Source organism: Chroicocephalus ridibundus, chromosome 2, assembly GCF_963924245.1.
Source record: "Chroicocephalus ridibundus chromosome 2, bChrRid1.1, whole genome shotgun sequence".
Taxonomy (NCBI): domain Eukaryota; kingdom Metazoa; phylum Chordata; class Aves; order Charadriiformes; family Laridae; genus Chroicocephalus; species Chroicocephalus ridibundus.
In genome coordinates this window covers 96,597,251-97,067,501 of record NC_086285.1, presented here as the reverse complement: position 1 = coordinate 97,067,501, position 470,251 = coordinate 96,597,251, and the positions used below count along the sequence as shown (strand labels likewise).

General features: G+C 40.6%; 1 protein-coding gene across 8 annotated transcripts; it reads right to left on the bottom strand.

The window, feature by feature from the left end:
- Nucleotides 1–50,431: 50,431 nt before the first annotated feature.
- Nucleotides 50,432–450,652, bottom strand: FHOD3 (formin homology 2 domain containing 3). 8 transcript variants are annotated; one of them, XR_010069969.1, is made up of 31 exons: nucleotides 450,107–450,652; nucleotides 414,673–414,779; nucleotides 396,800–396,864; nucleotides 265,794–265,861; nucleotides 250,727–250,832; nucleotides 213,844–213,938; nucleotides 185,433–185,544; nucleotides 179,056–179,150; nucleotides 171,657–171,800; nucleotides 169,029–169,267; nucleotides 167,140–167,226; nucleotides 153,425–153,526; nucleotides 150,731–151,108; nucleotides 147,104–147,229; nucleotides 136,051–136,185; nucleotides 132,618–132,668; nucleotides 127,661–127,875; nucleotides 120,538–120,837; nucleotides 115,954–116,843; nucleotides 109,029–109,187; nucleotides 100,959–101,141; nucleotides 96,312–96,431; nucleotides 95,685–95,846; nucleotides 83,823–84,013; nucleotides 81,932–82,124; nucleotides 76,486–76,509; nucleotides 73,722–73,893; nucleotides 71,273–71,434; nucleotides 70,444–70,481; nucleotides 68,550–69,978; nucleotides 50,432–56,423 (listed from the first exon to the last, which is right to left on the bottom strand). XR_010069969.1 is itself a non-coding variant. In XM_063326254.1 (30 exons), the coding sequence occupies exons 1-29, from the start codon at nucleotides 450,284–450,286 to the stop codon at nucleotides 70,465–70,467; spliced, it is 4,878 nt and encodes a 1,625-aa protein (XP_063182324.1). In that variant the 5' UTR covers nucleotides 450,287–450,652; the 3' UTR covers nucleotides 50,432–56,423; nucleotides 70,444–70,464. The 8 variants fall into 8 exon arrangements, 7 of the variants coding, with proteins under 7 accessions (XP_063182324.1, XP_063182323.1, XP_063182325.1 ...); XM_063326254.1 differs by lacking the exon at nucleotides 68,550–69,978; XM_063326253.1 differs by lacking the exons at nucleotides 68,550–69,978; nucleotides 70,444–70,481.
- Nucleotides 450,653–470,251: the final 19,599 nt, after the last annotated feature.

The window sequence follows — 470,251 nt, the reverse complement described above, 5'->3', positions numbered from 1 at the left end:
TTACATCAGTGAGCTATCTTAGCTAATTTGCATAAACCAAAATAAATTGTGATAGTTTAATTTTGGGATGAAGTCTTTTGTACTAAGACAAGGCAAAAATTGGCACCTACTGAAAGGTAAGATATCCAGCAATGACGGCCATCCGTTTCATGGTTGTTTGGGAGAGAAATGGGGCTAGGAGGGTGATCCTCACTTGCTCCTCGAGTCACCTGTTACTCTACTTTGATTGCCACAATGGGGACTTGAGAACATAGGGGATCTGTTTCAATATTTAGTGGTTGTACTGGGAATCAGAAAAAGTAGCATCACTTTTGGCTACAAATTGACCTCTCTATATCTTGGATTCACCCACCATAAGACAAGTTCAATAGCACTTGCCTGTGGTTACACCTGTTATTGTGCTAAAACAAATCTTGAAAGTTCAAAATGACATTCTTAGTATTTTGCCAGCAGAAGTATGTGTCATTAATAATAACAAATTTCAAAGCATTATTGTTCAAATAGTTTATGCATTCTTATCGGATTGCATTAGAAGGATTTAGGCAATGCAATAATTACATTAGTCATTCCTCACACCTCTCTGTCTAACCCCTTCCCAGGTGTACCTTGCTGTAACTTTTTCCAGATCCACCTGGATCAGTGAGGAAGTTCAGCTTCTCACTCCTGCTTCAGAACATCGTCTTGTAGATGAGTCGTTTATCATTTAGGCAAGGGTAGAGATGAATGATTTATGACATTCACTCAGCAGCTGCGAAGTTAGTAGAGAGTAATATGTGGGTTGTCGTACCAGCTGAGTAAACCTATTAACTGCCTAGGATAACTGCGTAATACTCCAGTCACTGAATTGCTTAATGATACATTTATAATAGCTGTCCCAGATGTCTGTGTCTTAAAGATCATGCTTAAGTATCAGATTTAAGAGGTTTTGCATTTTTATGCAAACATAAAAGAAAGTAACGGGTGAATGTACTGGCTTGAAGTCTTAATTTAGCTAGCTACTCAGGCATGTGCCCAGCCTAAGTATAAATAGCTCTGTCAAAATCAACGGGGTCTGAGGATTATTGTGGATATTGCTTTTACTGTGGAACAGCATGAATGTGTCTTGCACCCATGTCATCAGAATTCAGAGAGGAGGAGGGATGGAACAAATAACATCAAAGTATAATCCTGCTGTAACAGCCCATTACTTGGGATGAAGTATATCAATGAACAATAAGTCATCCATATTGCTTAGTAAACTGCAAGTAAGCTGTTTGCAAGCACATACAAATCCAAATAAGACAACTGATTGTCTCAGATGCCCTGCAGAATATAATGTGAGATGTTCGTTTGTTTCTGTTGCACACTAATGATAGTCTTGTCCTACAAACATGAATGCTGTCTGATAGAATATTGATGTGTCTTGCTTAGGCTGTTTCAGAGCCCATAAGGGAAAGAACAGAATTGGAGATTACTAAATTCTTCTACGCCCATCCTTCATAATTAGGCTCCTCTGAAGTTTCTTTCCCCAGATTTTGAAGGTAGACTATTACAGGGATCATCCTGCTTCCCAAAAATTAGCAGTAAAATTCTCTCTTAATTATAGTCTGAACAAGAACAGATCCTAAAATGGCTGTTCCTGAAGTGTTTAGGCAGAGAGTTCAGTTATACGTATATTTTTTCAGAGATGGTCTTGAGTCACGGCATTCAGATTCTTTTCAGCTGACCCCAGAAGCTGGCACTGTATGTGAAATTGCTGTTGCAAATGCATGATACCAGCCAAAAAGGGCATTAGAAGGGCTTTCAAACAAACAAGGAAAGGAGCAAAAGGTAAAATCAGATAGCACTCGTGGAGAAATAAAACTCACAATAATATCTGGATTCTGCATCTGCCCAGCATATGTAATTTCTGGCAATGACTAACTACTGTTGGAGAAGTAAATAAAGAAGGATGACAAAAGAATCAAGCTCAACACCACGGCTGTAAAAATCAGGCAGGGCCAAGTTCATAATGAAATAACACTGATGGGCAAAGACTGTTACTGGTTTTTTGACTCTTCCTGTTTTTTAGAAAAAGATTCAGTCCTGCACATGCTGCAGGCAGGGAAACACTGATATGCCACAGTTCAAAAGCAAAATCGTATTTTGGTCTACCAGAGCTAATTTAGCATAGAAACAAATGTGGCAAAATGACACAGGTAACAGTCTCTTTTGCTCTGCTTCGCAAGTTGACATTTTAGGTTGTTCTTTTCATTCCGCAAAAGGCATAAATGCTCTCTGGACTAAAAGGCATATGGAAGCCAGACAGTGCCAGAGAAGTGTTCGTATTTAACATGGAGATGCAGTTCTTTGTCATGGGTGGATCATAAACATTCAGTTCAAAAAGAAATAGAGAAATGCCGTCCTTGTGATTTATCTTTTTTATAAAGTTCTTCTAAGGTTCATCTCAAAGATATTTTTTGGAGTATGTCTTCTATTTTTCAAGGCCCATAAAGAGCATTATGGGATACTGCAGAAGAGTCACGTTATATTCTTCTAATGACAGAGGGTCATTTTGGCCATTTAATATAAAGTCTCGTATTGGAAGAAGGAAGAATTGCTTCACCCTAGTGGAACAGTATCTGCTATCGGGCTCAGTCCTAACTCTGAGACTGCAAGAAAAGTGTTCGGTCTTCCCAAGTGTCCCAAGTGACGTTCTTTCTGAGAGAAAATCCAATGTGAAGAGTGAGGTTGTTATGGTTCAGATTATAATGACCTCTTTTTCTTCTTTATGTGAATAAACTGCACAAAGTAGCTTCAGCACTTACTTTCTGGTGTATGTCACAAGCCAAATGGCTTTTTAATTTCAGGGGAACACAACTACCTTGGAAACTGATAGTCTTACAGAGAGATAGTACCTGAAGCATCTATCCTGATAAAGGTTTAAGTGTTTAGGACAGACATCTACCTGATAAAAAGGTTTAAGTGTTTAGGACAGACATCTTAAATGTGAGTCTGTTACACGGGGGGGGTCATATAGGAGAAAGCAGTAATATGGTATTTTCCAAGCAAGCTGTTCTGCCAGCAAGTTGGCTGCCATATCTCATGTAGCACGTTGGTCTTCCTGAATTTCTATGGCTTCATAGTAACCGTGATCATTATGGCTAGTTCTGACCACAATAGCAAATGATGCAATGTCTGGCTCTTTTGTAAATTATCACCATTATTTTTGCTTCTCCACAAAACATGTTCCTGTATGATAGTTAAGGGAGTCCAGCAGGTCAAAAGTCTGTACAATGACCTGATCTAAGGACCAGGGCTTGATACAGACAAGATTTTATATGAAACAAGTCCCTCTTTTGACCAGCATCATCCATTAGATGTTGTATTTCACTAGCCATAGAGGAAGCCAGAAGGCAATGCTGCTCATGTTTGAAGTAAAAAAGATGTTGAGTAGCTCTTGCCCACACTGGACAACACTGCCAACACTGTACCTGTGTGGGTACAGTCACTGCCTCTGCCTGCCTTGGTATCACTCTTGGCTCCCAGCTCAACTTCTCTTACGTCACAGAGCAGGCCTGCAATGACAGCCAGCTTCAGCTAGCAGTCCAGATCACCAGGCAAGTCCATAGGGAGGGGCCAGGTTCAAGATCAAGTCAGAAAGTCAAGCCAGTGGGTAAAGATCAGGGCCAGAAACAGGGCAGTACAAAAGCGGGCACAGGTGAACCAGCGATGTAGCTCAGGCAGAGAGGAAGAGCCCAAGTTCTTGAGCAAGTACCAGTTGAAGGAGGAGCAGGCCCCCACTGCAGCTTCTTACAGCACTAGTTTAAGGCTGGACATCTCTGTTATCAAAATTGACCCTCAGCCCAGGGTGCCACATCCCCAGGAGGGAGAAGATGTGCTCAGGTCCATGATAGTACAACTACTGAAAGTGTGAAAGTATCAATTGTTGGAAAGAAAGATAAGAAAAGGGATGCTAACGTTCTTAGGAGAACCCATTTTTACTTCATTTCAGATCATTTTAGGCTGTCTTTCTAAACACAGGGAATGTCACATAGACATCTTTTGTAAATTTGGAGAGGCTGTGCTGGATTCTTCCCATTCAGTTTTACCTTAAGTGTTAATGCAATAAAGCATTCTCACAGTAAAGGTTTATAAGACTACATCAATGCTCTGGGTGTCTGAGCAGTTCACTGCCAAGCGTCTGGTTGCTTTTCAGCTCTGTGCACAAGCTGCTACCAGCTTGCCTTGATACTTATCAAGGAGGCTAAGTTCTCAAATACACTAAGTAATGAAGTGGTTATTAAAAGTCACTAAGATCTAGGGATGAAGTCCACTTACACTTGCAGCTGTTCTTCTACTCCGAGGTCTTCACTGAGGCTCTCTCTGTGTATGCCCTGTACCAGATTGCTGAAGATCGGTCAATGAATTTGGGTGAAGCATCTAATAGTTTCATCTTCTGAAATGAGACATACAGTGCACACAAGGGTGCCAGACGATCATCTATGTTCTTCTGTGGTCATCTTTCAGGAGCTTCACATCTTTCTGGGATGACTTAGAGAACATTCTTAGGTGCCTGAATGACATAAGAAGAGATGAGTGTAGCTAGCCAGGCACTTCGTACTGTTGTCAGCCCTCATGCGTCTCACCAAGCACGCTCAGAGAACCCTGAAAAGAATCAAGCTTCAGATAGGTTTGTGATCAAACTCCCTCAGCAGCCCTGTGGTTTTGAAATTTGTTTTTGCCTTTATGCACCATCTTTTCCAAAACCAGCAGATACTGATCATAAAAAGTCTGATGTTGTCTTAAACATATAACAGTTTCCAGAAGCCCAGATCTGTCTTAACTTTTGTCTTATGGAGAACATGGAGAACCTTTTTCTAGCCAACATGTCATCCGCAGCATCCTAGGAACCCTTTTTCTTTACCCCACTGTAGTCTTACCCACCAGCTTGTCCTTGCTGTGTCTGTGTATCCTAACACCCCAGGGAGTATAGCCAGCATAGAATGTATTTGGGATTTTGTCACCTATCCAACTGAGAAAGGCTCATGAAGTGCTTGGAAATGAAGGCAGCAGATGAAAAGGTAACGTGATGTTACTTTTTTAAGTATTTTGATTTGAAACCAATCTGATAGGGTTTTTAAGTGATCCAGGAGAGAAAGAGGTCTAAACTATGAATTTGGGGCTGACAAAGCAGGATACAGTACTTCCTATTCTAAACAAAACCAATACTAAAGCAAAGCAACGACTGTTAAATCGTGTAGGCAGGAAATGCAGAGTGGAGTTTGAAAACTCTACTTTAATTCCAACGCTTGTATTTATGCCCTAAAGTAAAGCTATGCTTTATGTATTTTAAAATGATTTATCAAATAATAAGACTCGCAATTCACTGCAATGTGGAATTGTTTATAGACTCTCACAAACAGCAGTTCTGAGTCCTATGGGCAACAGCTGCACTCAGCTGTGAGCAAAAGTTCTTCAGTCTGAAAAAGTGACATTTTGAGAAATCTCTGCATTTCCCATCCCAGGGCCTGCAAAAGAAGGTGTTAAGTCAGGACAGTCTGTTGGAAGAGAAACATTTATATGTTTTCCTTAAAAAAAAAAAAAAAAAAAAAAAAAGCAGCTTTCCAGAATACCCTTGAGAAATTGAGGGGTGGGGAGGGAAGAAGGTGTTAAGTGTGTGGAAATGTTTATGAAACTGCATATTGATTTTACTCTCTCAGTTGGAATTTCTTTCAACCTTCATTGCGCAGAGCAGCAGTAGAAGAGAAGTTGGTCAAAGCTCAGTAGAAGTCAATCGACTCATCGTCTGTGACTCTTTCTGTAGTCAACAGAGAAAGGTGAAAGGTCTTCCAGAGCACGGCAATGGAGGAGCTCATTTTATGCACTCTGGAAACCTCTCTTTCCTCATCGACTGTAGACACCTAGGAAGTCCCTAGACTACTACTTTTGGCATCTAAAGTGATTACCTAAACCAGGGAGTTGTGATTATCACCACGGAAAGATTTCTCTCCTGGAGGCTGGGGAAGATTGAGGGGCCTGGGTCTTTTTGTGGTGCACCACGTGGCCTCTTCCTTGCCATGTTTCCAAGAACTGCTGTGTATCCTCTGGAAGACAGTGTTACTTTTTCTCTTTTTTGAATTGATTGTTTGACACAGTCTGGACGGGTGCCAGAGGATGAACCCTGCTGTCTGGAACCAGTAACTGGCTCCAAGGGGAAGGATCTCCCCGTTTCCCTCATACACTGGAGAACGTGAAGGAGCTTTACCCCACTGAACTCAGCTCTTATCCTAATTCTTATCTGCAAACTCTCAAACATCAAGAAAGCAGGAGCTTGAGGTGGTTTATAGTTTCTGATTGCAGCTGACATTTGGGAATCGCTTTTCAGCTCTTTCTCATTTCATTCTACCAAGGGCTTCTGATGACTTTGGACTTTTCCAGTGTCCATGCAGCCTTCTTACAACTTTGTAGGGGAGAAAAGAACACTCTTAATTTTGGAAAGTTGCCCTTGTATAATCTTGTGTCTTTCCGATTTATTGTGGAAAAGGAAGAATGCTGGGAAAGGCTCAGCAGAACATTTTCAGCCTTTACTGTTTCCTTAAAAAGCCTTTCAGCAAATTTACAGGGAGATTGAGGAATACAGTGCTCTCTTTCGACCAGTATCTCCTGACCCAATACCTAAACTCACTGTGCAGGAGTTTTCTGTGCTGCAGTCCCTCTCCAGGAAACTTTCTCAGACTCTTAAAGGCCCTTTTAGCAGACTGAACTCTAGCGTGTGTTCTGCGTTGTGTTGATTGCCTTCCAAATACAGAGGCACCATAATGAAGCCAATCAGCTGTCAGGCTTTAGGGCTTACAATGGTGACGGCCAACAGCACTCTGCATTTTTTATGGCCTTCAACCATAGAAAACTGCAAAGGAATAGACACAGGTACTAAAAAAATCTTGTGTATTCAATATTTTCATGGCATTTTAGTTGTTGTTGGGGAGGGCTTGCACTGATATACTGCAGGCTTTGGAATCCTGGCAAACAAGCCAATATGGAGATGAGGCGGAAGGTAAATCATTCCTGATTTTTATGCCTGCTCCCTTCTTAGTTTGAAATCTTGTTTCATGGGAGTATTTTTCCTCCAGATAAAAGCCTCATCTGAGATTCAGACATATTTGGGTTTGAATTCCAGACACTGACTTGGAAAATCTTGCATTGCACATGGAAAAAGTGATACCTGATTCTACTGGTTCACTGTAGCTTTAGCATGCTCTCATCTAGTGGCAATGCTTTCTTAGCATACTGTGCTAGACAAAGTTCTCTTTAATGAGGGCCTGCAAATGATTTGCAAGCCTTATGGGGAGAAGAAGTCAGAAGTTTGCTTTACTCGGTTGCTATCAGAGTTGAATTCTAACATGTTGCAGTATGAAAAACTACTTTTGTACATATGTAGAGGTGTGCGTACGTGTGAGTATAAAGACATCGCTTCCTTTACTCTCTGGATATTTCCAAGCAAGACTGTCTTTAAGCCAGACTGCACTTTGTATAAATGTAAGCTAGCTATCTACCTTACCACGTCTGTGCTTTTTATCACTCATCTACCCATCTCCTGCCTGCTTGCCTGTTGATTTTCCAGCCTGGTTTCAATCAGGCTTCCAGCCAGTCAACCATCTTCAGCATGGACAAAAGACCTTGGAAACAGATGCATTTGCAGAAAATCACTTAGCAAACTTAATGGCCCCATGGTATCATTGCCCTCTGTGGCTTTCTGTTTTTCCATATCCCAACTAGTTAAATGAAAATCTTAGAAATTACTTAAAAATACAAGGAATGGATGGTCATTTAAAATGGCATCTGGAGGACAGGAGAAATCATTAAATGAATACAAGCCTAACTTTTCAGATACTGAGGCCTTTCCTTCTGTAGTGCGATTTTTGGCAAATCAAATTTCTACTCAAAAATGTAAACAAGAATTGTCAGGACTTCACTCTTTGGATGCTATTTTTCAGGAGCAAAACAGGTTCTGCCAATATACGTATCGCATTGTTATGGAGATTTGAAGCAACATGTTCAGTTTGGAATAAGTTGTTTTTTCTTTCCAATGACTATTCCAATAGATCAAAGGAAAAATCTCCCCACAGCTCTTTGTTTGGTCCCATTTCAAAGGAAAAATCTGTAAACTTTATTTGCAATTTGTCATTTCGATCAGCCTCTTCCTGACAGAAAAGAATAGCTGTTGGCTCAGGTGTCTAATGCTGAGGCCAAATGAGATTAGGGAAGGTAATATTAGCTTGCATATCCCAGAGCATTTCATGGTTTATGATAACCGTTGAATAACCAGGGTCAAATCAGTGTTATGCTGCTAGTAATTTACTAAAGAGCTTCCACAAAAAAACTGTTGGGCCAAGCCTGTGATAAGCCATGTGTCTCAGGGGACAGCATTGCTGATGAGAGAAACCTGTCTGTGCCTGAGTTTACACATCAGTCGAATGGAAAAAATAATGCTTATTTATTTCTTTTACAAGTCTTCAGCAAGTTTAAGTAGTGAATATCTCTAAATGATTAAATAACAGGAACCGTAGAGTCTTTCCATTATTATGACTCACATCTGATAGTTTTCTTGGCTTTACTGGTGACTTTTCTTCCTGTAGCCAGTCATTTTTCTTATAGGTATTCTGAACTGTTATATGTGGTAAATCCAGCTGCATGTACCTTTAGCATCTCTTTGAGTTCCATCTTGTTTGATTATGGAACCAAGTGCCAAACTGAACAAAAACATACATTTATTTTCACTTTGGAGAGAACACTTGCTATTTTGCTGTCCTGTCTAGAGAATGTCAGATGATAGCCGAGGCTCAACTGTTTACAACAAAGTTCTGCCAAGGCTGTATTACCTATTTCTGGCTCTGTCTGATCTCTTCAATATGGTCTGGAGATTTCTTTGAACTTCAGTGCTTCATTACATTTCATTTCTAAGCTGATGGTACTGAGTCATTGATTGCTTTTCATGGATTTGAACTATGTTCAAGACATGATTGGAATTGCTTTCTCACACCTCCTCTCTTACAGATCAACTTAACTTCTTCTAGCCTTGAGTTATTAATCTAGGCATGCAAATCCTTTAAGTGTGGCTATTATTATTCTTTTCACCATCCTTATGTAGGCTCTTATCTGATAATTGCAGGCAGCCAAGAATGTCTGCAGCACATTTAGAAAACCTTTCCAAAACTACACTGTGATCCTTACTCCCATTGCTGTTCACGTGTGTGCCCCATTCACTTTGCTCTTTAAATTGGCTTCATAGGTTAGTCTTTCTTAATTTTTCCCTACTACTGTTTGATGAAATGCCTGCTAACATACAGGGAAGTGAACTTGGGCTCTTTATTCAATAGAAGTATATTCCCTCTTAATTTTTCAGATTAATCCAGCAAGGTGCTGAACTCCTAAAACTCCTTGTGTTCTGTACCAAGACCCTGCAGACGGCACACCAGAGGATCAGCCATTACATCTCACAGTTTTGATGTCCTTTCACTCAGCAATTTTTGGATCCTTTGTTTAAGTCAAGACCCAAAAAGTCAAGATTTAAGTCTGGAAGGGAAAATAACAGCTCAATTAATTAATGGCACTTGAGGGATTTCACCACGGGCACCTAATCTTACAGATTCTTTTGCTTTTGTTGTTATTGTGCTAAAGCATCCAAGAGGCAAGATGGGAATTATAGAGCGACTACTACACTGGTGCATTTATACAACAAGTCATAATTGGGGAATAATTTATCACAAATATATCTGATCAGCGTAATCTATTTTTTTTCCTTATTAGGTGCTTATGTACACCTTGGGGTAACAAAAGACTTTTGCAGTGCTGGGTATGGTTAGCATGAACAAACAAATACTGACTTGGAGTAGGGATGTGAAGCAAAGGCCCTTCTGATTTGAGTAGTTACATATGCAGTCTACTTTTCATATGTTAGTATATATGACCTCAAAAATTTGTTCCCACAAACGTAAGTGCTGCTAAAACACCATCACTTTTATGTTTCCAAAGAAATGAATGTAAAAGGAGTGTGAGATTGACCCATGCACCATTTAAAACTTTATACGGTTATTTACATTAAAAATGTGCAGTATTTGTCCAACTGTAACTGTAAGTGTAGCTTTTAAAGTATCTGAGACTCTGGACTAGTTATTTATTGTTCTAGGAAATGACTTTTATGAGAGCAGCATAGAAACTAGAGACTTTTGATTCTAAGTCTAGACTAAAGCTCAGCAAATAGTCCAGAGACAGTGACTTTCTGACTTACTGCCCAATGTGGAGGAACAGCTTTGGTGACAAAAGGGGTTACCTCAGATGAGAAAGTTGGCCGGCACCACTGTGAGATCTGTTCTCAGAGGTCTTGCATGTACTGTAATGTCAAGCAAATTTCTCTGAGGGGACTGCTGCAAGATTTCCTGATTTGGTGGCCACTCTGTGCAGTAGGATTTGAAAACTCCTTACCAGAAATGCTTTCATCCCACTTTTCAGGCTTTTAGCACTCTGAAATTAGCAGGATCAAAAAGTTGTTACTGAGCCCCAAACAGACAATGTTGACTATTTCTCCAGTCCTTGAAAAAAATGGGACACAATGTTATAACAAACTGCAAAGCAAAATAGAACCGAACACAGAAGCCAGAGCATGCAACTGGTGATACGGCGTCCTTGTGCAAGAAGACTCTACCCCCACAGTACCCATCTGTGAAGGCAGGTAACCTAAGAGCAGCTCTATCTGGGCAGACCAGAAATCTCTCTTTTCCAGTACCCCATCCCTGACAGTGGCCTCCAGTGGATGCCTAGAGAAAGGAGCATAAGAGTAAGACAACCATGCGATGCTGCTCCCCAGCACAGGTTCTCTGCCTCTGATGATTTACAGCTGACTGCCTCTTTCTTTGTACTTCATGGCCTTCAGTGGATCTTCTAACATGAATTTCTTCAGTTACGTTTTTGAACTCTTACAGCCTATGGCAGCCAGGATTTGGGTTTTGAAAGTCAAAAACAACAAAAGAACAAGTCATGGCTCGCTCAAGTTCTGTGCCTGTTGTGGAGCAGGAACATGCTATCTGTTTAGCAGGTCCTTACACATTTTCCAGTGGAGCTGCATATTCTGTATAGCAAATATAATCCTACCGATAATAGGCTTATTGTTCTTAGTTACAGCTTGTGGCTTAATTACCGATAGTCTGTGGATTCCCAGAAGTCTGGTTTTACCGCTTTTACTTTCTAATATCCCTAGGACCTCTCTTAGAAAAAAGCCTATTACTCTACCCTACAATTTTCTTATCATTACATCACTGGATCTTTATGTTGGAGCTATTCCCCTTTCTAAAAGACGATCCAGTTATGTAATAATGTATTAATTACCATTAGATTCATGTAAGAATATTAATTATTGTTGAAAAAAATATTCTATCTTAAATTGAGTTTGTTAAAAATAACGTGACTTTTCAGAGCAAAGTTAATTAGTAATACACATGAATTTTCCAAGTCAATCTGCAAGCAGGAAGAATTGAAAAAGTCATTCGATTAATTTAAGAAACCAAAAGAATTGAGTTGTTCCTTTAAGTTTTAGTTTCTATATCCGTACATTTTATTTGGAAAATATTTTTATATGTGAATAAAAAGTCTTATATAAAGACTGAATACTGTTCTGCTACTTAGTTGGCAAAGGCATATTGTATAAGCCTATCAAAATATAGAAATATAAGACTTTCTATGGTAGGCTAAATGATAACATGAAATTAATTTCTTGAGAAGGCCCCTACCAAATACTTTAGACAGAAATAAATGTCAAATGCAGCAGGCAGAAAAGCCTGCTCAATGCTCCGTTGCTGTTTTCTGAAGTACAGAGTCTTTTGCCTCTAGTACGTGTCTGGCTATAATACTGAAACCTATTTCTGGAAGCCTCAGTATTATCTTATGACAGTGACTTCCACAGGTTAATTGGGCATTCTGAAGGAGATGTGTTTTTTTTGTCGAGGGCAAATGTGTTGCCTTCCCATTCATTGCCTTTCTTTACGTTCTCACGATGACAGAGCGGAAAGCTGGAGGCATCCCATGTACAAAGAGCGTTCATTATTTTCTAAACGGTTTGTAACAACTACCTTCTGGACCTCTTTTATCGTCATACTTGTTTGCAAAGAGGAAACAAAAAAAAAAAATAATCCTGAATAGCGGTAATGTGTTTGGTTCTTTTCTATACCTGAAACCTTGGTGTCCGGTTAAGATCTAAGCTCTGTGTAAATTGCCCAGACAGTGGCAGTGGCAAAGGGACTCCACATTGTTCACAGGAAAGCACTAAAACCCGCACCAGAAAGCATTACTTTTTGATACTAAATAATCTATATACTGTCCTGGTATTAGCAGTTGTTTAATGCTTGGTTATCCAAGACCTGGAAAGGGGAAAGTTATGATCTTTGAGTGGGCCAGAGAGGCAGTGATTGTGCCTTGGTAAGCAAAGGACAGACAGTAAAAATAATGGAAGAAAAGAAAAAATGTACTAAACAAATGACTCAAAATCACATCACTTATTGGAAAGCCCTCTTCATTTCAACAGGCACATACACAGGCCAGCTAAAACCTTCAGCAGAGGTACATCAGCACATCCTTCCATTAGCATGAATGACCTAATGATGATTTAATCTATCTGAGGATCTGGCCCTCAGCATTCAGCTGCAAGTTAGATCTGGTTTTGTCAGTTTTGCGGCCTAATTTTCCTGCCTGGACAGTTGGAATCGCTCTCCTTTAAGCACATAGTGTTGTCTGTGTCATAATTTTGAACCAGCCAGCAAGTTCTGTATGGCACCAAAACTAGTGCTGGAATGAGGTGCAAGCCAGAGATCCCAACTCAGACAAGCAAATGCTTCTGAACTCACGAGCTCATTGTCCAGAGCTTGTGATGAAGAACAAGCCCAGAACACCTGCCAAAAATCACAAGACACTTGTACAGCTAGCAAGGAAAAGAAAAAAAAAGAAAAGAAGAAAAAAAAAACCTAGACCAAAATGAAACCCCAAATTTTAAAACTATGCTGAAAACATTAGATAAAATCACACCAGCTCCATGCAAAGAATAAGGATTTTTTTGCCTCTAAAGCAGCTATTTAGAACACACCAACCCTCTACAATACTGTCTTCCATTATGATCTCTCTCCTTTTGGGGGCCAAGGAGCTTGAAGAAAAGCATCAAATCAGACGAGTGAAGATGACTCAGGACAGAGTGGTTTGCTTCCAAATTGAAAACTCAAGGTATTTCCTGACTGTAAATTCTTTTCCTCTTGCACACAGGCGTGGTGAGAACTTACGTGAGAGCAAAACCGTTCTCATCTTGGACTATTTTTTCTCACCTCAAATATTGTCATTTCAAGCTTATTTAGTGTAAAACAGCTAGAAGACTGCTGTAACAGTGCTTGCTTGGGCAAGCAGCAGATACTGCGACATCAGGCTGAAGGTGCTGGTAGGGGAAGGCTGGGAGCAGTGCCCTGGGTTGGGTTCTCCTTCTGCATGTGGAGCGGGTGAGTTGCACAAGAACAACCTGGGTAAAACGGGCTCATGCATTAGAGGTTTTGATCTTTACAGGTGTGGTGACTGTGCAAGCCTCAATGCTTTGTGGTCCTGCAAAAAGAGGAGGGTTTGGGGTGGGATATGACAGGCAACAGGTGCTTGGCCATTGGTCATGCAACACTAACTTTAAAGTCCCATTGGGCATTATGTAGAGAGTTATAATCTATCATCCTTCCATTAGGCTTTACTTTACTATGATACTAAATAGGAAAGCAAGCCTTTTTCTACAGAGGATCCTAAGCACTGTGACACTACGAATTGCACTGCCTAATCTGGGTTCCTCAGAGATTTACATGTGTCATTCCATTTTGACTAATCTCTTTTAGTGCAGTGCCTCCCAGCAGTGTCATTGCTGCATGGTAGGGAGAGGGGAGAAGCTGTGATTATTACCTGTAGGTGTGGGCACTCTTCCAGGTGGGAAAACTGAGCAGTGAATAATTAAGGACAATTTGTAGCTCCCCACGTAGTGTAAAAATTTGCAGCCAGTCTTCACTTGCTTCTACACTGCCAAATACAGCATATTCTAATCCTAAAAGCCCTGTTAAGCAACCCACAAGTTGAGAAACCACAACTTTGTGTGCCCTGCTCCCACAAGAAATCCCACAAGGCACTACATCCCTCTACAATACAATGGGAAGACACACCACCTTGGAAAAGAAAGTGAGATAAGTCCAACCCAAGGAAAGTGAAGATTAGAGCCCTGAAAGAGGCAAGATAAGCACTTGCAAAACTCATAATTAACGGCATTGAGCGGTCTTCTAATGGCAAGCACATAAGTCCTTCAGTAACCAGGAGTGAATCATTCCTTCAGTTCAAATAACTGTTGGGCTGATACTCTCCTTTTATACAGGAACACCCAGGACTAACTTTTATCCTTGATGGGACTCAGGACAGTCCACTGAGGGCTGTGTGTTGTTCAGTCCACTCCACTTGTTCGCTCGTAGGCTATGTAGTAGTATGATGGCTCTTTCTCTTACTAAAGGTGTTACAACATGAATGGAATAATTATAAACGGATCTATCACAGACAAAGGTTTAGTGAAGGAATGATTTTCTAGGCTGTTGGGTAGGGTGTATACCTCACTGGGGTCAGTGTGGGACCCAAAGCTTGCTCAGTTTCTAGACTTTATTCTTGGGATGACTTACTTGCATTTTTTCTGAAGATTAATTAAATATTTAAAACTACTACTTAAAACAAGGATTTGGGAATAAGTAGTGCAGTGCATAACGGAGGAAATAAAACCTGAATATTCCACTGCTTTGGCTTTTGTTACCCTTCTATGTTATAAAAATGAGTAAGGCAGAAGTGAACCAACTCAGCAGGTTGATGGAGTCAGAATTTAGGAATGCTGCAGAAATGAAGGAATAGAAGAAAGTTGCAAAAGAACATTTGTGAAATAAATGAGATAAAGGTTGTCATGGTAATGTCTCAGCCCCCACAACCAAATCTCATGAAGGACTGTGGTTTATAAATTGGATGTTTTTTAGATCCTGATGGAAGAATTCTGTATTTCTGATGCAGGCTTAGAAAAGAAGCAAAATGAAAATATGAACAGTGACAGGATTATGTACAATGGACAAGAGATGTTGGAGAAGACGTAGATAAGCCATGTGAAATCCTTGAGGTAATATATGATGTTCCTAAGAAACGTCTTCTGTAAGAAATGAAAAATGTCTTTAGCCAGTAAAGCTCAAAAATCTGGAAAAGCAAGAGAACAGCCACCCTAAGGTAAATAGTTGAGGTCTGTCTTCTGAATGTAGCAAACAGTGAAAGAGAAATTAATTTAAGAAGATAAAGACAAAAGATGCCAAAACTGAAAGAGCTATTGAAAACCTATCACTGGATGTGGAGATCGGTCAATGAGCAAAACACATCTAAAGGCTAACCGTGAACAAAGTAGATACTGCTGGAATTCTTCACGTAGCACAGATGAATTTATAAGAAAAAGCACACTGGAACAAAATCAACAATTAGGAGCAAAAGGGAGAAAACCAAGACCTATATGTTTTTTAGAGAAAGAGTGATACTGATAAATGCCTTGTTTTTAAGTCATGTAACTGTGTCAACAGAAACTGTGTCAAAGCTCTCCAAAAGAGAAAAATGCAGGATGCTGAGGGGGGAAGGCGGGGGGACATTTTACTTGCAACTGACAGGAGTGCAGTGCAAAGCAGCAAAAACAAGTGGTTTTTGAAACGAATCAGGGCCAGAGGCAAAAGAAGACAACACAAAAATGAGGACGCTATACCTGGAAGAAATCAGTGCTAAGGTATAAATTTTTCTCCAGAGTGCAGCAGGCATGTCCAGGATAGAAAAACACTATTTTGCAAGATAGTGTTTACGCAAGAAAAATGTGATTGGTACCCTTCAAGCAGGAGAAACAATATTAAGCAGAAGAGATGGTAAACTGTTAAGAGAGCATAGTTCAGAAGTTGCTGTTAATTGCCCCTTTACTACAGTCTACTGATACGGCAATGCCATAATTGAGGAGAAGGGAAGGGCTGCAAAATTTGTAAATGAACTTTTATCCAATTAGCTTTTTGTCATGAAAATGTGGTGACAAGAAAGGAAAATGAGACTTGCAATATGATAAAATCAGCATATAATACAACGTGCATAACAAATATCAATATAGGCCAGTTTCTGTGCAGTGTCTAGCAGGAATGTTAGAGCAAACTACACAAAGTAGGTTTGCAAGTGCTTGTGTCCATCATATTGCCAGAACAGACAGACAGTAGAACAGAAGCCCTACTTACTGCCTGAGGATACTGGACTCTTAAAAGAAAGAAAGTGTCCAACAGCTGGTATAGAGTTAATTTTCTTTCTAGTGGTTGCTGTGTTTCAGATTTGGTATGAAAGGAATGGCGGTAATGCATATTGTTTTAGTTGTTTCTAGATGATGTTTAGGACTTTTTTTCAGCTTCCCATAGAAGCTGAGAGGGAGCATAGACAAAACAATGGAATGGCCAATGGAATATTCCATACCATAGACATCATGCTCAGTATATAAATGGGGGTTGGCTGGGGAAGTGATTACTGCTCAGGTCGGGCTGGGCAACCAATTCACTGGGTGGTGAGCATGACTTGTGTTGTATTACTTCATCTTTTATATTCTTTTACCATTATTATTATTATTGTTATTTTCCTTTTTACTTTCTTTTCCCTTCCTTTTATCCCTCTTCTCCCTACCCTTCTGGGGAAAAAGGAGGAGAACTGCACAAGTGGCTGCGCGGTCCTAGCTGCTGGTTGGAGTTAGACCATGACAGCAAAGATCCCCAGATCACTGGGAAGAGGAATTAATCACAAAAATACTTGTAAGCCAGCTCAGAAAAAGGAGTTTGTCACAAAAGCCAGATGAACTACCTACTCTCCAAATGTGATCAAAGCTGACCAGTGTTGGTATGTGGGGCAACGCAGGCCAAACAGGAAGCAGAGAAGATCCAGACCAACACACCAGAACACCCTGCCTCCCTCTCCCCAGCAAACACAGCGTTCGTAGCTAGCTTTGAAGGAATAGTGGGAATTTCTCACTATAAAGCTTGTATTCAAGCTTTGGGGAATCAGACAAGCTGTCAGACACTCCTGCAGCTACCACTGAAGAAAACAGTAAAGCTTTTCAGCTGCTAAAATAGCCCAAAAAGTAGGACCCAGAGGAATTTAATTCCAGTGAATTCATACAGTTTACCTGTGAATGGGAATTCAATCACATCACATCATCAACATACACAGCCGGGCAAAAGGCCAAGGTGAACAGACAGTTACGATTGCTCGGATTCTGTTAATGAGTGCTGAAGAAAAAGGTATCAGCAGCCTCTCCAGAGTGAAGTGCTCCCACTCAAGGCATTAGCAGCAGTCTGATGCAGCACACCATGGCAAGACATACGCCTGGCTTGATGTTCATAGACCAGCACAAGTACACAGCTACAACGAGAAGCCATGCAATTAAAAAAAAAATAAAAATCAGAACCTACTGCAACCAGCAAATGAAAGACTCCAGAAACTATGCATGGGGCAGGACAGTCCAAGCCACTCTATTCTCCTAGGGCAAGCCATGCAATTGCATGGCAAATGGCTATAGAATTAGCTAATGATCATTAATATAATATGAATGATATCATATGTATTTCCCTGGAAAGTCTACCCTGAAAATACAAGATAAAAAGCACAGACAGGGAGAATGGTGAACTACGCCTGGTTGGTGAGGTCTGGAAGGAACAAGGTGTCTTGAGACAAAGGTAGATTCTCAAAACAGCACAGCAGAAAAAATAGAAAAAAAAAACAACAACAAACCCACATAATGCAAGGCAGTCTTTGGTGAGTACAAGAAGGATGCAAACCCACACCAAAATCCTCTTTGGAAGGTATGAGTGGTATTTTGTATGATATTGTGGTATGGACCTGCCAAAACTCTCCATCAAATGAAGAACCACTCAATAAAGTTTACTTTCTACTTCAATACATCCAATTCATAGCTATGTAAGACGTAGATTTTGAAATCTACACCTACGGGAGGGAGTGTTAAGTACAATATCCGTGACCACCATAACCTGCTCTCTCAGCTACATACAGCAAAGGAAAGATGTCACGGACAGGTTTCCAGCAGGGAGACTTGCCCATGCATGGGGGACGTTGGAAAACTGTACTGTTAGGAAATGATGGATGAGAGGGATGTGTATATGGAAGAACAGGGCCTGGGGGTCAGCGATAGTGTTTTGGGCTCAGGGTTGGTGCCAGCTGAGTTGTGTTCACCTGGCTTTGGGCTCGTCCCCTCCAGAGGGGCTGTGTACAAGGGGAGGGCTTAGAAGCGGGGAAATGCTGTGAAAGGGAGCAGATAAGGAGCGAATGAAAGAAGGATGGAGAAAGCAGAAGCAGCATATGTGGAAAGAGCGGGACAGTTTGTAGCAAGGGAGAGAATAACAGTTTTGTCAGGGATGGGAGATCAACATGCTGCAGAGCACAGCAAATGGAGTTTACTGATCATGATGTGGGCAGATGGCGGATAATCATATCCTATTGCTGGCACGAAACACAAAACAGAGGTGCTTACACACTTTTTATCTATCTCAACAACCTCAGAGTGCTGGCTGTGGCACTGTGTGGCAAGCCTGCCTTTCCAATGCCACATGCCCCCAGGTTACCATAAGCCTGCTACCTGTTTGTCCTAACTGAGCACCCCTGACTACTCGTGTAATTACCGTTAAGTGAATCCAGGCTCGCAGACAGGCCATGCTGAATTGAGTGGAAAAGACTTGAGCTGTGTAATGAGAACTACAGAGCATCAGGCATTTTGCAAAGTTATGAGAAACTCAAAGTAGCATCTACTCCCATTTATTTTCGGCTAGTTAATATCTAACTGTGGAAAAGTTCAGAGAATCTACTCCTGACCCGGGAAAGGGTAAATATACGAAATAGCTGTTTTGGACCGAGAATAGAGCTTCCTGTGGAATTAGACTTTTACAGTCTGTTTTTGCTTCGTAGGAAAAAAATAATTTTATTCTTTCAGTAACCTTTATTTCCAGTTATTTAAAAATTAGATACCTTCATAATAAATGTGCGCGTTTGTATATGGGACACTGCCATTCTGCTTTTGAAGGAGGTCCCAGATAGATTAGTTCGTTTGCTGAGCTGTCTAAAAGATGACCCATGGAGGGACCAGCCAGTGTGTTCAATAAGAGCAGTTATGTGTTGGTTTTTTTGTTGCTCTATCTTCTTTCCTTGGTTTCTGATGAAGTGTTATCCTGTCTCCCACTCCTGCTTTTTCTGGAGATGCTGTTCATTCCCTAAGCTCTTGAGCCTGGCAAGCTTTATCTGCTAAAATATCTTGCTTGCTCACCACACAGATTTTCCCAGGCTCTCTTTGCTCTCGGCAAAATATTTGCAGGAAAGCTGACTAGACGTCACTTCTGGCTCCCTTTTACCTTACATGACCTAAATTAGTACCTAGTTACACTCTTCTTAGTGGTCTAGGCAATTTATGTGCCATTTTCTTGCATGTTTGGTTTCCATTAGAGAAACTAAGAGATGCTAAAAGACCTCCAATTGGAGACGTATAATTTACCAGAGGAAAGACCAAGAATCCTTTAAATCACATATGTACATGTAAGCTGTTGCATATGGATGCATTTAAGTTTTTAGAGGGCTAGCCATTTCTTTACAATTCATGTGGTACTATGGCAACGGCAGTACTTATTCTGGTTCCTTTTGACATTCTTGCTTTGATAGCCAAAAGCGTATTGGGTAGGTTGTTGAGTTTTTGTTGGGTTTTTGTGGTTTTGTTTTTTTTTCTATACATCTGTTTGCCTTGCTAATAGCAATGAAAATTAAGTATTGTGTCAGATTCTGTTCAGGTTTAGCGAAGTGCAAACTTGTTCTCAGCTGAAAAATTGCATAGCATGGTAGGTAGCAAAATTTGGCCTGTCTAAACTGTATTGCGAAAATTCTCTGATGAAGATGAGCCCTTGCCTTGCAAGTTACTGAAGTGAGCAGCATCTGAGAGCTAAAAATAAAAGATTATTTGGCTTTTCCAGAAAACAGGTTTATTTCAGTAAAAGTAAAGCTCAGTCCCAGACCCTGTTCCCTGCAGAATGGAAAATAGTTTATGAAGACTTGGTTGAAAATACTGTTTGCTATCATGATTAGATATCATCATGTTCACTTTGTGGATTACAACTTATGGATGTTCAGAGGTCTAACGAAACAATTTGGGAAACAGCCAGATAATACTTGGCAGAACTTGATGATTAACCCAGAGAATAACTATTTGCCCCTGAAATGATGTTGATGAAAACAGTTTGGCTATGATGACTATAATAAGCTGCCCTTCCATACTGAGAAGGCTTAGTATTCACCTAGAACAAAGAACAGGCTATAGAGAAGTACCGTAACTTTTACTTGTGTATATTTTCACTGTTTATGACAAACAGGTGTATGCAGTTATATACCCTTATAGTTTACCAAAAAAATCTCTAATAATAGTGTAGAAAAAGGCATCTATAAACATATCAAACCAAAAGCTGTGTATGCTATGTAATGGCCTTTTATTGATAACACAGTAACTCTGTTGACGTTTCTGGCAGAGTTTTAGAGTACATAACACAGTATAAGAAATAAGCGGGACAGTAATTTAATATTCCTAGCGGCATACTTTAATATCAGAAGAGGCCACTGAGAGTCTTCAAGGAAGTGTCTAAACAAGAACCGTCTATTGAGATCATGTGTAGTATCTACTGTATTTTGAATCAAAGGATATTTTTAAAGACCACTCTAAACAATGAAAAACTCATCACTTCTATTTGGAAATCTATCTGTACAAAGGAAGCAGTTCACCATCATTGCATTATGTAGGCAGCAGCGTTACTAGATCTGGGATAGCTCTACAGAATGCTAGGTAGAACATTTAGCCACATAGTTTACATTAATACTGATGTCTGTCAAGTGGTGCAACCACCTACCAACTTATTGGAAAATGATATTAAACATCTTAAGACAAAAAATGGTAAATTATTAAACTGATGGATGAGAAGCTGGATGCCAAATTCCTGTTTAAAAACAGCAGGAGCTGTATATGTGATTCCCTGCTGTAGTAGTAGTGCCGTTGTAACAACGATGACTGAAGAATCTAAGTGATTCGTAGGGCAAGATAATATATTTGTAATTTATAAGGCATGACTGAAAAAAACATAATGGCTTTCAGCCTTTCACATGTGGCTGTGTGGGACAACAACTACTGGTTAAGTCACGTGAACGGGATCTTGTTGGCAACCTGACAGCCTTGTTTGCCTTCAAAAGACAACGCTAATGCTGCCTTTCAAGGCAATATGCCTCCTTTCCTGCCAGACTGTTTCCTTCACCTTCAGTTTATATCCCCATATCTGTTCCTACACTAAAGGAGGACGGGGTGAGGCCTCATTAAGGATCAGGGCTTTTATGAAAGAAATACACTGGATTTTTCAGTTAGAGTCTCCTTCACTTACGGTTCTACTGTGAGCAGCTACCCAGCTGAAAGATGTGGTGGGATTCCTTTTTTATTGCCCTTCATTTCCTTCTGATTGAAATATTTTCCATTTGCTTACTCAAAGCTCTAACCAACCTTCTAACCATCAACCATGAAATATAGCTTCCCAGTCAGCGCCACCCATTTAAAGAGAAAATAGGTCTGTCGAAAACCCAGTAATGGGAGAACTATTTCTGTAGTCTGTGCCAGTTACTGTCCTTTTTCCTTGATAAACAGACATTTCTCTTGGTTTTGTCACAGGGCCTTGTGTCAAGCTGAGAGCTAAAGCAGCCTCACAGTCACCATCAAGATGGTACATACAGAGCTGTGCAAGCCCAGTGACAAATGTGACATTCAAGCATCGCTGTTTGTCATCAACCATAAACACTCTGTGACTGGTAATTAACCATCAATTGCAAATATTTCTGATGCTGACAGGCAAAATTGGGTGTATTCTAGCTCAGAGTCCCAAATCTGCGTTACTTTTGCCAGATTAACAAGAATGAAGCCCCATCTGCCATTACTTAACCATTTGAAGAAATGTAGGTGCTTCTGTGAATACCTAAAATACTAAATTATGAGAGAGAGTAATATTATTTTGCTGGTTGCTCTTCATGTTTGAGCACAGCTTTAAAAGACAACTGGCAGCTGAACATTATGTCTGTTATAGGCTCAATATACAAAAAGTTAGGGCACAGCTCATAAATTTTATTCAAGGTTTATGGCTCCATGGACCAACGAGTTATAATGGATCTGCAATATGTAACATTGGAGTATCATAGAAATCTCTCCTATTGTTAGCCTTCTAGTATTAAAAATCATTTTATTATTAAACAATAAGTACTTGCCTATGTTCCACAAGACCTTAAAGTGTTTAAAGGACTAAGGAGGGAGATGCAGGAGGGAGATGCAATGTGCATTATATAGCTGTCAGGGATAATGTCTCTCTCAAAAATTCAGAGATCTGCTTAGTAAAGATGCCCCCAGATTAGGAAGGTATCTTGGCTAGTTAGTTCTTGACCGTGCAAATCACAATATTTTGATGCTTCTAATTTCTACTTATGCCAAAAGAAGATTGAGAAAAATTTGTTCAGTGATGTTGGAGGAGCTTGTTTCCAGTCTGATCAAAAATTATTAAGGAGAAGGAAAGAAGAGGAAGTGACTTTATGTCTAACAAAAATTTGAAATACATTTAAGTGTATGTGAATTTTTATCCATTTCAGTATCTTTGGTGGAGAAATCGAATAAGGTACTTTGCCTTACATCGTTTGTAGTCTTACCTGAGAATTAGAGCCCTGCAGTTCTGGCACCTTTGGAAACAGGAAACTTTAATTGTTTCAGATCCAGTAGAAGATACTGCAGATTCACTTAGTTAACCAGAGAAAATAAAAATGAGCTACATGCAGTATATATTGCACCTAATCAGAATAGATGTGAGATGAGATGTGTTTACATGCTGTTCTTACTGACAAGGGCAAAATGAAATTTGAGTAAAAGGATGGCCTGAAATGAGAAAGAAGTTTTTAATTCCTAATCCATTTCAGCAAATACTAAAGAAAAAAAAGGCAGAAGGGCTGAATGCAAGAATTCAGTACAGAAAATGGGAAACGGAAGCAGTAAGCTCCCAAGAGCTCAAATGAACTTCTTGCATCATCAGAGATTGTATCAGTCAATGTCAAAATAAGTAGAACCTGATGAAGTAGACTGAAAGTTTATGGCTAAAGTAAAATCAGAAGATGATGTGTGTCCTGTATGCATCATTGATTGACTTATGGATAAAGTGTATAACATGGAGCTGTCTGAGGGCTTCTAGGCCAGAAAGGGAGAAACTTAGTTTTGTGGTGGCAGAAGCCTGGGATCTCATTCAGGAGAGAGAGGGGTGGGTGAGTAGCATCAGCGGGATGAATAGATGAGGTATGTGGAAAGGAGTGGTGAAATCTGAAGGGCGAAAGCATGAGACAGGAGAGGACAGTGACAATAAGGGGGTGACAGTCAGGAGTCTTATGCTTTCTTTGTTCTTCTCTCAGCTCAACACTTCCCAGTTACTCCCTGTAAAAGGACCCTGACCGATTTTTAGGATTCAGCCCCCCACACCTACAAATCTATAAAGTCTGCACAGGCAACTCTCCTGTTACTGCAAATGGAGCTACCTTCTTTTATGGGGACACAGTAGCAGGTCGTTAGGGCTAGAAGGATAGGTAAGGTGCGGTGATCCACGGGCCTCTGTGCTAGGCAGTAATCTACCCTACCCATTTCTTGAGTCAACACTGATTGCAAGGGAGGGTAACACAGACTTTTCGTTTCCATGTCTGCTAAGAAGCTTTTACTGGGGCAATTTGGACTCTGCCTGCTTCATTAATATGAGACTTCATCAGTCTGAATTTTAGTATCACATGCATTGGCTCCATTACCAGACAGTGGCAGAGATGCATATCTGGAAGCTTTTTTTTTTTTGTAGAAAGTGGTCTGATTCTCAAGAAAACCATAAAAATATATGCATTGTCCACATCTGAAATATTGTGAGCTAGCCAAAACATGATCATCTGGGATGTGGTCTGTACACAGACCAATGTACCAAGGGAACTGCATAAATATTAAGATGTCTGTCAAACACCATTTGTGAGTATGTTGTTCAGCCATCTCAGTGACTACCCTCAGTTTATTCAACTGTGAAAGACTGGTTTTATCCAAGTAATATTTGAGACATCCTTCACAAGTGCACTAATTATAATATGAGATAACCACCAAAGCCAATAAAAATCTTTGGAAAAGCTCCAATGTGGGCTTGAACCTCCCATTCCTCCCCCTTCCTGTTTTGAAACCTGCTTTGTAAAAAAGATTGTAATGTAACCTTAAAATAGTAATTGTCTTTAAAAAGAATTCACATTGGGGATTCCAGATTTGAATAACAAGTCATAGGGTGTTTTCCATATTCAGGGTGCAGTTCCCAGCAAGTTAATGCCAAAACACTGGAGCTGATTTGCAAATGGAGCATAGCGCTAGGTTCATTAATGCCATTTTGGAGTGTTTCCATAAGACTTATCTTCTGCCAAAATATTGGCATTAACTCACCCAGCAAACTGTTCATTGCAGGTAAAGATTGTTAATAAACATACAGTGTAGACAATATAGACCATCTATTATCTATTCTAAATTACATTGAATAATCAGAAAAAAACCCCAAACAAACAATTAAAACTTTGCAGCATAGAATTCCATTATTTTTGCCAGCGTGGGGCAAATCAGTTAAAAAGTCAACAGACCAGTAGCTTCTTGCTGGCTGAGAGGCGTTTATGTAATATAATATTTCTATAATATAATATTTATATAATATGAGAGGCATTCTATATAATATGATCTGCTTTGAGAAGGAGTAGCAGATCTATAGACATTGTAATGAAGTTGTTACCTACTATACGGTGGGAAACTCCAAGGATGGAGGTGAGCCAGGCCCATATCTCTGCATCACTCACAGCAGTATCACTTTTAGGGTCAACATGAGCTTTCCCAGAGCTGGCTCATCATCACGGACTGGTGGGTGCAGAGCAAGGCCACATGGCCGAGCCACAGCATGTCTGGAGTAATGTCGACTTTTCCTACCTTATGTTTGTAGCTACAATTCATATTCATCCTTCTGTAGCAGAAAGGGGCTTCCTGCTCTATTAAATTGGTAGAATTCCCTTCTGATTTTCAGCAACCTCCCTTAGAAAGGAACATTTGCCAGTGCTGCCTTATGCCAACAGCTTATGGTACTTTGGAAATGCTTAAACATTCCCTACTGGATGTATAAGGGCTCTTGCCACAGCTCAGCTACGTCTGCGTGGTACCTGCCGGTGACAAGCAGATCCACAGCCAGGACACATCAAGGCTGTGCTGTTTATACCAGCTCAGAACCTGCCCTATTTGTCATTTTTATGGCATTCACAATACGCTAATCATTTGCTGCACGTTTCTTCATCACCAGTTTGTCCATTGGCCTGGGCAGGGCAGGGCTGTGGGGAGCTGGAGCATCAGTGGGGCAGGGACTGGCACCGCAGGAGGCTGAAATGGGGTCCTGGTCCATGGGCAGGCTGGGGGAGCCCTGGGGACAGGGACGGTAGGGCCTGCAGTGCCCTCTGGGCACAGACCATCTGGTCCATATGAAGCAGCAGAGATCTTTGAATGCAGCCTGATAGCACACAGTTCAGCAGCGTATTTGGGGAGTTTCAGTTTTAGACTGAAAAGAAAGAGAAAATAATAAAAAAAACAGAATCTGTTTAAATCGGAGGCAAAGGTTCATTTTCAAAATGACAGCCTCTCTTGCCAGACAGGATATTCTAATGATGTTCTTGTGCTGAACAATATGAAACATCAAACAAGTCGCTTTACAATAACATGGGTGGGTCTAACTCTCTCCATATGCACATTTTTAAAGCATCATTGTTCAATTAATACTTCATATGGTAAAAAAAAAAAAAGTAACAAAAATATTTCGTCTGGAAGTATGATCAAAGATCAGTTCCTTGCTGCGGAATATTGTGAGAGTATATAATACAGGACATAAGTCAACTTCTTTTTCCAAATGTCTTTTGGTTTAATACTTTGAAAGTCTTATGGCTTTTATTGCAAAGACTATATAAAATGCCAGGGGAAAGGAAATATATATATGTATATCTCAAATCATCCTGAAATGCCACAAAGAGGGAGGGGAAAAAATAGAAAGTCATATTGCAGGATTGTTCTCAGCTTTAGGAATGAAATGAGCATGATGTCATATTGAATAGTTTATAGGGTTTCTGTAGTAAAAAAGTTATTTTAAAGGACAAGCTCCTGGATTTCTTGACTTTCAGCTGTTAAAATTATACCTTCTAGTAACAAGTACGAATATTGTATCGTCACAACGACAACAAGCCTGTATATTGGAAACATGAAAATGCATTGTTAACATGAATTTTCAGCTATTTGTATTTCAATGAAGCAATATCGATCAGAATTATGGCAGAAAAACAACTTCTCTCCATGTAGCATTTCTTATTCTATGTCACATTTCACATGTACTCAGAGCAACATCCAGCTATGCTAGTGAATGATAAAGGTTATGGCTATCTATAATTCCCAGTGATCGCGCGGCAGAGACAGTGTTTGCTCTGTGGTCTCCTTCCAAGCGCAACAAAGACCTTGTGGGTTAAAGGCTGCCCTGGGATTCCAGATTTCTGCATTCAATGCTTGGCTCTGTCACCGATGTGTTGTGTTACATGGAGCCAATATACTCCGTACTTTCTAACCATGAGTTGAAAAATAGGATAAATATTTCTCTGTGTCATTGCAGTGAGATATATATATATAAAAAAATAATAAATCACCCATTGGGAAAATAAAGTGCAGAGGAACAGACTGACAAAACGTAACTGAACTTTAACTGAACCCAAGCTTATGTTCATCTTTAGATGTCTGCAAACACAGATAACCTGCAGCCTTTCGTACAGCTGCAGCCTCGGAAGCAGATTCCTTGGCACACATCGCTACCTAGGGAAACACATTTGTTTACCTTGCCCCACTGTTCATCCATCCAGCTAGTGGCTGTGCAACCGAGAGGCAGCAACAGCGTGTGCCTCTTACACCTGCCTTTGCTGTTGGGGAAGACCTGAGGGTCCTCTCCTATGCCAATGTAGGACAAAAGTTGTGGGGGTGGCACCTCAGAGTAGTACATTGGACCTGGACCTACCATCACGCCAACAATTCACCTTTTTCAAGTAGGGAGAATTGCTGGAGAGGTGTCTACTCAGTGGATTCACAGAATCACAGAATGGCTTGGGTTGGAAGGCACCTTAAAGACCATCTAGTTCCAATCCCCTGCCATGGGCAGGGACACCTCCCACTGGACCAGGCTGCTCAAAGCCCCATCCAGCCTGGCCTTGAACACTTCCAGGGATGGGGCATCCACAGCTTCCCTGGGCAACCTGTTCCAGTGCCTCACCACCCTCACAGTAAAGAATTTCTTCCTGATGTCCAATCTAAGTCTGCCTCCTTTAACTTGAATCAGTTTCTTCCAGAGAGGGACAAAACCATGTTTGAAATAAAGAAAAGACCATAGCTTTCCAGTTCCATTTTTTTTTCCCCTGTAAGTCTGCACAGAGGGGAAAAATATGGTGAGCTCAACAATGCTGAAATCAACAGAGCAAAATAAAGAAGATTTATCCAAAAGTCTTACTATAGTGAAAATGAGTGAGGCAGTTTAATGCTAAAGTAAAAAAGAAACCAACCCAACAAATATAAATCTAACTTGCTTCCTTGTGTTAAGGGATAAACATCTTTTAATATACATATGCACACAGTTTATCACTACCTCCTGTCCCACTTGGTGTCTGTCCCTAGGGAAGATTTATGTTTCTCAGAATTTCTGTTTTGTTCTCTGTGGTTTTATAATTTTTAGTTTTGCTCTTTTGGGGGTTTCATTTAATTCCCATTTATTTTGCTTAAGTCGCAACTCTGAATTCCTTGTAACAAGAAGAAGTGTTTTTTTGATATGTTATCAAAAATGTAATGGGAAAAGTTTTATGTTCTAACCACAAGCAAGATGCCAGACTTTTGTCTGCTGTGGACGAAAAGTATGGGTCTAAACAGACCTGAAGAAACATTTATTTTCTCCTCCTAGCAAGAGTATGAATTCAGCTGCAAAGCATCTAAGGCAGTAGAGTCTGAGATGCCTTGGAAAATATCCATTTCATGACAGATGCCATGTTCAGTAGAGACTATGATGAGCAATTACAAAGTCCTTTTACTGTGTTCTTTTGAATCCCAGTTCTAGACGTATCTAACACTGAAACAAGGTCAGGATGTCTAGAAACCGTGTATATTCAGGATTTTTTTAATGTTTCACCTGAAAAAGGCTCCAGCATCACAAGGAGAACAATGCATTTTCATTTCTCGCTTTAGCCTAAGGTCAGCTCAAAGCTGGGGCAGAGAAAAAAATTTGTTTGAATACTTTTTTAAACTGAATAATAAGAATACATTTGGTATGTCAGACATTTTTCTAATTCATCGCTTCTTTTGCATATTTCAGTCTAAATTGAAAATGTATCCTCCCCACCCCAGAACCTACATGGTACGGAAAACTTACAATATGTAGAATATGCACTCCTTGACACATTTCAAAACTAAGACTATCTATCTCTATTCTTGGGCCAAGGTTTTTTGGCATACAAATCTGTATTGCACCTGAGTAGACACTTTCCTCCTAGAGATATCTGTCTGTGTCTCTATTGCAGCAAAGCTGGTAGCGTAAATCATGTAAATTAATGTCATGCATTTGATCTGCTTTTCAGCTGTGCATCCTCCACCATATAACGACCAGAAAGGCCATAGGGAAGGAGGTGGCTGGCAAACTAGGGAATAAGGAGACGTGAAGAGCAATACAACAGGCGATACACTGGTGGTGGCATCGTGTTAAAGCAGCCCTTCTAAATGTAGCCAGGGAAGGGAGGCAGGTGGGTGAAAATGAAGGACCTACCGTCAGCATCACGCCAGCCTTTCTTCCCCTTGAGTAGAATCACGGCTTACATACTGAGCTTCAAAAATTTGAAAACTTTAACTATTAAATAAAACATCCCTGAACTCTGCTAACTCTGGAAAGTTTTTCTTTATGTCATGCTAGTCTTCGTTTCAAAGAAGGAGCAGACAATACAAGCATAATTTAAGTTTTGTTATTTCAAGGACTGAATACTGGTTTTTGTATCATCACTGAAAAAAATCGAGTTTCTGGTAGAAGTTGGTGGGACTGGCACCTGGTGTGACTCATGGTGAATAACAACTTTGGATATCTCTCTCTAATGGCAGAGAATGCTTGAGCTTCTCATACACATTGAATGAATTTAAATAGACAAGGATTATCTGGCAGGTTTTTGTGCTGGCTACTGCTGGTTTTCACCCCTTTTTCACACGTACGGCTTCAGATGAAGAAGACTAGAAGTCTTTCGCAATTCACTGTGTAATAATCAGAGAAAAACATACAGTTTTCAAATGAAATATGTTCTTAAAGAAAATATGTTGTTTTGTTAAAAAAGAAGTCACCCCTGTAAGAATGATAGTTTCAACAAAATAGAAGTACAGTTCTTCCCATCATGGCAAGTTCTTAAAGATAACTGCATGCAATGGAGTGGTGGGGAGCATCTGGCCCACCACTTCTGTACGGTCATCGAAGTGACCAGACCACCTGAGGGACGTGAGCCTTCCTGGACATTAATTTAAGTGCTTATTAGAATCAACCAGTATCCTTTACAATTACAATCAGGATTTGTAGATGGATTTTTTGTTAGCATTTTTAAAATGAGACTCTTTACCTGCTGACAGAGTAGAATGGCCTGTGGTGGCCTTCACTGAACGTAGCAAAGGAAGTGGAGCAGCCCTATGGCCCGAAAGTTGATCAAAGCAGCTCTGAAATGAGTTGTCTTCTGGATGAACACTTCTTGCAAATACTTCCTTCGTTGTGTCGCTGTGCAACCGACTTTCCAGAGGGGGCTTGTCATAGCAATAAAAATATGTGGCTGTGAACTCCAAATGTTGTCATTCTAGCTCTGCTGCTGGTGAGATGGCAGAGGAGAGGGCACATAAAAATGATTGAGACCTGAAGCAAGCGACCGTGTTTGAAAAATATTCTCTTTAGCAGAATGAAAATATTGCTTTGCTGTGCATTCTTAATTAATACTAATTGAAATATGATTCTCCAAGGCCAAGCTGGAAGTCAGTAGGACCTTTCTTCTTCTTGGTCTAGTAGTTTACTAAGGTCGTTTCCAGTGCTGACCTATTTACTTTAGAAAAAGTACAATGATTATTAAAAAATAAAAATAAATACATAATCTGTCTCTGAAAATATTTTTGATGTTACATCCACTTTGAGTTACAGTAAAGGAGTAACATTTTTAAAAAGTTAAATTTCCCGCATAGTATCTCACGTTATTTATTTTCAAATCTCTTCAGCTATAGCTGGTACTTCAGAAGTGAAGGCTTATTTACTTATCACTCACGTGCACTGGCATGTCTTCATTCTCAAGAATCCCTCACCAGAGAGGTAAAAAAGGAATTTAAAATACTGGGAAAAAACCAAAACATTTGTTGTGTTACTATGGAGTCTGATTCCTAACAGGAGCAAAGACAATTGGAGGTGAGACTTCAAATCAGTGCTTTAGCCCTAAGTATATCAAAAGAAACAGGGACAAATTTAAATTTTAATTTGGCACTAATAGCCTTCTGTGAAAGTGCATTCTTCCACATGCAGTTTTTACTTTAGGATGAATGTGCTTACAATATCCACTTGATTGAAGCACTGTCTAGAAGTTAACAAAATTTGACTGTGATTTTTGTGTGTGCATTTTGTAGTCTTTCAATTATTTGATTGTTTCTTCTGTCGTCTAATTGCCTTAATTTCTTAAGGTAGCATTCAAAAGAGAAAAGTTGAATCTGAGCTTCTTTTGGACTTATCCTCACATTTCTATGCACATCTGGCACAAAGTGAGTGAAGCATTTACAGCACTTCCCTGTCTGTGGAGATTTGAGACACATACGGAGCCATATGTACTTTTTTTTTTACTGTATAAGACAAAGTCTGCTCATTTTCTTAACACATCCCAATAGAAACTACTGTAGGCCTACAGGTCATCTGTATACTAGGACATGAGCCTATTTAAAGAGATGTTTACATGCAGAACCAATACATACCAGATCGTATGTGAGAATGACTTCAAATGAGTCTTCATCTCATCAAGTGCAGCATATGGCTGATTTACAGCACAAAATAGCAGGTCCCATTTTGTGAAGTATAGCTTTCCAGAGCTTCCACTGACCCTGTTACTTATCCCTAATGACATGGCCCATGAGAAAAAAATTTGGGTTTCTTAGTCCGAGGAGAGTAGTCTTCAGATGCTATGGGGAATGCACTATCTTCATCTCTACAGTAAATAAAAATATAATAATGTGTTTAATTTGCAAGAATCAAGGTAAGTTAGTCATTGGCACAACTCTACAGGTGAGGCTAACAAAGCTCTGGAAAGACTTGTTTGGGAGGCTGTGACATCTGTGGAGCGTGAGAACAGGCTAGACACAGTTATGCCAGGAATTGTTAGGGAAAGATTGGTCCTGCTGTGGGGCAGAGGATTAGAGAGGATGGCCCTGGAGGCTTTTTCCTATTTTCTAAGACTTCTATAAACTTAATCGTTTTTCTGTATGGCAACATAGAACTATAAAAGTTACTTCTGCTGCATCCTGATTTACTTCATACCACCTGCCTGGAACAGGGTACACACCAAAAAAAAAATGTTGAGATGAAACTTCACAAATTTGTTTTGCTAATCAGCTGCTCATCTGGTGTCTCACTTCTACGGAACAGTGCTTCAGGTGCACTTTAAATTACACCTCCATCTTTTTTCTCCCCACTGCAACTATCAGTTACACGCAACTACGGCTGCTCTCAGATCTGTGATGAAAGTAGCAACAAGATGAGAGCTTGCCAAGTGCTTACATCCCTTATCCCAAAGTTTTCTAGGAAAGAGAACTCTTCTTTGTCTTCAAATTCAGGATAAAGCACTGTATTGGGTCAACCCACCACAAGCACACAGGAGGTTTAAAGGGGAGAGAGATATTTCGAAAATGGTCTTCAGATTTTAACAAAACGGTGCAAATGATAGAGAAAACAAGTGTGCCGAGGTATGCCTGAGCGTCCCCCACCCCAATATTTTTCCTCAGAGCTTTGACGGTATGATGTGCAAATGCTAAGCAAGGTTCCAGAAACTGCTGGCAACATGCTGCGGTGTATTTATTTCCTTTGCATGGGCTTATTACCAATTTTGCACATAACTTGTGACCTGCTGTTTCCCTTCATGGCAAGCAACCAAAGGGAATGCAGGTCCTTAATGAGAAACAATCCATTTTGCAAATGGATTTCAGAGCAGCTTTTACGGGCAGCAGGATTGCAAGTGTTAATGCTGTGAAGATGCCCAGGAAACATGCCCTGCTACATAGTTTTGGGTGTTAAGTACTTTAAAAAAAAAAAAAAAAGACATTTTGGCTATCATTAGGTATGAGCCATAATAAGGTCGTTTCTGCCATTTGTTGCTAGACAGCACTTTAAACTATTCAGTGAGATTATCTGAATAACTGTCTTTAGAAAGCAGCTGTTCACCAGATGTTCTGCAACCCATACAGCAAACTTACAGGTAGTTATATCCCTTTCTTCTTCAGCCACAAAAAAGACAGAGTACTGATAGGTTGAAATCTGGCTTCAACTGTCCTCTTAATATTGCCTTCTGCAGAAAAATAGAAAAATAACATCTACAGCATAGTATCCATAAATGGTCACACACAAGCATGTATGTATGCTAATTACTTTTAAGTATGTTATGATGATGCTTTTCATGACGTACTAGCTACTGTGAATATGGAACTGATTAGTCTCTGAAAACCCTCCTGTGAGTCCAGAAATATCTGCCTACAACATTAGGATTCATTCTCTTAATTCTGTAAAAAACAACTTTGATGCCTGCTTTTTCTATTATGCACTGCAACGTATTTTGTTACCAAATACTAACAGTAAATATATTGAAAACATGCAAGTTACCTGAACGCTGCTATGTGAGGTTGTTTCAAGTAAACTAGTGATTTATTAGCAAAATTGCACAAAAATTGCCAAAGCAATGATGCAGCATCTAAAATTGAGAAGGCTTTTGTAGAAGAAAATAGCCTGACAGAGGTGGTCAGAGAGACGATTTTTCAGAAACAGCAGCTATTCATCATGACTAAGCCAAGAATACCTTACCAGGACAAGTTATAAGGCGTGTGTATCACGGTGTGTTAGGAAAACAGATTTCTTTGCTGTGATTCAATTTTTCCACTTATTTTAATTTCTCTTTATTACGATTATTGTTGTAAGTCTGAAATTTCAAAGTACATCTGCAATAAAAAGAAAGATCTAGAAAGCATCTAAAAAGAGGCGTAAGAAGTCGAGCAGTTCTTAGAGAAGGAAACTGAGAAATCCAGAGGATAAGTAAGTCAACTGGGGATAGATATCTTCAACGATACCAATGAATGAAGCTAGCACTGGGCTGAAGTAGACACATGTAAGATAATGGCCCAAAGGATGATGATGAACTTGGATTATTCATGGACACATTAGGGACATTTCTGCAAGAATGTCTAGAAACTGTTCAGAGAAAATATTATCCATGTGGTGGGATGATGGCTGGGATGATGGATGACAAGGTGTCCAACTTTAGCAAGTCTTATGACAAGTTGCTACGGTCTCAGTCTCCTCTTTCTCTCTGTGTGTTTTAGAACTGAGGACAGAGGGTCTGATACCAGCAGGCAAATTCAGGCTGGCTGGTTTCTAGTTCAGAAGTCTGCAAGGCAACCATGAAAACTATATACCTGACGAAATGCATCTTTGCTGTGAAGAATCCTGCAGGTGAAGCTAGGGAGAAAGATACATTGCAGTAGGGAACCTTGGTGTGGGAACTCAAGAAGAGCTCTGAAAATCTTTGGCCTATGCAAACTTTTAAAGTGCTGAGCATGGAAAAAGCTTTTGCTCTGAGGAATTCTTGGCTACCCACCTGGCACAGCTTGACATAGCGTGAATGGATTGACTACAGGGCCCGTTTCGCCACACTGTATGTGTGTAGCTGGGAATCCTTGAGCACCACAGCCAGACTCTATGTGTTGGTGTGTGTATTAATTTTTCCTAGAGCTCTCCCAGGCCTTTGGTAAAAGAGAAAGTGACATATTGCGGAGAGATATTTGACAAACACGTTTGGTCATATGAGCCCCTCATTTCTACCTTATCATGGACAGAATGATTATAGCAAGGACCCTCCGCATGCAAGAAGGCTTTAGAACAAAACAAAAGTATGGAAAGACCAAAACTTGGCTCCAGGTGTGGTCCTTGTAGAGGACAGCTCATGATATCAGGTATGCAGATACATGGGTTTATGGGTTTCCTCAGGATATCTTAAAAACAGAGTAGACCAACCTTCATCTTAATTACAGGCAGCACAATATAAAAATATAAGGCAGATGAATGGCTGTATGACCAGTTTTGGTCATGGTAGAAATAGGGAAGAATTCTGGCAGTAAAAAAACCTTTAATATTCATCCCACTGGAATGACTGCATCAACAACAGCGATGTGTGTGTGTACATTTGTGTCTACACATATGTCCTTAAGCACCTGCTCTAAACAGAAGTCTGTTCTCTACTCACAATGCTAAAGCTGCCTGATTAAAGTGGAACTGGAGGAAAATATCAGGCATATGGACTTGTCATAGAAATTATAAGCATTGGAAAATAACATATTGTCACCATCTACTTACTGCCAAAAAAGAAAATATCATAATTTAAAGTGAACGAACTGTAAGATGTAAGGGGAAATCGTGGACCTGATTCATGCAGAGCCCAGCACAAGAAAACAGGCACATGTGCATATTTGCATCCTAGGTTTCATGCGGGTCTGTTTTGCCGGTAGTCATGGAGTAAGAATTTGCCCTTCTGTGGCTGAAGTTACATTCCAACCTGAAAACAGCAACTAACTTTATATGAAGTATTAATCTCCTCCCACAAATGACAGGTAGCATTAAGTTGGATCATCTATGGATCCGTTTGCCATACCTCAGCTACCCTGTCTTCTTTGATGGTTTGGCTCAAGTGCACTGTCTTCCAGAGCTTCTGCCTGCGGTCAGTGTCAGCACTGCCAAGACAAAGAGGCATTTGTCTGTGAGCTCCCAACATCGCAAAAATCAACTCGTATGTTCGTCAACAGTCTCTGCCATCCAAAGAGTTAAATTAACAGTAGACATTGGCATTGTGGACAATCCTAGCTAAAAGAGCAAGTCTATTCTAGGCAGTTCAGTTTCACAAAACCCAGATTACAGCAGAATAACTAAGAGGACATGTATCTGTTTACTTGCCGAGGAGGCTGCACTGAGATCATCCATCTGTTCTTTGAGGAAACTGCAAGGCCATTTTTCGGGGCGGTTATACAAATGTCGGAAAGCTAAATCAACTTTTGCATTCATTTTCTGCTGTTGCTATCAAAATAGCAGAAAAAGAACATTGCAATATGGCTGTACATTTGGAAGGGTATATACACACTCTGAATTTTAGCATTTTTTTTCCTTGGTATTTCTGTTTCTTTGAGTGAGAGTTTTAAGAACAGCATTAGAAGGATGGGATAGAGTTTGCTGAAGATTAAAAATCCCCAGTCAGAGACTATCACAACACAACTGTAATTAAATGGGATTCCTGAAGGGCGCCCAGACTTGTACTAGTCCCCAGACTTCAGGCACTCGGGGTTCTCTATATCCCTAGCATAACAGCAGAGAACAGTGGAAGGCTTGCACTTGTTTTCTGCTCTGAACAGCAGCTAATAAAATGACATTTTGTGAAGCCCCTGCTTCCTTTCAGTGTGATTCCTGTTGCAGAGATGGTTTGCTATTTTTCTCTCCAGCTGGGTTCTGAAGTGCAGACTGAATTTTTTCTCTCTTCTGTATTGCTGTTACAGGAACGGGTGCATTGCACTGCAGGAGAGGTTGCAGATGTGCAAACTGAGAGGAGTCTAGGTGTATGGGTACGTGGTGTAGATCAGGGACCAGTGGCTGGCCTTCCTCCTATCAAGAAGCAACTCTGGATTTTGAGCCAGATCAAAACTTGTCAAAGAAGCCAATGGAGGCTGTAGTTCTTCCTTCAGGACCCTTTTAGACATCCTCGTGAGCACGATAATGTCTTCCCCACAGTTTGTAATGAGGTTAAACAACACCCATGTGCACGCACCTGTAGAAGGCGAGGCTATCAGGTCTCAAGCTTGAATGCAAGGAGCGTGTATGCCCGAAATGTCATTACACCATGTATAACTAACCGTGAAAGAGCAATTAAATACTTGTGTTACCTGGATAACTTTTTGTGGTAACTAAAGCAACCTGACAGAGGAATTACCATACAAAAAGGTTTTATGACAGGTGAAATATTTCAACTTCCAAATTTGTATCTTATATATAGAAATGGCTTGTCTTTTATGTGGAGTTTAGCAGGAGGTTGAGGTGACAGGTTCCAGGGTGCACAGCCAAAAAATGAACCGTACCAACAGAGCTTTTTCAAAACTCAAACTTGTTACGCCACTAAATGCTGATGCAAAGGTACACAAGGGACAACCGCTGTTCAGAAACACAGGATCCTTGGGGGTTGAGTTCCCCAATACTTGGGAAACGTGAGTTTAAAAGTCGTGTATGTGGACAATTTCCAGTTTGCATATATAAGCAATCATGAAAGAGAGGAGATAAACTTCCTGGAAAAAGACCTTCTTTGGTGGCAGGGGAGGAAGTAGATCATGCAACTAATGTGGCCACGAATCACCACATGGGAGGCACATCACTGCGCCGCTGTTCTAGAAACTCCCTCCACTGGCTGGTGCACTGCAGATTATAACCCCAGAGGTTTCGTTACAAACAAGATTTACTAAAGGACGGGATAGAAAATTATATGAAAATAAAGAATGTGCTTGTAGGTCACAGCAAATTAGAGACCTGCATGAAGCTCCCTTCTTAGCCATGACAGAATAAAAAGAAACCGCCCAAATTGTTCTAAAACCAGCAAAAAGTGCATGTGCATCTGCTCATAACAGTCCTCCTTTCTACATATGGGGCCTTGTGGGTCTTGAGATCAGTATGATTTCCCTCTCCAACAACCAGCTCCTCCCTGGACAGAGGGAGTCCTTTTGTTTTTGTCAGTTCTTGGGCTGTTGCCCTTCTAGACAAAACCAGTCCAATAGTCTCAGCAGGAAATCACGCCAGTGCTCTCGGAGCCAGTTGGTCTCCTATTATCCTATTCCTGTGGAATGGCTTATCTTGAGTCATTGTTTCCTTACAGCCTCTTTATAGGCTTAATCAATGTACTTATACAGTGACTACCCGATAACAAGGTCAGCAGTGTATTTATACGTTATTGTGGCCCACTCAACATCCATCACAATAGTTAACTTGTCTGATTTCTGTCACTGTAGAGATGACAGAAGTTCATTTAATAGTTCTTGCCTGAGGCCCATAACTTCTTGGCTGAACTAAAAAATATCTTTTAGAAAGATACCCAAAGCTTAAATAATTTTTGGAAAATATGATCAAATACTTCATAAAAACAAATGTGTAACGAGACAAAGAAATAGAACCAGAAGAAGATGAAAGACTGGGCAGCGTTTTTTCTTCAAGAGATGGGAACGTGATATTTGGGACAATAAATAATATTAGAAAACAATTTCAACAACAAAGTAATAAAAAGGATCAGGAAGAATACCCTGGAGATCATCTTATTTGTGTCTGGTTTCAACATCAGTTCCCGAGTGCGCTGATATTACTCACTCCTCTCCTAAAGCTGCCCCCTCCAAATACGACGCAGTTCTGCGTAACCCCGTAATCCACCACATCCCCTCTCTGCTGATTAAATAGCTTAAAGACGCTTATTTAGACTCTCTAGCTTTCAAGATGAAAGGATTTTTCCTCAAATACTAAAGGCCTGTAGATACAGAAGGTTCAAGCTTCATTCCATATAGTAGCCTGCAATATCCTTGTAAGATTTTAACCATGCCTTCTTCTGTCAGAAAGTAAGGACCATTAAAATCAGTTATATCATTCTGCAAGGACACACTGATGCTCCATGCATCTTTTAAGCTTTTACTTTTCTCTGTCTAATTCACCTTCTTCTCAAGTCAATAGGGCCACAAAATGTATGAATCTAACTGGCAGGTTTGCAAATTGACTGGACTGAAAAATGGCTAGTTTCAGCGTTTATGATAGACAGTACGTGTGTAGAGTCATATTCAGAAAAAGTGCATTGTGATTACTGACATTTTTACAATTTTACACTCTGTCCAGTAATACTCATAGTAGATAAGTACAGGAATTTGTTCAGGAACCTTGCTGCGTTCGTTATTTACAACCATGACTTTTTTTTGATGTTCAATGTAACTGAATCCCTCCTTGCCCCTTTAACTCCCTAACACTTTCTAATTTTTGTTTCTAACTTTTGAACCTTTAAATGACAGATAAAAATATAGTAAATCACTGTGAACATAAGCAGCTTATATATGCAGGGAGAATAGCTCCATGTAATATTATTTTTGGTATTTAATTCTGAAAAAAATTGAAAGAGGAAAAGAAGTGACACGGAAAATTTAGAGAGAAAACTGTGAATGAAAACTTTGAGTTCTGTGAGAGCTGTTGATTGGATAATTGGGTTTCCTGATTTTCCAAAGAGGAAAGAAGATAACTTTGGCTAAAAGCCCATCATTTCTTTAGTGGTAAAGTGAAATCTGTAAGGTGAAAATGTCAAAAGAAAAAAAAAAGATGATGGCAGAAACAGAAATAATGACTGGCAGAGCTACAAATGTTAAGAAGAAATTTGCATATATTAGACATTAATCCTTGCAACAGGATAGCTCATTAGCAGTAAAACTGTTAATGTGGGAATGTTGATGGAGAAAAGACAGAAGGATGGCATTAATATTTCTGTTCCGCATTTGGAAAGAAGCAGAATGAGATACTCATTTCATAAGAGAAAAGCAAGTTTTTAACCACTTTGCTAAGCAGTATTCAGTAAGGGAGAAGCTATGAAAAAATCATCAGGCCTGAATATCTTGAATGCAAAAATCCTGAAAGTTTTTGCTGAGGGATTTTTAGTCCAGGAGAACGAACTTTTAATAATATTTTGAATACTAGCAGGAATCCAGAATGCAAACACTGTGCAGGAGTGAGGGAGGGCAAGGGGGATAACCCAGTGGACCACAGCAGGTCATTTTAATCCCCCCCAAAAATAAATGGAAAAAGTAATATTGTATTGCCCCAACTGGAGGTATTCAAGGACAGTAATATAATTAACGTGTGCTTTTTTCTCGGAAATCAGTTCGTTTAAACAAACTACAAATCATTACTTGATGAGAAAACAAGATTGGATTATAAAAGCAATGAAGCAGATATAATCTATATTAGGCATTCTGGAAGGCATTTAACTCTTTAAAATGCATTGCATTTCATTTTAATACAAATGGATGCTGTAAAGCATCAACAGAGCACTTCAAGTGCTTTAAGAACTGGCTTTCTGATGTGCCATATCGCAACAGACTAGGGTATCAATGCAGCAGTGGTTGCCACGTTAGTGGCAAAGCAAACACATGGACCTACACGTGACAGCAAAGTGTTAAAAGAGCAGAGCTGTATCTGTGACCAGTGGTATCTAGAGCCACCGAACCACTCCCTTCGCATGTGGACCCTGCGATATTCCCTGCCGCATCAGGTAAAGGTGCTGTTGTAACCGGCGAGGGGACTGAACCATCCCATCTCTGCTCCACATCCCATAACGGTTTTCCTAGGCTCTTCTAGGACAACGAGGGCAGCTGCTGTTACTTGATTTTTGGCTATTGTGCAAAGCAAAGCAAATGCATTATCACATTTTTTTAACTCCGCAAGGCAAGAACTATCTCTGCCTTACATACCTATACAGTGCCAAGCCCCACGTGCCGTTGATGCCTGTTTACAAGGGTGTTTTTAGGCATGCAGATCTTTTGCTGGCACATCTTGAGGTCTGAGTAGGTGCAAAGAACAGTATTAATTTATGCTAAGTCCCGTTCACCTGTTCTCAGCTGGACTGGTCACGCTCTAAAGCCCGTAGTTAAGCCCTTTCTTCAGACACACATTTTCTGCTTTCCTCAAGTTTTTGGGAGCTATTCACATACATCCACAGCAAAATTGGTCACCTGCTCATCCCTGGCCAGAATTTGATCTGCAGCATAAACAGAGAGAGTGCCACTCACCTAACGCCAGCTGCCTTTCAACTTCATAAAACCTTGCCTGAGTGCTCTAGCTTGTCTCCTCTGGGTGCTCCTCCAGGTGATGTCTGGAGAATTGGAGATGTCCTGCCACCTGCGGGAGGTGTGACATGAGCTCTGCTTTTCAGAAGCCTCCTTGATGAGAAGTTAATCAAGTGTGCAGTGTACTACGGTGTGAAATCACCCACAGGGCCTGGGAGAGTTTTCAGTACCTAGAATTATTGGGTTTGGTCGGGCTGGGTTTGGTTTGTCTGTTTTGTCATTTCAGCTGCGCCATAGAAACATCTGGGCAAACAGTTATGTGCTCAAATAGTCATTGGCGTGTTGTATTGAGATGCAGCTGGTCTACAATTAAATATTAAACCCCTTGTTTACACACACAGTGATATTGTAGCAGTTGCGACTACTCCCACTGACGGATCAGCGGTAATCAGTCCATTATAATCTAAAAGACATACATTTTAGATGGCAGGGATATTTTGTAGCCTCATACGCTAACGTTAAAACTTCAGAGGTGACAGATAAAGAATACTATCATCATTTAAAAAAAAAAAAAAGTTTCCAAAGTCTCGTGGTTTACTTCAACTCCAGTTACCCTCTGGGCATAACTATATTCATGGGGTTTATCACAGCCAGAAACTTCAGCCAAAAGTTCTTTCCAGAGCTGTGGATAATGTCATTTCTGCCAAGTATAAGTAAAGACTTTGAAAACACATGCCACAAGGCAGTTAATCCTGCAACCACCGTCCTCTCAATTAAGAGACCTGAATTGGTTGGTTGCAACATTTGAAATGTTGATGGGGCTGCTCTTAAGGATCATGTATTTCTTAAGAAGTCATTTGCTATGATGTGCTACAAAGTCAAAACATCTCAGAAAGGGATCTATAGTGGAAAATCCACTTAAGAATAATGTAGGCTTTAATGACAACCAGAAATCTTCTGACATCGGTGCACTCAAGATTGCATTCACATTTTATAATGGGAGCAAGCAAAGATTGCCTCTTTTCCTCATTGCTGTAGCAAAATGCCATTTATACCGTAGTCATACTGAGTGCAAGCATCCTTCAGTCTGATTCAGTGCTGGGGTCTCGGTAAGTAACCATGACTAAGCGTTATATAAACAATTCCGTATCTAATGGTACTACAGTCTACTCTGAAATGCATTTCCAGCTCCAATAGGCAGATTGCAAAGGGGTCTAATGTGGTTCAAAGCAGAAGGAAGGAATTCTCTTCTCCATCAGTTTGTGCCGTGAGGTGAAATTTCAAATTAAACCTGTAGCTCATAAAAGTGTAAGAGAATCTTACGATATCAGAATAAAGGACTAGTAATTAAAACTCAGGTTCTGTTTTCTGCTTATCTGCAAAGTCAGCAGAGCTGAACAGATATAGTTGCCTACAAAATTTAATCCAGCACCTATTCTAAAATTATACATCCATTTAACATAGTCCAAACACGTTATGCCAGAGCAATCTGTTTTAAACTCCCTTTTTCCAAGAGAGTTCTTGAACTCTTACCGTGAGTATGGGTATTAGCAGTAGAATCTTACACTCTCTTTGAAGCACTAGTGTTACCTATAGTTTTCCATATTGTATTAATCTAAATGAAGAGTTGGCTTATGTAAATCTGGCTCACTTAAATTTGCTGCTGCATTTCAACAGTTGCAGTCTAGTGAACATAGACTTCTACATTTGACCTTTTTTCTTCCAACTTCAGTTTTTCTAGGTCTCAAATTCCCAGTGAAGATCTGTCAATAAGCAGACTGTAGATAAGTAATTAATCCATTACATGAGCAATTAATGTTCCATTATGTCCTCATATATAGATTGGCTTGGCTTTCCAATCTATCACTCCATAACTTAACAGAAAGTGAATTTTATGTCCCATTAATACTTTTGAGGTATTAGAACAATCCCAGGGTCTTAATCAGTACAAAGAAAGTAAAAAGCTTCAAGACTTTTGAAAATGAAAATCTGAATTATTTTTTTCCCAGATTCTTAACACTTTCTTGTCTATTTATCAAAGTTTCAGAACTAATGTATGTTTTGCACTTTAAAAAATCAAATTTTTTTGAAAACACAGAAACAGCTTTTTAAAAATCTGAATTTATTTTCTTTTGCAAGAGGGTCATCAAGATTGACTACCTTTCCAAACAGTGCTGGTTTTTGTTTCCTCATCAAGTTACTTCGAATTCCCAGACCGGATTCCATAATAACACCCCCCTCTCCCCAATTTTTTACCTTCTGCCCTTTAACATTCTGAATTTCCTGATGACTTTTACATTCAAGTTCTCCTTTTCAACGTACCTACATTTGTCTGTGAAATAAACATAGAACCCAGTAAAAAATTTTTCTGCATGAAGTAGCAAAAAGCATCAACTTATTTATCTTCCTCACTTGCTAGCAGTAGTTTCTGTATTAGATATTAAGCTAACGTTAGAAAATGAGCATTTCAACCCAATGACCTGTAATGGGATTCCTTATTTCTAGATCTCAGGAAGGAAGCACAGAAAGGGAGCAGTGGTGTTAGTTGGGAAATACCAGGGGTCTGTTCCGAGGGGGCTGTTCTTGCTCCTGGGTCAGCACTCTGGCATCAGAGACCTCACAAGGAAATTTATAGATCATGTGCAATGAATTCCTGGAACCTTTTGCAAGAAAAATTAACAGAAACAAAACCATAGGACAATGAATACCTGGAACTTTTACGGTGATCGAAGAGAAAGCCAACCGCTACCTATCTGGAGTAAGAAACATTTCTCAAGGGCTTCTTTTCTCTTCGTACTCTGACCTTGCAAGAAAACTACCTCTGAATACTGTAAAGATGGCAATGTTGTCAGCAACAACATACCTTCTGCAAAGCTTTTTCAGAGTTTCCTGCAAACTGTGGTCCTTATATGCAGAAAACATCCACATTTTCTGCATTGCAGTAAGCCAGCTTTCTCTCCAAAATTACACCCTTTTCACTGCCAAGGAGAAAGTTAAGCTGCTAACAGTCTGAGTGGGGAGACCACAGAGCTATTTGACTCTCATCTTCCTATTTCCTCTGATCACTTTTGGCAGCTGGGGGCGAATTGCATTAAACTTTGCCTGTATCTACTAACCTAGACAGCTTATTAAGAGAGAATAACTTCATCTTGGGTGGACAAGGAGTGACTGACAAAGGAGAAAACAATCACAAGTTTAACCAAAGGTTCTGTCAGCGATATTTGTGAGATCTCTAACAACACAGGGAGTGACCAACTGCTGTTTCATTGAGCGTTCAGAACCACTGACAGAATCCTACCCGTAATTTCTGCTTGCTTAGGGGAGATACGCTGCACCTCAGTGACATGGATTTTCTAAATCCTCCCACCTGATGACTGAAATACTTCTTACCAAGGTCTTGTGCAACACAAAGCACAGGGCAGCCATCTCCACAATATTCAACCCCCCTTGAGATGAGAGGGCTCTCTGTGCCTTCTTGCTGGGTTTAAAAGACTCTGGCATCTTGTCTGCAGCCTCCAACTTATAGAATCATAGAATCTTCATGGTTGGAAAGGACCTTTGAGATCATCGAGGCCAACCATACACACACACAAAAACCCCTACAATCTCTGCCACTAGAGCATGCCCTGAAGTGCCACATCTAGACCTTTCTTAAACACCTCTAGGGATGGTGACTCAACCACCTCCCTGGGCAGGCTGTTCCAGTGCCTGACCCTCTTTCAGTAAAGTAATTCTTCCTAATATCTAATCTAAGCCTCCCCTGCCGCAACTTCAGACCATTTCCTCTGGTCCTGTCATCATTCACCTGGGAGAAGAGGCCAACACCCACCTCTCTACAGCCTCTGGACCCATTCCAGCACTTCAATGTCCCTCTTGTACAGAGGGGCCCAGAACTGAACACAGTACTCGAGGTGAGGCCTCACCAGTGCCAAGTACAGAGGCACGGTCACTTCCCTGCTCCTGCTGGCCACGCTATTCCTGATACAAGCCAGAATGCTGTTGGCCTTCTTGGCCACCTGGGCACACTGCTGGCTCTTGTTAAGCTGGCCGTCCACCAGCACCCCCAGGTCCTTTTCTGCTGGGCAGCTTTCCAGCCACTCTTCCCCAAGCCTGTAGCGTTGCTTGGGGTTGTTGTGGCCGAAATGCAGGACCCAGCACTTGGCCTTATTAAACCTCATCCCATTGGCCTTGGCCCATCGATCCAGCCTGTCCAGGTCCCTCTGTAGAGCCTTCCTACCCTCAAGCAGATCAACACTCCCACCTAGCTTGGTGTCATCTGCAAACTTACTGAGGGTGCACTCAATTCCCTCATCCAGATTATTGATAAAGATATTGAACAAAACTGGCCCCAAAACTGAGCCCTGAGGGACACCACTGGTGACCAGCCGCCAAGAGGATTTCACCCCATTAATCACAACTCTCTGGGCACGGCCATCCAGCCAGTTTTTAACCCAGCGAAGAGTACACTTGTCTATGCCATGATTCGCCAGCTTCTCCAGGAGAATGCTGTGGGGGACGGTGTCAAAGGCCTTACCAAAGTCCAGACAGACAACGTTGACAGCCTTCCCCGCGTCCAGAAGGTGGGTCACATGGTCATAGAAAGAGATCAGGTGGGTTAAGCAGTTGGTTAACTTGTTCTGGTCGTTGCCCTCATCAATTCTAGTAGCACTGTATCAATTTTTTTAGGCATCCGAAGGGTTCAGAATGTTAACTGAAGGAGCCCTAAGGCTACTTTATATGAGGAAAATAGAAGAGTATCCTTTACCAAGGAGAATTGCTGGCCATTTCTGTGCCCACCACTGCTTTAATACAGATGTTGAGAACAGGAGAATCACAAGCCACAAAGCTGATGATGCTCACCCCAGCAAGAGTCCTGTACAACGATCCCAGAGGATGAGGAATCCAAGCTCCAACCAATGACAGAGGTGCAACACCAGCTGAACCACAGCTTACTCCCTGTACCCCAGTCAGGATTTTACTATAGCCCAACAAGAGGTGATGTCCTCGTTGCCATGCACTGAAGTAATTTGTGATTGTCTGAAGGCAGCAAGGCCCAGAATGGCTCCTTTCTGTGACCCTTGCCTCATTTATTTGCATTTATATTTTTGGTGCTCACTACAAAAAAGAAATCTGGGCAATTATCAAACTTTCTTAAAACAGATTTTAGATAGCCTGCTTAAGGCAAATCCACTTAACATTCAGGAAATGTATGATGTCCCCTTTCTTATCTTCTCTCTTTGTACGCGCTGCCCTTCTCTCCTTATAGTCACACAGGTCATAACTCATCCCCTTCCTGTTTTCATGTAGTTTAATTAATACACAACTTCTCTAAAAGTCAGCCTTTCTACCTCACATATTCAGCTAAACATCCCCTTCCTGGCCTTCAAACTTACTACTGCATCTGCACTTCACTTTTAGTCCAAAATTTGAAGTGCTGCTGCTAAAATGATCTTTGGTTTTCTTCGCTGGGTTCAGCTGTATAGCAAAATAAGAATCTTGTCTTTGTCATTACGGCTTTCCCTCACTTATTCTTACCCTATACTGCTGGTTTGGGTGTTGATGTTGCTTTCCTTTTTGTTTCCCAAATTAGTTCAATCCTTCTCCCCCAGTGTCCTTTCTGCAGGGAGGAGCCCTCTTTGATGGAGTCTGAGATTTTCACATGAGCCTCCGTGTTCCCCTTTACTGGGACCTTGTGAGCTTACGATGTCTAAACACGAAATGAGTTGTGATTGTAGAAGTGAACACAAAGAACATGTTAGAAACAGGTAACGAACTTCTGATTGTTCTTCAGGAGATCCATATCCCTGTGTACTTGATCGTCTGCCTCATCGTTGGTTGGAGAGCTCACGCTCTGAAAGATACAGAGAGCAGTAAACCCTGACACTTCCCGACACTCTCAATCTCCCTTACCAATAAATACTTTGCACAAGTTAAACCATTTATATAATCATCTCATTGTCTCTCCACCTTGCAAAACTATGTTCAGAAGTCAAAAGAAGACGTTACCAGATTACAAAATCCACTTGTGACGTGCCATAAGCATAAACATACACATAGATGCGCTCCCTGCAAACAATTTAAATAATGGTGCTGAGAAGTATTTGAAAATACAAATATTTATCTTTTACATACCTTAATGTAAAGCCCACTTTCCTATTAACTAATATCAGGCAATCACAACTTTATGAATACCCTGATTACCTTTAGAAAGATTTATAGAATATTATGGAATAATAAGCAATTAACACCTCATTCTATATGCCAACCAACTCATTCCCATCAGAGGAATGAAAAAATCCCTGAAGATGGCGTAATTAACAATGCATGGAGGATGCAGGTTTAGGAACTAGTACATTAAGCAAAACGGCATGGCAAGAAACTTCTTATACCAGTAGTTCTGTAGTTCTTAAGACCAGCCTTAAACTTAAAGTTACAAATTTCTATAACCCATCTACCATTGTCTATAAAGATGTGGTAAAGAATTTGGTAACAATGATAGAGTTTCTACTAAAATTTTATTTTCCTATGAGGAAATTTAATGGTTGTCATGTTCCATAGTAAAAAAAATAATAAAATATTGCAATCGACTGCTTAGGTTGTTTTGTTTTCAGACTTTGCAGTGTTTTGGCTTCTAAAAAGACGTAGAATTTCCAGACTATATAATTTTGGATGCTAGCTGTGTTTTGTCCCACATGCTTGTAATCTAACACATTTTGAGATAATTTCTCTGGAAACAAGGATTCACTCTTGGTTTTCAGGCTATAGCATGCTCTCCGTTTTTGAAAGAAAATTCCCAAGTGAAACTGGTGAGTTTAAAAAGATTTAGGGCCTTTTTGTCGGCGAAACAATTCCATTTTCCATCAAGTTTAACATTCTAATAGTTATCTTTGGGGGCTCGATTCAACGTCGCTGAAGTCCACCAGGCTCTTTCCACTGGTCACAGAGCCAATAGCATCAAATTTTCATTTGGCTTTGGTCAGTACTGCCTGATATTCGATACACTTTCATTATCATTATATTCACAGCTAGCTCTATACAGATCATCGCTGTTGACACTGTGATTATTTAGATTTTAATTTAATAACCTGCATAGCTATCATTCCCTGTAATTAACACAGCATACTTGGGAGGTGTTCCAGACAAACCTACGTGAAGGCAGGCTACTTTGTGTTCAAATAGGTATCTTGGCATTTTGCAGGAAGAGGTTTCTTTCTTTCTTGACTTTGCCATGAGGTCAATATTTTTCCATAAGTTTATGCGGGGAAAAAGTTTGTTGAAACGATATCCAGGGCCTCTTTTTTAACAATAATTTTCCTTTGCTATATCTTGCCAAGATTATTTAAGCCTCCCAGTACATATTTATAGGAAGTTTGGACAAGGATGGAAGGAGGATTCATTTTTTTGGAGCTCTCGTTCAAGAGTCTGAATATTTCATTGCTTTATTAAAAAGGAGAATTTTCACCCTGCTGTAGCTTTTGGATACCTGCACAAAATGTGTTTTCACAGGCTACTCTAAGGTTTTAGCACAAACACTTATATCCAACATGCAGTCGCGGCAGATGCCAAATAAATTCCCTCACCTTTGCGGTGACGGATACCCTCCAGAGCCTTTGCCACCTGTCGGCCCCTCACCTGAGCCCTGCCCGGCTCTGGAAGGGCTTTGTGCTCCCCGTACCAGGCAGAACATTTTGAACCACTGCTGTTCGGCAAAAGCGGAGCTCTTCCAAGACAGGCTTGGCTAACGTCACCTTGAGACAGATCCAGTACAATGTTTACTGGAGGCTATGACATGGCTTTGACCTCACCTTTGCCTTCACGTTTGTCCAGTTTCAAGTGCCGTTGGATTTCACTGTTATTTTCTTTTTCTTTGTTGCTTGTTAGCTGCTGCTCTCCTTGTATTACCTTAAGTATGGATCAAACAGAGGAAAATATACAAAAGTTAAGACTAATGATTTTGTCTGTTGTCTAGGCTGAGAGATCTGAACACTCACCAACAGAGGGCTATAAAGTTATTTGCAAGATTTTAACATACACTTAAAGCATTTCTGGTCATCATTACAGAAGTAATGGCATGGGATGTGCCTGGTGATCCTGAAGTCCCATTTGGGACACCAAAAGGGTCTCACCCTCCACGGTGCTGGTGCATGTCTTCTGTACGTTGACATGCTCCACGGTGTTTTGCAGAGAGATCCAGATAAATAATAAATGGAAGGCTCTTGACTCGGCTCAAGCAAGAGAGCAAGCTTGGTGGAGCGGTGGGAGAGTGGTGGGCGCTGGGGAGGAGAACAGCCTCCTCTCACTCCCAGGAGCTGAAAACCAATATTATTCAGCAGAGTACCTCTGCAGACAGATGAGTCCTACTCAAAAATCATTCAGGAAAAGCTGGGAAGAGGGGCCCTCATTGGCGTGACACCTCACGTAGATTGTGTTCCTTTCAGGATTTCCCAGCAGAGGTCCGTCTCATCAGACAGTTGACTAATGGAGTACAGCCATCGTTCTTCATTTCCTGCAAAGGAACTCGCAAGAGGTAAAGCTTCAAGAACAGCCCTCTCCCTTTTCCAAACTGCATTCCCATTAGAAAACTTGGAGAAGTTATAATAGGAAAAAAATGTATTTTTTTTCTTTAGTCGTGTGTTCTCAAACTGTTCTGAAGGGTCTATAAACCAAGGCATGCAGCTGTGCAGTGGATAATCTGCATACTTACTCGTTCCCTGACTACAGGCCAGAGGCTTCTCTGTGACAACATATGAGTTCTGACTGGGCACCAGGTCTGAAAAATATATGTACGCATTGTCATTGCACATCTGGAATTTAGAATTGCTAATGGATATGCTGTGATAGAAAAGAAAAGTGTCTGGCCAATAAACTTGGTTTATATATTTATTTTAAAAAGCATTACCACATTTCTGGCTAGTAGCCTTTCATCCTCTAGACTTTACACCAGTGCATCTGGAATGCTAAGCAGCTCTTTCAGGGATGCAGCCATATCCCAAAAGGCATCTTTTTTTTTTATTTGAAATAACTTTAAAAAGTAATTAAAAAGGAGGAAGGTGTTTTTCCCTATGGAGGCTTACATACCTAGCATTTTATATCGGCTCCTACAATCTCAGAAACCATAGGTGAAAATTCTCTCTTGGACTCTCAGTTAACCTACTTTACCTTCCAGGATGCCGCTATAGGCATGCGTAGCTGTGCTGAATAATGTATTTTGACCTTGTTACAAGCGCAATTCTACAGAACAATTACTCGTGAGTGGAAAGCAATTACGAGCAGTGTAAATCTGAGCACTTTGAGTTTCTACGTGTCACTTTGACCCCCCTCCTCATCGTAGTCACTGAAGCTGTGAGAGTCCCCGTCCTACGGCTCACCCTCCGTAGGTGCTGAGATGTCCCCTTTGTCAACTCAGTCTCTCTCAAGTTCTGGGAAATCGAAAGAAAAGAATCAGACACCAGCAAATAGAGAAAGTTGCAAGACCACCATCTGTCCAGGCACACTCATAGGTGGCCATCAGAAAATGACGCACCATGGTGATGCAGGGAATGCATCTCAGCCAAGTTAAAGGCAGGTCTCGTTTCCTGGCCACCTTTACAGTTATGGAGCACCGGCAGACACGGTGAGTGTGTCACATCTTCATGCAGAGGCAATCTGAAATGCTCCCCCGCACACAGGTAGTCTTTCATTTTATTTATATTTGCGTCTCTAAATGTCATACCTTTACGCAATGTGCTCTGCGGACACAGTATTTTTAAGATGGGAACCGACTCGGAGCCAATGGCAGCAAGCAGGAACCCCGTATGTTCAGTCAGGATTTGTAGGGCTGGACTACTGACAGCCTCGAGAACCAGAGACACATTTTCATTTTCTTCACTCAAGATTAGGAATTAGGCTCAAACTGCGAAACAAGGCTTAGAAGATCAGCTTTTTATGACCAGACCACCCAGATGGTTTAATGGCAGCCGTTTTGTCATCCACATGGTGGCTTTGCAGGTACTTAGAGGATATAGGAAAACCAATCCACGACCCTCTTCTCCCACCCATTTCCCACCAAAGCTCCCATGATTGGCTTCATCAACAAAATCAGAACCAGCCCAGTCAGTGCTTTATAAAGCTTTATTGCAAGATGTGTTTACATAATGCTGTAGAGGTGAGCTTTTTAACTACTTATATCAAGAAATTTTGGACACAGGTCTGCGGTCGGTTTTCCGTATTGACCCTGCGTGGCACAGAAAAAAATAAAAATAAAAAAGTGTGACTGCATCTTTCCAGACAGTAAAGTGGGGAAAGGAGAAGAGGCAGATGAGGGGTGTGTTAAAAAGAACCCCCACCCCGGGTTTACACTAAATGTGAGAAAGCTTCTGAAGGATCAATACAAACGGTAGGTGAGCTTCATGTGTAATAAAATCTTAAAGAGTAATTCAAGTTCTTTATGAAATAAAACTCAGGAAACAAAAAATGCAGTTTCATGGACAATTAAATTTAACATAAAACAAATTTACCTAAAATGAGAAAACAACAAACAAAACCAAAAACTCAACCAAACGGAAGGACCTGTAGATAATATCTCTGACCATGCATGGCTTGGTTTTTAAATTACAATTCACAGAATAACACTGCTGGAAAGCCTATTTTACACTATGCTACACAGAACACGAAAAAACATGAGTAGTGACATTTACACAATTTTACAGTATTTCTCCTTCGTCTAAGAAACACGTCCTTTTCTACTTTACATTTTTTTACAATTCCCAGCTCACAAAAAAAGGACACTATAGGTGCAAAGACAGTCTTTAAAAAGGAGAAATGCACCCAATGCTACAAATAAACCTTTTCTTTCACAGAAGCCTCTGTATTAGATAGTGATTAAACAAAATATATCTCTATCTGCCACTCAATGTGAAATGGACTAATTAGAAATAATTTTAACTTTTTTTTGAGTAAACATAAAACTATACCACATCTCTGAAACTCCTTGCATTACTTGCTATGTAACTATTAAACCGCTTGCCAAAAACTGCTTGGGATCGCATCTGAAATGCCAATTCAGCCAGCTGCTGCCCCAGTCAAAAAAAAAAAAAAAGGAAGGTAGGCTTTAAATGTTGTTCAGGTGTTTGCACATCATTTTCAACAGTTGCGCATAACCAAACATTTTCTCTTTCCAAAATGCTTATTTTTGTTTCAGAGCCTGCAAGTACCTGGCTCTTGCAGAGAAACATCAACAGTCGTAGTCCCTCCAGCTTAGACAAGTTCCTTGCGCCCCAATGCTGGAAAAGCAGAGCCATCATCCCAACGCGGCAGAGGGTCAGGCTCTGCCTGCGGACGCACGCAGGACCTGCCGGGCAGGTGACGAGAGGAGCGGTACACGTGTAGCGAGTGCACAGGAGTGAAAAAGAGAGAGGAATACGCTCGTGCTTCTGTCTGACACTGCGTCCCTGCCACATCCTTTAGATAATGGCAGGCAGCGGCATGCCTGCCTGCCAGCTGTGGAGGGAGCATAAAGGATGTGACACTGGTAGGCTGCCACCTTGTCCCCGTTTCGCCTCAGTGAAATCAGAGCATTGTAAAAACAATAACCACACAGCGCGCGCACACCTGAATCCACACCACTACCATCAGTCAAATGGTTTCTGAAGCATTTTGGATGGACACTGGCTGCTGTTACACTGCCGGGGACACAAAAGGAACTGCACCGACAGTGGCATCCTGCCCCTTAGGCTTGCACTAGATGCGGTAGTCCTTGCTTGTGACTTCTCAATGGCTTTTAGCATTCGCCAGGGTGTGCTTAGAGCCTGGCACACCGGGGATTTAAGGTGCTGTCCTGCCACGTTGTCTAATACCTTGAGGGGGAATGGAGTACCTTGCAGGAGGCCCTTGCTGTTCAGTCACATCAAGACTCTGACTCCAAATTTCTGTTAAATCCGGGCATGAACTCTTATCTGGATATTCACATGTGACTTTCTATTAAGCTAAAGCCAAAGTCTTGTCTATCTACAAATCTGATGCCTTATTTTGCTGACAGAGTAAGTCACTACAGAGATTTACAATAAAAGGGGGTCAAAAGAGAAAAAGAAACGTATTTTGAAAACTGCTTTTGATGCTGTTTCCAGTATTTATCGAAGCAAGAAAGACCCTCATTAAAACACCGTTTTTTTGTTGATTTTGGATTATGGACAGGGATCTATCAAACGGAAAGGTCACACGTAGCAGCCAAGGGGCTATAAAACATCTGGAATTCATGAGCCTGATGCTTGGCCTTACTGAAAGGTGAAGAGTGATGAATTTAATTTTTGTGAGGGATCCTTCACTCTCAATTGTGGCACACAGCTTTCCCTGGGGGTGTTCCTTCACCGCAGCCACATAACTGCTACTGAAAGTTATCCCTCAGTTGGGAGTGAGGGAATACAAAGTATTTGTATCCAGTCTGCTTTTAAACACCAAGGGAGATGAAAGGAAATTAGGATAGCTTCCCTTTGGCGGCCTTTTCATATGCTAAAGTTTACCTCGGCTTTCAAATCAGGAAGGCATTATGGTGGTAGACGGACAGACAAGTTATTGGCAGCAGATGGGTGCTGAAATGAACACCAGCAGCGACTCTGAGAGCTTGGTGGAGATACAAAACCCTGGGCACTACGTTTGCAGCTGACTGGTACTACGAGAAAGAGAAGAGAGGTAGTTACTACGGCTGCAAGTGTTTAAAATCAGCCTTCGTGGATCTCTAAGTGAGAAACAGGAACATGTGTTACTACATCGTGTTTCCAAGACCTTTATATTTGTCACAAAACCAATCCGTATCTCACACACGTTTTAAAACAACTGTTACATCCTTACGGTGAGCTCTTTTGATGATGGAGGAGCAGGCAGCAACTCAAACCCTGAAGGTTACAGCCTGATTAGGCAGACAGACACAGGCATGCAAATATAACCAATTCCTCCGTTTCATCTGGAATCCACTAGTTAGATGAAGGGGAACAAATGTTATGCCCACCGTCAGGACATGCTAGCAGACTCCGGAGGAACGGCTGTCACCTTACAGATTGGCCGCTGGCCATTTCTGTCGTGAACCAAAATGGAAATCTTTTCTGTAGTTCTTGCATTGTTACTGTGCTCAATCATCTTGTTGCAGTAAACACTGAGGACAGAGGAATTAATCCGACTGTACACCACTGCATAAACAAGACCAACTTATCCTTCAGAAATTTATGGATATCGGTTTTACAGATAGAGAGTGGGAACTTAGGCAAAAATACAGAAAAACATAATGGAAAAACAGACAAGGATGAATATGCTTCACATGTAAGACACTTGCATCCAGAGAATCTGAAGGAAACCAGCTTTTTTTCCTGAACCCCACTCCCCAAATTTAATTTTCTCCTCGATAAGGAACATACAAAGTTCTGCACAATTTTTGCACAATTCTTGGAGAACACATATGCCCCACTATTAGTAATTCATCAGCTACGTTAAGTTTCAGACACAGATGCTGTACTATGTCTAAATGAAGCACAAATTTGTTTCCTGTTAGCAAGTGGCCACCAAAAGCCACCTACTTTGCACACTCAGCATATTTTAATTAAAATATTCAGTTTTAAAAACTTGTTTGATTTTCTCCCTCCAACCACATATAGGACCTCTGGCAGCATAAATGCATTCTGTTGCATTTTTGCTTCTTTTATCACTTAGCAAATATTGCAGTTCAACATGACCATGACGTTCAGGGTGTCTTCCTCTTGTTTCAGACCTCAAAGACCTCCACAAACCCCCATTACCTTCATTTCTTTGTTCTAAGCATTCTTAGGAGAGATTTTAAAAGTCCCTAATGATAAGCAGCACATAAAGATCCACTTCAAAATCCAGATGCTCGTAGGTCTTGCTTATTTTACAGTGAAATTAATTATATGCCACTTCTTTCTGTTTCCTAACCAGCTTCCTCCTTTACATAGCTTCCAAATACACACCGCACTTTATTAATTACACAACTGTCGCCTTCTGTCTACTTGTACGATTGACTTTTTAACAAGCTGAGGGGAAAACCAGATCAAACTCAATGCTATCCTTAAGAACCATTGCTCATTAGTGGCTTCTTACCCATGGATTTTGACACGTGAAGATCCAAGGCAACGGCAAACAAAGAATGAAATGTTTCGATCAAGAGAGGGACAGCATAGCTAGGATGTTCCACCACAGATCTCACTGCAGTGTTATCAGCTGCCTGCTTCTCTCATCACTTGGATGCTCTGCTGAATGCAATGTGATGGATGACCGAGGCTGCAAAGGTTTATTGTGTTTTGTTCAACTATCTTGAACAATCTTCAGCGATTAGCCTGTCCCTAATGAGAGCAGAGTAGAATAACTTGCTGACGTACCTGACCTAGCTTGGGTACCAGAAGCAACATCGCTATGGCATTAGGAGCCCAGCAGAGATTATTAATTAATTCTACTTTTCAAGTGTGTTTTGTAGCCAAAATTGAACTCTGTTACCATGACTACATTGCTGCACTTCCCCAGTTAACTAGCATCAAGGAAGCCTCAGCTGTTACTGCTGTGCAGACACACCCTTAATCTTAGAGGCTAAGGCAATGGAAAGAGAGAATCTTGTGCATCCTTGAGGATCAACTGGTCATATACAGACTTTGGCTTAAAAAGTTCCCTTTTACATTACGGTTGTTTGCAGTTCTCTTCAAAATGTTTCAGCACTGGCTAGGGTGACTGTGTTCAATTCACCTTCTCTGCTGTATATGTCCTCCACTTAAAGGCAGATGAGTTGACTAAAAGTTCTTCAAACACACATGCTGAGGGCAGTTACAAAAGTCAGTTATAAAACAGCGAGATAAGGGCAAACATATTGGAGTGTTCGCTGTGGTACCCTCTCCACTTGCATCAAGGATAATCATAAAAAAGAGTAAAGAACAGCAAAAACACAGCAGGCTTTTAGCAGGGCCATTTCATATTCAGATCCATGAATTTGAAATAAAATCACCACCACGTTATCTTGCAGCAGAGAAAAGCAGCATGAAGGGCACAGGCAAGTGAACAAAACTTCTTGATCTTAGCATCTGAATGCATTTATCGAGTATGTAAAATTGTTGGCGGAGATCTCTTTGAAACTGTACAAATGCACGGTACAGCCACAGCTCAACAAGAGGGAGGTGTTCTGTGCCCTCTCCTCTGTGTGCATGCTGCTATGTACAGTATGAGTGTGTATTAATACACAGGAATTCAGGACCCTAAACTTTCCACTTGCATGGCAGGCCGTCTCCTGCCCCACAGGGTGAATCCCATTGAGTGGCACTGAGTTCCTACAAAAAGATACTCTTTTCCTCCTGTCCAGGTGGAACAGTAAGGCCCCAGAGTGAAAATCACAGCCCAGCTAGCTTCAGCAGGAGCATGATTTCACACCATGACTGTATGTGTATAGACACATGCACACACGTCCACACATTCATTCTGTACATATACAGAGGTACACATACATTTTTACATTCTTTGGTGGCAAAATACTAATGATAAAAAACCCCAAACCACAGGGCTGCGCAGACTGTGCATCTCTGCTTAATGAATCTGCTTCAGGAAAATTGGGGTCGCTGTAACAGGAGCTATTTTGCCTCTTTAAGGACTGTTCCTTGCATTGACAAGATGCTGTACATTTACAATGACTAAAACAGGGCACAAGGAAAAGCCAACGTAAACACAGCTCACATGACAGGTAACTCAGAGAGAGCCCCCTCCTACCCACATCAACACACCATGAAAGAAGAAACAGCCATATGCCTTCACCTACAAGCACTCAAACGCTTCCTCAGTTACTGTCCGGGTGTCGGGCTGAGCTGCGGCACACCCTTCTTCTGCCCTGGCTGTGGGGTTCCACTTTTGTTGCTTATTAGAATGAAAATAAGAGAGGACGGGACGTTGGGAGCAGCAGAGGAGGCTGGCAGGTCAATGCCACACCGAAGGGTTGTCAGCCTGTGTGCTTCAGATGAACGGCTCTTCTTGTCGCCACCTCTGGGACGTCAAACCTGCATCTCAGAGGTGCTGATGAGGCCCAGTGCTTTGGCTTCTTCTGGTGTCAGTCCGCTCTTTAGTGTCCTTCTCACTGGATGGTCATAAATTCCAAAAGCAGGCAAAAAAACCAACAACAAAGACAAGGCAAACAATTAGAAGCGATAATTCCACAAGACTTTCAGCTGAAAAAAACCCTGTTAACATGCAAGCTGAGACAAATCAAAAGTTGCTATATATTCAGGGCCTCAAGTTCAGAAATACTGAGTAATGCCCTATGCTAAACCCATGGGAGCATCAAGGACCCAGCAACTCCAGTCAGGCAAAAAGAGATTTGTCATTTGACATTTAGTCAACAAAAACTTTTAAGGAAAAATACCACAGCATTTTAAGATTTGTTTTTCTCTGAAATTGTATCAGTTTATTTTCAGTCCACAGAAAGTACCATCTGCCCTATTATTTCATAGTTTCATAAAGATTTTTTAAAAGAGCTTTTAGATCTTTATAGGGCTCGATTGAATTTATCACTATTAAATCCTATGTGACCCTTTAAAGGCATAAGAAAAAAAAAAACAACGTCAAAAGATTAAAAATGGAGCTATTTTACAGTCTATTCAAATCTTTGAAACTACTGTCTTCATACACACTCCCCCTTCTTCTGTAATGTTCCTCCATCCCAGCCCCATTTGTGTCATCTTTGCCATTAGTAGTCTGCAGCATTTTAGTTGAATTTAAATGATAATCTAGGCCAAAATCTTGTTTCTTAATTTTCTGTGAAGTGTTCTGAACACTAGCACCAACATAAAACTTTAAAAACCTGTGATTGCCTTTTTTACTCAGGAAAAAGCGACCATGTGACTGCACACACTGAGCATTAGCGTCCTCCTAGTTCTACCGGCGCTGTGATTTTCAGGTGGACGGCTTTAGGTCAAGACACAAATGGGGTGTTCGCTCCACACTTTGTTATTCAAGTACAAAACGCACATTCAGAAGTTTCAGCTGCATGCAAAGCATAAACAATGACTTTATGTTGAACAAAATATATTCAGAGACCCAAAACAATGAAGCCTAGAGGAAACTCCTAGAGAAACCAATTGCAGACAGTGGTCAAGGACTTCTTGCATCGCTATCATCTAGCACAATTAAGACAATCTAACTTATTGAGTTCAATCTAACTTATTGAGAGATTCAATTCATGTAACTGAAACTGGGTGGTCACATCCAAGGGTCTAGCCAGAGTGAGAGGAGGGAATGGACCGGTATAGAAAACAAGGAGATAAGAAAAAGGGAAAATACGGCGTAGTTGAACATTTGATACCATGCAGGTAGGACAAAAATGATCTATGTTTGATAGTCAAACTGATTTCATCAGTTACTGTGGTTAATCAAATGAGCTGGGAGTGCCACATGTGTAATTGTTCCTCCATAATCAAACCCTTACTTGAAAGTTTTTCTTCAAGGCTCACTCTTTTCTCCTACAGTATTTGCATACTTATTAAACACCACTTGGAGCCTGCACGGCAGGCTTTTATGATAGCCACTTTTTCCTACAATACTGATCAGCAACATCTTCCAAGTTTAACAATGCTTAGCTTAAAGCAGTACGAGGGTAAATGCAGCCGACAAAGCTGAGATTATGAAAGACTACTGGAAGAGCAATACACATCCAAAAATGTTCTGGTCTGCACGGTGCAGAATACCCAATACGGACTTTTGAGTCAGGCCTCATCACTGGCACCCTTTTATACTTCTCAAATTTGACACAGAAATGTCTATGGTGACAAATGTTAATTTCTAGACATGAGCTATGAAATATCTTAGGGTCTTAAGGTCTCAGTGAATCACCCAGTGCTTATTTCTGTATCAAAATGCACTGTATCAGGAGTGAAAGGACAAATCCACAAAAGCTGCAGAAGAAACTTTTCTGTCCCATTAAAATCAGACTTGCCTGTGCAGTTCACCTGCTTAGCTAGCAGCACTGCCTCTCCCCCAAACATGTTTTTTTCTGTACCCTCTATAACACGCAGCCAAACACGGACCATAGCTAGCTTGGCCACAAGATAGTAGAGCCATGGTAAAAAACATGGGTACAGGAGACCAAACTTTCACAGGATGACTGTCTACATAACATTACATCTTCCCACTGAATGCAAAAGTGAACTGGAAAACCGCACGCGAAACAAATTTCCACATTTTAGACACTTCTGCAGAAGTACCAAACCAAACATACTCACGACTGCTCTCACACATAGCCCCGGCTCTCTCAGACCACAAGCACTCACTCACATTCACAAACTGAGCACAATAACCACTGTAAAATAAAGCTATTTTTCTTGTCAGATGGTAAGACAGGAAGAGCGAGAGAACAAGCAATTGATATTCCTCTCTGTAAACATTTAATAGGAACTGAGGGGCTCTGCTAATGCTGGTCATTAGCAAAATTCTGGTCTTATTTACAACAAGGTAGATCTGGAATAACCTTCTTTAGGTCAGTATAATTACTACTGCATAAATAACTGCGCTGAGACTCTAACAACTGAAAGGGAAGTGCGTGCCTCTGACTTCCATCAAGGAGAATACAGTAGTTTAAATTCCTCCATCAGCCTGAGTGATAGGATTACTTTTTTACTAGGAAAAGCCAAATGGCTTTACAATAACATATAGGTCTCTTTGAAGAAAATTATAGGAGTTTATATTCAGAAGTCATAATCAGGAGTAAAATACCATGGTAGAAAACATCTCCATGGAAAAACAAGGAAGAAAACCAAGGAGTCTTCCTTTACGTAAGCAAGATTTCTCTCTGAATCTCCAGAGGCCTACCTATCAAACATACTAAAGTTTTAGTCTGAGGACATTGGGTATTAAACCTTGTATGACTGAAAAAAAGAAATACTGTATGCAGCATGTGACAAGGACAAGTACGCTGTTCTCGGTTTGTATTAAGACTCACACAAGCAAGGCCTGCCCTGGGTTTGCACTTTTTGTGCACTGCAGAACAAGTAGGAATGACAATACTCAACTAATTGCTGAGACATATGCAGCTGTAATTAAACAACACAATCTATTTGCATCCCTCAGCTAATTGTTTTAACTCATCTCAGCTCTCCTATAATACAGAGAAAGATGACCTGGATTTAAGATATTCTCATGACCTAAGCTTTTAAGGCCAGCAGCTAGGAGAAAAGAGCGCCAAACAATGTAGGACTTCAGTGGTCATAATGAGATTGTCAGGAAAATAGTTAATAAAAAGCAAAGATGTGAAGAATCTTTTCAGTGACAGAATGGTTCCCACAAACACGGATGGCTGCTGACTTTATAAACTAAGCGTGGGGGGCCAGATACTGCAAAGTACGGTGACTACTGGCAAGATTAAAGCTGTCCACCATTAACAGGCAACAGGAAGGATAACAGCTGACGGAATCACGGTCCCAAATCAAATGAATGAATTTTTGCCCCTACAATGCAACAGGCCAGTCTGACACAATCCACTTGCAGTTTGAAGTATTTTGTACTTAGGGAAATGAAAAGGGCCTGATAAAGGGTCCCTTTATATGAAAATTATATCTAATACATGCAAAGTACTCACAGTACATTTCCTCATCTGAAGATACAGTGGATGGATGCAGTATCAGTAGTAACACAAGAGCAAGCTCCTGCCCCACTGGAGAGTCTTGCGGACTATGGAGGCTTGTGGGTGATGAAGTCAGGAAAAAGTTATCTACAGGAGCAGGGACTACTCTGGGAGGTGGTTGAACCTTGTCTTGGCATGCTGTTAAACACATGTCCTCAGACATTTGCCTGTTTCCTCATAAAGCGCTTGGTAGGGTTCCTCTACCTTAGGAAAGGTCATGAGCACATTCAGTCATCAAAATTGAATGCAGAGAGATATTTTCCTTCCATGTTTTATAGGCATTGCAAAATTACATTTCTCAAACTAGATCTTCACTCTCCCCTCTTCACTGAACTCTGTCATGTCTCTAACTGGACTAGACATAATATCTTGGCTTGTAAAACTCTTGGCCTGCTGCAGATCACATTAAACTGAGTTATGGAATGTATTTTGGAGGCAGTGACAATAAAAATAAGACTTTCAAATGACCTTTTAGGTTCTTTAAGCAATTTTTAAAACATTTGCTAAAGAAACATAACATAGAGAGAAAATAACTTTTACTCTTGTCGCAAGCAAGGCCTGCTGAGATCCCATAACCAAGAAACTAAATGTTGTTTTTCTGGGGTCAGAGGGCATGATATTCTTTTTTAATCAGGAAATCTAGAATTTTATTTGATATCCTGGCAGAATGCAGTGTGCTTATGATGAACTCGATGAATTTGACTCTGCCCGTTGGGTCAAAATCTACACAGATACATAGCCCTCACAGTACACTGGGAATGTTTTAAAAAAGAGTAATTCCCTAAGCGCAGCTTTGTCAGAGAGTTGGTTGTTTTTTAAAAAGCAAACAGCAACTCCTAATTTCCCACCAGATATGACCATTCTCTGCTCCAGAAGTCACAGAATTAGTGTCGTTCCTACTACAAAAAAGATGTGGCAGCCCCAGAACTTTCTTTTGTTCCCAGCTGCAAAGGTAATGCAGTCGCTGATTTGGAACGAAGAAATTTTAGGTGGCTGTAAATTACACAGTGAGGGCAGCAGGAAGGGCAGATTATAAAAGGCAATGCAGGCCAGCTCCTTCATCCCATTTCATATCATGTATCTCAGTTTTCTTTTCTGTTTGCTATTCACACCCAGCTTGCACACTCAATCTATTTTCTCATATATTTGCATTTAACATATTCTCTTGGACTTTACTCCAATGAGTCCAGCAATGGCCATCTGCAACTCAAAATTTCAATCCGGACAGTCCTGCTCATATTCGCTTATGTTAATCCCTTTCTGCATTTCTGTATTTTTATGGCACTATCTATACAACTTATGTTTAATTATGCATGTATCATTGCTTAATACAAGTAGGCCTAAATGCTTAATAAAAATACTAACACGTTTTGTGTAGAGATTTTCTTACAGAGATTTGTAGGTAAATTTTTGGATTTTATCACGCACTTCTCTGAAGACGTACAGCCAACTGAAATGCGGTCTTTGTCTGGGCCAGCCACATAGAAAGCTCCAGGAAACAACGTATTATTATGTATTATTATTGCCCTGCAGCTTTGCTTTGAGTCCTGTCAGCACTTCATAGATGGCACAAGTCTCTCCTAACAAGACATTCTGTGGTTCATAACCATCACCAGGTGTAACTTATAGTGCCTGTGACATAAAGAGGAGTCTAGCAGTAGAAGAGGACAAGGTGGAATTTTGAAAGGAAAACTTAACTTGTGTTTCATCTCCAGGTGGCTTACGTTACAGGGAACAAAAAGTATCACTGCTTTCGAGAACCTAGGCTGCATGAAGAACATACGGGTTTTAAAGTCATATTTAACATGTAGTTGAAACTGTTCAAGTTTCGAACTTTCTGTATTTCACAGACGATTTACATAGTCCCAACAGTAAAGCAGAAAAGATTTAACTCTTTCCTTGAAAGCCATCTATGACAATAAACCTCCTAATTTTCAGGAGGTTTTGTGAATTCCGCTGTAAAAAGTTACTACTAAAAGCAATCCTGCTGCCATCTCTTTCACCATTTCTCCCACTTAGCTTCACCAGTCAGAAGCGTTTCCACTATTAATAGGTAAAGCATCAAAAGCATAGAGCTCACCTCACAGGTAATTAGCGATAGAACAAGAAAGAATGGGTTCAAGCTGCAGCAGGGTAGGTTTAGGCTGGACACCAGGAAAAAATTCTTCACAGAAAGAGTGGTCAGACACTGGAATAGGCTGCCCAGGGAGGTGGTGGAGTCACCATCCCTGAATGTGTTTAAGAGTCGTTTAGATGTGGTGTTAGGGGATATGGTGTAGGGGAGAACTTTGTTGAGTGGGTTTGATGGTTGGACTCGATGATCCCAAGGGTCTTTTCCAGCCTAAATAATTCTACGATTCTGTGTAAGCACTGTATACTATTTTTAAGAGCAGACTATACATTAACAATGCACAGGACAAAAAAAAAAGCAGGAGATGGGGTACAGAAAGTAAGCCACCTAACACAAGTGTTTCAGGCATGCAGCTTTTACACTCCATTTGAAATATTAAAATGACTAAAAGTCTACTTTACAGTGATTATTAGATAATAGACTTTTGCTAAGGAGGTAGCTCAGGCTTATGAACACAGAGCTGTCTGTGGGAGAGCAACTTGGCGGAGAAGCAACATGGGAAAACCCGTGTTTTACCACTCGGGTTCTGTGGAATGCAAATTAATTATCCCCACTAGGAATCCATGCTGGGAAAAATAACAGTAAAAGGCATCATCTCTACAAGCCCATTAGGTTAAAGATAACTATGATAGAAACTATCTTTTAATTATGCTAATCAGGTGCTGTTATTCTGCCTAAAGAAAGCCATATATATGTGTTTTTTGACATATTGCCGGGGCAAAATAAATTCGAAGTAGCTTCGTGTGAACCATTTCTGTTTATTTTCTGAGAGAGACTTCCCTCCAAACACATCTGCCACTCGCATTCAAGCACGGTCAAACTCCTGCCTCGGGAGATCCTCGTGTTAAACTCCTTCATGGCAGCAGAGGGCTCTCTTTGGCAGCTGTGGTATCGCCATGCTCTTCTGGAAAGCCACACAGGAGATCGCTTTTGTTGCTGCAGTTCTTTTGCAAGGCGACTTGAAAAGCAGCCCTCCGCTTCCCTGTCTTTCCTCATGCTCAAATGAAGCGCTTTCCATAACAGCCCTGTCACCTCATCAGCCAGCAACTCGCTGCTGCTGATTGCTTACCCGGATGCTGAAAATAATCATCATCTTTCAGGAAGGAAGGATGATGTAAATAAGGAGCAAATTGCTGACCAGGGGTAAACTTGAAAGCCATTTCAATACAGAAAGAAACCAAGCAAAATAAATATCCTATCAACTTAGGGCTGACAGTGCGCAACTCAACCATACATTATTTTTCTAATACTCAAAATGTAGCTATCCCAATTCTTGGGAATGAATTCTGTGACAAGAATTCAAAAGCCTTGAAATATATCTTTACAATACGCCAACTAAAAAAGAAAACAGGGATCACTGAAACAACAAATGACAAACTGGCAAAAGTGAAAACATCTATTTGTATCTCTTGCAAGATGCAAACAGATGAGGTAAAATTAGCTCTTTCTACAGAAATACAGTTGAAAAAGTGCCAAAAGTGTATACCATAACAAAATTATTTATAGAAAATGTCAGTACTAATCTTCAGTGACCTGGGAACAAGAACGGCTTTATTTCCTACAGATACTGACATCGCTTGCTTTTTACCAACTGCTTACCTCCCGACAGCTTCTCCCACATTACCTTCAGCTTGTTCATTCCTTCAATAAAGAAACTGCCATTTGGCCAAGAAGAGATGCCCAGAGAAACTCCAGCACTTGTAAATCCTTGTCTAGAAGCTCCCGCGAAGCTGCAGAGAACTCCCTCTTTTTAGTTCTCCCAGTACTGGAGAGAGAGCACAAGGAGGTGCCAATGGTCTCCCTACGCTGTAGGGTCCTGCTGGGACACAGGCATCATCTGCTACCAGGCTGCGCTCTTTGCTAAGACCAAAACCTGAGCTCTTCCTCCACAGAGCAGCACATCTGGGTGGGCATTTAATCCCATGAGGTGACAGCCACTCTAAATTCATCAGGAACAACCCATTATAGCATTTTTCTCCTTATACCTACATCATATCCTCTGTGTTTGGGCAATGTAACGTACACGTGTATGTGAATGTCTGTGTAGTGTCAACAACATCTCTGTCTTCTCCCTGTGAACTGTAATAAGCAGGGATAAAAGATATGGATTTTTTGTTGTAAACATGGCATATTTAATTCTGACTACCCAGATCGATGCAATGACTTCTCACCTTCTTTTTTCAGTTGCTGTAGTAAAGCAATACAGCTCAATTTTGAGCAAATACTAGGTTCCACAGTATCTCTAAATACTGGAACTGGAATCCAATGCAAAGTTAAGGAGTGTGCTTAATGGTGCAGGCTGGGTTAATTTTATATCTGACTTTCCTTATACAAAAAAGATGGAGCTGCTTCAAGCAGAAAGTTTTGAGGAGAGGAGTCCCAAGTAAATAATCTGTATCAGAATAAAATTCATTATAGAAATGACTCACAGATTCCTTTAAAACAGTGACTGGAAAATGAATTTAAGCCTCTTTTACATGCAATTTTTTTTACTAGACTTTTAAACCAGGCTTTCAAAAAACCCCTTTTGTTTTGAAGGCTACATGATGTAGAACTGTACAGAATGACGGCAATTTCACTTTCACAGTGCTAGGACCAGGCAAACGCTCTTGAACAAAACCTGAGATATGAAAGATATAGTTTGAAACTTGTGGAGACTGCCAAAAAAATACACAGTTACTATACGTCTGAACAGTTAAAAAGCAGAATCTGCCCCTGTCTGTCAAGATCTGTTACTTTGAAGGAAAGCTACACAAGTAAATGTAATAGACATTGTAAAGCACAAACTGAACACTCATAAATAAATACATACCTACTTAGAAAAGGTATTAATGTCATCAATCACAATTATATACATCATCAATTACAACTGACAGAACTGTAAATATGGAACAAGCTATTCAGCCTTGTGCTTCAAATAAATACACTGATTTACAACTAGTAAAACTCATGACGAGACCTATAAGTTGGTCAGCTTCCTCTCCTGTTTGTTCTCCTGCAGCTGTTGATGCTGGCCTCTGGCAGAGATACGGGACTACAGAGGCCTCGCCCTGACCAGGTACATCACTTTCTCCAGCTTACTGTGGTCAACTGTATTTATTATTCATTCAGTAAGTATTATTAATGAAAAATTTTAATTATTGTTTGTATTTTTATTTCTTGTAGATCATGGAGTTTAGTCCTGTCATTTTTGCAAAGATCTTGCCATCCTAAGGATGAAAGAATGTATTACTTAAAAGGCATCCAAAAGACACTAGCTATCTTGGCATCTAATGGAGATAACCTTCCAGCTGCCAGAGTTTTAAGTGCTTTATCTCACTTTCTGTTTTCACTCAGTAATTAGATTTTTATTAACTGGGTACTGACCCTCTGAAGGCTCAGTACTTTGTGTGAGGACAAACAGACTCTGACACTGAATAACATTGGTGATACATTTACTTTTTCTAAATGCAAAGAATTGTTGCTAAATGTGCATCGCTAGATTACTCTGCCCCCTCCTCTAACCACTGATAGGATCCAGTTAGTCAAATCCTAAATAATTAGTTGCAAATTCTAAGTGAAGTTGCTTGCCTTTAAAGCATTTTATACAGACTTTCTTCTTGTAAGATTTTTATTTTTTTAAAAGCGTAATTTCCATTAACTCCTGCTTTTAGTCAGGCTATAAATACCAGAAGAACAGTCTCCCTCCTGGTATTTTGGCACTTTTGTATCTTTTCATAGCCAGAAAAAGTAAGTGGAGAGACATGAAAATGAAAAATAATGAAAAAACAAAGAAAAGAAGAAGAAAAAGTTAACTGAAGCACCCTATGAATGCCAAATAAAAACGACACACCTTTGGATTCAAATAGTCTCCCATCTAGTATTTTGTTTGCTTACAAACACGTTTATTCCAAAGCAGCGCTGCACGTGTTACCAAAACTTGTCTAAAGCTTGTCTCCAAGGCCGGTGCTTTGGCAGAGCTCTTTCCCACGTTTTGGCACCTGATGACAGTGTGCTAACTCCTATTTCACTTGTACTGAAGGTGGAATTTAGTATGAAATACCTGACCTGGGATGTTGTGTAGTTAAGTTTAATCCACCGGCCCTGAGCTTATTTGTCTAGGATTCAGATAATCTTGATTCAATTTCCATCTCCTCCACAGTCCACTCGTATGAGTCTGACAGATTACTTGAGTGGTGCCTCAGATCCACTTCTGCATAATGACTGGAAGAATTTTTTACTCCCTGCAAGTCATTATGCAAATAAATCAATAAATCCTTACGAGATGTTTCCATATCTCAAGGGTCAGTCACAGGGTATATTATTAGGCTAAAGCCTAATAAAAGAACAAGGCATTATCATGTCTCTCCTCTCTCTTTTTTAAACATCACGAACAATTTTGATCAAGTTGTCTCATTTGAATATTGGATTAGATTGTGATTCAATTATTACCTGCTCCAAACCTGTTTTTCTAATGCAAATCTAAAGCAGATTTTCAATTTTAATACAGTCTAAGAGAAATAAGAGTGCACATGCAGGGAGACACTCTGAGATAAAACAATGTGGGGGAGAACAAGCCTCTCACTCTGCAACGTCCCCATGCAGCGTCTTCAGCAGAATCCAATACAAGCACCACTGTGCTACTCACCATCAAATATTAGTCACTCCTGGGCCCTAAGTCATGGTTTACGATTCAGGGTCAGCTGAAGATCCGGATGGAGTCAAGCCATCTTTAAAGAGCTATTTCCTTGGCACAGTTAACTGAAATTATTTGTTGGCGAGACCGCGTTGGGACCCCTTACTCTTTGACCACTGCCTTGACTTTAGGGAGCCGGGAGACACGCTCTCAAGCATGAAGGTTGCAAATACTAACAATTCATAAAGGAGGAGGAAGATACTTGCAGGTTCATGTTTTAGCCTTAAGGTAACTGCTAGTCAGCTGGTCTGGTTTTGCTACCCTGTGGCTTAATCCGCACTTGAACAAGGTAACGAATCCTTAGGACTTTCTCTTGGTCCTTTTTCAGAGCCCTGCCACGCCATTCACAGAGGTCAGGAATCAATCCTGTTTGGCTCAACGTTTCCAAGTATTGCTCTGCGTATGCCAGAATTAGTGTGAATACCTTCCAGATGCTTATTCACGATTATTAAACCGGAGTATGCCTTCTCGTGATGCTGACTCATGGGAATCACATCATTACCGTGAGACAGATCCATTCAGTTCAATGAGACCGAGAGAGAGATGGCACCTCTGTTAAGAGTCTAATCCCAGTAGAATTGATTTTATGTTAGGGGATGGATGCCTCAAATAAACAGCCGGGACAAGATGAAAAATAGCATTATCTTCCTATTCGTCTATTATGGACTTTAATTAAATGTACTTAAGTAAAATTTTTATCTTATAGATGATACTGCTAGTCTTTACGTGTCTTCTGTTGCCTCAAAGCTGCCGTGGCTATAAGACCTATTTTTCTCCTCCAATTTGAAGCAATTGGCATAGGCTGCTTCATCATGGTGTGAAAGTCTCTTTTAGTAACAGGATTTTCTAAGCAGCCCTATTCTTCTTCAAATAATTTCTTCTCTTACCTCACTTCTTGTAATCTTCACAGCATACTCTGCTTATCTACCTTATATGATTTTTTTTAATTCATCTCTCTGTATTAAATAACTTCCTTTCTTGACTCTTTTTTGAAATCTCAGTGGTATCTCATACAGAGAGTTTAATTTTTATTTCCCCAAATCTACTGGTGCCATGCCTGTAATACTGTTCTGTAAGCTGATGAAATTAACTTCAGCAATTGTATTCATTGGAATTTGGACTATCAAATAGAGTGATTCTTACAACTTCCTTATCCCAGTTTTCCTTTGCACTCATTGTTTGTTATGGCATCATTTGTGAAGGTCATCCTAACCTTATGGGACAACCAGATAATCCTAAGTATATTATATTTTATTTCTTTACTAAGTTGAACAGCTCCGCATAATGTTACAAAAACCTTTCTCACAGAAAGCTGCCCTCAGCCTTCAAGATCAGAAACAGTATATTTTCAACCTAATTTGTATTTTATGCTTTTAAAATATGCTGAACTGACATCTCTAGAGGCTGAGGTCTGTTATTGACACACAGAAGAAGGACATCTGAGAGAAAAAGACCGCAGAAGCTTCCCATGGCAACTTCCCTTGAAGCTGAAGCGGTGACAGAGCATTTCAGTTTTTGTGTCTAATTCAATACTGTGGCTTTCTGGTGAGGTTTCTAATGAACAAATACAACTGCAATGTTATTTTCTCATATATAACACCACTCCAGTATGTCCTGTAGGCAGATCTCTGAACAGCCATCACGAGGCAATGACTTACAGTTCATTACTGTACTTTTAAATGTCTAATTTTATCATTAAAAACCTCCACTGTGTAAAGGTCTAGCACAGAATTAAGTTGTCTCTCTGCAGATCATCACAGGAACTGAGTTGTTATACACTTACCAGGTGCCTTAGCTTTCTGTAGTCCACTTCATCTCCCACGGAACAAATTCCTCCCTACTAGGTCTCAGTTGACTTCAGTCATATCTGGATTTATCAGTGACCCCTCGTATCTTCAACCAACAGATACAGACGCTTCCATCTGTCTTTTGTTGGATGACTCACTGCCTTATTTCTCCTCCCAATTTATGGTTCTGCTGATTGCTCTGAGTTCAAACTCTTCTACGTCATTAAGATCTAAGCTCTCTGCATACCAGACACAGCTCCGCTGCTCAACAATTGCAAGAGCTAAAACGGTTCAAATGAACATGTCAAATATCTCATTTTCCTGTATAACTATTTCTTGAATTTAATTTAACCTTTTCTATATCCCTGTTTCTGTTTTCCCCTAGTTATAAACGACTCGAGTATCACTTGTTTTCACTTCACATTTTTCCGTCTTTTTTTAATGGAAAAAAAATCTGTTGCCCATGAGAATCTTCTACCTGAACCACAGGAAATTTTACAGTGCAACTGCATATACCTCTTTTGGGTTTCTGATTTTGCTAAAAACATGTATCTCAGCTCAGGTTCAGTAAAATCGTTGCTGATTGCTAAGTAAGCCTGACAAGATTTTCAGTTCTGCACTGAAAGCAGTGAGACATACGCAACATAATGCACAGTGAAAATCATTCCTTTCAACCGCGTTTTGCTTTGATGTCCACGAGCAGATTGAATACCAAGCTGATGGTAAAAGCTAAAGAATGTGTATGGGAGCCTGAAGATTGAAGGTGGTGAATCAAACCCACCAGATAATAGGGTCTCTTTATTATCTCTGCAGATAATAAATATCATAGCGTCTGTTAATCTAGATCCTTGAATTATGCCTAGAAATCTACTTTTTAATATGTTTATGGAGAACCCGAGTTATATTTCTGCCTGGAAGATCTTCTGCTCGTTGAACTCACATCATGCATTGAAAAGAGCCGGCCACTGTTCATTTCCTGGAGGTGGCACATTATCAGTCCAGCTGAGTGTATTTTACAGCTAAACTACTTCGTTTACTCATCATCCAGGTATACTGAATATCTATCAGAGTGAAACAGCTCAGTTAAGATATTCTCCTTTCACACTTTCTTTCATCGTGTCAGCTGAAAGTCACGCTAAACTGCTGAACTTTATGTTTGTTTTGAAACTGCCTTTTAATCCACTTACGAGCCTCATCCAGATCTTGAAGAGCAAACAAACAAAGGAACTGGGTTCTATCATGATTAATTACAATGGAAATCAGTCCTAGCCTAAACATTTACTGAATGCTTAATCCCTGTTAATGTTTTTACTGAATAGAAAAGCCAGCTCCATGGAAAAATAGATAGTATTTTTATTATCATTATCCTGTTTTGTTTTGGCTTTTTTTTTTCCTGCCGCAAGTGCTTCCTTGGGAAAAAGGTACCTGGTAAAAAGCAGAAATAAGACTTTTTGGTGTGTGTGCATGAACATAGTGTTGCTAAGAGAGGAAATATTTTAGCATGGGATAAACCATGGAAATAGGCAAACATACAGGAGGTTTATTTGATATGCACAAGCCAACGAGGGCAGTCAGCACCTGCAGAACACCAGAACCGTGGGGGGAAGTGGGTAGCAGCAGAAGGTGATGCCACAAAGAGGTACGGCAGAGTGTATGACGGAAAGTAAGACAGACAATCCAGTGTCAGCTCATTTTCTTTGCTTAGAGCCTGGCTCATCTAACCAGAGCGTCCACATGCAGAAGTCCCTTTCATAGCATGTTGGGGAAAGTGAATATGCTTTCAGCACATGCTAGTTTATAGCAATCACTGCTTATACGGAATGTTTTTGATCACCCACTATGTTAGAACAATTCCACAAAAACCAAAAATCTGTGTGTTTTTTCACTCACTGTTGTTGTCTCCTCTTTGTCCTAACTTCCCAGAAAAGCTAAAAAGATGGATGGAAAGGTAGTCAAAAAGCCACATATGGTGAATGACATTAAACACTAAAATCTTATGTTCTTTGGGTACTTATCCTTCTCACAGTAATCACAGTAGTCTCTGCACATAAGGAAAAAAAGAACTACAAAGGTCATCACCTCTTAAACACTGTATTTAATAAAGCGTAAAATCAAATTGCTCAAACTCGGGTGCTGCAGCTCAGCCCTGCGGCCACACTACACCATTGAAAGACCACCTTATAAATGTGCTACCTTTTCTTCCCAGTGGAAGTTAAGCTCCTCTAACCACTTCGCAGCCAAGCAGCAATAGACATTTTGTTTTCAGGACTGTGGAAGGATGGTCCACAGCACACGAGAGAAAGATTTTAAGAGGTGAAATCTCTCAAACTACTTTTTGCTTTATGAACATATTCAGCTACAGATACAGCTATTAATCTTCATGCCAGTTCACAGTATCTTCACAGTCTCCATTTGAGGTCTTGATCTGACTTCTCTAGTTATGAATAAGTACTGTCATCAGAGAAGCCATAAAGCACCATAAAACATTCTTCTTCTCTTACTGACAAGGACGTTTCAACTTCCGTAGAAGACAGTGTCATCCACTGCATACATCGTTTAAATCACAGTAAGAGCAAGGTACACCAATCAGTCAGTATACACTCAAGCTACTATGAACTACCAATGCATGTCTGCATACTAAAGGCCTGGCTCCTACACTGATATACATAAATATTTGCACACTTGCTTATTTTGAGAAATTTAATAGCCATATACTCACATGACTTCCTATTTGCTCGTGACCGCTTCCTCTCTCTAGGCACCGCTCGCTGGCTTGGCACTTGGGTGGCGGACTTTACAATGCGATCCATGATCTCATCTGCTGCATCATCTGTTGCATTAGGTGAATCGTCGTTGCCAGCGTTCCACGAACCGATACGGCCTGAAAAAGCCCAACAAACGAACTGAGGGAAAAGAGGACCGAAGTCTCTTGCATCACTTTGGTTTTGCAGTTGCGTTTTTTTTGGAAATTACAACAGACAGTTCATTCATTGCTATTTCAAATTGGCCAAAGTAGAAGACTCTGCCTAATGGAGAATATTTCAAAATAATACCCTAGACTCTCTGCTGTATCAGCAGAGACCCGAGAGCGCAAATGCAATTATAACTTTCTATTCCCTTCAGCCTCAGAGTCTTATCCTTAACCATGCAACTGGCAAATGTCTGCTAGGGACTGTCTATAAGCCAAGGATTGCTGGAGTGTTGTGTGACCATGTTTCCCTCTGTTCCTATTACACAGAGACTAGAAGACATGGCAATTGATGCAAATCAGCAAGACAGGTCCTTTGTACCAAAAGAGAGAACGAATCCGTTTCCAAGCATCTGTATCACAGCTTAGTGCAAAGAAGACTTGGAAAGGGCAAAAAATGTGGTTTGACATGTCTTCTTGTCCTTTTCACAATGAAGAATTCACCTTCTCATCACAAAGCTGTATATGTCCTGGCACAGCTCCGTGTGCTCTATTATGAGCAGAAAAGCAAGAGTCGCTGGCAAGCTGAAAAGCTAAATAGGCAATTTTGGTTAAAACCACAAACAAACAAGTAAGCCATGTCTCCGAACCCAAGGCTCTGGCAATTCTTACTCCACAGAGCTGTGTCAGGCACACCTCTCTGTTCCTCCACTACAGACTACTGTTCTGTGTGCTTTTTGGTTTTGAATAATTTGAACGCTACTGTGCAGCGAGAACACCGACAGCGAGCTTTGCAAAAGAGCGGGTGTAGTAGAATTGCAAGCGGCTAAGAATTCACAGGTGAGGCCACTCTGTATCACGTCCCCGACGTCAATAAACAACAGCTTTGATTAGCACTTTGCTCTGCGGCTTCTCTCCTGGCTCTTGTCAAAAGCAGTTGCATGATGATAGTGCTCCTGACAAGCTTCTGTCTGGCTCACCCATCCTCTGCCTCTGCTGTTCTTCAGGGGAACACAAGCTGACTCCCATTATCAGGACATACTGCTCGTTAGCATTCAATGGATTACTTCGGCTACTCAGGTTGCTGCAGTGCAGCTTGAATTATTTCATCTTTGTACTTTAGCTAGTTGACTTGCTTCTTAAATTGGGTCTGTGAAAGCTCCAAATTAGACAGGGTCATGGTTTCAAGCCTTAATAAACCTCACACACGCAGACCTAGTGGTGGATGCTCTGGATGTTCTGTCAGTGGTATCAAAAAAGAACCAAGAAAGTGTAAGGTATTCAGATGTGAGGGAAAAGAACAGAAAACTGAAGATTTCAATTTTGGTGCATCCTCTTTACTCCAAAACCATCTTCCAGGTATCACGTGTATGGGAGGGGGTGAGGGGAAGACGAAAGAAAAAAAAATGGTGAACCCAGCATCTGTAAAATGATTTAGCTTAAAGGGAAGTGGTTTAGTGGCCGCATAAATGAAGAGGTGTACCAGTGAATCATGTCTTGGACAAAAAACAAGGCAATCTCATTGCCAAGAACGGCTGTACCAGTGAGCTCTTCTGTCAGAGTATCAGGTGCTGGAATCGGCAGATTAGGTCAGGTTTTCATTTCCTCCCTGTTAGCTTTCAGAAATCACCCGCACTGACATTTGGAAACAGCAGAGCACCGTGGACCTCGGAGAAAGAGCTATCTGTCAGGACAGCAAGGAGATGCGGGGCTGCCCACTGCAGCTTTTTATGCTCTTAGGCTCCACTTAATCCACTACCTTTGCAGTTTATTAGGGAGGTGGTTAGGAGATTCACCATCTTTCTCCTGCCCCTTTTCCTCTCCCCAGCCATTCTTAAAACACTGCAAGGCCCTTTCACTTCTATTTGAATTGCTGCTTTCTACTTACTTCTGTTGAAAATAAAAATAAAAACATGGATCCCTCACTTTGCCTTCACAACAGGAATAAAAATTGAGGTGTTAGTGTGCAGCCACGTTGACGGGGGTGGGAGGAGGAGGTCCGAATTTCTGCAGGCTTGTACTCCTAATGCCCCCAGCACTACTTCGTCTGCGATCCATGTGTTAAAACTTCAGGCAAATTCTCCTACATCCCTGTGCTCCAAAACACCACTTCCAGCGTGGAAAAACCACTGGGTTTTTCCTTCCCCTTCAACCCTTTCTACTGCAAGCACTATGCAAGGGGGCCACAACACGCATTTGGGCCACTATGTGGCTACCAGACCACAAGAACCATGGCCAAAAGGAAGCCGCTGGCACTTACCTCGGCTGGCCCGGCTTCGAGTGCGGACCCCGAGCGCCGTGGTGCTTTCCCCGCCGACGGAGGAGGTCTTCAGCACGGCCTTCATGTTCTCGTGCTCCGCAGCGTCCTCGGCATACTGCAGCCCCTGGGGCTGGCTCTGGCAGGGGGGCGAGCTGCTGGAGAACTTGCCAGACTGCGGGAGGAAAACGGATCTGTTGTTTGAACAGCAAATGGGAATTTGCTAGACTGGGAATTGCAAGGAGGGAAGTGTCCTCTCGGGCTGGTTGGGAGGGCAGATATTCCCAAAAGAGCCAGGCAACAGCTGCTCCTCTCCCACAGCATGCACCCTGAGCAGAAATAAACTGGAAACAGGGCCACAGCAGGGAGCAGCAGACAAAATCAGAGGAAAAAGCATTATAAGGTTTCTAATTTTGACCTTCTGTTGGAGAGTAGAAGGTACAAAGCTTGCTTTGAAACCTTCCACCCAGGCTGGGCCCGATCCAGGGTCAGGTGTGACACTGAGCGAGACAGCACAAGACCCGATACAAAGAAGAAATTGTTTTTTCCTGTACCGTCACCTTTCAGTAATAAGGCAAAACTGGGAGAGTAGTCTAGGAAGAAGAGACCTTTCCCTCTCGCCCCTCTGCATTGCTGCACAGAAAACTCTCAAACCGGTCTAAAACACAAATACCTACAAGTAACCTTAAAATACATAACCAGTAATGCTAAAAAAATCCCCGGTCCCAAAACACCCAGCCAAATTATTTCATGGCCAAGACACAAAAACTGCAGTCAGCAGCTAGAAGAACAAACAAAACCTTACAAGAGATTTAGGAATCTGCCCTCTGCTTCCCCGCCTCCCCCCGTGTGATTCCCTGTCACCACGACTACGTTAACAACAGCGGCTACATTAGCTGGGCTCGCAGCGCGCCGGGATGCAGCAGCTCCTACGGTTACTGAAAACAGCCGTCTAGAAACGGACAAAACCATCAGAAACGGATAATTTCTAAGGAGAAGAGCTTGCATTGCTGGGCTGCTCTCCTTTCCCAGCCTCTGCCTATGCTGGTATTCGTTCCGCTGCTCTTATCTACAGAAAGGCTAAAATACATTTAAAATACAGTCCTGGCTGCAGGAAAGACAGGTTCTGTCAACAGCAAACAGGCATCAACAGATAATAACATCCCTCGGTATTTTGAGTCATATCAGTCCACATCAAAAACTGAAATATGTTTTCCTTTTAATCTTTCTTACTCCTACCAGTTCAGCACAGATGAAAGAAGGTGTGCTGCATTCTCTTCTTCCTTTCCACAATAAACAGCATTAATTATTCACTTGATGGTATTGAGCCAGTCAGTTAAATGGATGCAAACCTGCAGAGCCGTTCTGTCAGAAAATGGTAAATTGGAAGAAAAGACTGGGGCCCTACTTTCAGAGCTTTGATCAAGTCCCTGGGACTGTCAAGAATGCAAAATGAAAATATTTAATCTGTACATCAATGACAGGATGATTCTATTTTAACATAATGACTTTTCGGGGTAGGACAGCAAGTTAAACTAAGTAGCAAACCAATAATCCCTACAAGGCACTGAGCTAAATATACCAGTGTGAGATTCATTTTTGATAGTGGGAAATTTGTTTTCTTGTTAAAATATGAGCTTGCAACATTTTGATGTGGAAAGTGTGCAAGTGCTAGAGTTTCAGATGTGAAATTAAAAGACACAAAAACATTAGAAAGAACCTTCTATGAAAGTGCATGCCATTTTGGATTAATAATACTCTCTTACACACGGAAGGTTGCAGAGCTAATCAATACCACCTCAGAAAAACACAAAGGATAAAGTCTTCACATAACTGTTAGTTACCAGTCACACAGGTTAGTTAAATGTTGGCATAAACACACTAATTCATGTAATTTTCTTTCTGCGCCCCAAGCGATACAGGGAGAAGCTGTATTGCCAGAAGTTTTATTTCACTTCCTTAATTGTCAGATGTTGCTGTAGATAAATGGCCAAACCCCAGCTTCTTGAGCAAATGACGGCCATTATGAAACAGTGAGCATTAAGCCACATTGTTTATGTTCAGCAAATTGAAGAAAGCCCCAATGCTGACCAAAAAATGCATTGCATAATAGATGCTCCTCAAACCAATAAATTGTTTTATTATGAATATAACTAGTGCATTATAGTTTTTAAATTACTTATTCACTCCTTATTTATTTTCAACATCACATTCAGGAGCACTTTATGATAAATATGTGAAGTACGCCATGTCTCACCTCTGTGGTGACTGAAATATCTTACTCACAATTCATACAGCAAGGAGAACCATTACAATTTGCTTTGCATCCCTAGATCCCAATGCTTTTGAACGCTTTATAAAATAATACCATTTGGACTTGCACAGCTTAATAATGACTGTGAAATCATCATGGTAATCCGTAGCCCAAGGTAACTGATGATCCCCATAACATTCAGAGCACTGATGTTCTGGGTAGTGGGGATACTTTGCAGTTTAGTAAACAGACATTAAGGAAAAGAAATGAAGAAACTTAAAATTATTAAGGCCTCAGATCAGGATATGCTTATTTGAGAGAGCAGGTACGCATATGGTTAAAGCTGACTGTACAAATGCATTCTTATGATTGCACGAAAAAGCTATGAGAAAAATGTCATGGTTCATAGTTCCAGTTGAGGAGATGGAGGTGAGCAGTCCATACTGAGTTAGAAATTAGATGCCACAGCACACAGGGGACATGGGAATGACATGCTCTTTCAGAGAACCATACCTCAACATCCTCTTCTTCATCGGTCTGCCACCAGAAACAGAGGACAGGGTGGAGAAGGACAAACAGCAAGATTTAGGAAAGACAGTATGGTCAAACCACAACGGAGTAAGAGGTAACCATGGTACTGTTTATGCAATTACAGGAGGACATAAAAATACAAAGCGTATAAGGAATTAATTCCTTAGACTATCAACTTGCTTTCTTTTTTTTCCTCCAGTTAATTGTACACAGAACAGACTGTCACCTGCAGTAGGGTATATCAAAATTTCCAGATTTTTCTTAGAGAAATTATGAACTGAAAGTACCCCATACCCATCCTGTCTCTCTCCCTTGAGTCACGCGGTTGCTTGCCCACTTTTTGCCCTGTGGAAACTGAGAGCACTAGGAAGGACTCTCTCTCCTTTTTCCAGATCTGTTCAGCACAGGGAGGTCCTGGCTGCTCTTTCTCCCAGCGCAGAGGTCAGCTTCTTGGCAATTCCTTTCCTCTACGCTCAAGTGCTTGCTTTAATTCCTTTTTTAAGCTGGGGCTTTTCAACTTCAAGTTCCAATTTAACAGACCACTAAAATCAAATGCCGAGTAGCCTTTGCATAAATGCTTAAAGTTCTTCAGTAGCTGCCCGATATCAGACCCTGGAAATTAGAGAGACGCAATTATCCTTGGTCATTCAGGGCTTTCACCCTCTGCGACAGCAGGCATGTAAAACTATCTTGACAGTTACACAACATTAAAAGCAGAGGCTGTATCAAAATATTATGGTGTATAGAGTGCTCTTAAATGTGGGGATTTACAGGGAATTAGCAAAATATTTAGAGCTGTGTTCCCAAATGCCTGGGGAATTCTTTATTGGGTTGTAGAGATGCCCCACATGGAAGGTTCCCAAAGTAAACCACAGTTTCTCAAGTATCTGGGCTCTTTGTTTCCATAATTTTCAGTTTGATTGCTTATAAAGGGCAGACACAGCCTAGAAATTCAATGCATCTTTTTTATTTGTGGGTTTTGTTTTGTTTTTCAGAAGAAGAACTCCACCAATTCTGATTCCCTCCCTAGTTTTACTAATACATATTTTTGACCTTATCTCCATCTCAGCTATGATTTCTGTCTGGGATTGATACATTCTGTTCCAGAAACATTCATCATTAAAAAAGAAAGCCTGATTTACTTTGGCCCTCAGCTTAGTTTCAGCACAGTCTCCATAAGAAGATTAGCTGTGAGAGTGCTGAGCAGCACATTAACATTACTTTTTAAGGGTATGTTTTATTCAAAGAGTGAGATGCTTATTTTTCTTTGGACACAGAGGCACTGACAGAAATGCAGGCAGATGTTTTGCAGAGGAACCTCGGCAGGTATGTTCCCTTTACATTATGAAAAGATCCATTTGCTTTATTCCATCCCCTGGGGGGCAGGGAGTCACACCGTAAGCAATTCTTCTGAAGGCCACTGTTCACTTTTTGGCATGAATAAGAAACAGAATGGAGAAGAAGGGGAAGCAAGAACATACTTGTATTCTAATCCATATTTACATCTATCTAATAAATAAAAGGCGGGAGGAAAGCAAAGTAAGCTACAGAATAGGCAAAAGGCACTGAAGGAAAGGTGAAAAAGCAGAGTATATACATCACAAAGAGTATGCTCCAACCAAAAGAGTATCATATTATTACTTTATATCATGACAGATTTTTGCAGGGAAAGTCCCAGCTGCTGGCCCTCCTGCCCATTTAATCTAGCTAAAAGTGATTTGCTGTAGACGTAGGTTAAGGGCAACATGCTCCCCTCTGACTTTGCTCATCGCCAATGCACTGGGCATTACCATTTCCCTTCCTCCTGCTCTGCGTGGAGAGGGCTCGCACCTAGAACCACTGTCCTTCTACACCCAAAGCTACTCCAGGGCACAGGAGGAGCAGTTCACCACCCCCATCGTGTTTCCATGCCTAGAGCGCCATTTGCCCCCAGCAAATACTGCCAACAGGAGTCAACGTGGCAAAGTAAATAAATCAAACTTTTGTGTCATGAGGGGAATTTGGTCTCACCCAGGTGTGTGCATTCTGCCTTTTCTTTCCTTCTTCTTTTCATCATTATAAATGCATTGGGAAACGTTACTAAATTAGGAAATTTTTAACATGCAATATTACCAAAATGCACTTGAAAAATATTGCTATACTGAATACGTCCTAACAAGATGTTAATTAAAAAAAAAAAAAAAAAAAGGCTGCTTGATTCTTCTGTCATCAAGTATTTGATGCTGCAGGACGATCTGAGATCTCCCTCCTTCCCTCCCTCTATACCTCTCTCCCTCCCTCCCTCCCATTTTTCCTTTAGGCTAGCATTTCTATGTGGTGGATTTGCTGTTTCAAAATATTATTTCTATTACATAGCAATTTTGGAATTGAATCTCCTAAGTATCATAAAAACCAGAACTTCATAAATCTGGGAGACAGATGCTTACATTACCTACTATTATTAAAAATCATTAAAAAGCTCAGACTTCTATCCATAATTGCATTTATTCCCTATTTTGCTTGCTTGTTATTTTTACTGTGACTGAAATGAGTGACTGCTATCATTGGCGAAAACCAGATATAAGGTTACACAGACTAGGCAATTTTCCCTGTGAAACTGTGGCAACTCCCTGTTTCCCCCCCACCCCACCCCATCTTTCTCTCTCTTCCAGAGAACATTCACCAAGATTTAAACGGACAGTGCCCAGTCCACTTCAGCTATTAAAGAACATATAAACTTAAAGATCTCTGTGGTAAAAGGTTGAAAGAAAGACTGGAAATACTCCCCATCGTGTTTCTCAGCCCTGCTCCAGGGGAGCAGTTGCTGAAGCTGATGCAAGTTCTCCACGCAAAGAGCCAGCAGACTCTCTCCATGCGAAGAGCCAGCACCCCTCTGCCTTCCAAGTCTGCAGGGGGGACCAAGGTTTAAGAGATACGTGCCTTCTCGTTAAGAACTGGGATGGTTCTGGCTTATTCCTTTCCCATTTTTTTGCTAAAATCCTCCTTCTTCTGCCTAAAAGCACTGTACTGTAAGGTGATAAAAATGAGATCTGAGGAAACTTTCAAAAGGACCGGGAGGGAAATAATATCAAAAAAACATACAATCCTTCTAGGTCATCAAAAGCAGAAATTAAAATTCCACATGACTACTTCTTATTAGAATTGCTTTCTACAAAGAGTTTCTTTCCAATGTCAAGATCTGAATTTTCATCTATCAGCGTTTTGTAACTAGTTGAGCATACTGTCAATGCATTACTGATATATCTTCCCTTTCCAATGTCTTCAAATATAAAACACTAAGAAAATCAAGACCAGATACAAACCACGGCCAACACAAGGCTACAATAAAACTCCCCTTTTTCATCATTCTTCACACATGAATATCTTCCATCCTGCTGACTTGGAAACTTGTTTTGAGGTAGATCTGACTTTGAAGTTGTCGAAGCAAGCTGTGACAAATAGTCTGATGCAACTTTAGTTCTGTTTTACCATGTACTGCAATCAAATTTACTGCAATCGTAAACGAGGCCATATTACTGGGCCATGGTTAAAGAGATTTAGTAAGTCCTGAAATAACCATAGGGCCACATGAATAACTCCCTTAAAGAACATCTCTATAAGGGGAATTTTAAAGAATGTGTTTTTTTACTCCAGCAGGCTTTTTGTTTTTAAGCTAATAGGACCATTATATCATCGTAAATTAGTGATAGGCGAAAAATGCTCCCTTTCTGGGGACCTGCAAGATATTTTTAGGTGGAACACTAGCTATCAGATGGCATTTAATTAATGTTAAAGCTCAACACCATCTTGAGCTGAACAAGACAACTTCTTCCAATAATACGTTTTCCAGGGAAATGCCTAGCTGCCTCCTTTCTTACATTTTCAGAAAATGGACATTGTCCCTGTCTCTGCTCCTCACTCACTAGCTGTCAACCCTGAGCCGCCTTCTGGTCTGAAAGGGTTCCTTCTCTCCGCTTCCGGAACCCAGCTGCCAGTGATCAGATTTCCTTTTTCCCCTTGCATTTCCTGCAGGAACAGGACGTAGAGAAGCTTTGTGTCCTGCCACAGCCAGTTCTTCTGGACAGATAATGCAGCAACACTACATCACACAGCAGTAAAACAGTAACTCTTTCACATCTCAGTATTGTTTAAACTAGGAAAAAGTATTGAAGCTACCTGAGGAAACGAACATTTAAACTTACTAATCTCTTTGGTTAATGCTATCTTTTAGCTCCTCTAGAATATGGCAGGAAAGCCAAGAAGCAATTGAAGAAAGAGATCTCAGTTCCCCAGTGGTAGTTTTGAAAATTTGTATGACTTTGCATAAAATCAGAGCCTCTTCCTTAACCTGAGGCTAAGTCAAAAGGAAAACCTTTTGAGATAATAATACAGGTTTAACATTTTCTCTAGATGGGGCAGATTTCCAAATTTAAAGAGAATATTGCCAGGAAAGATCGACAAATGATTGTGCTTCAATGACTTAAATACAATCTCAATTTATATCAGTCTCAATACATATATATATTTTGACCTATGTTGCCTGAGTCATAAAACTGTAATCAGCTTAGGGATTTCCATGCCAAAGGCAGGGGTAGCTTCATATGCAATGACCTACTCACATCTAATCGAGACTCCAGATTTGGATTCTGAGACAGCTGGAAACTTTTATTAAGTACTGGCACTTCTTAAAACTTTATTTGGATTGAGTCAACCTACATCGACTCATAAAAAAAAAAAAAAAAGATAAAAAAAATCAAGGAGACAAAAACTTTCTATGCTGAGAAAACTAATCTTATTTTCATTTACTTTATCAGTATGCAAGTGTACAGTCAAAATGTTTGCAGGGGAACATCTACTGTGCACATAAATTTCTCAATTTTTTCAGAACCCCAAAGTAGTCTGTTCCTATAAAATCGGCTGTTCTATGCTTTAAAGTTGCTGTGTGTGTGCATGCATATATCTATCTACATGAAAATAAATAAAATACTAAGATTAAAGACTATATATTAGACTATTCAAAGATGGAGGAAAAAATCAATTTAAAATGCGGTTGTAACCACTTAAATGGTTACAATGGTTCATCATTTAAATCATGTCCTTAACTGGGAGCCTAATTTTCTAATTTTCTTTCTTTTTTTTAATATTCTTGGCTGATTAGGTACACACAGCTCCTGGTGTCTTCTACAGATTTTGGGCACAGTCTGCACAACACAAAGAGATGCTCTTTTTGGATGCTTCATTTCAGTTTGTTCTCATTCCATAAATTGGTATAAAGCAAAAAATATATACAATCAAGGACTTGCAAGTTTTGTCTTCTAAGAGAAGAGTCTCTCTTATTAAGAGAATCCCTTAAGAATCAAAATAAGAGAGTAAAAACACTTCATATACGACATTCAATGAAAGAAAGTTTTAAAAATCCATGCTGTGGGAGATACATTTTGCCACTTACATCTGTTATCATTTTCCCCCTGGTCTTGTTTCTTTCCCTGTGGTTAGCTCGTTTCTGTTTTTGCTGCAAAACTCGTTCCCTGGTGGTGCGGTATTCCAGAGCAAATTCGCTAATAATTTTGCAGAACTTATTGATGTTGACTTCACGTATTGCATAGGGAGGATGGCCCATAAATAACAAAAAGGAGTGAAACCTGGAAAACAATGAGTTCATAAATGCAAAGGGAATAAAATCTTTCTTGATGGTTTCTAGGAAAAAAAAAAACCCACATTTCAGTGAATCCATTTATTACTTTATTAGCTCCCATAACTTCTTCTGTGCTACACAATTTTCATGGATGCTTCGCATAACATTGGCATGTTTTATAATTAAAACCATGAAAGTCTAGTCTATGATAACTTCATCCCAGTCCACTTTCCCAGGCTGATGCAGGAGATAAGATGTTTATGGAACTCCATCTACTTTATATGACTAATTTGGCATGTGAATGACCAATTTCATTTCAGTTATAGAAAAAATATTTATTAAGTTTCAATCTTATTTATTTGTATTAAGCAACTTCAAAGAGGCTTTTAGGATGTTGGGGAAAGTCTAGACAAGAAGAATGCAGATTTACAGGCTAGCAAACACAAGAAGGAAAGAATTTCTGGTTACAAAACTGACCATAAAATTATATTATCTACCAAGTACTTCAGTTTGGGATACTCTCAATTCACAGTTTTACTGCTTCTGTGGTATTCAGAGTTTTCGCACTATTTTCAACTTTTACTATTGCTTCTATAGTGCATGATTTACAATAGCACACTGAATGTTCAAAAATGTACAGAATTCCTTTTAATGGCATCTGCATCCCTGATGATAAAATTTCTTCCCAATCCTAGAAAGATGCAAATTCATGGATACGTTTTTGAGAAGTCTATAGTAATAGTTGAAGGGCATAGCAGGAAAAGTTAATATTTTTCTTATTTGTCCAATGCATATGGGAAACACAAAAGGAAACTGGTGAATTCACTTCCCTGCTACCGCAGTGGGATTTCTGCTCACTTACAGGACGAAAAACAAGTCATCATGAAAACAAAAGAAGAGCTGAATCAACTTCTCAAGTGTATATCCAGAAATTTGGGATCATATGGAATCCAGATCCTAATTTTGACCACAGCAATTTGGAAATTCTTCAGAAGTCAGAAAATCTCTCTCAAAATTTCACTAATAAACAGCATGATCACAGATAAATTACTCAAATGACTTAAACTCATACAGCTACAGTTGTGAATCTGGAGAAAAAAAAATGTACATTATGAATATGTACATTTCAGTCCACTGGATGAAACTAAATCCAACAGCAAGTCCTAAGGACAGGATTCTTTATTCTGTCTTCTGCCATGCAGACATAAAACACACAGTCATAGAGCTTGCAAATAGGAGTGGTGCTGCTTATAAGAACTCCTCATTGCACCAGTCTTGTTTCAACTCCGGCATATGATAAATTTGTCATTAGAATGTCATTTTTTTGCTACAGCCTGTTCGTGTTTATCAGACAGTAAGCCAACCTCCCCTCAAAAGTATTCAGGGGAGGACAGAAAATGTAGCAACTTACCCACAAAGCTGTTAGCTTTTGGGACTAGGAGTTAAGAGACCCAGATATTGCACCTTGGGAATAAGTGATTGCCTGGATCATTGCTTCTTTTCATCAGAAATACAGAAACTTTCTGGAGCGGGGACCTTTCTGAAGTGGTGTTTATAAAAAAGTATGAACCACATAAATCCTGGTAATGTTACTTGATGGAATGTGGATTAAACACTTACAAAAATATATTTATGATGTTATAATTTATAATTTTAGCAAGTCATTTATTATTAAGATACTGGTGTCGCCAATCTAATTCTGTACCTGTTAATTATTCTTCTATGAACAATCTTCAGGATTATGATTCTTTCTGCACAGTCTTTAAGGAATTCGGACATTTTTTGCTTTAGACTTGGCTTCATTTCATGCTTTGCTATGGCCTTAAGGTGATCCCATGATGCCTTACACCGTCTTTCCATCTGACATAAGTTTTCCTGGAGTTGTTCAAAGTCAACCTGAAAGAAAAAAGAAGAGAAAAGAAGAGAAAAGAAGAGAAGAGAAAAGAAAAGAAGAGAAGAGAAGAGAAGAGAAGAGAAGAGAAGAGAAGAGAAGAGAAGAGAAGAGAAGAGAAGAGAAGAGAAGAGAAGAGAAAAGAAAAGGAGAAAAAAGAAAAAGTAACACTTTAAGCGAAAAGACTATGGCAGTATCCATGGATATCTGAACAATACAATGTAGGTATAAGGGCCAATGTAGTGGCAGCACAACATTATTAGTTACTACTAAATAATTAAGAAATGGATTTCTCCATTGCACTTTGTCAAGACATGAAACGTTAGTAAAAAAAAATGACAATAAACATATGCATTTGGTTTTAGTCTTGGAGGCCCAACACCTAAAGAAGGGACAATAAAATATTGTGATGTGTTTGTTCCCTTGCTAATAACTTCATGGCTACACCAAGCAACTGCATGACTCAGTTATTTCTGAGGTAATACAAAACTTCTCTTTTTCTTAATCCTTTTCTCTGCCACTTGAGGCTTTTTATACCCTCCTTGCTGCTTACCACTGTATCCATCCAACACTTCTCCAATTTAGGAAGCACTTGGATCTATTCCCTAGCCATGCACTGGCTTGTTAACAGAAGATCTACTTCTAATCACAAAATTCATGGGCTAGAATTTTTTAAAGCTCTATTGAAAGTAAGTGTTATTTAGTGATCTCAGCACTGACTTTCAGCCTTTGATATACAGTACGAATTTGCTGGCTTGTAACAAGATCATACAGCAACTTTGAAAGTCTCTTGACAGAGTTAAAATAAATGACTGCATCCTGCAGTAACATTCATCAGGAGAGAGGCCAACACATTCCACAGAAGGTGAGAGAGAGCTTCTCCTTTACTCATCAACCAAAAAAGGTGTTCCAACTGCAATGGTCTACAGAAGACATTCATGATGCGTTGCTAGCAACTGGACAAAGTGCGTTAACGACGCAGCCACAGCAGACAACAGATGAATAAAGTAAAGCTACCCAACACGTTCTTGAATTCTGAAGAAAGGAAAAAATTATTTTATGATACCACTTCACAGTTCAGATGAACTTAAGCTATAAAATACAGATTTAGCTCTCAGATTCTAAACATGTCAGAGCCTGGGATGTCACAGTCTGGTACTCCAGTTAATTCCTTAATGCTAAATGAAAACCAGTGTCAGAGGGAGGTTTTAGTTCACTCTTTTTAGCTGTGGGCTGCACCCGCTGCTGAGACCTATACTGAGGATAGCCATAAGAAATACATTATTATTAAAAAGCTCCTGGTATTGATTTGATTTGTTTTTGCTGCGATTTATAAAGTGATGAATTTTTCCTCTTCACAAGGAAATAAAAACATCCTTTGATCCATTCTGCTATTCAGAAAAGCCCTGCAGGCGGAGCAGCTGTGGGGTTTTTGTTTTCCTTATATCCATATCAATGCATATGTGTGGTTTTTTTTTAAAAACAAAGTCCTTTCCAGGTCAGTATTTTTACTGTTGATGATAAACACATTGCTGCTCTCCATAAATGGTATATCTAAAACACACGTGGGGAAAAATACTAGCATTCCTATTAAGAAAAAAAAGCCAAGAGGAGGTATTTCTAGGTCTAACTAGTAAGAATTATCCAACCTGGTTGGGGATGTCTCTCAGTCCCTGCACCAGAGAAATTAATTTTATGGCATTATGTGACAGCTTTCCCTGAAAACAGAATGAGTTTTAATCTAACAAAAAGCTGTGAGGTTCAGGCCCATAGAGGTTCAAGAGACATCTTTGGAGAACAGCGTATCTGCAGGGAAAAGATGTGACCAATTCCCTGCCACGTGAAATCTGCCAACAGCCAGCGCGTTCGCAAGAGAGGACAGTTTCAGCGGGGACTGGAGACGGCAGGTCGGGCTAAGGGATGCACAGCAACCTTTGAGCACAATCAAAATCAAGCTCTCTGGGGAAGTCCTAAGGAGACCGCAGCAAGAAGAATGCCACCTGAGCTCCCCTGAAGTAAACCGGGAAATCCAATGTAGGATAATGTGCTTGTGCATCCCCCACATGCAAACTGTCCTGTACCCGCAAGAATGTGATAAACCTTCATGAAACCTAAAATGTTCCGGCTGCCAGCTCTCCGAAATTTGGTCACTCATTTGTGGACAGAAAGGAATACACTTGCAGAAAAATATCCATGTGTGAAATATTAAAAGTCAAAATTTTTCAGACACGACCATGTACCCCACCTGATATTTCATGAAGTGCTATTACACTAGTGCAAATTTTGCAGGTCAGCACAGAATCCATTGCATTTCAATCTGCAAGGAGTTAAGTGAAACTTTTTTTCATGCTTGATATACCATACAATACAATATCCCGTTCCTCTATCTAAGGCGTAGAAAGCGTCTCCCAACAGAGAACCAGGTAACAAAGCTAAGTCTTCAGATATTTCTAAAATACACAAGCAACCAAACAGCCTGCCAACAAGATTTTTCCTACTAGATCCTGCAGAAGTGAGATTTAAATGTTCAGGCTGGATCAGCTCAAAGGGAAAATTCTGAAGCTAAAAATATTTGGACTCTTCTACTAAATGTATCAAAACATTTGCATCTTTAGAGTACCACCTGCAGGGCATGGCAAATCACAGAAAACAACCTTCCCCCCGCCGGCCCCCTTTTTGTCCAAACAGCAATAGCACCAATGTGATGCTCTCCAATGGGAAACTGTAACGTGACAAGCGTGGCCACCCTTGCTATATCTCCTGTCTCTTTCATTTACGTACCTTGCCCTCACGTTTCCTCTGCTTACCCCTTTTCTCTCTTCAGTGCTCATTTCAGATAAGAAATTAGCCATAAACCTCGTAGCACAGTAAAGCCAAAGATCCACTGACCGCTGATCTTCTAACTGGACTCTCCTGCAATTGCAGACGCTTGTACACGGGATCCAGGTGATGTTTTGTTCTAGGCCAGTGGAATAAAATACCCGGCCTGCATGCCAGCAATTAGTGTACCTTAAGCGTATGTATCAACCCTCACACACGCTGGTTTTCCATGGCTACCTGAAATAGCAGTGCGTATTTTTAACTGATAAAATACACTAAAATCCTGTTGAAGTAATATGCTCTTATTCTGCAAACTCTTACATTTTCTAAGCCTTGTAATATGTTGGAATATTAACCAACGGCTACTAATTCCCTTAATTACGAGCACCAGATTCCACTGAAAAGCAGGATCCTAAGGAATTTGACATCCTCAGATCCTCTTCTCTCTTCACCGTGAAGCCAAACGCATCATGGACGTGAAGAAGCCTTTACAGTATTCTAAGCAGCAGCACAGTGCAATGACAGTGCGGCCAACAGGCCTCTTCACTTTATGCACATCTGTAGCATAAACCAGCAGGTACTTGCATCAGTGGGGAATGTAAGCAAAATACAACTCCATCTGAAAACCAACAATTTAGCCTCACTTTAACCACGGGAGATGAGCACAGTGGTCCAAACCTAGATCTAATATTTGTGCACAAATGTTTAAAAGCAGGCACACTGCTCAGCAATATCCTTGGCATTTCCTTTTTTTTTTTTTTTTTGTAATTTTTGCTATTATCGTTGTGCTGTTTAAGATGTCTTCTAACACTGGAAGTGCTATATACAAATATAACAGTAACAACGATGATGAATGATTCCCCCAACTATGTGTCTCTATGATAAGGAGAACAGGAACTTGGAGTGGAGTAATAATGACAACTATTCAATCCAATATGCGTAAAGGAAACATGAAAAGACATATATAATACGATACTGCCCTCCTGCCAGCCCACACACAGCATTCTAAGGGAGCATGGACTGCACCTTTTTATTTATGTGTTTATTTCCAACACTTTACCGAAAGAATTAATGCTGCTTCATGGTAGAAAGACCAGTCCTTTCAGGAAAGCAATTCCTTTCTTTTTTTCATTCTTTCTTTCTTGAAAGGAAAGATGCAACAATTCTTGCCCGCAGCTGGAAGGCCAGGTTGGGACGAAGGGGGAATTCATCAGGTGAGTTTTGCATCACGTTGTGCCTCCAGGAGACCTCAGCATAGGAGGTGCTCGGACAAGAACTGCTGTGGCGTTACTTTCTAACTATGCTGCCCTGAAGAAAAGGAAGCAGTAGTCTGAAATGGTGATTACACCTTTCTCCCTGGATAGCTGTTGTGCTCAGCCCCAGGTTTTGGAGGAAGGTGGAAACATACATAAGAAGAATGTATGTTTCTTCTTCTTCTTCCTCCTCAACTCAGTAAACGTATGTGCAAAAGACACACAACTTGCTGGTCCTGCTTACTGTTACCTTCTGCTTCAATTTTAAAAATAAATCTCTTTTTTTTCCTGCAGGCAAAAGAATGAGCGGTCTTAGGCTGTTATGCAAAATAAAAATGACTTTTCTTTCAGACACTGTGTAATATTTATTTGCATTTGAAAACCAGTTTAGAAAAAGCAGCTTCCTAAATGCTCCTGGGATATATGTGATATGTTCCTCCTTTCTGCTGCTAGGTTCCTCTCCATTCACAACCACACTAGCTGAAGAATAGTCACAACTAATCGTTATTTATCTGTGAAATCTCTTGCTAGGCCCACTGTTCAGTCTTGGAGGAGTGTCTTTGTAGACACTGTTGCATCAGAGTGGAGCAGTCGGAGACAGTCTATCCAAATAGGATTTAAAGATTACGTGACGCAAGCCCTTCAGGGTCAGCCTCATTCAGGAGACCATTGCCATAAGTCAATGGGCAACTTTAAAAAAAATAAAATATATATTTTTCAATTTAATGCACCACCACATTTTGCACAAACGACACTCAGACCAAGACTAAAACCTTCCAACCACATGCCAGCAATGGCAGCACTCATTTTAATCACTTTATATTATTATTTATTGCTTGGTGCCATAGTAACAGATCTCTGCTGTAAACACCACCACAAAAGAGAATTCTACCAGGTTTCTCACTTCATTGGGCTGAGAATTCAGTATCGCGGGATACATCTACTGCCCAAATGACTTCTGTTCTCACTGGTTTTCACCTGACTCAAAACCCACCACCACCGTCAAATGGCTCAGTGTTTCCTTCCCTGCCCATTCAGGTTCTGTGAACACTGGTCCTTTAAAAGGCCTATTTTTGCCAAGTTCAACTCCATGCCACACATCCAACATCACCTGCTGTATATACAAGTTTAAAACTTTCTAATTCGTGAAATACTAGACCATTGCCCCAGTCATTCAGGCAGGACACGTATCAGGGAGCCTTCCTAGTCTTTGAGTTGGGATGTTATTTCTCTGTGTAACCACGAGTATTTCATGGCAGCACAGGAATTGGACTCCTATTGTTTGTTGGGAGAGAGAGGAAGGGCTGTTTTGAGGTGACACTGGGAATTAAACGCATTGGCTCAAACCTTAAGTGCCTTCTGCTCTATATTCCCCAGGGCAGTGTATACAATTCCAGGTATGCGTCGCCATGCACAGCAAACAACAGGCCATTTTTCTTCAGCATTCCCTCAGCTGGAATGTGCTTTACACACACGTTTCCTCTTCCAGCTAAATCTCCTCTACGCCTCTGGGCTAAGCTCCACCGCTACTGAGAGTACAAAACTGTCCTAAAATCAAAGATGCTGCACCTGATTACACTCACGTTTCCTGCCTTCTGTATTTACACTCAGCCCTTCAACAGGGTCAGAAATGTCACAACTGGATTGAAGTAAAAAAAAACCAAACCAAATAAATGAAGGGAAACTGGTGAAACTGAGGTTTCTGCTTAAAAAGCACTTATTTTCAAAATCGCTGTAAGTTATCCAAAGCTTTGTTCTGAAGGCCAGTGAATAACTTCTTATGTAGCCTCAGTATCCTCATATACGTTTTCTACTGCTTGCTACTTTATTTATTGTTTATTGCTACAGCTTGATTTTTTTAGTGGTGAACATATCAAACCCAGACATTTTCTAAGGAAGACCTGGATGCCTGCATTGCTATCCGACCCAGAAGGTGCATTAAACAGAAGATTGATGCTTTTAAAATGACAAATATTGCCTTAAATTCACAATAAAACGACAAGTATTTTATCTCACATCATAGAAAGATGTACGCAAATCAAATACAAAACCTTTCTCTCTTCAAAGTTCAAGATAGGTTCTGCAGCAGACCACAACCTAGTCTGAGCTGTTTGTCAGACCGTTCATTCTCACATTATTACAGGGATGCGTTCTGGCAGGGAACATGAAATCTTCCTCTTTTCCTGAGCTGGTTCAGCGCCAAAGGAAATTCTGAGAATTGCTCCTTGCAAACACACTGTCATCCGAGTGCAGCGACCTTCTGTGGCGTACGTTCAAAACTCTGTCTCCTCCAGTATTTCCACACTGGCCTGCTTCACCAAATGTCACAAGAATTATCCCAAAACTAACGTCAGTCCCACTTGCACAATGTTGGTCACACATTTTAAGTGAAGTAGATGCCAGCTCACAAAAGCAAGCAAAATATGAAGGAGGTTCTCTCCAGACATTTCTACTTCTAGAGTAGGAGATGGCATCCTGACAAAATGAACTGGGGAATCAGAATGCCTGAATCAATCCACTAATTAAAAATCAAAGGAGAGAGATTCTTACCGAGGTATGACCAAATGACTCTACGCAATCCTATACGCATCTCCACTGCATTTTAGTTCCTTAAACAATCTACAATAAACACACTAATGTGAGACCTTTTTGCAGATGTGGCGTGACAGTTCCCACAACCTGGGATGAAGAGGAGCAACACCAGTAAATGGGGATGGTGTTACGGCACCTGCAACACTACTTGCAGTCGTTTCACCTGGGAGGCTATTGAAACACCACAGTGCTAAAAGAAAGCGTTTGCTTTCTTTTAGACAAAACCTTGCGGTCTCATTTGCCGCCGAAGCTCCTTCCCCCTTGCCCCCGTCTGCCCTGGAACCAGCAGCCTCTGCTTTTCCCTGCTCTGTCCTCTCCTCTGCTCCCGCCAGCCCCTGCCAGGAGCTGGGGCAGCCGCAGCAGCCCTTGCAGCTTGCACCGCGAGGAATGACCCGACTGCAAGAAACCTTGCATCCCCCCCAGCCCCTTTTTTTCCATGGAAAATAATTTGACTTTTGGCATTTATTTTTGTTTGAAGTAACGTAGGGAAAGCATACTTGGATGATAGCTGCACGCAAATACTTCCTGTCAAGCAAGACAAGAGAAACCCCACTGAAGCAGCGCAGGAGGCAGCATGATCTCCCTACTTTTTTTCTTCTTTTCTCCTTTCTCTGCTTTCCAGCGTATCAAACAGAAGCCACAGCACACCAGAACAGCACTTCTGTTTTAGCCACCTCCTTTCGACCCCGCAACATCCCTGCCAAGTCCCTCGGAGGGCAGCTGCAGGCTTCCTTCTCCCCTGCACAGGTCTCAGTCTTGTACTAAATTTTTTCCTACCAGCGATCCTTGCCCCCTCCCCTGTGTTGTTAACATTTCCTATTGCTTACTTTTAAAAGCTACCTGCTTTTAAACCTTCCAGGTTCCATTGCCTAGTATCTGCAACTAATCCAAGTGTCTTGCTGCAGGGGTTAAAAACCATCCGAAGTTTGGCATTTTGTGAGTAAATTAAAATTAGGGGGAGAAAAGGGACAGTTAGTAGTGCACTCCGTGGAACCGGCCAGCTTTCAGATGCATGGGGAAATCTATTTATGGAGATAAGAAAGAAGATGAACATTTTTAATAAGATTACATTTTTTATTCACTAACAGAGAAGGTAATAGTGCTGGTGCAACCCCTCCTTGCCATACTGGTAAGGAAACGTCTAGGAACAATACTGAGTGTAACTGCAGAAATGTGGGGGTCTGCTTCAATATTAGGTACATCAGTTCTGGTACAACTCCAGCAAAAAACCCCAACTTAAAATATGGTGGGTTTTTTTTTTTAAAGCAAGTGCTTTTAATCATGGGATACTAAACAGTCAGTGGCCCTGCATAATCTTACATATTTTTATACAACTATGAATACTTTTATTTATCTAGAATTCTATTTTTTTGGTCATTATTTCACTTGTGTCTGCTTTCTTTTGCCATTTATGACTTCAGTCCTTCAACAAAAAGCCACAAGTTTTGCAATAACTATACCATTTTGTTTCTGGTCTTTCTAACTCCTTTCTGGTGAAGCAGCCTGTTTTCTTTATGGGTTTTTTTCATGAACTAAGGCTGAGGAAATTCTCATATGATGTGCATCTCAGGGGAAGGGGCATCTCTGTTTATCTACAGGATGGAAATTGTTTAGCCTTTGTGGTTTCTGAAAGATGTTTGTAGACAAAATGGAGCTCAAAATACAGCCTAATCCACAGTGAAATATTAGTTCTCCTTTCCTGTCAGCTTTCCTAAACCAAGATTTCGCCTCGTCTGTGAACGTTCCCTTGAAGAGGGCAGCTTGGATGGCTTCCACGTCCTAACTCTTTGATTTGTGGCAGCTAAGATCAAGTGGGAATAGAGCTTGTTACAGTAATCCATCAGTGGTATAACACATGCAGGAACATCCCAAGGAGGGAGACCTTGGGCGTCACGGGGAAGGTTAAGGCTATAATTTCTCATAATGTGATTTTGTCTGGCCTTTTCAGAATTTCGTCCGCTTTGGGCAGGGCCACTAGATCAGCAAACCACAGACTGAAAGACTGTGCTCAATTTTGTATGCTCTTAGACCTAAAAATTTTTTAAAAGTGACAGCATTGGGTTACGCTATCTTCCACTTTCTAAAACTGAAAAAGGGAAGATTCACTTGAGAGCACGGTGTACATGCTGTTGTGGATTTTGGAAAACAAAGACTCTTCTCTCTTACGAACATTTTCATTTTAGTGGTTAACTTGGTCCCAATCAAAAAAAAAAAAAAGTGAAATAACTTCTTAACAAAAAGAGGGCAATGAGAAACAAATATACCTAAATGTTAAGAGATGAAGAAACACTCAAAGAAAAAAAAAAAAAAAAGAAAACCCCAACCTTCCAAACATGAGAAACTAACCTCCGTGAAGGCAATAAAACAGAACCTAAACATAGGCTGTACAAGAGGAAAATTAGGAGAACAGAGATGGAATCCAAAGAGCAAATATGTAAGGATATAAAACAAAAGTCACAAATTCCTTTATGGTATCCAAAAAAAAAAAAAAAAAAAAAAAGAAAATATGTAGGAGGTCCTGGATCACTGTGGATGAAAGAAACTGAGGAAGATGAAAATTACGGAAGGGAAGCAAGATGACTTCTTCTCATCCAACTTCACCACAGAGGATGTTCAGGAGAAACCTATTCTGGTACTTGCTTTTATTTTTCGGTATTTTATTTTTTAAAAGACGTGAACTAATAGCAAGGTTCGAATACTTGCTAGCAGAAACAAATGTGTTGAAGGAAGATGACAGCTTACAAAGAGGTAAATAAGCAGAAGGCAAGAATTCTGACAGCAATTAAAACAAAGAAATTAAGCCACTGGCGAAAATGAGCATGCTTTCACTAAACTTAGTAACTTAAAGAATCAGAGAATAGCAAAAGTTTCACCTAACTTTACAAAAGCAGCAAAGTTGATTCAGGAGACTACAGAGCTCCAAGCTTTACTACTGTACCTTGTAACCTGGCCGAAAGGATGTAGAACAGGAAAATAAATACATCAAAATAATCATTAGATTCTGAATATGTTCACAAAATAGTGAACAGGTAAGAGCAAGTAAAGAAAATCAGACTTCCAAAATCTTTACAAGAGCCTCATGAGGACCACCTATGAAGTGTGAAGTTAAGAGAGCAAAAGAAAAGAAGGAATATATATTGATTCTCATTTGATGACAGGGTTAGCAGCAGGTGTCTCATGGTTTGTCCTTTGAATTTGAAAATTATCTAGAAACAAGGAAACATACTGAGAGGGTAAAATCTACAGATGGCAAGAAATTATTCAGATTAGTCCTCATTTAAGATTATTAGGGATTTGAGAGATAAGCAGAAAATCTGCTTCAGCAGATGATGGTCATTACTGTAGATCACAATGAAGTGCACATTGCAGGCAGTATTGGACTCCTTTGGGCTTTGGGCCGAGTTCCAAATTGCCCGATTAGCTCAGGGGACTGCCTGGATGTCCTTGTGAACTGCCTAAAGACAACAGCTGTCAAAAGCATAGCAACAATCAAAAGCCATGAAAAAAACCTCAGGACATCTAACACAAGACAGCACAAGCAGAATGGATAAACATAGTAAGCACGTAACATTTATAAAGAGAGGCTGGAATACTGTGTTTGCTATTGTTTAACCCGTTCTAAAAGGTAAGATGGAGAAAAAGTGTGGAAATGGTCCCAAAAAAAGGATGTAGAAGGATTATTTGACACTTAGACAAGGATCTGAGCAGGCTGGTTTAAGTTAGTCTTGCTCTGAAAAGGATGATGGACCAGATGACCTTCAGAGGTCCTCTGCAATCTAAGTTATTCTATGAAATAGAGAGATAAAAAAAAGTTTCAACTGTTCGATATATTCAGACAGTAAATCTTAAAGTTGGCAAATTCAACAGCGGATAAAATTAGATTATGAATTCATTGTCACAAGAACTGTACTAGGAGCCAAAGTAAGATTTAATTTTTGCATTTTTTTCTTAAAATTGTATTTTACAGGGTTTCCCCCTCTCCCCCCAAAATATGCAAACAAGGTGGCTTTTGGAAAAGACATCCTTCCTCCATTTCATGCATATAATGAGTATTGTGACTCATGAAATAAAATTTTTCTAGGAGAGATCTTCCTTCTCCTTCGAAGCTTCTTGTGCTCTCCTCTCAAGCAGCTGGTATTGGCCACTGTCTGAATCAAGACACTGGATTAGACGGATACTAATATTATCTGCTGTAATTATTTCCATTTTCACAAGAGACATGACTCCAAACCAGAATTTTAATGTTTGTTATCTCCTGATGATATTCCGTCATGTTTACTCCATTAATCAAGTAATACACTGTTTTTAAGGGTCACCCATGAAATCTCACCCTCTGAGAGCTCCAAGAGTGAGGTTACAGTTTCTATCATGCCTGCTAGCAGCAGTAATAAATAACCTTCACACCAAATTGAGCCACTGACCAGACCTATGCGTCAGCCAAGGGAGAACCACTTTTTAAAAAGAGGTGCTGCCACAAGTTTCCTTTATTTCTATTTAACTTTCCCAACTCCTAGTCATCAAAGCTATTGTCAGGAGGACAGAAAAGGAGTTATACAAAATATTTCAAGGACATTTTCATTCTGGAAACAATTTTATTACAAAAAAAAAGTTAATTTCTTCCATTGCCCTTAAAATACAATTAGAGAAGCCTTAAAAAGAGACTCCCCCAAACCACAGAATGTATTTGAAGACAGTGGTGCAATGAAGTTTTAACCTGAAAATATTTCCTAATAGTTATATACATTAATAATGTATGTAATGTTAAATGGCTGTCATGATGTGGCTGCCTATTAGTGCACTGATGAGGAAACCACCTGACAGATAAGAGATACAGCTCAGAAGAGAGAGTACTGGCATCTTTGAAATTCAATGGGAATGACACAACGGATCCACATTCATAAAAAGAGTTGTGACCAGGGAGGAACAAAATCAAAGAATAAAATAAAACCTTAAATATTTAACTTCAAAGAGGATTTTAAAAAACATATATCTATTTCCCCACTTGACGTACCTTGGCTGACCTAGTGATGGCCCCGATCTCTGAATAAAGATCAGTGCTGTCTGGGAACTTTTCCACCACCATAGTGCAGACGTGGTGCAGGAGGGACTGCTTATGCACCGTGTCCTTGACTTCTGGAACCTTCTCGAGGTAGCTCAACTCAAAAGCTTTGGCCTGTAAGGGGGGAAAAAAGGCAAGAAATTAAAAATTAAAATATTTACTCCTTCCCATGCAGATTAGTAGAGAAAAATGACTAGCAAGTAGGGGCAGAGGGGAAAGAAGAATAATAATCCCACAGCAGAAGAAACTTATTGCTTTTATTTATATTTAACTTGCTGAAGAGTAGGCTTAAAATCACTCCATGTGCAGTGAAATGACTCATGACACAGTTCTCACAATTTGAATGGGGAGCATCAACACTAAACTCAAGGGAGCTGCACAGGAAGGGCATCTAGCTCTACATCTCCTTCAGGTTACGCTGAAAGACGCAAAGAGCATCCCCTGACACACAATAAAAAGTATATTCTGTTTTCTAAAATGTATTTCTGCTACAAAATAAAGACTGGGTTGGAACTGTCATAATGGTTTCGATTTTTGAAGGAAAAAGCTGCAGAGGAAATGCTGGGACATCAGGCTTACGTTGGTTCCATTCAGAAAGTTCCCAATGGCTAGTAGAGTAGAAAGGATAAATCCCAAAGTTTTATTGTGCTCCAGTTGATCCATTCCTTCCTTCAGGTCTAAAAGTGGTTCTGCAACTTCCTGCCATGAGAACAGAAACAAGAAAGTGAAGGCTGCGGTTGGCTATGGCCGCTTCTAGTTTTTAAGTCTATGGTTTAGATCAATTACTGCAAAAAGTTCCTGAACTGGCGTCTTGCAGAGTGTAAACTGGCCCTGTGTGCTGGCCTTCCTCCACGTTCCAGCTAATAAATCACGTGCAAGGACAGCAAAGAAATACATAAAATACTTGCCTAATGTTGCTTCTTTATGTATGCATTTGCCTTACTCTTCCTGGGGGTTATTCTGTGATTCCAAATAGGAGAGAGTATCAGAGAAGGGGCTGCTGCGTTTGACGTAGATGCATGAACATCCCCCTGCCCCTACTGACAAAAAAGCTCCTTATAGCTATTTTTTCTAATCTTTGAAAGCCAAACAAAAAAAGTTAGAAACGCTGGCTGACTTGACATTTATAGCCTGACTCTAAAGCTTTCTTCAAATGATGACCACCTCTGAGTTTTAGATATGGCTTTGTGCTTGTGTGACTTTAAAATTGAAAAAAAAAACAACCAGCCCACCCCACTGTAAACATCAAGCTTTACAAGTGTTCTCATTTTAATCTTGTAACTTAATGCATCTTCCATCCACACGCGTTATCTGAGTATAGGTATGTAAACTGATAAGCCCCGAACACATAAATTCTGTTCCATTACCTCGGGAAGTGAACTATGCCAGAGAGTTCAAAGGAAGAGAGCAAGGGTAATTGAGTTGACGGACCTTATTTCTGTGTCTTTGTGTGAGGCCCAGGGTTATTTATTTTGTATGTGCAATAACAGTTCACATTGTTTCTATCTCCAAATGTCACCCTCGGCTTCCACGAGCAGATTCTTTTCCCAAATTATTACAGTCTTTATGAGCCAAGAAGGAAAAATTAAGTTATTTTAGACCAAGAGGCAAAATAACTGAGAACTTCACTTTCTCGGGGAAATACAACGGGTCATTCAATAACTGTACTGATATTTCATTATAAATAAGAGCACAAAGATGAAGGAAACATACACTTCTAGTCACTGCAGAAAATTTCATTTCTTGAAAAGAAAAAAATATGGCAAATTCGAGACAAATTAAGAGATGATGAGAGTTGTGAGCAAAGTAATTTATACATCAGAGGAGAGGTCCTAAATAATCCAAGACTTTATCAAGTTAAACTAAAATCAACAAACTGCTGCACAGAATTCTTTGAATTCCTTTACAAGTCAGGGTTGATTTAGTTTGGTTGGTTGCATTATGGGGATGAATCTGCTGTAAACACAGGCTTTTGAACTATTTCATTTGCATCAATTTGCACCTGTCTAGAAGTCATTCCTAAAAGGTTAATTTAAAATATTCTGAAGGTGGATAAAGAGGCAGCACATAAGGCTTACCAGCAGACCATACCATAGCCCTTCATTTAGCCATTTACATGCAAGTTGTCCAAGCTTAGACTATCTTGCATATAGCGCGCATTTATAATGACTCCTTATTTTTTATTTTATTGTAGCATTAAACATTTATTTCTCTAGTACACTGTCTCCAGGGAGACCAGAGTTCTTTCTGCTCAGAAGAGAAACTGATGCAAGCCCCTTTCTTTACCAGTTCTACTTTTGTCATTTCTACACCTGCTTATCTTCATTTATGATCTTTAAAGTTGTCAGCAATAAGGATATATTTGCCCACAGTGACCTCAAGAAAAAAAAATAGCCGACTTAGGAAAACTAAAGATTCTACTTCTCTTTCTAAGACCTTTAAACTCCCTTTGAGATAATGAGATTTGACAGCATCTGCATCATAAATAGTTCAGTACAAAGAATTAGCAGCAACACTGCAGTTTTTCAGAGCAGTCAAAAGTCTGAAAATGAAGATTTAAAGTTGAAACTCTACCTCTTTTGCCTATGCCTTTAAAATATGATACCAAAAGGAAGGTGAGAAAAATTATCGTTCCACTGATCACCTTCAGTAGGCTTACAGTACCGTAGATATATGTTAACATTTCAAAACAGTACACACATTATCAAACAGATTATTTGGAAAGGGTTTTCCTTTGTCATTTTTGCATGCATATATTTGCATATCTAAAACAAGACATTGATGCATGCTTCACAGTTTACAGCGAAAGCTGTAATTGTACCGTAAGTGCCTGTAAAGAGCAAAGAATAAGTATTCATCCACCCGGTTCAGCCCCTCACAGCGTGAGGCTGCTCCCTATCAATGTACCCCGACTTGCTTTACTTAATTAAATTCAGCCCAAGAAAGATGACTCATTTCATTATGCCTGAAAAGCTTTTCTACAAACATGAATAATATCTCATGTAACCTTTTTCTTGAACAATTGCATGCCGTTTTTCTTTCAGGTTGTCAGAGGTGGAGCTAAGACTTGCTTAGGCAAATCTCTGTTCTGGGCTGATTACCAAACGAGCCTCATGAATGAGAACCCCAGCCTTATGTCAACAACTCGCGTATTTCACACTGTTTATGTTGTGGACCATCTAAAACTTCCACCATCATGGAAAGTTTTGAAATAGTAAGGTTCATTCATTTCTTACATAAAGTATAGGTGACTTGATAAATAACATGAGTGAATTCTGAACTGCTATTAATTTTCCTAATTTAAAGAAAAAATATTAATAAAATCAAGCAAATGCTGGACAAAAAAATGGACAAGAACTGTGGAGGTGAGTGATTTGGCACTGAATTTCCAGGAAGGGTTCGTCCATTTGCAGATGGATCTTCTACAAAAACAGTTTCAAGAACAGAACATTAGCAGGTTATGGGACTCTTACTATCATAATCAGTAATGCAAACCACTCTATTTTTTAATTGGATATGCTCACGGTATCTTATCTCAGTTTAAATAAGGCCTGTGTTTATTGTTTACCTGGAATTTAAACTCTGACTTCAACCTTGTTATTGGAGAGACCCAACTGCTCGCTAATTCTCATACCCCTGATGTCTGATCCCGTATCTTCCTCTTCACCCAGGTAAGACCCAAGCTGCCTGTCAAATCTGTGCTTGTCTGCTAGGCTGCTTATCACATGCTGCTCTTTATCATAGTTATCACCTTCCAACTGGGAAAAAAAACCTTGGTCCTATCCTCACTCCAGCTATGGCTTCTTTCAATAATCTACGTATTTCAGCCATTTTATACTAGCATCAATTCTACATGGATTTTATCTAGCAGTTCATTAACTCTGTGGCATAAACATTATAGGATGGAGCAACAGGAAAACTATCAAAATTTCTTTAGCATTTAGCAGTGCTTCAAGTGTTACTTTTGGTTGAGAGGAAGCTAGAAATGCTAGGTATAGACGTAGATCAACAGCTACAGAAAACTCAGCTCAGATGAAAGGAACAATTTAGCCTCGTGGTAACTTCAAAGCAGAAGAAATAGCTGTACCAGAGTTAAAAAAAAGAACTGGCAAAAAAGTATTCAGGTCAGATACAAGTATTTTATGTTGTACAAGTCAGAAATGTAAATGTCTAAGAGTAAAATATCACAATTAAAAAATCCTGAATATTAGTGTGATCACATTTCCTAAAAGCTGAGAAAATTGAGCGGAGGTTGAGTAATGTTGACAGTATCATCTGCAAATCAATCCACTGTTGCATAACTTGTTAAATAACCATGGCTAGGTAAACGTAAGGCATTTTTCAGAAGCGTGTCCCACTTCTCAGAATCTTTATCACACAAAAGCTATACTGATTTTTTAAATATATACATATGCGCACAGACATGCATATAAAATTAATGTATATATAGGAGAGAGCTGCTTCAAGAGCAATGCATGGGGGTATGCACCAGAAGTGCACAGCCAGAAGGCAGCTCCTGCGCCGAGATTCCTTAAAAAGCTTGTAAAAGTCAGCAAGTAGATGAAATTGCCTGCACAGTTTCATTCTGTTTCACCTATGTGTGGAAATTATACACTGTCATTTTGAAATTTTTGCCTGTGATTCATCATTCATGACAGACAACCCAATTATAGTATTCTCTGACTAAACGCCATCCGTGAAGAAGGTGGCAACAGCTGTCTGTGACTGAACTGAGAAGTGCACCCCTGAAGGATGCCTTATCTTCTGTTTGCAACTTTGAAAGAGAGATATAAACAGAAATAACTTTAATGGATGGTGTTTTTCTTAGTTCAAACGGATTTGAGATCAATGCTCTCATTTTATGATGTAAAGCTGAACACTGTTGTCCTCATTCAATCTTTATGCAAAGAAAAATTCTTACTGCTCTGAAGTAAGAATTTCCTGAATAACAACATCTGGAAAAGATGTGGTAAGGATTTAGCCCTCTTCTTTGTTCCAATATCATTACTGCCTAATTAAAGGAAGGAAGACATAATCTCTAATTTTCTTTTATAAAAGGAACAGATTATGAAGGATCATTTTAGCTGTTTCCTAGTTGGCCACTGAAACAAAAGTGACCCATTTACCATTTCCTCAAAATATAAGCTCATATAATAACAAGGTCAGGGAAAGACTAAGCAAAGCCTCGGAAGAGTCTCCACCCCTGCCTCCCTGCTTTCCCCTCACCTTTTCCACTATCTCGTAGTCCATCTTGAAAGCCCAGAGCTGGAGCCTGGCGGAGAGTTCGCTGATGGAGGAGAGGGTGAGAAGGAACTGCTCGGCGCTGCCCAGGGGGACGTCGGGGTTCGCCAGCTGCGCCTCCTGGATCTTTTGCTTCTCCTCTTCTGTCGGGATCATGGTCAGGATTTTCTGTGAAGGGAGACAAAAGGCAGGTGTCAGCGGCGGGGCCGAGAGATGTGCGAGAGCTGGTCGTTGGGTGACTTCACAGCAGCAACAGCAGAAGTCCTCAAGTCCTGGACTAGTAAATTAGGACAACACTGTAGGAACCAAGGAATAACGCACTGCATAAGAAAACAAAACAAGGCCTGCTACCTCAAACATCTGCAGTTTGTTGAAAAGCACATCTGTATTAAAATCCTTTTTTTTAAAAAAATTTTGCACTCAGTAGATGTGGTTAATCATGGGATGAAACACTGAAGGAGACACAGGGAGACTGGTTAGGACTGCTCTCCTCAGCTTTCACATGTTTAAGTCAAAACTTGCCACCTTTCTGCAAATTACATATGGAAGTGAGGGCAGAAGGAGTGTAATTTTGTGGCCTGTGATTTACAGCAGGTCAGACTAGGTATTAACGTCCCTTTTAGCCTCAATGAATCTTCCAGCACACTTGTAGGCATACAGAAATAACTTGAGGGCTCCTGTCCCTTGCTGTTCTCATTATTTATTATTTTTTGTTCAGTCTGTTTTGTTTTTTATGAAATACAACGAGTGTAGCTTATTAGGTCACTCCCAAAAATTTCACCTGAAGCAAGGACAACTTCCCGAGGAACGTGCATTGAATTTAAAGTTGAATTATGCATTGCATAACATTATGGCCTTTTTCTCTTTTCATCTGAAAAATCTAAAATATTGATGAAAAAGGATCTCATTATTTTCAGTTTCTGCTGCCAGTATGGCTCAAAAAATTTAAATTTTCCCTTTAATTCTTGGATTTTACATGTTTGTTTACATGTGGCAGCTTTCCTTCTCAAAGTGTTGCACTCTAAGGTACTGCTTCTTAATTAGTTTTTAACACAATAAATGCATTTTAAAATGAAAAAGAAAATCAAAACAACATAAAGATAAGTTGAGGTCTTTACCCTGCTGATCAATGCTTCATTAAAACAAAGCAGTAGATTTTCAGCACAATTTATGTTTATTCACCTGAGGAATGACATGTTTTTGCTCTGGTCTTCTATGACAATAGAGGCTGTTTTGGAGGGGAGGAGAGAATAATAAAAATTCATCCCAAAAGCTATCAGACCTGCCAATCCAAACTACAGCCTTGCTCCAGCACTGGACATAACCAATTCATCAAAGTAGCACAACTGTTCCCTTCTAGTACCAATAGTTCACCTGGCTCCTTGTACAGCGCTGGAGCTAAGCGTGGAGAGCAAGGGACTTCTCCTGGTCAATCAAGTGAAGAACAAGAGTTAGGCAAGCAAAGAATGTTCAATTTGTCAAACTGGAACTTATTTCATTTCAGCCGCAGCATCTGTAGTGCTGTCCATCTTCTTACGACGGCTTCCATAAACATAAATAAAGAAACAATTCTTTCTGTTAATGTTGGCTCTGCCTTTCAGTTAAAAAAAAAAAAAAAAAAAGAAAAAAGCCTCCTTGCTTGGACATTGCAAGCTTCTACCTTAATAACCTTAATAAATTAATATCCTAAGGAAAAAAAGAAAAGGAGGAAAATCCCTCAATACAGTCTGGTGCTTTTCCTTCCCCTGTCAATGACTGACTGGAAAATATTCTGATGTACACCTGTTCTGATTGATAGCATTTGTACATTAATTGATTTTGAGATGTGCTATCCATCCATCCATCCATCCATCCATCCACAAATGCTGAAATCTGTAACTTAGGTCATACCTAACATCAAACCAGATTTATAAATAGCTGCTTCAGGGCATTTCTCAGTGCTTCACCAATATATGTCTAAAAAGTTCATAAAAAAGAGACTGAGTCTGCAACTCATAAGAAGAGGTGTTTCACAGAGTGTCCTTTGAAGAAACCAGGCCTCCTAGTGCCTACTTCTCTCTTCAACAACAACAAGAAGCCAACACCCCCTCAGCTGAGCCAGGGCAGCTTGTAAATAGGATCATATGAACACCCATACATGGAGAGTTTAGCAGTAGCCATGTGATGGATGTAAAAACGCTTCTGGTGCATTTTTGAAGGCTAACACTTCAGCAGTATTCTCAATTGCCTCCTACAAATAACTAGGACTTTTGGCAGCTACCCAGGGATCCCACAAGTATTTTGTGGTGGTGCAAGGCCTTCACTCCAGAGATTTTGCACTGCTTTCGGGCATTTTAAAGAGAGCTATGAAACAGTAAGCTTTATTTCCAAAGGGACTCTCCTCCTCCTCGAGCTTTATGTAAACACCACAAGCCAGATGGAGCTGACAAAAAGCATTCCTGTCCAAGTACTGCACGGCTGCTGTGCTGCGTTCCGTAGCATGTGAAATAGAGAATGCCAAGTGAAAGAGCCTTTACTTGTGGTGCCAGCTGCTGAGGATCACCCCTGCTGCTGAAAGCCCTGCCTCGATGGGACCAGAGCTGCTGGCAGGTCTCACACCATCCAGGGTACAACTGCCCCCCATAACAATGACCTACCCACTGGCACTTCTAATCTGCTTGGGCAACTAATTCTGCTCCTGCTGGTCATCATCCTTGGTGTGCCCCCAGACAAGTGGTGAAATGCTCCTATTCTTGATTTCCACTCTATGACTAATTTAAGCCATTTGGTCAGCACTGGAAACTGATGAGTACACCATCTGCCAGTTTGTTATTATTTGAACTTTTATTATTTTTTTAAACATCACTGACAGTAAAAGTAGCATAAAAACACAGCAGGGCAGAAGGTTAATGGCACTTGATATGACCATTAAATCACAAATAGCTTTGAATCTAATCATTAGTTCATACTGCTCTCCCCAATACAGCATTCTTCAGGTCAATTGAAGAAGAACTGGTTACCAACAAATCCTATGCTCATACCTTCTAATATATGTGATACATGTCTTTCACCTCCAAGCATTCTCCTGCAACTGTTTGGGCCAGCGACTAACCTTCTGAGGAAAACCAGTGCACAAATCTTTTCACAGAGAAAAAGAAGTAATTTTTTGGAGATCCTGTTCACGTGAGAGAATGGATCTCAATTATTCTGCTCCTGGACTGCTGGACCCAGCCATTTGCTTGAACTTTCAGCAAAGAGATCAAAATGCTTATTTCCTGAACTCGACCATCCTGACATATGATGTCAAAAAATTTCTAAAAGGAAAGCCTTACAAGGCTCACAGGGCAAAATGTATAAACCCCATACGCCCGAGGGTTACAAGCCTCAGTGTGGGATGCAAGGAAGCACCTAACCAGAGATAGCCCGAAGCCTCTGCAGAAATTAGGTGCTCTAAGTTATCTCTTTCAAGAGATAATGAGGCTTCTCAGTGATGATGAGGTTGCAGGGATGCCTTGGCTTTCATATTTGGTTTCAGCTGATTTTACCAGGCTAACAGGAGTCTGAAAAAAATTAGTAAACTAAATATACTGTTGTTGTTGGGTCCAAACCTTTCTGTGGCTCCAGGCGCACAAATTCGTAAGCTGCATAACCAAATACACGTTAGTGGGTATTTCACTGGGTATTTGACAGACCTCGACAGACAATTCAGCTCCAAAAAGGCTCTCACACTTCAGTTTCCAGACAGGTATTAATGAGACACATCAATGGTTTGTATTACCTGCAGAAACTCTTAGCGAACTATATAAGCATATGAAGGTCAGGACTCCCCTGTAAGTGAGGCCTCCTGCGCTCATTTTACTTCATCTCTTCCAAAAATGATCCAATTCTGAGAAGGGACTACATCTAAAATGCCTGACAGCCATCCCTGTAAATAGGGAGGTCACAGCCGTTGCCTCGGTCAGACCATTCCACTTCCTCAGCTCTCTACTGAAATACATGAACGTGCCATTGCTGGTCACAGACACTGTAGAATAACATTTTGGTTTGCTGCAAGGAGTGAAAGTGTAGCTTTTTTCTTTAAATAAAGTCTGAAACTCGTTAGGGCAGCGATACACTGACTGTGCGTGTAGGGCCAGCGAGGCACCACCGAGTCCATTCTCTCTTCTGTCTAGACTTGTGAAAAGAGAGTGTTCTTTCAGGTCATGAAAGCTAGCATAATTTGAAACATCTCATCACACTTTTACAAAGCTAAACAAACCAGAAACTGCAAATGCCAACGTACTGCAGCAACTATCAGAACAAAAACTTAAATACCTTGATCGTTTCCAAAAATTCAAATTCTGTTTTTTGTTTATACATGTCTCCATCTGCCTTTTTAACATCAGGCTCTCATTTCTTACCCTTTTTTACATCTCAAAGCTACCTAGCCACATATGGACTTCAAAGTACTTAACAAACATGGGTATGAGGGGCCTAGCACACCTGGAGAGCTTTTTCATTTCAAATAGTTTTACTAAAAGCTATACCTACCAATGCAATCAATATTGTGTAGCCTCACGAAGCTGTACTGTAAAGCACAAAGCAACCCGCCTTAATTTTCTCACAGCATTACACTAATTTTTCTCTGCTAAATTAATCATACTCTTTGGTATAATTTGATTTCGATTCACGTTTCCTTACTGAGTAGCACTTTACAGAGGGACCCACTCATTTCCTTTACTGAAGACAAGCAGCAAGGACTCTATTCTTGCAGTTGCCCACGATACACTTCAATAAAATTAGGTGTCAGGATTTTAAGCTCGCCTCTTTTGCTTAGCTCACAGAAAGCCCTCATCCATGCTAAGCAGGCAGTTCTTTATCCTGCAGCAAGCTCCAAGTTGTTTGAACACAATGAATGCCAAGCTTTCAAAGAAAGGAAAACACAACCACTTTTGGCAAATGTAAGGTGGCAAAAATTTTTTAGTTGGATTGAGGCATGCTTGCAGACACACATTGTGCCTGCTCTGCATACCAAATGGACTACATCTGCCTTTCTAGCACCATGCCCCATTTTCTGCCCTTTTTCACTGCTCAGGAGTACCTAATCACTTCAAACATGACCTCAAAATACGCAACATACTTAGGTATGGATTACTAACAAGAGTTAAATGATACAAGCAAAGCAGTATTCAGCAGAACGTAGGACAGTAGCCGGGGGGGTTACTGGGCCACGATGAACTTGATGTTGATGATGAGTTGGGCTACCACAAACTTCTAGCCTGCCATTGCATCACTGCCTTGTTGCTAGCACTACTTTAGTCCACCATCCTCAAAGGTATCGCTAAGGTGAGTTTTGAGATAGCATTTAATCTGAACTTATCCACCAAGGTGCAGAACTAAAGCCACACACACACTAACATGGCAGTGACGATGCTCCTCAGCAAAGGGCATAGCACAGAGCTCACAGCCAAGGCAAGGATGACTCAGGTGACTTTCTACCCTGTTGTAGCCCTGCTCTGTGTTGGATCCACTAAAAACTGAAAATGATCCCAAATTACAGCTTCTCTGAAATTTTAGCAGTGAATGTTACGTCCTCGCTGTACACATTACATCTTTTCTCCTGCTCTTCTTACATCTCTCTCTTCTACTTATTAGCCATGACTAGTCAACTAGTCAGATGGCAAACTAGCCATCTCATCTAGACAATTAACTATGCAGAAAAGCTTTTGAGTACCCACTGTGATGCAGTTTTTTAATTAGACCAACTGCATAATTTTTTTTCCATACCAGTCATGCCTCATTCGACCCCCAAAGTAGCTATAAAGTACATTACATAGCAAATAATTTGCTTTAGTCTCTGCCTTTTTATATAAATAAAGCTGATGCTTACACTATTCCTGATTCATTCATCATCGCTACCAGTTATCTTCTAATATTTAGGAACTGTACATATGAACCAGAAAACTTTCTAAAAAACTAGACTGAAAAGACAACCCCTGTTCCCTCTGAGCTAACTCTGAGGCTAAAGCCAATGAACAGATGGATACAGTGGAGAACAGAAACACGTAAAAAAGCTTGTCTACACTGTAGGTCAAAGGGGCAGCATGGAAAACTGAGGCAGGGCTCTGCTGAAAACAGTGGAACTCACAATGATGCCTTTCTGTATCTCTGTGCACCCCTTGGCCAATTCTGCACGGCTTAATCCACCCCTCTATCTCACTATCAATGTCTGTGTCACTCTATAGTAACATGCTATAAGAAAAATCTGTAAATTGGGGACTGGCAAAGGGAATCTGAATTCAGTGCAGGGTTTTGCCTGATAAGAAGTAAGTAAATACAGAACATTGAGAAAAAAAAGCTCTTTTCTCCATGAACATCATCCTTCCCAACCAATGAAGGCTTCATCCCTCAAAGTGCAAAGTACCTGGGCTCTGCTCCCCTTACCCTTTCTCTTGATTTTAAATATCTGAATGATCACATCAGGATTACGCACATCCTTAACTTCAAGCTGTGGACACAGAACTCAGAAATCCTACTTTCTTTAGCACTGGGCAAGTATGACAACAGCGTATCATTTCCTGGTTTCTGAATTCTTCAACTTGAAAGTTACCTGCATATATATTTTCAGTGAAATTATGGGTTTCTGGCAGCTAATGGAAAGGCCACCCAAGGGAGGGTGTGGTGGTACAAGGCACTCAGAACTGTGGACACCACCACAGGTGGCTGGCAGATAGGCAGCCCAGCTACAGATGTTGGCACTGGAAAGGGTGAGTTGTGCAGAGCAGCTGAACTTCCCTTAAGCGTGCCAGAGAAGGACACAATTCAAAGGAGATGATACGTGGAAGATAATGAAGATGCGTCCTTCTTTATCAGCCATTTTATGTTGCACTTTGTATGGAAACACTGCCTACAGTGCTGAGATCTAACTGGCGGTCTGTGAGCTGGGCTTGGCTGGAGGAGTATTTCTCTCCAACATTTTAAAGCTTAGTACTGCAAACTGCAGTGGTGAGTACATGGGCTGGGTTATGAAAAATTACTGGTTTAGCCTTATTTGTCACCTTCATAATATAAGTAAGGTATGTATATAGCAAATAAGTAATACAGCCTTGGGAAGAAACTGTATTCTAATAGGGATAAATCAGGCCTTGCCTCTAGTTAGAACGATATTTTGCCTCAAGTATTTCTTTCGCGTGTAACTGTTGGCAACTCTATTTCCCTTCCAGCCAGCTTTTCTCATTTTCTTCTGTAGTCAGCACAGAGAAGGTGGAAAGGGGGAAATCATGAAACACAGCGCCAAACCACTGAAAGGTGACTGTGAATCACTACATGACCTCTGCAGCTCAGCCACTGGTTGAGACTTGCAGTTGTGCAGGTTACTCTTACTAGATGATACAGGCTTATTCAAAAAAAAGAAAACATCTGAAATGAATACAACCACAACGAAAAAAAACAGGGGGAGCAGCAGGCTTCTTTTACACTTCACAGAAGAAAAGTGTTTTGATAAAAAAATATAACAAACAGAGCTCATCTTGGATCTCGGTAGGAATATCTGCAAAGTCCAACATGTAATGGTAAAAATTACATCATCTGTAATCTTTATACCAACTGCTTTTCTTCAAACAACAGTAACACAGAAATGCTATTTTGAGCAGAGCTAGTCACTGTATTTGTTTTCCATTAGATATACAATCTAGAGTGACTCCAACAGCTAGCTGGGCATGAACTTTATTAAACCCTGTACCAGTTACATCAGCCCTAGTAACGCAGTGCCTATTCTTGCTACTCACAATATGCCAGTCAAGCTTTGGAGGAACAGACAATACTCTGAAAATCTTGACAGGAATTAACACCATTGTTACTCAAACTTAGTAACAAAGCAAGCAGAGAATCCACATTTCCTGAGCATGCCCAACCTCAGGGGAACACGACGTGCTTCTGAGCACACTACATTGAGTCGATGAGTTTCAACACTCAGTCGTGATATAACACATTCCCTTTTCCTTCTTTCATTAAAAGTCTGGTCTGTACCATGTGCAACATCGAAAAAAAGGAAACATTGAAAATGCAGACTTGAAGACATTGACTATTCTTTCTTACCTCTATTCCTTCCTTGTTTAAGGCATATTCGTCAAAGTTCAAAATAGCAGTCTTGATAGTCCGGGGAGGGGGCAACACAGTCAAGCCAATATTAATAGCGTTGCTTCGTTTTGAGTCTAACACAATGATCTCCTGTCGCTTCCCATCTGCAGCAGTTTTCTTGGTAAAGAAGACAACAAGAACATTATTTCTCCAGCCTGTTTTATGAAGAAAAAGTCACTCCTTTCACTAATGACTTCCCCTACTGAAGGGTGCTGACACTGAATGTAAATCTAATTCATTTATAGTCATCCAAGAAAGCTGAACTCTTGTACCATATTCTTGCTGGTATCAGCATGAGCTGCCAGGATTTAACCAGAGAGCTGAACGTGTTCTCAGATCCCGTGCAAAGCTGAGCTTGCCTGAGACACAGGAGTCCCTGCGAGGGCTGGGAACGCTGCAGTTCGGGCCAGGAGTTGGTCTGAAAAAAAAGCCTGTAGCTGTCTTTCCCAGGGGAGAGCTCTGCTGTGCGGCAGGACCAGCCGGCACAGGGCTGGCGAGGCAGCAGCTGGGCGCTGACGGGCTCCAGGGCTCCATTCCCCTTGGATGCCTCAACCCGGAGAGGCCACTGACCCTCTCCTGTGTGGCTGTCTGGGAAATGGACAGGGTGGTTCCCACCTGCCCGCCAGCACTCTCCTGTGTTATAAATCCACCTTGGGCACTGGCAAAGGAAGTGTGAAGGCCTGTCTGGAGACACTGGCACAGTTTTCTGACCTCTGGTTGCCAGAGGAAGGGTATTCTACCCTGCTGCTCATGATATGTCCATCAAGCCCTTCACAAGTGCAGAACAATTTCAACCCTTATGCATTTTCTGAAGTTTTACTTGAGACTAGACGTAACATTTGGATCTTACCTCCAGTATAAACTACAGTATAAATAATTATAAAAGCACAAAGAACTAACAACATAGGCTTTAAATTTCATTCTAGAGAAGATCCAAGAAATTTCTTCCTCTCTCTCCCCATCATCATAGTGGCAAAATGTGAACCAACTAGGCAAGGTGACTCACAAACCATTTATACGGCATAATGCAGTGCTAAACATGGGCTTTGCTTTTATCTCCCAGCATGCCTCTCTCTCTCTCATTATCCCATGCTAGAAGGTGTCTCTTTGGCAACTACATTATGTCATATACCAAGCAGCTGCAAGAGGAGAGGACTCCGCTCCTCATACGCAGGGTTATTTTCCTCCCTGTCCATACACATGAACTTTGGAAATACGTTTCCTCTGTTTGCCCTTCTCCTTTGCCCTATCAGAGATGGGATGAGGGATGCTGTCAAGCACAGGAGTGCAGGGAGAAGACCGGCACATTGATGGAAGCAGGCACAGACATGCTCCAAGGTGTACAAACCCACGTTTCAGCAAGGCCCAGGCTGCAGAGATGTGACTGTGACCTCCCTGGAGAGCCTGTTATCTGGGCTGTGTTTAGCGGCTCTGGCAGCAGCAGCCTTAGCACTGATGCACCTCAAAGCAGCAAAGAGAGAGACTAAGCAATCCCTCTTTCCCAGGCTGCAGTGTGGCAGCCCACACAACTGTTCAGAACAGGGAATCATCCCTGTTGCCTAAAGCAGTAGTGCCTCTTGCATCTTTTGTGGATTTGGGGGAAAGCCAAGAGATTTGGAGGAGGCTCTTAACTGCCCCAGTCTCGATCTATGCTCGGGATTGCTTTTTAGACCACAAAGCTTTCTTCTCCGCATCCTTTGGGTCTGCACCACAGCCACCACTGAGTCAAAAAAATGCCCTCCTGCCAGGTCTGCACGCTGCTTCTGCATTGAAAGAACTAAGTTAGTAAATTCGATTTTATCAAAGTACCTCCAGCTGTGGGTCAGCCCATAATGGGAATGCAGTTGTATCATTACAAAGATGCCTCCTTTCTGGCACAGCTCAGCTCCTTGCCTGCGCAGGAGGAGGTATGCCCGCCCACCCGCCCCAGCACGCGCGCGGCACCGCAGCCCTTTCATCATACCAACACGATTAATGTGGCAGGATGCAACTTCTGTGTGCAGATGAGAGCGAAGGCAAGTGCAGTTTACAGGAGTTGGGGACCACCATATGTGTATGATCTGTGAAAGCTGTAAGAGGTTTTTTGGTTTTTTTTTAACTTAAAAAGAAACACCTATTTTGCAGTAAACAGGATAAATTTTAGGAAAGCAAAGATAACATTTGTTTTCAATTTTTATACATCAGTTCTGTCAGAACTGCTCTCTTCTAACACCTTAAAAGCATCCCTGAAGCCTTCTTGAACTTTCCCTTCTTTGAGTAACAGAGTCCTCTTTTTCTTATGGAGCTACCTGAAGGATCTGATATGCAGCTTCTCCTTTAAAGCAGTCATTTTTATTTCCAGGGCCATTAATCACATTTTCAGGACCACAGTTAGTGGCCAAGCCCACATAAAAACAAGTGGAGCTCACCAGAGTCTGCGCTTCCTCTTGAGTCTGTATCGCACTGAGCCTTTTTTAAACCACCACTTTTTACCTTGTCCTCGGCAGCATGGAATTACACAGCTCCAAAGAATTTAAGCAGAAGGGAAAAGGCTGGGGGAAAGGAGTTAAATTTAGGCTTCCCACATGCGGTGAGGGTAAGTGAGCTCCGTTTTTAGGCTCCTAAGTTTGACAAGAGAGACGTATTCATTTGGGGGACGCATGATGCTAACCGCTGGGATGACTGCGATTGCACCAGTGCGCTTGCTCCTTAGCAATGAGTTACGAGAGACAGATGAGCCGTATAGGGGATGTGAGCATGTGGGTATTTTCCAGAGCTATAACTGCACATGGGGTACAAAAATCTGGGGTAAGTAACTCTTTTCAAAAACAGGGGCAGAAGAGATTTATGTCCATTTTGGGGATGATGGCTGAGTTACAAAGAAATCCTTTCCAAATGAATAAAAGGATGAAGAAAAGACAGATTTTACTACCATGAACTTTATTACCCTACTGCTAGGAAAAGAATTCCTTTTCGTCTGCAATGAAATTGCACGTGTGTAAGTGTCTGACTGTTAAAATACGCTACAACTATTAATTTCTATTGCAATATTAGGTGACTTCAGACTGTGCTTTATAAGGTCATTAACAGAGAATGACTTCAAATGCTTGAGGGAACCGTGCACTAATGCACTTGATTTTATATTTTAATGTGTCACTGTGTAACGTAAGCCCTGAACTTCTGACTATTACATTATTAAATGTAAATAACAAAAATTATAAAATATAAATATATCAGGTGGTATAATTTGTGGGAAGCAAACGTTCCTGCAATACATTAACAACTACAGTGAATTTGATCCTTTACAAGACCTAACTGGCCAGATTCTGTTGCCTCTATTGAAGGCTGTGTAGTCCAGACAGGTTATTCAAAACCTGTTACCATCCCACAGAAGGTGATTTGTGGTCTGATGAGCACATAGTCTAAAAAATGCCTCTTTTCTTTAATTAATTCCAGTGGTCATATAAGTAATTATATACGAGCATCAAGTCAGAAGTATCTCCTGCATTTAAATTTGTAGAACAATCTGCATCAGTAGTACAGAAAAAAAAAAAGGGCCAATCCCTTAATAGCGAGATGGACATTTTTTAATGTCTATCTCAATTAGCAAGGATTTAGCACTGGGGATTTAAAATGGAATCACTCGGCTACCGCTGAGTTTGTCCAGGATGCATATATATATATATATATATTTTTTTTTTTTTTTTTCAGAAATTCTGGTCCACATTTATGGCTTGCCTTGGCATTTATTCAAATTGCAACAAATGTTTTAAAAAGGCATGTATATACACGTGTACGTGAAAACACATTCCCTAATTTTTCAGTCCTACTAGTTTTTATGTCTGTGGGCACATGATGCATCACTGTATCCCACACGGTACAGATGAGTCAGCAGAATAATACTTTCAAATGACACGCAGAACCAAGTGGATGGCAGAAGGGCTGAAGCATTTGGTTCAGTAGTGTCTGTGTGTTTTCATTTCTCTTCACAGAAGAATAAACACTTTGAAGTGCTTTGCCAAAATACCTGCTTTGTTTGGCGGAGTGAGAAGGAAAGAAATTCTACACTGGCCTGGAGGGGATACCTGATCACTCTCGTTCTATTCCCAAACAGAATGTTGTGGTCCTCTATGCCAGAAAATAAACGCTCTGCAACTGAAGGTGCTCCACTAACTATAACCAATGTGCAAGTTGTCCAGAGTGGCAGAAGTTCTCCTAAAATCAAGAATCTCCCCTCCCAGCCTTTCCCCCCAAACTCCCATATTATACCCTACAATTTAAAATCCACTTTATTTTATTGCAGTCTATTGTGTTTAATGAAAAACTTCTCATGAGCCAGGAAGTAGCTGTTTATAGCTGTGTGTTGTGGAAATCACAGTGAAGGATTAGAAACTGGAGTAAAATTGGTTACAGCTGTATGAAAGAGCATACGCACAAGATAGAGCCAAGCTCCCCCCTACACACCCTGACTTCGCTTTTCCTCTCATCCTTCTGGACTGTTCCTTTTCCATGCACCTGCTTCCATCTATTGCTATGAAATCTGGAGGTTTGACTTTTGATTTGTTGCTCCGTGCTTTTTTTTTTCAGCTGAACCAACTGAGCTGTGAGTCAGACTTTACAATATTATAGAATAAACCTGTTTTGGATTGCAGCCATTGGACAGGAGAAACGAGACACAACGGGGAATGTACTCCCTGGAAATAAACCAAGCAGTCTGGAAAAAGCGAGAGCTATCCTAATTTGAGTGCAATCTTCGTACCAAACCTCAAGTCTTTTACGGATTCAGCGGTCTGCTTAATTACTCCCACTCTCATTTGATCTAAGGACCATTCCTACTCCAGAAAATTTGCTGGTATTCACCAAAACCAGGCAGGAGTCTCAGAAGTCTGAGTAGACCTCCACTACGGTACTCCTTGGTCACCACTGTCTTCTCTACAGAGACAATGAGACTTCTATGCCTGTGTTATGGGATGGGGTGGAAAGAGAGCCAAAAGTATAACGTCTCATGCAGAGAGCAGTTATTAGTCTCCAAGAGGAAAGCAGCCACCTAAATCATTCCTCAGACTTGCACTAATTTCAAAGAAACCTGCTCACTCATCTTCCAGCCAGAAGCCAAAAGCTGTGCCAAAGCACCAGGCAGCCCAGGCAGGTTTGGGAAGCAAGCGTGAGGGGAGGGGGGGGGAAAATGGCCAAAGGTAGTTTGGGAACGTGCATGGTAAATGACTGGATAAATAAACAAGTCAAAATTCCAATAGTTCAACATTTTATCAAAAATTTTTTGGTGAGAATAGAAGATTAAGAATCAGCCAGACTGATCCATTAGAATACTGGCATTTAACACAAAGCTAAAGTTTGGAAATGGCAAATATGTCATAATTCCACAATCAATTCGAGGAATTCAATGTTTTATGAATCTAAGAAAACGCTCTCATTCCTTCCACCTATGAATCATCTGTGGCAGATTTGTATTTACAGGGAGAGAGATGAGGAGTAACACACCACGACGTCACCAGCATTCCTCCCTCAGCAGAAAAGGAATTAAGAGAGAGAAATTAATCTCAGCATTGCCCAAATGAACGATCAGCTGAATGTGTTTTTAGAGCTGCTACGCCATACGTTTCAGATCTACATGCATCTGTGTCACAAAAAATTCAGTTAAGAACAGCGATGGCAGGATCTACACCAGCCATGTATTTACGTACCTGTTGTTTGCTAGGTACTTAATCAGGGCTTGATTGTTCAAATTACAATGTTTATATTTGGCCAAGAAAAGCAAGAATGACTATTAGAAAATTTTGAGTTAATAACCCAAACAAGTGATGCAGAGAACTTTCAACGTGAGACATCCAGTCTCCCCAGATTAAGAGCAAACAATAATATATATGATATATAGTATATGTAACAACTTTTGCCAGCCAAAGAGAAGTAAAATATTCAAGGTACTGACTGGTTTTTATGTCACTATAAAACATATAGGCATACATAGAAAACACACACATGATTTATTTAAGAGAGATGGACATCTTTTACTAGCATTTTAACTGGAAAAAAACATTGTTTCCCTGGTACCAATTATTCTGCTTAGAAGAAAAAGAGTTTATGTAGCCACGAAAAACAAATGTTCGAGCTAATAACTTTTTTAATGCTACTTCAAATTCCTACTAAATGTAACTATAAAAGACTTCCTTTTGTTGTCGAGTCTAATGTTAAACAGCCATGTCACCAGCCTTTGTGAATTTATTTTATGACAATGCTCCTAAGGAAAAGGGAATCCTAGTTACAGAGGTATTTCCTGTGCCAGCTTCTATACTAAAATTTGGATAGCCACATTGTACAAATTAAGGATTTAAAATAGGCCTGTTCACCAGTGTAAAACAAAAACCCAACACCCCTGCAGAGTTTAGCTGTAAACTCGGTCCAGCTGATAAATCGATCCTTCAGAACAAAGCATGTGTGTAGGCTCTTTGCAGCAGACCCAGTCTGATACTCTAACCTTTCCACATAATGATTAGGAAAATATGACCAAGTGAAAAACTGTCAAATACACAAATATGAATCATCACCTCGTGACCTTTATATGAATGTAACAGAAAATATTTCACATTTCAGTACCTAGTTTGGCAGTCAGCTACCAACAACCTAATGTAAAATTTGTTGGTGTTCCCCACCTGAAGTGATATCCCAAAACCAGTAGACCTGAGATAAGAGGGCAGCTTGGCACGTACACCACCCTAGCCTCATCTCCCAGTTTCAGGCCATGGAATATCTTCCGTCATAGGCCAAGCTAGAAACACATCCAGTAATTTCCACTGTTTTCATATAAACAACATAAATCACCCAGATCTAAGTCAGAATGAATACCAATACAATAGCAAAATAATAGCAAGCTGAATACGAGCTGTACCTTCGTGACAGGCAGTTCCTTGGATTTAGACTCAAAGAGATGCTCCAGTTTGGAAGTGTCCACCTTAATGGGTTCCAGTTTCGACCACAGGAATTCTCTGCAGCGTTTGTTGTTTTTACACTGCCACTCAAATGGCCGTACCTCGTTCCAGAACAGACGGATGGTTTTCTTCTTCTTTATAAATGCTGGCTGACCCCTAGAAACCTGGGGTGACCCTAAACCCTGAGGAGAGCTGAACAGTGGAGGAGGAGCCAATAAATTAGCAGAGGGTGGAGGTGGAGGTGGGCATCCAAACAGCGGGGGAGGTGGTGGAGGAGGCAAACCCAGAAAAGAAGGTGGAGGTGGAGGAGGGGGAACAAGGGAGTCCCCAGGACCCATATCCATGTCCAACACATCTACATCATCCTCCTCCCCCAAGTCCGTAAAATCCATGTCTTTGATTTTAAGTTCTCTAGGATTAGCCATGAGCTGATCCCAGATGTAGTCAGATTCCTTCTTTGGCTGTGCTGGTGTTTTCTCAGGGACCTGTTCACTGATTTCATCTTCAGGCATGGCTGTCCCCTTGGCCAGCTCACCACTGTTGAATTTTTCTGCAAAGGCTTTCACGCTGCCTTGGTTGTCCAGATTTCCGATCTCCATCTTTTTGACACTTTCGTCTTTGGCCTGCTTTGTGGCCTGAAGGATAGAGATCCTACTGGCTAGGCTAGTGAGTGACTCCTCGCTTTCCTCCGTCTCCTTCTTTTCCTCCTTCGCCTCCAGCTCCTTCTCCTCTTCATCCTTGGGCTTTTTGTTATGCGCATACAACATGTCCAGCATAAACCGCTTGTTGTTGAGGATGTTGCTGCACTGCTCATTCACACCAGCATCCTGAATGGTCTGCGACCATGGACCTGCAATCACACACACACACAGATGGGAAGAGTCAAGGGGAGGGAACCAGAGCACCAAGAACAATCTTCAACCCACCAGAAAAAAATTTGGGGGACACACATGCACAATTAGTCTGAAACTGGGCAAGCAGTAGAAAATTTTGAAATAGGTGACAGTGCTGGTATATGGCCCAATCTTGGTGGGCTGGGAGTAATTCTCGTGAGGGACTAGCTTGTGAGGGACTATATAACTGTCAGGATTTTCAGGTTTCTCCTGAAATCTGTCGGGTTTCACTTTGTAGTTACTACCCCAGCTCATTTATACAGTGCATAAATGCTCGGAACCTTTAGTATTCCAGAACGGGGCTTAAATATCATGACAATGGCACAAAATAGGTTATCATCCTACTTTTCACCTGGCCATAAACTGGAACCACCCCAGCAAAACTTCGTTATAAAAGGAATCTTCCCTGGCTGATGACAGGGTGAACATGCAACTGCTTCCTTCTCCTCCTCCTCCTCCTCCCTCCCAGCTGGCTAGGGGAGGACAGGTTTCACAGTTGGCTGTTCTTCAGACCTCCAGGCTGGATACCTGGGTCATCTTTACAACATGGACTATTTGAATCCCAGAGCAGGTTGCATACCCAGGGTGCAGCTCTCAGGGCAACTCAGTAGTATAAGCATAAGCAAGACTTCTAAAGCTATTTCTAGGAATATGAGCACCTTTATAAAAGATATTTCAAAACGCTGCTCATCAACCACTGTTACGCTCCCCGTAATATATGATGCCCCTGAAAGCCTAATGGCCTTCTTTCCACATCACAACCATTTAACATGTCACTGTAATGAAGCTTCATCTTTCTGACTACTGCTTTTCTCAACAATAATCTACAAAATAACATGTTTGAGACAGCACCATAAATAACAAACTATAACAGTGAAATTGTAAAAATAAATGATGTAAGCAACTCTTTGACTACATTTCTCTGAATATGAGACTGCTAACCATTGTGGATAACGTGTCTAAAAATTATGGTGTTTCTTTTTCCAGCCGGCATCGGATAATTCTTCACACTTACTGTATTTCCTGTACAGGATTCCTTCTGTTCCCCATAGTCTTTACACATTTTATTAATATATTTTTTATAGACTCTATTTCTTAAACACATTTTATTTTGATTGCTAGGCAATCAAATCCTTTTGTCCCCTTGTGTTTAAAGATTTTCTTTTATACCTGTCAGTTGCCCTTTCTTTTAAACTTCCATTTTATCTCTGTTTCTCCCCTTACGCTCCCACCTTTTTCAATACTTAAGAGTTTTAAACATCTTTCATGACTTCTTTCGTCAATGGAGTTTTTTTCTTACCATGACAGCTAACCCTGTGCTCTGAGAAGGTGTCCCCTCAGTGAGATCCCCATCCAGGGCCCCATAACTTCCCCCCCCCCCCTCCTCTTAAAAGTAAGACCACGTTAAAATGTAGGACATGTCTCAGAGCACAAAGCATCTGGGCAGTAATGACTCCCACCCCTATTCAGATCAACCTCTAAACCACATTTCAAAATGAGCCCAGAGGTTTAATTCCAGACAAAGGAAAGACATTTTTTTCAGCAATGGATACGACCTCCAAAACTGTTTCCTTCTACTTTTCTGCAGGAGGCTTGACTACTTCCATTACCTGTTTATTTTTCCTGAGACTTTATCCATGCTATTGCTTTCTCACCAAGATTTGTCACCTGAGGTAGTCTCTCAGACTTGTCTCTGAGGTAGTGTCACTAGACAACATGACTAGACAACTCCTTCCCTACACCATAGATTTTAACCAGCTGAGTCCCCACAGAGGATTTACCCCTACTCTCAGCCTTTCCTTCAAAGATGTTCACGACTGCTCCCAGGATCTCTCCTACAAATCCCACATGACCCACCCGCTCTCAGTTTCACCAGCTGGGATCCTCCAGGATTTAATCCCTTTGCAAAACTGCTCATTAGAATTCCCCCAGACACAATCTCCAATTTTGGCTCCCCAAGTCTGCCTCCATCTTCCCTCGCTGATCAAAAATTATTGCTGGGAAGACTCTGGCTACTTTGGTGGCCTCTTCTGCCCTCCTCTCCACAGGTGAAGCTTTGAAATACCATTGGAGGAACAAGACTTGCTGGAAGACAAATTCACCAAGATGGCCACCTCATAAATGGCAAACTGTTTGTTGGGAATGTGGGAACTGCTGGAGAAAGTGCTCTTGTTTGCTTTCCAAATCTCCTCACCTACTAGAGAGCAAACAACTCACTACATGAACCTCCTACCTCACACAACATAATAAATCTTTGGGCTACTGGTAACACAGGTCAATTTTAAGATGTTGATTTTTCAATAACAGGGTACGTTTCTTAGCTTCTAACAAAAAAACAGAAAGTACATAAGCACTTCATTAAAGTGGTAACAGGCTGGTAACAGACAAGATGAGGGGGAAAAAAATCTGTAACCTTTCTCCTTTACTTGCACTTAGACTGTCTTGGACTATGCCATAGTGTAATGACATCCTTCCTCTGTCATACCTCCCCCCTCCCTTTCCTACACACATATCCATCTACATTCTTTAAGAGTACAATAGCATTCTAAGTAACTCAATCTCTGTGCTGGTTGAAAAGAAGATAGCTCTTAGATTTAGCAGAAAATTACCTGAATGCTTCCCATAAAAAAAGTGATAAGGTTTAAGCACAAACAGTACAATCTGAAAGTTGAGCTCTGTGAGGTAACCCTTGTGATTCAGAGTTATCCCTCTTCTGTCAGGAAAGAGCAAGACTATTTCATACTCTGACACTATTCTTGTTTTCTTATCTAGAATTTAGAAAACTTAGGACAACGCACTCCACTGTTCAGCCCTATGAAAACTTGGGAACCAAATGCCCTAATTACATTACATTCATTTATGTCACTATAGAAAGGGGAAAAGAGTAATTAATGAACAAAGGTCAAAATTTGCTTTTTACTCCCTCCCTGCCTGGGCTGCATGACAAGCTCTGGTTGTCATTATCTCTCCAAGCAGAAAACCGTTTCTTAACGTGTTTTCCACGCTGGGCCTTTACAGGTGTCTGGTGACATATCTGACCAGAACTACTGGTCACTCCAGAGCTGGTCTTTTCCAGACAACGTCTATTTCATGTGCCTCCTCCACATGAGCTAAAGATGGCCACAGTCCAGACCTACCTACAGCAGGTCCTGTGTATCTCTCTCTGTTTTCTGAAGCCTAACCAAGACAGGAGAACCAGAGGGAAGGAAAAAACATCACAGCCCTCATTGTTCATCTTCCACTAAAAGGATGAGAAAAGGTATCTCGTATCTCATGACAAATCATGTCAGCATGACCCCTCAATCTCATTGTTTTACGTGTAGAAAACCCAAATAAATTTTCAGGGAGCTAGAAATACAAGTTGCTGCAACATGATGATTCAATAGTTAGTATATTAATCTTAGGGGAAGAAAATGGTCTTGAGTCAAAGGAAACCTCATTTCATCAATGCCCTACTGTCCCTCAAACATAGAAACCCCATCAAAGTCTATGGATTTCCAAGCAGAGAGTAGATCAGACTTGGCCATGGTGAAGAAAGTCTTAGATAGACGCAAAGGGTTTGTTAGCCAATTAACACAATAACAGAGCTGTTAATGTAACATTTTTTTTTTCCACCAGAAACCCTTCATTATTGAAAAAGCTTCACTTTACCAGTTTCATTGTCACTGGTTAACTTGTCCTCTCTCTCTTCCCTCTCTAAAGTGCTGCTTGCTGAGGATATGCTGGATGCAGAGCAGTTGTCTTTTTCATTCACTTCCTCATTCTGCCTCTCTTTTTCACTGAGTATTGCACTTTCTTCTGGCTCTCTCTCTGGTCCTTGCTCCACCTCACTCTCTGGTCCCACCTCTGTAGCCTCTATTTCCTTGGGTGTCTCCGTTCCCTGCTCGGCCTCAGCCTCCTGCTCTGGTTCTGGTTCTGTCTCTGTCTCTGGTTCGGGTTCACTGGCACTCACTGGCGGAGAGAACAACGGGAGAAAGAGATTCACTTAACAACGGAGTTGTCTCAGGCTCAGCCCTCTAAACGAGAGCAATGCAAAAGTTGTACAAGTGCCTTATGGAAAGAAAATAAAAAGCAAGTCCATGGCATGCTGAACATTAGGAGCAACAGACTGATGAATGTTGTGCGACAACAGCCTTGCACGGGAGAGCGGCCTGGCAAACCCCCTCGCTTGCTCTCTGGAGTCAGCCCACTGTTTTTATACGTACTTCCACAGCTGGAGTGTTGGACTCGCATAAGGATTTGAACCAGCAGAAAATGGGCATCCCACCTGAGCATGACAATGACAACTCAGTGCCTAGACAGAGCCAGGAAGGAAGAGATCTTTTAAAAAACAAAAAAGGAGGAAGATTGTGGGCTTTGGCTGAATTTTCTTTGGGTTCTGGAAGGATTCTTTTTTCACCTGATGAGGAACACTTCAACAAAAAAATACAAATATTAGTTTTATTAACACAGTTGAATGGCACAGTCTGGAAACGGCACTGTCACACATTTGGCTGACGAAAAGCATATGTTTTTTCATGCACATTTACTTCAGAATAGCCACATCAAAACTGAACAAAGTTTCCAACTGCTTGGCATATGGCACAAATTTAGTTTCCAATTGCTTGGCATATGGTGTATGACGAGCTTTTTGATCGGTTGGCACACAGCAAACACTGTTGATAGTATACTTGGTTTCTTCTTCCCTGCTTTATCATTGACAGTGAAATTCATTCATTTTAGCTATAACAGCAGATTTTCACATGCAAATATTCTCTGCGTGCTGCAAAGAAACTGAAGAGCATCCACACATATTCACATCAAGCAGCTCACAGTTTTCTGAAAACTGAAATGGCCATGCAAGAGTGATGAAAATGGGCATGCATGTTAGTTCTGCGTACTCCCCAGATTCCTTCTGTACTAAATCTTGTAGCGTGGCTGAACTACAATGACCAAATCATTCTTGTTTTTTTCTGCCTCCGTTAACTACTTTTCATTACAATATTGCAAAAGAGTCTTCTGGACTCATCATGGTCTTTGGGTTGCATAATATACGATGAGACTGGCTTAAAAAACTCCATGAATCTTTGAAGGAAAAAAAAGTATCACACTGGAATGTAATCCAAATGTTTTAGTCCTCTAGGAAGCAGGTAAACAGATTTATCCTGAGAAAGCATAAGCCAAAATAATGAAGGTCACAATGTTTTCTTAAGACTGTTTCATGTTGTGCGCCTATCCTAGTTTCTGAGACACCCATACAAAGAATAATGATTTTTAGCAATGCCTGTGCCTATCTTTACAGTAACACACATGCTTTTAAATTAGCTTTCACTAATGCATCTTCAGTACCACAGTATTCCACTTCATTTCATATAATTTAAGCGTACAAAACGGCACATTATTTTTTTTGCCACTGGTTTCATTGGAGCTAAGCTCATACACTTTCACAATTGATTTTAAATGTGTAGTTAGTTAAATAACTAGACATGTGTATAGAATGCATATATATAAAAGAAATGTACCTGTAATATGTTTAATATAGTCGATGCACACTCAAACCCCTCTATGATGTTTTAAAACACTCCCAATTAGAAGCTTACATTTCTCCCTCTTCAACATAAAGGACATTTAAAAGTCTAACAATAGAGCAGCTCTGCACGTGCCTACGAGAAAATCAAAATTGCAGACAGCTGGCAAGAAGAAGTTGGCAGACACTCTGAATCCCAGTGGTGTGTTTCTGACCACAGCTGTCAGTGTGTAGGTATAGCACAAAAGCATTTTAAAGTCAAGCCAACTTCTGAATATAACTGAGATGCAAGCTTAGGAATCCTTCAGGAGATCCTGGAACTAACATGGTACTGTAGCATGAAAGACTAAGCTTGCCATGCTGCAATGGACCATATATACAAATTACAACAACTCATCCTTGAATGACCATAGTTTTGTATGAATTTTAGATGTTTCTCTCTAAAAAAACCCAAAAGCCGTTGTGCAATAACCAAAAATCTCAACTCAACAGCTCAGGTGGAGAAAGAAGCTGACTAAAACGTGGTCAAGACTGCTAATGCTTATGGCATCTTTGTTGTCATAAAGCTACACTGAACATTCAATAGGATAAAGTCAGGGGATACATAAGAAATGGCTGAGAAAATAGGAATGCTCAGAAAAATTCTGGGTACTCTTCATACCAGAAATATCCCACAAACACCAGACAGATGCAGTATCTTAGCAGAATCTAATATACAACAAAGAATAAAGAGCAATATGCTGACACAGGCTGCTCTTTTGAGTTCAAGGAGTATCAAAATCTAAGCACTTCTAGAACAAAACAGGCATACGGTGACATTCATTTTGACTGTCTCTCTCTCTTTTGAGATTAGGTCAAACAATCCACACATAACCCAAATAACATATAAATAGTGAGCTAAGTTCAGTAGCGCTTTCCTTAAAAAGCAGTTCAAAAATCAGATCTGTCAGCGAACACTAGAACAAAGCCAGCAAGGTAGACGTGTGTCTATCACTTTCAGTTCCATCGTGTAATCCATTGGGTTGATATTGATGAGAGCTTCTAAAAAATGTTAAAAAATACAATTCTCAGAGAATGCTTGGTGGTGGCCTATTTGAAATGAGCTGGAACTTTCAGTCCCATATCTACTGGATCGATTTTCACACCAGTCAAAACACTACTCTTAAGTGGCAACCTTGCAGGTGTCAACAGATTTAAATAACAGACCAGGCTCTGTTCCCGGTCTTCAGACTTGTGCTGGTGGAAAGCGCAAAGACTCAGGGAAGCAAAGCATGGTCACATCAAACAGCATCAACAGTAAAGATGGCATTCCCGAGACATTAAGAAGTGTGATGCCATTATAAGCAACATGTTTTATTTAAAAAAAAACCCCTCAATTCTTAGACATATACAGTTCTTAAGACCTAAACTGGGATTGCCAGATTCAGTAGTAATCTCTTTTCACTTGCATATGCTGTTTTTCACACTTCTCTCAAGGCTTAGCTTTCCCCCTCCACCATTAAAACAAATGAGTGAACTGGGGTCTTTAAATTAGCAGAACTTTTACTTGCAATTGGATTAATCAGGAGGAGAAAAATTGAATGTGGCTTTAAGGACTAATTTTTCAGTCCTATGCCCAATTCTTTTTCTGCCAGAACTTAATCTCTAAAAATGTATTACTGGAAAAAAATGTGAAGACTTCTTGGAAGAACGAAATCTCCCAAAGATGCTGTGTAACCTCATCACTAAAAGAAACTGTACCAGGGTCCCTCAGTAAATGTGTACAGATTTTGTCATTTTGAGAGATGCCGTAACCTACATCTTCTGACATTTTCAAGACTTGACCACATAAAGCCCTAGCAACCTGATCTGATCAGATGTTGGCAATAACCCTCTTTTGAGAGAGAGGTTAGAGAGGACAGCAAGCTGCTCCCTTCTGAAAAACGTGGCTACGAACTTGTAATGCTCTACAGGAACACAGAGAGAAACTATAAATCAACTATGAAGCAGACATAAGATGTCGTATCCTTAGTACCTGCTGATAGGACCTCAACGGCCTCCTGTCCTATAAGCCCTCAGAGAGAACAAACATCCCTCTGGGCCCACATCTAATCCCCTGCCAGGGTAATAGATTAGCCAACCGCATCTTCTTCTATTTGCTCTGCTTTTTACTTGGAGCTGGGAGATACAAATGCTGTGTCTCTTGAGGATGCATACAGTAAGTCTGAAGAAGGCTATGCCTACCCAAGCCCTTTTCGTTCAATTGTTCAAGCACTGCTAAAAGTCTTGGTTGTTATCTCCCTTCAGTTCCCCCAGCACAGGATTCCTCTTGCTGTGAATTCAGCAAGGACTCTCTCCACCCTGACCCCAATCTTTTTTTCCCATTCCTTGTGATGGTAAAAACTAGCAGAGTGATCACCAGTAGGGAACTTGTTCTTAATAAAGTCAGAAATAATCTTTCTTTGTCCCCCACTGCAGTTTCTCCTCTGACTTTCTGTACTGCGGTTCCTTGGGATCTACAACTGGGGCTGCAGTGGCATCACTGGGCCCTCATGCTTTGCTCTTCTCCATCTACCGAGATGCTTTCACCAGTCATACTTTAGGCAGTATTTGAACATTGCTCAGCTACTAGTATGTTCAGAAGGTTTCCTGCTGTCTACAATGTGCACTTGGGCTGGCCTGCTTACTTCCTCAAGTGCTAAAAAAGCTGCTCCTCTCGGAGAAGGGTTCATCTCCAATTCCTTTGTGGATTGACTTCAGAGATGTCTTGGTTATTGTTGCTCTCCTTTACTGCACATGTGCACTTCATAAAAAATTCTCCAATGAAATTACAAAGGAGGAAGTAGCTCCTCTGAAAAAAAAATATTGAGTTCCATTTTGCAGTTATGGGACTGCCTTCATTTCCTCTGAATGCCATACCCCAAGTTTTATAAGAGTAAGTCTTACAAGACTTCATTACTTTAGTGGAACCAATTGTTTTATATGAGAAAACACTTCAGCTCTGTAAGTCCAGATTTTTATATTGGGTAAAAATACTGCGACGTTTCACAGCGTGGGACAAAGTTCCACAGACAAAATCCATTTCCTTCTTAAGCCCAGTAGATACTGGATGGCCAAAGGACACTTTAGCAGAAATGGCATAAAATAAATCTGACTCCAAAAATCACTTATTGTTTTGCTAGTAGAGGAACACACTTCCCATTTGACTTCAGGTTCTAAATTCTGCAGACGAATATCACACATCTGTTAACACCATTCTTGCAGAGTCTTTGGAAGGTCCTACACACAGAACTGCAGAAGTGTTTCCCTTCTGCAGTTTTTCTTGGGAAGATGGTGACCTCCATGTTCAAAGCAACAGCTTGGGATGCAAGTAATCTGCATTCTGTCCATGGCTCTATTTCAGCTTTCCTACAACTGGCTTAAGCAAGTTAATGCCTCAGTTTCCTACCTATTAAGTAGGATTCTTAACATTTCCTAAGGATAGTAAAAGCTGAGGTTTTAATTCATTACGGAGCATAAGGAACTCAGATAATCGTCTAGAGGCCATGGCACAAAATCTATAAATAAGCCTGCCAGCTGTTGGCTGATATCTAATAATCTGTCCACCTCCAGATGAGCGAGCCTGCCCTGCCCACGTGCCCATTGCTTCACATGGCCTTTTCCAATGCTTTTGGTAGGCCTGAAACAGCAGTCCTTCCCTCACGTGCGGCTCTCACTGAAGTATGTAGATTCCAGGCCCCTGTTCTGGTGCCATTCTGGCCACCTGCCCGCAGCTACCCTTGGCTGGAGGCTTTCCCTGACCCATTCATATGTCCTCTCCTTGCAGTCCACTTGCCAAGCTTCCAGGTGCTGCCCTCTGATGCCTACTGATATTGCCAGGAGTTTTAGTAGAGGTGTCCTGCCTACCCACATGTTGATAGCTTTGCCATATTCTGGCTGCCTGAAGTTGCCCCGTACACCTGCTCTAAATGTATTCTCCAAATGGATTGGGCTGCTCCATTTCATGCCGCAATTTATTTTGAATGCTTCCAGGAGAAATATGTTAAAATAATCACCATAAAAGGGATACTTGCTCCCTACCCAGCTCTGAAGTCCTAACGGTGGAAAAATCCAGCTTATTTGCACTAAAAGCAATATTGCACTCAAAAAAAAATGGGCATCTGGACGTTTCTGACTATCAGTGTTACAGGAAAATATCCATGTTTTTTAAGTTCAAATGATTCCACTGAGACTTTTAAGGTGCCAGACAAGAAAACTGGGAATATAATTGGGAAAATATACAACCCTAAATTAAATAAACTTCACCTACATAGTACGGTAAGGATAAACATATGCAACATTCAGTACCTCTAACTTTTTTCTCAAATTGCCTTCCTTTATAGCATGCTACCAGCCATAACACTCAATAAAACCAAGCAGTGCAAGTTACAAATGCATTAATCACCAATAGCACGTAGCAGGAAATCAAATAAAATAAAAATGAATGATGGCGATAATTCACCCCCAACATGCATTCTAGCTCCTAATGTTAATGCAATGTCATGTGGCGCAAATATAAATCTGTATGGTGGATGTTTTTTTGAAGGCTGAAGGACGGGTACATGATGCAAGTGGCAGAATGACGTGCAAACACAAAAAATATTGCTCTGTGCACCAATAAATTATATGACAGCAAACCAACCGTGCAAACACTAATTATACTTTCCTTTTTACTAATTGTCTGTGGTCTCTTTTAAGTCCTTTACTACTTGTGCTACAATTTTAAGAGTTTTTGTTGGTGTTAAAAATAACCAACACACCCTCCCTGCTTTCAACTTAAGACCTTTTCTGTTTGTCTCATTCAGCCTGTGCTCTGCTGGAAGGTTATTATAATCTTGGCATTCATCTGTTGCATTTCTTTCAGAGTATCCACATAAGCAAAATCTGTTGGCAGGAATATTGTTGGTTTAGTATTCAGTAACTTCTAATATGCAAGGAACATGATGCTAAAATTAAGACTCTCTGTATGCTGCATTTTCCAATTATTCCATTCTAATAGCATCAGACAATGATAACATAGATCGTAGCAACAATTAGCAGTGTATTCTTTGCTTGAATAGACTAGAAGATATCCAAAACTATGGAAAAAAAGAGGAAATTTAGGAAGACAGCATGAAACAATGTAGTAAGAACCTTTACTTTGGCACCTCAGAGGTTATATTCTTGCACTCATGCAACAAAAATCATTGCTAGCCCGAGAGAAACTGTGACAAAACCACCACTCCTTCCCCTGCTCTCCTTTTCACTTACCTTCTGAGGGCTGAGGGGTCCCACAAGGGGTGGGAGGGGTCTTCAGCTCTTCCTGGGACTCTATGGATGCTGGGCTGATGCACTTGGGTACAGGCGAGGATGGGGCTGAAGGAGATCTCAGGTTCAAGGACAGCTCACTTCTGCCTCGGCTTACGCTCCGACTCTTCAGCTCCTTCTCATACTCCTCTGCTGCCAACCTCTCCAAGTATTTGTATCTGAAAGTTAAATTCCAGAGGGTTTCCGTAAAGAAAAAGAAGTCTGTGGCTGATGCTTGTTTATGGATGAAACACCTGCAGAGAATGAGCTGACTTCCTGACACAAGGGGTGCAGCACTAAACTGCCTGCCTGCTCAATCTGCCAAAAAACGCACGCTAAAGCAAAGACTATTGCCCCGAAAAATGTTAAATTGCTCATGACAAAACAAAAGCAAAATCCAGCAGAGTCAGAGAGTCCTTAGATATAGTACTGTGTCTGCATAGTCTTTCTCCTTTTGGAAGCGTTTGTCTGTCCTCCTTTTCACCCTCCTCCACCTCCTCCTCCTCCTCCCAGCCCTCCCTCTACCAAAACTAAAACGGGAGGGGAAGAAAAACCAAAAGAAAAAAAAAACAACCTCCAAAACCAGAGCCCCTTAATACTGATGCAAATAGCCAAAGTCTGAGACTTGCTGCAAGGAGAGGAAAATGGTTCAGTGCAGCAGACAAAAACAGATCTCCCTGAAAATAATACCAATAATAAATGTTTGGATTGACTATCTAAAGTCTCTGAACCTGCTTCTATTTGCTCTGAGAGCAATGCACTGGAATTCACTTTGTTCTCTCCAGACTCTACAATGGAAAGTTTTCTTTTTTTTATTCTAAAAAATTTCTCTGCCGGACTCAGACATCCAATAGCTTGGACCTGACGTCACATGTAGTTTATTCATCAAAGTCACTTTAAAAGAACAAAGATACATCTGTTTTGCATTTTAGGCAGGCAGAACTCACTAACTGTTTATTAAGACCAGCTACCAATCATATTCTTCATAGTGTGCTTTATACGTTTCGACCAAAATAACTTTGAAATATGTGCCTCTTCCAGATGTCTGCTAATTTTATCCACCATTATTTGCTAAGGAATAAATTCATGAATACAGCTGGATCGGGCTTTAGACTGTTTGTCTTACCCACAAGTGAACTGTTAAACAGGTTAATCAAGACTACTGCTTATGTCCCCGAAACGCTGTGGTCATCCTCCTATAACTCACTGTTGTAAACACTTCGTAACAGGGAACACCTCTCCTCCCCCCTTCTGCCTCACTGACAGCCCCAATTAGCGTACGAGGGCGCATTAAAAGCAGGCAGGGTAAAGAAGTCAGCCACATGTGGTAACAAACATGCTTAGTACATATGGTAGCCACACACGCATGCACATTTGCAAACATCCAGATAGAGCATAGAAACGTGGCTTTGAAGAGCAGTCCCTGTGTTTTCAGAGGTAATTTGCTTTATTGCAAACAGCAATAATGAAGAACAAACTCTTTTTTTTTTTTATTCCTCCAGAGGTATGCATGGGCTTTGAACAAATTCTGCAAGAAAAAGAACCCCTACAGACTCTGGATGAAAATATAACAAGCCACATACTTGTATGGTTATAAAATAGGAACTGTTTACAGTTCTAACATGAAGCCAATTCTCGAGAATGATTTTTTGCCTTTTCAATAGAGGAGAAAGCCTTTTGCTGGCATTAGCATAATGTTTTGTTACAGTTTGTGAAGCCGGCCTTTCTTTTAACTTCGGTCACTTAATGTGTCGCGCCTTCCACCTCCTCGCAAGAGGAGCAGATGGGACTTCAGACTCATAAAGAGCCATTCAGATGGACCACTTAGCCCAAACAGGTACAGCCCAGCTGGGTGCCACCGAGGAGGGTTTTGCAGTTTGGCAACAGACTACGACAAAGATCTGGATGCATCCTTCTATAACGGGGGGAGCTACAACGTTTTATTGCCCTCAGCTCTTTTTTCAGCGGCTTTTAACATTTCAGCTTCTGTAACTGTGTGCTGCAGGGCCAACCAGCAAAGCAGGGGACTATCATCAAGATCTGCCTTCTCAAAGTGTATCTGTTCACTATACTGAAAGAAAAAAGGGAAACAGAACAGCAACTCTCATGGCAGGACATCAGCATAACTAGTTATCAAATGGGAAGCCTAATAAGCAGACAAAGCAATTTAACTGAGAAATACAAATCATTCAAGAATCAGTTATTAACACTTCACACTTGATAAATGAATTTTATTTAGGTTATTTTTTGTTTCTGCCCAATGCCTTAACAGTGAATGAATGCCAGCCTCAAATACAAAAGGTCTCATGCAGACCGAAATCTGAAGGAGTTGAAGGGATGAGCCACCATCCCTCTGCTGCAATTAGTTCCTCCACTACAGGACTGACACATGGCCTTGGTATGTATTACCATATTCCTTTAAATCACGGCAACCTGCAGCCATCATCATGTCTATGCCGACTCTTCTCTACAGACAAAGAGGCAAAACATTGCAGGCTGTCCATTTGGCATGCCTCATGAACATTATATTCCACATATCATCTTCAACCAGATAAAAAAAAAATAAAAATACTGGGAATTCTCTAGGTCTCCAAGCAATGCCCTGAGGGTGACTTCAAATGTTTATGTACCAGCAACGCCAGCAGGTGGAGAGCATTTGAGCTGTAAATCACACTAGAGAGGGCTTGGGAGCTCACCTTTGTTGGCTTATTTTTGAACTAGCACTTGGTTGAAAATATTCAACCAAGCAAAGGGAAAAAAGGCCTCAAATAACAAAACAGCAAGAACATGTAAAATGAATGGTGCTGCATTACACTCAGACCCCTTGAAACTGCAGGAATGGTGGAGTCTCCATCTCTGGAGACATTCAAAACCCACCTGGACGCGTTCCTGGTCTAGGTGACCCTGCTTTGGCAGGGAGGTTGAACTAGATGATCTCCAGAGGTTCCTTCCAACCCCTGTTGTTCTGTGATTCTGTGAATATTTCTCCTTTATACTGAGGCCACCCCAGAGCCATTGGAAAAGTGGGTGCCTGTTTTCTGGAGCTCAAGGGTGATAGTACACAGAACGCTTCGAAGATTTGACACAATTTAGACAAACCAGTGTTTTTAACACAGCCTTTCGTACGTGCCCAGCATTATCACCTCCTAGCTTTCCAAACTGATATGGAGGAATGTGGAATCCAGATTTTAACTAGGATTTTAGCACCTTGGATATAGTATTTTCTTATACTTCTTGCATTCTGTTAAAACAAGCCAACATTCAACTTGCTATAAGAAATGAAACTTCATTTGTACAAAGGTGGGTTTTTTTAAATAAAAAAAGTTACAGAAGGCCAACGTAACAGACTACTGATGTGAGACTTCGCTTGCAGAAACGTTCCCCAATATTTACATACTGTCAAAGCAAACATGTGTCTTTCCTCTTTATGAGGGAGAACTGATAGTTTAACATTTCAATTCAAAAGAGCCCTAAGGATAAAGACACATTCCTAACGACCAGTGAAATGGTCTCAGATTGCACAGCAGTGATGCCCTGCTGGTGAACACTTCCCCAGAAATACTCCAGATTACTTGGCGTGTTCCCTTACAACTTGAAAGTGCTGGAGAGCTCGCTTCTCATTTGTTTCAAATCTTGCTGACGACCATGCTTGCTGTAGAAGGTTTCACTCCGCTAATATCAGTGTATGATGCTTATGTGTTTAGATGCATTCCATTTCAGAAAATGCTTTATACTATTTGTAATTGTTTTGGCTGGAAGGACAAAGGAAAGCCCATCCACTTTTTCTTACTCTTAGAGATGTCAAAATCATTTTTTAATATTAGCTATTTCAGCCACAACAGATCAGACTTCAGTCTGCAGGAGCAAACTGTCTTCTGTGTGATGATTTGGGGGGGGGGGGGGGAAGAAAAAAAAAAAGAAAAAAAGAAAAAAAAAAGAACAAAACAAACCCAAAACCAAAATGTAGCAACACAATGATTTCTGAGATGGCTGCTGTCATACTTTGATAATATAATTCCAATTCTTGACAATCCAAAAGTGTCTCCAGAGAATAACCTCTGGGGGATCATAAAAGCAGAACCGAAGCAATCTGGATGATTTTTCATCTACTATTTGCTCAGTAACATGCATACTTTCCAGGTAAAAACAAGATCTCCCTCCAGGGTGTAGTTACTAGTGGAGGTAGAGATGAAGCTACTGAAAGGCAAAGGTCTTTAATCAAGTATTCCTTGAAAAATGTGCTTTCATAAGCACATAGCTCTCAGCCTAGCCCAGAGTTTCTAAACTACTTAATTGAATTTAAGAAAGGAAAAAAAAAACCCCAAACCTCAGTCCCTTTCAATATGCTATTTAAATAAAACTAAAACAATGCTGCAATGACAAATACTGCTAAGCTTTGTAATTTACTTGCTGATGTTTAGAGAGATCAGCAAAGAAAACTTGGCCCTGAAAGATAAAAGTATGCTGGGAGTGGGTCAGAACCATTCCCATCAGCCTGCAACTGCAGTTTTGCAATACTTGTGACCCCAATTTCCTTTATCCTCAGTTGCCTTTTCTGACCCTCCAGAAAGCTTGGGACCCACTGGGTGAGAAAGACAGGCTTATTCAATTTGTAACTATACTAAATTTGGGCAAACTTCTGAGGCAAAAGGCGTAAGCTTATTTCCCACACAAATAGATAAAAGATAGATCATCAATCATTCTTATGCATTCCAGTCCCACTGCTCTTCATTTATTGCTGTGCTTACAGCTGGACTTCATTCTCCTCTTTAATAAAACAATCGCTTTCTTATAGAAGTCTTTTGGAATAAAAGTATTCTGTGCATGCAGAGTTAAAAATGTAAATACATGACAGCTCCACAGTAAAGACTATAGGAAGTGCAAACAACCAAAGGGAAGGATGGATGCATTATATACAAACCTCTCTTCTCTTGCTTGTCTTAGTTCTTCTCTTTTGTCTAAATAATCACGGCTAAAAAGAAAATTGTAGTAAATTGCAGAGGAAACCAGAAGAATAAGGTAAGTAACAGAAGTATAAGCACAGTAGGAGAAACCAAGAACAGCACAAACAAGCGGATCAAAGACAATGAAGGCTGTTGTCATCAAAAATTATCATTTTGTTTTTGTAAAGAAGGCTGAAAAGTATGTGTGTACACATATTCATGCATACACCACATGTATGTGTACACCAAATATGTAGTTTGGAAGGTCACTGCAAGTGATTATAAAAAAACCCCCAAAGTTAAGAACTTGAAGCACGTTTTGAAACCTGGTATCTGAAATTAGATACAATGAACTGGACTCATCCATAAGGGACAGGCACATTAGTGGCTATTAAACCATTCCTCATTTGCTCCATCTAGAAAGCCCCGAAACAGTGACTGTGGCACCTGTCAGGCTAGACCAAGGCAGGGAGCATACCACATTGTCCCTCTTTCTGATATACTTTTCCTCAGGATGTTTTAGTTGCCATGTTGGAAATGGGACAGTGGACTGGCATTACCGAGTAGGACAATTCTTTGTTCTTACAAGGTGCTTGCAGGATCATCGGCCAGGTAACAACCTTTCACTTCTTTATTTTTCACCCTGAGTTTCAGATACAAACCTCCCTCTATCTCAGCTGTCCCTCCCTCAGCTCCTCAAGTGACTCATGTACTTAGCTTTTGCCAAGTCAACTTTGCTGGATGCCTGGGCACTGTGATTTCAGGCGGGCCTGTCACTTCCACAAATGTGGATGTAAAAATTTAACTCGGAACACAGCAGAACACAGTGAATGTCCAGCCTGCTTCAATATCTCAGCAAGATAGCTCCTTATAATATATTTTTAATATTTTGTTGAATCTGGCGGAAAAAATTGATGAGACTTTCATCTTATCTGTTAGATTCTTCTACAGTGTAACCTGTGAATACCAGAAAGATTTTCAGAACTACTCCATTTATGAATAAAACACTTTTCTTGTTTATATTGTGTCATCAAATGAATTAATTATTATCTACTATACTAACAGCTATCAAACATCTGCTATCAAGTACTCTTCAAAAGTCCATTACCATGGAACACACTTTACTGTTTGAGGCTACCTCCATATCCTTTGAATCCCTGAACCGGTTATACTTTTGTCATATTTTCAGAGTATTTTTTGGAATTACAACAGCTATGGGAATAACACCAGGGGAAAAAAAATAAAATCTAGGAATTTTTCAATGGGTAAATTTTAACATTACTCTTTCCCCTCTGACAACTTTCACCCTTCCCTACAGCTGAAGAATAACCCTTGTATATTGTTCTATATTGCAATGAGCACGATAGCCCTTCTACTGAGAAAAATATTCATTATGTAAAGCATTCCTTCTGCTAGCAATAGCTTATGAAGCTTTTTAACACCTCTCCTAAAACCAAGCTGTTCACAACTGGTGATGCTCTCCTTTAAATTATCCTCAATTTGTCAATAATGGTGCCAGAACCTAGTGCAATGTTCTCGAGGCAGAGTTGGAAAGAATGAGATAACAAATGAGTCATGATGGTAAATCCAGTACTGCTCACGAGTTTAAAGGCTGTGAATTGCAAGTGCTATTTTTAATCAAAAATACATCTTCAGAGACTGGGTTTCTAGCCAGACTGATGATACGATAATGTAATCCCAAGAACTCTTACGAAACTGTCCATGACTGTTTGCTGTGGCTTTGTCCTCCTCCTGCCAGACTGTTTAATCAACTGTGGGATGCTGTCTGTCTGCAAAGTTTGGTGGCTTTGGAGACCCTCTACTCAAACATAAGTTATAACGTTTGCGTGACCAGGGAACTCAAATCTAGAAGATGAAAACACTGGGCATTGAAAAATGGTCGTCTTAAGCATGCAACACAATCATGACGCTTAGTTCACCAGTTTCTGACTCTGGAGTAATGGGATGAAGAAGTATATTTAAAAAAACCTTGTTTTCTGACTTTAAGGAAGCTCTTTTAGTGACAGAACGACTACTATAGCCAACCTCTAGTGAAATGTGCAGATCTGTTATTGAAACAGGTCAAGCTGCCAAAAGTCCTGGTGGCTTTTTTGGTCTGGGAGTTTCCATTCTGAAAGATCATGTTGGCTGTCCACGGCAGCCTGCTGCAGCCTGATGATACCACTTAGAGGGAGAGTTTTTGGAATAGGCTTGAAGACTGAGACCTGATTGTTTCTGTTTCAGGAGAACTTGGGCAGCTGTTGGCTGCCAAAGATCCTATTATGGTGCTCTTCCACCTTCCCTCCGCCTCTCATTTTCTTCTAAACTAGCTATCTTCTGGAGCCAGGAGAATATCTCCTTCAACCAACCAGCCAACCAACCACTAAGTGACTCCTCTTTCCAAACTCACTAGGACACAGACCATTTCCACTTCTTACTAAAGAGATGATTACAGTGAAAACAATCCTGCATACTAATAAACAAGCTCACATGAATCCCAGTGCCATCTTTTCCATAAATATCAACTCTAAGACCATGAAACCTTTATCCTACCATTCTTTAGGTTACAACATTATGTCTTCTGTCTACTAAAAATACGTTTACTTTTCACTCCTGTTTATGAGGACACAAATTGGTTTCTAGCATACACTCTTCAGACAGTAGGCAAACCACTTCAGGTACAGGCATCTTACCTATTCTAAGCCCACTGCAGTCTCCACTAATGCCTGTGCTGGGATTTCCAGGCATAGTTTTAAAAGGGGGAGAGGACTCGCCTCTTACTGTTCTCAGCCAGCACACCCTGGGATCCCACAGCACACCACATGATCTCAGATGTGAAAATGGAGAGTCCTATATCCAGCTGGGGTCTTTGTCTGGCCATGGTTTTGAGCAATAGTTTTGATAATTATTTTCTGTCAGTTGCTGCTTCCAGGAGGAAGAAACACATGTTCAGCAAAGCAGGAAAAGGTGGAGTTTAAAAACACTACCATACATCCTGAGATCTCAAAACACTTTTACTTTGCAGAACATAAAAGCAAAAAGATGTCTCAGTGCTGTCCCTTCCTCCCTTCTTAATATCTTCCTCCCACTGTTTCATCTTCAAACCCTATTCCTCACTAGAGATTATACTTTGAGAAGAAGTATATTAGCTAATAAAACCTGGCCTCTGCAGCTATACAGTCAGTATAACTGGCAAATACACAGCTGTCTTTAAAAAACCTGTTGATCTATTAAATGCCAAAATTCATCATGATGTGTTTCATAGATCAGTTCTTAAGATACTTACATCAAAAAAGGTATCTAAAGAGACAAACTATTCATCAATTCAGTTATTTTGCAACTGAATGTCTCAATGATTTACAGACCCATCACACATTAAAGCAACAGACTGAGAGCAAATTTGGTTCCTACTTGAATTTGTTTCTTTCTTCGCGTTCTATCCTTTGCAACCTTTCTTCTCTTTCCTGACGTCGTCTTTCTCTTTCTGCTGCCAAGGACTCCTGGTGCTGCCGAAAAGATGATGTAAGGAGACCACCCAAAGCTGGCCTGCAGAGAAGGAAGATCAGATTTCTCAGTGTCACTTTTATTGATTATACTGGCAAAAAATGAGTAGCAATAATTCAGTAAGTAACATAATCCCAACCAACAGAATGACATGGCAATATTTACGTACGGATGCTTCAAAGCACTGGCCGAGTATCTTCTTGCTAAATTGATTTTAGATACTGTGATGAGCTTAAGAACAACAGATAGAGTAGGTTTCTTAAATTGCCAAATTTCTGAAGCACAAATACAGTATGTGTAAGAATTCTTCAGTCTACTTCAACTGCAATACTGTCTAAATATTTTTTTTACTGCGTAATCCTATTAACTGAAAAGCTGAATCCTATAATGGATTTTTTGAAATTTTAAAGAAAAAAAAAAGATGGAATATTTTTTCAGCATTTTCCAAACATGTTACACAATGAAGTTAAAAACAGATGTGTCACAAACACCTGAGAATCCTATATACAGAAAAACAGAAGTAAAAGAACACGTCAGACCTGCCCTTCAGAACTGGAATGCTCTCCTAAGTAGGGGCATATTTTTCCTTTCTACATTAACAAATTCATGATTTCTTCACTATGTGCTGCAAGAGCAAAATGAATCACGTATAGGAACACATGAGTGTGCTCAGGGACAGCACAGCTAGTTACAATAATCATTAAGTGACATGAAAGTTGTTATAAAAAATCAGAGGAAATGGGGCTGGAGGAGAACAGACTATCCATTTTCCCCTCCTAGCTCAGGGCAGCATTTAGTTTTCTCAAACCATTCTTGAAAACTGTTTGTTTGACCTGCCTTAAAAATCCTTAGTGATGCACCTACCATATCCATCTAGCTTAAGTTTTTTTTTTTTTTTACCATTTAGACCCATTTGTTTTTGTTCTGTCCACAGTGAACAAAAAAGAACAGTTTACTACCATGTGCTTTATGGCTAAACAAGAATTAGTCTCAAAGGGGACTTTCTCTGCAGTCCTCTGGCCATAACTGTGAATGTAAACGATTTTTTTTTTTTGACATGAAACAGCTTCAAGTAGTAAATACACTTTAAAAAAAAGCTAGATTTATATTAACTTATAGTTTGGTTTTGACAGAGGGTTTTTTGTGTTTTTTTTTTTTTTTGTGTGCAAGTACTACTTTGGCTAGGAGAGTGGCTCCACTCACGCATCTTTCCCTCAACGTGGTGGTATTGGTACCACCAACCTCTCACATGGCAGAGTGACCTCAGAGTAAACATGTCTTTCTTTCTGTCTCTTAGACAGGAAAAATCTGTATTGTACAGGGTAGCTTTATACAGACGTAAATGTATCCACACTGATTGAATTAGACTGATAAAATCAAAAGGACATAACTCATGTAGAGTGGTTTCTGTGCATTGTTGTAACATGAGTTTTGCAGTGAAAGGATTAATGAGAGAAATAGATACTGCCTTTTCTGAAAAGAAACTAAACCCTGTCTAAAGGAAGGTTCCCACTCCAGCAATGCAAACCTGAATAAATTTCCGTTATTTTTAGGAACTCAGACCCTTTCCCTTATGTATTTGCATGCCTATGGCTTTAGTCTACCAGCACCAGTTCACCAGTGAAAATTGGTGCAGGAGAAGACAGAAACATGAATGCAAACCTGTCGTCCCCAAGTGTCTATGTCTGTGTGAGCAGGAATGCCACAAAACATAGCCATTTCAGCCCCACTGGCAGCAGGGCAGTATGAATATAATTTCAATAATTCCAATAAATTGAATTTCAATATGTCAGATCCCACCCGCATAAACATTACATAAGATGGTATAAAACTTGATATTCTGTAAGCCTCCCTGCTGGCTCTCCTCCAGAGCTACAGTATCAATGCTGGATCACACTCAAAACCATAAAAATCTCTAATATGCCTCAGCACTAAGAAAAGGGGGAAAAAAAAATCCCCAAACCCTGACAGTCAAGTACATGTGGTGAATTTTCCCTTGAACATATTTTAAATTTATTTTAACCTATGACCTTTCAGTGCATGTTGCAAGAAAAAGCTCTCAGCAGAAACAGTGGCACCACTGTGCTACGATTCAAGAGCTAGAGCTCCATCCCTGGGGTAGCATGAAAAACCATAGCAATAAGGTTGGATATATCATCAGAAATTGTTCTAGGAAGGGGCAAACCAGACAGTGCCTCCATGCGAAAACATCGGGAAACAAACTGGAAGAGATGCAAAAAGAGTCTGTGCTCGTATTTGTTCCATGTATTTCGCTTGCTATCCCACCCCGTCTCATCCCACCCAGCTGCCCTGAAGTATGCAAACTCCATTTGGAGTCAAAGGAAGTTATGACTTAATAAAACCCGAAGGAAAATTAAGTCGAAGGATGGGGTGATGCTCTGAGACCAAAAGAGGGATTGTAGGTCTGCACAATATCTAGCAGGTTGGAAACCTTCAGCTCTAAGCTCGTTGGGGCTCCACAGTGAATACACGTTCTTATCCAAGGGATTAATGGGGAATCATACGCTGATGTGCAGCTCAGTCCTGCAGACGGGATTCTAACCTGACCCTGGTAGTAAAATGTCTCCACGCGCCAAAACACCTTGTTTGGAGGTTTGATCTAGCACAGTTTAGCTAGCATCGCTCACTGGCTAAAATTTGCTGAGGTATGAACAGCAACTTCACAGCCTAAACAAAAGATCCACAACCATATAGCCAGAAAAAAAGCCAACGTTTAAGAAACTGAAAATTAATATCCATGTTTGCCACCTCTTGGAAACTAATCTAATCAATAATAACTAGCCCAAACTTGTTATTTCCCACTGGCTATTTTATGAGTCCATACTTCAGCTGAGTTGCAAGCTACAGTATGACATGCACACACACACCTGATTCAATGCATTTGTCCCAGCCACAGTCAGTTCTGGACTGCCATATTGCATACTGCAGTTTATTGCAGGAAATGGTCAAAACCAACAGTCAAAGTTGCAATAAGATTCTTCCGAAACAGGTTATAATTAAACAGACGGGAATGTGTCCAGCTGACTCCTTGTGCGGCACTGACTTCTTAAAAGACAAATAGTCAGGTTTTGGGTTTTCAGTCACATTTAGAAAAGAAAAGGCAAAGAAACAGCACCGATATTGCTGAGGTAGTGCTTGCTTAGTGGTTAGATCCTGCATTGTCCAGCCACCTGACTGGAGACATCTCCCCTCCATGAAGACCACACCTCACACCAAATGCTGAGACCATTTATTTGCCTTATGGAACCTCCTAAACTCACAGCTTCGCTGACACTGTCAAACACTGTAACTCAACTGGCGTTCGGGTGCATCAATCCTCTTTTTTAATGTGAACCGCAACTGTAAATGAGCAGATTTCAGTGTCTAGTAAACTCTACCCTTCATTTTCCACATGTGCATAAACTACACCTGTAGGAAACAGGTGTTACTTTCAGGGTGTACAAAACCCGTACAAGAGCCAGAAGGAAAGGCAAGCGGCAAGAGGCATTCCTCAAATATTCTAAACCATTTGAAAAGTCATACGTCTACGCTTGGTTTGTAAAATCTGGGGTTTTGTCTCTGTATCCCCCTGGCAATAAGGCTTCCCCTTGCGCCGAACTCAGACTTGAATTGCAAATGGCAGCGGGACCTGCCAAACCAGCCGGTGGGATGGCTTGGGCTGAGCCTTCGGGTAATTTTCGTGTATTGATGCCATTTAAGGGGTGGCAATACCTTCAGGCCTCAGGAATATTTCAGTCTTACTGCCATAGGCTGCATTTTAAAAATGGGTAAGCAAGGAAAAGGCTAAAAACATATCTGGCATTGAATCAAAGGTGGTAAGAGATTTTTACGGAAAAGAGTATGTGAATACTCAATGAAAGCATAATAGAGTGATCACTCACAAAACGGGGTTATAGCTAATATATGCCAGCAATTTAATGTTGGTGTCATATGTTACCAACTGGTAATATCAACCATTTGTTCAATTCTACAAATACAATCCAGAAAGATGCTTACTCTGACTACTATTTTTAGTCTTGTAGAGAACACAAGGCTATTAAGAACTGGTTAATACAAAAATATTAAGAAAAGCTTTATTCCGCCTGCTGCTAAAACCTGCAAAAGCTAAACAAGCTATGTTATTACACTCATTCCAGAAAGAAAACACGCAGCAAGAATATGTCTAAGTCTGGGAATTTGTGAATATAACTCCACACCACATTAGGACCTGGGGACAAAGAGGTCGTCAGTTACTTATCTTGTTGGAAAAAGATAGGAAAGAGCAAAGAAAAGGAAAGAGCAAAAAAAAAAGAAGGAAAAAGAAAGCAAGAAAAATATACACAGGGCAGAGGATACACAGCCAAAACATTGATTGTAGGCCAAAACTCTTCTGAATACAAATTCAGCTAACCTGACCTACTGCATTTAAACTAGCAGTGAATTAGTAAACATTATTAAAACCACAAGCTCAGGGAGACACAAGATATCTCACACTTTTTTGCAAGTATTGGCAGTTTTCTGACAATACTCCATCACAGACTATATACTGTAAAAGGCAAATATGTGATGTGAATTACTCTAATCTTGTTGAAAATTGAAGAAAATATTTCTGTCTTACTCTAAGCCACTTTGTTACAGCAAAATTGCAATCATTAATTTCAAATGTTCTTCATTCACGTTAACTCTGAAATACACTTCTTTTGTGGCTGCATTTTCTTCTGTTAGTTGAATTTAAAAATTTGCTAAATGGAAATGGATACCTATAACAAGAATACAAAATACAAATGTATATTTTTAGGAGCTAAAAAAAAATAATTAACAGATGACTTATGAGAGGAAATCCCTTTAGGTCATAAGGTTAATATTCAGGATTTTCTTTAATATAACGTGGGTCAGAATAATTAATAACCTTAATAAGGAAGCAATAATTACCCATTTTTCCAAAGTGCTCCTGCCCCAGCAGTCATGGGGATTCTACAGAGAGGGAACAACAGTCAGCAGCTCCTACTCAGGCCTTAAGTAACTCTAAATGTCTCTTGGCTTTAACAAAATAAATCTGCTTTCCAGCTTAGAAAGAAACAAAAGAGGAGGAAAAGCTGCCAAGAGCCATATTGCTTTTCACAGTTAAAGAAACTCTCCGAGTGTTATGTCTCCCTACATGACAAGGCAAATTCAAAAGCGTGTTGATATAAGATTTTGCAAACAGACTAAACATTACTTGAGGAATCTTTACAAAACTCCTCTCAAAAATAAACACAAAATTGAGAGATAAAAACTACTGACTAATGCTTCCTCTGAGAAGGAAATTTGAGAATGACCAAGAGAAGAACTGATTAACGTTAGACTTCTAACTGGCCTGAGGGGCTACGTAAAATAAAGCTACAGCGGGGCAGAGCTGCGCAGAGCCAGGGCAATGCATAGGGACCTTCTACATTACATGGTCCTCTCGCAGCCTAAGGTTTATGGGTTTTACATTGTGTTTCTGTCTCTCTCCAACCTGCAGCTTCTTGGCCTCACATGAGTCACAAATTGCCTGGAAGGGGCTTGCAAAGCCCAGCCCCGTCCCCACAGACCCTGGCTGAGGTACGTGTCTCCCCTGAGCATCAGCATGGCGCGCTGCGTGTTCAGCCTGAAACTGGAACCCGGCCCACGCTTTCTGCTTAAACATATGCCCCACGATGAAGCCTACAAAGCTGCAATCAAGAATACTGCTTACACAGTAGTTCGACAAGCAGCTAAGCCAGTGTAAGCCACCGCTGCTTCCCAAATTGTAAATCATCAAGTAATTCCTAAGGTCATTTTTCCTAGTAAAATCTCAGAAATATAGTTGAGGCTTTTGCCCTGGGCCGCTATTATCAACGACCAAGTTATCCCTTCCTCATTATGTTATTCAGAGTCAAAGATGTACTTGGCATTTACCGCAAGAAAAAATAGCCATGGTCTCTGGTCTGAGAGCCCAGAAGTACATATTAAGGCACGCAGAAGATGGTAGAAGCAGAAAGAACAGAAAGCCAAGGAAAGAGGAGTTGTTCTTGGGAGAGCAGCAGCTTTGTAGGCTGTCTGGTGGGTTTTGTTGCATAGGTTTCTTTTTTTTCTTTAGTGCTAAACAGCTGGAGTAAGGTAACTCCAGAGTGCAGATTAGTGATAGATGGCTAATAAAAAAAAAAGAAAAAATAAATGTGAACCTGCCAAGAAACTTCATCCAGCAGCACCTAGCTGGTGTTGTCAATTATAGGGACCTTTAATTTTAGTAGAAAGTCTACCTGAAAAGCTGTTAAGCATTCTCAAGCAGTTTATTTTGTTTTGTTTTGCTTTTAAGAGACACAAATTTGAAAAAAGCACCAGATTGCCAGAAAAATCATTTTCGGGCACCTGGAGAGGCAGTGAAACTCAAAAGAAGAGTATTTGCAGACTTTTTCTGCATTTCATGTTTATGCTTCAGGTATGGTGTTTAAAGCGTCTTTATAAAATCAGCGGAGAAAAAATCACCTATAATGTAGTCATGCTGATCTCAGTGTCTATGTGCATCTGTTGTAGAAATAAATGCTTGAGCTACATTACCTTTAAAAGACATATAAGAACATGGAGATGAACACTCAACATTTAAGGCCCTGTGTATTGGGTTTGCGTGGCAAGGTTTTGGTAGTGGGGTGGCTTCTGTGAGAAGCTGCTAGAAGCCTCCCCCATGTCTGACAGAGCCAATTCCAGCTGTCTCCAAGACAGACCCACCACTGGCCAAGGCCAAGCCCATCAGGGACAGTGGTAGTGCCTCTGGGATAACATATTTAAGATGGGGAAAAAACCTGTGCAACTGCAGCAGGAGAGAGTGGGAATATGTGAGAGAAACAACTCTGCAGACACCAAGGTCAGTGAAGAAGGAGGGGAAGAGGTGCTCCAGGCGCCAGAGCAGAGATTCCTCTGCAGCCCAGGGTGAAGCCCATGGTGAGGCACGCTGTCTCCTGCAGCCCATGGAGGTTAATGGTGGAGGAGATATCCACCTGCAGCCCATGGAGGACCCCACACCGGAGCCTGCCAGGGTTAACCCCCACACCCTGCATCACGGGAGCCCAAGGTAATGTACTGCTGTAGATCATAAAGCAAGTAAGACGGAAAACATTAAGGGATGTGAAACACATTTCATCTTTCCTAAGTTCATTTTCTAAGAGTCTGGAAAAGTTGGAGAGTGCATCAAACAGGAATAATTTGCAAACACCATAGCAGGCCCTTACCAAGCTTGGAGATTTGGAACAACTTCAGAGGGACCAGCCAGAGGTGCAGACTAAGTTCACACTGACTGGCCAAGATGATCCAGAAGTGAAGGTTTGCAAGCTGAATCTACAGATTCCAGGCCACAGCTTTCAATTTGAGTGACCATCTTAGATTCAGAGTCTGAGAAAGCAATCTTTGTCTAAACAGTGGAAATATAGAATAGTCTTACGACACCTTCTTCCCCAGGCAAGGTGGCAACTTGGTTGGAGGTACAGAAAAATGCTTTTCTCCCTGGTGTGCTCCAGCCACGTCTTGCTCTTCCCCTTTGTTATCAAAATTTATGAGGTTAAGAAATTGAGATTCCTTTTTTTTTTTTCCTTTAGAAACTGGGGAGAGAGTTAATTGGTGATTTAAGTTAGGGAGAGTGGGACCAGTATATTTATGGAGCAAAGCAGTCTTTGGCACTTGAAAAGAGGAGGACTGGGTTATACTTCTTATACATTAGAAGCAACTTTCACAACCAGAGAGCTATGAGAGAACCAATATACCCTTTCTTCTCTCCCAATGAAGGGCTGAACAGAAAGTGCCCTGCAATTTGCCCTCCTTCAGCAGGATTCCCATGGCTGTGATACGCACTGCAGAAACATGGCTCTCCACAGGGGACCCAGAGAAATGAAAGAGAACAACAGTTTTGCAAGAAGTTGGCAAAAGGCTGCAGCTGAATTTAGAAACCAAGAAAGAGTCAAGTAAGCCTTTTCTTCTGCTGTACAATCAGAAATATATACATTATGTGGATTTCAAAGAACAAAATCTTGCTACTATTGCACTGAATTATACTGCTGTTTTGGATTCCCTACTGGTCTTAGCCAAAGAGGATTTTAAAAGTATGAACATCAAAATGTCAACCACACTGCTTCTTTCCACCTAAGTTGTAGCTCTTGTTTACATAAGCAAAATGCAGCCAAGGGTCTGAGAGGCCTGTCAGGGTAACTGAACGGCACATGAATCATTTCGCTGGGCACTGCTCTAAATGCTGCCTCTTCCTTCCTCCTCGTTCTTGAAGGGCAGATAAACAGTACCAGGAACTGCATCTGAAGCTCTTCCCTGCATGATAAAAGACAGGAATCTTTCTGTGGATGCTTTGGATAACTGTAGTCATAAGCTGAAAGCAGAAAACTCACCTTGGAGCTAACCATAGATGCGCATCTGCTTCTTATCAAGTGTCTTCCTCTCCCCCCCTCATCTTTTAACTTTTTTGTGTGTTTGAATCCGTGTAAATTTTTACCATCAGGAGGTAGGAAATAATGTTTACATAATCTAAGGCAAACACCATTGAGAGAAGACTGTGAAAACTTCCGCAATACTTTCCACTTCCTAATTAGTGCCAAGCGTTGTGTCATGCACTACACAGCCTGCTCTCCAGTGCGCAAAATTCTATCCATCTATCTCCGCATGGGCATTTCTGCAACCCATGTCTTTCAGGCAAATGAAATAAAAGTGGGCTTCTGCCGTTCTTCAAAGCAGTTACACCATTAGAGCCTGCGCTAAACTATACATCTGCAATGGCAGCACACTCAAAAAGAACAAGACTTGATGAAAAATGGCAGCTTAACCTGTAAATTTAATTATCTTTCAAGAAATAACTGCATCTATTCTGCAGGCAACACGCTTCGCAGAGATTAATATACAAAAGGCATCAGGCCGTAACACCCCTCAAATATAAGAATGCAGAAATCCTGGTGAGTTCAACTACCGTGAATAGAAAGCTGCAGATTTACACAAGAAGAAAGAGCAGTGAATGCAACGTGAAGGAAAGACAGAGATGCAGCTCCAAGCATTGTGTTCAGACACTTAAAACATGTAAGAGAAATCTCATAGCTGAAGGCAGAGCACTTTCCAGTTTCCCAGAGAAAAGCAGAATGAGGTGTAATGGCTGGAAGATGCTGCTGGACAAACTGGCCTCAAAATATGAAATATTTTCCTAGCAGTGACGATAAATACTGGAATGTTTTCCAGCAGAACACATGTGCAGCCACTTGAAAACACGTGAAGGTACAGGGGGCTTTCATTTAGCTTCTGTGAGACCCATTACAGGTCACAACAGATGATCAGAAGAGCTCCCCTCTGGCCTGACTCTCCATGAATCTGTGAATTTTACAGCCTCGTCCTGTGGGGCCAAGGCATTTTGGCTCCGAACCAGCAACGCACTTGCACGCTGCAGTGGAAGCTCACTTCCTCCACTGGAGCAGGGCCAGCGTGATCAACCCCTTGCAGGACAGGCCCAGCCATCTTCAGCCATCTCAGCGTTTGACCACTTTGGGGTTTCTTCGCTGCAGTAGCAATCAGAAGCTTACAACAGCAGGGGCTTAGAAAGCTGAAACTTCAAAAGCAGTGGGATACCTTTAATTCTTGCTTATCTTGCATCTATTTTGCTGAGGTAAAAGGGGGTGAAAATGCCAGTTGAGAGCTTTTTTATTATGGTTTCACTCAGCAATAATTTAATTCAGATCAGGAAAGACAAATCGAGGCAAGTTACTCTAGGAAGATGAGCAAATGAAAAACGATGCCTTTCTCCAAAGATAAACTTAATGTAATTACTCACTTGAAAAAAAGGATTAAATCAATACCTGATGGCTAGAAATGCATGCATGCTGGAAGAACCTAACTTGAACCATTCTGAGTAATAGACTGGAAAGGATGTGAGGCACTAGGTAGGTTCAAACATATGTACATACACACACAAAACCCCATATATGTATTTCTATATGCATATAGAAATAATTAAAAAAATCATTAATAAAAATTAATTGGAATATAGCCAAAGGATCCTGAAAAATCATTCAGTTCGAAAAAGGTGGGAGAGGGAATTTTACGAATTAGAGATCAATCTGGCAACAAACAATCCAAAGCCTATCTGGCCTAATTGAAAATTATTTAATTAAATTATTATATTGAATTATTTAATTAAATTAATTTAAAACTTTTACCTTTGCACCTTAAACTCAGCATGACATCCTTTGAAGCTGACATTTACTTTATGGTTGTAACAGTCAGTTAATTTCTGGTGGTCCAAATCGTTTGCCAAGAACTTCTTTCATGTATCCATAACATTTTCCTATCATTTTTCTTGCTCTAGTTACATAATAATTCATAATTCAAAAGAGTATTTTGATTGGTCAAAATACTGCTTTTTTGTTGGTGGTGTGGTTTTTTTGTTGTTGTTTTTTTTTTTTTTTTTTAAGTGAGATGATAACTGGTACGTCAGTATGAGTTTGCTTTATCTACAGCAAGAAAGATTTTGCCCTTGATGAAATACAATGAGATATATCAAGTATTTTCAAGGAAGGACAAAAAATTATTGCCTAGGAAATTCTGAGCTAAGCACATTTCCAAGATTTTATAGTTGATTTAAGATGATAGAAGTGAAAAGAGAGGTCTGAATTTATTTTAAAAAACGGCAAGAAATAAAATGTTCTTTAATTTACCCTTTAATACTTAGAACAGTATACATGTGACGCAACTCTATTTTATCCGTTTAAGTGGAAGAAGTAGGACGGAAATACATCCAGCCTTTAAAACCAAGTCAGAAAAAGGCTTACAAATGAGTGGGAAATGAACACGTCTAGACTTTTGTATGTTCTCTTTCCAACGTTAGAAAAGATCTGGCTACAAGATATTTCCAATATCCATTCAGAACAGCTCACACTGTCTATAAAGGAACTGTTGTCAAAACACTGATTAATTTACAAACCTGTCAGATTTGGCCTCTTGAGGTGGCGAGAGTGCTGTCCCATAACGAGAAGTGGGTGTTGCAGGGGCACTCACACCAGCGTAAGGTCGTGGAGAAGAGTAGGAGCTGCTGCCATAGCTATTGTATCTGAAGCAATGGGAGGGGAAGGAGAAGAAAGGGAGAGACAGAAAGAAACCATCAGTAAGCAGGCATGCAACAGAAAATCCTCTTGTTTAGGGGGTGGCAGTGATCCTATACTCCAGAACTTCTCAAACATCTACCTTCTAAAAATATTGCTCTAATCCCAGCTTCAAAATACGTTACCTACCATCTCATTTTAATATCAATCATGTCATGGGCATACTTGATTCAAATAGTGAGCTATTGGTATGGAAAATAATGACAGCTTAGAATAGTGCTCCCAAGTGACATCTCGGAGTGGGAATAATTAAATTACCACTCAGTTACTCAAATTTACTAGCTGGTTTGGGAGCTGATGACTAGTCATTAGAAAAGAGACCAAACCAGTCCAAGTCAGCAGTATTCATATCTAGTGAAATTAAGGAAAACAGCAGCACTCCCAAGACATCATCTGAACATGGACATCCATGATTTGCAAATGTTTGCATTATAAATGAAAAGCATCCACATTCTTTTGAATTAAAGCAGGCAGTATTTTCTTTCCTCTCCCCCAACGTAAGTCATAACTTATGTGCCATTTATTACAATGTCTGTAAAAAATCATCACCATGGTTAAAAAGACATGTCTCCGGAAGCATGGCTTTAGGAATTTCTACCAGCCATTCCCTCCATTAAAAAAACCCCAAACCTGCTTGACTTCAATGTGAGCTTGCTGATCAAAGAGAAATTGTTTCCAGGACTCCTGGAACAGCCACCTCCCCAGAGTCCCTTGTATCAATGTTTTCATCCTGGCTCCTGTACTGAACAGAAGAGGCAGTTGTGTTGCTCTGTTGTACCTTTCAACCATTGTATTTAAACAGCATGCCAAGGAGAAATTCCCAATTTGGAAAAATGTTAACATTTCTGTTCACAGATGATACCATTTTCCCACGTGGAAAGCGTATGATGCTCTCTGTAGGTGAAGTATTCCACAAGGCCAACTCATCCAAAGGACAAAATTCAGTTCAGGAAAAAGGGCAATGTCATTTTTCTCCTTATAATTCATCAGATATAATATATCCTCCTTCACCGCATCTTTTCTTTGCTGCTTCTTCTCCCACACACATCAGCGCTCAGTAATTTCACTCAGCAATTTTGTTTGAAAAGGCGGGTTGGTTTCCTTCAGCTCCATTTAGCACACTCATCTAGTCATGCAAAATTTCATTCAGAGTTTCAAGCTTCATTCCTTAGGGTACAACGGCATTGCTGCCTGCCAAAGCCCATGTTAAAATCAGAATAGATTTCAGTTAGGGGTTTTTATAATGGAAGAGATCATGCTTTAGAGAACATGCCCCCTTTGGCAACAATTCCAGGTTTATGTTTTAGAAAACAGCCCACCACCACCATCTGTTTTTGAGACACCATGCTGAGTGCCCAGGAACAGGGGAATAATTTTGGGAAAAAAAATGCTAACATGCATGTTTCTGAGCTACAAAAGGAATTTTGCTGAATGGGAAATAATTGCCTTCCTGGCATTCCTGCCCTAGAAGAAAACTAACTAGAAACTGGAGATGGTGGCCCGGTGGAGGGCTGCGTAGCTGGGCAGTGGAGGGCTTCCCTGGCAGCACAGACCTGGCACGGGTCTTCTCTGCGGCACGCTCAGCTCAGAAAATGTTCTGCCTGTGCTGGTACTGAGTGAGCCATGAGAAAACTCTGTTGTTCTGAGAACAACTCAGAGTTTATTTGGTATGTTCCTGACACTAACAGAAGCCTCCATTTCCATTTCACTCAATTGAAAGGAGACCTTATCAACCGTTACGTTTGTTTTTTTCTCCTCTGCCCCATGAAAAAGCTGACACAGCACATATCCTTTTTCAGACCAAGGAATTTCAATCAATCAGTAACTCTCATAAAAATGGAGAGAACACACCTTCTATGGACTCAGACCTACAAGTATTAACAAAATCAAAGTCAGAGGTACTGGGCTGGACACGGCATCCCTGTATATGAAATTTAGAGGGAGACAGAGATGCTGGAAGAGTAGCAAGGCAAAACCAGCACACCAGGGTAAGTCTGCATTCCTGTACACAATCCATTTTCCCTTCTAGTCTCATACACCACCGCAGATGCAATGGCCTTGTCCCAGAAGTCTTCACTCTGAAGAAATCCCAGACATTTACCTCTTTTATGAACACATTATTGCTCAAATTGTGCAAGCTTTGCCCTCCTTTTTCTCCAAATAAACCCAGCACAATCCTTCCCCACACCATACCTTGATCCTGTGTGGTTACTAGAAGCAGAAGGATGGTCAGAAGAAAAAAAAAAAATCACTGCAGAAATACTAAATATTGTAGAAACAGGAGGTACTTAGGAATCTAATCTCTAAAAGGTATAACTCTAACAGCAGCAGTAATGAGAAAGCAATAAATAAGTGTGAGAGGCCTAAGGGAAAATTGCACCTATGCAGGAAAATGTAAATTCAGAGGAATCCCAGCGTTCAAGCTGCAGGTAAGGAAAGACACGTGATCTAAGTCTCTTCTCAACAGCTACTTGGATTTACAGGCTTTTCAGCAAAACTAAAAACCAACAAAAACCACCCACCTATTAGAAGAGGAAGACTGAAAATTAAAAGGATCAAAGGAATCAAAATATTTGTTCACATGCAGCAATTCAGAAGGACTGCTGGAGAAAGGAAGAAATAAATAGGCTCACAATATATGTGCACATTTTCAGCACCTAGTTCAAACAACACTGATCATTGGGAGAGACGGCTAAAAATCATCAACTTCTTTTAAAGGTGATTCTCTAGCACTGTTTTCAGTGCTACCTACTGTCAACCTGTTTTACTTGAAAATCGATTGAGACAAAGCAATTTCTTTTGGGTTTTTTAAAATGGGTGGGAAGGGGAAATTAAAAATTAAAATTAAAAACTAAGAGAAATGCATGAGGAGGAACTTAACTGACCAGATGTTGTGGAGGGAAAACTGTCTGACTGCTATATTCTCTTTATAGGGTTTAATCTACTTCTCTTATTACAAGCACGAGTTGAAATTGCACATGACAGGGATATGCACTGTAATCTAATAGCAAATTCAGGATTTGTCCATTCAGTCTTTGAAGCCAGGATTTCGCCCCTGAATTCCAAGTGCTGATCTGATCTCCCTTGGTTTTATAGCCGAAGAGCTCCATTAATTTTCATGAAATCATGTCTGCAAATTACATTGTTGTTAATGAGAGCAAAATGGTGCTCTTATCTGTGATCTCCCAAATCACAGGTTATTCATCTACTGCTGTATAGAGGAAGCCAGGACACTTATTAACTATAGACCTTGAAGAGGAGTAAGATGAAATGAAGGCAACAAAGGCAAAGGGAGAATATTAATCAATTCAAAATACAGGCTTACAGGACTAAAACTAATCCAGTATGTTCTGGAAATAATACAACACAGAAAGTGCATCATTACCACTATAAAACTCTTGAAAGGTGTTATTCATTTATCTAAACATTGTCAGCTGTATAAAATCTACCTGTTTTCCCTCATCACCTCTGCTTCCTTTTCTTTCACAGATGCTGGAGACTCTTCAAAGTCGTAGGAGAAGAGGTGAAAAGGAGTATGTGGTACATAAGGTAATTTCTCCACCGTTGGAGATGCCTTTGGAGTAATGGATGATGATGAATTTTGGGAAGAGCTCAGCAATGCTGCCGCAGGTGAAGATGGTGACGAAAGGACAGAGTTATGATGAGAGACAGATGAATCAGGCACAGAAGAGGAGCTGCTAGAAGAGCTTTTTGCTCTAGAGCAGGAGAGAGGCCTCTCAGCTGGAGAAATGGCACTGGAGACGGCTGAAGAATCAGAACACTGTGAAAGGTTTTCATTCACAGCCTCCCGAGCACATGGGACCCCACTGTAGGAGGAAAACATCATGAGAAAGGGAAGGGAAGGAGAGAAAAACAGGGAAAAGAGAGATCAATAGATCATACCACTTGGAGGAAAGAGAATACAGTCTAGGAGAGTCGGACAAACGAAAACTTCGCAAATGCAGACAATCATTATCTTTTTTTTTTTTTTTTTTTTTAAAGTAAGGAAACCCACATCTTTGTATCCCGGTGGGATTCTTCTGGGGGTTGCGAATACTGAGGAATGAAAGTGACTCCGCTTAAAGGAAAGCCCACAGGCTTCAGAACTAATTTTAATGAACCTTTTCACAACCATTTTCTGAACCATTTTCAAGTGTTTCAAGTTAGGTTGTAAGCACAAAGCGGTATCAAATTGTCGGATGACATGGTCCACAGATATAGATGCTTCAAGATACAATCTGCATGACTGCCTCTTGAAGGCCAGATATCTGATGATCATCCTCCCCGGTGTTCTGATATTTTTACTAAACACACTCATCCACCAGAGATGAAAATAAAAAATACTCAATCAGCACTGTTCTGCCAAAATTAAGCTTGAGAATGATTTCAAAATTAATGCCTTACCAGACCATTTGTCTAGGTGTGAAGGCACTAATTTCTCTGAGTGTCAGCATCCCATGTTGGTTTCAGATACAGACTTTCAGAGTTGCACTGAGTGCAAGAGAAAACCCATCTGCTTTACTCTAGTGAAGGCAGGTGTTGGTGAGTGACAGAAGCAGCAAGGCAGGTGAAAAGCCATGGGATCTGCACTCTGGGGTATCTGTTTTCACTGGTATCTCCAGCATAAACACTGTGCGTGGGCTTTGGGCTGGATCATTCAGCCCGTGGCTGATTTCCTTCTCCTGAGACGACCTCTGCAATCCACCTACAGGCATGCAAGGCATGGCCCTCATCTGAGGAGTGTGGGTTTGGCACAGAGTATGCAACAAAAATGTAATATGTGTTATATATGTTAGGATACCATGAAGTTAATCATCGGGTATATACCAGGTAATCGTTCTCACAGCAGAAGCACAATGGGCAATCTGGAAACTTTCATCTATTGCACCAGCTGGGCATGATGGCAGTCCCTGAAGCTAGGCTAGTCCTAGCCGTCCTGACAGCATCTAGCACAAACAGCCAGGGTACAGATCACTGTTGTAATGCTATTGTGACAGTGAAAGGGGGTATTGAGAAATGCCATGGGAATATCAATCAGTTATCTCAAAGTGACTATTATTTTAAAAGACCGATGACCTAAAAGCACATCATGCCCTGCACATGGCTCTTTCTTGTTTGGTTGTTGTTTTTTTTAACAGTATTTTAGTATATTCATGCAATTTACTAATAACTTGTGCCTTAGTTTTGACTTTCAAGAATTGGATTTGAGGAAATTATCACTTAATTTTGAAATTTCAGGCAGCCATTGGCAAGATTTGCAGACTGGAAGATATTAATAACAACAGTACAGTATTTTCTTTGGAATTTGCACATTAAACAGTTTCCTTTCTTCCTTCCGTGCTGTATAGCGTCTGCATGAATGTGGTTTATTTAAAAAAAAAAATCCAATCTCATTTGCCGTGTTGCAAAGCCAAACAATTTAACCTAAATCAAATGGCTGTCTGGAAGAAAGAACGTATTTTCTTTCTTCCCATTTATTAGGATAAAGTTGCCAGATGCCAAATCCATATATCCCCCAGAAATAAGTGGAAAATTTTACATGAGAATATTGTTTTGATAGGTGGTTTGTTTATATCCATATATACACAGAGGGGCAGGTATGTGTAAGATGGTATATGTCTATCAATTTTGCCTCTAAGTAGTTCTTTCCTATTAAAACATGAACAAAATTGATAGAAACCATAGGCAGCATTCAAAAAATGTTGACCTTTTTCATAGTGACAGATATTGCTAATAAGGTTGTATCATGAAAATATGGATGAAGACCTAAGAAACCAAGGAACATCCTAACTCAGGGAAGCACTGCAACATTTCACCATTGCCTTGACTAAAAAGATAAACTTAAGCCATGCCTAGAAGTTATGCTTTATGCTAAATCTTTCAAGATTTGTGAGCGTCACTCATTTTCTACAAAGGCAGTGAGCGCAGACAGTTCTTAGTGCATTGAGCCTATATAATTAAATTGTTTCTGTTAACACACACATCCTGACAAAGCTAAGCTTTTAAATGCAAAAAGATTTCCTTGGGGGGTGGCTTTAACAGGTGATCTAGGAACGCGAGTGAAAAGGCAGATGCTGCTGCACACTGTGCTGGTGAGTTCATGCCAGAGGCTGAGGTTGAGGGACAATGCCAAATCCTGGTACCTGGCTTTGACCTGCCTACTGGTCTCTTCCTCCCCCTCATCCTCAGTATTGGGCTCTGTGACTGGCTGTTCTTCTTCTTCCTCTTCATACTCTTCATCCTCTCTGAGGTCAGACCAAGGAAAGAGGCATGCAGTGGAATGGAAAGAGAGAAGGTGGAAGAGAAAACAATGTGAGTCGCCAGAAAAAGAAATGCAATGAAGTTAGAAATGGAAGGAAAACACTTGAGGGGAGGGGGAAGTTATGGCACTAGACAATCAGCCACCTAAACCTTCCCACTAAGTATGTGAGAGTGCAAGGGTAGCTACCAATACAAAAATTTTATACTCTCCCCTGTTTAGATTTTTTACTATTGATTTTTAAGACCCTGAAGACGCATTTTTTGTTTCCTCAAGCTTGGCTTTCCACTTGCTGCTGCCCTACCTGCAGAGGCATTAATGGAAAGCATTCATGACAATACCGATGTTCAACTCGTTAGTCATTGAGCTGTGCCGGTTTGGCTTAAAGGACAGTACACGCTGTGCTGGCATGGGACAGCTGGCACTGGACATCATGCTTTCTAAATTAACACAAATAAAACATTCCTGTTAAGCAGGCGATAGCTCAACTGGAAAACAGAACAGGGTGAACCATTAAGTTAGAAATAACAGAGAGACCAAATCAGTTCAGGACTATTTGCAAATAGCAATATTTAAGTTATTGGATGCCAGTACATGAATTTTTTCAGTAAAGAGTCATTAGTATGGTCAAAGCAGGCTTCGGTTCAGCAGTAATTCTGGCAGAGGAGGACTGTAAGTCACGCATAAAGCCTCCATAACCTACAAACCACATAAGTAAAAAAGAAAACTATACTAAACAAAACAAAAAAGGCTACATCGTCGGTCTCCTCTTGCTCTCATTTATGCCCTTCCTCCCCAAACACACAGACTTGTGGAAGATTTAGAAAATACTCTCTCTTTGGACTTCTTTTGCATTTGCAGTTGATCCAGTTCTCCACTTGATTTAATGATGAATACCATCAGGTTATGTTCCATGCAAAAAGTAAAACATACAAACAGTAATAAAGCTTGTAAGACGCTCATATTCCTTGTATTTTCCTAAAAGCTGGTTTTCTTTTCTCTAATTCTGAAGGGATGCTCTGTGCATTTTTTTCCATTTAGAATTAGTTTCCATGTCATAAGAACAATGAATATTTACAATGTGAGATCATGAACTCATCGAGTGCAACGCAAAGGGTCAATCCAAATTTTTTTTGCATTTGTATGGAGTTAGTTATAGAATAATCAGGAAATGGGCAGCACCTGGAACTTTTCCAATACTCTGGCAAACATCTATAAGGTAGACACTTTCAACCATTCCTAAAGGTATCATAGTGACATAACCATCTCAGTTGTCATCTCTCCATCTCCTTGTATTCTCCACAAACATATATATCCCCTATGGAGATACCTCTCAACTTCCACCCACATGTATACATTGGTATACAACATTCCTCCTCCCCCTCCCCCCCCCCCCCCAAAAAAAAAAGAATCAGTTGGCCAGGAAGCACTCGTATCATCCCTTCTTACCAGCAAGCAGCTCAATACTAGCTTTGCCGTTATCTCCTGTGAAGGGCAAATGTCTACATCTGCCAGTCATACAGCAACCACATTTGGGAAATACCTCATGAAGCTCTGTGAAATCACAGTTCTTCTCTGATAGGAGTACAACGCATCCTATAATGCTGATAGCACAGCTATTGCTAACACGAACAAGTACAGCCTTGTTATTACTATGTTTTAAGCTCCAGATTGATGACATCAAATTCCTTGCTCTCCTCGACTGTCTTGAAATGTGCAAAATCGTAACTGAAATACGCATTGGATACGGCAGATCTCATAAATTTGAAAGGGTTCTTTGAGAGTTTATTTGTTCACATGAGTGCATGGTAGCAAGGACAAGAGTTTACACAATACTGGTTGAACTGGGAACAACCGGAGTTATATTTGCACTGAATGGAAAGAGAAGGCGAGAAGAAAAAAGCATCCAGAACCGAGAGCGTTAGCTCATGGTTAAGGATCACTTCTTAGCACAGCATCATCAGGCCCCTAAACTATCATGTGCCAGGTGAGCAACACATCCTGCCTTTTCCTTGAGATCTCGTCACCTTGTGTTTTTACACCTTTGTCCTTACACCTTGTGTTAATAACCCTGAACCTACTGCTTAAAGCCATGATACCAAGTCTTTACCAGGAGTGAAAGCTGTTCCCTTCCCCACTATTCAGAGTTTTTGCAATCAGTATTTATCAGAAGAGGATATTTAATTAGTACTCAGAGGCCTGAAACTACTTTTGCCCTACAGCCTATTTCCCTAGGGCCACGCAAAGTTTAGAATTAAAGAAGGACTTGTGATTCTAATTTTAGGCACACATTTCTGAAAATGCTGAGCTTCCATGTAGAAAGTGTACATTTTTCAAGTGAACCATATGTTAAATACTACAGGTGAGCAGTAATCAATTAAAATACAGTCGTCTGAACTTCTTCCTGCTCTGCAAAGCAGCATTCTAACCCATTATTGGGAAAACTGAATTCCCGTACAACTAGCTTAATTATAAATATGAAAACACCCTAAATTAAGCCCACATATAACAGCCTTCATAAAATTAAGATATATTACCATTTCCTCACAGAAAAATTACTGCACCTTACCTTGGAAGGACTAGTTGTCTGCAAAAAAAATCCTGAGAACCAAGCAGTTCTTAGAATTAACATAAAAATGTCCATATAAGCTCACATTGATTTGAAAGGAAATGGAGCTGTGATATATCAATTTCCAGAGCCATCAATGACATATTTTCCATAAGCACTAGCATTTACTTAAAAACATGATTAAAAGAGAAATAGCTCTTTAGAATATATGTAAGATAGCTATGCTTAAAGGACCTTATTTTTTTACGTACATGCTTCTCTCAGGTAAGCTGTGCAATACATCCATGTGCTGAAGGCTAAGTTATAGAAAAGGGAATTAATTTCATCTGTAAGTCGGTTATTAGACCGAAACCCATTATCACATAAAGACCAGTTTGGGACCTGTAAGGTTTTGGGTTCAGTCTGTAGGTAAACACATTCCTGTCTACAACGAGAAAGAGAACTTAGACCAGGAGGTGATATGGCTTACATGGAGCTGAAGGGAATGTTTAGCCCCTGTCCCCCTTCATGACGGGTTGCGAACTATTAATGTCACATGAAGGAAATACTTCTGTCTGCTGTGATGTTTATCTGCAATTTCATTTTAGGAAGCAAAAAGTCAAAAGCCCGCTTCTCAGATATTATGACTTGCTGTACTCTAAAAGAGCAGATCAAGAGTAACGACCCCTTAATTTGTATATTATTTGAGAATATTGTATTTCAAAAGACCTATGTATATACAGCAACCCTGTGTGGCACACTTGTTTTTACAGTTTATAATCAGACATTAACACATCCCTAACGGGTACTGTTTCCAAGCTGAATATTTTGTTGGAAATCAATCTCTGAATGATTATTGCACATATATCTGAACTGTGGATAATGAAAAAGAAAACTGAATTAACAGGGTGGGCTCTAAGAAGTGAGCATATGCAAATCGTACACACACTCCATCCGCTCAGAGCTCAGAGAGTACACCAAGGTGTTACACACCCATTAGAGCAACTGGCTTGGTGGACTGGCATTCCCAAGGCTGCTGGTAGCCCACAGCACTGCCTGCTCCACAAGAGTGGATACCAGCCAGACGATTCTCCTACCAGGCCAAGGACTCTTTCCTCTAATCTCCTTGACTTACAGATCAAAAGCTTAGAAGAAGCTTTGATTGGAAAGGTCTCTTCCTCCGCTAAATTTAACTCTAGGAGGACAGCAGGTACATGGCAACTGGCTGGAAAGGCCAGAAGAAGGAGCTGACTCTGCCTGTGTCGGCTGTAGAGATGACCAGTGTTGTGTGCGGAGGTGGGCACGCTCCCCAACCTGGGGGAGCCATCCGGTCAAGGGAAATTTACACAATGCAACTAAGGGCACGCTTAGGAGAGACGCTCAATGCTTGCAAAGTCCTCTTTCAGAAACTAAACTCACAGTTTCAGACCCCTGGACCATCCCCAGGAAGTCGATCAGATTCAGATCAGAGGAGAGGGGTAAGCTCACAAGCAGGAATCAAGTGCGCCTGCTTTCCACCCAAGCAATAGTGGCAGTTGTTTCTCAGTATTGTTTTAAAGAACAAATATTCTGTCCATGAAAACAGGTAGTACCTGCTACCTAAATCTTTCCCAAAAGGTAGAAAAGGAAAAATTCCACTTGACTATTTATTGAAACAGGAAAACACCAACTACAGACAGACGACATTCTTGTAAAGCTAAGAACGTCAGACGGATGCTCCAACAGAACAGCGTATTTGTGCATTCATCTGGACCCTTCAGGGTTATGTGTTCATTTCTGCGTGCAATGGAGAAGGGATGATGTGGAAAAGTTCACTTCCCCTCCCACGTACACATGCAAATTTGGTGCCAATGCAATAGTAGAATTAAATTAAGAAAAATGATACATAGGGAGGTTTTCAATTAAACTAGGTTGCAGAACCTAGCATGCTTTTCAGTAGCACAGAGGAACTTATCCTGTTCGACATAAGGCAAATATTTATTCTGAGGCAGGGAGGAAGGGCTTCAGCTAATGCTGAAGGATCAGATACATTCAGCTAACCTTAAGGCTATTGCTGTGTTACTTCAGTTCCGTGATAACAGCACATTAGAAGTATTTAAACAAAAGCTTTATAGCAGTAAAAACAAATTTCAAAACAATCACTGTGTTTATTTTCATCTTTAAAATGGATTATTTCTACAGGTTAACACTCCCACCAAACAAACAAACAAAACCCCAAAACCCCCACAATTCTCTATGAAGTGTATCATCAGTCACGGCAACTAACATGCATCTACTAGGGCACAGTTTCTGCTCAGTTGTTTCAACTAAAGTTTGATGTGAAAGTATTTATAGCCCCCTAAAATACGTGCATGCTTAAAAAGACTACAAAAGTGCACTTTATGGACAGAGAACCACAAGGGCATCAAAACAAAATCTAGGCAAAGGGTTTAGAACTAATGGAATAACCTTTCTCCTTTTAAAAGTAAATTAAAAAAAAAAAAACAACCACAAAACCCACAAAAAGAGTGCCAATCATACTAGTCCTGCTGATATTAAATAGCTACTCTAAGTTGCAGAGACACAAACACTAAGAAATACAGACCGAGGAAAGGAAATTATAATCAAGGGACTCATCTACAAGTTTAGCAGAAGGCAGGGGCAAAGTCTGTAGGACGCTAAGCATCATAACTGACACATACCTAACCTAGCCACAGCTACGTGACTTTGAAACGAAGGCACCACTCTGAAGACACTGACTCTCCACAAGAACTCAAAGCACCAAAAAAATGCTCTCCATCCTACTGGTCCCTAGAGCTGAACAGTTTGTGCAAGGTTATCTAGCTGCTGCCCTTTCCGGGCTCCCCCCTAAACTCTTCCCTTCATAGACTTTTGATGAATTCAGCCTGAAGAAACTCAGGCTTTCTTTGTTCTTGCTTGTAGCCCAGAAACACAAGTTTCTCGCTCCCCTCGTGCCACCCCTGCCCCAAAGATACAGCTAATACAAAAATCAAAGGCTACACTAAAGGAAAAAAAAAAACCAAACAAAACACACCACCAAAGTCAGAAAATAAGCATGAGCACAGAAACACATTCTGCTCTGCCGGGTATCGACGCAAATTTTTAAAGTGTAATATACGCTTTAAACCCTTTTAATTCAGGAAGAATTTGACCACTACTGTTCGAATACAGAACAATAGGAAAAAGGATGGTCTTGCCATCATTAGGCTACCAACGTTTCGGTGTAGAAGCTAATTAATGAGGTAACAGGAGGTAACAGCACATTAAAATATCTCCCTTTTGGTATATGATTCCAATTTCTGTACAGCTCATTTAACCTTTACTAACGTCTTACTAAATATTTACTTTTTAATTTTGCAGGTTATTAGACAAGGCCCTAAGTGTACTTCTGAGTCTTTTGCGAACACCCACAGAATTATACAGAAATTCCCAAGAAATGCGAACACTGGACTCCAGTGAAAAAAGGGGTCTTGGAGTTACGAAGCGACCCAGAGAAGGACTAGGCAATTGTAAAGCTGTTAGCCATTATTTCCACACTCTCTGAAAATCACCCTATGTGCAGTTAATTACCGACGAGGAATGTTCTCTCTCTCTTTCTCTTTATAATTAAGTCAAGTGCTTTTCAGTTTCCCTGCTTTAAATTACTTTCATTTAAACTTTCAGTGCCTTTCAGAAAAGCAGCTCCTGACTAGGACTACAGGCAACATTCAGTGAAGTAAGATCACCGTCAGCCATTCCACAGTATTATTCTAAATGAAATACTACAGTTGATCTCAAATTTTTCTTTCAAGGTTGTTCCCCACCCCCCTTCAAACCTCTGACCTGTTTTACCTCTTGCACAGCACTTGGAAAGCTGCGTCTCTGAACCCCTCACAGGTGAACAAATAGAAAATGAAAAATGTTCCATCAAGGAGCGATCTTTATAAGTCACAGTGGATGTATTTTCTTTCGCAATCGCTTGCCATTGTCCTCAATTTATGAGTGAAATTCCACTTTCATAGGTTAGACAGCACAATTCATTGCCAAATTCCTAAGTCCTTGTGGAACAAATAAATGCCTTGGTACACTTCTGCTTATTTTTCCTTTCTTCTATCTTTGCTGCCAGAACAGATTCAACTAGTCTATTACGTGAAAGCCGAAAGTGGAATTAATTTAAATTCATCATTTATTACTCTGTGTAAAGATATGGTGATATACTTTCCTCCTCCATTAAAAACAACACTAAGAAACCCACCTATTAACCCCCCTGCTCATTTCCATTCCACTGCTACATGTGATAGACCGCTGCAGCTGGTGCAATTAGGTGAAGATGAAAATACACAAAAAGATACAGGTAACAACTTACTTGTGAAGCCTCAAAAGTTCACCTTCTGCACAGAAGGGAAATAATTACAAAGGTCAAAAAGCAAATTATCCTCGTATTTCTGTCCTAAATAAAGCAAACTGTTCAGAAAAAAAGTTGAGGAAATGACAAATAATGTAAAGTAAGTGTGTTCTCTGTAACTTCATATTATGCTGTCCTTTATCTCCAGGTTACTGTTATTTTCTTCTATCTTCTAAAATATTATCAGTAACAACTTTTCACACCTAAATAATACCTAGGTAATGCCTCCACGCTTTTTTTCATTGCTGCAGTTGGTTTATATAGGACACATCAAAGCAGAGCAAGTCTTAAGATACTGGCAAGGCTGTGCAAAGACTTCAAGAATCCCGACTCTGATCACTGAACAGCACTGCTGTTTCTACATCTGTATGTGCAGAAGAGGCAAAAAAACAGAATCATGATGTAGAGAGACTTTAGGAGCAATGAATACTGAAACACATAAAGAAAGAGAGAAGAAACAGTGTTTTCAGAGCTTGGAACTGCATACTGGTTGACACCTGGAGGTCACAGTTACTGTCCCTTACTTCAAAGGGAGGGATCTGGAAATGGCATCCTGCCAAACTGCTGTCTTTCTTTCCTCCCATCGCGTCATACGTGTAAAAAACTTTCCTGGCCTCAGAGGATCGTGTTTACAAATACTGGGAACACGCTGTGGAGGTGAATCCTCTAAGGCACATATAGGCCAGTGCATAAGACACTACCACGGGCCTCTGGAGAAATGTGTTCAAATCCTGGTTTGGCATTACATTTCCTCAGGTAATTCACCAAAGCTAAATACACAGTGGAAAATTTAAAAAAAATAGGCTCAGTCACGCTGTGCTTTCATTTGCCAGGCAGCTGTAGTCTCATTTAAGTCTCAGTGCTTTCTTCATTCCTACTACAATTTAAACAGGAAAAAAATCTACCACTGCTTTTACAGCAAAGTCCAGTGCTGTCAACTGGACTCTGCATGTATACGAAGTACAAAACACCTCCTTTCAGCAAGATCCACAAACAGCAAACAGTACCCCTACTACAAAAGCTGACATTTCCACAGAGGTATTTTAATTCAGATAAAAAGTGTGGGTATCAAACTGAGACAGTAATAGGACCAGCAGATGAGACACTCATCAAGCTGTAGTTTAAAAATTTTTTTTATTACCCATGCATTACTAGGTCAATCTCTATTTATACATAAACGGAGTCTTTTGTTCCTCATATGGGTTTGAAAGAAGACTTTTCTTAACCTGTCTCGTGTCTCTTCCCCTACTGCATCGCTTACAGGCACTTCCAAGATATTCTTACAGAGAGTAAGATCACAAATGTTACATTTTTATTCACCCCCTTTCAAATCTGCTTGACTTCATACTTCAAATAACCCTGCCTGCACAAGAGAAATAAATGTGTCCTCCTTGTCCCAAAACTAAAATAGCAGCACCTGAACGGATCAGATTTTGTATGTTGTTACCAATGACGAATAGCGGTCCGATGCTATGAATAGATGCAACCTTACCAAGCCTTTTAATTTCATGCATAAATCTCCTTTACAAACCCACTGCTTTTACAACCCATTTCCATTTTTGCCCATACCAATCAAATTGTGAAAAGTTAACATCTCCCCCATTACTCATGATATGCCATTCTATTTCAAAGCCACCAACAACGCCAGGTAGCTCAGACCACATACATGTATGTATTAAAAGGATCCTTGGCATATCCCCAGATAGGTGGCTGCACGTTTATCCTGGAGATGTTTGCTTTATCTAGATTCATCCCTCAGTTGTTTCAAATATCTGAAAACAGGAACCAGAGACAAACATCTAGGAACAAAATACATTTGTTTCCTTCTATGGAAGCAATAAAAATAAATCAATTTCTTTTTTCTTCTAGGCCTTTAATGGTCTGCATGACAGCCTGAGTCCTGCATTAAATGCTGATGTTGAGTCTCCCCGCTCTGCTGTTTCATACTTACCATGCCATTCATCATATTTGCCACAGACAGCAACTCTAAAAGATGTGGCAAGTACCCATCCTAAATAAAATGAAATAAACCCCACCCACCACTCTAACCAGCAGTTTGATTTATAGCCATAAGTATTCACATAACCAAAATATTTCACACAGCGTAGTGGAAAGTCACTAGAACTTGAAACATCATAACAAAAACTAGAATTTTGCCATAGTAAATGCTAGAGAAAAATCAAAGATTAGTTATGGTTTAGGATGTCTGGAAACATAGAAAATCATAATAAAAAAAAAAAAGAAGAAAGAAGTCTCAGCTGTATTTTGGACAAACCACCCCTGCAGGCCTGGCTCTACATGAAGCAATTTGAATAATCATTTAATAGTGCATAATAGTCAAACTAAGCTCTGTGCTGTTGGTTAGAAACTCGTCAGGAATCCGAAGTTAAGCAGAAAAAATGCCTAGCGTCAGAGGCTCAGCTGTGTTCATTGTTTTCTGGTAAAACCAAAACAGCGTCATGATCTCTTCCTGCATCTGAGCCATCCTCAAGCATCAGAAACATGTATTTTCTTACAAACAAATCCTTATGACTTCTCAGCACAGCTTTCCTTTATTTAGACAACAATTTTCCAGCTTTTTTCTCCTAGGGTTGTAAAGGGTGTGAAAGTCCTTGAGCCCTGCGTGCACCGTGCAATGGTATCCAGTTAGCCCAGAAATTTGCAGGAAACTTTGGAATTCCCTGTGCTACTCTTTGCTCGGAGGAAGAGTCCTAACAGCCTTACAGGGAGGACCTTAAAAAAAGCACAGTTCATAGGTACATAATGCTCTCTGCACTGCTTTTTCCTTAACAATACAGTTCTCCTGAAGGCCAAATTTCTTCAGATTGAAAAATCTGGAAGCCTCAGGTGACCCTGAACAGTTGCTCTTCCTCATACCTTTTTAGCCCTGTGGTCTGGCAAAGACAGCTTGTTAAATCCAGCTTCGATCACTGATTAGGATGCAGGCTCTGATGAGTTCTTAAAATGGAAGCCAGCTCTTCTGCTTGTTAGGTTTCAAACACAGGAATACTGACAAGTCCTAACCAAGGCCTCGTTATCTCTAGGTGAATGTGTACAGCATTACATGATCAATACTAGCAATTCTTTTGTGATTTTTGATGATACAAAACAAATCAAAGCTACAAAAAAGAAGAAAGCAGAGAGTCTAGTAAAGTAAGGTAAATACCCAATCCTAGCTATTCACAACTTTATAAACCTCAGTCTTTGATTGCAACTAACTGCACAAAGCTTTGACAGAGCCGTTCATTCAAATGTCGATAAGAGGCGTCAGTGTAAATCCCAGAGAAGCTCCCTTGAGTATATTTGCTATGTCTGGCTGACTCAGCTCTTATGGGACACTCAGGGAGAGAGACGAGGAGGTCGCTGTGCAGTATCTGATCTAGTTGAAGACGTCCCTGCTTACTGCAGGGGGGTTGGACTAGATGACCTTTAAAGATCCCTTCCAACCCAACACATTCTATGATTCTATGATTGAAGAAAGGGAAATACACAGCAAAATGTGAAACAAATTAATATGAAAAACTCAGAGAAGTACTTGTTTCTGGTTTATATGTATAGGGCTCTTGCACAGCACCTGTTCAGCGCTCAAGACAGCGCTGAGAACTTCCAAACTACCTGCCTTCTACTCCCTCAAAGCCAGACACGACGAGACTGAAAGACAGACAGACAGCAATTTGTTTTTTAATGCTTATATCGCCAGAAATCACTGCATACAATAAAATATTGATCTAGTGCAAGTTCCATGCCACTCCTTACATTCTTCCCTGACTCTATCCATTGTGTGGTTGGAAAAAGCTAGCTTTACTTTAAAAAGAAAAAAACAAACCCCATGGAAGAACTTATTTAAAAGTCTAACGCTTAAGAAACAGCACGCTAGACCACAGATTGAGAGCACTCAATTTGGACCAGGGCAGAAAACCTTAGGAGGTGCCCTCAGCGAAGCATTTAAAACATAATGTTAACAGAACTGAAGTTCCCTCCAGGTCTTTTGGTGCTCTATGCCACCATGGGAAAAGAGAGAAGTTTTGAGCAAAGCATACCTGCTGGTGGTCAGGACTGGCATTTTAAAGTACCCTGCAGCAGCTACATATCCTTAAACTGGCCTTCACCTTTTCTTAGTTAGTAGTCGTTATCAACTTATTTATTTATTTATTTAGTAAAAGGCACGTTACCCTGGGTTTCACTCTCCATGAAAACTATTTTAACACAAAGCAGATTTGGGTTTTTATTTGTTTTGAACCACAAGCGAAAAAGCAATACATTTAGTTCGGAAGAAGGTTGCCAAATGGATGAAAAAGGCCTGCAAGTTTTCCTTCTGGTTGCCCTTAGCATTTACGGTCAACTTTTCCCAGGTCAAAACCCAAAGTCTGCTCTCAATTAGCCTGGCATAAATCAGAGCAACTCCATTGACTTCAGACGGCTTTTCTGGATATAGAGCATTGTGAGACAGAACAGAATTTGGCCAATATTGTCTTTTTTTGTTTTACCGGCACCATGGAGTTTTCTCTTTTTGGAAGACTTATCGGTTGACACAAAGCAGATGACTGTGGACAACCTGTTTGATGTGGTAAACAAAAGCAAAGTAACTGCCAAACCATCTGACGGAGTTAGAAAGAAAAGAAACATGAACACTGTGGGAAGGAGAATGCTGAGGAAGAACTTGAACCTTCTACTGATTTTGGTAGTGAAGTCCAAAAATAACCAAGAATATTGCCCCAAACACAATTTAGTACAGTGTAAGAGTGTGACTTTAATCTCTAACCATATCCCATCAGAAGCAATTCCACTGAACTTCATGGTGCTAATCCAGTGTAAAACCAGACATAGACATCTGCAACCACACACAAAGCTTAGATACCAGCAGCAGCAACACAATAAGATTATACTTAATATTGCTACATATTTCCTATTGGTAAAGAATATGTAGTGAAGGAATAAAAAGACAGAAACCCCTTTTGCAGACTACTTTTTAGAAAATACAGCACTGCAAAAACTTACTGTGAAATTTTTCCTTCCTCGAGAGGGACTAGGATTATGAACCAAAAGGGTATTAGCAGAAGACAGATCTTTCTTTGATGAACAAATGTTACTTTCAGTTTAGAGAGATAAGTAATTTTTATCCATTTGCACAAATTCCTCTCTACAACATTAATCATGGAAGTAGAAGAGACACAAAAAGCATTTCTTTTGATAAATACAGGTGATGGCTGCATCATATTTTAAGATATTATTTTAAAATTTCATTATAGCTTGCAGCAAGGCCTAAAGCTATGATGCTCTATTAAAATCCTTCAAACTAATAAATAATGTTGCATCAGAAACCACATGCTCAAATTTGAAAACTTGATTCCAGTAGGAACAATGCAGAAAGAAAAACCTCTTTCTACTTAAGGTGAATTCAAATTTTATAAATATGTAAGAACTTTGCACGAGTCATTCAACTTCACTGTTTTTCTGTTTAAATGTTAATGCGTAAAAGCCATGAAGCTTTTACTTTGTTTGTCCCAGTTTAGCTATCAGGTGTAGAGACACTGTTGATTTCATCTGGGCTATTTCACTGAAAACTGAGAGACTCACTGGGATATAAGACAGGAAGGCTGGTTTTCCTCTTCCTACCACAAGTACAGATTTGGGTAGATGATGAGACTCAAAATGTGAAAGGACAGAATCAGCTTTTCTGAAATGCTTGTCTACCAGAAACCCAATGGGATTTATAGAAGAGCCAACAGTTGACTAGCTTCTTGTTATGGCAACTTTGAGAACTTCACTGAGCATAGAACTTGCATTGTCAGGTACCAACAAATATTCCATGGTCTGTAATGTCCAATGGGAAAAAACCTGTTTTGCTAGCTTGCTAGCTGCAATACTCCCTGTCTTTGCTTGCTAACAGGGTTGGAGAAGGATGGGGGTGGGAGGGGAGGATTTTTATTTAACTACTACAAGAAGATCAGCGTTACGTATTTTCATACTTGAATGCCTCTTTCCTTAGATAGGCAGGTGAGCAAGTTAGAAATTCCAAATGGAGCTGAAGAGAATTTCATTATTTTCCTAGAGGAGATACCAAGGACAACATGTAATTAAATTTGATTGCTTAAATGAAGACTTCTTTCTTGGATTTAAACTTAAATTATGCTTTAAATTATGTCAGTTTCAAGGAGTATGTAGAGTGGAAATGGATAACTTTTTTCAGAAAAGGAAGATAATTATCATTAATATTATTGAAATTAATTCTTGAAATATGAATAGTAAGCATTGGAATTATGCTATGTTAGTGAAAAAATATTTCAAAGAACTTATGAAACTAATCTGCCGTATTTCTACTGCCCTGATACTAAAAATCAGCTCAAACACAAATTCATTAGGAATTAGTGAAGACTGCAAAATAAAGCTAGTAAGCAATCACTAATAGCAAGAAAGCGTATTGATAGTGGCTGTCATCCTGCAGGACTTGTATTTGTTTAACTACAGTAAGAGAATCACCAATTTTTGTAGCGTTGAAGCATCCCCTTATTTCTAAGCCAAGTTAAGCAGTTTAACAAATCAACAATATCTGCTGTACATCCATGGGTACCAATTCTCGATCACGTTGGTTAAGCCATGAAGCAGGGCCCAAGATCATGCTCGAGGCACCCCATGCAGAGCGGCTGAAGCCCCCAGGTGTACTCACACTGAAGATGCTTTAAACTCAGCCTCAAATGCACTGTCATCCTCATCATCAGCCTGTAAGACCATGGGGCGCTCAGCCTCCAGCTCACTAAAGGCCCGGCCAATAGAAGGTGATGGAAAACAAGCATGAATGTGTTGCCAAACGCAAGAAGGAAAGAAAAAAAATGACAAAAAAAACCCCAAAGTCACTATGTGGTGGTATACAACATGCAGCTACTGTTCAAATTAGCTGGAGTCTTGTATTTTCATATTGCCTGAAGCCATTAAGCTTTAGTCAACTCAGTTTGCTTTGCAAGAAGGGCTGCTTTTCATGTAACGCAAGATTTTAAGGCTCTAAGTTCACATCCAGTGCTAACCAACAGAAACCCCCTGAAGAACCTCCCACATGTTATAATCAACACAAGATATGCTCTTCATGGACCATGCTTTGGTTTTGCAAATTACACCTTCAGCCACGAGATGACAGTGTCCAGCTTTCGCTATCTGCACCGAATGTATCTTCACCTGAGCTAATGAGCCAGATTCCCTTTATAGTCAACAGAGAGTAACAGCCAGTTTCAGAGCATGATTCATCTTGGTTGAAATTTCAGGCACGTAGAATACGTTAGATAATGGAAGGCCTACCAGTGCTTGCTGCACTCCACTGACATCAAAGGGAGGCAAGCTGATCAGACATCTAACTTTGGAAAAATTAATTCCAGCCCTCTTGTGCGGTAGTCGGACACGCTGAGGATCTGCAGCTCCCTTTTTTTCTTAAGCATGCACAGCCCCAGCCAACGGTTATGGGATGGGCAACAACACTAGCTTTGACTGACTCCAGTGTTAAAGACTGCTGCTCAACTAGTCGTTATTATCTCTCACTAATTATAAAAGATTAGATGTATTCACTACTACAGCATAGCCTCAAAGGAGAATATTTATGCTGGAATGCTGATGGCAAATGGAGGGCAAAAAAAGAAGAACTGTAACATATTGTGCTGATGGGAAGGGGGATGGTGGTTAATGGGGATGTATTGGACAGTGCTTACACAGAGTCATGGCCTCTTCTGCTCCTCACACCACCCCACCAGAGAGTAGGCTGGGGGTGCACAAGGAGTTGGGAGGGGATGCAGCTGGGACAGCTGACCCCAACTAACCAACGGGATATTCCATACCACATGACATCATGCTCAGCAATAACACTGGGGGGAGGCTGGCAGCGGGGGCCACTGCTCGAAGACTGGCTGGGCATTGGTCAGTTGGCAGTGAGGAATTGTTTTCATCTGCATCACTTCTCTTTCTTGGGTTTTATTTCTCGCTCTCTGTTATTTTCCTTTTCATTACAAATTATTATTGATATTATTATTATTATAATATTCCAATTATTAAACTGTTTTTATCTCAACCCACAAGTTTTCTCACTTTTACCTTTCTGATTCTCTTCCCCTATCCTGCTGCGGGGGGAGCAAGTGAGTGGCCCTGCGGTGCTTAGCTGCCGGCTGGGATTAAACCACGACACATATACAGGACAAATATCTCTGCATTAATGTGACTATGCCCTTGTTACAATCTTCTATTATGTCACTATATTGAATATAAAATCTGTCAATGGATAAGATTAACCTTGGTTAGCTCCCATATCGAATGCTTTACCTCATATGGTTTGGTCCATTTACTTAAGGCAGATGGTGCCAAGGAACGTAGCTTCGTAGATAAATCAAGTCACCTATAAAACAATTTCTTTTTGCTGTTTTTTGGGTTTTTTTTTTTGTTTTAATTTTAAATATGCTTTTTTTTTTTTTTTAATTCAGTGGAAAGAGGGAAAAAAGTCTGGCAGATAATAAAGTGCAATGAACACGTCAGAAAGTAATAGGGGAAAAGAAAGGACTATTCCTCATCTTATGCACTTACCTCTCACTGAGGTCTTCAACACGCTGTCCATGGCCCAGCATGAAGCTAGGGTTCGACTGACTGCATGGACTCGCAGGGGCTGATAAAGTGCTTTTGACGTTCTGTACCGAGTGCCTGCGGCTCCGGCGGCGCTCCAGCCCCCTTCGCTCACTAGCACCAAGACTGGCCCTTCTCCGGTCCTTGCGCCCACTGGGAGGGGGGTCAGCACTCTCATCGCCATCCTCATGTCTCAGGGTCAGCTGAGAAAGAAAGAAAGAAGGATGAGGTTTCCGACCTGGTTCCTTTAGGCACCACATGTCTTCACATCTAGGCTTTAAAAATGAACTGATCTCAACATGATTAACTCCTATGAGTTAACTCCATTTCTATAGCTGTCACTGCAAGTTGCTGTCTATCCATTAGTGCAGTGTAGCAGCTCTAATAATGGAATTATATACTGACACCTTGCATAGAACACTACAGGACCTGTAACAACACATTTATATATCTCCTAGCTTGGTTTTGTTGTTGTTTTGTTGTTTTTTTTTTGTAACGTAGGACTTAATTTTCAAGAAAGCTGAGCTGTGCTGTACACCAAGCTCTCTTTAGTTCCTTCCAAAATACTTGGTGAAGTCTTGGCTCCAGTGAAATCAACAGAAAAAACTCTCATGCATTGACTGATTGAACATTTCCTCATGTTCAGACATGACACTTCTGTAATGATTGAGTGGAAGTTACCACCTACTACTTCAGAAAGTATTTTACAATACTGCCATCACTTCTCCCCAGCCAAGGAAAAGATCAGCAGATGTATATGTAACTGCATTCCTCTTAAAAATCTCCATTTTTACAGATCTCCCTGCACAGCAAACAACAGAAAAAAAAACTAACAAACAAAACTATTTCTGTAAACTGGTACCACAACAGATTAAAAGGAAAAAAAGCAGACCACACATCTCCTCTAAGCCTCTTAATTTTTAGGTTAGCATAACCACTTTCACGTATGCCTTTCAGTGGAATACTCAGTATTTCCTGCCAGTTCAGAAGCACTGTCGATACAGAAGAACGTATGTATAATATCAGAAAAGATTGATGTTGAGAATATCATGACCACAATGACATTTGACAGAAACTTCTGACATGGGTTTAGAGCTCACCATTTGGAAACAGTAGAGGAGTAAAATACGGGTGCAGCACCTAGTACCTTGAACTGCAGCACGCTGTTGACATGCCAACATGACGTACCTCTGACAGACACAAAGCAAGTTCTACCTTAGGGTACATGAGGAGAGATATCACAGGCAGAACAAACAAAGTTACTGGTGGATCTCATCTGAAATGCAGCGTAACATTTAAGTAATCTTTATATAAGAAAGATCCATTAAAACAGGCAGAGGTACAGAAGAGGGTGATATGGGTGATCAGAAGAATGCGTATCTTCTTGTTTTTATTAGTCTTGTCATTCTGATAATCCTTACCGGAAGTAACTTTAACAAAAAAAAGGCAGGAGGTAAGTGTGATATCCCTGCTTAGGGTGTAAAACCTTTTTCAGTGGGGGAGAAGAGATTTTTCAGATACAGAACAATGTTGGCAGAAAAAAAAAAAAAAAAGAATGTGCATAGGCATGTCTAAATTTAATCTGGTCATCAATAGAAAGCTGGTACCCAACTAAGCCAACTGCTAATTTTGCAATCAAGTCTTTCAGTAGGTACAGCATGCACAAAACCCCCTGCTTTTAAGATTAATGATCATCTTTTTAAAAGGATTTTATGAGCTGATGCATCTGACAATAGAAAAAGAAAGAAGAACTTGGAGTCCTCTCATTCTCATGTTTCTATTTTGGCCTGACTCTTCCTGCAAACTGCTGTATATAAAATTTAACTCTGCCAAAATTAGTGAAGTGACATGGGTATAGAGTTGACGAAGAAAATGGAGAATCAAATCTATCAAATCTGTTGCTGGACATAGATGGAGATAAAGTAATTTCATTTCATCACACCAGAACATGAATTCATATTTACATTACATTAACTTCAGCCTAAACCTCCCTGCTCCAACACTTCTTGAAGTCTGAAAAGAGGCTAATTATTAAGAAACTGGATATCCTACCCTTACATATAAATACTCCAGAAGTAGTTATTTTATACCTAGGTGGTGAATGTGGAGTCACCCATTAGTCTATTGCTGCAAACTGTATAGGATCTGGTCCAGTGTAAACTCGTAAACAAGGACTTGCTGGGTATTCAGCTGCAGAACAAATGGTATTTGTGAAGCTGAGCTCAGCCGAACCTTTTTCATGAGCTGAATACTTTTGCATATGGAAAGAACTTGTACTTACTTCAGGAGGTGTAACTAGCAGTCTGAGAAAGTTTTAATTGCAGGCAGAACTGCCTCTAAGGAGGCTAGTAAATGTGCTGGTTTGCCTTGGAGTACGCCCCAGCTGTAGTATGAAACGCATTTGCATTGAACGCAGCTATGTACTATAGCAGGTCACACAGACGAATGTGAGTAATAATTCTAGCAACCAGATGTTTTTCTTTTAAAATAAAATAGATAACCAAATTTCACCTAGGTTACATTCCCCCCCTCCTCTTGGCTTTGAAGTTCGCACGAGCTGTAAGATGCATAAAACAGGGCATGTTATGTTACCTCATAAATGTTAAATTGCTCAACTAAGTCCAAGTCTGTTCCTTTCTTGTTCAAGTGTCTCTGTGAAATAGCTTCAATGCCTAGCTCTTCCAGACAGTCCACCACGTCGTAGAAAGAGTCTTGATCTGGCAACCCCGACAGCGTCTAAGAATCAAAGGAAAAACATTTAAATCTGTTTGTTTTGAAAAGAATTAAACAAAGGTTTTTAAAAGCGGGTGGCAAGTGGTGCTACGTATGATTTCAATAAAGTAAAACCCATGATGTGGGATTAGAGACACCGCTAGAAAATAAAAAACAAGTGGCACAGCTTTTAACAAACAACTCTGTGCACTGTGCAGAAAAATGAATAATTGGCAAAACAAATCAATGTTGTTATTTCATACAAAAAAGTATGGAAGATATGGGTCTTTAAAATACACAGTTGGATTCTTCCTGGCTTCATTCAAGTACAGATTTAAAGAACAGAGAATGTTAAAGCATCAAACACAGGGATAAAAGCGAGGAGAGAGAAAAAAATGGTTTAGCTAAAACCAGTGAAGCTGATTTCCTACTGATTCCTGTGAATTTGGCCTTAAGAAGAAAAAGTCCAATGCACAGCTGTGTGATGTCAGGACAGCAGGAAATATCCTGCACCATGTGCCTACTGTCCTCAACACCTGCAGCAGGCCATCCTCCCAGTGCACAAATTGTTTTATATTACAGAGATATTGACTCCTTTCCTCCCTTCCTCCCTTTCAACTTGAAAAGTCTTATTAAAGGTACGCCGACTCCTTAACTCCTATGAAATGTAAGAAGAGTTACTAATTCCTGCTTATGGGGTAAGTTGTTAGCAGTGACACTGGAGAGGAGCTTTTGCACACCAGAAAATAAAGAATGCCAATAGTAACAGCTATTGAAAATGAACTGTTTGAGTTCAGAGCTTTCTCTGCCTCTTGCTCGATGTTCAAGAGCACTTTTCTTACCACAGTCATTTCCCATTTTTTTGGGTGATTCAGAAAACTGAGAAAAGGAAGGTGGTCTTCGGCAGTATGTCGTGCATACCAAAGCATGCCACTGCAGTGTACGTAGCCAGAGGGATTAAATCAAGCCACTCACAGCTTTACTGCAGAGTGACGCGTGGGAAGAGGACGTGGACATTGGACAACTTAGTCCAATGAGCACGAGTGAACTTGGTCCACCAGAGTCCTGCAGACATATACAAAGTCAACAGAAAACACTATTATTCTGGTTTGCCATTGATTTCTGCTCACCTTGTGCTGATTTTTTTACTGCTCCCAATGTGTGGTGCAGAAAAATGAGTGCAGTCCTGCGCAACTTGAGAAACTACTGCACAAACTGCGCAACCTACTTGCCGAGCAACATACACCTCGTTGCAGGCATCAGTCTGTACAGAGCCATTTCTGCACAATATGTGAGAGTGCAGACTGGAAGCAACACAGTTATTCTGGATTAGCTCACCAGAGAGATTCTTACTCTGAAGCAGTTCCCCCTCTCCTATTTAATTAGGGAAGTAATTTACCTATACGCCCGGTAGAGGAGAGGAAGAGTAAGAGATAGAGACAGCACATGCGAAAACCAGGCCCTCTCCAGAACAAGTTTCATCTTCTCATGCCCGGGATGGGACGAGCTAGACTCTGAGAATACTGGTTTCCCGGAGCACGGCTTTTCCAAAGTGGCTCTGAGCAGCAGAATGCAGAAGAGAGCAGCTGCTCTGGGCTGCCTCCCTACACCAAGAAGCTTTACATTCAGAAAAATTGGTTTGAATTACGTGACTAACAAAAGAGAGGAAGAGAGAGCTGGCATATCCTGCCCTGTTAAAGCGTCTCCTTCCTGTGAAATGAGGCACTGGAAAATGCGCACCACTGAGGAACTTTAAATTTAATTTTTTTTTTTTTTAAACTAAACAAAACACAGCAGTATCTTCTTCTTCGGTCATTACAGGACTACTGTCTGATCTTTGGTGAGGTCCATCACAACAGGAATGCTCAGTACAAACACCAATGAAGTGTTAGGGTGTATGAAGCTCAGGGTTATACGTTCAGGTTCTAGTTAAGAATTTGTCTTTGTCCAGGACAGTATTTAAGCCTCTTTTTAAAACCCACTGAAGACCATGGAACTAGATTTTCCTGAACAGTGGTGAAAGTAGATACCATGCACATTTTGTTCTTTCCTAAACTGACACCTAGCATTGAGTAGAAATATGAGGATTCAGCAAATGAAGCTATCACGCTATAAATTCAATGGAGCTTTAACACAGATATGGAAATACTATAACAGAAAAATATATCTATCACACTTTCTCTTGCTTATGAAAGAAGTAGACAGCAGCTACGCTGACCTGGGTGTCTCCAGGCACAATAAGATGTGATGTCTTACATGCAAAAGGGTGGACAAACAGTCAGATCTTCTGCACAGATCTTCAGAGCGTTTACTTCTTAAAATACCAGGATACGGTCTTAATGTTGAAATGCAGATCACCCGTCTTCAAGTATAGCTTTTTAAAAAATCTGAAGTCTGGCAGGCTTTAGACAGGGAAAATACCAGCATAAGGTAGCATTTACTGGCAACCCTGCTTCTGTCAGCAGCCTTTTATTGGTTAATATAATTTTAAATCATACTGCAGTGGAAATCTAATCTTCACTGCATGCTACTGGCCAGAACTGGGCAACTGAACTCCCAAGTATAGAAATCAAATATTTTTCCTTTGCACGGTTTGTCATTAAACTCATGGGTCCATTTTCGGAGCCTAATGTATATCAAATTCATTTTCTAACATTCTGAAATGGGAGGTAAAAGGGCACCTCTGGTGTCACAACAAGGTCAGTTCAGTTTAGCCCAGGAGAAAGATATTTGCAATAATTAAACACAAGGGACGTGAGGTGCTTGCATAAGTGACTGATTAATTCTTGCTTGTGAGATGAGAAAACAAGAGTGGGCCCCCGTTTTCTTGGTGGCTTTATAAAGGAAACAGAAGTTGCAACCAGCAGAGCAGGGGTCAGAAACTGGGTAGGACCTTCCAAGGTCCTTGCTCCTTCCTGAGTACCTGGTGAAGTTCAAAATGACACTGCGGTATCAAAATTTACATACAATTCCCAAATATTTCCTCCTGCTCTGAAGACTGAACTTTACAATACGAAATCCTGCCTAGAGAGTTAAAATTCAGCCACTTGGAGAAGCATGTTTAAACCATACTCTGTGGCTTGCTTGCTGTATTTTGTTATGTTTTGAACTCAGGTGTACAAAGGAAGCACAAATATAAACGTCAAGACTCGTTCCTATGCCTCTAACCAGTTTTGGTTTGAGGAAACATCCCTGAATTAAGATTTTTATTTGTTTGTTGTGTGATTTTACAAGTTGCTGTCAAGCCCTTGAGGGAAAGCCTATGCAGCTTTATGTTCTTCCCTTTGAAGTGGCTGCTTTTGGAATGGTGAACTAAATAAATTAAAACCTAAACCCCTGAGTGTATTGAGCTTGATATATCTTCTTAACCATATTTTTACAAAAGCCTAAACAATATGTTTTACCTACTGCTAACTGTGACAGTCCCAGTGGAAAGAAAGACAAGAAAACTGATGTAGTAGTACCAGGGGTAAAAAAAAAAAAAAGACTCTTATGAGAGTATAACACCCAAATGTTTTCCTAGATGATAAAAACTATTAGACAACATACTCAACTGGTAAAAGCATAATATCCTTATCACTATGTATCCTCAGTTATGTTTCTAAACAAAACCTGACATTAATTAGTGCTAGCTTATGCCTAGCTTCAGACTGAAAGGCTCTCTTTATTTTCAGTTTTAAAAATGTGTAGCCCTGGATGATGCTAGCTAGTAAAACTAGTAAGTATGGTGCCTTCTGTCATCTACAAAACACAGTATGAACCAGTGGTGCAGAGAAGGTACAGACAACAGAAAGTCCAGCTAAATGTGTGTAGTGTACAATGCTTTATATGCAAGTCCAAGTAATATAGGAGTGCTGCTCTGGTTACTAACCATCCAACAAAATGGGCTTCACGAGAGGGCCCAGGCACCAGAGAAACATTATGAAAACCTTACATGTAACAGCGAAAAGCGTTAGATGGTAAATAAACACACTTGTGGGCATTAGCCAAGTTTTCAGTTGCTTTGGGATAGGAAGAAGCATCTCTCGTGTATGCATCTTCCCAAGAACCGCAACTTCTTCCAAAACATCTCATGCGGCCAACGTCAGACACAGGACGTAAGATGATCATTGTTCCAGCATGGCAGTTGTGATGTTCTTAAGGCAGGTGACCAAAAATCAATGCGCCAGCTGCTGTATTAATGCCATATTGGACCGAAACAGCACTTTTTCGACTACAGCTGACGGACCACTTGCGGGTGGTCCATCACTAAGCTCCCACCAGTAACCACTGGCCTGGAAGCTGGTGCTTAAATTCTAGTCTTATACTGGACCTGCTAAAAAAAAAATACAGTGCTTAGTCCAACTAGAGCAAAATGTATTAATTTTTATATACCTCATAATTATTTTATCTACCTTTTTTTTTTTAAATGTATCGCATGTTATGAAAGAAAAAGCAATATTAAATACAGGTAAAAAGAAAATCAACAGTAATCTTACAACTACAAAGCTTCCAGTGTAATCCCAATAATGAAGAGGTTTTACAGCAAGTAAATAAAAAGTGAATTGAATGTAACACAGAATTTTCTTTCTGCATTTGATAAGTAGGTGTTTTTTTTTTAATATATATGAAAGAAACACAAAGGCTTTAATCTATCCATACCTCAGTAGTAAAAGTGAAGAATGTAGGGTCAAAATAAGATCTAACCGATATTAGGAACTAACAAAAGTAGCATAACAAAGGTTATACTGAAACTATACATAACCTGAAGTATCTGTATTGGGATCAATCTCATTTAAGAGATTCATTATGCCTAAATCCCCCCAAATTTAAGAGAGGGTTAATGAAATGTCAGCATAAGCAAATTGGTTAAGCATTAACAAAAGAGAGGGAGAGGATGAAAGGACTGGAGCAATTCTGTGTCTGGGCAGATGTGTCTTCTGCTCCTGAGCAGGAAGGAAAGCAGTCTGTAAATGTATACATGGAGAAAGAAGTATGCTTCCTTAAGACAAATCCCTCATGAGGACTTTGCCTGCACTGAAAACTTTGACGTTTCCTCATCTAGAGAAGCTGAAACCATCTGAGCCTTCTTTGTATTCTCTGCGGGGGAAAAAAATTACAACTGTGACATGCTGCTTGCTGTTTTCTCTATAATCATGAAAAAAATCCGATTAAAAACATCATAAAGCTGTCCATAAGCCAGATTATAATTATAAGTGTGGCATTGTGGGATTCCTCTCTTCCTTGATCTTCATAACTGCCTTGGTCCTTTGACTGCGAGACGCTTTTTCTTTTTGTGCGCTTTTAAAGAACTACCTCCTCCTAAAAATAGCTTTAAATGTAGTGAAAAACTCAGACTAAAGGACTCAACTACAGGATGATGAAAGAGCCAACATAGAAAAATGTTTCTGAAGAAGTCAATCACCAGGTAGATTACAACTGTGCAAATGATGAAGAGAATTATCTCAGAAAGAGGAACTGGTACATGAAACAACGAGGTGTAAAACGGAGATGTTAAAAACTAGTCACATCGGCTTTAATAGCAACTACAGACAGAAGCATATAAAGCTGGTGATGCCTTTCAGAAAGAGTATATCAATAAGATAAGGTGGTCTTTTAAAGTCAAGAGGATCCTTACTACCATGTAAGCAGGAGCAAAGGTGGCTCTAAGTAAAATTACAGTGACATCAGTCCCTCTCGTGTCTCTTTTGCCATTAAGAAATTATTTTATCAAAAATCCCAAAGCAACCCACGGTTCCAAACATATAGCCATGAGCACAGTAAGCTGGCAGCCTGATTTATGACCTCTACCAACACTCAGGATCTTTAACCGAATATAATGAATAATAATAATAATATTCTGTAATATTCTGGCCTATTAAGTATAATCATAAGCCACATGGTTATTTTATTTGCTAGTAGTATGTTGATCTTCTGTGCTCTTTAAAAGGTCCATTTTTAATTTTAGTCACCCTGAGATTTGTTTAGGACTAGATGCTAATTTTTAAGGAATTTACACTAATAAATTTCTAACTTTTACAGGCCTTTCACCTTCTGCCTCCTCATAGCACAACTGAATACTTTGGAAAACATTTGATTTTACTGCAAAACTAGTACCTGTAATACAGGACACCAGAAAACATAAACAAAGAAGAAAAAATGTAACCTCATTTTTTTAAGCAGACCTGTTAAATTAATCTTATTTGGTTTCCAGTAAAAAAAATAATAATTAAATGATCTGAACTAGAAAATTGTGCACAATGCAAGCCTTTGTGAGAATGTGATCTTTTCACCAGTACTTATCATAGAATCATAGAATGGTTTGGGTTGGAAGGGACCTTAAAGATCATGTACTTCCAACCCCCCTGCCATGGGCAGCGACACCTCCCACTAGATCAGGTTGCTCAGGGCCCCATCCAGCCTGGCCTTGAACACGTCGAGGGATGGGGCATCCACAACTTCTCTGGGCAACCTGTTCCTGTGCCTCACCACCCTCACGGTGAAGAACTTCTTCCTAACGTCCAGTCTGAATCGACCCATCTCTAGTTTTAATCCATTCCCTCTAGTCCTACCATTACCTGACATCCTAAAAAGCCCCTCACCAGCTTTCTTGTAGGCCCCCTTAAGATACTGGTCGGCCACTATAAGGTCTCCTCGGAGCCTTCTTTTCTCCAGACTGAACAACCCCAACTCTCTCAGTCTGTCCTCACAGCAGAGGATGATCTCCAGCCCTCTGAGCATCCTCGTGGCCCTTCTCTGGACATGTTCCAGCACGTCCATATCTTTCATGTAGTAGGGGCTCCAGAATTGGATGCAGTACTCCAGGTGGGGTCTCACGAGAGCGGAGCAGAGGGGGAGAATCACCTCCCTCGACCTGCTGGCCACGCTTCTCCTGATGCAGCCCAGGATACGATTGGCTTTCTGGGCTGCTAGTGCACACTGACGGCTCATGTTGAGCTTCTCGTCCACCAGCGCCCCAAAGTACTTGCTTTCTTTCTCCTCTTGGATAATGCATTGAGCTAGTTTGATGAGTTTTGTTTTGCGCTGTGTTGTCACCATTGGGAGAGGAGCCATGTCATAACATGTTTCCGCACAGCATCTAGCAAAATGGCAATTCTGCTCCCAGCTGCTGCCTCTGGGTGACTCCAACACAAGTAACGAGAGCGTGCTGATTGATTACAACTTCTCCTGCAGCTTCTCTGGAACAGGTCTCCTTTGTCACATGTCCTCAACAGGGAAGATCACTATACAATTGAAAATACTACCATCACCATCAGTTATGCTAACAAAGTAAACAAACCTTGTTAACCAATGTCATTGCATAAACCAGTAGCTCAGTATCAACCCCATCCTTCTCCTCCAGGATCTCCATGATGTTGGACCACGGCTTGGCTCCTAGAGGAAAAGCAGAAATCATTGGTGACGGTGATCCAAATGGAAAGCTGCTGCATCAACATTTATCCAAGAGGTAGTACAACAAGGTGGAATGATGTGGCCAGATGGAAGATCAAGCGGAAAGATCCAGCTTCCTCTACAGTCTCCCCTGCTTCAGAGAGTGAAGTTAATGCAGATAGCAAAAGCTACAGTGATCCTAATGCAGGGATCCAAAATATGCCAGGTGGACTTTCCCCGAAGTTACAATTTCTCTCCCCTGATGAGGAAGGAAGCTTTGTTAGCCCACTTTGATTGACACTATTGACACTGAACTTCTAAAGTTCAGGTGGGAAGAATTTTACCCCACGTATCACAGGTTCACACAGGCTTAGGGAAATCTTCAACAAAACCCTATATGCTATGCTTTCAGTGCCTTTGTTGCTCACATTCCTAGTGATATTACTGAGTTACGCTGCATTAAGATAAGTCCTGTTAACAAAACAGTGTGGCAGAGAAACACAGTTTTCTCAAACTATAGGCTGTGCGTCGTGGATAAAAGAAATGATCAATGAGGGGAAAAGGTTTTTGCTGTGGTTCTTACACAAATTATTTTAATAAAAACCCCTCTACAGAACTTTCAGATACGCTTCTCTCATTTTTCCACTAAGTGAGGTCAAAATCTGTGCTTCTAGTTATGACATATTTGCTTGATTTGGATGTTGACTTGCATTTGCATGATTATCTGATGCCTGTGTCAAAAACATCAGACAGGCAACACCAGCCAGACTCAAGATAACCTCTTGTGTGGAAGGTACCTTGTAAAACCATTCTATTTCATTTGGCTAAAAGGCAGATGGTTGCATTTACTCAAGAAAAAAACCCACATAATTATTTTATCTAGGAAGCTGAAGTAAACAATAAAAGATTATAATTCAGTGTTTTGTTTGGAGTAAAGTTAAAGGTGAGGATGATGATGCAGAGGGCTAACCCTGACTTAGAGATACTCAATTCAACTACATAAGCATAACTGCAAGAGTCTGAATTTCAGAGGGAAAAATGCAGAGTATTCCAACAGCCCACTTCCCCTAAACACTATAGGGATGACGATAATGTGAGTATAATCAGGCAGTAAAATGCAGATGTTTCATCACCATAACCTATTGCTGACTGATCGGTGACCCCAATGTTAAAACTCTGTATTACTCTCATAGTGATAATGGCCCTTGTTTATTCATGCTGATATTATATATATACATCCTGCTACGCAGACGTCAAATCTCTGCTAACCAAGGAGCATTGTTTTCAAGGCGATGGCAGCGCACTGTGTGGAAAAACCTGTCTACTAATGAACACGCAGACAGCAATATTTCTCCTGGTTTCTTTTCCCTTCTTTTTGAGACATTCTCTGATCTTGGCTACTGAATAATAAATCAGAGCCTCTTTATCTCGAGCAAAATCAAAGCGGGGGGGATTCACTCTCAGTTCTCCAAATGTATTTATGTGCATTACTAATTAAATACTAATTCAAATACACAGCTGTAATGAAAATACACTAGACACCTCTTTACCAGATTCTCTATAGTACCAGACATTTTGTGCAGTAAATGTTCAAAAGACATGTGGAACAAATTCACTCGGCTCACAAATGATATATGATCAGCAGGAATGATATCCTCACTACAAAAATGTCTTCCTGTGGTTTCCAGTGAAAAATAAAAATGGAAGAAAATAAGAAAGAGAAACAAAATGGGGAAACTATTCAAGTCTGACTTACAACACTGCCATGTGGAAAAAAGCGAGTTGACAACAACATAAAAAATTAATTATTTAATCCACTGCATTATTCAGTGAGAGTCCTTCTAGGGAAACACGCCTTTATTTTGCAGGCAGGTTTTATTCTTATTGGAACAGTCCTGTTTCTTTTTTTAAAGACAGCATCCTGGTGGTTGATTTTTTTTTTGCCTGAATGTCTCGATACTTCTCCATTATCATAAAAGAATATTTTCAGGATCACCTTGCTGGTTTTCTTGCAAGGATGATATATTTTTCGACCCATGCTGCTGCTCTGTTTAAGAATACAATTTTTAAAAACTGTTATTCAGGCACACTTGGTAGTAAGGCAGCCCTGTAATAGCTCATCCATCTTTCCAAGGCTTTAATTAAGGTGCTGCTATTAAACGTAGGCAATTTCCACAATCTAGCCTTAAATTTGAAATTCTTCATCTATTCCCTAACTAATATCAAGAGGAGGCAGGACTATCAATAACTTTGACAGAGCTACTCCAATCTGTACCAGATTAAACCTTTCTTTTCAGAGGCTATTTTCCTCATTATGTTCTCAAGCTGAACAGCCCAGGACTGAACATGGAAATAACCATAAGGCCATTTGCCCACCCGGGGACAAGGCAGTTCTGGTCTGGAAGTTGCACCGTGAACTTACTGCATTACTATACTTGCGTTAATATCCCTTGGTAATATATAACGAGAATCTATGGTTTCCAACCTACGACCCAGGCAGCATGGCATATGGGCAGATCTCGAGAAGGTGTCTGCTCTCATCTACTCTCATGTCCGCAGCTTGGATTTCCAAATATGTTGTTCCTGTAGAGTCACCACTTAAAAAATGAGAAAACAGGCTGGAGTCTACATGAAAAAAAATCCATTTTCAAGGCTTTTCTTTTTTTTTTTTTTATGGTAAGATGGCTCAGTGGAAAAACTCCTTTCAACCCACACAGAAAAAAATAGTGAAAGAGACCTTGGAAAATCATACACTAAAGAAACTGATGATTTTTCTAAACTAATTGGTTGGTATAGTAAAGCAATGATGCTCAATACAAGACATATGAAAAACATGATGTATATTTTCCCTTAAAAAGATATTATTGTGGAGAATATTAAAAGCTCTCAATTTATAGATGGAGAAGAACCTTTGAGCAAACTATTATGCAGAGCTAAAAGCTACAGCTTCCATTTTCTGTATAATGATCAGAATATGACAAATTCTGAAAAAAGTAAACTCAAATTTACATTTGGCAATGAATGCGTATTTCTAGTAAAAAATGTAAATTCATTTAATATTTGTATGTTACAAATTTTATTTTTAAAAACAGCAAGTGTAATCATTTATGCTTGCCAATTATCAAGAAGGTTTACTTTCCAGCCGTCTCCTCCACCTGATTGTGACGTAGAAGAATGATGATTTAAAAGAATGATGATGTAGCATCCCAGTAATTCTTCTGGGAGCATACCGGGATGTTCCCAATAAGGTTATGACTTCCATGCAGGACTTGCGGCAAAATCGGTGGGAGTGATGAAACAGGCTCACTGAAGTAAAACAGCAGAGGTGGAGTTTTGTGTGTGTTCTCCTGCCTTCTAATGGGCAAAACGAGAACTTCTCGCCTGCCTTTCACAGACTTCTCGCTGGTAACAGCTCATTATCGTGGCTACTCCGACAAGGAGGCAGAAGCCTCAACCCTGATGCTACTACAGCACTCTCAGTAGTCACACGAGGTGCATAAACCCATGGAGAACTATGGGGTTGCAACAATGAAGCCTATACTATATTAATACAGTCTATTGAATAGTGTTGCCCATTGTTTGAAGTCTTAGTCTTTTCTCTATTTGCCCTTTAAACGCTTTTACATTTGACTCTCAAAATAAAAGAGAAAAATTTAATGCTGTCATTCACGCAAAATCTTGACATCACAACTACACAGGATGTGCACATTATATATAAAACATGATAAACTTCGCATCAGACCATAACTATACATGAGGACCACCACCAACTTATAGTGTCCATTCTCTAGTCGCCAGAGGATGGAAAGATATTAATACTTTTGGAAAGACCTCAACATCTTGTACTCCTGGCTATTTAAATATGAGTGAACATCCAGCCTTCCATCACACCTACAGTATGGGCATTAATTTAGTGGGTATCGAACTATGCGCGAAATGGCAGAAAAAGCAGAGAACCGATAATGCGGGCCATCTACAAATAATATAACAAGTCAGGTAGCAGAAACTTAATTCACAAACAGTATGTGAGAGTGTCCAGGTCAGCTACAGGGCTTTAATCTCTGTCTTAAAAAATGCTTGTGATAAAGGAGCCCCAGACAGCAGAGTGCAATGCCAGCTCCACTTTCCAGAGTCCGCACAGCCCCGGTATGCTCAAACTGAAAAGAGATTAAATTCCTCTGGGGCTCTGAAACAAGAAAGGGCGGGGGGGAAAGGGGAGCTAGATGGAAGTATAAGTAGAAGCTACTTCCTATATGATGAGGACCATGCAGTGATTCAGTTACGGTCTGCTTGTATCTGAGAGTAAAGCCGGCAATTCCACAGATCTCTGTACTTCAGTTTGCATATGGATGTGTTCTCACATAGAAACCACAGATGGGATCGCTTTGAAACCAGGCTGAGTTATTATGGGGTTCTTTCTGTTAATCATGTGTGGTACACATGTTGAGGAATTATGTCATATCTCATCACCTTGTATGTACATGAAACATTGGACTTTTTTCAAAGCAGTGCTAAACTTAATTATATACCTGCAAGATTTATGATGCTGTTTCAAGAAAAGCCACATCGCTTTTTCTTCCTCTGTATTTCTGTTCCATTAAACCGGCATTAAAAGAAGGTACTCCTCATTTATAAGCCACTAATTTCAAAATACAAATTAAAACATAGCACACGCACAGCTGAAAGTGAAGGCTATTACATCGATGACTGAAAAAAGGAGCTAAATTATAAAACCAGAAAAAAAAATCTCCCGTGTAGTTAAGTGCAACTGCATAATAATAACAACAACTACAACAACAATAATAATAATAACAATAATAATAATAAAAAGACAGAAAGAAAAGAAAACTGGATATTTGGGGCTAAATTATTTGCAAGACTTCATGGGACAATCCACTAACCCACAGGTATGAGAAGTCCCATAAACCCTCTCTTCATACTCCTAACAAGTATCCATCTAAGTACATGCATCACTTTTTTTCCACACGTTTTACATTGTTACTTAAGTTGTTTTATTACTCTGGGGCATGTAAATGTTTGCCTGAGGTTGTTCTACACATACAGAAGTGAATGCACAGCTCATGGTACTGTGTTTTGGGTCCTTCTTTCTCTCTTCTCCTTAATGAGGCTTACTAGCATGTGAACAGATGGCAATTTGAACATGTTGAGAATACCAGTGAGTTCAGAGAGCTGAGGAAACACTGGCTGTTAAAATAAATCAGCGCTCACAATTACATGAATATTGTAATTACATTTCCACTTATGGCATTGTAAGGTTTATTGGGATTAATTCAAAACAGAAAGCCAACCTGGAGTCCACTGTTTACAGCATTACACTGTTTCGGAATTGCCCCTGCCACAAGAGACAATTTGGGTTTCTTTCTGGGGTCTTTTCAACATACTCATTCTGATAGCTGAAAGCAAAATCTGGCTATTTTCTCTTATTTCTGGCACCACCTTTCTCCCCATCCTCCAACTTTTTTTGTTTCACTTTTACCATATCAAGTCGCTCAAACAAGTTCAGCATGGAGGCAGTTGCTCCGCAGAGGGGATCTTGCTTTCAACCTCCATGTGTTTGAGACCACAACAATGGCTCTCCCAACCTCAAAAACTCTCCTTGAGGCAAAGGAATGTTTTGCATCAAGAGAGAATGCCCCGGGAGCTTAGCAATGACTTTGTGGGAAGAACAAGAAAGAACCATTTTTGTTCTATTTATTTGTAAAAAAATACAGTATACATATTCAAGTATTTTTCATGAGCCTGAAGGGTAACAGATTTCACAGTATAATATCTGCTCAAGGGCTTTATTTTAATGTAACAACAGATGGTTTTGCTTTTACTATAAAGCCTGTACTATTACTGACCTCGTCTTTCTCTTCAAAGGGATTACACTGATTAGATATCATTTTCTCTTCTAAATCAGACTGCTGCTTCTCAAGAAGGAAGTGGAAAGACGGCCTGGCTCAAAGGAACCTCCAAGGTTGGAAGATACAATGGGGCTTACGTTGCGCCTGGGTGCAGGGAAGGGGCAACAACTGTGGTGCCCAGGGAGGCGGTCGAGTTCCTCAGCTTTTCACTCTTCCACTTTCCCACTATAATTCATTCCTCAAAACAATCTTAAATCACATGAATACTTAAAATATGCTCTTAATCAAGAAATGAAGAGTATGTTGCACAAAGCAGGCATCACAACGGCAACTCTAGAACCACTGAAATCAGTGATGGAATGCCACCCTGACCTCAGCGGTGCTGGGATTTTGTGGCCCACCAAGTAAGGCTACTCACCTCTCTTTTCATCAACGGTAGATACTGCCTGGATTAAAAGCGGTGCGTTGGATTCGGTATATTCCACAAACACCAGCAGCAGCTTCAGTGCTGTCTTTACCACCAAGCGGAACTGTAAGAAAAGAGTGTGACTTGTCATTCAGCAAACCACAGCATTTCCAGATGTGCTAAATGACACTGGGCAAGATGCAAGCGCAGCGATCCAGATCTGGTAATAACACATGAACGGAAGAGATTAGGCTGTGGCAGGACCGAAAAAAGGAAAGGTAGCCAGTTGGCTGAAAATTTCATTCGCCAGACAGTGCTCTCATAGGGAAGTCTCAATAGCTGATTAATCCAAATGACAGCTTAAGGCTGTCACATGTCATAAAAGGTTGAACATCCCACCTATGCGTATCCCCAACATTGCTGTCCAAAGCTTGGTATACACATAACTTACTGAGCTAAGAACTCATATATTCTTCTATATCTCAAGACATTTTTTCCCCCTTTCACAGTGAGCTTTTAATGCTGTCATATTGCTGTACGATGGGATGATTTTCTCCTCGTGCTTTCTTCTTTTCGTATAATGTTACTATTTAATGCTTAAATTATTAAATCATTTTTTTCAAGTCCTCTCAACACAACTCTCCTGAGAGGCAAAGAATCACTATTAATCATTTAATAGATGCACTCAAAGACAATGACTGTGTCTATATTCTAAAAAGGACTGGAAGTGCACCAGGCATAGACTCAAGCTACTGTGGTCATGTTGCCACTCACAGAAACATACTAGAGCTCACTTCAAGGTAATGAGCCAAAATGCAGCTTGCAGCTATAAACACAGAATTTAGTGTGAACAGTGATCCGGGTATTTCCCTAGCTTCTTGGGTTTTACCCACTCATGCCGAGTTGAGCTTAATGAACTGAAATGACACTACCAGCAACGCAAAATCTTCTGTTGTTCAATCTAGAGTCTTTCAGGCTTGATGTATCATCGAATCTGTTACTTTTAGGGCTGACAGCCAGGAAACCCCATTGACAAACCTGACCAGGTCCCTTAAGATGCTTGGTTAGCCTAATTTGCAGTTGTACTGCTGCAGTGATACTTCATAGATAAATGGTGTAGTTAAATTAAATGCAATGGAAATCCAACACACGAACAAATCACTTCCTGGCGATTGCACTGGACGTCAGCGTATTTGCCTGTCAGGCCAATGCCACGCTGTTTCTGCTCTACAAGGACATTTCCCTTAGCAATTAAGTTAAATTGTTTAATAGACATATTGAAAGAATTTCAAACAAGTCTCCACGTGTTTTGTAAAGTTACTTCGTAAAATACAAATTACCAGATTACTGTAAACAATTCTATCATTAACATACTTCCCAGATAACCACTCCTGTACTACCTACTAATCTGATCTGGAACCTTTCCCTAGAAAGGAAATCTTGGATATTACTTTTGATGGTTCTTAAAACCTCAAGGCTTGGCCACATAGTAACAATGGGATGCATTTACACATAAGTACTCCATGGCAAAGTTCCCCTACGTTTCCATTTCACGGCAATCAGTGGGGGACTATGTCTAGTTTTGCAAATCTCTTTCTTCAGAAAGAAGGACCTTCTGGGATACCTTTCCTCTAACTGCTGCCTGCTGGCCATGGCAGCTGCTGTAATAAGAAGCTAGTCCCTCTGCACCTTGTACCTGCCATGCTGCAAATCCTGTGAAGCCTCAGGGCAGCCCACTGCACTTGCACCAGACCAAGGCTCAAGCCAGTTGATTATTTGTGTCCTGTCTGCAGGTGTCAACCTCCTAACAGATGACAGAGAAAGGAATAAATACCACCCAGAAGCAGTCCTGGAGAACAGGAGTGGTTAGAAAAGCTACGTTTCGCTTGCCATTTAGCTAGCAGAAGGATACTGTAAGTTCAGTTCCTTAACCTGCAAATTTTCAGGGCTTATTCAACTCCTCACAAAATTCAGGCTCAATAGAAAATGACATTTGAGACCCCTGTGGGCACTTTTAAGCCTGCGTGCTGCTTTGAACACCTTGGGCAAGTACAAAACCAAAACACTCCAGTCCCAGACTAAACCACACCATACCTACCTACACCGGGGACTTACTAGCTACCTGGGGCCCACGCAACCTTTGCACACATCCCACAGTGGAGCTTTTTAATGCTACTTTAATAGTGCTTCTTGACAGAAGCAGACAATCATCAAGCAGTTGCACTGGCCCTTGGAAACGGAAGCCTTCGGCCAGCCAAAGCCCCACCAAGACATCTGACAGCCTGTCACCCGCAGACACAAGGATAGTCCAGAGCCTGACATGCTCACACTGAAATCAACTCTCATTATCCACCATGGCACCAAGAAGTCTCTGAAAGGTCTGTTCGAGGGATACTTGCTGCCAGGACCCATGTGAAGCACGGTGTATCTTCTTACATGGCCTCCCATATGATGTCCTACCTGTTAAATGATTCCATTCATGACCCCCTGCGGGCCTGACCTGCCTGTAGTAGTTCATGCAGGCTGCTGATGACATGCTAAGTGTCAGGTATCACAATGGGAAGGGTTTCAACCAAGACCCAGAATGACTGTTTCGCAACTTTCAAAACACCAGAGCTATTCAGAAAGTCTCCACTGGTGATTAATGATGCTGACTGTCAAAGCGGGAGATCCTCATACCTTCGTGAGTGAATTATAAAATGTGTTTGCAGGGCATGCCTTTTCAATTCTTTAAATAGTAGACAGCTACATTGCAACGAACATAACTGTAAATCTCAAAACTGGGAGATTGCTTAACAGGAAAACAGAGCAGCAATTTGACTTTCTTGCTTCCCTTTGTGAAGCTGCAGGAGTTTTTGCCAGTCACTGGTATCATTTTATTTCACATGATGTACCCAGACTGCACAGCAATGGGAGCAACAGGAACAAGTTTCATATTTCATTCATGAGTAGGTGAATCACGATTCATTTGAATCGCTGTTAAAAACCTCATGAAGCCTTTTAAGGCTGTTTCTGGGATTTACCAGGCTCTCATTTAGTATGGAAGACAGGCACCAGTGCTTCCTGAATCAGCTTCAACAGTCACAGTTCTGTTAAAATCCACAGGGCAATCACACAATTGCCTTAAATATGACTAGATGTCAGCAGAGCAATGAAAGAGGTAGACACTTGCTGTGCTAGCTGAAAAAGAGCCCTGGTATCATCACTTCGCAAATACTGGCTGTTGCAATTAATTCCGCATTTCCATCCTAAATATTACCACTTCGTTAAAATAAGAAGGCTCACTGAGGCAATATACACACCCATTGGCCTGGTAAATTGACGTTTTAACAGTTCTGAGATTAAATCGGGATTCTTGAATGTTAAAACACTGAAGTATCAAAACTTCTACTAAGTTAGAAAAGAAAGTCATATTGCGTTTTTGCACCATGTGCAAACTAATTTATAGAGAGGAAAAGATGTTAGCATCTTCTGGCTAAAGATAAGATACAGCCAGCAATGTAAAAGGAAGAAGAAAAATTGTAAACCTTTTCCCTTTGACTTGCTTTACGTTATACAGTGGAGTTTGGCAGTCCCTTTCCTTTTTATCACTTTACATTTAGACAATAGGAAATGTGTTACAGACCCAGCCAAAGAGACCACACAACAGGCTGCAAAATTCATGTCTCATGGAAGGGCTTGTCTCAGTTGTTAATCACTTGCCAGGAAAGGCTTTAGCCTTTACAAGGAATGTTGCCAGAAAGTTCATTGACTTAGAGACCAAAGCAATAGTTGCAAAGTTCAGATTTAAAAATCTAGGAGGTTTTTTTTTTTTTAAGAAAAAAAAAACGGGAAGAAAACAAAAACAAAATTGAGTGAAAACTTAATATTTTGCTCAGGGCAATGTGGTTGTTTTGGTTTTACACTATTAAAATCTAAAGGAGAAACGGGCATTGGATTTTTAACTAAAGATTTATTATGGCCAAATCCTCCGAGGCCTAATCCAAGCACGGACATGGCCTCATAGGCCATGTACTCATCCCATTGATACGACACATAAGGCAGAGCTGCAGCTAAGGAAGCACGCAGTGCAATGAGCGTCCAGCCCGCAGGAGAGGGGTGCAGAGGAAAGCCGAAACCCTTCTTTCTTGTGGGGTGCAAAGAGACAACCCCGACTTCAGATCTAGTGCTGTGGGAACAGCCCACAGGCATCCCACCAGCACCTGTGATGTGGCTCAGTTTCATGTTTCAGAAGGGGATAAAACCACCTTCTGTTCACAAGAGGAGGAATGATCTTCCTGGAATGGAAATTTTATATAGATATTTAAATAAAGTATGTAATATATAGTATATCTAGAAAAACAATATTTATTATAATAAATAATAAATACAATATATAGAAAATATATATAATAATATAAGAATATTATGTTATATTATTTTCCTTTGTAGTAAGCAAGGAAAAGGAAACATAAATATTGAGCTTGAGAGAATCTCAGAATAATTTAAGTTGGAAGGATCTAATACCATTTTCCTTCTTATCTTAAGTGAACTACTCCAGCTCTCTCTTCCTCATATGTCATTTGCTCTACCCCCTAATCATTGTGGTGAACCCCCGCCGGACTCGCTCCAGTAGGTAAATATCTATCTCATACCAAGGACCCCTGAACTCCCGATGCAGCCTTATCAGCACCAAACGGGGAAAGGCACTTCCTTCGACTTGGTGGCTATATTCCTGCCAACCCAGCCCCGTATGCCTTTGGCCTTCTTTCACACAAGGACGCACTACAAGCTCCTATTCAAATTCACCTTCTTGTCTTCAGAATGAGTAGACAGAATTAAATGGTGTGATGCTAAAAGAAACATCTGTAATTTCCCCTGACTTTTCAGAAGAGTTACCAGGACTCAGTACCCTTTAAGGGGCATTTTCAAGGAAGAATCACAGGTAAATGAAGAAAAGAGGCAGAAAAGGAAGATGTACAAAAAGTGCCAGTTAAAACTTCCCACAAGAAAATTTAGTCCTGACAACATTCACCTTGAGCTTGCAACATTGCTGCTAAGGTCATCAAAAGTAAGTACAGGACATACTTTATCTATCAAGAAGTAAGATGTGCATAAACAAAAAAGCATTGCAATTCCCCTGAGATTTCTTACGAAGTTCTGTTCCATTTATTTCTCTATCCGTTGTTCCCAATCTGCCTCTCCTGTTCAGAGAAGGGAGTGAGACCAAGCATAGCTTTGGCTTGCGTGTCTCTGGATGAATCTCATGAGATGGGCAAATGGAAAAAAAAGAGAAAGAAAAAAAAAAAGCCCTATAGCAGAGCAGCAATGAAAAATGTCTTCTAACATTTCTAAATTATAATTTGGGATTTAACCATAGTTTGTATCCAGCTCTTTGGTTTCCTGTCATATTTGTTGTTGCTAACTAGTCAAAAAGCTCCTTCACCACCTGGTAAAACTACAAATATATAAATATATACACACACGCTTCCACATATACAAAGAGACTAGAACTTGTATTAGAATAATATACGTACTAGAAGAAAACCTTGCTTTCTCTACCTACCTGTTTGCTACTAACTTACTATTTTACTGTTGGTTTACATGGTACTAGAAGCCTCAGGGTTGTGCTTCAGCTTCGGCACTAGTGGATATGGGCAATGAGAGCTGTCTGTTCTGTATGAGAGAGGGTTTGCACCTAATGATCACACACTGCAATCTTATCTTTCTAGTGCTCTGGCATAAGGTGTCTGTATTTTGTGGCAGATCCCAGAACTGTACCAGTTTGTTCGCTTTCTTTCCCTGGAAGATAAAAACGCACCTGGAACACTTCTGCCCTTGTTCTCAGAGAAACGTGTAATCTTGAAATCAGATTGCTATTAGAAATATTGAAAACAGACGAGGAGGGGAAGGACAGCTGGATAATCTTATGTTGGCATTCCTTTGCATAGTACAGCTTCGGTAGAAATTAAGATATTTACAGCCCATAAAACGGGCTGTGCATGAAGCAGGAGGCCGATCTTACCTCTCGGTCAGGTAGTCAGTGCCAGGTATGTGCACGCATGACATACAAAAGCCCTTTGCCAAGGATGCATATCTGTAGCCAGTCTTTTAGAAGCATAATTTAACTGACACATAAAACATCCCAGTATTTTCTGATAAATACTAATTTTCTCAAATCTCTGGAAAAATGTAATTTCAGTGTTTCACAAGCTGTTGACCCGTATTTATGTTACAAGGATGACTCCACGGCAGCCAGCATCTTACTGGGCCTTTCTCACATCCGCACAGCAGAAAGCCAACTGGTACCCATTTCAGCCAGCCAGCACTGGGTGCACAAGGAGGCAGAGCCACCTCTGAAACGATGGTTAGACACCAGCTATCTCAGAAGTATGCAGGTGTGACTATACTTGGGAAAGAACCGTAACATATACAGCAAGAGCAAATAGCTTTGTAAATATGTTGTATAGCATTTACGTAATCCAGACAAAAATATATCAGAAGGGGGGTGTGGAGGTGTCAAATAAGGAGAAAGACATTAGGGGGTAAAACATTTGGGAACCCCTGTTATTAGGATTTGCAAATGCCTTACAGAACAAAGAAACAAACCCAGCCCTTTCTATTCTCTGTCTCTCTTCTCCAAACCCGACATTTGAGGTCAATTACTTCATTCCAAAAGGGGTGACAACTCTATTTAGTAACCCAGTTCCTTTCTATTCATAGCTCCCGAATGCCAGAACCATCAGAAGAATGAGACCCTTCTGCGTCACCTGAGCCAAGTGTTGCTAGTCAGCTTAATTTTCTGTCTAAACTTTGAAGCAGCTTCTTTTAAGGAGAACGATGAAAAATTTAAAAGTCTAAATAACCTACGGAACACCACAAAACTTCTCAGATGAGTGTAATCGCCCTTCTCTAGAAGTGAGAAAGAGTTTGTATGTGCTGGGGCCTGAAAAGCTGCTTTCGAGGCTGCAATGAAGACATGCCAATTGCTCCACTTTGTTATCAGAGGGGCAACAAGTGCCCAAGTCAGAGGGTGTGCAGGGCATGGGGAGGCATCGCAAAGCTGAGATGGCCGGGAAGCAACAGTTAAATGCAGCATGCATAAAGTATGTAAATACCCCATTCCAGGTACTGAATATTGCATAGACTCAGGCATTTTATTTCATTAAGACTCTGACTATTAAACGATCTATGTATCTGTGGGCTGATATACCAGTAACACACGTAAGAATGTACATGATGCCATGTCTATTTTAAGCACCAGAATTTTTATTAGATGGCACATATTAAAATAATGCTAGATCCCATTTTAATATTCAGCCATTTTGCTCAAATCTTCAAAGAGGGATGCTTAAATAAGGCAAATTAACTGTTGTTAAGCACTTTGCAGGCTCAAGACTAAACATGTGGATTACAGAAAGACGAGTTAGACTGAGATGAAAAACCCTATATACTTAGATGCAAGAAGCTAAAAAATTATCAATTAAACAACAGCCTTTAAATTCTGAATGTTCCTTTAAGCTTTTCCCTCTGCAGAACGCATAATGCTAGGGATAGCAGAGAAATGCATGCATTTACTATTCTTAAAATGAAATTTCTCAGAACTTTGTAAACGTACTGGATAATGATTATAAGGTCTGCGCACTGTTACATATGTGGTGTGTATCTGTCATTTATCTGTGGTGAGATTTCTGACATGAAGAGAAAGAAGGCCATTAAAAAGAAATTCATCTGGCTTACCAACAAAACACAGGGATGAGCAAGTAGTGATTAGTGACTGGTCAACAGGAAAAAAAAAAAGGCTCATGCCTGGAAATGATTATTTACATCATCAATCATGGTCCAGAAGCAGAGGGGGGGGGAAAAAATGAAAAAAATCTGTACACAGAAGCAGGCAATTCATACAACAAATCAAAACATATTAGAGGCCAATACAACTCTCAGATGAACACATGCAATTCTGATGGGAGCTTTAAAAGAATATATTGGGGATAGGAATCAGTCCTGTATTAAGCCATTTGTAATGAAAGAACGATGTAGCTACATTTCTCATGCAGCAATCACCATGGCACACAGGCATTGTTTAAAAATTGAAGTGCTGCAGAGCCTGGAATGAAACAGGAGACACTACAGGGTTTTTCGGGCGTTTCCCTCTTCCCCTTCTGGAACACCAACAACGATCTTCCCATGAGGGGGGGAAGTGACGTTCTCATCCCATGAAATAGTCTAAAATGACGTTCTTCTTTGTTTTACAACAGGATGAATGGAAGACTATTCACAGCTTCGCAGGACAAAACACAAAGTGAGAGAGGTCTTTTCTTGCTCTCCGCCCCTACAACCAGAGCAATCCCCTCGGTTTCTCCTGTGAGAACTCTTCATTGTATGAATATGACATACAATTATTGAGCAAGAAAGGAGGAAGAAAGGAGGATAGGACCTGGAGATTATAGGACATTAAAGGATCAAACTCCTTTAGTCTCAGGTGACTCTTGAAATGGTGTCATCGCACCTTTTTTGGGGGGCCTCAACCACAGAGCTGTTAGGTATTTCCCAGTTTTGAGTGCCTTTCTCTTTTGCTCTTTCAGAAATTGCTGAAACAGAAGGATTTGGTTTCAATTAAACTTTTAGCTTTTTCCATTGCAAAACACAAAACAAAAATAATTCACTGGAAATTTGCCATCAGCCTGTGTCCACAACGGGAATTATGCTTCACTTGTAAAGATTTACACTAAGATTTTCTTTTCTTTCTTTCTTTCTTCAAATTGTGCAGTTTCATTGTATTCAACCTGTTGATGCTTTTATTAACCCTTCCCAAAGGCTGGTATCTTCTAGGACTCCAGCCAAATTAACACCACCAGTACATCTAGACCTGCCTTCTGTGCCTGGGTAAGGATTGTCATTATTGCCAAGGATTGTCATACTATCTTAAATAAGGTATAAAACACTTAGCTTGAGGGACACGACGAAAAGGAATTTCTGCTTGAACTCATGCTAGCATGTAATATGCTATCAAATAGCTTTTGATAAAGAACGAGCATTTTTCTTCGCTTTTCTTCTACAAACACGCGCCTCAAATTGTTTATATATAGCAAGGGTTTTCAAGCATTTGCACATCATGGATCATAGAGTAATATTGTCTAGTAAAGTCTGTTCCTTTAATTACATAACATAACTTGTTGGATATATATGAAACTAGCACTATGCAAATATAATAAAAATACTATGACATGTATGATGTCATTGTAATGCAATTCAGCATCTGGAAGCATACTGGCTAGGTGATTGTTCAGTAGTTACTACAAATGCATGATCCAAAGATCTACAGGTCACAGCCAAAGAAGGAGTATGTCATACTTTTTAAACAAGAGGGGTATTTGGGAATCAGTCATCTTTCTATTAAATAAATTTTGCAATTTTGATGAGCAGAATGAATGAAAAGTAACCTTGTGTCTCTTGAACACTACCCTGACGATCTGTTCAGCAATAGAGACAGCTGTGATATTTCATGTTTTGGTAAAAAGAATATAAGTAGATAATAAACAACAAGAAACCACAAGTAATTAGAATTCCACATAATAGATGAATTTACAAACTAAAATTTAACCACTGGGTACTGTTATATTGATCACAAGAACTGGGTGTGTTCCTACATAGAAGAAATGTGATTAAGGCCATTTGGCACGTTTTTCTTTTTTTTTTTTTCCTCTTGTAATAATGGAAGAGTTGCATGCCGAGCCTTCCCACCAGCTCTCTACAGTGATGTATGATGTTAGCCTTGAACTACATTGTCCTCAACAGATGGTCACTGGGCTGAACCTCTGGCAACAGGAAAGAATGGGAGTTTCAGCAACTTCTTTTCCTTGGGCAGGGCCAAGGTGATATTTCCTTAGCTATGTTCCAAGAAAACTGGGAGAGGAAAAGAGTTTTTATGAACTTAATTGCAGTCAGGACTTTCCCTTCACTCTCCTCTCCAAAATCTCATTCATATCACACTATTCCAGCTTTCATTACGTGGCTGAGTGAAATCTTGGTCTGTGAAGGCATCTAATGTAATACAATGTCACTGTACTCAAGACAAAAGGCAATCAATTTTAAAGAGAGAAGGGATTAGATGACTTGTTAATACTTCAAAATACTAAGACAAGTTACTGATGTGCTACTTATCTCATGCTTTGCACGTAAGAATCTGAAAGCCATCTACAATTAATTATATCATGGAACAGTTCTGTGAAGTAGGCAGTGATTCACTGCATTTTATATATAGGAAAGTTGAAGTACTGTGAAGTTAAAAGGCAAACAGAAGATGTAACATTGCGTCTTATTTCCTTTTTTTTTTAAACTTCCAAGTAAATATTTGACTAATGTGTGTTTTCAGAAATATTTTATATTCCAGATGCAGGCTAATAGGATTTAAGGTTAAATCACTACTGTATCATTTTCATGAGTGATTAGAAACTACTTAGAAGGAAGTCAACTTGCTGCACACCAGTTTTCCACACCAAATGACCTTCTTCTGAGACCCACCTCCTATCATAGCCAGACCTCTGATTTGTACAGGCTGGCCTGTAGGTGATGCAAAAAAGAATTTCTTCACGACACTGGCGGAGAGTCCTTCAAAAGCTTTAGACCTCCAGTATGTTTGACATGGGAACGGCGCACAAAGCAGCATCTCAAAACTTCAGCATCTTCATGGAGTTAGTCTTCCTCCTGTTCAATGCATAGAATGCATTGAGGGTCTGAGATGGCTGGGGGAGGGGGGCGCTCTGAGATGACCCTGTCCCTGCCTGTGAAAGTCATCACCAATAAAATGTGTGGCGCTGCTGAATTATGGTCAAAGCCAGAGGAAACCAGAGAAATAAGGAAACTATCAGAGTACCTTCTCTCAGAGCCTCCTTACAAAATCAAACCCACTCAAACACATGACAGTCCATTTTGACCCTTGTTTCCTTGGAGAGCTGTGCTGTCCCTCCCATTGTCCACTCGTAGACTAACTCTTCCCTGTAACTAGGGGATCTGCCCACTGATTTCAGTCATATTTGACAGTAATTGAGCTATATATTCCTACTCAAATCAAAAACTGCATTAGAAAAGACCCCCAAGTCGGTGTTCCTATCAGAGAAAAGGAAGTTTCCAGCCATTTTGAAAGGGAGCCAGCTAGAAAACTAGTCCTCATGAAGCCTTCCACCAGCCACACCACAGGCTGGCAGCTGTACTGAAGACAGGCACAGGACATGGCAGAACTGACGGTACTGAGAGCGTGTGGGATGGGAAGTAAAAAACAAAGAAGGAGGAGAACAAAGATAAATTGCTTCATTAGTTCTACGTCTCATGAAACAACTTGCTAGAGCTAGTGGCCTTGGCGATGTCCTGTTTAAGTAATATCAAGGTTGAGTTCAAGGGCCCTAGGGGAAAAAACTATTTGAGTCTGCAAGTTCAGTGGAAAACTACTTTGTTATTATTCTGTGGTTTTATGCACGTGAAATTTGTTCTTTCAACAGTTCTATTAAAAAGTACTCATATTAAATACCAAAACTATGGCTGGGTTTAAATAACTTCACCTGAAAACCCCTGTGAGTTTAATGATATGCTTGGCAGTCCTTTCGTGACACTGTACAATCTCACAGACAACATTTCAACAGCAAACACTCAAACCCAAAACAACCTATGTATAAAATGTGTGGAAGTGGTTGAAGATAGTGTGTTAACTAAGAGTCCAAACTATAATATATTATCTATTGCAACATCTTTCTTAAGCAAATAATTGTTAACAGGTTATCCTTTTTAGACACCCTGAAAAGCAACATGCTAGTGGTTTCAACTACTGAAATAATAGAACTGTTGAAAGAACAAATATCATATATAAAACCATGGGACAAACCCACCACAAACTCCTCTTGAAAGAATAATTAATAAAGTAAAACTAAAGAAAGGAGATATATATGTGTATATTCCACTTATTACTGAAACAGTAAGAGTACTAGTATTTCACTGTATGTATAAACTGAAAATTTTTCTCTATTCTCAAACTTCTGAGTATCATCAGGCACAAAAAGGAAGCCGGAATCAGTGGTTTGACTGCAAAACCAGATCCATTTATTTACCTTTGCACAACTTGCCAAATGAAGTTAATGAATACAGCTGCTTTCTGAGGAGCATCTAAACATAATGGAAGCAGCCACATTTCTCCAGCAATCACCTCTTTGCTACGGCTTTCCCAAGTCTGTAAAAGGCGGCTATCCTCAAATCTAATTCACATCATCAGTATACTCCCGATGCTTTTTTCTACATCCACAGGACTCCATGATGAAAACAAAAATGTAACTGAGCCCAGATGCATTCCCAGATTCCCATGTGGTGGGTTTCTGAGCCGAGTGGCAGCATCTTTCACACAGCTAACATTTATGGGGGCACAAGTCACTGCGTACCAGCTAAGGCACTGCTGAATTACACAGCTCCAGCAATTTCACATTATTCTAACTCCCTCCTTCATTGAACAAGGACAGAGATGGAGGTATTTTAAATTTTGCTTTTCAAAAATGGAAGCAGGTATGCAACTTGTGCATACAATACAGCTGGAGAATGGTAAGATTATATGATGTTATTATGGAAGACAACAGTACTCTTACATCAATTTTATATATATATATAAAAAATGATAATTATTTTGGAAGAGATACAAAATTCAGTGTCCAAGGAGATAATGTAACTCCTCCATCTCAAGCTACCTCCTTCCTCTGATTTGTATCAACCAAATTCATCACAGCCACCCTCAATTTCAAAGCAAATCAAACAAACACACAAACTGAAAAGATGTATGCTTGGTTTTCAATAGCAGAAAAGAGAAAGAGGTGCCAGGAGACCCCTCAGACTCCTGCTTGGATAATAAAAATGGAAGCGTTCCTATAGAGCACTCCTCCTGGTAACGTGGGAATGGCTTCCCAAGCCCAAATTGGGGTTAACTCTAATCACACTCATGTTCACTCATGTTCCAAAGGTTTGCAGGTTAAACAATGTCAACTTCAGCTTCATCAATATCCTTGAGAGGACTCTGATGTCCAGATCCATCACCACATCCAGATTCCAACTCTACTTTGACCAAAAATAAATTTCTTTGTTACAACTCATAAAAAAGATCTGGCTTTTACCATTTTCTTCACAGTATAAGGCACATGTATGTGGATACCACTACAGCACAAAGAGGAGGAGGAACCTTGGGTGATTCACAGAATCACAGATCGGTTAAGTTTGGAAGGGACCTCTGTAGGTCATCTTGTCCAACTTCCTGCAGAGCCACCTAGAGCTAGTTGTCCAAGAACGTCTCTCAATCATTAAATACGACTAAATGATAACAGCTATATCAAGAACATGAATATTAAAATGGAGACCCCTAGATTTTTATTTTAAAACACACTTGTTTTTTCTAAGCCTAGCATCTGCAATTTATTTTCTGCCTCTCTCTCAAACATCCATACCACCCCCCAAACACACATATACTGAAAGAGACATCAGGGTGCAAAAAGATCCATAACACTTGTTATTTTCACCAGATCAGAGTGATTACCTAATTTTGGTTTAAAAGAACAGTCCTACACGTGTTAAGATTCAGATGCCCATCCAGATACCCAAAATGTACCTTTCAGTTCACAAATGACCTGAAGACGAGACCTTTTATGCAATAAGATTCTAGTAGTTCTCTATGCACGGGGTGTGCTCTGGCATTTCGGTAACCACCTGTGATATTGTAGCTTAAGTGACTTAATTTTCCCAAGCACTTAAGACTGAGTGGCTTACCAACTTATCTCCCAAGTGAGATAGGAGAGCCTCAGAAGTACCACAAAGCATCTTCCAAACTCACCTGAAATGTGACCACTCTTGCCACAAGTCTAAAAACACCAAACAGCAATGTAATAAGACAACTATGCCTATATGCCTATACATTCCTTGGAGGCTGTAGCTACCAAGCTACAGGTAGGTTTCCAGCAGTGGTGACCAGGAGAGGGAAGCAGCTAGCAAAGCAGCAGAGCCCAGATTTCTCTTTATTTGACCCTTCTCAGTGTCCGACTCTGAATCTGAGGACTAAACACATTTGATCAAACCATGACACAGTCAGATGTGTCTTTATTGTGGTATTATTTAACGTGCATTTCAGTTTCGTTATTGTCAGAATGAAACATATGTGAGATGTAGCATTTGAGAATTATTCAGCATCTGGGACTTGTATAGTTCTTAGCAAAGTAATTGCCATGGTCATTCAAAGAGCTGAACCCACAAAAGTATGAGATCATAATCAGCAGTGATTTGACTTGCATCATAGATCAAGTCTGGGCTGTTGTTTCAGTTCTTTGGGAGCAGTATAGACAGAAAGAGGCAGAGGAGAGCAGAAGGAAAAAAAAACAACAACTCCAAGCCTTTCTTTTTCCTGAAGTAACCGCAACAGATTACTTCCACTTTCTTCTGAAGTCAAGAGTAACTGCAGGCAAAATCAGTAAATAGAGTGATGCCCTAACGAGGGGCAGCAGTTCACAAAAGCAGTAAAATAAACTGCTGCAGAACATGATCCTTTGTATCGCAGAAAGCTCAACTGAAATGCACTGCGGTAGCTGTGTGATGTCTGACGGGAATGGTTCCTATGGATTTAGCCAAAACCAAATGTAATTGAGATTTGACCCTTTCAACTCAGTAGAGTACAATTTCTGAAGAGGTGAGTTTATTGAGAGTATTAAAATCACACTGAACTCTTACTTTTGGTGTTATTTTTCCTGCTTTTAGAAAATGTTTCACGATAGGCTCTCACAGCACTTGACAAGGAACATTTACTTAATATCTAAATAGTTGCATAAAAGAGGTGAGAGGTATTTCATGGAACAATTGTGTGAAGGCCATGAAAGATATTACCAGTGATCATGGAAATGCCAGAAAAAAAAAGGGTTTTTTTTAAATTTTCCAAAGAATGGCATAGGCACAGCTCCTTTCATAAAAGTAAAATGTCTCACAATATCTGAAAGAATATTTTAGGTGTCCGCATACAAATTTAGTTGTATAGTTCTTGGCTCTGAATAATAATAATTATTAATAATAATAACAACAACAACAAGAACGGCAGTGATGATAAAGTTTTTTCAATGCTATGGAGAAAATTAAGAGTCTTGATAGCCAGTCCCCCACGTTAACCAGGAAAATACGACCTCAGAACCTGGAAGGGACTGGATTTCAGTCTTGCTGCCAGAGATATCTCTGTACTGCCTCTGTGTAGCAAAGCAGATCTGCCTACATGCATAATACCAAACTAAAAAACTTTGCAAGTTCAAAGTCTTACGACGCCTTCCCATTACTGTGTCACGTTGTTTACAACTCGTACATCCACAGCACAATTCACAGGAGGACCAGTGCTGCTCTAGTTCAGCATAAGCGACTGCAACTTGTGCTCTGAAATCACCTCTTTCTTTGCAGCCCTGACTACTTCCTTCCAGCTCCCAGACAGCCTCCCACAAGTGGGCACTGCCAGAGCCTTTCATACCCACCCGTTCAGGACGGCAGGGCGAAGGCTAAAAGGCAGTTTAAAGTATGGAGATGTGCAAGATTAATCAAGTAACAAAGTGAAGGCCACTGGCTGAAATCTGCTAGTCGCACAAATAAATACTTCACAATTGCAGCCCAAAAGCAAGTTTGTGTTCTGGTCCCCCTAGAAAAGCAAATGTGTACAACAAGTACTTTTAAAAAGAGAGGCAGCCAGCAGCTGCAGCATAACTATTTTCTAACACAACTCCCCCAGCCCCAGGGGTGGCACCAGGCTGCGCTCGCCATGCTCTTGGAAGTCCATGCCCCGGCAGTATTCTTCAGCAGGCTGCTGGGCCATTTACCCCCGGCACCTCGGACTAACGTGGACAAGAACATAAATAAACTGAAGTTGATTGAGAATGCTATCACTCCGATTAAACTAGGTGACTTAAAAAATACATGGGGCCGAAGAGCACAACTCCAGAGTAAAAAAAAAAAAACAAAACACAACAAAAAAAACACAAACAAAAGCAAACAAACCCCAAACTGAAGATGTGTTTCATCAAACATGCAGAGGTTCATTAGCTGCATCAGGCTACAAATACCAGATGCTAAAGGGTAACAAGCTGCAAGAGGGAAGGACCGCACAGCTCAGCTCCTATCGATGACCTGTGCTAGGTATTAGGTGGAACAGCTGTTTTAAAGCACACAGTCCTGCTCAGCATCCTAGTCCCCCAGCAGCATTTTGCTCCAGTCTCATCATAAGTCTGTTTATTCATATCCATCCGTGTCTGCTAGGTGGTGCTGTGGGATGGCTTTTCTAAGGCAGAAATGGCAGCTTGCTTTCTTTTTCCCCTCACTGATTTTTTTCTTCTTCTACATGAGAACAGCTGCAGTGTTTTCTGCATCTTGGTTGTACAAGATGTGTCCTGTCTGGTCTCCTTTCTTGTTCTTTACTTGCTGCAGGCATGCAGCGGCCACCGCTGATGATACTGCATCTCCAGAGCAGTCAGAAAATGCGTGTGTGTCAGTGTTCATCTGCATGTGTCCATACCCATGCAGGAAAGCAGGAACCACAGATGGAGGCAGGAGGTATTAACATCTACTCTAACGATTTCAAAATTTTCATTTTCCTTTGGTTCTAAGGATAGAGGACAATTAAGCAAACTATTTTTATTGACAAAGCAGGATTTAAAATTAAATCAGATGCAGAAATTAATAGCATGGTTTCAAAGGGAAGGGTAAGTCTAAAATCTCCTGAAGCTCCAACAAGTGAAGTATCTCCCTTTTTCCATCTCAAACTGCAACTCACTTGCACGAGGAAAGGCAACCTACTATAAAAACTTTAGAAGGCAACCCTCTGAAAGGGGAGGTAATGGGAAGGGTGCTTTTTTAGGCTTCATTTTTCTACTGGAACTAAAGAATAACTGAAATGGCAAGATGCCATCAGTGCTTTAACATCCATAGTATTATAAGTGGTGCATACTCGGACTGAACTACTCAGACCTGTGAAAATAATGCTGTGCTAACGACCTGTACACAAAAGCAGTCTGGTGATGTCCATCTGTTCCACATAACTTCGTGTCGGTTTAGCCAAAGATGACGAATAATCCCAACCCACCCTTCTGAGCAAAAGGGAAGAAGAAAACAACCATCCAGATGAGTAATTGCACTATTACTACATCAGGTAATGACGTCAGGAAAATATTCCACTCAGTTTTCAAATACTGTCTCATGGCCCAACACCGTGGGACACCCTCTGAACACTTGCTGTTCCTATACAATACCCACCCTAGCAAATGGCAAGGCCACCCTCTTTGACATATACTGCAATTTCTAATATTTTCTGTCCGATGTTCTGCTCTGAATGTAAATCTTCCACTGTCAGAAACTGAACTTGGGCATTCAAGTTGCATCCCCACATCCGAAGGGGGACGACAAGGAAACAGGAAGGGACATCATGCAGGCCAGTGATCAAAGTTGAGGTATATCATGATTCCAAGCAAGTTTGGCACAAATCTCACTGTCAGATCCATAGCTAGTACAGATGTCCATCTGAGCAATCATCAGGCAGTGCAGGTCTGGAAGCAAACCTGTCTTCAGGTGGTCCATCACGTCTTTCCCCCTACAGCCATGCAGAATCCTTTCTATAGAGGGCTCTACAGTTCCCTTGTGCATGGAAGAGTGGCCCAACAGACATCAAATATGAGGAGAGCATGTACACAGGGAAGCTACACCGCAATGAGGAAGACAAAAAGAAGCAGCGACCTGAGGGTAGAGGACTGCTCCAGAGGATGAAGAGTGGTAGTGACACAGTGAAGAAAAAAAAATACAAAGAAGTGGAATTCTGTTCTCTCTATTTAAAGGAAAACAGGGTGAACAGAAACTCAGCCCACATGGAATTAACAGTTTTGAGGCAATCGCATAGATTAATACCTGCAGGGGTCTCTTGTCCCATTTTACTCTTTCCATTTACATTCTGCAAGAAACGCTGTCATATGCAAAGCTCGACTGGGGAAGCATTCCAACTCCAATTAGCAAAGAGTTGCATTTCCCTCCAAAATCATAACAATAAGGTGCGTAGACAACCACACAGTGAAATTTAAAGTGAAGTGGAGAAAAAAATGGCTTCTGGAAAGGATGCTTTCATTTTCTTATTAAACTAAAGGAAGCAGCTACATGCTGCTGGAAACAAAAAAGACACAGCATACATTTGCTACATTTCTGTACCTATTGTTAAGAAGAGGAAATTAAAAAAATATATCAAATTTATAAAACAATTCCAATCTATAACAATTCCACACTGGCTGAGGTATTAACAGTATTTTTTATATTGAACACCACATTCTTGTTTTTCATTAACGTGGTCTTCAAAAAAGGAAAATAGTAGACAGATAGAGGGGGGCAAACCAGGAAGCATCTGAGCTCCTCGTTTGATTGCTGTGATCAAAGAGGATCAGAATATGGAAAGAGAGCACACAGCACGTCCAGATGAGACTCATTTCAATGTACCATGGGAGCCAGCTAAGGAACCTGCTGGTACACTGGAAATTATTCTGAAAAGACTTTATACGGTATAAACTACTACTAGAGCACTGTGGAGGAAAAGAAAAAAAAAAGTAAACATATCAGAGAGCCTTTCTTTTGATCTTGATCTTATGAAAAGTAATTGAAGTCCACACATTTACTAGATATCTTCCTTCCTAAGGACTAGTCCTGTAGCTGAGGAGACCCACAAAAAACCTATGAGGTAACCACAATGAGTCCTAGGGGCAATAACCTGGTGAGGTAACTTCAGGGACCTGAGCTGGTTGCAACTCAAGAGGTTCCTTGGGGTGCACTACATGCTGAATATAAAGCCATCATATATGTTTTGGTGGTTTCCATTTTTGATACAGCACGTTTTTCACTGTTATCCAAGCACCTTTAGCTAGTAGCTGTTGCTTTAAAGAACGACTATAGCTAAATAAAGGAATGACAAGCATTTTTGAGAGATGCCAGAAGGAAAGATATGGTAACAATTAGTATTAGGTTCAACTTTCACCTACGTATCTGTCTTCAACACGTATAATCTCTCCCTCCGCTCCCCCATGTTCTTCCCTCAGGGCTCTAAAATGCAAACACCAATTTTCCAGATGAGGGACTGGGGCACAAAGGGATTTGGAGACTGGTTCAAGAATGTGCCTGGAAGCTGGATTCAGCCTGGGTCTCCCAATGTATGGACTCCCTCCCTATCTGGGTCACTCTTCCAGGCTAAGCTACAAGCAAAACAGTGGTATATTAACTGCTGTGTTGGCTGTCTCGGATCTGGTTTACGTGACGCGGCGAAAAATGTTGGATACCACCTTCTTTCCCGCAGGCAGGATTCCACTATTGTACTATATAGATGGCAACCACGACAGAGACTAATTTTAGAAGAAAATTAAGACAAATTTAAGAAGAAAAATAAGGGCAATGCTGTATTGACTAATTCAGTTGCTGTGTCAAGGAGTTTCCAAAAAGATAGGACATTCAGAAAAAAAAATTGAGATAGAAGATTAAGCACCACAGCTCTGCAGACAAAAAAAAAAGGTCCTATATGCCTCACAGCAGACACAGAGTACACAGCGGATTCAATTCATACTTTTAGAGGAGTACAAGATCCTTGCACAGCCAAAAATTTTAACAGACTTTGTGTGGAATTTCTGCTCTTGTTTCCTCACTAACTGTACTTGCATTCTGCAAAATGCTGTAAAAAGGATCCACTCTTAAGAGTGCAGTTCGTCTCAAAAACCTTTAATAAAAATTCAATAATCATCAAAATAGAGGTGAGAGGAAGAAGAAACCTGGTGAAAAGGTATAAGTCTCCAAAAGTTTACTACGAACAGTGAGAAAAATGAAGTGATTAACCAAAGAATCCTACGCATATCCTATAAATTAATTAAACTATGCTTGTCACAGCATGAATATCATAGGGTATTTTGATACATATGTAAGGTAACCCCAAAGCTCTGTTAAGATAAGGAAAGGCTACCTATGTTCTTCAAATCTGAAGGACTAAGTAAAAATTAACCATAATGCCTTTTAACAGTCATAAAAAGCCAGAACATTAATACACACCAAAGAATGCAAAAGGTTGACCAGTTCCTTTCTTCCTACAGAATTGCAGAAGTCATCTCAGCACACCACACACACCTGCACTTTCTGCTGGCAGAACAACCAAAAGCTCTAAAACTCAGGACACTTAATTAAGCCTCAGAAGATCTGGATGTCAGGTTTGTTTCTTATCCTGGTCTCACTATGCAGGGGGAAGAAGAACAATATATCAATTTGGCAATAAGTACAGGTGAGGTACCGGTACTTGGCACTTTCTGGAAACATGCCCATTCACTACGGTGCATTTTCTTATTTTTCATGCTGATCTATCTCATGTACCACCCATGGCACAGACACGGACCCCGCTCCCCAGGATTCAGGGCCTCATTGCTGATCGTACCTGGAAGGACTTGCCCAGTGCCTTGCTGAAATGGGAATACAAGGACAGAGGACAAAGGATATTTGCTACTGACATGAGCCTACAGCTTTGATTTCTAATACTCATGTACTGATGAGAGTAAATATATAAGCCAGAATCAGTCATCCACTAGACCAGCACAATAGCTAGTTTAACATACAGCCATATCTGATAACACATGTGGTAGTATCAGACTGAAAACGATTTCCCAAATCTTCTTCCAATGTCAGAAGCTGTCGAGTTTGGCAGCATAAAGTATCAGTCTCGGAGAAGAGGGCTCAGGGGAGCAAGGAAGGATTGCCAAGCGGCTTCCCACCAGGATGCCTATGCTTAAGGCCACATGTAGGTGCCTGCATGAAGAGGCACTTACCTGCACAGTCTACATCCTAGTTCTTTGACAGTGCTAAAAACAACATAGTTGAACTAACAAAAGGGAAATGAGGATTAAAAAAAATGGGGAAATTCAGAGGAACTGCTTCATTTTGAAGCATTACCTGGACTTTCTGCATATGCTTATTTCAAAAAAGAGGAAAAAACTGCATTGTTTCACCTCCGTGAAAGGTCCGAGCTAAAAATTTGAGTTTGGTGGCATTTCAACAACTGACTATGCACCAGAAGACCTTTCCCTCATTTCACCTAAGAGCAACAGAGACCAGAAAACAGGTAACCCTGCAAAGGTAAGCCTGCAGACTGAAGCGTTATGCATCCGAGTTCATGAAACAGTGCTTCCAGAAAAGCTTCAGACATAACTGTTTATTTTAATTTTAAAACATGGTATATTTCCTTAAACTGCACCTTACTAAACTCTTAACTTAGGACTAACGATATTTCTACCCTGCAAAATGATTACATAGCTATCCCAAAAAGGTTTGGCATAATGACAGCAATGTGTTTTATATTGGCCAAGTTGATTTCTGTGTTTAGATATGCATAAAAATCTCAGGTGTGTACTAGAGGCTTCAGTTATAACCAGCTGCTTTTCATCCTTGGAGCCACTCTTTCATACTTCTTCACTCTTTTCTAACTGACAACTTATGGTTGAAAATGTTCTATTTTTCTTGTTCAGGCAATTGATTTTATAGTCAAAGACTGCTGGAAAGACAAGTAGGCTCCATTTTCTTTAGTCTCATCCCTCAATACAAACTTTCCACTTGCATCTTCCCCTTTCGCAGGAATGCTGGACTTAGTGCTTGTTAGAAAACACTAGTAGCTAATAGAAAATTCAAATAGTTAGGGCCTGAGGCACAATAATTTGCTCACAAATGTGCATGGTAACAGATCTGTGACAATGAACTACATTAGTGAGAGAGACCAAGGTAATTCTAAAAGCTAGCACTGATTTTTCGGTTGTTTTTCATTTTTTTCCCTTACCTAATTCTAGTGTAACCCCTGCTTTTTCCTTTCTTCATACCTTTCCTTTACAACAAGAAACTTGTACATGTGCATAGATGCATGGTATTTTCTGGAAATACTTGGACATATTTCACTCATCGCTAACAGGACATTTTCTCATACAGATCTGAACAGATGAGACTGAGTGAAAACTTGGGCCTGAACGTTTGCCACATTGTTGGCAGTTAATCATTACATTTTCTCATTCTGCACTTCAAAGGACTTGAAATCAGATCTCTGATATGATTTGGGGGAGCTGTGTGTTTTCTAGTATCGCCTTAATCTACAAGAGTTCATTTTGAGCACAGAAAAATAGGTGTTTATCCCTTCAAAATACTCAGAAGTGAATGCAACAGATGGAGCTACAGGAATAGTTATTGCTGCAAGACTGGACTGCTGCAAACTCTCACGTTTGATGGAACGACTTTGAAACCCACCTACAAATACAGCTGGTAGAGAAGAGCAGCACTCGTAGCAGTCTGCCTGCTGAGCTGGACAGACCAAAGCGAGCGCACAATGTAGTCTGCACTGGCTGGCGAATCCTATTCCAAGTTTATTGCAACATCCTGATCCTTATCTTCAAAGCACTAATTAAATACCGTACAAAATAAACTCTGTTCATGCAACAGTGCAGTTATAGATTCTGAATGAGAGATGGAGGGAAGCCCTAGCCCGACCTGGGTGCGCGTTGGCTCAAGCTCTTGAGAGGCAGGAAGTAGGAGAGTTAAGTTCCTATAAACCCAGGATTTTGTTTCTCCCTCACACAACCATTTTCATAACAATAGTTCAATGGCCAAATGCACAGCGGATTAAATTTAAGAACCAGCTGCTAAGCTGACATGCATGTTCACAGTTTCACTGAACTTAAAGCAGTTGTACCTGTTCACCACAGCTCAAGGTCTCCAGCTCAGGGCAGCCCATGGGTAAGACACACTGATTTTAGGGCTCGAGGGGAAATCTCAGCCTTGCTCTGAACTCTTACAGGAAGCAAAGGAGCCTGAAAGGCTGTAAGACGGACACCTAACTGACATTTCTACCTGGGCTAAACCTGAAAACAGAACAAACCCACAGGCTTATCAGAGTTGTGGCTGGAGGGAAGAGAGATGGTACAATCTATGTAGCTTGTGCATTAGCTGTATGTAGAGTCTCGTTTGTAAGAGGCTGCAAAACAGTTCCTTAACCATCCAGGCAGCAGACTGGGAAGAGTACAACATGTGAAATTAATCAAAGTAGGTCCCCAAGCTGTGTAATTTCTCCTGGATGCTTAACTCTTCTAGCAGGCCAGCTTTTCTAGATCACCTTCCAAACACATTAAGAATAAAGCGCAGGACAATTCTACAGTACAACTTCCTGCTCACAAAGATTAGGCATGTTCCTACATATATTCCTTTTCATCATCCTGGCAAAGGTAATAAGATAGGCCATCCATACACACGATGATTTTCAAAATATATTGGCAGAAAAATTAATCAGATGCAAACACATTGTATTTCCAAGACCCTCAACAAGAGAGTATACCATCCAGATTTGGGGGTGATTTAATTCAACATGCTTTGGGCTTTAGTACTACTAACGCTACTATTTTAATCTTACTCATATCTGTTAAGCCCCTTACAAATGTAACGTTCTCCACGAATACAAGCTATTTTTCGGTATGTATTTGTAGACCCACTTTAAAATTCATTTGCCTAAGATTTGACGAGAAATTTCCTGAGGTAAAGAAAAGCACCAATTCAAGTTATACGGTGTTCTCTGCTCTGCTTACGTCTTCAGTTAAGCACAGGCGTAAATGACTTGTGAAACGGAGACTGATTCAGTCCAGTTCTTAAACTGAGTATTTACCTCTACATACCTTAAATGATTCACCTGTAAAAATTACTTTAGTGCTTTTTGTGACTAAGTATATTATTTCTCTCAAAATTCTTGTGAAATGACTTACCAACTGTGTGTATGTTTTAACATGTCACCGGGACCGTGCAGGAAAAGCAGCTCTGCTGGACTTTCCCTTTGAAATCAACAAATCCACCCACTACAGCTACATTCTGTTCAAATGGTGTAGGTTTTTTCCTTTTGCTTTGAGATAGTTTTTTTCTTCTTTTGGATTGAATTACGTTTAAAACATTCAAAAAGTCCCTACTTCAATACCAAGGGAAGCAAAAGATTCACACAAGGCACAGAGAACAACTTGCTAGTTAAAATTCATATTTAACCTTGCAATCTAGGACCCAGACAGAAGCAAAGTAGAAAAAAAAAATTAAAACAAGATGTGAGATAGGAATCTTTAATCAACCTCGTTGTATCAGCCTGGGCCCAACATTCCACCCTGTCTTCTGAGGTTACCCAGCACCACTTTGAAAATGGATTACTTTCCACCGAAAACAATGCCAAAAAAGGGGCTTTAGCTCCCCCGGGGGAAATTAGAACAGCCTGGATCATCAAATGGGAAAAAATAATCATTATCAGTAGCAGTCAGAAATGCGGGGAAAGAAAAGGTGAAACCAGGCTCAGGCTTTGGACCACATAATGCCTTAGATGTGCCTTTGAAGGCTGAGGTCGAGTGGCAAAAGTCTGTGGGTTTGAGATGCAAAGGAACCTTTACTTCTCTAGGGGACAATATAAACACCTGGCGTTTTTCCAAGATGTTTGGTTTAGAAATGTACTCTTTGTAAACACTCGGTAGCTAGTCCAGGAGAGCGTAAGGCACTGATACAGTATTGTACACTTTCTATTACCAGGTCAGAGGGAATACCAACACATGTGAAAGATAATATATACATTACCTCAATACATGCTAACAGATGAAAAATACGTTATAAGGACTTAAGATGCCTTAGTGCATATATGCCTTTAACCTGGCGTCCCTTGTTTTGGATAAGAAAAATTTTCCAACAGTCCTCGCCATCACCATCAAACCCAGACTCTACCTGCCGGTGATCCACCACAGAGCTCCACGGGGCTCTGGGGTGACAGCTGCCAGCGTGAACAAATGCCTCAGGTCCCTTTACAACCAGGCTAAATACAACTTGCAATACCTTGCAAAAACTTAATTCCGACTTCAGCACCAGCAACATACAGCTGGCAGAAACACCGAGAAAGTGGTGAAATACCATTTCCCAGGTGCTGTGAGGTTGAATGAAGGTTTGTGTTCTGGCACATGGTCAGTTAAGGTAACGTCCTTGATAGGTTAAGTTTACGCACTTTAAGAAAAAGATAAAAATTAAGAAGCAATTCTGGAAGCACTGTTAACTAACATGCATTGACTCCCAGTTTTGTCTTTTAAAAAGTAAACTATCTTGCATGAATGTTCTATGCTACCAATGACTGCTAAAAGAAAACTTGCTTGACATAGATATTTCCTATTTACGCAACTTCTAGCTTATATAAGACGGTCAGAGCCTTGGCCCTGCTATAGCCCTCTTCCGTACTTGTACACTGCTGACCTCAGTTATGTATTGAAGTTCCCTGGAAGCCAACAGCATGTAACCGTACACCTATAATTAAGTACATACTTGAATGCTTTGTTAAACAGGGAAAGACTGATGAATTGCTGCCTATAGAACTAATGATGAAATAGTAGTAACGTACATTTAAATTGGGATTATGCTGTAAATATTTGATGCCAGGGATCTATTAGCCACTGATGATTGGAAAGCTGTCTATAGCCAGCCTGTGAGAGGCCACAGCACGCATTGGCATGGTCACACATGGTTGGATATGTCTTGCAAAGGACCAGCAGTGGCCCTAAGAGCTTGGGATTTGCTGATAATGCTCTTCTCTTTAAATAGCATGGCAGAGGAAGAGTACTGCTAATTTCTAATTTCCAGTCTAACACCTATTATAATACCAATCTGAAACAGGAGCCTCTTTCTGCCCACCAACAGATGAGTCATCTCAGATTAACTTTCTTCCCACTTGTCAGTTCTTCAGCCTGACACCACTGGTGCCTCTTACTCAGTTTAAGGGCAGCAGCACCAGTGCAGTCACTCTGCTGGAATTTTAATCACCTCCCCAGTAAATTTGTTCAGAACAAATTTAGACCACAGCGCTAAAGTTATCAGCAACTTCTGATAATCCATTTATATAAGCATCTATTGATGCTACAACTGCAGCAGAAGTAGCAATAGTAAGGAATATAATGACAACAGTCTATACAGGCTTTCAGTATATTGCTTCTAGTCCTTCTTTCTCACTAATTGCAAATTTTATTTCCCTTTCCCGCCCCTTTCCCCTATTCCTGTGCAGAAGTATTACTGGGTGGCTAAAGTGAACTTGGAGCTGGGTGCCAAAATTAAAGCCATTGCTGTGCCAACTGTGACAGACCCTCAGGTCCTTGGCTGAACACGTGTGCTGCGGGGGACAAGCACATGCAATAACACACTACTCCAAGTGAGCAAGGGCAACAGAGCCAGCAGCTCTATACAAACAGAGCAGAGCAAGTAACAGTGAAGGGTCAGACCATTACAGAATTTGACACAAAAAAAAAAAAATAAAAAAAAAAATCAGTGGAAAAGATTCAGTCACCTCCACTGCTGAGTATATTAAACCTGGTCAGAGCTTTTGAGAAGGCAAGAAGCCATGTGTCGCAGCTGTGGCAGCTGAATGACTGTACTCCTCCTGCATCCTATTAGAGGGATTTGTCCCAAGACTTAATTGGCAATTTTACTATTCTTTTTTTTGTTCAGCAGTGTTAACATATTTTTGCCGCCTTTGCTGTGCAGAAGGCACCCGCATAGCAGGGCTGTAAATTAGACCATAGGTGCGTTGCAAATTCCAGGGGTTCATTTTTCACAGAAAGTCAAAACCACGTTTAAGTGCGCAGAGCAGCTGTCCCACCACGCTCTGACAGTAAGCCTGCCATACCTTCAGTTAACTTCTGGCACACAGACAGGGACTTAGATCTCTTCCAAGACAGTCAAAGAATAATGAAAAAGCAACTTTGATGCTACCTGAAACCAAACTATTCAAAGCACATTGCCTGCATTCCTTAGCTGCAGGCACCGAGCCAGGACATGGAGATAATCATTTGGGCTGGCGATGGGGGAGGGAAAAAGGAGCTTAAGGACTGGAGAGCTGAAGTACTCTGGGGTCAAGAAAATCTAGACAGTATTTAATCCGCAAGGTAGCAATACAATTGTGTTTCTCCCCCACCCCACTCCCACTAGGTGCATTAGAGAATTAAAATAATCACGGACACGGTAATATTTTTTTTCCTTTTTTGCTTGTCTTTTTTATCTGTTGCATAGGAAGTGAGGATCCATTACCAAGAAAACCATTTCTCTCTCATTTGGCATCAGTTTTTCCAACTGTGGCTAACATCCCCCATTTCAAGAGGGCAAACTGCCCAGCATAATGCCCAGCCAACAGTGGAACATTTTACACGGAAAAAAAGTTTCTCCTCATCTTCTCTCAATCCTGAACCCCGCCCCGCAAGCCTGGGATTTGATAACCATAATTATCTTACTTCTATGTATCTATCAATATTGGTACATCAACCCAAGATAAAACAGTTCTTTGACTTGATAACCTGCTGCAGCGCTGAAATTTGCACATTGTAGAAAAAATTCTGTAGGGTTTAAAAAAGGCTCTTGGGACACAGAACTCTCTTTCTCCTTGTGCTATGAAAACCGTCACAGGAAAGCGGGAGAGCAGCAGCATCTCTCTGCCACTACAGTATCCAACAGCAACTTTCTGCAACTTAGCCACTTGAGGAAAAGTTCCTGGAAATTTCTTAGTAATTCTAACTACAGATTCAATTCCACCAATTAAGGCAACTTTTGAGTTGTTAACAATAGCCAAGATACCCTGCCCCAGCTATTGTGTCATACAGATCTATCCCACGCAGCTCTACATGGCAAGAGCAGCAGCAATCTCTGCAGGCCTTAATGAACTCCCTAAAGCTGGAGAGCCAACAGACTGGGAGAATGGTGTATTTGTGGCTTTACCTACACTTCCAGTAAATGTATCCTTAAAAGTGGGTTGTGCATGCCACTGGAGGAGACTGACCCAGGGCATATATATACTCCGGCCTTCAGCCTTTGCTTGTATGTAGGGACCAACAAAGAACCCTCTGAAGGCCGCTATCAGATTTCGTCTTCTCAGGCTCTTCAGGCACTAGAGGGAAGTCACTCTGAATCGTCCTCCCCCAGCGCTCAGCAAAGCTGAGCAGTGTAGAATGGTGAAACCGTAGAAAAGGATTTGCATTCATAGAATGGAAAGGTGTAACAAACCACCCCAAAAAGTGGTTCCAAAGAATGTCTTGAGAATTACAACTGCAAGACTAAAATAACTTCTGCACGGTCAACTGCAATGGCAGCAGAGACAGTAATGCGGTCATCTTTAGTACCTTTGCTTTTAAAAGCAGAGTTTGTGCCAACAGCAAAAAAATTGTATAAAAACAGTAGAAAAGAAGTAACAGCTTAGTGTGCCCTGGTTTCCATGCAGTGTTGCATATTCATTTAGAATCTAACATGCAGTCTGTTATACCCTAAATGGATACATAATACAAATAAAATGCATTTAAAGAACACCAAAAACATATGAGAATTTTGGAGAGTGTCTTACCTTTGACCCAATAAGTGTGTACAGCCATTGGATGGTTTCATTATGATTTATTACGCCATTCATGCCATCAACATAGAGCATAATCTGTCCCAAAGCTATTGTAAAGAAAAGAGATAACATGTAATTAGATCTGATGATTATTTTTTACAATCCTAAGCATTGATGGCAATTTTCTATAAGCAGGGTTTTCCAGAGACATGGGGAGCTCGACTAACAAAAGATATATCAGGCAAGATTGCGCTGGATGAAATCCTGGGCAACTGCAGTAACTTTCCTGACTTCATCTGGATGATATAAGTGTGAATTTCACCCAGGGAGAAGCACGGGCACTTGTTCCTTCCTAGAAGATGCCACATTTTATTGCCCCAAACTCTGCAAACAGTATTCTAGACGCCGCTTACTGTTGTTAACAGTTCCATCATCTACAATGCTTTGCATCTTGTGAGCCAAGCCTTTTACCATTTGTTTCACCATCATATAATGTTTGGAATTAGTATATATGCATTAAGCTGACTGTTTCAGTGAATTCCAATAATATGAAATTAAAGCAGGGCAATTAACACCATTAAGGAGAGCAAATATTCACCACTGCACAGTGCTCTCTTGCAAATGAGTTTTGTATTTTAGTGAGAAAATACAACAAAGCATGGTTAACAAAGAAGCATCTTTATTCATTTATTCTAAAGCATTTACAACATTTCAAAACATGCAAATAAAATATTCATAATAGTAATTCCATAGTTTGCAATCCTGATAATATAAGACTTTATAGAGACAACAGCTATTAAATCTTTTCTGACTGATAAGGACAGACATTTTTCGTAAGGATTATGAAAAGTGGATTAGCAAAATTCATCTATCATCTTCAAAAGTTTCCACTGTTAGATCTTCTGCTTTATAGCCGGAGATCAAAGCACAGTGGGATGAAAAAGAAATCACTGATGTAACACCTTTCAGCACAGCCTCTTGGCATAACAACTCAATTACCTAACGCACAACCTGACGAGCCCCTAGTACACCGCTTTATGGGGGAATAAAAGAAAAAAAAAATCCACAGGTTGAGAGAAATTACAACGTTATTAATCTTCCAAACACATGCCGAACGTTGGCTAAGTTTTGCACAGGTTGTGCACAGTGCAGCCATGTTTTCCTCGAGGGCAGATTTTCAAAGACATAATGTTAGGCAAGCACTTAAGGACCCCTATAGCTAAGCAGCTAACTGTCATTTTTACCTCAAGTCTCCTCCTTTTTCCTTTGCTCTATTTGTTCTGCTTACAGTTAAAAAACCTGAGGTACTAATTTTAGGTGCTTATATGCCTTATCTAATCTGTTACACCGAGCTGGAAGCAAAGTCACCCTACACGGTCAATGAAGACGGAGAAAAAGCAAGTGAGAGGGAAATGGCAAGGAGATAACTCCTATCTTAGGCAGGCGGCGTTGCTGCTGGGGTTTGCCCATCGCCCTCTGCTCCTCCTCTCCAGGAAGCAATCATTCACCACCCTCTGAAGACGCGTGTCTCAGGTGAATAACATCAGGCGGGAGGGACACAGGCCCAAGTGTCAAGGCAAAATAAAAGACGTAAGCCGGTCAGCGAAAAGAGATAAGAATTGTACTGACTGAATAAATGGCTGCTTTGTAGCATTTCCTTGCAAGGTAGAGGAAAGAGGAGAACGCTGCTATCCTAGCAGTAATCAAAGTTCTTAATTCTTGCTTTCACTTCCTTTCAATGCTAAAAAGATTTAGCAGGATGAGATCCAGTCATGATAAGGTCACCAACCCCCCTGTTTTTTTTCTTGCAAATTCTTCTGTTGGGGGTGAAAGGATTTAATTTGAATTTGAAACAAATGTGAAACAAATTTTACTCTTGGCACATGCTTTCCAAATTAATACAGAAATCAAAGACAGCAAGAAGTCTGCTTTTAAAGGGAAAACATGCACACAATACAAAATTACTCCACTGCTTATACTTAAGACCAGTTAGACTGGAGGCATAAGTGAGATCCGGGATGCATTATTCTTCAGCCTCTTAGACGTGACTCTTCATAACGACAACAGGTTAAGGCAAATTAGTAGACCTTAGAAAGAAGCCACAAAAAAGTTTTAGGGATTCCTGACAATTTTCATCTGCTACCACTAATCTTGGCTAACCAAACCCTCCCACTGCCTTTTTTTGTTGGTCATTGTCAATGCTATCCCAAGTACATGATACTATCTGTGTCTTTCCAGCAACAGAATCGGGCCTTTGGGTATAGGTGAAAAATTACTAACACATGAAAAAAACACTACTGCTGCCGCTTGAACAAGTGGCCAATAAGTTTCACAGGACAAAGCCTTAGAAAAAAGACAAAAGACAGGTTTGCTATGCAGTCGTGCTGTCCACATAAAAGTCCTTACTCCAGTAATTATCTGCCAACATCAGGTCATAAGCTGCTGACAGACCTTGGCGTGGAGCTTCATATTGCTATTTCCTGTCTTCAGGGATCAGAAAAATGAAAGCAAGACATGATAGGCAGGGTTGAAGAGAAATCAGCTTTCATTACGAGGAAGAGTAAGTTAGGGAGAATCTGTACGTACTTTGTACAAAGCTGATGCGTTATAAATACTTAGGAAAATAAGTCGACGAGAAGAGTTAGAAAAAGGAGAATGTTGGGTTTCATATCATGAAGAAGAAAAGGTAACACCTAGCAACCACATGACATGATGACAAAATGGAAGAGACCACAAAAACTGTAGGTAGGAGCAGGCCGGTGGGCCGGAGGTGCTCAGGTTCTCCTGGGGCTTGGATCTGGCAGAGTGGGGCACACCAGTTTTGCACTAGGAGGAGACAGACTGGCCACAGAGCATTCTGCACTGTTTTATAGTCCTCACGGCTTTTCTACCTGACTGATAGCCTACCTCCTGGCCCACAACCGTAGTCTGCTGAAATGGCTGCAGCTATAGTGCAAACTCCACATGCCCACCACCCGGCATGGGCATGTCTGCATGCACGCGTACCCACCAGCAACGTGCAGGTCCTCTCCAAGAAAGGGGACAGTAATTTGCAAGGCAATTTGAGGCTGTTCAGAAGGCCAATCTCGTCCAAAATCATTTAAGTTCGCATTTGTACGTGCCTTCAACCAAAGTGCTTTTTTTTTTTTCCCACTAAAAAATGAGGAGGCTATTTAATCCCTTTAATCCCATCTCTCACAGCTAACTGGAATTCTTTTTGGAAGTATATCAACAACCTACTTGCATTAGGAAAGCTTGCTATTGTGCAACAAGGGGCTGGGAGAGGGGGGTTTAAATATGGAGCAGACTTAATTTGGAATTTCTTTGTTCCCACTACCCTTGTCAAACCCTTAATCTTATGTGAAAGTAGTGTGTGACTTTACCCATAGCTATTTTCAAGTGGAAAATTGCTGGATTTCTTAGGAAAGGCTTAGGCTAGAAAAGGACAGACCAGCCAGAAACTTCATAGATTTCTGTGAAATAAGAGGTTTTAGAAAGCCTCTAAAAACTTGCCAGTATTGGCACTGATGCTCTCCCGGGATCTTTCCTATATATAAAGTTAACAGGGACAAAAGGGAAAAACTCTAGCACAAAACATCACAATGAACATCACTTTAAGCAAAGTCTATTTTTCCCACCCAGAGTGTCAAAAGTTTCAGAGCTGTTTCTTGCCCACACACCTGCTTCTCTCATCTGCTCTATCTGCTTCATATTTTACCACAAGACTAACTTAGAGAAAACAACAGCATTCTCAATGAGCAGAAGCACTATTTTCTTAGGGTTTCCTATGAGTCCAAACCCCATTCATCATGTCAAGAGTCATGGCAGGGAGGCATCTTCTGATTGCAATTGTTTCCATCAGAATAAGCAAGCATACAGGGTGAGCGGGGCAAAGGCAGACACTGTCACAGCAGGTTTCAGCTCCCGCGGAAGCTTCTGGTTCATCAGGCACTTGATAGCAAGCAGCCGTGGTGCACACGACATGCTGTATACAACAACAGCTGAGCACGAATGACACACAGAACTGTGATGAAAGTAATGGGGAAGAACTGGTTGCTAATAGCCATCTTTCTCATTGCTAGTTAAAATCTTATCATCATTTAATGAGAAATTAAGGGTCTGTGTGATTGCCTTCACTCCACTTGGAAACAAATTACTAACTTACATATGCTATCCTGGGCACCAAAAAGACATACTCTGTCAAAGTAAAGGTCCCAGTCAAGAACAAAATTTCAGTATCTGTGTAGTGAGGGATCCCAGGAAGGAGATAATACAGTCATCTATTATTATGTTACAAAGCGCTAGAGAATTGTTCTTAAGAAAAAAAACAAACTCATAATTTCTTTGTCCGTGTTTCCTCACCAGAGAGAGGCAAGAGCTCAGCTACCAGGTGGGGCTACCTTGATTTTGAACACAAAAATTTCCATCTCAGCCCCAACACGCTCGATGTCGCGAGCTTCTACTTTTGCTTGTAGCACATTCCCACAGAGATGCTTGAACACACACCCTTGGGGAAGAGTTTATTATCTCCATAATATCCACTGATAATGCACAGTGTTTTTCCTGATGAAAAATCATTATTAAATACAACTTTTGTACCATCTATCTGCTCGAAAATTAACAAAACTGCGGCAGAGCCCTTTGCTTCTAAGACGTGACATCAGATAAACCAGATGACCTGTCCTCTCCACTGCTTCTGAAAATGATCTTACAAAGCAGCACTGTGCCAAACCTTATGACTCACACTCATTACACAGGGCTAGAACCAGCTAAAATTTTTAGTTGGGTTCCCCCCCCCCCCCCCATTCCCCACTGTTACTATTGGTATGGTTGCTTTTAGCTTCAGTGCAAAATCTGCTGTTTATACACCTATTCCCATTTCCTTACTCCTGTCAAAGATATCTGTAACGTCATCTAGGAAGATAAAAACAATCTTATTCCTGGCCAAAAGTATATGAACACTTTATTTCTTATCAAAGTTCCTTCAAATCCCAAATCTTTGCTTAATCCCTTTTTTTAATCCCCTGTTCATTTGTTCTTTTCGTTATCACACACATCATGGCTGAAACATGTTAAGAAATTAATTTTCAGAACTCCCATATTAACCATGTACTGAACTTGTATTAACTGGATTAACCACGAACTGAACTTTCTTACAAAAAACACACCACAGAATTAAAGTTATAAACTGAAACTGCAAAGACCGCAAATATATCGCGTTGCTAATGTAAATCTGAAGTTTTTATGCTAGCTGACACTATGCAAAGCCTATCTTTTAGTCTTAGGCAGTATTTTAGTAGCTCAAAACTAATGATATGTTATTGAAACTTCTATGGATATGGAAACTTCCGCATGCTAGTTTCAGACCTAGGGTATTATTCAAAGCTAAAATTTATGCAGAAAAAAAATGGTTTATAGGTTAAACCATTTAATCTATACGTCTTCCTTTCTTTTTCCCATCTACTTTAATGGCAAAATATACAAAGATACAATAAAACTCATCTATTTTTAACACTGAAAATGAGTGACAAAAGTGACAACCAGAATTTTTCCCCGTATTACAGGCTCAAAAGAAGCTATGGTCCAGAGGTCATCCCTGGGCAAAGCCAAACAAACCAGGAGGCCTGGACACGCCACCCTCCTTGGCAATCAATACGGCTGCTTTCTGCAGCACGCTCAGGTCCTGCAATGCACATTGGTGCCTGTGGTTATAACTGAGCAGGTACATCAGAGGCAAGCTGTAACTTGCCCTTAAAAGCACATTGTATTTAAAATTCAAGCTCACCAAGAAACAAAAATCATAGAATCATACAATATCTTGAGTTGGAAGGGACCCATAAGGATCATGGAGTCAATCCTTTCTTTCCTTGGCAGCTAAAAACATGCCTTTGCCATTATTTTAATTCTAAAGAGACAGCACATGTGTACTTTGACACTTAGTATTTTAATCAGTCTGTTAAAACTCCATGTTTAACAGTATGTTCTTAAATGGCACAACCTAGCAATAGTTTCCACTGTCCACAAAAGCCCACAGGGAATACTGGAGGAGATTTATAACTCTGACATTCCTGGCACAAAGGAGAGACTTTTAGATCTGTGTTATTATTATTATTCTGTTCTACCTAATTGTCCGTCTTTAACAATAACCTTAGTTCTGGTGAACCCCAGGGGCCGCTGGCAAAGAAACCCTCTTTCATTGCTGATTACTACACAAAAACGAAGGGGAACAGAGCTGACAGATCCGGACTCAGAGCAGAGCTTCGACTGGCCAAGAGTCTGGGAAAACGTGTCAAAGCTTTGAAGCCTCGATGACATGCTGATAACACCTCATCAACAAAGCAGGTGTGGGGGCCACAGAGCTTTTACAAGCCTAATTATCCACTTTGAAAGCAGGTTGTGACTGTGGTTTGGGAGGGGAGTAGCAGGTTCTCACCCTCCTCTTATTTTAAGGAAAGGTACCTGCACAGCCAGTGTCTCCATAACTCTGTTCTGAGGCTCCTTAATCAGAAGGGCTCTAGTTATCCTTTCAACCTCACACCCACATGCACGTCTCCCACATCTCCTCTCCCTAAAGCCTACTTCCCAACAGTTCTTGGTGTTCCCAAGGTTCAAGTTGGCCCTTCCCATGGCCAACACATGGCAAGTCCAGGACCGAAGAAACCTCTTACAGAGGAATTTTCTCCTCTTCTTGTTCCCTCTGCCACCCTTTTCCTCTGGTGTTTCTCTCTTTTAAAAACCAGCACGCAGCAAGGTCAAGGGGCATAAGGCAGCTTTAATTGGTTCAAGTGTTTCAGCAAAAGCTGGTCCTTTATACATACCAGGCAACACCTGTGGCAGTGCACAAGCCCCACCAAAGCCAGTGGAGCAGAATTGCTCCTCTTCCAATATTTCCTTTTGTGGTATTTCTTACAATTAACTAGAGTGCGAAGAAAGAACAGACTCCCACTTGTCTGTGTCAGCAGTTAGCCTGCTGGATGCCTTTTTATATGAACTGAAATCTGGCTTACGTATATACATTACAAAAGCTTTGCAAGATTAGTCATAATTGTTTTAATCATTATTTTATGTTGCAGCCCTCATATTTTAAATGCACTATACTTCAGGATGCTTTACAAGATTAATAGCACTTACCAATGTACAATAAGCTGGGTAAAGCTTATATAGCAAAAGTTTAAAACATTTCCACATTAAAAAGAAATATGTAATTAAAATACCTTATTAATAAATGAGCAAGTCTACTCCAGCATTGGACAACTATTTTGCAAGCTGACTAAAAGCATGAAAATATGAAAAAAAAAAAAAGGAAAGAAAGAAAAAAGGAAACAAAGAATTAAGAAAGAAAGGAAGACAGGAGAAGGGAAAAAGACAAAAGAAAAAAGGAAATAAAAGTTTAACCAGATGATTTTAAAAGATGACCATTCATCCTCAGTGCTTCATGAAGCAAAACTACTGTGGAAAAAGAGAATGCATGGTAGCCCTGAATTAAGATGACATGTTATAATGTATGCATATACAGAGCTGAATTGAGGCAGCTGTTTCTTAACCGAATCAATACAGGCTGTAACACTGAATAATGTTCTTCCAACATGTGTGTGAAGTTACTTTTTTTTCTTAAGAATTTAGACTTCTGGAGTTTTAAAGGATTTTCTTAGACTACTTCCACACTGGCTGACAGAACTTCATTTCTCAAGGAGCAGGACATGAGTGTGAGACTGCCACAGAGAATTTCTTGTGAGGCAAGGTATTCTGCAAAAGCACCGTGCCAGTGCAGGACGCTAACCATGGAATTACTAAAGAATTAACTCCAGTGGGCTTACACCCAACTGCCAGCTATGACTTCTTGCCCTGAGTACTGATGCTGCAGCAAAAGAGGAGGAGTTTGGTTTCAAGGCAGAAATTAAGATCTGGTTTTAAGGATTAGGTGTCTCTTCTCATCTCTAATAAAATAGTTTACACATCAATTTCAGAGAAGACTCATCTTTAAGTGTATTTTAAACTTCTAATAATGGATTTATCATGCTTAGGCATCCAAGCGCTTCACAACAGCAGTAAAAGTGAGTCAGAGATCACAGGTTGTATGAGGTTAGATGGTACCTCTGGAGAATGCCTAGTCCAAGCCCCTGTTCTAACCAGGGAAATCCAGAGCAGGTTTTTTAGGACTCCCTCCAGTTGGATGTGGAATATAACTCCAGGAGTGGAAACTGCACAACCTCTCTGGGCAACCTGTGCCAGTGCTCAGTCACCCTCACAGGTTTTTTTGGTTTGTTTTTACGTTTAAATCTAATTTCCTGTATTTCAGATAGCGCCCAGGCCTTGCCTCTTGTCCCTTCATTATGCACCACTGAAGTCTGGCTCTGTCTTCTTTGGTCCCTTCAATCACATATTTAGTCCCTCCCATAATATTAAACTGAATTAAACTGAATTTAAATTGAAGATTAATCCATGGCCAAGAAGTAATAACTACACTGAGCTAGAAGCCAGAAAAGAAAATTTACCTTAAATTTAGAATTTAACTAGGGAAACTTAGTGAGACTCCTAAGTTAAGAAGTGATACCTTAGCCCTTCTATTTGGCAGTAATTTAGTCTGGCAATGTGCTTGATTTGATGGATTTCAAGGTCTCTCCTTCTCCACTAATCATCGTGAACGTAAGCCTTCTGTCTGTGTAAACAATGCTAATCCTGACTTTGAAGGTACAAAGAGGGAAACGCAAACCAACCTTTGCAGAACGGTAAAGATAATTTCTGCAGCTCCCTTTCTTGAACTCCTCAGACACCTATTTATCCTGCACAAAGAAAGGTCCCGCAGGTGCTGGCTGTCTTTTATCAATCACTATCAATTACACACAGCACATCAGTTTGGAATTCCAGCATCTCCTTTACACGCCAAAAAGCTAAGCCTTGAGAATGAACTCAGCATTTGGACTGGGAAACACCAGAGTCAGATATGAGTTCAGAAGAAAATGCAATCAAGATTCAGTCTTAGCAAAACCAGCTTGTTTTGACTGTCAGACTCCATGTGCCTTCACACCTGGGGCAGAGGAAACTCTGAGGAAACATGAAACAATTTTTTTTTCTATTATATGCCGATAGGATCTTCACTGACTGCAGTCAGGCACTTTTAGCGTGATTATGGAAAAAAGCACAGTCTTGGGGTTCCTGTCCTATGTGGAAAGTAAAGAGAATTAAGGGATAACACAGCTGGGCCGCTTAACAAATGGACTACAGCAGAAAAAGGACATACGGTAGTGTAAAAGTGTTCACACACCGAGCGCTTTGTCATCAACAGTGTTTCTTATTAGTACAACAGTAAACCTTCCAGGATGAAACCTGTCAGTTTTGAAGTGAAAAAATGATAGATTCTCACTGACTGCTTTTTTTTCTTTCTGTTTTTCTTGAAAAAAAAAAAAAAAAGTCACATTTCCTAATATTTACATTTTTCCTAAACAAAAAGGAAGATTCTTGGGAAGCAAAAAGAGGAAAGACAAGAATTCCCAACAGTATTGTATAAGAGGAATAAAAAAAAAAAAAAAAAAAAAACAAACAAAAAAGAGAAATTCCTGTGCCAGTTGAAACTTTAAACATTACCTCACAGACATCAGCACAGTCTTTGTAAAGCACAAGAATTGATCACTGATCTTTTGTTGTCATATAGTAATGTGTTTTTGCTATCATGAGTGCTGAGAGGCTTACAGAGAGTCAAAACGATTTCAGTGGGCATGTAAAGTTACTTCTGCTACTCAAAACCCAAAAGTCAGTCTCCAAAATTGATATATTGTGGCATATTCTCAATAAGCATGGACTTCTAAAAATAACACATGCTATATTTTTGAAGAACAAAGTACCAAAAAAAAAAGAAAGGTGAATGGCAGTCAATGAAAATAGTAATCCTACCATCAGTGTTTCACATCACTTCCCGCAGAGTGTTTTGCGGGAAACAAAGTGTTCTGCCAAAAGTGACACTTCAGTTGCCTTCCAATTTTCAGTATAATTCAAACACTGTTTATTCTAGCTGGTAGTGTAAGGTGTGCTTGGGGAATACCATGGAAGAGCTACACTGAGAACAAAAAAAAAGTAAAATTCTCCAGCTGTATTCTTTCTATATATTAAACTGGCTTCTAATTCCCACATAGTTTCTTCACCTGGCAATCTATTCCAAAGAGTGTTCCCTCTTCTCCCCAAATAAGGGACCGCATATGGAAAAGTCTCACAATAGAAGAAGAAACCTTATTTTAAGAAGCACTACAAGACACCTCAAGTAGGTATCACTTCTAATATTTCTCAATACTTGCTCCTAAAGTGATAACAGTTACAGGATTTTAGACAAGCCTGAAATTTCCTGTGAAGCACTGGCTTTCTACATCTCAATACACAGAAATGCTACAAGTGAACATGCAGCACAGAAGTACTAAGATCATTTTTGGGACACTTGAGTAGCGTTTGAAATGTTAGTGGCAAAACAGTAAAGAAACTGATTTTTTTTTTCCCCCCCAATAGAAACTTAAGATTTCTTCAATGCTTTTGTTATCTTGAAACTAACTGATCTAAAGCTCACTGTAGAGGAGCACAGAAAGTCCCGTCTTTCCTGTCTACCTATATTCCAAACCATCCAAAATTACTGATTTCCTCCCCTGCTCAGGAAGGAATGACTCAAGAGCAGCAATCAGTAGGATAAATAAGAATTCACTATGCTTTAAGTTCAGCAACTAAATTAACATAGTTCTTAAGCAAAGTGGGAGAAGAAAGCGCATCTGTTTAAAGCACAGACAAGACTGGAAGTCTTACTGCATCTCAGCCTCCTCACCATTGTGTGCTGGCTACAAAAGACTCCAATCAAACAGTCTGAAAATAAAAGCTGACTGAATCAAGATCTCCGTCTCTTTGTCTATCAAGGGATGCAACCAAACATTAAGTGTTTTTAAGAAAAAAATGCATCTGTCACTTTCTATTCACTGAGCCACCTTAAAAAACAACAGTGAGTATATCCTTCTAATTTTCTTCATCGTAATTACACTGTGACGGATGCTGAAACTGAATTCCTGATATACTTTTCAGATATTTATTGCTCTTCAGCATGCTCAGCCTGTCTCTAGTGTTTCGGATAGTCTCCACCCTGCAGTAATGTGCGTGCCATTAAAGAATTCACTTTCATCTCCTGAATTTATGCTTGTTAGGGCAAATTAATGAAAGACTCTATTCTTTAAGTACTGGCTAAACAAAGCCAAAGTCAGCACTAGAAAGCAAACTGATACAACACTTCATTAAATGTGCTTTTTATTCTTTTTGTTTCAAGTATGTCTGCTGCTATGTGAAATCTAGGGTTATACAGTCTCCTTTCAAATCTCACAGTAAAGAATGTGTAAAGTCACAAGTTCATCTCTCTCATTTGAAGTGGACTTCCCATGAGAAAAAGGTGCAGAGAAGAGACATCATTACAAATCCCTTTAAGTACAGAGCTCACACTCTTCCAAAATATTGACTGAAAATGCTGTTTTGTGTCTCTGCTCATTCATCTCAGATAATGAGCAAAGATTCCTTCCAAATTAACTGTAATTCTCTTCTAATCCCTCTATTATTTTTTTTCTCCTTCAGCATGGTGACAGTGAGAACTCCTTTGAATACTGAATCCCATCTTATTACAGCAATTCTTAAAGAGAAACATAGCAAAATCATCTTCATCAGTGTCATGCTCAGATTTTTCTCCTCTCCCAGTGAATCTAGGTAGGTGCGTAACTAAGCGGAATGCACACCGATCCCATTTTTCCCCCTTCTCAAAATTCTCAAGCAAAAATACATTTATAAAAAATTATTAAATCCTAATTTCTGATCAACAGAAAGACAGTTTACAGATTCTCTGCTTTTCACTTTATTTCCTTACTGCATAAAAAAGTGAATAAAATAGATTCAGAACAAAAGAAAAATATTTGGGCACGTAAGCTTTGTTTGACTTAAAAATGTGCGGTCTGTCATTGGTGCCTAGTCAGGCATCACCTGTGTGGTGGCAGGGAGAGGCAATCATGCACTGGCTGAACATGAAGATGAAGGTGGTGGATTTAGCCAAATTTGACAGTCTACATTTCTTATTTACCAGTAACTATGTAAAGGAGAAATGCAGTTGAACAATGACATTTTATTTCCAAAATCATTTTTGGGTGATTTTATTCCATTTTGTTGGTATTACTACAATTCATTGACCGCAGCATTATCGGTAATCCTCAGTATGAATGCAAGCATGTTCCTATGACTGTATTATTTACTGGTCAGCACCCCATTAGCAGGAGTTACATAGGACTGGGATCCCTGGATAACGCTAACACTGAAGAAGATGGTGCAAAGGCAATTTGGAGACAGGAGAGTTTAACAGCTCCTCCTGTTAGACTGTTCGGAGCAAGGCTGCTGAGGTCTGCTCTGTGAGCAGTAACCTCAGGCTCCGCATGGAAGCAGCTAAATTACTTCCAGACCCAAACCAGTCCCATAAGTATCACGGACACTTCTGCACAACACTCCTTCAGTAAGTGATGTGGACTGAACCCAAACCATCTGTGCATAACCGGCGTAGAAAACTACACATCTGTGGCACAGTTAGTCCACGATCAAGACAAATCCACCATGGGTAATTAACGTCTTCTGAGTACTTAGAAAGAAGTTAAAAGACCAGTAGGTGTACAAAATTCAAGCGCTTGGAATTTTAGAAATGACAGAATTAAGATTCCCGGAGAAAACTTCATTCAGCCTACTCTGTGCACAAACTTAACTACGTCAAAATCAATTTCAAGGAACATTATTTCTGAGCTTTGGAGTACTACTTTATTCAAAGCAAGTGCTGGAAAATACTGGCTAAAAAGCACTTTCTTAGTGTGTGGTCCTCAGAATTTTTTAGTGCAAACCTCCTGTGAAGACGGAGTATTTCATTTCCTGCAGGGTTTTCTATGATGTTCATCAATATACTGAGTGCTTCACAGGTCTGAATACATTTTCCGCATAGCACACCGATGAGGTAAAGAAAGGATCCTGTCCTGTTCTGCAGAGAAGTCGAGGCTTCCACTAGCTCTGGACATCACATGTGAGACACGTGACAATCTGATTTTCGAGAATACCTTTTGATATCATTGTACTTCAAGTATCCACAGAAGAGCTGCAGCTGAGTTTAGGTTCAGCTCTGTGTAGCGTGGTAGCCCCACAGAAAACAATGAACACATGTGAAGAGGGAACATAATGGTACTTTCTTACAAGTTGAACTGAAATTACCTGCCCAGCAAGCCCATTACATACTAATATTATGGCAGAGGTTCAGTGAAAAACTCTCCCCATGTCAGGAACCTTAAAATGAGTAACAGCACCATCCTTTTCCCCCCCTGAACTTTGAGGACTGGCAGCCTTATTCCCATTGAGGGGTGAACGGAGGGTGTTAAAAAAATCCCACGTTATGCCCACATGGAATGAAATGGCTGGATTCACCACACTGTTTTTTGCCATTTAACAGAATAAATACTTCCCCTATTAACCGTTTACACACCCTGAAGAAAAACAACAAACAAATCTACAAACCATCTCTGGTTTACCATAGAAGTCACGTTGTCAGAAACTGGTTCACCGGACATGATTGAAAAAGTTCAGGCCACCATTGCAATGACACTTGGAGTTTGAAGAAGCAAGAGTTATTTCAGATGGACAACAATTCAAGTTGATACATCCAGAGGCACTTTGCAGATCAAAGAGTTTAGATATATTCAAGCTACTTCCTTTGTTCACAAAACACCACCCATCAACCATCACACGTGGCTTTGTCATCCTCTGATACATTTTCCATTTTTGGGACAACTCCCCTTTATCCCTGTTTCCTCAATAGCAGCATTGATAAAATGTCACTGAACTCCAAAACTTTCTCATCACTGTACCAAACTCTTTGACAATGAAAAGCATCCTGCAGCTCTTCACACTAAACTCTGGCAAGGCAAGGTTATATGATGGGGAGCAACAACAGACCTCTGATCTCCTCCAGGCCACTGTTCCTCCAAGCTGCTGCTCCTATAGCCTCCCAGTTGCCCTGGAAGGGCACCTTTAGCTCCAAGCACCTGTTCAACAAACATCTCACCTTTTGGGGGGCTGTTATCCTTATGTCTGGGAGAATGCTGCAAGCAGCAATTGCTAACCCTGTGATCATCATTGCCATCCGGAACAACTTCTCCTTGTAAAATGAAAGGCTGTCAAACAAAATGGGGTAAATTATTTATTTGTGTCCATATAAAACTGAACTATGAAGTGGGGGTATGCTGACTTCAGTGGAAAGAGTCCTTCCTCTTCACAAAATGATTACTACAATCTCTAGGGCTGTTAATTTTGTTTCATAGTTGTAACTGGGAATTAGCTTTCACTAATCTCATCCTTTCTGATCACTCAAGGCAGAAGGTTAGTCTTTCACTTTTCATACAGTACAGATAATGGAAAAGTTAAAAATTAAATAAAATACCTGAGATGCTTTATTGCTGGATAAAATAAAGTGGAACTGAAATACGCTCGATACAAATAAATTTATGTTAACATGAAGTGCAAAAGCAACACAAAAGCCTGAAAGCCAGTAATTCACATTTTGTGGTCAATCAGCAGAAAAAATAAATGTAAACAGTAGTTATCAGTTAAATAAGGACAGCTGCTTGCTACTGTGTAAAATAATCTCAAAGAGCTTTACAAGATCAACACTGCAGTACTATAGCTGATTTAAACCTGTAAAAAATAATTTCACAACCACTGCATAATAAATGTTACTAAACTGTTCTATATCTTCCCAAGGAAGTGTTGAGACTCCAAAACACCTCTCTGCGTAAACCTCCAAGAGCTCCATTTTTGCATATCAACTTGTGAGAGAACTTCTGACTTGGTTACATAAATAAGTTGCCTAAAACACATCCAATCCAAGTGACTTTACAAAAAGAAATAAAATATGAAGTGGTGAGAGAAAGAATCAACATTGCTGGCACAAGCATTAAAAAAATAAAGTCTATTCTTTCCTGCCTGCCTTAATCTCATTTCAAGTTTAACATACAGAAGGGCTCAGAGCCAGAATGCTTATCCAAACTACATAAATCTCTAGACAAATTCTCCAGACTATACAACCCTGTCCCCATAGAACCTTCCAATTCTTCCTGATGCTGCTTTTCAGCAGGAAAGACCAGTAGAGAGCTACCTTTTTCTACCAAATCTTTGCTCAATCTTTTCCTACCACATCTTCCCTTAGAAGAATGACTCCTTCCTTGCAATGTGTTTTTTAAATGAAACAGGGATGGAAATCAGCCCCTAAACCTGCAATGAACCCTACAGCAACAAGGTACCCCACACTGCTGGTGAGGCCACCTCTGAGAAAGACCCAATTAATTCCCCTATTCCCTTCCTGAATTCCTGAGCGGGGTCAGAGGGAGGGAACGGCATTTACCACCATGGAACCTAGTTCAGGCAGCTGGTCCAGCTTATAATGTAAACATGGTAACACCTTGGGAAGGTCACTCAGAGGAATGGCAGCATTAGCAAAGCAATTAATTTGGGGTTGACCACATGCATACTGCCCTTTTGCTTTCCTTTCCTCCCTTCCTTCCCCCACCTTGCAGAAGGAAATACAAACTGAACAGAAATTTTCAGAAGGTGAGAGATGGCATTTTCTTGAACATTGAGAATGTCTTCTTTTTTGGGACGATTTCCAGCATGATATTTTATTAATCTGTTGCCAAAAGAAACACTTTATAGTTTTCTCATTTGTCAAAGGGCTTTAAGAACACGCTTGAAGGAAATGATACAACTAACAAAACAAGCAAAACCTTTCCATGCACTTCACATGCTCCAGGAAAAGAGGCCACTTTGTGGAAACAGCACCTGTAGAGCTAACTGTTTTACTTGAGGTGTGTTTATCAACTCCTTAAAAATCCATATTCATAAATGCACATGGAAAAGTTGCAGATCCTCTACTTCTTTTTATCTTCTGAACACTAAAAAATAAAATTCAAGGAAAAGGAAAAAAAAAATTGACATGTTTAAACTCATGAGATTCAACAGTCACCTTTCACTTCTTTGAGGGTTTAATTACACGACATTTCATAAAGCTGGAGAATAAAATGTAAACCAGAGACATAGCGAGGTACTGGAGTCCCAGGTGGATTTCCAAGGTCACACCGAGCTTGCCTGCCCTCAGAGCCCCCAACAACTACAAAGCTGAAATCAGATATTGCTGCATTTACCTCCTCTGCCTTCTTTCATCACCTTTTTTCTTAAATCTAGACTGCCAACTTTAACAAGCCTTCTGTATACAGCATACACCATACACATTCCTCATCTAATTTACATGAAGAATATAGAGTTTATAGAATGAAGAACTCGAAGGCTAGCTATATTTTATTCTCTGTATGATGGGCTGTCATGGTGCTTTCCTCTTGAACCTTCTCTACCACAAAACTATGTCGCAAAACTATGGATCCAGCAAGGTCATTCATGACGTATGTAAAGGATTGTGCCTTCCAAATATCATAATATTCTCCTTTTAGTTTTCCAAATGCAGCTACATTAGCACCTACAACTATGATTAAGCAAATAAATTTCAGAGAGCTAGAAGATTAGGAAATCTCCAAACGCAGATTAAACCCATTATTGCAGTTTAAATTATTTCTTCTAGGTAATTTCTACAGTTCAGCAATATTTTTTTTTTCTCCTTGCATCTTGCATATTTGGTTTTGGGTATGTTTGTGTACATGTTTTTGTTATACATACACATCATGTATACAGATGTGTATCTGCAGATAAATTTCTTTAACTATATGTATCTGCATTTACACATCTCTCTCTCAAAATTCAAGTCTTACAGTATCATTAAAAAAACCCAAACATGGCCACTTCATGATAAATGCTTTCATGTATCTGTAATTAGTTTAGAAAAGGATTACAGTTTATTTGTACAAGATCTTTCAAATCATGTTTTCAAACCCAGACCATCACAGTGGTTTCAGGATTCTATTTTTATGACAAAATGCATGCTACAAACAACAGATGACATCATCTTGTTCAGTGTCCAAGACAATGATGTATGTGGAGAGAAAAGTTTATGTTTCACACCACTTTCATCACTGATTCCTACTAGACTATCATTTCAGTGGCTGCAGAGGGAGATCCCAGAAAGGTCAAGGAAATTTGATTTCTACACCTACCCTTTCCCCACCAATCTAGAAATATTTTCCTCTTTTTTTCTTCCCACTTCAACAAAGTTAATCAAAGTTAAATTTTAAATCACTGTTTAGGACAACTTAATAGTACTTAGTGAAAGGACACAGTTCTGCTGCTCTCATTTTCAGAGTTTCAATGCAAGGCGTCTCTATAGCCCGAATTTTGAAGAGCAAAAAGTCAATCCAATCAAATTCACAACTAATGCTGTCATTCTTAGAAAGTAGACAAAAGAGGAACTGCCACAAGAAGCTTCTGAAGCCAAATGAAGACTACGAAAACATGTGAGCAACACCTGTGATTTCTTGCTTTAAATAGGTCTAAATGATGCATTTTACTGCACAACTTTTTCTGTAAGCAGGAAGAACACAGTTTGCAATGATCTCATAAGTAGCAGAAGGAATGGTATGCATAATCGAAGAGCAGAAAAAACAAAGAACAAAAGAGAAATCTGAGTATATCCATTGGTAGCAGGTACATGCGTACAAACAGAGGAGAGACTCTATGGAAGATGCTATTAATTTAGGAGCGTATTTGATTCTACTGGCTAAAGTAAACATCTGATTAATGGATTAATCTTTTTGGAAACAACAGTGAGCAGAAAACTGAAGTAATACACATCATCTCCCTGTTCCTGACTTTTTTCTGAGTGACTTACAGAATATCTATAAAAAGCCATAAAGACAATGTCAAAAGTGTAAACAATATGAGTCTACCACTTCCTAGTAAGTTGAAGTACCATCTCGTTAAGTTTTATTTTCAGGAGAGAGAATTATGGTAGCAGAGCTATACACGCAGCCTCATTTACCTAAATTATGGGAGTGTCTGTAATATAGCACAAAACAGATTTCCTGCTGAAGAGGGACAGGCCTTTCCTCTGGACAATTTCCAGTAGTTACTAGCTTATGACCACTTCTCCTCCTGACCTTCACAGACATCAAGGAAGCAGGTTCTTCCATAGAAAGGGTCCTTCCACAGCCAGGGTCCTAAATTATCTTTTCCCTTCCATGAGACAGAACCTTCATTGATTAAGGACGCAAAATAACTAGAACACCAGAAGAGGCAATCATTACAATTACCTTGCCAAAGTACACGCAAATAAATTTCACTGACAGCACTGACAAAAAGGGCACTGTCACACCTTCACAGGCCTGGTAAAGATGTCCCAGTATTTTGAGGTTAAGACTATAATGAAAAACCACAATTTATTTTGTGATATTAATTTCAGAAAATAGCTTTACAAAGACCAGCCCTCTTCTACTTGTTGCTTTTACTAATGAAAGGGACAGCAACCTAATTAATTAAGGCTGGTTTTCACTTAAGCACTCCAGATGCCACTTGAATCCATTGTTAATCTCCCAAGATGAGATACCAAGTGATGATTGCCTGTTGCAGGCTACATGACTGATTAGCGCTCAGTGCTGGAAAGCAGGATTTCATGTATGGGACCTGTCCCACTGGAAGTAGGAGGCCTGGCAGAATAGAGTGTGACATGAATACAGTACTAATAAACACAATTTTCCTTTCAAGGCAATTTAGCCTTGGGCTTTTGTTTTTATGTACAATTCAAAAGAAAAGTCTGAAGTAGAGAGTCAGCTGCCATTTTTATAAGTCACCTTTTGCTTAAGGGAAAAAAGATTGCTAGAGTAATAGCTTTAGTTTGAGACCTAAAATACAATCATTCTGACACAGAGAACAGCAGTCATCCACATAACCTTGGAGAAATATTCCATAACTCTCCAGCCAGTACAGCGCTAGCTGCGCCATGCTCTGAAACCAAAATGCACTGCAAAAAGGCAGGAGCTGATGGACCCTCCACCATGTTAGCAAGTCCCACAAGACAATAAAACCTCTGATTCTCAGGAGGCAAACTGAGCACAGGTGGAACCTATCTGAAGGGACAGGATGGGTTAAGCATGGTAATCAGGATGGCGGGAAGGAAATTACATTTGCCTTCTTTGCCAGTCAACATCTGTAATGGCTTAGACTGCTTCACTCTTCTTATATTTTGCATCTCAAACACCTGAGCAAAACTGGATTCAAAGAAAGGGTGTCAATTTTCATTTATCTCCAGCAATGAGACTCCGTTCAAATATCATGGCTCCTGAATACATTACATAGAAAAGAGTTAAATGGCAAATAAAATGGATCCTTACTGTAATATGTCTCGTAACACATGCTAATAACTTTTGTATTGTTACATTTTAGTCTGATACAGGAAAGTAATCCTGTAACAACCTTAATCCTACTTCATACATGAGTACTTAGAAAAGGTATATTTACTCCTGTGGATATCCACTCCGCCCTCTCTCTGACGCACTCTAATACAAATATTATGCCTATTATGTATTGTGCCATTATTCTGAGAGCATTTATAGGTTCTTTGGCATGCTCTAGAGGAATTCCACCCATCGTTCCCAGCACTTGTCTCTTTAGGTATCAGCTGGCTTTAGGTACCTAAGTGATTATCTGGCTAGGCTCCTAAAGTAAATTAATAAAAACTGGGCTTTGCTCTGCAGGGCTCTCTTGAGAAGTCTGTCTCTATCGATTACACAGTGACCCTAAGGAAATTAGCTTCTTCATTTAGCCAATGTTAGTGTGGAATGTTGAATAGTGTGAATACTTCACCTCTCCTCCTTTTTTCAAAAAAAAGATAAGAAAAACAGTAAATTACATTTTCTCCCATCTTCCCTTTCTTCTCCCATCTTCCCTTTCTCTACTCAGTCTCTACTAGAACCACTGGTGTATGAGAAATAACTAAAGAAACACAGCAATAAGTGCATACGCCCACAGTATGAGCACTTCCCTAAGGCAGCAGACTAGTAGGGCAGTCCAACAGCCACAGATTGTTGCTTCCCTGTGCTAAAAAAGCCAGGTTGGTTCAGACTGCTGCAACAAAATGAAGAGGCAAGGCTGAAAGGGTGGTGGTTATTACTGGAGATGTGTTCAAGCAGTAGCAACCACCTGCCACTGCCCTCCACCTCTTTTGGAACAGCAGCAAACAGAGCTCTCCAGGTCACTCCCAGCTCTCTCCACCTCAGCCCTCCCCAGGAGAAAGGGCCCTGCTGCTTCTGCCCTCAAGCAGCACCATCCAATTCCGATCACAACGGGGAGAAGCCTTTCACCTTCTCCATGCACGTTCAGGAAAATACCGTATTTAATTTTGCCCACGAACTTTAAAAAAAAATAAAATTAAAAAGTAATAAATATAACAGCACAAGATTTTACGTGTGGTCATATTGAAACAGCGGGAGTCAAAACTGCCTTGCGGCAAGATCAACCCACAGGCCAGTAACAGCAGGAAGAAAATAAAGTTGTTTCAGCCCAGTCACTGGAGCAAGGATTTTACTCGTGCTTTGAAAAAGCCAACGCCATCACTGGAAGATGATGGCCTTCTCCTGCTCAAGGCAGCTGCTGCTGCAGCTGTTCATACACGCCCACGAATAACGGGATTGAGATCTGAAAGAAGTCCAACTGACCCACCAAGAACAGGTAACCAGTGAATTTACCCCAGACCAGCTCCACATTCCAGACCAATGGAGTGGATGGTGGGGGATATGGAAACAAACAGGGAGGTACTGACATTTTGTTCTGCTCTTTTGAAAATGGAAAGTAATGCTTTCCCTAACTTCTTCCAGCAGAAGCTATCTTTGCACTGACATACATACATAATAGCCTAGATTGTTGCAAAGTGATGCCAAAAGAAAGCTTAATGCCTGCTACAGTGGGAATATTCTCTTGTAAAAGCAAAGCTGTCTTTACAATTTTGATTTGCTGGATCTTATCTCCTGGCAGTAATGGTGGTGTAGAGACGATGTGAATCATCAAGGAGAGGAAATTAAAAATTGAAATTTTCTTTCAGTGCTCTAAATTTCATTTGACTGGAAAAATAAGACAAAAAAGAAATAACTTCCAAAAACGTAGCATGCAGTGTTCTTCATTAGCAGCAAGAAGAACATAGATTTAAAGTTCTTTCAAGTTATTAGAGCATATAAAAAAGCCCTCAAACACAATGTGGTTCTTGTTGGGAACACGACAGTTGGGGGAAGAACAGGAATGCCAAAAAAAAAAAAAAATCACTGTATTTAGAGAAACCACAGTCCTATGTAATCTATATGAAGTATATAGTAAGACATCTACTGGCATTTCATGATGTACAGTAACATGTTTGTTGTTCACACAGGATAACTCAGCAATCAGATGTTTTAATCTTAAGACTTTTTTTAAACTTATGAATAAACATGCAAGAACATTATTGAAAAATGAGCTCTTCAGCTAAAGTAGCACTGTGTTACTCTGATTATTTTTAATGAACCTTTCCAAAGATTTCAGAGCATTTACATAAAAAAAGCTCTTGTGTTTCAAAGGAATTATCACGGTGCCTTTGAAATGAAAAAAGGCCAGTAAATGGCAATACAACCATATAGGAAAAATAAAGATTACTTTTTCAGTATTAACATAATTTTTCAGGATTATTGTGTTTTTGCTTGCTTGAACATTACAAGTGACAGACAAATAACTATAAAAGAGACTCCTATGTTTTTTATTATTTAAGCGTCTTGGACCCAATTTGTGTGTTTCACACACATGTCAAGAGTTAACTCCTATTTGTGTTAGTAGGATAAACAAAAGCATAATGAAGCCCATCATATCTTAACCTAATTTGCAACAAAACTTTGTAAATTCCTTGCTGGTAAGAACCATCCTGGTTTAGAGTACCTGAAGACAGAATCGTGCCTGGTGGGTCATGATGCACACACATCGCATCTATATGCAGCAGCAGCTGCTGTTCCAAGGGACATTTGCATTCAGAAGGAATGGCATTTCTAGCACCATCACCTGATAAGGAGCAGTTCGTGTAACTCCACAGCCATCTGTTTATGTTTTAACTACAGCTTCAGGTCTGGAGTGATATCATTAGCCAAAAATCTCCTCCAAGCTTCTTGGTCTTTTGACTGCAGAGTAAAACTTTAAAAAATTATACCTTTTATGCACGGAGATCAGTCTGAAAATACAAAGAATCCAGTATGTTTTATTTCTAATAACTCAATGTTATTGAAGCTTGTCTTACAACTTCAGAGCATTGGTGTTCACCATGCACTCCTTTTGTAGCCAAAACACTGCTGCTGAGAACACCTGCTGCATGCAACGTACCCCTGAACATCTGGGCAATGCACTGATATATAGATAAGAAAGTTCAAAAATTAACTTTAGTTATAGAATTCCAACTGTAAATTGAATTATACCAGTAAATGCAAAATAACATGACATAGGAGTGAAGGAAAAACCAGAAAACTAGCTATAAATAAGTTTCTCAGGAACTTACTTTCACGCTAACTAATAAATAAGTTTAATTCAAAGGCCAACATCATCATTGTCATGCCCCTCCGTAGGCTTGGGGAGAAATAACATTTTCAGGCTCCCTGACAGAGCCCGTGCACTAATTACAGTGATGAAGCTGTGCTCAAGTATTGATCATTCCCCCTTGATCCACTATGACTGGGTGCAGAAAATGGTCTGAAGTTGCAGCAGGGGAGGCTTAGATTAGATATTAGGAAGAATTATTTTACTGAGAGAGTGGTCAGGCACTGGAACAGCCTGCCCAGGGAGGTGCTTGAGTCACCATCCCTAGAGGTGTTTAAGAAACGTCTAGATTTGGCACTTCAGGGCATGCTCTGAAGGGCAGAGATTGTAGGTTGTTGGGGTTTTTTTGTTTGTTTGTTTGTTGTGTAAGGTTGGACTCGATGATCTCAAAGGTCCTTTCCAACCATGAAGATTCTATGATTCTATGGCTCTCCATTTACACCACACAAAAAGGACAGAGCAGCCATAACACTCCTCTGATTCCCTAACAATTACAAGTGCAGCATGGGGAAAGAACCTATAAATCAAGGACAGAACATGCGTAGCCTTATTCACGCTGACCATATGCCAAGAAATTACAGATTCTTGAGAGTAACCATCTTCAGTATGGGTAGCATTGTACCTGTATCCTTATAATAGATAATAGGAATAAGAAGCTTCAGTCCCTCAAAAGTTAACACTGTTTTCTTGACCCAAATACATCTTTTTCTTTTCTTCATACCTGGTCTTGTCTGAGGCAAGCAAATGATGTTGACTGCCATTAGGGAACTATTTTAGGATAGAAACAAACAAACAAACAACTTTTTTTCTTTTTTTTTTTTTACCACAGCCTTTGCAAGGGCATGCTTCTAACAGCAGCCATCTACGGGTAACCACAGCCAAACAGCAGTCTGGATACTCTGGTTGTAACCAAGTAATATATATTCTTATAAATATCTGGAAGTAGCATGTCAATGCTCCAGCTACGAGTTATCTCACAGCTCTAAAACCACTCAAGGAAAAGGTTGCTTAAGATCACAGCATCACTGTGTTCAAATGAAGTGTTTGAATAAAGAGCACAGGCCATGACTTCTCGAAATTTGCTCTACACAAAAATGCATTCAATAGGGGTTTTTTGGCACCAAGTAGGAAACGCTCTGAAAGAGGACTCCATGAACACCAGCAGTACCTTCTCAAAGTATCAGGTAGGAACAGTTTTCTTTATCTATCAGACAGCATTTTAAGGGCCTAGAATAGCTCTGGACCAAACACAATTGCATGGGAGGACTGAACCTGGAACGCCCATGAGAAAGAGTTTAGGAGGGCTTATCTATTTTACATGCAATTGATAATTGCTGATTTGGCACCAACTGTGCAGGCTTACAAGAACCTTTCCGACAACCTTGTTGAGCTCCGAGCCCTGTGCAGACTGTCGCTGAGCTGCCCCTGTCCATGGTACTTCGACAACCAGCCCAGGGGCCACCATGGGCCACCATATGCACCGACGTTGGCTCTAGGTGGCACACCCAACCACACAGCTGATACCTCAGATTCGGAAGGACATGCGCTATAGTTCTGTTGGCCAAAAGCTGGCTTTTCTGGCATGGATTAGTGAATAGGATTCTGGCTCGCTTTCCTGATTTTGGAAAGCTCAAGTCTTTCTATTCAGGTCTTTGTTCAACTGAGGCAATGAGGCTAAAACTCCTTGAAATGACAATTCTGCCATTCATGAATGCTAGCCATGGAAATCAACTAAGTCCAGACTTTGAAAATACAGGGCTTTTGGGTGTCATTGAGTTCCAGCGTAATCAAGTACAGAACATGAATCTTTTTCCTACTGAGTCCTGTGGGACTTTTGTCCTGACCAGCCTGGCGGTCCCAAGCATGCCTGCATGGTTATATGCAGGTAGTCATAGAAGATCCAGTTCTCCGAGTTTACAGGTTGTTCAAATGTCCTTCACGACTTGTTCTTTTAGAATCAGCATTGCTAAAAGGTCTGTATTACACAGGGGTGGTTGTTTGTACAGTACATATCCTATGGGCATAAAACATTACAAAGCTAGCTCCTAATCTTAGGTTCTTTCATGTATTCCGTTTCATACTTGTCTACAGAGGAAACGTAGATACAGAGTACGTAACTTTGGACACCAAATATAGGATCCTAGTCTTCCTGAGATGCCCCTAAAATCAGAGAGAACATCTTGCTCTTTTAATAAATGATTCAAGGAACAATTACACCCACTAAATAATGGTGTCTTGCCTGTTTATAACAAGTATTGACTATGCTTATCAACTACAGCAATAAGCATGTCACATCACCAGGATTACCAATGCCTGAAAATGTCAGTCTACATGTTTATCCTTTATAGCTCCTGAGTTCAGGAGCAGGTTAAAAGCTAAGCCCCGGGGGGGGGGGGGGGGGGGGGGGGGGGGGGGCGGGGTAAGTAGGAGGAAACAGGCTGTTGCCCAGTATTGGCAGAAATCCTTAAGACCCCACCTGTCATTTAAATAAACCCACTTAAAACACACTACAGATATACTAAATCCTGAGTAGTGCTTCAGTGATTAAATTAGTCAATACGCTGTAACAGCAGAACCATCTGACGGCATTCCTCCTGGGAGTATTTTTAATGTTGCTCCATTTCAGGGAACTGTGAAATGTCAAAAGAAAAAACAGTAAACTTCAAAAGAATGTCTTTCCCAGCCTTTCATTAAAGACAACTTTTAGGATCTGCACTTAAACAGCAATCTTGCCTGTGGGACGTTAACACTTCTTGGCTTCCCGGCAGCAGGGAGACCTTTCTTTATGGAGACCCTCTCAATAGCTCCCATACCATTTTCCTTCCTTTAACGTGCCCTTTCAGGCCTGATCAATGTGGAGCCACTCAGGTGGAAACCTTAAACTCCTCCTCTCTACGTTCTCTTTCATCCAAAGATTTTTAGGTTACTGAGCAAGTTCAACATGAATACATTGCCCCACTCCTATAACCTACTTGTTGCTTTTTGGAAACACCAATCTGTGGGACTGAAACGTTCCAGCCTTGGTCTTAAGTCCCCAGCCCTGTGGTCCTCCCTGCTCCCATACACCCTGAATACCCCATCGCTTTTTTCTTTAATAACTTTCATTATCTCCAGGAGGGTGGGGAGGGGGAGGAGGAACACACGATCAAAGTACTTATAAGGTTGGAAGAGGGGAGACCTTATAGCAGCCTTCCAGTAGCTGAAGGGGGCCTATAAGAAAGCTGGGGAGGGGCTGTTTGCAAGGGCATGTAGTGATAGGACAAGGGGCAATGGTTTTAAACTAGAGCAGGGCAGGTTTAGATTAGACATTAGGAAGAAATTCTTTACAATGAGGGTGGTGAGACACTGGAACAGGTTGCCCAGAGAGGTGGTGGAGGCCCCATCCCTGGAGACATTCAAGGCCAGGCTTGATGAGGCTCTGAGCAACCTGATCTAGTTGAAGATGTCCCTGCTTAATGCAGGGGGGTTGGGCTAGATGACCTTTAAAGGTCCCTTCCAAACCAACACACTCTGTGATTCTGTAATATTTGTTTTCTTGCTGTCCACAAATTAAAAGAGGCAAAGGAAAATGACTTATTTTGTATAGCACCTAAACCAGTAAATTCTCATCGCTAAAATCTCTGGAAAGACACTTCAAAGTGAGTGGTAAATTATGGAAAATTCCTTCCTCCACCACAGAGGTACAGTATTTTTAGCAGCTAGTGCAAGCCGGCACTCCTGTATGGCTAGGGATCAGAAGGTGGGCAGTCTCCCCTCCTGGCTTGACAGCACTGGCTTTAGCATCAGGAATTTAAATGGAAAAAGCTAGAAACACGTCACACACCAAAACCAGGAGAAACTCCTTCTTTCCTGGGAATATGATGACAAAGAAATCATGTTACAATTAATAAATTCAGAGTTTATCAATCCCCACTTTTTGTAAAACTTGGAGGAATGGGATAAACCTGTGCTTCCCTCCACTAGCAGGCAGGGACCCCCAACGACAACGCTTCTTCCTCTGGCTTGCAGAGGGAAGACACAATAATGCGTCTGCTTTTCCATGGCATCTCAACTTTGCTGCCTCTCCAGGTCTGCTCAACTCCTGCCTGAGCACCCACTGACAACCTTCACGGACATGTACGGAGTAGGAGGACACCAGCCCACGTTCTCTCCTCTTCACTCCAACGCCACCATCAGTGACTCCAGTCCCGCATTCGGCAAGTGGTAGGGGGAGGAGAGGAGGAGGGCAGTAAGTAGCACCAACAGATGGTAAACTTATACTTCATTACAAAGCAGCAAAAAGAGTTTCCATCTTTTCTCATTCAACCTGCGTAAACATGCAGCTATTAGCTACTTCTGCCTTCCCAAGGGGCACCTGCGACTCCTTCTGTGCTCCTCTGGGCTATGCAGAAGACCAGGCAAGCAGAAACCCTCCACAGCAGCAAACAGAAACTAAGATTATCCCTGCGTATCATCAGCCTATGAATACTGTTCAGTTCTTCTTAGATTCATATGTATGGATACAGCGCTTATGATAGGTTAATAATTAATACTGTGCTAATACACGCAAGTCCTATGGCTTAGCTTTTAAATTCTTGAATCGTCTATGCTTTTTTAATACTCTGATGCAGTAGCAATTAGAGGCTTAGAGCAGGTCACTGCCTTATGGTAATGAAAATAAGCATTTTAAGAGTGTACAGTCCACTTCTCCCATTTTCTGATTGCACCTATGAGAACATGATAGATAGAAATACATACACATTTGCAAAATATCCAGAGAGACAGTGCTAAGATGTAGCTTAAAATAAATCAGACATATTCGGATATGGAAATTAACTCTGAAGACATTTGAAGAATCTCACTTTTGGCACGTCCTTATGTCACACAATAATCACCTTCATGGAATCACAGTCAGCACTTTCTAATTATCCTACACATTTGACCCTACTTCCCCTTCTCCTCCTTTAAAGTCCTTAATTTTCCCTGCTTCTGTATCAGGATAGAGCACTCTGTGTGGCACCCTAGCAATCACCGTCACAAATAGCTGTGGAAGCATCTAATCTTGAAATGGGAATGACCAAACACTATTTCTCAACTGTATTTTACCATTTTTTATGTGCATATTTTCAGTACAAGTAATTCATAGTGAAATCCCCAGCAGCCACGTACTTTGTGCAAGTGTTCATGTCTCTGCCGGCTTATGAGTGTCTTATTTTGTGCACATTTTCTCCTTCTCTAATGAATCCGGTTTTGGATACTTTCAGGCTAAAATATTACTATAAAAAGGCAGAAATACTCTGTAATATGCTCCTAACAGTTGGAATAGGTACATTGTTTTCAAGGCTCGTTCACAAAGTTTGAGTAGTTAAATCATGTAACATCCCCAATGGCTTTAAAGGCCCCTGGGACTACTTCCCAAGTACTTATTCTTTGCTTAGTGGTTAAGGATGTGCATTTTTCACGGTTCAGTTCCTCGTTTTACATGGGGTCTGCATAGCCTGAGGTGTCACATTTCATGGGAATTTCATAAAGCATAAAAAAATTTACACAAAACCTGAAGATTCATTTTCATGGAGACAGAAAGCAACCCAAAGCCTCCCAGTCTCTGTCATCTTTCAAAACAAGGGAAATCCATAATTTTATGGTGGTGTTATTGCTGAATTCCATGTAGACCATGAGAACCCTATATCCTCCTCGCGAGCAGTCCCAACATGAAAGGCCATTTCACGTAATGCACAGAGCAAGGAACAGCTCTGTTTATTTGTAGATGTGTAAATTACTATAGGGTGGTTAAACTTTTGAACTCAAATTTGCTGCAGTGCCAATTCCCATCCCAGACTGGGAGGACTTGTACTGTACACGCTGTGTGTGAGGACCATCTGGCTCTGCTTCCAGATGGATCATGGATCAGAATCACATCCAGGGTGAAGGGAGGGAGGAGGAGGAGGGGGAAGGAGAGGGCAGTGCTTGCTCCACAAACTAAGTGAATGCTTAAGGTTGTGTTTGGTAGGAAACTCTGTGTAATGCATGCATAGATCGAGTCTAATAAACATCTTTTTAAAATATGCAATGAGAAATGGAGAAAGGAAACACTAAAAGCTTCGAGAGGAAAGCAATGAGGATGTTCTCCCTTTTTTTAAACTCCATTTCCAAGGTCAAACTCTCCCAATTACCCTTGCACCACTAAACAAATACATTTAGTCTTAAAGAGATATTTGCAGAAGTGAAAGAGGATTCAGCTACTGAGCTGAGGAGGTTTAGTGTTTATATTATTAATCACGGCGATAGTACAATGTGCCCTCTTTTCTGGTACAATGAAGAGCATTGTAATCTCATTGTTTCTAATCTAAAGAGCTCATGAACCAGGATGCCAAATCCATTCATATTTTTTCATTCCATGGTTTTTCAAGAGACAAAAAGAAGCATATCTTGAGGTTTCTGCACACATGTAGCAGGAAGAGGGACTGAGCCATCAGGTAAAGGTCCGATTTTTCTGTGACTGTTACTTTTGATATGAACTACAACAAATGGCACCTACAAAGCTCACTGATGGGAAGCTGGCAGCATAACCTGTTTCACAAAGGGAGATGGCATGGCAGCATGACAGCGACACCGTACCTAAGCTCAACAGTGCTGCTCATTAACAGGTCTTATCAGCACAGGTACACTAATTTGCTACTAATTTGATAACAGCGCTGTGGTTTGTTTGATATGGTGGGTTTTGTTTTGGGTTTTTTTTGGTGGTGGTGGTGGGGAACGTAGGTTGTATGTGAAGCTGACCCACACTATGTGGGCATAACAGCTTCCAGGTGGAGTTGCCATCTGTTGGTACAGATTCCTGGGACTGCAGTCTGAAGTCCAGCATAAAATGAATGATAGGAATGTTCAAATCCCCATGGGACAAGTGTCCAACTCTGATATGCTTTCTGATGGACTCAGCAGAAAGAGCAAAGAACTGAATTTACAGGGAGACTGAGCCAGCAAGTCCATCTCAGAAGCAACACTCCTGAGTAATCAAGCTTTAGACAGCTGATTTCTCTTCAAAGCACAGGCTCTAACTACAGCTACTTCATGATCAACTGAGAAGTTTACATAATTTTAAAGGACTGCACATAAGAAGTCAACTTGAACATGTAGAGATATGTGCAAGAACTTCACAGTCACATACGGATACCTGCACGCTGAAGGTTAAGAGAAGAAAGTCATGAAAGTTTTCATACGTGGCTTCAGGAAAAGAAAGAAGTGCAAACCTAAGCTAATTGTGCACTGTCCGTTCCTATTTACTTGGGGCTGGGATACTTTTCTACAGCTGGAAAACTTTAAATAGTTCTCCAGTTCACACTGAAACAGGAATAACGCAAAGATATGCATGATACACGGTATTAAGTCCATAGCTCCATCTTCGCTACTAAACTTATATTACTATCATCTGTTTTACTGCTGTGGTACCAACCCTCCAAGACACGTCTATTTAGGATAGACATAGCCTCTCACAGTCCTTATTTCTACTCTTTTGATATTTACACAAACCCTGCTGATGATACAATGCTTCACATGCATTTACCGCAGAAGAACGCGCTAAACGCTTTGTAGTACCTAACCTTTAATGCAAAAGGCTGAAGCCACATAATCTATGAGGGTGAGGGAGGAAAATTCAAGAGCGCTGCAAGCATTCGCGTCCTTGTAATAATGAGGGGTCTTTTGGATAAAACCAGCCAGCCAGTTCCTGGAAATGGATCATCACTCCCCCTGTTACAGAGAGCACACTTAGAAACCCCAAGCATTCCTAGTAGCAGTTGGCTCGATGCAGAAATGCCACTGGCTCGCTGATAACTTCATGTCTGCCTTTCAGAACGAGAGGGTTATCAGCAGCAGCTTCCACCACCCGCTTGCAAAACCTCACCCTCACCTTCAACTTCCTCTAGCTCCTTGACATCTTCGGGCACACGGTGTCCCGGTGACAGACAGTAACCAGATGATCTTTTACCACCCAGCACTGACTTGTTTCAGGAATTTAATCTGATTTCCCAGAATAAACAGCACATCCCTTCGTTCTAAAGCTGGCGTGCAGGTGGGATTGCATGCCTCTGACTTTATAAATAGACCTAACCGTTGGTGGCTTTGGTACATGTCTGTGATTGAGCCGTTTGCCTCTTGGTTTAGAAAACCCCATCCCCTGTCTGGGCATTCATTGGTGATTCTGACTGACCCTGCATGTTCAACCGCCCTGTCAAACAGCTTGGTGTCTCCTAATTCAAACAGCAAAATCACTTTCTGCTTTACAACCAATAGCTCTTACTGCAATTACTTTCCACTTTTTGTTGTTGTCAGCTACACTATACTGATTAATTAAAAGCGCATGCAAAATGCAGATTTAGAATTACCTTGCTGCAGTAGGAAGCAGAGATTACTAAAAGGGTAACTACCCATACATGGCTACATCCTTTCCCTCCATCCATCCCTCCCATTTACCGACTGGAAAGGTAAGGAATCAAAAGGTTCACCCATCCTCATGCCCCAGGGTGGGATCGGAAAGTTTCAGGCTCCTCAATTCCTACTCTTGTACTTCAGGAAGTCACTGCTCCTCTTGGGAACTTCTCTATCACTGGCAGTGCACAACTGTGCAAATTGCAGATATCAAGCTTGAAGGGAATTGTTTTAATGGATCCCTGCATAATTTAAACATGTAGCAAAGATCAGAATGTGCCTTGGAGTTGTGGTTTTTGTTTGTTTGTTTGTTTTTTTACACATGACTTCAGTGTTTTAAGATACTTAGTTATTTCTTATTTACATTTTAGGACTCACATAAGACTTTTCTGGTAAAAGTCCCCCCTAAAATTATTTAAAAATCCTGAAAGGCCTTGCAAAACAAAGAGAGAAAATAAAATAAAAGCACTCTTATATACTCATTCTATCTGCACAAAGATAAAAGCATGCTTGTACAAATGCAATTCCAAACAAAACACATTTAATATTTCTAAGGAAAAAAAATGTAAGGCATAACAATAAAGCTGCTGTTCTATCAGAGTGAGGGTGCTGTTGACTTTGTATATGAACCTTTAATCCTCTTAAATGATATGTCATCATCCCTCAGAGTATGTCAGATCCCTCACCCAGAACCATCGCCTTCATCTTCTGTGCTTGCACCAATATTTGTAGAGACCAACACGACTTTATCAGAAGTTTAGTGAGCCTGTGATTGAAAAACCCACAACTGATTCTACTGCAACCTAGTCTTATGCCCAGATTATTGAATTAAGTATACATTATTGAAGTTTTGGCTACAATGTCCCCGGAGGTATTTAAAAGACATGTAGACATGGTGCTTAGGGACATGGTTTAGTGGTGGGCTTGGCAGTACTAGGTTAATGTTTGGACTCGATGATCTTAAGGGTCTTTTCCAACCTAAATGATTCTATTATTCTATGTATCTTTTATTATAGATTATAATAAAGGTTTTGGGGGAGAGGGGTTAACTTAAAGTACAAATATTGCCTCAAATCATAACTCTTAGGCTCTTTCCAAGCACTTGTTTTCCTTTATTTCTTCGTCTAAAAAAAAAAAAATAAATAAAAATCCAAAACCACCAAACAAAATTAAAACCATCTCTCATCCAGACTTTAAACCCTAGTTCTTATTCCCCATATAAGCACACAGCTCTCACTAAATCAGAGCTGCATCCAAAAGCTGAAATTGATTCAAACATGGTCTAGTACGAGCACAGATTGATGTCCCATTTTTTCCTCAGCCTTAGTTCTTTGAAGTGTTGCACCATAACAAGGTCAAGGCCTCTTCCTGCTTGGACTGGACACCTGGCTTGTGCTTTTAGACCTCAAGAACTAACTCTAGCTTTCACCTAATTACAGACACCACTAAATACCGATTTGGATCCACAAGCAGGCAGTCAGGGATCCAGGTTCCCACATGTGCTCTGCAAAAAAGGCTGGATGGCCCATTGACAACCTCCTCATTGGATGTGAGGGACAGATGGGACAGGATCCCACAAGGCAGAGCCTCTCACATCACAGTGTCAGAGGACTCATCCTTGAACTCCCATACCTCACTTATTTAGTATATTTTTTAAACAATTCACCCGTTGTCTACACAAGCTGCTTTTCTTTCTCACCTTCCCAACAGCACTGGCTAAATTAACAGAAAACATGAAGACAGCCATAATTCTACCAATTACTTAATTAGTCTGTGCTCAGCCATTGATTGCATTTCATATGTTGCTTTCTCGTTCTGTGCAAGAAACAGAAGATTTCAAAATCACAAGGAATCTTCAAAATGACAATAAGCTTTATTTTAATCCTCATAAATTGTGGACCTTTTCATCTTTCACTCATTTCCATTTTTTTTTTAATTTTTAGGCAACACCTACCATACTGCAATCTTGTATCTAGGAAAGGAAGTTTTAACTTCAGTGGTATGAGTGAAGTTCATCATTCTTGGGGATAATGTCACGAAAGGGGAAAAAAGAAAGAAAAAGCAAGAAAAAAAAAAAAGAAAAGCAAGCCTGTTCCTGTGGCAAAAAAAAAATCCCTCAAAACACAGTTTCTTTCCATCTCCACAATAATTGAATGTAATGTCAAAGAATAAATTTAGGGTGAAGAACTAATAAGTACGAAGGAACAGAAGCTGTTTTCTGAACTAGTATTTCAGCAGAAAACTCCAGACAGAAGCCCTGGCTACTGTTGGTTTAGGGCCACTGACAAAAGGAACACTTTGAGAAAGATATTGTCAAACAACCCTAGTTCTGGGGACCCAAGCAGAAACAGTCATTCCTTAGCACTAGACAATAAACTGTCTGGATTTCTCAGCACTGTATGTAAAAGCCACACTTATCTTCTCTTGCCCTTTAAAGTAACTAAAATTTCTGTGACTCATATTTAGTCATATTTTTGGCAGCTTGGTCTGGCTAGAACCAAGTCAGAACTGCTAAGTAGAAATTCACAACCAGGAAACTTTAGTGTGAAACAACGCAGACCTTTGGAAAAAGGAAAGCAATATACTCAAGAAATAACGTGTACCTGGGAACGCACTGAACCACCTACAACTCTTACGTGTACATATATTTCCAACTTATTTTTCCTCCTAGGTCGTCCTAGCCTGTTTCTTGAAGAGTGCAGGCAAACAAGTTCACAGGAGACACTCGGAAACTGCTCAGTCAAGACAACGGGGAACCCCACATGCGTGATACCCCTGGGGGAGGAGGAGGTAAAGCCGTGCCTAAGGCTGCCATTTACTGTCACTAGCCCTGCAGGCTGGGTTAGGATCAAAGAGGAAAATGGTGAATTACACCAATGGTGATGGAGAAATGCGGCCAGAACGTGCAACCAAAGAGAAATCCCATCCTTTATGATTGAAGTTAAATGCAGTGGAAATAAAGAGGATACACTCCTCTCCAAAAGGATCTGCAGAACAAGGACACCACAACAGTAAGGCATAAAAATTCTAGACAAAGATGACTTTTTATTTATTTATTTTTAATCTCCATAATTTAACACTGAGTTTAAAGCTTATGGGACCACCTCAGTGTTAACTGTGATGTATCTCCAGGTTTAGTAAAATGCAGCACTGCAATAATACACATGACCGTCACAAAAAAAAATCCAACCAATCGCTATTCCAAAAATAACATACCAGAAAAACACTCTTACATGACGTATTTAATGTTTCTTTTCAGCACCCTCCTCAATGTATTTGGATAAGATTGTCTGGCTACACTTTACTTCCAAGCCTATCTTTATCTCATTGCACATGCAGACCTATTCAGAAAGTACGCGCGGGCTCCTGGAACTGCAAACCAGCTGACATAATCTCGGAGTAGTTACAAGCTTTGAACTTCCTGAGAGACAATCAAGACTAATTTAGTTTCTGAAATAAACCTCACATCACACAGACAAATCACGTTGCTATAAAAGATGCTAGGACACACTACTCAGAGAGAAACTTCAGCTTCACACACCAGCAAAATACAGTAAAAAAACCCCTGAATTCAGAAGGTACCAATCTTTAAAAGCATCTTCTTAAAATAAGGTTTTTGGCTTTACGACATGCTTCTACATGGTTAGTTTTTGTTGTTGTTTTGTTTGTTTGATATTTATTTTGAAGAAGCTGTGATCACTTGTTAATAGCAATGCAACAAGATGAATTTGCAGCTTCTTTAAGTATGATGCCATGGACATTGGCATGAAGGCACATTGGCACTAATCATTCATTGAATTCAGTGGGAAATCTCTGACTTCAGAGGAAAGGAGTAAGCCCCCAGACTGAAGGCCAGACTGTCCGATATAGCACCTTTATTTTGCTTCCAGTCTGAATTTTCTGAGAGCATCTCTGTCCCTTTTCTCCTAGAAACTTTTTCTTCCAGCTGTAAAGAAAGTCTTTTTTCTTTCACATGATTCTGTGCTCTTGTCTAGTTTCACTGTGGTTAACAGTCCTCTACTTTTAAATACATGCAAGTCCCTATTGGATGGGTGACACGCTGGAGGGAAGGGATGCCATCCAGAGGGACCTTGGCAGGCTGGAGAGGTGGGCCCATGCCAACCTCATGAAGTTCAACAAGACCAAGTGCAAGGTCCTCCATCTGGGTCAGGGCAATCCCAAGCACCGATATAGGCTGGGCAGTGACTGGCTTGAGAGCAGCCCTGAAGAAAAGGACTTGGGGGTGCTGGTGGACGAGAGGCTCAACATGAGCCGTCAGTGTGCACTAACAGCCCAGAAAGCCAATCGTATCCTGGGCTGCATCAGGAGAATTGTGGCCAGCAGGTCGAGGGAGGGGATTCTACCCCCCTGCTCCACTCTCATGAGACCCCACCTGGAGTACTGCGTCCAATTCTGGAGCCCCTACTACAAGAAAGATATGGACGTGCTGGAACATGTCCAGAGAAGGGCCACGAGGATGATCAGATGGCTGGAGCACCTCTCCTATGAGGACAGACTGAGAGAGTTGGGGTTGTTCGGTCTGGAGAAAAGAAGGCTCCGAGGAGACCTTATACTGGCCTACCAGTATCTTAAGGGGGCCTACAAGAAAGCTGGTGAGGGACTTTTTAGGATGTCAGGTAATGGTAGGACTAGAGGGAATGGATTAAAACTAGAGATGGGTTGATTCAGATTGGACGTTAGGAAGAAGTTCTTCACCATGAAGGTGGTGAGACGCTGGAACAGGTTGCCCAGATTGGTGGTGGAAGCCCCATCCCTGGAAGTTTTTAAGGCCAGGCTGGATGGGGCTCTGAGCAACCTGATCTAGTGGGAGGTGTCCCTGCCCATGGCAGGGGGGTTGGAACTAGATGATCTTTAAGGTCTCTTCCAACCCTAATGATTCTATGATTCTATTCAAGTACAGTTACATCACAGCACAACTACTGACATAGAACATAATTCTATGGTACTGGTTTGGTTTCTTTTATACCCCCCAAAAGCTGGTATTTGTGCAGTCTAATCTTCAAGTTCTTTGCATGAAGCCACACTTACTATTTGCACCCTTGCTTTCTATAACTTAACGTTTCTCGTTCTAACAAAATCCTTCTCCTTACTTTTGTATTCGTTTTATTTCCCAACTTGCAGTTTGCGTTTTGGCAGCTAAATACATCAAAGTGACATTTTTATAAAGACAGCTATATACGTCAGTCTAAGAAAATTCAAATGAGCAATCCCCCACAACTATGCATTCATTAGCGCTCTCTATTTACTATGAAATCATCCAGCAGCAAAGATCCCTTGGTGTGACTGTTCTCCCCTCAGTCATAAACCCTCAAAATACTGAAGGAACTCACCGAATTTGCAGCCTGAGTTTCCTGGCTAGATGAAAATCGCACACATTCATTTGGGCCACAATACAATAAATCAGCTTTCTGATGCAGTAACACACCTTTTCCGCATCACTCTCCAAACCCTGCCTTTCACAGTTATCTCTTAAGTGCAAAGAACAGAATGTAAACTTCTGATACCTGTTTAACTCCAAAATATCAGATAGCTAAAAATAACTAGCCAACTGACTTTAAGATATGACCATCTCACTGTTTATTCCATAGCTACCAATCACACTCCAAGAAGTTATTTTGCTTTGTGCCCTTTGACATTTACAATTATCCAGTGAAAGCTTTAGAACGCCTTTTCTTTCTTAGAACTACAGATTTTCAGTACCGCCTACAAGAAAAGCTGGGCAATGGAGAGAATATCAATATCTGAATTTTCCAATCAGTATTAATCACCCCTTAATTTTCCTGCATAACATGTAAGAATCGGGACCAAACTGAGAAACATGTTCCAAGACACTTAACATGGCAAGTTGCAGCAGATCTATGAGAGCTTCAGAGCAATAAAAAACAACTTTTAGATGCATTTCCTTTACCTCTCAGGATGTAGTTCTGATAATTCTGGTCGGCCTCCGCTCCTACTTTGATTAAGCAAGTCAGACCTTCAGCGACAACAAATTCATGAACCAAGTCCTTGTCATCCTGCCACAGGAGAAAGGAAAAGCTGTGTTAGAATATTGAAAGACAAAGAAACAGGATATATCATAATGCAAAACCAAATGCATGCCTGCAACATTGACTTTAGGCTTGAGATGATGTGAGCAAGTTGATATGGAAGTTGTTATATAGAAATCAGAAGCAGAATTCTGAATTTTAAAATCAGAATTAAATACACCAATGCAAAGTAAGAAAAAACAAGCTTTTACCCCTAAGTCAACTATGGAAGATTAAAATCAGTAAAATATGACTTTTGATTTTTTCATTAAAGGCTTGCAAACATTATTCCTGACACTATAATCTCATCATATCACATAAACAGACATCCTTAAAGCCTTAAAGTGTCAGGAGAAACAAGAGAAGGCCATCTCTATGCCTTAGCATAATACCAGTTTTAGTATTTTAAGTGCAGGCAGCAAAACTTGAAAACGGGTGGCTACTAAAATCTTGATCGAACAGCACTTAATGAATTAGCCATACAAATTAGGCACAAAACCAGTCTGAAATATTAATGGACAATAACTGCTCTGTGGACAATCATAGTTGCCGAGTTCCTTTCTTTGAGTATTTTTAATATATGTTTTCATACACAACAGTGAATTAGATACAAATTTCAGCTTTCCCTGAGAAGCCAAGATCCAGACAGTAAATAGTTTTGTTGAGAGAGATTTCTGAATTCACTGGGAACACTTGAGCTAAAAAATTTATTTACTTCTTAGTCACAGTGTTTTATTTTTGGTGTTACTTTTTTCTGTAGATAGATAAAAGCATAAATAATGTTTTCTGAAGAGCTAGGAAGTTTACAACGCTCACGTCAGACCAGGGAACTGCAGATGCAAGCACACGATCTTATGAAGACGACAAATTTCCTCTATCCATTTGCCATACTCGAAAAACCGTGAGATTAACAGTAGAGTAAGGAAGAGTACACTGACAATATACTGTTAATACAGACAGCACTAATTACATCGTGATTTCCTCTGTTTTAAAGGTGCATGCACAAATCCCCCTCCACAGCAGCCCACCAGGGACTTCCCTTTGCCATTCCAGAAGAGAACTGAAGAATTAAGACTGCTGTTTACATTGAGTACCTAAGGACATCTTTACAGCAGGGGACCTTTGGCTGGCACTGAGGTTGCTGTATGTTTGGCCAAGCTGACAACCTAAAGAGCATGGGATGGGGGCCTAGGGAGGGGCATGGTCAGCCAGGGCACATGGACCTCTGTCTGTCCCATCCCGAGTAGGGGCTTCTGGCAAATCCCTTCCCAAATGCCACCAGTCAGAGGACTGAACTCTTAATTCTGAAGCAATTTATCTCAAGTTAAGTTGTACAGCAAGTGATGCAAAATTCACATGGTGAACTTCCAGAACAACATTTTACAAAAACTAGAGTCCTGGAACAAAAAGAAAAACACCGGAGATAAAATGCTTTCTGATGATCAAAGCCACATCTCAAGTTCATTCCCCCAAACTTGGGGTACTTGATTTAAAATCAAGCAACTACAAATACATACATAAATAAAATGCATGCATGCAACACAGATCCAAATCACCATGGACAGCAGGCAACATTCAAGCTCACCTTGCAAGATGGAGGACCACCTCCAGAAACACACACAGGGACCCCAGAGGAGTCTCCTCCCTGGCCACCCCTAGGAGTCAGGCAACTAATTCCTCCCATACATAGAATCACAGAATGTGTTGGGTTGGAAGGGACCTTTAAAGGTCATCTAGTCCAACCCCCCTGCAATGAGCAGGGACATCTTCAACTAGATCAGGTTGCTCAGAGCCTCATCAGGCCTGGCCTTGAATGTTTCAACATCCTTTTGTACATGGTGTTTTCAACTCAAAGAAACTTGAATAATCTCTTGTTCTTCAAGAATTTTGAATCTCGTTTCTCCTAAAACTCAAGAGAGGAACATATCCCTGGAACCTGTCAGCTAAGCTTAAAGTAAAGTATATTCAGGGTTCAGTTAAACTAAGGCCACACTCCATGGTAACTCATAAGGACTTTGCATGCCTAGAAAGCAAGTTACTCTGTATGCCAAGGCCAATGGTTAAAAACTCCCTGCTACTAAAGAGAGAAGGTGCCAAATTTCCCCTACCCAGAGTGGGCAGTGGTGGGAGGCAAGGGCAAGATACTGAAAGGACAGGAGTACTCAGAATTTAGACAAACTAACAGAAATTGGTAGCATAGTGCAGAATCAAGAAAGCTGTGGGCAAAACATCCTCCAAAACATTTTTTCTACAAACCTGATGACAAGTAGATGCATCTTTTATTGGACAATGCCATTGTCTAATTTAAGAGAAACAAGATATATGACAATATAAACTACTGAATGAAATAATCTCCATTATTTTTTCAGATGGTAATGGTGTCCTAGGTCAGAGCACGTTTCCCTGTTCTTTAAATACTTTTTGTTGATACTTGAGTAGACATTTTGATTTTGCACCAAGCGTGTTTGCATCATCCTTCAGTTGAGGGGCGGGGGGGGGACGGGGACAGAAATAAATCATTCTGGATTGACTCACAGTCAAATAAGCAAGACCGGAAAAACAGGAAAAAGGAACAACTGGTCTATGGATTCTGACTTTTATTAATAGACATAACATGCCCATTTGGGAGAAATAAAAGACTATTGGATGACACAAAAAAAATATTCCCTATGTGAAAGAGCTAACAGTAGTTCAACTTCAGAGACCTTCAGGTCAAACCCAAAAACTAACTAAAATTTTTAACAGCACATAGCTATTAAGGGCTGTTCGACATTCAGTGAAAGATAAAAACTGAAATACTCATTATAACTTTAAGATGTTCCCCATAATCTTCAATAGTGACTGCGTATTAGAGTATCACCTGGGGAAAAATTAGCACTTAATTCTCAAAATACCTCATGCTAAAGATCTGATTTATGTTGTTGACTTTTTATATTATTAAAAAAAAAAAAAAAAACACACCACACACACACACAAAAAAAAAACAAATAAAAAACCCCAACACAAAACCAAAAAAAGTCACCCCAACAACCTTCCCAAAGCAAAATGTGAGATCTCTCTTATGGAACTTTTTCACAGCAGCCAAAGGAGTAAACCACTACAGCATAGTCTCATCCTTGACTGAAAGGAGATATATTACTGGAGAACAGCAGAGGAAATGAAGGGCATGAGGGACTCTAACCAGACCACTTTTGGAAAGCACTGAATAAACAAATCAAACCTGAATTAAAAAAAGGCTTTTAAGGTACTTCTCCTTTCCCAAATAAAAGGGAAAAAGAAGGTGTAATGAAGCAGAGTACAAACACATCATGCTCTAGACATAAATCTGAACTCAGTACATTATCTATCCCATCATGTATATACGATGAGAGGAAAGAAGCAAACATCTGGAATGTGCACAGAAAGATGAAAGGCATCCAAGCCCATACGTTCTACATCGAAAGGAGAATGTTTACATCAATTTTGGTCTAGGATAATCTTTTCAGACCCATTAACTCACTGACTTGCCAAGTTAGGTGACCTCAAGAGTAAAGGCTACTCTCTAGCAGTGGTAAGAGGTTCAGGTTTCCAGGAAGAAAGCATTCATTGTAGGGAATATATGGTCTGTGTGACAATGATATGTACAAGTAGCTGCCGCTATGTGTGTGATAACAGTTAAAAGGAGGCAGGGAAAGGTTGTCATTTGCTATGGAAATGGACTCCACTGCTAATATCGCAAAGATTTATGACCCCTTAATCAGCAGGCATTAAGGCACTGATGAGAAAAGCAGCAAAACACAGGCAAAGCTCTCTAAGCTTCCTGCTAAGCTCCTGCAACCATAAAGATTGTGCAGTGACACAAAGGCTGGCTACTTAAAGTCTTTATGAAAAGATACTGTTGGCCTCGTCAGATAACTATATTTTACGTTTTCATTCACAGACTTGCAATAGATCATGTCTCTTTCTCTCTTTAGGCATCTCACAAGGAAGAAAAAATGAGATAATGTATGTTGCTTTGTAACAGAGCTCTTTTTTGTCCAATGTATAATGAAAAAGACATTAAATATATTTGAACTGGTGAGTGTAAAGCTTGCCTACATGGTTGACAAAATGTACAAATCATACTTTCATCTCAGCCTAGCTATTAAAAAGACCCCACAAACCCTGTGATCAAGCAGTCTATACAAGTTGTTCACGTGTCACTAGCAGAATCAGAAGTATAGGCGGGATTCCCATCTTTCCTACCCATTCCCCTGTCTCTGAACTATTTGATACATTCTCTAATGCAGTTTTGTGAGGTCTTATCTGAAGGTTGAGATTGAAGACTTTTTTCCAATGAATGGCACTTTGTGAGAATGCATCTTATCTGATGTGCAGCTTCCACGTGCAAAGATAAATTGCTTACATACTGTTAAAGATAAATCTTCCTGAAGCCTGCTATTTCTGCGGGCCATATGTTTGAAAACTTTAACGAAAGCATGATTATTTTTATGCCACAAGAAAGTTGTTTTGTTTCCTAATAAGAATCAAGGTTTCGGAACACAGTTTTTCAAGGGGATTTTTTTTTTTTTTTTAAGCTAACAAATACTGCTGAAAGCTCCATTCCAAGTATTTGGGAAAACTGGATTAGTAACTGAATATTCACATTTGGATATGCACATACATATTCCTCTTTTACGTGGCCAACAGCTGTGCAGAGCACTGTCTTTCCAAGGAATTACAACAAGATGCTCGTCTATGAGATTTCCACCAAGGAGAACTTCATTTTTATGTTTTTTTTCCTTTCCTTTCATAAGCTATCCCATTGTTTCTGATTGCTTGAGCGTTCCCATATTTAATCCTAGGCTGTACAATTCTCTCCTATTTCTGTTACACAGTTAAACATTGCACATTTTATAACATTAATTTCTTTAAATAAGGAACTATGGGGTTCCCCAGCCTGTTCTCTCCACATGATATGTTACTGGGTGAGCCTGCAATTACATTCCGTACTGACAAAACTTTCCAAAATTCAAAAATTGTGATAATCCAGCCTAGAGGTCAGAGCAGCCAGGATGCTGGCCATAGCCACCAGAATCTTCCTGCTAAGCTTTGCCTACGGGCTTACAGGAGGGGACTGCGCTCACACGGAGCTCCAGCGGCTGATGCAGTTCACTGTCTCTCTGAGGAAGAGCTTCCCTCTCTGCTCTGTCACTCTACAACATCCCTATTAAGAGAGATTTAAATTCTAATGATTCTCAGATCAGCTCTCATTTTGTCCGTAAACCAAAACCGGTCGCTTCACAAAGATATACTGCATTCACATTTGAATGTTGTGATAATTCACCTAGGCAAAAGAGAAGATGAATATTGCCAATTTACCATGCAATGTAATGTCAGAGAAGAAACGTAAACCCTACTGGATTCAAAGAGGAGGAGCATCCTCCTCTGCTGCCTAAAATTTTGCGGGACAAGATGCTGGCAGCATCCCAACGCAGAGTCCTACAGGCAGAAAGGGCACGGCTCATTCACACACTGCCTGGCTCCTGAAGTAAAAAAAAATCACTACTTTTTAAGAGGGGGAGCTAGGGAAATTTTCACTCATTGCTATGTTCATCTATGAAATAGTGTGCTGGGGAAGCGTGCTGTCCCCACTCCACATTAATACATCAGAGCAAAGTCTCCTTGGAAACCCCTTTTCCTCAGATTTCCCTGCCAGGAGTACATGCTGCACACACAGCAAGGAGGCAGAACTGAAACAGAAACCCCAGATGATTATGCTCAATGTGAAAAAAATAAAATAACATGGAAAAATACATGGATCACAAATCCTAGTGCACTCACAGAGAGTCCCCCCAAAAATATAAAAGATGGCCAACCGCTTTAGAAGTGAAAAAAACATTTTTTCACTCCTTTTATTTTTTTTTTTTAATCTCCTGCAAAGTCAAGATAGGATCACAAAGTTCAGCTGGTTTTAGGAGGATTAAGGTTTAGGGATTAAGTTTCATTCATTTGGGGATGTAAATTAGTGGCAGAGGGACAGCAGCTGACTGGTGAGGAAAGGGAGGAAGGAGGAGGCAGGTCAAAGAGCAAAGCATGCGCGACTGCAGGCTTTCGCTGGCATAAATCTCAAATGACAATACATCTGGCACTCCACCACAAGAAAGTAAAATACAGGACTATTGCCCAATATACTTGAAAAGCCTCCTGTTACTAAGCGAATAAAGGCAGAATGATGAAATCTGGGTTTCTGTCAGCATCAATGATGGGTAGGCCCTTATTCCACACTTCCTACTCCGAATAATACAAGGAGATTAGAAGTTTACAGATCTTTTTTCCTAAGCATTCCTCTGGCTTGAACAAACCCTCATGTATACAAAAAAACCCAAAAACAAAACAGCCCCACAGCTTGCTCCTAACCTGACTGCCCTGGGCAGCAGTAGCGATGTGGCAGCACAGGGCTATGACTAGAATGCACTTCCATTACCTGAAAACCTTCATGTCCACAGCTTCCCCATATAATTTCTAATGCTTGCCCCACCAGCAATGGAAAATTAACAGCCAGTTCCTCTCAGCCCTTCTTTCAGGTACCTCGCTCTGTGACCCCAAAGTCTTCATTAGAAATACATCACAATAAAGTCTCCACAAGAATGTTTTTAACTATTGCTACCTGCCTTCAGTACACATCACATCTGCTAAAGTTACCAGCAAAATAATTACTCCCATTGACAAGACTACGACGATGTAGTAATAAAAGAGTTATGCCGTGCTCTATTAGAAACAGAAATCCCAGACCATTTCTGGAGTCCAGCTTTTTTACTGGCTAAGCAACAGGTTGCATTTTATAGATCAAGATTGGCTTGCAATGTTTGCAGTTAGAAATGCTCATTTTGGCTTGAAAACTGAGTAAACATAGTCAGGAAGTGATTGAAGGAGCATGGACCGCCAAGATATAATTTATAGTTACTTTCCCACACTTTAAACCATAGTTCTGTTCTTTGGACTCCAAAATTATTGACATAATTAAAATACTGGATTGCCAATCCAGAAGTGCCTGATGCTATCTAATTCGATTGTCACTGTTTATTTCAGTCCATTTTAAGAGCCAAGTCATCTATTGCAAACAAATCTGGAAAGAAGTCATCACAAAAACATACACACACGCACATATGTATATATATTCGCACATACATACATAAACTTAAGTCCTCTGAGTCCCTCGGGACTGTATTGCCATTAAAACTTAAATTATTTAAGAAGCTACAAAAGAATTTTATGTATGGACAAGATGAGCTGGTAGTTAAGCAGGCAAAGTCTTGTATTAAACCATGAAACCTCTGCTCTACTTTGAGTCAGGACACTATTTTCAGAAGATGAACCAAACACAGCTCTCAGGGGTAGCAGAAGGAGAGTCTTCTCCTGTCACAAGAAGTCCATCTCTCTAGGACAAGTATTTTCACTCCCCGATACCTGGCAACTCAGAAACTCCCCCAAGATGAGAATGTTAGGCATGTTCAGTTGCTGTCTTCTTCCTCCACACTCCCACCAGCACACCTAGAGGAAGAACTCCTTGAGAACAAGGGTGTCCTAGACTGGGATGTTCCAAAACTGCAGTCATCTGCTAGAGGTAACTGAGGCAGCCACAGAAGCATTTTTGTGGTGAAGGGTTTGATGGGGACCAGGCAGCCAGTTTGTCCCTCAATGGAAGCTCCTTCCCCTTGTTGGTTGCAAACGCACTTCAGGTGCTTTACTGCCCTCAGCGACTGTGCCACAGCTTCCACTCCTGTGCCCTCCAGGCTTTTCCCTTACACTCCTCTGTGATGACTCCACGCTCCTTATTTGTTTCTCTCCCCAAGCCTTTACACCTTCACAACTCATTACATGTACATCCGTGTAGAAGCATGACCATAACGTGATGTCAAGACATCAGTATTTTTACACTGTTCCCGTTTTTCCTATTCTCCCATCTATTTACATGGAGCAACAATTTACAACAGCATGCACAGAAATGACCGTCCCCCTTTATTTTCAGTGGGGTAATATATTTAAGCAATCTGCAATCCAAAGTTTGGCTTCTAGCGATGATTACAAGGAAAATTCACCCTCAGCTATCAATTCTGTTACACATCCTTGCCATGAGTCAGTTGCCTAAGTAGCAATCACCAAATGCCAGCGTTTTTTTGCCAGTCTTTTAAACACATCTGTGCCAGCTAAGGATAACACTATGCCATGAAAGTATTAAAAAGAAATTCTTTTTCTTTTCAGGACTAAAACATTTAAAATGCAGACCACACTATTGCTTATTATGGATTTCCACCTTGGCACCAAAAACCAGATACACAAATTCACCCAAAAGCAAAGTGTTTGATTTACAGCCATTAATCCCCTGTAGTCTCCCTTCTGAAATATCCTCAGTCCAGAAAATAAATATTCTGTTGTTTCTCAAGAACACGTTTTGTATTGCACTAAAAATACCAGCAAAACAAATACAACATTTGCTGATGTTTCCCGTTAGCAAAGCAGAGAAGCCGCACCACTTATTATTTCACACCTCCTTTACATAAGGACACATTTTAAATTGTATGCCTTTCTGCAGTTTCTTTTGGATAGCTGAAAGAATACATGGAGGCAAAATAAATGTTTTAATAGTTAACACTACTTCACAAATTAAAACACACGAAAACATATCCAATATTTAATACCTTGAAACAAATATGCAGCTCTCTTACAGACAGAATTTCTTCAAGCTTGAGGGTATTAGGAGGTACTCTAATGCGAAAGAGGTTCAGAAATCTTTGGATTTTTTTTATCTGTCCAAAGTTTTAAAAATATATAAAACTTGAAACAAGACATTTAAATCTTTATGAAAAGATTTAAAAGTTTAAAACTTCCTTAGCAATCCTTAGGGAAGGAAATACAAGTTTGTACTGCTTAGATGAAAACAAAGATATCTTCAGTGGATGTAACTGAAATCCCCAAAGAATCACTCATGTCTTAAGCTGATTAAAGACAAAATTTAGAGAGTGAAGCGTGCTTAACCTGCATAGCAAAGTTGCTCCTGTGCCATACTTATGTTCTTACTTTAAGTCTGCTTTCTTCAGTTACCAGGACCAAATTATTGTGATCCTGTCTGATCTTCACCACCATCTTCTGCAAGAAAGTTCTGTTTTCCCTTTATTCTGAACATGGTGTTTTGCTTCCTCAGTAACTTTGGCCATTAACTTCACTACTTTCACATAACCCGTCTGATTCCTGTATCGGATGAGGGAGCTGCAGGTCGAAGCCATCTTACTGTGACACTAATGCTTGCTTCTAGTCCTCTCACTGCACTTAACCTTGCAGTTGCATGATGCCACGTTCAGCTGAGAAAGATCTCAAGAGTGATCATCTAGTTCTACCACTGAAAATGGTGGGCTACCTGTTTGGGTTTCTACAGAGTAATAAACTGCTGCATTTCATCTTTCAGGAGAGGGAACTGAACTGTACTACAATTCTTAAAAGAGGTCAAAAGAAAGATGGAAAAGAAAGTCTACCACTATTTTCAGCAGGCTGAACCATTTGTAAGTAACTTTCTGCTTTCAGTATTTAATTATTTCAGATAATGAAGGTGCAAATACTTACAGGATCTTTTTCCCTAGACTTTTTTCCTAAACTTTTTTTTCCCCCTGTGAGTGTAAGAAGTAAGCAAGCAAGCAAAACTAAGTCGCACCTCAATATCAGATTAATCTATACAATTATTATCCAGAAAAGCTTTGGTTGTAAAGACATGGTGAAATGAACAAAAAAGCAGAAGAAATGAACAAAAAGAAGTCCTGCTGTCGCTGCCTCTGTTTGTTTACAACAGTCTGTCTACCTGTATACACTCAACCACCACATAAAAATAACACTGAAACTAAGACATTTTATGCCATTGACTTGATGGGGAAAGAATTTCATCCTTTGCACCTTGAGTACACAGCAGATACGCCAATACGCTGTAGTTTTTTCTTCCCAGTTAATAGCGGAATTAAAAATTACAAGGAAAGTCACCTAGAGCAGACCCCACCAGGGATATTCTTCATGGCAACTAAGCAACAGATCAAACAAAGTTCATGGATTGCATACCTGAGGAAGCTAAAGTAGATAGGTTCCATACCAAACAAGGTTTCCTGTTCCAATTCAAAGATTTGCATAAATTAGAGAACGAATAATGGTGGCTTCCCAAGTTTTTAGGCTGTCCTTGTGATGGAAGTAGTTCACATTTTACAGTCACGTTAAGAACTGTTTAGAACTCAGCCTGTAACACTGTGTAGGCATGAAGAAGGCACTCTATTTGCCAATGAAATTGAGAAAACGGATTTTGACGTTTAATGTGTCATATCTATTTTATTAATAATCTCTAAAGAGTAATGAGACATATTATTTGTAAAATAGGATGAAACAGATAAGTAAATTGTTGCGTGGAACTGCAGGGAATTTGATTTGGGAAGGAAATGAAGGTTTCTCTCTTTTTCATGACTTAATCAAGAACCCTTCCAAGAGGGCTCTAAAAGGGGAGAGGTGGCAGCCTGCCTCACAAGTGATGACAGCAGCCCCTAAATCAAGTGTCACACAGCTTCAAACCCTAAGGAGTCATCAGTCATGCTCGAAAGAGGGGAAGGAGCAGCCTCCTTCCTAGAGATCAATGAGGCAAACACAGAAGACTCCTTCTGCTCTGCTAAGGATGATTGATGACTCCTTAGCAGCTGAAGTGTGTGACACTTGATTTCACTCACTGATAAGATTGTGTCTATCCAAACACCTTCTAGTTAATGTTTCCAGGGCCCCTACATAGCTGTTCTTTGTGACGTTTTACACAAAGCTCAATTGTTCAATGATTAATGAATTTCTCAACAATAGAAGAAAATTCCGTAAGAAAATTTTTGTAACTGTGTTGCCTGATATTCTGATCACAACACAAAATGGGAGTCTAGGATCCTCAAGAAAAACAGTTGGAGATCTCCTGCATTTGTCAAATGACACTTAGTGTGGAAAACGGTCCTAAAATAAAACTAGCTTTTTTCCTTAACACTTTAAAATATACCCATTAGGTCTGCTTTCCAGAAAACCTAATGCATTGATTGATTAAAAATATTTTCCAAAACTTTAAGAAGCAGATTTACACATGATTATAGATTTCAGACTTAAAACAGGCTTTTTAGCTTATTTTTCTTACAACACCATATTCTTATCCAGTTATTTCATATTTTGAAATGATACAATCAGCATGATTTGAAACTACGCTTTGTAATGTTCTGTAACTACAAGGCACACTTTTGTTTATAGGTTTGAAAACATGCCTGCTTTATATTACATCTAGTCTTATCAGAGGTCTTGTTAAATAATTTTTTTTAATATCATGCAAAATGCACAGCACTATTTACATATATTATAGTGCTCATGCCCAATTTTTCTGCTTTTAAGATTGATACTGAATTAGATGTTTTAAGCAGCTGTATTTTTATCTTTCTTATGATATTACAACCAGGAAATGCAAGAATGTTTTTCGACACTGATTTTATAAGTGTAATGTTCAGCTGGATTCTGCCCCAGATGCCTTTGGGAGTTTTAGCACTTTGCACAAAATTCACAAATCTCTGACAAATGCAAGAACCAGGCAAGTTAGAATTCTGTCAGAAAATACATTAGAAAGGAGTTAACTGTACTCCAACAGGTTGTCAATTATATCTGTATTCCTCTTTTCAGTTCTTTTAAGGCCAAGTGCTTCACGTACTTCTAGTCCAAACATTATTTTCCTTACTCTGTAAGTTTGTTCATTAAAAAGCATACTGGTAAATCAGAAGAAGAATACGACAGTCTAGTCCAGCAAATGATTATGAATGTGGTAATCTTAACCCTTCCAAATGAATGACAGGAACAGAATGGCATTACTGTCAAAGAAAAATGCTCCACATAACCTTTATCATTTTGCCAAAACCAGCCCACCAGAAGAAACCAGAGAGATTCCAAGTTTGGACTTGCCAAATGAATCTTTCATTTAAAATTTGAAACAAAGGCATTGCTTTTGCCAAACGTTGCTAAGCTTTACTGAGGCCTCGCGTGAAAAACCAAGAGCTCAGACTATTTGGAATTCATATTTGATGTAAAACTTGGGCTTGTTCCCACTTAATACAAATAAGAGACTGCACGTTACCTTGAAGCTCTTTAAATTAAAAACGATACTGACAGAGAACTGTGCCAAATTAACTCAGCTATGATGAAATGATTATAAAATCATGGTGTTACGAACCGTCTTGGCACCTAAGACATGATGAAGTCTCCATAACACTCTGAAAATTTGTTAAAATGAAAATAAAGACTGGTTTTGAAGCTAACATTTTATTTCTGAAACATTATATTCTTAAGGAATTTAAAATACTAAGTATAATGAGATACAAAATCAAACAGATATTTATGTTGAAAAATATACCTTTTAAAAAATTTTTATCATAATGATAGATTTCTAATGCTAACAACACTTTAACGTCATAGTCTAAAAATAAGTATGACCTTCTGCACAATAGCATTTGGTCTATAATATAACCTTATAATATTAAGTTGTATTTTTCTTCACTAAAACATTGAAACAGATATAAAAATCATCTTACATTCTCTCTCATGGTTCATTACAAGATAAAATAAGATCACGCTCAAAAGATGCCCTTAGCAACGCCAGTAACTGTTGTTAAGGACAGCGACATTGACAGGTAAACAGGAGTTTACATCATACAGGGTCTCATTGTCCAGTTTGAGGTGTACTACCTCAAATGCTTGAGCATACGGTATGAATACTCTCCAGCTTGAGAAAGACTTCTCCTCAATTGTCCGTTAATGAAAACCTGTATTTTGAGAATATATGAAGATTTTTTTTTTGAAGGGTATGTTTGTTTGACAAACAGCCACAGTTCTACCAGAAGTAGCTACTTAAAGTGGTAACAGATAATTCCCAAACTTCTTTTGATTCTTTAGGAAACAGGGAAGCGGAATTTTTCAAGGAAAATTATGTTCTGAAACTGTCAGACAGGCTTCACTTAAAATCTAAATTTATACACAGATAGGGGGTTATGTGCATTGCTTTTCCCTTCCCTCTCATTACTATTCAACCCAGTCAACTCCAATTAAATTTATAAGGATAAATATTTAAACAACATTTCCATGAAAACAGCTGATCAGCTGGAAGACAGAGATCTTACTGGTGTGTCCCCTGAAAGCACTGAGCACTGTGTGCTCAGAAATACCTACGAGCCTTCAAATAACCCACATGGAAGAGAACATTTATTAATACCCAAACTGGGAAAAGTCATAATATACCCAAAAGTCACAAAATACTCAAACTGGGTATGGGAGGTGTGGGTTAGCTGGGAAGAGAGGTTTAGCACTCACTGCTCATTATGTGTGAATGCCCAGACTCACCTTTATTAATATATAAATTCAGAGAAATATAAATACTTCCCAGAAACAGTTGAGGTGAACAAAAAAAGAAGAAAACAGAGAAGTCTTGGAAACCTGCCTAATTTCCTCTGAGCACACAGTCCACCCACTTGCCAAGCTCACAGGGAAACCCAACTTGCATCATTGTGACAATCCTTCCCTGGGAATGCCTTGAAGAGACAATGGTTTTCCCTATCTGTGGCCATGAGATGACCAGACTGTTTTGGAGCTGGAACTCCTTTGTCTAAAAATTCCAAAATTCGAGGATTTTTTTCTGATGCATAAGACATCTTCAACTATCGAAATTTTCCATTAAATGGTCCACACTTCACCATCTACTCCTATTGTTCAGAAAATCTTCATTCTGGCATTTTCTAAATTCTGAATGCCTAACTTTGAAACCTGCAAAAAGCATTGTGCATTTTGGAAACTTGCAATTCTGCAGTCTTGCAGAATTGTTAAACGTTGTTAATCTTCTTAGAATAAATGTCTATTTAAAGCAAAGTAAAAAATGCTGAACTAAACCCTTGCACCTACCTATTGTGGCTGAAAAACATTATAGGTTGTCATCCTCCATTTGGATCCATTAGTAAAGGAGAAGAGGTGCTTTTCTTATTGATTTCACTTTTACTGATAGAAATGGAATGTGTCATCCTGAATTCTATTTTAGGATCCCATTGGCAATATGCTCCAGCTCTCACCAACGTTTTCTTTTCACTTTTCCTGATCTGTTGTCTCCAACAAGTTTCCTTCCAGTCCTGCAACTTTCTTGAGTCCTCCTCATCCAGTAAAACCAATCTGAAATCCAAGGTTTTTATCCAATTCACCTTATTATTATCCACACCACCTTTCTTTCACATTGGCTACTTGCCCACAGGACCCAAAATCCTGCTGATTTCAGGTGTCCTCCATAGCAAACATTCACATTCTAATCCATGCCTTTCCTTAAGCTGTTCAGTCACTACCATACCCTCCTCAGCTCTATGAAGTATCTTTTCAGCTAATCAATAAATCATTTCCTCTAACCACAATCTAAATTCTAACACCTTCAGAGCTCCCTCAGTACATCTTGGTTCCTCATCAGTTCTGTCCCATGTCTCTCGTTTCCTTTCTCAGTTTTTGATGTGGCTTAAACCTAGTCTATTTGTCAATTATTAGGCCTATGTTGGTCCATCACCCCAACCCATGGTTTTCTAGCTCCTCTCTTCACATCCCCCTCCCAGTCTTTCCAGTACAGAACTATGCCACAGTCTAATGAGCATCCTAAGTTTCCATCTAAGAGCTCAAATTTTCTTCTTTCCTTTCCTGGCAAGTTCCAAGCACTAACTCTGTCATTACTCGACATCTGGTCCTGCCTTCTGAGAGACTGAAGGCACAGGGGAAGGCTTACAGATCATAAAGAGAAAAGACTAATTGGCTAATTGCACATTACAAACAAAGTCTTAAAATTCTGTTTTGCAAGAAACTGTGTTATTCCCTACATTAAAAAAAGAAATTAAATTCACGTTCAAGTCACAGAATGGACAGCCATTATTTGCTCACCTGAAATATTTGTTTCAAGGAGAAAAGTGCCCGTCTCAGCTCCCGTCCATTGGAATTGTAAAGTTTTTCTGTAAAAAAAAAAGAAAAAGACAACAGAAAAGTTCAGCATAAACAAAACTGACAACATGGCAACATGGCAAAAAGCAGTACAGATTTCAAAAGAGTTGGAGTGGTAGAGTCATAGTGCCCACTTCCCATTAGGTAGACTGCTGTTAAAGAAAGAAGATTTATTTTTTATATATAAAGGAATCATTCATTAACAAAGTGCAAGTAAAACCAGGGTTTAGTTGTCCGTAACTTCAGATGGCATCTCCCAGGTAAATTCACAATAGCTTGAACAAGATCAGCGAGAGACAATGCTCTAAGGGGTTTTTGACAATGCCTTGAAATACTGCTGTTTCTGCATTAAGGTAAATTTAGGGTTTACTGAAAGTACCAGATTAGCCTCAAAAGACTCAACTGAGAGCACTCTTTGCTTTTGTTATCAAAGCTAGAGCCACTGAATCCCATCCTTGACTGCCTTCCCTCTAGACATTCTTTTCTCATGTTCTCATCTTTCTATTGTTAAATCCTTTCTGCAATGGCAATGAACGTTAATACCAGAAATAGTCGGACAGTCTGTTCTAAGCATAATTCAAAACAGTGTTTTATTCTCATGAAAACTGATCTTGATCTTTTTCTAAATGAAGCAGAAGCCTTCTTTTCATCATCCAATACTGAAATATATTACTTCATTTATTCCCCTACTAATGCATACTCATAGAAATAATTTAAAGAAGACAAAAGCAACTCCTCTGCTATCTTTCTCAACCCTGCCACAATGGTTGTGCCTTTGGGAGAAGTCTTAAACAGCATGTCTCAAATTTACTATTGTGTATTTGGAAGCAATTTCTGACTCTGTGCGTGGCTGGAGCAGAAGGTGTGCTCCTCAAGTCTTCCTGGTCTACTCCGTTTGGTGTATCTGACTGATAGAAACTATATTCAACACTTCTAGAGTCCTAAACTGTACTTTTTTACACTAATGCAATCTGAGGACAATTACAAAGGAAAATCAGATCTCCACGGCCACTTGATAGGACACACTTTGCCTTACCCACAGATGATCATGAAAGGACCTCCTCTTCAACAGACAGCGGCCAGGTCATGAGACCAAAGTTGGAATGCCCATGGAGTGGGAATATTCTTATGAGAAAATGAAATATCAATCCCCCAAAGTTTTCTTTCTTATTTTCCCTTGTCTATTTTTCATTTAATTACTACTACTTTACACTACAAAATCAAATCAGATTTTATATCCCTCCCTCAGGAAGTTATAAAAAAAGGCCTAGCATTTGAGGATTCAATGCATTTATAACTCAGTAATCAATTTTTTACTTCAATCAAAGAAGGCAGATTTTAATTTTTGAAAATCATTTCTTATTCCCAATCATCATCTTCAACCAAAGGAAAAACGTGAAGTAAAACTTCAGCAAAAACTTACACTTTTTTTTTGGTAAACTTTGAAAGTAGCTTTGTTCATCCCTAATTGCCTCTGATTTCAAAGGCAGAACGTGTAAAATTGGCAAAACTATTGTTGTTGTAAGTTGTCTCCTTCCTTGCACTGTTTATAGATTCCTGACAAAACACTGGAGGAACAGATTTCACTTCAAGCCATAAACTTAGAGGCATACTTTAATTACTCGAGCTTAAAAATGCACTGGCATGTGAAACTACATTTCTTGGCAGGATAAAGAGTAATTTTGTCAGGAAAGCTTAAAGAATAATAAAGGTCTTTTAAGACCCGGTCTGTCAACTTTACATGCCATATTACACAAAATATTCCTCTTTGAAAGATACCTCCATCTGGCATTTGTTATTACTAATTTCCCTCTATTCATAATTCACCAGCATCATTACAAGCAGAGTCTCTCCAAATAAGGCAGTACATTATCATCTTAATTAAGAGAGGCACCATTTCTTAAAGTGCTGGCAACTTTGTACATAAATATCAATGTCCTAACAAATGCCATCTGTTGGTCTTGGTCTCAAACAGGAACAATCATCGTGTCGGCCCGGGGTAAAGTCCTAACGAACCATTGTTATGATACCATAATGCTGGTTGCTTTCATTGGTGCGTGCAGATTTTTGGTACGTCTCAGAGAAACAATGCCGAACATTTTTCTTCTTGGTCTTTTCACAGGGGATAAGATCATCCTTGGCAATCAGCACAAACAATGCTTTCCCTGCTCGCGTGTAGCGAAGAGGACAGAAGTTATTAACTGCAGCTCAAAAAGGGGTCTATCATCAGAGCTGAAGAATCAACTACTGGAAGTAACAGGTTTGGCAACAGCAGTGGCAACAAGACAGGAGCACATATAGCAAACGCTTGAGCTGGTCTGAAACCCCTTTTGAAGAGCAACAGTCCAGGTAAGTCATCTCATCTCTGACATCTGCTACCAGCACACAGCAATCTATACAGAGATCCCTCCTCATGTGGAGCTAACCTTGTTGAATCAGCTCAGAAATACAAGTTCCTCCTAACCTCTCCACCTGATATACTTACACATGGGCAATACGCTGACTGTCTACGTGTGCACTGGCACCCAATTCTTAGCGTGCTGGCAGCCATCAAAAACATTCATGGAGCATAACCCAAGGAGGAAAGTGAGATGGTCACTCCTTGGAGTCCTACTATATCAGAAGATGTTTTGGTTTAGAAAACTGCAGTCCAGGGCGAACCTCACACAAGGCAGAAAAGCCAAGGTACTGCATGGATCACCTTATAAAAGCTTGTACTTTTACTGTATTTCTGTGTGCTGCTGTTTTTTCAGAAAACGATAAATGCATACACCAGATTACAGCTCAGGGACACTCAGTAAGATGCTCTCAAAGCCTTACAGGATTCCCATTTGTCAACAGTAACTTTAAAACCACAGGTACATTGGGGGTCATCCCAGAAGCTGCAACCAAGGCTATGAAAACGCATCAATAGAAACTGAAAGGTAGTAATTACTCGTAAGCTCTTTATCTATAGAAGAAAATCAAATCAAAAAACAGAGAGGGAAAGGCATAGTTGCTTATGATGTTTTCAAATGGAAGACAATTCAGAAACCAGATAGGAAATGCTTTTTAACGCTTGGTCTTTTATTTAGCAATTTAAAGTGTTGCCCTCTTTTAAACAGACTGAGAAATACCTCTCCATGCTAAAGCACAGAGGTGCCTGTAATTCCCATGGTGCATCCCTGGAAGAGTTGTCTTTAATCGAAACAAATGATGCCTACGGATTTGAAACAGGAGTCCAACCTGGTACTACCCCCAGAACCGAAAAATCCTGAGTTGCTCCAAGGACAGCCCAAAAGACCTACCTGTTTGCTGCCTTAATATAACGTGTTGTAGATAAGCTTCGATACATACACCAGGGCTGCTTTATGCAAGAAACTGAACCTCTGAACTTCAAGCAAGAACACTCGCTGCTGCACCTCTCCCTGAAACTTCATAAGTCTCTGGCCCTTTGGTAAAACACATCTCCTGCCCTTCCCCAGGTCAGACACAGGCTGGAGACACACCGTACTCATACACTCCAAGATTAGGGAAGATAAAAGAGGTCAGGCAGCTTGAGATATCTGACTCTATCTACCTATTAATGACTGCATTTTTGACACTTATGTCCTGAGAAACTATGTTATTGCAGTTCTTTCTTATTACTTTTCTTCAAGAAATAGAGAGCTGCATCTGCTGCTGTGAAATAGGTTTAATTGCAGATACCTAGACGATGGAAAAATCTCCTGGTCGTTCCCTCTGGTGTTAACTAACACTAGAGGGCACTGCTTATTTCTTTATTTTATGAAAGAAAAGGCACTCTCTACCTCCGTGGGCCTCCCGCTGATTGAACAATACTGTTTGGGATGATGAGTTGGTATTTCATTAACCTGGAAACCCTGCTTTTTATCTGTAGACTCTAGAAATTTTCCAGAAAATAAAATCCTGAAATTTTCCTGAGAAATTGAAAGGTATCACCACTGCTGACCCCAAACATTCAAAATTAGAGCCAACTCTTTTGAAACTATCTGATAGAAAACCAGGTACTGGTACGGGCTTGAGTTTTATTTACCTTTCCACAACATGCAAGAGTCACATTTGTTAAATTATCCTTCATATCATAATGGGTGGGTGTATATTCTTGAAAGACAAAGAGATTCCCCCTTAGGTCACCGCTTCTTTCTACAGGCAGAGCGTCAAAGACAACCAGGCTTGTGATACAGCAAGACATGCACGAGAGGTAGCAACCTACAAGTGCCTATTTTCTTGCAACGGCAGCACTTTGGTCGTGAGAAGGCTTCACGCTCTAAAAGATAACCATTATTTAATACCGAGATTTTTTACTTTTGCAAAAATAAGTCTCCTAGAGAGGAAAGGAAAACAACTTATGCTAGGTGAAAAGGGATTTCTCTAGGTCAATTTGGTATAAATGTGGTGGTGAAGAGGGGGCAGCTTGGTTTGCAATTAGCATCATTTCACAGAGCAAGATAAGCCTTTAAAGATCTTTTTATCAGACCACCGGTAGCTTTCAAAGGGGATTCTATATTTTCAAAGACGACTGTCAGAGGCTCAAATTCCATTGGCTATTCTACTTTTTTGACTACATGGGAAAGGGACTTTTTAAAGAAAATCATATTTGGTCTTTATATTCTTAATGAAAGTATTGACTTTTCTGCTGACTAGGGGAAAAGGAGTGTTTTCTATCCACAATAATAAAAGAAAAAACAGAACTGACTGAATATTGCTTGGTTCAGTCCCATGTGTTACACCTGACCTCTGACCGACAGAGTACCATCCTCCTCCCTTCCTCTTCCATCACACCCATTGAATTAGTCCCTGGGATATAGTAATTTATGTAGCATCAGCCTTTTGAGCTATTGGCAAAGGCTCGTGAACATCTGGCTGAGCACAAATGGGAGTTGCTCTGCTTCACTTGCTGCTGCCTGAATGACCTCTACATCTCCCATCCATGCCTCTTTTCTTTAAACTACAATTTCAAGATGAAGCTCCTTTACTTACAATAACATAAAAGGGAGATTAACTCCACATTTGATTACATTAGCAGGGTACCTGGAGCAGATCTAATTAAATGACATTTGAAACATTTCCTGCCATTCATTTCTGAAGTCCTTGCACGGGACAGAAGTAGCAATATTCTCTGGCTTGCACCAGCCACTTACAAACCGGCTAGTACTTAGAAACTCAAAACTTAAATTTAGTCTCCGCAACAATGAATAAAATATTATTTTAAGTGCTCACTAGGAAGAAGTATTAGTAACAGAAGTCTTTTAGAATTTAAATGAACTGCCTAGGTTTCCACCAGCACCAATGGGGAAAAAATAATTAAAGAACAAAGAAAAATGTTTATAACAATAAAAAAAAAATCTCTTTCTGCCAATGCCAAATACCACACTTCTGAATTTATTACTACAGTATTTCAATTTTAAATGGGTGTTATTCTATCTGAATGAATTTACAAAATCATAAAACTAGGTAAAAATTTGAGCAGCACAGCAAGAAGTCAGGCATACGGGTCCAATCCTGCGAACAGGCTTCAGGAAGCAGCCTGGCAGACTTTGCTGGGTTACTCAAGTGGGCCCACAGGTACGTACAGTGCTGCAGATCTATAAAACAACTGTATATAAAACTAATTAGTGCAGTGTGCCAGTCTTTCACTGTATGTCAAACAAATTAAAGCAGTCCTCTAAGAAAAGACCTGGTCCTGTGCCAAGAACAGGCTCTCGTTATAGTTTTGCTTTTGTCCACAAAAGCCAGTCATAAATGTGTTGGCCAGACAAGGCACTCTCCTTTTCCTCCCGGACCCCCTAGAAAATACGCGGAGAAGGGATTCATTCACAGGCACATTCCCCACTACTTCATTAACATAATTGTTGCTTCTGCTGAGAAGCTGCAGTTGTTTTGCATATTACAAATTTTCTTTTTTTTTTTCCTCCAAATCTGGTCTTAGTTTCTCTCTATAAATCGTTTGTTATGCATTACAACACATCACATGTGAATTCAAGCTATATATTCTCCCACTGATCCGGGGTAGCACTTAGCAAGGAAGAGGAGCTTTCTCACAATAAAGGCCGAGCAAGTGGCTGCGTACAGATTTCGGGAAGCCTGGCCGCACAACGCTGAGCCCACATCACCGTCAGCGGCGACTGCTTTGGAGGAATGTGCAGGCTGCCCCCAAGGAATGCCGCCCTGGCTCCCCGTCAGAGAAAATCCTCCCTCCCCTCCTTTTCATTCAGAGACACAGCAGCTGCTTAGCTAATTATCTGGGACAGTGGGTCTCCACAGTGAACAGGGTCCTTTGCCCCCGCTGAGAGCAGGGGATCCTTTGTGGGGAGAGGATCCTGTTACGCCTGCATATGAGAAGAGCTTCCCTTCAAGCCTGCATCCTTATTCCCTTTCTCTGTAAAGGACCCGTAGGTGGGGAGTGGGAGGAGGGAAAAGCCACAAAATAGCCTTGGACGTCCTTTCCTATCCCATATCCTAAAGCCAGGCTGGCAGAAGCTTAAAGCAGAGGGTGCAAAGAGGCACCTGCAAACCCCAGGGAGCCCGTGGGTTTGGAGAGGCAAGAGGGAGAACTCCATAATGGGATCTCCACTGGGAATGAAAAATAGCCGATATGGCCAGCACTTCAGAGCAATTCTGTACACTTGCACTTAAGGAGTTTCCTGCCTCTTCAAGGGCAGAAGTCTGCTTTCCTGACACTGCAAGAAGCAACCGGCAGAAACAGTCCCCTGGATTTCCACAGGGACGGCACACAGGGCAGAAACCCCACTTTGGGAAGAAGGATTGGAGCTAGTCTTTTTTGAATGTTCCTCTGAAGCGCCAAACGTCCTAACTTCTGTCGCAAGGGAATTAACATAAAACTGTCAGCACAAGAATGATTATACACTTAAATACAGTGACAAACGGATCCACTCCTCCAGGTGCAAATGTCCTCCACATGAAGCGTACCTCTGATTCTTGCTCCTGTATTTCCAAGAGATTTGAAATGAGGTTTAATCATTTGCGGGAAAAGAAGTAAAAATAAGAAAACTCCAGAGGACTGAGGAGAAAAAGGATGACCCGGAGGATGAGGAATCAAAGACATACAACAACAGAGAAACAACGCAAAGAGAAGTACAGAAGAGCAGAGGGGAGTCAGTAAGAGAGAGAACAGCCAGCAGGAAAGGTGAAGGTCTGGAGTACCACTAATACAAAAACAGTAATGCTTAAAGAAAGTAGTTATGCTTAAATGATCACCTACAGAGAACTAAACTTAAGAATTAGGAAGCATGGAAAGACTGAGTGAGAAACTGAATCACCTGTGTAAAACAGAGAGAGAGAAATCACCCTTTCAGGGCAGGTCCTTTTCTTTCTGAATACATCGCTCTTGAATGTCCTGGAGATTCCCCCCACCCTTGGTTCCAGGTTTTAGTCAATGCTTGAGATTCATTACCAATATACAGATAAACTACAGCAACACCTAAGTAATTCAGTGAGATTTAAAAGGAGGTTTTTACACATACAGGTGGTAAAAGGAACTTTCCAGTTTTCACTATGCTCCATTCTGGGAGCCTAACAGGTCTAAACTGCTCTCCTCTCCACCACTTCTACCAAACTTCTGTTTATTCTGCTTGGCTTCAAGCAAACCATGTGGTACCGATAAACCGTTAGCCAGAGTTTCCCCTTCACAAAGCTCTAAATTACCATCCCTTTGGCTCCTGGAGACCCATCCACATGCATGTGGAACTAGGAAGAACATTTGTCACACTATCTGTACACACTATGGCAAACAAATGCCAATGATTTACACTAAAGAGAGATGATAAAACACCGCAAGTGTTTACATAGTTAAGTGCAAAAGGAAACCTTAGTTTTCATCAGATGGATCCTGGGGCTTACAGCTATGGAAACTGGTACTCTCTGTATGTTGCACTGCGTTATGGTAAGATCTTAAAAACTGATGGTGTCAGAACTATTCAATTTCTAACTTACTTAGTGTATTAAGGCCCTGCTTACTGACAAGCAAGTGAAAGAAGGACATTCCAGATGATGTGGGCTGAGAGCAGGGTGAAGCTGGCTGACAGAAGGGGCTAGTACTTTTTCCCTTAGTTTTATACCTCTGTGCTCTCTACTGTTTTCCCAACTCCATACTGCAGAAACCTGTCTCAGTTGTCTTTTACTGCTGCTGTGGAAAAAAGGACATAAGCAATAAAAACGCCCAACAGCAGGAGAGCACAACAGCAGGCTTTACTTAAATTAGGAAGTAAAAGAACGGCACATTAAAACGCAGAGTCAACAAAGAATCACTTAACTGCACAGAAAGCAGCAGCAACAACTCCAAAACTTAAGCATGGCTCAAGCATTTCAGTGATTAAAAACCCCCAGGCTTTATAAATTAGTTGTCTCGAGAGAGATAAAGAAAATGCAGGGGGTGTTCATTGCAAAAAAATCTTCTTTTTTAGAGCTAGCTTTTGTGGTCAGGCTGGAGCTGGAGAAATTATTGCCAGGCCAACGCCACAAAAGGCATTTGCTGTCCTCTATGAGCTGAAAGCTACGAACAAACAAGAATAGCAAGGCATCTTTGAATCCATTTGTCACTTGACTATCACTGCAGCTTTTATTTCCATTTCCAGATTACTTCTCTCACATATATCCTTTCTGATTTTGCAAGCTAGAATACAGAATTCCCCTTTACAGTTACATTTCCCATCCAGTCTGATGCCTACTGATAACTTTGGACACATGGGGAAAGCCTGCTGATGGAAACAACAGCAGTGAATTAAGTAGACTGTGTGGGTCCACGGACACAGTACTGATCTAGAACAAATTGCTCAAGCAGCTCCGTCTTCCTTCCTTCCTTCCTTCCTTCCCTGAAATAAAAATCAGCACTAGAAAGGCATATTTGAAAGTTACAGCCTTGCCAACATGTTAACAAAATAAAGATCCTCTGCCTCTTCAGCCTATTAATTCCAGCTATGGAACAGGCACCGTTGCGTACTTCCCTGCAATGATTTATTTATACAGGTCCTCTCCACTTGAATGCAAAAGGCACTAATACGCTCTTTAGTTCTGAAGTGCAGGAAACAGTACTTTGGCTTGATAACTTCAAAGGAGGGTACTTCTGCATGCCCAAAAAACGCTGTGACTGCTCTTCTGTAGAAGTCAAAGGGTTACAGAAGGGAAAAGGCTGCGTAACAAGGTCAAATATTACAGCACCGTATTACAGCAAGTGGTGATGGAAAAGACTTAAGAGGTCATCTTGTTCATCCCCCTACTAATGCAAAATTGTTCCCTAGAGAGTAATACAGTAGGAAAGTAGTTGTTATACTAAAATATAGGTTACATAATTCAAGAGAATGGGGCCAGGGAAAATTGCTAGAAAAGAAAATAATATAGAAGAACTTACTGCTTTCTTGAGAGGTTACTGTAACCAATCTGAGGCTAAAAAATAATCATAAAAAAAGTATGTTGAGGCTAATCTTTAACGTTTGTTTCAGTTTACAACTAGGTCTCTGAATTGCTGACCTGTATGCTTGTGCTTGAACAAGCACATCAGTGCCTCTTGGATTACAAGTACTTAATAACAACATGCTAGTCATGATTTGAGTTCTCTGGTTTTATTCCATTTCAATCCCAGTGCCAACACGCTGCCCTGCATGCTCAATCAGTATTAGTAAACAAAGAACAACAAGCAAATTACAGCAATCTATCACCAAAAAAAAAGGACAAAATATTTAGCACGCACACATTACCCCTAGAATTCTGGATGCCTTATCTGTGCTGACAGCTTGCCAAGAGGCAAAACATCCAAGCGCAAAGACATCACAGGTTTGTGCCAAGAACGTGAATGAGCTCCTGAGCTTCAAGTTCAGGCCAAGTTTTACTGTTGCATAAGACATGCCAAAATATGCCAGAGGCTATCTCCAAGACTAGGATGTTCCAGTGATCCCAGTCCATCCCCAGAAAGCGCAATTACCACCCTTCAGACCTCAGAGGATCCAGCCTCCTAATTAACTGCACTTGTATTCAACCTCATCAGAGGTTGTTGGAAAATCTAGACAGCAAGTATTGTCCACTCATCTGACAGCAAGGCAACAGGCAAAAGAGCAGCAGCAGCAGCTGATGGTGAAAAGCTGCTTCTCCTCAGGCTACTGCCAGCGTTTGCAATGGCTTGTGCGTCTTTAACTAGCCATGCCTGCGTTGCCTACATCCACGTGAGACTTTCCAGCCTCACAGCCACATTGCTGAGGGCAACAGGTTCCAACTCAATGTTGGGGGTCTTTTTGACCATTTCGAGTGGCCAAGACCAAGCATCCACCACAAAGTCCTCACATACAAAAAACAGTAGATGTTCCTGTGAGTGAGACACATAATATGTATCAGGAGTTTATATTTATTTGTATTTCATCATCACCCAGAAGGTTCAGCACAGTCATGAAGATCCCTTCTGGAAAACTTCTAGAGAGGCATCCGACTCCAGTGGAGCTTCATCTATAGGGTTTTTTTCCCCAAAATTAATTAAAAAACAGAATAAGCAAAGAATTCCAATGGAAATGCCACAGCATCTCCGGGATATTTATTTCAGTATTTCATTACATTTACTGTTAATATTGATTTCTAAAACAATTATTTTTTAAATTTAATTTTCAGACCTCTCCAGCCTGAAAATTCCTGTAACGCCTCCATATAACAGCCTCTTCCTTAAACTGAAAAAGTTTACTTGTAGCTCATCTTTCCTAAACCTCTGATAGTCCTTCTTGTTCTTGTGTACATCCTCTAATGAATTCCCATCTTTAAATGCCCGAACCCAGACACAGCAATTCAACTGAGCCTTTACTGATTTTGAGTAAAGAGGAAGAAAAGCATTTCAACAGTCAAAGACTTGGTTTTGATTTAGTATTACAGAGGCACATAACAAAGAACAATCCCTTAAGTAATAGCCTCATAGTTCCTAGCAGATGTGATCTCAGTCAAAAGCATTAGGCTAGTTAACCAGCTTTGTTCAAATAACTTGATCTGTCTTTTTCCATGTGTCTTGATGTGTTTTAGGGTTCTTGAAGGATGCTTCTTTAGGACACTTGAAGGATATAGTTAAATTAGCAAAAATTAAGTTAACAGAGGCTGATTTGCAACAGAGAGGGAATGAAGAAATATCAGATGTGAAGAAGGATAGAGTGCAGCACAAATACTTTTAGCAGATGTCAAAGTAATTCAGGGTCAGCAAGCTTCCCACCATTCTGAAATTGCTGGGACACATGAAAAACACACCAACTGAAAGGAAAGGAAAACCCCAGGAATAAACTGGAACAGAACCACTAAGACGTCAAGCTAAATCCATGCCAATGCACGAGTCTCATCTGACACGCACGCCAGGTCAAGCACATGGCCAGCCCTTGTACAGTAGCCTGGGGAGGCTCAGAGGCCTCCGCTATCTGCTGGATAACTCACCTCCCAGCACTTCTACCGCTGCTGCACCATGTGCCTCACCATCTCCTGGGATGCACTGGCACGTGTTGGGTGGAGGTGGCTGGCACATCATCTGCCATACCATGCCTTAGAGCAACAGGGACATGAATAGGCATCCCAAGAACGTGGCACAGGCACCCTCCAGTTGGAGGCCTGTAACGAGTGGTGTCCCTCAGGGGTCAATACTTGGACCAATTTTGTTCAATATATTCATTAATGACCTAGATGAGGGGACAGAGTGTATCCTCAGCAAGTTTGCTGATGATACCAAGCTGGGAGGGGTGGCCGACACTCCAGAGGGCCGTGCTGCCATCCAGCGTGACCTGGACAGGCTGGAGAGCTGGGCAGAGAAGAACCTAACAAGGTTCAACAAAAGCAAGTGTAAGGTCCTGCACCTGGGAAGGAAGAATGCTAAGCACCAGTATAGGTTAGGGGCGGACATGCTGGGAAGCAGCTCTGAGGAGAAGGACCTGGGGGTCCTGGTAGACAGCAAATTATCCATGAGCCAGCAGTGTGCCCTTGTCGCCAAGAAAGCCAATGGCATCCTGGGCTGCATAGGGAAGAGTGTGGCCAGTAGGTCGAGGGAGGTCATTCTCCCTCTCTACTCTGCACTGGTGAGGCCACAACTGGAGTATTGTGTCCAGTTTTGGGCTCCCCAGTTCAAGAGGGACAGGGAACTACTGGAGCGAGTCCAGCGAAGGGCAACCAAGATGATTATGGGACTGGAGCACCTCCCTTATGAGGAAAGGCTGAAAGAGCTGGGACTCTTTAGCCTGGAGGAGAGAAGGTTGAGGGGGGACCTGATTAATGTTTACAAGTATCTAAAGGGTGGGTTTAAGGAGGACGGAGCCAGGCTCTTTTCAGTGGTTCCCAGTGACAGGACAAGGGGCAATGGGCACAAGCTAGAACATAGGAAGTTCCATTCAAATACACGGAAAAACTTCTTTACGGTGAGGGTGACAGAGCACTGGAACAGGCTGCCCAGGGAGGTTGTGGAGTCCCCTTCTCTGGAGATTTTCAAGACCCGCATGGATGCAGCCCTGAGGGATGTGCTTTAGGCAATCCTGCTCTAGCAGGGGAGTTGGACTAGATGATCTCTAGAGGTCCCTTCCAACTCTGAAGATTCCGTGATAAGCTTAACACATGTGGAAAGGAGGTAACACCACGAGGGAGCCAACAGTCCCAAGCTTCACATGTCGCACCCAACAGCCCTGCAAGACAGCTCTGCAGTTGCTATCCTGAACTCCTTTTTTTTGTCCTTAAATTGCTATTTTTTTATTACTACTCAGATTGTTGTGAATGTAAAGGCTTCTCCAGCACTGGGGACACACCTTCTTACTCTCTTAAGGACCCGTACATTGGACTGCAAAGATTTAACAATGGAAGTATTTAGGTACTTCACATCCTTTTAAAAATAAGTAAAAGCAGTGTACTGCTCCAGTTCCCAAGTAACACAATTAGGATGAAGGGAGGTGCCCAAAGTCACACATATTAAAATCAGGAAATTGCTGATAAAAGACCATGTTCATCAAGTGGGAATGTCACTTTTGGAATTTCTCCTCCATTTTCAGAGGTGAAAAATATCCCAGATTTTCCAGGAATAATATGTAGGCTGCTGGTAGGCTCCACAACAGTACAGCTGGAGTGAGGAAAAAAAAAAAAAAGCAAATATCTAAGCAAGCATTTCACCCCCAATGACACATACAACAAATAAAAACCTCCATGCTAAATGCTTCTTTCAGTTGCAGTTGGAAATCAGTGAGTTTCCTTAAATGCGTTAACCACACAGGTCCTACACAGCAACATGAGAGAAGCTTATATACAAAGCCACCCACAGCACTGGCAAGAGATCTTCCCTTCCAAAACAGAAGCTGAACAAAAAGCTGACGCTGAGGAGCACCCACTGGGGCACCAACTCTTCACCTCTATCATCATCTGCAGAGAAGGAGGTGAGACAGACCCCGGAGCATGCCTAGCCTCACTTAGACTGATTTCCAACTAAAGTTTTGCCCCCCAACACCTCCACAGAATAGTAGGGGTTGGAAGGGACCTTTGGAAATCATCTAGTCCAACCTCCCTGCCAAAGCAGGGTCACCTAGAGCAGGCTGGACAGGAACATGTCCAGGCGGGTTTTGAATATCTCCAGAGAAGGAGATGACATGAACATTTTTTGTAAAAAATACAATTTAAATGAAAAGTCACCCAAGCTATTGGGTTCCTTTCCATATGGCTCAGTCCTGTGCCGGTTCAGGGCAGCTTCCAGGCAAATTTGCAATGGGCACAGAACACCATGTTTGCAGCTTAACAACCCAAACAATTCCTTTTAGTACCAGCAAACCTCTACATCTGTACTTGCTAAAAAAAGTAACAACAATAAAAAGCTATTTCTGAAGCACCTAAGAGGAGTTTTCCTTTTACCCTCCCCAGAGGAAAGGCAATCCTCCCAGTGTGCTCCATGTACCACCTACCATTCATTTACATTTTCAAACATTCCTGAAGTGCAATTTCTGTTTATGGTACCACGCGACACTTGGCCTGAACTTGTTTAACACATGTTCGCCTTATTTATCCAAACTCATTCATCAGAGTTGTAAAACATCTGACAGATGATGGAGGTTTTCCAGTATGTATCAGGCCTCTTACTTAATTCAACCACTGATTATTTCCACCTCTAAGTAATTTGACCAAAGCCACACAAAAGCATTCAGCTATGCTAAATTCTTCTCTGTTTGTTATTGATTCAGTCACTCGCTTGGAAAAGCTCTAGCTCTACTTATCTAATTAATCAGGAGAATATCAACTATACACACCACACATACTATATATACACACACGTAACATACACACACACTAGTTTATATATAATATTATATATGTTTATATATATGTTATATATATTTTTTTTAATATACACTATACACATAAAAATGCAATAGTTTCTTTTTAGGAGGATCCATGTGATAACAAAAGCTTAATTGCCACATGGATTGAAAATTGTCATTTGTAAATACAGCCAGCCGCTATGCAAAGTGTTTCTCTATGCAAAACGTAAGATCCTTCCACATCGGAGTCTCGTGTTTATGAAGAATCGGAGAAGTACAGTGACCCTTGAGGCCACGGCTTTGGTCCTTCTATTCTGCTAACCTAATCTAGGGTTATATCAGTTTCCCAAAAAAATCTTACACAGGTTATAAGCAAATGAAAGCTACAATTAATTCTTTCCGCTTTACTATCCTTCTCAGCTACAGCTACCATCGTTTCCATTTTTCAAAGCATGTGGTAGCTCAAAGACTACAAATGTGATGACTAGGGGCCGGCTCTAAAATACATCAAGAAACAGATAGGCAAGCACTGATAGTGATGCAAAAGTTCTTCATATACCAGCGTGTTGCTCAATCTTTCCTGATGTGCTACATCAAGCGATTCAACTGATCCTGCATTACTCATCTAAGACGACACACTCTCTTCTCTACATCTTCTATCTGCTGATACTTATAAATAATTTTTCTTGGGAGGCAATCCCATAAAAACACCAGTTTACTGTGAAGCAAAAGCCAGTCTCCCAGTGCAGAACATTTGCAGTCCCTCTGCTAAAACATGAATAATTTCCAATTTCCTGCTGTAGGCTAAAATCTTACAGCTATGGGCAGCAATGTATTACCACTTACTGTAGCAGGAATGGGTCTTGTTCAAAAGGTTATATCAAAAAAGACTCACTCTGTCAGCTGAATGAATACTCAGATTTCCTTGTTCACATCCCTAAGCAACCAGCCAACATCCCTCCACTTGAAGATGTGGAAGTTCTCACCCTGACTGATCCCTGCTGATCAGGCCCTCCAAATTCTGTCCTGTCTCACAGAATGGGCACTCCTGTCCTAGCTACGGAACTAAATGGTTCCCTGCTAAATCTTAAGGTCTTGAAACTACAGGTCCTATTTCACCCGCAGCATTACACAATCGTAGCTACTTATCACAGTCACGGGCGAACGCAACCACTCCTGAACCACAAAGCTGACTTGGCAAAATACACGAGGAACAATTGGCACCATGAACACAGGTCAGTTGCTCAAGGTTGACCCTTCCCAAGTGCTCGTGGATTTATGTAGCCCTCATGACTTCAAAAAGGAAATACCACAACAGATTCAACATTACTTTTATGTAAATGGATTTATTTATGACAATGGTGTGCATGAAGCTACCATTTCTTTTCCTCAGCTAGCATGTAATTTTCCTGTTCCTTATCAGCTCAGCTAAATCAAACACAAAGGTATATCTTGTATATAAATTAAAAGAATCAGACAGTTGTGGAGTATCTGCCCGTAGGGGTATTCAATACCCAACTGGACACAATCCTGAGCAACCTGCTCTGGCTGACCCTGCTTGGTGCAGAGGAGTTGGACAAGACAATCTCCAGCGGTGCCGTCCAACCTCAACGACTGTGTGAATAGTCTTCAAAAAGTTCCGCATAGTTTCTCATACAGTTGACAGAGCTGATGCATGCACATACTACAGCACACACGCTACACACATTCAGCTACTTAATGCGAAATTTTCAAATTCCCAGCCATAGAAAAACACAGTAACATAAAATCCATAAATTCACAAATTCACTTAGTGCATCGTGTGCACTAAGTCAATGCGGTTTGGAATCAGACCCTGCAACTGGAAAAAACTGTTCTGTTCTTTGTGATTACTGAGCACAAGTACTGCATTGCCTTTTTACTTCTTGTCTCTTCCAGAAGGAAGATCCTTCATTGTTTCTTTTTTTTTTTTGGCATACTCTACATTGCTCATTAATCATACTGACACAACTCTATAACCACGAAACTAGAAGCAAGCAAACAGCCAGGATCTGCAAGAACAAGGACCAGATTGTCCCTTCAAAGTTCCTAATAAGCTTTCCAGATTTAAAAAAAAGGTAGTTCAAAAAGTGTCATACGTGCTAAGAGAAGTCAAGATCCATTCACTGTTTCTGACAACTCCACAACTGTTTGTTACGTGGTTTGGCTGTCTCCTATGTTCCTTTTTTTTTCCCCTTGAATTGTGTAAATTGTGTAAAACAACATTATGAACTACATCATCACATTTTCAGCACAGATTGGCTAGTGCAAACATCAGAGTAAATAAGTAATTCCCTATCCTTTCCCACTTCAGGAATCCTATACAAACATATTTGTTGTCAGGCTGAATCTGAAAGGAATGCTGGATTCGCTTCTCTTTTTTCAGAATCAAAGATTTAGTTTTGTGCACTTTTAAGTTTATGCAGTATTGATGTTGCTTGGTGGCTGAGAAACACACAGAGCAAATTATACACGAGGATTTAAGGAACACTCACAAGGACAGAAGTGTCCTAGGAGAACAAAGCCCAGGGAGAAGCCACAGCAGTAAATAGAGAGTGAAAAATCTCTGCTTCTCTTTAGTCAACTGGATCTTTGCCACTGCCTTTGCAAGTCTTTACCTTCTGAGGGTTAGGATGGATCTGACCCCTTTGCCTGCCTGCACCTCCCACCCTGTCATTATTTCTAAAGTCTGTACAGAGCCACTGGAAAATAAGGATGATGAGAAGGGAATGAATACAGAAGGCAGCTCCAGCAAGAAAACAATAAGATTTGTACATCTGATTATATTCTATTGCATTCAGAAAACAGGAAAATGTGGTTTCTTAGAAGAAACATAGGACATGTTATTACTATCGTCTACAGAAGAAAAACCATGAAGAAATAACCAGTTGCTCAAGGTTGACCTTAGTGGCGCTCCTGGTCTGCAACGAGCACTAATCCTCCATACAGAAAGCACACAGTTGCAGGGACAAAAATACCGTAAGAAAAAAAAAAAAACAAACCACACCATCAACCCTTTTTCTTTGGACAGAAGAACTATTTCTTACTGTATACTTCTTTTTTTATTGCTGTTGGCTAGGCTTTTTGTGCAAATCAGTGCCCTGCAGCCTACTGCCATATGCTGTATATGAGACAACCTCTCAAGTGTGTACAGAAAACTTCAGCTGGTGCAGGATTTGGCAACTTGCTTGTTAAGTGGCATTTTAATTCATGAGCATATTAAATCCGTGATGCATAATCTGCTTGAGGAGCCTGCTAGTTTTAAGATGTTAGTCTAGACCTATAAAGCCCTAAATGTCTTGGGACCTATTTATCCAGGAATTGAGCTTTTTTGGGTTTTTTTTTGATGAAACAAAAGTTATAATCAGAAAACATCAGTCACTAAGTTAGAAACATTGCATTCTAAGTCTCTCACAGCAAACAAACTTTCTTGAGATTCAAGATAGGATCCCAGTGAGGTCTGCCTAGATTAATTGTAGCTGGGGACCCAGGAAGGATACGGTCTTCCACCCTAAAATGGTCCTGTGGGAAGCTGTGGTGCTGCACCATGGTGAGGCAAATCTGAAGGGAACAAACTCCAGATCCCAACAGGCTGAGAGCTCGTGGAGCCCAAGCTCCACTGCAGGAATCCCAGAGAGACCAACCTGGAGCCAAAGTGCCAAAAAAATGAGAAACGTGCATTTCGGCCACAAATTTAAGAAAGCAAGAATCAATTTGTACTCAAAATACCTTTACTTCAATATCATTTTTCTGCAGAGGTATTAGGATGGTATTTCCTGAGCAGTTTCCGAGCTGTGCAACAGAGTATTGGGTGTGTTTGTGAAATCTCTGTCACTCCTCACTCCCTGCAACTTCAGGGGTTTGCATGTCTGGAACAATCTTATTTTTTTCCGGTGTTTTATTAGCAGCCCCTTTCTGAGAAGTGCCAGGTGGCATCATGCCCAGAATGGCTTGCCAGCTAATCTCAGAGGATTGGGCATTATGCCATTTGAATTAAAAGAGCTCAGCTCTAACTCACTGATAACATTTAGGAATCAAACCAATAAAACGGAGAAACAAAACGAATATGAATAATCTCTGAAAGCACACAGATGATGGCTTTGACTGAAAATGTATACAGTTATGGAGAAAGAAAAAAAAAAAATTAGCAGCGGTCTTTTCTCCAAAACAAAAACAGAGTTCAAGTGGGAACAATCTACTATGATTTCATCAGTTTCTGAGAATGGAAAAAAGCAAAAAAAGGAATTTGCACATTTAACTACAAAGGTAACGTCACAGAGATCCCTGCAACAGGGGGCTCAAACTTCAGGCAAGCTGTGCTATGCCACTCACCCCACAGAGTCAGAGGAGAAAGAGGGAGAAAAGAATTTGCATCTGAAGGGAACAATGGAGTTTTCCCCTCAGTCCCTTCATTCTGGCCTTTTGAAATGTCCTTCCTAAAATAAAGAGGGCCTTTAATTTATGAAGACCAATAAAATCATAAAAAGCCAGTTAAAAAGTCTACACAATCCTCTCAAATCTTATCCACATCAACAATAAAACATGGGATACTTCTGCATGTGCACGTAGACGAGTGGGGAAGAACACAGACTACCAATGTCTAACAATTCATAAATTACAAACTGTTTTCTCTATAATGAGTTTTTAGGTTTTACAGGCTAGAAATTCCCACGTACAACACAGCCTACAGGAGGGGTATGGGAAGGAAAAACATGAGGCTAATAAGGATGTGACCATTAGGAAATAAAACAATTCAAAACCATTTCCTATAACACAATTAAAGAAAAATATGGGAGGCAACTTTGGCTTACTCTCACTGCTGTCTTTATAAAGGATATCTGCATTATTTACATCTCCTCCTCTATTCTTTCGGAGACCATGAGTCAGTAGAGGACAGTTATTTTTCCTCCATTTCCTCGTGCACGCCTTGGAAGGTCAGCTAGCCTCCCTCTTGCTCCCTCCTTAATACTTTAATTAACAGCGACAACAGCTAATAAAATAAAATAAAAATTAAAAATAATAATAAAATAATAATAAAAAAAATAAATATGGAGAAAACTGTCCTTTCCCTGTGACATAACAACATACAGGCATTTTTTTCAGGAACACCCAATGAGAAATAACAACTGAGAGGGGAGCTGGCAGGTCTCTCTCCATCTTAAAAGCAAGACATGCTCCGCAGCATGAAGCACTTTTAACTTCGGTCAGAACAAACTCCTACAGTTCAGCTAGATCGAGGCCTGTAAAAGTCACTTGCTTTTTTAGCTCTGTGTGCAAAGCGTGGACTTTAGCTGTAAACAGGCATATTAGCACTCTTCAAACAGAGGTGGACGTTTCAGGGAGCCCATAATCTTGTGCGAGGTGCTTGCCCTCTTCCCGCCTTTGCCCCTCTCTGCCTGTGAAGCCCCTTGTGCGTCTCGCTGCCCAAGGGCATCTGCTCACCTTGTGCTCCCAAGGCAGCAGGGCACAGCCAAGCAATCTGGAGCAGGGTGGGTACCAAAGGAGCTTGTGTGCAGGCAGCTCTGCCCTGACTCAGTGTGCTGCTTTCAATGTCAGCCCTGCACTACCCTTGCCACCCAACATCCCAGGTTGCAGCTTGCAGCAGAGAAGTGAACAATGCTCCCTTGGGCTCCCCACAGCTCTGCCGGGTGGCCAGGGGCTTGGTCCTGCCCCAAAGCATCAGCTCTACCGTGTAAACAAGCTGCCCCTGCTGGGGAGAGGCCTGCTGGTGCCGAAGGCACAACTGTTCTTCCCGTGTGGCTTGGGCAGCCATTCCCCACCTGGTTTTCCATGTGGTGCCCTCACTAGTGATTGAACCTGCTTTGGCTGGAGGGTTGGACTGGCTGATCTCCAAAGGTCCCTTCAAACCCCTACCAGTCTATGATTCTGTGATTCCCCAATTTGCTCTCAACTGATAGGACCCGTCTTCCAAGCATTGCCCATCACTGTCTGGCCGTGACACCCGTGTTTTCCAGACTAACTTGTTTACCCACACCACACTGTTCCAAGCGATCCAGCAACCACCCACCAGTCGAAGCCCAGGTACCCTTGGGACATTCAGCTAGGAAAAATCCAGAGCAAAAGACCTGGCTGCTGGGATGCAAGCCAAGCCTCAAGGTGCCAACAACAGCCTCGACAGAGTGGAGATGTACCACGAGGCTTGATGCAAAAACCCGTTGCTGGCTCCTGCGATCCACTTTTTCTCTTGCAGACACACAGCACGACAACAAACCATGCTGATGGAGCACAGGAAGGAAAGGAGCCCAGAAGCAAACCCTGCAGCACTTCTTCATCCTTTCTGCTGGCATGGCTTGCAGTAATGACCGCATTAAAAACCAAGTAAAAAAGCAGAACTCTGAAATTCATATGTATTTTCTTAATTCCAAAACACACAGTACCTGAAGGGGGCCTACAGGAAAGCTGGGGAGAGACTCTTTATCAAGAGAGTGGATATATAAGATGAGGCATACAGTTTTAAGCTGAAAGAGGGGAGATCTAGATATTAGGAGGAAATTCTTTACTGTGAGGGTGGTGAGGCACAGGAACAGGTTGCCCAGAGAAGTTGTGGATGCCCCATCCCTGGAAGTGTTCAAGGCCAGGCTGGATGGGGCTTTGAGCAGCCTGGTCCAGTGGGAGGTGTCCCTGCCCATGGCAGGGGGGCTGGAACTAGATGATCTTCAAGGTTCCTTCCAACCCAAACCATTCTACGATTCCAGTGAGAATCATATCTAACTTGCTATTGACCCAGACAGGAATTCAGATGGAAAGGGACTAGCTTCTGAGGTGCCGTCCACAAACCTGTTCACTATCTAATTTATTAGCTACTGATCATTCATACTTTCAGTTTCTGAGATGCTTCTTCAAGCCTAAGCAAAGCTTGTTCATTACAAGACAGGCAACAAAGCAAAACCAGAACTAAACCCTACTCCAATGAGAGCAGAGCAGATCAAACCCAGAAATTAATGAAGGACAAGAGGCATAATTATGGATGACACTTGAACAAGGTCACTTCCCATAGCCCAGCAGTGCATTTTTATATTGGTTGTTTAGTTGCTGTAGGACTGAATTAGTTACAGTGCTTACACTGACAAAGATAGTCAGATTTTTAAATGCTTCCATACATTCCACTTCTTTCAAGGGCATAACACACCTTACAGAAGACATCAAATGCTACAGATAGGCAGGAACTACCTGGATTTGTGCTCTGTGTTATATCAAGCCCATTGTCAATACTAAGCAATCATATAAGATGAACTTACCAGATTTTTTGGGGAATGCTTAACATACGCACACACACAAACAAATGCAAATAATTAAAGTATATTGTGCCATCCGTATCTTTCTGGTGTCTTCATTTTAGTCACACTTTTGATCAAAATATGCTGTTGTTTTCCTCTACCAATAACATGTCTGGTAACTTATCAAATACTTGAATACCAGAAGAGGCATTTCACAGAAAAATTACATGCCCTGAAAGATGTAAAGCAATACCCACTGCAACTGCTTTTTCTTTGGCATGTTGGCCCTCTTCCCAGCATGAACGGATGTGACAGCAGACAGATACAGTTTACAGATTGTAAGTAAAATACTCTCCTTAAATAAGTTGGCTAGTTATACGTGATCAGAAAATCAGCTCACTTCAAAATCTCTGAAGCTAGAAAACAGTAATGAAAGGAATAAAGAATACAAAAAGCCAAAGTTCCTGTGAGAAGCGACCCAGGACCTGAACTTCAGATTCATTACTCCCTGAGCCCTGGATTCGTAGATGAGCCTGAACGTGGCAAACGTGCTATTTCTACAGACTATCAAAACAAATGAGACTTCATTACGCAATTAAAATCAAGCTCCATTTTTGTGTCATTACATCAGAATTTGCCTAAAGAAATCAACATTCCTGAAGGCTGGAGGACTCTACCCATGCTACATGTGCCGTCAGAGGCAGGTTAAATCAGTTGGGAATGCTAGCTGCTTAGTATCTGGCTTCAATTTTCCCTGGCAGTTACTTCCTTAAGCGCTAAACTACAGTAAATCAGTACACTGCAAGGAGTGTTCCCTTTCTCTTTTGAGATGCTGTCCTATGAAAATCCTAAGTAAATTAAATCTTTTGCAGGTAGATAGAAATTGTTTCCCAGCCTGCAGAGCATCACTGCACTACCTACCACCAAAATCTTTTTCTACTAGATAAACATGTTTGTGTGTCTCCCGGCCATGTTTTTGTCTTCTCTCAGAAACCCTTTCTGAAGGGCAAAGCAAAACATTGCAAATATATTTGTGTGAGTGATCTGGCATGGGAATGATTTCACACAACAGTGTTTCCATACCACGCCGCTGGGGCAGCGCAGCGCTGGTCCAGCAGCACAAACTGACCTCACGCCAGTTCGCACTGTCTGTGGGTGAACCGCTCTCCCTTCAGGAGAAAAATTAACATATTTTATATCTACAATATGTTAATATTGTAGATATTAACATATCTACAAAACAAATCAGGCAAAAAATTAACATTTTTTTTTCATCTACAAAACAAGCACAAAAACCACTCAAAAGCCAATGTGAATTTAGTAAAGCTACAGAGATACATTATGCGCAGAGTTTGCACTTTCCTCTCTTTACCTAACTTCTGAGTCAAAAGTAGTTTTCATGACAAGCCCTTGAGGTTGAAATCCTTGAATCTTCTACTCATTTGGCTCACTTAGATGAAAGCCCAGAACATAAAAACTTTTGTTTTCATGCCATCCCCAGCAAGCGGAACCAAAGCAAAGGCTTGACGGCTATTTTATGTTTGAAATATTGGCTTCAAAGCAATGGGGACGGCACAGTGTGGGTGGGCCTGACGCTACAGCTGTCTTAAAACAAAGAGCCTATATATCAAAAAAAGTTCACAAGAGACAGGATTTACCCGGAAAGAATTATATCCAATGGAAATGAAGATGAGGAAGAGAACATGCATGCATGTGTGTTCAGGGAAAGTGGGGAGAGAAAAGTAATGATGCAGCTTGAAAAAAAAAAAAAAAAGGTACTTAAGAATGTTGTATCCAATTCCAGCTGTAACCCTTTACATGGAAATTATTCTTTAAGAGCTTTCCGACTGCATTACAGTACCTGAGCAATACCATATAAAATGGGAATAGGCACTTGCGCCAATAATGGGGCAAAACACTCAAAAATGGAGTCTCTTTACTTATGTGTCTGTATGTAAATAAGACATCCCATGCTTCTACAAACTAGCTTGGAATAGCAAAGGCCATCCCATTAGTGAATAAAAATGTCAATGAGGTGGCTAAAGTTTAGATCATGCGTTCCATCTACGTACTCCATTGCAATGGATTCAGGGTCATTTTGCTGTTTAAGCAATGAGAAGCAGCAAACATACTGAAATATCACACCCACACAATTCTTGTCAGCGTGTATTATCAAAATACCAGAAAGCCTAATTTTATAAACACAAGTGAAACAGAGGAAGATTACAGGGGCAAATCATTGCCACAGATCTCAGTGCCTGTGCCGGAGTTTGCAAATGGAGTTTATGACAAGGGAATGTTTTGATTGCAGCATTAGTTGAAAACATTTGACAGGTTTTCAGGTACTGGGAGCTGTAACTGTCCAGAGGCTACACCTTCTCGCCTCGTGTACCGTTCCATCTGTCAAAGCCAGCAAGGGTGTTTGCAGACCCTTGCAGCATTATCTTCCTACACCTGCCCCAGCAAAAAGGCTATTAGGAAGTAAATCAATGTGGGCTCATTTCTGTCCCTCCCTCCTAGGGACGCACAGGACAACACCACAGCTGGACGGAGCCACCTCACCACTGAAGGATCCACTTCGAAAATGAAAGACGGTGAAAATTTCACCTGCTGTTTCAGAAAGGCCACCAAGGTGCCACAGTCCACACACTGTGCTTGAAAATGGCATTTCAGCAGCACCTCAGCGGTGAGCTGGTTCACCTTTTGGACGTGGGCATGGCAGATTTGAGACAAGAAGCGAGGACTATAGAGGCATACACCCAAATGATGCTGAAGTCAATACCCCAACACACCCCTCCTTGGAAAAGATGGTACTCGGGAGTGTGCTGCAACATGCCAGACAATGCAAGGAGCCTCTCCCTTGGAGCTGGGAGCTTGATGAGCCCATACCACACGTACCCACTGCACCCAACAGCCTGAGCTGCAGTTTTTGGATCAGCGAATCCACACCACCAGCTACAACTAATATCATTAGAGCGGGCAGGAGCATTCATTTAGAGCAAATCAGGATATCTTCATACTGTAAATCTCTTCTCTCTCGCACATGTGTGCATAAAAACCTGCCGTTCGTCACCTTTATTTGCAGAAGCTGGGACCCCTCCACTAAGAATAACCATTTGATGGGGGCAGAGGGAGCTACTCAATAGCTATAGAGAGAGGACACACATGTCTCCACTTGCTCCCAACAGGGCATTTCACTTCAGGGGCCCCACGTAGATGAAAGCTTGAAGTCTCTTTTGCAAACCTCCCTTTGTTTTGTTTTTCTCCTTTGCCAACTATGACGGCTCTAGAGTCACTGATAACAAAAGCAGATGTTTACAGCCACATGGGACGCTTCTCTGTATACAGTGGCTACCGCATTACATCGCATTACTCACTCCGTGACATCTACCATATGTATCACATTGATTAGTAGGCATTTTAAATCCCATTGACAGTGGTGGGATTAGATGTGCACAAATATTAAAATTCAGACTCCTTCCCCATCTGCTGATCATAAAAATGGTTGCCTAAAACACCGGTTTCCTTCAGGATCCTCATTCCCCCAACTGAAAAGTGTATGGCTGGTTGCATAACTTGTCGAGAAACAAAAATGAGGTTTTGCTAGTGTTCACTGTGATTGCAGGATCTATGATAAAACCTTCACACTGTCTGTGATATATTTTAGAAAGCAGTATGTCTCTTCTATTTTGTGTATTTCTGGAGACAATGCAAACAGCTTTCTCATTCAACTCAACAGACACCCTGTGCTGTGATATCTTGAGGAGATGGCTTTGAAGAAAATATATTTTATAAACATCACCTATTACTGCAATGCAGATGCCAGCAACTCAGGTGCAGGGGAAGGTGTAGCAGGGATCAAACAAGCTCTGTGGTTCTGCCCTCCCCAGTCACATGCTATGCTAAGCAGAAATGTGAAATTTCGTATTATTATATGACTATAACTTTGGGGGATGCTGGGATTCAGCTATTGTAACTAACAAAACCCATTTTTAGTGTTCATTGACTGTCACGATGGGAACAAGCTGTCGTCTTTACAAGGCTGATTTCATGCACAGCATGGCCTACTGTGATACATTCACCAAGGAATGATAAAAGTAGATAAAATTATCAGATAATATCCCTGACCTTTCTTATAAATAACTGGGGCGTTACAAAATCAGATAAAAACCATGTTTTTTTCATCAAACACTAGGTAACAAACTGGACTGCCTGGTCCATATGCTGCACGACAGCATGGACAGCCTGCTGGGTCTCCTTCTCCTTGGCCTCACATCCAAGCACTAACTTGAGAGACAAACAGGACAGTTTCTGCTCAGCCATCGCCACGGCTTAGGACTTTTTGGACCCACATGGTGTCAGGGGTCCTGGAAGCTCAAATTCCCACGTGAAATGGCCAGCAGCAGCTAAGCCATTTCTACGTAGGGGTAACATGCAGGAGGAGTCTATCCACTTTCTTTTCCTGCCCTCCCCAGCTCAAATAGTCCAAAAAACAAAAGCCAACTTTACAAATAAATATGTATGGTGATAGCTTTTTCTTAGCAGATTTCCTCAGAAGATCTGGGCTTTTCTTAAGGATCTTCACCAATGGTCTTAGGCTCAACTCAAGCTTTTAGGTAGGCTGAATTCACTGTCACTGACAGCCCTTAAACCGATAAGCAGCCTCAAAGGTTTATCTCCTCCAGTACCCACTTCTCTTAACTTAATACAAAGCAAATGCTGGGACTACAAATTCAAGGTTGTGTTTCAACTGATAATCCCACTTTTCGACTGTGCCATACAAAGTACTAAGTATCATGTTACTGGTATTAAATTTAAACAGAACTCTCTAGATGACACTCTGCAGAAAACATAGGAAAATAGAGAATTTGCAGTCAGGAAGGTTTTCTCTATTCTGGTGCAGCTTGTGCTTCACAGGACAATACAAGACTCCACAAAAGACAGCAACTGTGACTAAGACAACTTCCGAGCATGCCAATACAGTCTGGATAAATTCTGAATTCACACTAAAGTGCTTGTTAATTCTCATCAGGACCTTCCCATTGAGTATCCCAACTGATAGCTTCTGCCAGCTGCAAGCTAATCCTATCAAGGTAAGCACCTGCTTAAGCTCTCAGGTGAGACAAGTAGGAGACATGTGCATGCACATGTTTTTTTGTTTCTCCTTACATATCAACCACCACCTCCCCGGCTCTTATATTTGCACTATAAGTATCTCCACAATCCTTTCCTCCAGACCAGAAACAATAACAAAGAAAAGCGATCTTGGAGCTGAAGAACTGGTTTGCACTTGGAAAACCCCAACATACTCCCAACTCCTGCAAGCAGGCTATGCCTTGACCTAATAAATTCCTCAGCATTTGTTAATTGTGAATGAAGCCCTGAAGTCAAAAATACCATTTGTGTGCAAAGATTAAGGCTCAGTCCCGCAGAATCTTTGCTTAGCTATTTTTTGCTTGGTTTCTCATATTTAAAATGGGCAGAATAGTATTTTCATGCTTTAAATACATTCAAATATGCCTTTGGAGCAGGCTACTTTAAGCTGGTTTATGATAGATTTATAAGCACAAGTCAAACATAAATAGTTTTCTTAATGGATGCAGGACAGCACCAAACATTTGTTACATTCAGAACAGATTAGTTTTAATTTAAAGGGAACAGAGGCAAATGTAATGCATCCTACACAATTATGTAAGATGTCAATCTCCAGCCTGAGAGGCATGTGATTTGCTGCTATGCACCGCTTACACCTGGGTTTTCCAACAGCTGGTTAGTGGAACTGAATCACTTCACAAATTTTGTTCCACTTGAAACCTGACTTCACTGCACAGCCAGTAATTTTCTTGCTATTCAGACACAGATCAGAGACCTGAATGGCATCTTGCTTTATTACTCAGCAGATTTGGGACTTGAAAATAGAGTAGCAAGGGGGGGGCTGCAGTGGGATTTGTCAAGATGCTTTAGCCCTGATGGTCTACGACCTAGGATTTCAATCTACTTTTGAACCAGCGTGATTCCCACACAAGTCCAGCACGAGAAGTTGAGCTCTGTTGTTCAGTGGCACCGCTCCTTCCCTGGCAGCAGACGCTTGGAAACTGCAGAAGGTGCAAAACCCAACTGACTCCAAGTTCCCCTAAACATTAGAAAAACATGAATCTGAAGCTTGCAGCTGCATTTTATCACATTTATCCATATAAATAGACCAAAGCGGATCCAGACCTGAACTATTCACCTTGTGTCCCTCTGTGATGAAAATATATCTCATTTTGTTAGCCAGACCAGAAATTCTTTATAAGACTTGTATTATATTTCTAGCTAAGGAATGACACTCTCACCAAAACCCTACTGTGCTATGGTGCCTAAAATAGTTAGCTCACTAATACTGTCCAGGTTTGGAGGTTACATTTTGAACAACATGTTTTGACTGAGTAAGGTTTTTTTTAATAATCTTTTCAGCTTTCCCCCATCATTTATCTTCTTGGAGCATAAGACAATCTGAGCCTGGACTGGTTTCAAATACCAGTGAAGAGAACACTACTCTCCTGTGGGCACTACCAGAACACCATTAAGAGAGGAAGAGATGCTCAGGAGGATATCACAAGTCTTTTGTCTGGTCTTCACTGTATCATATACCTTGGAATGTCTCTTATTAACTCTTGGATAAATGTCTCCCATAACGCATAATAAAATTACTGATGACTGATCAACTACCCTACTTTATCAAGCCCTGTCCTTCATCAGAAACAGACATTTTTGCAGCCTTGCAGTGATTCTTTCCTCATTCTTAATCCCAGGATATCCCCCTTTCAAAATCATAGCTTGCAAAATTTGGGACACAGAAAAAAAAATAAATAGATTGTACAAAATGCATGTGAATTGCATGCACTAAACAAACATTATCAATATTTAGTTTTGGGGGTTTTTTTTTAGACCCCAGAGTTGGGATTTTAGGTCTAAGTAGCATATTTTGCTGGAATCAACTCTCCACTTCTAGTTGTCCTAGCGTGGAACAAGGGAGACACTGATTCTGTTGTTAAAGAGCCAATATGGATGACATTACTGCTTTCCGAGATTTATCTCAGGGAATCAAGCTCAGATGACTTTGTACCACACTCGCCATTGCATTCAGTATCAAGTTAACAAGAAAAGACAGTGATGTCTGATGCCTGAGCTCCTGCGCCCCGCTTGACTGAAGCCAGCCCTTACAGAGTCAGTCTAGGGATCTCCAAGCTGGTAACACAATCTGGTTAATTTGCTTATGGATAACAAAACCAAGGTGATTTTATCTGGTTTTCTCAATAAATACTTATAGGCAGATGTCAGATTTTCAAAGGTATTCTGATGCTTAAATGAATTCAAAGCATCACCAGGCAACTTCAGAATATTGCGGGACCCATCTCCTTGACAAATGGAAGGATGCAGGTAGCTCAATACAAAGGTGCTGCAAACAAGAGGTCGCACCAGAGTTTGCTAATCATCATCGTCGCATCATCCGGCTCTGAACAAATCTTGAACCACCTTAATTACGAAGTGCCATGGTTTTAATTTATCATGTCTGCTATGAGCAATCAAGGTGCAAACATGCTTCTACGCTCAGTTCAGCAAAAAGACTACAAAGTTATAGAATCAAAAATAATTTATGTTGGCTGAGAAGTTGAGGACACCTGGTCTAGCCTCCCACTCAAAGCAGGGCTCTGAAAAGCTACACGTGAACAGCTGCTATATGCAGTAAAATCAAAAGACAAGAAGACAACCCATTCCAGCATTAGCCCAGCATTAGTTTTAACGCGGAGACAGTTTGCTACATCTACTTGTGAAGTCTCTATTGCCCTAATGAAAACTATCAAATCCTCTTTGTTCCACTGAATGGCTCTCAAACGCAAAGGACATATCATTCAAGGGCTTTATTTTCTAGCCAAAGACATCCATTACACTCAAGAATCTGCAGCTGTTAAATTGCTTTGGCTCATACACTGAAATAGCTCTGCCTGGCTACTCGGAAATATGCTGCTTAGAAGCAAAGAGTTGAGACAGACAGTGGTTAAAAGGGAGCCCAAATTTACATGGGGCGGGGGGGAAATACACACACTAGGAATCATCCTGCTCAAGCTGAAAATGAGAGCTGACCAGAAAGCAATCTGAAATAAATATCTGGTATTGAAAGAAAAATGTAGGAAGTGATCAAATTGGGGGTGGGGGGAGTGGGTGGAGAAAGAAAAAAAGAAAAAACAAAGACCAAGAAATCAATTGTTGACTGGACTTTTTTTTTTGTTTCCAGCATTTGAAAGCATTAGGGTAAATACTAAAAGACAGGGGTACTTTGAAAAGAAATGGTTCCTGTTTCGTTTCCTTCTCTTTCCCACTGCATGAGTTTCAGTTTTAAAATGGCAGCGCTTCTTAGTGCTACAGAAGGTAGGGACTTCAGGGACTTGCTCACATTGCCGTGTCAAGTGAGTAGCTCCAACAGGTTGCAAAGATTATCAAAGTCACATCTGAAGTGCCCCACACAGGCATTCTGCAGGCGTGCAATATCTGAGCAAATAGCAGAACGAGCGACGCAATCCCGCTTTCACTGAAAAGCAGTGGACCGCTTCACATTTGCTCCAAAAGGTTTTACGCGGCCATGAATATCTGTTTTGCTTTACTGATCTGCCTATCTGATTTGCTTTAGAGTTTTCCCTCTCTCTGTCCTGTAAGAATATTTGAGTTATTTCGTTACTGTATTGCCAATTACTCCGTTAAGTGTACATCTCTTTGGATCTCAAAATAGTTTACTGAAATAAAGTAATCTACACTCCTTGCTTATTACACCAACCAGACTTTGTGATTTCCCTCTACAGACGCTTTCCTAAGGTATCCCTCAGACAAACCATATAATTACACTAACTCTATGGTTCCCTCTACCACAGCCCAGACTTATTTCCTGATGTTTCTCTCACCATTGTCTGCTCTAATGAGAGCAACAGACCTTCAGCCAAGGGCTGCTGTGCCACAGGGAGTATATCTTGGCCCAAAGGGCAAGCCAGCTTCCTTGATGGGGGGTGGCTTCCAAGCAGGGGGTGACACGGACTGTAACCAAAAAAAAAAAGCCCACGTCCACCTCTTTTGCTTATGGACCCCGTGGCCTCCAGGCAGCAGGACAGGATAATTCATGCACAAAACCAAAGTGCCAGCTGTGTGATTCCTTACAGTAAACAAGTCTCTAGTCACTCAGACTCAGCCCCACCAAACAGCTGCCAGTGCAGCAAAAATAATGTGACATGCCTGAAGAGCACGAAACACTGAATGTCATCACATCGTGTTGGATCCTAAGCACCATCAGATGAAGTGAAACCAGAAATGCTGCAGTAACACCCTTGCTGAAAGGGTACATTCAGCCATAATTAAGCACTGAAACAGAATGCCACTATTTAGCTATTGTTTAAAAAGTCTCCTATTTAAAACGCCCACTTTTGAAAGGTCTCCTTGGGGCGTGGTAAGAGGAGATCAAATGTCTCACGATGAGGTTGCAGGTTGGATGGACAAAAGAAGAAACACATGCCCATCTGCCCTCGGATATTTATACATAGCCATCAGTCCCATCCTGCAGCCAGTATCTCCCTTTTCAGTAAGTACGGATGTTGTTTAATTGAGTGCAGCCTATGAAAAAAATTTTTTTAGCTGAGTAACTGTCTGGGTAGGCACACCTAGACCTATGTTAACAGTAAAAAAAATACCCCAAAGTCATGCCAGAGTAAAACATTTGAGTTTAGAACCTTGTAAATACCATGACCATGACATTTATGACGTCGTTTCAATTTGAGCAGTTAAGATTTAATGTCATAAAATAAACAAGCTGACATGAGAACTTACCCATAACCAAAGAAGATCTGATGTATACTTGTTACTTACCAATTTCAGATCAAACCACTATTCAAACTCCATTGATGAAAATTCATCTATGAAATTTCCATGAGAATCTGAAATCCTTTAAAGGATGTTTCTTTTATTAGGACATATATCTAAATATTCCAGTAAGTGGGTAATCAAGATTAACCTGCAATGGCTTACCATGACAACAATAGAATTCCAACTTTTGAAGTCTTAAAGTTATAATTATTGCCATACTACTGCCATAAAGGCAATACAAGTTGGGATTACAACCTTCTCAACTGTGAAATAGCTTGTGTACAGTTGCCAGGTTGTGGCTGTTGCTTCATTTTTTTTAATCCTGCAGAAAATCACATTACTACAGATGCCTCTAGATTGGCCCTTAAATTGAAAACACCATCCCGTAGATTTGAACTATTTAAGGGTCTTTTGTGTTTGTTTTTTTCCCTCCTGAGTCCTTTCATACTTCTACAGAAATGACAAACTAACACACAGTTAACACAGAGAGTTCAGAACCTATTTTGGAAAATGTTTTCAAATACCTCGGCACTTAGAGCAATAATGCAGGTTGAAAGGTGAAGCTCCCTCAAACCAAAAGCAAGCTTGCCCCAAATGGTTTAACTTCCTCTCTGCCACAACACTTTCCTTGAAAATAAGAGAGACCCCACCGCAGCACAGGCATTCTACAGTCGGGGGCTGAACTGGGCCTCCTCAGCGAGCTATGAACGTCACCCAGAAATTTCACGTGATTCAGCTCTTCGGCAGTGAGACACACATTGCACCTGCTCTTGCATTTCTGCTGATATCAGAGTAACTGTGCACGTGGAGCAATGCTGTGTGCAGGTTCCGCGCCTGAAGCTCTGCTAACGCTGATCAGCATTCAGCGCACCTCCCTAATGACATATTTTTAGGACCGTTGAGAGCCTTACAGCAACCCTGCTCTCCTCGGCTAGCCATAACACAGTACCACAAATAGTTTGGCAGTTGGCAGTGCTTTCTATGCCTCGTAAAAAGTTGCTTCTGATCACAAAGCAGGCTCTTCTATACATACTATTCTGTCCAAACAGGCAAAAGGTATTATGGGTGTAACGCTATCTTTCTGGGCAAATAGCCTAGATGTAATTTAACTTTTTTCTTTTTTTATAATAATTTGAACAAGAATTGCAGCCTGAAGACTCAATATAAAATTGCACCAAACATTTCAGCGTTATTTCTTTAATCTTGGCTTATTCTGTATTCTTTAGGCAAATTCCCCAGGAGGACTAAGAATATGATTTCTTCTCATCACTTTTTAGGCTCCAATAGTTATCTACAGCAACAGATCCAATTTTTAGTTATACTCTTCTCTAAAATCACTGCATGCATGTAACTGGCCTTAGGTTTGAGATCCCCTCAGATGCAAGAGACTGAGAGGAAAATACTGGGAAACTACCCAGGCACAAAGCCTTACTGGAAGGTAATCAATCTTCTCCTTATTCCTGATCCGTTTCTTTCAGCCCTCGGTTACACACAACTTTTTGTCTTCTCCACCGCCCGCAGCAGAACAAAGCCCGTGCACAGTTCAGTAGCCTTCCCCAGAAGAGGGCCTGGGTAAAGCCGCTGCTACAGTCAGCTCGCCGTTCAGAGAAACCTGTCTTGTAGCCATCATTAAAACATACCATCTCAACAAGGCCAAAAAGCAGCAGCCTGAAAAATTCACTGGAATATGTCTACCAGTAAAGTGGCAAGGTATCCAAGATGTGTACATTGATCATATTCCTGTGTTCTCCAGGTATGGAACATAATAACCCGACATCTCTCTTATTTAGTAAATGTGAGAATACACCAAGAAAAGTTTTACCTCAGGCTTATAAATTATGAAAAGAGATTTTGCACAGCCTGTGAAGGCACTTCAAACTGGCAATGCTTTCTCCAGTGCTATGAAAACGTGAAATGAAAAGACAGCCAAGGGCAGGAGGATTTACAAAAATACAAATATTTGTGACCTCACTTTCCCACATCTTTTCCAGCTCAGAGATTAACAATATATTGTGTCAAACTTACTAGAAAAGATCAAGGAGCTGTGTTATCCAGAAGGCCCTGGGGTAGAGAGCTACCTGTGCCAACTCCGCACAAACTGGGAGGGACCAAGGAGAACGGGTTATTTCACAGACTGACCACCTACCAACCAAAATGATTACCACAACTGATGTGAAGTAACCACCTGGTTAGTGCTCTCAGAATACAGTTCAAGGAAGAAATACCACCCATGGAGCATGAGATACCTACAACAAGGGCCAGCAGCCACCTCTTGAGCTGAAAGCTAGCCACTGAATGATGTCGCCAGAATGACCTGGGGAACCCTGGTTCCCTCTGACCCACAACATTCAATGTTCTGGGGACAAGCACTTCATTCCACAGGGCCGACAAGTCTAGGAATATTACAAGCTATTCAAATTTTCAAACAGATCTTCATTTATAAACTACTTTTTCCTATGCGCCTCCACTGACCAAATTTTGACAACGCATTCATAAAAAGCTCAAATAGATATGCACATCTTAACCATGTACTTACCAAACTCCTACTTGCTTCTATTACCTGTTAAAAGCAAAACTGACAGTTGATGTGCAATTTCCAGGACTTACCAAAGCCCAGTGGTATAATAAAACCTGGCTATAGGCTTCAGGAAAACTTTCAAAAGCTCTGAAATGACTTAACCACCAGGGTCAAATTCTGAAAAAGTGATCTAGGATACGGATCGTAAATGCTTAAACAGCAGTATCAAAGACATCATTTTTCTTTTCCAAGCTAGTGATAGAGCATGCAGATAGGAACTCAGCAGAAGCTGAGTCAGTTCCTCAAGCTGACACATCTCTCCAGGTGCTTTATGCCCCAGCTCCTGGGGCAGCGCTGGATCTGCTGAGCCACACAACATCTACCCACGCATCGCTGCGCAGGCCCAGCTTGTTGACCTCAACTTTGGCCATGTCTGCAATGGGCAATGGATACTGCCGCGTTCATGCAACTGTACTGCTTTCAGGCCCGAATACTGTCATGAATTCATCCATGCTTTGACTGATGCGTCAGAGGTGAGAGAAAGGCATGTACATTCGACATCTCCTTTGCTCCAAGTAGGCACCCCTGGATCTGGACCCAGCCCTTGGGATAAGCTTCCACGCTCATTCCTGCCACATGTGGAACCTCCAGTAAATTATGCTGTGCTCCAGAGACATTACTAAGCCCAGCAATTTGAGTGTACAGTACTCAAACACAAGCTCTGGTGCATTCCTGTTATAGAAGGTGCTTCTTCGGTGACACCAGAGTTGAAACAAACAGTAACAAGTTTCTCAAGGAGTTTCTGAAATGTGTTTGAGGCACATACCACAAGAGATTACACAGCACAGATGGAGATAAAACAATAAACAAAGTTCTTTACCCCAGATTAGTCAGGAAGGGGACATGGTCCTCACAGCTCTCCCCAGAAGCTACACAGGTCAACCTAGAGACCACAGGTGGAGATGGACAGTCACTTTGCAATCGGGGGGGGGGGGGGGGGGAGGGGAGAAGAAGAAGGTATTGCGCCGAAAGCAAATGCAGTTCATACAGATAACGATTACACAAAAAGTGGAAATGATACATTAAAAGCCTCCCAATAGGTAATAGACAACATTCTAATTTGTGGGGTTGTTAATCATTATAATTAAAATAATCATAGAATCATAGAATCTTCATGGTTGGAAAGGGCCTTTGAGATCATCGAGTCCAAATAAACACAAACAAAAAAACCTCCTACAATCTCTGCCCCTAGAGCATGCCCTGAAGTGCCACATCTAGACCTTTCTTAAACATCTCTAGGGATGGTGACTCAACCACCTCCCTGGACAGGCTGTTCCAGTGCCTGACCACTCTTTCAGGAAAGTAATTCTTCCTAATGTCTAATCTAAGCCTCCCCTGCCGCAACTTCAGACCATTTCCTCTGGTCCTGTCATCATTCACCTGGGAGAAGAGGCCAACACCCACCTCTCTACAGCCTCTGGACCCACTCCAGCCCTTCAATGTCCCTCTGGTACAGCGGGGCCCAGAACTGAACACAGTACTCGAGGTGAGGCCTCACCAGTGCCAAGTACAGAGGCACGGTCACTTCCCTGCTCCTGCTGGCCACGCTATTCCTGAAACAAGCCAGAATGCTGTTGGCCTTCTTGGCCACCTGGGCACACTGCTGGTTCATGTTAAGCTGGCCGTCCACCAGCACCCACAGGTCCTTTTCTGCCGGGCAGCTTTCCAGCCACTCTTCCCCAAGCCTGTAGCACTGCATGGGGTTGTTGTGGCCGAAATGCAGGACCCAGCACTTGGCCTTATTAAACCTCATACAGCTGGCATTGGCCCATCGATCCAGCCTGTCCAGGTCCCTCTATAGACCCTTCCTACCCTCAAGGAGATCAACACTCCCACCTAGCTTGGTGTCATCTGCAAACTTACTGAGGGTGCACTCAATCCCCTCATCCAGATTATTGATAAAGATATTGAACAAAACCGGCCCCAAAACTGAGCCCTGAGGGACACCGCTGGTGACCAGCCGCCAAGAGGATTTCACCCCATTAATCACAACTCTCTGGGCACGGCCATCCAGCCAGATTTTTACGCAGTGAAGAGTACACTTGTCTACGCCATGATTCACCAGCTTCTCCAGGAGAATGCTGTGGGGGACGGTGTCAAAGGCCTTACCAAAGTCCAGATAGACAACGTCCACAGCCTTCCCCGCATCCAGAAGGTGGGTCACATGGTCACAGAAAGAGACTACATTGGTTAAGCAGGACCTCCCTTTCCTAAACCCATGCTGGCTGGCCCTGATCCCTTGGCTGCCCTGCACTTGCCGTGAGAGCTCACTCAAGGTGATCCTCTCCATGATCTTTCCTGGTAGCGAGGTCAGGCTGACAGGCCTGTAGTTCCCCGGATCCTCCTTCCGACCCTTCTTGTAGATGGGCGTCACATTAGCCACCCTCCAGTCATCTGGTACCTCCCCTGTTGACTAGGATTGTTGATAAATGATGGAGAGAGGCTTGGTGAGCTCTCCCGCCAGCTCCCTGAGTACTCTTGGGTGAATCCCATCCAGTCCCATAGACTTGTGTGCGTCTAGGTGCAGAAGCAGATCACTGACTACTTCCTCCTGAATTATGGGTGGGTTGTTCTGCTCTCCATCCTTATCTTCCAGCTCAGGAGGCTGAACACCCAACCTTCCTGGACTCCTCTGCCCTTCAGGACTGTCTCCCAAGGGACTCTCTCAACCAGTGTTCTGAACGGGCTAAAGTCTACCCTCCGGAAGTCCAAGATGGAGGTTTTGTTAACTCCCCTCCTTACATCACTACGAATTGAAAACTTGACCATTTCATGATCACTAAACCCAAGATGGCCTCCGACCACCACATCTCCCACTAGTCCTTCTCTGTTTGTGAGCAGTAGGTCTAGCGAGGCACCTCCCCTGGTAGGCTCACCTACCAGTTGTGTCAGGAAGTTATCTTCCATGCACTCGAGGAACCTCCTAGCCTGTCTGCTCTCTGCTGTGTTATATTTCCAGCAGATACCCAGCAGGTTGAAGTCCCCAACCAGAACAAGGGCTGGCGATTGCGAGACTTCAGCCAGCTGCTTATAGAATACTTCATCTGTCTCCTCGTCCTGGTTGGGTGGTCTATAGCATACTCCCAGCACAACATCTCCCTTATTTGCCTTCCCCTTCAACCTTACCCATAAACACTTGACTTTATCATCACTGGAATCTAGCTCTATACAATCAAAACACTCCCTAATGTACAGAGCCACACCCCCGCCTCTCCTTCCTTGCCTATCCCTTCTGAAGAGCTTATAGCCATTCATCGCAGCATTCCAGTCGTGACAGTCATCCCACCACGTTTCCATGATGGCGACTACATCATAGCTGTCCTGCTGCACAATGGCTTCCCGTTCATCCCGTTTGTTGCCCATCATAAGTAGTTTTACATTTATGTTTTGCACTTGTGATCCAGTTCCACTAAAACTACGGGAACAAATAGCCTCAAAGACTACAGAGTAATAATACAAATATTCTTGCATAATAAGATTTACTGATGTTCTTTTTTTCTTGTTTGTCTCTAAAGAATTAAGTCAAAATAATTTTTAAGCAAGCATCAAAGAAAGTAAGGAATGTGCCTGAAACTCCCGCACTTCAAAATTTTAGAAAAGCCATCCTTCCGAGATCAAGAAATCAATAAGAATCCTAAAAAACCTTTGATGCATCTCCCGTCACCTTTTCTATCATCACTTTACACAGACCCACCCATCCCAGGCTGCCTGAGCAGCAGTCCCTCACTCAAGAGGCAGGACATCTCAGGCCTTAGATGGACGGAGAGAAAAGAGCTACTCCGTCCTCACAGCGAACGTCAACTTGAGTAGATTACACATCTGGTTAATTCCTCTTAGCAAATTATTTTTTAACAATACTAACACTCCAATATATCTCTCACTCTGAAAAATCAGACAGGCCTGCAATACAAGTAAACACAAGGACCTGAGTATTTTGAGGTTAAGACAAGAAGCTAAACTGCACAAAAGCCAGTATTTTGCCAAACGTCAACAACAATGAAAAACCAAAGAATATGGGACATATCTGTATTTTCTGCCTCTGTTTCTCACTAAACACTGGTTTTCAAGACCCCTTAGAAAGTCTCAGCTCAATGACTTACAACTAATATTAAAAAATAAAAAAAAATCATTTTTATTCCATGTCAAGGGAGTTGAGCACAGATGTTCTGCAGAAAGACCATAAAAGGAAAAAAAGAGGTGAAGAACATATCTGTGTATTTTCTAATTGCATTTCAACTATTGTTAAACTAATTTTCTGGCACTCGAATCTTCCAGGAAAAACAATGCTTCCAGAAAAGCGTGAAGAACTGAGCTTATTCAAGGAATGCTGCTTGGTTTACAAATCAGAATTTTCTTTGTACTGCTGGAAGACGCACTGACTTGCAAACGTGAACAAAAAGGGCCATGACTGTTGATCCCACCTCAGCAAACTCTTCTCAGCTCTTTATGTTACAGACTGGGAAATTCTCACTTGCAAAGAAAATTAAGCCCAGATAAACAATCTTACTTTGATATGTTGTCTATCTTTGGTGGGGTTTTTTTGACAGAATTCAATAAAATCTTCTAATAAAATAAGAGAAGAGAGTTTATTTCCTAACCTCCTTTCCTCCATTTATGCTTCACATTAACAGAAAGACTATAACTTAATAATATTTCTCTTTAGTGATGGACAAAACGTGGTAAAATTCTCTTTTCCTTTTTGTGCAGTGTTGCAGTATTTGCTCTGAGACAAATCACAGACCCACAGACCGTATCCGTGGGACAAAAACATAACGACAATGTTTCTTTTCTATTTCAACAGCTGATTAAATGCATAGGCTGAAAGTAATGTGAAATTTTAATCAAGACAAAGCTGACTTAGAGCAGTAGAGGCTCATGATGGCAATTTGGCAGGCACTTGAGAACTGCTTAGGCCAAGCTTGGCTATTGTACTCTCTATCTGCTGGAATCCATTTCAGCCACCAAAAGTAGATGCAGGGCATTAAGCTCCTTGAATGCCACGTCGTATGACATACCTGTGGCTTGGTTACTCAGATTAAGCTGGAGAATAGCCATGTTGATGTCGGCATTTTTCAGATATCCTGAAAATCAGGTGGATACTTGTCATATTTAAGGGTGGCTTCAGCACTGATACTACACAGGAGAAAAAAAAAAACCAAAACCAAACACATTGCATGGCCCAAGACTGTAAAGATCAGAATCAGCATTTTGAGCTTTAACAGGAAGAGGCTGATAACCTACGTAGCATTTAGAGCACTCATGGAAACCAATTCCAGAGAATCATGGAATACGTGAGACTATAATTAGTCTCATGTTAGCCAGGCTCTTCTCAGTGGTGCCAGTGACAGGGTAAGAGGTAATGGGCACAAATGGAAACACAGGAGGCTCCATCAGGAACCTGTGAGGGTGACTAAGCGCTCACACAGACTGCCCAGGGAGATTGTGGAGTCTCCCATCGCTGCAGATGCTCAAAAGCCATCTGGACGCAGTCCTGGGAAATCAGCTCTAGGTGCCTGAGCAGGGGAGTGGAACAAGATGACATCCAAAGGTCCCTTCCAACCTCAACCATTCTGTGATTCTGCGGCTTGCATTTCCCCGAGTAATGCTATGTATATCCTTCCAGACATGCTGTTGATTAGGTTCCTGCAAAAATTAAGACAACGGTAGGTGAAGACTAAGCACCAGAAAATGCAGTTACTGAGTATCATCCGATCTAAGACCCATGCTGCAAATACATGGAAAAAAACAGAAGCAAGCCCTGATAATTGGGCATAAGGCTTCATTTCTCAAGCTTGGACCAGAGCCCAGGCCCAAGAGCAAGAGTTAATATAATTCCCTTGCAAAGTAAAAATTAATGTAATAGACCACTGTTGTTCTCATGTGAAAGAGGATATAAGGCAGACTTTATGAACCAGAAAAAAGACTTAAAAGTGTATAAAAATTACCATTGTGATCTAGACCAAGGGAACTCCAGCTAAAAATTGTCTGACATGAGACTGACAGACAAAACAGTGAGTTGGGGGTGAGATATGGGCAGAGCAATGAGAAACTCTGAAAATTTGAGTTTCCAAGGCTTACTAAAAGCAGCCCACAAAACTTGTATAAATGTACACTAACTGCAAAAACCCAGCGCACAAACATCCAGCGCACATACAAGCTCTTGCATTGTAAAAGTCAGCCACTTGTTGTGCAATTCTATTTCAGCCACCAAGAAATGCAGGACAGGAAATATTTGGCCAAAGCCTGGCTTGTTCAAGCAATTACACAGACCTGCAGGGCTCTGCAACCGAGCAGCCACAGTCCATTAATGAAGAGTTGAAGGATTCATCCCCTAAGGTGACTAAAAGCCCAACATAAACGCAATGTCCTAACAATCCATGACAGCAGTTATCTTAGGAACTTTAAGTATAATGGTCTCTCAATTACCAACGCTATTTATGCGCGCTGTATCAGATAAGCTTCCCCGAAAGGCTGCACGCAGCAATGCGGCCATGGATGCAAAGCAGCGAGGCTCCCACCCAGGACACACTGGTCACAACAGGAGATGGAGCAAGGGAATGTACTGTCCTCTCCCCTCTAACGTCCGAGAGCGTTTGAGAGCAATCCACGACCCAAAGTTTCCTTGCAAACCCTCCCGGTAGGACTCGAGTATTTATTTTCCATGTCTATGCAATTTTGTGAAGATGAACAACTGGCAAGTCTCTGCCAAAGCGAGAATTCATGTATAGCCTTACTGTAAGGTATCTTGAGGGGAGGGGGAAAAGGAGAGAAAAGGAAAGCAAAAACCTTACAGAAACAAAGACTGCAATCACCCGAGGGTTATTCTTTCCAAAAAAAGATTCAAGAACATATTTGTAATGGCAATAAACACTTCAGTTATATGCTTACTGTATTTCAGATTAGCAGATATGTTAGCAGTCTGTCGTATAATAGCTTCAGGGGCCAAATAGTTTGCTCAATTCAAGTATCTACTCCGAGACCCACAGGAGAATAAAGTAAAACAATGTGAGTCAAGTATTTGTGTAAAATACTTATTTTGCCAGCACCCTAAAGAAAATAAGCTGAAAAATCTCAAGTTGCAATTTAAACATGAACATCCATTACTGTTTCCTTGTGGTCTATAAATCTAATCTTACTGCCCATACATCACACTTAGCCATGCCTTCTGCAACTTCTAAAGTGTCCTCTCTTCTTGGAAGTCTTAGTCTGCATTAGCTTTTCTTCTTCATATGCATTTGAGGTGCAGACCTGGCCTTTCCTTCCTGCAATTATGTCTTTGAAAGACCTTGCAATCACTTTGACTTTCTCCTCTTCCTAATGCAATATATTAACACAAATCAAATCAGAGAAGCGGTGTGGCAGCTGTCCTGTGACTGACTCTGATGATCAGCAAATTCATCAAAAAGCCAAAACCAATGAAGTTCACAGTAGGAGAAATTTCAGAGGCAAAAAGGGCTGCCATTCCTTCTGAAAACTCTTCAATTCTGCCAACGTCAAACTGCCAAGAGATGAAAATTGGTTTCGATGTTAAAATTGTCCTTGATTTTCATTTGTTTTCTGCAGTGTTAGCCTCTTAAAGCCATTTTTAGTTAAAATAGATAGGTCTCTCCAATTGCTGGACTGCCACTAATAGAAAATTGTTTGAGAAGTCCCTTTTGAGGAACACAGATAATGGGGTTTAAGTGGTTAAATTATCTCTCTAGTATATCAATGTCCTGTACTCATCTTTATGAATTTCTACATTTTATGCCCATATAAGTGCTAATCTCTAAATCTGAAACATTTGTGAAAATAACACCACAGTTTAGCAATAAAAAAACCCCAGACTACTTAGCATCATTCTTAGATAAATAAATTAATAATGAAAAAATGGCCTATAAATTATGAAATAGCATCAACATGACCACTTACTGCACCCTTAGCTGTATCCTAACTCTACAATTAGCCAATAATAAAATTCTTTTTTCCCTTATTTCCAGGCAATGTTTTCCTGCGGTCAAAGAGTACAGAAGGAAGGATTAGAAAGCTATCCCACAGAAAGCAGCATAAGTGCTTATTAACCTCAAAAGACTGACTCAGAGGAAACTAAATTCCAAAACTTGACACATCCTACTTCTTGTATCCTAACTGGCTCTGTGGTTTCCATCACGATTTCTCCATTCTCCAGAAAAAACATCAAACTATTTGGAACCAGATGCAGTTCAGACAGTAATGGAGATCCCAAAACACAGCTTTTCTGAGCCATGGACAAACATCATCATCCAAGACTGGGCTTACGCAGAGAGGTATGGTTAAATACAGATGTTATTCTACTAAAGATGCAATGGCTTTGAAGTTTTCCAACTCACCTTAAGAAAATTGCTGTGCAGTAAGAATGCTGTCATATGCAAAGGTGACACAGATGCTCACAAAACATCCATAACCTCCTCTTCAAGCTCATATGCCTGCACTAAGTCAGCAGGAGGGCATCCATTTTTCTGAATATAGGACTGTATTTTCCAAAAAGTCTAATAATAAAAGCAAATTTGTTTTTTTCTAGGACACTACAACCCAAACTCCTGAGCTGGTAGTACATTTTTGAGGCTTCCTGCCTACTACACCTAAAGCATTAAAACCAGTATATTCTCCCTTAAAACCACAGGATAAATCACATCAACAGAAAACTTATCAGAAACCAATCAGTAAATCATCCTTTAACAAACACCAGCATGAGGAAAGTCGTCAGGCTAGAAGTCACAAAAAATCCTTTAAACGCAAGTACTTCTAAACTGTTGAACAACAGAACCCACAGAAGATATCTGTATGTTGAAATATATTGCTTAATATTCTACCATCTGTTCAGCAGCTGCTTACAAGAAATGTCTCAGAACCTTCTGACGGTTAAAATAATTTCATATTTCTGTGGAATAACTGGAGAATATATTCTAAAATAAACAGATTCAGCTTCCATTATCTCTGCAGTAGGAGCAGAAAATACTGAAGAATGAGGTTACAGATGGTTTTTCATGGCCACACACACACATACGGAGTTCACAACATTTCTAGAATGCGCCTTCATCTTTTACTTGAAAAACATGCGCTACGCAGTAAAAGTTAACAAAGGATGGTCACGTTATGGAGGTCAAATCATGAACAATCAAAGAATTTCATGAGATAGTTGATCATGGTAGAAGATTTCCAGCTACATCAGAAATAGAAGATCATCCTTATCCATTTTAGACCTGATTCAAAACCATATCCATCCAAATATTCTTGGGAATATTTGGGTTCAGCATTCAGAAAGCTTCTGGTACAGTCTGAAATCTTATGTTCATACTAGCACTGACTGCCTTCTTTACAGTAAACATGTACCACAACATCCCATGGCATCTAAGCCATGCTGTTAACCACAGACATATGTTGCAAACTATTATTTGCGGTAACAATCTGTTTGCATTCATAGTTTCTTATTCCCGTTTATCAGTGGACCTCTGTCACACAATGTGTATTACCATCAGTGGCTTTGCTTTATTTATATTTTTAGTTTTGTCTTTGTTAACTCGTTTGCTCCAATTTTCCGAAGTTTGCAATTAAAAAAACCAATGCTTCAAACATTCAAAGTTATAAAATAATTAAATCAATATGTAGAAATGAAACTATGCTATTGTAAAAATTCAAATAGTCATCTAACACTCCTGGTATCCCTTTTATGCCCTCAGGTTCCTGGATATTCCAGAAAATAGTTTGCAGCAGGTCTTGTATTTTCACCTGCACGCAGTAATGCTACCACTTTTTTAATGAACATAATAATTTTAAATAGTATTAAAAAAAAAAATAGGAGAGGGAAAGAGGACTAATTCTGCACCAGTTTAAAACAAGCCATAAATCCAATCCATCCTTTTTCACCCTTCTAATGAACTAACAATTCACTGAGGCAAACAGTGCTCACTGTCCTCTTTTCTGTTTCCCAATGAGGTCTGGCAGAATCAGCCTGCTGCTTCGCCATGCTCAGGAAGACTTGATTTTTCTGACAGCAAAATCCATGTTGACTGAAGTACCGATTTCTAAATGAAAGCCAGCTAGGTGATTAAAGCTGCTCCCTTTAAAACAATGAGAAATCCTTAATTGCCCTAAAACAGTACCCATGCACCAGCCACGGAGTTTGTCAGTGTTTCACCCAAAGACACGACAGCACCATCTACTTCCATGCAAGCAAGTTCCTATCAGGAGGGTGGGAGATGACAGGGAGAGGGTTTGAAAAATGGGAGACGAGGGTGTAGGTGGAGGCATCTGCCCTCGATTCTGGTACCACATTCTCCTTGGATGCTTTTACCTAGAGAAAAGCAAAGTAAGCCAGAAAGAAGTCATTCCGCCTAATGGCGACTGTCTATTCTGCTGCTTCTTTGACTACAAATGACAAGCACTTTTACCATCACATGTGCCAAAAATAAAACAAGGGATTCTTTTAGCGATATATTCTTATTTTTGAGTTTAATCACATTTTACACATTCCCAATGTCCTTTTCCATTTCACGGAGAGTGCTTCCCTCAGCTTTTCTAACGGCATTGCTTTTGGAAGCAGCACAAGGTAACCTGGATGCTGTCCTGTTTGGCCTGCTGTGCTCTTGCAGTAATTCAGAGAAAATCACCACGTCAGCACAATTCCAGAACTCAGGATCCTTCGCAAATCACGGGTAGCAAACAATTTTGCAAGTTGGCAAAGCATTAGAAGGACAGGCACCGTACCCAGGAGTTCGGCAGTTACAAATCCCACGGAAAATCCCGAGGACAGGCAGTGAGGGCTGCGTTCCCAAGGGCACTGATTTCACCACCACCATCACCAGAGAGCGGGCAGAACTCGGTGTTGCTTTCTAAATGAGGGGCCAATGGGATTTTTCCATCCCGTCACTCACTATTATAAAGCTAGTAAACAAGCATTTTTAATTGATCTATCTGTTTTTTTCCATCCTTCGAATAACCTCTGTTGACCTAGCCCTCTAGGCTATACACCACAAACCTTGTGCCTCTGCAGGGCTCCACAATAAAACTATGCAGGTTTTTTCTGCAAGGAAAAGAAAAGCCTTCCACTGGATTTTAGGCAATATTGCAGCAACACACATGAAGTATTTTAGTCAACAACTTTTCATAACACACAGTTTTTTTCTCTCTCAGAAAGTGTCCTGTAAATCTGAAATACTACACCTCTTTAAATCCTGGAAAGCATTCAGCTTCCCTTTGCCATCACAGGTCATTTATCTTGCAAGGAGTTTCTAAGTGCTTGCTACAGAGGAGAATTAAAAGAAAAAAAGCATGGAGAGAGAGAAAATGTCACTGCGGCTGATGTTAGCCTCTGGACCTGACCCTGCACACAGACTGCACCGTGGAGAAGACTGGACTCAGACCCCTACTGGAGTCACCACGTCAGTGCAAAGCACTTTGGCCACTACTTTCAGACCTAGAGTCACGGCAAGTGTAAACAAGGGGACCACAAAATTGTATGCCCATTTTGCTCAGGATTTAACAAATCTTCCTCCAAAGAATGGTTTTATTTCTCCCCCACTCCAACATTCAGAAACATTCAAGGAAGCACCTAGCTACAAAAGAGCCTCTAGCTGAAGCTATACGGAACACAAAGAACATATCTGGAACCCTGCAATTTTTTTTACATTTTTTTCTTCCTCTCATGCTCTCCTTAGTCCCATTTTTGAAAATAAAAATCCTTGTTTTATGAGTACCTCCTTCTGATACCCTTTCCCCATGAAAAAAAAAAAAAAGGGCGGGTGGTGTGGCCATGTGTGGAAGGACGTGTTGGGATGCTTGGCTTAGTCATGGCTGGAAGACATTTAAGGCGCATTAAGTACCTAAGGGAGAGAAGACTGAGAAGTGAGTAAATACCCCTCTTTCCTCTGAGGCAGATGAGGCACACTGCCTAAGGCTTCCTCTCGCCTTGCAAGTAAAATGTAAAACCAAAGTACTGTCTGTTGTGGCCCCCTAAAAATACACATTTTTTTTGCAAAAGCAGAGAAGCCGTCACCTTCTGTGAAGCTGTCAAAATTCTACTTCAGCTTCTATCTCAGTCTTCAGAAACCTTCTGAACAAAGTTAAAAAAAAAAACTTTTGGCAACGAAAGAATACAAAACGTTGGATTGAACGTGCCCAAGTGAAGAAAAATCCACTCAACTCTAAGCTTGTGTAACACTAATATGTCTTAAATGTAACAGATTAGCAATGAAATTATTTACATATTATTTCACAGATTTTGGGCGACTTCTTGGCAGCACAGCACAACCACACATATTTGGGTGTGACACCCATCAAGACGGCCATGGGATTCAGTTTTGAGAGGACCAACTCTTAACACTGGAGGGTAATGGAAAAGAAAAACTAGAGGCTGGAAGTTGGCCAAACGCTGTGCACCTACAGCTTGGGTGCATCCCTCAGAACCTGAAATGCTACAAACCAGAGATGTGTGTCTAGTGTCTTGAGGACCTCTTAAAAAACACGTGTTTTCAATAAGACACCAGATATGCATTTCTTATTTTGGTTCAATGTTTACCATATTTGCTTCTTAATCGAATTCAACTTTGAAAATGAAATTTAGAAGTAAATGATGATTTTCAAATTTATGTCTGTACACAGAGAGTGCCTGTAACATGTCATTTGTTACAGTGAAATATGTACTAGATGGATACGTATTACACTGCAATGTTTCTAAAATAACTACTGTTTATTCTATTACAAGAAAGGGAAAAAATAGGGAAGTGGACATAACTACAAATTATTTCTCTTCTCCAGAATATTCTCCTAACATAGCACCAACCTACCATCTCGGCCAGACCAACTCAACTGTTTCCAGTGAGCCCACATCATTTTTTATCCATTTTCTGTTCTGTTGAGTGAGTTGTTCTCTAAACTGCTTCTGGCCAAATAGAGATATTTACACAGGTCTTGTTTTGCAGCATGACAATAAGAGAAAGTCTTTACACACAAAAGGTGTTTGGTCACTGATTATCTGTAACAAGATTTTTTAAAAGTTTTTTTCTTCACTTAGCAGCAATTTCATTTTGCATCAGCAAGTCACCCTGCGAATCATAATTCGCTCATCACCAAGCACAGGCAATCTAACCCTTATCTCGTTAGTCAGTACTGGTTCCTCAGCCTCATTTATTACTCGTTCCGTCTGAAGTATTTAGACGCTGTTTAGATGAGGAATTAGCGCGGGGAATTTTCACAGATGCACATGAATGTTTAATAAGACCAAGTGATGTGAAGACCGTGGACTGGATCCAGTTAATTAGCGCCAACACGTCAACTTCTGCACCTCTGTCCAAGCTCTCAGCATAAGCCTTTGCTCGATGAAGAGGGTCCGTAGCGCCTATAAAACACACTCATTTTCAGAAAGCTCAGGGATATTTCAAACTTCTATGGCTAAAATCTTCTTTACAGCCAGATGCATGAAGGGAGCTGAGTGGCTTTTATCCATCCTAGTTCAAGACAGCCTTTCTTGTAAGCCTCACTTTTCCTCTTGAGACAAAACCAAAGCCAAATGGAAACAGCCTCGGATGGAGGCAGCAGCACGTGCTATGGGGAGGCAGGGTCAGGGGATGCTGGCGCGTCCAGTGACTTCATTTCTGACGCCACACCAGCGTCCATCTGATGGATTATTGCACTGGGGGGCAGATGGAGATGAACCCAAACCCCTGAGCCTGGCTTCATACTTGGTCCTATCCCACCTCCCTCCCCGTGACAGGCACTGTACAGATCCTAGCCCAGATCCTCCATGAGCTTACAACGTGAATGAGTCTAATTGACAAGGCTGTATCCCGTGCTTGGAGGTGGCCATGGGTGGGAAGGTCCTTCCCTCGCTGCACAGGGAGGGGTGAAGGCAACTGAGATGGGAACACCCCAGAGCCCACCAGGATTATTTCTGTCTTCCTAACCTTTGTTTTTAGATCAAAGGGGGTCTTTATTTTGTTTTCTTGTTTATTTTTCTCAGTACAGGGACAGACTTTACCAATTTAGCCAGGCTCTAGAGCATATTACAAAAAGACCTTGGAAGATGATGGACACATATTGAAAATGTGTATAAAGGGTTCAGAAGGCATACAATTTAGGAGACTGGTTTTTGTCCGAAGGTTTTGGCAGGGGCAAAAGCCACCTTGAATGAAGTGACTCCAAAATTACTGCAGCAACAGCTCTCAGGAGGAATTACTATTTCTAGAGGGGAGAGAAATAAAAGGAAAAAAAAATCATGCAATATAATATAGGAACAAAAATATTTTCTTTAGGAGGGATGAGCTGTAGTTAGAATTTGCAAAAACAGGGTTTTTTTTCGGAATTTGGACCCAGGGTCGGGTGGAAGTGTCTTTTTTCCAATTCAGGTAAGCTAAAGTTGCACAAGATTTTATCTCATAATGACAAAAAATTAATCTCCTGAGATTTTTACCTTTCAGTAGATAAATACAATGATTACAGCAATTTGAAATAAAACTTCATAAAAACATGTCACAAGATATAGTTGCATCTTAAACATGGTCTCTGATTAGACTATGTATCTAAATCACCAAAATAAGACCTAAACAAGCCAGCTAGGATTATTTATAGTGATAACTTCATCAAATGTCATACCTGAACACAAAAACTGGTCATTCCAGTGTGCAATGTTGCAAAATTGGCTTCAGCATGTTCTCTCCTGTTTTTTAATTGTTAGAAGGGTTACTATGCCATTGACTATATATACCTTAAGGCTTTTGCAACTGCGGGAATTATATTATGCTATAGCATACTATAATACCTTTATTTATAGTATACTATACTACAGATTAGTTTTGAAACTCCTATCTTTTAAAAAGACATCTATACTATCATCCCCAAAGTTTTGGTTTAAGTCAGAACAGTCAAAACTTTTATTAAAAGATAGAAAAATGATTTATGAGTAAAAGGTTCTTAGTTCTACAGTAAAGAAAATGACTGTAAAACCCCACAAAAAGAAAGCAATAAACAACATGTACAGTTTAGCACCCTGTTTGGCCTCACACAAGTCTCCCTGAAGCAGGCAGGGATTGTGTGTCGGCAGCTGAACATGAGACCGGGTCCAGGGAAAGCCACTGTGCAAGTGGGGAGGAAAAATAAAAAGAGCACAGAAAGATTAATAGCTTCTCAAAAAAAAAAAAAATACACAGTAAGCTACAGAACAGAATGTCAGTTCCAGAAAAGATAAGAAGCCATTCCTTTTTGGTTACAAGCAAAGCATAGTCTAAGATTTCAATCTAGAATATAGTTGCAAAAGAGCCATATAAGGCAAGAGAGCAGAATTTGAACAAAAAGGCTCCCCTAAATAAATTTCTAAACATTTCACAAAAGGAATATTTAAGAGAAATGAAGTACTCCACATTTCAAGAGGCTTTGGCATCAAGCCACCATATAGAAATAAGATTAGATTTTGAAAACTGGATTTAACCTTGCAGTTCTGACAATAGAGTTTCACACACTGACATGGTGCCCTGGCAGGGAACACACACGAGCTGCATCCCCCTGGGCTTCTCCAGCTTTGGCTTCTACAGATAATTGAGTACTCATTTGTTAATTTAGCTGTTATTGCCTTAATTGCTTTTGTTTTCTCAAGAGGTACAAATTCTGACTTGCTAAAAAGATTAATAATTGTTACCCAGAAAGGAAAGCAACATATATTAAAAAAACTTCTCAGAGAAAGATGTTGTACCTGTACAATCTGAAAGGAGACACAGTGAGGGAATAATTTCATGAATGTTAATCCAGGTCCACTAAATCTCAGTCCAATACCCATAGGTTTGCATACATCCCTTCCACTAAGTTACACTTCCATGCCCGTCTATCTTAGGTAACAGCAATGATTTTCTTTTCATCATTATGCTGCTCTGGTGAAAGTTATATTAATTCATGCAGATTTATTTTATATTCAAATTCCTTCTATCATTTGTCTAATAAAATTTGAATAAAAAATATTCTGCAGAGAACACATGTAAAATAAAACAAGAGCAAATTAGCATAACTTCCACACAAAGACTGACAAACTGTACTAGAACACTAAAATCAGAGACAGCAATAGGAAACTTTCATTTTCACTCCCCTTTAAAGGTGATTTTTCTTATACACAAAAACCCAAGGACATGAGCCTTTAACTCACTTTCATACAGTCTTCAAAAGACAATGTACAAATGTGCTTAATAAATATGATTTCAGGGACCTTATTTGATTTTTTAATACCTGCTGCAACTTGAATCTGGGGTATGTATTTATCCCGAAGCAGTAAGGGAGAGTGCACTAATGCCTCATACAATGTAAGGAATGCTGCTGTCTGCATAGTTTATGTATGAACGGGGGGACACCAGCTCCTACCTGGAAAGCAAAGATCGCAGAGCCCACACTTTGGCATATATATATATTTATATATATACATATGTATATATAAACGTTTGACCGTGAGACATGCTGAAACCTCAGCAACTACTGGTGGTGTGGTCAAGGAGGGCTGCATTTTCAAGTGCTCAGTACCCGGTGGGACACAGTTGCTGACCCACAGCTGGCTCAGCTCCTTTGAGAATGGGTCCATTTAGTCTGGGCTTTGAGCAGCACTGGAAGAATGAGCTCCAAGAGCCAACGTTGCAAGGAGATGCTTGTCAACCGTGAAAACTGAACCATCATCCTGAAAAACTGTAATCAGCAGGTATTTTATTAGATATTTTAGTGGCTGTCCTCTACTTTCAAAATACTCTCCATACCTAACCAGACAGAGCACTGAATTTAAAAAAAAAAAAAAAAAAAAGTGCACTACTATACCCAATTACCATCTATAAATTCCTCAGAAACACAGCATACAAACCTGACAGAGGATTTCTTGCCAGCTCTGTGAGAGCCCATCGAATTCCAGGTCCCAACTTTGCTTCAGATGTTGTTCACCGACATTTTACTTCTGAAAACCCAAGTTCACTTAGGTCTTTACACACCAATGGAAATTCACCACATTAGACCACAGCAGGTCACAGTCCACTCTCTCAGCACGTGTATTTCTCTGTCACGTCAAGGATCATTGGGTAAAAACTATATCAAAATAAACATAGTCTCATTTCTTATTGAAATGTTTCTTTACCTTCGAATTAGTAAGAACCTTCAAAAGATTATGCTATAACTAAAAGCTATTTTTCCACAACTTTTCCCTTCTCGATCTAGCTCGTTTTGTGTATTTTGTATCTAGGAGAGGATTTTGCATATGTGTTTTCATAACCACCATTTCTTGTGTCATTTCATAGAATCATAGAACGGTTTGGGTTAGAAGGGGCCTTAAAAATCACGTAGTTCCAACCCCCCTGCCATGGGCAGGGACACCTCCCACTAGACCAGGCTGCTCAAAGCCCCATCCAGCCTGGCCTTGAACACGTCCAGGGATGGGGCATCCACAACTTCTCTGGGCAACTTGTTCCAGTGTCTCACCACTGCATGTTTTACAAGGTCTGCAAAAACATCTATAATTCTGTTGGAAGCAAGAACATACTAACCTAAACAGCAGCAATGGGATCGGGGATGACTTGCAACCTGAATGTTCTAAATTAAAATTTGACTGGATTTCTTACCATCATCCCTTCAAAGTCCCAATGCTTCTCTTGAAATTCACTCGATTCTGTGCGCTCAAGAGGGGTTTGGCAAATGTCTGCAACACTGAATGTGGAACTGCACAGGATCAAACCACAGGAAAACCAGAAGCAGAATAAAACTCTAGAGGTTTCACACAGTCCAGATAAACACGTCCTGACATTCTGCAGCCCTGTGGCTTTGCAAGCGTTGCTGCCACCATTGACAAGGCTCAGGCGAGCAAAACAAACTTCAACTGAAAGAGCCCAGCCACCCAGATCTCTAGGGAGAGCTCCACCTCCCCTGGAAGCTCAGAAGCCAGGCAGAGGAGGACAGGAGCTTTGTCAACCACTAAATGTCCACAGAATGCCCATCTTTTATCGAGGATTCACTCAAACATTAAAAATCAAAAAACACAGAGCTGATCTGACTCCAAAAAATAAGGGTTAACCTTGTCTTTGCGCTCCTGGCCATGAATCTCAGATCAGCACTCTCCTTTCAACATGTCTGTGTTAAGGAAAGATTTCTTGGGCTGGTAGGTGAAGGATTGGGTCCTGCATTATGAGACCTCTCTACAGAGGTGCTTTCAGGGGAAACACAAGAGATCCCTCACACACAGATGATTGCAAGAAATTACCTTAAACCTACACAGAGCTCCATGATCTACACACATAGTGAACTTTATGCACATGCGTAATCCTATTTTGTGTTTAAAATTGCTTAAATCTATTTCCGATGCAGACCTAAAATATTTGCTATGTAAAAAAGAGAATAATTTAACTAATCTGAAGTTTGTGGAAACACCAGATAGCACCATGGGAAGATTAACAGGCTTCTTTTAAAATCATATCTTTTTTCTCACTTAGATATTTTATTTACAATTAACCGATTCTACCCTTCTCTCTTTTTTTTTATTGATTCCTCTCTCATGAAAAGCCAAAACATTAACCTGTCCAGTTTGTAAAGAGGTGAGACAGCAGCCATCCTTTCTTGTAAAAAGAAGGAAAAAAAAAATTAATGCAGTTGAGAAACTGTATAGGAAAAGAGGAAAAAGTTGCAGGATACCCCTGTGATGCCATCTAAATATTGGACATTCCACTCAAAAGAAGAAATTATTCAATCATTACATCCTAAGCAAGAAAAGTTACGGACTAGAAAGAGCAATTCTGGTTGTGCAACTGATGTTCTACAGGAGCTCTACCTGTCATATAATGGTAGAAAAATTTATTTCATGTTATTTGCAGTAACATCTGCTATACTATTTAGACATTCCAGAACTATGCTTTACTTTAAATAACATATTTTCTAAACTCTGAAGCTGGAAAGAGGCAGCTACCTGCTATCCTCTACAACACAGCAGAAATGCTGAAAGAAATGACTCAGCAATAACCACTTCAGTTGATCAAAATCCATCAGTGTGATCAAAAATTTTCTTCTGTGCTGTATTAAGTAAAAGAATACCACATATGTTATGAAGCTGGAGATCAAATGATGAAATCTAGGACATGGGTGTATGAATAAAACTGTGGTTTGAAGTCACTAAGCCCGAAAGGACTGGGGTGTGGGACCAGGGGGCTCTCCTGTAGAGAAGACAGCCTGCAGTGTGCCAGCCGGTGTCATGCAGGACAGCAAGTGACAAGCTTCTTCCATCAAGTGCCTCAGAGACTAAGCAGCAGGTTCATCGCGAGGAAATTTGGACTTTGTTACTGGGAAAGCCACCGACCCAGTGAGCGACCTCTAACTAATCATCTCCTAATCACGATGCCTTGTCCCTTCAACACTCACAAAACAAGCTGCATTTTTTATTTTTTTATTTGCACAGTGCTATAGTGTATAGGTGAAAGCATGTCTTACTGCCATCAATATATGTACACCAAGGAATTTCATGACACATACACACTTCTCGGGGGAAGCCTCACATAGCAGCAAGACAGTAATCCAAAGTACCCTTGGCAGAAGCAAGTTTAACACAACAAAGCATGTCTTGAGAAATAATATTTAGGTATCACTTTGTCACATTTTAAAATGTTCTTCTATGGGGAAAAAAAGCCCAACTTTTAATTTGCAATGCAGTGAGTATTTCACTTCCTCCAAGTATCTTACTCTTAGACACCCCATCCCCTCCAGCCTGTCATGTTAAATATGGGAGTAAATTACAGACCACACTTTGAGCTCATTCTACTAAAGCAGCCCCTCAGCAGATGGATGTCAGTCTCTTCAACTTGGCCACTGAGTGACAACCATCTCCCTACAGGAGCAGAAGGGAAAGGGAGAGAGCTAGAGAGAAAAAGGTGAAAAAAAATATTATCTCCAATATTAATAAGTACTTATCCTCATTTCATAAAATACCCCTGCTTTTTTTATGGTTGTATGCAACATTCAGCAGGGAAAAACTTACGCTGTTAAGATATTTTGCACATTTCAAATCTCTAGGAGGATTTTAATAGAAATGCTAGACACCAGTACTGTTCTCTTCCCAGTTGACATTGCTTTTCTTCACAAACAGAGAAATCCCTCAGGTGATTGACAACGCTTGCTCATCATAGACATCTGACCCATCTCCCAGGGAGAAGGGTGCTAGACACAAGCTCTGCTAACTCTTCTGAGGGCACGTGCACTCGAGTATGTTCTTGCAGCCAGGGAGCCTAGCCAAGGCTCAGCGCTGTGCACACATCTGTGGACATATACTCTGGACATCCACTAACATCCACACAGGTCATGAGAGTACTGCTTAATGGATACGGACCCCTGAAGTGGGACTGAGATGTTATCACCTACAGGCAAAACAGGAATCCTTGAAGATCTGAAGATTGTCTCTCCCTTGAGACCCCACTGCTTCACCAGATGAGCTCCCTGAGCATCTCTGGCTTTGCCAGGACTTTCACCAGGGGCTGGCCAGCAGCTTCTCTGCCCAACCATTAGCTCACCAGGCCCTTTTCCCCCTCCTGTCAGCCCTCCTAACAGCCACTGACAGAGATGAGGGACACGCAAAGCTCAGCAGCCCCAAAAACGCAAAAAATGCAGGTAGCTGGAGGTGGCTGGAGATTCTTCCCCTTCTTTCAATGGCCAGAAGGGCCATGGAGGACGTCGGAGGCCATGCCCAGTGCTGCCCGACACCTCCAGCCAGCTCTCAGCCCTCTGCTTCTGCTACCACATCCTCTTCTGCTGCCGGACAGCTAATGGATTTAGCTGAACGTGGATTTTCTGGACTAATTTTCAATCACTTTGGTTCCCTGGTCCAGCTCACCACGAGCCTGGACAAACACTGCTTGCCGTGAGGAGGAGGACAGAAATAGACACTGCACTTCCATCAGATTAAAGCAATTATGGATCCAACCCTGCGTTACCAGGATTCAGCTGTGCCTGCAGTCCAAGCGCAGCCAGGCCCACCGGATTTTCACTTCTCCCACAGAGCCAAGGCCATGCCCAGCTTTGATATGTTAGAAATTCTACTCAGGTTACCAAATATAGTTGTAGGCAAACACTCAAAACAAAAAAGGAGATATTTTTATAGTACATGATAGTTAACAAATAAAATTGTTCAGCTGTTAACACAGTAATTAAGAAACAGATGGGGAGAGAGGGTGGGGAAGACAAGGGCTGCCCACAGCGGGAGTGCGAAGGGTTGTCTTAGGAGCTCCTCTGAGGAAGCCACACTGAAATGATAAACCTCAAACACGGTGAGCAATATAGCTAGTTAGATCTCTGCTAACGTACAGAGCCGAAGGGCCAAATTAATTCCTTGTGTAACCCCAGTGACTTCAAAGGAGTTAGCCCAGAGATGAATTCGGCTTAAGGAATTTTGAAATGGACCCTGACCAATTCCCCCCAAGTAGGATTCAGATCTGTGGCTTCTTGTGTTACAAAATCGTCTTGGCTCTGTAATGTTATTATGTCCTTTATCAGCATTTTTATTCATACAGAATGACTAACGAACTCCAAACCAGTAGCACCACCTGATTAATATCAACCACTCTTCAAAGCATTTGTCTTAACACCAGGGGTTGTTGTTTTTTCAAGCTGGTGGGTCTCAGCGCTGATGATTTCATTGTGTGGTCCGTCTGGTCAAATTTGCTGCTGAAATCCAGCCTTTAGCAGCTGAAGGGTAATATTTTAAGTTAGTCGTGACCAGGGTTTGAATGCTAAACTTGACCTCTCCACCTTTTTCCAGTGTGTGTATTTCTGTGCTTCCTCCGCAGCCTCTGGATGCCCATGTGCGGTTTTCTTCTGCTGGCTGACGGAGAGACAAGATTAACGGTGCCTTGTCACGTATCGATAGCCAGCAGCGAAACATAAACAGCCAAAAAGCTGTAATGAGTTCTACTTATTATCTTTATATAAAACAGGATTTATGGTGACTGATCACATTTCCAGCAGCCAAAAAGATGTGTAAGAAATGATTATACAGTCTAGTCTGACTGCTCCTCTCTGCTTCAGCTGTAATTACACTTTTGGGTGGCTTGGACTAAGCACACCATTTTTACACGTCTCTCCCCTAAATATTCAAAACGCAGTGCTTCTGCCAAAAACCACCTCTGCAGCCAAAAGTATGACTTTAATACTCATAAATGCATTGAAGAGCGCTGCACTGTTTAAATAGTCCCAGTAACTTTATTAGGGAGGAAGGCAATACTCAGCACGGAAAAGGGCATCACTGTTGGCACCACAAGCATCTACACAGCCCTTATAATATGCCCTGTATGTTTTTTTCCAAGGTCTTAACAAAAACGCACTAATTCCACAACCTCTGTCTTCCCCCTTCTGAAGCTTTGCTGTGACAGTGTGGGTGGCTGGAAGAACTGTTTGAATCTGCTTTTTCTTCCACGTCGCTTCTTTCATTGCAATTTTTCTCTGTCTCTCACAGGATATTCTGTTTTCCATCAAACACAGACAGACGTTCAGACAGGGTTGTTAAAGCCCAACCCAGCCACATTTCAAGAGAAGAAAATATATATTAAAAAGACGGTTTGAAGGTAATACCCCTGTTAAGAACATCTGTCCCTGGCTTAATTTCAAGTTTTATCATGCGCCTTTTACCACTCTCCTCATATGAACTCATTCAAATTCATAGCAAAAAACAGTGACTACCAGCAAAACAAATCATTTATCAGGAGCAAAAGGCATACAAAATACTCAGTTTCCATGCTCCAAGTGTATGCAAATAGGTAGTTTTTGTGGCAAAGGATTGATTTTTCTATCTTGTTAATTAATTCATTACCTCTGGCTCATTGCATTCATTAAGGAAGTACATCTGGCTGCATTAAAGAAAGCACGATGAATATTTTATACATGATTTTGCTCATCATTTCAGAATTAAATGAAAATCCGTTCACAATGGAAGGCAAAACTGAAATTGAGGAAGACAGAAATAGCCATATTAAATCAGAGCAGAGGCACTATTGCTCAACAGCTGCACAGCCCAGCTGCTCAAGAGCGTCCATCACAGACAGATGTGGGATAATCAGCCAGCATCCTGGGGCACATCTTCATCTCTAACAGATAAGAGATTGGATTAAGACAGATTATGGTTCACCATATCTTCATGAACAGTAACAAGTCAGATTTACAGGGGAATGAGGAGGATTCTCATTCAGAGGGGGGAGAGCTTTAATCCCATTCCTTGGGTATTTCTATGTGTCCAAATCTTAGTAAAAGCAAGAAGAAAAGACAGGCGTTTCTTTCCCCCTCCCCTCCAATACAGGTTTGGAAGGAGCATAAGAAAAGAAGGCATCCTATGAATATGAGGATGTCTGAAAACTCACTACAGACTGAGGAGGGGGTATACATACTCCTATCTTACTCAGGGACACCTCTGTAAGACCTGTAAAAACAGTCCTCTCCTCTCCACATGCTCTGAAATACTGAAGGAAAATGAAGGGTATCTTTAGCAGTGAGCTGAAAAAACACTCTCTTCTCTTCCTGTCTCACTAAATCCATTATCTGAAATCATTGTCTAAATAACAGGCCTGCATAAATAAAAATTAACTGTAATTCTCACATACCTAACTAGGAAAACACACATGTGCCTCATTTCATGACTTAAGCTAATCATTTATCAGTTGCTCTAGTGCTGTTATCTACTATCTAAATGACATGGAGAATTACCACTATCAGTGTCCTAGTGCTGATATATTATCCCTATCAGGAGTAATTATTTGGTTTCACATGTAGAGTTTCAGTCAGTATCTGGGGTCTATGCCAATAGGCACTCAACATCACATAAAAGGGCAGTCATGATATAAGCAGACCTTTATCATTCTTGCAATAACTACCAGTAAATCTCTAAGAGATCCATGGCTTTTCTTTTAGACTTTTAGCAAAAGAGTTTTTAGAATACAAAGCGGGGGGAGGGGAAGTCTTTCTAATGCTTATAAACTCCTGTAGAAAGATGAGGCTTCCCTTTTCAACTAGGTATCTAATCGTTTATCGTCTGAGTAAACAAAATTTATAGTGACTCATTTCAAAACACTGAAGTGCCTTAGAGTTTTTCCTAGTGTACAAAATGAACAAATAGACTAGCAAAGTTAATCACATTACTATAAAATAAATTTCTTATGTGCTACGCAAACTGGAATATGCCTCTGAATTCCTCAATCCAATTAGCTTGACTGTATGAGATTTCTAAATTAGAGCTATCAATAAAATCTGTTTTCCTGCAAATTCAGTCTTTCACCATCATCTACTTTAAGAAGTCATAGAGTACAAGGTCACAGGACAGCTGTAACTCTGCCTCCAAAAGTTACAGGAAATTCACTGAACAGGGAACTAAATCACACAAGTTTTTTTGGCTGGTTGGTTTTTTCAGTTGGTTCTTCGTTTGAGGTTTTTTGCACCCGAACGAATGAAATAGTTTACCACTAACCCCCTCCTCACACATAAAGGCAACCCTAAGACTTCTCTCAGGACAGCAAAGGGAATAGGACTGTTATTGAATAAAGGAATCTGAATAAAGCAGGTATATGACACATCTCTGTGACGCAGAGCATCACCAGTCTGAATTTTAACTTTTTAGCCAAATTTATTTGGGGCAGTCATAAGGTAGGGATAAGCCAAACCTTGTCCCCTGGCTCGTCCAGTCTGGGACCAAGCACCAGAGCAAAAATTAATTCTCACATACAGACATTTTATTGAGGCTAGTAAACAAGCAGAGAAAATAACTGCAGAAAACAAGTGAATTCTGGTACTCAAACCATTGAAACTAAGCCTACTGCAAAATGAAGCTTCTTCTTCTCTACTTGAAAGGATTTGCAGGATATCCTCAGCCATAATGAATACAAAACTGAAGCGAAACATCCCAGTGTTGGCCCTGTTACACGACTTCAGGAAGGCAATCCAGTTGAAGGACAAAACACAAGCCTCAAAAGCATGCTACTTGCCTTTTATGTTTTTGGTCCTCAAGGAGACAAGCACCATATAATTCTTGCTCCAAGTCTGAAATGCTATCTACAAGTTACACAGAACAATCCAAAGAGATAAAAATAAATCCCTTGATAAGCATGTAACGATTATCATCCTAGATATCCTTTGTGCATTTAGATTTGGCACTAGGTTCTAGATACTATTTACTGTATCTTAATCCTTATCAATCCTCTCCTCACTGTTTGTATTATAATAAGACAATGAAAGTACTTATGGTTCCCTGAATTAGTAATTAGGAGCTGCATTCATACAGAGATCTTCACCGTAGCAGCACCTAAGCCAGTGTCTCAGTTCTGCATCTATATTCTGCAGTGCTACGCGTTAATGTTTCAGCTCATAGCATTTACACATCGCTACTCTCTGCTAGAAGTCTTCTGTCAACTCCTCACAAGGGTCAGATGCTCAAATACAGCTCCCTTTATGAACTCAGTCACTGCACGCAAGTAAGATTTAAATAAATATTTGACAGGAAAGTTTCATTAGTTACTTCCACTGAATCCTCACCAGGATCATGACAGCACTCTATCCAGAAAATTGAAAGTTAAGAATTTACAGAAATAAGGGGGGCCAGAGAAGAGAGATCGGCTGCGGGAAGACAGGAAAATGAAGTATAGCTTATATCCCACATGATTTACACATAGATTTTACTTCCAGCAAAACAGTCCTCCACTCTGGAAAGATTTATTAATACAATCTTTCCAGAGGGGCATTAGGTTTTTACATTTCAAAATACAAAACAGCGCTCTAAAATAGGTAAATACTAATTTTTAAATTCTAGTCATTAGTAAAAAATGATAAATTCAACATTATACCGAGCTCTGAGAACTCCATACTACTAAGATTTAGAGGGAGAGACTTTTAATAGTGTTAAGGAAATACTTTTACTGAGGAATCTTCTACGTGAGTTCAATCTTTCAAATAACATATGTCAAAAGACCACAAATGTAGGGGTGTATGTTTGTGTTATAAATAAGGATGGTATCACTTACCAAGTGATACATTTTTCCATGATACCTAACCCGCAGTTCCAGAAATCTGACAGAGTGGCTGCTACTGAAATGTAATTTATATACAGGCTTTACCTGAGTGCAATTATTTCATGATCTATTAATGCATGTGCTTCTGTACATATGTATATGCAATTACATAGGGTGGGCTCTACATATGTATATATGTGCATGCACACACAATTTGTTGGGAATAAATCATATACATTTTAAAGTAAGACAAAATTAAGGGGGGAGGGGTTGTTGGTTTGGATTTTTTTAAGGGAGTTGGCTGGTTGCTTCTGATTTTTAAAAGAGATGGCAGCATATTGCACATAGTCATGACTGGAATATCCAGCAATGAAATACCTCATACAGAATAAACCATGTAAGACACTATTCCAGTTAATGCTTTCCTAATACAAAAAGTAGTCTCCAAAAAACCCTGAATAATATATGCTGAACAAAACCATGCAAACAAAATGAGATTCCCTAATGAGACATAAACTGTCCCTTCTTCTCAGCTGAAGTAATGCGTATGTTGTTTCTATTGGAATTTGCCAGCTATTCATTACTTTACCACTTTTTTTTTTCTTAATTGCAAGCAAGATCTAAGATTGCTTAAGCAGCAGAATACTGATGCCCTGGAACTATTAACACCTACGTAAGTCTGGGAAGAGGAAGCATGAAGATCATCTTATCAGCTTACAACAAAAGTGGAAATAAATCTCAAATTTCTAGGAACTGTATCACCTGGTCAAATATGGAATGAAAGATGAAAATACATCACAATTTTCAATCCCATCACAATACATCACATTTAAAAATACTGTGTTTAAAGAAGTCCTTATTTTGCAGGTCTTGTAACACATGCCATTTTGGTACCATTTTCAGTATTCTCTCTGAGAAGTTCTTTCCATTCAGTAAAATTCACGATGACCCAAACAGAGAAGTGATGCTACTCATCTTTTTCACTCCAACCTGTACATCTATATAGATTCAGAGCACATTTTGATGGCTTCTAAGGAAAACAACATGTATATAATCTTTGTTGTGTAGTCACTGGCCTGTGTCTAAGCTGCTCCTTATTCTCTAGCCCTTTATTCACAAAATCTTTTTTTCCATAGACTGGAGCTAATACATCACGTTTTGATTTTTTTTATGCCTAGGGTAGTAAGCAAGATTGAGCATGTGACTACGCTTGCTCACAACACTTAAATATCAATACACAGATAATTATCCAGGCTGTAAATAATTAAATTTCTTGTCCTTTGGGGGATTTCCACAGGCATTAAAATTCAATGTCTCTCAATGTGGAGATGGTTTTGGGGGGCGGTGGTGGTACAACAGATGACAGAGGCAGTGCTACTATTACTGGTGATAAAACAACATACTGAAATATACTAAAATATAGATATTTACTTTGGAGTATGTAATTTGCATCTGTTATTCCGATTTCTCTATGAAGTCTCCCCTACTATGACACCCCTCTATGGTTCCCTCTTGATGCTTCCCTTTGTTTCCCTGCCACTGTACTCGATCTACTTGCTTCTTGCTGCACTGAGTGTATCCCATTGCACGTACTGGAAGAAGAGGACATTTCTCAGTCTCCTTTCTTATTTAACTGCCACAGCTGGAGGTGTTAACACCTCCACCATTGAGGGAAGAAGCCGAATTTGCTGCGCCTATGACTCAAAGCACCATCAAATGCAGATCCCAAATCAATCATCCTGGCAGCTGCTTCTACAATTGATTTCATAACTAAAAAGCCAGATACCAAAACATTAAACAAATTCCCTCACTCCTTGATCATCAGCCTCGTCTCCATGGGTGGGCCCTCCTGGTTGACAGGACTCAGATTTTTTCACCCAAATTTCCTATTTGTGTGGTACTCGAGGCTTAATCTATGCACTGAGATTTATTACACACAGAAACAATATCCATGATTTTTAAGTGTGTAGGGAAAGGGAAAAGAAAGGTCAAACACGGGAAGAGTCTATAAAAACAGAAATGAAACTACCTGAATCCTTAGGCAATAAAAGTCTAAAACCCCTCTCACAAAACTTAAAACAGAAAACTTGACCAAAACTAAGTGAACCCACACCTCCAGGCTGCCCATAAGTGACAGATGTAATAAGCCACTGAATTTTCTGATCTAACTATTGTACTATGTATAGAAAAAAAAAAAAGGGTGTTTGCTTGAACTTCTGCAAGGTAGATAACATTACAAATCAGAAAGTAACCTTCACGTGGCAAACAAAGCAGGTATGTGCACTTCAGAAAGACCTGTGCAAATATTGCATATATGCATATTGCATAAGTTATGACCTGTGCATAACTTAAAAACAGTTGCGTGTTCCTCTTCAGGAGGACTCAAATGGACATTGGAATTCATAGATCTTTTTTCGTTGCTGAGAAATTCCTAAATTTGGTTTTGTGTTGTAGCATAATTATTTACAGAATAGCACCAGAATTAAATACATCTGTTAACCGAGTGAAAGTCCAAGTGAAAGTCAAGTAAAATAGTACAAGCTCTCATATAGTATCAGATCATTTACTCCGACTACTCCTAAAAAGCTTATTCATCTGCTACTGGACACTTATGTCACCATACATTAAAAATCAATGACAAGTGAGAACAGTTTGGCTCCACTCGAGAACCGAGTGAGGGGCAGCTGAGTTCACTCAGAAGGAGCTGAAGTGGAAAGCAATAATGATTAACAAAATGAATGAAACCTCCACCAGTTCCTGTAAGCATAATGAGGACTTAAAACACATATATTGATACAAAGCACCAAAAAAAGTGAACATAATGAACAAAGAGAATTCCTTTCACATTCATTATTTGGCAATGCTGACATTATTCTTTTATTAAGGAACAAGAGATTACACCCCAGCTCCACTGCAATTCCAGCTGTAAGGATTTGCCTTTCTATTTCTAGCAGACCTTACGTACACTCTTCAATAAAATTTGCTTTCTTTTGCTGCTCGTATTTCAAAGTCCTCATGACATAAAATGCATTCAAGCAGCAGAATTGTTGGTTTGTGGTCAGAACACTAGAGCACATTTTGATAGCTTGTTCACTCTTTCAGCAATTTTGTCTCCTTTTTTATTGCTTAATGATATAATACTACAACCGTGAAAATGGAAAGTATTCTCTTTTTCAGACACCGTACCTAACTAAACTTCTTAGGAGGGGCTTAAAGAGACTAATAGCAAGTTATTTTAAAGAGGAATTACTTTTGCACATATCTGGATAAAGTCATTTTCCAAAAGAAATTTGTTACCTTGATACAGAAACTTTACAAGGAATAACATAATTACGGTCTAAAGATAAAATCGGTGGAAAGTAATAACAGTAAGTTGTCCAGAAAAACTACCCAACACAGGTGCACTGCCATAATCAGCACGTGTTATTGTAGCGCTGGTATGTGGTTGGTTGCAGTCGGGTGAAAACAGAGGAATGCGGATTAAGGCAATTGCAGATCAGAATTCCACTTTGCATTAAGTAAACTTTTGTTAACACCCCTGGACAAATATCTCAGTCATCTCGCCCCTCACGTGGTGAAGAAAAAAAAAAAAATTCCTCCAGCTCCTGTGTTTGAGACTGCAGCCGGGAAGTACCCTTGGCCCGAGAAAAATCAATATCGAGATCAATCTTCTTGTGATTTTGGCAGCATTGGTGGCTCCTAGGTGACTCTGATTAGCCCTAAGAGCACTCTCCTACCCTGTAAGTTCAACAGGTACAGGGAATTAATATGGTTTGGGATGCTGGGATACCACTAACAAAAACTTGGCTTTCATTTGACACTCTGTGATGTTTTGACAACCGAAATTTCTTTTCACTTACATTAACCAATACAAAAATTAACAGGCGATGCCCAGGATGAAGGGCATCCTCCCCAGCCCCTATGGCTGCAGCCAGGGAGTTCGAGGTCCAGAGCTTCCCAGCCAGACACCTGTATTTGGCTTTACTTTTGGTCTTTTAAGGTATGCAGTAACATTTAGGAGACTCGCAGTGTTAAGTTTTTCAGGACTAGACCAGAAAAGGTTAATGAAATGGCTGAAAAATGTCACCTATGTATGTGTAAATGGAAAGAGCAGCTACGAGCCAGGTTTCTGTACAGGTCTTTATCTGCAAATTTGACACTCGACTAGAAACTTGGATTCAGTTCTGGGCTGATTTAAAAAATAAAAAAAAAAATAAATCTGAGTCCCCTCTAAAATTTCCCCAGACTCTCAGACCTCCAATATTTCCTTCAGTCTTCTGTCACTCTCCTGGCTCCTTCCAAAATGCCTGAAGGCCTTCTGGCACATGGTCAACAACCTCAGACTCTGCAGGCCTCCTGGACTGCTCACCTGGTCTTCCTGTGCACTTCTCAAAGACTGAGCCTTAATTTAAAAGCACTTTTTCCTTCCATTTTCTATTTTCAGCCAGCTACCTCTCCCCCTATGTCTCAAAGGAACTAGATTTTTTTACCCCTCTGACTCAGAAGTGGAGTTGCATGAAATTTCTGAAGGGAACTGGCTGTTACTTGTACCTTCATTGGACCCTCGTAATTCACTAATTTTACGTAGCCTTACTGGTTCAATTTGTTTTGATTTCTTAACTGCATTTTCCTTTATATGCAGTTGGATTGCAAAAACAGTCGGCTTTTGCAAGCCAAGTGGCAACACCAGTCCCAACACTGCTTCGCTTGCTCTTGCCTCAGGACACTTGGTGGAAATGTTAAGCATTCCACACCAATAAACAGAAAATTCTCCCAATGCGTGGATACATTTTCAAAACTAAACAAATATGGGGGGTTTGATACTTTCTGGCATCACTACGAGCCTTTGATATGGTTGCGTTCCTTGTTTTGTAAGACCACACTAAATCCTGATAGACAGCAAGTCCAAGAGACGACATGCATCATTGAATTGTATTTCTCCCACTTAAGTAATTCAAGTGTATTAGTTTCAGAAGACAATATCTGGATACAAATGAAACTGAACTAATAAGTAGGCTTGAAGGCAAACTCAGAGATAAATTTTAGTTTAGGTTTTTGCAGTCAAAATTCAATGAGATGCTGAATGTCAGAAATGAAGAAGAGATTGTCTTGGCTGCATCTCAGTCACGAAAAAAAAAAGGACAACTCTGAAACGTGGTTCAAAGAAACAGTAGGGATTGGTTGAACCCCTGGAACTTGAATCAAATTTTCTTGTTACACTTTGAAATATGAGAAAGAGCACATTCACTTTAAGTTGGTCCTAAATTTCAGCAACAGAAAAAAAAAATCTTGTCCAAAAGCATCTGACAAAATCATAACATAAATCTGAGTGTGACAAAGAACACTCCTCTCTTTTCTTTTCTGTCTTTGTCTTCATAAGCATTAAATGCAGAGCAATGCCAACAGCTGGAGCAGAGAGTGATTAACTTCAGCAGAAGAATAATGCCGCCCCAGCCCTACGCTGTGCAGTTTTCAGCTTTCTGCCTGTCTAGACTCAAGGGAGTATAAGATTTATCATAGATTAATAAAGCTGCTGCTAAATCTGGCATCGCTGCGGCTCAGCCACACAACACCAAGTTGTCAGAAGAATGTTCCCACATTTACAGCCCCTGCTTTCTCTCTGAATGCGTGCTAACTTCGAGACCAGCCATGGACTGCAGCCTCTTACTCTTCTTTTGGATACAAATACGTGACAGTGAAGGTATTCGACATCTTCAAAGCTTGCCATTACCCAAATGCTGTCAAACTCTCCTGCTCAGAAATCTTAAGATTTTTTATAAAATCAAAGCATCTTGAAATTACTAAATTAGAGATTACTTTATTTCCCACTTTATTTCAAGTCTTCGGAGACATTGAGAAACATTTTCACGTGAACCTCCAAGACCCTGACAGTTAAAAATTCACTTCTAATAAAAATTTACTCCAAATTTTCACCCAATCACTTCGCTCCTGAGACTGGTTTTATTAAAAGCAACAAGCTTTACTAAAGGACCTGTTAATATTACCAACAACGAGTATCAATCAACTATTCTCGGATCTTCCAGGAAGAAGGCAACTGGGACGCCGGCCAGCCCCAGGGCATGCCTGGTCTCACACCCTCCCTGGGGCTGGGCTCAGCAGCAGCTCGAGGAGGGCGAGGAGCAAGGTCTGTGGTGCTTCTGCAACACCCGGGGTTCTACTCCACCGCCTTCTCCTCTCGGTTTGAACGAACGACACGTTGCCTTAGGGTCTCAAGTATGGAGTTTAACAACTTTATTGATAATTAAAAACACCTCCCCTAGTGAAAGGGCAACAAGTCTGTAGGATATTGCGACTTAGTGTGAAAGAACTTATTTAATGTGAAGCAATGAACCTTCCTAACACTTTACAACTAGTCGAGCAGCTTTAGTGCTGAGTTTTGCACTGCCCCTCAACACTGTATCATCATTTTTGTTTCTTAGAAACAAGCTTCCTCCACAGAGCACAGCCTGAGGGGACAAAACAATAAATGAAAAAAAGTGCAAAAGAAGAGCAAAAAGTGCCAAATGTGTGTTGGCTGCTTCTGACAAATGTATTATTTTCCGTGCACTATGCTAAGTACTGTTCAGCACATTTCCCAGCTGCTGAGATACGGAGGAATTGTCTGTAGCAGAAAGTACTTTCTATCCGTGTTACACGGTCTATATTACATAAAGCTACTTGTATTCAAAGGAATGAATGGCAGTGCCTACACGGCGTGGAGGTGGTACACGTACAACCACAGCTCCCTGTTTTCCCCAGAACAAAAAAACTTCTATCAGCCATCCCCGAAGCACCGCAGCTGAGCGGGGGCAATTCCCCACTACCCACTAAAGCCCCTGAGCCAGGAGCAAGGACCGTACCCTGCCTCGCTTCCCATCGATAACACTTCAATCCAGGAACAGTTCCTAATAGCGAGTCAGATATCCATGATGTGAGTTTGCAGAGTTTAAAACAATAAACTCTGAAGTTACTCATTCTGTTTACTGCAATTTCCAGAAGAGTCAGAAATTAGAAAAAAAATGAGATAGATTTCACCCACACCCTTGAAAGTCTGGCGCGATTAAAGTCAGTTAATCTGGTTAATTACTCTAGTAGAAATGGCAGCAAATGTTCCTTTAGGTGTCTTGATTACTTAGCCACACAAGAGATTTCGGAATGGAAAACTCAATGTTAAACAATAGCACCAAAATATCCACCTTCAGCAGCTGGCGGATGGTCAAGAGGCAGAAGCCCACCCACTGCCCTGAACAGCAAAAGTAAGAACCAGGTACCACCCAGCCAAAAGAAAGGCTTCACACATTGTGAATCAAAACACGGTATGTGAAGAGCATACATGCAGAACACGCAGAAAACAAAGAAAACCAACCTTCAATCCCAGGACTGAAACCACAATGTATTGATGTGCAGCGGTTGCAAAATTACTGCACATAAGGAAAATCTTCCCGACTCTATTGATTGACAGCTGCCACCGGACTTCTGGTTCTACCAGCTGAGCTACCGCTCAGAAGTGGTAAGTCAGCTCTCCTTTCAATATCTTACTATATAACAAGAAAACAACATATCCGCTCAAATGAAACAGGGAATATAACAAGAAGGATGTCAGGAAACAGCCATGGAAGTTGAAGCACAGGGGCAATGTTTACAAGTAAAGGGGAAAGAGTAACACGTTAACACTGAGCTGCATGACACGGAGCTCATAAATACCATAAAATAATAAGCCCGTAAACAAATGATATAAAATAATAAGCCCACAAACACCATAAAACTGCCTGCAAGTAAATATTCAGAAAAACACAAAAAAGTAAGCTCTAGCAGAAACTGAAAAAATAAAACAATGCACTATGAATACCAGTGATTTTATCTTTATTTTTAAGAAAAAAAATATTCTAAATTTACACAACTGAAGTGGAAAAGCAATTTTCTCCAGGCTTCTATATAATGCATTCTCTTTGCTTCTTTTTTTCCCATCCTTTCTTACATGCCATTATCAGGCAACTAACAGCAATGCTGAGCACTGACCAGTCTGCTTTGGCTAAAATGTCAGTGTATTCCACTAAAAATCCACTAAACCTGATACAAATGCAGTTATTTCTCTACTATCTGTACTACTTTGATCCATTTTAGCAATACCAAAATAAATAAATAAATATATAAGGTCAAAGAAAAAGCTGCTTTATATTGATTTAAATGACAAGTCAAGTCTCCTACAACTTTTCATACAATTTCATAGCTTTATATGTATATTTAAAGAAGAAAGAAAAAATAACCCAAGCCAACCACCAAAATCCTGAGTATTTTCATTAAGTGACATTCTGACACACACACTTGACTCATTCCAGGCAGAGAAAAAACTTTTGCAAGGAAATATCAAGTAAAATATTTATTAGCCTTCTCCAATTCGCAAATTTCCCAAGCTCCCACGTTTTGTAATGTCAGGAAATTGCTACTATAAACAGCCTAAATCTGCCAAGAAAATAAACGTAATTGAGGCCAACTCAAGGAGGGCCAGGCTTCTTCTCCCTCATTCCCTATCCCTTGGGAGGTGCCACAAGGACACCGGGACAGACTGACCACAGGGGCTACCTTGGCACAAGTGGGGCCACGGGCTACTGCAAGCTCACCTCCCCCAGCCCGGCACCCAGGGAGAGCTATGAGGAGGAGGCACGGGAAACACCCCTGGGCTGGGCTGGGGTGGGTGCCCAGAGCCCAGGCAGCCAGAGCCACTGGCCAGGCAGGGCTGGAGGCCAGGGGCTTGTAGGTCCCAGCAGCCAGGAGCTTCTCGATCACTTGGAAGGCCACAGAGTTTCCCCAAGTGCATCCTCTGCAGCTTTTCATCTGCCCACAAATGGCCTTTGATTCTTAAGTGTCAGATGCAACATTACTTTAAGACAAGAAAAAAAAAACAAAATCTATTTAAAAAAAAAACCCAACAAACTAAGAAATGATTTTTTAGCTAACTTCATCTCTAGCCCCAGGTAGAGGCAAGAACAACTCCCAACCTTTTCACCGTGGCTTCTTCAAAACTCCAAAGCACATACACTTGGTGGCTTTATTTACTCAATAGCTCAATGTTTCACTTCATATCAGCATTGCCCGAGACAATTCCCTTCATTATTTTAAGAAAAGCTAAAGATGAAAACTTTTCATGTAGCCTCCATTTAGATTACTGTGGCAAGGAATGGCATTTCTATCACTCCATGAACACAGGCGCTTTGTTAAAACGTGGCCAGACAAAAGGAACGCAACAGAGTGCTCGCTGACTCCTCACCAGAGCTATTTGGGCTGGCAGCAATGTTTGACTGATTGGGCAGAGGCTTCTCCAAAGACAAGACGCTCGTAATGTGCCAAGGGCCTCTCACACAAAAGACACTGCTTTACAATGCCAATCAGCACTCCCATTTTTTTCTTCCTCAAGGAACCTAAGTCAGGCCAACATTTACGCTTACCAGAGAAGACCAAAGACTATTCTTTACTTTTGGAGGCAATTACCCTAAATATGTTCTCCAAAAGAAATCTGCCGTAAGGCAAACTGGAAGGGTCCCAGGGAGCTGGCTGTGCTACCACCCACAAGGGAGAGCAAAAGCTGATACCGAACATCAGAGCAGAGACCGGGACTCAAAACAACATGTATGCCACAATACATATTTTTTCAAGTGCTCAGTCATCAGTCATAAAAACTGAAAAGATCCTTGAATGAGAAATTTTAAAAAGCTTTCCCTCAAACCAAAATCTTGGGGGTGAGGAGAAGGAGTCAAACCTCTTTCTGGGCCTCACCTTGCAAATTCAGTAATAGTTATTTCTGCTCAATGGAACAAAACAATAATCTATAATAGATAATATTCATTGGGATAGCTTAGTCCAAATATCAAGCTGTTTTGTTTAGAAGTTACGCTAGATGCCTCATCCTTCCTTGAGAAGCAGATTAGGGAATCCTGAACTACCTATATTTTGCAAGTTGGCACCACATCCCAGACGGTGCTCTCTTGTCTCAAAGGAGCTTATGACTCCCCACACACTAAGTAAAAAGTAGTTCTGGATGCTACAGCACCTTAAAAAAGTATTCTATTGCTACAATTTTGTAAGCAATTCAGAAAGTCTGACGTTATGTGCAAGCCCCGATCCAATCTCCATTAATGCCTTTTATTTTCAGCCTCGACCTTGCAATTTAATCCCACAGGTTATAGAGAACTTGAACTCATCACATATTTCTTGTTGGCCTCTTATTGGGGAAGGTTACTTACACAAGCACATTATTTCAATAGAACATAACTGAAAGAAAAAAAAAAAATAATCAGGTAAAACAGCCTTTGAGTGAAATTATATCAAGACCTCTTAGTTACAAATAGGTCAGAGATGCTGCTTTATACAAATACAAGCAGCAACTTGATTAAAGTCTCATTTGCTCCTGCCTCGAGCTTTGCCTAGAATGACCACATCAATACATCTTAGGAAATTCATTTTTCATCTTCAAATGCCTTTACAAACACTAGCAGATCCTTCTAACAAAAACAGCGGAAAGCCAACATCAACATGCATAAGCGCACAGCAACTCAGCAACATCAACACAATGCATTGCTTTAGGATTTACTTATGCATTTTATTTTCCTATTCCTAATTTCCTCTCCCTCCCTTTCTCCATTTCCAATCCTCTCCTGGCCGTGCTGTTTGCTCCGCTGGCATCTCCTGGGCAGCAAGGGAAGCACCTGGGAGGCGGCTGGATGCCCAGGCCACACACAGGCTTGCTCATGGAGCCTCAGCTTTCCCCCACGGGCAGCCCCCATCACCACACGGCCACTCTTACAGCTCTTGTATTGTTTCTCACTTCACTTCATCCTCTTCCATATCACTTGGTATCTTTGGTGCTCTCCCTCTCTTACAGTCTGATTTAGAGCTTCCTGAAGTCCCCAAAAGAGCATCCACTGACGTCAGTGATTTAGAGGCTCAGCTATCCTTTCAAGGAGGTGCATATTTGGCTTTTTATTTACAAGTTTTATTGTTGCGGTTTCAGTTGGGGTGGAGTTAACTTTCATGCTAGCAGCTGGTATAGTGCTGTTTTGGACTTGGGATGGGAACAGTGCGACAGCACGCTGGTGTTTTTGGTTGTTGCTAAGCAGTCAAGGCCTTTTCTGCTCCTCGCACCACCCCACCAGCGAGTAGGCTGGGAGGACACAGAAAGTTGGGAGGGGACACAGCTGGCACAGCTGACCCCAAATGACCAAAGGGATATTCCATACCATATAGCATCATGCTCAGTATATAAAGCTGGGGGAGGAAGAAGGAAGGGGGAGATGTTCAGAGTGATGGTGTCTTCCCAAGTAACACGTTACTCTAAATTATTTTTCTAATTACTCTAAAAGCACCATGTACTGGTTTACATTGCACCTTTCACTGCTTTTTATAACTAAATCGACATTTCTCCGTCCCAACCTCTATCCTCATTCTCTAGAGGCTGCCATGAAAAAGCACTGCAAGTAAGAGAAACAGACCACAGTCATCTACAACGCTCTATGTTATAGCAGAAAGCAGACAGAATAGCTGCAAAACCTCCACACGCAATGGAACTAGCTGCAGGGAGCTACACAGAAAGTGGAAAATAAGAGCAAACAACACACAGCAGATCCACAAAGGAATACGCAGGAAAAAGTCAAACAACGTGCAAGAGCAACACAAAAGCAGGTAGCTGGACAAAGTATGCAGCTGCATGCAAGACAGGATCATCTTTGAGAAGTTTCTTCAGGAAACTGGAGCTCTGCAAAATGCATCTACAGTTTAATAGAATATACAATGAATAATAAAATTTAGAAAGAGATTTTATTCCCACGGAGGAAAAAAAAAAGAAAGATTTTGGCCACAACACCCCCAAAAAGAACAAAGAGTTTTATTAAATCAGAAATGCCTGCCAAGTTATAAGATTTGTAAAAAGAGGGGAATTTTAAAAAAAAAAAGTTTTAAAATAAGGCAGTAATTTGTTTTGAAACATAAAGCCAGCTGGCTTAGCATCTGATTGAAAGAAAATTATAGATCACAGTAAACATCATGGGTAAAAATAAAGAGTAATCAGAGCCCCTCTAAAAAGGAAAAGAAGTCAAACCAAACAGGCTATCCACAAAACCAATAATTCTGAGCCACTTCCATGCCAACTGTAATTGCCATATTGCAAAATACAATTCTCTTAAAGATACTCAACTTCTTTGTGACATGTGCCAAATAACTATTGGAAAGCAGAAAGAGCAGAACGGGATCGTCAAGAAAATAAGATATAAGTATCATTGTAAAAAGGAGTATTATCTTGTGGAATTCAAAATATATACCACATCAATGTTAAATGTTACAGCAAAAAATGATACAGTCTCTGTCAATGCTGAAAACACGTAAAAAAATGCCCGAAGTCAAATTTCAAGCTTACATCAAAAACTAATGACAATATTCAAATCTGAACATGATCCATCTGCTCTTAGCACAGACAGGTCTTCAGAAAGCACCGAGAACCGAACCCATACGGTACCAATTAAGTCTACAGTCCGCTCTCCTGCTAGTTTCAATCACACATCCTAAATTACATCACAATGATGAAAATCAACATAAACACGAAGAGGTTTTCTTCCTTTTTAGAAAGTAGTGTATGGTGCAGAACTAGGCTGAAAGGACAAACACCGCATTTTATATTTTTGCATGCGAATCATAAAGCACTAAGTTAAATTTTTTTTAACCAAATTAAGACAGAATATAAATTAAACAGACAGAAGTCAGCACTTCTTGGGATATATACAGTCTACTGCTTAATTGCATGTGACCAATGGCTGATTTTCTGTATGCTATCATCAGATTAACATAAAGATACACATTAATATGTGGCCTGCAAAAGGCTGTTCAAAAGGCTTCACTGGCCCTTAACAAAGGAGCCGGTTCCCTGCTCCTGGCCTACAGCACGTGGCAATAACCCATGCAAGTATCAACAATTACCTGTCACCAAAGCTGGAGAAAGAATTTCATGCTCCAAGTAACATGCGTACTCCACACAAACTCCTGGAATACAAATTATGGAGAAAAAAAAACCACCAAAGCAAAGCACATAAATAGATATATCCCATTAGGTTCAAGTTAGATTTGATACACTTTATATTATCTAAATATTTGCTGGACATTTAATCCTCTTTCCCTTGCCCCTAATCTGTCCCCTTCTCCTCTGCCTTGACCTTCCCATAGTATCAAGTTTACAAACCAACGTTAGTGCACTCTTCAGAGTCCATTCCCCTTTTGGGAAAGGATATGTAAAGTACGCCAGGTTTCCCTAGAAAAAAATGCCCTTCTCAGAATAGCTTTTTAAAAATCTCTTCTATTGCCAAGATTTTGTTCCTCCCCTACAAACTGCTCAGGGCTTTTTCTAGAAAGGAGAGGGATGAGATGGGTTAAAATTAAAAGGTGGAGAAATAAAAGGGGGCAGAAGGGAAGAACAGTGCTGGTGCAAAACTCCCCAACCCAGCTTCCACTCAGCTCTTGTATCAGAACCCTGGTATCAGTCACTTGTTCTGCAGACATCACCGTCTCAGACCTCCAGTGGCATATCACTTCCTTTTTACAAAACCTGCAGCAAACAGTCTAGCACTGAGTGCTCTAATGGCTTAATCATGCTTCCGCAGATTACGTACACAACACAGATTAGATAACACATGCAGAAGACTGAGCCTGAAGATTAAGATCTAGATTTTCCATCTCTTATGTCTGAGGTGCTCAAACTCTGGGTTGGGAAAAGCTCATCAAAGGGAAACAGCTTCAGATCTCAAACTGGGTTCAGGTTCTTGTGGTGGGGAACATCTCCAGCATTTCAGCCAGGACCCATCCTCAGCTGCAAATGAAACAGCTGGGATTAATCAGTGTCTCTTCATATACAAGCCTTCATCCCCACAGAGGAGGGGAAAAAAAAAAAAGCAGGAAATCCAGCTTTTGTGTTCGTTCGCAAGGCAGATAAAATGAGCTGTCATCCTTTCTCGCAGCAGGAAAGAGTAAGGACAACTCAGATGAAACCGCTGACAGGCCTGGCGGCAGGCACCGGGGGATGCAACTCTGAAAGCACCATGTGTTCGCAAAAGACCACCAGCCACCGAAATAAAACATTGTTTAACGTCAGGTACATTTACAATGATTAAACACAAGCAGTTTACCCAGCACTGCTCAGCTCCAGAAAATTAATTCATTCCTTTATTTTATATGCTATCACAAAAGAATAACTATGAAAACAAGAAAATAAAAAGCTCGGTGTTTTGCCAAAGTAGGCTCTCATTCTTTGTATTATCTTATGTTTTAGTGACCAGGAATCAGTTACACACTGAAATGCCCTTTTGAGCCACCAGCAAAAAGTATCCACGTGTCACACGACTTGTGCGCAGAGTGGTCTCGCACTGCAGTGCCAACACAGTATAAAACATAACCAAAAATGGATTCAAACCAAGTAAAAACATCCCAGAGCATTAGCTCACAACACAACATTTTCTGAGCTAGCCAGACTTTGCACGGACTTTGTAGTCAATCATCTGAAGAAGTTTTGAGGAGAATATTCATTACTGATGGTTTGAGCACACACAGAAGTCTGAAAGAGGAAATGGTCTTTACCTCATGACATGTAACGAGAAAAGAATGACTTAGGTTCAAGAAAGTATCAGAGTATTTCATAACCAGAGAGGGAAAAGTCATAAGTCAGCACCTACGTCTGCATACAAACACTAAAAAAATAAATAAATACGAAAATTAGTAAACTTGCATATTAGAAACATGTTGCATTAAAACTCAAACTAAAATTTCTTAAATGATTAAAAATTACTAACATTTTTCACTCCATGTGAGCAGCACACTGTGGATTATTTTAGCTCCTTTTTAAAGTTTTTGCTCAGTTTAGGCAGATCAAAACTCAAAGCTGCTCATTTAAAAATGCAAACAGAACAATATATAAACTTACGCTCCCACCCAAAGCCGAGATCTCCAGTAGGAAGCTGTGATTCCATAAGCTGGGATTTTAGGAACTTCAGTTCCTCAACATTTCTGACTGAATGACAAGAAAAAGGAGGAGGGAAGTTTTTAAAGTTTAAAAAAAAAATCAAAACAAAATAAAAAAGCAGAAAGGAACATTGCAACCAAAATTGTCATGAAATGAGAGGAACTGAACTTTCAAAATGCAAGAGTGCTTGATTGACCTGGGTCACAAATTACTGTCCCTAAATACTCTTTCCTCTTCAAACTAAACAATGCCTTCACAAACAAAAGATGACCAGTAATTTCAACTGACTTAAAAGGGAAGTTAAACCACAGTGAGCTTTAGGGTTTTATTTAAGGCAAAAAGAAAGAAAAACAACAAAAATATAAGATAAAATATATGACTTTTGGGCTCCTTTGCAATCCGGACTTAATTCACTTCAAAGGGCCTTTTACAAGGAAATATAGATAGTGACAATAGAAGAAGAAGTTCCGCACACAATAACTCTTCCGTTAATATATTAAAAAACAAAAGGCTGCAATGCTCAGATGTCCATTAGAATGTCTGCCACCTCCTCTGGCACGCAAATCAATCACCAGAGATAAAGGATGACCCTTCTCCTTCCTGTCCTTTAAAGCGGAGGCATAACGATGTTCACCAAAACTCCGGGTATGACAGGTACTGATGCCGTTCAGCCCACACCGCCTTCTGCTTCGTTGTAAGTACAGGCCCCATCACTGAGGCACTACACCAAGAAGCGCAGTGTCACTCAAGTTATGAACTCTACATCTTGTCTATGCCGCTTAAAGGTAAATCTTGTCAAACCCGCGATATCTGGCAACAATCCGGTGTGCTATTTTCACAGCTATAAGCCAATTTTGATCCAAAACGTGCATTACCCCAACTGCATAAAAACTTACAAGACCACACCTAATAAAGTATAACTAATAAAGCATAATTACCCGCTACTGCCAATGCTTTATGTTATTACAAATCATAGATTTAAGACACTGATCCTCACAAGAGTTTTCCTGATGAGAGACAACCACATCTTTGCTTGACAGCATCTACAGAAGATGACTACGCAAGACTGTGGCTTTCTGAAGAAAGGCTGAAAGAAGTCACTCCGAGGTTTATTCTGTGGAATCTTTAACAAAAAGCCAGTATTTGTTATCTTGAGCTTCATCCACATGTAAGCACTTAAAATATAAATGCATCTTTGGCGGATGCTTCACTGTAACTGCTGGTGTATGGACTCTGCAGGCAGTTCTCCCTTGAGTATGTCCAAGCTTAGCAGGGTGCCAGGCAGGGTAAAACACCCTCCTCCTCGACCCCTGGACAGCAGCAGTTAAAAAACAAACAGAAATAATAAAAAATGGCTTCAAAACCCCTTTTTGGCTGGGAAGCGTGGGGCAAGGGCAGCTCCTGCCACCTCAGCCGGACTTCCCGCAGGGCACACAACACCAGCCACCCCAACACTGCTCTGCTCCTCCTGACCCCCCCTGCCACCCAACACAGAGAAGTACCAGGCAGGACAACAGCTCTGTTTCAATCCCACCCATCTCATCATCACCTTTCGATCCCATAAGAAGGAATTTGCAGCACAGAGAGCTTCAGATCTAAGGGCAAACGTGGTTTTCAGAGGGAAGATCAAACACACAGATTGCTACTTGGTTTGTGCGCTGGCTCTCGGCATCTTGTCCTGACAGCGTGAACACTGATTAAATCAGTAAGTTGAAAGGATGTGGTAAAGCTATGAAAGCCAACAATTTGACCTTGAAGTTACACGGTGGGAACTTAAAACTTCCACCTAATTTTTTAAATCTTCTCAGTAAGATGATCTGATATTTGCTTACAAAATTTCTACTGTATATTTGTTTTATTCCTGTAGGAAGCTTGCACCCGCAACTTCTAAGATCAGGATTCTGGCTTGTTTCATAAAAAGACCTGCCTCCCTATCTCCTTTATCCCTCCCCAGAATTTTCTGATCCTAATAAATCATCATTAATTTAATCAGCAGCTTGCTTTTGAGAGGATGATGAAGTGTTCTCCATGCTGCACATAAGGGAACTGCTACCTATTGTCAGCCCTCAAGCCAGCCAAGGAGGGGACTGGCCACATGCACCCAGTTGCAGCAAATAAGTTCATACACTTACAGGTGATTACTACAGGGTATGATTTGAAATGTACCTCTAGTTATGCAATTTTTTGATCCCTATCTGTTTCCCTTATTTTTTTGATCAAGGAATCAAAAGTTTGATGCGTAAGGGCTGGCATTACTTTCAGAAGTAGCAGACTGCACAAGTTTGCCTTGCTGTCTCCTTCCCTGAAGTTTACACACAACTTCCGAACTGCATTAGGGAAAGAAAGGAGTGAATTCATCTACTAAAACTGTTTCCAATGCTTATTCAGTTTTAGTGTTTTCTTCTGAGGTTTCTCTAGCCGGCTGACCTGAGACGTGTTTCCCTCTGGAGCTTGTGTTGCAGTGCCAGCCCTTTTATTCCAGCAGGTTCACATCTAGCGGTGAGAGTAGAGAAGGAGGAACTGCAACTCCCTGCTGCTGCATTTGGTTAGCAACCTCCTCCTCCTCCCACTCTTCAGCAGATGTTTCTGCTGTTTTACCACAACAGGATCTTTTTTTACCCTATCAATTCCTAAAGCAAACAGCAGCCAAAATCTGAGAACCCATCTCCAGAGAGCCGCAACAAAAGCACTGGCCCAAACAACCACCACAATACAATTGAAATAAAATCCTTGGCCCTTGGGAGAAGGGGAGGTTGTACACAACGTCACAGGGCCGGTGACTAATCTTTGGCAGCTCATGTGAGAAAGTCTTGAAGTAGCTGTAGTGACAGAGAGCAGCATGAAAATAAATGGATGATTCAGACGTGAATAATATTCTTCAGAAGTGATATTATCAGAAGCTCACATAAACTATTATCCAATCTTTTTACCACTCGGAAAAGCCAATGGCATTTACAGCCGTCTTCCAGATGTGTATTTTCAGTTACATGTGTGTCTGTGTGCGTGTGCATGAAGTCAGTGGCTTCAAAACAGGTGGGATTTCTAGCATCTCAGTTTTTAAACAAATTCCTTGACACCACTAAACATACATCCCACAGGGTAGGATACATCAAGTTTCAGACAGTCCATTCCATGTGAGGCTCTTGCGGCTGATGCTGAGTCCACGCTAGCAATTTTCTCACAGCAACTGAACCAGGTTGCGGGGCCTGAAGCAGTTACTCGTGGGTTCCTCAAGTCTCTGTGGCTGGCAGTGGAGTAAGGAGGTTGATTCAGATTTAAGTATAGCCATGTACACCAACTAGTTAAGGAAGATTCCGTTTAAATTGCTGATGTAGGCATACAAGGCTCTGTATCAAGGTACTCTGAGGGGTAATTAAGTTAGTTTCTTCCTATGACCTGTCCTCCCTCCCCAAAATCATCTTAATTAAGCCTTACTTCAAGTAGCAAATAAAATTTTGTCCTATTTGTACACATAGAAATAGACGTCATGTTGCCTTGTCTTTTTCATTTGCTGGACACAAGCGATCCGTGTCACTCCAGTGGCAAATGTACCAGATCCCACCTAACATATCACTGCCATGTATTCACTGTCAGAAGGCATCCTCACCATCCAGTTCAGATAATAAGCAAAGCCACGGCTGTGACTGAGCTAAGATCTTTGCTTGCGCCGTACCGCTACTATTGCCTGCTTTGAAGAAACCACATGTGAAATGCTATGAGGTGACGCGAACATTAACCAGACCTTCCATCTGGTTTCCAGCGCTCCTAGGGGCTGAGTGCATGCACACGTGCGCTCGTACGCAGATGTTCAAAGAAACTGCACAACTTTGGGTCGCGGGGCCGGCTTTGTAGCATATTCTGCTGCCGTGATCTCCATGTAACACGTGAATGGCAACGATGCCATGCCCAGGAGCTTCGCCTGAAATACTGCCCTTTCCCTCCCTCCACACCAGCAGCCCACGTGCTCTCAGCTGAACACCTGGGCTTGCTGCTGCTTAGCCACACATGCTTGCTTAGATATCCTGCATTTCCTTATTCTTCCCTAAGTACCTGCTTCACTTTGATGCCCAGGCTTTCATCTGTCGCAACAGCGAGGAATTGTCTGTTTGGGGAAGAAAAGCACAGTTCAAGATGCTCTTAGGAGAAAGCCGTTGGATGCAAAAAGCCAGTGGAGGACGACAGCAGATCAAAAGCACTAGTTTCCTCCTGCTCTTTAGCCTGTAGATGGTTTAAGGGAAAATAAACGAACGATTTCCTTGTTCTAGCGACATTTTGGAAATCCTGTGTAAATGAAGCTATCTTTGGTGACATCTTTGAAAACTTCTGAACAGGAGAATTTTGAAAGCAAATACAAATATTCACACTATAAAAGCACTTTAATCTAGTGACCCTTACTTTGGGGAACAGATCAAGAGTATCACCTCATCCATGGGCTTTATTAGAGGTCAACAACACAGCTTGGGATTTGAAATGCTGCTCTTTGCAATGAATTGGGTTTTATTAGAGGTCAACAACACAGCTTGGGATTTGAAATGCTGCTCTTTGCAATGAATTGCTCACAAACGAACCAGAGAACAATCACTACACCTGCAGGAATTATGAAGACTCTGCTTGCAGTAAGTAACTGAAGATAAATACAATTAAGAAAACTGCAGATTATTGAGGTGTGAACTGGTTTTTATTGCATAAATTATTTCCAGGAGATGTGTAAGTGTACTAATGGAACAAGAGCAGAAAAGCACGTCCACCACCAATAAAAGATAAAAAATAATTAGAAAGTTAAAAAATTACTTGAGGATTCATTAACATGTGAACAGCTAAATGATGATGAAGACAGTAATTTGCAATCAAGCTATAAGCCATCAAGCAGAAATTCTTCAGCCTTCTTTGGAAAACTTGGTTTCTCAAGAAATGAAAGCTCAACCTTTATTCTGAGGATTACTGGAACATAAGAATGGAAATCCACGCATATACTGAGCGAAGGCTGGTACCCTCCAGAGCGTAGTTGAGAGCATTTACCTTGGATGTCTGAAGTTTGTTTGGCTTCCATTTTGCTCAGAAGATTTTTGTTTCAGTATTTTTACTTACATTATAAAACTTGTTTCAACCAGTCTAGGCCTGGCAGAGCTAGAAAATGAAGTGAGATTTTAGGCACCTCAGTTTTAGGGGGACACCTCACCGGAATCAGGCTCTCAAAAGAAAAATGCTTAACCTTTTTGAAAGTGAAGCATTTATGATTTCTTGAGAATCTTTCGATAAACCCAATTATTAGTGATTTTTATGCTGTTTTTCCTTTAAATGCAGTATATTGTTCAAAGCAGGATTTGTAGAGAATGATAGCACAGCAATGGACTCAATTAAGAGACGCAAGGAAATGCAGAGGAAATTCAAATGCTTCTTCAGGCTTAAAATAGAAGTAACAAACTTCCAAGATAAACATCTTGAGAATAACTGCTTCAAGTTTAATTTGATAAACAACATTACAAAATGACTTTATAATGCTCAGCAGTTTGATGGCATTGGAGATATCTGGAAACAAGGAAAATCTGAGCCTCTCATGAGAAACCTTCCTGCTGTTTAACATTGTAAATGATGAAGGAAAAACAAGGCAAGAGCCCCTAATATTGTACTTTACATTCCATCTTAGATCCCCTACACTGCTTCAGCAGCGATTAGCAAACTGTGGTCAGGAGAATACGTGGTAATGATTTTACAGAGTTGCTGAATTGCATTAAACATGGTGTATTTTAATAAAACTCTCTGCATTTGTTGTAAACAGTGAATTTTTGAGAATCAAGCCTTGTGTATCCGCTGCTGCACGCTCATGAAATCAACCTTCCCTTTCTCCGTATTAAGTTACTGCTGCATGCAGCCTATGTTTTCTCTCTGCCATAATGGTATTAAAGCTCCTTAACCACCCAGTGTTTTAAAGATATGCCAAAAGTTCCTCTAAACGTATGTGTTTTGCTGCCTATAGTTATATCCCTACTTTTTTTAATCACACTCTTCTACAGCATATTTTTCTCTACACATCAAAACTCAACCACAGGTCAGTTTTGTAGGCAATGTTAAACTCTAAATTATCAGTAATTAAAGAGTCTGTACTTCTTCCAGGCCTGAATAGGACAAAAACTTGGGAAAGGCCCTGGCTCATTTCAGACTGATACTGGCACCACTCACAGCACCGACACCAAGAGTGAACATTTACACTGGGGCTTGTGCGTGTCTCAAAATAACATCAGTTCCTGGGTTCTGTGTCTATCTGAAACCATCTCAAGTACATTACATTTGTGAGGTATTAACTATCAGCTTTTCAGCAACCTCATCAAAAAACAGACCTCAGACGCAAGGCAAAGGAAGACGAAGTTTCATTAGATATGGATAAGCTCATCATGAAAGTTATGAAAATAACTACAGCCCAGCCTAAAAGAGGCTGGCACAAAGCTGCAGTAGGATTTGGGTACTGTCTAGCATGCAAGACTACGGGTGCTCTCTGAGTGTCTCCACTGCTCCCACATCGGGCCACCTAAGCACATTCCAGCTGGCTCTTTGAAGGCACGCTCGCTGCTGACACATCTGCTATCACATACTTTAAGGCCATATTTCTTGAAAGCAAATAGACCAGTTCAAAAAAAGATGCTAAATGAATTTTTTTTAAATAAATAATTATTAATGGTTGTATTTATTAAAATATTACTTAAAAAAAAGAAATAGCAGCAGCAGCCTTCCATCTCTGTCTCCGTATTTATTACTGAGTAGACAAAACTCATCACAGCGCATTTTCCCAAATAAGAACCAAAGAACATCATCACCCGGATCATGCAAACAAATCCATGATATTTTAGAGAAAGTACAAAGAAGGGATCTGAATTATGATATTTCTTAAGTTGTGATGAGGTCAGGTATCTTTCTTTGTTGCCTGGATCTCAGAAGACAGAATAAGTGAAAGTACAAAGTATAAACAGAAGGAGAAAATGCAGTGTCACAAAGAATTAAGGCACACCCAGTGCCCTATTCTGTATGATGACTGATGCAAGTAACACGTGAAATGCACCCGGAGAAAATTAAAACTGACAATAGCAAGCCTGCATTTTTTGAGCCATTCAGCTACTTAAGACGTTAACCAATTTCTTTAGGACTTCTCCGCTGTTCATTATTTTAGCGTATTCTTTTCTATGCCTACCTACTATTCACTGAGCAGCAAACAAATACAATAGCACACAGGAAGCAGCAAACAAAAGTCCTTTTAACACTCACTCACACCATTTGCGGCACATGCCAGGGCTGCCCAGAGTTTACTAGTTTACGCTCAAAACCAACTCTTAAAAAATATAAGAGAACCGTGTCTCATTTTGAAAGTCAAGAAAGTGAATATCTTAAACCTTGAGAGGGTAGCAGAGAAAACCATCAAAACAGAAGTACTGCTGTAACTGGCTTATTTTTTTCTTTATTTAGATGTTCTGAACGTTGGGTTGAATTTTTACAACTAGTTTCATAAGAGGCATTTAACAAACATTTGCTCTATATTCTGTTCAATGATGTTCCTCTGCTAATACTGATGTTTCTTGCTATTTAATCATTCATGAAGATGAAGAGCTACCAAAGATTGCCTGTTTGCTTTCTAGGCTGAGTTCAGGCAAAATTCATAATCCAGCCACAGAAAATACTCCCTCTTCTTTGTACACAAAAGAAATGCACTGATAGGTGTATTTAGCAAAGCCATAGAGCAGTCCAGATGTCCATTTGCAACTATTTTCAGAAATTTGGTTTAACTACAAAAAAAAAAAAGAAACAAAAACAAAAAACAACCCTCTGGAAATCTTACTAAAGCTTAAGAGTGGCAAAAACATTAGGACTTATTTTTCACTTCCAAAGCGACAGCATGGTCCATCAATACTGCACACACTCCCAATTAAAATTCTCAAAGACTTCATAAAAATGTTTCAAGAAAGGACAAATTTCTGTGAATATGATTTGAGAGAATTTATTGCTTTGAAACTAACCCATCACAAAAATCTCTCTTGCTGCCTATACCCAAAAACAACCATATCAAAGGCAATTAATAGAGCAAGCACCTGATTTAGGTTGCCATCCCATGCCAAATACTTTACCCCTGCTGGTTTCCAGATATGTAAAGTATCCTGCCCCTCGCAGGAGAAAATGTCAGAGTCAGGGACGCAAACTGTCCCCAACTTGCTGGGTGAAGTTACAAAGAGAAAAAAGGCATTTGTGACTACTTTTTTAAGAATTGTTTTAACACCTTTTGAAAGACAGGGAGGAGAAACTGAAGAAAATAAATATTTTTTTTTTAATATATATTTCTGTTACAGATCAACGTGCTTTTTATTCTTCTAGTTTTAAATTAACACAATCTATACAGTAATGAAAAAAATATCAGTAGCCTGGTATTTGCTTTAGATTTTTTTCCCCCCTCTTTGTTCCGCAGGCAAGAGCTAAAGCACCAGTAGTGCAAGTCTCACCGTTACTTTGGGGGGAGCTAAATTCCTTGGCAAAATCATAGGGTTTTTTAACAAAGGAGAAAATGAAGGAAATGAAAACGGTGATGGAGCCTCAGTACCTGTCAAAACAAGGAAGAATTCAGCCTCTAAGACAGGTCGTATGTTAAAAGCAAGATCTGGGCAGGAAGACGAGTCACTCATTAAATAGTCCCACCACCTTCCCGTTCATGGTGCAAGATGCTATTGCAGCATCGTAGCAAGTAGCTCTGACCATATTCCACAACATGCCATTAACAGAATAAGAACATAAAAAAGGTTTTAGGGGTGGTTTTTTGGTTGGTTTGGGTTTTTTTTCAGGTTTATTTATTTTGTAGCTTAGTTTTGTCATTTTAAGGAACTTAAAATAATCAAAACCACCAGTGAAGTGACAAGGCTACAAAATTATGATATTAAAAAAAATGTTTCACAAAAGATCAGATAAAACATTAACACACTGTATTACTATTTCAGTTTAGCAGAAATGCCATCTCGCATTTAACCCATAATGTCTTGGTGCATGAATAAGGGAGAAATCAGGCAGAAGTAATACATGTCTCCAGGGGAAAAAAGAAACAAAACCCAACCCAACAAAACCCCTCTCTCACCAGGCAAAAAAAAAAAATAAACCCCAATATATTGCAGCAAAAGTAAACCATGAAACATGTTACCAAAGAAAATTCTGCCTCAGTAAGACTACCTTCATTCAAGCAAGCCTCAAGGGAGAGGAGGAGACATTTAGGAGAAGTTACCCTGATCCTAAGAACATGAATGGCTTTGTGGTAAGGCATGTAAACCACCTTCAGGTTAAAGAAATACACCTCTATTCACAGCAGGCACTCAGCCAATAAACCCCCCAAAACCCTTGTTATTTTTCAAGGTTATCTAACTAGGTAGGCAAAAATGTATTCCACCTGCTGTCTTCATGCCAGATTTCCTCCCCTCCAATCCCAACCACACCTCTCCCGCCATCCCTTTCCTGGTTTTATATAAATCAAAAAATCATGTTGCAAACCAGCACATTTATGTTAGAGTAAGAGGCATGGAGAGCACTACCACAAAGTCTTTAACTGAATTATAGTCATGTGTTTCAAATAAGAAGGAATGAGAGCAAAATGCACCGTTAGGCCCCAAGTCTCTTTCCGTAAACATGAGTGGAGCAGGAAGGATGGCATGTATGACTCTCCAACATATCCTACACGAATGTGTGGGATGCAAGCTGAGAACAAGCAGCTGAGCTGGGCTGCACAGACCCGGCACCCCCCCAGGCTGGCACCGCTAGAAACCTCCTGGTAGACCCACCTCATCACTCTGATACCAACATAAGGGCCAGGCTAAGGGCATCTTCACCAACCTCTGACGGACTCACAGAAACAAACAGCAGTATTTGTCTTCCCATCGAAAGGAAGACATATAGAAAATAAAGGGATTTGTAGCAGATGGCAAGGACATTTCTCCAGACCGCTGGAAAGCCAGCTGCGTTGCAAGCACCCTGAATCCACAAAAAGTCAAAGCAAAGTTGGCTGATGCGCAATCGTTCAGCCTTTTTCAAGAAATACAAAAAGAAATTCTGCAGAGAATGAATCTTGCAAAATTCACATGTCTCCCTATGGAGGGCAGCTTCAAATGCAGATACGAGGAAAGGTGAACTTGTGCAAAGGCAAAGTCTTCAAAGCATTATGGCTTGCTCAGTAAATTACTCTCTTTGCTTTGGATTAGCATTCAACTAATGTCAGTCCATGATTCACAAAACACCTTTCGTGGGAACAAGTCAGCCTGCGCAGAAGGCCCAGATCCCAGCTGAGCCAACCCACCTAAATGCTTCCACGCCAGCATGTGAGTAACGGGGACGGTGAACGTCCAGCATGCGTACAGCAGCGCCTTCCTTCGCCTTGTAACGTAAGTATACACAGTTAGAGAAATAACAGGAAGCAGCAAGAAATATTACCTGATTTCCTAAGTACGCTCTAACAGATGCTTAGCAGCGTGTCAAGAGCTCATTCACTCTCTCACATACACACACGAGTTACTATGCTAAAAATCTGTGCATGAGTTAGTGCTTGTGTTTTGTCCTGTAGTCTCTAGAAAGATGTTAGAGCATTGGAGTTTAGCAGAGTTGCAGTTTGAAAATGTAATTTCAGGAGTCATTCATCCATCATATACTGTAAATCCCAACTGTGTGTCAGGTTTTTCAGTGGGCAGTTTTTTTCTGATCAGTTCCCCTTTAGCGTTGGCAGATACAACATAAGCAGGACTTCTCAATACCCCTTTCTCTCTAGTGAAAGAGAGGTGCAAACATTCATCAGCCTCCTCGACACACAGCGGGAAAAGGACATCCCAGCAATGTTGCTGAATTCCCTTTCCGAACTCCTTCTCTTCTCTCTGCCTTCACAGTATTTCTCATCAGCTATATGGCACACAACATGGCAGGTTCGTCACGTTGCCCCCATTTTATTCCTCTCCTCCTTGCCAGGGAGGGAGAGCAATAGCAACAGACTTGTTACGTGTCAAATCTTGGCACATAATATTTCATTTTCAAGAACTGCTTGAAATTGTATAACGCCCCTATTGTTTTGTCTTACTCAAGATTTGCATCCATCTTTCTGCATGACAAGCGGACATTGCAGTTTTTAAAAGTCCAGTTGGATGAGCACACTTAAAACTGTTCCTGTTCCCACACCAAATTACTGCAGGCAGGAAGATGCCACGATCAACTAACAAAGTGGGTATTCTCAGTTTCTGGCACCACAGAAATAAACGGAGGAAAGACTTCCAAGCTTTCTTAAGCAAATCACTGCATGTGAACAAACTGACTTGAGTTTTTAATTATTAAAACAGAAATCCTCTCATCTTTTCAAAAATGCATTTACTAAATGTGATTAGCAAAGTGGGAAAAAACACACTTAAGGCCAAACGGAGGTTCACTACAATCACTGCAGGATCATTACTGACTAGCATTTGCCTCTAACCACCCCGAAATCCTGCCTAACATAAGGGACCTCCTGATAAACAGGAGGTAGTAAAATGAGGGTATGATAAGAATAAAGCGGATTAAACTGAACAACTGAGAACAGAAGATATTTTTGCCAGGAATCTGAAGTTTCAGTACTTTCCACATAATTTCTAGCATCTAAAAACACTTTCAAAGGAAAATACAAATTAGCCAAGGTTATTTTTCCTTCAACTGAAGTAGGAGAACTAAAAAGACATCTGAAGCAGCAACTCCTAATTATCTTCCCACAAGTCGTCTTGCAAACTGAAGAATTAACTATTCCTGGTATTCATACTAAAAAAAAATAAATAAAATAGAATGAAAACAAACGACTCTACAATTGAGCCTAAGCACCACATTTCAGAAGTCCTTTAAGCAGCCCTTTGCTCTCTGTAAACAGACCAAGAAAAGAAATGGACACATAAATGTTCCATGTGCTATCTTACTAAAAGGTTACACAGCCCATTCAAAGGCTTCACAACCACTTCCCAAACTTTTTGTTTATCCTGTAGATGGTGGAATTACACACACCCCACTGCGCCAAGACACCCTGCCAGCTTGCAGGACATTTTAAACTGACTTTTGGAGAAGAGGTTTTAAGTGTTGCAAGAAGAGCCTTACATTAATTGCAATTAACATAATTGGGAAGAGAGATGGTGTACATCTAACACCGTCTCAGAGAGACAAAAATCTTTCTCACATTGTCACATTCTCTTTTGGAAGATTCAAAACAGCTAGCACAGCTTCTGCTTCTTTGTGCAAGTATTTTGAAATAACATTTTTAAAATCTTTGAAAGACATTTAAAGAACTATGCAATCACAGTCAACATGGGTTCACAAAGGGAAGTCCTGTTTAACTGATTCGATATCCTCCTCTGATAAGGTCACTTGCCTAGTGGATGAAGGGAAGGCGGTGGTTGTAGTTTTTCTGGATTTTAGTAAGGCTGTTGATGCTGTCTCTCACAGCATCCCTCTGGACAACTGTGGGATGAGGGGGTTCACAGTATGCTGGGCGAAGAACTCGCTGGAAGGCAGAACTCAAAGGGTTTTAGCAAATGGAGCTACATCTGGCAGGCAACCGGTAACCAGCAGAGTTCCTCAGGGTTTAATTCTAGGATCAGTGCAACTGAATGTATTTATCAATGATCTAGATGCAGGATTTGAATGCACCATTAGTAAATTTGCTGATGATACCAAACTGTGAGGTGCTGTTCACTCTCTTGAGGGACAAGAGGCCTTGCAGAGGGATCTAGACAGATTGAAGCACTGGGCTATGGTTGAGGGGATGAAATTTAAAAGGTCCAAATGCAAGATTCTGCACCTAGGACGGAGTATAAATTGGGAGAGGAGTGGCTGGAGAGCAGCCCTGCAGAAAGGGATCTGAGGGTGCTGGTCGACAGCAGGCTCAATAGGAGTCAGCAGTGTGCCCTGGCAGCCAAGAGGGCAAACCACATCCTAAGGTGCATCAAACACAGTATAACCAGCTGGTCAGAAGAGGTGATTATCCCTCTGGATTCAGCACCGGTGCTGCCTCACCTTGAGTACTGTGTGCAGGTTCTGGGCCCCACCATTTAAGAAGAATGTTCAGGTCCTTGAATACGTCCACAGGGGAGGGCAACAAAGCTGGTGACAGGGCTGGAAGGAATGTCCTATAACGAGCAGCTAAAGACTTTAGGTTTGTCTTGTTTGGAGAAAAGGGGGCTGAGAGGCAACTTCATTGCTCTGTACAGCTTCCTGAGGAGGAGACATGGAGACAGAGGTGCTGAGCTCTTCTCCCTGGTATCCACTGACAGGACGTGGGGGAATGGTTCAAAGCTGCACCAGGGAAGGTTTAAACCAGACATTAGGAAGGATTTCTTTACCAGGAGTATGTTCAAACACTGGAATAGGCTTCCTAGAGAGGTGGCTGATGCCCCAAGTGTCCATATTCAAGAGGCATTTGGACAATGCCCTGAATAACATGCTTTAACTTTTGGTCAGTCCTGAATTGGTCGGGCAGTTGGACTAGATGATCATTGTATGTCCCTTCCAGCTGAAATATTCTATTCTAGTATTCTTAATGTTCTTAGCATTTTATGACCACCAAAAGAGGAGGAATCCCAATACAAACCAACACAAAAGTATTATTAATCATAGCATCCTAACAACATAAGAAGCCCAAACTACAGAAAACTAAAACAAACAGGTGAGTTGTGCTCATAGAATAGCCACCCATCACACAGAGAGAGGCTTCTCATTCATAATCTGGTTATGGCCCCAGCTCTTGAGGTGACCCAGTGAAGTCAGGCACAGATACAAGCTGGTAATGTGCAACAGATGGTCTCTAAAACAACACTGGGATCCTCAAACTAAAAAATGGGTTAGAGCTTTGAACCAATACCATGGTGAGGAAAGATGATCCACGTTCACCACTCAGTGCAAAATCTCAGTAACAATTCACACTTGGGAAATAGCACATGCCAGAGGATGCCATCACAGCACAGCTGCTCGCCTGCTTCTTGCAAGTCAAGACAGACTTCTGCTACCTGTGAATGAACTTCTCTTCATAGAAATGGATGGAGCACTGCAGGAACTTACCGTTGGCATCATATCTAACACCTCTGGAGCATGCTACACGGACATCCTACTGATTAGGCTGGCTACACAATGAAGGTCTGTAAACAACACAAATAGAAAATATCCTCCATAATAATTACTACCTACTTAAAATTTGGCTTTAAAAATGTTATAGGCATTGATACAGAGAAGGTTATCCTAGATGTGTATGCTTCAAAGCTAAGAAAAATACAGATGAGCCGCATAGAATGTAATAAACACATAACTACAGGCCCCTCTGAGGGTCTTACTTCATCCAACACTAAGAAAAATAGGGATATGATTTGTTTGTTCTAAAAGGCTTCCCCTTGTTCAGACTGAGATTTCAAATATTTAGTTTCACCCTGGTGCGCACTGCATATTGTGGAGTTATAACATTCTCTCTGAAGCAGTACTTTACAGTGGAAGCACCTCACGAGCGCAGTACCCGTGAGGACAATTAATCTCCAAGAAAGGCTGCTTGGAATCCCTTCAGTCATCATTTTGCAAGAACATACATACGCGATGCTGACCCAAAAGCCAAACCTGCACTTCGTAACGGGCTCCAATCTGTGCAAAGCAGGAGTAAACAAAATGAGATCTGCAAGCTGCTTACAGACAAACCTGAAAATTAGGCCCATGGCTGTTACAGCAGACAAGAAGGGCAAAGACACTTTCTTTATTGTTAACACAGGCACTGCTGCACAGATTTCTCATTAGTGCACCAAAACTTCTCCAGGCTGGCTGTTTGTTTGGTTTTTTGGTGTTTTTTTTACTTGTTTTTTCAAAAAGCAAATATGAGACAAAAATGAGAAGAGGAAGACAAAAAGACCTATGTGAAAATACTATGAAGGCTATACATACAGGAAAGAAGACAGAGTGATGCTCATGGTACATGAAAAACTACTCTGCAACACACAGTCTGCATTCCACCAGCTGATGGACCTGTGAAAAGGGATGATTTTTCATGAAGCATCCATATGATTTCAGAACCTCTCTATGTAAAACCACATGCAATACTAAAAGCTCTGAAGACGCAGGCTTGATCCTGTATTTATGAAAGGAAGAACATGACACAAACTAGAATACATAAACAGGCCTAACATTATCTTATTTCATTATCTCTTCCTTCCCTATGAACACAAACTATATCCTACGCTTCACTGTTGACCTTCTGTCTTCACTGTAACCTTCTCTTGCAAGCTCATGCTGAAATTTAAATCACATAAACAGCATCTGCATTTCTCTAAGATGGATTTATTACATGGAAACTTCGGTTAGTGACATATCCAAGATCTTAGTTAAAGAGAGACCAATCCGCTCAAAAGCGTGACCATTCCCAGAGGAATGGGAAGAAATCCTTCCTATTGAAATAAGAACAGGAAAATAAAATGGAATTCGTTCTTGTTTCTGGCAAAAAAGGCATTTTCAAATCCCACTTGGTGTTGTATTTCTAACAATAGCTTCTTCTTTCAACACTACGCAGAAGTACATTTTTAATCTTTCCAAGATTCTGGCTTCCTCTTTGTCTTTAACACATTTATACATGTATTTAACACGAGTACATCCATCCATCCAAACATCCCTCCCCTTTTTTTGTACATTCTACTTAAGTTTGTCAAATAAAGAAATGGAACTAAATACCAGAATAAGCTGGGAATTCAAAGAGCCCTTAAACTGTGAAATAAAATCTGCTGCTACTTGATCAAATCATGCTCTTGACCTAACATTTCAATCCCCACCCTTATCTGACTGATGCTAATTTTACACTGGCATCCAAAAAGGTCATGATTTCAGTTAGAAATCACCTAAGATTTTCTTTACTCTGGGAACTAAAGACACTTAACTCCTTTCTGACTAGTAGAAACGCCTTGAAATTGGCCCACCTTTAGCATCAGTATGACTTCCGCTCCACAGTCAACTTAAATGGCCATTATTGGCCAGTACTTAAAGAGCATTCAGCACAAATACCAAGATTTTTCGTCCTTCCTTTGGAGCGAATGGGAGGATCTTTGCAAAGTGGGGCTCAACAGAGGATTAGGAATTAAAGTCAGCAAGTAATGTTCTGGTGCTGTCACCTACAAACTGTTGCAATTCTATTTATTTTTTTAATTACAGATTAATATTATGATAGAAATAGAATGAAATGGAACATATGATTTCATTTTCTTTCATTTTGCCCTCTGAGTCTACTAGAGCTTCATAATACTCATCAATGAAATGACTGCTCAGAGAACAGATAGGACGTTTTTTATCTACGGCTGACTTCAACTGCTTACAACATTAGCTCACAGAACAATTTCCAGCCCATATGTTTTTGTCATGTCAACCGTTTCCAAAGATAATAAATGCTCTTCAGTATCATGCCTGGCATAACTAAGCCTGTGAGCGGGCTGCTAAAATTATATGGAGAATGTACAAGCAAGCTCTTCAAGCAGTTCTCTGATGACTTCAACCCAAGAGCAGCACTCCAGCGAAACGGAGGGATCTGGGCAGGAATGCAGGCTATACAATAGCCAGCCCTAAATAGAAACCAAACTTCGTCACAGCAAGCATCCGAAGCGCGTCTCCGCACAATGCAGGCTACACCTCACCCAGCTCCAGCCAGCGCAGGCACAGCTATGCTGCGCTCCATTGTATTTACATCCTGCTGCAAGAGCTCCGTGGTGCAGGTGCTCTCACATTTTTTACTTTATCCCGCCAATTTTCAAGCTTTGGTCCACAGACCATTTGAAAGGGGCGTGCAAACAACAGTTAAGAAAAGCAAAGCTGCTGTCAAGCTTAAATTCAGCATGCAGATTTACTGCTCTAGGCTCTGTAGCATCTTCAGAGAGGGAATGTCGCACACAGTTATGGCGTGGCTGATTCCTCGTCAGCAATGAGGTAACAGGTGTTGCAGGTGATCCTGCTAAGTTTAACTTATACATATATGCACTAATTATGAAAGAAAATAAACCTATCTATTTAGCATAAAATAACATAAAAGCATAAAACAAATATGTTGGGAACACAGGTTTACTACAAACAAAAATTTGGAATCAAAGGTAGATAAACTTTTACATACAAATAACTGTAGCCTTAGGCAAGATTAAAATGTAGCTAAAACTAACAGCACAACATTGCAACCCACTGAATCATAATATTTCACTCTTGAGAGAATATTCTTTCTTGAGGATCCAGTTCCTGCAATACAGAAATTGCATATGAACTTTGGCTTTCATTTTTACAAGACAAATTTTAGCTTTAAAAAAAAAAAAAATCTTAAAAAGTCACCTCAATCACTGAACCCCTGGAGACGGAAAATGTTTTAAATGTTTTATCTACTTCTGACAAGGCACAAACACCAGTTGCCCAGCTCCTGTGGAAAACGCCTGAGCAGCTTATGTACAATTTTTTTTTTTTTTTTTTTTTTTACACAACTTACTCCAAAGCCTTAAACTGGGCATCCAAGGGGCACTCCAGTCCCATGAGAAGTCTCGTCTCAGGGCTGAATTTAAGCCACTGCTGACAAAGGATTCAGAAATGGCTTTCTCCTCTGACAGCATGGTCTCCTTGACAATTTCTTAAGAGGACCCAGAAATGCAACTTCTTGCATTTCAAAGCTTTCTCAAGTTTAGCCTTTGTGAAAGCTGATTTTGGAGGCTCTGATCCAATGCTCAGGGAAGCAAGTGGAAAGACACCAACTAACTTCAGTAGCCTTTGGATTGGGTTCTACAGTTGCAACAGCTATTCCTCATTAGGTGTTGCATTAAATACAACACCTCATAAGAAAGCCTGTAATAATCTTACTGCTCAAAATGACACAATCTAAAAAGACCTTAAGACAAAACTGCTACTCAGTTGCCTCCGTCCCCTGGCATTTAAAGCATACAAAAATATAAAATATATTCCTTTTTCCTTCACTCTTTTCCTTCTCTTCCGTGGCAAGCATCTCCCCTTGTCTCATTACTTCTTAAAAAAAAAAAAAAAAAAGAAAACCAACAAAAAAACCCAAAACCAAAGTATCAATTTAAATTATCTTAAGAGTTATGAAGAAGCCAGTACTGTACTTTCCAAAACTCAAATTAATTGAAATCAGGGTGAGGTCTTAAAACATAGAGAGGGCACTATTTTAAACCACTGACAAAGTTAAATTTCTTCCACCTTTTCCAGAGAATTACCAGCTATGCTGTTAAGCATCTTAAGCATCAAATGGGCAAAAGCAACCTGTCAGAAATATATTATCAAAAGATGGTAGCAGTGCCAAAACCGCATTTGAGTTGCTACTGCCTACTGAAATACTCCTCTTAAGGGCTCTTCCACCTGCAGACTAAGAAAAACACTTTCTTTAAAAATGCATGGGCTAAACTGGCCTTTGCATCCATCCAAAGAAATCAAGTGGAGCAACGTTTAGATCTTATCCCACCACACGCAGCTGTAAATATGAGACCACTGATACCCTTCCTTCGCGTGAAAATTTTATACAAAAATAATCAAACAGACCACTACCAGGACCTGTACTCCCAAGAAACACCTTCTTATTGCAAAAAGCACCAAAGAAATAAATCTTACTAGATGATACATGCTTCATCCCCAGCATAGGCAATACTGTATTCCTTAACTAACATAAAAATATGGGCTTTTAAGATGGGTTGAGTAGAAAAACAGACACCAAAGCAGGCAGAAAATTTAGTTAAATAATTTGATCTCTACACAGAGCAACTCAGAGGACACAAACTCAAGAATAACAAAGTCTCTTAAATTCTGTTTTAGATAAAGGTGTCTCCCAAAGAGAGAGATACTTGTTTAGATTCAATGGAGATGCATCAGCGTGTCAAATGGCCAAATGCAAAGTCTATAGGATTTGACTCAAGTGATAAGTTGTCTAAAACTAGTCTTAGGAAATAAAAACTTGTTTTTCTTCTTATAGGATGGTACTTCATGAAAAACTTGGAGTACATAGCCTTACTTTCACCTCATAAATAAAAAAAAAAAAAGGTGGAAAACAATGGCCTTCAAGCTTTCACAACCAAAACTAAACTACTGAAGGAATATTCTTCACAAAGAACATCCCTAAAACATATGACTTGCTCTTGGCCTTGAATCCAGAAACGAATCCAGAAATATTTTAATAGTATCTTAACATACTCATCATTGAATAGGTTTTGACAGCTAAAAAAAAAAAACCCGAACTTTCTGAGAGCTAACTGAAACATTAGAAAAATAGTTTCTAATATGCAAGGCAGAATGCCTTACTTAAGGAATTCTAGACTACAAGTGCAGTGCAGAAAGGTTGGAGTGAAGAAACATGGACTCTATTTTGCACAGGAACAGCTCCTGCTGCAAACTACAGCCAAGCCACATTTCTTCAGCCTAACCAGATGAGTGCAGGATCAATGCTGGAACTGTTTTCTGGTGGACTAAGCAGCTGTTCAGACACATAAAATTACCTCTATCACAGTTCTGCTATGAAATTTGATTAAGACAGTACGTTATACAAAGATACCAGGATTTTTAAATGTTTCAATGTCTGAAATGCAGCAGTTTTCCCATTTTTTTAAGACTTATGAAATGATGTAACTACCCATTCTATTACTGTCTCAATTTCAAAATAATTGAAGCATTAATGGGCTAGTCTCTACAACACCTACATGTAGGACTACAAAAGAGCAACAGTCCATTTGCAAACAGAAACTGTTTTTCAAATCACCATTAATTAAGCATCTGAACTTCAGGAGGAACATTTATACCACCTACTTCAATCAATTTTATATTCATTTGTTTTAGGTGACAGCGTGCATGGAGAAAACACAGCCTGCGTGCTGATCTCAGTGCAGTATTTCTCAGGTTGCTACCTTTTTGTCCCCAGTACGGTTAGGTGGCCGCTGACGGGGCTGGGGCTTTAACAAAGCCAGAAGCACAAAGCTCCAACTGCTCTGGCTGCTTTCCCACAGCCCCCCGTGCCAGGGGTGGCAAAGGCCTTTCACGGGGTGCTCCGGGGACTCCCAGCTGCCGTTTGACATGCAAATGGCATCAAAGATCTTTCAATCACACCTCAAGGAGGGAAGATAAAGGCGGCAGCACCCAGAGGAGCTCTGCTCTCAGAGTAGCATCCCTGCATCTCTTCAGGATGCTGGCACTGCCGTGCACAAAGAAATCATCCTGGAGGTTATGTGAAAGGCTTAGAACAAGTGAGGGGAATTAGACAAAGGGACCCCAGGCTACAGAATTCTCCTCCTCAAGCATAACAACAGACTAACTTAAATCGTCTGCTTCCAAATGCTTGAGTACAGAAATACTTTAAATATGTATATACAGGTGCGCTATAATTCCAGCATTTACATTTTATTTAGAGACCCAATGCAAATGGTACAAATGGTAAAAGCCACATCTGAATTACTGGCTCCAATTCCTTCTTGTTTTGATCCAGCTTCATGAGCTAGTATTTTCTGACCAGTTTCAGGGGAAATCAAGCACCGTAGACCTACGCAACTTCACAGACCCATAAACCATCCAGTAGGTCACTTACAAGGTTTCTAGAGTTTCCACTCTTACCTTCAACCTGAACAAGCTGCATCTCCCTTCTATATCATTCAAAACTAAACCGCAGGGTTTTTTCCCCTCCAGTTTCGTATGACAATCCAAAGCCATTTTTCCAAATTCGAGGATGAAAATTTAACTGTTACCTGAAATAAAAGTTGACTAATTTTCAGAGACTCTCAAAATACAGAGATGTGTTCCCAAGGAAAGAGCATGTGCTGATCCTGGTTTGTAAATTAAAGCTCTTCTGTTTAGGTTGCTAAATAATGATGCCAATATATTAAATAATCATGTTCTGAAGCTTAACTTCAGGAATACATAGGAGAGATGTTCCTAACCTAGATAGGTTAAGAAACTCTGACATTTAGAAAAACCTGGGAAAAATACCCAAGTGTGAAAGAGAAAGAATGGCGTGAGCAGAAATAGAGTGCATGAACAGATCCTACCCATCATAATTCCTATTGGAAAAAGAGCTTTCAACTATTCTTATTTTACACACTTTAAAGGAAAAGAAAAACTAGAGAAAAAGCAGCACATTATTTGTAAAACACTAGGAAAATTGACTTCTTATCATATCCTGTTCGTTGTTTTTCAGTCACTGTACTGAACATGACACGCTACTCTGTAACATTAATGCCAAAATCAGGTAGCAAAACAAAATGGGACCAATTTTTTGGGATCAAACATCAAACACAGCTTTCAAAGAGCACCTTTCTTGCTTGCTCCTGAGATATATAGATGAGATATAAAAGTAAACTATATATGTTTAAACGTGTACACCAAACAAAAATTCTTGTTTATCTTCCAGCTACACAGGTAACCTGCACAATGCTGCATACGCAACACTCCAAGTCACCTGAACTTTTCCATCAACACCCTGATTTTTCTTTTAATTAAGCTTCATTTTGGTTATTTTTCACATCAGATTTTCTTTCTGGATGGCAGAAGCTGAAAGTCAGTAGAGATGTCTCCATTTGCCCAGGGGTTAGAACTTGGAACTAACTCCACCACAGGTTAAAGGAAGTAAGTGTGAAATCAGATGGCTGGCCGGAGGTTGCACTCTCCACTGCAGAAGCATCAATTTATCAAGCTCTTCATCAGAACCTGCGCTCCTACATGGATGAGATGTACACAAAGCAAGCTAAAGGCCAACTTATTCACACACTATATGAGCTAGAAGGAAATAAAGTAAATGGGTGCTTTCCCTAGGAGCTGGGAGCCCTAGCAATTATTTATTATCTCAAAATAAAAAACTTAGCCTGACACACCATCTCTTTACAAATATCTACCCTTCTCTGCCTGTGACATGCTGCTTAAGGTAGAGCATAAAATGTAATGATGGCAAATTAAGGAATAGAAACAGATAATAGCAAAAGAGCCCATACATGGATGCCGGGGGAAGCGTCAAGCAATTATGCTGAAGTCAAACATACATTAGTGATTTCAATGTATCAGATTAGTCTTTCCAAAGGCCTCAAAAAGCCCAGCTTGAAATGAAAGCCTTTGTAATAACTTCTGAACTAATATGCAAAATCTTTCCCGTTATTCACATGCAAGCAAGCACCCTCTTGGCATAAATATTTGATGTTTTGCAGATGGATTTGAAGGTCTAACTTTTAAAGATAAAAGAGAAAGCTTAGTATCAAACCACAGCAGTGAACTAGGCACAGGAGTCTACTACAGACATTAATACTGTGAAAAGAGTGAGAAGCACTGAAGATGAAAACTTCTAGTGCTTCCTTATTCAATATATGCTCACTTATTTTCTTCAAGAGACTTTTAAGCTGCTCTTAGCATAGACTACTATTCTCTTTCCCTTCTGACATGAGCAACTCACCTACAGACAAGCCAAAACCCTCTAGTAGAAATGTCAACTCTGAAGTTGATAGTAATTTTCTTGTTGACTTGACTGGGAAGGAGGATTTCACTCAAGGAGTCTCCTGATAGATGGCGTATGACGCTGTCATCTACCAAACATCTGTAGCATGACTTCCCTCCAAAAGGCAAAGAGCTGAGAGCACAAACGCATACAGTTCAGAGGCTAAAATCTAACAGAACTGAACTGTTAATTTCACATTCAAAAAGCGCACAGCAGACTACGTATCTTTCTCACCCAAACTGACACCATTTTGGATGTACACGTCACCTTTTAAGAACACGCAACTAATTTGAAATACAATATTGCCAAGCAACTCCATGTTCACAATAACACCAAGCACACTTGAGCATCTCAATGCGGGCCAAGTGTATCACCTTTCCATGGCAATGCTCTTCATGTCCACTCCAGCAAGTAAGCGAGCTTCCCTATTTTTCACCTTTGAGTGCAGTACCCACATATTTGCTAATAAAATCAGTTCTGTTGGGTCAAGGTCACTTAGAAAACATTTTTCCCTTTTGTTTTACCTACCTTAAATTCAAATCTTTTGCCATCCTGCCCCTTGAATCTGACAGCTCAAGTCAATCAGTTTGTTACCACCAAAAATGCTACAAAAATGCTGAAACTGCCCTGCAAACTACAAGAAACCTGTAAATTTTCTTCTGGCTTGTGCACTGATGAGTGTGCACACCTTGGTATGAGCCACAACACAATGGCACAGCTGGAAGACGCTCATTCCAGGAGGGCTCCTTTCAGTACAGGTCCTTCAGAGGGATGCAGGAGTCTGGGAGCAAGGAGAAACAACAGCACAGGACTTCACTAGAAATGCACCAGGTAGGTGCACAGGAGGGAGTCAAACACAGGACAGTTGACGCATCTCCTATGGACTCAACTCTAAACTGGATTTAACTAGCACAGCTTCACTGGCTTCAAAGGACCTGCCTTGATGGATGCTTGCTGAGACTTGGGCCTCAACAAATCCAGGTCTTTCCACAGATAAAAATAGAAACCATTCATTATAATTTTCCTAACAAGTAGGAAGTGCTTTGTGGGAACATCCTATTTTCTTACTTCTTTTGGGTTGAAAAAGTAGATGGTACAAAAAACCCATTTGTCCAAGAATTTGCAGAAGTCTCCTTGTTTCTCCTAAATAGCGCCATTGTGAGATGTGTAACTCTTGATATGTACATATAATTACAGTTTTCCAGCACATGCAACTGGATATACAATAGTATAAACAACTTTAATAATTTGCTACAAAATGAGATTCATAATTGCCAAATGCTCACTCAGCAGCAATTTAAGTACGCTAAATAAATCCTAAACAGTTTACTACCTTACCGTGAGGGTGGCGAGGCACTGAACAGGTTGCCCAGAGAAGTTGTAGATGCCCCATCCCTGGAAGTGTTCAAGGCCAGGCTGGATGGGGCTTTGAGCAACCTGGTCTAGTGGGAGGTGTCCCTGCCCATGGCAGCGGGGTTGGAACTAAATGATCTTCAAGGTGCTTTCTAACCCAAAACATCCTATGATTCTATGATTACGCACAGAATTTTAGCATCATTTCTTTCAAATGTTAATGAGCAAGGACTGCTATTTCTGAAAGGCAGCATAGAAGCCACAGTCTTAGGGAGCCCCACATGAGCCCTGAGCAAACGAAAGCTGTGAGTATAACTGTGCCAGATCACACACACAGCAAGCAAGCACCTACCCCCTGTGAATCACATGCATATCTTGTACTAGCTGAGCCATGGCAGACTGAAACAGGTGCCTTCAACACTAAAAGCAAGCGGGAAATTTATTTTTATTTAAAAACAAAACAAAACATAAGCACCAGAAACGCAAAGCCTTCTGGTGTTAGCTTTGACAGACAGTCTCTGCAAATGGGAAACAAGGCACTTGAGCTGCTACACAAATCAGTGTATTATGTGAACGTATTACAACAGCCGGCTTGTTTAGCTCTGTTCTTTGAATCATGAATAATTTATTAATGGTATATGAAAGCTGGTAGTTAAAAACAGTTTAATACATTGACAAAAAATAGGAGGCCTTGCTAAGATATGGTGAAATTATGTGTGTTAGATTAGCAGCATTAACCTAATTACAATAAGAAATTCTGAAACAAGGGGAACAAAACTATTGAATTAAGAAGTTGACAGAGCCCCTGCTCCCACAGCTGAGTTGCTGTAAGTTTTATTTATACAGGTCATGTTGCTTTATATTCAGTTAGTGAAAAAACACGTTTTGCTTAAAATGTCTGATGGATTTAAAAAAATAAAAAAGGTATCCTGTATAGGGGGAAAAAAAATAATAAATAAATAGCGCCATGAGTGAAACTTCTTTCTGTCTCCAGTCATGACCTCATGAATCATTATACGAGTTAACGAATTCAAGATTAAAGCTTTTGGAGACATAGCACTGAATTATCAAGAAAAAGAAAAGTAATTAATTGCCAAATAATATCAAAGGGATAAAAAGTTTCCATGTTTCTGAAGATGATGAAAGTAAAGTTCTAGTAAAATACAAGCTATATAAATGCAGTCAAATAATATAATAAAAATAATGAGAGGACATCGAAAAATACCAGGAAGAAATTAAGGACTAAATGTATTAAGTCATGGATTGCTATCACAAGAAAAAGAAGTAGAATCTGTGCCACTGGGTATTTACAGGACTGGAAACTTAACAAAAAGGGAAGTGATAAAACTAGCCTACACTGAGAGAGCAAAGGACCAAATATTTTAAGAGGCTTCTTCTTTCCCGGTTGTTTATGACAGTCTATACTACATGACTAGGCATCAATAGGAAAAATTAAATAAGTAAGAATGCTATACTTAACTCGGATTAGTAATTCTTATCTCTTATCAACACTGCACACATATTCATAGTTACACAGTATCATGTAAGAAGGGCTTTTTTTGTTTGGTTGTTTTTGCTAAATCTCTTAATTTATTACACAATGCATGGTTAAAACTTCCATGCTAAAGTGGCTTGGAAGGACAGAAAATAACCCCCCGTATTTTCAGAGAAAAATTACTATCTTCATCTCAGAGCGGTACTGGTGAGAATAAAGCTATGTAGAGGGCTAAGGAGAATATGAACACATTAGAGACATATACAGGACCAGACATGAAGTGACTGATAAACCTCACCATAGATTTGCTCCAATGGCTTCCGATCTCCTTGGAAAAAAATACATTAGCCAAAGAAAAATGTCTGGTATTTTTACTTTACAGCACTCATGAAAAGGGCTAACAGGTGGTTTTCCTGCAGTCCCCCTTACCAGCTAATCTTACCTCCTTACAAACCACACTCGGTGTCTGCATTTCTAAAGACTTATTTCAATGTCAAGAAAAGATCTGTAATGATCTGATGTGGTATCTTCCCAATGTAATTTTTGCAATTTAGCTGGCAGTTACAGGGAGTAACAGGAAGCATTAATATAAGAAGAATGTAGAAAGGATTCACGTCTTAAATTCAGAAGTTAGTCACAAACTTAATTTTTACTTTTCACTCGCCGTGAATTTTGGCATAGTCACGGACTATGTATACAGTTTCCTCGGCCATGACTTTGCAAAGACCTTTATGGAACTTGTATCCTTTATTCACCTTGGATGCAGCAAATGTAGGCTGGCGAAGGGTTTTCTGTTTGCCTTTTTTTGCATCACATTTCAGCCTCCTGCTTTCTACTAGCTTCAAGATTGCTGGACTTGGACATCATACCAACACTGTCAAAGCAATGCATAAAAATAACATTTTAGATCTACAAGTAAACTTATTAAAGATGAGAAATTCCAAGGACTTAACATTCTGCCTAGGCATCACGGTTCATATGAGGGTATATCCCTGAAAGGGAACAAATCTATGCAAGTCTAAATTCATTTCAGATTTACAGTCACCAAAAGACCAACCAACAAAAGAAAAAAACCCACCAACACCAAAAAAATAATCAAAACTGAAGTGTGTGAGAATGAAGCAGGTCCAGAATTTAGGGGTGTACTCCTCTTAGTCACAACTTCTACCTCATTTTAATACAATTTAAAGTTGCACACTTACACACAGCGCAAACTACATAGCCTAAAAATGAAGAGACTGGAAGAGATGTTATAGTGCTATTATTCAGAATAAAAGACACAGTAGTTGGGAAATATCTGGTATATGGTTTTCCCCCTAGGATGGGCTCCCAGTCCACATTATATACATTTGTTTGAAATTACAGGAGTTCTTAATGTAATAAAGCCTAAAATCTCTGTCTGTATTGTTGCACACCGTGTGAAGTGGAGTTCTGGGGAGTCAAGTACAAATCCTTTATGCTCTCAATTTTTTGAAGACAAAAAGCCACAGGTTATTAAAGAGTTGAGTGCTACATAAAGGGCAGTATGGTAAGCATTTTAATGCATATATTGGAATTTTATTTTTTTTTCCAATAAATACACACAAATTACTAACAAGAAAAAAAAATTAGGAACTATGAAGACTATATTCTTCATTATTAAGAAGTATGCTACAACGCCATTCAGGTTTAGGCATTGGTGAATGCTACAAAGCAATACTGCTCTCCTGGGAGGTGTAAAATCATTGCAGTTTGCTGGCATGGTAACTCCTTTGAGACCTTGTTCCAGAGAACAGCAATTGCAGCAGCAGAGTGCACCAAGTAGAACTACTGAAGTCAGCTGATATGCTTGAAGTCGTTTATATGCACCAGTCCCCTGCCAGATTAGACACATAACAGAGATCACTTGCAATCTCTCTGATTAATTATACAGCAAAACGATAACGACTAGTTCACTTGGAACACAGAAATTTTTGGGCATGTTCACTATAATTAACCTACATTAACTTCTGTCTTCTGGCATAAAACTGAAAACAAGTATCTCGCATCTTGTTCCAATTTTTTAATCCTTTAATAATGAAGTTGATGTGAAAACAGAAACGTATACAATAAATTTAGTGTGCTATTTTGAGAGATTTTTGCTGCAACTCCCATGTTAATACAGAAAAACACATGGAAGATAAATACGCATAGTTAGAATCTGCTCCACTGGATACATGTAGATTTAACAAAAACATGAGGAAAAACCCCCAAATACTCAAAACATGGTAGTTAACACTGCTTTCAAGCATCTTCTATAGTACAACCAAAATTAACCAGAGGACAAACGAATCAAATTCATTGAAGACAAACTTATGAAGAATAAATTCCTACGGTATTGTGAATATAACCTAGTTCAAAATACTCTTCTTGATTGCTATTTGAAATTAAAAGTAGAAGTATTGGACTTCTTACTGCTATCATAAACCAGCATTTCTGACTCTGTAGCCAAGCAGAATACAACTGTTCGATCCCCTAACACCCGCTGTCTGGTGTTAACGTGCTGGTAGAGGGTGGGTGTTGGTGTACACCCAGCTTGCTCTTACACAGGGCAGTAGGCATGCGGGAAACCCCAGTTCTGAAATAACACTCCAGTTCGTGTACTTGCATTTCCAGTCATGTTGCCTAACCAGCAAACACAACCCACTGCCACAAATCACTAGAAATAACAGCCTGGCACTGAAAGGTGCAGGATCCCCGCTTGGCCTGGAGCCTGACAACAGCTGTAGCCAGAAATGTAAACGAGCAGCACTTCTCTATTTCACTCAATGGATGGTACCACCTTTAAGACAGCAATATAAGTTTTTCTTGCTGATAGCAAATCATTACCATACCCCTAGAAGGAAAGACATCAATGGCAGGACTTTGTTGAACTGCATTAATTTTTAATTTGTTGCATAAGCGATGCTGCTAGACACGACAGGCAGGATGGAAGACTACAGCAGAGCATTTCCATCAGTTGAATTTCTGGAACCCCTCTTGACAGCTAAATTAGCCTTTGATAGCAGCTGCAGCTGTTCTGAAAGAAAAAAAAAATCCCCCACTCATACCCACTAACCGTGCCTTGCTTTGGTTTACAGAGCAGTTTTGCTGCATGCTAATATATTTTCCTTTTGGAGATTAAATTAAACTAGAAGCCCTGCTCCAGCCACACACCAAATATGTTCCAACTCCTAAGGACAAAGTGAAAATGTTAAATGTGAAAATCTTGCAAATTAAATATAGCTTCTGGCTCAGTTTTTTTGGGGGAAAGGCTAGATACCACAGTTACTTTCTTATACAAACCATCATCTATTTTCCAAGGCAGATACTGATTTTATTTTGTTTATTTTAAAGGAATACACACAGGTACTCAAAGCTTCTGAAAACCAAAACTCCACCACCAGCTGTGCCAGCCTAGCAGAATGCAGTCTTGAAGCAGCAAAAAAATGCAGAAAGAATCAATTTCAGACCAAATGAAAGGAAGCTCTTTACCACGAGTAACTTTCATTTCATGAGGCATTTGGAGCTTCCCAATCCATGCCAGCAGCAAAAGAAACATTTATTAACTAGCAGTGCTCAGATGAGACAAGAAAGTCAAACTAGCACTTCATTGATGTATACTTTTGTCCAGCATAGGAGAAGAGAAACCTGAACCTAACTTTCAAGCAACACTGAAAAGATCTCCATTAGCTTCCATTTAGCAAAGACAGAGCTGGGACAGCTATTACTCTGCTCTTTTTCTTAACGTGTATCTAGAAAGCATTACAAACCTGGTAAGTGGCTTGCAGGTTACTAGTCATGCTTCATACTGCTATTTTTCCTCTTCGTTCTTCCATTCAAGAAGACTGCTTTGCCCCCTCAACCCCTGGCTTGGGCATGAGGTTATAGCTGCAGTGTCACAAGGGAGCTATTTCTTAAACCAAGTGATACGGCACATCTAAAGACAGTAATAACTTGGGATTTAGATGTTCCCCTTCCTTTGAGAGGGCTGAAATCTGAAGAGACACAAACTGCATTTCACATACCATTAAATTAAATATATATATATACACACACACACCCCACCAGGAGGCTACGCTTTCTACTTAGTTACCAATGTAAAGACAAAAAAGAAAATATTTATTATGGAATAAGTAATGTAACTAAGTGTAATGCTTACACTATACAGAAAAGAAATATTCTCAAAATTTCAACAGGGAAATTAACAACTGAAGGACACAGCCCAAAATATTGTCTTAAAAAAAGAAAATGACATACAAAACTGTTGTTGAGGGCTGCCCATGTATCCCTCCTGCAGTCAGTCAGAAGGTGCTGGCCGGCAAGCTCTTGTCAGCCCACCGGGAACAGGTCCTTCCCCTGTTACCAAGCTGCGCGTCAGAAGAGAAGAATAGTCCCTGCTTCATACCTGGCAAAAGCCTTCCAGACCTGCTGACCCTGCTCACCGCCACGGGCAGATTTCAGTCTGTGCATCCCATGCACACAGAGCACCCGAGCAATGGGATGGGCTGAGATTTAGGGGGCAGCCTGTCCCCACCATTTCTAATAGCCTATAAAGAGTCTCAGCCACTACACAGTCTGGTTTCTACCATCACTGGGAACACCTGAAGGTCTCTTTGCCCTGAAGGAAGACCTGATGTTCAAAACTGAAGCTTGGGCAGGGTTCTGCTCCCGAAAATGGGGCACTAGGACACCAAAGGGCTGTCCTGGCTTCAGCTCAGGAAGGTGAGGAAAGATACTGTTGCTGGTTTTTAAGCTCTTGTTCTAACTTTTACCTGATTCCTTTAGATGAAATTGCTTAGTACAAGCTCTCTTACTGCTTCTGTATCCTTTCAAGCTTTGAGAGCAGTTGTACCTGGCAGGTTTCAGCAACTGTTAACACGAAGGAAGAAAACAACTCCCTTTTGTACACAGACCACCTGTACCACCTGTTAACCCTTATGGCAGCTCTTCCACATAGAAGCTCATGAGCAGTCACAAAGAACAAGCCTATTATAAAAGAAAATGTAAGACAACATCAGTGCTGCATACAGCTTTAACTGTGATTGCACTTTTCTCCATCTTAACCTGTTTCTACTTACACAAGAGGAAAGATTCAATTTCCTTTGACAGGCAGATCAGCCCACTAGTACCCAGCTAAATGCTTCAGCAAGGAACCAAATTTGATTGCCATTCAAACCCCAGGAAAGCAAAAGGGGTTCAAAGGAGAAAATGTCATACTAATTTGACTATTTCTTTCTGCTCACCCTAATCCAGAATATATTGCACTAGCCTTCTGAAGAGCTAGTAAGGGAGGAAGCAATTTAGCTGTAACAAGACTCTTGAAGTTCAGTAATATAATTAGCAGGTAATCAGGATGCCAGATGAGTGGCACCACCAACAAAAAGTAATTCCACAATACTTTAGAAAATTTACCAGTTGAATTTTTACAGAGCTGGTGCATTGCTGTGGCACACCAGTATATAGCCTCTCCAAATTCAGAAGCTCATGGACTCTGAAGAAGCAACAAGCTCTCTGGTCTATTTAAAAAAGAATGAACTATTTCAGAAAACGAAGACAAATCTTCACCTGGCATAAGGGTCTAATGACCTACCATAAAGCTTGTCAAAATTATGACACAAACAAACCAACAGATTTTACAAAAAATAGCACACAAGATAATCAGAGTTGGAAGGTACTCTTGGAAAGTTGAAATGTAAATTTTAACATAGTTTATAGTAGTTACTATCTCCTTACTTGTAGCTATCAGGTTCTCTTACAGTAAATAAGGCTTTTGAAATTTATATGAATTAAGCTTTTTCTTTTTTTTTTTTTTTGAACAGTGAAAACAAACAGCAATGTCCCTGCCCTACTATTTCTTCCAGAAGAATCTCCAAGGACCTGAGCTTGGCTCTGGTTCCTCAGCTCAAGACAAACACTCAAGTGCCCCCAGCTTCTAGAGAATGACAACAAAAAAGGAGGCAAGGACCACTCCTCCTTCAAATACTGAGATTTACTTGACGGACTCGCTCGCTGCCTTCTTGCATTGTTGCCCCCTTCTGCAAGCAGGAGAACAATACCTGACATACACTGAACAACCTCACACTGCTGAACACGGATGTACAGACAACTGTGTACACTACGTGCATACACAAACCCAAGTGAACAGGTCATTTCTTTTAAATGTCACAACCCTTCCTGTAAGTAGATGACTTTGTATTTTCTATCCAATTCCCAAAACGTGATCCACAAAACCACTGTATCCTAAAGCCAAAGGGGCTTAAATTATAATACTGTAATTAAAGTGTGTATAGCATAACAGCTTCACTATGCAGTTGCCTCAGTGTAATGTCAAGTTGAGTAAGCAAATTTTATAAATAGAGCTTAGGGATCCCCTGTCCTACGGAGTTTGGGTTTTATTTGTTATTCTTTAAGTTGTTAAGACAGAAGTAACATGGGCAGGGACAGAAAAATACTTGGAGGCAACAGCGGAAACTTGTGTGTCAGCTAGAGTGACTGTACATGTCCCCACGCTGCCAAGGGGGTCCAAGGAGACACCTAACAACGTGATGCAAACACACTGTTCTTCCGAGGTACGTCCTCATCCAAAGACAAGTAAGTGGCAGCTCAGCACACAGCAGCTCACACACAACATGCCACACACACAAAATACCATCTCAGAGAGGTTGCCAGTCTGGTCACAGTACCATTTCAAAGCTCCAGCCCAGCTTTTTAAAATCCTTATGCACCCGAGCCCCTGGAGGACATTTGCTCTTCCAGGGCATTTTCCAGAGAAACACAACCTACGGCAGAAGTAAGGAGCCAGCCTGAAGGGGGCTGCAGAATGCAGGAATGGCAGGACAGCCATAGCAAGTTGGCCTTAATGGTGAAAATTAAGCTTTGGAGAAGTAAATGGGCCTTGTAATGCCTTCTCCCAGCCTCTTAAGGCTTCTACAGAAACCAGTTCTTTGAAAGGCTTCATAAGGTATCTACATAGAAGTAAAGAGAGTGGACATACACACCACTGTGCATCTCCTAAAAAGGGGGGAAAAACTTAACAGATACTTTTTTTCTGAAGAACCGGATACCTAAACAATTAGTAAGCTACAAATACATGAATAGATAAAATCATCATATGAAAAAAGAGAAAAAAGTAACACAATTAGGTCATTTAGATTGCAAAATCCTTAACAATATCATTTACATTTAACTTTTGGATCATGCACATGATTTCACACACACAGAACACACAGAGAATGGTTTAGGTTGGAAGGGACCTTGAAGATCATCTAGTTCCAGCCCCCCTGCCATGGGCAGGGACACCTCCCACTCGACCAGGCTGCTCAAAGCCCCATCCAGCCTGGCCTTGAACACTTCCAGGGATGGGGCATTCACAGCTTCTCTGGGCAACCTGTGCCAGTGCCTCACGACCCTTACTCATTTTATTTCAAGTAACAATAAAGCCTCTCACCTTCCCAATGTTTTAACCATCTCTAGACAAGGGCATGAAGAAACAGATGATATTTTACATAAACCATATCTTCACTCCTGACTGGTTTGCTATACAGCAGAGAGTAATTTTTTATATATATTAAACAAACCGTAGAATATTTTGACTACCACGTTTGTTTATTGATACAAAGAAAGACTTGTACACCTCTCTAGATTGTGATTCGAACAGTAAGGAATCGATGGGGAATGGAGGAGGAAAAGTAGTAAGTGAGGTTAATCTGAATGAAACAGACTTCTAAGATAGCACAGAGCATATACAATGGCCATGTAGAGCTGCAAATCTGAACACTACAGTCCAAAATCCAATGTTTGGCAACTGAGGAACTTAGGTTTTAACGTGGCACTTCTCCTGCAATAAACTGCCTGCAGGAGGTACTGGCAGTCATGCATGGTGTATCTCCAGAAGAAGTCCTTGGCAATAACCTCCTTTTGGAAAGATATTCGAACAGCTCAACACGGTCTTGAAAGTAGACTCAGAAAAACAGCTCAAATGCATTTGCTATTGCTAAAGCTTTTCTTGCATAACCTTTCTACCCAAAGATGTACATTATCCCACTGAGTAACTACTGTCCTAAAAATAAGAGGGGACCACGGGGGAAGAGTTCAACAGTGCACTGTGCCAACCAACTTTGTTTCAGTAACAGAAATGTAAGAAAGTTAAAGTTACATTTGTTTAATTGTTACTGAACAAGAATTTTCTCCCTAGACCTACATGATGATTAAAGAAGCAGCTGTTTTACCAGTCATCCTTAGCAACCTCTGAGTGACAGTTCTGGCCCAGAAGAACATCAGTAGGTTAGCTACAAGTCAGTCTGGTGGCTTTGCCTCTTGTTAATGTCGCCTAACACTTGTTATTCTAAGATCCTGCTCTCCACTGTTTATTTTTTTTAGCCAAACTTTAGCCATCTAGTCTGCTGTCTCTCCCATCTTCTCTCCCTCCTGGGATGTAAAGAGGGAATCGGGGAAAGATAAGACAGGCAAAAATGGTTCACTCTGCAGAGCTGAGAAACATTGCTTTGTCCCTTTTCTCCTCTACCATTACATAGAAAATCTAGCTACTGATACATAAAAACTTGTGGTTTCTACAGCAAATTCCCTCCAGCACCCAAAGTTAAATCTGAGTTTGTCGATGTCAACATACTTTTCATGTCAGCAAAGAACTGAGAAAACAACTGGCAAAATATGTGTTCCTGCAGAGGATGTCAGTCTTCCCCTGACATCCACTAGGGCAGTCCTGGCAGTGCCCAGAAGTCCATGACAGAGATTCACCTAAGACTCGCCAGAAGCACTGCACCCGGCCTTGGGTGCCACACCACAGAATTCGTCAGAGTCCTTTTCACAAAGCTTTGCAAGCTGAACCCAAAACTCTTCTAACACTTCTATGCCATATTGAATTGAAAAATATATAATGCCGCATCTGGGAATTGCGCTGCCTACCATCACTCCCAGGTTGTGACTACATTTTCAGTACTTGGCTACTGCCCATCGATTGACAGCGGAATGGTGAGAAGTGTGCCATGACCTATGGTATGTGCTTCACAGGTCCTTCTCACCCAGCATCTAATGCAGACAGGGACATGAAATAGCAGGAGCTAAACTCCATAAGCAGGTACCCGTGTTCAGTCTGCCTTTCTTCTATTGTGTGCCTGGCCAAGAAGAGAGATACATATACAAAAGCTTTGAAATATATCATGATAAAAGCTTGGAAGTCTACCATAATTCCAGTGTTTCCTAACTTTTGAGAGTTTAACTCTTGACCTTGACTGTTTCAAATATTTTCTAGATGTGTAATTAGGCATTTAAATTACATATACTTTCCTTATTTAGTTCCCCTTCCCCTAACCTCTGCCTATGTTTCTGTAGTCAAAAAATGAGTGCTTTGAAGCAGGGATTATCCTTTTCATGTATCTGGAAAGTACCTTGCATAAAAGAAATCATAATAGAAATACTGCTTTGTTTCCACTTTTATATTCCTTCCTTTTGGTGTTACAGCCAAAGACCTCCAGGAAGGTAACTGTTAATTCCAGCCCTAGTCATTTATGTAGTGTCATGCAATACATTTACCTCCTGCCCTAATTACCTTACTCTATTTCAGTCTGTTTCCCGAGTAGTTGTCCGTCTGTTACAGCAGTATTTTACCTCTGCGCAACTGACCTGTCCTCTAGGAGTGAGCCTGTATTGAATTAACTCGGCTTCATTTCAACCCACGTATCCATTTACAGCAGAACTCAGGGCTTCTCAACTAGCCCTGTCACATCTCCACCCCCAGTGACACCTCATTTTTTCCTAACGCAATGAGGAAATCCATGTGTTCCTTTTGGATATGACAGTGACCAAGACCACTCTAATGTATATATACACACACTTAGACATTTCCCATCCTCAGAGGCAAGCATTCCTGTAGGGATTAGATTGGGAAGGGAGGGAGGGGTTGGTTGGGTTGGCTTTTTTTGCCTTGAGTCAGCTTAGTAGCCTCGAGTGTATTTCTGTATCCTCATATGTCACTGTTGGTGCCAAACACCCTACTGTAATACCAGTGAAAGTCTTCGCCAAATTTAACGGCGTTCACAGCTGCTCCTTCGGAAACCTGAAGGATATGCAACACGGCAGCATCCAGCAGCAACCCCTGCCACAGTTTGCTCAAGATAAATTGTCCAGATTCAGAAAACTCAAGACTAGGCTACAGAGTTGTAGCCTCTTCCTTCCCACCAATCTAGAAGTTCGTCTATGTGTTTCTAAATTATCAATATTCAATGCACACATGCCACGCACAATGCTCTGCTGTTTAAAATCAATGCAATGAGAATATAATCAGCATAAAACAAACTCTGCAAAATCTCTTAAGAAGAATTGCTGCTGGACAGAAATGTCCAATCTGAAAATTGAGCACAAGACCTTAATTACTCTTCAACTGTTAAGCTCTATCCTAAGCATGTTTCTATTGATTTCATTGTACCCTGAGATTCCACCTTGAAAGCTCCTTGCTGCTTTGAACGCAGGATCTACACAGCAACAAGCTCTGCATAAGTAGCGTTTTGCATCTCTACGTGACAGAAATGACACACAGGCTGTACCAGCTTCTCAGCTGACTTACAGGAGAATTAGTTTGCACAGGCTGAAGACTTGATTCAGCACACACAGCTGTTCCCAAACTTGGGATGCCAAGTGAGGTCAGCAGTAATTAAATCTCAGGCTGCATGGCAAGCAGAAATTCAGCTTTATCCAGGATCTACAGGGTGAACTTAGCAATTCGTAAACGCGACCAAAAGCAAAAAAAGGGGCTATTTCTATGTTCATGTATATTAGGTAGGAACTTTATAGAGGAGATTACGTAATGCGGGCTAGCAGAGGACTGCTCTCGCAGGATGCCCTTTTCAGTCTTAAATTCCTGCATAGAGACCATGAGAAAAGAAATACTGCTCTAAAGTGATTTTTACTAGATGTAATGTAGTAAACTAACTTTAATACAGAACAGTGCAAAATATCGCTGATTTCCCAGAGCTCATTCTTTATGGCACATAGTTTTGAAAACACACACAAGTTTTCAAATTAACATCCATAAACACTCTCCTGCATAAAAACTAAAGCTGCAGAGGATTTGTTTTTCCTTGTGGAAAGCAAAGCTTATACCTCCTGAGTAGCTTTATATTTCTGACATACGTAGCAGATTTGCAGAGAGACTTTCTGAGAGTTTCCATGGTAAACGGATCTCTTCTGCATAAAGGGTGTATCAGCTGCCCTCCCCGCTCACCAGTAATTGCCCTCAACACCCTCATACTATTTTGTGCCACTGCGGGACAGATTTACACATAAAACCAGACTGTGAGGCTTTAGAATTTTCAACCAATTTCAAATGGAAATTCACAATTACTGAGCAATTAAGTAATAAAACTGAAGTCATCAGCACATTGCCTGCTGGTGAACAAGTACCAATGACTGAAGTGGGCAGCTCTAGGACACTGCAAAGCAGAAAGGACCAGCTTTTTCCCCACTTTCTTCTGTGGGTGGATGGTCAGATTTTACCTTTCCAGATCAGTATTTTACTGAGTTCTTTTATGTGTGCAAACCTTTCCTTCAGCAACATGAAACAATTCACTCCCTTCCTCATGTGAGATCTAAGGATAATTATGGTCCACTTTGAAAATTTACAGACAAAGGAAAAAAGCTAATCGTAAAAATACAAGTATTCGACAAACCAAGAGACCGATTTTCAGACAAGTGAAATACCCAGAGTTTCAACAGAAATTAACGCAACTGGTTCAGGCTAGAAAATTAGGAAAAATTTTTTCATGTTCAGAGTGTAAATAACAAGAGAACAAGGAGATCAGGAGATTTTCAATGGGTTAGACAAAGCGGGACAGAAGAAAAAAATTCTCTCAACAGAACATTTTTACTGTTTGGACAACATGCTCCCAGCGTGCACAAGTGATGCAGATGGCTTTTTCTTAATCGCCAAAAGTTTAGGAGCTACCTGAAAAGTACTAAGGAGGGAAAAGCACAGTAACAGAAGAGTGGCGTTATTTCTGATATGGTAATGAACTCATATAGCAAAGACCTGCTTTCTGTCAAATTATAGTCAGTATACTGAGTAAGTAACGTTAATTAAAATTTACTGGTCATGTTAAAGTAATTTTACTGAGAGGGAGAAAAGTGATCTCAAATTTCAGCCAAATATACTGAACTTTTTTCCTGAGTCTGTAATGGATTCATGAAAAGCCAGCAATGATGAACAAGCAGAAAAAGGTATTAGTTACATTTTGATTAGAATGGAAAACAGATGTGTGGTGATTAATCACATTCAAGTTAAGACAAGGCCACCCCGGCACAATGAACATAAGGGTTAGTTCTGGCTCCTTCAATACACCTGAACATGCATCAGGTTACACCTTTGTTTTCACATCTGAATAGATGTACTAGGGCAAACTCAGACCTTCATTAACACCTCAGAGAGTCCAGAGCGAAAATTATATCCAATTTATACTTATAAAATTTTAATTCAGAATTCAGTTAACTGAACCAGTGCATGGGCCTACGCTGATCACCACAATCATAAAGAACATGAACAAAAATGGTAGATGGAAAGGGAGCAAAGTTTTTTAATTCTCAGCTACTCAAAGCAGGTAAGAAGAGTTTCAGTTGTGAAGAACTGCCAGAGGAGCAACAGACTGGATGATAAAAATGACAGATGGGAGTTCAGTGCAGAGAGGTGTTACACATTTCTTTAAAAAAAAAAATCACCCTAATTTTCCAGATAATTAAGACCTTGAATTGAATTTTATCTAATCAGAAGGGGCTCAGGTAATACCAGTTCTGTAGCAACTCTGCTTTTTAACCGTTTCAGAGCTAAATAATAATGGAAATTATTTTAAAAGGAATACAAAACAAAACAGAAAGCATCATTACAACATTATTTAAAGAAATTGTGTACCCACATTTTCAATAGTAGGAAATAGTTCCCAGGGAACTACAGGCCGGTTAGTCTCACCTCTGTCCCTGGGAAGGTAATGGAGCGATTCATTCTGGAAGTCGTCTCCAAACACATAGAGGAACAGGAAGTTATTGGAAGTGGTCAGCATGGATTTACCAAGGCCTGACCAATCTGATAGCTTTCTATGATGTTATAACGGGTTGGCTGGATGAGGGGAGAGCCGTAGATGTCATCTACCTTGACCTTAGCAAGGCTTTTGACACTGTCCCCCATAACATCCTCATTAGGAAGCTGAGGAAGTATGGGCTAGACGAGGTGACAGTGAGGTGGATCGAGAGCTGGCTGAGTGACAGAACTCAGAGGGTTGTGATCAGCGGCACAGAGTCCAGTTGGAGGCCTGTAACGAGTGGTGTCCCTCAGGGGTCAATACTTGGACCAATTTTGTTCAATATATTCATTAATGACCTAGATGAGGGGACAGAGTGTATCCTCAGCAAATTTGCTGATGATACCAAGCTGGGAGGGGTGGCCGACACTCCAGAGGGCCGTGCTGCCATCCAGCGTGACCTGGACAGGCTGGAGAGCTGGGCAGAGAAGAACCAAATGAGGTTCAACAAAAGCAAGTGTAGGGTCCTGCACCTGGGAAGGAAGAATGTCAGGCACCAGTATAGGTTAGGGGCAGACATGCTGGGAAGCAGCTCTGAGGAGAAGGACCTGGGGGTCCTGGTAGACAGCAAATTATCCATGAGCCAGCAGTGTGCCCTTGTCGCCAAGAAAGCCAATGGCATCCTGGGCTGCATAGGGAAGACTGTGGCCAGTAGGTCGAGGGAGATCATTCTTCGCCTCTACTCTGCACTGGTGAGGACACAACTGGAGTACTGTGTCCAGTTTTGGGCTCCCCAGTTCAAGAGGGACAGGGAACTACTGGAGCGAGTCCAGCTAAGGGCAACCAAGATGATTATGGGACTGGAGCATCTCCCGTATGAGGAAAGGCTGAGAGAGCTGGGACTCTTTAGCCTGGAGAAGAGAAGGTTGAGGGGGGACCTGATTAATGTTTACAAGTATCTAAAGGGTAGGTTTAAGGAGGACGGAGCCAGGCTCTTTTCAATGGTTCCCAGCGACAGGACAAGGGGCAATGGGCACAAGCTAGAACATAGGAAGTTCTGTTCAAATACACGGAAAAACTTCTTTACAGTGAGGGTGACAGAGCACTGGAACAGGCTGCCCAGGGAGGTTGTGGAGTCCCCTTCTCTGGAGATTTTCAAGACCCGCCTGGATGCAGCCCTGAGGGATGTGCTTTAGGCAATCCTGCTCTAGCAGGGGAGTTGGACTAGATGATCTCTAGAGGTCCCTTCCAACTCTGAAGATTCCGTGATTCGAGGCCCCTAGTCTCAAATACCGTAGTAGAACTGGAAAAGATAGAACCGTGACAAAGTTGATTAATGGCAAATAATTGTTGAAGTGTTTTAAGGAAGCATCATGCAGTGAAGGCAGTGGAGGAATGGCCACCTAAGTAATTTCTAAATCCTTTACAGGGAGTTCTCATCTTTTACAGGGATTTCCACCCTGTAAAAAGATGTTCTGGGGAGAGGGTGGGAGGGGAACTGAGAGAAATGGCTATTGAGCCTTCAGCAGAAGGTGAATTGGGAATTCCTTTTCAAACACAGCTACAAGGTATCAAAGTAAAGTTTCAAGTCCAAAATAACCAAAAAGAGCTGGTCCCTCACCCAGAGTGCAGCTCAACTATTGGAACTCATACCTGTGGTATTTTCTATATGCTAAAAGTTTTAAGGGTGTCTGAAGAGCAGCTGGGCATATTCCTGGAAGGAGAACCCCACAGAGGGTGACCAACTCTAAAGACACCGCCTCAAAGTCCTTGAAGCACAAAATTGCCAGAGGCTGGAAAGCAATCTGGTAGAATTCTCACACTCTTCTTATAGTCTTCAAATCAGCAACTGTTAGCAGCTGTTCAAGAAAGAAGTGGAGGGATTGGGGAACTGGCCTAGATGGACCTTTGATCTAATCCAGCAAGGCGATTTCGTTCTATAGCCCATTTGTGATTCACTTCATGCTTGCCCACTCCTTGTAAAGATGAAAATCTTTCAGAAGTTATCCACTGGGAATAACGTAAACACTTCTAGAAAATAATCCTCTACAAAATAAAGCAAGCACCTTCATAGTTTCTTTTGATCACGCAAGATAACATAAATTAGCTCTGCACTTACTTGCATTATACCTGTTGGCCATATGTGCCTGCAAGTCTGTATTTCATTAAAGCACAATAGCAAGACAACATATACACACCTTCCCCGCACCCAGCTGCCTCCTGAGGATGCTTGGAGCTACTTCCAACTAAATTATTACCTGTTTATTTCTACAAAACTGCAAACCTGCTGCAAGCAGTGGATAGATTATTATTATTCTTTCTACTTGGTTGTTACGGATTAGGAAGCATTTTCATTTACTTTCTTTTTAGAATGTAGTTTTTATGCTTTTATCTAGCTGGGTACCAAGGAATGCTCACACAGATCCTGCCTGTAGACTCCCTGCACACTAGTCACCAGGCACGCTAGTCGCACTGCGCGTGCGATTCAGCTCCTAAGAAGGAACACTGTAATAGATTTCAGGAGATAATCAGAGCAAAAGTATACTTAAAGAAAGGTGGCAATAAAAAAAAATAAAATAAATCCAGGATGGAAGTTGCCAGAGCTGGAAGCAGAAAATTGAATGTCTAAATAACCAACGTTTGTTTTGCAGGTGCCCAGAGGTGTTCATTCATTCTTTGCAAACGGAAGTGGCACACCACAACCTTCCTACCCGTACAGTTCAGAGCACCTCAAGTGCTAGGCAGTTACCTAATTCAAGGGAGCATGGGACAATAAACTTAAGACTGAGAAAACTCGGCTATTCACTAACAAGTCCTTAATGGAATTCTTCCGAATCAAAATGGAAAATACCTGGCCTCAGGAGAACTCATTTTTCCAAGATATTTAGTTTTCTTGTATTTGACTAAGACTGTTCAAGGAAGTGAGCCTGAAAAACGTAATCTTAATTACATCAAAACATACAGTCCCTTGCAGTGACACAAAGAAGTTCAAAAACAACCAGTCACTTGCAGGACATTTGAGGAATCAATGAAAGAACACAAACACTGCCTTGTTGCCTGGCATGCAGTTTGTTCAGTCCAATTTAAACCCCTGAAGGCCACAAGCAAGCTGCCTGCTTTATCAGTCAAGAGTCAGGGGCTCGGGAGACTCAGGTTCAGGAGGAAGAAGCCAGGCACTTCCTTCTACCACTGAAATACTCTGAGCCCACATTAGATATGGTGCTTCGAAATGGCAAAGACACATCTGTAAACAAATACTCCATCCACAACAGCTACTTTTATTCAGAAATTAGAGGTTGACGAAAGTAAATATAAGAGTTTCCTTGCATAATTTCGATGTTACTTAACCCCAAGGAATTCATGAAAAGAAAGGGCGGGTGGATAGGAATTTGGGCTCTTCAGCCAAACCATGCTACTGTTTTTCTTCCTAGAGAAAACAAGCTATCCCTGACAAGAAGTACTAAGGCTGTAATACATTCTAACATCCCATCAACAAGGTAAGAAAGAGAGAAAAGCGAAAAGCAACGTTGTCATGCACGTGCAAGCATGCAAAGAACAGCGGTACAAAACTCCAACAGACATGAAGAAGTCACTGTAATGCTGGCTGTGGTATCGTGCAATGAAGGCAGAATTGAAAGTCACAATTTCACTATCTACCAAGAAGCCAGCGTGAAAGGGGACAATGCTGACATGCGCCACAGCCACCTCTGATAAGGTATCGCATTTAAATGCCCAGGGTGTGCAGCCACCCTGAAAATAGATCCCTTGGTTTCTCAGCAGGGAGAGGGCAGGTACGGTTGCAGCCTGCAAAGTGTCTGTCTTCTCCTTTTCCTTGTTATTCCTAGCAAACACGGAAAAGATCTTTCCAGCTGGGAGTTTAATGCCAAAGTACAGCTGACCTGACCCTCGAAGGGAGGGATGGGCGAGAGCCTGCGTGCACGGCGCCTGGGCTGCCGGACCTCCTGCCACCAGCCCATCCGTCAACAGGCGCCGACAGCCGCCTCAGGAAACTGCCAGCTGCGTGGCATCAGGCTCAGGAGAAGATCAGGCAATACAAAAACGTAACAGCAGACGCGGGAGAGACACACAGAGAAAAGAAATCCTCCTTTTCAGTGTTGTCAGCTCAGCATGTTGACGCAGCAGGCTCTGTAATGGGGGAAAGCAGCTGGCTTGCTCTGAGGGAGATTTTGTCAGAAACACCATGCTGGGAACCAGAGTAAAACTAACTTTCCCCTTCTCCTGGGATAGGTGCGCCTGCACATCTGTGCTCCAGGAAACAGGCTGGTACAAATTATCAAAGCGCGCCATCTCATTCCAGTGTAAGACTGGCACTCCATAAGGGTAGAATGGACCAAATCTCACCCCAAACCATTTTATGGGACATGAGGATTTGCCCAGAAAAGATACTTGTGCTCCAACACCCAGAATTTCTGTCACAGTTCTAGCAAAGAGCTTGAGCACAACCACAGACCAGACACTGTCTCCACTTGCTTCTGCCCGTATGATGGGTCTGAGAGCCAGTGGAGGTAACTCACCGCCCAAAATCCCTGAATCTTACTTGCCCTTACCAAACTTCATTCCAGCATAACTTCACAGGAGTTATTCCAGTAAGCGAATTTACATATACACGTTACATATTAGATCCTGACAGAAACTAGGAAAAAAGAAATTAGCACAACTATTTTCAGAGCTTGGCAAAGAACCAGATTTCACTAAAAGCTGCTGTCATCCAAGAATGACTATCAGGATCCTGAAGACACAAACCAGAAAGGGACAATGGAGAGTATGTGTACCTCTCAGCCAGGCAGTTCCTCTCCCTAATCTGTTCCCTTTATGGTCAACGGAACGAGCAGTTCAGGGCAGGAACATAACTGAGATGCTTTGAAGTGCCCTCCAGACAGACCCTGCTCACCGATGACAGAGGGAGCCTGGTGGCTAACACAGGCACCAAGCCGCATGCCTGGCATGACTGGGAGGCTGACAAGAAGGGGACTCGTGGCAGTGATACAGCAGTAAAGCTTCACCTAGAAGCAAAGTTATTTTCCTACATGCCACGTGGTTGAGCGCAACTCAAGCAATATGAAAAAAGAACTACGGCCAGTGCCTTGACGCTCCCTGTCAGCTGAATTATGCTTGAAAGGCTCCTAGTCCTTTCCTGCAACAAAGAGAAGAGGAAAGCAGAGAAGAGGGAGGAACTAAGTCCATGTTGTTGGGTTTGGTTTTCAAGGGGGTTTGCTTTTGGGTGGTTTGGGTTTTGTTTTATATTTTTTTTTAGAGTAAGTAGTCTTCATAAAACAGATGCAATTACAAAAATCCTCGTTCTGTGTAGCATGTGCTTTTCTGTTTGGCATTTTGTATTGTTTTTCCCTACAGAGAAATTTAGGAATCGTTTGGCATTTCTGTGTTAGGATTGCTCACGCTTCCTGCCTCCTGGACAAGCATCCCCAGGGCCCAGCTGGAAATCGTACCTGGCACTCTGAGGTAACAGGCAGCTAGTCAAAACAGGTACTGCCAACAGACGGCCCTCTAACTCTTTGAGTTGGTACCAAATTATATGTATTTCACTGGTTTTAAAACAAAAAGACTCAACCTCATAGCGTACTCATCACTCGTCCTAGCCTTTGGACAAGAGCACAGTGTGTGCTCACACCCGGGGCTTTAGGGAGCATCCCTGGGGGCTCCCCGGTCCCAGGGTAAACCACCCCAGGGAGTATTACAGTAGCACCTGGCTATTCTGGCAAAGATACAAAGAGGATTTAATTTCTTCACCCACTCTTTTGGGATCCCATATATTTTTAATATATTGGGAATTAATAAACACTGAAGTGAACAACATACGTCAGAACTCCTTTACGAGAGTTTTTCAGGATACTGTTACATATGACGCTGGACCTTTGATTACAAACACACCCACATTTTCTACAGCAAGATTTTCCTCAGTGCAACTCCAAGCATTTCAGCATGACAGCAAAAGAAAAAAGAAGCAGGAAAGCCTCCTGATGTGTTTCTGATGCAGTTACAGGGAACCACTCACGCATGTGCCTCTAAGCAGCAAGAGGCAGAAAAGCAATGACAGCTGGCTGCCGTCTTGCCGGCATCGTCACCATCCTCCCCTGCCTGGAACAGCTCGTCCAGCCCCCACGCCCTGCAGAATAATAGCTCTACTGCTAAAAGCGCTGAGGAAAACCCCAGACCTCGGGCACAGGTGAGATCAAACCCAGGCCTCCTCCTGTGCCCAACCTGCCGAGAAGCTTTCCACACTCCCAGCTGTCCGTGTTTCACACAAAGTCAAATGGTAAGCAAATCTCTCCAGTGGCATTTGATGCTGAACAGGCTCTTAAATGGCTGGTGAACCTAAATTTAGTATTATGGAAGAAGTAAGGAACACATCCAACATTTATATTTTCCTCCTCAGCAACATCAACAAGTTAACTTGATATGCCAGTTTTAGACATTCTGAAGTTATAACTGGCCCTTAAAGCTGAGGTATAATCCTTGTGAACAGCCACAGGGAGAAATAAAACCGCAGAAACAGGTATAATTTTTTTTTTTTTTAAGTACACAGTTTACCAACACACTCCTCTTCGTGTTTTAATAGTAAGAGCAGAGCTAAATACTTAATGTCTGAAAGGTTAAAAGAAACACAATATATAACTTCATACATACCAGAATCATCTCAAACTGCTAAATATGAATTGACATGGCTTCTGACATCCTACCACTTACAACAGCATGCTGCTCAGCCACAGTAACTTCTGCTGGGCTTTCAAATTAAGCGGTTGCAACTTTATCTCTTTGGAGCCTAAATCTTCACGTGCCTTACCAAGTCTTAAACAGGAAAAAAAGAGAATTAAAGGACATGTTATTTTTATTAAAATCCAGATTCTGTAACATAAAAAAGCCAAACAAACAGAAAAGGGCAGCTCATGATTAGAGCAACACTTGAAAACATGAAAAGCTGTGAAATAAAGGAAATATTTTGCATACATGATATTTCATAATGCTTAAAATATTGCCAATTAAATGATCCAAAAAAATCCCGTATCTCTCTCCCTTTCCCAAACAGAGACACCATGGTGTCCTCAACTTCAACCAAGCTTGTACAAGTACAAAACCACAATGATAATGAGTGATGGGATTTCTCCATCACTGATGGCCACATCTGTCTGTGGCATGTTCTGATGCCAAGATGAGCATTTTACCTAAACGTTTCTGAAAGCACCATAGCAATATTTTGCATTACAGTACACATTTTCTTCTTGACACTGGATGGATTTGGTGGATACCTCCTTTGAAAGTCTTACAGAAGACAACATATGTTACATCAGGGAACCGTGCCTCCTATTCAAATAAAGCTCCTCAGGCTTTGGAGTATTTCTTTCAAGAAAGAAATAAATTGAGAGGCACCCAATTTACAAATTAAATCATCTTAATTTCTAGAGAAATAAAAGCAGCTGCACATGAGAAAGATGAAAAGGATCTAAATGAGAGCGGAATAGGATAGCTGAAGGCAAGGAAAGAACAGTATGCATTATTTGAATGCCATGATGAAAACTCGACAGAGAGCGCAACTTTTTCTCGACTGTTGAACTAAGTGATAGTGCATTTATTTTTACATAACATAGTGAAGAAAAGTTAATAAACCAGATGAAAAAAAAAATCAGTCCAACAGTGTTATAAAACCACATGTATTTTATATCACCTTCCACTGTAAGATCTTGAGTTGGTAATGAAACTTAACTCTCCTTTCAGTACGTAAAAGGACTGAAACAACACAGCCCTAGTCTGAAAAGATGATAAGCATATACTTGGTCTTGCAGTGAGCTCACAAAAGTAAGCAAGTGGCATCAATTTGAAGCATTGTTGACCACGAGCTTGCACATTTTGCTTGCCATTTTTAAAGATAAGCAGACTGATAATGTTCAAACGTGCAACTTCTGACCTTGTGTTTCAATGACATGCATACATTCTCTTTTTTAAGCTAACGAAGTAAATCATCATAAGGCATACTGGAGTATGCATTTGTCTGTGGTACATGATAGTCAAGTGACAGATCAACACTGTCCATCAGAGAGCAAAAACCAGACATGCAATGAATGAGAAAAACCCACCATCCAGGAGAGTCAGTTTCCCTATTTACTGCACAGCAACTCCCTCAGTAATTGACCGGAGGAAAAAAGCAGCCAAGATGCTCCCTAGATGTGGAGAAGGGTTTGTTCAGTAATTTGTCAGTACTAAATGGGATGTACAAAGTTTGCCTTATGCTAAAACTCTACCCTTTTGCAGGGCTTCCATTCAACATCATTACATGTAATGGCCTCATTCTGAAGAGAAGTCTCCTTTCCATAGTAGCACAATTCCTTGCTTTATGAACCATTTCTGCTCTCTTCTTACATTAGAAGTATGTTATAGAAAAATAAACATCATTAATTCAGTTCTTTCTCTACCCAAACACTTGGGGAAGCAAGATCCACAACTTGCATTACAGCTACCTCCAGAATCATTACCTTCCTTGAATTCCAGCAAATCCAGAGCTAAAATCTACAGTCGAATAAGACAAGCAATGTCATGTCTCTAAACACAAAAGGTAGTAGATAAAACCAATATATTTAAGATTAACACAGTCTTTAGTATATATGCTTAGAGACTGTTAGTACTGTTAGTATATCAAAGACAATCTTGCCCAAGCACCTTAGAACATCTCAAGGAGGTAGGAACTGTATTTACTCCCAATTCCACTTAAGTAAAATCAGCATCCCTCCGCCTTCCTTACAAACAAGGCTAAATCAGTGGCAGTGCTGAGAATGACATCCTAAGAAATACCAGCATTTTCTATTCCAAACCCACGGTTCTTAAGTAGCAGCTCCTAATTTCTCTTCCACTGTTTAAATGCTTCATTTTGTTTTATTGATGCATCTCTAACAAGTTTTTCAGGGTAAAGATTAAAACAGGCTTGAGTGGTGCACAGTTTCAAGAAAACTAATCTGAATCAAATTCATTTGTTTAGTTTATATCTTCCACATAGAACAGGTTTAGATGGAAGCAGGGAAGGAATCATTCTGTTCTCTTCTTAGTGTAAAGCTAATTTATTTGAAAATATTTAATATGAACTTAACCTTTTTACCTCAGTTAAGGGCTTTAATGTGCTGTGCTTCCGTCCACAGGAAAATTAATTCAACTGCCTGAACACAGACCAAAAGCCTAAAAACTGCTTTACCTGTCAATACAGAGAAACTATAAAGTAAGTGGGAAGTGCAAACAGCTAAAAAGGAAAACTACATGAAAACTAATGACAGCTATTGATGTTAGAAATTGCAAGAAACTCCTACATTTAATGAAATTTAGCGTACCCCCTTGAAAATGTAGGGACTGTTACGAAGAAGTAAATGCAAATTTGTCACATTAATACCTAGCTATATAGCAGTAATGATTTCTGTAGATTCCCACCTTCGTAGCCACCCTGTTCTCCCACACTGCTCAGGGGACCAGTCGGCTGTACCAGTCCTAGCCAGGTTACCCGAGACTGACAAGCTGTGATTTGCAGAGACTGATGCCCAGGACAACCCCCAAGGTGAGAGAAAGGCCACATCAAGGAAAAAACACTGCTGAAGGGGAGCTTGCACCTCAACACAGACCTGCAAAACCTGAGTTACCCAGTATCACGGCAGCAGAACAAGCTGATGAGGTTGCCTTGATCATGTCATCTTACGGCTCTGAAATCGGTGCAGTTCTTCTCCAAATGCCACCCTGCCCATCACATACACGCACAGAGACTTCTTGAAACATTTAACCATAAAGAGCTCCCCCAGGTCCTGCAGGACTAGCCTTGGCAACATCTGCTCTAGAATTGCAACAGGAACATCTAGAGACAATTCCTAGGCTGCACTCATTTATTACTATTGGGCAACTATTTCTCAAAATCTAATTGAAGAACATGGAAGTAATTAAAAAATGCCTAAATCATCTATCAAAATGATCAATTATTTGCTTGCTTTTATAAAAAAACCCCAACCTAACAAAAAACAAATCCACAAAGACCTCACTACAGTAGATACTACTGTTGTTACCAGTTATTTCCAGAGGAGTCCATTTTTGGAGTCCATTAAAGAACACTTAAAAACAGCTTAAAATGTTACAAAACTCTTCTCACTCATTTCAGAGTTTAATTTACAGTGTCTGTTTCTCTTTAGATTACAAAAAGGAGGTCAAACTAGTCTTAACAATAGCAACATAGCTATTTTAGAATTGAAATTTTAGAAACTGCAATTGCCAAATACTCCAGTAATTTCAAGTTAATTTCCTAATTAACTTAATCCTCCATTTTTGTGAAATTTAATTAGTCGATGTACAGTCCTTTCAAAGCACCAGGTAGGTGGCAATATGCAAAGAATAAAAGCATTAGCGTATTTTGTTAGAATTTTTTAATCTTCAAAAAGGCATGTGGTTACACTGCATAAAAAAAACTATTCACTTAAAAAGAAAATCCACATCGTTAATATGGTACTTTATAATTCTTTTTAAAAAATAACTGAAACAAGTCTAAATAGGCCCCTGCTGGGGGGTGAGAAGCAAAGTATCATACGACTTATTTTCCTTCCTGGGTTTATGAGGAGATCGTTTCCTTTAAGATACCCACTGAAGATGACTCAGGATTTTTGTTGGTTCAGAAACAAGGTTTGTTTAAATCTTACTATGTTTTAAGAGTCAAAAGTAGATTCCTTCTCCCCTGCAAATTTTTACATATTGTAAGAAAATGGAATCATTATGGAAATCTAAGTTGTCAGGCAAAAAAAAAAAAAAGCCTGAAAGTGGATATCCCAATTCAAAGACATTTCACTTGATTTCTGCAGTACTTCCCCCCGTGTGAGTCCAGTCAGATAGGCTTTCACATTTTAACACAAAGCTTCCCAAGACAAGAAAAGCATCCCACTAGCACACTCCACGGCAGTCCTTTCAAACTTGGAACAAGCCCCTTTAAAGCAGGAATCCACCGCTTTAAAAGCAACGACCCACTGCTAATGGAGGCTTTATCTGCTCTACAGCTTCTTGGTTCTTCTTGCTGTAAAGCCTATTTTAAGGATTGCAATTTAAAATTATAATTTAAATCCAGAGACAAATCTTGGAAATTTCCCTGCTTTGTCTCAAACACCTTCTGAAATCCTATGGGACCAGCCCAGAGACTTCCCGGTGAGCTCACGGAAGGCAAATCATGGGTTATGGGGAAGCACCATGGCTCATCCCCACAAAGGAGGCTGACTGAAAGCATGCACGAGGAATACAACAGAAGTCTAACATTTCAGTTTAAAGAGGTGTACATTTTTTGAGTAAAACCACAAGTTATTTATACGGATAGATTTTCACAAAGCAATCTGATCTGGGAACCAGGGAATTTTACTTAGAGCATCTGTGTTCCACATTCTTAGGAAAGAAAATTTAAATAATCCTAAAAAGCTGAAAAAGGTATTTTTATCACAGCCTTTGCAGCTATTTCATGTTTCAGTCAAATTGAAAGAGAGCTGAACCAGATATCTCCAATCACATCTGGAAGCAGGCCCCAGTACTGTGTGCATTGTCTTAACTAGAACTTGAATTATTCTATTAAAAAAAGCCTAACTCTTAAAAAAAAAAATCCCCTCAAGCTCTGGCATTCCTTTTCACGTTTTTTCAATTTGTGTGATGTCAGTTTACATCTAATAAACATGTTGTTTATTATCTTCATTTAAGCCAGGACTTTTACCAAGTTACAGTAAGAGTCATAGGAAGCATATCATGATTACAAATCCATAATGCACGCAGGATCCCTGTGCAGCACCATTAAATCCATTAATCACCATCTTTTCTGTCCCAATTATGCTAAGAAGATACTCGATAAAGCAATTGCAACTCACCCCTCTCTCTCTCCTTTACCATCAGTGCAAAGAAGGCAAAAACCACAGCGCTTCCGACAAATTCTCAAGGCACCTCTTTTGTTCCCTTTAAATTAAATCCGAATCGGTTGCACGTTTTGCTGAACTGCTAATGCTCTCCACATGTTCCCTCTTCCAAACTGAAAATGTTTTCTATTAGGAATGCTTAACGCTGAACAGAAAACTGTAAAATGCCCTTCAAACAACCCAAAGTACCTCTCTTTCTTGAGACTTTCATTGGAACATATCATCACTATTTGCCCAAATGAAGAGCTCACAGTGCCACAATTAAGCTTCCTTTAGGAAAGCTTTTTAGTTAGACTCTTTCTCTTAGTGTATTCAGAAAAATAGCTGTTTATTTTAAATTCAATGAGCTATTCCCTTTCAAAAAAAAAATCAGAAAGTTTTAAAGTATGAACTAGAGGAGTTGCACACTGTCCATGGCTACGAGAGATGTTCCAGCAACTCAGCACACTGCAAACACACATATGCCAGAGAGATGCAATTTGGTAATGGTATTTATAGGGACAACATCTCAAGTGAGACAGTACCAGTAACACAGGTTGTAAGCACAAGGTTGACTCTGCCCTCAGAGAGTGAAACACAACAGGGTTTCACATGTTTCCTTAACCAGAATCGCACTGGCATTTCTACACTTTGGTACTAGACACTCACAAGAGGACAAATCACAAATTTTTCCCCACTTCTGTCCGTGTATCTTAACTTCTTTGCAACAAAGTGCCAGATACAGTTACAGACTCGAGACATGACTGTCTTTGTGACAGCACTGTGGTTCCACTGGGGAGGAACTTGCATCTCCTTGGGAAGGGACTGTTTGTAAAGCTGTTTGTTGTAGCAATAGGACAAGGGGCGATGGTTTTACACTACAGCAGGGTAGGTTTAGATTAGACATGAGGAAGTTCTTTACAATGAGGGTGGTGAGACACTGGAACAGGTTGCCCAGAGCGGTAGTGGAGGCCCCATCCCTGGAGACATTCAAGGCCAGGCTTGATGAGGCTCTGAGCAACCTGATCTAGTTGAAGATGTCCCTGCTCACTGCAGGGGGTTTGGACTAGATGACCTTTAAAGGTCCCTTCCAACCCAATACATTCAGTGATTCTATCATCTCAAGCACCTGGAGGGACAGGTCCTACCAGAAGGTTCAACAGATGCATAAATAGTTGCAGAACCTAATCATATCTGCTGTAATACATGCAACAAGTCCACATAATGGGTAACAGAAGGGAAAACTGTACATGGAAAAAAGGACTAGCTGCATATTTCAGCCATTACAGGACAAATAAAAACAGATGGCTTCTACTAGCCTCCTAGTTACAACTAGTTTACAGCTTCCCTCAGGTACCCCAGAACAAAAGGCACTCAAGAAGATATTTATGGCTACATTTCATAAAAGATATCAAGAGTGAGAGAATGTCAAAAAAGACAATCCAAGGAGCTGCATGGAAAGACTGGGTTACTGGTGCCAACACTGCTGGTTTCAGCAGATGCACTAATAACAGAGGCTAGGAACAGCTGCCGTGGGGCATGGCAGCTATTGTGTCACATACTTGGGAATGACCCACTGCTCAGCATCCAGGGAAGGATGGGGAAGGGCTGGCACGCTGTAGATCACTTCAGCACTGTGCTCCGGTAAATCGACAACTGCCCATGTGCAAAAGCCAATAGAACAGGATTATAAAATGGTTGTAATGAGTAATAATTAAGGTAATATTATACATTTAGCAAGACTCTTGCAATAATATACGTGCACACTATTTAGGGACCTCGCTGGACCAAGCTATGAAACGTAATACACACAAATATCTAGGCAAGTTATTTTTAATCTATAGACAGATAAAAGAAATTTTGCATAAATACAGGAAGGAACTATAACCATACAAAAATGTAATTTTATCATGCAAAAACGTTTTAAATAACCAACTGGGGGTGGGGGGATCTTGGGGGTGGGGTTTTTTTTAATTATTTTTTTAAATAAACTGACACAAAGGAGAAATAAAATTTAAAATACACCTTGCAGCATTTGCTGACCTTCCAAGCTACAGTGCTCTGAGCAATCCCAGGGCCAATACACATATTCAGAATTACATCAACCTTTGTTATTTGCATTCTTCTTGTATTACATCATATTAACACCTGAAGCTTATGTCAAACTTCTTTTGGCAGAATCAAAGTCATTGTTACATGTCCCTGCCCAAACCTCATTCCCAGTATTGAGAGCAACACTTCTGACTCTCCATCACAAGCATACATGTTTTAAAAAGAGGACATAGGACTCTCTTGGGCTAGATACTGCATCCAGATACATAAGAATAAACCGGACCTTTTCCCTCAGAGACCACCTCAAATTTTGAGAGAAAACTACCAAGACGCAAGGAACAGAAAATGAAGCAGCAGCTGCAAACAAAGCTGTCCAAGCATGGACATAACGAATAAACCAAGTCACTCTCCAGGAAGAGCAGAGCTTTTAAAGATCTTTAAAACTTCACTGTCAAAGAGCTGCTTTGACTAAAACCTTCTATTTAGTTTCAGGGGCTAAAGTTTTTGGCACTGCTGGTGTTCACCCTTGTAAAGCTACATCCTCATTTACACTGGACTTTACCAAGGCTTCAGCTGAGCCCTGTAATTGTTAAATATATACAAAGTAAAATTACATTAAGACACAACTAAATACAAACAAGGAAATTCATACGGCTGCCAAAAATACCAGAAAGACTTTTCCCACAGGGTATTAACTCACAATAAATCTAATTTGAATAAAAGGTCAAATTTGACAGATTGGGGGGCGGGGGGGACCAAACAATTGACACTACGCGATTTAAAGACTCGTCTCCACCACTAAGGTCTTTTAACAACAACAAGTACAAAAGTACATCTATACTTTTCAATTATTTATGTTCTATGAACAAAACTGGTTTCAGCAATAGTCTTTTGATATAAAAAAAATTGTAAATACTGCTAATAGTTCGTATTAAAACCACTTAAATTATTTTTTATATTACCTTTTAATTAGTCCTGACATTTTAATCAGGATCAAACAAAAAATGGGAAAAGTAGTAGAGGGATATGTAGAAGAAAATTTGTTCCTCCGTGATGAAAGTCCTTAGTGTAAACATAAGACAAGAACTCAAATTGAGAGGGGAAAAAAAGAAAAGTATTAATGCATTAAATTGAATGAGATGCTTAAGAGTGACTGGTATGCAGAAAATACCACTCACTAACAACTTCTGCACTCAAGTTATTAAGCTTTATTCTTTCCCTGCCCTGCTTAAAACCAAAAAAACCCACCTCACTTGACATGGGACTTGCTAAAGCTACCCAAGTCTCATAAAATATTGGCCTGTAGTCAATACATCCTCTGACACTAAACCCCAACGAATTCCCTGGAGATTTTAAGTCACTAACGATGGAAAACTTTATCTGGACATCTGAACATAAACACTTGTGTATTTCCCACAATTTAAAAGTACAACATGTTAGGGAGAAGAAAAAAAAATATATAAAAATATTGGTCCAACTTTCAAATGGGAGCGTTTACGACAGGAAAACTTTCTACACGTCTCAGCTCTTCAGAGGAAAGTAAAACCTTGAATGCAAGGATGACAGGAGGCTCTGCGGCAAGGGCACTACAGAACAAACCACATCTTCTCATAAAGCAGTCCTACATACCTATGAGGGACTTTGCAGAGTCAGTAACATTGCTAACCACAATGCTTTCCAAGGATATTGCGAAGACTGAAAGAAAATAGCCAAAGCAAGACATTTTTATTCCATGTAACACCATCTCACATTGCTCTAGCTCCTGGCTTCTGCTCCAAATATGTAACACAACCTTTAACCTCAAAACCTAATGCTTATATTTAAAAAAAAAAAAAAAAAAAAGATGTTAACAGGCAGCTGACGTGAAAGTACACACCAGAAGAAAAGTACACACTGTGCCAGTGAAACAACCCTCCTATTCTGTGACAAGTTTAACTGGTCACCAAATGAGGCCAGTACTAAAAACTGCAGAGTCCCTGACTCTTTCAAACTATCCCATACCATGTAGAAATGAAAAAGAAAAGAAACTACATTACACCAAGCTATGGTCTGAAACAAAAACTTACCCTAAAAATCTAAACTTCAACAGGGGGGTTGGAAATCAGAACCAGATCTTGCATTTGGCTTTTCTGCCTGTAACAAACCAAGCCAAAAGCCCATATCCAAACACACCTCTGCTCTAGAAGTCTGAAATCTGGACTCAAGTTTTGCAGCCTGGCTTCCACTGTACTCACTGCTGAACGCATCACCACTGCTGGAGAGTAACAGCACCTTCATACGCACTTTAATACAGGAACAATTAAAATACACACACAGTAATATGCCTAATTGCCCACAGTGAGCTTGAATGCAAACAGATAACAACAAAGCAACCACACGTGGAAGCCCTGAATCTGGTGTGCTCCAATTCCTCGATGGCTGCACTGTGGACAAATTTTTTTTTATATGAAAATTGTTTTTATAAAACTTCAATCCAGGAAACATATGAAAATTTGTCTAGCTGCATTGGTCTGTTTTGCCAAAGATAATCCCAGACCTAACAAGAACAAGCTTCTCCAAGCTGTTCTAAATTTCACTCACATTTATAAAATCAGCCTAGACTTCGCAGCATCTCTGTTTCTCCTCTAATACTTAAGATGTAGCCTTGCTCTACTGTACTTCCTCAAGCCAATGGTAGTAGAGGAGAATCTGTTCCTCTGCAAGGCAGCCTAGAGAGCGCTCTCAATGGGAGGTATTCGAGGAATTCTGTAGGTTGCTTATGCTCAGTTCAAATTCCCAGAAAGGCCATTTCATAACGTGTCCTGGGGGCAGGGGAAAGAAGTTTAGTTGTGTTTAAAGCCTGAATCCTTCAACAGCAGTAGCACTGTGGAAATAACACAAGACTTAGACTTTCTTCTCCTCCTTTTAAGTTAAGTATATATATTCCTAAATCTCAGCTATGATCTCTTGAAACAAGCTAAACATATTAGAGCGCTAAATCCACTATGGAGAAGTTGAAAACAAAACAGGCAATTGTGGCACATACATAGAGGATTAATCTATTTTTTTTTCAAACCAGTCACCCATAACATCTATCATAATATCACCAGAACATGAGCATTAGCTTTGCTAACACTCAGTGAAACTTGCTGCTCTGCAGAACTCTGGAGAACACATCAACACCATCACAGCACATCAGCCTCTATTTATGCAATCTTAAAGCTCTCATGACACACACATTATGACTTTCATTAGAGACTTTTCCTCGTGATAGCATTGTTTCAACCAGAGTTTTTAAGACAGTGACACTGTGATAATGACAAATACGTGGCCAAGATCTGCAAGATGTGAAGTAATAAGCATTACATGCTATTAAAATGCAGTAGCTGTCTGCCAATAATTCTTCAGATCTCCTTCCCAGTTCAGAACACAGTCTTCAGGCGCACAAAACGGCTGTGGCAAGACAGCTAATCCAAGATTCTCCGAAGCACCCCCAATCATCACACTTCACTGTCAAATCCTATACTTCCCTGGGCTGTTTAACATACTTGAAGGGTAATGTAACTAGTATAACCTAAGTTTAGCACGCAACACACACAACAGAGAAGGATAATGGCCAATAAATTGATTTAACTTAGAACACAGCAAGCCTGATTCATAGTCCCCAGATTTGCTTCTCAGTGATGGATTCTGTTTATTTGTTCTCTTTCAGGCATGTGGAACTTCACTTACCAATGCAGGCATGGACTCTCACCGACAGCTGGGTCCTCAGAATTATACTGTGCTTCTTGCCCCTCCTAAAAAGAGAAGAGAAGAAAAATAAATTAAGGTGTAGGGAGGAGGTAGAGGAGTTGGGAATGAAGGACTGAAGTTGAGCCTAGAAAAAACAGGTGGGGAGTGAGGGAAGGTATTACAAGTTATATCTTTGTTTCTTATCATACAACTCTATCTTAATTGGCAATCAATTGATTTTCTGCAAGTCAAGCCTTATGACAGTAAGCAGTATGTGATGTCCCCATCTTTATCTCAATTAATGGGTTTTTTCATCTTATTTTCCCTCCCTGCTGTTGAGGACAGGGAGTGAGAGAGCGGCTGGGTGGGCAGCTGGCCAAGGTCAACACACCACAATGACTCTCTAGAAATCTGTATTACAGAAGTACCAGGCAATGACTGCACATTTTAATTTTCACAAAAATATTTTAAAGCTAGGCATGGTAAAGCATGAAACGAAAATGCAAGGTCAAAAAAGAGGTTGCTTACACTTTCACAAATCTGCCCATGTACCCTAATGGGCCTTGAAAGCACAAAGATAGATCTGTTTTTCATGCAAGGCAAAACTGAGTCTTCCTTCACTCTAGCACCGTCTCAGTTTTATCCTGGTCTTAAATAGAATGACTTTATCTCAATTAGCTGCTACATTTCTTTTTATTTTTCAGACAAATTAGTACTAGATGCATCTTTTCAATCTGGAAAAGAGCACCATTCTTGATTTCAAGGAACTCTACCTGCAAACTGGCATCACGACATGGCCAGCACCTTGCCTCTGCACCCAAACCTGCTCACTTGATGGAAGACAAGAAAGTAAGAAAAGCCAAATGTCTCTTCCATTTGTACAGCAGCATATTCTCTCTCTCCTCTGAAATTCAAGATGCAGTTCCTGGACAACCAATTCTAGGCGGCCCTGTTGAGCAGAGTAGGTGGACCAGATGACCTACAGAGTTCCCTTCCAACCTCAGCCCTTCTGTGATTCTGTGAATTTGTTGTGGGAAATCATGCAATAGGCAATACTGTTTTTAGTACGCGTCCAGATGCAGCTTAGTTTGCATCATGTGAATCTTAGACCAACTTCTATATACAAAATAAAAGCAAATTAAAAACCAGCACAAACTTCCTGAGTTATATGCAATATGATTCTGTTGACAGATTTCAGGGCCAACCGTTTTGCACAGGCACCCAGCAGAATTTCCCACTTCATCAGAACAAACCCGTTGTTTTTCAGACAACAACAAAGGTTCTTCCCACTTTGCTATATTCTTGCCCACTGTTGTTTTGAGGAAAAAAAAAAAAATGTGTTTCATTAGTTTCAACAAGAAAAGAATACGCTTTATACCATCTTCCAAAAAATTTGCAGAGGAAGGCAGGTCAGTGAGGCAGTGACAAATATTTTCAGAAAAATACCACTCCCAGAAGAATACTGGGGAAAAAAACCCAACACATTAAGCACCTGAAAAAAAAAAAAAAAAAAAAAAAATTGGTTAATGTGGAACTATGTACCTGGTAATAAAAATAAAGGTCTCAGTTTCAGAACTGCAACCTTTCTCTATGGATTAAAAAAAAAAAATTAAAAAAAAAAATCAAACTTTAAATGAAATTGCTCTTTGAAGGGTCTGCTCGAACAGCATTAGGATAAAGCAGGAAAAGCACGAACCTTCTCTTAATGCTGCTGCTGGTTTGCAGGGCTTTTGAAGTGCCAAGCAGCAACATACTATTCCCCCACAAGAGCTGCCTGCAGCCTGGATTTTAAAGTTTCCTGGAGCAATTCCAGGTTTAGGACTGACTCTCTTGCCCACCTAAACTCCTCCTGCAAATTCAGTTCAACAGAGCCTTTGCCTGTGCTCATGTCCTGCAGATTGCTAATGGCTGCCCCTTCCCACAGGACTGCCATGACTCCTCTGGAATATTTAATTTTCAAAGTACCTGAGGAATCTTCGACAGAGTATCAAACTTAAAATACTAAGATGAGCATCTCTTGTTGATATATGCCCTCACTTACACAAGAGTCCTTATATTTTTACTAGGGTACACTGTGTTTCTTTGAAAGACAATAAAACAAAACATTTCTAAACCTCTCCCATTAGTACTTGAGATAAAAGGAAGAAATCTCTCCTATGGAAACAAACGAGGAACGGCTCAGGGATTAAGGTCTCCATCTGCAACAAAGGACCCATTTTCAATTTCTCCATTGCCATAGCTTACCTGCACAGTTGTAAGCAAGTAAGCTAAGGCACCACAGAGGTGCCCATGGGCCACAGCAAAAGCCAGGCCTCAGCTGCCCCGAGGATGTGACTTTAGTTTCTCAACGCTTTGCGTCCCCCATCTGCAAAACAGGGACTACGGCACCTGCCCATCTCCTGCTTCTGTTAGGACTCAGGCCTTGTTGAGTCCTTATAAACATTGCTGGTACTTGAGCACCATACAGTCCTCACTGAAGATCTACACAAGTGATTTTAAGAGATGCACAAATTAAAAATTAGTAGACATGAGGGGCAAAAATAAACAGCTGTTTATTACTCTGCCATCATTATTTTTCGGAAGAAAATCTACAGTCAAATATTTCAAGTAGCTGTGTTATCTTTCTCTCTGAACCAAACACCTGACCAGAAGATCATGTCTTTAAAAATGAGGAGATGAAATGTAGCAAAGACTTATATTTAAATTGGTCTCCAAACGCAAATTTGCCTTTTTTTTTTCCCCCTCCTAAAAATCAATTGTTGACTTAATCAGGAGAGGTCTCAAGTAGCAGAAGGTAAAATGTATTTGCTGACAGGAAAGTACTGTCAACTGGATTCAACTCCTTTAAATGGCTTTGCCTCTTCTCTGAAGTGATTATTCATATAGCAGAAGCTAGAAGTGCTACACAGAAAGCACAGAGCACTCTTTCTACACATTCCCAAAACTCCCACTAGAAGGACCATTTTAACCCCCTATAAGATCCAAAACTGAGCTCTTCTAACATCAGAGGTCCAACGTTCAGCTTACCAACCTATTCCAACCTTCTAATCGCCTTTCTTTTACATTATAAATTTCAAGGTCCTAATCAACCAGACTTTTGAACTCTGGTACTCCTGACAGACACAAATTCTCCAAGATGACAAAATCACAAAATGGAAAAAATGAGTAGAGTTTGCTTTCTTATTTCAGAACAGTAACTGTAAAGGGATAACCCAGATCAGTTTTGCTCAAGTTAGCAAAGGAAAAGGAAGCCTACACAATCAGCCATGTTATTCCTCCCCCGTGAAAAATCAATCAACTAAAAGAAATTGCTGATGTCTTAAAGTAACATATATAGGGCATTATCATCATGGTATTCTTTAGTGCTTCAGCAGTCTACAGAGTACAACATATGATGACTTTGCTGAAATGTACAGGTCTGTTGTGATGTGCTGGAAGAACTGGACAGCAAGTACTGCTCAGTCATAAGAGAGAGAAAAGGAACACAAGAACCTAAGAAATCAGCACCATTATAAGCCTTGTTGAGATTCAGGTTCATCATAATTTAATACAGTTTTTCCTCTCTTTCCTAAAAATCCAATGCATGATGTACCTCAATATAAACAGTATCTTTTTTTTTTTTAGTAGTTCTTCCAGCTTCAGCAGCAGGGCTACTTTCCCTCTGAACCTCACCTCCCTACAAAGAGCCCTGAAAGTTTAGAGCAAAATTTAGAGCATGCTGTCTTCTACAAGTTCTGTTCTACAGTATTGTCCCAACTTCATACCTCATAATACACACACACAACTTCATACCTCATAATTCACACACACAAACAGAAATTTTTATTATTTTCTACCATTGGTCACATTGCCAACTTTTCCAGTCTACCAAAATCAATAGGACTCAAACCCCAGACATTACAAAGATGAAAACTCACTATAGAAGCATTTAATGGGGTTTAGACATACTAGATTTCCCACACAGAAGCTAATTACAGTAAGACTAGTAACATGTAAAACACCAAAAATCACGCAATTCCCTGCTGAATGCTTTTCACTATCACGCAGCACAAATAATGTTTTTGCAAAAGGAAAATTACTTCTGAAAACCGTTACAGACACAATTATGCACCAATTTAGTGGCACGTATCTTACAATAATAAATGGTAAAAACAGGAGTAACTTTAAATCTATCCATGAATTCACAGCTTCATTAACTACTGGACAAATAGCATTAAAAAGCATGCCTGTTGGCAAGTTTGACCTGACACCGCGTTCAGGGAGAGGGGCTGTTGTGGGAAGACAGAGCATTTACATTAAAACTAGAAAAGGTTCAAAAATACACTGGGGAAAATGATTTCAGACAAACAGGCTTCATTTATTAAAAACAAAACCGAGGCACATAACAAAACCTGTAATCTACTCTTAATTACGGCTTGCAGTTTTCTTGGTACGACTCTTTAAAAAACAATATATGTTCTAGTGAGTGCGACTGGCTAGTATTTATTAAAAGTGCCAAGAAGTATTTAATAGAGTTAATTTAATAGCTGCAATTTAGTAGCATTAAAGTAGGTAAGTTTCACATATTCTGCTGAAATCAGATTCTGTTAACACCTATGTTGATATCAGAATCATTACTGCTACTAGATTAACTTCTAGTCTTTGGAGTTACCGAGATATAGAATGTTTTCTACTTTCAACTTCTCTAATAAGTTAATGTAAATAAACACATGCCAACAGCACTGAGTGCCTGTCTTCTGGAATATATGACTATGTTTGAGCCTAACAATTCTGAGGGAAGAAGGGAAAAAAAAGATTAAAAAAAAATAAATCACACCACCACACAAAAAAAACCCACAAACCACCAAACAACCCCTCTGCACACAGTTGTCTTCTTAATGTTTCGAGGAAACTTTGAAAGGAATTTTTAAGGGAGCCTATCTTATTAGGGCACAGACATCCCTCCTCCTCCGATCTATACTGGTATCAAAAATGGTATTTTTATGTAAATATCCAATTAAGATTTATTGTCCTTATTAGCAAGGAAGGCTACAGTCACTTCCTTGTCAAAGTTCATTTTTGTATGATAAGAGAATGCATTGATTAGCATACATTTAGTATTTCAATGTTGTCTTTCTTTCCTGACGAACCTTTCTTTCAGGACAGGCAACCATTCAGACCTTGTAATATTTTGCTAAAGGCCTACACATTTCAATTTAATAAGTTTAGTTCCTTTTAAAACCATCTCATGCTTCTGAAAACACATTATTTTATTATTTAAAACTGAAGTAGAAAATTGCTTTTCAGGCGTTCTTAACGATTACTTCATATCTCAATAAGAGAGATCATCAGATAGGTGGTGCTAATTCTACAAGCACAGGTTGTGCTACACCCTCCTAGGTTCCTCCTGTTTCACTTTCTACACAATATTTTCTACAACCATGGAAAAAACCACAGGTCTATAGCACAGCAACAGATCAAGTGTTTTAACACTCTCTAGCAACATAGCTGGCCTCACAGTAAGACAAAAAACAAACCAACCAACCTAAAAACCTGTAGCACAGGTACCTGAATCATAAATAGGTCATGGCAAACAGAAACAAAGTCTGGCAATGTTAGAAGCCACGATTTTAGTTCATGAACAAGTCGGAGCCTTTCAATCAATGTAGGGAGGAGTGTCTAAGTTCTGCTCTTTGCTGGGGTCTGTACATTCTTCCATATTTTAAATATTTAAAGAATATAAGAAAACTTAACCCCGGTAACAGTAAACTTGGATCTGAATCTGCCATGAAGTGCTACACACATTCATGCGGCTACACAGCAAATAAGTGAAATCTCCCATCTCTATTATCTATAATTTGGATTAAACCACTAAATCAACCACACTGGTGACTGGACTTTTCTTTAAGAGTGATGCATCTTGTTGGGGGGATTCTGCTTTGGTTTTTTAAACTAAGAGGTTTCAGATCCCAGCTGAGCTTCTGGCATGACAGAAAACAAATTCTCAAAGTTTCAATTTAAACTGACAACAGCAGCAAAGGGATTTTAAGTTTGGAGGGACAGAAATTTATTCCCATTGCTCCACTGCACTGAACAACAGAGCTTACATCCTCCCTCCTCACATCCACTCTTCCTCATTCTGCTTCGGAGAAGCACAGCAAAGAGCAATCAGCTCATGCTTGTAGCCTGCGTGTGACTGGTGAAACACACCATAAAAACCTACACGTTCAATAAAGTCTTACCCTCTTCAGTTTAACCAATTTCAGGAAAATAAAGGTAAAATCAAATCGCGCAAACGCTATGGGCACCTTGCATTTTTGCTAGTTTCAATTATTATCACACAGGTTTTCTCACCCCCCAGCCTTCAACACCCCTCTGCCATAATCAGTCTTCCACACTGTTATTAGGTTCAATACCAGTAAATTGCTCACAGCATGGCCAACTCTGAACCAGGCAGTATCCGATCAGCCAGGCATCTCTTGAAATAATCTGATGATATTTTCATCATCCTTCACAACCACCAGCAAAGCAAACACGACGGCTTACTGAACCAAGCTAAACTAATACCATGGGCTGCTGCCTGCTTATCCCAAAGAGGGCATAGCCTGGATGAAAACTAACCTCGACTCAGTAAACACTGAATGTTTTCAGACTTGGCCAGCATTTATAAGCCAGCCTAACTTGACAACTTATCCTATAATAATTCCACATCTACTTCTGCCTGATGTAACAACCTAACTGTTATGAAAACCTATCTAACACAGATGCTGCTCTTCGTGGAAAGCTTTCAAAACACACATGGGTAACACATGCTTCACATTTTGTTACAGTTTCTCATAGCACTCAGGCTCCTTGGTGGACCACCAACCTTCTCCAATCCTAGTTTTTCAAGAGGAGTAGCTTAATGAGAACAGCATCCAACAATAATCCCTAAACTCAAGAAGGAGCCACTGACTCCCACAACAGAAGCCTGGACCACAGCATGCCACCAGAAGCAAATGCATGGCAACAGACCCGTCCTAAAATACATTATTTTGGCAACTGGCTTTCACATTCTCATTTCAGCACCTCTTTCCATCTTCACTTCCACACACCTTTTTCAGAGGATGCAAAATGCTTCTGCAATGGGGTATTGCCTCAGTGTCAGTTGCTTCACAGTTCAAGGTACTCTACATCAGCAGTGGAAAACAAACTATTCCTTGTTGAGTGCACAAGGGATGAAATTTTTGCCAGCATTCAAGCACTCGAGTCTATCAGGTTTTCTGTGAAAAAGATCTGCAAGCCAGCACACACACAATAAGGGAAGTGTTTCTTAACCTGCTATTAATCAGACAGCATAAATCCTAGGCTTTGATTTCAAAGCTGTTAAGATACGGTTTGACTGCAGTTTCAATATGGAGATATACTTCTCCATTCAACTGCAGATTCAAGAGATGCAAAAAAAATCCTGACACTTAAAAAAACATTGTATAAAAGCCAAGTCTTTGGAGAGAGAGAGAGCGCACACGTGTGCATGGAGAGAGGAATTAAGAATCTCTCTGAAAGTCATCCGAAAATCTTATCCAAACAAATAACCTTTTTGAAGTTCTTCACAGATCAACATCCAACAATCGAACTGTCATTTCAAGCTCATGTTATTCTCATTAAATAATGGAAACAAAGGAGCTCAGGAAATTTTTTTTTAAAAGTGTCTTTTAAATGCTAAGATTCACCTCCAATACACTTCAAATGGATGACAGTGCTAGAACCCTTTCTGGTAAATGACATGCAGCTAGAGGCAAACACACACTCATCTTCAAACAAAGTCAGTGGACTTTCCTTTCTTACCTCATTCTTTTTTCATCTAAAAACTTAGTGTGAAATCAGAATGTGTCCACATCCTGTTCTTGCAATACGCTTGCAAGTCATCTAATCATTTAACATAGTGGTTTGATTCAGAGCATTCCTGGACCATAACACATTTACTAAAGTAACAAACATTTGACAAGAATGGATAAAAATAAGTAAACATACAGAGACTATTCAGATGTCTGTTTACTCTTCATTAAAAAAATAAAAATAAAAATAATTAAAACTTGACTAATCCAGGTAGAAATAATCCCAATGGCATATTCCCTAAACAAAAACTGGGCAGGCAAAATCTTGCCAATTATTAGTGTAAGCAACAGTATGCAAAGGAACAAGGTATGCTGGGACTTGTACATGTTTTCTCCCCTGCGGATTATTCCAATATTATGTTCTGTGTTTGCCAACACGAATTTAACAATTAACTGCCTCAATTCCCTACTAACAACCTGCAGACCATGCAAAAAGTTACATGTGAATGCCAAGAAAAGGAAGAGCACCCTGGCTGACAAATCCTTGCCCGTGTAACTGCACAAATAAGGACTACACGCAGACTCACTATGAGGTGCTGCTTTTTTACATCCACCTTCTCTTGCCAAGTGCAACATTCTATGATTTAGTAGCCAGAGTTTTCATCCTTTTTTTTTTTTCTGCCGTTTTAAGCAAAAATGAACTAGAATGGAAGGAAAAGGGGGAAGAAAATGAGAAACTCAAAAGGGTCAAGTGAAACATTCAAGGGATTCACCAAGTATGTGTTATAAGCCACATTAATAGTGCCTAATTTTTTATTACTAATGTATTCTGAGTATATGTCAGTAAAGGTCTGGGTGGAGTCTTCTGCGTACCTCACCACAAGGCAATGATTTTTGCCAAAAGACAATGAATCACTTTCGCACACTGTGAAATGCAGCAAGTTAAAATGGGGGAACATTTGTTCCATTTGTCCTTTTTGGCAGTTTCTGTGCAAGCAATCCTCAGAAGCTGGAAAATGAGAAGCCCCTTCCCAGCCCCCTTCCCCTACTTTCTGAATCATCATGCTGGTTATTTCTCAGTTCTTAATGGCTCAATTTCCACACATTAAAACAATAACCTTCTAACAGCCCCTAAAATATTTGAGGGCTGACTGCTGCCTTTGCAGTCAGCAAGTAACCATTTTTCAAGAGCTGTCCTTATTCATGAACAAAGCTGTATCCCTTCCTGCCCCAAAAGTTCAACTCATATATAATCGTTTTCAGCAGGAAGTTTATCCTGTCATTTTGTGAAACACTGATGGCATGATCAGTTAAATTTCCACCTTATATTTTTGCATTAAGAAAACATAAACTTTGAGTTGGCAAATGGTGAAGAGGTTTGCATTAGAAGTGGTATTCTAACAAGAATAATTAAAATGTTTTACCCAGCGTTCTAGGTAAAACACAAAAAACAGAAGGCTTGTTTCCTCATTTCTTGTCAACCTTGCATCACATTCTTCTGAAGAGATGACACATCACTTAACCAATATTTTCCAATTCTTCGGTTATATATATTTGCCACCACTGCCAGTAGCTCTCAAATTCTGGCTGCACATTCCTCCCAAGCATCTTTACACTGGGTACATTCTGGTCACGTGGTTTTGCCATCACCTGCACTTCAAAGTTCATGTTACATTTGAATTTTCATTTAAAACCTCATTGTATTTGGATCAACAAATGCCTTGAAAATAATAATAAAAAAACCAACTCAGTACTGAGAACCTACAGGGCAAAGGGGCAAGGAGGAAAGTAAAATAAATGAATGTCCCCCCCAGCTGGGTCACTCAATGCTTCCACCTCTTCAGGCAAAGGGTTCCTCAGGTGCTCCCAGTCATATCTTGGGACCCACAGTTTTGGTTGCAGGAGAACAAAGTGCCAGACCAACTTCATTAGAAAAATTCCACAGTCACAGAGCAGAAGCAGAGGGCACTTGCACAATCACTTCTTTCTCACAAAGATCCTAACTCTTACTAATAGTATCAAAAAGACCTCTAATTTTTTCATAATTAAAATAACAAAAAACCTGACTTAAATAGTTTGGAAAAAGTAGCTTTACTAATTTTTCATAAACTTTTCTCTTCTACTAGAAATCATTCTCTAATACCTTGAGGGGAAAAAAAATCCTACCATTTATGATTTCCCAATGTAATTGATAGTACTAAAAAGATAACCCAAAGAAGAGATTTCCCAAAGCGACACAAAACACATTTCAAAGAGATGTCCTGCTGCCTTAATCAGCCAATTACACTCTTTCTCAGGATGTGATCAGTTAAGTCAGACTCAGCAAGAACTATATTAAAACTGTCCTACTTTGCAGTAGGACATATATGCAGGTATAAATATACCAATTCCACTTTGCATTGATCAATATGCTTCTTTGGGTCTCTGCTTTTTGGAAGTTTTCCATCAGCAGCATATTTGGCAAGGGCTCCTTTGTTACTTGACATACAAGTTCTTAAATATAACACTTTGCCCTCAGGGCGCTTAATTCTCCATATTAATTGCATTTAAGAAATGGGCTTTGCATTTATTGCTGGGCTATCAATCCTTTTGCTAGCGAGAACAATTACTGAGTGGTAAACATTAAATACTTTAATATTTTGCTGTACTGCTGTGGCCTTAACCTTGGCAGAGGTCACTTGTTATCATGGCTTCATTACTGGAGATCCTGGACTACTCACAGATACACAGGAGTTGAAACTGTTAGTTTACCACTGGAGGTTAAATTGGAGACACTTATTTTTATCAGAAGCAGATTATTACCTTAGTTTAGTCGGTGGCAAAACAAACACACACCACACACCAAGCTCATAGATGAATTCTCATAGGATTCTCAAGTGTGAGCTTGCCTATACAACTCTACTTTGCATTTACCCCAGGGTAGGAGCACACACATGAATAGTTGCTGTGGAATAGGAAGCGTAGCAAGTTCACAGCTTTTACTAATTACCCAGCACAAACTCACTCAGTTGCTGGGCAATTATGCTGCAATTCTAGATCCATTTGCAAGCTGCACAGGCAGACGGGTGGGTGCACCCGGTGGTGGTGGTGTTTGAGGTTTAGATCCTCAAAAAAATTGATGGTTTTACTCACAACAAAAGTTGAGTTCTGAGCAGCCCTACAGCGCTTTCTGGCAGCCCTACCTGAAGCCCTGCAGATGATCTGTTTATGGAGAGAGGAAGGGATTTCCTCCCCGCAAATTGAAGAGAAACACATTTCCAAGCCGTGAGAGCTGCTCGCTTAGCTTATAACCTCATCATCAATGAGGAGGGCAGAGTGCAAACACAGCTATTAAGGAGCTTCAGTGTTAATACAATTAAATGTTTTTTTTAAATAAAACATCTGGCATCAGCTGTTTCTATAAGCTGTTTTTATTTAAGTTTCCACCCTAAAATATTGGGCTCCTCAGCTATTTTCACATGTAAACCTGAATGCCAAATTAGACTATCTTAAAAAAAACAGTTGTCCTAGGAAAAACTGTAAGAATTATTCACACGCTTTTTGGTTTGGCACTGGATTTGGTATGTAATAGGCTGGGAGAGAGCTAAGCACGACAGTATTTTTGCAATATATTTTGCAATGGAAATCATTTTGGAACAAAAGCACTCTTATTGCATTCATTTGCCAGTGGTAACCATTAAAAATCAAAAATAGCAAATCTTCAAATGTTTCCACAGATACCTTGGTACAGGTGTAGTTTTTTCCCTCGACAACAGAGAGCAGTAGAGTAAACTCTGGGGCAAAGTGGGAGAGAAGACGACACAGCTGTTTCAGTATTGATAACCACAGGCTACAAAATCATGAGTCAAGCTCACTCTTTTAAAAAAAAAAAAAAAAAACACAAAAAAAATAGAGAAACACCCTCACAAAAAAAAAAAAAAAAAAAAAACAACCACCAAAAAAACCCCACAGGACAAAACCAGGCCACAGAACATTTTAGTGCTTGGTATTTGAGATGCTGGCCCACACACCAAAAGCCTGCACGAGCTTTTTGACGATACTCCCAGGCTCAGGGAGAAAGATGACTGGGTCCTTCGGCATTTCACAAGCATCAACTCCAAGAGTTGTCCATGACCTGCCCAGGACAGGTCTGACAATCCAAGGCTCCTGCTCTCCCAAAATCAAAACTGCACAGAGGGGGAAGAGCTCATGAAGCAGTGACCTGACTCCTCTTCCAAACTGGGAAAGGTGCCACAATGGATTTTGGCTCCTTCTCAGCTAGAAGGAGCATGGCACAGCTCAGAAGACTCAGAGTGCTGGGAGAAGAGAAGACCCAACTCTGTTTCCCTTTGAAGGACATATCAGCACACCACTGAAAGTAAGATTACGTAGTCCCTCATAACTTGTTTTCTAAGCCACTTGCGGCAGGTTCTCTGTTGTGACAGGAATGAAGTTGTAATGTGCATTACCTGTACCCCCATCTTGTCAAGAAGATCCATCACAACTGGTCAATAATTTGTGTGATGGAACGTTAAAGTATTAATTGCCTCCATCCTACATCAAGGTCACATCCGTCAAAATCACATCTCTTTTGGCAGGGTCTATGAAATACATGCACATTTGCTTAATTATTCTTGATTACATGCTTTGGAAGCATGAATACTCCAGAGAGGCCTTGCCTATTGTTCTGAGGAAGGAAAAGTGTATGGGACCTGTTATTTACTCTCATTTTGCTGTCAAGGAATATCGCAAGTTAACTATGAAAATGAATTTTTACAGTTCCACCTAAAGATTAATTTCAACATTCTAATTATTTTTTTTTCTTTTAGAAACAAAAGACACTTTATTGGGATTAAAAATTAAGAAGTTAAAAAGCTGCATAAAGTTTTTAAAACATAGGTAGTAATAGCTATTATCCTCATTTTTTTTTGGGGGGGGGGGCAGAATGAAAAAAGTACCATTTAGCCATCCAGAAAAACAATTTATTTCATTAGGAAAGTGAAAACAATCTATATGGACATTTGTCTTGCAACAGTAAAGTTTTAGCTAATCATTCTCTTCAAAACGTGGTTCAACATCTGACTCTGATACATTATAGACTGGAAGACTGCTGCCCTGTAGAAAGTCTTACACCTTCCAAAATTTACCACAATCTCTCAGCTCTAAGTGAAGAGCATGAGAGACAACATGAGGGTTCCACTTAGGGAAATCCTTGATCACACCAGGCTATTCAATGTCTAAGAGAGCTGAGATCAACAGCATCATCATTTGAGTCACTCTGAGGCCCAGCCCGATGCAACACCATGTTCCTCTACAGTTCTGAGCCTTTCTGGTCCTTGCACCTGGATAAGTACAGATGACGATATGCAACATATAAAGAGCACCTTAAGCAAAACACAAGAAAGACTTCCAACACCCAACGTGTTCTAAGTGTGCAATGGCTTCCTAAACTGATTCAGTCTTCTTGATAGAAAGAAGCTTATCTTGATTGGTGTTTTTTGTTTGTTTGGGCTTTGTTCGGGTTTTTGGGGTTTGGTTGTTGGGTTGTTTGTTTTGGGTTTTTTTTTTTTTGCTTTGTTGCATGTTTTTATTATGACCATCCATTACAATTTTCAGATTCCGCATTTGGTCAGAGTAATAACTAAATATCACAGAAATCAAAATACTCAGATGAACTAATACATTTATCTAAACACAAGTAAATCACTGCAATGAGCAATCACAGCCTCTACTGTTTGCAGCAACACCATGACAATCTCCCACAGGCACCTCCCTTATTTTTCTTACTGTTTGAACTGAGAAAAATTATGGAAACAACATCAAGACAAAACATGGACAGAAAGCTGTCGTAAGTTGAGAGCATCTTCCAACAGTCAGCTAATACAAATACACTTTCTCCAAACTAATATGAAATCAGCATAGGATCTGCCAGTTTGCAGTACTGCTTCAAGAAAGGAGCCACATCATTTTTATTAGACAAAAAACAAGTTAACCTTCAAATGCATCCCCAACTTTCTCATGTAAAAAAAAAATGTTATGAAAAGTTTTCATTCTCATAATTGTGCTAATCACAAAGTCTCAGCCAGCAAAAAAAATACAGTACATAAGCAGGAAAAGAATATTAAAGACCCCTGCCAGGCTCCATTGCCCTCAACAGATTCTGAACCAAACCCAGAAGGAACAGCAGCATCAATAGGGAAAACATCTGGCATCCAACTTAAACGGGACTCACCCAGCAAAAATGGCTCGGGAGACAGTGTTTAGAAGGAATGCAAAAACATCAGTGCTGAAGTGATTTGTCAGAAGTACTTTAAAACAATCTATCTGCCGAACAGAAATCTTGAAAAACGTATTCCCCAAGGGAATCTCCATTGATCGTACTGTGCTGAGGAAGCTTCTGTGTTCCATGGTTAAATAAAAATTTCTAAGATTGTGTTTCCTGCATGGTTTATTTATTTATAAGTCTCCTTTCAGCAGTGCGTTTAGGAAAAAAAAAAAAACATCTTCATAGTTTTGCCTGGGCAAACAGGAACATTTGGCAAAAAGATGCTGAAAACAGCCAGATTGCAGGACATTCTGGTCACTCTCAATAGGCATTTCCACAGTTTAGGATCTAAAGTTTTAAAAATGCCATGAATATCCAGCCACTAAATCCTTCATTCAGAGTTCAGCAAGCTCCAGTGACCCCGATAAGCACAGCAGCCTGGGCACGGCAGAGAGGCAGGTCCTGAGGTAGCCTAATCTCAGAAAATTAAGAGCTTTGAAGATTAAGAGCAGGACCTTGAAATGACCCAGAGAGAAAGAGAGAGACACTAAGTGGTTTCTGCAGCCAGTCCCTCCCAGACAGCGGGCTGCTAACCCCCCACTGTCCGCAGCCAGCAGCTCCAGCTCAGAAGCGCTCCAGCTTTGCGCCTTGGTCTCTGCAGGGGCAACAGATCAGAGCTGCAAGGCCCAAAACTAGCGTTTAGCTTGCTAGAAACCTGGAATGGAAGGAGACATGCCTGATTGCATTTGCTACCCCATGTCTAGAACATTCTTTTTTTCTGGATAACATCACACAAGTTGCATTTACTCTGAAGTGACGATGTCACCAACCATACAAGGAAGCCATCTCACAGATTCCTGAAGTTCTGGTTGCTCTTATCATCACCCTATTCTCTCATGAAACATGGGCAAAAATGGGATGCAGAAATCCAGCAGAAGCCTCACTAGTACTGAAGATACCAAGTTCATTGCATTTCACTGGCTAAATTCCTGCTTTATACCCTAGGATGCCCCCTTTTCAGATCACCATAATCATTGACTTGCTTTTAGCTTGCTGTTCCCAAAAATGCCAGATCCTCTGCTGTCGAGCTGCTGACAAGTCAGGTGTTCCCCTTTCTTCATTTTCTGCCTGACCAGTACCTGCTTGCCCTTTAGCCAATTACTGCTAAATGCAAGGTTTTGTACTTGACTGAGCTGCATCCCACCACAGCAGAGCAAAATGCTACGATTTCAGGGCTCCAGCCTACAGGTTATTGGATATATGTATGTAGGGGAGATGGAACCAAAACCTCACAACAATCAAGTTAAAGCACAGCCCCCATTGTCCTTAGGCAGCACTTCAGGTTAAGCACAAACTAGGATTATCCAAGGGAAGTATAATGCTTGTACCTACAGGCACCTCAGAAGAGTTGCCGAGGGGAACATCCCCTCAGACAATTGTCCCCTCTTCCCTCTGCAGCAGGGCACATGTCTTTTTGTGCTCATCTGCGGTTCACTCACTGATTTACTCCCCAACACACCCCTCATTCTTCCTTCCCTCCATCCTCACCACTTCAGCCTTTTGCAATTAGCACCACCCACGTAATTTATCATACAGGTAAGAAAGCAGGGTCTGCAGGGGGACCGTGGTGGGAACACATCAAAGAAAGATGGGTCACAACAGCTCCAATAGCAGCACCTAAGAGCTGGCCCTGGTGTCGCACCTAAGGCAGGCAACCGAAACACGAAAACACGGCACTTCCTATTGACCCACAATTCCCAGAAGGACAACTTCAGAGAGTGTGGCAAAGACCAGTGAAGGTGAGGGCTACATACATGACAACAGAAGACACAAAAGTTGTTCTCCTTCATTTCAGAAGATAACTACCATAACAATTTGGAGTCCAAGCTTCTGTGATGCACCTTAATACACCCAGTTTCATACCTCCCTATCCATCTTTGCAGAGGAATGAAGGACCTCCCAGCAGACCTCACATTACCTGGCAGGACAAGCCACTGGAAGAAGCAATTACTCAACTGACAAGAGGTTGCACAACTAAGAGGAGGCCTGCACACACTTGCAAAGTACACAAAAACATAACCTGATTTTTGAGCTCCAAACAACACAGTAGACATACAATTCTAAGCGGCACAGTTAGTTCCACGTGTTTTGGTATTTTTCCTAGGATAGCCACCACCTCAGAGGTAGAATTAGAATCACGTTTCAGGAATGTTTCATATCATTGATTTTATGTCCCCAAAGGAAGCACAAATTAAAACAAGGTGGAAGGTAGTTGCCATTTCAAATGTAAAGTCTGGCAGAAAAAGCACCAGCCAGCCTCCGGCTTGTCAAATTACTCGGGAATGCCATTGTGGGGTATCAAAGGCAATTAAATTAAAATTACTAGAATTATCTGAGACATCAATGGAAAACAAAAAAAAAAAGTGTGAACTAACAACTCATGCATACTACTACAAAAAACTATCAAAATAAAAAGGTTTTCCTGCATTTTACGTGCTTTCAACTAATTATAAAGTTAGCTGGAAATAAGAACTTGCAGTTCTTTGCCACAATTTTGATCACCTCTGCATAAAATCAAAGACTAGATCAACTTCTATACTCAACACACCTATTGCAGAGGAAGGGGGGCTCAGTCCAGCTGTATTGACTGCTCTGTGTATTGAAGAACATCTTCTAACTAATTTGATTTCTAATATAAGAGTTTCTTTATCTTCCAATAGTTATAAAAACATGACCAAAACTGGTATATATGAAGAAGATACACATAAATGCACACATGTGAATATCTATAACACATTATTTAAAATTCTCTACCCATAAAATAATCTCCAGAGGCACAGTTTAAAACTGTAAGAAGTATTCATCAAAGACAGCTATATCACAAGAAGTAGAGAAACCAGTATAAGCAAAAGGTCTGCATCTCTTAGTGTTAACAAGCCCTGACCAATTCAGAATGCAGTTAATTTCCTTCTGGCACAGCTACATTACTCACATGCATGAAGTCCATGCCAAAACGCACCCATAAAATTAATTACAACTATCCAGTCCAATATAGCAACCAGCAAGGCAAAAATAGCTCTAGACTGTCTGTTCATTTTATATCTAAAACAAGACAATCACCTAAAGGGCCCAGAAAAAAAAAATATTCTAAAAAGCAAATTTTATACATGCATTCACACAGACATGCATTGATGCTAACGTTTGTTTTCACTTTCAGTTCTCATCAGAGATGGCTTATGGAAAGCCATAGTAATCCATGTGTGCCAGCAATAATTAAAAGACAAAAAAAAGCAAGAGAGGAGAATATTCAAAAACCACCACCACCACACACACAAACTCTGGGCTGGCTGAAAAAATTCCAAGAGAAAAAAGAAATCAATAGAGGTCTTTTCCTCAAGAATATAAAAGGATGATTTAGATTTCAAGGCACAAAGAAACTGAGTTTATAACTTCAAGGGCACCACCCCAATATAACCTTTTACACTAACTATTATTGTATAAGAAAGATCTCACAGTTCTCAGAACCAATCACCCTCATTTATCAAGTTCCAAAGAACTACAAAAATTTACCAGTCGAAGACATCCATCTTGACAGATTTCTTACACTATACCATCTTCGTTTAGAGAAACTGTAAGAGTGAATGTGGATAGAAAAGTCATAAAATTCTTAATCATGGAAAGGGACAGACGCATGTGCTTACAGAGGAAAGAATTTTATCTTTTCTGTTCCTATGCTGACCTGAACATACCAAGTTAACCACACACACCCCCGAAACCTCAATGCTCCTGGAAAAATATGCTTATTTATCTAAATTTAGTAAACATTTACTTACCCAGCATCTTCCTGGAAGCCTTCCAATTCATCTCTTTGTTCTGCTAGGGTGGATTCTAGATCCAGATAGGTACCATTGTGAGACAATTGCAGGGTGCAGTCATCAAGCTGTAGAAAAAAAAATAATCAGATCATTAGATTACAGCAGTCATTCTCTCTAACATCACCTTCCCATTTTCCAGGTCCCAGACAAGATCTCCCTAAAACAAACCGTATGTAGGAAGTGGATAAGAAAATAGGTGCTGTTTGGCAATTTATGCAAGTCCATATTCACTAGACCATACTTGGTGACAACATCAACACAACTAACGCACAGAGAAATTTATTTATTTGAATATATAGAAGCGATTAGAGGGTTTTATCACAGTGCCTTTAGAATCTTATAATGAAAGGGAAGTTAATTTTAACACATACCTAGGATATGAATGACTGTTCTGTGTTCTTACAGTACACTGAAGTAGAGTTTCTGGGCCTCTGGATGGAAGTGGAAGGAAGAAGCAGCTGTTTCGTGAGCTACTGAATGTCACTTGTGAGGAAGGATAGAGCCAAGGGACAGTGTAAGGTGTGGCAGCCAATAGTCAGGGTCCTGCAGCAAGGGGGAGTGCAGCCAACCAAGACCCAGATTTTCTGGCATTCTCATTTTAGGCCCAGGCTCTAAACCTGCCACAGGGGTTGCACGGAAGACCTTCCTAGGCAGTGGGGGAAGGACTGGACACATGTGCTAACTTCTTACAAAGGTACTGAGGTAACCAAGGACCAGACCTGAAAGCAGGAACCTGCCTGCTATGATGCTGAAGAGGGAGAGGGCAATTAATAAACCCTCTTTACTTCCATCCTGTCTTCCCTCATCTTCAAGTTTTCCATTAATTATTCCAGCTGTTGTTAAAAGAAAGCTAGATTTGATCAAAGTTAGAACAGAAAAAGAGTTTTCTGGGTTTTTGGGGGGTTTGGTTTTGTTTGGGGTTTTTTTTGTTTGTTTGGCTTTTTTGGGTTTTTTTTTTGTTTATTTGTTTTTGTTTTTTACAGGGAGCTCTTCACAGGAGGTGGTCTAGGAAGAGCCACCCCAAAACTCTGGTCAACTCATCACACAGGAATACAAAGCAATTACTGGACTGAGAAGGATAACTGAAGAAACCCAAGGAAAGAGCTAGGAAATAACGTTAGCTGCTCTCTCACCATGAGATAACCCAGTGTCAAATCACAAGGAATGAGGAAAAAAGCCTTCCCAGGGCAAGGAAACAAGAAAACATTTACCAAAGGGCAGGTGAAAGTACAGGGTTCTTCTACCTCACCACTAGGGAGTAAGTGACTATACACCTTGGATACCCTGGAGAACCCAGCTCAGAAGCAGAGAAACTGCCATCACTGAGCCCAGCCGGACAGGCTGTTGTGGATCTTCATGTGTCAAGACCTCACTGGGGGTCCTTTTGTAACTGGTTCCAAGTTCACAAATACTGTAAGCCCCAGATGTGTTGCACTACTACGTATAAAATCCAGTCTGATAGCCAGTCTCAGACTGGCCTGACAAACGGAAGATGTTTCTTTCCTCTGGATTTGGCAAAACTAACTGGCAGCTCCTTTGCAGGCCTCTATCTACCAAAAGGCGATCATGACAATGGTGGTGTAAATGCACACTCCTGCTGCAAAGGCCAGTTTGGGAAGAGAAAACTATTTAACACCATACTTCATAACAATCTTCTGCCACCAGTGGCAGCCAATAACTCTTTGAAGGAGCAAGCAACGGTCTGAAATAGTCAGTGACTCAAGGAAAGGAAATTACAACCCTTTATCACATCCACGGATTCTTCTTTCTGCACTTTTTAACACTAGGAAAGAAAAATCAATGAGAATAAAACTGGTAATTCATCAAAGATGTAATTTCCCATCAAAGTTATGGGCTCCCAATAGCTGTTCAGGAAAGCACAATAAGCAGCCACATTTCTTATCTGGCAGTCAATACCAAAACTTAGTCACCCAGTTTCCTATCACTGATTTATATAAGCAAGAAAAGAATACAATTACTCTGATTATTCTGGATTAGCTGCACTGCAAATACTGCAGAAGAGCTCATTTATAACTAGCAAGTGACAGAGAATGACTTTTGGGTTAGTCCACACCACTATGCTTTGCACTGTTTGTAATCTGAAAGAAAAGTTCATCCTCTGGAGAAAGGGAAAGGGTAGAGGGAGGAGGGCAAGTTGTATTCCAAACCTGTTCCATTTTTTTCTTTCCTTTTTTTCCCCTGGGGAAAGAATAAGTCATCAAATAAAGCGACATAGGTTTTTACTCTGACTCCTGGGGATTAAAGAAAGCAAAGAACTTCCAAGCGCTGCCCTCTGATATTAAGAATAACAACAGTATTACTATTCTGTATCTTTCCAGTTACAAAGGATATTATTAACCTATGCTAATTCAAAATACACTCTTTAGAAAAGAAAGACTAAATACTACTCTAGGAAACTTTTTCCCAGTAGTCCAGGGTATCTAATGAAATGCTAATTTATTCAAAGTAATGCCAAAAGGCAAACTACTAATTGGATAAATGTTCTGCTGTCACTATGGAGATTAGGAGATTTGCCCACAATTTCCAATTATACTGCATAATTAGGGAAAAGGAACTGTGCTTTACTAATATCTTATGACTTCAGTGTATAAAAAGCGCAATGGGAACAGGAAGTACTTCATGTACAAAATAGAGAAGAATACGTACATTCTACCTATTTTCATATCATCTCCATAGTTTCAGCTGAACATAGCATTCATTCAGGCTTTAAAGCACTGTACACTGTACATTCTATCCATTAAGAGGAGTGTTACAGTAACGGGAAAAATGGCAGTATCTTTTATTTCCATTACTTAAAACTAAGTCTTGCCAAAAAGATTTCTTCATCTCTTGAATGTGTACACACAGAGATGGAAGGGAGCTAAACAACACTTTTGCAAGGAGTGTAAATATTAAAGCAACGAACTCTAAAATCATCCTTATATAGGACCACTTTGCTACTTTGCCTCCAGGCTTCACTTGCACACATTTTACAGGCAGAATACAGCAAGAGAAGCCACCTTATGAATTATTTTTAATTAATAAATTGCCTGTCTTTTTCAACACAAAGGATGGCTGATGTTCACTCATTAGTGCTTATTAGCAGCAGTTCATAATGTTGGTCTCGCCCCTCTGTTCAATGTTAATCCCATGTTTATCTGCTACGCATCAATTCTCGCGTCTCTGGAGACCCACGCAAATGGCACCATCTAGTTCATTCACGACATGCTCTTCCCATTGATCATAATTCACATTAAAATCTTTATTAACACCCATCTTCTCTTAGGACAATCAAAAGGCAGAATGAGCAAAGACAGTCTTTCAAAGAACATTTAACTGAGCTGTTTCCATAATAATGAATAAAATTGCTATTCAATTTTTTCAAAATTAATTCCATTTATTTTACTTTGTTCTTCACAATTCTGTTTAAGTTTTCAGTATTCCCTACTAATTCAGATCACCATTTTGTTACTAAACTGCATAACCAGTTTATACTATTGCCATAAGGTCAAATTCTCTAAGATCTTTTCAGAAGCTTAAAAACCCATTTTTTTCCTAAATCTCTCTCACCCAACCCTTCAAATCATTAATCATTTTTTGTATCACACTTTATTGTATTGCTCAGGAGAGTCAAAATGTTGACACATTTAAATGTAACTCATCCTGTAGGCTTTACAGCAATTTTCCATACTTTTCTACAGTCACACTAAAAGAATATGACAGGTATCAAGGAAACATCAACAGGGAGACACACCATCAAATGGGACAAGTGTAATGCTACTTCTCCTAGTTAAACACAAAATTACTCCATTTTCAGAAGTCTTCTCCAAGATTTCAAGTTTTTTTATTTGAGCTTAAATATCAAACCATATTCGCATCTATAAAGCTATAAAAACTATACATGCATTTCAATTACATTCTCATCTTCTCAAATTAACAGTTTCTTGAGAAAATATCCAGAGCATATTTTTGAATACCTACGGATACTCCCCAAGTCTCTTATCTTTATAAGGAGTGGGTCTATCTAGAAGCAGAGTCTTTCACAGGAGTGAAGGAACAAAAGTGGTTACATGCAACAGTCATTAAAACACGTGTTTTAGCCAGAATCCCCAGATGCAGATGGTCAGAGCGATCAGCAGCCATCCTTCCACTGGGTTTACATGAAGGAAGCAAGAAGAATAAGACTGTCTTATGCATCTTCCTTGCTAAAAATCTAACCCAAGTGCTATTTATCATCTTCAGTTTCACACTGAAACATTAAGACCTGTCCTCTGTCACGACAAGATAGGTATCAAGAAGTAGTCGGTGCAACTGAAATACAAGTAGAGCTACTAAATTAAACCCATCCAAGATTTACCCTTTTCTGCAACAAACCTTCCACAACAGGAACCAAGAGATGTTTGAACTTTCTCAGATCATAGCCAGTATCCATGCAGTGGCAACTGACCCCACACCATGCAACCATTATAGCACCTGTGCTGCAAACCCTAACAGGCACAAATGGAAAACCAAGAAAAGCATCATGCCCACACACAGACCTAAACAACATCATCCCAACAGTTTCTTATGTGCATATATATGCATACATATATAAGCATATATATCACACATATATTTCTTTTAGATATTTTCCGTACAGTTTTCGAAAAAAGCAACAACTAACTGAATTTGAGAGTCAGATCCCAGAACCAGAAGTTGAGCCCCTCAGAACAGAAGGAACATCTTTGTTTGAGAAGCCAGAGCCAAATAAGAAGTGCAGATAAATGCCAGAACTGCAGGACAGCATCATTCGTTGCCTGTAACCATGGCATACTTTTCTCTCTTGCAGATTCCTGCTTCATTCACTTCCCAAACATCTTCAGGAAACGAAACAGGTCCCACACACCCTATGCTTCTCTGCAGGTGTTCTCAGAGCAGAACCATGCTGTGCTTTCAATAAGGCGGGACATGAAGAATTAAGAAGTATGTGGTCACACCACTAATGACCAAAGGTATATGCCCAAAGGTGAGGGGAGGGGAAATAATCAAGGTTACATTCACAATTTTACGTACCATAACCGTTTAAGTCTTTTAATCATCATCTCCACATAAGTACTTAAGAACAGGGTTTTTTAAAAAGTGAAACAGAATGATAGTTTCAGCAAAAGAAATTTTATTGATGCCCTTGTGAGTCATCACCACTGTTCGAAACTCTTTAAGTAACCATGAAATAAAGTTTTCCAACAGAAGAATGGAAATACAAGAAAACATAAGGGAAATATAAGAAAAATGAACACGAAGTACATAAGACGACCATAGAATTAGAAGCAATAGCTAGCTTATTATAAAGTTGTAATTACACTGTTAGAAGTTTCACTCTAAAACCACAATTAATTATGCAAAAGCAAACAAACATCTGATTAAACCTTTAAATATCAGAACACTTAAAAGCAGAGCTTCCTACTCCCTCATCCTACCCCATTTAACCAATTACAGAGTGAAACCTTACAAGAGGAGAAGGATGAGTCCTGGCTTCGATTCTAACCAGGAACAGGGAAAGCAAGGTCAGAGCTGCAGAGCTCAGGCTCTGCCCTGCCTCTGGGGTCATCCCCACCTCACCAGCACCTGGAGGGCCCTCAGTGGAAACAATCCATCTGCCATGAGAACACACACAGGTTGGGGAAAGTTAAGCAACCAACTCACACAAGTATGCCTTACAGCCTGCCAGGAAATCAAAAATATAGGGCAGAAGCTCTGTTTATCATCTTCTTTTGCAGGCAAGCCAATCTAGCTAGTAGCGGCTAGTCCCTCAACCTGCAGGGCCAAAATAATTTGTACTGCAAGGCTGTCAGGCTTAAGAGGACTCAAGACAGTTTGACAGTAGTATACCAGTGATGACTTTTTGATGACTTTTTCCTTGTTTAAAACACTGACCCCGAGAAAGAGGTAGCACCCATTTCTCTTCATAAAGAAGTCGGTTTTGTGGTGCAATAGGAAAACTCACCATTTCTCCAAATTTCAGAGTTGAAACACATCACCAAAAGGAGCAAGGAGCAGCCGGGGGAGGGGGGGGGCGGAAATAACAACAGCAAGAAAAGGTGACAATCAGTTACTTGATGCCAATAAATGACCACTGCTGCTTTCAGAAACTAGTTGAATGAATGGAAATAAAATTTAAAAAAAAAAAAAAAAAAAAAAAGAGTTCAGTCATTGTTTTCATCTATTGGCTTTAGCTTCTTACAGTCCAAGAGAAACACCTAAAACCAGAGCGTGGGGGGTGCAGGGAGAGAAGAATAAAGCACCTTCTTCCAAATACCCGCAACACCCACACGTTCACCAACACACCGAGCACTGCTGCCCACTCCTCCTCGCACATGCTTCCGGGAGTGCCACGTACACACCAGTCTTCTCATTTGAGAAGCCCCGTGGGTAAATAACTCAATGCAGAGGCAGCACACACCTTACCATGCCAAGAGAAACTCCTGCAACTCTGTTTTCTCTTCCTCCAGAAGGCTTTGCTAGATTAGCAGGCATCCACAGTGGACTTTCCTTTGGCTTGTTTTAACTTCTCTGTCCCAAGGCAGCAGTAGGTTGGCAGAGGTTAAGGGGGAAGGAAAGCCAGAGGCGCCCTCCCACCTTTTCAAAAAGCGGAGCAGAGCCAAAAGCCATCAGAAAAGTTTCTCCTTGTCCCCATTTGTTTGAAGACCACAGAGCTGTATTTTTCAACAAACAATTGTGGAGACATGCTCTTTCCTCACCCCAAGCCCATGCCTCAAGAATCCATTCAGAAGAACGTATTTTAGACAAGTTTCTCTTAAACGCCAAGGTGCTACCAAGTCAGCAGCCAGCATGTGCAAAATAAAGCCAAAAGCTCTTATGATTTTATCTTCCATTTAAATAAAGGTAGGCACTGTTCAAAAATTCAATTCAGATAGTGATCAAGGATCACACTCATAGAATGAAGGGCCCTACATTACAAGATAGGAAGATATACTTGTTTACTGGTGTTAGTACAAATCACCAGAACCATTCGATTTTGCAGCCACTAGTTGAAAGTGCAACCAACTCATCAGATTTCCCATAACTAGAGCTACTGAACAGATTATTTTGCTCATTTAGTTGTTTCCAAAATTACAGGGAAAGGGAATGAGAGAGTAAGACATTACAGTAATCCGGTATATCAAGCTGCAGAAATAAAAATTCCTCTTCAATTCTAGCTTCTGGCACAGACACGGAAAATCCTTATCTTAACTCAAGTGCCTTAGCTCATTTTTCGTTTACACATTATTGGGTAGTAATTGCTCTCATTAGTGGTGGTGTGCTCCTTATTCACCTAGAGCATGCTCTGCAGTGTAGGGTTGGTAAAGTTCCTTTATGTTCAGTGTTTCCTTTCTAAATCCAGAGCCTTGTTTTGCTTTGCACATCACAAGCCTGATACATGTGCACACTCCAGCTACCCAGTTTCTAAACATGCTCCCTTCTGGTTCAGCTGTTTCCAGTGCAACTGCAATCCTGTTAAAAAAGGTCTACAAATGCAAGTTTTCCCCTTGCATTGCCATTTCCCCCCCTTCTTTACTAAAAAGAATTTCTACACAGGAAAAAGAAGGAAAAAAATAAATAAATCAGTTCTGCTTACCAGCCCAAATATATTCCATATTTCTAAGCAAACCGCACAAACTGATTGGTGCAAATCAATATTTTCTTCAACTCTTCTACCCAAGGCCAAACTTCAAACTTATAACAACCATGCTATTTTCAGAAGGCAACATATTTTAATGTTTTTGAAATTTTATTACAGATCAGCAGAATGCCAGTTTTCTGCACTGGTACACAGCTGGCCCTTTAAAATGTAACAGGATTGCTGTCACTGTTAGATCTCACAGAGTAATGAAAAATGGGGATGGTCTAATTGCATCCCACAGACCACAGTCAACCCATCAGAATAATTATCTGTGTTCAGAGCCACCTCTCACCGAGAGCCTCAGTCTCTCCCTTTTCATTTGAGTAGGTGATAACCAGTCTGTGCCATGGTTATACAAGTTCCAGTCATCATCGTTTTGGGCAACATGATAGAGAAAGACCAAAGCATCTAGCCCAGGAGTGATGCCACATGACCCACCTCAGGTAAAAAGCATGGCATTAATGAGATGAAAGGAAAGCAAGTAATCTATATGCAAGCCAAATGTTAGTGCCCAAAATTAACAATGTAGTCTAAAAAGCTATACTCCTCCTCCTCATACTTTTTTTTTCTTTTTAAATAGCTCTGTAACTCAGGGTATTTTCTTAAAAATTCTTTAAAAATTGCAGTAAAACCAACACTTTTATGAGGTCAGCGTTTTAAAAGAAAGGTCAGGCATGTGCTGTATGTAGAAGGCCTTTTATGGAGGAGGCAGCTGTGCCACCTTCAGTCACCCACGCTCACAAAAGTCAGAAAGGTTTCTGAACTCTAGCAAACTCACTCTTCCATACTCACTGAGAGGCGGGAGAAAAAAAAAAAAAACCACGAAACTGATTTGCTAGATCTGTAACTTTACATTATAAGAAGTAATTTAGCATGTATTCCCCAGCAGTATTCCCCAATTTTTCAGCTCTTCAGGAGTGATTAGCATAGCTTGTGGGAGTAGTTATTAATGCTAATGCACTTCTCATTTATTTTTAGCACAGTAATTGCCATTGTCAAACTACTTTACAAACTTTGTACGCTTTGCGAAGCTGATGTGCAGTTGCACTGATGGAGCCATGCCTACGAACAAAGTATAATCCCAAGGTTTGCACAATTGGGCGTACAGCCATTGGAGCACAATTACTTTAAAAGGAACTGCTACCCTGATACGAAAGCGCTGGTATTTTGAACGTAGCCTGCACTCCCAGTCTGAAACAGCAGCTTTTATCTCTGGCCTGGTAGACGCCACAAAATACTCCTGGGGTCAGGTAATACAGTGCATGAAGCAAAACATTAATGCCACATTAGATCCTCGAGAGCCACTGGAACAGTATGCTGCCAATAAAAATATTCTGCTGAAATAACAAAGAGACTGAAAACAAACACAGAAAGCTGTTATATTAATATTATGGGTTTGACTTAAGAATAACAAAAGGAAGTTCAGAGTTCAAAAATTCTGAAACTGCTGTTTCAGGGGTCTCTGAAATACAGGCAGCACACAGCAGCGAAAACGTAATGCGTAGATGCCTACCTGTTGCTATTCTTAGACAATCATGTCACTAACTCGCAGACCTTTTGCTTTGTGATTCCCTTTAACACAGTGCTCCACAGGGAGCAATTTAGAGTTTACTAGAGTATCCGTGTCCAAATATGACACCGTGGCTTCCAACAGCAGCCACACAGGCATTGTTAGAAAGCGTATGAGTGCTCAATGTCAACAACCGTGGAACAAGAAAGCCAAATAAATTCATCTAGAGATGGTGTTACTGCAATGTTTAATATAAACTTTAAAAAGCTAAGTGAAAACACTAAAAATAATTGAATTTCTGCACAAAAACTATGCAGAACTAACGCACATTCTTTCTTGCGTTGAGATGACCCACAAATCAAACAGCGAACAGTAGAACTTAGCAAAGTCATATTGTTTAGACCAAAAACTCTCCAGTTCTTTAACCCAAAAAACCTACTGCATTTTCTAGTTTTCTTACAGTAAACACAACAAAACTACAGGACGAGAATGGCCTAACCTCTGCATCCTGTCGTTAACATTTGGCACCCAGATTCTTCCATTCCCTTTTCCCACCCACGTTCAGCTTTTCCTAAGATGACAAAGAGCTACCTCTTCTCACCTTCGTGGTTAAGTACATCTTCAGCTGAACTGAGAGTGACCATAAGAACAGGATCCTTTATTTGGAAGCACATACAGCTTTTTGGCTGATGTGTAGGGGATGCCTACAGCTGACACGCTCTCATCACCGTTTGGCTGGAATTACTGTGAAGGTATCCAAGGAAATGGAAATAATCTCTAAGAAGGAGACAGGTCAAGAAAAGTGAGAGGAGGAGGGAAAGGATTAGCTTCAATGGAGTTTATCATCTGAGGAATCTTTTGTTCAGAGTGTGTGTAGGAAAAACACTCAGTTAAAAATCTCAGAAATCGTTCTTTTAAAGGTAAGTAGTACTCCAGGAAAGCAAAAATCATACTTTAGTTGTGGCAAACAATTCCATCTGTCTTCTTTTGAAAACTGAAAAATACTTCATATTTGAAAAATAATTTTTGAAGTGAGGTAGCAGAATGAACCTAAGACTTGCAGCCTTTAATTCTTAATGTCTGTCCCTGAGAACAAGCTTTCTATTAGTATCCTCCACCTTGTTTGTGCAGTTAGAAGACACAGTTATTTCTAAGGATTCCACTGTCACTACTCTAACTGCATTTGGGACACCACAGGTTGTTCACTACCCTATCACGAAACTAAAATACTGGACTAATGCAGAACAGCCTGCACCATTTACAGAGGTGCAGCAAGCACACAGTAAGCAATAAATGCAAACCATCTTCAACAGTGGTGGGTTTCATTGACACAGTGGCGAAACACCGACTAGACAATATACCACATCCCTAACCTAACGTGCAGATTGCTTTTCCATCCATATGGCTCACATCTGTACCCTTTTAAAAATAGTGCAGCTGGCATATCAGTCCCGAGATAAGCTATATTTAAAATCAGTATTGGAGAGAAGAGGTTATTTGCATCCATGATCCCTCCTCTACCAAAAAAAAAAAAAAGTAATCAAAACTAAGTAAAACAGAGAAACTAGAGACAAAATACCATGTCATTGGAAACCCAGAGCAGGAATGTTTGGGAGAAAACAAGAGAGCTTCAGAGGGAGAGGAGAGGTTAGTCATTCTGAAACAACTGCAGTTCTGGCAAAATTTGAAAACTTTTGAGGGCAGGAGAAATTTGGAGTTGATGAGACTCAAAGACAGAGTCAGTAAAAGCAACAGGAAGCCCAGGGTAAATTATCTTTTGTTATAATCAAAACTTGACTCAGAGGCTTCTGGTTAGTTATCTGAAAGCTAAAAAAAAAAAAAAAAAAAAAAAAAACAACAACAAAAAAACAACCAAGCAACAAAAAACCCAAACAAAACATGCACAAACCCATGGATAAAGAAACAGGAAAATACACTAAACACGCTCACACCAAGGGTTTGTGTGAAATACAAAAGAAAATAAAGCATAGTAGGATTATCAAAGAGAACATCACACACTTGTCAACAGAATCATTTTTCAGACACAGCCTGAATCTTGGAGGTTTAAATGAAAGATTTTGTCTACTAAGAATATTCTAATGACTACAGTCATCAACTCTTCCTGATACATAAAGGCTTTGTGGTTTCACAACCAAACATCGATTGGGAAGTCATTAAAAGAGCACGATTAAAAAGTTTAAGAGAATGAAACTCAATGCAAGAACACTTTAAAAAATGGTGAAAATACATGTGCCCTGCAGACTTTCCTCTTAACTCTTACTTCCAGATTTTATGAAAGCACACGAGGCATCTCAAGTCAGATTTTCTACCCTTGAGCAGAATTTATTTGGCACTTATGCATCATGTTTTTTTAAAATCATCCATTTTTTTCCTTGTTTGATTAGCTGCCAAGCAATTTCAACTTCCACCTTTAAAACAGTTGTCTGGAGTGGAATAGGCAAACAAAAGAGAACCTCTGCATTCATTAGGATCACATCTGAACAATACTGAAATAGAAAACCACACTCTCCAACTCAGTTACAAATGAAATATAAGTTTGTAAGGAAAGAATGAATGCAGCATTATCAGCGATATCTCAACAGTATTCATTCCTTGCTTACACTCTGATCACCCTGTTTCTTAGGGCATAGAGAGGAAATAACTAGAAACGAATGGCTTTAGTAATAAACTCCTGATCTATTTTCCTTGGCAGTGGACTAGGTGATGCCATAAGAGAACAAAAAGACTGAGATAGTTTGGGAAAAAAGCAAGAGAGCATTGTGGTACTCAAGAACAAAAAAAAATAAAAAAAAAGAAACAGAAAAAAGTCAATTCTGCTCTTAGCCTTTCCCAGAACAAAGGAATAAATACATGAAAAAAATCCAAAACTTTAAAAGTGAGCCTTAAATACAGTATGTAATGGGCCAATAAAGATCATAATTAGAGTTCAAAGCTTAGAGACCAAATGCAATTAAATACTTCTAGGACTAAGAAGGCTAATTTCCTGTAATTAAGAGCATATAAAACGTATGCTTCAAGACATCAGCCATCCAGTATCTATTATTTAAATTGGTCCATTAGGGTGGCACTCAAGTATCCCTCTAAACCATCTGCTATTAGCTACTGTAGATCACTGCCACAGTTACACTCTCTTCTATGCACAAAAGAATCACAACATACCTGTACTATGCTATAAGCATAAAAGCTTGTATAAAGCAATCCACTTGGGACTTGATTTCAGTGATTGCTCCCAACATTTTTTTAAAAACATGTGAATGACCGAAATAAAGCACAAATAGTGGGTCACACCCACTAAGATTACACATGGTTTTCTGCAGTACTTGATTAATTAAGCTTATAAATGTCTAGCTTGTCAATTCCAAACAGATTTACCTGCAAGAAAGACGCTGGGAGTGTTCACAGACACCTACAAGGCCAAACATACATGGCACCTTTATGAACCTAAACGCTGCTGTCAGCCAAACTGGCACTGTCATCTTCAGAGCAAATAGCCTCATGTATGTAACTCTAGTCCCCTGCTGCAACAGTAAAGTCGCAACAACTTTCTTGTGGTTACTTTTAACACAGATCACTTTGACAATTTACCTCATGACAAATGGTTGGGTTTCCTTGCAATGCAACTGGGCACCAAGCTATCAAAACAGCCCCGGAGCAGCTGGCTGGAAGTGTCTGATGCCAGTGTATCACAGAAGAACTAACCTTTAGATACCTGAGAATTAGTGAGGAAAGGGAAGATGTCGTGGACATCTTTTGAAGACTAAGCTGTCAAAATTATTTTAGAGATGCCCAAGTCTGTTGGGGGGATCTGGCCCTTAGGAGCTGGCCTAGACTACACACAGTTCCCTGTTCCCAATTTAATGGGTGTAACGTTTTGTAATTGGTGTAACATTTTGATAAGCCTTGATAAACATTTTGGTTGAGTTCAAGTGCTCCTCAAAGCTGCCTGTAGCAAATTTGGAATGCCCTATCACACACACATATGCCCTGAAGCTGTAGGGACTAGCTGGTTAGGTATTTCCCGGAAGGGGCAGGAACATCATACTTGCACCTCACAAAACTAGGGAATTCCCAATTCTGTGATGGAAGACTTCTTTGGCAAAAAAAAAAAAAAAAAGCTGCAATAAACACCCTGATTTATGTTTTTGAGTTGAATGAGAATGTGGATGTAGTTTATGAAAGGAACATGGCTGTACATAGAGGAGACACCTTAAATACTAAAAGTTGAAGAGTTTGAAGGTTTTCACATGGAGAAACACACCCAATACTTGCAGTTTGGAACAAAGCTAGAAGCAAATTTAAAACAGTGGGAAGAATCACACTTCCTACAGCAGAATCAACCCTAAGGTGGTTAACCAACACACAGTCACACAGGAATCTTTTGGCACATTCAGAAAGAGCAAATGTTCTCCCAAGCCTTAGATCAAGGCATTCATCACAAGCTCATCCCTCCTCTCCAAACATGGCTTTTTGGCACTTGCTGTGCTCTCAAAAGTCTGGAAACAAAAGTATATACTGTCCTCTGATATGAGAATTAATTATATACTACCTTATGCTAGAAAAAGCATTGTGTTAACTAATAACAATGAATAAAACAAGTTTCCCTTCCACAAAGATGCTTTAATCTCATTAAAAAGTATCTGGCTCAAATAAAATGTAAAACTCTCCTCTCTGATAAAAACAGTATGCATTTTGCACAACTTGTAGGAAGGGCAGAGACAGATACGTCTCTCACTTTCCATATTCCTGCTATAATCATGGTACTCTCTCTTCAATGACTTCCAAAAAAAAAAAAAAGAAAAAACCAAAACAGTAACACAGCCCTAAAACACAGAAACAAGTAAATAACACAATTCAAGAAGAAAAGAATAGCCATTTCTCTATCACTCTAGTATTGATTTTATTATGAATTACAGCAAGAAACTAATTTATTTCCAGTATGAGCTTAACCACTACTACACCACAATAACACAATTGAGCTTTATAGAAACTAATTTATTTCCAGTATGAGCTTAACCACTACTACACCACAATAACACAATTGAGCTTTACCTCGGAGCTGTAGCTATTCATCCTTCCAGTTTCATTCACTACGGGCAAATGTCTCACATAGCTCACAGACTCCAGAGAGAGCTAGCTACAATCAAAAACTCTGAAATACGAAGCACAAAGCTCTGTTTTATTCATGGTACTTTTGTTTGCCAATTAATTTGAAAACAATTCTTAGAGTGGGAAGAGTAGCTTGGCTTGGTTAGGCTGCCCTCTTACACGACACAGTAAAAGGACGAAGGCAAAACCCTTATAAAAAAAAAGAAAAAAGAAAGCATAAGAACAATTGCAGTTTGCAAAGCATCAAGGTCTTTAGTGCCATTCGAACCTCACAATGTATACACCGGTGTAACTTTACCAGCTCTGCAGGGATGATGTCATCTTCTCCAACAGCATGTCAGTGAAATAAGAAACAGGTCCTTTCAACATGCAAGAAGCCCCAACCCTTTTGTTTCATTTTCAGTACTCAAACCCTCTCCTGTTGATAAACTAGCCCTGCTCTACTTAAGGGGGGGGGGGAAGACTGAGTATTGGGGATGCATTCAAAAGGCAGTCCATGAAAGAGGAAAGAGTTTTGAAATTCTCCGCAGGCACTTAGCTGTTGTAGTTGGTTGGTGCATGGCCATGGCAACCCCGGGCACCCCAGGGCATCCCTGTGGCCATGGAGACCCACGCTTCTCCTGCCTCTGGTCCCTTTGGATGACCTTTCACTTCCCAGAGCAAAAAATGAATTAAAAAAAAAAAAAAAAAGAGGCAAGAGGCAACATTCAAGCCCATCCTGGCAGTGGTCCAAAGGAAAAAACCCAAACAAAACACAAGCCAACAACAAAGATCCACAGATTGGAAAACTGCTGACAACCTAAGTAGTAGGAAGTTTCGGATGATCCAAAAGCCATTGTGAAGCCCAATTAAAAAGAAAACAACAGCTACGGTTGTTCAGCTTGGCCAGGCAAGGAATAGCTGACTCAATCATCCTAAACCAGGAGAGGAATGCACCTTTTGTCATGCATGAAGAAGGTTCAAAGTAAGAAATTAAAAATACACTTTTCCCCTTCACAAAAAAAAAAAAACGAAAACATTTTCTCTAAGCATTACTTCAGTGCAAAGAGCAACTATGCATACAAGAAGACATTCCTACTCTTCCTTTTTTGAACATTATACTTTAATTTCTACAGCAGCAGTGTTTCACATTAGAGCAAACGTCCTGCTAGTTTTTATGTTTAAATACATGCTTCAAACAGTTTTCACATTATTTGGGTTTAGACAGAGAAATAAGCCGCAGATGTTTCACTGAGAAGGTTTTCTACCAGGAAATTCATGGCTCTTCCAGATGTCTCAGATATCTAATAGTCCCAACTTATTTCTCCTACGCAACAGCCATGAATGCTTTCTTTCCAACAAGTTGCTTATAGGATTATTATAAATGTATCCATAGGTTACGGGTGCAGACTGCACTAGATGGATTTAGGATCATTTAACAGAGTGAGCAGCAATTAAGTCTTCCTAGTCCTTCCATCTTAGAAGTATTTTGCACATCCTCTATCCTTGTTTGGCATACTAAGGCAACCAAAATTTGGCAGAATGAATATAATTTAAAAAAAATACATAATCTCTATTTGCAATTATATGAAGTAGGTCAAAACAAGGGCTTGTTAGTTTCTATTTCTATAAACCTTGTAAATTACTATTTTGAGTTGACAGTTTTGCTGTAGCTTTAATGATGTGAAGACCTTTAAAATATCTTTTAAATAATAAGATGCAGAACCCCTGATTTTTCAGAAGCCAGTATGTCATGTCTCTCTCTGCTTTTCCTCATCAACAGGTAACTTACCAGTGTGTTACAGGTAATAACTGCTGCCTCTTTCTCCCTACCAGCCAGCACAGGGACAACCTACCTTTGCTAACATTGTCTGTGTACTGCAGTTATGAGCCATCTTTTCTCTCAAATTGTTTAGTGTGTGAACATGATCCAGTTAAGCTATCTGTAAGTGTTCCCGACTTTCAGGCCTGAGATATCCTACTTCTATTTCAGACCCAAGTAAAGGCTCATATACCCACCCAAGAAATGAACACTTCTCTTTGCAGCTTTGTCTTTTGCATATTTTAGAGGTTCTTTTCCCTCAGAGAGCAGCACAAGCATTCTAGGCAAGCAAAGCTGGAAAGAAAAATTATTATCCCCTACTTTTTCTTAAATAGAAAGTACATCATCTTGGGCAGCACTATACGAGACTGCGTTCACAGGTTAATTTAACATATGCTTGTCTGATTATTCTGGCAGCAACACCTCCTACTCCCTCACAGATATACAGGCACAATTCCCAAAGAAGACAGTGGGACTCCACATGGCCACCTGTAGGGACAGACGGATTCTGGACTGGCAGATTTCTCAGACTGTCAAAAAATACATTAGGAAATACTAAACAGGAAAAGATGAAGGTCCTGATTTGTAGGGAGCAAACAAAAGGAAGTGTTCTCTCTCACTGGATGAGAGTCAGATCTCATCATAATCACGGCTATATACCGACTTCTCATTCTCACAGTAAGGCCAGCTCTTCCACAAATCTGCACACACAGTCATTTTCAATACCTTCTGCATCTCAGGGCAAAGTAGAAGGCTCTGGCAATCCAGCTTATAAGGATTTGCTTAGAGTATGTAATTTTGTTTAGCTCTGAAGGCAGTTTGTTCTTGTCTCAATTAGCCGTTTTCCTTGAACATATTCAGAGAAGATAATCTTTAACAGAATGAGATCTCTTTTTTTTTTTTAAATAGACTAATTGTAAGAAGTTGTATCATGAGCTGCACTAGCAAAAAATTTAAACATCTTGATTTTATGATTATTGGGGCACGAAACACTTTTAGTATAAGAAAGAAATCTAGGTATTTCTCTCTTACTCTCTTCATTTCCAGTTAGACGTAATGTTTATGACATGAAATTGCACTGTTTATAATAAGAAATTGCACTGATGAGTATCTGGATGAGTAACTGCAAGACCTATGCACCAATAGAAAAGTTAACACAGACAATTTATTTGTCCTGACTGCCCTTCCAGAATCATATAAAAGAATATTGATTACTAGTGAATAAATACAGTCCTTCTTTAGAAACAACTTATTTAATAATCGTGGTAGGGGGTTGTAAACAGCCTACTATATAGATCTGCTGTCAATTTCTACTATAATTTGCAATTGTTATATAAGTGGTAACCTTGTCCTTACAGTGGAGGGGAACCCTGACACGAAGTTCAGCGTTGCATGCAAAAGCCAGCAATGCTGCAAGTACATGACAGACAGAAATCCTGCGAGCAAAGCTCTGCTGATTTAAGCTTATGCAGGATCTCTCAACCCCAGCATTAGGCTCTCCCCATTGGCTTTCGAGGCTGGTTTTCCTGTCCATAGTAGACCAGGGGAGCAAAAATCCTCCTACAGACAGGTGTTTGCAATCTTGGCCACCACAGGCACTGGGATCCTGAGTTTCAGGATCTTGCCTGGCCTCTGCCCGCCTCCCTCCCCCTACCCCTTTGCTACACCCAATCTAGAAAGATACCCTGTGAAAACATGCCCCCAAAACCCCAAAAAAGCAGAGGTTAGGTTTATCCCAAAAGCAACCTTCTCATCTCCAGGCTGCCTGGGCAGAGGCCAGAGCTGCAACCACCTCAACCTCTGTTTGATGACAATCAAACAGTGACTGGGAAGTGTTCCAGGCTATACAGGCACCACTGGCCACCCTCCTCCCGAGAGCTGGCAACAAGGGGAAGGACACAGTCCACGCAACAAGGGTGTAAGGCCACATCAAGCTAAACACCTACATTTTCATTTGGGTGGGTTTTAATTCATTTGAATTCTAGCGGACTTGCTTCATTAGCTTACATTTTGGTTTAAATACTGGTGTGGTCCCCAGTGACCTCCTGTCAATTCTTACAGGAGGGGCAGTCAGAGTCCAGCCTGTGCCACAACCAACGAGACCTAGGGCTCCTCTGGAGAACTAAAGCATCAGCGGATTAAAGATTTCAGCAGTGGATTAAAGATTTTTATGCAGTAACTTTATCATCCTGACAGTACTGAGATGGTCTAGATATTAAAGATATCTATGCACCTTAATGGCCCTGTGAGCCCCTGTGTGGGGAGAGCGAGGTTCCCTGCTAAGCAAAGGCAACAGTCCAAGCGAGGGTGACAGAAACAGCTCTCAGTTTGGTGAGAGACCAAACCAAAAAAATGAATCTGTAAAGCAACAACAAAGCTTACACAGCTTTAGGGCACAGAAAGGCATATAAGAGCACCTCAGCTTATAAACAAAAACATAACGCGTCAGGGGCTGACCCAAGCATCCGTGCTTCCCTCCCACTACAGCCTGGGTTGGAATTCAGCATCGGGTAACACAAGTCACACTTGAGAACAGTGGTACATTTAGCACAAAATATTCAAGAGATTCTTTTCCACAGTCAGAGACCTTTTTGGTACACTATGATCATCTCCCAAAGAGTGCAATCAAGTCATTCTGTAATTTCCATTCCTGAAGGGTCAGCCCTGATTGCTAAACAACAGTGTGATAACAAGTTGGCCCTCCTTTGGCTGGAAAAGACATAGTGGTTGCCGAAACCTCAACAGGATGCTAAGACAAAGGAATCTATTATTGTCTATGGTTAAACTTGTGCTGAGAGGATTTTTGGTTTACAAACCACTCTGCTGAGTTACCCTTAAACGTGTCAAGCTTCACATAGCCCTATGATCTTCGTTAACAAGGCAAACCTAAAACAATATAAGAAATGCAACAAATTCCATGTAAACCCTATAGCAGCTGCTGGCTGACTGTTATACAAGCCTAAATGATGGCTCATGACAGAAAAGCCATTCCAATACCAAGTAGGGCATATTTATTTTTTTTTCCAGGAAGGAGAAAAAGCAGAAGAACTATGAAGTTCAACAGACAAGTACAAACCAGAAGCTGTTTAGTCTTATACTATGAAGACTGAATAATTTGACAGCATGATCAAAGCACAGTAACAAAGGGGTAACAGGCAACAGAAGTACATAATCAAATGAAAAAGCAGGATAAAGGATGCATATCAGCTGTGCTCAAAAGGCACTATGTGTCCATTCAGTAACCAAATAATACCTACAATATGTTTGAAAGAAGTACCTTGGTTTTGGATAATAAAACGTTTACTGTAATTTACACAAGGACAGTGTTACCACAGAAACCTACTGCTTAAGCTTCACTATAAAGAGCTCTTGGAAAAATAACGTTCGAGAGTCCAGCTGAGCTGAACATTAAAGCCATACTCATGGCCCACCAGTCCACTGCATCCACTTCAGATGGTTTAAACTTCCAAGGAAAATGCCTCCTCTGACCCATACCTAGAAAACCTCAGTGGCGATGGCTAAGCGAGTAGGAAAACGGCTTCTAAGTACCAGTCATCCATCACCGTGCTATGGAGACACACAGGAACATACCAAAATTACTTACTTAAGGTCTGGTCTGGACGCAAAGTATTAGCCAGCGCTGTGTCATCAAGAGCATGGAGAAAACATCCTCACCTCTGACAACTGTCCCATTACAATCTGGTAAGTAAAGCTAAAATGAACTAAAATATCTTTGCATTGAGAGTACCTTACACATCAAGAGTCTCTCATTACATATGCCAACATGGTGTGTTCCTTCAACAATAAGTATTTTTGCAAGCAAATCTCTTCCCATCACTCATTTTCTATGCTCTCACCCAAAAACTGACAGTGGCTCAAGAAAATCTTGTTCCCAAATCAAATGTGATATTTTTATTTAGGTTCCCATTTATATGTTCCTTCTTTATTTTATTCCAATTTAAATCACTTAAATTGCTATAGCAAAAACTTATAGTGTTTTTTAAACTGAGTTCCTACTCATTAACATGATTCCAAAGATCCCTATCACTCTAATAGGAAACACAACAGTTAAAAGTCTCCTAAGCCCATTTTAAAAAGCAGATCCCAAAGGCAAGTCTCATTAACACCTTCCTTGCGTGAACTATATAATACAACATGCCAAAACTAGGGTGATCACAGCCTGTATCATACTGTCAAATACCACCACAGTCCTATACATTGGATTTATATTTTTAATACAAACGTGGAATGGTCCGCTCACATTTAACGGTAACAGCCCTCTCCTGAGAGGTGAGAAATGGAGTTATACGTCCATTCAGGCAAAGGAGGAAACTGAACATTGGTAAGAGGTCTGTTTCCAAATCAACTGCTTGAATAGGTATTGACGTCACTTTCATGACAAATTCTGTAAAACCTTTCATCCCAAAAACTTTTCCTACAAATGTTCAACTAACTAGTTTCAAATATGTGAGGTTTACACTTGAGAAAAAATAGTCCATCTTGATACAGTTTTATTGCCTTAACTGGGCATTTTTACTACATTGAACTAGTATATTAAAATGATAACTTAAACATGTTTCATCTAAGATACATTTAAAAAAACACTGTTTTCCTCACAGAAAATTTAGACACTTGCTGCTATGACACTGATGAGACGGAAACATAAATATTTTTCCTCCAAACCAGTAAAACAGATGGATACCAATTCATTCATGAAATGAGTTGTGAAAGTTTTCTCAGGGGCTGCCTCAGGGATAACACTTATTTCAGGGAAGCTGGAAAGACTTAACATTTTTTTGTTCCAAGCAATAGACATACTTCTTTTAACTTTATTTTCACTTACAGAAGCTTGAAGAATTTAAAGACAGCAAAATAATTCCCCTGCCCCTAAATCATAAAATAACAGAGTAAATACAAACCTATTTTCTCCTGGATAAGAACAAAGCAAGCTGCCAATAAAAGCTTGCTCATCAGCTTAGTACTTTGTTTTGCTTTGTAGGGCTTTAGGAGACTATGCTAAGGGCACAATATAACACCCAAGGGAGAACTACATAAACAAAACATTAACTGTAAAATTTGCCAGCAGCAATGCTGGTATTTAAACTTCACGCCAATTTTGCCATTAGGAGACATTCCGCTGTCGAGCTGCTCCTGGAATCCCAGGCGCCACTCTCCTCTGCCCACCCACTCGCTCCTGCACCCAAACAGCCGACGGCTCCAAAACCTCGTGTTTCTGGGAAGAAGGAATGGCTATTGTCCAAGAGTTAATACAGGAAAGAGAATATTTATTTTGCATTCCCCATTCTGCCAGAAATGTAGGTGTGTGTCCACGGGCAAGGTAGGCTTTGTCTGCATTACAAGGGTTTTGTTTGGTTTTTTTCCTTTTGCACTAGTGTAGTAGCTCTACCAGTTTTATCCATCTGCATGTATGGGTTTCAAAGCTTGGACTCTCCTCAGCTCCAAACAGAAGTTCTTCACTAAGCGACCTCAAAAAATTACAAGTCAAATTTATGCTACCCACTGCAAGCATCTCTGCAACTAACAGTACGCGTTTGCTACCTGTAACTAAGGAATATAGTCATGAGCGCACAAGGCTTTGAATATTAGGTTGTAATACACAGCTTAAATGTAATTTCATTACTAGGTTATCTTTTTGTTAGCACTGCAGGTTACAGCAGCACCCTTTTCATAGACAGCCCTCCAGAAATTGCTTCTGAGAATCAAGAAATTACAATGCTAGTATTTCCACGTTTTAAATAAGCACTTTTATTGAAAAACTACAACCCCTCTCCAAGCTAGTTTTCTTCCACTCTTACCTACAGTGGAAGAAAAGATCAAGCCCTAGTTACTTGAGACATGTACAGTTGTCCCATGCACAAAATACCCATTCACCATGGTTTCATCCATCAAGAGTAATGAAGTAGTTATCATCAATGGTCAAAATCTGTCTCCTTGAGGAGACCCGCAAACCACCATCACTTGTAAACTGAGCTTGTGCCACTACAGCGTGGTCTGCAATACTGAAAAAAGAAAAAAAAAAAAAAAGGCAAGGGGAAGGGTAGGAAGAAAGACGGCACAAACATTGCTTTGCTACACCAGCCTTTGTAATTGTCCAAACACCATGATGTGTGCGTATAAACATTCTGTGGCTGGGGATTTGCACTCACCTTCCTTCTCCGCAAGAAAAACAAACTGAACACAGTAATTATCTTCAATAGCATCTGATTAAGTAAATAGGTTTTTCCGTTTCCACTAGTAGCTCATAAAGACGGACACTAATATGAGCACCATTCAGGTTATTGCCCAGTGGTTACAGCTTTACAATCAAGCCAAAATAGGTTCCATAGGTTGCATATTTGCAACAGCAAATATAAGAGTCAAATTCCCTGGTAGGACAGGCGCAAGGTTACACAAGTATGCTGTTACAGGCTATGGTAAGAACACTCATGCCAAATCCTTCATACACGTCCCCAGGCAGCTAGTTACAGTTTCTCACAACAAAACCTACCAATTTTTAAGAGAGATACCTGAAAATGAAGAGGGGTTTCAGTCTTGTAGAACAGATTCTCCTGCAAAATATCTTGACATAACACCTATTCACAAAGTTACAACTGACAAAGAAAAGTCTACAAGAGATACTAAATTTGGGTAACAACCTCCTCATGATTGTATTCCTGTTTCTGGGTCAGGAAAATTTTATAGACTCCCTCTTTTTTTCCTCTTCTCATGTACAGTCACCCCAATTCCATCAGTCTTTGGTTCTCTTAGGAATCTGCCTTTAGATATAAATCAAACCACAGAAATTACTAGGAGCCACATGGAAATACAGCATGAGATCAGTCACTTTTATTTTAAATTGTCAAACAGCCAGCCTGTTAAGAAGTAACAGGCAGACATGACTTCAACTGCAGTATTAACCTCCCGTGACTCACCTACAGAACATGAGTCTTGATTCGACTTACTTAGAAGAAATGGACAAATAACCAACATGAGAAAACAAAGGTATGTATAACATTGCTTCGATTGCATCTACGTATACACACAATCATCCAAGAAAATAATCTTTTTACAGTAAATTGTTTGTAGTTTATTTTCCCTTCCCTGAATTTAACATCTAAGCACAGGGACTGAGTACTTGGCAGCCTGCATCCCATGTCGGTTCCTTCAGAAGAATTCACTGAGGAAAAAGGTGGGGTTTTTTTCATTTGAATATTTCTCCAAACAGTATGTTACAAGTTGGTACTTAATTATCTCAGAGATTTAGATTACTGTTTTTATTTCAAGAAATCTAATTTTGTGGATGAAGAACATGAGAGCATAATTTTAATCAATCTCCCTTGAGACTTCTTAAAATAACACTAGCTGATGACTACTCGTGAGATAGTGAGCTATTCTCCCCTCGTCAGCTGCTTATATCTTTCTGAAATATTTGCTGGAATATCAATGACAAACCATAACAACATAAAGGAATGTAACTCAACTTACACTTCACTGAAAAATATTTCTGATCTCCTTTTTGTCACTCAAATCACACCTAGCCGTAATGATTTCCAAATGCTAGGGGCTGTTACCAGTGGCTTTCCCACTAAAGCAACATCAATCTAAAGAATGTTTTAAGGCAAGAACATTCTTTCAGCAGCCTACCAGAACTATCAAAGAATTTAATGCAGTAGGTCACTTATTTGAGGTGTAACCATGCTAGCCAGCTTCATCAAGTTAAGAAAATACCTCATTCAAGACAAAAATCCTAGAAGTCGCTGGACAGCATTCTGCATATTGCCTTTGTCAACTTTTAATTATGTCATGTTACCAACAAACTGCCAAAGCAGAGCGCAACTGATAGTGTACAGCATGTCTGAATAAAGCCTATTTTTAGCCTGCAATTCAATCAGCACTCTTCCAACAGCTAGGATTAAAGCCCAAGACGGCCACGCTGCCGTATACAGGCCAATGCAATTACATGTTGAAACATGTTGAGAGAACGTGATGGTAAACTGGAGTCCCCACTGGGAGGAGCAGCACTAGACAGACAGTTGCTCCATACTAATGGGTGTCTTTATCGGCAGAGCATACACTTGCATCTTGCCAGTCTTGATTAATAGTCCACAAAGGAAAACATTAGAACAAATGACAGTTTTACTCCAATTCCTTTCAATATGATTTAGCGCTCACAAAAGACAGACACTGTTTTGGCAACCTTGAAAATCAATATCCTTTTACCTTCATTGGCAGCTGTTCAGATGACTTAGCTTTGTCAACGCTAAAGCAGCGTACTTCAATCCTGCCCTGAAAATACTGCCAGTGAGGACACAATTCACTTGTCACCCTGCGTGCTCCTGAACTTCTGTGCTGAGGTAGCAGTTACAGGACGCATTTTGAAACAGCATTTGCAAGGATGCTTTTAAATACCTGTTTTTCGTAACACTGAACAAAATAAAAAAAAATAAAATGTCTTTTCTTCAAGTCAGGATGTTTTTATACATTCAAGTGTTAACTCTTAATTAAAAATATTAAGCTCTCACTGTCTTTTTAATCTTCAAAAGTCACATCTTCAGGCTTTTCCCTACAACTATACAGATTTTTTTTAAATAAGAAGAAACTAATCTTGTTGTGTAACAGACAGCTTCAGACTTAAGACCTATAGGACCTAATGTTTTGAGACTATCAAAACAAAAAAAAAGGTGACACCACAATGCAATCATGTATCCTCTAGCATATAGCTAAATGATCTATCAAACAGTAATGACTTCCACACACTAAAACTGGAGCTGAATACTAATCAATGATGGGAGGAAGAGTAAGGCTGTGTTTCATTACCAGTATTCCAGGACCATTAATCTTTTTCGATCCAGCTTCTGAAAATGAGCCTAAACAGCATTCTCTCCCTCTTCATCTTCGTACAGATGAATATTACACTTTTCCTTCAGATCCCTTGATAAGAGAAAGACTTTCAAGCTCAACACACATATAAATTAAGGCACATCTAATTAGCAAAGAAAGAATATATGCATCTTGAGATAATTCTCTGCATTATCGCAAGCTTCCACCTTCAAACTTATCTACAGGTGGTTGTTCCTCCAAAGGGCATTTCTCTTCAGCAAGTGAAATAAAAGCACCGGAAAAACTGAACTCTGAGAATCTGAACAGTAATTTCAGAAACTCAAAGATATGGGCATACACTAGGCTTTAGCGTGAATTCACTTTCCTAACTGTGGTAGCTTTTTCGGTGCACATTTCAAAACCAAGCAAAAAAAAAAAAAGTCCATTGAGAAGACAGGAAACCTATAAGCTTAATTAAGTAGCATCTGAAGAAACACACCCTGAGTCTCAGAAACTATGCTCCTTTACCTTCTAAAAGATCAGGATTTTCTTCTACCACTTACCCCCCAATATTGAGTTTCATCACAAAAATGGCTCGTTTTCCTTCTTAAGCCAAAATTCAGTCTAGAAGAAGCTTCTTAATTACAGTAACAACACATAAGGCAGAATAAAACCCAGTAAAACCACCATACAGAAGCTGAAACAATACTGCAGACAAGTTAACTTTTTAATTAGGCTAAAAAAAACAAAATTGGACTCAGCATCTAAAGAAGAACATGTTACCATCTACAAGGCAACTATAACAAATCGAAATGCATTACTTTCAATAACTTAAGCTCACTTCTGCTCAAAAATGTGGAAAGGGGACATAAACAAGGAAGCATAATGAGGAGTATTACAATATCAAACGAAGGCTGCACAAGACAGGAAGGGAATGCTTGGGTCACAGGCACACAAAACAGCACATACTAAATCCAGAAGAGCTGCATTTCATTCTGCCTTGTACAGCTACAAGAGAAAATGTCTCATGTATTATAATCAAACCAGAACAAAAAATTCACAGTAAAATGAGAGTCCTTCAACTGTGACCAGCAATGATCACTGCAATACATTAATCATTTAGAATACTAACACACATTAAATTGGTCACATCTGTCTGAAATAAAATACCATGTTTTACTTATACCCTGCTTTTCCACTTGTGAATAAAGCTTGCCTACCTTACCTGTGGTCACTGGAGAATTACAAGCCTTCTGCATTTTTAAGAGAAGCTTGACTCAACTGGTAGCATGATACAAAGTACTTGAAAGAAAGAATGATGAAGACAGGGAAGAAACACGTGTAGAGATTGAAAAGCACAAGTTACACAAATAGTGTCATTTGCCCTAACAGTATCTTTTCCTCCTCAGGCACACAGTTTTTCAAAAGTGTGCATTTTCAAATCACATTACAGTTTTCTATAAATAGGCATAAAAGAGTTCGAAGAAATGTGTTTCTTGAGGGAAACTTCTGAAATTCAGAGGGCACTAGCCTTAGGACCGACACACTTCCATAACCAGACACAGGTAAATCTGCAGCTCACCTCCTTTCCTTGGCACTGACCACTATCAATCCTTGCACCCTTTTGAAAGTGACCAAGTTTAAAACAAAACAAACAAAAAACCAAAAACACCACAACACACCAAAACCCAAAGAAATCCCACAAGTTCACTTACTTTTTAGAGGCAACAGTCAACTACAGAGTTCCTCAGTGCCTGTGAGACAGGGCAGAACACACGAACTTCACAGTTCCAGGAATCTTCCCTTTCTTCCAAGGGTCACAGGAAACGGCACCATTTTCCTTCTCCCCCTTGCTGCTTCTTCCCTCCTCTTCTCCAGCTGCTCATCACCTTTAATGGCTGAGGCCCTGCAGGATTGCTACACCTCTCAGGTGCAAAGAATAAAGCTCAACAGATATCCTTAATTCTCTGCCTGGCAAAGCTGAGAGGGTCTCCCCCACCAGAGACACCAAGACCTCCCATAAAGAGGGCAGAGAACTCCAGATTTTTGCAAGCCAATTCCCTCACAATGCTAGAGATGGAGGGAAAAAAAAAACCCTTTTGTGCATGGAGCCAAAGGTCACGCTCCAGGGACAGCTGCTGGAATATGGTAATAAACAGAGGGTAGATATGTAGCTCTTTCGATTTCTCCACTTCCCATAAAATGCCAAGTGTTTCCAAGCACTAGAAGACTATTTGTCTACAACACAGCTAGAATGGGGTCATCACTGGTGCTTTGGAGAAAATTCAGAACAACTGCTCCACCCTGACAAAAACCAGGCATAAGTCCCCATTTGGCATTTCAGTAGCACAGATGAGATTCCTGTTGGTATCCTGATTGCACACCCTGCTGTTAGGCTCTTTTCTCGCAAACCTTGCTGTAAAATAGCCTTGTAGTAATGAAGTAAGAAAACAGACGTGATTTTTTAGGTAGCCTTACCTTGCATATGACCCTTGGATGAGCAACCTAGCTGGCACAGCTATGAGAGTTACAGCTGCCTCCTTTGCCAGCCCCCAAATCATGCCAGGTGGTTCACAATGAACGTGCTGAGCAGCCCCACCAGAGAGGGGCCCAGAACTTCATCTTCTCCTTGCTGATAACATAGCCATCAGAAAAAGCTAGACACAAAATCCCTAGGCAGCTCACCTGCAGCTGACGCAGCTACTTTATCTCTGAAGCTGTTACATACAGCTGCAATAGTATATTTATAATTCTAAAGAAAATACTTATTTTTCCCAATTTGACTTACAAAGGCTGAAGGGCTCATTAGTAAATCTGAGGCGACTAGCTTCAAAGAACAGTGCTGAAATGTCTCACATTTTCATTTTTGAATCAACATCAATGATACTTAAAATTATCTTTTTAACTGGCATAGTCTCTAGTTTCTAAAAGTAGAAGATAACACAGAAACCAAGATGAAGGCGGCATAACTTTCTTTCCTAAATAGGGAAATACAAGCTATCTGTAAGTGCATTTTATTCCAATATAATCACGCATGCTATGTACAAAAGGAAAATTGTAATGCTTTATCTGTATCAATAGAGTTAAAGCAATACAACCTGTTTACCTACACAAAGCACAAGATCCAGCTTACTATTTTTGTGGCTGACAACCATAAAGCTTTAAACAATACACACCCCTCCACTACTGCATGTAATGACGCATACCTGACTTGACTTTGTATTATGATTTGTTTATTTATGCAGCTTTTTCTCATCTGCCTGATATCAAGAGTTGAACTGTTAGTAAACACCAGGCAACACTGTCCAAGTCTCATTTTTCCAAGTATATATACTTTGCCTTAAAAACCACTCTAGAACTATGACTAAAAAGAGATGAAGCTGCTTTTCCAGTCCCCCCACTCTTTGCCATTCAGCCTACCGAACATTACCATGTAAAATGATGACCAAATAATAATACTGCATTGCCCTTGTTTAGCAATAATGACTAGGCATCCAGAATCAAAATAAGCAACTTTTTTCCAGGACTTTGTAATTCAAATAAATATCTTCCTCACAATACAGGTAGAGGGTCAGTTTAGAAGTACTACTAAAGTCAAGTAGTCCTACTGAAAGTAAAGGAAAAGGTCTAAGCCTTTTTTTTTTTCTTTTTTTTTAAAGCATTCTTAAAATGCTGGGAATGAGAAAATTACTTCTTTTCAAGCATTTGGAATTGGAAACTGCAATGCATTTTTTAATACATACATGTATTAAGCTGATGACGTGGAAAGTGAACTTTCAAGTCTCACCTTTACTTCAATAGTTTCATAAGCCAGATGGCTGCAGATGTTTCTAGGTAGCTGGGCCTACTAGAGAACTCGCGATTACTTTTGTCCCAACTTGTTCCTCTGCTAAAAATATGTAACAACATTCCTTGCTGTCTTATTAATAACTGTAATACAATATAAAGTTAATATTAATATAATGCAATCCAGGTGGTGTGGAAAGTGATGACAGAGGTGTAGTAGCTGGCACTCTTTCCTCTGAGCCGGTAATGAAGGAATATCCCAGCACACGGGTACAGCTTACTGAAGCACTGTTCCCCAAAGAAGGTCTATAGACCCAACCCACGCCACTCAGGGTCACCAAAAAATACATGACACTTTTTGAAAAAGTAGAGTTAGCAACCTCTGTCCTGGCTGAATTGCAGTCAGAGAAGTGGACTGTAAAACCAAGTGGCGTTGTCACAGGTGATAATGTGATGGATGATCGACTTACAGCCCAACTGCCTTGCGTACAATTGCACAAGGGTTGTAATACTCATCTTCACAACCCAGTGAATGAGATCAGACAGAAAGAAAAGGGACTCTCATTTAGACCCTAATTACTGGTGAGGGAGGATGGCTGTGCAAGCACTGGAAAGAGGAAACTCTTCCTGAAAATTTTTAGAACTTTTGTTCTTATTTGGGACAACACAGGAAGAAGAGGAGATTGCAGCATGCCAGGCCCCACATGTTTCCCTGACCATTCTTCCACCAACACAGATACAGGCTGAAATTGTCTTAGTCTCTTGCTAACTCAAGCCACTGGCAATCTTCATAGAGCAATCTTGGAAGAGTTTGGAAGAAAGGAGGTATCTACAAATGGTTTTGAAAGAAAACATTGACATTTGTAACTGCAAGTACAAGACCTGGAAGCAAAATCTAACTTTTTCCTATTCACCTCCTTTGTTTGATTACAAACCTCCAGTAAATGCATGGCGCTGTCACTTTCCAGATGCTGCATCTGACCAGTCTGTGATTTCAAAATTGAACGGTCCCCTGAGAACTACCTGCTGACATCACACTCGCTCCCATCATTCTTGACACTGAGCTCTACAGAGACTCAAGACACGAGCAGCCAAACTGAGACACTTGCAAGAGGGAAGTGTCAAATTCAGGAATTAGACCTCCAGGACAGGTCTGCTCCCCTGCTTTTACAATATGGCTTTTAAGCCTAAATCAAACAGCTGAACTTAACTATAACTTGCCCAAACTATAACTCATCAGAAGAACCTTGCAAGAACTTCAAAGACCTCTTATGTTAAACTCCTGGAGCTAAAGCCCAGTGTTTGACAGTTACTTCGTATCTGCTGTACAGGTATCTCTGCCCCTTTGAAGGCCCACACAGCAGGAGACAATAAGCTGCTGGAGACCGGGCAGCTTTTCACAGTTGTGCCTTTGGGTGGGTGTTTATACTCCCCCAGAAGAGTGTGTTTCACACAGGAAAATAATGCAGCCTGTGCTTTCGAGTCAGAAGACTGAGCTGGATCCTATCCACTCTGCCCTCATAAATACTTCCCTACAAAACTCAAGCACACACAACCACTACAGGGTCAATCTCTTGAAGCATGGGACTTTGTCAGCTCCAGAAATATTTGGCTAGATCCAGAACACTTTGGAAACCTGTCAGAAATAACTGCTGTGTTAAGTCCCCTCTTTCTCTTGAAGGATGAGAAAGAGCTGATGTCCACCTGCCTCAGGGAGAATAGGAAGACAGCCCTCAACTAAAATACTCCCCAGTCCTCAGCAGCAACACTTGCAGAAGTTATCAGCCAGCTTCTCCTGCCTGTGCGTTTATTTTCCCTGGGACAATGATGACATTCCAGTTTTCGTCTTCTATTCTTCAGCTCCCATGAAGAGCACAATGACCAACCCAAAAATACTCTCTTCAGAGAACAGTCGCTCTATTTACCGCTACCTTCAGCAGGATCAGGACCCAAACCGCCCTCTCTTCTTCTTGCTTCTGCCTAGCATCTGTGTACCACGGCATTTCTTAATGCCACAGTGCTTCAAGGAAACCCAGGGAAAAGGAGCCAGTTAGTAGGTTTTCTGTTCTCAGAAAACCTGAAGTTGACGCCAGGATACAGCCTGGCGTTGAGTTCAATGCCAGAGCTAAGCTCCATGCCAGGACAGAACCCGGTGGAACAGCCTCTGCTATCAGTTTACATCACACCATGCCCCAGAGTCAGTCATGGCTTTAATCTAGGGCAAAATCACAGCAGCTGAAGACGGAAATCTGGATGGCTTCTTTATGAATGAAACTCCCGAATCCCTCTAGTGCTCATTGGATTTGCTTATACCACTATTTCTTGAATGACATTGTTCCTAATTACAAATTCTTGGAATAGATTTAAACACAGAAGTTGCCTCCAGTTTTCTCAGGGGGAACAGGAGGCTAAAAGAACTATCCTTATAGCACAGTATCTCCCATTTCCTCCATGCCACTAGTACACCGCATGCACTGTGAGGTTTCTTTTTTGGTTTTTCATTATTACACAAAGTATTTCCATTACATCTTCTTCATAAATTAGACAGTGTGATTTCCTATATTATTATGAACATGTGTTTCTTACAGAGCTGCCCCAACACTGAACGGTACAGTGGGATGTGAAAACAGAATATGGCAACATACTCAGCATGCTGTAATTATATGAATAAGTTATAATGAAGAAGATCTCTAAAAAAAGCACACCACTTGACATCGGCCATATATATATATATATATACACTCTCCTGAGCGACCCTGTGTCAGCCAAGTCAGAAGTATCAAGTAACTCAAAGCAATTCAAAACCAACAAACCCAAAGTACCAAATTAGATTCAAAGCGCATTATTGGCACTGGGCCTGAGCCACAAATTTAGATCTAGTTCTGAATTTTCCCAGCATTCACAGAAATGGACAAAAGGGACATCTGAATTCAGAGTCCAGACTAGATTCAGTTCTCATTCATACAGCAGACAGTAAGAGACACCTAAAATCCTCACAAACAAAGTAGTAAAAGCCAAATCCAAAATGGCACCTGGGCAACCAAATTAATGTGGGCAACCCAAAAAAGCTCTGTAACATGGCTTAGTTACTCAGCAAGAATTTGTAGATGTGTCTAAAAATACCATAACAAAATTTGTAGTACTGTGTTGCATTGGCAACCAAGGTGGTATGTCACCACCTAGGACCGAGGCACCTGAAACCATGGGGGATACCCCCAGGCAAGCGTTCCTGATGGCAGTGCCCTGCCCTGTGGGGTTCAGTTCGGCATGCGGGCACCAGGCACGCCTGCCGCATACACAAGGCAGAACCGAGCTCAATCCCGGGTACAGTAAACTGCTTCATCCAGAGATATGGCTGTAGGGAAAGGTGTATGCACAAAGAGAAGCTGGGGGGAAAAAGGTTAGGGAGGAGATTAAAACAAAACACTTAATTCCAAGTGAAAGAAGGATTACAGACACCTTTCTTTTTAGTTTTCCCTGTCAACTGGTTAAGGTGCTTCACCTCACTCAGATACTTGATGCATTCAGGGCAGTAAAACCCATCCTAGCCAGTACCCACAGATCTCAGTCACCTAACTTCACTGCGCTCCTCCAACGAGGATCTAAAAACATTGCCATTCTGAAGACACTTTATAGATCTAGACTTGCTTCCAGACTCAAGTATGCTTCTGAGTTAAAAGAGAAAAAGTAGTAAAACCAAAATACGAAATCAAGAGTTGTATTTCCAAAGAACTGGACTAAGGAAATGCCGCCCTTTGGAGTCAAACTATAACATTTGTTGGTTATGAAAAAGCTACTAACATCATACTATGACAGATCAGAATATCAAAGCATTTTTCATTTGAGTTTTAAATGGTTTTCTTAATAATTGTTTATAATACTTAACTTACAATAGAATCATAGAATCATAGAATCATAGAATCATAGACTTATGTAAACTTACAATGACTTGCAACATACAAGTTATTTTATTAACTACAAAAATACCATCATCACTACAAGTCTGAACTCAGCAATGACAAAATCTGACATTGAAGTGAGCTGGATTCCTGCTACAGACTTCAGTCTCTCAAGTACATCCCACAGCAGTACATTGTCTACGCAGAGATGCACAAACCAGCTGGAGATTTGAAGGCAGCGAGTTGGCACCTCCACTCAGAGGATACATTAATATTCATCAAGTCAAGTCAAAAGACGATGACTTAAAAACAGATGAAAGAAAGCTAGCATTGACCATTCCAACTTGCTGGCAAAAAGGCCAACAGTTTAGAAGATTTCAGGAATGATTTAGACATCAGCATTCCTATGTATTTGAGTTATAAACTCCTCCATCTGTTTCAGGATATTTTACTCTAGTCACTATCAGGGTATTAAATGGACCATCAATCCATTAGCTCACTAGTTTTCAAAGTAATTAATCAATCAAGCCTCAAATGCATCAATATGAACTGACACCTGAATTTCAACCTATGCTCTGCTTTGACAGCTGCATTCCCCCAAGATCACAGAGTTTGTCCTGATGTCTGGGAGAAATGGAACAAAATCCTTCTCGGTCAACTAATATGGTGATCTTCTAGAGACCAGGTGAGTACGGTCTTGAGGAAAAGCTGCAGAAAGAATATCCCCACCTCCAAAAAAGAAAATGGAAAGCCCATCCATAAAACGTGACACAAATCAGTTGGTTCTACAAAATCACACACAAAGATGTAACGCCAAACACAGAAAGGATGCACTAACTGCAAGTGCACGCAAAGAGCTAAGCTTTCAGTATAACTAGTAAAGGTAAACAAGTCTAATCAACATTTTTTTTTTCTTTGTAGAAGCTAAGAGAAGGCCAAGAGACATAATTAAGGACTCCAGAAATAGGTCCTGCAAACACAAAGGTAACAGTAACCACGTAAGCAGATTTCAGTGAGCCTGCCCATATCATTAAAACAGCAGAAATAAAACGTATGCAAGAGTCAGAACCTCAGATTAACAAGTCACTGGGACAGGACTTGCCTTTAGCTACCTTTCAGTAGCAGGGTTTACAACACCTCTAGAGACTTAAACCACTTTTCATTCAAAGGCTGTAAGTCCAGTTTCCAAACATTAAACAAACTTCTGAAACATGATGCATGCTGAAACACTGGGCAGGAGTTAAACGTATAGAAGTGGCCATGGATTTTAGGTGGCTCCTAAGACACTAAACCCTGGAGTTTTTTGCGTTAGTTTTTGGGTTATAAAAAAAGTGCCAGGCCAGCATTCAAAGCAAAGTAAAAGCAAAACACCACACAGTGGAATACCACTGAAAAACAAGTAATTAACTGCTGAATTAACTGTAAAAACACATTTTAAAATATCTTTTTATTTACTCCATTAGATGTCGGAATCCATCCTGCCCTCCTTTTAATTAGCTTTGACTCCAAAAAAAGCCTCCCTTGAAAACAATGGGACCAGTCTCTGAATTGGGGACGACTGAGCACATGAAAACAGAATTGACCCAGCGCACCAAGAGCTTCCAAAGGTTTTGTGCATTAAGCAGAGCTCTGTTCACTGGATGCTGTATCCTTGGCAACTATTATGCGAGAAACTGTTCTACAAATGCAAAACTTCTGTCTACTCCAAGAGCTTTTCTCTGAAATACTTTTATGGGCTTTTGGATATCCTTAAATCTAAGGGCACATACAGCCCTTTGTCATCTTCACGCAAGCTCCCAAGAGCAAGATATAATACAACAAGTAATGTTAAGAGAGTATTTTCCGCCCACTTCATCACAGAGAAAATAAAAGTTTTACAACTTTTACTTTGTTTTCTTCTGGGAAGAAAAAAAGAAGTGGGCACTTTTCCTTTTTTCTTCAGTGCACTCTGCAGAACTAATGTGCAGATACAAGATAATAATGAAAGAACATTATTATTATGTCAATCAATGGCATTGCTTTGAAAACTGAAAATTCAAGGATCATGCCCGGGTGCCTGACTTCAAGGGCAGCGCTATAGATGCCAACACACGTATTAGAAGAAGTATGCAAGAAGAGATAGGTGAGATCTGACAGGGGCCGTGGCAGTAACAATGCTGCAGCTCTTCGCAAGAGCTCAGACCAGTAGTACCAATTGTTTCAAGGGCAGCAGACACGCTGCTATTTTTACCAAAGCCCTTGCTGTAACTGCCCAGCTCATTAAACCTTACCACAGCAAAGCTGGGATTCCTGCCTGTCCTCGCAGCTCGGCTGTCCTTAACGCGTTATTCCTCAATACCTCCAGATATCTCGAAGTCACTAGCAAGGGACAGGCATTTAGCATTTGATACCCAGCTCGGGCTTTGGTTTGGGGGGGGGGGGGGGGTGTTCCCCCTCCTAGAGGAAAACCTACAGCAGCTACAGCTAACGCAGAGGCGGCAGCAGCCCTTGAAGGCAATGAGGAACCCACCAGAGCAGCGGGGGAGCCCCTCCGGCGTGTGTCCCTCGGGCCTCTCCCCGGGACTTAAGGAAATGCCTATACTGCCGGGGCGAGGGGTAGCCCGGCGGGGCAAGAAGGAGCCCGGTCGGGCAGCCCCTCCGCCTGGCGCGGAGCCCGGGCTGCCGCCCCTCAGGGCCTGGGGGCCGCCCGCCGTCTTCCCCGCTGCCGGGCTCCCGCGGGGAGGCCGCTGCCCTTCGCCCGGTTCCCGTCCCCCCCTCACACAGGCACCCAGCCCCCCCTTCCCGCGTACCTTCTGCGGGGCACGCAGGAGGCGGTGAACCCCGGCCAGCTGGGTGGCGAGCGGGATGTCCTCCCGGAAGGTGTACAGCGGCGGCCGGGTGGGCTCGGGGAAGTTGGTGCTGTTGAAGGGGTCGGTGTCATCCAGCAGCTGCACCCGGCACACCAGCGTGGCCATGCCGCATCCATCCATCCGCCGCCGCGGCGGCGGTGGGGGCGCGGGCGGCGAGCGGGCACCCCCGAGTCACCGGCACCGAGGCGCTGGGTGTCCGCCGGTGTGCCCGCCGCCGGCTGGGAGCGGCACCTCCCCTCCCGGCCGTAGCCACCCCCCCCTCCCGCGGCACAGGCTGGCTGGCTGGCTGGCTAGCCGGCCGCCTACCCGGCTCCCCGAGCGAGCGCCGGCCGCCTCACAGCCGCCGCGCCTCGGGGAGGCGGCCCATGGCCCCTTCCCCGCCGGGGTTCACGAGTGCAGGCGCGCTTCAGGCCGAGAAAGGAGGCGGCGCCGGAGCCGGGGGACGCGGGCAGAGCAGCGGCGGCAGGAGCTCGCCCATTCCCGGCCGCTGCGCGCCGAGCGGGCAGCGGGACTGCCGCGGCCGGCGCAGGCAGCGCAGAGCCGCCGGGCGGAGGGCGGCCAGCGCCCCCCCGCGGCCGCCGCCGTCAAGCGAGAGGGCGCTCCCCTCCTCCCTCTCCTGAGGAGACCTCCCCGCGGCGGGAAGGAGCGTCCGCCCGGGATCCCGGGCCGGGCAGGAGGGGAAGGAGAAAGTGAGCGGGAGCCGCTGCGGCGGGGGAGAGGGAGAGACCTCTCCTCCGCAGCCCACCCCTCGCAGGGCCGACCGAGGGACCGTCGCCTCAGGGCGGAATAACGGCCACCGCCCGCCCGGGAGGGCACCGCGCCCCGCCAGGGCCCCTCGGGGGGCAGCGGGCGAGGAGGGGGCGCAGGAGGCGGCCCCGGCCTGAGGGAAGGGGCGGGTGGGGCGGCCCCGCAGGGTGCGGTGCGGGCGGCGGTGTCCCTCCCGTGAGAGGCGGGATTGTGCTGAGCTCGGTCTTGGTGTCACAAACATCCCAGATCTTCAGCGTGGTATTCATCCGGCTCAAAAAGGAAGTTTTAAATAATACCTGCTTCGGGAAAGAAAAAAAAAAACAACCCTGACCTGAAACCCGGGTATTTGACCAAGATTATTGGGTGGGTTTCTCTGTATTTGCACAAAACCCTCTTTGCCATTAGGGCTGTAGGTGCCCCGGGGTTTGTTTGGCTTCCCAAGGGTACAGCCCGGGTGATCTCCTCAGCCCCGGAGCAGGGACACGCCATGGCTTGGCACCTCGGCTGTCCTGCCTTGGGCCTGCTCCTTCCTTCTGGAGGGGAGGAGTGGGACAACGCATCGTGGGCAGGAGCAGAGCACAGCATCCAGCTCTTCCAGAGGGCTCCAGGAGACCTTATAGTGGCCTTCCAGTACCGAAAGGGAGCCTACAGGAAAGGTGGGGAGGGACTCTTCATCAGGGAGTGCAGTGATAAGACAAGGGGTAACGGTTTTAAACTAAAAGAGGGTAGATTTAGATTAGATATTAGGAAGAAATTCTTTACTGTGAGGGTGGTGAGGCACTGGAACAGGTTGCCCAGAGAAGCTGTGAATGCCCCATCCCTGGAAGTGTTCAAGGCCAGGCTGGATGGGGCTTTGAGCAACCTGGTCTAGTGGGAGGTGTCCCTGCCCATGGCAGGGGGGCTGGAACTAGATGATCTTTAAGGTCCCTTCCAACCCAAACCGTTCTATGACTCTGTGCTGTGTTACCAAGTGTGCAGCCTCATCTGTGAGGATCAGGGATGCACACACCCTGGTGTCTTCACTCTTGGGGGTGCAGGGTATAGGAGAAGGAACACAAAATAAGTTATGGGTGAAATACCGAGAACAAAGGGTCTCACTGTCCTGGGGGAATGGCTGCATTTCCACGGGCTGATCACATACCCAAGGGGATGCACTGTACTTTGACTGCCCATCCTTTCGTCCTTCATGGAGAGGGCTGTGGGACAAGAGCTGTAGCACTGTGAGAAACAGGGGATTTATCACAGAAATTATATGTCTTAAGCAAGAAAGCATGACCCCTAGATCATAGTGTTGGCATGAAGCAACCGTTTCCTCCCAAAATGATTACTGGTTTGGGAGTATTTTTCATCACTGGGACAAAAGGGGATTTCTGTCCACACGTGGTCTGTCCTTCTGTTTCTTATTCTCAGGACTGACTTGTCATGATTCGGTTTTGCCTGCAGTTATGCATATTTTCAGAAAAGAGCATCTAGCATGAAGATTGCTAAATCGCAGGAGAATTTTAAAACTCATAAGCTTTATTGCCATCTCAGATATTTCACAGCTGATGTTTTATCTGCTTCTTTTTTTCTTCTCCCTCAGCTTGGACAAGATAAAGGGCCCATGGGCTGTCTTGCCCCGTTTCTCATCCCTGTCTCTCGGTTGCGATTGTCATGCACCATCAAAAGTTAAACATGGTGAAGTCCTGATTTTAAGTTTTGTATCCAAGCAATTGAAAATTCATATTTTACAAAGAAATGTATTTTAGCATCTGCTTTAGTATTGACCATTTAGTTTCTAGAGAAAACAGTATTGCTGCTTATCTGTCTACTTATTTAAGTTGTATATTTTTGTCACCATGTAATGTCAAGATTAAACAGGATATTTTGGATTTGTTAATCATACATTTATATTAAGCTTCCAATTTTGTAAAATGAATTTGTATGTTTGCTGCTAATCAATAATCAATATGGGGTGGTGTAAGATTCCTATTCATTGGATTAATCCAATTAATATATTGCATTTGTCTCATTGCAGAGGCAATAACACTTGGAGGGCAATTTGAAATAAAACATGGAAGCCAAGATTTTGTATAGAGTCTATGTGAGACAGCATCAGCTATCTTTCCTCCAGTACCAGCAAACAAAAATAAAGGATGAGTGCAATCCTTGCAGAGATCAGATAATTGTAAGGTTCAACATCAAAACATCGAGCCACAGACTCTGAGTCCCACAAGGAGGAATTAAACAATGTATATTATGATCTTCAACTGGATTCCCACCTATGAGGTGGTCAGTGGAGATAATTTTTATGACCAGTGCTGGAAAGAAAATAGAGCAATGCAAATGTGAAAGAATCCTGAGTCAGCCAGAGCTTTGGGGTACATCTGCCTGTTCTTTTTCTGTATTGGAAACATCCTCAAACCACTACAGGCCTTTGAATTTCAGAAGCTGGATTTTATTTGAATTTGAATTAAAACAATACAGGTGGAAAGAGAAGACACAGATTTGCTGTATAAAATGGAATAACACTGCAAGGTCAGTGTGTGTGTGTGTGTGTGTAGATGGAGAGAAAGATACGGGTTTAAATTCCATGTTTTAACGGTTTCCCGCCTTTCTCCTTATTCTTCAGAGGCCTTCTGAACCTGCAGTCTCTTTCCATCAGCCTGATGGAAAGGCTCTGTATAGTTTGCTTCCTCCTCTTCCAAGCAGCCACCAGTTTCTGCTCCTGCTGCAGAGACATATCTTGTCTTCTGAGAAGTCCTTCCCCCATGCCCAGTCTGCTTTGCAGCCTGCAGGAGAGGCCTCTCTCACCTCCTCCCTCAAGGTTGTATTTATCCAGTGCAGCAGCTAAAACAAGGCAAGCAGGCAACTTCCCTTCTTGCTGTACCACTACAGCCTTTTAAATGAGCGTAGATGGCTTTTAAAAGACTTTGACAGGCAGTAAAATGCAAAAGAACAGCCAGATACTGACTGTCAGAGGGATGCAGCGTGAGGCATTATGGGCGTTGCATCTGGAAAGACAATCAGAGACACGACAAGGGCAGCATATGTGGTCGTCTCACCCTATTCCTCGTCACAGAAGGTAAGGCCTTCTCAGAGAGAGGGAAAGAGAGTGAGAGAGCATTTTCTTTGGTCACGCTGAACAAAGTCAGCGTTCAGGAGCTCTGGGGAGTCCTCAGCAAAGGCCAGGCTATGGTCCTTTTGCCTTCAGAGGTATCACGGACCACTGAGTCCCCTTCCTGGGGCTGGCAACCGAGAGGGGCTGTGTAACTTGCTGACCTTGGTGTTCCTGAATCCATCTCGCAAGCCCTTTCCAAAAAACAAAGGCTAAGCATGATCGAGTAAAGTTCACTGTTTTAAGCTCCCAAGTTCTTTTTACAAAATCATAAGGGGGAAATCCTTCACGTGCGCACATTTTTCAACAATGAAACATAACTTAGGAGTTTTCATTTAGGGCTGATTTATCCTCCTTAACTCATCCCGTTATTGGCATTTCTTAAAAATACATTGTTGAATGAGTTAAGATGGTGTGTCAAGCTTAAATTTGAATTTCATTATTGTTGAAACCTGAATGTTAAAATAACATGGTTTTTTGTCTTTAATTTCCTCTTTTTTATTAAAAATAAAAAATATGTGTTTGATGGAAAATTATTGAAAGCACATTCTTTAACCCAAGGACCACCCAGACAATGTAAATACGTATTTAGACAGTTTTAAAAAATGATAGTAGGTATCCAAGGAATTGGAATAGCTCCACAGAAGTTTTTCTGGTGTGTCATCATGTCAATACAGATGTAGATACATGATTATGAAATGACAGCGTAAGCACATGAAATGGCCAGTCCTTTAACTTCTTTATCTCTCTCCTTTGGACAAATTGAACTGCTTCCCAAATTTCATTTTTCAACTTCAAGTCTATTTTAGTTATGGGAGAACAAAAGCAATTTAAACTTCTGTGATTTATTCACTTAACATTAATAAAGCTGAAAAATAGCAGTCTATTTGGTAAGAGTAATCAAAATGGGCTTGCAAACCACTGGAATTAAAGTATGGTAACGAAAGTGCTGACAGATCCTTTACTGTAGTGATGGGAACAGTATTTCTGCCTTATCCGCACTGTAATCTGTAAACAACATGTAGTTCTCTTAGTGAGGTGTGGAGAGTGATTTATTGTCATTGTTAGCATGGACAGGCAAATAACATAACACACTTCTCAATGGTGTGTAAGTGAAATCCAGTCTGTCACGAGACCAAGAATAATACTGTGGATTTCAGCTTCCTTCATCCAGGGATCTCAAAGCGCTTTGCTACCATTAAATGTTGCATTGCTTATTCCCGCCCTGCAGATGGGAAAACTGAGGAGACATATTAGAAACGTATTAGAAACAATTCTAATAGGATGCATCTTTCACAGAAGTGGTTTTCTACTGATTGCAATAGAAACTGGATTGGGTGTCCTATGGCCAGATCACAGAAAACATCTTCCACAGAGAATAGTAACGCCCACCTTAACAGGAAACTTTTTCTTTGGGAGGTAAGGATATGTAATAGCCCTAAAGATGGCCAGCATTCTGAATCAAGCTTTAATTGCGGCATCACAGGTTCAAATTCAGTAGACTGCTACTGAAAATTGTTCTCCTGTCATGCCTGGTTAATACTGTATATGAAGTAATACTCTATGCTACTAACACTGGCTAATACTGTATATTGGTGGTAAAGGTGAGTTTGAGGTACACAATCCCAAAATCACTCGATGTCCAAGGATCCTGCACAAATCTAGAAAAACCAAGCCCTGTATATTTTGTCATGGATCATACCATCCCAGGAAATAGTCTGTTAGATGTTCTGACAGTGATGCTACAGGGTTCTCTTTCTCCTGTGCAAGGCCTTCCCCTAAGGTAGCCAGGTCTGAAAGATGTAACCACTGGTGAGAGGGCAGAAAAGTGAGGTTCCCACGATGTGCATGTTGCACGGTGCCATTTAATACAGTCTTTGGTTGCACAAGCACACTTGCAGACTCTTACAGGACTCCTGCCTCCTTCGGCACACTGTCAATGGGGCTTAATTCATGCGCACAGATATTTTATTTCACCTTCACTGTTTAATGCTGAAGGCCGCCTCCTGCCTTATCCATTGCACGTTACTTAAACCCTGTTCTGATGACAGAACTAATTTCCTCAAGAGATTTCCTCCAGTGCTCAGTACTGTAACAGATGAATGCATCACAACTATTTATTATTAATTTTCACAGCGCTTGTCTGCAGGGAGGAAGTAATTTCACCCCCATTTTATGGATGGAGTGTTACCAGACAAAATGGAGATGAAGTCAAAAGTAACAACCACTGTTGGCTGTCCAAGTCCAAGCTGCCTACAACCAAATTTTGAAACCTCCAAGAACACTATGTGTTAAAAGCGCAGCAGCCAGTGACCTCAGCTTAGGCTGGATGGATGTTCGGCTGTGCAGAGGAGGAGGAAACACGTGCAGTGAGACTCAGAGAGGTGGTGGAGTCTCCTTCTTTGGAGACATTCAAAACCCACCTGGACGCCTTCCTGTGCAACCTGCTGTAGGTGAACCTGCTCTGGCGGGGGGGTTGGACTAGATGATCTCCAGAGGTCCCTTCCAACCCTGCCATTCTGTGATTCCTCCAGAGGACGTGAATGGTGCTTCTTTCCTGGAAGCAGCTGATTAGGATGAGGGGGAGGAGGTTGCACAGCTTGAAGAGTATGTCAAGGCAGAGTGTTAGGGTCACCAGAGAGACCCCAGAGCCCGCAGCTCATGCTGAGATGGAGAAGTTGCTGAGTTATGCCACAGAAGCACTGGAAAGAAAACCTGCTAGGGAGCAGAGGGGAGGCTGCAGAGTTTGCTGCAACTCAGTTACTGAATTCACTGCAAATATAACTGGAATGAAGGTCCTATTCCATGCTGCAAGAACACGGCAGGAGGATTTGTCTACAAGCACTTTCTATTTCTGTACTGGATTCCTCACTTTGAGTTTACTGAAAATATACTAGCCTATGTTCTAACACAGTCTGGCTTTTGAGTTGAAAAGCCATTTGATCCATTTTGAGAAGTCCATTTTAGGGAATGGCATAGACAAAGCTCACGTCCCTTCGTTTTCCTCCTCGTTCTGTGATGCACGCTGTACACTAATGGATAACAGCACAGTGCTTACAGTGGTTTGATGAACTTTGTCTTTGGAGAGGACATGAGGCAAATGCGGTTTCCAGAAGCAAGATGAGACTATGATGGACCAGCTGTGTGTCCTGGTATGGCAAATTCTGTGAGGACCCCCCAGGAATTTCAGTCATGCTCTGCCCAATAGTCAGCTGAAAGCATTGTTCAGACTGGTTTTTTTTTGCTCAGCAATGGAAGTTGATAACTTAATTTCAGCAGGAGAAAAAAAAAGCACAGTCCTCCTTCTCCATTGTAAAAGCCGCGTGAACTAAAAAAAAAAACCAAAAGCAGCAGTGGGAATGGTTGCTTATTCTTTGACATTTCAGTTTTGATACAAATTTATATTGATTTAATGAAAGATAATGATATCTTGCTAGATGAGATCTTACCACAAAACTCAGCTAATCGGTCTTTCGTGGGAAATGGGAAGGCACTGCTGTGGATTACATCTACTGCTGTATGCAGTTCAGTGGTGTGAGGACTAACAAGGCTTACATTACTTAGCAAGCAAATTATATTTTCATGGAATTCATGTCACTGCTCCTCTTTAATTTTCTTCTAAGCCGAAAAGCTCATGTTTTACACACATTTGTACAGGAAGTGTCTATCATTAAAGGACTAACAAGAAGAATGATATGGGGATAAAGTAACATGCTTACAAAAGTGCTGTAGCTGTGATGACCTTTTTTTGCTTTTTCAGTTTAAGAGAAACAAATGCCAGTCTAGACACAAGCACTACAGACATTTAACAGACAACAGCCGGGAACGCGGTGACCATTTGCTGGCACATGACCATAACTGAGAACTTCTGAAAAAATATCAAGACCCAGTTCATTTTTTAAAATATTTTCCAATATAAGTGAAAATAGCTTTTCCTTGAGGGACACAGCACACTTTGGTTTGAAATCTGAGTGTCGGAAATTTGCTTTAATTTGTATCTTACCATCAACATTAACCCACCGATTAAGTAATTGTTATCACGTCACTTTATATCTCACAGCATAGTTTTTGCCTTGGTGACTTGTATAAACTAAGCTTTGCAGGAGTGAAAATAGTTCATTGTTTCGCATTTTGGATACCCACTTTGCATTGTGGATGCTCATTTGATGCAAATTGGTCTAGAAAGTAGGAAGGTTAAAATAAACATGATTCAAGGGGAAAAGTGTTCATGGGAAAAGACCACAAATGCTTGAACATGTGCTTGACAGTTTATCAATCCTTTTGTCAACAAAATGAGCTTCTATGGGAATTCAAAACTTGTCTTTATTGTTGGGCACCTTAGGTTACTTAGCTGCTAATTGAGATACTACTTAAAATGTGTTTTCCTCAGTCGGTGTGTACACAGCCAACAAGTGTATTCCAGGTTTGGACCAAGAATAAATATTTGCGGTTTGAAGAAAACATAGGGGAGCGTTCGTGTCAACTTTTATAAACATGTGAAGTGACTGTAGATAATCCAGCATTATTTATTTTGACGTAAAGAGTCTTATGCTGATATAAGCATCCTTGATGCAAAATTACTTGTTACTAATTTTGTAAACACAATTTCATAAACATATTGCTGGGGACAGTTAAATCAGAAGAATATTAGTCTTAATCTTAGAACCAATATCATCTACCTGAGGGTGAAGACCAAGAGACTTCAACATAAGAAATTGCAAGATAATTTGTACAGACTATTTTCATGATAAACACTATTTAGCAGATGATTTTCTATATTCCACAGCCATTTTAAAGATTCTTCTTTAATACACTTTTCTAGGTTTACATGTTCTTATCAGTGTAGACACTCCGTCCTTTCTTGAATGACGACATATACTTGACCTCACCACAGTCTCACAGCAATGAATTCCACAGGCTAAATATATATATTTTTTTAAAGCCTTCCCCTTCATTGTTTTGGAATTCCCCTATTTTCAGTTTTCTTGAAATCTTGCATTCTAAGACAACTACACAGATACTAATATTTTTCCTTTTTACAGCACTCATTGTTTTAAATAGTTCTATCATCTTCATTTTTATTCACTTCCTTTGTAAAATAAACACATCTAATATTTTCTTCCTCTCTTCAAATGGAAGTTTTACATTCCTTTGCTATTTTTCAGTCCATCTCTGAGCATGCTGCATGTTTGGTTTATATTTTGGGGAGTGGAACAATGAAAATTGGACAGAGAATTGTAAGAGTAAAAAGAAACTATCTCCATAAAGCCATTGTAATATTTTCTGTATTAGTTTTCATCCCATTCTTTAGGCATCCAAAGATTTTTATTTATTAATTTGTTGCCTTTCCAGCCCCTGGTGTACACAGAGCAGGAGTTTCATCTAACTCTTCACGGGAAAATCATGATATTTTCCTGGAATGGGCACAGTTAATATATAACTTAATAAGACATTGTACCGGATGCGTACTGCTTCTTCCAACATATAGCAGATACATGTTGCATATTTTAAGTTTTCTGCATAATTTGTTGGAAAGACTGTCTTACCTCATCTCTCTTGTGTACGCCAATACGCATGTAAATTTGATCATAAATACTTGCATGCGTAGGCAAACAGAGAACTCATGCATATCCCATGCTTATGGGAGCAATTAAATGTCTCTCTCGGGCTGTAGGTGGCCATTTTGAACATGGGCTTTTTGAAGACTTGCAAAATAATTCATTACTAGGATTCTTAGTTAAAATCTCCTCCTTGAGGGCTGAATGGGACAAGAATCCTGTTGCCTTTGGGACAGCGAGCTGTTTTCCATTCTGTTAATTTAAAATGTCTGCTACCTGGGTCGCAGCCTGAGGTTGCAGCTTGCAACTCGGAAAATGTCCTTTTTCCTTTCCTTGAAGAAACATGCAGGCATCCCTGCATACTCCAGATGGATAGAAACCTGTTCTGCTGGTTAACGCTTGCAGGCCTGATCCTTGGACCTGTGCCACTTGAGACCAGTCAGCTAAGGAGTTTGCCTTTTGATTTTACTTTTCAACCCAGTCCTTTGGATTTCTACTAAGTGAAAAAAGAAAAAAATATGACAACCCTGCAGAGAGGTTGCTTGTCTGTCTCCTTGAACTGTGTTAGGTAAAGAGGGAAAACAGTCACACTTCTCCAACACTTCCCTTAGAGGCATCGTCAGTGCCAGATGGTCACAACCAACAGGCTCTTCTCCAGCAGGCTCTTCACTCTGCAGCCCTCTCCTAAGGCAGAAGGTGGCATATCTTCCTTCTCGGCTTGGGCAGAGACTCAATATTAGAAAGCTTTTGATATGCTCTGGGCCCAAAACTTGGAATTATTCTATTCAAGTGAGAAGTCTTTTATCCTGGTGAACTACACAGGCTCTGAGGTAAACTCAGAGGCAATGTTTGTAGGATCAGCGATGCCAAAATTAATCTCCTGAGAAGGAAGAGCGATAGCAAAATCTAACTCAGCTGGACACCTCAGATGCATAGAAGATCATCTCACTTTTGAAACTAATGTCTGATTTTTATCATACAGTCACAGCATTTTTCATCAAGAGAAAGGAACCCCCTGAAGGAGCTGTTTAGTTTGTGCTATTCATAAAACTACTTTGGGTACCAGCATATCCAACTTACCAGTTGAACTTTAAAGTCAGAAGGCACTAAAACCTATACTTCATTGTGACGCTGTTTCCTCCTTTCCAGCTTCTGAAACCACCCGCAAAATAAACCCACACGTGTCATTCTGCTGGGCTAGTCCTCACTCCAGGAGCGCAGTCTGCCCGCATCTGAGGCAAGGGGCAGAAATGGACACATCTAATTTAGGAGGACAGAGAACATTTTCTTCTCTTGTCACGAAACATTAATTTTACAAAATATTTTATTATTAATATTGAAAATGTCTGGTTGGAAATTTGTTTGCATCAGCATGCTGCCCTCTGCTTGTTATTCCTTCATGGTAGAAAGGTACTTCTCAACGTTATCTCCACAAAAAGCTTTTAGGTTTGATTTCTTTAGGTTTGATTTTTTTTTCCCCCCTTAACTGCTGAACAGTGCAAATAACCTGTAGATCTCTGCTGAGATAAGGAGCAGCAAAGGGAATTTTTGCTCAAGGCCACTGTGTTCAAACAGACTTGGGCAGCTCCTACTAAACCATGTAATCAAGATTCAGCAAATGACCTTGCCCTCCCTCTCCTTTCGAGCCCCCAAGTAAGCGCGTGTTAGACTGTGGGTATTGAAAGTTAATTAGGCTGCAGCTAGAATAAGTCACGTGTAAGATCATGGATGAAGCACAGATGGCTGAGGAGGATCACAGACAGCTTTCCTGTTAAAGATATGGAGCTGGCAATGAAGTTCAGCCAGGACCTAGACAAAGAGGGGGAGAGCCCTGATTCCCACAAATTAGGCTGATGGGCTTAGTCATGAAACTGCATGAAACTGCTCATTTTCAGCACCGCATTAGCCGTAAAGACTACTCCAATATCCGCACGCCCTGTGCTGTATGCTGCTGCGGTCGGGCCGTCCCTGGACTTCCCCAGATGGTGAAATATGACACTTGCACAATGTACAGATTTAATACGATTTACTGTGTTGCGCTGGGGGAAAGTACTGGGTTGGCCAGATGACTAATTGTGAACTATCTGGCATTCAGCAGCTGGAACTGCAGAATCAGTGACAGTCCTTTTTAGCTCTTTGAACTAGGCTGAATCTGGGTATTTACTTAATACTGATTTCCTTTGATTAAAAATTTCCTTGAGCTATCACAGACGTCCTTCCCATCTTTCTGTCCTCATCTTAACTTGAACAGGCTATGTACCAAAAATGAAAGCAACAGTTGAAATCCACGAAGGACTAGTATTGCAAAAGTCTGGGGGCAAAATAAAAGTATAAACTCCTAATTATTCACAGTTTGTTTCCTTCTTAGTAGTGAGACTGTCTTTCATACCTGCAACATGAACCACTGCCTTGTTCTGTGGCATTCAGGCTAACAGATAGTCCATCTATGGGGTTTTAGTAGTCAAAACCAGTCTGGAATACTCTCCTTGATGTGGCTGTATTTATTCCAAAAAAGAAAAAAACCCAACCCTTGAATATGTGTTAAAAAGCATTAAAAAAACAATAGATTTGCTTTCCTCTCTTTAGGGTACAATCTCAGCTCCATGTTCGGAGGAGATCTGCAATCAGATTCCATGACAGCAGAGTTCAGCCCCAAAAGAAAAGAGCAGGAGCTTGTGAAAACCTGCTAAGAGTTACCTTGGTACAAAGCTTAAGCAAAACAAAGAACAAGATCTTAAACATTCATGTAAAATACCAATAGTAATATCAGCGTACAGATGTAATTTTTTTGAAACGTGCAATTATAATTTATGACCGATAAATTCTTACGCTTGCCCTATCTGCTGTTTCTAAAAGTAAAGCAAGGTTAACACAGCTGATAACTCTGAAGACAAAGAGCCAATCTGTCAACTGAATTTAAAAGTATGACAAAGCAGAGGTATCATATTAAAACAATTAGAAGATCCACTGCGCTCAATTATAAAGAATGTCTTTTTATCTGAGCTCATGATCGGAGAGTATTGTTGTAGTTATCTGTGCAATCACACAGCAAGCTATATATCCTAATGGGCTTTATAGCTAATGAAGAATGACACAAAACGCAAATCTCTTATTAATCTGGATTAACCAGAGAAAACAAACTTGTTTTAAACCTAGTCTTATAAACAGAAGGCCTAATCCTGAGCCTGCTTATATCGGGGTGTTAAACTAAATACAGTAGAAATGCTGTGTTTGTTCAGTGGTGGAGAACAAAGCGGGAGGCAGCCCGTTCCCAGGGAGGCAGCCCTGCACACCGCCGGCGAGGGGGTTGCTCTTTGCAGCAAAATATGGGTCACGGGATCACACACGCAATTAATAAGCCAAAATCAACACAGGCAGGGAACATTAGGCTCATTTGTTTAATTATTCACTACAGGCAAAGTCTGTTGTTCATATGATTTCAGAATCTGGGCAGCACTGTTTTGCCCTGGATCGGTCCCCGTTCGGATCTGCCTCTAGACCAAACAAGGGAGTTTCTGATCCAAGCAATGGCCACATCTAAGCACTTTGGATAAAGTAGTATTTAGCTTTTGTCTAGGAGTTACGAACTGTCTGCAAGGTATAATGGCTTAAATTGACACATGCCAAAAGATCACTAAACTTTCAACAGCTGTATTATGTATCAAAAAGCAATTTTATATATAACATTCATGAGGAAAACAATAACAGACTAAACTCAGATTCTTTCAAACACTCAGGAACTTGGCGAGAATCTTGATTATTGTTTTTTGAAGAACCTTTATGTCATTAAAATATGCCATTTCAGTTACACGGAAACATTTCAGGCAGACGCGTCAGTGTTAACAGCAGTTTAAATGGAATATTTTATCACATCTCATCTGAAGCTTTTGGAAAGATAAAGATGATTTTTTTGATCATCAGAATTTGTGTGGCTGGAGAGAATTTGGTTCTGTCACATTGTTCCAAAGTCTTGCACCCAGCCCACTATGAGCAGAAATAGATGCCCAGACTTCAAAACCTGTCAGGAAAGTGAACAGTGATCCGTAAGCCATCCCTACAGGGTGGTAATTATTTTGCAAAAAGGGAAACTAAGGTGTCGTTTATCTTTTGACCACGAAACACCGACTGATAAGAAATTAACACTGAATTTTACCATTGGTTTATTTTCTAAAGGAAAGGTGAAATCAGCTAGTGTCCTTCGGGTATTAACAGTGGGAACTGGCCACCGAACTGACTCGACACTTGTATGAGGAGGAGAGAACTGATGGAGGATGTCAGGCATCAGCTTTTGTGCAACACTGAAGAAAATAACAATTACCTAGATAAAACGGTTTCTAATTCAAATATACAGTAGGCAGAATTAAAAGGAAATACTCCATACTATGTTCCTGTGAACATATTCAGGCACTTAGCCCACGTCTGGACGTTCAGGAGTCCTGACCTCTCTCAGCTGGTCATGGATTTCAGTGTTTAAGTAGCTGAGTAGGAGCTTGCAGGGTCAGCACTTCTGTACATCAGGCCACCTGTTGAAGTGCCTAAATATAGTCCTCCAAGCTTAACCTAAGGCTTTGACAACCTTGGCTATGACAAACTGCTACTGCACCTCCAGCAGTTATTTGAAAAGCAGTTCAAGGATCCTGTGGGTCAGGAAATTAGCAGCAAGACGAGCCCAGCTCTCTCTGGGCAGAAAGGCAAAGCTGAACGCATTACCAAAATAATATAATGAGATTGGGCAAATAGCTGAAGCGTGAGCAACCACCGTGTTATCACTTAGAGCTAAAGCTGATGCCCAGCTGAAGCTTGACACTAAAGAGCTAATGCAAACTGAGCTGTACTCACTTCTTTTAGTGACTGAATCGTGTTTAGGCAACCAAAGGATATAAATCTAACTGCAGTACGTAGCTCAAACATGGAAACTTGTAGAGGTTCTCCAATATTGGATACCTCTTTTTTTCTCTCCTTGTACGCACTGATTTGTTTTGTGAATCTGCCAAAGTGAACGGAAAACAAATTTTAGTCGTTAAAATAAATCAGGTAGTCTCTTTGCTGGAAAACTCTAAAGATGTGATTATTGTGCACAGGGATGTTTGCATGAGACCATTTGTTTTGTAAACAAGATCATCGTAGCAACATAGGTAGATAGATCTGTGTATGCAGCTGTAGTGTTATTGAGGAGACTCACACTAGTGTAGTTATTTCACTTCTTATACTGAAATGACCACTTAAATCTTAAAAAAACCCACATTTTTATATTGACAGATCTGCAGAGACATTACAGATGTCTACATTTGTGTGTATATTATGTAAACAGCACTGCTACTGTTTGTGTGAACACAGCCCTCGGATTAGCAATTTCCACAAGATCACCAGGCAGCATCTTGTCAATAGATTAGCTCACCTCATTTGCCGAGTAAGAGATAAAACAAAGATCTGGGTTCTCAGCACACTCAGTAAGCATAAACAAAAATACTGCTGTAGTGCAATCATTTCTCAATTGAAAAACTAATACTATTTTTCCATCCTGAAGGATGCTAGAGGACTGTCGAGGAACACGCAACAGAGCACTGTGGAAGAATGTGGTATTATAAAAGGACAAGCCAGTGCAGTTGCTGCAATCCATGCGCTGCTCTGCTGGGCAGCTTCAGTGGGGGGACTTGGTCATAAACCACAAGTTCTGGAGAACACCTTTAGCTGCTCTTGATTAAACAAACACTGACAGCACAAGTACTGAGATGTCTGAGATTTCCAGTGAGATCTTTGAACCTTGTTTATGGCTAGCTGGCCCCCAACAGCAACCACCTGACAGTCGACAGTGCCCCCCCCCGGTGACTGCCGAATGCTCTGGTCACTTCGTGTCATGCAGCTGGGGAAGCACAACCTCCAGCCAGGACACCAAACACTACCGCTGGCATCAAGCACTAGCTGCCATGGCATGCGTTTGCATCCAGCTATGTGTCCCGCATGCATCTCTACCACGTTACTTCTTCAGACTGGTTGCAGACCAGTTGTACAATAGCTTTGTTTTTATACCCTGGAGATCCTTATAGCTGGAGAAAGTACTCCTCAGAGACACTTTGCACTCACAGACAGATGCCAGACTGTTACACAAATAACTTTTGCTACCAACTTTCTAATGCTAATGTTTTTCAATGAACCTTACGCTTAAGCAGAAAAGATGAGGATCATGCAGAGTCCGCCAGCAGGACTTTTTCTGTTGCCTGATGGGTTGCAATATGCATGGAATAGAGGTTTTAGTCCTATTTTACCTCCAGTTAATTGATTACCAATTAACTTGAGTTAACCAAATTCAGCCGTAAGTGCTGGTCTAGACATGCCACAAATGTTTGTTCCAGGACATTCTGAAGAAAACCCACAAATATTTGAGTCCTGGAAGAAAAAAGTGCATGGAATATCCAGGCTAGCATTTGCAATTGTGCTATTAGGTCAAGTTAGCATTGCAATTAATTACTGTGGGGTAGAGGGTACTAAAAACGCTGGCACTGACACTACCTAATAAATTTGGCCTTCCAGATTGCCACAGCCAGAAAATTAATTCTTCCATGTCACTCGGAGCTCGTCAGTAGATATGTGAGAATTCACTGATCTCAGGGTATAAGGTTATAATAAATAAGTAAATGTTTTGGGTAAAATAAACTTAGCTACACAAATATTAACAACTTTCTTGTTTGTAATTTCTACGTGTTACTTAAAATACTAACAATGTATTTACATTACATCTTTGCTTAGGTATGTTAATTAACTGAAGCTTAACAGTCATAAACCACCAGGAATGTAATGAAGAAAACTAGTATTTGCTTTACTACCTTTTTCCATACTTTAAAATATTGATGTAAGCTCAGTTTTTACATTCTTATACTTTTCTGGTCTTTTAAGTCTCCCCTCTTTGTCTCCTTAAATCTTTGTTCTCCATGGGTGGGAACAAGCAGCTCCACATCTCAACCTGTTCCAATTAATATGAAAAACATTATCATATGTTCTGACTGACATCTTCCAGAAATAAGTGTTATGATCAAATGATAAGCCCATTCCTGCCCCATGCACAGCACATTTATGTTCTTAGTTGCAGGCTCCCACAGCTCCGTTGCCAGCCAAGTGGGATATCTCATGGTATTTGCAGTTTGCACCTAACATTTTATCCCCTGCCTTTCCATACGCAAACCTCTCAGCATCCTTATGTTATGTGAAAAAGCAGTGGCAGATGTCTGGCCTTTGGCTCTGCCACAGATCTCATGGAGGAGGAGGAATTAGCATTATGCTGCTATCTGAAGAATGGGCCTTTCAGAGAGTCCTCTTTGAGTACAGGGCACAAAGCAGCCCAGCAGCAGCCACAGCTCAGGGGTGCAATATCTCCCCTCTACAATCCCACACAGTGCTCAGATGGTAGGATGCAACCACACAAAACTCACACTCAGAGTATGTGAGCCAATGGGTTTGGAAGAGGAGACTACTGAAGAACTCACCTTGCATCCAGGCTGACCTGCAATAGACTAACTCACACCTAGAGATCCCACTTGCAGTACTAGCTTCCAGTACTCACTTCTATCTTTCTCCTAGAGATGGGACAAACTCTCTCAGAAAACCCTTGTACCCCCAACCCCACACATAAGTCAGATATGTAAAGAAAGAGATTACAGCATGTACAAAGACAATGGGATTCATCAGGTAGTGGTAAGAGCAAGGTTACTCCATGGGGAAAAAACAAGCTGGGAGCCATGGATGACCACAACACAGACAAGGGTCTCACCAATGAGGAACAACCCTTGAGTAGGGAAGGGCAGAGGACAGGATAGCCACAGGCTTTACCAGCCCCACACTAAAAAGTGAAATAAAAATTCAAGTCCAAGACTAACCCAGGAAAGCCAACAGCAATTTGGAAAGACCAAGAAGCAGCACCAGGAAGAGACACACCCACAGTTCAAAAAAAAAAAAACCACAAAAAACCAACCAACCAACCAAACAAAAAACCAAAACAGAAATCATCCACCCACCTCCACCCACGACCTTAAATAGAGCCCCCAATCCATGGGCAGGGCCAGTGGGGGCAGCTGAGCATGGTCAGGGTCATCAAAGCCTATTAGTGCCCTCAGGGCCCTCCCACCTGGGAGTGTCCCCTCCTTATAAAAGTCTGGGGTTGGAAAGAAGGCTTGCTGTTAGGTGCTTTGGGAAAGGGTATAGGATGTCTCTTTGGGCTTAAGTGCACTGGTCTGCTGAGTAGCCCTACTGGCTGATGAGGTAACAGAGATTATTCGTGATATAATTTAAAGTAATAACTTTGTTGTATTTAGTGCTCTGGCTGTTTCTGACCAAGGTTTTGGGGGGTGTGGACTGGTGATAAAAGAGATTTGGGTAATAAGGCCTCAGTAGGGAAATACAGAAAAAAACTAGATGAATTTGCAGGGGTCGTGGGTGCTCAAGGCAGTTGGTTACTGGATTGATGTGGTCAACAGTGGGGAAAGGCCTCAGGTAACAGGGGAAGTTTGGCAGGAAGGTGAATAGTCAGGCTGTGTTCTCTAAAAAGTTAAGCCTGACTGCCTTTGGTGGGAGCTGGCTGGGAGTGTGTGCCTGCTTGTCTCTCACGGATACTTCTGGCTTTATTTGTGAGTAGAGTATGAAACTAGTGGAATTGGGCAAGCAGGCTGTAGGGATGTGGGAAGGGGCTGGATTACTTTATAGTGGTGGAAACTGAAATTAGCAAAGGAAATTAGCCTGTGCCATGAGTACACAGATGTTACTGCTGCAGGCAAAACTCTGACTGTTGAGGGGAGGCAACCCAGCTATTGTGGAGAACATTGGTGTGATGCTAAAGGTCTTGTTACAGGATTTTGTTCACTCTGTAAATGAAACAGAAATGAAGTAGAAACTAGTTTGCCTGCTGGTTTCACAGAATCACAGAAGAGGTTGGAAGGGATCCCTGGGGGTCATCTTGTCAAACCCCCTTCCTCAAGCAGGGCCACCTAGAGCTGGTTGTCCAGGGCCATGTCCAGATGGCTTTTGAATATCTCAAATAAGGAACACAGTTTGGGGTTGGTGCAATGAGGACAGGTGGGCTTACACTTGAAGGAGACCCCTGAGCTCTTTCCAAAATTTGGCTTTGGCTCAGGCCTCTTCAGTCCTTTCTGATGGGGCAATTAGTGCCAATTAGGACAATTGGGGCACTGGCAAGATTCTGGGCTTCCTCAGAGTAAACTGATGGTTATGAAGGAAAGGTAAATGGTATGTTTCTGTAAATTCAGGGAGATAGCTCCCTTGTATTTTCTTATTATTGGTGTCTCACTAGGATAGGAAATTTAAGCATGTTAGTGACTTTGTCTTAATTTTATGCTTTCCAAGTGATTCCTACTATATGGATGGAATGAAGGCAATGTTCTCAAAAATTCACTCACAGGATACAAAAGCAGGGATATGCTTGGCAGTTAATAATACTATATAGGCTAACTTGCTGCTTTGTTCCTAGAATGTAATTTGAGATTGGTCTGCAAAAAACCAAATGCTTCATTTGAAACACAGCAGGTGAGTTTCTCATTGTCATGCCACTTACTGTGTCCAGATCAGGTTACCTCTTTGATAACCTTTGCATCATATCAGAGTAGTAGCTGCAAAAGCCTTTGCATCCTTTCCCTTGAACGTACTGCTGCTATGTATTGTTAATAGTATAGCTGCTTTTCATTGAAATGTGCCTCTTTCAGAAGGAGAAAAGGCGCTTCATACCTTTGGGTGTAGCTTATAAACTTCATTCCCATCCGAGGTTCTTATTCAGAGTCAAGCTCGTGCACACACCTGGTAGCTATGCTTCCTGGAGGTGCTGTATCCATGTAAATATACTTCTTATTTTCAGTGCGACTTCTTTAGACTTGCCTGCGCTCTGAATAACAGATTATCAGAATGCAGCCTCTCAATCTGTTATGTGGATTTTGATTTCCTCAGACTTCATTTTACCTATAGAATGGTGGGTTAAAGCCTCAGATGGACTCAGCTCATTATGAATGTGCTATTTTTCTTTTGGAGAATAGCAAAAAAGAAAAAAATATGGAAACATCTTTTCTGATCATGTTGTTATTGATAAGTTTTTAATGCTTAGTTTCATAATAATGCCTAGATGTCAGCGGGAAATGGGGTCACAATGGTGTAAGGCTGTTTCCAAATATGTATTAGAGTGCTGCCACTGAAGCGATTACAATATAATAGCTCAGGTAGACACAAAATGGAAAAAAATATAAGGAAGGAGACGCTAATTCCGGAGCTCAGCAAACATGGGAAGTCAGCGTGCAAAGCGGGTACTGGGAAGCTGTTACATCCTCAAGTAACTACTGTACAAAGTAGTAGTCTGCCTCCCCAGCCTGAGACCTGCCAAGTGGCCTCCTTCTTTAAACTGCTACTGCCTCTTCCCTCCAAACATATGGAGAAATATTTTTAAAAAATCTGGATATTTACATGAAGATTTAGGTGATCCCAAAGCTTCAACTCCAAGTACGGAAGCTACAGCTTTCTTAACCTGGTGAAAGGTGCACAACCCCAAAGGCAGTATTTCACACATCTTACTTCATATCAGTGATGTGTGCAGAGTAACACTGCGTGTGAGAAGGCTGCCATAAATTATTTTTTAAATAAGCATAATTATTTGCTATTTAATGAATTAAATACAGGCTTTATTTAGTTACTCTG

Bases quoted from the DNA above. Each gene is read 5' to 3' on its own strand.
- FHOD3 (XM_063326253.1), bottom strand. From the start codon at position 450,286: ATGGATGGATGCGGCATGGCCACGCTGGTGTGCCGGGTGCAGCTGCTG. The intron at 179,151-185,432 runs GTGAGTAGCCTT...CTTTTCCTCTAG, and splicing joins TACCGTTGATGAAAAGAGAG to GAGCCAAGCCGTGGTCCAAC. The intron at 109,188-115,953 runs GTACAGCTCGTA...TTCTTTACCAAG, and splicing joins AGGAACTGCCTGTCACGAAG to AAAACTGCTGCAGATGGGAA.